This window comes from Mastacembelus armatus, chromosome 18 (genome assembly GCF_900324485.2).
Source record: "Mastacembelus armatus chromosome 18, fMasArm1.2, whole genome shotgun sequence".
Taxonomy (NCBI): domain Eukaryota; kingdom Metazoa; phylum Chordata; class Actinopteri; order Synbranchiformes; family Mastacembelidae; genus Mastacembelus; species Mastacembelus armatus.
The window spans coordinates 16,172,327-16,723,240 of record NC_046650.1 but is presented as its reverse complement, the minus strand read 5'-3'; the positions used below and the strand labels follow the sequence as shown (position 1 = coordinate 16,723,240).

At 42.3% G+C, this 550,914-nt stretch overlaps 57 protein-coding genes, 4 long non-coding RNA genes and 1 pseudogene across 121 annotated transcripts in view; 34 read left to right on the top strand and 28 right to left on the bottom strand.

The window, feature by feature from the left end:
• The window catches only part of LOC113140660 (acidic leucine-rich nuclear phosphoprotein 32 family member B-like), a 4,922-nt gene extending 3,166 nt beyond the window's left edge, over window positions 1–1,756 (top strand). The window contains exons 4-7 of the mRNA XM_026324558.2: window positions 42–228; window positions 602–702; window positions 893–962; window positions 1,074–1,756. Of these exons, the coding sequence (XP_026180343.1) occupies window positions 42–228; window positions 602–702; window positions 893–962; window positions 1,074–1,150 (435 nt within the window). The 3' untranslated portion in view covers window positions 1,151–1,756. The remainder of the gene's footprint in view (window positions 1–41; window positions 229–601; window positions 703–892; window positions 963–1,073) is intronic.
• LOC113139424 (coronin-2B-like) lies at window positions 1,345–9,044 on the bottom strand. 11 transcript variants are annotated; one of them, XM_026322688.2, is made up of 15 exons: window positions 8,326–9,044; window positions 7,888–7,945; window positions 7,325–7,525; window positions 6,902–7,018; window positions 6,632–6,781; window positions 5,806–6,006; window positions 5,591–5,728; window positions 5,235–5,339; window positions 4,870–4,966; window positions 4,640–4,755; window positions 4,442–4,532; window positions 4,183–4,343; window positions 3,631–3,819; window positions 3,473–3,541; window positions 1,345–3,238 (listed from the first exon to the last, which is right to left on the bottom strand). In XM_026322688.2, exons 2-15 carry the CDS (start codon window positions 7,909–7,911, stop codon window positions 3,173–3,175), a joined length of 1,725 nt encoding a protein of 574 aa, XP_026178473.1. In that variant the 5' UTR covers window positions 7,912–7,945; window positions 8,326–9,044; the 3' UTR covers window positions 1,345–3,172. The 11 variants fall into 11 exon arrangements, with proteins under 11 accessions (XP_026178473.1, XP_026178494.1, XP_026178417.1 ...); XM_026322709.2 differs by having other exon boundaries at window positions 7,892–7,945; XM_026322632.2 differs by lacking the exon at window positions 7,888–7,945 and having other exon boundaries at window positions 8,326–8,700; window positions 8,882–9,044.
• On the top strand, window positions 4,513–11,105 carry LOC113141981 (uncharacterized). Of its 2 annotated transcripts, none has more exons than XR_004463298.1 (6): window positions 4,513–4,773; window positions 4,874–4,918; window positions 5,243–5,686; window positions 5,872–6,026; window positions 7,302–7,555; window positions 10,970–11,105. It is a non-coding gene; the product is annotated as an uncharacterized LOC113141981 (long non-coding RNA). The 2 variants fall into 2 exon arrangements; XR_003296887.2 differs by having other exon boundaries at window positions 5,872–6,030.
• On the bottom strand, window positions 9,579–11,152 carry LOC117152614 (endonuclease domain-containing 1 protein-like). Its single transcript, XM_033325697.1, has 2 exons — window positions 10,808–11,152; window positions 9,579–10,575 (listed from the first exon to the last, which is right to left on the bottom strand). The coding sequence occupies exons 1-2, from the start codon at window positions 11,117–11,119 to the stop codon at window positions 9,985–9,987; spliced, it is 903 nt and encodes a 300-aa protein (XP_033181588.1). The 5' UTR covers window positions 11,120–11,152; the 3' UTR covers window positions 9,579–9,984.
• Window positions 11,153–13,555: 2,403 nt separating this feature from the next.
• LOC113140166 (endonuclease domain-containing 1 protein-like) lies at window positions 13,556–17,276 on the bottom strand. 6 transcript variants are annotated; one of them, XM_026323931.2, is made up of 6 exons: window positions 17,060–17,276; window positions 16,736–16,892; window positions 15,996–16,117; window positions 15,428–15,775; window positions 14,957–15,195; window positions 13,556–14,226 (listed from the first exon to the last, which is right to left on the bottom strand). In XM_026323931.2, the coding sequence occupies exons 4-6, from the start codon at window positions 15,737–15,739 to the stop codon at window positions 13,869–13,871; spliced, it is 909 nt and encodes a 302-aa protein (XP_026179716.1). In that variant the 5' UTR covers window positions 15,740–15,775; window positions 15,996–16,117; window positions 16,736–16,892; window positions 17,060–17,276; the 3' UTR covers window positions 13,556–13,868. The 6 variants fall into 6 exon arrangements, with proteins under 6 accessions (XP_026179716.1, XP_026179707.1, XP_026179734.1 ...); XM_026323922.2 differs by having other exon boundaries at window positions 16,736–16,878; XM_026323949.2 differs by having other exon boundaries at window positions 16,736–16,843.
• A 375-nt stretch (window positions 17,277–17,651) lies between these two features.
• LOC113140020 (endonuclease domain-containing 1 protein-like) lies at window positions 17,652–24,339 on the bottom strand. 3 transcript variants are annotated; one of them, XM_026323746.2, is made up of 4 exons: window positions 24,256–24,339; window positions 23,246–23,367; window positions 22,678–23,025; window positions 17,652–18,562 (listed from the first exon to the last, which is right to left on the bottom strand). In XM_026323746.2, the coding sequence occupies exons 3-4, from the start codon at window positions 22,987–22,989 to the stop codon at window positions 17,942–17,944; spliced, it is 933 nt and encodes a 310-aa protein (XP_026179531.1). In that variant the 5' UTR covers window positions 22,990–23,025; window positions 23,246–23,367; window positions 24,256–24,339; the 3' UTR covers window positions 17,652–17,941. The 3 variants fall into 3 exon arrangements, with proteins under 3 accessions (XP_026179531.1, XP_026179539.1, XP_026179525.1); XM_026323754.2 differs by having other exon boundaries at window positions 23,246–23,319; window positions 24,256–24,313; XM_026323740.2 differs by lacking the exons at window positions 22,678–23,025; window positions 23,246–23,367; window positions 24,256–24,339 and adding exons at window positions 18,795–19,148; window positions 19,324–19,461 and having other exon boundaries at window positions 17,698–18,562.
• Window positions 24,340–25,646: 1,307 nt separating this feature from the next.
• On the bottom strand, window positions 25,647–26,704 carry LOC113125382 (tyrosine-protein kinase Tec-like). The gene is made up of 5 exons (XM_026298785.2): window positions 26,684–26,704; window positions 26,514–26,578; window positions 26,283–26,401; window positions 26,027–26,184; window positions 25,647–25,788 (listed from the first exon to the last, which is right to left on the bottom strand). The coding sequence occupies exons 1-5, from the start codon at window positions 26,702–26,704 to the stop codon at window positions 25,705–25,707; spliced, it is 447 nt and encodes a 148-aa protein (XP_026154570.1). The 3' UTR covers window positions 25,647–25,704.
• A 1,663-nt stretch (window positions 26,705–28,367) lies between these two features.
• LOC113140197 (endonuclease domain-containing 1 protein-like) lies at window positions 28,368–30,908 on the bottom strand. Its single transcript, XM_026323987.1, has 4 exons — window positions 30,833–30,908; window positions 29,868–29,981; window positions 29,420–29,767; window positions 28,368–29,187 (listed from the first exon to the last, which is right to left on the bottom strand). The coding sequence occupies exons 3-4, from the start codon at window positions 29,729–29,731 to the stop codon at window positions 28,591–28,593; spliced, it is 909 nt and encodes a 302-aa protein (XP_026179772.1). The 5' UTR covers window positions 29,732–29,767; window positions 29,868–29,981; window positions 30,833–30,908; the 3' UTR covers window positions 28,368–28,590.
• Window positions 30,909–31,331: 423 nt separating this feature from the next.
• LOC113140101 (endonuclease domain-containing 1 protein-like) lies at window positions 31,332–34,580 on the bottom strand. Its single transcript, XM_026323840.2, has 4 exons — window positions 33,985–34,580; window positions 33,148–33,265; window positions 32,619–32,972; window positions 31,332–32,386 (listed from the first exon to the last, which is right to left on the bottom strand). Exons 3-4 carry the CDS (start codon window positions 32,934–32,936, stop codon window positions 31,775–31,777), a joined length of 930 nt encoding a protein of 309 aa, XP_026179625.1. The 5' UTR covers window positions 32,937–32,972; window positions 33,148–33,265; window positions 33,985–34,580; the 3' UTR covers window positions 31,332–31,774.
• Window positions 34,581–35,630: 1,050 nt separating this feature from the next.
• LOC113139021 (mucin-2-like) lies at window positions 35,631–48,467 on the bottom strand. 2 transcript variants are annotated; one of them, XR_003296513.2, is made up of 4 exons: window positions 48,410–48,467; window positions 39,164–39,237; window positions 35,985–36,338; window positions 35,631–35,799 (listed from the first exon to the last, which is right to left on the bottom strand). XR_003296513.2 is itself a non-coding variant. In XM_026321966.1 (3 exons), the coding sequence occupies exons 2-3, from the start codon at window positions 47,609–47,611 to the stop codon at window positions 44,354–44,356; spliced, it is 3,183 nt and encodes a 1,060-aa protein (XP_026177751.1). In that variant the 5' UTR covers window positions 47,612–47,633; window positions 48,410–48,467; the 3' UTR covers window positions 43,822–44,353. The 2 variants fall into 2 exon arrangements, 1 of the variants encoding a protein (XP_026177751.1); XM_026321966.1 differs by lacking the exons at window positions 35,631–35,799; window positions 35,985–36,338; window positions 39,164–39,237 and adding exons at window positions 43,822–47,212; window positions 47,288–47,633.
• LOC113140205 (endonuclease domain-containing 1 protein-like) lies at window positions 41,085–42,721 on the bottom strand. Its single transcript, XM_026323998.1, has 3 exons — window positions 42,544–42,721; window positions 42,021–42,368; window positions 41,085–41,788 (listed from the first exon to the last, which is right to left on the bottom strand). Exons 2-3 carry the CDS (start codon window positions 42,330–42,332, stop codon window positions 41,192–41,194), a joined length of 909 nt encoding a protein of 302 aa, XP_026179783.1. The 5' UTR covers window positions 42,333–42,368; window positions 42,544–42,721; the 3' UTR covers window positions 41,085–41,191.
• Window positions 42,242–51,522, top strand: LOC113141989 (uncharacterized). 2 transcript variants are annotated; one of them, XR_004463296.1, is made up of 4 exons: window positions 42,242–42,338; window positions 47,453–47,645; window positions 49,623–51,042; window positions 51,387–51,522. It is a non-coding gene; the product is annotated as an uncharacterized LOC113141989 (long non-coding RNA). The 2 variants fall into 2 exon arrangements; XR_003296889.2 differs by having other exon boundaries at window positions 49,623–50,936; window positions 51,387–51,493.
• Window positions 49,253–59,388, bottom strand: tec (tec protein tyrosine kinase). 2 transcript variants are annotated; one of them, XM_026322535.1, is made up of 18 exons: window positions 59,229–59,388; window positions 58,072–58,275; window positions 57,484–57,588; window positions 56,652–56,733; window positions 55,479–55,607; window positions 54,735–54,787; window positions 54,447–54,652; window positions 53,850–53,915; window positions 53,548–53,602; window positions 53,026–53,108; window positions 52,807–52,940; window positions 52,407–52,481; window positions 52,041–52,212; window positions 51,442–51,658; window positions 50,733–50,797; window positions 50,502–50,620; window positions 50,246–50,403; window positions 49,253–49,791 (listed from the first exon to the last, which is right to left on the bottom strand). In XM_026322535.1, the coding sequence occupies exons 2-18, from the start codon at window positions 58,207–58,209 to the stop codon at window positions 49,708–49,710; spliced, it is 1,941 nt and encodes a 646-aa protein (XP_026178320.1). In that variant the 5' UTR covers window positions 58,210–58,275; window positions 59,229–59,388; the 3' UTR covers window positions 49,253–49,707. The 2 variants fall into 2 exon arrangements, with proteins under 2 accessions (XP_026178320.1, XP_026178329.1); XM_026322544.1 differs by having other exon boundaries at window positions 54,447–54,649.
• Window positions 59,389–60,664: 1,276 nt separating this feature from the next.
• On the top strand, window positions 60,665–68,357 carry txk (TXK tyrosine kinase). Its single transcript, XM_026322868.2, has 16 exons — window positions 60,665–61,110; window positions 64,125–64,173; window positions 64,696–64,777; window positions 64,858–64,989; window positions 65,064–65,128; window positions 65,399–65,458; window positions 65,582–65,636; window positions 65,734–65,813; window positions 65,912–66,036; window positions 66,119–66,193; window positions 66,592–66,763; window positions 66,862–67,078; window positions 67,326–67,390; window positions 67,568–67,686; window positions 67,834–67,991; window positions 68,196–68,357. The coding sequence occupies exons 1-16, from the start codon at window positions 61,098–61,100 to the stop codon at window positions 68,265–68,267; spliced, it is 1,539 nt and encodes a 512-aa protein (XP_026178653.1). The 5' UTR covers window positions 60,665–61,097; the 3' UTR covers window positions 68,268–68,357.
• A 12,108-nt stretch (window positions 68,358–80,465) lies between these two features.
• On the top strand, window positions 80,466–96,599 carry LOC113125380 (CD226 antigen-like). The gene is made up of 8 exons (XM_033325731.1): window positions 80,466–80,762; window positions 80,918–81,193; window positions 82,328–82,663; window positions 83,259–83,591; window positions 83,824–83,940; window positions 94,450–94,782; window positions 95,002–95,123; window positions 96,444–96,599. Exons 2-8 carry the CDS (start codon window positions 81,022–81,024, stop codon window positions 96,597–96,599), a joined length of 1,569 nt encoding a protein of 522 aa, XP_033181622.1. The 5' UTR covers window positions 80,466–80,762; window positions 80,918–81,021.
• A 2,455-nt stretch (window positions 96,600–99,054) lies between these two features.
• On the bottom strand, window positions 99,055–104,574 carry LOC113125378 (uncharacterized; the record flags this gene model as incomplete). Its single annotated transcript, XM_026298776.1, has 7 exons — window positions 104,425–104,574; window positions 103,178–103,516; window positions 102,985–103,089; window positions 102,116–102,442; window positions 101,580–101,915; window positions 99,671–99,997; window positions 99,055–99,110 (listed from the first exon to the last, which is right to left on the bottom strand). Coding segments are annotated over exons 1-7 (1,527 nt in total), but the record flags the coding sequence as incomplete, so codon positions are not given.
• Window positions 104,575–106,944: 2,370 nt separating this feature from the next.
• On the top strand, window positions 106,945–111,037 carry LOC113140252 (uncharacterized). 2 transcript variants are annotated; one of them, XM_026324057.2, is made up of 5 exons: window positions 106,945–107,990; window positions 108,146–108,429; window positions 109,717–110,045; window positions 110,240–110,356; window positions 110,554–111,037. In XM_026324057.2, the coding sequence occupies exons 1-5, from the start codon at window positions 107,956–107,958 to the stop codon at window positions 110,575–110,577; spliced, it is 789 nt and encodes a 262-aa protein (XP_026179842.1). In that variant the 5' UTR covers window positions 106,945–107,955; the 3' UTR covers window positions 110,578–111,037. The 2 variants fall into 2 exon arrangements, with proteins under 2 accessions (XP_026179842.1, XP_026179834.1); XM_026324049.1 differs by having other exon boundaries at window positions 106,949–107,990; window positions 109,717–110,049.
• A 1,751-nt stretch (window positions 111,038–112,788) lies between these two features.
• Window positions 112,789–116,739, top strand: LOC113141207 (programmed cell death 1 ligand 1-like). The gene is made up of 4 exons (XM_026325483.1): window positions 112,789–113,162; window positions 113,519–113,598; window positions 114,274–114,633; window positions 115,125–116,739. The coding sequence occupies exons 2-4, from the start codon at window positions 113,535–113,537 to the stop codon at window positions 115,256–115,258; spliced, it is 558 nt and encodes a 185-aa protein (XP_026181268.1). The 5' UTR covers window positions 112,789–113,162; window positions 113,519–113,534; the 3' UTR covers window positions 115,259–116,739.
• Window positions 116,740–123,559: 6,820 nt separating this feature from the next.
• Window positions 123,560–130,034, bottom strand: LOC113140950 (uncharacterized). 3 transcript variants are annotated; one of them, XM_026325099.1, is made up of 4 exons: window positions 129,894–130,034; window positions 129,285–129,339; window positions 125,751–126,098; window positions 123,560–124,217 (listed from the first exon to the last, which is right to left on the bottom strand). In XM_026325099.1, the coding sequence occupies exons 2-4, from the start codon at window positions 129,331–129,333 to the stop codon at window positions 123,994–123,996; spliced, it is 621 nt and encodes a 206-aa protein (XP_026180884.1). In that variant the 5' UTR covers window positions 129,334–129,339; window positions 129,894–130,034; the 3' UTR covers window positions 123,560–123,993. The 3 variants fall into 3 exon arrangements, with proteins under 3 accessions (XP_026180884.1, XP_026180899.1, XP_026180891.1); XM_026325114.1 differs by having other exon boundaries at window positions 123,560–124,214; XM_026325106.1 differs by lacking the exons at window positions 129,285–129,339; window positions 129,894–130,034 and adding an exon at window positions 126,198–126,363.
• A 2,633-nt stretch (window positions 130,035–132,667) lies between these two features.
• LOC113139479 (beta-1,4 N-acetylgalactosaminyltransferase 1-like) lies at window positions 132,668–139,926 on the bottom strand. Its single transcript, XM_026322758.1, has 12 exons — window positions 139,737–139,926; window positions 136,344–136,555; window positions 136,081–136,263; window positions 135,492–135,598; window positions 135,317–135,354; window positions 135,033–135,213; window positions 134,814–134,906; window positions 134,525–134,712; window positions 134,296–134,436; window positions 133,511–133,748; window positions 133,138–133,351; window positions 132,668–133,105 (listed from the first exon to the last, which is right to left on the bottom strand). Exons 2-11 carry the CDS (start codon window positions 136,553–136,555, stop codon window positions 133,140–133,142), a joined length of 1,593 nt encoding a protein of 530 aa, XP_026178543.1. The 5' UTR covers window positions 139,737–139,926; the 3' UTR covers window positions 132,668–133,105; window positions 133,138–133,139.
• Window positions 139,927–148,206: 8,280 nt separating this feature from the next.
• Window positions 148,207–177,265, bottom strand: LOC113140978 (uncharacterized). Its single transcript, XM_026325139.1, has 4 exons — window positions 177,183–177,265; window positions 173,126–173,180; window positions 150,395–150,742; window positions 148,207–148,861 (listed from the first exon to the last, which is right to left on the bottom strand). The coding sequence occupies exons 2-4, from the start codon at window positions 173,172–173,174 to the stop codon at window positions 148,641–148,643; spliced, it is 618 nt and encodes a 205-aa protein (XP_026180924.1). The 5' UTR covers window positions 173,175–173,180; window positions 177,183–177,265; the 3' UTR covers window positions 148,207–148,640.
• LOC113139606 (beta-1,4 N-acetylgalactosaminyltransferase 1-like) lies at window positions 153,528–160,847 on the bottom strand. 2 transcript variants are annotated; one of them, XM_026322913.2, is made up of 11 exons: window positions 160,377–160,535; window positions 156,982–157,193; window positions 156,719–156,901; window positions 156,133–156,239; window positions 155,958–155,995; window positions 155,674–155,854; window positions 155,455–155,547; window positions 155,166–155,353; window positions 154,937–155,077; window positions 154,152–154,389; window positions 153,528–153,992 (listed from the first exon to the last, which is right to left on the bottom strand). In XM_026322913.2, exons 2-11 carry the CDS (start codon window positions 157,191–157,193, stop codon window positions 153,928–153,930), a joined length of 1,446 nt encoding a protein of 481 aa, XP_026178698.1. In that variant the 5' UTR covers window positions 160,377–160,535; the 3' UTR covers window positions 153,528–153,927. The 2 variants fall into 2 exon arrangements, with proteins under 2 accessions (XP_026178698.1, XP_026178691.1); XM_026322906.2 differs by lacking the exon at window positions 160,377–160,535 and adding an exon at window positions 160,707–160,847 and having other exon boundaries at window positions 153,529–153,992.
• Window positions 172,362–199,051, bottom strand: LOC113140885 (uncharacterized). 2 transcript variants are annotated; one of them, XR_003296697.2, is made up of 5 exons: window positions 198,904–199,051; window positions 197,626–197,680; window positions 197,167–197,526; window positions 196,350–196,974; window positions 172,362–172,643 (listed from the first exon to the last, which is right to left on the bottom strand). XR_003296697.2 is itself a non-coding variant. In XM_026324979.2 (4 exons), exons 2-4 carry the CDS (start codon window positions 197,672–197,674, stop codon window positions 196,742–196,744), a joined length of 642 nt encoding a protein of 213 aa, XP_026180764.1. In that variant the 5' UTR covers window positions 197,675–197,680; window positions 198,904–199,051; the 3' UTR covers window positions 195,709–196,741. The 2 variants fall into 2 exon arrangements, 1 of the variants encoding a protein (XP_026180764.1); XM_026324979.2 differs by lacking the exon at window positions 172,362–172,643 and having other exon boundaries at window positions 195,709–196,974.
• On the top strand, window positions 182,428–183,285 carry LOC113141650 (butyrophilin subfamily 1 member A1-like). Its single transcript, XM_026326199.1, has 2 exons — window positions 182,428–182,731; window positions 182,977–183,285. Exons 1-2 carry the CDS (start codon window positions 182,464–182,466, stop codon window positions 183,117–183,119), a joined length of 411 nt encoding a protein of 136 aa, XP_026181984.1. The 5' UTR covers window positions 182,428–182,463; the 3' UTR covers window positions 183,120–183,285.
• LOC113140416 (uncharacterized) lies at window positions 189,966–193,023 on the top strand. 6 transcript variants are annotated; one of them, XR_003296642.1, is made up of 7 exons: window positions 189,966–190,103; window positions 190,641–190,780; window positions 190,937–190,986; window positions 191,105–191,449; window positions 191,532–191,662; window positions 191,885–192,013; window positions 192,094–192,232. XR_003296642.1 is itself a non-coding variant. In XM_026324190.1 (7 exons), the coding sequence occupies exons 2-7, from the start codon at window positions 190,710–190,712 to the stop codon at window positions 192,143–192,145; spliced, it is 759 nt and encodes a 252-aa protein (XP_026179975.1). In that variant the 5' UTR covers window positions 189,966–190,103; window positions 190,641–190,709; the 3' UTR covers window positions 192,146–193,023. The 6 variants fall into 6 exon arrangements, 4 of the variants coding, with proteins under 4 accessions (XP_026179975.1, XP_026179956.1, XP_026179985.1 ...); XR_003296643.1 differs by having other exon boundaries at window positions 192,105–192,172; XM_026324190.1 differs by having other exon boundaries at window positions 191,532–191,654; window positions 192,105–193,023.
• Window positions 199,052–201,038: 1,987 nt separating the features above from the next.
• LOC113139120 (cyclin-dependent kinase-like 2) lies at window positions 201,039–206,337 on the top strand. 4 transcript variants are annotated; one of them, XM_026322119.1, is made up of 11 exons: window positions 201,039–201,152; window positions 201,521–201,701; window positions 201,827–202,021; window positions 202,370–202,554; window positions 202,650–202,762; window positions 202,853–202,992; window positions 203,146–203,234; window positions 203,368–204,822; window positions 205,251–205,353; window positions 205,427–205,580; window positions 205,899–206,337. In XM_026322119.1, the coding sequence occupies exons 2-11, from the start codon at window positions 201,534–201,536 to the stop codon at window positions 205,958–205,960; spliced, it is 2,664 nt and encodes an 887-aa protein (XP_026177904.1). In that variant the 5' UTR covers window positions 201,039–201,152; window positions 201,521–201,533; the 3' UTR covers window positions 205,961–206,337. The 4 variants fall into 4 exon arrangements, 3 of the variants coding, with proteins under 3 accessions (XP_026177904.1, XP_026177896.1, XP_026177917.1); XM_026322111.1 differs by having other exon boundaries at window positions 201,045–201,701; XR_003296524.1 differs by lacking the exon at window positions 205,899–206,337 and having other exon boundaries at window positions 201,045–201,701; window positions 205,259–205,353; window positions 205,427–205,558.
• Window positions 206,338–209,120: 2,783 nt separating this feature from the next.
• LOC113139357 (broad substrate specificity ATP-binding cassette transporter ABCG2-like) lies at window positions 209,121–218,289 on the bottom strand. Its single transcript, XM_026322510.2, has 19 exons — window positions 218,199–218,289; window positions 217,714–217,771; window positions 217,484–217,614; window positions 214,582–214,641; window positions 214,382–214,496; window positions 213,970–214,122; window positions 213,472–213,629; window positions 213,133–213,235; window positions 212,991–213,039; window positions 212,809–212,907; window positions 212,528–212,632; window positions 212,190–212,335; window positions 211,875–211,957; window positions 211,573–211,662; window positions 211,269–211,393; window positions 210,883–211,037; window positions 210,292–210,381; window positions 210,052–210,128; window positions 209,121–209,642 (listed from the first exon to the last, which is right to left on the bottom strand). Exons 2-19 carry the CDS (start codon window positions 217,768–217,770, stop codon window positions 209,492–209,494), a joined length of 1,947 nt encoding a protein of 648 aa, XP_026178295.1. The 5' UTR covers window position 217,771; window positions 218,199–218,289; the 3' UTR covers window positions 209,121–209,491.
• A 1,027-nt stretch (window positions 218,290–219,316) lies between these two features.
• Window positions 219,317–229,860, top strand: LOC113139152 (type II inositol 3,4-bisphosphate 4-phosphatase-like). Its single transcript, XM_026322169.1, has 23 exons — window positions 219,317–219,336; window positions 219,485–219,597; window positions 219,954–220,249; window positions 220,877–220,938; window positions 221,478–221,591; window positions 222,326–222,408; window positions 223,658–223,751; window positions 223,990–224,059; window positions 224,202–224,349; window positions 224,491–224,621; window positions 224,753–224,860; window positions 224,959–225,070; window positions 225,340–225,505; window positions 225,588–225,779; window positions 225,859–226,003; window positions 226,105–226,310; window positions 226,695–226,818; window positions 226,913–227,039; window positions 227,120–227,260; window positions 227,608–227,705; window positions 227,878–227,975; window positions 228,089–228,243; window positions 229,033–229,860. The coding sequence occupies exons 3-23, from the start codon at window positions 220,204–220,206 to the stop codon at window positions 229,151–229,153; spliced, it is 2,541 nt and encodes an 846-aa protein (XP_026177954.1). The 5' UTR covers window positions 219,317–219,336; window positions 219,485–219,597; window positions 219,954–220,203; the 3' UTR covers window positions 229,154–229,860.
• Window positions 229,861–230,380: 520 nt separating this feature from the next.
• On the top strand, window positions 230,381–240,002 carry LOC113139638 (RING finger protein 150-like). Its single transcript, XM_026322961.1, has 6 exons — window positions 230,381–231,246; window positions 234,117–234,367; window positions 234,796–234,950; window positions 235,514–235,610; window positions 236,482–236,743; window positions 237,051–240,002. The coding sequence occupies exons 1-6, from the start codon at window positions 230,790–230,792 to the stop codon at window positions 237,167–237,169; spliced, it is 1,341 nt and encodes a 446-aa protein (XP_026178746.1). The 5' UTR covers window positions 230,381–230,789; the 3' UTR covers window positions 237,170–240,002.
• A 158-nt stretch (window positions 240,003–240,160) lies between these two features.
• On the top strand, window positions 240,161–252,807 carry LOC113139382 (dentin sialophosphoprotein-like). 3 transcript variants are annotated; one of them, XM_026322558.2, is made up of 7 exons: window positions 240,161–241,368; window positions 242,701–242,785; window positions 242,928–243,110; window positions 243,639–243,699; window positions 245,059–245,214; window positions 248,152–248,473; window positions 249,173–252,807. In XM_026322558.2, exon 7 carries the CDS (start codon window positions 249,836–249,838, stop codon window positions 251,765–251,767), a length of 1,932 nt encoding a protein of 643 aa, XP_026178343.1. In that variant the 5' UTR covers window positions 240,161–241,368; window positions 242,701–242,785; window positions 242,928–243,110; window positions 243,639–243,699; window positions 245,059–245,214; window positions 248,152–248,473; window positions 249,173–249,835; the 3' UTR covers window positions 251,768–252,807. The 3 variants fall into 3 exon arrangements, with proteins under 3 accessions (XP_026178343.1, XP_026178351.1, XP_026178361.1); XM_026322566.2 differs by lacking the exons at window positions 240,161–241,368; window positions 242,701–242,785; window positions 242,928–243,110; window positions 243,639–243,699; window positions 245,059–245,214 and adding an exon at window positions 246,883–247,295; XM_026322576.1 differs by lacking the exons at window positions 240,161–241,368; window positions 242,701–242,785; window positions 242,928–243,110; ... (1 more) ...; window positions 245,059–245,214; window positions 248,152–248,473 and adding an exon at window positions 248,967–249,071.
• LOC113141807 (protein phosphatase methylesterase 1-like) lies at window positions 242,014–246,725 on the bottom strand. The gene is made up of 13 exons (XM_026326377.1): window positions 246,503–246,725; window positions 246,359–246,416; window positions 246,178–246,229; window positions 245,901–246,055; window positions 245,730–245,820; window positions 245,354–245,419; window positions 245,004–245,148; window positions 244,521–244,638; window positions 244,361–244,405; window positions 243,613–243,677; window positions 242,884–242,951; window positions 242,726–242,756; window positions 242,014–242,399 (listed from the first exon to the last, which is right to left on the bottom strand). The coding sequence occupies exons 1-12, from the start codon at window positions 246,701–246,703 to the stop codon at window positions 242,735–242,737; spliced, it is 1,086 nt and encodes a 361-aa protein (XP_026182162.1). The 5' UTR covers window positions 246,704–246,725; the 3' UTR covers window positions 242,014–242,399; window positions 242,726–242,734.
• A 331-nt stretch (window positions 252,808–253,138) lies between the features above and the next one.
• LOC113139788 (protein phosphatase 1K, mitochondrial-like) lies at window positions 253,139–257,952 on the top strand. Its single transcript, XM_026323317.1, has 9 exons — window positions 253,139–253,292; window positions 254,573–254,749; window positions 254,955–255,131; window positions 255,322–255,494; window positions 255,579–255,679; window positions 255,828–255,993; window positions 256,705–256,849; window positions 256,994–257,128; window positions 257,297–257,952. Exons 2-9 carry the CDS (start codon window positions 254,639–254,641, stop codon window positions 257,426–257,428), a joined length of 1,140 nt encoding a protein of 379 aa, XP_026179102.1. The 5' UTR covers window positions 253,139–253,292; window positions 254,573–254,638; the 3' UTR covers window positions 257,429–257,952.
• Window positions 257,953–259,245: 1,293 nt separating this feature from the next.
• On the top strand, window positions 259,246–261,557 carry LOC113140645 (low affinity immunoglobulin gamma Fc region receptor II-a-like). Of its 2 annotated transcripts, XM_026324546.2 has the most exons (7): window positions 259,246–259,293; window positions 259,647–259,673; window positions 259,776–259,903; window positions 260,003–260,123; window positions 260,372–260,617; window positions 260,698–260,829; window positions 261,277–261,551. In XM_026324546.2, exons 1-7 carry the CDS (start codon window positions 259,263–259,265, stop codon window positions 261,336–261,338), a joined length of 747 nt encoding a protein of 248 aa, XP_026180331.1. In that variant the 5' UTR covers window positions 259,246–259,262; the 3' UTR covers window positions 261,339–261,551. The 2 variants fall into 2 exon arrangements, with proteins under 2 accessions (XP_026180331.1, XP_026180325.1); XM_026324540.2 differs by having other exon boundaries at window positions 260,698–261,557.
• A 2,379-nt stretch (window positions 261,558–263,936) lies between these two features.
• Window positions 263,937–269,875, top strand: LOC113141818 (uncharacterized). Its single transcript, XR_003296822.1, has 5 exons — window positions 263,937–264,075; window positions 266,521–266,829; window positions 267,378–267,446; window positions 267,710–267,814; window positions 268,165–269,875. It is a non-coding gene; the product is annotated as an uncharacterized LOC113141818 (long non-coding RNA).
• A 1,988-nt stretch (window positions 269,876–271,863) lies between these two features.
• LOC113125371 (uncharacterized) lies at window positions 271,864–276,095 on the top strand. Its single transcript, XM_026298758.1, has 5 exons — window positions 271,864–271,906; window positions 273,066–273,368; window positions 274,081–274,110; window positions 274,621–274,809; window positions 275,073–276,095. Exons 1-5 carry the CDS (start codon window positions 271,864–271,866, stop codon window positions 275,249–275,251), a joined length of 744 nt encoding a protein of 247 aa, XP_026154543.1. The 3' UTR covers window positions 275,252–276,095.
• Window positions 276,096–282,225: 6,130 nt separating this feature from the next.
• Window positions 282,226–294,917, top strand: LOC113125367 (programmed cell death 1 ligand 1-like). The gene is made up of 6 exons (XM_026298753.1): window positions 282,226–282,232; window positions 282,563–282,919; window positions 283,127–283,159; window positions 283,746–283,838; window positions 293,574–293,639; window positions 293,903–294,917. Exons 1-6 carry the CDS (start codon window positions 282,226–282,228, stop codon window positions 294,067–294,069), a joined length of 723 nt encoding a protein of 240 aa, XP_026154538.1. The 3' UTR covers window positions 294,070–294,917.
• Window positions 294,918–302,108: 7,191 nt separating this feature from the next.
• LOC113139981 (sialoadhesin-like) lies at window positions 302,109–312,712 on the bottom strand. 5 transcript variants are annotated; one of them, XM_026323694.1, is made up of 4 exons: window positions 312,583–312,712; window positions 303,472–303,744; window positions 303,130–303,390; window positions 302,109–302,902 (listed from the first exon to the last, which is right to left on the bottom strand). In XM_026323694.1, exons 2-4 carry the CDS (start codon window positions 303,635–303,637, stop codon window positions 302,691–302,693), a joined length of 639 nt encoding a protein of 212 aa, XP_026179479.1. In that variant the 5' UTR covers window positions 303,638–303,744; window positions 312,583–312,712; the 3' UTR covers window positions 302,109–302,690. The 5 variants fall into 5 exon arrangements, with proteins under 5 accessions (XP_026179479.1, XP_026179469.1, XP_026179461.1 ...); XM_026323684.1 differs by lacking the exon at window positions 312,583–312,712 and adding an exon at window positions 304,832–305,010 and having other exon boundaries at window positions 303,472–303,710; XM_026323676.1 differs by lacking the exon at window positions 312,583–312,712 and adding an exon at window positions 304,832–304,957.
• Window positions 305,515–310,064, top strand: LOC113140732 (uncharacterized). Its single transcript, XM_026324710.2, has 6 exons — window positions 305,515–305,750; window positions 306,555–306,623; window positions 306,958–307,110; window positions 307,561–307,755; window positions 308,079–308,172; window positions 308,824–310,064. Exons 1-6 carry the CDS (start codon window positions 305,642–305,644, stop codon window positions 308,900–308,902), a joined length of 699 nt encoding a protein of 232 aa, XP_026180495.1. The 5' UTR covers window positions 305,515–305,641; the 3' UTR covers window positions 308,903–310,064.
• LOC113139945 (arfaptin-1-like) lies at window positions 310,497–317,478 on the top strand. Of its 4 annotated transcripts, none has more exons than XM_026323604.1 (8): window positions 310,497–310,657; window positions 312,189–312,252; window positions 313,853–313,949; window positions 314,140–314,249; window positions 314,334–314,555; window positions 314,747–314,904; window positions 315,050–315,224; window positions 315,335–317,478. In XM_026323604.1, the coding sequence occupies exons 2-8, from the start codon at window positions 312,199–312,201 to the stop codon at window positions 315,488–315,490; spliced, it is 972 nt and encodes a 323-aa protein (XP_026179389.1). In that variant the 5' UTR covers window positions 310,497–310,657; window positions 312,189–312,198; the 3' UTR covers window positions 315,491–317,478. The 4 variants fall into 4 exon arrangements, with proteins under 4 accessions (XP_026179389.1, XP_026179382.1, XP_026179405.1 ...); XM_026323597.1 differs by having other exon boundaries at window positions 313,853–313,964; XM_026323620.1 differs by lacking the exon at window positions 310,497–310,657 and adding an exon at window positions 312,857–312,986 and having other exon boundaries at window positions 312,198–312,252.
• A 2,957-nt stretch (window positions 317,479–320,435) lies between these two features.
• LOC113138937 (FH2 domain-containing protein 1-like) lies at window positions 320,436–336,123 on the top strand. The gene is made up of 14 exons (XM_026321823.1): window positions 320,436–320,673; window positions 328,341–328,781; window positions 328,869–329,039; window positions 329,371–329,432; window positions 330,001–330,103; window positions 330,389–330,474; window positions 330,927–331,027; window positions 331,833–331,903; window positions 332,152–332,259; window positions 332,371–332,441; window positions 332,579–332,696; window positions 332,845–333,009; window positions 333,089–333,184; window positions 333,274–336,123. The coding sequence occupies exons 2-14, from the start codon at window positions 328,515–328,517 to the stop codon at window positions 335,650–335,652; spliced, it is 3,798 nt and encodes a 1,265-aa protein (XP_026177608.1). The 5' UTR covers window positions 320,436–320,673; window positions 328,341–328,514; the 3' UTR covers window positions 335,653–336,123.
• Window positions 336,124–337,924: 1,801 nt separating this feature from the next.
• LOC113139298 (F-box/WD repeat-containing protein 7-like) lies at window positions 337,925–359,798 on the top strand. Of its 2 annotated transcripts, XM_026322404.1 has the most exons (14): window positions 337,925–338,164; window positions 338,694–339,168; window positions 349,366–349,448; window positions 349,674–349,809; window positions 350,952–351,086; window positions 351,212–351,335; window positions 352,546–352,682; window positions 352,794–352,907; window positions 355,805–355,986; window positions 356,351–356,576; window positions 356,764–356,830; window positions 356,974–357,117; window positions 357,715–357,864; window positions 358,135–359,798. In XM_026322404.1, exons 2-14 carry the CDS (start codon window positions 338,695–338,697, stop codon window positions 358,266–358,268), a joined length of 2,106 nt encoding a protein of 701 aa, XP_026178189.1. In that variant the 5' UTR covers window positions 337,925–338,164; window position 338,694; the 3' UTR covers window positions 358,269–359,798. The 2 variants fall into 2 exon arrangements, with proteins under 2 accessions (XP_026178189.1, XP_026178197.1); XM_026322412.1 differs by lacking the exons at window positions 337,925–338,164; window positions 338,694–339,168 and adding an exon at window positions 347,314–347,562.
• Window positions 359,799–362,714: 2,916 nt separating this feature from the next.
• anapc10 (anaphase promoting complex subunit 10) lies at window positions 362,715–364,940 on the bottom strand. 2 transcript variants are annotated; one of them, XM_026325451.1, is made up of 6 exons: window positions 364,807–364,940; window positions 364,232–364,349; window positions 364,045–364,135; window positions 363,843–363,963; window positions 363,706–363,759; window positions 362,715–363,617 (listed from the first exon to the last, which is right to left on the bottom strand). In XM_026325451.1, exons 2-6 carry the CDS (start codon window positions 364,344–364,346, stop codon window positions 363,438–363,440), a joined length of 561 nt encoding a protein of 186 aa, XP_026181236.1. In that variant the 5' UTR covers window positions 364,347–364,349; window positions 364,807–364,940; the 3' UTR covers window positions 362,715–363,437. The 2 variants fall into 2 exon arrangements, with proteins under 2 accessions (XP_026181236.1, XP_026181245.1); XM_026325460.1 differs by having other exon boundaries at window positions 363,706–363,756.
• Window positions 364,941–364,960: 20 nt separating this feature from the next.
• On the top strand, window positions 364,961–373,159 carry abce1 (ATP-binding cassette, sub-family E (OABP), member 1). Its single transcript, XM_026322600.1, has 19 exons — window positions 364,961–365,093; window positions 366,158–366,299; window positions 366,426–366,511; window positions 366,783–366,880; window positions 367,282–367,399; window positions 367,835–367,972; window positions 368,251–368,320; window positions 368,595–368,691; window positions 368,808–368,897; window positions 369,012–369,133; window positions 369,521–369,645; window positions 369,921–370,017; window positions 370,108–370,167; window positions 370,259–370,317; window positions 370,735–370,845; window positions 371,219–371,361; window positions 371,488–371,610; window positions 371,697–371,808; window positions 372,780–373,159. Exons 2-19 carry the CDS (start codon window positions 366,197–366,199, stop codon window positions 372,825–372,827), a joined length of 1,800 nt encoding a protein of 599 aa, XP_026178385.1. The 5' UTR covers window positions 364,961–365,093; window positions 366,158–366,196; the 3' UTR covers window positions 372,828–373,159.
• A 10,313-nt stretch (window positions 373,160–383,472) lies between these two features.
• Window positions 383,473–395,715, bottom strand: otud4 (OTU deubiquitinase 4). 2 transcript variants are annotated; one of them, XM_026321779.1, is made up of 20 exons: window positions 395,282–395,715; window positions 394,881–394,964; window positions 393,399–393,449; window positions 393,212–393,258; window positions 392,897–392,969; window positions 392,645–392,726; window positions 391,886–392,048; window positions 391,739–391,793; window positions 391,520–391,622; window positions 391,203–391,267; window positions 391,001–391,101; window positions 390,789–390,880; window positions 390,513–390,672; window positions 389,880–390,015; window positions 389,667–389,741; window positions 388,515–389,172; window positions 387,460–388,304; window positions 386,507–387,155; window positions 386,342–386,418; window positions 383,473–385,554 (listed from the first exon to the last, which is right to left on the bottom strand). In XM_026321779.1, the coding sequence occupies exons 1-20, from the start codon at window positions 395,420–395,422 to the stop codon at window positions 385,096–385,098; spliced, it is 4,116 nt and encodes a 1,371-aa protein (XP_026177564.1). In that variant the 5' UTR covers window positions 395,423–395,715; the 3' UTR covers window positions 383,473–385,095. The 2 variants fall into 2 exon arrangements, with proteins under 2 accessions (XP_026177564.1, XP_026177556.1); XM_026321771.2 differs by having other exon boundaries at window positions 390,507–390,672; window positions 395,282–395,714.
• A 5,376-nt stretch (window positions 395,716–401,091) lies between these two features.
• LOC113125366 (uncharacterized) lies at window positions 401,092–407,583 on the bottom strand. Its single transcript, XM_026298752.1, has 9 exons — window positions 407,292–407,583; window positions 406,188–406,400; window positions 405,062–405,823; window positions 404,657–404,717; window positions 404,482–404,552; window positions 403,218–403,272; window positions 402,586–402,780; window positions 401,287–401,752; window positions 401,092–401,181 (listed from the first exon to the last, which is right to left on the bottom strand). The coding sequence occupies exons 1-9, from the start codon at window positions 407,512–407,514 to the stop codon at window positions 401,092–401,094; spliced, it is 2,136 nt and encodes a 711-aa protein (XP_026154537.1). The 5' UTR covers window positions 407,515–407,583.
• A 134-nt stretch (window positions 407,584–407,717) lies between these two features.
• LOC113139745 (uncharacterized) lies at window positions 407,718–415,995 on the bottom strand. Of its 6 annotated transcripts, none has more exons than XM_026323234.1 (13): window positions 415,644–415,746; window positions 414,646–414,703; window positions 414,357–414,454; window positions 414,158–414,274; window positions 413,983–414,076; window positions 413,530–413,593; window positions 413,219–413,265; window positions 412,908–413,092; window positions 412,581–412,664; window positions 412,186–412,424; window positions 411,801–411,905; window positions 411,598–411,662; window positions 407,718–407,779 (listed from the first exon to the last, which is right to left on the bottom strand). In XM_026323234.1, exons 1-12 carry the CDS (start codon window positions 415,701–415,703, stop codon window positions 411,635–411,637), a joined length of 1,179 nt encoding a protein of 392 aa, XP_026179019.1. In that variant the 5' UTR covers window positions 415,704–415,746; the 3' UTR covers window positions 407,718–407,779; window positions 411,598–411,634. The 6 variants fall into 6 exon arrangements, with proteins under 6 accessions (XP_026179019.1, XP_026179029.1, XP_026179010.1 ...); XM_026323244.1 differs by lacking the exons at window positions 407,718–407,779; window positions 415,644–415,746 and adding exons at window positions 411,268–411,325; window positions 415,925–415,995; XM_026323225.1 differs by lacking the exon at window positions 407,718–407,779 and adding an exon at window positions 411,268–411,325.
• A 1,979-nt stretch (window positions 415,996–417,974) lies between these two features.
• reeld1 (reeler domain containing 1) lies at window positions 417,975–421,552 on the top strand. Its single transcript, XM_026298749.1, has 5 exons — window positions 417,975–418,182; window positions 418,408–418,460; window positions 418,512–418,690; window positions 418,799–418,923; window positions 420,375–421,552. Exons 1-5 carry the CDS (start codon window positions 417,975–417,977, stop codon window positions 421,550–421,552), a joined length of 1,743 nt encoding a protein of 580 aa, XP_026154534.1.
• Window positions 421,553–422,562: 1,010 nt separating this feature from the next.
• slc10a7 (solute carrier family 10 member 7) lies at window positions 422,563–429,885 on the bottom strand. Its single transcript, XM_026323541.1, has 12 exons — window positions 429,659–429,885; window positions 428,519–428,601; window positions 428,249–428,385; window positions 427,213–427,288; window positions 427,033–427,071; window positions 426,899–426,934; window positions 426,633–426,716; window positions 426,339–426,504; window positions 426,057–426,108; window positions 425,581–425,654; window positions 425,325–425,470; window positions 422,563–424,514 (listed from the first exon to the last, which is right to left on the bottom strand). The coding sequence occupies exons 1-12, from the start codon at window positions 429,756–429,758 to the stop codon at window positions 424,482–424,484; spliced, it is 1,026 nt and encodes a 341-aa protein (XP_026179326.1). The 5' UTR covers window positions 429,759–429,885; the 3' UTR covers window positions 422,563–424,481.
• A 464-nt stretch (window positions 429,886–430,349) lies between these two features.
• ttc29 (tetratricopeptide repeat domain 29) lies at window positions 430,350–435,107 on the bottom strand. Its single transcript, XM_026322987.1, has 12 exons — window positions 434,966–435,107; window positions 434,710–434,844; window positions 433,892–433,966; window positions 433,608–433,667; window positions 433,234–433,397; window positions 432,934–433,110; window positions 432,531–432,743; window positions 432,122–432,207; window positions 431,848–431,939; window positions 431,401–431,524; window positions 431,187–431,276; window positions 430,350–431,089 (listed from the first exon to the last, which is right to left on the bottom strand). Exons 2-12 carry the CDS (start codon window positions 434,790–434,792, stop codon window positions 430,922–430,924), a joined length of 1,332 nt encoding a protein of 443 aa, XP_026178772.1. The 5' UTR covers window positions 434,793–434,844; window positions 434,966–435,107; the 3' UTR covers window positions 430,350–430,921.
• Window positions 435,108–436,615: 1,508 nt separating this feature from the next.
• LOC113125361 (endothelin receptor type B-like) lies at window positions 436,616–443,579 on the top strand. The gene is made up of 8 exons (XM_026298748.2): window positions 436,616–436,641; window positions 438,848–439,514; window positions 440,231–440,358; window positions 440,498–440,696; window positions 441,481–441,633; window positions 441,715–441,848; window positions 441,955–442,063; window positions 442,865–443,579. The coding sequence occupies exons 1-8, from the start codon at window positions 436,616–436,618 to the stop codon at window positions 442,961–442,963; spliced, it is 1,515 nt and encodes a 504-aa protein (XP_026154533.1). The 3' UTR covers window positions 442,964–443,579.
• A 704-nt stretch (window positions 443,580–444,283) lies between these two features.
• Window positions 444,284–449,490, top strand: LOC113141803 (transmembrane protein 184C-like). The gene is made up of 12 exons (XM_026326363.2): window positions 444,284–444,510; window positions 445,396–445,594; window positions 445,745–445,875; window positions 446,334–446,370; window positions 446,650–446,855; window positions 446,942–447,016; window positions 447,524–447,617; window positions 447,738–447,850; window positions 447,931–448,030; window positions 448,212–448,289; window positions 448,373–448,466; window positions 448,553–449,490. Exons 2-12 carry the CDS (start codon window positions 445,478–445,480, stop codon window positions 448,825–448,827), a joined length of 1,320 nt encoding a protein of 439 aa, XP_026182148.1. The 5' UTR covers window positions 444,284–444,510; window positions 445,396–445,477; the 3' UTR covers window positions 448,828–449,490.
• A 116-nt stretch (window positions 449,491–449,606) lies between these two features.
• LOC113139032 (NACHT, LRR and PYD domains-containing protein 5-like) lies at window positions 449,607–456,726 on the top strand. The gene is made up of 10 exons (XM_026321981.2): window positions 449,607–449,837; window positions 450,261–450,369; window positions 450,642–450,725; window positions 450,854–450,958; window positions 451,442–451,530; window positions 451,826–453,611; window positions 453,767–453,940; window positions 454,220–454,393; window positions 454,753–454,799; window positions 455,152–456,726. Exons 2-10 carry the CDS (start codon window positions 450,263–450,265, stop codon window positions 455,685–455,687), a joined length of 3,102 nt encoding a protein of 1,033 aa, XP_026177766.1. The 5' UTR covers window positions 449,607–449,837; window positions 450,261–450,262; the 3' UTR covers window positions 455,688–456,726.
• Window positions 456,727–459,412: 2,686 nt separating this feature from the next.
• On the top strand, window positions 459,413–460,517 carry LOC113141249 (butyrophilin-like protein 2). The gene is made up of 3 exons (XM_026325541.1): window positions 459,413–459,429; window positions 459,529–459,888; window positions 460,081–460,517. The coding sequence occupies exons 2-3, from the start codon at window positions 459,621–459,623 to the stop codon at window positions 460,332–460,334; spliced, it is 522 nt and encodes a 173-aa protein (XP_026181326.1). The 5' UTR covers window positions 459,413–459,429; window positions 459,529–459,620; the 3' UTR covers window positions 460,335–460,517.
• On the top strand, window positions 460,506–461,504 carry LOC113125360 (stonustoxin subunit beta-like; the record flags this gene model as incomplete). Its single annotated transcript, XM_026298746.2, has 1 exon — window positions 460,506–461,504. A coding segment is annotated over one exon (546 nt), but the record flags the coding sequence as incomplete, so codon positions are not given.
• Window positions 461,505–462,724: 1,220 nt separating this feature from the next.
• Window positions 462,725–477,289, top strand: LOC113139009 (NACHT, LRR and PYD domains-containing protein 5-like). Of its 2 annotated transcripts, XM_026321952.1 has the most exons (12): window positions 462,725–462,768; window positions 462,895–463,156; window positions 464,755–464,896; window positions 465,181–465,301; window positions 471,626–471,709; window positions 471,838–471,942; window positions 472,179–472,267; window positions 472,563–474,348; window positions 474,503–474,676; window positions 474,959–475,132; window positions 475,374–475,420; window positions 475,780–477,289. In XM_026321952.1, exons 4-12 carry the CDS (start codon window positions 465,183–465,185, stop codon window positions 476,313–476,315), a joined length of 3,114 nt encoding a protein of 1,037 aa, XP_026177737.1. In that variant the 5' UTR covers window positions 462,725–462,768; window positions 462,895–463,156; window positions 464,755–464,896; window positions 465,181–465,182; the 3' UTR covers window positions 476,316–477,289. The 2 variants fall into 2 exon arrangements, with proteins under 2 accessions (XP_026177737.1, XP_026177730.1); XM_026321945.1 differs by lacking the exon at window positions 464,755–464,896.
• A 393-nt stretch (window positions 477,290–477,682) lies between these two features.
• Window positions 477,683–484,689, top strand: LOC113139040 (NLR family CARD domain-containing protein 3-like; annotated as a pseudogene).
• A 1,195-nt stretch (window positions 484,690–485,884) lies between these two features.
• Window positions 485,885–495,175, top strand: LOC113140264 (uncharacterized). 5 transcript variants are annotated; one of them, XM_026324068.2, is made up of 6 exons: window positions 485,893–485,909; window positions 486,038–486,304; window positions 492,819–492,913; window positions 493,082–493,136; window positions 493,233–493,595; window positions 494,609–495,175. In XM_026324068.2, exons 2-6 carry the CDS (start codon window positions 486,214–486,216, stop codon window positions 494,869–494,871), a joined length of 867 nt encoding a protein of 288 aa, XP_026179853.1. In that variant the 5' UTR covers window positions 485,893–485,909; window positions 486,038–486,213; the 3' UTR covers window positions 494,872–495,175. The 5 variants fall into 5 exon arrangements, with proteins under 5 accessions (XP_026179869.1, XP_026179853.1, XP_026179861.1 ...); XM_026324084.2 differs by having other exon boundaries at window positions 485,885–486,304; window positions 494,612–495,175; XM_026324076.2 differs by having other exon boundaries at window positions 485,893–486,304; window positions 493,236–493,595.
• A 3,878-nt stretch (window positions 495,176–499,053) lies between these two features.
• LOC113139283 (serine/threonine-protein kinase DCLK2-like) lies at window positions 499,054–511,177 on the top strand. Its single transcript, XM_026322379.2, has 16 exons — window positions 499,054–499,275; window positions 499,699–500,928; window positions 503,002–503,396; window positions 504,903–505,029; window positions 505,145–505,276; window positions 505,614–505,696; window positions 505,808–505,880; window positions 506,346–506,451; window positions 506,924–506,981; window positions 507,297–507,416; window positions 507,503–507,649; window positions 507,781–507,914; window positions 508,013–508,090; window positions 508,170–508,266; window positions 508,516–508,596; window positions 508,731–511,177. The coding sequence occupies exons 2-16, from the start codon at window positions 500,493–500,495 to the stop codon at window positions 508,854–508,856; spliced, it is 2,193 nt and encodes a 730-aa protein (XP_026178164.1). The 5' UTR covers window positions 499,054–499,275; window positions 499,699–500,492; the 3' UTR covers window positions 508,857–511,177.
• On the bottom strand, window positions 506,326–511,300 carry LOC113141959 (uncharacterized). 2 transcript variants are annotated; one of them, XR_003296882.2, is made up of 6 exons: window positions 511,170–511,300; window positions 508,716–508,876; window positions 508,373–508,586; window positions 508,059–508,254; window positions 507,729–507,910; window positions 506,326–507,646 (listed from the first exon to the last, which is right to left on the bottom strand). It is a non-coding gene; the product is annotated as an uncharacterized LOC113141959 (long non-coding RNA). The 2 variants fall into 2 exon arrangements; XR_003296883.2 differs by having other exon boundaries at window positions 506,326–507,643.
• Window positions 511,301–514,018: 2,718 nt separating this feature from the next.
• On the bottom strand, window positions 514,019–515,953 carry LOC113125358 (tripartite motif-containing protein 16-like). Its single transcript, XM_026298744.1, has one exon. It carries the CDS (start codon window positions 515,642–515,644, stop codon window positions 514,019–514,021), a length of 1,626 nt encoding a protein of 541 aa, XP_026154529.1. The 5' UTR covers window positions 515,645–515,953.
• Window positions 515,954–516,197: 244 nt separating this feature from the next.
• LOC113138998 (SH3 domain-containing protein 19-like) lies at window positions 516,198–535,081 on the bottom strand. 2 transcript variants are annotated; one of them, XM_026321932.1, is made up of 17 exons: window positions 534,971–535,081; window positions 534,159–534,305; window positions 529,510–529,546; window positions 527,214–527,254; window positions 526,653–526,770; window positions 526,377–526,512; window positions 525,885–526,050; window positions 524,559–525,794; window positions 522,259–522,330; window positions 521,402–521,645; window positions 520,940–521,204; window positions 520,594–520,853; window positions 520,265–520,509; window positions 519,834–519,865; window positions 519,412–519,586; window positions 518,457–518,551; window positions 516,198–518,297 (listed from the first exon to the last, which is right to left on the bottom strand). In XM_026321932.1, exons 2-17 carry the CDS (start codon window positions 534,247–534,249, stop codon window positions 518,190–518,192), a joined length of 3,321 nt encoding a protein of 1,106 aa, XP_026177717.1. In that variant the 5' UTR covers window positions 534,250–534,305; window positions 534,971–535,081; the 3' UTR covers window positions 516,198–518,189. The 2 variants fall into 2 exon arrangements, with proteins under 2 accessions (XP_026177717.1, XP_026177708.1); XM_026321923.1 differs by lacking the exon at window positions 534,971–535,081 and having other exon boundaries at window positions 534,159–534,638.
• A 1,089-nt stretch (window positions 535,082–536,170) lies between these two features.
• On the top strand, window positions 536,171–547,826 carry LOC113138975 (protein FAM160A1-like). Of its 2 annotated transcripts, XM_026321897.1 has the most exons (19): window positions 536,171–536,310; window positions 538,148–538,193; window positions 538,524–538,625; window positions 538,814–539,025; window positions 539,572–539,758; window positions 539,842–540,063; window positions 540,441–540,603; window positions 540,703–540,814; window positions 542,743–542,844; window positions 542,933–542,989; window positions 543,075–543,161; window positions 543,379–543,546; window positions 543,640–543,719; window positions 543,819–543,991; window positions 544,066–544,177; window positions 544,720–546,089; window positions 546,218–546,399; window positions 546,504–546,624; window positions 546,973–547,826. In XM_026321897.1, exons 4-19 carry the CDS (start codon window positions 538,921–538,923, stop codon window positions 547,203–547,205), a joined length of 3,474 nt encoding a protein of 1,157 aa, XP_026177682.1. In that variant the 5' UTR covers window positions 536,171–536,310; window positions 538,148–538,193; window positions 538,524–538,625; window positions 538,814–538,920; the 3' UTR covers window positions 547,206–547,826. The 2 variants fall into 2 exon arrangements, with proteins under 2 accessions (XP_026177682.1, XP_026177675.1); XM_026321890.1 differs by lacking the exon at window positions 538,524–538,625.
• Window positions 547,827–550,914: the final 3,088 nt, after the last annotated feature.

Genomic DNA, 550,914 nt, shown 5'->3' with positions numbered 1-550,914 from the left:
TTGTGCAGACGAATTATGTGACTGTGTCGTGTCGCCTCCAGAAAAAGTTGTCGCAGCTCAAGAGTCTCGACCTGTTTAACTGCGAGGTGACCAACCTGGCCGACTACCGGGAGTCCATCTTCAAGCTCCTCCCCCAGCTCACCTACCTGGACGGCTACGACATAGACGACTGTGAGGCGTCTGACTCTGACGGAGAGGGCGACGGTGTTGACGACGAGGATGAAGAAGGTGAGGCGGTGGTGCTGACGTCTGATTGGCTGCGTCTGTTCAGCTGTCAGTTTATTGACTTTTGCTCTGTGACGCTGAGCTGCAGCAGAATCAACAACCACCTGACAATTTATCTGCAATAATTCTAGTAACCATTGAATTGTTTTTTGTTTAATTGCTTTCTGTATTATCAGATGTTGCAGAATTATTCAAAACAGTTATTTAGGGTCTAATGTGATTCATATTTTGTCCCACACCAGAGGAACTGGTTCACAAAGACCCAGCTTTCTTGGGCATCAGTTAGTTTTTTTTTTTATTCTCATATTTTGTTTGGAGCCAAACATGTTTGTGTGTGAAAACTGGAGTATGTGATTTTTAATATCTTCACTTCCAGAGGGCGAGTCAGAGGACTTCGAGGAAGAGGAAGAGGAGGATGAGGAGGACGTAGTGGCTGAAGATGACGATGATGACGAAGAGGACAGCGGCGACGAGGTGGTGAGTTTTTGGTTTGAAAAGTATCATCAGGGTTGTTGCGGTGGTTTGTCCAGCAGGGGGCGAGTTGACACTGCGTCTCCTGAGACTGGATGTGATTTAAATCAAGTTTGTTTTGACAGCGGGAGTTTAAAAACATTTATTTTCAGCTCAGCACGGTTTTAAAATTTTAACAGAGGAGCTTTCTTTACAGGGTGGGGAGGTGAATGGAGACGTGGACAGTGACGAGGAGGAAGAAGAGGAAGATGATGAGGAGGAGGATGGTCAGTAACAGTTTGTGTTGATGTGGTTTTTACTATTGACATCCACAAATATTTCATTATTATTCATCTTCCACCGTGTTTTCCTGTTAAATATCCGTCTCTCCTCTGCAGACGAAGACTCCTCTCCAGCCAAAGGAGAGAAGAGGAAGAGGGACCCTGAGGATGAGGATGAGGATGATGATGAATAAGGACTCCCTGACCCCACCCTCCTCCCTACACTGCTCGGCTGCATCCCATTTCTGTGACTGGTCTACTCCCACTGTGCTCTTTTTCTGGATTCTGTGTGTTTGTAATCTCAGGAATAAGACACGGCAGCTTTAAATTCAGAAAAACATATAACATTTTGATTAATTGTTTGGTCAGTGAAATTTTAAATATGTTGTTTTTTTATTTTGTTTTTTCCAACCAAAATCCCGTAACCCAACGATAAATTGAACTGACCACATACATCGACAAACAGCAGCAAATCTTTGTTTTTGTATCTGGAACGAGACAAAGTTTTGGCATTTTTCTTTAAACAAAATGCTCGATACATTTATCGGGTCATCACCGTTGTTGCGGATAAATACTCCATCAATTAACTTATCAATGAATTTTGTCCTACATCAGGTTAAATCTGAAAATCTCACTCGATTTTGGTGGTAAATCAGATGAGTTTTTGTAGGACGCTGAGAATTTTGTGGCTAAAATGAGGTAAAAACTGGGAATTTCTCCAATATTTTGTTTTGCTGTCGAACACCTCAGCACGCTGTTTCACAAATATAAGAAAAGCGCATGATGCAAACCTCTTCCTATTTTAGCTCAAAATTCCTGTCCTGTTAATGACAAGTAAATGCATCACCATTTGATTCTGCTGAGATTTGATTTGTAGAGATACTTTCTGAGTTGTTTTGAGGTTAAAAGATAAGCTTTTTGTTTCCGTTTAAAATCAGACTCTGAGTTACGAGAAAGGTTTGTCACATCTGCTGTTAAAATCATTTTTTGGTCAATCCAACATGTCGGAAAGTCGCAGTAGTTCCTTTGTGAGTACGTGAAAAGAAAACTTCTTTGCCATCTTTCTCCGTGACATCATCACTCTGGGACTGACCCAGCAGCTCTGATGTCATCACCGTGCTCTACACAGGCCCTGTGATGTCATCAGCACAGTCAAAGCTAGAAAACACCCGAGATCCCCCCCAGGCCGAGCGCGCTCAGGGCAAACTGTCTCTCGTTTCCGCCAACAGAGCTTTTTAAAAGAAATATTTTTTCAGAGAAGTTGTTTAATTTTGTGTGGTTGTTTGGGGACTCTCTTCATTTCTTCTCTTGAGAGAACCAGCTGTTGTTCCTTCACACTTAATACCGACTAGTTTGTGTTTTGTTTTTGTTTTTTTTTTTTGTTTTTTACTTTCTGTAAGTTAAATGAAAAACAAACAACAACAAAAAAATCATACAAAAAAGACACTGTAAATAAAATCTTAACATTTTCCTCCTGGCGTCTCCTCTCAGCTTTGTCAAGCCCCATTTACCCCAAATTCGTCCTGGCCAGATTTTTACAGACCTCTCCTCCAAACAGCAGGATCTGTATGTTCTGTGATCTATTTAGCTTTTGTTGAGTTGTTTCTCTTTATGTGCATGTGGTGCCTGTTTTTCATGTATGTTTATATATCCCATCCTTTATTACCAAGCTCTTTTTTTTGGTCTTCCACAGTCCATTAAAATCCTCCGTTTGTTCAGTACACGGAGCTAAAACTGTCAGTCTAATGCTGCACTAGCGCCTCCTCCATCATGGTGAAGGTGGCGTTTATATTAGGGTACATACATACATTAGGGTTAAGGTACATTCATATGTGGTGGCACCACATGTCTTTAATATGCAGGTTTTCTATTGCTAATGTTGGTGTTTTGCACAGTAACATTAACTTCTCATGCAGCACTTCTGAACAGAAAAAGTGCTGAGATGAACTTTATTAATCCCCCAGGGGAATTTAAGATGCTCAGGCTGTTTACTCGTGAGGTGAACAAGTTTAAAACGGTGTTGAAATGATTTGGCTGCAATTGTTTCACAAACCAGCAGATGTCGCTGTAGCTAGAGATTAGTAAGGTTTCAAACTGTTCCAACTTATGTGTTAAGTAAAAATCAAAGTGTGTTTGTCTTATTGGGAAATATTTTGTTTCTCATGTATGAAGTTTCTTTGTTTTTTTGATAGAAACGAGAGAGCTGATTGGTGAAATCAGAAAGTCGCCCTCATGTTGTTTCTGGTGTTTCTGATCTCCAGATGCAGCTGAGCGATTTTCACCTGCACAACAAAAAACAGATTCACCACAACTTTACTGTTGGATTAGAAAGACTTAGAACTAGAAGTCCTGTGTTGTCGTGTGCAGATATTTAACAGTTTGACAAACAGATCCAGATTGGACCAAAAGGCTCCACATGTTTAGTGGTGACCAAATATTTAAGTTTTGATCTTTCAAAGTGTGTTAGCTTTGATTTAGAAGTGAATGCACCATGTTGTGTGTGTTTGAATACTAACGTCTTTCTGGTTGATCTCTTCTCTCAGGCCTCTGATCTCGTCTTGCTGCCTGTAAAATGCTTGCAGGAGCTGAAATTAAGAAAATTGAGGGATGTTTCGTTGCAGGAGGAGGCTAAAGTGGGCAGAGTGTTAGCAGACCTGCAGTGTTCCCGCCTCACCTCGCCCTCGGTTGGCGGTGGCGGTCTCTCGACGGGCTCGCAGCAGTGTGGCGTGCTGCAGTACGTCCACAGTGGGATCTGGGTCTCGTCGGGCTGCCACCCTGAGAGGTCGCTCAAATCTCGGGGGTACTTGGCGTCCTGGTAGGCCAGCTGCTCCTTGAGGAAGGCCTCGAGAGAGATAACGAGCTGCTTTATGCAAAACACAGAACTGTCAGACATGTTTTTACATCAGATTTACTGCAAATACTCTTAACAAGCTGTTTCTTATTGATTGGTTGTGTTGAATATACTGAAAGGTTTATTAAATATTACAGCCTAAGAGACGCTGTGGATGAACCTAAAACTACTCAATATTTGGCCTTTTGACCAAAACGTAGTTTCGGTTCAAAAATGAAAATCATCCAGATGAAACTTCAGAAACAGTTTTCCAGCAGCCTGATGTGAGTTGTTGATCTGAACTTGACCTCTGTGGTGTGTGTATTGTGTGTAAGAATGGTTCTGCTTTGGATGTGGTTCAAACCAAACCAAAGTGTGACATTTCCTCTGCTCTACCTCTTCCATCAAGACCAGGTTTGCCCGAGTCACTGCACCAACAGGTGGGTCCGTCTGGAACCTCAGAGAGCTCAGCTGCCTCACCAGCCTCTTCCTAGCAGGGATTTCTGGGTATGGGTTGGTTACATGAGTCCCAGGCTCCAGGGACATCAGCACCGGCCCTGATGAAGACGTGTAAGTTATATTGGATCTGTAGAAGATCTGTACAGACATGTATCTGTGTTTCTGTCAGCCATTCAGGTCCTGGTGCGTCACTGACCCCTGTTGATCCCTGACAGCCACTCTTGAGCCGTCATGGCCGCCTGGTTTCCAGCTGTCAGTGGATACAGATCCTCCTGGAAAATACCAGACTGCAAGGACACACGGGGAACACGTCATTTCTTGTGCTTTCCTTTTTGTTTTCATTCATTAAAATCTAGAAATGCATTTCTTATCGAGGTAAACACGTCGTCCTAACCTCTTTTCTTGGTACGATCATTGACAGTGGCTCCACGAGGTCTTTGACAGCGATGAGGCGATAAAATCTGAAAACTTCACAGGTGCTCACGTCCAGGCCGCGCTTCGGCATCACCCCTACGGTCAGGGTCAAAGGTCAAAGGACATTTTCACTTCCCTAAATATGAGTGCATAGTTTTCCATTCATTTGGCCTCCAGTGTAATGAAGAGTTATTTGAGTGTTAATCTCACCCAGGCCTTTCTGTGGCAGCAGCGACCTGTACTCCATCAGGAAGCTCAGGTAAGGTTTCTCAGCACTCAGCTCATAGCACCTGATGTTCCCATCACCCTGGAGTCCGTAAACACAGCAAAACACAAGAGACTCTAGCATCCTCACTGTTGGCTGTGTGTAATGACGCAGGAATTTACGAACACAACAGTATTTTTGAGGTTGTGTATATGAGGTATATGACATTTACAGTTTTACCACACTGAGCTCTGTCAGTAGGAGGAGTCACATACATTTCTCAAGATGAAAGAAAAGCAGCTGTTTATTCTGCTGTTGGTCCTGAGTCAAAGTTGAGGGTGTGTGTCTGTGCTTTGTGTTTTTGTATGACCTTTCCAGCCAGGTACAGCATGTGTGTGTCCGGGTCATAGAACGGGAAGAGAACTCCTGCTGATCCATCCAAATCTTCTTCAAGCAGAGGTTCAGATAAGTCATCCTGCACACACAAACACACGGTGACAAAAAGATAAACTCAATCAATAGCTTCACTTCTGACTTTACAAAACCCCGATGTTGGTTTGAAGAGTGAGACTGGTTTCTTCAGCTTAAACATCTGGAGGCTGACAACACGACCTCTAGGACCAGTGTGCCAAAAGTAAAATGTGTGATAATATAAGCTTTATTGATCCCAGCTAATTTAATTTAATTAAGGTAAATGAGTTCAGGTAATTCAGGAAATATGATTACGATGCTGTGATTGTCTCTTACGAGGTCCCAGAGGACGACCTGTCTGTGGTTCCAGGGTGAGCAGCCGGTGGACAGCAGCATTTTCAACCCTCCCAGGTATAAAACTTTACTGGCTCTGTGGGATTTACTGCAGGACACCTGCAGGAGCATCAGTCACACTGTTACAGATTTGTCTTCTGTGTTCATGAGGAGACACAATCAGACAAGTTCCACACCTGTAAAATTTTTCCAGTCCGTGGATCCAACACTCTAATCCGTCTGTCTTTGCATGTGACCGCCAGCCTGCTGCCGTCGCAGTTGAAGCAGACTGAAAGCAGCAGCGTCTCAGACGGGTACCGGTGGTGGATTGGCCTCAGAACAATCCGGACCGGGGACCTGATTACTGCACCTACCTGAGACACGTCCCAGAGGAGCACCTGGTGCAAAAACAGAGGAAGTCAGTGAGTTTACCTCAATACACAGAAATGTTTAAATATATAATCAGTGTTTTCATTCTACCCATGATAACGTGAACGTGGTCGCTCACAGTAATGAACCTAAAAAAATCTGCAGCTCTTCTCGTTTTTGCAGGTTTACAGAGTTTCACATTATTTTTTTTTTAGGTTTATAGCCCACGACTTTACTGTTTCGGTTCACTTTGACCCTTCTCTTAGCAGCTGTTTCAGAGCTGCAGCTGTAAAAAGCCATTGTCCTCTACCTGCTCAGCAGCAGACAGACACAGTCAGAGACCAGCTGGTGAACATAGTGGAGCATTTAGCAACTAAAGAGCCAGAGATTTCCCTCAGGAGGTGGTGGAGACCAAACCCAGAGCTAAAACTGAGGGAAAACTGGACTGATCACCAGGGTGGACACAAACACAACATTAGGAGTGGCACTTTGAAATTAAAAGCTCTATCTGAATGTAAAGTGGTTGAGACTGGACCCCAAGCTGTAAGTTTCAACTTGTTAGACCCTTAAGTTGCATGTTGCTGCCGGATGATCCTTTGAAAATGTGGAATAAAACCAAAGGTGACGCTGCCATTGTCCAATGAGGTTCCCGACCTTGTAGTCATAGGCGGAGCTAAGCAGCAGGTTTTCAGCTGTTGGGTGCCACTCGATAAGCCCCACCCTCCTGGAGTGACCAATCAGAGTCTTCCTGGCCTTGGTTAAATTCTGTTGGACGCCACAGGCTGGGATGTCCCAGATCTTCACCTGGAAACACAGAAATAGTTTTATTCATCTGAACATAAATGGAAAAATCTTGTACTTTCATCAAATCTTTGTAATTTGTTTATGAATACGTCTTTAACTGACGCACAAATGTAAACATACAGTGCAGTCCTCTGAGCACGAGGCGATGCAGTGATCATCAAACGGGTTCCACTTAACGTCCAGAACCCTGCCGCTGTGGCCACACACCCTCGGGTGCTGAGGGTCCACCCTGCCTGTCTGAGAGAGAACAAAATAATTTACACTACATCACACCAGCTTTTTTTTTTAAATTCATCATTAGCACTAATCTTTTATTTTTTCAATATCTTTGACCTTGAATATTAGAATAAAAATAGAAGTTAAGCACATACTGTTGGCAAAACACATGCGATATCTGGTCTAATCAATAAAGCGATCGGTTATTGGCTTTAATCACTTTCTTCTGTAATCTATTTTTAATATAATGATGTGTGTCTTTGACATGAAAAGGAAAATGTCCTTGTTCCTATTTGTTCCTCAGGAGGAAAATGTTGACAAACACACATGATGGACGGGCAGCACCAAAAAGGACCCGCCCCCGGCGCACTCTGTCACCACGGCGATGAAGCAGGGATTCGCTGAGCAGTAGTGGTTGTCGTGGACGCTGCGTGTGATTGGCACCCCGTCGTAGCTGTGCTCCTTGGTGGCCGGCTTTCCGAACACGTGACGAAACTTGGAGCAGTGGAAAGATGAACGCCACGACATCTGGAGGAACAGGAAGTACCAGCTGGGAAGGTCTTTAAAACTTTATTAGCAGTTTAACACCAGCACAAACATGTTGACATACATTGTTAATGTTTTAATCTGTGCATGCAGATAAAAGAGAGATGAGTGTTTGTGACTGACGTAATCTCGTAATAGGATTGTGGAAGTGTAACAGCTGCATTATCTGCTCTAATCAATAATGCAATCAGCTGTCATTACTGCCTTTCATAACCTTATCAATAATGGATTGATTTCTTCAATAACTGAACGTTTTAATCATTCATACACACACACACACACACTGATAAAGACGTTGTCAAGAACAGCCTGTGCTGTTTATTAAAGATTCAGAAGGTGCATACACACTTCCTGTTGTTACGCCTCATGACCTTTGACCTCTGCTGCGGCTAGATCAGTTTACTGTAGAGAAAAGAGAGAAAAGCTCAAGGAGAGGGAAGGAAAGAAAGGAGGACATGGATAGAAGATAGAAAAACCTTTCCCTTGATCTGAACATTATCAGTAAAAATCAGGTTGTTCCTTTAAAAATGTGTTTCCAATCATCAAGTCTAATATTTCTACAGATTTTTCGTCCAGATTTGAGTTTTGGGTCTTCTAGTAGGTTGATTTTACCACATGTGGACAGATGCAGTTTAGCATTTTAAAGTTTTGTTATGCAAAGCTACACAAACGGCTGCTGACTGGCAGCTGACTTGTATTTATTAGCCGTCTCCCTTTGTGCTAGAGGACAAATAATGTTCCCCAGAATCTCAGCCATGACACCCAGACGACTCTGTTCTTACCTCAGACTCAGTCCTGTAGGAATCACTGGCTTCTCTTCCTGAAAACATCTGCTGGCATTTGATCACTACAAACGACCACCTGTGCAGTACCTGCTGAATAATATGATACTTCACCTTTTCCTATGATGTGCTGTAAATACTGTAGTACTGTAACTGCAGTGTCCTCAGTGCTCCTCACTCCTGACTGCAGCCACGGCCTCGGTACTTTCTGCCTTGTTTCTGTGCCTGTCCGCTCCTGGTCCGTGACGTCTAACTCCTGCTCCCACATTAGCCGAGCTGTTTATGCACGGCTGCTCGTGCACAAACACCCCTCTCCATCTGACACTGCTGCACAGAAGCACTGAGGCAGCAGCATCAATGTGTGTTGTTAGAAACCTGTAGTGATTTGACTAATGTAGCGATAAATACACATTTTACTCCTGTGAAGAGACTGCAGGTGGAGCTGTGAACTGAAGCTGTCACAGTTTTTCTAATGTTAATGTTAGAATTTGTTGTAGCTGTGGTGTCAAAAGCAGAAGTTCTGGTAACAGCAGTGGTGTGAAGAATATTTACTTACGTACTTTCCTCCCCACTTCATTTATATGTCATAGTTGTTAGTGCTGAGTCTCTTAAACAGAAGTAATTCCACATATGTTTTAGATCAATTAAGACTAAAAAACTGACCAGTCAATCATATCACATGCTCTTCACTCAAACAAAACGTTTTACTGTGCAAAGGAGGGAAGAGCATGAAAGTAGCAGAAGAGTGAACAGAGTGGGTTTGTTTTGTGGCAGGTTTCAATGCTTTTGCTAACAGAGATGAGGAAGTTGGTGTCACTGTGGTTTCTAAAGACTCTTTCTCTTCTTGTTTCTCATCAATGTTGTAGAAAAAGCACAGCCTGAGTCATTTTTCCTGTTTGATGCACAGAAACTGAATATTGAGTTAACCTGGACAATGTGTGTTAATGTTACAGGTTTAACATGAGTTTTTATTTTCCTGGTACTGACTTTATTTTCTGTATCAGACTAATCTGAGACCATTGGTTGTTTTATCCTTCACTTGTACTGAATTCTTCCTGAAGACATAATGAGCAGAGAGCTGCAGCTGATGAGCAGCAGGTTTTCTTTGATTTCATTGATTTTCTTTAATTATGGAAAATGTTTTTAATTTCTCAGCCAGTTTTTTTTCTCTGGAAGCAAACTGAAGCTGTCCAACAAGAATTCAGCACAGGACCTGCTGGTTTTCAACAGAATTTACATCAGTTTGACACAAATTAGTGATTGAATTGATTTTATTGTGTGTGAGCTGCAAACCAGTGGTAGAAGACATTTTAAAATCAGTAGCACACATGAAGAAATGATGGCAGAACAGCTTGTTAATCAGGTTTGTAAATCCAAAATGCAAAACAACCACATCTGGACAATAATCAGTTCCATTTTCATGTGGAAAGCTCTAAAAGCATCATTGACTATGTGGATAAACAGGGAGACACAATCAGGAATCTGACTGCTCCTTGTCTCAACAGCAGATTAAAATAGGTTCAAGCAGCAGAGACAGAGTTTCAGTGGCAGAAGATGTTTCTCAAAGGAGAGAAGTTACAATCAGCGTTTTTATGGATCTTAGGGCAGAAATAAAGTAACTCTCCCTCTATAGTTACCTGTGGGAGGAGCAGATGTGGTTTAAGCTGGAGGTGGACATTGACAACTTTTATCAAAGTCTGGGTAAAATTCTTTAACAGTTTCATCGAGAGGACACTGTGTTTTGGGAAACACCTGAAATCCTGAGTCAAGGTTTTGTAGTTCAGCCAAAGTTCTTGTCTGTAGATATTTGTCTTTAGATTTAACATTGTCACCCCAGTGTGCACTTGCTAACCACTTCTTCTTCTCACCACTGTAACAGCAGAACGCAGACCAGAGCATTTTGGGGATGTTCACCTTGTTGTTGAGTTTGTTGTTGCCTGGCTGTTGTCCAGTCACTACGAAACCTTCAGGAACACCGTTGTTGTCTTTACAGTATTTGTCCATAACACATTTGACACAGTTCTCCATGTTACTCCAGCTGCCACTGTTGAATTGTTCTGCTTGTGGAACAATGTTGGTCAGGGTGTTGGTAGACCTTTTATCTGTTTCACTGAATGCATGAGAGCGTGGAAATAAATGGCCTCGGTCAAGTTTATCTTTGTTTTTGTAATCTTTGTCCTGAGCCTGGTGGGTGTAGGTCATCCCTGTTGTTTCACGGCCCATGTTCCTATCACCTTGTCTGTTCTCGAGCTGTTAGAGTTGGAAGGTGAGTTAGTGAGGCTGAGTGTTAGTAAATCAAAGGCTCCCTCATTATTTGACTACAACATCAGGTCAGAGTCAATGCTGATCTGTCCAACTACTGTCATGGCTCTACAGTACCACTGTTTAGTGTTATCATTAATATTGGTAGTATTAGTAGTTAACAGGACTGTAAATACATGTGAGTATTAATTCAATATGCATCAGACAAAGACAAACCTACCTGTGGCTCTATCTTCCAGTGGATGTTGGGTTTGCTTCCTCCATCCCCCCTGTACTTGTAAGCAGAAAACACTGGAATCTTGTTCTCTGTGTCGTAGAGCGTCACAAACCTTCTCTCGTTTTCATAAGTCTGACAGATGGGTTTGTATCTGTTCTGGTCCAGGATGTTGCCGTCCTCCAGGATCCCTGGGATGTTGGGTGGAGAGTTGTGAAGAAGAAAGTCAGAACAGTCAGACATCGACTGCACCACTTCACTTCCTGTGGGAACAGTGGACAGGAGGAGGAGGACAGAGAGGGGGCGCAGACACCACATCTTCAGGTAAGTCCTCGTCACACTGTGTTTTCTGATCTGAGGAGAAAACAAAGGGACTTTATTAAGATATTGTAACACAAAATAACTGGATGCAAACTTTTACACTCAGTTTGACATTAAACAGTAAAAATTCCTCCTCCACTTGAAGAAAGTTGGAAATGTAGCAGGAAAATCTGCTCAATACAAAGTACATCACCTCTTCATCTCTTACCTGGATCTCTCAGCTTCGTCTTCGTTGGCACAGGTCTGTCCACGGTTCTTTCCTGATGTGTCTCTGTCTTCTGTCTGTTCTCTCTAAGACGCTTTGCCTTTTATCTGTTGTCTCTGATCTGTGGTTTTGGGGGACGACACGTATGTGGGTTTGTTTTTTTTTCATATTATAAGGAAGCACAACAAACGCTGCCTATTTATGGTCAACAAACCTGTCACCCTGTCTACAGAGAAATGCACAAACACCAGATGAAATCAGGCTGTTAGTGTTTTTAATATGCAGTTTGTGGTTTGTGTTTGTTTAAAGCAGCTAAAGTGAATTAGGTCTGTATTAAAATCCTGCAGGTTTGAGATATTTATGAAGATATTTGAGATGTTAGAGATTTCTCTACTAAACAGCTTTGACATCAGCTGAATTTAGACCTTTATCTGAACCACAGTCCAAATCTTTCTAACGTCAAACTGTTTCAGCTCCTGGTCCAGGAAGAATTCAGCAGTAACAAGGATCTTTTACTGGTGAATTTAGTGAAGAGACTTATAGCTGAGTTAATAATGTGTGATATTTAGTTTTTATTCTCAGGTTCAGCAGTTTCCTGTGGCCAACAAAAATAAAGGTGTTGTTGTCACTGTGGTTTCTAAAGACTCTTTCTCTTCTTGTTTCTCGTCAACGTTGTAGAAAAACCACAGCCTGAGTCATTTTTCCTGTTTGATGCACAGAAACTGAATATTGAGTTAACCTGGACAATGTGTGTTAATGTTACAGGTTTAACGTGAGTTTTTATTTTCTTGGTACTGACTTTATTTTCTGTATCAGACTAATCTGAGACCATTGGTTGTTTTATCCTTCACTTGTAATTAATTCTTTGGAGTCATAATGAGCAGAGAGCTGCAGCTGATGAGCAGCAGGTTTTCTTTTTTCTGCAGCTGTGTGTAGGTTATTTAATTGATATTGTTAATGTTACTGATACTGTTACTGTTAAAAGTCATCAACGATCTTCTCTTAGCCTCTGATAATGGACTTGTTTCTATACTTGTCCTCCTAGACCTTAGTGCTGCATTCGACACTATTGACCACAACATCTTATTACAGAGACTGGAGCATGTGACTGGTATCAGAGGAACAACGTTAAAATGGTTCCAATCCTATTTATCGGACAGATTCCAGTTTGTTCATGTCCACGATGAACCTTCCACACGCACAAAAGTTAGTTATGGAGTTCCACAAGGCTCTGTGCTAGGACCGATTCTGTTCACCCTGTACATGCTTCCTTTAGGCAATGTCATTAAGAAGCACTCTATTAATTACCACTGCTATGCAGATGACACTCAGCTGTATCTATCTCTGTTCTATCTCTATCTCTGGACTTCAAGCGTGTCTAACTGACATAAAGGCCTGGATGACCAGTAACTTACTACTTTTAAATTCAGAGAAAACAGAAGTTATTGTATTTGGGCCTAAAAACCTCAGAAATAACTTTTCTAAAATTATAGCTACTTTAGATGGCATAGCCCTGGGGCCTCCAGCACTACTGTGGAAAACCTTGGAATTATTTCTGACCAGGACATGTCCTTTAACTCATACATAAAACAAATCTGTAGAACTGCATTCTTTCACCTGTGCAACATTTCCAAAATTAGGAACATCCTGTCTCAAAATGATGCAGAAAAACTAGTCCATGCATTTGTTACCTCAAGGCTAGATTACTGTAACTCATTACTATCCCACCAACCTGCAGTGTCTATTTGTTGTTTATTGTTGTTGTTCTTTTCTCTCTCCTCTATCCACTCACCCCAACCGGTCGAGGCAGGTGGCCGCCCAGACTGAGCCTGGTTCTGCTGGAGGTTTTTTCTTCCATTACAGGTAGTTTTTCCTCTCCACTGTCACCAAGTGTTGCTCATAAGGGATTTGTTGGGTTTTTTTGTTTTTGTAAAGTGCCTTGAGATTATTTGTATTGTGATTTGACGCTATACAAATAAAACTGAATTGAATTGAATTGAATATTCTTTGATTATGGGAAATGTTTTACTTTCTCAGCCTGTTTTTTTTCTCTGGAAGCAAACTGAAGCTGTCCAACAAGAATTCAGCACAGGACCTGCTGGTTTTCAACAGAATTTACATCAGTTTGACACAAATTAGTGATTGAATTGATTTTATTGTGTGTGAGCTGCAAACCAGTGGTAGAAGACATTTTAAAATCAGTAGCACACATGAAGAAATGATGGCAGAACAGCTTGTTAATCAGATTTGTAAATCCAAAATGCAAAACAACCACATCTGGACAATAATCAGTTCCATTTTCATGTGGAAAGCTCTAAAAGCATCATTGACTATGTGGATAAACAGGGAGACACAATCAGGAATCTGACTGCTCCTTGTCTCAACAGCAGATTAAAATAGGTTCAAGCAGCAGAGACAGAGTTTCAGTGGCAGAAGATGTTTCTCAAAGGAGAGAAGTTACAATCAGCGTTTTTATGGATCTTAGGACAGAAATAAAGTAACTCTCCCTCTATAGTTACCTGTGGGAGGAGCAGATGTGGTTTAAGCTGGAGGTGGACATTGACAGCTTTTATCAAGGTCTGGGTAAAATTCTTTAACAGTTTCATGGAGAGGACACTTTGTTTTGGGAAACACCTGAAACCCTGAGTCAAGGTTTTGTAGTTCAGCCAAAGTTCTTGTCTGTAGATATTTGGGTTTGAAGCCATCTGGAACATTGTCACCCCAGTGTGCACTTGCTAACCACTTCTTCTTCTCACCACTGTAACAGCAGAATGCAGACCAGAGCATTTTGGGGATGTTCACCTTGTTGTTGAGTTTGTTGTTGCCTGGCTGTTCTCCAGTCACTACGAAACCTTCAGGAACACCGTTGTTGTCTTTACAGTATTTGTCCATAACACATTTGACATGTTATGGACATGTCATGCACATGGTGCTCAACCGGAAAAAGGTGGTTTGCCATCTCCAGGCCAGGGGAGAGATCCTGCCTCAAGTGGAGGAGTTTAAGTATCTCGGGGTCTTGTTCACGAGTGAGGGAAGGACGGAACGTGAGATTGACAGACGGATCGGGGCATCGGCAGCAGTAATGCGGTCGGTGTACCGGTCCGTTGTGGTGAAGAAGGAGCTGAGCCAGAAGGCGAAGCTCTCGATTTACCGGTCAATCTACGTTCCCACTCTCACCTATGGTCATGAGCTCTGGGTCATGACCGAAAGAACGAGATCGCGGATACAAGCGGCTGAAATGAGCTTCCTCCGCAGGGTGGCCGGGCGCTCCCTTAGAGATAGGGTGAGGAGCTCGGTCACCCGGGAGGAGCTCGGAGTAGAGCCGCTGCTCCTCCACATCGAGAGGAGTCAGTTGAGGTGGCTCGGGCATCTGTTTCGGATGCCTCCTGGGCGCCTTCCTGGGGAGGTGTTCCGGGCATGTCCCACCGGGAGGAGGCCCCGGGGAAGACCCAGGACACGCTGGAGGGACTATGTCTCCCGGCTGGCCTGGGAACGCCTCGGTGTCCCCCCGGAAGAGCTGGAGGAAGTGTCCAGGGAGAAGGAAGTCTGGGTATCCCTGATTCGGCTACTGCCCCCGCGACCCGGCTCCGGATAAGCGGTAGAAAATGGATGGATGGATGGATGGACATTTGACACAGTTCTCCATGTTACTCCAGCTGCCACTGTTGAATTGTTCTGCTTGTGGAACAATGTTGGTCAGGGTGTTGGTAGACCTTTTATCTGTTTCATTTAATGCATGATTGTGTGGAAATAAATGGCCTCGGGCAAGTTTTTCTTTGTTTTTGTAATCTTTGTCCTGAGCCTGGTGGGTGTAGGTCATCCCTGTTGTTTCACGGCCCATGTTCTTATCTTTGCTTTCGTCCTCGAGCTGTTAGAGTTGGAAGGTGAGTTAGTGAGGCTGAGTGTTAGTAAATCAAAGGCTCCCTCATTATTTGACTACAACATCAGGTCAGAGTCAATGCTGATCTGTCCAAATACTGTCATGGCTCTACAGTACCACTGTTTAGTGTTATCATTAATATTGGTAGTATTAGTAGTTAACAGGACTGTAAATACATATGTGTATTAATTCAATATGCATCAGACAAAGACAAACATACCTGTGGCTCTATATTCCAGTTGACGTTGGGTTTGCTTCCTCCATCCCCCCTGTACTTGTAAGCAGAAAACACTGGAATCTTGTTCTTGGTGTCATAGAGCGTCACAAACCTTCTCTCGTCCTCATAATTCTGACAGATGGGTTTGTATCTGTTCTGGTCCAGGATGTTGCCGTCCTCCAGGATCCCTGGGATGTGGGGTGGAGAGTTGTGAAGAAGGAAGTCAGAACAGTCAGACATCGACCGCACCACTTCACTTCCTGTGGGAACAGTGGACAGGAGGAGGAGGACAGAGAGGGGGCGCAGACACCACATCTTCAGGTAAGTCCTCGTCACACTGTGTTTTCTGATCTGAGGAGAAAACAAAGGGACTTTATTAAGATATTGTAACACAAAATAACTGGATGCAAACTTTTACACTCAGCTTGACATTAAACAGTAAAAATTCCTCCTCCACTTGAAGAAAGTTGGAAATGTAGCAGGAAAATCAGCTGAACACCTGATCAGTCACATGTTCACTCACCTGGTAGGACACACCCACAGCAAAGTACATCACCTCTTCATCTCTTACCTGGATCTCTCAGCTTCGTCTTCGTTGGCACAGGTCTGTCCACGGTTCTCTCCTGATGTGTCTCTGTCTTCTGTCTGTAGCACAACAAACGCTGCCTATTTATGGTCAACAAACCTGTCACCCTGTCCACAGAGAAATGCACAAACACCAGATGAAATCAGGCTGTTAGTGTTTTTAATATGCAGTTTGTGGTGTGTGTTTGTTTAAAGCAGCTAAAGTGAATTAGGTTTGTTTTAAAATCCTGCAGGTTTGAGATATTTATGAAGATATTTGAGATGTTAGAGATTTCTCTACTAAACAGCTTTGACATCAGCTGAATTTAGACCTTTATCTGAACCACAGTCCAAATCTTGGGGAACAATGTTTGTCAGGGTGAATGTTGAGATTTTATCACTTTTATCAAAGATGGAAATAAATGGCCTCGGCCATATTTGTTTATAATCATATCATAGTCTTTGTTAGTGGCCTGGTTCTTGTATTTGTTGTCCCACATGTTCCTGTTTCCTTCAAGCTGCAAAAGTTGGAACAGTCAGTGACACTGATTATCATGAAACTACCAGGTATTTGTTCCAAAGTAACCATGTGGTTTATGTTCCTACTTAATTAAAACAACATAAACAAACATATTGCATGAACATAACAACATATTACATTGTCTGACTTTGTCATAGAACAACCCAAACAACCCCAACGTAGTATTAACAGTAATCAGTAGAATAAGCCTCAGGAGGAAAACATACCTGTGGTTCCATCATGGTGGGGGTGTGGGGTCTTCCTTTCCGAGCTGTTTATGCACGGCTGCTCGTGCACAAACACCCCTCTCCATCTGACACTGCTGCACAGAAGCACTGAGGCAGCAGCATCAATGTGTGTTGTTAGAAACCTGTAGTGATTTGACTAATGTAGCGATAAATACACATTTTACTCCTGTGAAGAGACTGCAGGTGGAGCTGTGAACTGAAGCTGTCACAGTTTTTCTAATGTTAATGTTAGAATTTGTTGTAGTTGTGGTGTCAAAAGCAGAAGTTCTGGTAACAGCAGTGGTGTGAAGAATATTTACTTACGTACTTTCCTCCCCACTTCATTTATATGTCATAGTTGTTAGTGCTGAGTCTCTTAAACAGAAGTAATTCCACATATGTTGTAGATCAATTAAGACTAAAAAACTGACCAGTCAATCATATCACATGCTCTTCACTCAAACAAAACGTTTTACTGTGCAAAGGAGGGAAGAGCATGAAAGTAGGAGCAGAGTGAACAGAGTGGGTTTGTTTTGTGGCAGGTTTCAATGCTTTTGCTAACAGAGATGAGGAAGTTGGTGTCACTGTGGTTTCTAAAGACTCTTTCTCTTCTTGTTTCTCTCATACTGAATTCTTCCTGAAGACATAATGAACAGAGAGCTGCAGCTGATGAGCAGCAGACAATGAGACAAACAAAACAAATCCGTCTGATCAGGCTGATTGTCGGCTCTGAAGGGAAAAATGGACCAGGCAGAACAAGCAGGTCTGAAGAATCAGCAGTTTTTTATTTGCTAAAATAATGTGAACATACATATCAATCAAATGTGAAAACAGATTTCCATCCAGATCACATCATCTGTGAGCTGAACAATCCCAATGACAAACCAGTCAATTAAACATTAGCACAGCAGTAATCGATGAATAATTCAATGCAGATCAGAGCTGAGCAATAATCGATACATCAGATATGAGCAATCACTTATCTAGACTGAATGAATCAATAACTGATCAGTCATGAGCAGACTGAGTCCATCTGAAGCCTAAATCAGCAGTAAAATAATTCAAAGGTAGAAAATGTGATGAAATGATCAAAATATCACACGATGTTTTTCACCTCAGTGAAATCTCAAATCAGAGAAATGTGAAATATCACAAAACAAAAAACTTTCATCAAGCAGGAGCAAATAAAAGAAAAGCATTTATCAGCTAAAGCCTGATGCTGTAGCTTGGAGGACACTTGCAGTCTGGATTAGCCTCATTCAGTCGTTGGTAGAGTCCAGCAACAGTTTCCTTCCAAGGACAGTATTTTGAACGAAAAACCCCAATTCCCAGTTCATCATAGAGCTGTTCGAAAGTCTTTGTCTGCATATATTTGTCAGAGGCAGAATCTGCAATGTTTTTGCCCCAGTGTGCACTTGCTAACCACTTCTTCTTCTCACCACTGTAACAGCAGAAAGCAGACCAGAGCATTTTGGGGATGTTCACCTTGTTTTTGAGTTTGTTGTTGTTGTTGTTGGGCTGTGCTCCGATCACTACGAAACCTTCAAGAACACCGTTCTTGTTTTTACAGTATTTGTCCATAACACATTTGATACAGTTCTCCATTCTGTTCCAGCTGCCATTGTTGAATGTTCCTGCTTGTGGAACAATGTTGGTCAGGGTGAATGTTGAGATTTTATCATCTTTACTAAATGCATAAGAGCAGGGGAATAAATGGCCTCGGTCAAAGTTTTCTTCATTTGTGTAATCTTTGTCCTGAGCCTGGTGGCTGTAGTTAATCCTTCTTTTTTCACAGCCCATGTTCCTATCACCTTGTCTGTCCTCGAGCTGTTAGAGTTGGAAGGTGAGTTAGTGAGGCTGAGTGTTAGTAAATCAAAGGCTCCCTCATTATTTGACTACAACATCAGGTCAGAGTCCATGCTGATCTGTCCAACTACTGTCATGGCTCTACAGTACCACTGTTTAGTGTTATCATTAATATTGGTAGTATTAGTAGTTAACAGGACTGTAAATACATATGTGTATTAATTCAATATGCATCAGACAAAGACAAACCTACCTGTGGCTCTATCTTCCAGTTTTTTTTTGGTCTTCTTACATTCTCTTCCACCCCCCTGTACTTGTAAGCAGAAAACACTGGAATCTTGTTCTCGGTGTCGTAGAGAGTCACAAACCTTCTCTCGTCCACATAAGTCTGACAGATGGGTTTGTATCGTTTGTTGTCCAGGATGTTGCCGTTCTCCAGGATCCCTGGGATGTGGGGTGGAGAGTTGTGAAGAAGAAAGTCAGAACAGTGAGACATCGACTGCACCACTTCACTTCCTGTGGGAACAGTGGACAGGAGGAGGAGGACAGAGAGGGGGCGCAGACACCACATCTTCAGGTAAGTCCTCGTCACACTGTGTTTTCTGATCTGAGGAGAAAACAAAGGGACTTTATTAAGATATTGTAACACAAAATAACTGGATGCAAACTTTTACACTCAGCTTGACATTAAACAGTAAAAATTCCTCCTCCACTTGAAGAAAGTTGGAAATGTAGCGGGAAAACCAGCTGAATACAAAGTACATCACCTCTTCATCTCTTACCTGGATCTCTCAGCTTCGTCTTCGTTGGCACAGGTCTGTCCACGGTTCTCTTCTGATGTGTCTCCGTTTTCTGTCTGTTCTTCTGTTGAGAGGCTTTGTCTTTTATCTGTTGTCTCTGATCTGTGGTTTTGGGGGGCGACACGTATGTGGGTTTGTTTTTTTTTCATATTATGAGGAAGCACAACAAACGCTGCTTATATGTGGTCAACAAACCTGTCACCCTGTCTACAGAGAAATGCACAAACACCAGATGAAATCAGGCTGTTAGTGTTTTTAATATGCAGTTTGTGGTGTGTGTTTGTTTAAAGCAGCTAAAGTGAATTAGGTTTGTTTTAAAATCCTGCAGGTTTGAGATATTTATAAAGATATTTGAGATGTTAGAGATTTCTCTACTAAACAGCTTTGACATCAGCTGAATTTAGACCTTTATCTGAACCACAGTCCAAATCTTTCTAACATCAAACTGTTTCAGCTCCTGGTCCAGGAAGAATTCAGCACGAACAAGGATCTTTTACTGGTGAATTTAGTGAAGAGACTTATAGCTGAGTTAATGTGTGATATTTAGTTTTTATTCTCAGGTTCAGCAGTTTCCTGTGGACAACAAACATAAAGGTGTTGTTGTCACTGTGGTTTCTAAAGACTCTTTCTCTTCTTGTTTCTCATCAACGTTGTAGAAAAACCACAGCCTGAGTCATTTTTCCTGTTTGATGCACAGAAACTGAATATTGAGTTAACCTGGACAATGTGTGTTAATGTTACAGGTTTAACATGAGTTTTTATTTTCCTGGTACTGACTTTATTTTCTGTATCAGACTAATCTGAGACCATTGGTTGTTTTATCCTTCACTTGTACTGAATTCTTCCTGAAGTCATAATGAGCAGAGAGCTGCAGCTGATGAGCAGCAGGTTTTCTTTTTTCTGCAGCTGTGTGTAGGTTATTTAATTGATATTGTTAATGTTACTGATACTGTTACTGTTAAAAGTCATCAACGATCTTCTCTTAGCCTCTGATAATGGACTTGTTTCTATACTTGTCCTCCTAGACCTTAGTGCTGCATTCGACACTATTGACCACAACATCTTATTACAGAGACTGGAGCATGTGACTGGTATCAGAGGAACAGCGTTAAAATGGCTCCAATCCTAGTTATCGGACAGATTCCAGTTTGTTCATGTCCACGATGAACCTTCCACATGCACAAAAGTTAGTTATGGAGTTCCACAAGGCTCTGTGCTAGGACCGATTCTGTTCACCCTGTACATGCTTCCTTTAGGCAATGTCATTAAGAAGCACTCTATTAATTACCACTGCTATGCAGATGACACTCAGCTGTATCTATCTCTGTTCTATCTCTATCTCTGGACTTCAAGCGTGTCTAACTGACATAAAGGCCTGGATGACCAGTAACTTACTACTTTTAAATTCAGAGAAAACAGAGGTTATTGTATTTGGGCCTAAAAACCTCAGCAATAACTTTTCTAAAATTATAGCTACTTTACATGGCATAGCCCTGGGGCCTCCAGCACTACTGTGAAAAACCTTGGAGTTATTTCTGACCAGGACATGTCCTTTAACTCACACATAAAACAAATCTGTAGAACTGCCTTCTTTCACCTGTGCAGCATTTCCAAAGTTAGGAACATCCTGTCTCAAAATGATGCAGAAAAACTAGTCCATGCATTTGTTACCTCAAGGCTAGATTACTGTAACTCATTACTATCCCACCAACCTGCAGTGTCTATTTGTTGTTTATTGTTGCTGTTCTTTTCTCTCTCTTCTATCCACTCACCTCAACCGGTCGAGGCAGATGGCCGCCCAGACTGAGCCTGGTTCTGCTGGAGGTTTTTTCTTCCATTACAGGTAGTTTTTCCTCTCCACTGTCACCAAGTGTTGCTCATAAGGGAATTGTTGTTTTTTTTGTTTTTGTAAAGTGCCTTGAGATGATTTGTATTGTGATTTGGCGCTATACAAATAAAACTGAATAGAATTGAATTGAATATTCTTTGATTATGGAAAATGTTTTGTTTCTCTGGAAGCAAACTGAAGCTGTCCAACAAGAATTCAGCACAGGACCTGCTGGTTTTCAACAGAATTTACATCAGTTTGACACAAATTAGTGATTGAATTGATTTTTATTGTGTGTGAGCTGCAAACCAGTGGTAGAAGACATTTTAAAATCAGTAGCACACATGAAGAAATGATGGCAGAACAGCTTGTTAATCAGATTTGTAAATCCAAAATGCAAAACAACCACATCTGGACAATAATCAGTTCCATTTTCATGTGGAAAGCTCTAAAAGCATCATTGACTATGTGGATAAACAGGGAGACACAATCAGGAATCTGACTGCTCCTTGTCTCAACAGCAGATTTAAAATAGGTTCAAGCAGCAGAGACAGAGTTTCAGTGGCAGAAGATGTTTCTCAAAGGAGAGAAGTTACAATCAGTGTTTTTATGGATCTTAGGACAGAAATAAAGTAACTCTCCCTCTATAGTTACCTGTGGGAGGAGCAGATGTGGTTTACGCTTTTGATTGACATGGGCAAGTTGTATCAAGGTTTGGGTAAAATTCTTTAACAGTTTTATTGGGAGGACACTTACTGGGAAACAAATCAAATCTTGAGCCCTCACTGCTCAGTGTATCATAGAGTTCTTCCAAAGTTTTCATCTGTAGATATTTGTCTTTAGATTTAACATTGTCACCCCAGTGTGCACTTGCTAACCACTTCTTCTTCTCACCACTGTAACAGCAGAACGCAGACCAGAGCATTTTGGGGATGTTCACCTTGTTGTTGAGTTTGTTGTTGCCTGGCTGTTGTCCAGTCACTACGAAACCTTCAGGAACACCGTTGTTGTCTTTACAGTATTTGTCCATAACACATTTGACACAGTTCTCCATGTTATTCCAGCTGCCTTTGTTGAATTTTTCTGCTTGTGGAACAATGTTGGTCAGGGTGTTGGTAGACCTTTTATCTATTTCATTTAATGCATGATTGTGTGGAAATAAATGGCCTCGGTCAAGTTTTTCTTTGTTTTTGTAATCTTTGTCCTGAGCCTGGTGGGTGTAGATCATCCCTGTTGTTTCATGGGTCATGTTCCTATCACCTTGTCTGTCCTCGAGCTGTTAGAGTTGGAAGGTGAGTTAGTGAGGCTGAGTGTTAGTAAATCAAAGGCTCCCTCATTATTTGACTACAACATCAGGTCAGAGTCTATGCTGATCTGTCCAACTACTGTCATGGCTCTACAGTACCACTGTTTAGTGTTATCATTAATATTGGTAGTATTAGTAGTTAACAGGACTGTAAATACATATGTGTATTAATTCAATATGCATCAGACAAAGACAAACCTACCTGTGGCTCTATCTTCCAGTTGACGTTGGGTTTGCTTCCTCCATCCCCCCTGTACTTGTAAGCAGAAAACACTGGAATCTTGTTCTCGGTGTCGTAGAGCGTCACAAACCTTCTCTCGTCCACATAAGTCTGACAGATGGGTTTGTATCGTTTGACGTCCAGGATGTTGCCGTCCTCCAGGATCCCTGGGATGTTGGGTGGAGATTTGTGAAGAAGAAATTCAGAACAGTCAGACATCGAGTGCACCACTTCACTTCCTGTGGGAACAGTGGACAGGAGGAGGAGGACAGAGAGGGGGCGCAGACACCACATCTTCAGGTAAGTCCTCGTCACACTGTGTTTTCTGATCTGAGGAGAAAACAAAGGGACTTTATTAAGATATTGTAACACAAAATAACTGGATGCAAACTTTTACACTCAGCTTGACATTAAACAGTAAAAATTCCTCCTCCACTTGAGGAAAGTTGGAAATGTAGCAGGAAAATCAGCTGAACACCTGATCAGTCACATGTTCACTCACCTGGTAGGACACACCCACAGCAAAGTACATCACCTCTTCATCTCTTACCTGGATCTCTCAGCTTCGTCTTCGTTGGCACAGGTCTGTCCACGGTTCTCTCCTGATGTGTCTCTGTCTTCTGTCTGTAGCACAACAAACGCTGCCTATTTATGGTCAACAAACCTGTCACCCTGTCCACAGAGAAATGCACAAACACCAGATGAAATCAGGCTGTTAGTGTTTTTAATATGCAGTTTGTGGTGTGTGTTTGTTTAAAGCAGCTAAAGTGAATTAGGTTTGTTTTAAAATCCTGCAGGTTTGAGATATTTATGAAGATATTTGAGATGTTAGAGATTTCTCTACTAAACAGCTTTGACATTTGCTCGGCTTTCATCTGTTTTCAAATTCGATGTTTATCTCAGACACAACCACACATAGTAGAACGTGCACTGAAATACTTTTTATGCTTTTACTAAAAACATAAATAAAAAGAGAATTAAAAATCACATCCACTCTTACTGGACTGACATTATAGACTATGTCTTAATGCATTTGCAAGAGTAAATACAAGAAGCAGTGCATGAAACTTGGGAAGTGGGGACTGGACTGTTTTTTGTTCCCTCAGAGTAGCAACGTGCAGTAAAGGGTTAAGTCAGTGATCAGCGAACAAATACATTAATTCACTCTGAAGAGTCTTTACATGATAGGTCGGTCTGCACACGAATTCATATCACTTGATTAAAATTGAAGAAAATCCATGACACCAAATGTCAAATGTTAAAATTTGCCAAAATACTGATTTAAACTTTAACAATGTGTTGAGGTTTATGATCTAAATGTGTTTAATGTGAAACTCCACATATTCTTAATGTTGTAATCTACTGAATAACCACAGTGTTTCTAAGAGAAGTAAACGGTACATAAGTGAAGTAAACGTTGCATAAAACGACACAGCCCAAGGACAGAAATGCTCTACTTTCCACCTCTGTTTTTAAAAGTTAAAAATCATTAGATTTGATTTTCAATAGTGATAAAGCAGATTCCCCAATAAATTAGAAAATATACCGAGAATAACTTACCATCCAAGTGTGTCGTTAAATCTGCACGGACAGAAAATCGACTTTTGTGAATCCTCAGTTCCTCAGTAATGAACCAGAGCTGTGGATGAAGTTTTTATATTCGCTGGAGCAGTTCCCACCTCCAATATCTTTTTTAACTTTCAGTTTCTCTGACTGGTCTAATGGTCAAACCCAGACATTTACAGGAAACCACAGTCTGTGGACAGTGTGTGGACCCTCAGTTACAGAGTTTTCCTCTGATTTGATCATGGTTTTAGAATTGAGTTAAAAAAAAGCAGCATGGGATAATGTTTTTTAATCAACAGAGAGACGTCCTGGTCTCATAGAAACAATTATGTACCATTCCTGCTTTACTGCAGCTTTAATGAGGCAGCTGATGGTTCCTGTATAGACGTCACTTGTTCAACACGTTTAAAACGCTGCTGTAAATGTTCATGTTTAGCTCTGCTCCGTCACGTAGGTGGCCTGGACTTCAGCTTCAGTCCATTTGTGAGTTATTTTGTGTTTCTGAAAATTGACCTGTAAGAATTGTGGTTGTTGGTGCTGCACTGAGTTAGTGTGGACAAAATCAAATTAATGTTCATATGTGAGCAGTGGACACATAAACACGACCTGAGGTTAAATTCATAGTCTGAGTTGGTTTAACACCAGAAGATTTTCTGTGTGACCTAAGGAACCTCTGGGTATGAACCTTATACGATTATTCTTCTCAGTTCCTGTGGCTCCTACACAAAACGAGGAACTTGCTCCAACAGTTCTAAGAATTCTGGACAAAGTTTCTCCTTTTTTCTACCATGAAAAATAAGAACTTTTGCACAGTCAGATTTTCTGATTCCTTTATTTCACATTTGAAAGATTTAAAAAACAAATACGTGAACAGGGAAACATGCTCTTGTCTTGACAGTTTAGCACAGTTCTCATTTCACTCTGGTTCCTTTTCCTCTGTTCAGTGATCCTCCATTGTACTGTTGTACTGAATGCTACAGACTCATCTGATCAAACTATAAGTATTATTTAATATTAATGTGCATATGGAAGTAACATGGAAACAGATTTTGGCTGGTTGTTAATGACCAGGTGTGATGATCGAACAGTCACAGGATCCGTTCACACAGGTGAGTCCTTATTAGAACGAAAAGTAAGGTTCATATTGTGGCTTCAAATGTTTCAACACATCTTTGACATCCTGCCCTCGTCCCAGTGGGCGGGCCCAGGACACACCTGAGCTTCATGGACTGGAGATCCAGTTCTCCCCACTGTCAGTGCTGTAGCAGATCTGAAATGACTGGATTAACAAATCTGACTGGTCAGTTACAGACGGTCCAAGCACTGTTGCCTCATGTTCTCCATGTTGTCCTTCACAGAACTGACACCATACCACATTTGGAAAGGGCCAGTTACCAAAGTCATGGAGCAGGAACATGGTGGATGATGGAAGCAGCTGATTGGTCAGTTTGTGGGCGTGGCCTCGCCCTCCAGGGTGTTGGAGATCATCATGCAAAGCTGAGAAAAGGACGGACGCTCCTCTGGTCTCTGCAGGGACGACACAGAGTTCAGATACTGAGCCAGGTGAAACCACAGACCGCAGGTAAAGATGGACGACGTGTCACCACTTCCTGCCAAAATACCACAAATGGACAGGCCGCCATCTTGCTTTTGTGATGCGTTTGAATTTTAGTGGGGAGGGGAACGTCTCAAAACTCACCTGAGGATTATCAGATTCTTAAGAAATAATTCATTAAACGTTCTCACTGCATCTACTGCTACACACCTCGTGCCAGCACAGCTGCATTATGTCGTAGATGGCGAACGTGGCCTTTTTGGGTCGGTAGAGACGGTGACCCTGGGTTACCAAGGAAACCACCTGGTGGTTCTGATGCTGTTCGAATGGCATGCGACCCTCTGTAAGAACCTCCCACATCAACACACCTGGACACACAAATAGTAGAGACCATACGACAGTGATGTTTGATCGTTTCTTTTATGATTCTGCTAAAACTGATGATGGGCCATGGAAGCCTGCTCACCGTAGGACCAGACGTCCGACTTGCTGCTGTATTTGCAGAAGTTAAAGACTTCAGGAGGCGACCACTTCACGGGAAACTGAGCACCGGATGAACTGGTGTACTGGTTGTCTAACACATATTTACATCACACACACACTTTAACATGAGACTCCACAACACATTTAAGTCTTTGCACCAAACTGCTGGCAAGAGGACAGTCGTGGGGTAAATATGAGGGAGTCAAACCTGTACCTGGCCATGCCGAAGTCAGACACCTTCACTACCAGATTCTCGTTCACCAGACAGTTCCTGGCAGCCTTCAGAGGAGACACAGAAGGAACCAACAGAAAAAATAACCATGAGACACACAAAGTTTGCAGAACAAACTTTATCTTACACTGCAGACAGACTATCTAACTAACTTCAGAGCCCTCAGCTCTCATCTTCACAGCCTTGGTAGGTTAATGTCCAGTCTTTTTAGGGGAATAAGTAGTACTGTACGTTTAGAGAAGAGAAGAAGAGCAGATGGTGTTTTAAGGAAATAGCCTCTAAAACTCAACAAGTGAGTGAAACCGATTTCTGCTGTTTAAGCTTTTCCCTTTGCATGTCAGGTCATTACTAACAAATGATATGTGATTATTAGCTCGGGTCTTCTCTGATCTGGATTCTTATCGACCAGGGGACTTTGTTTAGAGAAATCTAAATCTTTAAAGAGTTAAACTAAAACTTTTGACCTTGGTTGGTTCAAACTTTTGTGAAAAGTGAAGTTAAAAGAAAATGTGCTCATTCTTCACTGACTTTATGATCATTGTGTGGAACTCCAGGCCTTGTGTGGAACTCCAGGCCTTTATGTCAGTTAGACACGCTTGAAGTCCAGAGATAGAGATAGAACAGAGATAGATACAGCTGAGTGTCATCTGCATAGCAGTGGTAATTAATAGAGTGCTTCTTAATGACATTGCCTAAAGGAAGCATGTACAGGGTGAACGGTATCGGTCCTAGCACAGAGCCTTGTGGAACTCCATAACTAACTTTTGTGCGTGTGGAAGGTTCATCATGGACATGAACAAACTGGAATCTGTCCGATAAATAGGATTGGATGCAGATGACACTCAGTTGTATCTATCTCTATTCTATCTCTATCTCTGGACTTCAAGTGTGTCTAACTGACATAAAGGCCTGAGTGACCAGTAACTTCCTACTTTTAAATTCAGAGAAAACAGAAGTTATTGTATTTGGGCCTTAAAACCTCAGCAATAACTTTTCTAAAATTATAGCTACTCTAGATGGCATAGTCCTGGGGCCTCCAGCACTACTGTGAAAAACCATGGAGTTATTTCTGACCAGGACATGTCCTTTAACTCACACATAAAACAAATCTCTCGAACTGCCTTCTTTCACCTGCGCAACATTTCCAAAATTAGGAACATCCTGTCTCAAAATGACGCAGAAAAACTAGTCCATGCATTTGTTACCTCAAGGCTAGATTACTGTAACTCATTACTATCCCACCAACCTGCAGTGTCTATTTGTTGTTTATTGTTGCTGTTCTTTTCTCTCTCCTCTATCCACTCACCCCAACCGGTCGAGGCAGATGGCCGCCCAAACTGAGCCTGGTTCTGCTGGAGGTTTTTTCTTCCGTTACAGGTAGTTTTTCCTCTCCACTGTCACCAAGTGCTGCTCATAAGGGATTTGTTGGGTTTTTTTGTTTTTGTAAAGTGCCTTGAGATGATTTGTATTGTGATTTGGCGCTATACAAATAAAACTAATTTGAATTGAATTGAATAGAATATTCTTTGATTATGGAAAATGTTTTACTTTCTCAGCCAGTTTTTTTCTCTGGAAGCAAACTGAAGCTGTCCAACAAGAATTCAACACAGGACCTGCTGGTTTTCAACAGAATTTAAATCAGTTTGACACAAATTAGTGATTGAATTGATTTTATTGTGTGTGAGCTGCAAACCAGTGGTAGAAGACATTTTAAAATCAGTAGCACACATGAAGAAATGATGGCAGAACAGCTTGTTAATCAGATTTGTAAATCCAAAATGCAAAACAACCACATCTGGACAATAATCAGTTCAATTTTCATGTGGAAAGCTCTAAAAGCATCATTGACTATGTGGATAAACAGGGAGACACAATCAGGAATCTGACTGCTCCTTGTCTCAACAGCAGATTTAAAATAGGTTCAAGCAGCAGAGACAGAGTTTCAGTGGCAGAAGATGTTTCTCAAAGGAGAGAAGTTACAATCAGCGTTTTTATGGATCTTAGGGCAGAATAAAGTAACTCTCCCTCTATAGTTACCTGTGGGAGGAGCAGATGTGGTTTAAGCTGGAGGTGGACATTGACAACTTTTATCAAGGTCTGGGTAAAATTCTTTAACAGTTTCATCGAGAGGACACTGTGTTTTGGGAAACACCTGAAACCCTGAGTCAAGGTTTTGTAGTTCAGCCAAAGTTCTTGTCTGTAGATATTTAGGTTTGAAGCCATCTGGAACATTGTCACCCCAGTGTGCACTTGCTAACCACTTCTTCTTCTCACCACTGTAACAGCAGAACGCAGACCAGAGCATTTTGGGGATGTTCACCTTGTTGTTGAGTTTGTTGTTGCCTGGCTGTTGTCCAGTCACTACGAAACCTTCAGGAACACCGTTGTTGTCTTTACAGTATTTGTCCATAACACATTTGACACAGTTCTCCATGTTACTCCAGCTGCCACTGTTGAATTGTTCTGCTTGTGGAACAATGTTGGTCAGGGTGTTGGTAGACCTTTTATCTGTTTCATTTAATGCATGATTGTGTGGAAATAAATGGCCTCGGGCAAGTTTTTCTTTGTTTTTGTAATCTTTGTCCTGAGCCTGGTGGGTGTAGGTCATCCCTGTTGTTTCACGGCCCATGTTCTTATCACCTTGTGTGTTCTCAAGCTGTTAGAGTTGGAAGGTGAGTTAGTGAGGCTGAGTGTTAGTAAATCAAAGGCTCCCTCATTATTTGACTACAACATCAGGTCAGAGTCAATGCTGATCTGTCCAACTACTGTCATGGCTCTACAGTACCACTGTTTAGTGTTATCATTAATATTGGTAGTATTAGTAGTTAACAGGACTGTAAATACATGTGTGTATTAATTCAATATGCATCAGACAAAGACAAACCTACCTGTGGCTCTATCTTCCAGTGGATGTTGGGTTTGCTTCCTCCATCCCCCCTGTACTTGTAAGCAGAAAACACTGGAATCTTGTTCTTGGTGTCGTAGAGCGTCACAAACCTTCTCATGTTCTCATAAGTCTGACAGATGGGTTTGTATCTGTTCTGGTCCAGGATGTTGCCGTCCTCCAGGATCCCTGGGATGTTGGGTGGAGAGTTGTGAAGAAGAAAGTCAGAACAGTCAGACATCGACCGCACCACTTCACTTCCTGTGGGAACAGTGGACAGGAGGAGGAGGACAGAGAGGGGGCGCAGACACCACATCTTCAGGTAAGTCCTCGTCACACTGTGTTTTCTGATCTGAGGAGAAAACAAAGGGACTGAGCACCTGATCAGTCACATGTTCACTCACCTGGTAGGACACACCCACAGCAAAGTACATCACCTCTTCATCTCTTACCTGGATCTCTCAGCTTCGTCTTCGTTGGCACAGGTCTGTCCACGGTTCTCTCCTGATGTGTCTCTGTCTTCTGTCTGTAGCACAACAAACGCTGCCTATTTATGGTCAACAAACCTACAGAGAAATGCACAAACACCAGATGAAATCAGGCTGTTAGTGTTTTTAATATGCAGTTTGTGGTGTGTGTTTGTTTAAAGCAGCTAAAGTGAATTAGGTCTGTTTTAAAATCCTGCAGGTTTGAGATATTTATGAAGATATTTGAGATGTTAGAGATTTCTCTACTAAACAGCTTTGACATCAGCTGAATTTAGACCTTTATCTGAACCACAGTCCAAATCTTTCTATACTCTGTGGTCGTGTTGCTGCAGTTCACATTAGTCCCCAGCAGAGGTCAGTGTCTCTGCTCCTTTATTTTTCCTCTGAATACGTTTCCCTGACTCATGGCCCTGATGGCCACTTTGTGCTGAGCCTCAGCATCACCGAACTGCCTGCTGCCCAGCTCCTTCATCAGTCGATCAAAAGTGACTTATTTAACACATGTGACATGATATTAAATCAGCCAAAGTGCTTCACATATGCTGAAAAAAGAGCAGCTAAAACCAAAAGGGAGAAAACAGTTAAAAAGAATCAAATCAGTGTTGTGATCTACTTGTACACTGGTCGTATAGGGCAGGTAAGTATTGTATAGAGACTGGTATCTGCAACAATAAAGATACAGACGCATAATAATTGTACAGATCTGCCACCTGACTGGCTCTATATAGACATTAGTTCAACTCAAACACAAGTACGTCATAACGTCAGTACGAACACAGGACTACTAATTCATTAATTAACTTAATTAATACACATGAATGCCATATTTCTGGCTAATACTTTAACACACATAACGTTACTGCTACCCAGCAAGAGGATACAAAGGGAACAAACATTTTCTCCATGTATACATGTCACTAGCAACTTACTTCTTCACGAGCACAATCTCTGTAACTGAAGGAGGAATTTACACAGTCACTGCACTGAATGTTCCCAGTCTCTCTCTCGTGGTCTTTAGGACCCCTAGCTGTCTGATAAGATACCTGCTAATTATCCTTCGAGGACCATGGACTGCTCAAACAATGCCTGACTAAAATCAAAGTTATATTAATAATAATAACAGTAGCTGTAAGGAATTTACAACACTTAATATAAATGAAATAAAATCTGCTCAGACTCATCCCTGTAGGAGTCACTGGCTCCTCTCCCTGTAGACGTCTCCTATTCCTGCTAATAATACACTTATTAGGACTTTGGTTATTACACCCACCACCTGTACATGACCTGCTGAATAATACTTTCACTTCTACTGTGGTTATATAGATAATACTTCACCTTTTCCTACTGATATGTTGCAAATACTGTAAATACTGCACCTGCAGTTTTATTGGCTCTGAAGGGAAAAATGGACCAGACAGAACAAGCAGGTCTGAAGAATCAGCAGTTTTTTATTTGCTAAAATAATGTGAACATACATATCAATCAAATGTGAAAACAGATTTCCATCCAGATCACATCATCTGTGAGCTGAACAATCCCAATCACAAACCAGTCAATTAAACATTAGCACAGCAGTAATCGATGAATAATTCAATGCAGATCAGAGCTGAGCAATAATCGATACATCAGATATGATCAATCACTTATCTAGACTGAATGAATCAATAACTGATCAGTCATGAGCAGACTGAGTCCATCTGAAGCCTAAATCAGCAGTAAAATAATTCAAAGGTAGAAAATGTTATGAAATGATCAAAATATCACACGATGTTTTTCACCTCAGTGAAATCTCAAATCAGAGAAATGTGAAATATCACAAAACAAAAAACTTTCATCAAGCAGGAGCAAATAAAAAGAAAAGCATTTATCAGCTACAGCCTGATGCTGTAGCTTGGAGGACACTTGCAGTTTGAATTAGCCTCATTCAGTCGTTGGTAGAGTCCAGCAACAGTTTCCTTCCAAGGACAGTATTTTGAACGAAAAACCCCAATTCCCAGTTCATCATAGAGCTGTTCTAAAGTCTTTGTCTGCATATATTTGTCAGAGGCAGAATCTGCAATGTTTTTGCCCCAGTGTGCACTTGCTAACCACTTCTTCTTCTCACCACTGTAACAGCAGAATGCAGACCAGAGCATTTTGGGGATGTTCACCTTGTTGTTGAGTTTCTTCTCTCCTGGCTGTGCTCCGATCACTACGAAACCTTCAATAACACCGTTCTTGTTTTTACAGTATTTGTCCATAACACATTTTGTGCAGTTCTCCATTCTATTCCAGCTGCCATTGTTGAATGTTTTTGCTTGTGGAACAGCGTTGGTCAGGGTGAATGTTGAGATTTTATCCTTTTCATCAAAGGCATGAGAAGATGGAAATAAATGGCCTCGGTCAAAGTTTGTGCCTTTGTAATCTTTGTCCTGAGCCTGGTGGGTGTAGGTCATCCCTGTTGTTTCACGGCCCATGTTCTTATCACCTTGTCTGTTCTCGAGCTGTTAGAGTTGGAAGGTGAGTTAGTGAGGCTGAGTGTTAGTAAATCAAAGGCTCCCTCATTATTTGACTACAACATCAGGTCAGAGTCAATGCTGATCTGTCCAACTACTGTCATGGCTCTACAGTACCACTGTTTAGTGTTATCATTAATATTGGTAGTATTAGTAGTTAACAGGACTGTAAATACATATGTGTATTAATTCAATATGCATCAGACAAAGACAAACCTACCTGTGGCTCTATATTCCAAGGGACATTTGGTCTTCTTACATTTTTTTTCACCCCCCTGTACTTGTAAGCAGAAAACACTGGAATCTTGTTCTTGGTGTCGTAGAGAGTCACAAACCTTCTCACGTTCTCATAAGTCTGACAGATGGGTTTGTATCGTTTGTTGTCCAGGATTTTACCTCTCGGCAGGATCCCTGGGATGTGGGGTGGAGATTTGTGAAGAAGAAAGTCAGAACAGTCAGACATCGACCGCACCACTTCACTTCCTGTGGGAACAGTGAACAGGAGAAGGAGGACAGAGAGGGGGCGCAGACACCACATCTTCAGGTAAGTCCTCGTCACACTGTGTTTTCTGATCTGAGGAGAAAACAAAGGGACTTTATTAAGATATTGTAACACAAAATTACTGGATGCAAACTTTTACACTCAGCTTGACATTAAACAGTAAAAATTCCTCCTCCACTTGAGGAAAGTTGGAAATGTAGCAGGAAAACCAGCTGAATACAAAGTACATCACCTCTTCATCTCTTACCTGGATCTCTCAGCTTCGTCTTCGTTGGCACAGGTCTGTCCACGGTTCTCTCCTGATGTGTCTCTGTCTTCTGTCTGTTCTCTCTAAGACGCTTTGCCTTTTATCTGTTGTCTCTGATCTGTGGTTTTGGGGGACGACACGTATGTGGGTTTGTTTTTTTTTCATATTATAAGGAAGCACATTAAACGCTGCCTATTTATGGTCAACAAACCTGTCACCCTGTCTACAGAGAAATGCACAAACACCAGATGAAATCAGGCTGTTAGTGTTTTTAATATGCAGTTTGTGGTGTGTGTTTGTTTAAAGCAGCTAAAGTGAATTAGGCCTGTATTAAAATCCTGCAGGTCTGAGATATTTATGAAGATATTTGAGATGTTAGAGATTTCTCTACTAAACAGCTTTGACATCAGCTGAATTTAGACCTTTATCTGGACCACAGTCCAAATCTTGGGGAACAATGTTTGTCAGGGTGAATGTTGAGATTTTATCACTTTTATCAAAGATGGAAATAAATGGCCTCGGCCATATTTGTTTATAATCATATCATAGTCTTTGTTAGTGGCCTGGTTCTTGTATTTGTTATCCCACATGTTCCTGTTTCCTTCAAGCTGCAAAAGTTGGAACAGTCAGTGACACTGATTATCATGAAACTACCAGGTATTTGTTCCAAAGTAACCATGTGGTTTATGTTCCTACTTAATTAAAACAACATAAACAAACATATTGCATGAACATAACAACATATTACATTGTCTGACTTTGTCATAGAACAACCCAAACAACCCCAACGTAGTATTAACAGTAATCAGTAGAATAAGCCTCAGGAGGAAAACATACCTGTGGTTCCATCATGGTGGGGGTGTGGGGTCTTCCTTTCCGAGCTGTTTATGCACGGCTGCTCGTGCACAAACACCCCTCTCCATCTGACACTGCTGCACAGAAGCACTGAGGCAGCAGCATCAATGTGTGTTGTTAGAAACCTGTAGTGATTTGACTAATGTAGCGATAAATACACATTTTACTCCTGTGAAGAGACTGCAGGTGGAGCTGTGAACTGAAGCTGTCACAGTTTTTCTAATGTTAATGTTAGAATTTGTTGTAGCTGTGGTGTCAAAAGCAGAAGCTCTGGTAACAGCAGTGGTGTGAAGAATATTTACTTACGTACTTTCCTCCCCACTTCATTTATATGTCATAGTTGTTAGTGCTGAGTCTCTTAAACAGAAGTAATTCCACATATGTTTTAGATCAATTAAGACTAAAAAACTGACCAGTCAATCATATCACATGCTCTTCACTCAAACAAAACGTTTTACTGTGCAAAGGAGGGAAGAGCATGAAAGTAGGAGCAGAGTGAACAGAGTGGGTTTGTTTTGTGGCAGGTTTCAATGCTTTTGCTAACAGAGATGAGGAAGTTGGTGTCACTGTGGTTTCTAAAGACTCTTTCTCTTCTTGTTTCTCTCATACTGAATTCTTCCTGAAGACATAATGAACAGAGAGCTGCAGCTGATGAGCAGCAGACAATGAGACAAACAAAACAAATCAGTCTGATCAGGCTGATTGTCGGCTCTGAAGGGAAAAATGGACCAGGCAGAACAAGCAGGTCTGAAGAATCAGCAGTTTTTTATTTGCTAAAATAATGTGAACATACATATCAATCAAATGTGAAAACAGATTTCCATCCAGATCACATCATCTGTGAGCTGAACAATCCCAATGACAAACCAGTCAATTAAACATTAGCACAGCAGTAATCGATGAATAATTCAATGCAGATCAGAGCTGAGCAATAATCGATACATCAGATATGAGCAATCACTTATCTAGACTGAATGAATCAATAACCGATCAGTCATGAGCAGACTGAGTCCATCTGAAGCCTAAATCAGCAGTAAAATAATTCAAAGGTAGAAAATGTGATGAAATGATCAAAATATCACACGATGTTTTTCACCTCAGTGAAATCTCAAATCAGAGAAATGTGAAATATCACAAAACAAAAAACTTTCATCAAGCAGGAGCAAATAAAAGAAAAGCATTTATCAGCTAAAGCCTGATGCTGTAGCTTGGAGGACACTTGCAGTTTGAATTAGCCTCATTCAGTCGTTGGTAGAGTCCAGCAACAGTTTCCTGCCAAGGACAGTATTTTGTAAGAAAGACCCTAATTCCCAGTTCATCATAGAGCTGTTCTAAAGTCTTTGTCTGCATATATTTGTCAGAGGCAGAATCTGCAATGTTTTCGCCCCAGTGTGCACTTGCTAACCACTTCTTGCTCTGATAATTGTAACAGCAGAACGCAGACCAGAGTATATCAGGTATGTTAACATTGTTGTTGAGTTTGTTTTTGGGTTTGTTGTCGCTGGGCTTTGCTCCGATCACCACGAAACCTTCAGGAACACCTTTTTTCTTGAGGCAGTGGTTTTCCATAACACATTTTGTGCAGTTCTCCATTCTATTCCAGCTGCCACTGTTGAAAGAGACTGCTTGGGGAACCATGTTTGTCAGGGTGAATGTTGAGATTTTATCTTTTTTATCAAACGCATGGTCAGATGGAAATAAATGGCCCCGATTATATTTGTTTCTATTCGAATCATAGTCTTTGTTAGTGGCCTGGTTCTTGTATATGTTGTCCCACATGTTCCTGTTTTCTTCAAGCTGCAAAAGTTGGAACAGTCAGTGACACTGATTATCATGAAACTTCTAGTTATTTAACCATGTGGTTTATGTTCCTACTTAATTAAATCAATATGTCATATTACATTTTCTGACTTAGAACAACCCAAAACACTGCAACAGTATTAACAGTAATCAGTAGAATAAACATCAGGAGGAAAACATACCTGTGGTTCCATCATGGTGGGGGTGTGGGGTCTTCTTCCATTCTCTTCCACCCCCCTGTACTTGTAAGCAGAAAACACTGGAATCTTGTTCTCGGTGTCGTAGAGCGTCACAAACCTTCTCTCGTTCTCATAAGTCTGACAGATGGGTTTGTATCTGTTCTGGTTCAGGATTTTCCCTCTCTCCAGGATCCCTGGGATGTTGGGTGGAGATTTCTCAAGAAGAAAGTCAGAACAGTCAGACATCGACCACATCACTTCACTTCCTGTGGGAACAGTGGACAGGAGGAGGAGGACAGAGAGGGGGCGCAGACACCACATCTTCAGGTAAGTCCTCGTCACACTGTGTTTTCTGATCTGAGGAGAAAACAAAGGGACTTTATTAAGATATTGTAACACAAAATAACTGGATGCAAACTTTTACACTCAGCTTGACATTAAACAGTAAAAATTCCTCCTGCACTTGTTACGTTTTGCTGATAGTTCACTGAACTAACTCCCATTTAAAAAGTCTGAGCTCAGAAAACTGGGCTGCTCCACTTTGACTCCAAGGCAAAGGCAATTTTATTTGGATAGCACCATTCATACACTACGCAATTCAAGGTGCTTTACAAGGCATATAATTACATTAAAAGCATTGAAAAGAGCATCTAAAAACAAAGACATTTAACATAAAATACATTTAAATCAATAAAGTAAATTAAAATAAGACTTAAAAGCACATTAAGAAAACAAGGATGAACAGTTATTTGAAGGCAGCATTAAACAACAGTGTTTTCAGTCCTGATTTGAATGAGCTGACAGTTGGAGCAGACCTCAGGTGTTCAGGAAGTTTGTTCCACAAGTGAGGAGCATAGTAACTGAATGCTGCTTCACTTTGTTTGGTTCTGGTTCTGGGAACACACAGTAGACCTGTCTCAGATGACCTGAGGGGTCTGGAAACCTCATAGGGAACTAATACATCTTGAATATATTTTGGTCCACAACCATTTAGTGCTTTATAAACTAGCAATGAGATTTTAAAATCTATCCTTTGACTAACGGGAAGCCAGTGTAGTGATCTAAGAACTGGTGTGATATGGTCCAGTTTCCTGGTGTTTGTAAGGACTCTGGCAGCAGCATTCTGGATTAGCTGCAGCTGCCTGATTGACTTTTTGCTAAGACCTGTAAACAAGCCATTACAATAATCTAACCTACTGAAGATAAATGCATGAACAAGTTTTTCTGCATCTTGTTTAGACAGAAAACCTTTTATTCTAGCAATGTTTTTCAGGTGGTAATACGAAGATTTAGTGATGGATTTTATGTGGTTGTTAAAATTCAGGTCTGAGTCAATGATTACACCAATGTTTCTGGCTTGATTTGTAACTTTCAATGACATGGAGTCAAGGTGAGCAATGACCTTTGACCTTTCATTTTTGGGGCCAAAAACAATCACTTCTGTCTTGTCTGTATTGAGCTGGAGAAAATTCTGGCACATCCATTCTTTGACTTGATTAATGCACTCACATAATGAAATTAGAGGACTATAATCATGAGATGATACTGATATATAAAGTTGGGTGTCATCTGCATAGGTATGGTAGTCAATGTTGTAGTATTCCATAATCTGAGCAAGGGGCAGCATGTAGATATTGAATAAGAGAGGACCAAGAATAGACCCTTGAGGAACCCCACATTTCATTTTTGTTCGCTCAGACTCGTAATTACCAAGTGAGACAAAATAGTCTCTATCTTGTAAGTAAGATTTTAGCCAATTTAACACTGTGCCAGTAACTCCCACCCACGTTTCTAGTCTATCAAGCAGCACATCATGATCAACTGTGTCAAATGCAGCACTGAGATCCAGTATTACTAAAACAGAGGTTTTGGATTCATCATTATTTAAATGTAAATCATTTAAAATTTTAATAAGTGCAGTCTCTGTGCTGTGGTGTGCGCGGAATCCAGACTGAAGTGCATTAAAAAGATTGTTTTGCACCATAAAACTGTGAATTTATTGAAAAACTACTTTTTCTATTATTTTTCCCAAAAATGGAAGATTTGATATTGGCCTGTAGTTACTTACTGCTGAAGCATCTAGATTAGGCTTTTTAAGAAGAGGTTTTATAACAGCAGTTTTTAAGGCCTGGGGAAACTGCCCTGACTGAAGAGAACTATTGACAATCTGCAATACATCTGGAGCTAAGCTGTTAAAAACATTTTTTAAAAAATTTGTTGGTAAAATATCAAGGCAGCATGATGTAAATTTTAATTGTAGAAGCGTTTCTGCCAGAGCTCTGTGATCAAGGAGATCAAAATGTTCTAGATTCGCTGGAGAACAAGGAGGCACAGGTGATATTGTCATGTTCCTAGGACTGCAGCTAGATATAGTTTGTCTCATCTTTGATATTTTGTCTGTGAAAAAAGCTGCAAAATCATTGCATGACTTTTTGGACAGCAGTTCAGAAGGAAGAGAGGCTGCTGGGTTTGTGAGTCTGTCTACAACAGAAAACAATGTGCGGGCATTATTGCTGTTTCTATTGATAACCTCTGAGAAAAATGATTGCCTTGCATTTTTTAGTTTTTGGTTATAGTGTTGAACACTCTCTTTGTACAAGTCGAAATGAACCTGGAGTTTGGTTTTTCATCACTTGCGTTCTGCCTGTCTGCATATTCTTTTCTGAATTTTAACCACTGTGGCATTTCTTCAAGGTGACTTTTTTCTTGCTGACTATACCTTGGTCTTAATTGGGGCAATGGAATCAATAACAGTCATAATTTTGGAGCTGAAGCTGGTTACAAGATCATCAACAGGGGCTGATGGCCTGGTTGGTGATGGTGCAAAAGCCTGAATGAATAATGCACAGCTCTTCTCGTTCATATTCCACTTTTTGACTACCTCTGTTTCACCTGTGTTCAAAACAGCAGGGGTGGTTGTTTTAAAAAAAACACAGCAATGATCAGAAAGAGCAACATCAGTCACCACCACCTCAGAAATATTAAAACCTTTAGAGATTATTAGATCCAGTGTGTGTCCCTTGATATGTGTTGGATCTGTTACAACTCCAGTTCACCTGCACAGGCTCAAAGAGAAAGTTGGAAATGTAGCAGGAAAATCAGCTGAACACCTGATCAGTCACATGTTCACTCACCTGGTAGGACACACCCACAGCAAAGTACATCACCTCTTCATCTCTTACCTGGATCTCTCAGCTTCGTCTTCGTTGGCACAGGTCTGTCCACGGTTCTCTCCTGATGTGTCTCTGTCTTCTGTCTGTTCTCTCTAAGACGCTTTGCCTTTTATCTGTTGTCTCTGATCTGTGGTTTTGGGGGACGACATGTATGTGGGTTTGTTTTTTTTTTTCATATTATAAGGAAGCACATTAAATGCTGCCTATTTATGGTCAACAAACCTGTCACCCTGTCCACAGGGAAATGCACAAACACCAGATGAAATCAGGCTGTTAGTGTTTTTAATATGCAGTTTGTGGTGTGTGTTTGTTTAAAGCAGCTAAAGTGAATTAGGTTTGTTTTAAAATCCTGCAGGTTTGAGATATTTATAAAGATATTTGAGATGTTAGAGATTTCTCTACTAAACAGCTTTGACATTTGCTCGGCTTTCATGTTTTCAAATTCGACGTTTATCTCAGACACAACCACACATAGTAGAACGTGCACTGAAATACTTTTTTAACAAGTTTTTATGCTTTTACTAAAATCATAAATAAAAAGAGAATTAAAGTATAAAATAAAAACACGTGTATATATCCTTATACACACATACTCAGGATATATATATTCCACATACATACATGTATAGGCTCTAAAAAGTAGCATAAAGTTAATCTTAAGTTGAGATCACATAGAGATGGGACTTGTAGGATTAGGTTGTGACTTTTCTGATTCTGCCATAAGAATATTTACACATTTGCAAGAGCAGTTATGAAATGAGTATGATAAGGGGTCTCTGTTAACGAAAGAATAAAAGCAGCAAGAAGAGACAGACGGTGGGTGAAGGTGTGTGTAGCTATTAATGGGAGAAGAATGTAGGAGTTGAAGAACAAGCATAATTATAAAAATTAAATAAAGAAAAGGCTCAGTTAAATAAAGAAAATACATAAGTCCAACTTTTCAAGAGTAATTTTTTATGATAGGGATGATAATAAAAAAGTCTATATTATAACGCTCTGCCAAGAAATAATAACTTAAAGATATTTGAGATGTTAGAGATTTCTCTACTAAACAGCTTTGACATCAGCTGAATTTAGACGTTTATCTGGACCACAGTCCAAATCTTTCTAACATCAAACTGTTTCAGGTGATATTTAGTTTTTATTGTCTCAGGTTCAGCAGTTTCCTGTGGACAACAAACATAAAGGTGTTGTTGTCACTGTGGTTTCTAAAGACTCTTTCTCTTCTTGTTTCTCGTCAACGTTGTAGAAAAACCACAGCCTGAGTCATTTTTCGTGTTTGATGCACAGAAACTGAATATTGAGTTAACCTGGACAATGTGTGTTAATGTTACAGGTTTAACATGAGTTTTTATTTTCCTGGTACTGACTTTATTTTCTGTATCAGACTAATCTGAGACCATTGGTTGTTTTATCCTTCACTTATACTGATTCTTCCTGAAGTCATAATGAGCAGAGAGCTGCAGCTGATGAGCAGCAGGTTTTCTTTGATTTCATTGATTTTCTTTGATTATGGAAAATGTTTTACTTTCTCAGCCTGTTTTTTTCTCTGGAAGCAAACTGAAGCTGTCCAAGAAGAATTCAGCACAGGACCTGCTGGTTTTCAACAGAATTTAAATCAGTTTGACACAAATTAGTGATTGAATTGATTTTATTGTGTGTGAGCTGCAAACCAGTGGTAGAATACATTTTAAAATCAGTAGCACACATGAAGAAATGATGGCAGAACAGCTTGTTAATCAGATTTGTAAATCCAAAATGCAAAACAACCACATCTGGACAATAATCAGTTCCATTTTCATGTGGAAAGCTCTAAAGCATCATTGACTATGTGGATAAACTGGGAGACACAATCAGGAATCTGACTGCTCCTTGTCTCAACAGCAGTTTAAAATAGGTTCAAGCAGCAGAGACAGAGTTTCAGTGGCAGAAGATGTTTCTCAAAGGAGAGAAGTTACAATCAGCGTTTTTATGGATCTTAGGGCAGAATAAAGTAACTCTCCCTCTATAGTTACCTGTGGGAGGAGCAGATGTGGTTTAAGCTGGAGGTGAACATTGACAACTTTTATCAAGGTCTGGGTAAAATTCTTTAACAGTTTCATGGAGAGGACACTGTGTTTTGGGAAACACCTGAAATCCTGAGTCAAGGTTTTGTAGTTCAGCCAAAGTTCTTGTCTGTAGATATTTAGGTTTGAAGCCATCTGGAACATTGTCACCCCAGTGTGCACTTGCTAACCACTTCTTCTTCTCACCACTGTAACAGCAGAACGCAGACCAGAGCATTTTGGGGATGTTCACCTTGTTGTTGAGTTTTTTGTTGCCTGGCTGTTGTCCAGTCACTACGAAACCTTCAGGAACACCGTTGTTGTCTTTACAGTATTTGTCCATAACACATTTGACACAGTTCTCCATGTTACTCCAGCTGCCACTGTTGAATTGTTCTGCTTGTGGAACAATGTTGGTCAGGGTGTTGGTAGATCTTTTATCTGTTTCATTTAATGCATGATTGTGTGGAAATAAATGGCCTCGGGCAAGTTTTTCTTTGTTTTTGTAATCTTTGTCCTGAGCCTGGTGGGTGTAGATCATCCCTGTTGTTTCACGGCCCATGTTCTTATCACCTTGTGTGTTCTCGAGCTGTTAGAGTTGGAAGGTGAGTTAGTGAGGCTGAGTGTTAGTAAATCAAAGGCTCCCTCATTATTTGACTACAACATCAGGTCAGAGTCAATGCTGATCTGTCCAACTACTGTCATGGCTCTACAGTACCACTGTTTAGTGTTATCATTAATATTGGTAGTATTAGTAGTTAACAGGACTGTAAATACATGTGTGTATTAATTCAATATGCATCAGACAAAGACAAACCTACCTGTGGCTCTATCTTCCAGTTGACGTTGGGTTTGCTTCCTCCATCCCCCCTGTACTTGTAAGCAGAAAACACTGGAATCTTGTTCTCGGTGTCATAGAGCGTCACAAACCTTCTCTCGTCCTCATAAGTCTGACAGATGGGTTTGTATCTGTTCTGGTCCAGGATGTTGCCGTCCTCCAGGATCCCTGGGATGTTGGGTGGAGAGTTGTGAAGAAGGAAGTCAGAACAGTCAGACATCGACCGCACCACTTCACTTCCTGTGGGAACAGTGGACAGGAGGAGGAGGACAGAGAGGGGGCGCAGACACCACATCTTCAGGTAAGTCCTCGTCACACTGTGTTTTCTGATCTGAGGAGAAAACAAAGGGACTTTATTAAGATATTGTAACACAAAATAACTGGATGCAAACTTTTACACTCAGCTTGACATTAAACAGTAAAAATTCCTCCTCCACTTGAGGAAAGTTGGAAATGTAGCAGGAAAATCAGCTGAATACAAAGTACATCACCTCTTCATCTCTTACCTGGATCTCTCAGCTTCGTCTTCGTTGGCACAGGTCTGTCCACGGTTCTCTCCTGATGTGTCACTGTCTTCTGTCTGTTCTCTCTAAGACGCTTTGCCTTTTATCTGTTGTCTCTGATCTGTGGTTTTGGGGGACGACACGTATGTGGGTTTGTTTTTTTTTCATATTATAAGGAAGCACAACAAACGCTGCTTATTTATGGTCAACAAACCTGTCACCCTGTCCACAGAGAAATGCACAAACACCAGATGAAATCAGGCTGTTAGTGTTTTTAATATGCAGTTTGTGGTGTGTGTTTGTTTAAAGCAGCTAAAGTGAATTAGGTCTGTTTTAAAATCCTGCAGGTTTGAGATATTTATGAAGATATTTGAGATGTTAGAGATTTCTCTACTAAACAGCTTTGACATCAGCTGAATTTAGACCTTTATCTGAACCACAGTCCAAATCTTTCTAACATCAAACTGTTTCAGCTCCTGGTCCAGGAAGAATTCAGCACGAACAAGGATCTTTTACTGGTGAATTTAGTGAAGAGACTTATAGCTGAGTTAATGTGTGATATTTAGTTTTTATTCTCAGGTTCAGCAGTTTCCTGTGGACAACAAACATAAAGGTGTTGTTGTCACTGTGGTTTCTAAAGAATCTTTCTCTTCTTGTTTCTCGTCAACGTTGTAGAAAAACCACAGCCTGAGTCATTTTTCGTGTTTGATGCACAGAAACTGAATATTGAGTTAACCTGGACAATGTGTGTTAATGTTACAGGTTTAACATGAGTTTTTATTTTCCTGGTACTGACTTTATTTTCTGTATCAGACTAATCTGAGACCATTGGTTGTTTTATCCTTCACTTGTACTGAATTCTTCCTGAAGTCATAATGAGCAGAGAGCTGCAGCTGATGAGCAGCAGGTTTTCTTTGATTTCATTGATTTTCTTTGATTATGGAAAATGTTTTACTTTCTCAGCCTGTTTTTTTTCTCTGGAAGCAAACTGAAGCTGTCCAACAAGAATTCAGCACAGGACCTGCTGGTTTTCAACAGAATTTAAATCAGTTTGACACAAATTAGTGATTGAATTGATTTTATTGTGTGTGAGCTGCAAACCAGTGGTAGAAGACATTTTAAAATCAGTAGCACACATGAAGAAATGGTGGCAAAACAGCTTGTTAATCAGATTTGTGAATATATTTTAATGCAACATGTAAACTCCAAAACTAAACTGTGGTCAATGAAACTCAAAGGACTTGATGAAGGTTAAACTTCATTATCAAGGCCATAATTTTATTAAAGCAACTTGTGACAGTAAAAACATCGAGCACTTTTCCTACTGGCTCTGCACATTAGCATCATCAGACATGACTGGGCATGAATAAAATCATTCTCCTCATACCATTCGTGTGGGGATCCCGGACACTCTTATGCAATCTGGATTTATGCAGACCTAAATTTGCTCGTTTACAAAATACAACAGAAACTGTGTCTGTGAACCTTCTGTCAAATCACTAGTGCAGTGACCTGACTCCAGATGAGTGGCAGACAAAGAATTTGTGAATATCTGGATTTAAGATTTTCTTCTTTTTACCTTGAAGTGCAATCGAACATTGACTGATAGAAACAGGTGCAAGAACTCAGATGGTTGAAAGGTTTCTCTTCTATGGGGAGTGAACCTGCCCTTTTTAAATACCACCTCTGTGTTTCTGTAGTTGAAGGAGACGTTGTGCTGAAAGTGGAGCTGTAGTCATTGTAGTGGCTTGAATATGTGTAAAAGTATGTATAGCAGATGTGTGAGATGGTGCTGGAATTACTGGATCACCTCCTAGTGTTCTGACATCTCCCAATGAACTAATATCTCCCAGTGAGCCACCACCTTCCAGTATGCCGCCACCTGCCAATACACACCACCATCTACCAGTGCACCACTATCTGCCAATACAAAACCACCTGCCACTGTGGTTGTGGTTGGTGGAAATGTGGTAGTTTGAAGTGTTGCATTTGTAGGAACAAAGCTTGTAGGTGTCTGGGTGGTGGTGTAAGTTCTGGTCATGGTTGGTGGATTGGTGGTAGTTTGGGGTTCAGTAGTTGTAGGAACAAAGGTTGTAGGTGTCTGGGTGGTTGTGTAAGTTCTGGTCATGGTTGGTGGATTGGTGGTAGTTTGGGATTTAGTAGTTGTAGGAACAAAGGCTGTAGGTGTCTGGGTGGTTGTGTAAGTTGTGGTTGGTGGAATGGTGGTAGTTTGGGGTTCAGTAGTTGTAGGAACAAAGCTTGTAGGTGTCTGGGTGGTGGTGTAAGTTCTGGTCATGGTTGGTGGATTGGTGGTAGTTTGGGGTTCAGTAGTTGTAGGAACAAAGGTTGTAGGTGTCTGGGGGGTTGTGTAAGTTCTGGTCGTGGTTGGTGGAGTGGTGGTAGTTTGGGGTTCAGTAGTTGTAGGAACAAAGGTTGTAGGTGTCTGGGTGGTTGTGTAAGTTCTGGTTGTGGTTGGTGGAGTGGTGGTAGTTTGGGGTTCAGTAGTTGTAGGAACAAAGGTTGTAGGTGTCTGGGTGGTTGTGTAAGTTCTGGTCATGGTTGGTGGATTGGTGGTAGTTTGGGATTTAGTAGTTGTAGGAACAAAGGTTGTAGGTGTCTGGGTGGTTGTGTAAGTTCTGGTTGTGGTTGGTGGAGTGGTGGTAGTTTGGGGTTCAGTAGTTGTAGGAACAAAGGTTGTAGGTGTTTGGGTGGTTGTGTAAGTTCTGGTTGTGGTTGGTGGATTGGTGGTAGTTTGGGGTTCAGTAGTTGTAGGAACAAAGGTTGTAGGTGTCTGGGTGGTTGTGTAAGTTGTGGTTGGTGGATTGGTGGTAGTTTGGGATTTAGTAGTTGTAGGAACAAAGGTTGTAGGTGTCTGGGGGATTGTGAAAGTTCTGGTGGTGGTTGGTGGATTGGTGGTACTTTGAGATTTTGTAGTTTGGATAGATCCAGAAGTATGTATAGCAAATGTGGTTCTGACAGTTTGAGATGAAGCAGGGATTACTGGACCACCTCCCAGGATATTGACCACTCTCAGTCCACCTCCCAGTCCACCACCCAGTCCACCTATTCCTGGAAATAGCAATCCAAGAATACCTGCCAATGCACCTCCTAATGCTGCACCTGCCACTGCCCCAACACCTCCCGCTACAGCACCAGGTATAACTACATCAGGTCTTGGTTGCTGCTGATTTTCTTTTTGCCTATTGTCCTCATTCCTCTTTGTAGTTGTGGTTGTTGTAGTTGTGGTGGTGGTCTTTGTAGTTCTGGGGGTGGTTGTTGTAGCTCCTGCAGGAGTTGTAGTAGTTGCAGTTTTGGTTGTTGTCACAGGGACTGTGGTTTTTGTTGGTGGAATGGTGGTAGTTTTAGGTGTAGTAGTTGTAGGTGTCTGGGTGGTTGTGGTTGGTGGATTGGTGGTAGTTTGGGGTTTAGTAGTTGTAGGAACAAAGGTTGTAGGTGTCTGGGTGGTTGTGTAAGTTCTGGTTGTGGTTGGTGGAGTGGTGGTAGTTTGGGGTTCAGTAGTTGTAGGAACAAAGGTTGTAGGTGTTTGGGTGGTTGTGTAAGTTCTGGTTGTGGTTGGTGGATTGGTGGTAGTTTGGGGTTCAGTAGTTGTAGGAACAAAGGTTGTAGGTGTCTGGGTGGTTGTGTAAGTTCTGGTTGTGGTTGGTCGATTGGTGGTAGTTTGGGGTTCAGTAGTTGTAGGAACAAAGGTTGTAGGTGTCTGAGTGGTTGTGTAAGTTCTGGTTGTGGTTGGTGGAGTGGTGGTAGTTTGGGCTTTAGTAGTTGTAGGATCAAAGGTTGTAGGTGTCTGGGTGGTTGTGTAAGTTCTGGTTGTGGTTGGTGGATTGGTGGTAGTTTGGGGTTCAGTAGTTGTAGGAACAAAGGTTGTAGGTGTCTGGGTGGTTGTGTAAGTTCTGGTTGTGGTTGGTGGAGTGGTGGTAGTTTGGGGTTCAGTAGTTGTAGGAACAAAGGTTGTAGGTGTTTGGGTGGTTGTGTAAGTTCTGGTTGTGGTTGGTGGATTGGTGGTAGTTTGGGGTTCAGCAGTAGTCGAGGGACCGCTGGTCGTGGTAGTGGGAGGACATGTGGTTGAAGCTTGAGGTGGACATTGGCAGGTTTTATCCAGTTCTGTGTAAAATTCTGCAGCAGTTTCATGGAGAGGACACTGTGTTCTGGGAAACACCTCAAATCTCGAGTCAAGATTTTGTAGTTCAGCCAAAGTTCTTGTCTGTAGATATTTGTGTTTCGATTCATCTGGAACATTGTCACCCCAGTGTGCACTTGCTAACCACTTCTTCTTCTCACCACTGTAACAGCAGAATGCAGACCAGAGCATGTCAGGGATGTTCACCTTGTTGTTGAGTTTGTTGTTGTTGCTGGGCTGTGCTCCGATCACTACGAAACCTTCAGGAACACCGTTGTTGTTGATACAGTATTTCTCCAAAACACATCTGACACAGTTCTCCATTTTACTCCAGCTGCCTTTGTTGAATGTTCCTGCTTGTGGAACAATGTTGGTCAGGGTGAATGTTGAGATTTTATCATTTTCATCAAAGGCATGAGAAGATGGAAATAAATGGCCTCGGTCAAAGTCTTTGTCATTTTTGTAATCATTGTTAGTCGCCTGGTACCTGTATCTGTCGTCCCACATGTTGGACATGGCGCTTCTCGGTTCAAGCTGCAAAAGTGGAAACACTCAGTTTAGCAGCAGTCGTGTCTTTGTATGTTCAAGGTCATAGAAACAAAAACCTACCTGTGGCTCTATTTTCCAAGGGACATTTTTTGGTCTTCCAGGTCTTTCCCCCCTGTACTTGTAAGCAGAAAACACTGGAATCTTGTTCTTGGTGTCGTAGAGAGTCACAAACCTTCTCACGTTCTCATAAGTCTGACAGATGGGTTTGTATCTGTTCTGGTCCAGGATGTTGCCGTCCTCCAGGATCCCTGGGATGTTGGGTGGAGAGTTGTGAAGAAGAAAGTCAGAACAGTCAGACATCGACCGCACCACTTCACTTCCTGTGGGAACAGTGGACAGGAGGAAGAGGATCGCAGCGACGGGGCGGAGACACCACATCTTCATCTTCAGTTTGTGAATTTTTTCTCTGAGGAGAAAAGTGAGTCGTCACATATTTCATTGTATTTTGGCACAAACAGTTTTCCGCTTAACAAAAAGAAGAAAGTGGATTTTGTTGTATTTCTTGGGATGTCAACTTTTTACAGCACATATTTTTAATTTTTCTCCAAAAAACTCTTTGACCCTCCTTTGTCGTATTTGAGCAATGACATGTTTGACCTTTGCCCCCGTATCCTACATTGTGCTATTAATGTATAAAAATGGCCCAAATCACTTCTTCATTACATTTCCACACAAAATCAAAGATTTGGATTTTTGAACCAATTGATAACTGACATGAACTAGGTTGTCTCAATATTCATTTGGTGTAGCAGTCAAGGTGCAGTGTATTTAGTCATATTTTCTATTTGTGCAGCACGTTTGTGTATTTGCAGCATCTTTTTCTAAATGCTCTGCCTCTGTTGTCTGCACACGTCTTCATATCACTTGATTAAAATTGAAGAAAATCCATGACACCGAATGTTAAAATTTGCCAAAATACTGATTTAAACTTTAACAATGTGTTGAGGTTTATGATCTAAATGTGTTTAATGTGAAACTCCACATATTCTTAATGTTGTAATCTACTGAATAACCACAGTGTTTCTAAGAGAAGTAAACGTTGCATAAAACGACACAGCCCAAGGACAGAAATGCCCTCCTTTCCACCTCTGTTTTTAAAAGTTAAAAATCATTAGATTTGATTTTCAATAGTGATAAAGCAGATTCCCCAATAAATTAGAAAATATACCGAGAATAACTTACCATCCAAGTGTGTCGTTAAATCTGCACGGACAGAAAATCGACTTTTGTGAATCCTCAGTTCCTCAGTAATGACCCAGAGCTGTGGATTAAGTTTTTATATTCACTGGAGCAGTTCCCACCTCCAACATCTTTTTGAACTTTTAGTTTCTCTGACTGGTCTAATGGTCAAACCCAGACATTTACAGGAAACCACAGTCTGTGGACAGTGTGTGGACCCTCAGTTACAGAGTTTTCCTCTGATTTGATCATGGTTTTAGAATTGAGTTAAAAAAAAAAAAAAAGCAGCATGGGATAATGTTTTTTAATCAACAGAGAGACGTCCTGGTCTCATAGAAACAATTATGTACCATCCCTGCTTTACTGCAGCTTTAATGAGGCAGCTGATGGTTCCTGTATAGACGTCACTTGTTGAACACGTTTAAAACGCTGCTGTAAATGTTCATGTTTAGCTCTGCTCCGTCACGTAGGTGGCCTGGACTTCAGCTTCAGTCCATTTGTGAGTTATTTTGTGTTTCTGAAAATTAACCTGTAAGAATTGTGGTTGTTGGTGCTGCACTGAGTTAGTGTGGACAAAATCAAATTAATGTTCATATGTGAGCAGTGGACACATAAACACGACCTGAGGTTAAATTCATAGTCTGAGTTGGTTTAACACCAGAAGATTTTCTGTGTGACCTAAGGAACCTCTGGGTATGAACCTTATACTACTATACTTCTCAGTTCCTGTGGCTCCCACACAAAACGAGGAACTTGCTCCAACAGTTCTAAGAATTCTGGACAAAGTTTCTCCTTTTTTCTACCATGAAAAATAAGAACTTTTGCACAGTCAGATTTTCTGACTCCTTTAAAAGTAAAAGTATTATTTAATATTAATGTGCATATGGAAGTAACATGGAAACAGATTTTGGCTGGTTGTTAATGACCAGGTGTGATGATCGAACAGTCACAGGATCCGTTCACACAGTTGAGTCCTTATTAGAACGAAAAGTAAGGTTCATATTGTGGCTTCAAATGTTTCAACACATCTTTGACATCCTGCCCTCGTCCCAGTGGGCGGGCCCAGGACACACCTGAGCTTCATGGACTGGAGATCCAGTTCTCCCCACTGTCAGTGCTGTAGCAGATCTGAAGTGACTGGATTAACAAATCTGACTGGTCAGTTACAGACGGTCCAAGCACTGTTGCCTCATGTTCTCCATGTTGTCCTTCACAGAACTGACACCATACCACATTTGGAAAGGGCCAGTTACCAAAGTCATGGAGCAGGAGCATGGCGGATGATGGAAGCAGCTGATTGGTCAGTTTGTGGGCGTGGCCTCACCCTCCAGGGTGTTGGAGATCATCATGCAAAGCTGAGAGAAGGACGGACGCTCCTCTGGTCTCTGCAGGGACGACACAGAGTTCAGATACTGAGCCAGGTGAAACCACAGACCGCAGGTAAAGATGGACGACGTGTCACCACTTCCTGCCAAAATACCACAAATGGACAGGCCGCCATCTTGCTTTTGTGATGCGTTTGATTTTTAGTTTGAATCATGTTTTATCCACTGACATGCAGGGGGTGGGCTTTATGACCTATACTACAACCGACCACCAGGGGGCGATGGACTTATGTTGGCTTCACTGCAGGGAGCTGTCACGTCGGCCATCTTTGTTTAGTCTGGTTGAAACCAGAAAGCCTCATTTCAAATCCCACCAACGTTTGTAACACTGCTATGAGCTAAAAAACGTTGGTTGAAGGAGCAGGGAGAGGAACGTCTCAGAACTCACCTGAGGATTATCAGATTCTTAAGAAATAATTCATTAAACGTTCTCACTGCATCTACTGCTACACACCTCGTGCCAGCACAGCTGCATTATGTCGTAGATGGCGAACGTGGCCTTTTTGGGTCGGTAGAGACGGTGACCCTGGGTTACCAAGGAAACCACCTGGTGGTTCTGATGCTGTTCGAATGGCATGCGACCCTCTGTAAGAACCTCCCACATCAACACACCTGGACACACAAACAGTAGAGACCATACGACAGTGATGTTTGATCGTTTCTTTTATGATTCTGCTAAAACTGATGATGGGCCGTGGAAGCCTGCTCACCGTAGGACCAGACGTCCGACTTGCTGCTGTATTTGCAGAAGTTAAAGACTTCAGGAGGCGACCACTTCACGGGAAACTGAGCACCGGATGAACTGGTGTACTGGTTGTCTAACACGTATCTACATCACACACAAACTTTAACATGAGACTCCACAACACATTTAAGTCTTTGCACCAAACTGCTGGCAAGAGGACAGTCGTGGGGTAAATATGAGGGAGTCAAACCTGTACCTGGCCATGCCGAAGTCAGACACCTTCACTACCAGATTCTCGTTCACCAGACAGTTCCTGGCAGCCTTCAGAGGAGACACAGAAGGAACCAACAGAAAAAATAACCATGAGACACACAAAGTTTGCAGAACAAACTTTATCTTACACTGCAGACAGACTATCTAACTAACTTCAGAGCCCTCAGCTCTCATCTTCACAGCCTTGGTAGGTTAATGTCCAGTCTTTTCAGGGGAATAAGTAGTACTGTACGTTTAGAGAAGAGAAGAAGAGCAGATGGTGTTTTAAGGAAATAGCCTCTAAAACTCAACAAGTGAGTGAAACCGATTTCTGCTGTTTAAGCTTTTCCCTTTGCATGTCAGGTCATAACTAACAAATGATATGTGATTATTAGCTCAGGTCTTCTCTGATCTGGATTCTTGTCAATCAGGGGACTTTGTTTAGAGAAATCTAAATCTTTAAAGAGTTAAACTAAAACTTTTGACCTTGGTTGGTTCAAACTTGTTCACTTGTGAAAAGTGAAGTTAAAAGAAAATGTGCTCACTCTCCACTGACTTTTATGATCATTGTGTTTAGTCTCAGGCTGGGTTGAGCCTGGCTGACTGCACTGCTGCACGACAAATATAAATTTGTTTATTTATTTATTTATTTATTTAGTGTTTTGGACACGTGTCCACAGGGGAAAGGTCCTTGAGTGACGCGTGGATGTTACCAGATCTCTGTGGATGAAGCCGTTGGCCTCCAGGTGCTCCATGCCCTCACAGACGTCCAGGCAGATGCTGAGCAGGGAGTCCAGGCTGAAGCTGCCCCGACGCTGCCGGAGGAAGTTCAGCAGGCAGCCGTGCTCCATGAACTCCGTGACGATGTAAATGGGCCGCTGCTGGCTGCACACGCCGTACAGCTGCACCAGCTTTGGGTGAGACAGCCTCCTGGAGACATAAAAAATCATGAAGCTGTTCAAATGTGACCTGGCCAGAAACAGCTGGAGCATTTCTCATTTCCTTATACTGCTGCAGAAAAGAGGAAAGGAGGCCATGACCATCGCTGACATGTACATGCACTTTCTGTTTTTAACTCTGACACTTTACCACATGGACCATTTAGGCTTCGTCAGACTTTAGCTGCTTTCATCACAGTAAAAAGTGGAGCTTCCTGACTTACAGAGAGAAAATGTGACTTTATGCTTTGTGTGGTCGTGTTGCTGCAGTTCACATTAGTCTCCAGCAGAGGTCAGTGTCTCTGCTCCTTCAGAATTGACTGTCTGACCATCAACCCTTTCATTTCTCCTCGACTCCTTCTCTCCTTCCTTACATCATGACCTTGGCCTCCTCGATGAAGTCCTCCTCGTGCATGGCGCCCTGCCTCATGGCCTTGATGGCCACTTTGTGCTGAGCCCTCCACTTGCCGAGCCTCACCACACCGAACTGCCCGCTGCCCAGCTCCTTCATGAAGGTCAGCTCGCTGGGGTTGATCTCCCACTTCTCTGCAGGGGGGAAAGAAGAGAGAGAGGAGGATGGTGGGAAGTAAAGACAGAGATTTGTTCACGTTGAACACAGAGCCTCGTCCCAGAAACAGATTTGTTCTTAGGAAGCACAGATGATTGATTTAGGAAAATCTGTGGCATTCTAACAGGATTCCCGAGTCCTGGACTGACGGGCTGGTTCGGTTTGGGCTCACCGTAGCTGAAGCCAGCGGTGGACGGAGCAGACTTGTCTTGTTTTCCTACAGGATACCTCAACCTGGCAACAAGACCTGAGACGAACAGACATTAAAATGGTAAATAAAAGAGAAAATATGTGAACCTGCAATAGGTCAAAACTTTAATGAACGTTATTAAAATCCATCCAGAGCTGCTTTAATCCAATCATGAGCTGATAATACGCAATTTACCATTTTCACTTTTGTTGTCTCTGTAAAATGTTTGTTTCTGGGTAAAAATGTTGAGTCATAGAAAATTAAAAATTTAATTTAATTGATTTTTTTATATCTAGATCGCTACCAGGAGGCTAGTGTTGCTAATTGCCTGCTAGATTCAGACAGAAAAAAAACACTGTGTTGTTGTTTACGTGTTGTTTACCTGCTGCGTTGTGTTTGTGGTACTCGATCAACTCGGGGATGGAGCTGAACAGGTGTTTCTCAGCCAGGTAAAACTGTTTGGCTGAGCCTTGTATCTCCTTGATGTGGTAATGCTTTATAGCTGCTGCCCCCTCCCTGCAGACACACACCAGGCAATGAGTGTCGCTGCACCTTCATGACGTGCTGTGTAGTTGATTGTTTGTGTGCAGGCTGTGATTACCCTGTGAGGGACTTGCTGTAGACAGAGACAGTGTAGGTTCCTGGAGTGCTGGAGTCTCTCACTATGAAGGCTCCTTCTTTGTCCTGCAGGGGGCGACACAGACGTTAAGAAAAGATATTTGTTTTGTAGTTACCTCACAGTTTAAAGGCAGGGTTAGTGTTAGATCCCAAGTCTCAGGAGTAGATTCTGGAGGAGGTGAAATTTTCCCCTGACCTTAATCTGAACCTGAACTTCAGCCTGTCTCCACTCAGGTAGTTCTGCCTACTGCTGAGTCTTGGGATGTAATCACAAGGCCAGACAGAAAATAAGAGGTGAGGAATAAATATATGATTTCAAATACACCAGAAACTGTATAATTCTTAGCACATTTGTCTCAACGTTACAAACTCTGGGTCAAGGATAGAAATAAAAATAGGAGAAGTGAGTCCAATAATCAGCAGAGGGAGTCAGACGAGGGAAAAGATAGTAAATAGTCAAAAAGGGTCAGTGAAGCGAAGTTTAAATATTGTTAGACAGAATCACCTCGTTCCTCAGCAGCTCCTCTGCCTTGTTCCTGTTGACCTGTTTACTGTACCAGCTAAAACAAACAAACCACAAGCATCTCAGTTACAGTGACGTCTTCACCGTTACCTTACACATTCATAGAAAACATGTCAAAAAGACTTTTGAAATCAATCTCCTGTATTTGTGCGAGATGAACATGAACTTTAAGGCGACTTGATGTCCCCTAAATCTGCAGAAACCTGTTGTGGACTCGTGAGGAAATAAGTCCTGCAGCTTTAATGGGGGCAGAGAAACGACTGAGAAATGATTAACAAACTCACACAAACTGCACCAGGTTTCCAGATTTTTTCTCTGTTACATAGTTACTTGGGATGTAGCCTTCCTCGCTGTGAAACACAAACACAGACGACGTTAACACACAGTCAGGTGACCAGTTAGCAAACACACATTACACAGAAACACTGATGTGGAGACACCAAATGTCATTTGAAGTTTGCAGAATTAGAAATGAGTAGTTCATGTTTGTGTTGCACCCAAGGGTGCACAGATAGGTATCGCTGGATTAATGTGAAACTGAAGAAAACTTAGAAACTGGATGTTTCTCAGGCAGGTTCTGCTGGAGTTTGGAGTTGGATTATGGACTTCTGTTCATAGTGAGTGTTTAGATGATAATATAGTTAATAGCCAGTTAACCCAGTGACACTGGGTTTAAAAATATCTGTATTGTCTCTAAAATAACTGACTTCCTGTTGTTTTGTACAACATCTGTCACGCTCTCTTTGCCTCTCAGTGTCTGATGAACCAGAAGTTTGAAACATAAAGTGGGTTATTAAAGTCCGTTCTGGACTCCTGCTCCCAGTTTGATGGTGATCCATCCGATCCTTTTAAAGATATATCAGCGTTCAGTCCGCACTCACCCGTACTTGTTGCGTGCCTTGTACCAGTTCACGTCACACTTCTCCAGGATCACATACTCGGTCCCTTTAACCAGAGTCAGGTCATGCGGCTCCATGCCCGGGAAGTGGTACAGCGCCACCACCACTTGCTCTTCATTTTCATCGTCCAAATCGTCATCGCCGTCATTATCGGGAGCTATGGGGACAGGTGGGGGAGGCCGCCGCTGCTGGAGGAAGAGGAGGAGGAGGAGCAGGGATGAAGAAATGCTGGGAGGGCTTGGGTGTGTTTGATCTGTGGGTTGCACTTACCCTCGTGTCTTTACTCTCCTTTCCAGGAATCGGGGGCAAAGGTTTTCTGGAAACTAGAAAAGAGGAACAGAAATGGTCAGCCAAGCGACGAGTTTTCTCTTGTCTTGTAATCTTCAGTGGCTCCTCGGGCCTGTTTATGAGCCGACTAATTAGAACCTGAAGATGTTTGTGCAGCTGCAGCAGCTGGGGCTTTGAATGAACCTGTTTTATTTTCATCTGTGTGATTTCCTGTTTTTCTTTACACTTTGTGATTCATGTGTTTTCAGATTCTATGCTGCAAAAAAAAAAAAAAAACCCCACATCATAAACTTTTTTTTAAACAAATATATCACTTTTTGCACAAGTACCTCAAGTACTGCACCTACTGCAGTATTTAACATTCTGCTTCTCCTTCGGTAATCTTTGGAGAGAAATGCAGTTGTTACTTTACCTATAAATATTTGAGCTAATGTTTATTTAAATCATAAGTTTGTTGTTATACTGTAGCTTCAGTTCCACTTTACCCACATCACTGCATTACTGCTGAGTGGAGCTGCAGAGTTGACATTAAAAACCTGAAGTGAAATTTAGTAGCATTTTAACAGTATTATGCAGTATTACTACATGGTGGTGTCGCTAATATAATCACTGTGAGGACATATGGTCTCTTTGAGCCGTATGACCTGGTTTTAAGGTTAGAATCAGGTGCAGGTGCAGGTTCAGGTTCAGGTCTGGGTTAGGGTCACAGACATGTTTGTGACTTACTGTCTCCAAACGGGTTGTACTCTTCACAGCCCAGGGCCTGTTTTTCCACCTGGCGACAGCAGAGCCACAAACCCTCCTGCCAGAACTGGGGGTGAAACTTCGCTAAGATCATGGGGTTGTCTTTGATCTCTGCACACACACACACACACACACACACACACACACACACACACACACACAGGTGGGTTTCACACTGAAATTCATAGGAATCATCGTTTACTTGGTCAATATGAACAAAACCTGCAAAGTTCCAGGTCTAAAAGTAAAGGACAGGGTTAGTTTGTTGGTTTATGAAAGTTACTTTGCAGCGAAACGCCTGACACTGTTTCTTCAGAGTTCAGAGGTCACACAAATTAGCTGCCGTTGTGTTTTAGTGTCAGTCTGTTATAAAGTGAAATTCCCAATGTTTCCATCTCAGAATTCCAAGTTTGTGACTTGCAGAAACAGTTTTTTATCATTCGGCTGCTCGTAATTACAGTTTTAATTTGAGCTGACGTTAAATTTCTGTTACTTATTTCCTTGAACCAGTAGCAGTGCTGCTGAACTGTTTATTTTTCATTAGAGGGACCAACCAATAGAATAAACCCAGTGATGTTTTCATTCTGTGGGATCTATTTTCTATCCAGGAGCTAAAAGAGGCTGAAAAGCTTCTGCTTTGAAACAGATTCAGTCTTGACATGTCAGGTTTTGAAGTATTTATACGTGCACTATTACTATTCTGTAGTGTTGCTAATATGTTTGGACCTGGGAGTGGTCATGCATTAGTCACAGGTGTTAGCCCATTTGCTAACCATGCTGTCAAACTAGCTGAACGGGCTGAATTAGATGCTGTTATTGTGTCTTTGCAGCTGCTGGGGGAAGTTTTGTCACTGTGATAAAACTCTTAGACCCAGTTGCCTTTGAGTTCAATCAGTTTCAGCTCTGTAGGGAACTTTAGTATTTATGTGTCTCCGGTGAAACACACAGATAGAAACTACCAGAGCAGTGGAAACAGTGGGTGCAGCAGGGAAAGTTGACCCAACCATTTTCAGCTGTGTGGTTAAGGTGTGAAAACATCTTTGCACAGCATCGACCATAAACTGTGTATCTACTAATCTACTATGTCTCCACCTGAACGTGCTGTTGCACGTTTACAGGTCACAATGTAGTGACAGAAATAAAATGCAGCTGCACCTTCTTTAATGCTCTGAACCCAAAGACTTCTGCTGTCGTGAGTCGGAGCGAAAACGTACAGCATGTTGGTCTCGTACACCACCTGGACACACACACACACACACACAGACGTAAAAATGTTAAAATGCATTCACAGTAAGAAACCCAGTACTGACTGAGTTAGACAGGGTGCTAACTAGCAGGTGAGAGTGAAAGCAAGTGCACCTGAAATGATAATAATAATCCATCACTGCAGGAAAACTATGTGCACATAATTACAGTAATTACGGCAGGGAGCAGCCTGTAAGCTGATGTTTACCACTTTCAGATAGACATCTGTCCTGTCTGATTTTACCGACTATACAAATGTAAGCAAACCACTCATTTGCATACAAACACAGAGCTACGGTTAGCGTAGCTTAGCATAAAGAATAGAAACAATAGGAAACAGCTAGCCGCCACTGTCCAAAGCTAACAAACCCGTCTGAATCTGCAGTTTAACACTTTATGACTCATTTGTTTAATCTGTATAAAAACCAGTGTAAAACCAACAATGTGTTTTTCTACAGATCATCAGCAGCGTACAATCCTTTGCCTCCTGCACATATTTTAAAGTGTAAACACAGAAATGAGAAGATTTGTTGTTTTCTTGTGTCATAACTGAAAGTGTGTTATTGAAGCTTGTTCTGATCAGACAAGCGAAGGCATCACCGTGGCCTGTGGGATCTTATAAAACCACTTAAAGATGTTTTATAGAAAACAAACCAGTGTGTTTTTGGAAATACTGGACTGTTGCTTTACTAGATGCAGGTGACGTTGTTGCTGAGTGCATTGGTTTTTATTTGTGCGGTACCTGAAACGGGTATTTGTTCTGGCAGGGGATGATTCCTCCTCCGTTCTTGACGATTTCCACGCACCTGATGTGTCTGAGCTCGATCGAGCCTTTCTGGAACCTCTTCTGTGGAAGAAACCACCACATCTGTGTTTACTGACCGTGGAGACATCTGATTTCTTGTTGTGTTGCGTATTTTGGCTGCCATTTATCAGAAGCCGGGACATGTTCATGTAAGATTTTGGATAAGAAACCTGAAGACACCAGTCATTTCCTCCAGTGATAAGAGCCTTCAGGTGGAAAGGTTCTTATCATGGACTGAAATTGAAACTTAAATTCAATGTAAACAACACAATTAGAGGTCGTTTGTCTGAGGTCGTTTTCTAAAACTCATTTTCTTTATAAATCGGTGTAAACCAGGACTCTCCAACCCTGGTCCTTAAACGTTATTATCCTGTCCTGCCAGTTTCTGATTAGCTGAACACCTGATCCAGGTAAGCGGGGGGTTGGGCAGGGATACCTGGGAAACAGGCAGGACAGTATCGCTCCAGAACCAGGTTTGGAGACCCCATCCCCCCCAGGCGTGAAGTGAAAAGTGGATAAAAAAACCTCGGCTCTTCCGTCGTAGTAGGTCAGCCTGTTCTTAGTCAGGACGAACAGTCGCTCCTTGTAGTTCAGGGGCGACGTCTTCTTCTTCTGCTGTGAACGTTTGATCAGCATCTCCTCCAATAGCTTCATGCCACTCATCCTGACCACGTCCACGCCCTCCTCCCATTGGTGGATGTCGTCAGACCGTGGTGGGCTGGAGCTGAGCTGAGGTGGGAGACACAATTTCAGTTTTAGAAACAGAAAATAAATTTAACTGAATAATGAAGATTATTGAAATGATATTGAAATTGACTGTTTTCAATCTATGCCACTTTATTTGATAACTTTAGTGTCTGATCAAAAAAAACACAAAATATAATTAAGACTCTCAAGCTATAAAATAGAAATTATTATTCTGACATATCACATTTTCATGATGACTACTGTTGTTTTTGGTGCTTAAAGTATATTTTAGACTAATTGTACTAATTTTAAATGCAGGAGCAAAGTATTTCTATTTTTTTTGTAGTTCTGAGTTAATAATTAAATCTAAAGTTATTAATGTTTAATGATTCTCTTAGCGACCTGCTTATTTGTAAACACAGACAAATTATCTATATTTAACCGTATTGACTTTTACTTCGCACATATAATCAATCAGAAACATATGTGCGTTCACCTCTAACACAAAGTGAATGTGTTTTTACTGCAAACTGCCCAAACAAAGACACTGATTAATTATCGTATTTCCGACAGCACATGAATGCAGCACAAGGAAGCAAAGACCAGAAGCAGCTTCCGAAATGCGCAGATCCCTGGACATCTGCGCTCAGGTGCTTTATTATTACAAACAAATAAAAAAATAAATAAACATGTTTATCTATTCCCTGGCACCAAATAACCACGTGACCTCTGTGCCGGTTATTATAGTGATAATGTAGTTTCTTCCTCCTGCGGTCTCACGATAACGCACGTTCCTGTAGTTTTAGTTCCAGCACATGATCCTTGTCTGTATTTTTACTAATTATTCTGCATTTTAAAAACCTCCAGTCCCCGAGCAGCCGCAGGTTATTGTCGCTGTCAAGTCAAACTCCTGGTTTTGGGCGCAGAGTTGGCGCAGCAGTCGTTTGCGCGTCCAGGCTTGGTGCGCCGAGAGACAAGCCGCACGGTTTTCTTACCTTCACGGTTCATTCTCCGGTTCTTCGGTCCTTTCTTGCGTGTCCGTGTCCCATCTCGGTCTGACTCTCAGGAGCCCGGATTCAGGAAATAAGGACGAGGGCGCACGGAGACACGCGCATGTGTAACATGCACAACACGCCCGCAGAGTGTGTGCGCCAGTCAGAAGGAGGTCAGTGGTGTCTGAGCGCATTTGAATAGTCAAATCAGACAGAAGCCGGAATGGAAACCTGTAAAAGTGTATTTGTGTCTATGTGGGGACCAGGGTCAGTCAGACCCTCACAGGGGAAGTCTGCGTCTGGGAAGTGCAGAGAACCTCTCTAAAAATCTTTAAAAACAAATAAAAGGCCGTTTCTGGAAACAAAGGTTTTTGTTCTGAAAAGAAGATTGTTTAAATAAAAAAACAGAAATAATTGACACTGTTGTCAATTGAAGATTTTTTTTTATTTTAATGAGAACAGTTAAAAACAATTGTTGGACATTGGGGATGTTTATTGGATATTTCCAAACCCCGGAGGGCCCAGGAGGGCACCTTGACGTGGACTGGGTAGGTGTTTTCATACCTAGAACAGGTTAGGTGGACGTGTTGCACACAGAGTCAAACTGTGACGTACTTTGTTTTATTTAAAGTGAGGATGTTTGTGACAAATGAAGATGATTATAAACCCGGAGGACACTTTTGGAAATAGCCGAGTTAAAATCTGAAGTCTGAAGCATCAAGGACGTTCTGGCAGACGCTTGGAAACAACAATAATGGACATGAAGGGATTTGTAGAAGACCAGAGGATCCTGTTTGGAGACAAATCAACCAGGCGACAGCTGGAGGATATTCTCAGTATTTCTGGGGACATTTTAACTTTAGAGCAGCTGCTTTCAGGCCACTTCTTCAGTTCAGTGCTGCTGCCACCACTTCTTATTCTTGTTGTTATTAAATGTATGTGCAGTAATGACAGAGCAAGTGAACATGCAGACGTGTCTTTATTATTCTGAGGCAGCAGGTTGTTCAGAAACTGTGAGGACACAGTAACGTGGTAAAGATCTTCTGTGGTAACATGGACCTTAATGCTCGGTGCTGTTCCCTGCACCACATGTACCTGAACTGCAGTGTTAGTGAAGGACCCTGGTGAATCTCTGTTCATTTGACAAAGGCTCTTTGTATTTCAGGCTTTGCACAGAGACAAACCCCCAGATTTAAGTTTGTCAAAATAAAAGCTCTATTTTAGCCAAATTCACAAAACCACTCGTGATTTAGCGACTTTGTTTCGATCGTTTCCCATCTTTCACTTTGGAACCAACAATCACTTTGAGATTTTGCATGTTTTCATAAAGCAACGCCCCGGGTCAGATTTTTTTTAAAACTTTCTGAGTGTTGGTTTTTTTTTTTTTTTTTTTCAGTTTTACTGTTCGCAGTTTCTTCCTGGAGTTCTTCAGAGACGGATGCTTGTGGTTTCACTTACGTCATTCTTTCACTTCCTCCCCACCTCTTTGTCTTTCTCCCACACTCTCTTTCTCTGTAAATTGCACATTTAGGTTCTTCGTTTTCAGGTCAAACATTTGAGACTTTATCGATCTGGCCAACCCAGACAACAACAGTCCTCCTCCTCCATCCGTCTGTCCTCTCTGTCTTTTTTCTTTGTCTTCTCTTCTTCACCTCATCTACTTCCTCCACCCCCTTGTCTCCTATTTCTTCTTAGTGTCGCTCACTCTCTCTGTCGCTGAGCTATTTCAAGGTGTCCCACCGATGAAATCACATCTGCAACGCTGATGCCACATGTGGCAGAGACATCACCCCCCTGATCTTCACAACTGGAGCTGAAGCACAGGACGAAGAAGAGGTGGAGGACGAAGAAGAGGCATAAAAGTAGCTGATCATGATTCACGCAAGTAAGTACCTGAATGGCTTCACGGTGTCTCCAGGGACACACACACTCACACACTCACACACACACACACACACACACACACACACACAGATGGAGGGTAGGAGACTTTTCCTGAAGGTCAGTGACATGAAAGCTGGACTGAACCTGAGTCAAAAGGGAACATGGTGAAACTAAACCTTGTGAAATGTCAGAGGAGAACGTCCAGTAAACAGTAGTAGAAAACCCACAGCTCCTCAGAAAACACATACAAGCTCGAGACATCTTCAGCAAAAGTGTCATCACACAACCCAGAGCTCTGTTTTCCCACAGCGTATTAGTGTTTTTCTCTCAAACATGGCACATTGAAACCAAACACCAGCCTAGATCCTTCTGTTCATGTTGTGTTGTTCACTGCTCTTCGCCCTGCACATCTTGAGACGTACAGACGGTGGAAACACAGGTTGCAAACACCCCTTTGCAAAGTAGCACCTCTGTTCTGCAGCTTGGCAGCTGAACTGAGGTTTCACTTCTATATCTCGCCCCTGCAGGAAGGGCCAGCTGCAGAGATCTAGACCAAAGTGGCATTTTAAATCAGATAAGCTGGGACCTGTTTGTGTTTGCACCATGCTAATGTTTGCTAGTTAGCTCTACCCAGCTCTGGGTGAAGGTATCGGGTGTTCATGTCAGTCAAATTTCTCCTGTGGGAACCATGAGCTGCAGCTTTCACCATAAATCACACTGCTGCTCAGAGCCATAACTCCCATGTGATAAACAGAAATCTGTGAGCAAACAAACATAAATCCATCTGGACTCTTAACAGTCCTCATAAGACCAGAGCCTCCCTGTGAATCCTCACAGTCTGTGCGCTGGTTGCAAACTGCTCATAACAAATATCACCTTTAACGGTGCTAGTTCAACAACACATGAACACATATGATCTTAGAAAACACCATGTTTACCTTCCCTAAAAGCCCACAGAATTATGGGAACTGTAGTTAAGGCAGTTAATTTATCCTGCATCTTGACGTTCGACAGGTGAATTGATCAGCAGTGAATAGTTTATTAGTTAAAGGTGCATGTTCTGGATGGAGACGTCTCAGAGACAGAAAACAGTGTGAGGAAAGGTCTCAGTGCCCTGAGCTTTATAATAATTACTAATGAATAATAGTTATTAAATAAAAACCATTCTTTACAATATAATCTGTCTGTGTGTGTGTGTGTGTGTGTGTGTGTGTGTGTGTGTGTGTGTGTGTGTGTGTGTGTGTGTGTGTGTGTGTGTGTGTGTATGTGTGTTCACTCCTGCATCTTTGGTTTTAGTCTTATTCAGCTGGAACGTACCAAACTCAGCGTCCAATAGGGAGAGCTTACACAGACTAGTGCAGGTACAGTGTGTTGGACGTATTATAAGCTGCGATTGAGACTCAGGCTAATGTCTGGAAACACAGGCCAAACTCTGAATATTAGATTATTCACTTGTTGTATTCTCATGTTTTTTCAACATCCTGGTCATTTTAGTGTCTAATCTATTTGATATTAACAAGAGACAGTTGGTCTATGTGTTTCTGGGCAGTTAGTTTGAGCGGGGCTGTTTGGCACATTTGCACCTGGGCCAAGGACCAGTGTTTGCTATTAGCTCAGTTTGGCCCCTTTTCCTCTGTGGTGATTTGTCATTACTGCATCAGGTGGGAGGTCGACCACAAACCTTATCCCTGCACCATCTAAACCTGTGGTGTTGCATTAACTCATCCAGAGTCTGGAGAATATTTTCTGTTGTGGTTTCTTCCCTCCTCACTTCAGGAGATCTGTTAAGGCCTGAGATGCTTTGAGAATAACTTTATCTTTCTGGGATTTAGTTGAGATTTAGATCACGTTAAAGGTTTAAGAATTTTCTTTTTCCACTTTATATTTAAAAAAAAAAAAACTAACTGTAAAATGAGGTAATTTGTAGATTTTTGTTCACAGCTCAATATATAATATGTTTTGTTTAGAAAATAATCTGTAACTCTGGAGAGCGTCTGTCCATTAGCTGCAATATTTCCCTGGAAATACAGTAAAAAATGTAATAAGTGATATAAAATGGAAACAGCTAATATTAAGTACCTAAAATTTGTACTTAAATGTAGTATTTTAAATAAATGTGCCGGTTTCCTCTGAATAAATCTCATCCAAAGGTCGAAACACTTTAAAATGTCTAAAATACAGTTGATTTGTGGATTCTCTTGTAAAAACAAGATGTTTTCCTTCATTTTTAAAAAAAAATCAAAGCGTCTCTGGAGGAAGGAACTTTACAGTCGACCGACAGACAAAGAAAGTGTGTTAATGGGAATCTGGTTCACCACAAACCACCAGGAGAGTTCAGATCATCCACCCAGACTTTTATTTTGAAATCACATAACAGTCAGCCCGTGTCTTGTGTCCAGAGAGTGTTTCAGTCTGAACACACACGCAACAAGAAGGACTTCTGCAAACATGGCACGCAAAGAATCTGAGAAGATGACCCACACACACACACGTGCACACACACACACACACACACACACACACACACACAGAGTGTGTTATTTCTGCAGAAAAGGAAACTATACTTCCTGACAAAGACCTCCTACTCAAACCACAAACACAGACATGTTGAGAAAACACGAGAAAAGGTTCAGCTCAAACTGCAACGACCAGACGAGCCACTTCTTAAATAAACAACAATACAGACACTGTGAAGTATTTATACCTTAGTTACTTCATATTTCTGCTCCAGTACATTTCAGAGAGAAATATCTTCCTACCCGAAACCTTCAGTGACTAATTCCTGTCCAGTGAAAACCATAGATCTCCACGTCTGACTGAATGTGTTCATTTATATGGCGAATAATAAACTATTACACTATAAAACACACAGTAATTCAGCAGTGATACTAATCCAAAAGCACATTTTGCTGATCCTACTTTGTAAATAAGGGTTTAAATCCATTTGAAGGATCTGAATGTCTGGATTTGGCTCCATTGATCTATTCTGCTCTTCTTCTTTGTTTCCTCTTGCAGATCACTCCATCCACTCCGTCCTGTGCTGCTGCTGTGCCGTTCAGACCAGGTACAGCTCCAACATCCACAGCTTCTTTTTCCAAACACTGAGTTTAGAGCTGGAATAACAGGGAGTTTTGATCCTCATTAGTTTACACTGCACTGAAAACCTCTCATGTCCCTTCACTGTGAGCAGGGAAGAGGTTTTTATTTGTTGTGTTGAGTTTTGTTTAAATGAAAGTACAAGAAAACATCTGACCATGTGTAGTCAAAGTATCTTGAAACCACAGCTCATTAACATTATGTAGTATCCTGTTGGCTCATTGTATTTTTTAATGTTAAATCTAAAACGTGACACTGGTTTGGGATAAATGCAGTAAAAATTGTAGTATTTTTCTTTGTGCTGTAGTAAGATAGAAGTATAAAATAACAGAAATACTCAAAGTACCTCATATTTGTACTTCACAGCTGCAGTAAATGTACTTATTTACGTTGCAACACTGGCTGCATTTGTGTGTTTTCATCTGTATGTGTCAGGGTCTGAACGGCTGCATGTGAGAAATAAAACTGTTGATTGGTGGATTGATTTCAGGGAGATCAGCACACACATGGAGCTGGAGGGAAGCACGTCGCTGTGTTTCCAGAGCAGGCGATACCCGGGACACGCCTGCCGGGTGAGTTGGGGTGTGTGTTTCGGAGGAATAAGGTGAACGAAGGTGAGTCTTACTTGGTTTTACCTGTTTTTCCCTCTCAGGTCGACAGGTCGAGGAAGAAGCTGCCCCTCCCTCCTCCCGAACACGAGGACGGCGAGGGCGACGGGTTGCCGATGGTGGTCGCCATGTACGACTTCACCGCCAAAGAGAGCACCGACCTCACACTCAAACAGGTACGCACGGACACACGAACACAGACACACAGAAAGGAGCAGCAGGTGTGTGATGTGGATCGTTGTGTCCACAGGGGGAGGAGTACACCATCCTGCACAAACAGGACCAGCTGTGGTGGAGAGCGCAGGACAAACACGGGTAGGTCCAAACCTATGTAATAATCATTTTTATTGGCTGTAAGAGTCTCAGCAACACGTTAGAAGAGACTGGACAGGAGATCAGTTTTTAAGGATTTTTCCAATCCAGCAAAGATCTTCTACTAACAATCAGGGATGTAAAAGGTCAATTTCACTGCTATAAACTCCTGGAGGTCCATGTTAGTTCACAGACTGAACCATGATCTGGACCAGACTGAGCTCGGGAATATTCACAGATTGAGTCTGAAAAGTTTTCTTGTGTTTCTGTCAGGAATAAAGGCTTCATCCCCAGCAACTACGTCACAGAGAAGAACAGAATCGAGGCAAACTCGTGAGTCTTACCTCACTTTTCTGAAATCAAAGCCTGACGCTGTACAAATATTATTTCACTGAGTCAAAGAGCAACAACTAAACCGTCCCATGTGTGTTTGCTTGTGCTGTTTGTCTGCTGGAGGTGGTACTGCAAGAACATCACCAGGACAGAAGCCGAGCAGCTGCTGAGGCAGGAGGTATCTACCTGTTGTTCTACCCGTCTGCTTCAGTGTCTGTTTGATTATCAGGACGAACAAATGTCATCACATCCTTACATGTGTGTTGGATTCCCAGGGCAAAGAGGGAGGTTTTGTGGTGCGGGAGTCCAGTCAGAAAAGCGTCTACACCGTCTCTGTCTACACCAGAACATTAAGGTGCTTCATCCTCCTGAAACAGCCCAAATCATGTGTACTTGTTCACCTGTACCTGTGATCCGCTGAACTTTTCCAGTTCTCTGTGTGTGTGAACGCAGCGTCACGGGAGATATCAGGCATTACCAGATCAAACTGAGCGACACGGGCCAGTTCTTCCTGGCGGAGAAACACACGTTCAACACCATACCTGAGGTCATACACTACCATGAGCACAACGCAGCAGGTGTGTACGTTCGCCCCGTCTGTCCACGCTGCAGTCCACACAACCTTTGCTTCATTTGACACTTTGCCGTGTGTGTGTGTAGGTCTAGTGACCAGGTTGCGGTATCCAGTCGGACCCATGGGGAGATGTGCCCCCGCCACGTCAGGATTCAGCTCAGGTCCTTAGAGGCAGAAACACTCATTATGCATCAGTCTACCATCATGTCGAATCTCATATTAAGCTGAAGATCAAGCATTTACAAGCACGATACAAATAGATGCTAATAAATGATAACACATTGTGATGTTCTGTATAAGAAGATAGTCAACAGTTTACATTAGTGTTTGTTATTTTACTGTTTCTGTTTAATTTTGTTGTCATTCTCCGTCTGTCACCTGCACAAAGCAGGAAGATGTTGTTTCATATCTCAGACTCTTTATATTTTCCCTCTAAGATACAGTCTATAAAACTCTTTTCTCCTTGGTGATGGACTGATGGACTAAAGTGAATTCATAAAGGGAGAACATCCTTGGAGGTCTAATGTCCACCCCTTCACTCCCCCCCCCCCCCCTGCAGAGAAGTGGGAGATCAACCCCAGCGAGCTGACCTTCATGAAGGAGCTGGGCAGCGGGCAGTTCGGTGTGGTGAGGCTCGGCAAGTGGAGGGCTCAGCACAAAGTGGCCATCAAGACCATCCGGGAGGGAAGCATGTACGAGGAGGACTTCATCGAGGAGGCCAAGGTCATGATGTAAGGAAGAGGATGAAGAGACAGTGGGTGGTCTGAAAAGACAAGGCAGCAGAAAAACAGTGGAAGATGACACTGTGTGTCTTTGTTGTCCCTCCCAGGAGACTGTGCCACCCGAAGCTGGTGCAGCTTTATGGCGTTTGCTTCCAGCAGCGCCCCCTGCTGATCGTGGCCGAGTTCATGGAGAACGGCTGCCTGCTGAACTTCCTGCGGCAGAGGGCCAGAGGTCTGACGGAGGCCTGGCTTCTCTCCATGTGCCAGGACGTCTGTGAGGGGATGGAGTACCTGGAGGCACACAGTTTCATCCACAGAGACCTGGTGAGGCTGCACATTGTCCAAACAGTGAAGTATTTACAATAATAAATAACCTAAAACAACCTAAATTTAAAGTTTTAATTCTTTTATATCTGCTGCACAACTTGTGTCGGAGCCTTCATTGTTCCTGTCATGGCTGATTGGGAGATAAATGATAAAGCTGCATAAAAGGACCTCAGGTCAATGTTGGACTAACTGTATGAAAATCAGTGACTGACTTTTCTTTTCTTTGCACAACCTGCTGGTCCAGGCAGCCAGGAACTGTCTGGTTAATGAGCAGAGCATGGTGAAGGTCAGCGACTTCGGAATGACCAGGTGTGTTCAGGTTTGACATTTGAGGACGGGTGTTTATTGGCTGGCTCTTTCCACCTGACACCTTGATTCCTCTAGAGAAACTAAACGAAGGTCTGCTGGAAACCAAAACCTTCCAGCGTGAATATGCGTCATTCTGTTGGTCCTGCAGGATTTCTGACCCTGGTCTCGTGTTTCCAGGTACGTTCTAGACAACCAGTACACCAGCTCCAGTGGAGCTAAGTTCCCGGTGAAGTGGTCGCCTCCTGAAGTTCTCCACTACAGTAAATACAGCAGCAAGTCTGACGTCTGGTCCTTCGGTGAGGAAACACACACTTTACTATCCACTGAGTACTGAGAGTACAAATACTGGTACCAGCAGTAGCACCAGTAAAAAAAAAAAAAAAAAGCTGAAGTAAAAGTACATCATCTAGTAGTATCAGTAGTATTTATGTACCTGCATGCAGGTGTGGTGATGTGGGAGATCTACTCAGAGGGTCGGACGCCGTTTGAAAACCGCTCCAACTTGGATGTGGTTAATGACATCACCAGAGGGATCCGGCTGTACCGGCCGCACCGCGCCTCACAACCGCTGTACGCCATCATGTACCGGTGCTGGCACGAGGTGATCCAATCATTCATTCATTCATTAGGGCACCAGGGGTCTGATCTAAGACAAGCTTAGACTTTGCACTAATACAGCACAGTCCAATACTACTGAAGGTTTTTATGGGATGTTACTACCATTATACAGTACTTTAGGTCTGTTACTGTATGGTTTAGATAGTCACCTTCTTCTTCTGTTTCTTCTTTGGTGGTGGTGGCGTAGAGGCCTCAGGGTCGGCCGACTTTCTCCGAGCTGCTGGAGGAAATCAGGAAACTGGCGGAAAACCCGGATTAGCACATTTTACTGACCTTTTTATTCTGAAAGTGTTTTCTCTTTGTAAATAAACTGTTTTTCAATAAAATATCCACGTATGTGTTTTTCAGCGATGCTTTTATTTTGAACTCATCAATATAATCCAATAATGATCTAATAATCAGTGTAATCTGTGATCAGACCCCCTGCTGTGTTTACTGCACTAATGTGCACTTTAAATCTCTGCATCACAAAGATCAATAATCAATTCTCATCAATGATTCTGTTCAAGTTTGGACTTAAAGCTTCAGAAGCAGAAAATCAATGCAGACACTTCTTAAATTGACTCAGTGACTTGTTGTGTTATTGGAGCTTGTTTGATGACAGAGGCTGGACTCAGATAATATTAGAGAAGAAGAAAACACAATAGTCAGCAGTCAGTAAAATAAACAGTCAGTAACTGTCCAGCTGACCCTACAGAGGACACCATACCAAGGCTCAGATAATCACATGTTGCTGGATGGTCAACTATATACAATACACATACTCAAGAAATACTGCTAATACTACATCAATACTATATACAATACACATACTCAAGAAATACTACTAATACTACATCAATACTATATACAATACACATACTCAAGAAATACTACTAATACTACATCAATACTATATACAATACACATACTCAAGAAATACTGCTAATACTACATCAATACTATATACAATACACATACTCAAGAAATACTGCTAATACTACATCAATACTATATACAATACACATACTCAATAAATACTGCTAATACTACATAAGTACTATATACAATACACATACTCAAGAAATACTGCTAATACTACATCAATACTATATACAATACACATACTCAAGAAATACTGCTAATACTACATCAATACTATATACAATACACATAACTCAAGAAATACTACTAATACTACATCAATACTGAGAGATAACCACATGAGAGATACACATGAGAGATACACATGAGATAACCGGAACCTGCACTGACGCCACGAGGTGAATGCCACATGGACAAAAGGTTGAAGAGAAGATTCCGTATCGAGGCCAAAGACTGAATCAGACCTTTAATATTCCCTCCCTATAAACACCGAGCTCTCGGCAGGAAAACACTGCAGGAACAACAAGGATTTCATTCTGGCATTTGTAAGGATACCTCTTAATACGGACCCCTGGACTTCCTGCCAGTTCTCAGTTTGGCGCTTCTTTGGGTGGAGTTGAGTTGAGCGCTATCGCTCTACCCAGGTTTTTGGAAGACAAAGGTGAACCCAGAAGCCCAGCTCTAAATATTATATTTAGGCCTGTTTTCTGTAAAGCTCAGTAAAAACTAGTGTCCTTGGAAATAACTGGAGCTGAGGTCGTTCTTCGTTAAGAGGAGTCGACAACACGAGAAAATGGTGGAACAAAAAGTTGCGTCACTGCTGAGTCTTTGTTTCCTGGTCTGTGTGACTGAAGGTGAGTCCTGTTCATTGGTTTTCAATTGAAGAGTGAATCAGTTCATTTAAAGGTTGTTATTGTGTCGTTCACTTTGAGCTGTTGTTGCTGCGACACTCGCCTTCGATGGCTCTGGACTCCATGATGACGCAGCAAATTGTTTTATCGTTTCTACGACACCAGGATGTTCCACAAACAAACAAACAACCACTGGCCAAATGCTTTGACACCTTATACAGTCCAGCACTGACTGACATCAGGTCTGGTTTTCTTATTTATGGCCAAAGGAGACCAAAGCAGCTGCTCCTGTTCCACAACCAGCCTTAACAAACTGACCCAGACTAAGCCCAGATAAGGTCCATCAGTGACCCAGTAGGTCTGGACTTTCATCTCTACGTCCAACAGAACCAAACATGGGGCTACACTGGCAGCTCAGAACACCAGACTCCTATAGAGGCTTTTTGAAACCGTCATGGTCCGACACAGTCCTCTGTGAGGAACCATAGACAAGCAGCAACAGAAAGCAGGAAACCCAAACCTGTGGACCCCCCTCTGGTCCAGTATGTCCCTGTCATCAGACAGGACATGTGTGATAGAAATACACTTGTTAGATTAAATACAACAAACCTGGAAATCTGTTGTTCCTCAGTGTGAGAACAAAAGAAAAGAAAAGATCCATTTTCTGGTTTGTCCTGCTGAGAGCAGATATTTGATCAAATGTCAAAACTAATAATCCACATGTTGTTTTTAAAATACAAACAGAAAAACAATTTTAAGTCCAGCTCCTGTTTGTTTTGTTGGTGGAAGGAAAAAAGCAGCTTCTGTTTCCACTTCTGCTCTTCTGTAAATCAAACTGAAAATATAGACGTGTCTCAGTCAACAGCTGATTTTATAGACTCCACCTGACTTCCTGGACTGACAGTGAGACACACCTGCTGTATCATAATCAGTTCCTCATTTAACATAATGACAGGATGCAACTTTAAAGGAAACATCAACTAGTTTGTACTTTAACACCATGAATGTGAACTAAAGATCAAATTGGGCCTTAGAGCTGCTGCACTTCAGAAAGTGGCCCAGAGACCCAGACTAGTGGGTGTAAAGCTGCAAGACACGCAGAAACCAGTCCGTCTCAGGTTTGTTGTAGGAGCAAAACTGTTCCCTGCAACAAATGAATGTGTCTAATGAAAATCACTGGTTGACACAATAACGTCCGAGACTATGAGACCTCAGAGCTTCAGCATCTGATTGTGTCCAGCTCAGCCCAGGACGAGGTCGAGTCTCATCAGCTAAACAAAGATTTGATTTTCATACGTCTCCAGTCTGAGTCCAGTGTCACTGCAGAGATCAGGCTCCATTGGAAAACCAGATGGCGTTCAACATTTGAATATGTTTGTCAGTCTGACTTTGAATATATCAGAGCTCAGAACAGTGTTTCTGATTTTAGCCTGATGGAGGATCTGAATCCTTCCTGTCCAACCACAGTCCCACTTTGGAGGAACACATCAGTAATAACTTCATCATCTTTGCTCAGGCTGTAAACAGATTTCTTTGGATTTAGGCTGCTCTCTGTCTGTTCCTCTGTTCTTCAGGTCTGACAAACATCACAGCTGAACCTGGAGACACTGTCACTCTGCCATGTCGAGCTCCCAGCAGCTCAGAGATCACAACTGTAGAGTGGACCAGACCTGATCTGGATCCAGATCATGTCTTTTATTGCCGGGACGGGAGGTCTGATCCAGACAACCAGCATCCATCTTTTAAGGAGCGGGTGGAGCTGAAGGACTCACAGATGAAGGATGGAGACGTGTCTGTGACTCTGAAGAATGTGACGTTTACTGACTCTGGGACATACGAGTGTCGTGTCTTCCAGGGTCAATCAAAAGGACCTGAACTTATCAACATCATCCACCTGAGAGTCTCAGCAGGTGAGTGTGTGTTTGTCTGAGCAGCAGAGCTGAAGCTGCTTCCTGGTTGTTGATGTGAGACCAGATGTTTGTGTTTTCTCCAGATGTTGTTGATGAGACTTTGTAGAAAACAGCTGGATGAGTGATGTGGTCAAAGTGCAGGAGATAATGTCTGACAGGAGTTTGTTCTGTTCTTCAGTCATCACCTACCTGACACCTCACACCTGTTCTCTCCTGCAGGTCACACAGGTGGACACAAGGATGGAGGAGACAAGGATGGAGGAGACCAGGATGGAGGAGACCAGGATGGAGGAGACAAGGATGGAGGAGACCAGGATGAAGGAGACAAGGATGGAGGAGACCAGGATGGAGGAGACAAGGATGGAGGAGACCAGGATGGAGGAGACCAGGATGAAGGAGACAAGGATGGAGGAGACAATCATGGTCGTGTTGGACTGATAGTTGCTGTTGTTCTTTTTCTTGTTGCTGTTGTTGGTTTAGTTTTCTATATAAAACATCGATGTCAAAGAGCCAGAGAGCAGGTTTCAGTCCAGCAGCCTGTTGATGGAGAAAGTCTCCAACATCTGGTGTGAAACCTGAATCCGTAATGGACACACACACTGGTTGTACAATAAAGTGGGTTGTGACTGAGACGTTGTCGTGAGTCAGTCCATCAACATGTAGTGTCCAACAGGCTGTGAGCAGAGGGCCCACAGTAGAGACATGGGTCATGTTGTGTAGCTCAGTAAACACACAGACACACACACAGCAACACAAACAGCAGCTCCACTAAGTCCTTCCTGTGGGAACATGTTGAAGCTGATGGTTATTGATCCTGGACTGTAGTGCAGCTGATTGTGTTACTGTGATGGCTTTGGAAAACACAATGACACAGTCACATCTGGTCACGTCTTATTCAGTGTTTGTGGACAATCTGGTGGATTCACTGTTGGTTGGTTTTCTGCACAATCACACTCAGAGGTTTGGACCAGAAACTCTGGTAGATCCTGTTGAAACTCACCTGATGTTACCTGGATGCTGCTGAGCCAGTCTTAAACAAATCATATCACAGTCAGCTGACTGGTTACCAAGCAACAGCAGGTGAGTCACTTCAACACAGAGTTTAACTACGGCCAATAACACAAGCATTTATTGGCACAGGCGACTGGACTGTCTGGTTATGAATATAATGAATTATTAAAATGAAGTGACACGTGACCAGCAGGTGTTTTGGTTTGAGGCTTGTCTGTGATCAAAGCCAGTTCATCCTCCCTGAATCATCCATCATCTGTACCCCCTTAGTCCTAACCCTGGACAGGTCACCAGTCCACCACAGGGGCCCCAGAATCAGGGAGGGCCTTCTGGGACCTTAAATTGACAAACTCATGTGAAGCGTCTGTGCTTCCACCTGCTGCTTCTTATGCTGCATTTCTTTCAGTTTGAGTTTAGGCTCTAATACAGACTTTGGCCATCAGGGGGCCTCAGCGCTCAGGTGAGACAGGTAGTTGCGGCCTGCAGCCAGCCCTCACCTTCAGTGTGGGCAAAGCCAGGGAAGCTGTGGTCCAGGTCAGGTCCAAGCAGCAGGATGTGAAGCTGGATTATACTGAAGTTTCCTGACAAAGGTTTGTTTCACTTTAACTTGGTTTAGAAAAGAAAATGTGTCAAATGTCTGAGGTTTAATTTCCAACTTTTTTCTGTGTTGTTACATGCTGGAGACTGGGCCCTGATCAGGACAAATCCTAAAGAGCTCAGTGAGGCCTCAGGGGGACCGAAACATGCAGGTGTATTCAGACTTGTGGCCCTCAGTGTGTAACATTACCAGCATGACTGTAGCAATAACAGCAAAGTGACAGTCGACCTCCAGTGTCCGAGCTAAGTACCATTGTGGACCTCATTTATTCAGCTCATTAGACAAAGCAGTTATGACGTGTGTTTGATTGTTGACATAAAATCTATGTAGCAGCTGTTCATGAAAGAATCCTAAAGCTTGAATTGTTTGGGATGTTTCCTGTTTGTGCTCAGATCCCAGGATGTGTCAGCAGACGTCAGTACTCATCACAACCTAATCACCAAGGAAGGATTTAGCTGGAGGCCAGTCCCCCCTGTCTTAAAAAGGTTCCTGCAGGGAAATGAAACCATCTCTGATAAGTTTGTTTGCTTTGAGCTTCACATTAGCAAATGGAATAACTGAGGTGATGCAATAACTGTCAGGTCTTGTGTTCATCTGTGTTGTGTTTCTGTTATATCCTGTGTGTCTATCAAGGGACTGGACAAACATTCAACAGACCATTGAATAGAAGTGTTTGTTACAGAAAAGCTGATAACTGACCAACAAATCTACATCCACATCCTGTTTATGTAACAGGGTAGTTTTGTTAGTTCGTTTTAATGGTTGTGCCATTATTCTGTAAGGGATTTCCCCAGCTTTTATTTTGAAAGTGCATGCTGCGCAGGTTGCCATGGTAGCATCTTTTCACAGACTGGCTTTATAGTGACCGCAGGATCATGGAGGAAGTGTCCAAAGTTTCCCAGACCAGGACTGAAGGAGTCAACCCTCCTAAACTGATGGACGTTTCTCTCCAAGTTGCTGCCAAAGCTCCAACAGATGAGCTGCTGAGGGTGAGTGGACTAAGGCTGATGGACACAGAGCAGCACAGTGACAGTAAATAATGACGTCTTTGACAGATTGATGGTCCAGCATCACGTTTGTCTGTTGAGGCAAAATGTAAAGACCAAGCTGAGCAGCTTTGACACTTGGATGCAAAATGTCTGTAAGATTTCAGTTTTATTTTATACATTTACTGAAAAAACATATTTTCATTATTGAGCATGGGTAAACAAATTTCAGTTTTTAAATGCTTTTTAAATTATTTATTGTCATTTATTTAGGGACCACATCATGAAATCTCTTTTACATTCAGATCCTTAATTCAATAGTTCATAGAAGCTGCTTATATTTGTTTTTACAGCTCTGAATCTTTTTGGGTCAGTCTCTACAGGCTGCTCCCATCTGGATTTAAATCCTGTTGTTTCTGACACAAGCTCCATCAGACTGGATGGGCAGGGTCTGGGAACTGCTGTCTTCAGGTGTCCACAGATGCTTGTAGTGAAATTTATACATGTATTGAACATGGATGTAATTATTAGATCTGGTTTATGAATTATGAATATCATCTTCATAATCTGGCGCAGCAGATCCTTTGATGGGGATCAACCAGTCAATTAATGAGTAATACAGGAAATCAGTCTACAATCTGAAAGGGAGTTCTCCCGATTCAGTCCCGACAAGTTTACTCTGTGAAATAACATTAATGACGCCAGTCAGAGTTTTAAGATTTATTCAACTATTTATATGGTAGATACATGCTATTTATGTTGGGGGAAACAGGGGGTCAAGACCCTCTACGCAGCGTGAGAGGGTCTTGAGTCTGCAGAGAATCAGAAAATCTGTCTAAAAACTAAATCTTTCCTTTAAGTGTTGTATGTTTTCTAAAATGGGAACAATAATTTCTATTTCCCCCCCAGCAAAGTTCAGACACATGACAAACTTAGTAACTAATCAGAGTCAATAGTTCAGCAACAACATAAACGAAAATCAATAGAACACAGTTATATGGATTAGCCATTACTTTTCATGCAAACTCTTTTTTCTGTATATACTATTTATTTTTATTTCATAGTAGTTTGTTCTAAACTTGTGTACATACTTCATATCAGTATATATGTTTGCAGCAGACACCAAGACAAATTCCTAGTACTGTAAAGTGTTCTTTGCTGTACCGGGCAGTAAAACTTATTCTGATTCACAAGCATGAGTGACAGATAGACAATAGGAAGGCTTCTATATCACAATGTAGTCTGACTGAAATATAACCAGAACAGCTTATAAGTCATTGCATAGGTTTCAGATCTTTTCCGGGAAGGATTAGTTTTTATTAGTATTAGTATTAGTAAAAGGGGTTCTCTTAGTAAAAGCTGGTGGAGTCTTGACATGTAGTCTTGACAGTGCAGTATTTGGTGAAGAGGGCTGTGCCACTTCCTGTTGTTTACCTTAGTACGTCACTAAAAGTTTTAGAACCATAAATTCCCTAAGGATAAAATTCCTTCCTCAGTCTTGGAATGTTCCTTGGGGAACAGGGCTCATGAGAAGAAGCTGGTCCATGGTTTGTTTTTTTGGGCCTGGATGCTTTGGTCCCTTTTTCCAGCTGGCAGAAGGGTAAAGAGTGTCTGTGAGATAAAGCCCTAATAAGACAAACTCATTGATTTAGATGTTGACATTAGTTCATCTACTGACTGTAGCAAACAGGACACATATTGTTACTGATTCTCTTTTTCTATATAGAGTTTGAACACACACAACATCTGCTTCTAAATGTCATAAAGAACCTGCATTTGTGATTTAGGCCATTTTGGTTCACTCCCTTTCCTGTGCCCTGAGTCGTCATTTCTGCATGTTCCTGATCACTATCTTTAACAGGAGCAGTCACATCCAGAACATTTAGAAGACTTCAAGTATATGCAGTCAACAAATCTTCAACATGAGGAAAGAAAAGAAGCATTTTGGTGTTGTCATTTATGTGTCTTTCTGAACAAATGTAGGTCCAGCTGCATCTTTGGGAATTATGGACAAATCAACAATGATCAGACAAAGCAACATCAATCACAGGGACATTTGAAATGTCCAGAGTGCGTCCTCTGGTCTGGGTCGGCTCACTAACGTGTTGACTAAAGCCTTAGGTTTCAAGGACATCAGGAAGTTCTTTGGTGTTTCTGTCACAGGTCTTATCGAAGTAAACATTAAAATCATCTGTAATAACTAAAGAGTCCAACTCTGTGAAGACGACTGAAAACATCTCAGTAAAATCATCAGTAGCTTGTAAATGATGATGTAGAGAACAGAGGGAGATGGTTTTAGCTCCATTTTTAAAGATCCATACTCAAATGATGAAAACTCCCCAAACGACAGCCTGTCAGTCACTCCACTCTTATCCACAGGCTGTTCATGTGTGTGGCAGGGTGGCACCTTAATATAATAATAATATAAATATTAATTGTTGTCTGATTGATCCATTGATCAGTTAGACTGGATGAATAGCGCTGAGTTTCCTCTTGTTACTGTTGTTCAGAGGATCTAAAATTGTCCAGTGACATCACACCAATCACTGTGACATCACTGATCAATACTGATCAAGTCAGTCGTCCCAGTCCCTCCACTCCACTCTGACGTCTTCAGGCAGCTCAGCTGTGGTTTTGAAGGGCAGCTGGACAGACTCTGCCCCTGATTCCACCTCCACCTGTGGGACTGAGAGGACAACAGACACATGAGCTAGAGAAACAGCAGCAGGCGGCTGTGATCTCTTTCTGATCCACACATGGAGCTTTGGTCTAACGAGATTTCTCCTCTAGATCCAGAACTCATCTCTCCTCTAGATCCAGAACTCATCTTTGTTGACTGAAGACTGGGATAGTTAGCTTAGCTTAGCACAAAGACTGACCTTTGACTTTGAGCTCCACCTGTTTCTCCATCAGGACTCTTCCCTCCCTGTTGTAGACTCTGCAGGTGAAGGTGTTTGTGTCTCTGCCTGTTGGATGTTTCAGGGTCAGACTGAAGTCTCCAATTTTCAGCAGGTCTTCCTTCATCTCTGTTCTGTTTCTGTAAAACTCGTCCTGTTCTTCAGGTTGGTCAGAGCCGTCCTGATACACATGGACCTTCCTGTTGTCCTCGTCCGTCCACTCCACTGTGGAGACTTGAAGGTTAACTAAACCTCTGCAGGGCAGCTGGACAGACTCCGCCCCTGATTCCACCTCCACCTGTGGAACTGAGAGGACAACAGACACAACATGAGCTGGACAGACAGTAGCAGGACCGACAGGAACAGCAGCTCCCTGTTCCATCCTTCTCTAACAGAAACCAATGGAAACTAGCTGAAGACATGTTTCATTGTTCCCAAAGAACATGTCAGGAATGAATCCGTAACAAGTGTTCCTGAAAAACTGGCTCGGGGACTGTGCAGTCCATGATGACAAAGGACTGAGACCAGACTCTGTTAGTGAGATTATTGGGAAACTACGGATTTAAACAGACAAAATATGACAAGAACATGTTTGTTGTCTGGTCCCACTGGACTGGAACTGGACTAATGACTGCAGTGTTACTAAAGTCCAGGTGTCAGTCCTGATTGAAGATCAGCAGCAGCTAATTATTAGAGACTGATTCATTTTGTGTTTATTCCAGAAATGAGCCAAGACACAGTCAAAAATCAACTACAGAAAACATGGTAACCAACAGCATTATGGGTAATGTAGTAGTGACATACCTGTCCTTGTAGCAGTAAAAATATATGAAAAGACCCACAGCAACAGCAGCAACCACAAGAACCACAGACACAGCAACAAGAACCACAGACACAGCAACAAGACCTTTGGCCCAGGATGGAAATGGATCTGTAAAGAAGAGAAACATGACAGCAACATAACCTCTGACCTGTACGTACAGCAGATGTTGGAGTTGGTGCTGACCTTTGACCTGCAGCTTTACATTCTTCGTTTGTTTCCAAATGATGTGGTGGTGCAGGTGTAGTTGTCACTGTCAGAGGTGGGGTTTTCTCAGATTGAGGCTCAGGTCTCCAGTGATCAGAGTGTCAGTTTTCATCAACGTTCAGCCGCTGTAACGCTGGTTTCGGTCTATGAGGTCGTCACCTCGCTCATTAAACTGGTGGATGGTTGAAGGTGTGAGGTTGTAGGAGCTAAGGAACAGAAGAGATCTGACAGGGCAGCAGGACTGACTCCACCCCCTCATATACCTCTACACCAAAGGCATGCTGGGAAACTGAAGACACAGAGATGGACACGTGCATCAGTGGTTCAAACTGGACTCAGATGTTGTTGCTGACTAACACAGCACAACACAGTACAAACCAAATGACAAAGTTGGACTTTGGATCAGCAGAGTCAAACAATGATCAGGGGCAGGAAGTGCTCAGATTGTTGGGACCTGGACTGGAAAGTCCTTCTTTGCCTTAAATGACTGCGACTGCTCAGACCACAGGCCATTAGTTTGTTTCTGGGGAACAAATCATCAGAAGCAGTGGAGAGTGGAGACATCTATTAGTGGCAGAGTCTCCTCAGGTGTGTTTGGTACCTGCTGACCACAGGTATGTAGACACTGGACTCCAAGTGCTTCAGCTTGACAGGTTGGTCCTTTGATTTACTGTGGGTGCTGTTGATTGTGTTTCCTGTTGGTCATTGATTTACTGTAGATTTTCTCTTTTTGATCCACTGGACAAGTTCAGAACCAACTAATTCCAGTCAGTGTGTTCACATCTCATCAGCCAATAAAGCAGATATAGTTCTTCCATGACCTGCAGTGACCTGGGGACTGGTCACTGTTTGGTCCTTTTTCTTCTCAGTAGTGATGGGACGTACTGTGCCGCTGTTTTGAAGCGTGTGTTTAGTGTTTCCAGGAAGTATTTAGTGAAGAGCATATCAGGTCTTGTATTGTTTAATGTGAGGTCATCGATGACGTTTGAAGCCTCGCTGCGTGTAGCGGTTCAGGAAGTGGTTCAAATTAAGCGGTAAAGCCCATGGAATCTCCAAACAAACTGTGGGCAGTGTTGGCGTGCACAGAGTTCTTGATTGATGTATTGGTAAGTTTGAGTGTTTATTTAAATTCAATTCAGTTTTATTTGTATAGCACCAAATCACAATACAAATCATCTCAAGGCACTTTACAAAACCTAAAACTAAAAACCCAACAAATCCCTTATGAGCAGCACTTGGCGACAGTGGAGAGGAAAAACTCCCTTTAATAGAAGAAAAAACCTCCAGCAGAACCAGGCTCAGTCTGGGCGGCCACCTGCCTCGACCGGTTGGGGTGAGTGGATAGAGGAGAGAGAAAAGAACAGCAACAATAAACAACAAATAGACACTGCAGGTTGGTGGGACCAGTAACTGCACATCAGTGATATACAGGTCCAGGACCAGGGACACCTGCAGAAGGTACAGAGAGAGAGGACAAATTCCAATGTACTTTATTTTTTACAGTCTGTTCTTTTATTCCCAGGTGAAATGTTGTGTGCTAAGGAGCTGGGTACAACAACAACACCTCACTGATGCTGAGGCCTTTTCATGGAATGCATGAAAATAATAATAAGGGAAGTGAAGGTGGACCCAGTCGGGGTGGGTAATTAAAAATTCTTTAACTTTAATGACACATTCCCATTTTTTGTTACAATATTTATTAATCATCCATAACGATGACATTACATAAAGGATAGGTCAGAAGTCAAAGTTCATATGTAGACTTCAGACACTTTGTCATTCAAGTACAAATGGAAAGTGCACATGTGAAATTCTGTTGCAGACTGGTTCACAGGCGTAAAACATATTGCACAATTAAAAAAACAGTAAAAACATATTCAAAGCAGTAAAACAGTAGTAAATAGTTTGGAATATATAGCACATTTAACAGTGAACAAAGTCAACCCTGTTGGACAAATACTGTTGTTTTTTTTTTGGGCAGGTTTTGCCTTTATCTGTAACTACAGGATCAGGTTCCACACCTGCTCAGGTCCTACAACAGGGGAAAGAGCCTGCAGCAGCTGGGACGCTGAGATCCACAGAGTTGGATCAGTCCACAGTCCAACCTTCACAGCACCAGCTGCTGCTGGACTGATTCCCATCACAGTGTGAAAGAGCCCAGACAAACAGATGATGGTAAAAATATAAATAGGGACAAATATGAGACGACACTTGTTGCCTCATGAGACCTGGAGGAAAGACTCAGCTGATGATGGAATTAAGTTCCATCCAGAGACTTTCAACAATTAATCTCCACATTTTTGATGTTCATTCTCTTCAACCAGCCCTGTTCTTCACAGACCAAGGAGGTTGTGAGTCAAAGATTAGAAACAACTGATTTATTATTGATTTATTATTGTTCTGTACAACCTCAGGCAGGCTGGTATTTACACTTTAATGTCAGGGCTGGACTCCTGGACTGGAGTACCAGGGTAACAACAGTCTATATATAAATAAGAGATAAAGTCACACCAGTCAAAACAGCAGCTTGGACAAATGGGAACCAACAGAAACCTTTGTGTTGCAGAAAGTTCCTATGACTCAACGTCAACAGACAAAGAAAGAAATGAGGTGAGAAACCTCAGAAACCTTTCAGTGAAACCAAAAGGAGGAAGTTGCTGCTGTGGATTTCAAAAATACCAAATGTGTCTAATGTCAGTTTGAGCTGCACAAACACAGTTTTGTGTTTGAGCTCAGACACACCTTCCTGTTCTTTGGTCCTGCAGGAAGAAGAGTTCTCCTCACTGTGGAACCATCACACAGCAGATGTCTGCTCATCCTTTCATCCCTCTGGAAGCTCTTCTCAAGAACAGGTTTTCTGAGGAACCACATGACTCGAGGACCCTCCTCCTCCTCCGTCAGTTCGTCAGCATCAGAGGAAGCAGCTGAGCAACAGGTGGAGCAGATGTGGGCGACAGCAGCTGTTCTCATGGCTGCACCAACATCTGTGCTGTTTGTGGCTTCCCTCACATCTTCATGGATCCTGGTTTCAGCCTCTGCAGGTAAAGCTTTGTGTGACTGTTGCTGTTGACTCCCTCTGTTCATGGACTTTGTTCTGCTGATGAGAACCTGTTGTTACTGTCACTGTTGGAGCTGCCTGGACTTTCCTGCAGCTCTTCTGCTGCAGCTGCTGGATGGATCTGTAGCTGCTCTTCATGTTGCAGGACCCAGGAACACGAGGATGTGGACTCACTGTGGGTTCTGCCCGTCGACCCGTCGGTGCAGCGTCTCGTCCTTTAGTGTGTCCATGCAGCTGCAGCAGGTTCACTGTGGTTTGTCTGGGATCAGTCTCTGACATGTGCAGGGTTTTTCAGAGAACATTATAAAAGCAGCACAAACTAAACTCCACTGTTGTTACTGATAATAATGTACTAGTAGTACACTTTGAAGTGCCCTGTTTCAAGACTTCTTGGGACTAAACCAGTCCAGTATTACTTTATAAAAGTACAGTCAAAGTATACTTTAGATGTAAAGTACACAAATAGTTCATATGTAAGTTCATGTTGTACTGCAACCGTACTGTGTATTGAACTTATTGGTACTAGTCCATCTTTTAGTTTAGGAAAGTATACTTTGAAGAATACTACAAATATACTTTATGTATGTAGTAAACCTGGAGTACCCTACTAGTTTTTAGTATTTCACACTCTACCTATAGTGCAGCAGCTCTGGCCTTGACAGGAAACTGTGACACCTTCACACCTTGAACAGCTTCCTGTTAGCAGGACCATGAAAACCCAGTGACTATTTGTGTAGATCTGAACAGAAACTGAAGAACAAAGGACAGGACAAGTATCACAGCAGCAGCAGGTCCACTCAGGCTGCAGCTACAAATCACTGGACATTATTGTTTTCCACCCATGTACTTTTTACTCTGAGCCACACAATACTACAAAACAAATACTTAAATCTTATGGATACAGCAAGAAATCTTCATTATCCTTCATTACACTGAGTATATCTTGAACATCTAAGTACAAGTACTGACCAAATAAACTAAGATACTTCCGTATACTTGTGTATGATTGTGTTGCACAGGAACAACAGGCTGCCATCATGTCACATAATAAACATGAGCTTTGTTTAAGACTGTCTGAGCTGATTTCAACTACACTTCAATCTGTTCTTCACTTCAGAGTCAAATTACATCACAGCTGAACCTGGATACACTGTCACTCTGCCATGTCGAGCTCCCAGCAGCTCAGAGATCAGAGCTGTAGAGTGGACCAGACCTGATCTGGATCCAGAAGAAATCTTTTTGTACTGGAACAAGAGGTTTGATCCAGACAACCAGCATCCATCTTTTAAGGAGCGGGTGGAGCTGAAGGACTCACAGATGAAGGATGGAGACGTGTCTGTGACTCTGAAGGATGTGACGTTGAATGACACTGGGACATACGAGTGTCGTGTCGCCCAGAGTCAATCAAAAGGACCTGATCCCATCAGCATCATCCACCTGAGAGTCTCAGTAGGTGAGTGTGTGTTTGTCTGAGCAGCAGAGCTGAAGCTGCTTCCTGGTTGTTGATGTGAGACCAGATGTTTGTGTTTTCTCCAGATGTTGTTGATGAGACTTTGTAGAAAACAGCTGGATGAGTGATGTGGTCAAAGTGCAGGAGATAATGTCTGACAGGAGTTTGTTCTGTTCTTCAGTCATCACCTACCTGACACTTCACACCTGTCCTGTCCATATCTGTGTTAACACTTCAGTCAGATCGGGGCTGCTGGTGGAGTAGCGGTAGTGTGCCCGTCCACATACACCGGTTCAAGTCCTGAGCCGGCCGTCCTATATATGTCCTCCCCTCCTCTCTACCCTAAAAACTTCCTGTCTCTACACTCTACACTGTCTTGTCAAATAAAGCCCCAAAAAAACACTTCAGTCAGATCACTGTGTTGATGTGAAAAATATGACAAGTGTTAGTTTGGAGACAAACCAGAGATTTAATGTCAGAAAAGGACTTAGATTCTACATTTAGACCAACTGGGAAAACCATCACCTAAACCTCCATTAAATCTTATTTATCACTGGTTTCTAACGTCTCTGCTCCATGTTTTCCCTCTTTACTGCAGACATGATGATCATCACAGCTGAACCTGGAGACACTGTCACTCTGCCATGTCAAGTTCCCAGGAGCTCAGAGATCTTAATTTTACTGTGGACCAGACCTGATCTGGATCCAGACTATGTCTTTGTGTACAGGAACAAGAGGTCTGACCCAGACAACCAGCATCCATCTTTTAAGGAGCGGGTGGAGCTGAAGGACTCACAGATGAAGGATGGAGACGTGTCTGTGACTCTGAAGGATGTGGTGTTTACTGACACTGGGACATACGAGTGTCATGTCATTCAGAGATCAGCAGGAAGCTTGATGAGCACCATCTACCTGAATGTTACACAGGCAGGTGAGTTTCTAAGTTGCCACATCACATTTGTGCACGTTTCCTGTTAGACCAGGGCCGACTTCCAAACTAACTGAGACATCAGGGTTCACAGTCTGCACAGAGAAACTTCCCACTGGCAGCAGGTGGATGTGAACGCAGCCTTTCAGTGTTAGAGCTAACGTTAATAAAATCCAATGATGCTGCACTGATTCAGACATGACCTGACCAGGTGTCTTTGTTGTCCCTGTCACAGCTGCAGCCTCTGATCGACACCTGTCTGTGCTCAGAATCATCCTCTGCATCGTGGTCAGTTCCCCGTACATCATCTCCACCTTCCTCCTGGTGTCTGTGCATCGACAGAGGCCTGCAGGTAACACTCTGAGTCACCTCCTAATGTCAGGCTTAATGCTAACAGCAGCATGCTAACATTAGCTAGTTAGCAGCACACACAGCTGGGGCTGATGGGAAAGTCTTCAGGTGTGCAGGTCATAGACCAAAATGTGAGTTTCTCCAGGTGCCTTTAAATGATTCACACATGATTATCACAATCATCAACCAACTCTGCAGGGAGGAAGACGCCTGTTTCCATGACGACGCCCCCATCCAACGAGGACGACGGGGGATTGGACGAGCAGCTTGATGACGTCACCACCGAGCATCATTTCTGAGAGACTTTCATTCATAGAATGAATGAAAGCAATAAAACTAAATATATGAATCTAAAGTTATTTCACAGAGAGACAATCCAGATCAGTGTTGTTCTATTTACAAACACATATTTCCAAATGTCCAGTTTCTGCACTGACTCCAATATCACACTCACACAGTGAGTCCAGCTTATATCCTTATATCCCTCTGCTGTCAGTGAACGCACCACAACAGACCTGAACACATCATTCCATCCAGCAGGAGACAAGTGCAGGACAGAAATATTAATGTTCTATGTTCTTATGACAAATGAGTCTCAGCTTTAAATGAAACAGCTACAATAGAAATAGCAGAGATTCTGTAAATATGGTGAATGTGTCAGACCTGCTTCTCAGCATTATTCCAATAAAGTGAGCACAGTGCACGTTTGACATCTGTCTAATAGCTTTGATGAGAAGTCCTTTCAAAATAATGGACCAAGTAAAGATGGAGAACGCTGTTTCCTCCATCAGGTCCATTATTTTTCTGTATCAGCTGTGTGTTCTGGCTTTTCTACTATGGCCACTTCCTGAGCAACAGGAAGGAAAAGATGTGTTTTTCTGTGTTTTCTTCTTTGAAACATGGAACATACATGAAGCATCAAGTTGCTGCTCAGGTTACCTGCTGGTTTGTCTGATGTGTCCTGATGTGCAGTTTTCTGACCTGCAGCCAATGACAAACCACTGATTTCTGTCTGAGCTGGAAAATGGACTTTAGGGTTGGTCTGATTCTGTTGAACTAACTGGTTCCTGTGATGTAGAACCTGAGATGTAATTTGTTTCATTTCTACCTCCAAGCTCTAAATTTATATCTTTTTTTTCAGCCTGAAACATTTTGTATAAACAGTAACACACAGTCCGTCCAGCTGCTGCTGCTGCTGCTGTCAGTCCCAGTCCACAGATGAGGACGATCCATCTCCAACGTGCTGCGTCTGGTCTCTCAGGTTCAGACCAGTCCCTCGCTGCTGTAAAGAGACAAATCAAATCTGTGTCTTTCATGTGAAGAAACAACTTTTCTGCAAGAAGGACGTGAATCAGTTCAGTTCAGGCAGAGCAGGAAGGATTGTAGTTTCCACAATACTTTTCTTCTCTGATTCTTATTTAGCAAAAAGCTGCTGAAATGAATCTGTGAGGAAAGTTTCACTGAACCAACTTACCTGTGACGTTGAGGTGACAGCTGTTATAGTTTGTACCACCATCTGTCTTCACTGAACACAGGTACAGACCAGAGTCCTCAGTCCTGAGTCTGGACACATGAAGTCTGACTCGTCCTTCTCTGAGGACGTCTTTGTCAAACTGGACTCGTCCTGAAAACTGTTTGTCCTGAGACTCTGGGACCTCAACACCCTCATGTAGATGAAACAGGACTGGGTCTTTGTCCTCAGTTAACAGTTGACAGAAGATGTAAAGTGCTGAGAGAGACATGTGAGCTGTGGTTGTGAAGGTCCAGTCCAGTGTGATGTCGTGGTTCTCCTCTGCCTGATAGGAGCTCTGTGTCACATTCACTACAAATGTTCCTGTTGAGGAGACACAGAGGGAAAGTGACGACCACACACACTCACAACTTGGATTATTTTGGATTTCCAATTGATTTGAGTTAGTGGATAAAAACTGACCCCAGGTAAAGGGGGTCAGGCTATTGAGCAGCAGGATCCAGCAGACCATCTTCTCCTGTCAGAGGAGACAGAGCTGAAGAGTCACAAACATGAAAAACCCAGAGGACGAACTTCGGTAAGATTATATAGAAGTTTTACTTTCAAGGAGTAACAGTCACACAGCACCTTGGTACAGCATGAGGGTCACTGGCTGCTTCCAGCCCAACACATCAGTTTTCATGGAAACACAAAAGGAGGTGGTTTCTCACAGAAAGACGTCTGGGCCCTTATCAAATAGTCAAGGTTAGAGCAAACTGTTCTCACTGAGAGCAACAATTATATTTCCACAATACACAATAGGCCCCATTCAGAAGAGTTTCAGTTCTACTAAAGTCAGGTGGATCAGGTCACAGGAGGGTAAACATTTTAATTTCTCTACCAGTTAGCTGAGTATAAAGAGTTTGACCTGACCGATGAAAATCCATTTCATTGGAAACGGATCTTCATTTGTTTCTCCATCAGCCTGCTGTAGACTTTGCAGGTGAAGGTTCCTGAGCCTGTTGGATATCTCAGGGTCAGAGTGAGGTCTCCAGTTCTCAGCAGGTCTTCATTCATCTCTGTTCTGGTTCTGTAAAACCTGTGCTGTTCTTCAGGTTGGTCAGAGCCGTTCTGATACACATGGACCATCTCACCTTCTACTTCATCATTCTCTAGCTCCATCCACTTCACTGTGATGTCTTCAGGCAGGTCAGCTGTGGTTATGAAGGGCAGCTGGACAGACACCACCCCTGATTCCACCTCCACCTCCTCCGGTGGGACTGAGAGGCCAACAGGCACAACATGAGCTGGACAGACAGCAGCAGGACTGTCAGGAACAGCAGCTCCCTGTTCCATCCTTCTCTAACAGAACCCAGTGGAAACTAGGTTGTGAATGAAGACATGTTTCATTGTGTTACTAAAGTCCAGGTTTCAGTCCTGATTGAGGACCATCAGCAGCTACTTATTAGAGACTGATTCATTCTGTGTTTGTTCCTGAAATGAGCTGAGACACAGTCAAAGATGAACAGCAATGAACTGATCTTAAATGTTTGGGTCTCTGCTGGAACAGAATCGTCTGGAGTTCTGCTCAGACTGAGCGAACCTGTCGAGAGAGAGAGTTACTCACAGACCGTAGGCGTGGCCTCCATCTTCACACTCACTGATGTGAGGTCTGATCTCTGATCAGTTCCTGGTGACAGGAAGTCAAACCCTCGTGCTTCTTGCAACAAATCAGACACAATCTCAGATCAAACTGGTGCTTCAGGAGGAAAAACAACCAGAGAGTCAAAGAGAAGAAGAAGATGTGCAGGAACCATTGACCAGAGGCATTCTGGGATTGTTGTTGTGACCTGCAGTTATTCAGTGTAATGAAACACGAGTTTCGTCCTGAAACACTGGGTCAGAGTCAGTCTCCAGTATTAATGAGAAGCTGTAGATGACAGTGGTCTCTAGCTGACAGGAAGTGACACTGAGCCAATGTGGTTAGAGGCCTGATGCTCTGTGGAGCTGATCACACTCTGCCTGCTGACTGGACACAAGGAAAACCAGCTGGTCGGTGTCTCAGGTGTGACGTTGGTGAAGTTTGTCCTGAATATGTGCAGGGACAGACTGGGGGCAAATCAAACAGACCAAATGCCAGGGGGACTCTGGCTCATTAGCTCACAGGGGGGGTGAGCAATGGTAAAACGTGGAGACAAAAGCCTGAAAGTTAATGTGCTGGACATAATCAGGGACATACCTGAGGCTGACAGGGCTGAGATGCTCAGCAGGCTGCATTCTGCCGTCTCACCACTAGATGCTGCTAAATCCTTCATTTTTCTAAACACTGTGGATGTTGGATGGAATCTGTGCCACATCCATAATATGGGAAATGCTCTGTCCTGGGTTTTCATACACCTGGTTCTAGGGGAAGAACAGTGCTGCTCTGAGTCCACAGGGTCATGTGGAAATCTGGATTCAGCTCATGTTCACACGGAGACATGAAACACTAAGTGAACTCATCAATATAATCCAATAATGATCTAATAATCAGTGTAATCTGTGATCAGACCCCCTGCTGTGTTTACTGCACTAATGAGCACTTTAAATCTCTGCATCACAAAGATCAATAATCAATTCTCATCAATGATTCTGTTCAAGTTTGGATTTAAAGCTTCAGAAGCAGAAAATCAATGCAGACACTTCTTAAATTGACTCAGTGACTTGTTGTGTTATTGGAGCTTGTTTGATGACAGAGGCTGGACTCAGATAATATTAGAGAAGAAGAAAACACAATAGTCAGCAGTCAGTAAAATAAACAGTCAGTAACTGTCCAGCTGACCCTACAGAGGACACCATACCAAGGCTCAGATAATCACATGTTGCTGGATGGTCAACTATATACAATACACATACTCAAGAAATACTACTAATACTACATCAATACTATATACAATACACATAACTCAATAAATACTGCTAATACTACATCAATACTATATACAATACACATACTCAAGAAATACTAATACTACATCAATACTATATACAATACACATAACTCAATAAATACTACTAATACTACATCAATACTATATACAATACACATAACTCAATAAATACTGCTAATACTACATCAATACTATATACAATACACATACTCAAGAAATACTACTAATACTACATCAATACTATATACAATACACATAACTCAAGAAATACTACTAATACTACATCTATACTATATACAATACACATAACTCAAGAAATACTACTAATACTACATCAATACTATATAAAATACACATAACTCAATAAATACTACTAATACTACATCAATACTATATACAAAACACATAACTCAAGAAATACTACTAATACTACATCAATACTATATACAATACACATAATTCAAGAAATAATACTAATACTACATCAATACTATATACAATACACATACTCAAGAAATACTGCTAATACTACATCAATACTATATAAAATACACATAACTCAATAAATACTACTAATACTACATCAATACTATATACAAAACACATAACTCAAGAAATACTACTAATACTACATCAATTCTATATACAATACTGCTGCTGCCACAAACCTGGATGAACTCACGGACTCTGTTACATCTTACATCAGTTTCTGTGAGGACATGTGCATTCCCACCCGGACCTTCTTAACATACAACAACGACAAACCATGGTTCTCTGGAAAACTCAGACAGCTTCGTAAAGCCAAAGGAGATGCCTACAGAAGTGGTGATCGGGTCTTGTATAATCAGGCCAGGAACACACTGAATAAGGAGATCAGAGCAGCTAAGAGGAGCTACTCCAAAAAGCTGGAAAACCAGTTTACAGCTAACGACTCTGCTTCAGTGTGGAGAGGCCTGAGGACAATAACCAACTATAGGACTCCATCCTCCTCCTCAATAGGCAATCAAACGCTGGTGAACGATCTGAATGAGTTTTATTGCAGATTTGAATCACCCCCCACCCGCTCTGATTGTCCTCCAGAGCAACCATTAACACCTCCATCCATCAACCCCCTCTCCCCCGCTCTGATACTTCAGACCAGTGTGGACGATGTGTGTCGGCTCTTCAGGAAGCAGAAGAGAAGGAAAGCACCAGGACCAGATGGGGTTTCACCATCATGCCTCAGAACCTGTGCTGACCAGCTGGCTCCCATCTTCTCTCTGATCTTCAACAGATCACTGGAGCTGTGTGAAGTCCCTGCATGCTTCAAACGCTCCACCATCATTCCCATCCCCAAGAAGCCAAAAATCACAGGACTCAACGACTACAGACCAGTGGCTCTGACATCCGTGGTCATGAAGTCCTTTGAAAGACTGGTGTTGGCCCATCTGAAGAACGTCACTGGACCCTTCCTGGACCCCCTGCAGTTTGCCTACCGATCCAATCGGTCCGTGGATGATGCAGTCAATATGGGGCTGCACTACATCCTGCAACATCTGGACAAACCAGGGACTTATGTAAGGATTCTGTTTGTGGACTTCAGCTCAGCATTCAACACCATCATCCCATCACTCCTCCAGAATAAACTCTCCCAGCTCTCTGTTCCTGACTCCACCTGTCAGTGGATTACAAGCTTCCTGACGGATAGGCAACAGCTAGTGAGGATGGGGAAATTTACTTCTGGCTCCCGCATCACCAGCACCGGCGCCCCCCAGGGGTGTGTTCTCTCCCCACTGCTCTTCTCCCTCTACACAAACGACTGCACCTCCTGCGACTCCTCTGTGAAACTCCTGAAGTTTGCAGATGACACCACTGTCATTGGTCTCATCCAGGACGGTGAAGAGTCTGCATACAGACAGGAGGTGGAGCAGCTGGCTCGCTGGTGCAGTCACAACAACTTGGAGCTAAACACGCTCAAAACAGTGGAGATGGTTGTGGACTTCAGGAGAAATGCCCCCACCCACCCCCCTCTCACCATTATGAACAGCACTGTGGCACTAGTGGAGTCATTCAGGTTCCTGGGCACCACCATCTCTCAGGACCTGAAGTGGAACTTCCACATCGACTCCATCACGAAGAAGGCCCAGCAGAGGTTGTACTTCCTGCGCCAGCTGAAGAAGTTCAACCTTCCACAGACGCTGCTGACCCAGTTCTACTCAGCGGTCATCGAGTCGGTCCTGTGCTCCTCCATCACTGTCTGGTTTAGTTCTGCCTCTAAATCAGACATCCGAAGACTTCAGAGGACAGTCCGGACCGCTGAGAAGATCATCGGTGTTACCCTACCCACCCTCCAAGTCCTGTTCACCTCCAGAGTGAGAAAAAGAGCTCGGAAAATCACTCTGGATGCCACCCACCCGAGTCACCACCTCTTCCAGCTCTTACCGTCTGGCCGGCGCTTCAGAGCTCCAAACATCAAGACAGCCCGGCACAAAGGAAGCTTCTTCCCTCAGGCCATCCAACTCTTAAACTCGTAGCTCTCCACCATTCCCTTCCACCACCTGCACTATGACACTTGCACCTTCTTGCTCTTTGCACACCAATTAGTTCCCCTTTCATCCTGTTTCTCAGGTTATCTGTGCATTTTTCTCTTAGTCTTTTAGTTTTTTGTAGCATTTCTGTAGCATTTATGTTTACTGTTTGACCCTTTGTAGCATTTGTATTTATGTCTGTTTGCACTGGAGTACCCCCCCCCCCCCCCCCCCCCCCCCCGTACCAAAACAAATTCCTTGTGTGTGTGTGTGTGCACACTCACTTGGCAATAAAGCTCATTCTGATTCTGATTCTGATTCTGATACACATAATTCAAGAAATAATACTAATACTACATCAATACTATATACAATACACATACTCAAGAAATACTACTAATACTACATCAATACTATATAAAATACACATAACTCAATAAATACTACTAATACTACATCAATACTATATACAAAACACATAACTCAAGAAATACTACTAATACTACATCAATACTATATACAATACACATAACTCAAGAAATAATACTAATACTACATCAATACTATATACAATACACATTCTCAAGAAATACTGCTAATACTACATCAATACTATATACAATACACATACTCAAGAAATACTACTAATACTACATCAATACTATATAAAATACACATAACTCAATAAATACTACTAATACTACATCAATACTATATACAAAACACATAACTCAAGTAATACTACTAATACTACATCAATACTATATACAATACACATAACTCAAGAAATACTACTAATACTACATCAATACTATATACAATACGCATAACTCAATAAATACTACTACTACTACATCAATACTATATACAATACACATAACTCAATAAATACTACTACTACTACATCAATACTATATACAATACACATAACTCAAGAAATACTACTAATACTATATACAATACACATAACTCAAGAAATACTACTAATACTATATACAATACACATAACTCAAGAAATACTACTAATACTATATACAATACACATAACTCAAGAAATACTACTACTACTACATCAATACTATATACAATACACATAACTCAAGAAATACTACTACTACTACATCAATACTATATACAATACACATAACTCAATAAATAGTACTAATACTACATCAATACTATATACAATACACATAACTCAAGAAATACTAGTAATACTACATCAATACTATATACAATACACATAACTCAAGAAATACTAATACTACATCTATACTATATACAATACACATAACTCAAGAAATACTACTAATACTATATACAATACACATAACTCAAGAAATACTACTAATACTATATACAATACACATAACTCAAGAAATACTACTAATACTATATACAATACACATAACTCAAGAAATACTACTACTACTACATCAATACTATATACAATACACATAACTCAAGAAATACTACTACTACTACATCAATACTATATACAATACACATAACTCAATAAATAGTACTAATACTACATCAATACTATATACAATACACATAACTCAAGAAATACTAGTAATACTACATCAATACTATATACAATACACATAACTCAAGAAATACTAATACTACATCTATACTATATACAATACACATAACTCAAGAAATACTGCTAATACTACATCAATACTATATACAATACACATAACTCAAGAAATACTACTAATACTACATCAATACTGAGAGATAACCACATGAGAGATACACATGAGAGATACACATGAGATAACCGGAACCTGCACTGACGCCACGAGGTGAATGCCACATGGACAAAAGGTTGAAGAGAAGATTCCGTATCGAGGCCCAAGAGCAGATTTAATTTTGCACAGACCTTTAATATTCCCTCCCTATAAACACCGAGCTCTCAGCAGGAAAACACTGCAGGAACAACAAGGATTTCATTCTGGCATTTGTAAGGACACATCTTAATACAGAGCCCTGGACTTCCTGTCAGTTCTCAGTTTGGCTCTTCTTTGGGTGAGGCTGAGTTGAGTTGAGCGCTAACGCCCTACTCCGGTTTTGGAAGACAAAGGTGAACCCAGAAGCCCAACTCTAAATATTATATTTAGGCCTGTTTTCTGTAAAGCTCAGTAAAAACTAGTGTCCTTGGAAATAACTGGAGCTGAGGTCGTTCTTCGTTAAGAGGAGTCGACGACAAGAGAAAATGGTGGAACAAAAAGTCGCGTCACTGCTGAGTCTTTGTTTCCTGGTCTGTGTGACTGAAGGTGAGTCCTGTTCATTGGTTTTCGATTGAAGAGTGAATCAGTTCATTTAAAGGTTGTTATTGTGTCGTTCACTCTGAGCTGTTGTTGCTGCGACACTCGCCTTCGATGGCTCTGGACTCCATGATGACACAGCAAATTGTTTTATCGTTTCTACGACAGCAGGACGTTCCACAAACAAACAAACAAACAACCACTGGCCAAATGCTTTGACACCTTATACAGTCCAGCACTGACTGACATCAGGTCTTGGTAAATGGTAAAGGCCTTTTCTACACTCAAGTGTACTCAATGCGCTTTTACACTATTTGTCCATTCACCCACTTGCTCACACCACCAGAGGGCACCTTGGGGCTCAGTGTCTTGCCCAAGGACACTTCAGCAAGCACCAGGGAAACCAAGGATCGAAACACCAACCCTCTGTTTCACGGTTCATTCCTTTTCTGGTTTTCTTATTTATGGCCAAAGGAGACCAAAGCAGCTGCTCCTGTTCCACAACCAGCCTTAACAAACTGACCCAGACTAAGCCCAGATAAGGTCCATCAGTGACCCAGTAGGTCTGGACTTTCATCTCTACGTCCAACAGAACCAAACATGGGGCTACACTGGCAGCTCAGAACACCAGACTCCTATAGAGGCTTTTTGAAACCGTCATGGTCCGACACAGTCCTCTGTGAGGAACCATAGACAAGCAGCAACAGGAAGCAGGAAACCCAAACCTGTGGACCCCCCTCTGGTCCAGTATGTCCCTGTCATCAGACAGGACATGTGTGATAGAAATACACTTGTTAGATTAAATACAACAAACCTGGAAATCTGTTGTTCCTCAGTGTGAGAACGAAAGAAAAGAAAAGATGAATTTTCTGGTTTGTCCTGCTGAGAGCAGATATTTGATCAAATGTCAAAACTAATAATCCACATGTTGTTTTTAAAATACAAACAGAAAAACAATTTTAAGTCCAGCTCCTGTTTGTTTTGTTGGTGGAAGGAAAAAAGCAGCTTCTGTTTCCACTTCTGCTCTTCTGTAAATCAAACTGAAAATATAGACGTGTCTCAGTCAACAGCTGATTTTATAGACTCCACCTGACTTCCTGGACTGACAGTGAGACACACCTGCTGTAAAACAAATATCTGATTTTCATACGTCTCCACACCCATTGACATGTCAGAGCTTTGAACAGTGTTTCTGATTTTAGCCTGATGGAGGATCTGAATCCTTCCTGTCCAACCACAGTCCCACTTTGGAGGAACACGTCAGTAATAACTTCATCATCTTTGCTCAGGCTGTAAACAGATTTCTCTGGATTTAGGCTGCTCTCTGTCTGTTCCTCTGTTCTTCAGGTCAGAGAACCATCACAGCTGAACCTGGACAGAACGTCACTCTGCCATGTGAAGTTAACAACTCAGAGATCACACATCTACAGTGGACCAGACCTGATCTGTATCCAGACTATGTCTTTGTGTACCGGCACGGGAGGTTTGATCTAGAAAACCAGCATCCACATTTTAAAAAGCGGGTGGAGCTGAAGAACTCACAGATGAAGGATGGAGACGTGTCTGTGACTCTGAAGAATGTGACGTTTACTGACACTGGGACATACGAGTGTCGTGACTTCCAAGGTCAATCAAAAGGACCTGAACTCATCAACATCATCCACCTGAGAGTCTCAGCAGGTGAGTGTGTGTTTGTCTGAGCAGCAGAGCTGAAGCTGCTTCCTGGTTGTTGATGTGAGACCAGATGTTTGTGTTTTCTCCAGATGTTGTTGATGAGACTTTGTAGAAAACAGCTGGATGAGTGATGTGGTCAAAGTGCAGGAGATAATGTCTGACAGGAGTTTGTTCTGTTCTTCAGTCATCACCTACCTGACACCTCACACCTGTTCTCTCCTGCAGGTCACACAGGTGGACACAAGGATGGAGGAGACAAGGGTGGAGGTGACCAGGATGGAGGAGACCAGGATGGAGGAGACCAGGATGGAGGAGACCAGGATGGAGGAGACAAACGTCGTGGTCGTGTTGGACTAATAGTTGCTGTTGTTCTTTTTCTTGTTGCTGTTGTTGGTTTAGTTTTCTATATAAAACATCGATGTCAAAGAGCCAGAGAGCAGGTTTCAGTCCAGCAGCCTGTTGATGGAGAAAGTCTCCAACATCTGGTGTGAAACCTGAATCCATAATGGACAATGGACTGTATGAACATGTCCCTTAAAGTCAAACCACTGGACAGTCAGTGTGTGACAAACCAGTCTCTCCCCAGGACTGAACATAAATCAGTGTTTCTGCTCCACCAGCTGTTCCTGTCATGTGACCCCTCCTTGAATTGCCACCTTATTGTGGTGGGGGGTTTGTGTGTTTAGAGGATCCTGGGAGCAGGTGGAGCCACATGAACATGTGTTTGTGTTAGAGACCAGTATTCAGATTGTTGTTATTACCTGATTGTGTGTTACACATTTCTCTGTATGTGTGTCCTTTGTTTTCATCAGGAGAGACACACACACTGGTTGTACAATAAAGTGGGTTGTGACTGAGACGTTGTCGTGAGTCAGTTCAACAACATGTGGTGTCCAACAGGCTGTGAGCAGAGGGCCCACAGTAGAGACATGGGTCATGTTGTGTAGCTCAGTAAACACACAGACACACACACAGCAACACAAACAGCAGCTCCACTAAGTCCTTCCTGTGGGAACATGTTGAAGCTGATGATTATTGATCCTGGACTGTAGTGCAGCTGATTGTGTTACTGTGATGGCTTTGGAAAACACAATGACACAGTCACATCTGGTCACGTCTTATTCAGTGTTTGTGGACAAGCTGGTGGATTCACTGTTGGTTGGTTTTCTGCACAATCACACTCAGAGGTTTGGACCAGAAACTCTGGTAGATCCTGTTGAAACTCACCTGATGTTACCTGGATGCTGCTGAGCCAGTCTTAAACAAATCATATCACAGTCAGCTGACTGGTTACCAAGCAACAGCAGGTGAGTCAATACAACACAGAGTTTAACTACGGCCAATAACACAAGCATTTATTGGCACAGGCGACTGGACTGTCTGGTTATGAATATAATGAATTATTAAAATGAAGTGACACGTGACCAGCAGGTGTTTTGGTTTGAGGCTTGTCTGTGATCAAAGCCAGTTCATCCTCCCTGAATCATCCATCATCTGTACCCCCTTAGTCCTAACCCTGGACAGGTCACCAGTCCACCACAGGGGCCCCAGAATCAGGGAGGGCCTTCTGGGACCTTAAAGTGACAAACTCATGTGAAGCGTCTGTGCTTCCACCTGCTGCTTCTTATGCTGCATTTCTTTCAGTTTGAGTTTAGGCTCTAATACAGACTTTGGCCATCAGGGGGCCTCAGCGCTCAGGTGAGACAGGTAGTTGCGGCCTGCAGCCAGCCCTCACCTTCAGTGTGGGCAAAGCCAGGGAAGCTGTGGTCCAGGTCAGGTCCAAGCAGCAGGATGTGAAGCTGGATTATACTGAAGTTTCCTGACAAAGGTTTGTTTCACTTTAACTTGGTTTAGAAAAGAAAATGTGTCAAATGTCTGAGGTTTAATTTCCAACTTTTTTCTGTGTTGTTACATGCTGGAGACTGGGCCCTGATCAGGACAAATCCTAAAGAGCTCAGTGAGGCCTCAGGGGGACCGAAACATGCAGGTGTATTCAGACTTGTGGCCCTCAGTGTGTAACATTACCAGCATGACTGTAGCAATAACAGCAAAGTGACAGTCGACCTCCAGTGTCCGAGCTAAGTACCATTGTGGACCTCATTTATTCAGCTCATTAGACAAAGCAGTTATGACGTGTGTTTGATTGTTGACATAAAATCTATGTAGCAGCTGTTCATGAAAGAATCCTAAAGCTTGAATTGTTTGGGATGTTTCCTGTTTGTGCTCAGATCCCAGGATGTGTCAGCAGACGTCAGTACTCATCACAACCTAATCACCAAGGAAGGATTTAGCTGGAGGCCAGTCCCCCCTGTCTTAAAAAGGTTCCTGCAGGGAAATGAAACCATCTCTGATAAGTTTGTTTGCTTTGAGCTTCACATTAGCAAATGGAATAACTGAGGTGATGCAATAACTGTCAGGTCTTGTGTTCATCTGTGTTGTGTTTCTGTTATATCCTGTGTGTCTATCAAGGGACTGGACAAACATTCAACAGACCATTGAATAGAAGTGTTTGTTACAGAAAAGCTGATAACTGACCAACAAATCTACATCCACATCCTGTTTATGTAACAGGGTAGTTTTGTTAGTTCGTTTTAATGGTTGTGCCATTATTCTGTAAGGGATTTCCCCAGCTTTTATTTTGAAAGTGCATGCTGCGCAGGTTGCCATGGTAGCATCTTTTCACAGACTGGCTTTATAGTGACCGCAGGATCATGGAGGAAGTGTCCAAAGTTTCCCAGACCAGGACTGAAGGAGTCAACCCTCCTAAACTGATGGACGTTTCTCTCCAAGTTGCTGTCAAAGCACCAATAGATGAGCTGCTGAGGGTGAGTGGACTAAGGCTGATGGACACAGAGCAGCACAGTGACAGTAAATAATGACGTCTTTGACAGATTGATGGTCCAGCATCACGTTTGTCTCGACTCGTAGAGTTTTCTGTCGAGGCAAAATGTAAAGACCAAGCTGAGCACAGCTGACAGGAAGTTTAATCACTGAGTAGCAGCAGCACAGACATCATGGACATCACAAACTAGAACTGGAAGATTGTGGCTCAGACCTGATGTGGAGATTTACTTTGGATCTACTTTGGATCCCTCTGTAGAAGGTGGGAGGATGGGGGTTGGGAGGTGGTCTTTCCTCAGCCTTCGCAGGAACTAGAGGCCTCCTGGGCTTTCTTGGCTCTGTTAATCCCCATCAGATCAAGAAAACAGATTTCCTTAAAGACTACAAAGGAGGTGGATTAAAGCCTTAGATTTAGGAATCTTGATTGCTGGGCTTCAAATGAAGTGGGTTCAGTATTTTCTGAAAAATAAGGACCAGTGATGGGTCTCTCTGCCATCAGCGGTTTTTGATGAGCTTGGAGGGATTGATTTCTTGTTGAAATGTGGTTTTGAAATATGTAAACTTTCGACCATCAAGTCTTATTCTGCTGGAAAATAATCTGCAAACACAGTTTGATCCTCATAACGTCCCTTTGTGGAATAATAGTCGTTGGAAGAAGGAAGAAATTTCTATTTGTGTCCAGATGGATGAAAAAGATATTTGGGTCGTCTGCTTGATGAAAATGGAAACTTATCAACACAGAATGAAATGAACAAAAACACAATTTAGAAAGTGCAGAAAAAGACGACTACAAATAACAAGCAGAATACCAGTGACATCACACCGATCACTGTGACATCACTGATCAATACTGATCAATAGTGAGTGTCAGACTGTGAGAGTCAGGAGGAGTCAGAGTGAAGAAGAAGACAAAGCGTCCTCTGTTCTTCATCCATCGTCCATCAGCTCCTTCACCTCCATTTTCTCTCTGATCCAAAGTCAGATCTGATCAATAATCAAAGACTGATCAAACTGATTGATCAGCCATCAGAGGAGTTGGATCAGTGGAGCTGCTTCTGTTCCTGATGTCCACTGATTCTTCTTTGTCCTCAATTCTCTTCAATCATCTGCAGAGGAGACAGAAGACAGTCAGAGACAAACAAACGCAGAGACCTCTCACCTTTGACCTTTGACCCAGAGGTTCACCTGTTTCCCCCTCAGGACTCTTCCCTCCCTGCTCCAGATGACGCAGGTGAAGGTGTTTATGCCTCTGACTGTTGGATGTTTCAGGGTCAGACTGAGGTCTCCAGTTCTCAGCAGGTCTTTCTTCATCTCTGTTCTGTTTCTGTAAAACTCGTCCTGTTCTTCAGGTCGGTCAGAGCCGTCCTGATACACATGGACCTTCCTGTTGTTCTTGTCTGTCCACTCCACTGTGACGTCTTCAGGCAGGTCAGCTGTGGTTTTGAAGGGCAGCTGGACAGTCTTCGCCCCTGATTTCACCTCCACCTGTGGGACTGAGAGGACAACAGACACAACATGAGCTGGGCTTTGGTTCTGGACTTGAACTGAGACATTCTGCTCAGACGTTCCTGCCTTCATTGAAAGTGGGTTGTTCCTTAATCAGTTCTGCTTTTCCTTCTCTTTGAAATATTTGATTCCAGGAAGGAGAATAATCAATATTATATAATCAATGACATGTTTTTCATTCCAAGACTTGACGTCCCCAAGTGTCAATTTAGGAACAGGAGCCTCCTCTGTCTTGGACTCAGAAATGAAATTAGAAAATACTTTGACAGGATTAAATCTTCAAAAACACCAAAGCTGTTAAAATGTTACATTTGTGTGAAACTTCTGGTTCAGATTTTTCTTTCTTTCATTTTTATTTATTCAACTTAAGTATTTTTGTGCCTCCTTTGCTCTTTTATTCTTTACTTCCTTATAGATGTCATTTATTCTAAGGTCTCTGGTTGGTTTGTTCTCTGTTCTTTCTGTTTGTGTTTAATAAAGTTAATACAAAAAAAGCAGAAAGACTGGAAACAGTTAGCTTAGCTTAGCATAAAGACTTTGAACTGACCTTTGTATTCAAGCCACACAGCTTTCTCCATCAGGACTCTTCCCTCCCTACTGTAGACTCTGCAGGTGTAGGTTCCTATCTCTGTGACTGTTGGATGTTTCAGGGTCAAACTGAGGTCTCCACTTCTCAGCAGGTCTTTCTTCATCTCTGTTCTGTTTCTGTAAAAGTCGTCCTGTTCTTCAGGTCGGTCAGAGCCGTTCTGATACACATGGACCTTCATGTTGACCCAGTCCCTCCACTTCACTGTGACGTCTTCAGGCAGGTCAGCTGTGGTTCTGAAGGGCAGCTGGACAGACTCCGCCCCTGATTTCACCTTCACCTGTGGGACTGAGAGGACAACAGACACAACATGAGCTGGACAGACAGCAGCAGACGCCTGTTTATAGTCATCAGCTGTTATCGCTCTCCATCCTGACACCACGACAAGAGGAAACTTTCTGCATATTCCTCCCTTGCTATGGAGGAAGGATGTGATGGAAACGAAACATGGTTAAAGACACCATTGAAAGAAGAAAAGAGAAAGAAGGGGGGGCATGAAACGCTGTGTACAGAAGCATGGACTGGGTGACAAACTCAGGCTCCCACCACTTCCAGGTGTATCTTCTCAAACATTTAGTCCATAAGGAACAAGCTGGAGGCCCAGACGTGAATTTAGAGACACTTGCCTCCTGGCTCTTACAGAAACATGGTTGAAAGAAGCAGACAATCAGCGTTGGATTGATCACGTCTTTTAAACTTATGAGCCATATGTCACATGTGCAACAGCTGTGCAGAATTCAGTGCCAGTGCTACTTTTGCCTCATACAAACCTGTTTGCAAGCTTCAGGGGGAAATTGTCTAAACTGTTAAATGCTGGACAGAGAACAGCGTTGCCTCCTTCAGGGTAGTTTTTTATTGCACTCAGTGGATGTTTTCTATAATTGATGCACAGATTGAAACGACCTAACTGAAACCACCTCTTCATATGTTTCCTTCTGTGTAGACTGTAATGTTCCCAGTAACGCCATCCCAGTGTTCCCCAATAACAACCCATGGGTCACTGAAGAACTGAGAGGTGTGTTCAATAAGGAAAAGGCCATATTCTTTACAGGGAGCAGTCAGGAACAGAAGGAAATGAACTGGGAGGTAAAGGCTGAAATAAGGAAAGAAAAAGAAGCACAAAGAAAGTTGAATTCAACTCCAGCAGTGAAGACCTGAGGGCTGCCTTAAATCTGTGGCTTCACCTTTCCTGTTCAGGGATCAGATGGACCGAAAGCCTGTTAAGATAGATGGTATCGATGACAAGGACTTTTTTTGCTGACCAGTTTTTATTGAGACACGGCATTTCAGCTGCCAATAATATTATCATCAGCCAGAACTGTGACCAGGGGCATCTGAAATGAACCAACATCAGGAAGGCCCCTGGCCCAGATCACATTTGTGGGCGGACACTCCGTTTATGTGCAGAACAGCTCAGTGGTGTCTTCCACTATATTTTTCATATGTCCCTTGGAAACATCCATCCATCATCTATACCCCTTTAGTCCTAACCAGGGTCCCAGGGATCTGCTGGAGCCTGTCCCAGCTCTCTTTGGGTGAAAGGCAGGGGTCCACCCTGGACAGGTCCCCAGTCCATCACAGGGCCACATAGAGACAAACAACCTCACACACTCACACTCACTCCTATGGGCAATTTAGAGTCACCAATCAACCTGACATACATGTTTTTGGACTGTGGGAGGAAACCAGAGTACCTGGAGAAAACCCACACAAGCACAGGGAGAACATGCAGACTCCACACAGAAAGGCTCCTGATGGGTTTCAAACCAGGAACCTTCTTGCTGTGAGGCAACAGTGCTAACCACTAACCCACAGAGTATAGAAACAGTTACCTTAGCATAGCATAAAGGCTGGAAAACTTTAAACTGACCTGTGAAATTGAGCTTCAGTTGTTTCTCTCTTAAGACTCTTCCCTCCCTGTAGACTCTGCAGGTGTAGATTCTATTGCCTGTGTCTCTGACTGTTGGATGTTTCAGGGTCAGACTGAGGTCTCCAGTTCTCAGCAGGTCTTTCTTCATCTCTGTTCTGTTTCTGTAAAACTCGTCCTGTTCTTCAGGTCGGTCAGACCCGTTTTGATACACATGGATCTTCCTGCTGTCCTCGTCCCTCCACTCCACTGTGACGTCTCCAGGCAGTTCAGCTGTGGTTATGAAGGACAGCTGGACAGACTCCGCCCCTGATTCCAGCTTCACCTCCACCTGTGGGACTGAGAGGACAACAGATACAAAATGAGCTGGACAGACAGCAGCCGGCCGCTGTGATCTCTCTCTGATCCACACATGAAGCTTTTTAAACCCTGACAGAGCAGATTGGACTGGGTCTAACAGAATTTCTCCTCTAGATCCGGGACTGATCTTTGTTGACTGAAGACTAGGACAGTTAGCTTAGCTTAGCATAAAGACTGACCTTTGACATGGGGCTCCACCTGTTTCTCCATCAGGACACCTCCCTCCCTGCTGTAGACTCTGCAGGTGAAGATGCCTGTGTCTTTGACTGTTGGAGGTTTCAGGGTCAGACTGAAGTCTCCAGTTCTCAGCAGGATTCTCTTCATCTCTCTTCTGTTTCTGTAAAACTTGTCCTGTTCTTCAGGTTGGTCAGAGCCGTCCTGATACACATGAACCTTGCTGTTGTTCCAGTCCATCCACTTCAATGTGGAAACTTGAAGCAGGTTAACTAAACCACTGCAGGGCAGCTGGACAGACTCCGCCCCTGAGTCCACCTCCACCTGTGGGACTGAGAGGACAACAGACACAACATGAGCTGGACAGACAGCAGCAGGACTGACAGGAACAGCAACTCCCTGTTCCATCCTTCTCTAACAGAAAGCAGTGGAAACTAGTTTGTGAATGAAGACGTTTCATTGTTCCTGACATTTGGAGCAGTTCCCAAAGAATGAGTCAGGAACCAATCAGATGAATGAATCAGTAACAGTGTTCCTGAAGAACTGACTCAGGGACTGTGCAGTCCATGATGACAAAGGACTGAGACCAGACTCTGAGGCTCTGTTAGTGAGATTATTGGGAAACTACAGTCTCAAACAGACAAAATAGAACAAGAACCTGTTTGTTGTCTGGTCCCACTGGACTGGAACTGGACTAATGACTGCAGTGTTACTATAGTCCAGGTGTCAGTCCTGATTGAGGATCATCAGCAGCTACTTATTAGAGACTGATTCATTCTGTGTTTGTTCCTGAAATGAGCTGAGACACAGTCAAAGATCAACTACAGGAAACATGGTGACCAACAGCTTTATGGGTAATTTAGTAGTGACATACCTGTCCTGAAGTAGTAACAATATATGAAAAGACCCACAGCAACAGCAAGAACCACAAGAACCACAGACACAGCAACAAGACCTTTGGCCCAGAGTGGAAATGGATCTGAAAAGAAGATAAACATGACAGCAACATGACCTCTGACCTCTGACCTCTGACCTGTACCTACAGCAGGAATTAAAGTGGTGCTGACCTTTGACCTGTAGCTCCACATCTGCCAGTCTTCGTTCGTTTCCAAACGCTGTGATGGTGCAGGTGTAGGTGCCGCTGTCAGAGAGGCGGGGGTTTCTCAGAGTGAGGCTCAGGTCTCCAGTGATCAGAGCGTCAGGTTTCATAGATGTTCGGTCTCTGTAACGCTGGTTTTGGTCTTTGAGGTCGTCACCTTCTGGGTAGTGCTGGTGGACGGTTGAAGGTGTGAGGTCGTAACGGCTCCACACCACTGTGGGTTGGTCAGGTACAGAAGAGATCTGACAGGGCAGCAGGACTGACTCTGCCCACTCAGACACCTCTACACCAAAGGCATGCTGGGAAACTGTGAGGACACAGAGAGAAACGTGCATCAGTGGTTCAAACTGGACTCAGATGTGGTTGCTGACTAACACTTGTACAAACCAAATGACAAAGTTGGACTTTGGATCAGCAGAGTCAAACTAACAATGATCAGGGGCAGGAAGTGCTCAGATTGTTGGGACCTGGACTGGAAAGTCCCTGTTTGCCTTAAATGCAGCGGCTGCTCAGACCACAGTCCATTAGTTTGTTTCTGGGGAACAAATCATCAGAAGCAGTGGAGAGTGGAGACATCCATCAGTGGCAGAGTCTCCTCAGGTGTGTTTGGTACCTGCTGACCACAGGTATGTAAACACAGAATTGTACTTGCAGGGCAGGTTTGTTATCTACTCTTTCCTTCCTCAGAAACTCAGACCGGTCTGATCTGGTTCCCTGGTTCACGTTAGACCCAAACACTGTGTGAAACTACCAGTTACCAAGTGAAGTTTCATGACATTTGGTCTCATGTTCAGTGTTTATTAAGAAGGAATTTCATTGATATTGTTTGTCTTTTTCCTTTAGAGCTTCAGCTTCACAGGTTGGTCCTGTTGGATTTCTTTGATTTACTGTGGGTCCAGATTTGTGCTGCTGGTTCTGTTTCCTGTTGGTCACTGATTTACTGTAGATTTGTTCTTTTTGATCCACTGGACAAGTTCAGAACCAACTAATTCCAGTCAGTGTGTTCACATCTCATCAGCCAATAAAGCAGATATAGTTCTTCCATGACCTGCAGTGACCTGGGGACTGGTTTGGTCCTTTTTCTTCTTAGTCCTTTGGCTGTGGATCAGAGTCAGGGCATGAAAAACCACCATCATGGTGCAGTTACACCGAGGATGAAACAGCAAAGAGCCGAAGTGCTGGTGAATCAGATCAGAGGGAGGAAGGTGGTCTTACCGTGCACCAGGATCCCAAACACCATCAACATCTTCATCTTCACTAAAGGCTCCAACAAACACAAAGTCCCCGTAAAGCTGCTTCTTCCTAAACTGAGTTCAGCTTCAAAAACAGCTTCAGGACGTGATGACAGCAGCTGCCACTGCCCTTCCTCAGCTCCCCACACTTTCTCTTTCAGCTCCAGGAAGCTGATTGGTAACCACAGGATCAGGTTCCACCCCTGCTCAGGTGCTGCAACACAGGAAAGAGCCTGCAGCAGCTGGGACACTGAGATAGAAGTGTTGTCCTACCAATCAGTCTACAGTCCAACCTGCACAGCACCAGCTGCTGCTGGACTACACCCGACCCGAAGTGTTGGTGAGCAGTAAAGGCTGTAGACTGTGCGGAGCGGGGTCAGAGGCATAGCCGTTTCTTGCGCTATGCAGACTATGCACTGCATAGGGCCCCCAAGCCACTAGGGGGCCCCAAAGCGGCAGCTTCAGCCTAATCTAAAGAGAATTAAAATGATTACCTGTTGTTATCTGCAGCTTTCTCTTGTGTTTATTAAATCACTTATGTTTAAAAATACAGGTAGGATATAAATCAAATAAGCTGGAAAAACAAGTGGTGGCTGTGTTTTTGTTGTCAAAAATAAAAAAAATCGTTGTTGCGCAGAGAGTGACGTCCGCCGACAGGTACGATGGGAATGATTGACAGCTACTCATCACTCAGTTAATGAGGATGAGCGGCGAGTATGTGGCTTCAAAACGAAATGATCCAAGTGGGGCAGAAAAACGTAAGAAGAAGAAAACTGATGAAGGAGAAAGGTGTTTGTGTGTTTGTGAAGCAATGTGGCTGGTGGTGAAGGAGTAACAGTGATTACACGTTTCTCTGTTAGTGCAACATCACTGCAATTATAAAATATAACCATATTTGAATATATGCTTGTGATGTGTTATTTTTGGTAACCTACAGAACTTTGTCTTTGCAGGAGCAATTCTAGAATATTTTGGAGCTCCAGGCACTGAAGCTGAAGCAGCTGAAGCAGCTAAAGGTTCTGACGAGGAACAACCTGGATGTTCTCATGCTTCAGTATTTTCTCCTGACCAGGAAACCCAGGACGAGCTAGACGCTCAGCTGCCTGTTTTTGGTGAACCACTAGATCCTGCTGACTGGCCACACGTTCTCTCCGATTCGTTCAGGTCGGATTGAGGAGGTAGAGGGCCATTTCAGATTAACCAAGATTTTACATTTCCCAAACAAGATGGTAGAAGCTTTCATTATCGCTATTTTCACAGAACACTAGTGAATGGAGAAAAGATAAAGCAGACCTGGCTTATCTACTCCAAAAAATAACAATGCCCTTTATTACTTTTGTTGCAAGTTATTTTCAAACAAGGAACACAAATTAATGACAACGGGACTGACAGACTGGGCAAACGTTGGCTTTTAGAAAGTCATGAAAGCAACAAAGAGCACATAACACACATGGCAGCCTGGAAAGATTTGAAGAGCGTCTACAAATTGGAAAGACAATAGACCAAGCTGAAATGATGTTATTGGAAGTTGAGAAGAGGCGCTGGAGAGATGTCCTGACTCGCTTAATCTCCATCATACAGTCTCTAGCTGAGAGAAATCTTGCATTGAGAGGTTCATCAAACATTATACCAGCAAAATAATGGAAATTTCCTAAAAGAGGTTGAACTTCTTGCAGAATTTGATCCTGTCATGAAGCAGCACATTGAGCGTGTGGAGAGTGGTCAGTTCATGCAGCCCAGTTATCTTGGAAATGTTGTTCAGAATGAACTGATCGATTCAATCAGTGGGAAAATATTAGACACGTTGGTGACTGAAATCAAACAGTCCAAATATTATTCAATCATTTTGGATTGTACTGCTGATATAAGCCGCCAAGAACAGATGTCAGTGGTCGTAAGGATTGTAAAAATGGACAAAGTGCCAGAAATCAAGGAACATTTTCTAGGATTTCTTGAGGCTTCAAACACAACAGGTCTCGGTTTGTCATCTTTGATTTTGAACAAGTTGATGATTGCAGAGGAAGGTCATACGATAATGGGGCCGACATGAAAGGGAAGAACAAAGGAGTTCAAGCCAGACTTCTTTATGTTCCACATGGGGCACATTCACTTAACTTGGTGGTGTCTGATGCAGCAAAAGTGTCAACAGATGCAATCAGCTACTTTGTACATAAATTGTACAGCCTTTTTGCAGCAGCCCCCCAAAGATGGGGAATCCTAAAGGAGCATGTAAGCATTGCACTCAAGACATGGAGTGATACGCAGTGAGAGAGCCGTGTTAAGAGCATAGAGGCTGTGCGGTACCAGGCCTCCAAAATAAGGGAGGTGTTGTTGGAGGTCAGGGACAAAGTGACAGATCCTCTGACCAAGGCTGAAGCACAGAGTTTGGCAGAAGAGATTGGGTCATACCGTTTTCTTGTTTGCACATTCTAAACATTGTGAACCATGTTAGCAAGCTTCTACAGTCTGCCACTGTGCAGCATGATGTGGCAGTTGATCTTCTCACTAAGGCAACAACATCTCTGACTGTTTACAGAGAAACTGGCTTTGCTTCAGCTCAAGCCTTTGCTAAAGACACATATATGTGAGGAAATGAATGTGGAGGCTGTGCTGAGAGAGAAAAGACTAAGAAGCACAAAAAAGCACTTTGCCTATGAAACCCCGGATGAGCCTATTGCAGATGCCATGAAGAAGCTTAAAACAAGGAAGGAAGAGAAATGATCTCATAGTAACTGTGTTATGGTTTTATTGTGCCTGATTTCATGACATATATGTGATTAATTCTAATCATCTCAGTATGAAATCAGTGTATTAATGGATTCAAGTAAGTTCTATGTGCAGGTCAGTCTAGAAGCAGGAGGCCTGAGTGAACTGATGGCTGGGAGAGAAAAGGAAGTCTCTGAATGAAAATAGGATTAAAATTGGGAAATGAAAGTGATGACAGAACTCAGTGACTCAGAGCTCCTTCACTGATCACACTGCCTGACATCAGACAGAGCATATAAACACTATATTTGCTGCTTGGTTCTGACTTTTAGTTGCTGGAGGAAACTCTGTCAGTTTGCATCAAGACTTTTGCCTCAGCCGAGACCAACAGGAGACATCCAGGATCCTTACTGGGACAGGCTGCCGTTGGGCAGTCCGGCCTCAGGCCTGGAGGAAAGACCCCAACACAGAGGAGAAGAGAAGCTGATGATGGAATTAAGTTCCATCCAGAGACTTTCAACAATTAATCTCCACATTTTTGATGTTCATTCTCTTCAACCAGCCCTGTTCTTCACAGACCAAGGAGGTTGTGAGTCAAAGATTAGAAACAACTGATTTATTATTGATTTATTATTGTTCTGTACAACCTCAGGCAGGCTGGTATTTACACTTTAATGTCAGGGCTGGACTCCTGGACTGGAGTACCAGGGTAACAACAGTCTCAAATAAGAGATAAAGTCACACCAGTCAAAACAGCAGCTTGGAAAAATGGGAACCAACAGAAACCTTTGTGTTGCAGAAAGTTCCTATGACTCAACGTCAACAGACAAAGAAAGAAATGAGGTGAGAAACCTCAGAAACCTTTCAGTGAAACCAACAGGAGGAAGTTGCTGCTGTGGATTTCAAAAATACCAAATGTGTCTAATGTCAGTTTGAGCTGCACAAACACAGTTTTGTGTTTGAGCTCAGACACACCTTCCTGTTCTTTGGTCCTGCAGGAAGAAGAGTTCTCCTCACTGTGGAACCATCACACAGCAGATGTCTGCTCATCCTTTCATCCCTCTGGAAGCTCTTCTCAAGAACAGGTTTTCTGAGGAACCAAACGACTTGAGGACCCTCCTCCTCCTCCGTCAGTTTGTCAGTTCGTCAGCATCAGAGGAAGCAGCTGAGCAACAGGTGGAGCAGATGTTGGCGACAGCAGCTGTTCTCATGGCTGCACCAACATCTGTGCTGTTTGTGGCTTCCCTCACATCTTCATGGATCCTGGTTTCAGCCTCTGCAGGTAAAGCTTTGTGTGACTGTTGCTGCTGACTCCCTCTGTTCATGGACTTTGTTCTGCTGATGAGAACCTGTTGTTACTGTCACTGTTGGAGCTGCCTGGACTTTCCTGCAGCTCTTCTGCTGCAGCTGCGGGATGGATCTGTAGCTGCTCTTCATGTTGCAGGACCCAGGAACACGAAGATGTGGACTCACTGTGGGTTCTGCCCGTCGACCTGTCGATGCAGCGTCTCGTCCTTTAGTGTGTCCATGCAGCTGCAGCAGGTTCACTGTGGTTTGTCTGGGATCAGTCTCTGACATGTGCAGGGTTTTTCAGAGAACATTATAAAAGCAGCACAAACTAAACTCCACTGTTGTTACTGATAATAATGTACTAGTAGTACACTTTGAAGTACACTGTTTCAAGACTTCTTGGGACTAAACCAGTCCAGTATTACTTTATAAAAGTACAGTCAAAGTATACTTTAGATGTAAAGTACACAAATAGTTCATATGTAAGTTCATGTTGTACTGCAACCGTACTGTGTATTGAACTTATTGGTACTAGTCCATCTTTTAGTTTAGGAAAGTATACTTTGAAGAATACTTAAAATATACGTTATGTATGTAGTAAACCTGGAGTACCCTACTAGTTTTTAGTATTTCACACTCTACCTATAGTGCAGCAGCTCTGGCCTTGACAGGAAACTGTGACACCTTCACACCTTGAACAGCTTCCTGTTAGCAGGACCATGAAAACCCAGTGACTATTTGTGTAGATCTGAACAGAAACTGAAGAACAAAGGACAGGACAAGTATCACAGCAGCAGCAGGTCCACTCAGGCTGCAGCTACAAATCACTGGACATTATTGTTTTCCACCCATGTACTTTTTACTCTGAGCTACTACAAAACAGCAAGAATACTTCATTATACTGTGGAGCTAGAGTATATCTTGGAAATTTAAGTATAAGTATTGACCAAATACACTTAGATATTTCTGTAAACGTCTGTGCACCAGACCTGATCTGGATCCAAAAGAAATCTTTTTGTACTGGGACAGGAGGTCTGACCCAGACATCCAGCATCCATCTTTTAAGGAGCGGGTAGAGCTGAAGGACTCACAGATGAAATCTGATGTGACGTTTAATGACACCTACTGCTTTGGGACGTCACAGAGATTTAATGTCAGAGAAAAGGACTTAGATTCTACATTTAGACCAACTGGGAAAACCATCACCTAAACCTCCATTAAATCTTCTTTATCACTGGTTTCTAACGTCTCTGCTCCATGTTTTCCCTCTTTACTGCAGACATGATGATCATCACAGCTGAACCTGGAGACACTGTCACTCTGCCATGTCAAGCTCCCAGGAGCTCAGAGATCTTAATTTTACTGTGGACCAGACCTGATCTGGATCCAGACTATGTCTTTGTGTACAGGAACAAGAGGTCTGACCCAGACAACCAGCATCCATCTTTTAAGGAGCGGGTGGAGCTGAAGGACTCACGGATGAAGGATGGAGACGCGTCTGTGACTCTGAAGGATGTGACGTTAAATGACACTGGGACATATGAGTGTCGTGTTATTCACACACCCGGAGGAATCTGGATGATTGCCATCCACCTGAATGTTGCTCAGGCAGGTGAGTTTCTAAGTCGCCACATCACATTTGTGCACGTTGCCTGTTGAGACATCAGGGTTCACAGTCTGCACAGAGAAACTTCCCATGAACGCAGCCTTTCAGTGTTAGAGAGCTAACGTTAATAAAATCCAATGATGCTACACTGATTCAGACATGACCTGACCAGGTGTCTTTGTTGTTCCTGTCACAGCTGCAGCTTCTGATCGACACCTGTCTGTGCTCAGAATCATCCTCTGCATCGTGGTCAGTTCCCCGTACATCATCTCCACCTTCCTCCTGGTGTCTGTGCATCGACAGAGGCCTGCAGGTAACACTCTGAGTCACCTCCTAATGTCAGGCTTAATGCTAACAGCAGCATGCTAACATTAGCTAGTTAGCAGCACACACAGCTGGGGCTGATGGGAAAGTCTTCAGGTGTGCAGGTCATAGACCAAAATGTGAGTTTCTCCAGGTGCCTTTAAATGATTCACACATGATTATCACAATCATCAACCAACTCTGCAGGGAGGAAGACGCCTGTTTCCATGACGACGCCCCCATCCAACGAGGACGACGGGGGATTGGACGAGCAGCTTGATGACGTCACCACCGAGCATCATTTCTGAGAGAAAGTGTATAACTGCAGATGTTTGTGTGTGTAACTGCAGATGTTTGTGTGTATAACTGCAGATGTTTGTGTGTATAACTGCAGATGTTTGTGTGTATAACTGCAGATGTTTCTATGTGTGTGTGTGTGTGTGTTTGGCTGATTTCTGTGCTTTGGATTCAGTATTTTGGGACATGTGCTCAGAGCGTCTGGCTCCAAATCCTCTGCTCCTGTAGAGAATCTACAGTAAAGTTATAGAAAAAATATAAATACATTGGCATAAAAAAGAAAGTGATGAAGAAAAAGAAGAGAACCTGCATATTAATTAGAAAAACAACTGTCAATGAAAATTTCTTCACAGTATAAATGTGCAAGTAGCAATAAAGTGACAACTTCAAAGTGTTTAAAGTGACTAGTGTTTAAAATTGGCCATGAGTGTCAGTGTGAGTTCACTTTACTCAGTTCCCCCTCCTCAGGAGTCACTTCCAGTGTTGTCCATTCAAATCTAGTGACAGCACCGAAAACAAAGTGTGTTATTGCACTTCAGTCCGGCAGGGGGCAGCACAGGACACACTGTCCCAGCTGATGCTGCTCAGTCACTGAGCCCATGGAGTCAGACATGAACCAAAGTTGAGCAGAAAACACCCATATCAGGCCCAGACAAGGACATACAAGGACATGGGGTGTCCAGCTGTGACCAGGCCCGGAAACACATCTGGCTCTACAGCAACTTCTCCCTCTCTGAGTCCTGATTGTGTGTTGCTGTTTTCTTGTGTTGCCACTTGATGGCGCCGTGGCCTTGATGGACTGTTGGTCCTGATTTCATCAGTAAAGTCCAAAAGGAAGGAGCAGCTGGTGAGGAAGGACTGAAGCAGCTGTGAGAGTCGCGGACTGATGGATTTCCTCTGGTTGTCAGGGAGTGATGGGGGGGAAACTTTCTGAAACAATCCCAGTGAAGCTGCTGCGTCCAAGTGTTTGATCCAGGTCAAATGGTGCCACCTGCTGGTCAACTCTTGGTGCTGTATCTGTGTGGATGGATTTAAAGTGAACCTGCTAGAGCTCATAGAAAAGCAGCACAGAGACAGAAGAGGCAGCAGGAAATGACCAAAGGGCCTGTTGAGATGAGACCAGAGCAGCCAGTCTCCAAACCAACGTACCTCAAACCTTAATGGTTACCTTCTGGCCTGGAAAACAGAACCTAAAGAACCTAACTAACCTAAACTAATTTAACCCTAAAGAGCTCAGCCACAACTGTCACTGCTCAGAAAAACATTTCTTATCACATTCACATTCTGGTTGTTGTTGGTTACTCCTGGTTCACCCTGGTTGGACTTTAACAGTCTGGGCTCCTCCAGGGTCCAGCCTGTGTCTTCATCTCTCATTCAGGAATAAAGTCTGTTCTGGTTCTGTCGCTGCACATCAGTATGATTCAAAGCTTCAGTCTCTAATGCAGGAATGTCCTGACACACTCACAACTTGGATTATTTTGGATTTCCAATTGATTTGAGTTAGTGGATAAAAACTGACCCCAGGTAAAGGGGGTCAGGCTGATGAGGAGCAGGATCCAGCAGACCATCTTCTCCTGTCAGAGGAGACATAAACACATGAGGTCAAAGGTCAAAGGTAGAAGGAGGAAAATCTCCAGTCAGACTTCATCCAGTCCTTCCAACAGCTGGTCCTGTTCTTCCTCCTGTTAAAGACGTTGATGTGAGTCAACAATGTTATCACAGCGTTAACACTCATGTGGTTCTGGACACAAACTCTCTGATGCTGATTTAGTGTCCAAATGGATCCACACATGACTCCAGCCTGAGACAGACTGAAGCTTTTCTTTGACAATGATCATGTTCTCCCTGCATACACAGCCTCATTATGGGGATTTAGGAAAAACCACCTTCTCCACAAATAGACCTGACAGCTTATAAAGCACATTACTAAAGCAGTTCATGGTTGTGTCATGGAGCCTTCACTTGGAAGACTTTTCTATTGTCTCCAGCTACAGACCTACAGACCTACCGACCCACAGACCTACCGACCCACAGACCTACAGACCTGGGGCTCAGACAGCGACATCTGCTGGCTGGTTTTGAGAACTGCATCTGAGCGGATGTCCTGACTGAGCCTCGTTGCTTCAGGCTGTAATGGATCTTATATTCTATCTCTGTCTGAGGCTTTACTCAGAGTTATTTAGCCAAAGGTGTTTCATTGTCTTTGTCTTTGTCAGGCACTTGACCTTTTTTGGGGCCAAAAAAGGTCAAGTGCCAAAAAAGGTCAAGTGCCTGATTTGCTCCCACCGCTCGCAGTGGTCACGTGATTTTGGGCACGTTGAAGCAGGGATCGAAACACTGTTCAGCGACATTTCCGGTTCAAAAGATCGATACGGTGTCGAGCAGACGGGCTCGAGCATCACATCAGTAGTTTTTGCAGCCCTGTACCCAATAATAGTCTCAGTGTTGCAGCTGGAAGAGTCTTTGGAGCCGAGAGAGACAAACCTGTTGGATGTTGATGAGCAGGATCAAGCTCCTCGGTTTGTGGCCTCTGCTTCTTCCGGCGGCGAGTTACTTTCTGCATAAATGTTTCAGACAAGCTGCATCTGTTACGATCATGTGGTTTTTCTGTCACTGAGCTGCTCTGTGGGACCTTTAGAGACCTATGTTGGACCCTGAAGAGCAAAGACAGGTGTCTGAGCGCGTTGTGCGCAAAAAGGGTGATCCCCTTGGGAAAAAAAACTGCGTCACAAGTTAAAAGTGAAACTATTTGTCAAGCTCAGCCATATTTTCTCACTGTGGTACCACACAGGAGGCACAGACCATGTTGTGTGGACTAAATGTGAGTCCGGTCCTGTAATGAAACGTTTTTATGTTCTCTGGTTGTACACTTTAGCACGGCCCGGCCCGGAATGGCACGCAGGTCCTTCTACCTCTTCCTGATGGGAACTGTGACAGTCTTCTGTTTTGCACTGGGTGAGCAGCTGATCGCTTTGACATTGGTTTGCAGGATTTTCAAAAATCAGTCTGACTGCACAAGGTTTCATTAGATTTAGACGCTGTTCTAGAAATAGAACAGATAGACTGTGTTGTCATTAGAGGGAAGAGAAAAGAAGAAGGAGAAGTACTTTATTAATCCCCAACGGGGAATTCAGTTGTTACAGCAGTTCTTAAATTTGAGATTATTTAAATTATTTTGATTAATAGTAATTCATAAAGTAATTAACTAATTATTTATTTGGGGGGGGTTGTGTGTGTGTGCGTGCGTTGTTGTTTATATTGAGGAATTATAGAGTCTTATGGCCGTGGACACCAAAGACTTCCTTAAAAAGAAGTATCATATAAGTATCAATCAGTAAGTAAGTAACATATCACCTTAAAAGAGGAGAATAGAAATATGCAACACAGCAGCTTGAAACGCCTTCTATGAAACAATAAGGTGATATAATTAACAAAAAGCTTTTCCTTATTTGGGATCCTGGACAAGGCTTTTATTAGTTTTCTGGATCCTATAGCACTTTTGAGCAACATGCTGATGTGATTTTCTAAATAAAGGCTGCTTCCTATGACTTCAGTGTTGTGTCAGGATGTCTCCGCACTCTCATCCACTGATGTTCATTTATTCAGTGCTTTGCCCTTTGACCCCTGCAGGTCAGACTCCACTCAGTGAAGGTCAGGATGTCTACCAGGCTAAGGAGCATGGGAACATCACCCTGACCTGGTCGTTCCCTGTCGGCTCTGACCTGCCTCCTCACCCACTGATTGTAGACGTCGCCCATTTGAACTCAATGAGTAGGATTTACCGTTATGACAGCAGGTCTGAGACTGAGGAGTATCCACATGAGCCCTACAGGGGCCGGGTGCACTGTGACCCAGAGCTCGCCAGGAGAGGCCGGGTTCAATGTAACTTGACTGATCTGCGGCTCAGTGACACAGGCACCTATCAGTGTGTTCTTGCTGCCAGACAAGAGCTATACAGGAGCTACAGAACACGTGTCCTCAGTGTTACAGGTAAACTGACATCACTGGATCCTCTGGTGCTTTGACACTATCCAGAACACAAACAAAGAGGTAAACAATAAATTGGACCTGGACTAAGTTTGCAGTTTGGAGGCTTTTATCACAGCGTCTTCCCAACATGAAGACATAGAAAAAAGACACTACTTATTTGTACAGTTACTTTATATTTAATGTACTTTTGTCTAATTATTTTATACCAGTTCTCGATGCAGCATCTAAACATTATGTTTTGATGTTTTCCTGCTGAGAGGAAAATTCTTGGAGCCACCAAAAACAGAGGTTTTCCATCCTGCTGCACATTGAGGTTTAAACTGTGCAGGTCTCAGACTTGTTTGCTGATCTTCTTCCCCCTGCAGCTTCCTGCACAGGCTGCCAGCAAACGTAGAAACCTGTGAAAGTCCGACTGTTTGCTGCTGGACTGGTACTTTGTATTTAACGTCTGGTCTCACTGTGTTAACAGAACCTGTTTTCTGTCTCTGCAGCAGCCAGTGTTCAACCCACATATGAGCCATCAAAGCCAGAAACCCGGGAAAGGCCTGGACTCTACCCTGGTTTAGGTTTGTTTACAGTGGTGTCTTTAGCACTTACAGTCCGTTACTGCAAAGTTTCTATATGATCCATCAGAATTTTGTGCCGGTGGCAGCTGTGACCCAGGACGTGGAGCAGGTTGTCTCCTAGCTGTTTGTACGGTTGCTGGTTTGATTCCCCTCGGTCAGGACACTGACCCCCACACTGCTCCTGTGGCCCAGAGTGCTTTATGTATGTGCACACTATGTGCTTTAATATGTTAATGAATCACACTAGTCTGTAAATACATTTTAGATATATAGAGATTTAGATTTAGATAGTAGAAACTCTTTGACGTGAGCAGCGACCAATCAGTCGTCCTGTTTGTTCATTAATATGCAATTTTTATGCAAAACGTATATTAACCAAGTCAGTGAAAAAAATCTTACATAAAAATGATGAATTTTTTTCAGTGTTAACTTTTTGGTGCCAATGTTTTATTTTTCAGTTACAGTTTTGTTTTCACTGCCAAAGTTTCACTGTTGCTGTTCAGGCTCTATATATGAGGCTGAATGTGCATTAAATATTACGTTTGTTGTCTTTTTGCCATTTTAAAGTGAAGATTTTTCACTCAGCTGGATAAATGTTTGATAGAAACAGGAAGTTTACTTTTCTGTAACTGAGTCATGACTAACTTGATGAACAGTTTTCATTCCCTACCTCAAAACCGTTCATAGACCTCTGCAGTTTGTTAATCACTGCTCTGTTTACCTCATTGTTCACTGTTTCTGTTGCCCAGAGTCTCTCCAGCTGTCCCACAGAGCCGTGCACATACACTGTGTGCACCGTGCACGTTTGGGTTTTGTATCTGACTCCATCCTACATAGGTGTGTCTCACCTGTGCCCTCAGGGTTTAGCTCCTGTGTGGTGAGACAGTGAAACACTAAGTCACAGAACTGAACTTAAACCAGCTGATCGCTGATCGTTGGGATGAACTGACTCACCAGGAAGTTTTCTTTTTGAAAAGCTGCTGTGAACAGGCCTCAGTGACACAGTCCCACCCGGTTTTGGTCGTGGTGCTGCCTCTTACCTCATGCAAACCGACCGGCTGAACTTTGACCTTAGAAATAACAAGGTGGACAAACTGGAGTTTCATTTCATAAAGATCATGTTACCTGGGCCTTGCTCACCTTAGCTGTCCTGGCACGTTAGCTTTATTAAACACTGGCCAAAGAACGGTTGCATTATGGGAAATGTAGGATCCACAGTCTTTGAGCTTTGCCTGTCTTAGGACAAAAATATCAGCATAGCTCAAGCTGCTGACTTGTTGGTGAGTTCAGTTTTATCTTTGTTTATAACACAAAGCTGATCATTGCCAACTTTGATGTGGCTGCACTGCAAAGTGGGACAGGCTTGGAGGGCGCTGAGGTCACAGGGTCGTGCTGTGATTGGCTGATTGGCATTTATATTTTTATGTTTATGTCTTGTTCTGTTTCCTTCCTCACTTTACATAAAGCACTTTGAATTGTATTTGCACTAAATGTGTTGTAGAAATAAAGTTGATGTTATACACATCACAGATGGAGACAATCATAGGTGTGGAAGTGTTTTTCCTTTATTCTGTCGACATAAATTATTACAGCACTGATGAGTGATGCCTTTCACTGAACTGGTTTTCTTTTGCCCGGAGAGCCTTGTCAGCCATCAAGTGGCGTAACATGTGTATTACTCTATGATTTACATGAATTCTACAGGTGACTTATTCCCTGTATAAGTGGCACAGTGCATAACACAACAGTAACAGCTCCTCACACTTTCTGATCTGTAACTACAGGATCAGGTTCCACACCTGCTCAGGTGCTACAACAGAGGAAAGAGCCTGCAGCAGCTGTGACGCTGAGATCCACAGAGTTGGATCAGTCCACAGTCCAACCTGCACAGCACCAGCTGCTGCTGGACTGATTCCCATCACAGTGTGAAAGAGCCCAGACAAACAGATGATGGTAAAAATATAAATAGGGACAAATACGAGAAGACACTTGTTGCCTCATGAGACGAAAACCTTTTTGTCTCAAAGAAGAAGAGGGGACGAGAGAAGACCCTTTGGATCTCTGATGAAGTGATGGAAGAGCAGAGAGACATTTGAATCCCAGGTGGAGAGGCCATCAGAGACTCCAAAGAAGAGTCCTCCTAAGAGAGATTCTCCTGAACAACCAGCAACCAACCAGGACCAGCCTAAAGGGAGACCCGAGAATCCCTCGAACATCACTGATTTTGATTTCACCAGCTGCATGTCTCCTACCCCAGGACAGGGAAAGGTAGAGGATGAAGAGGAGCAGCACTGGGGAACAGGTAGGAAGAGGGTTTGATAGAGAGATAATTCTGAAATATTGATTTAAACCATGTCAAAATAAGATGAAGTGTTAAAGAGCTAATCTGAATCAGTAGGAAGAGAAATGATCTCATAGTAACTGTGTTATGGTTTTATTGTGCCTGATTTCATAACATATATGTGATTAATTCTAATCATCTCAGTATGAAATCAGTGTATTAATGGATTCAAGTAAGTTCTATGTGCAGGTCAGTCTAGAAGCAGGAGGCCTGAGTGAACTGATGGCTGGGAGAGAAAAGGAAGTCTCTGAATGAAAATAGGATTAAAATTGGGAAATAAAAGTGATGACAGAGCTCAGTGACTCAGAGCTCCTTCACTGATCACACTGCCTGACATCAGACAGAGCATATAAACACTATATTTGCTGCTTGGTACTGACTTTTAGTTGCTGGAGGAAACTCTGTCAGTTTGCATCAAGACTTTTGCCTCAGCCAAGACCAACAGGAGACATCCAGGATCCTTACTGGGACAGGCTGCCGTTGGGCAGTCCGGCCTCAGGCCTGGAGGAAAGACCCCAACACAAGGCAGAAAGTTCCTATGACTCAACAGACAAAGATAGAAACGAGGAGAGAAACCGCAGAAACATGTCAGTGAAACCAACAGGAGGAAGTTGCTGCTGTGGATTTCAAAAATACCAAATGTGTCTAATGTCAGTTTGAGCTGCACAAACACAGTTTTGTGTTTGAGCTCAGACACACCTTCCTGTTCTTTGGTCCTGCAGGAAGAAGAGTTCTCCTCACTGTGGAACCATCACACAGCAGATGTCTGCTCATCCTTTCATCCCTCTGGAAGCTCTTCTCAAGAACAGGTTTTCTGAGGAACCAAACGACTCGAGGACCCTCCTCCTCCTCCATCAGTTTGTCAGTTCGTCAGCATCAGAGGAAGCAGCTGAACAACAGGTTGAGCAGATGTTGGCGACAGCAGCTGTTCTCATGGCTGCACCAACATCTGTGCTGTTTGTGGCTTCCCTCACATCTTCATGGATCCTGGTTTCAGCCTCTGCAGGTAAAGCTTTGTGTGACTGTTGCTGTTGACTCCCTCTGTTCATGGACTTTGTTCTGCTGATGAGAACCTGTTGTTACTGTCACTGTTGGAGCTGCCTGGACTTTCCTGCAGCTCTTCTGCTGCAGCTGCTGGATGGATCTGTAGCTGCTCTTCATGTTGCAGGACCCGGGAACACGAAGATGTGGACTCACTGTGGGTTCTGCCCGTCGACCCGTCGGTGCAGCGTCTCGTCCTTTAGTGTGTCCATGCAGCTGCAGCAGGTTCACTGTGGTTTGTCTGGGATCAGTCTCTGACATGTGCAGGGTTTTTCAGAGAACATTATAAAAGCAGCACAAACTAAACTCCACTGTTGTTACTGATAATAATGTACTAGTAGTACACTTTGAAGTACACTGTTTCAAGACTTCTTGGGACTAAACCAGTCCAGTATTACTTTATAAAAGTACAGTCAAAGTATACTTTAGATGTAAAGTACACAAATAGTTCATATCTAAGTTCATGTTGTACTGCAACCGTACTGTGTATTGAACTTATTGGTACTAGTCCATCTTTTAGTTTAGGAAAGTATACTTTGAAGAATACTGCAAATAAACTTCAATATATATATATACTCCTATAGTTTGTAGTTTATAAAAGTATACTTTATGGATGTAGTAAACCTGGAGTACCCTACTAGTTTTTTGTATTTCACACTCTACCTATAGTGCAGCAGCTCTGGCCTTGACAGGAAACTGTGACACCTTCACACCTTGAACAGCTTCCTGTTAGCAGGACCATGAAAACCCAGTGACTATTTGTGTAGATCTGAACAGAAACTGAAGAACAAAGGGCAGGACAAGTATCACAGCAGCAGCAGGTCCACTCAGGCTGCAGCTACAAATCACTGGACATTATTGTTTTCCACCCATGTACTTTTTACTCTGAACTACTACAAAACAGCAAGAATACTTCATTATACTGTGGAGCTGGAGTATATCTTGGAAATTTAAGTATAAGTATTGACCAAATACACTTAGATATTTCTGTAAACGTCTGTGCACCAGACCTGATCTGGATCCAAAAGAAATCTTTTTGTACTGGGACAGGAGGTCTGACCCAGACATCCAGCATCCATCTTTTAAGGAGCGGGTAGAGCTGAAGGACTCACAGATGAAATCTGATGTGACGTTTAATGACACCTGCTGCTTTGGGACGTCACAGAGATTTAATGTCAGAGAAAAGGACTTAGATTCTACATTTAGACCAACTGGGAAAACCATCACCTAAACCTCCATTAAATCTTATTTATCACTGGTTTCTAACGTCTCTGCTCCTTGTTTTCCCTCTTTACTGCAGACATGATGATCATCACAGCTGAACCTGGAGACACTGTCACTCTGCCATGTCAAGTTCCCAGGAGCTCAGAGATCTTAATTTTACAGTGGACCAGACCTGATCTGCATCCAGAATATGTGTTTGTGCACCACCTGTGGTCTGACCCAGACACCCAGCATCCATCTTTTAAGGAGCGGGTGGAGCTGAAGGACTCACAGATGAAGGATGGAGACGTGTCTGTGACTCTGAAGGATGTGACGTTGAATGACACTGGGACATATGAGTGTCGTGTTATTCAGACACCCGGAGGAATCTGGATGAGTACCCTCCACCTGAATGTTGCTGAGGCAGGTGAGTTTCTAAGTCGCCACATCACATTTGTGCACGTTGCCTGTTGAGACATCAGGGTTCACAGTCTGCACAGAGAAACTTCCCACTGGCAGCAGGTGGATGTGAACGCAGCCTTTCAGTGTTAGAGCTAACGTTAATAAAATCCAATGATGCTACACTGATTCAGACATGACCTGACCAGGTGTCTTTGTTGTTCCTGTCACAGCTGCAGTCTCTTTGCTCAGAATCATCCTCTTCATCGTGGTCAGTTCCCTGTCCATCATCTCCACCTTCCTCCTGGTGTCTGTGCATCGACGGAGGCCTGCAGGTAACACTCTGAGTCACCTCCTAATGTCAGGCTTAATGCTAACAGCAGCATGCTAACATTAGCTAGTTAGCAGCACACACAGCTGGGGCTGATGGGAAAGTCTTCAGGTGTGCAGGTCATAGACCAAAATGTGAGTTTCTCCAGGTGCCTTTAAATGATTCACACATGATTATCACAATCATCAACCAACTCTGCAGGGAGGAAGACGCCTGTTTCCATGACGACGCCCCCGTCCAACGAGGACGACGGGGGATTGGACGAGCAGCTTGATGACGTCACCACCGAGCATCATTTCTGAGAGAAAGTGTATAACTGCAGATGTTTGTGTGTGTAACTGCAGATGTTTGTCTGTATAACTGCAGATGTTTGTGTGTGTAACTGCAGATGTTTGTGTGTGTAACTGCAGATGTTTGTGTGTGTAACTGCTGATGTTTGTGTGTGTAACTGCAGATGTTTGTGTGTGTAACTGCTGATGTTTGTGTGTGTAACTGCAGATGTTTGTGTGTGTAACTGCAGATGTTTGTGTGTGTAACTGCAGATGTTTGTCTGTATAACTGCAGATGTTTGTGTGTGTAACTGCAGATGTTTGTGTGTGTAACTGCAGATGTTTGTGTGTGTAACTGCAGATGTTTGTGTGTGTAACTGCAGATGTTTGTCTGTATAACTGCAGATGTTTGTGTGTGTAACTGCAGATGTTTGTCTGTATAACTGCAGATGTTTGTGTGTGTAACTGCAGATGTTTGTGTGTGTAACTGCAGATGTTTGTGTGTGTAACTGCTGATGTTTGTGTGTGTAACTGCAGATGTTTGTGTGTGTAACTGCTGATGTTTGTGTGTGTAACTGCAGATGTTTGTGTGTATAACTGCAGATGTTTGTATGTGTGTGTGTGTGTGTGTTTGGCTGATTTCTGTGCTTTGGATTCAGTATTTTGGGACATGTGCTCAGAGCGTCTGGCTCCAAATCCTCTGCTCCTGTAGAATCTACAATAAAGTTATAGAAAAAATATAAATACATTGGCATAAAAAAGAAAGTGATGAAGAAAAAGAAGAGAACCTGCATATTAATTAGAAAAACAACTGTCAATGAAAATTTCTTCACAGTATAAATGTGCAAGTAGCAATAAAGTGACAACTTCAAAGTGTTTAAAGTGACTAGTGTTTAAAATTGGCCATGAGTGTCAGTGTGAGTTCACTTTACTCAGTTCCCCCTCCTCAGGAGTCACTTCCAGTGTTGTCCATTCAAATCTAGTGACAGCACCGAAAACAAAGTGTGTTATTGCACTTCAGTCCAGCAGGGGGCAGCACAGGACACACTGTCCCAGCTGCTGCTGCTCAGTCACTGAGCCCATGGAGTCAGACATGAACCAAAGTTGAGCAGAAAACACCCAAATCAGGCCCAGACAAGGACATACAAGGACATGGGGTGTCCAGCTGTGACCAGGCCCGGAAACACATCTGGCTCTACAGCAACTTCTCCCTCTCTGAGTCCTGATTGTGTGTTGCTGTTTTCTTGTGTTGCCACTTGATGGCGCCGTGGCCTTGATGGACTGTTGGTCCTGATTTCATCAGTAAAGTCCAAAAGGAAGGAGCAGCTGGTGAGGAAGGACTGAAGCAGCTGTGAGAGTCCCGGAGAGTCCAGGGAGTGATGGGGGGAAACTTTCTGAAACAATCCCAGTGAAGCTGCTGCGTCCAAGTGTTTGATCCAGGTCAAATGGTGCCACCTGCTGGTCAACTCTTGGTGCTGTATCTCTGTTGATGGATTTAAAGTGAACCTGCTAGAGCTCATAGAAAAGCAGCACAGAGACAGAAGAGGCAGCAGGAAATGGCCAAAGGGCCTGTTGAGATGAGACCAGAGCAGCCAGTCTCCAAACCAACGTACCTCAAACCTTAATGGTTACCTTCTGGCCTGGAAAACAGAACCTAAAGAACCTAACTAACCTAAACTAATTTAACCCTAAAGTTCTCAGCCACAACTGTCACTGCTCAGAAAAACATTTCTTATCACATTCACATTCTGGTTTTTGTTGGTTACTCCTGGTTCACCCTGGTTGGACTTCAACAGACCGAGCTTCTCCAGGGTCCAGCCTGTGTCTTCATCTCTCATTCAGGAATAAAGTCTGTTCTGGTTCTGTCGCTGCACATCAGTATGATTCAAAGCTTCAGTCTCTAATGCAGGAATGTCCTGACACACTCACAACTTGGATTATTTTGGATTTCCAATTGATTTGAGTTAGTGGATAAAAACTGACCCCAGGTAAAGGGGGTCAGGCTGATGAGGAGCAGGAGCCTACAGATTGTGGGCAGTTGTGGCCTAATGGATATGGAGCCGGACTTGTAACCTGAAAATTGCAGGTTTGAGTCTCAGGTCTAGTGGGAAAATTGTTAGTGGCATGTAGTGAACAGCGCCCTGTCTACCTTCAAAACCATGACTGAGGTGAGGTGCACTGGACCCCCAACTGCTCCCCAGGCACTGCAACATTGGCTGCCCACTGCCGGGTGTGTGTGTGCACTTGGGATTGGGTTAAACCCAGAGTGCAAATTCTGAGTATGGAATTAAGTCACTATCACTTTCACTATCATCTTCTCCATGTTTTCACAGTGTCCAACACTTTAGAGAAAGTCTGTCCAATTCAAGCTGAAGATGTCAGACAGTTTGAAATCACCAGGGAAGTGGTTTCCAGAAGGATCTGAAAGGCTTTAGGACCCTAAGATGCTCCACACAATGTTCTGGGCCTACAGTGGGGACTTTTCTCATGGACTGAATGACATTGTGACATGTGATATTTCATCTAATCTGAAGGGTCCTGGTTTTTATTTCTGCTGTAACTACATGGACTGAGGAGCCCAACTCCATCAGTCCCTGAACCGACCTCCACAGTGTTGGAACATGTTTTATTTGTCTTATGGGTCAGTCAGTTCACTGCCTTGTGTCGTGGTGATGAAACAACTGATCACATGTGGCTTTGGATGAATGGATTATATTATAAAATATCACCAACACATCAGTTCATCGCTTTTGTTTAAAAAAAATCTTAAACTGTGTTTCCAACTGTGACGTTTTTCAGTCCAATTTATTTTGTTTCCTGTACAGAACAAGTGAAGGCAGCATTTACATCTGGGAAATACTAACAACATAACAACATCTGATTTGTGAGGCACATAAATGTACGTTTTTGGATATAAAAAACTACAATAAACTTAAAGGCGCTAACATTTAACACAGTCAGACAGAGCTAAGAGACTAAAGAAGAAGAAACGACAGCGATGCAGTTACAATATGAAGCTAGAGCTGAAACAGGAACTGCTGATGTCCCATGGTGCTTTCAGCTGTTTGTAGGATTTGTCAGCATTAAAATGGTTTCTAACGAATTTGGACCTGGTTCTGGACTAGATCCAAAAACCAGAGCTCAGACTGTGTGTTCAGGGAAAAGCTGCCTCATGGACCAACAGGGTCAAAGTCTGATCCCTGAGAAACTTTACACGACAGAAGAGGCGTTTACTGACACATCAGCAGGTTCAGTAAAACAGAGACTTGAGGTGAAGCGCAGTATCACCAGTAGAACGACAACTACTACTACTACTACTACTACTGCTCCTAGTGCAATGTAGAGGCTGATACTTCCCCGACTCTCTGGTTCTGGTCTCTCTGGTTCTGGACTTTCTGGTTCTGGTCTCAGAGGACTGGGCTGATCAGACGCTGCTGTAAAGGACAGAAAAATGTGGTGATTTTCCTGAAGAGGAAGCTCTTGGTAGTTACTGTGCTAAGAAAACCAGCAGGTGTCAGAGAAACTGCAGTTGGAGCTACTTCCTGTCTGTTTTGATTTTGTCACTGTAACAAATTGCTGTAATTTCTACAGTAACATTTTACAGCAACTTCTTGTTTTGTCATTTTACAGAGTTTAACTGTATATCGCAAAGCATCATGGGTCCAAAATAATCACAGTAGCTAACAGCATTTTTCTACAGTAACATGTTGCAAAATTACCGATAAATTCTGTAAATATTGGGGGGGGTCGATCCTAATATCGATAATATTGATACCAACACTAGTATTAATATCGGTCGATACCCCGACAAAAATATCGATACTTTGGTTGATTTTTTTACTTTTGTATTTTCAAGCCGAAAACGAAACAACAGTCCCAACATTTATTGTAGTATTATTATATATTGTTTATTTTTTACCAACTGTTTGTTTAAATTGCTTTTCCAAAGCCAGAAAATATGTGCAGTGAAGGGAAGACATTTTGTTTTATTTTATTTTTGTATTATACTTGAAAAAAGAGAATTTGTTCTTTGTTTTATAAGATTTGTTTTGTCGACCTCGTTTATTTAGGAGTATTCTACAAAAGAAGTTTTAATATTTTCGAATGATAATTTAGTGAACTTTGTAGAAGACAAAAAGTCTGTTCTTTTGTTATTGAACAAAAACTTGTATTATGCTAATAAAGTTCTTTCTGTTTACTGTTGAACTTTGTCTGTTTTAATAAATTAATAATACAGTTTAAAACAAAACACCTGAAAGTCATGAAAATGTTTTTATATTTGATAATGCATTAATTGTCAAAAAGTATCGGTATCGGCGTTACTGGCCCAGTATTTACTTGGTGTCGGATCGACACCAAAGCTTGCGGTACCGCCCACCACTACTCTGCATAACGTTTTAGGTGTGATAGTGAAACACTTGACTCTAGGTTGTGGCATCAGCTAGTTGATGACGCAGATTAGTCAGAGCTGTGTTTGTTGTGTTGAGCAGCTGTGAACATTTTTCTTAAAACGTTTCCTGTCATGTGATTTTGTGATTTCAGACGTTTCGTTGGAATCAACCCAACCAGCGGCACCAAGATGCGAAGCTGCCAGTAACTCAGTTAGTCCTCACGTCTCCTCTCTGCTCAGGTGATTAATGGACTTTGAGCTTAAGTCATATGCAAACCTCCGGTTCTGACACATATTGTAAAATTGAGTTTTAATTTAAAAAAATTGTTTTGTTACAGCTCTGACTCTGGTTTAATTTGAAACAAATGCAATGCTGATGAATTTTGGTTTAACCGCAAGCTCATTCAAAACACTTCCCAATATGTATCATTTGTCAAGATGTTAATGTAAAAAACCGAAATTAACTGTAAAATACTCTACAACAAAATATTGTATTGTGACGTACACAGGTATTTGTTACAGTGTTGACGATGTAAACACAACACAGGCAGATTCACCTGCTGCTCAACCAACTTACCTGTGACGTTGAGGCGACAGTCAGCATAACCACTACCACCACCTGTCTGCACTTCACACAGGTACAGGCCAGAGTCCTCAGTCCTGAGTCTGGACACATGAAGTCTGACTCGTCCTTCTCTGAGGACGTCTTTGTCAAACTGGACTCGTCCTGAAAACTGTTTGTCCTGAGACTCTGGGACCTCAACACCCTCATGTAGACGAAACAGGACTTTCTCATCAGTCGTCCTTTCACAGAAGATATAAATGGGGACGGAGGAGCTGGGAGCTGTGAAGGTCCAGTCCAGTGTGATGTCGTGGTTCTCCTCTGCCTGATAGGAGCTCTGTGTCACATTCACTACAAATGTTCCTGTTGAGGAGACACAGAGGGAAAGTGACGACCACACACACTCACAACTTGGATTATTTTGGATTTCCAATTGATTTGAGTTAGTGGATAAAAACTGACCCCAGGTAAAGGGGGTCAGGCTGATGAGCAGCAGGATCCAGCAGACCATCTTCTCCTGTCAGAGGAGACAGAAACAGGAAGAAGAAATATTTTCTAGTTAATTTCAGAAAAGCTGATCTCTGTTTAATCTCAATCTCAGTATAATTATTTTGTTGTCTAGAAAAAACAAAATGCAGATAAATCCTAAATATTTTTACTGTCATGGCTGCTCAGGAGAATCTAGAACTGAGCAGTAAGTTAAGACATTTCCTTACAAAAATACACTGAAAAATACACTGGTCCAGGTTTACTCTGGACCAGTGTTGTGAATACACTAATATTCTATTAGCATCATTTTAAGCCAAAACTTCTTGGGAGTTCTGTCCCAGAAGATTAAAGTGAGGTCACTGTGATTTAAGAAATAAAGATAAAGCTGAGCTGGTTATTTGTGTGTAGGAAAATATCAGAGATGTTAATAGTGAAAATCACACACAGGAAAAACATGGTAAGGGTGAAGGTTGCTGACTTAGTCACCTCAAGACTAATATGATCAGAATGAATGAATATGACAAACGTCACTTCCTTCTTTCATTTATTTACTAAAAACCAAATAATGTTCCCTTTTTGTCAGGGGAACCTTTGTGTTCCTTCTGTGGAACCAGTTAACAGTTCTCCTGTTTGTTCTCATTGCTCGTGGTGAGTTGTTTCCTAAACCATGAGGACGTTTATGATAATTAGGTCGTCTCCTAATTGAGTTAAGGAGAATTTCACAGTTACTTGTCAGCTAAGTGATAAACGCTGTTGGAGTATTAAGACTTTCACAGTTATTATTTATTATTATAATAAATGCTGTCGGTGCCGTTTAGAATCGTTTCTGATGCACATTTATGGATCAATAAAACCTGTTCTGAATCTTTTAATCGTTTAAACCATTTTAAATGGAAATTTATTTCGTTATTTTTTAGCGTTTATTTAATTTTTTTGCGGTAACTTAAAATAATGAATTTGTTCAGTTAAACATTTCAGATGATGTTAAATAGCGACTTTATTTTCTTTGTCAATAAAACAATATTTTATCGATCAAAAGCTGAAATAATTGGACTGCTCCACTTTAATAAAACACATTAAGTCTTTCCATTGAATTAATGTCTGATATTAGTCAGTTTCTTAGGATGATTCAAGGTTTTATTGTTTCACTATTGCAGCCACCATGGCCTGTACGGGAAACATGACAACTGTGGACTTTTGCCGGTTTCCTTTTATTTTCTCAGGCCCATAGAAACCTCACTGGTCCGGTCCAAACGGGACCGCGAGCTCGAGACCAGGAAGGTGCATGAAATAAGAACAACTTTAGTTTAACGACATAATTTCTATTTGCCTTCATTTTGCCCTGAAGCTGCAGCCCTCGGTGAGCACGGCTTGAGTCAGACAGCGTTGAGTCTGACAGCGTTCAGTCAGACAGCAGCCTTTAATTTAGTTTCAGTCTGATTTCTGTCATCTGCTTTGTTTTAGGCGACTAAAATATATTGGGTTTAACGGAAGTGTAATTTAGTTAAACTACTGTAATACACAAACTATTCTAAATTAAAATTAAATAACACGTTTCATTAAACATATGGAATATATGAATTATTTATAACTTGTATATGACAGTCTTCATTCTTTAAAGCAAAAGTGCGACAACAAAATATTTCGAAGAAAAACTGTATTTGGCAGAAAGGCCACTGCAAATACTGTTGAATTAAATTGCATGTTATACTGTTATATATATATATATATTAAGTATGTATATTTGTAACTGTTAAATACTTGGAAACATGACCTGAGTCATGACCTGAGTCATGTTTTAATTAATGTACGATCGAACAGAGTCACTTCTCTAGTTAACAGCCTGAAACAGCAAAACATAAAAACATCTCCTCCCTCCTTTACATGAATCTGAGTTATATGCAAATTTCTGCTCCACACGGGTCACACAGGGTCTCAAGCGTCAAACTGACCCATATATATACACAAACATGTTTCTTACCTTCAAGAACAGCGTTTTCCTCGGCAGCAGACTGGATCAGGTCTCAGCTCAGACCACGTTAAAGTCTCTCTGGGTCCGATAAAGTCTCTCTGGATCAGGTCTCAGCTCAGTCCACGTTAAAGTCTCTCTGGGTCTCTTTGCAGCTGCAGCATGTAAAGCTTCGCCCAACACTGACGTGTGTAGGTGGATTTGATTTTAGCCAATAAGAAGCGACTGTGAGTGTTTCAGTGTTTCGACACTGGATTTTTTTTTTTTTTTTTGGTCTGAAGGTATCACCGATGTGTGCCCAATAAGACCCAGTTCTTTTGATTCTGTTGGACGCTCTCACCATCATCTGTCTTCTAAACAGGGAGAAGCAGCGTTTCAGTTCTATGCAGCTAAAACCTGGAATAGTCTCCTGATGATGTTAGACAAGCCTCATCTCTGGCAGTGTTTAAGTCCAAGCTAAAAACCTTTCTTTTTAGTGTGGCCTGTAACATATGACCAGACCAGCCCTGACAGTGTTTTATCCAAAGTGATTTATCTGCACTCAGTTTCTTCTAATATTAATTTTTAACTTTTTATTATTATTTCTTGCTTATGTGTTTTTAACTTGTCTTTTATTTCTGTAAAGCACTTTGAATTACTCTGTGTATGAATTGTGCTATATAAATAAACTTGCCTTGCCTTCATGTTACACCAGTACACACCAGAGTCCTCAGTCCTGAGTCTGGACACATGAAGTCTGACTCGTCCTTCTCTGAGGATGTCTTTGTCAAACTGGACTCGTCCTGAAAACCATTTGTCCTGAGACTCTGGGACCTCAACACCCTCATGTAGATGAAACAGGACTGGGTCTTTGTCCTCAGTTAACAGTTCACAGTAGATGTAAAGTGCTGAGAGAGACATGTGAGCTGTGGTTGTGAAGGTCCAGTCCAGTGTGATGTCGTGGTTCTCCTCTGCCTGATAGGAGCTCTGTGTCACATTCACTACAAATGTTCCTGTTGAGGAGACACAGAGGGAAAGTGACGACCACACACACTCACAACTTGGATTATTTTGGATTTCCAATTGATTTGAGTTAGTGGATAAAAACTGACCCCAGGTAAAGGGGGTCAGGCTGATGAGCAGCAGGATCCAGCAGACCATCTTCTCCTGTCAGAGGAGACACAAACCCATGAGGTCAAAGGTCAGATGTAGTATTGCAAATGCTTAGAATTTCACTCATCATTGCGTTGGATATGACGTAAATCAGATAAATGTGTAGCAGGTTAATATGTAAAAAAGATTTTATTTTCAAAGTTGGAAGTAAATTCACAGGTGACTCAGCCTGGAGCAGTGACTGACTAAACCACAGTGAACAGTCCTTGGTTTAAACAGACACAAGCTTTCTGCTCCTGTCGAGGCTGCAGAATCAGTCAGACCAGTCGTTTCACTTCCTCTTTCACACAGTTTAGGTTCTGATCACAAGATTAATCTTCAGAACTTTATGTCTGGAGAAACTGATCAAAAATCCCAGTAGGTGATCTGATCCTGGATTCATCCCCAGTTGAGAATAAAATCTTTAGGCAGCACAGTCCTTTTTCCACTGGCCTCTTCATCATTACAGCTCAAGATACAACAGTGTCAGAGCCATTAGAGGGAAGACTGATTTTTAGAGGTTATGTCTAAGAGGATAGTCAAGATTTGAATGTCCTGATGTTTCTTACCTTCAAGAACAGCAGACTGGATCAGGTCTGGACCAGTTTAAAGTCTCACTGGGTCTGAAACGACTTTCTGGGTCAGGACCAATCATTAGGTTGTATTTGAAGAGGAGAAAATTTCACTGAGCCAGTTTGTTATATACTCGCTGTCTTATATAGAGTCACTGTCTGGGGGCGGCGTTACACAACTACAAAACTGCTCAACAGGAACAGAAGTGAAACTGACAGGAGGAGGATCTGCTGTGAACAGGTCTCATTGTTTATTCCTCATATACTGTTCATACTCCAGGCCTTCACAGTGAATCCATACTTTACTTTATTTCCCACAAATGTGGTAGAATGTCCAATGTCAGTACAGCACTAACTACAGACAGTACAGCTGATACAACTGAATCTGTGACTGTGAAGGTTCTTACCACCGTCATAAAGGATCACAGAACCTCTAGATCACTGAAGAAGAGAACAGCAGTTTGTCTTGTAGCTACACTCCCTGTTTGAGTCACCAAAGTGCAATAGCGCCACCTGCTGACTGAAACCTGCTATAACACCATGTTAGGCCGTGACCAGGTTGTTTCTGCTCCAACTAAACATGTCGTCATTTCCAACCTAAGGTGGAGCCTTCACGCTGGTGTGGACAGGACTCTGGATAGTCCTCTGGGTGGTTCCAAAATCCACAATAATGTCATTGGTCTTCTTGGTGTTTATGATCAGATTGTTGTCTGTTCACCAGACTATTGAATTAAAAACCATCCAGGCCTTTTTACCAGTTTAAATAACTAAACCAGTATAACCAGTAACATGTGAGGAACATTCTGAGTTTATAAAAACTGACAGACCAATCCAGATTAAAGCACAGACGATCACCAGACCTACTACTCCTGCTGTTATCAGTCCAATATCGAGGCCTGTCAGTCCCCGACTCGCTGATCGTCGTCCCACTGTTGGTCTCTGAGGTTCAGGTTCATCAGCAGCTGCTGTAAAACACACAGAGAGACTTGTTGATACCTGTTCATGTCCAAATGTAACATCTGGACAGTTTGGGCTTGGACCTAATGATGTTTGTTGCCATGTGCAGCATGTGAGTGATATGATGTTAGAAAAATCATCACAGTAAATCACACAGAGCTCAGAGCCTCAGTCCATCAGGTCCAGTTTATCACCACAGTCTGTCCAACAGGGACACACAAGGACACTGTTCAACTGGACTGAACCAACTTACCTGTGACGTTGAGGAGACATTTGTCAGAACCTGCATCATCATCTGTCTCCACATCACACCAGTACAGACCAGAGTCCTCAGTCCTGAGTCTGGACACATGAAGTCTGACTCGTCCTTCTCTGAGGACGTCTTTGTCAAACTGGACTCGTCCTGAAAACTGTTTGTCCTGAGACTCTGGGACCTCAACACCCTCATGTAGATGAAACAGGACTGGGTCTTTGTCCTCAGTTAACAGTTGACAGAAGATGTAAACTGGCTGATGAGCACTGGAATATTAGAATAGTATTTATTTAATTTCTATTTATTTGAAATACATATAAACAGCACTGAATGGTATGTTTAATACTTTGTGTATTTATATAATTTGTAATATACGCTTGATTTAGCAAATACATACAGTAAATGTCCTTCACCTTAAAACTTACTTTAACGTTAACATTAGATGGAGCTTTGGTGATACTTTACCTGAGGATGTAAAAATCATCACATTACGTGATGGTGATGCTGCCCTCTACTGTCCAACACTTGAGGTTTTCCTTTCACTGCTCTTCATCATAAACCTGTTACCTTGACCTGATAAAGCTATAAACAATGATTTCACTGGAATATTAATAAGTACAAAATGATAGATAACAAATAATTCCTTTTATGTAAAATGAATGCAATTTGTATGTTATCAGCAACAAAATAAAAATTAAAGGTAGTATAAAATACTGATGCTTCTGGATGTCCCACTGAAAAATGCTTATTAGAATGAAATCATACAGCTACTACTACAATTACCTCTTCAGGTACTACTCCTAACGGTAATATAAATAACAACTTCATGTACTTCGTGAAAAAACATTTTTGGACATTTTTTTTCCACCTTGTGGTGAAATGCGTGAATGACAGTCTCTCGTCTGTCTTTGGTAGCTCCTACAAATGCCCCCATCATTTACTGTAACAGTTTAAGACATAAAAACATTTGATTTTAGTTGTCAAGTGGACCAGAAACATGGATTTTTGGGCCTAGAAAAAGGTGAGGGCCCGACAAAACCCTTGCTAAAAATCCAGAACCATGCCAGAGGGAAAAGGCCAGTAAGGGAAGAGGAATCACAACAGGCACATCCAACAATCAAGGAACTTATAAGTAAAACCACCTGCATGTCTCCAAGCTGGAAAACCAACTAAAGAAGGTCCAAGGTCTAATCTTGTGTCTGACAATGATCTAATATTAGGCTGCATTTACAGCAGTTCTCGTCAAGGCTGGGAAATAACTGGTAAGTGTAGGCATCAAGGCATGTTGACTGAATCTGGCTGCAACCATAAACAACTGGTTATCAACTGTTATCGAATGGTTATCAAATAGTTATCAACTGGTTATCGACTAGTTATAGACTGGTTATCAACTGGTTATCAACTGGTTATCATTCAAGATTCAAGAGGTTTATTGTCATATGCACAGTGAAAACACAACAATTTAGACCATACAATGAAATTCTTACTACTCTTTACAAAAAGAATTAAAAAAATAAAGATAAAAATAAAAAAAAGAGACAGTATATACAGATTAAAACTTAAATAAGCTGCTCAGTGTCAGTGGGGGGTAATGGGGTGTGAGGTAGTGGTGTTAAGTGTTGTTCAGGAGTCTACACTCCTGTAGCGTATCCCAGATGGGAGCAGGATGTGGGTGTGAATTGTCCCTGATGATGTTATGGGCCCTCCTGGTGACCCTGGTATTGTAAATGTCTTGGAGTGACACAGATGAACTGTGCAGTTCTTATGACACTCTGGTCAGCTTTCCTGTCCTGAACAGTGACTCTTCCGTGCCACACTGTAATTGAGCTGGTGATCACACTTTCAACTGTACATCTGTAGACGTTGCTGAGGATCTAAGTTGACAAATTTCCTCAGCCTTCTTAAGAAGTACAGTCCAACAGGCGATATTTAAGTTCGTGATGAACTTTACCAATGTCCAGAAGTTCTTCCCTGTTGTATCTTACTGTCACATGCATGACTTGCTCGTTTAAGGTGCGTTTTTTCACAAGGTTTCAGTGACTGGTCATGCACTTGAATCTGTTCTTGAAGTAGAAGTTTTCATTGCGAATATATGCGTCATCACTAGTGGACGAGTACCTAAATTCCTCGTAGGCCTTTTGTGAATCAGTTTTAGTCCAGGGTAGTTTGATCTTTGATGCGTGGCTTACAATGACATCGCTGCAGGAGCCAATGTGGAGGGAGCCCAGAGCGTCTATGAAGAACTCTGCAGTGTCAAAACAACATTTACTTTTGCACATTTCTTTCCTGCTTTTCTGCTGCATTTGTTTCTCAGTCTTTAGAACTTTAGAACAGTGTCTGTTTAGAGGAACCAGATATTAGAAACTACGATGTGAATATATTGACAGCAGACGAATAAACTCACCCAGATGAGCTGCTCGTGCTAGGCGGGGGTTAAAGCCCACCTGCTGCACCTTGTCTGTTCGACCCATGAAGAAGTTGATCACTGCATCAGCGACCACGCAGTTGGGAAATCCCTTGATGAAATGATGGTAGCCATTTCTCATATGCAAACAGTCACCGTCCTCCCCCCCTTCTTCCACTGAGATGGTGTGACGATATGTTGCAGTGTAACCTGTGACCTCTCTCACTGCACCACCAACCTGAAGTCATAAAGTCAGTAAAAACACCACTGAATCTGTTGAAGTGCACCAGAATCAAGACACATAAACAAGACACATACGTTGAAACGCCAAGACTGGGCCAAGAAATATCTGGAGACTGATTTTACAAAGGTTTTATGGACTGATGAGATGAGAGCGACTCCCGATGGACCAGATGGCTGGATCAGCAACGGGCATAGAGCTCCACTCCGACTCAGACGCCAGCAAGGTGGAGGTGGGATACTGGTATGGCCTGGACTTGTTAAAGATGAGCTTGTTGGACCTTCTCGGGCGGTAGATGGACTCTAACTGAACTCCCAAACCTACTGTCAGTTTCTAGAAGAAACTGTCTTCAAACAGTGGTACAGGAAAAAGTCTGCATCTTTCAAGAAGACCATGATTTTTATGCAGGACAATGCTCCATCCCATGCATCGAAGTACTCCACTGCGTGGCTGCCTTAAAGATGACTTGGGCTCCTTCCTCTGGCTCCACTGATCTTTAGACAAGAGCTAATCTGTGCAGAGTTCACAAAGTTTAAGATCTCACCATGTCCAGAGTGGTCTTTTCCAGGATGTCTACCATCTTCTCCAGCTTAGTGTTTGCAGTGAAGATGAAGTCGTCATCCACCCAGAGCACATACTTGGTGGTCACCTGAGATACTGCCAGGTTTCTTCCTGCAAACCAGCCCTGCGTATAATAGAAGGTGGTCAAAACACGTCGAGTGTGATGTTTAAGAATCCAAATGCTGTCGCTTTCCAGAGACACGCATGTTTACCTTTCCAAAGGGCATGATGTAGTGTTCAATGTGAGGCCCCTTCACCGGCTCAGGGTGTTCACTGTCATCTGCTACCACGATGGTGACAGTGGGATAATATTGCCTGATGCTGTCGATGAGATCTCTGAGTTTATCGTAGCGTAGAAAGGTCTTGGTGGCAATGGTGACCAGAGCACTGATATTGTACTCTGAGTGGAAACAAAGACACATGACAACCAAAAATATTCCACTGTGACTTTCAAACACTTGTCATCAGGTAAACCCAGTAAGGGTCCGATGGCTGACAGACCTTTTTGGTATCCGGAGTTATACAGTCTTGGGACGGTTCCATGCTCAACTCTGATGGTGAAAAATGACTGGTGACCTTCGGTTGCAAACTCAACTGCAGAGCAAAACAACAACAGGTCTAAATCTGGATTTTCAAGGAAGACAGTCAAAAACTTAATTTAGGTTTGTTGTTGCTGCAGATCGTCACATCCAGAGTTGAGTTCCTACATGAGGATCTTACCTGTGTCTGCTGTCTTGGGATGGAAAACTGTGTTTGTGTAGGTGACAAACTGCAGCTGCCTGTTCAGAGCAGAGAGACGAGGACTTGACAGTATAATGTGCTTCTCTCCTTCTCCTTTGACAGAGACTCTGTCCACAGTAGCAGCTACATCAAAAGTCCCCAGTGTCGCTTTCAAATGCACCTGTTAGAACATTTGCATGGTTCAGGGGACAAAGAGAACCAGAAATTTAGCAGCTAGAGAATGGTACCAGAGCACAATGAGAACTCCACAAAGAACAAATTACCGTGTGGTTTGATCTCGTTTCTTCTTTGAGACCCAAACCTGTGGAAAGACAGACAGTATCACTGGAGAACCTGGGACCTGAACAGCAAATGCAGCTCCACCAGCAGCTGAGCACAGAACGTTTATCTGTTTCTTTGACATCACGTGTTTTGTCCAGTTAAATAAATAAATGTTACCAGGAATGATGATTGTTTTGAGGGGTCGCACCACAACCCCCTGGGTAGGATACTGAAGTGGACTGTTGGCCTCGGCTACAATAAGCAGATCTGCAGAACTGTAGGACCTTTGGAAACAGAACACAGTGAACAGAAACATGCCTGTGCATTAAACGCCTTAATATTGATAAACAACAAGTAGCCCACACTGCAATTTCATGTGGTTCTAGTTCTCAGTCATGCTCAGGTTGTACTGACAAAACCTGTTTGGCCGACTCTGGATCTCTCACACACAGTGTGGAGTACAAATAAACCCCCCAAGCAATTTAATGACCATGTGTGCAGACAAACAGAGCTAAAGGATGTAGAACAGTAATGAGAGCAAAGGATGTGTCAGTGTGCAGCCAGGAAGTGAGTGAGGTCTTTTAAAAGACCACATTGACCTGAAATACTCCGATTGTGGTCAAGTGGAAAGCTTGTCACCTGATATATACACATGTATGTAAATATAGTCATTTCCTCACACAGACTCAGTCACACTGGGAGATGAATGATTAAACAAAGGTGTGTTCACTGACACTGAGGTGAGGACACACCACCTGAACCTTACCGTCTCTGGAAGCTGCTGTACTCCTGAGCTCTGTGGCGCTTTACATCATCAGGGTCAGGATGGGACCCTAAGAAGGCCAGATCAAGGTTGTGGGCCCACACTCGTGGGAAGAGAAGGTTGGAGAACGGCAGGCGAAAGGCCTCTTTATCAGCCACACATACACATGTATTCTGAGCCAGACGCCTGCGTCAGAAACAAGAGTACAGCGACTTAAAGACACAAAAGAGAATTCATGGGATATTTTTGTCCTGAGTTATACACACCATGCCACGTCCTGCTTTATGTGGTAAGGAATGTCATGGGAGTCACTGATGGTTTTTTGAACCTTCCCCTCCAGGACCTTCTCCAGTGGACTCCTGTGTCTTGGCCATAAGTCAACTTCTGAGCGCGACCCAGCTCTCCAAGTGTTAAACACGACCAGCAGAAGTACAGCAACGCCGCCCCAAACCAGACGCTTCTTAAGGGAGTTACACATCTAGAATGGAGGTGAACAGAAATGTCAACATTATGTACTTACTGTGGTTTGGTAAGCCAGACCTATTCATTATGTTGAAATTCATGAAATTATATGTGCTCTGCTACACTGAGTCATTTTATTTTACAGATCCATCAATGAAAATTAGGTCAAAATGTTGAAGTAAAACTATGTTTGACTAAGGAAATAATGCAGTGCATCTGAATCCCACAGGTTAACATCTAAATCAACCAGTATCCTGCAGAAACAAATGAATAGCTGTCAACAGGGTAATCCAGTAATAGAGTGTGGCAGTTCTGGTGTCCTGCTGTAGATTAATGTGTGTTTATGAACAGTTTTATGTTTTTTATTATTAGTCCCAACAAACTGCTTGAAAACATCCAAGTACCCACTAAAATACAAACTATATAAACCGCATTCAGAAAGTCTTCAGACCCCCCTTCACTGTTTTCAGTTTTATGTTGCAACCTGATACTACAATTGTTTAAATGCATTTATTTGTCATTAATCTACACTCGGTGCCACATGATGACTAAATAAAAACTGAAATATCACATTTCAATGAGTATTCAGCCCAAGGTGTAAACTGACTAATTATTTCGATGCAGGTGCCTGCAGGTCTGAAATGTTGGAGGCAGCTCAAACTGCATTGCTAAGATATTTGGCCTGCGGTTCTTAACCTCGGTGGTTTGGTCCTGGAGGAGGACGAAGACAGAGGATCAACAAGTATCTCTGTGTGTTTTACTGCTGATAAACAGAGACAGGCCTCTGTATTGGACTGATAACAGCAGCAGCAGTTGGTCTGTGCTTGTATGGGCCGCATAGGTTAATTAATATTTGTGAATGTTTTCCATCCATCTGTCACGTCAGTGAACAACTTCATCATCTGACAGACTCCAGGTTGTTCAGCAGTGAAGCTGCTCACTTGTAATTCTCAGTAACAGGTCACTTCAATCACCTCTGACAACAAAAACACTAAATGTTAAAAAGTTATCTTGGATCATTTAGTGATTCAAGCTGCTAAATGAAAGTGTTTTCTCAATAAAATATCCACATATTTATTTTGGAATGATGTTCTGGATATTTATTTATTCATATTGTAAGAGAGAAAAGTTATTTGTTTATTCATATAGATGTGAAATAAGTTATTGTTTGGATAAAGTGATTGTTAAATAGTTGTACTTAAATAATTTAGCACTTCATATAAATATTGAAAACAACGCCGATGTCATTTGTTTCATGTAAGAATAGAGCGCTACAGTTTTTTGACCGTGTGACATTTCCAGTTAGTTTTTGTTATTAAACGTGCAAGAAAGCAAAGTACTGGACTTTTGGATGTGATTCGAGTTCAATACACGCTCACACAAGAAGCAGCAACAGAAATCTGAAATAGGATAAGCACAGGTGGTAAAAGTACTCACATTCTATACTGAAGTAGAAGTACGTATCTTGAGTGAAAAAAGACTGAAAGTAGAAGTACTGACTCAAGTAATAAAGTACATGGTCTGAAATGTACTTAAGTGACACAGTCAAATGTTTTTCCCCTCAGTGATAAACAACAGGTGAGAGTGTGGACGGTTGTTTCCTCCAATCAGCATGGAGCTAAAGTGATGATACTCCTACTGCACATGCTCAGTCGGCTCCTTCTATGTGGGACGTATCGGCCACATACCATCCTTCTTTCTGGGAGAACTGAAGTTCATGGTAAAGTCATTTTTTCATGCTCAGAGTTTTTCTCATACTGTTGAAACTGTTGTTGTGAAGCTTTGTTCATTCATATGATTGAAATCAGGGTTTTCTTAGCTTCTAATAGGCAAAGCTAACAAGTGTCAGAGCTATTGTGTGTAGCTAACATAGCAGCTTTCATCATGGCTGTCAGAGTAACTGCAGCATGTTGTTACAACTGTCCCTCGTCACCCTGATGTTAAAGCTTGTCATATTAATAGAATCCAATAGTCATTTTATGGATTAATAAAGATCCTTTTTTAAGTCAGTCCTCTCAGATTAGGCCACAATGTGTCTACATGTTGTCTTTGTTTGTGCAACAAGAGAGGACACACACAACAGACAGGGCTGTCCCTCTGTCTGTTCTGACATTAGCAGCAAGGATGAAGGATGAAGGCAGGACAGTGAAGGTCTGTGGCAAAGGACTTTGGGATTTGCAGGAAGAGGGACACCTGTGACCCCTGTGCAGTCAGTGCACTGGGGAATATGATCCCACCCCACTTTGTGTTCCCTCAGGTCCATTTCAAAGACCACTTTATTCATGATGGCTCATCTGGGTGGATGCTGGAGGAGGACTTTATCGTGTTCCTGAAACACTTCCAACACCACACTAAGTCCTCAGTGGACGCTAAAGTCCTGCTTATACTGGGCTGGGCCACTCATCCCATCTGTCTAAATTTGACACAAAACAGGACATTCTTCTGTTAACTACTTCCTGCAGGTTCAAGAAACAAAACAACATATTCACCATGATTCATTCTTGGAGCCGACATCATCGGTCAGTTCTTTAAATCCACCCATGGGTGGGAATGTCCAGCTTTTCCAAATCTGCTGCACCACTTCCTGGGTGCCTTTCTTCCTCCATGTGTCACTGCAGGTTTTCTCTCCATCATAACCTGAACACTCCCTGGATTTAACTCTCTAGTTAGTTACGTCTTTTACGTCGTGAGGTTGAAACAGGAAGGAGCCTGTTTGATAATGTGAGGAGGAGAAAGTCATTCCTCATTCAAGGGCCAATAAAACAACAATTTTTTATTTATCGAAAGCTGAAATAATTTTAGTTTTCATCGTCATCACTTAATTTTTATTTAGTTAACGTCTCGTTTTCGTCAGTGAAAACTTGTCGTTTAACGAAAATTATAACGAAAATACTTCGTAAATGAGAAATGAGCTCCTCTGTCTTCGTCCTCCTCCAGGACCAAACCACCGAGGTTAAGAACCGCGGGGCTCCGTCTACTTTCAGTCACTACATCATTATCTCCCAGGATATATTCTAGTCCCAGACTGATTAGAGAATTACTCATTAACCATTTAGTAACTCACTCGTTCCTCAGTAACTACACAACAACAACAACCACAACGTCCTGCATCAGACGGAAAACATCACCTTGGATGGGTTTCTCATAGTCTCAGAGACCAAAACAAACAAGATCCAACACCGTCGGACTGGACTCACCTGGTTTATTCTGTCAGTCTTCAGCACCGGGTTTGAGACAGAGACCGGGTGTTGATGAGTAAAACAGCAAGCGCCTGAAATAAACCGCAGCTCCACATCCGCTCCGTATATGAGTGTGTGAGAGTTTTCAGTGTGAACAACTGTTTTTGTTTTCTTCCCACGTGACTGTTTGTTCTTGGCTCTGTACTCTTTATTTTTCACTCAGAGATTTTTCCAAGCGCATCTTGATCCAACTTCACACATGTGATGCAGATTTGAAGCCTTTCTGCTGCAGAGTTGCCTCAATACATGATGTCAATGAAGGAGAATGGACACAAACATGTTTCTTACCTTCAAGAACAGCGTTTTCCTCGGCAGCAGACTGGATCAGGTCTCAGCTCAGACCACGTTAAAGTCTCTCTGAGTCCGATAAAGTCTCTCTGGGTCAGGACCAGGGGAGAGTCAGGCTGCAAAGCTCATCAACGCTCATTGGTGTATTTATATGAAGAAAACGGGAGGGAGGAGATGTGACCAATAAGAAGCGGATCCGACTGTGAGTCAGCCAGTGCGTAGTGACTGGTGCAGCCCACTCACACCATTTATTTATTTTATTTTATTTTTTACATGGAAACAAGGCGGAGTTGACGAGTAAGAAGCGAATCCCACATTCAGTGCGCAATGATGGATGGAAATCAATGCTTCCTGTTTGGAGACAAATCAAGTCAGTGGCTGACAAAGAGCCACTTGTTTTTGCAGCCCTGTACCCAGAAATGGTCTCAGTGCTTTGATGTTTTCCTGCTGAGAGGAAAATTCTTGGAGCCACCAAAAACAGAGGTTTTCCATCCTGCTGCACATTGAGGTTTAAACTGTGCAGGTCTCAGACTTGTTTGCTGATCTTCTTCCCCCTGCAGCTTCCTGCACAGGCTGCCAGCAAACGTAGAAACCTGTGAAAGTCCGACTGTTTGCTGCTGGACTGGTACTTTGTGTTTAACGTCTGGTCTCACTGTGTTAACAGAACCTGTTTTCTGTCTCTGCAGCAGCCAGTGTTCAACCCACATATGAGCCATCAAAGCCAGAAACCCGGGAAAGGCCTGGACTCTACCCTGGTTTAGGTTTGTTTACAGTGGTGTCTTTAGCACTTACAGTCCGTTACTGCAAAGTTTCTATATGATCCATCAGAATTTTGTGCCGGTAGCACTGTTCAACTGGTGAATTTGAAATATTTCCCTACAGCTTTGGTTTTCTACAGTACTTGAGCGTTTTTGTTACTGCAGCTGATGACTAGTACATTTGTACTAGTTGAATGTCCATAGACAGTATGTCAGGGTCAGGACTATGTACTTTGAGTACTATGTACTCATTGGGATGAACTGACTCACCAGGAAGTTTTCTTTTTGAAAAGCTGCTGTGAACAGGCCTCAGTGACACAGTCCCACCCGGTTTTGGTCGTGGTGCTGCCTCTTACCTCATGCAAACTGACCGGCTGAACTTTGACCTTAGAAATAACAAGGTGCACAAACTGGAGTTTCATTTCATAAAGATCATGTTACCTGGGCCTTGCTCACCTTAGCTGTCCTGGCACGTTAGCTTTATTAAACACTGGCCAAAGAACGGTTGCATTATGGGAAATGTAGGATCCACAGTCTTTGAGCTTTGCCTGTCTTAGGACTAAAATATCAGCATAGCTCAAGCTGCTGACTTGTTGGTGAGTTCAGTTTTATCTTTGTTTATAACACAAAGCTGATCATTGCCAACTTTGATGTGGCTGCACTGCAAAGTGGGACAGGCTTGGAGGGCGCTGAGGTCACAGGGTCGTGCTGTGATTGGCTGATTGGCATTTATATTTTTATGTTTATGTCTTGTTCTGTTTCCTTCCTCACTTTACATAAAGCACTTTGAATTGTATTTGCACTAAATGTGTTGTAGAAATAAAGTTGATGTTATACACATCACAGATGGAGACAATCATAGGTGTGGAAGTGTTTTTCCTTTATTCTGTCGACATAAATTATTACAGCACTGATGAGTGATGCCTTTCACTGAACTGGTTTTCTTTTGCCCGGAGAGCCTTGTCAGCCATCAAGTGGCGTAACATGTGTATTACTCTATGATTTACATGAATTCTACAGGTGACTTATTCCCTGTATAAGTGGCACAGTGCATAACACAACAGTAACAGCTCCTCACACTTTCTGATCTGTAACTACAGGATCAGGTTCCACACCTGCTCAGGTGCTACAACAGAGGAAAGAGCCTGCAGCAGCTGTGACGCTGAGATCCACAGAGTTGGATCAGTCCACAGTCCAACCTGCACAGCACCAGCTGCTGCTGGACTGATTCCCATCACAGTGTGAAAGAGCCCAGACAAACAGATGATGGTAAAAATATAAATAGAGACAAATACGAGAAGACACTTGTTGCCTCATGAGACGAAAACCTTTTTGTCTCAAAGAAGAAGAGGGGACGAGAGAAGACCCTTTGGATCTCTGATGAAGTGATGGAAGAGCAGAGAGACATTTGAATCCCAGGTGGAGAGGCCATCAGAGACTCCAAAGAAGAGTCCTCCTAAGAGAGATTCTCCTGAACAACCAGCAACCAACCAGGACCAGCCTAAAGGGAGACCCGAGAATCCCTCGAACATCACTGATTTTGATTTCACCAGCTGCATGTCTCCTACCCCAGGACAGGGAAAGGTAGAGGATGAAGAGGAGCAGCACTGGGGAACAGGTAGGAAGAGGGTTTGATAGAGAGATAATTCTGAAATATTGATTTAAACCATGTCAAAGTAAGATGAAGTGTTAAAGAGCTAATCTGAATCAGTAGGAAGAGAAATGATCTCATAGTAACTGTGTTATGGTTTTATTGTGCCTGATTTCATAACATATATGTGATTAATTCTAATCATCTCAGTATGAAATCAGTGTATTAATGGATTCAAGTAAGTTCTATGTGCAGGTCAGTCTAGAAGCTGGAGGCCTGAGTGAACTGATGGCTGGGAGAGAAAAGGAAGTCTCTGAATGAAAATAGGATTAAAATTGGGAAATAAAAATGATGACAGAGCTCAGTGACTCAGAGCTCCTTCACTGATCACACTGCCTGACATCAGACAGAGCATATAAACACTATATTTGCTGCTTGGTACTGACTTTTAGTTGCTGGAGGAAACTCTGTCAGTTTGCATCAAGACTTTTGCCTCAGCCAAGACCAACAGGAGACATCCAGGATCCTTACTGGGACAGGCTGCCGTTGGGCAGTCCGGCCTCAGGCCTGGAGGAAAGACCCCAACACAAGGCAGAAAGTTCCTATGACTCAACAGACAAAGATAGAAACGAGGAGAGAAACCGCAGAAACATGTCAGTGAAACCAACAGGAGGAAGTTGCTGCTGTGGATTTCAAAAATACCAAATGTGTCTAATGTCAGTTTGAGCTGCACAAACACAGTTTTGTGTTTGAGCTCAGACACACCTTCCTGTTCTTTGGTCCTGCAGGAAGAAGAGTTCTCCTCACTGTGGAACCATCACACAGCAGATGTCTGCTCATCCTTTCATCCCTCTGGAAGCTCTTCTCAAGAACAGGTTTTCTGAGGAACCAAACGACTCGAGGACCCTCCTCCTCCTCCGTCAGTTTGTCAGTTCGTCAGCATCAGAGGAAGCAGCTGAGCAACAGGTGGAGCAGATGTGGGCGACAGCAGCTGTTCTCATGGCTGCACCAACATCTGTGCTGTTTGTGGCTTCCCTCACATCTTCATGGATCCTGGTTTCAGCCTCTGCAGGTAAAGCTTTGTGTGACTGTTGCTGTTGACTCCCTCTGTTCATGGACTTTGTTCTGCTGATGAGAACCTGTTGTTACTGTCACTGTTGGAGCTGCCTGGACTTTCCTGCAGCTCTTCTGCTGCAGCTGCTGGATGGATCTGTAGCTGCTCTTCATGTTGCAGGACCCGGGAACACGGAGATGTGGACTCACTGTGGGTTCTGCCCGTCGACCCGTCGGTGCAGCGTCTCGTCCTTTAGTGTGTCCATGCAGCTGCAGCAGGTTCACTGTGGTTTGTCTGGGATCAGTCTCTGACATGTGCAGGGTTTTTCAGAGAACATTATAAAAGCAGCACAAACTAAACTCCACTGTTGTTACTGATAATAATGTACTAGTAGTACACTTTGAAGTACACTGTTTCAAGACTTCTTGGGACTAAACCAGTCCAGTATTACTTTATAAAAGTACAGTCAAAGTATACTTTAGATGTAAAGTACACAAATAGTTCATATGTAAGTTCATGTTGTACTGCAACCGTACTGTGTATTGAACTTATTGGTACTAGTCCACCTTTTAGTTTAGGAAAGTATACTTTGAAGAATACTACAAATATATTTTATGTATGTAGTAAACTTGCAGTACCCTACTAGTTTTTAGTATTTCACACTCTACCTATAGTGCAGCAGCTCTGGCCTTGACAGGAAACTGTGACACCTTCACACCTTGAACAGCTTCCTGTTAGCAGGACCATGAAAACCCAGTGACTATTTGTGTAGATCTGAACAGAAACTGAAGAACAAAGGGCAGGACAAGTATCACAGCAGCAGCAGGTCCACTCAGGCTGCAGCTACAAATCACTGGACATTATTGTTTTCCACCCATGTACTTTTTACTCTGAACTACTACAAAACAGCAAGAATACTTCATTATACTGTGGAGCTGGAGTATATCTTGGAAATTTAAGTATAAGTATTGACCAAATACACTTAGATATTTCTGTAAACGTCTGTGCACCAGACCTGATCTGGATCCAAAAGAAATCTTTTTGTACTGGGACAGGAGGTCTGACCCAGACATCCAGCATCCATCTTTTAAGGAGCGGGTAGAGCTGAAGGACTCACAGATGAAATCTGATGTGACGTTTAATGACACCTACTGCTTTGGGACGTCACAGAGATTTAATGTCAGAGAAAAGGACTTAGATTCTACATTTAGACCAACTGGGAAAACCATCACCTAAACCTCCATTAAATCTTATTTATCACTGGTTTCTAACGTCTCTGCTCCATGTTTTCCCTCTTTACTGCAGACATGATGATCATCACAGCTGAACCTGGAGACACTGTCACTCTGCCATGTCAAGCTCCCAGGAGCTCAGAGATCTTAATTTTACAGTGGACCAGACCTGATCTGCATCCAGAATATGTGTTTGTGCACCACCTGTGGTCTGACCCAGACACCCAGCATCCATCTTTTAAGGAGCGGGTGGAGCTGAAGGACTCACAGATGAAGGATGGAGACGTGTCTGTGACTCTGAAGGATGTGACGTTAAATGACACTGGGACATATGAGTGTCGTGTTATTCAGACACCCGGAGGAATCTGGATGAGTACCCTCCACCTGAATGTTGCTGAGGCAGGTGAGTTTCTAAGTCGCCACATTACATTTGTGCACGTTGCCTGTTGAGACATCAGGGTTCACAGTCTGCACAGAGAAACTTCCCACTGGCAGCAGGTGGATGTGAACGCAGCCTTTCAGGGTTAGAGCTAACATTAATAAAATCCAATGATGCTACACTGATTCAGACATGACCTGACCAGGTGTCTTTGTTGTTCCTGTCACAGCTGCAGTCTCTTTGCTCAGAATCATCCTCTTCATCGTGGTCAGTTCCCTGTTCATCATCTCCACCTTCCTCCTGGTGTCTGTGCATCGACGGAGGCCTGCAGGTAACACTCTGAGTCACCTCCTAATGTCAGGCTTAATGCTAACAGCAGCATGCTAACATTAGCTAGTTAGCAGCACACACAGCTGGGGCTGATGGGAAAGTCTTCAGGTGTGCAGGTCATAGACCAAAATGTGAGTTTCTCCAGGTGCCTTTAAATGATTCACACATGATTATCACAATCATCAACCAACTCTGCAGGGAGGAAGACGCCTGTTTCCATGACGACGCCCCCGTCCAACGAGGACGACGGGGGATTGGACGAGCAGCTTGATGACGTCACCACCGAGCATCATTTCTGAGAGAAAGTGTATAACTGCAGATGTTTGTCTGTATAACTGCAGATGTTTGTGTGTATAACTGCAGATGTTTGTGTGTATAACTGCAGATGTTTGTGTGTGTAACTGCAGATGTTTGTGTGTGTAACTGCAGATGTTTGTGTGTGTAACTGCAGATGTTTGTGTGTGTAACTGCAGATGTTTGTGTGTGTAACTGCAGATGTTTGTGTGTGTAACTGCAGATGTTTGTGTGTATAACTGCAGATGTTTGTGTGTGTAACTGCAGATGTTTGTGTGTATAACTGCAGATGTTTGTGTGTATAACTGCAGATGTTTCTATGTGTGTGTGTGTGTGTGTTTGGCTGATTTCTGTGCTTTGGATTCAGTATTTTGGGACATGTGCTCAGAGCGTCTGGCTCCAAATCCTCTGCTCCTGTAGAGAATCTACAGTAAAGTTATAGAAAAAATATAAATACATTGGCATAAAAAAGAAAGTGATGAAGAAAAAGAAGAGAACCTGCATATTAATTAGAAAAACAACTGTCAATGAAAATTTCTTCACAGTATAAATGTGCAAGTAGCAATAAAGTGACAACTTCAAAGTGTTTAAAGTGACTAGTGTTTAAAATTGGCCATGAGTGTCAGTGTGAGTTCACTTTACTCAGTTCCCCCTCCTCAGGAGTCACTTCCAGTGTTGTCCATTCAAATCTAGTGACAGCACCGAAAACAAAGTGTGTTATTGCACTTCAGTCCAGCAGGGGGCAGCACAGGACACACTGTCCCAGCTGATGCTGCTCAGTCACTGAGCCCATGGAGTCAGACATGAACCAAAGTTGAGCAGAAAACACCCATATCAGGCCCAGACAAGGACATACAAGGACATGGGGTGTCCAGCTGTGACCAGGCCCGGAAACACATCTGGCTCTACAGCAACTTCTCCCTCTCTGAGTCCTGATTGTGTGTTGCTGTTTTCTTGTGTTGCCACTTGATGGCGCCGTGGCCTTGATGGACTGTTGGTCCTGATTTCATCAGTAAAGTCCAAAAGGAAGGAGCAGCTGGTGAGGAAGGACTGAAGCAGCTGTGAGAGTCCCGGAGAGTCCAGGGAGTGATGGGGGGAAACTTTCTGAAACAATCCCAGTGAAGCTGCTGCGTCCAAGTGTTTGATCCAGGTCAAATGGTGCCACCTGCTGGTCAACTCTTGGTGCTGTATCTCTGTGGATGGATTTAAAGTGAACCTGCTAGAGCTCATAGAAAAGCAGCACAGAGACAGAAGAGGCAGCAGGAAATGGCCAAAGGGCCTGTTGAGATGAGACCAGAGCAGCCAGTCTCCAAACCAACGTACCTCAAACCTTAATGGTTACCTTCTGGCCTGGAAAACAGAACCTAAAGAACCTAACTAACCTAAACTAATTTAACCCTAAAGTTCTCAGCCACAACTGTCACTGCTCAGAAAAACATTTCTTATCACATTCACATTCTGGTTTTTGTTGGTTACTCCTGGTTCACCCTGGTTGGACTTCAACAGACCGAGCTTCTCCAGGGTCCAGCCTGTGTCTTCATCTCTCATTCAGGAATAAAGTCTGTTCTGGTTCTGTCGCTGCACATCAGTATGATTCAAAGCTTCAGTCTCTAATGCAGGAATGTCCTGACACACTCACAACTTGGATTATTTTGGATTTCCAATTGATTTGAGTTAGTGGATAAAAACTGACCCCAGGTAAAGGGGGTCAGGCTGATGAGGAGCAGGAGCCCACAGATTGTGGGCAGTTGTGGCCTAATGGATATGGAGCCGGACTTGTAACCTGAAAATTGCAGGTTTGAGTCTCAGGTCTAGTGGGAAAATTGTTAGTGGCATGTAGTGAACAGCGCCCTGTCTACCTTCAAAACCATGACTGAGGTGAGGTGCACTGGACCCCCAACTGCTCCCCAGGCACTGCAACATTGGCTGCCCACTGCCGGGTGTGTGTGTGCACTTGGGATTGGGTTAAACCCAGAGTGCAAATTCTGAGTATGGGTCACCATACTTGGCCAATTAAGTCACTATCACTTTCACTATCATTTTCTCCATGTTTTCACAGTGTCCAACACTTTAGAGAAAGTCTGTCCAATTCAAGCTGAAGATGTCAGACAGTTTGAAATCACCAGGGAAGTGGTTTCCAGAAGGATCTGAAAGGCTTTAGGACCCTAAGATGCTCCACACAATGTTCTGGGCCTACAGTGGGGACTTTTCTCATGGACTGAATGACATTGTGACATGTGATATTTCATCTAATCTGAAGGGTCCTGGTTTTTATTTCTGCTGTAACTACATGGACTGAGGGGCCCAACTCCATCAGTCCCTGAACCGACCTCCACAGTGTTGGAACATGTTTTATTTGTCTTATGGGTCAGTCAGTTCACTGCCTTGTGTCGTGGTGATGAAACAACTGATCACATGTGGCTTTGGATGAATGGATTATATTATAAAATATCACCAACACATCAGTTCATCGCTTTTGTTTAAAAAAAATCTTAAACTGTGTTTCCAACTGTGACGTTTTTCAGTCCAATTTATTTTGTTTCCTGTACAGAACAAGTGAAGGCAGCATTTACATCTGGGAAATACTAACAACATAACAACATCTGATTTGTGAGGCACATAAATGTACGTTTTTGGATATAAAAAACTACAATAAACTTAAAGGCGCTAACATTTAACACAGTCAGACAGAGCTAAGAGACTAAAGAAGAAGAAACGACAGTGATGCAGTTACAATATGAAGCTAGAGCTGAAACAGGAACTGCTGATGTCCCATGGTGCTTTCAGCTGTTTGTAGGATTTGTCAGCATTAAAATGGTTTCTAACGAATTTGGACCTGGTTCTGGACTAGATCCAAAAACCAGAGCTCAGACTGTGTGTTCAGGGAAAAGCTGCCTCATGGACCAACAGGGTCAAAGTCTGATCCCTGAGAAACTTTACACGACAGAAGAGGCGTTTACTGACACATCAGCAGGTTCAGTAAAACAGAGACTTGAGGTGAAGCGCAGTATCACCAGTAGAACGACAACTACTACTACTACTACTGCTGCTCCTAGTGCAATGTAGAGGCTGATACTTCCCCGACTCTCTGGTTCTGGTCTCTCTGGTTCTGGACTTTCTGGTTCTGGTCTCAGAGGTCTGGGCTGATCAGACGCTGCTGTAAAGGACAGAAAAATGTGGTGATTTTCCTGAAGAGGAAGCTCTTGGTAGTTACTGTGCTAAGAAAACCAGCAGGTGTCAGAGAAACTGCAGTTGGAGCTACTTCCTGTCTGTTTTGATTTTGTCACTGTAACAAATTGCTGTAATTTCTACAGTAACATTTTACAGCAACTTCTTGTTTTGTCATTTTACAGAGTTTAACTGTATATCGCAAAGCATCATGGGTCCAAAATAATCACAGTAGCTAACAGCATTTTTCTACAGTAACATGTTGCAAAATTACCGATAAATTCTGTAAATATTGGGGGGGGTCGATCCTAATATCGATAATATTGATACCAACACTAGTATTAATATCGGTCGATACCCCGACAAAAATATCGATACTTTGGTTGATTTTTTTACTTTTGTATTTTCAAGCCGAAAACGAAACAACAGTCCCAACATTTATTGTAGTATTATTATATATTGTTTATTTTTTACCAACTGTTTGTTTAAATTGCTTTTCCAAAGCCAGAAAATATGTGCAGTGAAGGGAAGACATTTTGTTTTATTTTATTTTTGTATTATACTTGAAAAAAGAGAATTTGTTCTTTGTTTTATAAGATTTGTTTTGTCGACCTCGTTTATTTAGGAGTATTCTACAAAAGAAGTTTTAATATTTTCGAATGATAATTTAGTGAACTTTGTAGAAGACAAAAAGTCTGTTCTTTTGTTATTGAACAAAAACTTGTATTATGCTAATAAAGTTCTTTCTGTTTACTGTTGAACTTTGTCTGTTTTAATAAATTAATAATACAGTTTAAAACAAAACACCTGAAAGTCATGAAAATGTTTTTATATTTGATAATGCATTAATTGTCAAAAAGTATCGGTATCGGCGTTACTGGCCCAGTATTTACTTGGTGTCGGATCGACACCAAAGCTTGCGGTACCGCCCACCACTACTCTGCATAACGTTTTAGGTGTGATAGTGAAACACTTGACTCTAGGTTGTGGCATCAGCTAGTTGATGACGCAGATTAGTCAGAGCTGTGTTTGTTGTGTTGAGCAGCTGTGAACATTTTTCTTAAAACGTTTCCTGTCATGTGATTTTGTGATTTCAGACGTTTCGTTGGAATCAACCCAACCAGCGGCACCAAGATGCGAAGCTGCCAGTAACTCAGTTAGTCCTCACGTCTCCTCTCTGCTCAGGTGATTAATGGACTTTGAGCTTAAGTCATATGCAAACCTCCGGTTCTGACACATATTGTAAAATTGAGTTTTAATTTAAAAAAATTGTTTTGTTACAGCTCTGACTCTGGTTTAATTTGAAACAAATGCAATGCTGATGAATTTTGGTTTAACCGCAAGCTCATTCAAAACACTTCCCAATATGTATCATTTGTCAAGATGTTAATGTAAAAAACCGAAATTAACTGTAAAATACTCTACAACAAAATATTGTATTGTGACGTACACAGGTATTTGTTACAGTGTTGACGATGTAAACACAACACAGGCAGATTCACCTGCTGCTCAACCAACTTACCTGTGACGTTGAGGCGACAGTCAGCATAACCACTACCACCACCTGTCTGCACTTCACACAGGTACAGGCCAGAGTCCTCAGTCCTGAGTCTGGACACATGAAGTCTGACTCGTCCTTCTCTGAGGACGTCTTTGTCAAACTGGACTCGTCCTGAAAACTGTTTGTCCTGAGACTCTGGGACCTCAACACCCTCATGTAGACGAAACAGGACTTTCTCATCAGTCGTCCTTTCACAGAAGATATAAATGGGGACGGAGGAGCTGGGAGCTGTGAAGGTCCAGTCCAGTGTGATGTCGTGGTTCTCCTCTGCCTGATAGGAGCTCTGTGTCACATTCACTACAAATGTTCCTGTTGAGGAGACACAGAGGGAAAGTGACGACCACACACACTCACACTCACACTCACTTGTAGCTACACTCCCTGTTTGAGTCACCAAAGTGCAATAGCGCCACCTGCTGACTGAAACCTGCTATAACACCATGTTAGGCCGTGACCAGGTTGTTTCTGCTCCAACTAAACATGTCGTCATTTCCAACCTAAGGTGGAGCCTTCACGCTGGTGTGGACAGGACTCTGGATAGTCCTCTGGGTGGTTCCAAAATCCACAATAATGTCATTGGTCTTCTTGGTGTTTATGACCAGATTGTTGTCTGCTCACCAGACTATTGAATTAAAAACCATCCAGGCCTTTTTACCAGTTTAAATAACTAAACCAGTATAACCAGTCACATGTGAGGAACATTCTGAGTTTATAAAAACTGACAGACCAATCCAGAATAAAGCACAGACGATCACCAGACCTACTACTCCTGCTGTTATCAGTCCAATATCGAGGCCTGTCAGTCCCTGACTCGCTGATCGTCGTCCCACTGTTGGTCTCTGAGGTTCAGGTTCATCAGCAGCTGCTGTAAAACACACAGAGAGACTTGTTGATACCTGTTCATGTCCAAATGTAACATCTGGACAGTTTGGGCTTGGACCTAATGATGTTTGTTGCCATGTGCAGCATGTGAGTGATATGATGTTAGAAAAATCATCGTAGTAAATCACACAGAGCTCAGAGCCTCAGTCCATCAGGTCCAGTTTATCACCACAGTCTGTCCAACAGGGACACACAAGGACACTGTTCAACTGGACTGAACCAACTTACCTGTGACGTTGAGGAGACATTTGTCAGAACCTGCATCATCATCTGTCTCCACATCACACCAGTACAGACCAGAGTCCTCAGTCCTGAGTCTGGACACATGAAGTCTGACTCGTCCTTCTCTGAGGACGTCTTTGTCAAACTGGACTCGTCCTGAAAACTGTTTGTCCTGAGACTCTGGGACCTCAACACCCTCATGTAGATGAAACAGGACTGGGTCTTTGTCCTCAGTTAACAGTTCACAGAAGATGTAAACTGGCTGATGAGCACTGGAATATTAGAATAGTATTTATTTAATTTCTATTTATTTGAAATACATATAAACAGCACTGAATGGTATGTTTAATACTTTGTGTATTTATATAATTTGTAATATACGCTTGATTTAGCAAATACATACAGTAAATGTCCTTCGCCTTAAAATGTTCTGTCTTCAGTGCAGAAAGTCAACAGGAAATATTCGATGGTTGGAGTTGGTGTTTGTCAGTTACTGTGACATCCAGTGGCCGTTTTGACAACTAATTTAAATGAAACCTCAGTGAATCAAAACAAAAGGTAATAAATATCAGAGAAAACTGGGTTCTAGGCATCTACAGCAATATTTAGATTACCATGCTTGTTAAGTATGAACACTGGCATGGAATGTGAAGCTTGCACTTGTCACCTTTTGGAGAGAGAAGAAGAAGGGCACTCTTTGTATTTGGGGAAGCATTACAAAGCTGTGTCTCTACTGAGATATGAAAAATAGAAAATATGAGCTTCAAAAAACCAGCAAGGGACAAAATGGGGAAAGTAAAGTCCTAAAAAAATCTGGTTTGTTCTCTATATGCATATTTTTATCATGTTAAACAAACTTACTTTAACGTTAACATTAGATGGAGCTTTGGTGATACTTTACCTGAGGATGTAAAAATCATCACATTACGTGATGGTGATGCTGCCCTCTACTGTCCAACACTTGAGGTTTTCCTTTCACTGCTCTTCATCATAAACCTGTTACCTTGACCTGATAAAGCTATAAACAATGATTTCACTGGAATATTAATAAGTACAAAATGATAGATAACAAATAATTCCTTTTATGTAAAATGAATGCAATTTGTATGTTATCAGCAACAAAATAAAAATTAAAGGTAGTATAAAATACTGATGCTTCTGGATATCCCACTGAAAAATGCTTATTAGAATGAAATCATACAGCTACTACTACAATTACCTCTTCAGGTACTACTCCTAACGGTAATATAAATAACAACTTCATGTACTTCGTGAAAAAACATTTTTTTTCCACCTTGTGGTGAAATGTGTGAATGACAGTCTCTCGTCTGTCTTTGGTAGCTCCTACAAATGCCCCCATCATTTACTGTAACAGTTTAAGACATAAAAACATTTGATTTTAGTTGTCAAGTGGACCAGAAACATGGATTTTTGGGCCTAGAAAAAGGTGAGGGCCCGACAAAACCCTTGCTAAAAATCCAGAACCATGCCAGAGGGAAAAGGCCAGTAAGGGAAGAGGAATCACAACAGGCACATCCAACAATCAAGGAACTTATAAGTAAAACCACCTGCATGTCTCCAAGCTGGAAAACCAACTAAAGAAGGTCCAAGGTCTAATCTTGTGTCTGACAATGATCTAATATTAGGCTGCATTTACAGCAGTTCTCGTCAAGGCTGGGAAATAACTGGTAAGTGTCGGCATCAAGGCATGTTGACTGAATCTGGCTGCAACCATAATCAACTGGTTATCAACTGTTATCGAATGGTTATCAAATAGTTATCAACTGGTTATCGACTAGTTATAGACTGGTTATCAACTGGTTATCGACTGGTTATCATTCAAGATTCAAGAGGTTTATTGTCATATGCACAGTGAAAACACAACAATTTAGACCATACAATGAAATTCTTACTACTCTTTACAAAAAGAATTTAAAAAATAAAGATAAAAAAAAAAAAAGAGACAGTATATACAGATTAAAACTTAAATAAGCTGCTCAGTGTCAGTGGGGGGTAATGGGGTGTGAGGTAGTGGTGTTAAGTGTTGTTCAGGAGTCTACACTCCTGTAGCGTATCCCAGATGGGAGCAGGATGTGGGTGAGAATTGTCCCTGATGATGTTATGGGCCCTCCTGGTGACCCTGGTATTGTAAATGTCTTGGAGTGACACAGATGAACTGTGCAGTTCTTATGACACTCTGGACAGCTTTCCTGTCCTGAACAGTGACTCTTCCGTGCCACACTGTAATTGAGCTGGTGATCACACTTTCAACTGTACATCTGTAGACGTTGCTGAGGATCTAAGTTGACAAATTTCCTCAGCCTTCTTAAGAAGTACAGTCCAACAGGCGATATTTAAGTTCGTGATGAACTTTACCAATGTCCAGAAGTTCATCGCTGAATGACATCGCTGCAGGAGCCAATGTGGAGGGAGCCCAGAGCGTCTATGAAGAACTCTGCAGTGTCAAAACAACATTTACTTTTGCACATTTCTTTCCTGCTTTTCTGCTGCATTTGTTTCTCAGTCTTTAGAACTTTAGAACAGTGTCTGTTTAGAGGAACCAGATATTAGAAACTACGATGTGAATATATTGACAGCAGACGAATAAACTCACCCAGATGAGCTGCTCGTGCTAGGCGGGGGTTAAAGCCCACCTGCTGCACCTTGTCTGTTCGACCCATGAAGAAGTTGATCACTGCATCAGCGACCACGCAGTTGGGAAATCCCTTGATGAAATGATGGTAGCCATTTCTCATATGCAAACAGTCACCGTCCTCCCCCCCTTCTTCCACTGAGATGGTGTGACGATATGTTGCAGTGTAACCTGTGACCTCTCTCACTGCACCACCAACCTGAAGTCATAAAGTCAGTAAAAACACCACTGAATCTGTTGAAGTGCACCAGAATCAAGACACATAAACAAGACACATACGTTGAAACGCCAAGACTGGGCCAAGAAATATCTGGAGACTGATTTTACAAAGGTTTTATGGACTGATGAGATGAGAGTGACTCCTGATGGACCAGATGGCTGGATCAGCAACGGGCATAGAGCTCCACTCCGACTCAGACGCCAGCAAGGTGGAGGTGGGATACTGGTATGGCCTGGACTTGTTAAAGATGAGCTTGTTGGACCTTCTCGGGCGGTAGATGGACTCTAACTGAACTCCCAAACCTACTGTCAGTTTCTAGAAGAAACTGTCTTCAAACAGTGGTACAGGAAAAAGTCTGCATCTTTCAAGAAGACCATGATTTTTATGCAGGACAATGCTCCATCCCATGCATCGAAGTACTCCACTGCGTGGCTGCCTTAAAGATGACTTGGGCTCCTTCCTCTGGCTCCACTGATCTTTAGACAAGAGCTAATCTGTGCAGAGTTCACAAAGTTTAAGATCTCACCATGTCCAGAGTGGTCTTTTCCAGGATGTCTACCATCTTCTCCAGCTTAGTGTTTGCAGTGAAGATGAAGTCGTCATCCACCCAGAGCACATACTTGGTGGTCACCTGAGATACTGCCAGGTTTCTTCCTGCAAACCAGCCCTGCGTATAATAGAAGGTGGTCAAAACACGTCGAGTGTGATGTTTAAGAATCCAAATGCTGTCGCTTTCCAGAGACACGCATGTTTACCTTTCCAAAGGGCATGATGTAGTGTTCAATGTGAGGCCCCTTCACCGGCTCAGGGTGTTCACTGTCATCTGCTACCACGATGGTGACAGTGGGATAATATTGCCTGATGCTGTCGATGAGATCTCTGAGTTTATCGTAGCGTAGAAAGGTCTTGGTGGCAATGGTGACCAGAGCACTGATATTGTACTCTGAGTGGAAACAAAGACACATGACAACCAAAAATATTCCACTGTGACTTTCAAACACTTGTCATCAGGTAAACCCAGTAAGGGTCCGATGGCTGACAGACCTTTTTGGTATCCGGAGTTATACAGTCTTGGGACGGTTCCATGCTCAACTCTGATGGTGAAAAATGACTGGTGACCTTCGGTTGCAAACTCAACTGCAGAGCAAAACAACAACAGGTCTAAATCTGGATTTTCAAGGAAGACAGTCAAAAACTTAATTTAGGTTTGTTGTTGCTGCAGATCGTCACATCCAGAGTTGAGTTCCTACATGAGGATCTTACCTGTGTCTGCTGTCTTGGGATGGAAAACTGTGTTTGTGTAGGTGACAAACTGCAGCTGCCTGTTCAGAGCAGAGAGACGAGGACTTGACAGTATAATGTGCTTCTCTCCTTCTCCTTTGACAGAGACTCTGTCCACAGTAGCAGCTACATCAAAAGTCCCCAGTGTCGCTTTCAAATGCACCTGTTAGAACATTTGCATGGTTCAGGGGACAAAGAGAACCAGAAATTTAGCAGCTAGAGAATGGTACCAGAGCACAATGAGAACTCCACAAAGAACAAATTACCGTGTGGTTTGATTTCGTTTCTTCTTTGAGACCCAAACCTGTGGAAAGACAGACAGTATCACTGGAGAACCTGGGACCTGAACAGCAAATGCAGCTCCACCAGCAGCTGAGCACAGAACGTTTATCTGTTTCTTTGACATCACGTGTTTTGTCCAGTTAAATAAATAAATGTTACCAGGAATGATGATTGTTTTGAGGGGTCGCACCACAACCCCCTGGGTAGGATACTGAAGTGGACTGTTGGCCTCGGCTACAATAAGCAGATCTGCAGAACTGTAGGACCTTTGGAAACAGAACACAGTGAACAGAAACATGCCTGTGCATTAAACGCCTTAATATTGATAAACAAGTAGCACACACTGCAATTTCATGTGGTTCTAGTCCTGAGTCATGCTCAGGTTGTACTGACAAAACCTGTTTGGCCGACTCTGGATCTCTCACACACAGTGTGGAGTACAAATAAACCCCCCAAGCAATTTAATGACCATGTGTGCAGACAAACAGAGCTAAAGGATGTAGAACAGTAATGAGAGCAAAGGATGTGTCAGTGTGCAGCCAGGAAGTGAGTGAGGTCTTTTAAAAGACCACATTGACCTGAAATACTCCGATTGTGGTCAAGTGGAAAGCTTGTCACCTGATATATACACATGTATGTAAATATAGTCATTTCCTCACACAGACTCAGTCACACTGGGAGATGAATGATTAAACAAAGGTGTGTTCACTGACACTGAGGTGAGGACACACCACCTGAACCTTACCGTCTCTGGAAGCTGCTGTACTCCTGAGCTCTGTGGCGCTTTACATCATCAGGGTCAGGATGGGACCCTAAGAAGGCCAGATCAAGGTTGTGGGCCCACACTCGTGGGAAGAGAAGGTTGGAGAACGGCAGGCGAAAGGCCTCTTTATCAGCCACACATACACATGTATTCTGAGCCAGACGCCTGCGTCAGAAACAAGAGTACAGCGACTTAAAGACACAAAAGAGAATTCATGGGATATTTTTGTCCTGAGTTATACACACCATGCCACGTCCTGCTTTATGTGGTAAGGAATGTCATGGGAGTCACTGATGGTTTTTTGAACCTTCCCCTCCAGGACCTTCTCCAGTGGACTCCTGTGTCTTGGCCATAAGTCAACTTCTGAGCGCGACCCAGCTCTCCAAGTGTTAAACACGACCAGCAGAAGTACAGCAACGCCGCCCCAAACCAGACGCTTCTTAAGGGAGTTACACATCTAGAATGGAGGTGAACAGAAATGTCAACATTATGTACTTACTGTGGTTTGGTAAGCCAGACCTATTCATTATGTTGAAATTCATGAAATTATATGTGCTCTGCTACACTGAGTCATTTTATTTTACAGATCCATCAATGAAAATTAGGTCAAAATGTTGAAGTAAAACTATGTTTGACTAAGGAAATAATGCAGTGCATCTGAATCCCACAGGTTAACATCTAAATCAACCAGTATCCTGCAGAAACAAATGAATAGCTGTCAACAGGGTAATCCAGTAATAGAGTGTGGCAGTTCTGGTGTCCTGCTGTAGATTAATGTGTGTTTATGAACAGTTTTATGTTTTTTATTATTAGTCCCAACAAACTGCTTGAAAACATCCAAGTACCCACTAAAATACAAACTATATAAACCGCATTCAGAAAGTCTTCAGACCCCCCTTCACTGTTTTCAGTTTTATGTTGCAACCTGATACTACAATTGTTTAAATGCATTTATTTGTCATTAATCTACACTCGGTGCCACATGATGACTAAATAAAAACTGAAATATCACATTTCAATGAGTATTCAGCCCAAGGTGTAAACTGACTAATTATTTCGATGCAGGTGCCTGCAGGTCTGAAATGTTGGAGGCAGCTCAAACTGCATTGCTAAGATATTTGGCCTGCGGTTCTTAACCTCGGTGGTTTGGTCCTGGAGGAGGACGAAGACAGAGGATCAACAAGTATCTCTGTGTGTTTTACTGCTGATAAACAGAGACAGGCCTCTGTATTGGACTGATAACAGCAGCAGCAGTTGGTCTGTGCTTGTATGGGCCGCATAGGTTAATTAATATTTGTGAATGTTTTCCATCCATCTGTCACGTCAGTGAACAACTTCATCATCTGACAGACTCCAGGTTGTTCAGCAGTGAAGCTGCTCACTTGTAATTCTCAGTAACAGGTCACTTCAATCACCTCTGACAACAAAAACACTAAATGTTAAAAAGTTATATTGGATCATTTAGTGATTCAAGCTGCTAAATGAAAGTGTTTTCTCAATAAAATATCCACATATTTATTTTGGAATGATGTTCTGGATATTTATTTATTCATATTGTAAGAGAGAAAAGTTATTTGTTTATTCATATAGATGTGAAATAAGTTATTGTTTGGATAAAGTGATTGTTAAATAGTTGTACTTAAATAATTTAGCACTTCATATAAATATTGAAAACAACGCCGATGTCATTTGTTTCATGTAAGAATAGAGCGCTACAGTTTTTTGACCGTGTGACATTTCCAGTTAGTTTTTGTTATTAAACGTGCAAGAAAGCAAAGTACTGGACTTTTGGATGTGATTCGAGTTCAATACACGCTCACACAAGAAGCAGCAACAGAAATCTGAAATAGGATAAGCACAGGTGGTAAAAGTACTCACATTCTATACTGAAGTAGAAGTATGTATACTTGAGTGAAAAACGACTGAAAGTAGAAGTACTGACTCAAGTAATAAAGTACATGGTCTGAAATGTACTTAAGTGACACAGTCAAATGTTTTTCCCCTCAGTGATAAACAACAGGTGAGAGTGTGGACGGTTGTTTCCTCCAATCAGCATGGAGCTAAAGTGATGATACTCCTACTGCACATGCTCAGTCGGCTCCTTCTATGTGGGACGTATCGGCCACATACCATCCTTCTTTCTGGGAGAACTGAAGTTCATGGTAAAGTCATTTTTTCATGCTCAGAGTTTTTCTCATACTGTTGAAACTGTTGTTGTGAAGCTTTGTTCATTCATATGATTGAAATCAGGGTTTTCTTAGCTTCTAATAGGCAAAGCTAACAAGTGTCAGAGCTATTGTGTGTAGCTAACATAGCAGCTTTCATCATGGCTGTCAGAGTAACTGCAGCATGTTGTTACAACTGTCCCTCGTCACCCTGATGTTAAAGCTTGTCATATTAATAGAATCCAATAGTCATTTTATGGATTAATAAAGATCCTTTTTTAAGTCAGTCCTCTCAGATTAGGCCACAATGTGTCTACATGTTGTCTTTGTTTGTGCAACAAGAGAGGACACACACAACAGACAGGGCTGTCCCTCTGTCTGTTCTGACATTAGCAGCAAGGATGAAGGATGAAGGCAGGACAGTGAAGGTCTGTGGCAAAGGACTTTGTGATTTGCAGGAAGAGGGACACCTGTGACCCCTGTGCAGTCAGTGCACTGGGGAATATGATCCCACCCCACTTTGTGTTCCCTCAGGTCCATTTCAAAGACCACTTTATTCAAGATGACCCATCTGGGCGGATCCTGGAGGAGGACTTTATCGTGTTCCTGAAACACTTCCAACACCACACTAAGTCCTCAGTGGACGCTAAAGTCCTGCTTATACTGGACTGGACCACTCATCCCATCTGTCTAAATTTGACACAAAACAGGACATTCTTCTGTTAACTACTTCCTGCTGGTTCAAGAAACAAAACAACATATTCACCATGATTCATTCTTGGAGCCGACAACATCGAACAGTTCTTCTAAATCTGCCCATGGGTGGGAATGTCCTGTTTTTCCAAATCTGCTGCACCACTTCCTGGGTCCCTTTCTTCCTCCATGTGTCACTGCAGGTTTTCTCTCCATCCTAACCTGAACCCTCCCTGGATTTAACTCTCTAGTTAGTTACGTCTTTTACGTCGTGAGGTTGAAACAGGAAGGAGCCTGTTTGATAATGTGAGGAGGAGAAAGTCATTCCTCATTCAAGGGCCAATAAAACAACAATTTTTTATTTATCGAAAGCTGAAATAATTTTAGTTTTCATCGTCATCACTTAATTTTTATTTAGTTAACGTCTCGTTTTCGTCAGTGAAAACTTGTCGTTTAACGAAAATTATAACGAAAATACTTCGTAAATGAGAAATGAGCTCCTCTGTCTTCGTCCTCCTCCAGGACCAAACCACCGAGGTTAAGAACCGCGGGGCTCCGTCTACTTTCAGTCACTACATCATTATCTCCCAGGATATATTCTAGTCCCAGACTGATTAGAGAATTACTCATTAACCATTTAGTAACTCACTCGTTCCTCAGTAACTACACAACAACAACAACCACAACGTCCTGCATCAGACGGAAAACATCACCTTGGATGGGTTTCTCATAGTCTCAGAGACCAAAACAAACAAGATCCAACACCGTCGGACTGGACTCACCTGGTTTATTCTGTCAGTCTTCAGCACCGGGTTTGAGACAGAGACCAGGTGTTGATGAGTAAAACAGCAAGTGCCTGAAATAAACCGCAGCTCCACATCCGCTCCGTATATGAGTGTGTGAGAGTTTTCAGCGTGAACAACTGTTTTTGTTTTCTTCCCACGTGACTGTTTGTTCTTGGCTCTGTACTCTTTATTTTTCACTCAGAGATTTTTCCAAGCGCATCTTGATCCAACTTCACACATGTGATGCAGATTTGAAGCCTTTCTGCTGCAGAGTTGCCTCAATACATGATGTCAATGAAGGAGAATGGACACAAACATGTTTCTTACCTTCAAGAACAGCGTTTTCCTCGGCAGCAGACTGGATCAGGTCTCAGCTCAGACCACGTTAAAGTCTCTCTGGGTCCGATAAAGTCTCTCTGGATCAGGTCTCAGCTCAGACCACGTTAAAGTCTCTCTGAGTCCGATAAAGTCTCTCTGGGTCAGGTCTCAGCTCAGACCACGTTAAAGTCTCTCTGAGTCCGATAAAGTCTCTCTGGGTCAGGACCAGGGGAGAGTCAGGCTGCAAAGCTCATCAACGCTCATTGGTGTATTTATATGAAGAAAACGGGAGGGAGGAGATGTGACCAATAAGAAGCGGATCCGACTGTGAGTCAGCCAGTGCGTAGTGACTGGTGCAGCCCACTCACACCATTTATTTATTTTATTTTATTTTTTACATGGAAACAAGGCGGAGTTGACGAGTAAGAAGCGAATCCCACATTCAGTGCGCAATGATGGATGGAAATCAATGCTTCCTGTTTGGAGACAAATCAAGTCAGTGGCTGACAAAGAGCCACTTGTTTTTGCAGCCCTGTACCCAGAAATGGTCTCAGTGCTTTGATGTTTTCCTGCTGAGAGGAAAATTCTTGGAGCCACCAAAAACAGAGGTTTTCCATCCTGCTGCACATTGAGGTTTAAACTGTGCAGGTCTCAGACTTGTTTGCTGATCTTCTTCCCCCTGCAGCTTCCTGCACAGGCTGCCAGCAAACGTAGAAACCTGTGAAAGTCCGACTGTTTGCTGCTGGACTGGTACTTTGTGTTTAACGTCTGGTCTCACTGTGTTAACAGAACCTGTTTTCTGTCTCTGCAGCAGCCAGTGTTCAACCCACATATGAGCCATCAAAGCCAGAAACCCGGGAAAGGCCTGGACTCTACCCTGGTTTAGGTTTGTTTACAGTGGTGTCTTTAGCACTTACAGTCTGTTACTGCAAAGTTTCTATATGATCCATCAGAATTTTGTGCCGGTAGCACTGTTCAACTGGTGAATTTGAAATATTTCCCTACAGCTTTGGTTTTCTACAGTACTTGAGCGTTTTTGTTACTGCAGCTGATGACTAGTACATTTGTACTAGTTGAATGTCCATAGACAGTATGTCAGGGTCAGGACTATGTACTTTGAGTACTATGTACTCATTGGGATGAACTGACTCACCAGGAAGTTTTCTTTTTGAAAAGCTGCTGTGAACAGGCCTCAGTGACACAGTCCCACCCGGTTTTGGTCGTGGTGCTGCCTCTTACCTCATGCAAACCGACCGGCTGAACTTTGACCTTAGAAATAACAAGGTGGACAAACTGGAGTTTCATTTCATAAAGATCATGTTACCTGGGCCTTGCTCACCTTAGCTGTCCTGGCACGTTAGCTTTATTAAACACTGGCCAAAGAACGGTTGCATTATGGGAAATGTAGGATCCACAGTCTTTGAGCTTTGCCTGTCTTAGGACAAAAATATCAGCATAGCTCAAGCTGCTGACTTGTTGGTGAGTTCAGTTTTATCTTTGTTTATAACACAAAGCTGATCATTGCCAACTTTGATGTGGCTGCACTGCAAAGTGGGACAGGCTTGGAGGGCGCTGAGGTCACAGGGTCGTGCTGTGATTGGCTGATTGGCATTTATATTTTTATGTTTATGTCTTGTTCTGTTTCCTTCCTCACTTTACATAAAGCACTTTGAATTGTATTTGCACTAAATGTGTTGTAGAAATAAAGTTGATGTTATACACATCACAGATGGAGACAATCATAGGTGTGGAAGTGTTTTTCCTTTATTCTGTCGACATAAATTATTACAGCACTGATGAGTGATGCCTTTCACTGAACTGGTTTTCTTTTGCCCGGAGAGCCTTGTCAGCCATCAAGTGGCGTAACATGTGTATTACTCTATGATTTACATGAATTCTACAGGTGACTTATTCCCTGTATAAGTGGCACAGTGCATAACACAACAGTAACAGCTCCTCACACTTTCTGATCTGTAACTACAGGATCAGGTTCCACACCTGCTCAGGTGCTACAACAGAGGAAAGAGCCTGCAGCAGCTGTGACGCTGAGATCCACAGAGTTGGATCAGTCCACAGTCCAACCTGCACAGCACCAGCTGCTGCTGGACTGATTCCCATCACAGTGTGAAAGAGCCCAGACAAACAGATGATGGTAAAAATATAAATAGAGACAAATACGAGAAGACACTTGTTGCCTCATGAGACGAAAACCTTTTTGTCTCAAAGAAGAAGAGGGGACGAGAGAAGACCCTTTGGATCTCTGATGAAGTGATGGAAGAGCAGAGAGACATTTGAATCCCAGGTGGAGAGGCCATCAGAGACTCCAAAGAAGAGTCCTCCTAAGAGAGATTCTCCTGAACAACCAGCAACCAACCAGGACCAGCCTAAAGGGAGACCCGAGAATCCCTCGAACATCACTGATTTTGATTTCACCAGCTGCATGTCTCCTACCCCAGGACAGGGAAAGGTAGAGGATGAAGAGGAGCAGCACTGGGGAACAGGTAGGAAGAGGGTTTGATAGAGAGATAATTCTGAAATATTGATTTAAACCATGTCAAAATAAGATGAAGTGTTAAAGAGCTAATCTGAATCAGTAGGAAGAGAAATGATCTCATAGTAACTGTGTTATGGTTTTATTGTGCCTGATTTCATAACATATATGTGATTAATTCTAATCATCTCAGTATGAAATCAGTGTATTAATGGATTCAAGTAAGTTCTATGTGCAGGTCAGTCTAGAAGCTGGAGGCCTGAGTGAACTGATGGCTGGGAGAGAAAAGGAAGTCTCTGAATGAAAATAGGATTAAAATTGGGAAATAAAAGTGATGACAGAGCTCAGTGACTCAGAGCTCCTTCACTGATCACACTGCCTGACATCAGACAGAGCATATAAACACTATATTTGCTGCTTGGTACTGACTTTTAGTTGCTGGAGGAAACTCTGTCAGTTTGCATCAAGACTTTTGCCTCAGCCAAGACCAACAGGAGACATCCAGGATCCTTACTGGGACAGGCTGCCGTTGGGCAGTCCGGCCTCAGGCCTGGAGGAAAGACCCCAACACAAGGCAGAAAGTTCCTATGACTCAACAGACAAAGATAGAAACGAGGAGAGAAACCGCAGAAACATGTCAGTGAAACCAACAGGAGGAAGTTGCTGCTGTGGATTTCAAAAATACCAAATGTGTCTAATGTCAGTTTGAGCTGCACAAACACAGTTTTGTGTTTGAGCTCAGACACACCTTCCTGTTCTTTGGTCCTGCAGGAAGAAGAGTTCTCCTCACTGTGGAACCATCACACAGCAGATGTCTGCTCATCCTTTCATCCCTCTGGAAGCTCTTCTCAAGAACAGGTTTTCTGAGGAACCACATGACTCGAGGACCCTCCTCCTCCTCCGTCAGTTTGTCAGTTCGTCAGCATCAGAGGAAGCAGCTGAGCAACAGGTGGAGCAGATGTGGGCGACAGCAGCTGTTCTCATGGCTGCACCAACATCTGTGCTGTTTGTGGCTTCCCTCACATCTTCATGGATCCTGGTTTCAGCCTCTGCAGGTAAAGCTTTGTGTGACTGTTGCTGTTGACTCCCTCTGTTCATGGACTTTGTTCTGCTGATGAGAACCTGTTGTTACTGTCACTGTTGGAGCTGCCTGGACTTTCCTGCAGCTCTTCTGCTGCAGCTGCTGGATGGATCTGTAGCTGCTCTTCATGTTGCAGGACCCGGGAACACGGAGATGTGGACTCACTGTGGGTTCTGCCCGTCGACCCGTCGGTGCAGCGTCTCGTCCTTTAGTGTGTCCATGCAGCTGCAGCAGGTTCACTGTGGTTTGTCTGGGATCAGTCTCTGACATGTGCAGGGTTTTTCAGAGAACATTATAAAAGCAGCACAAACTAAACTCCACTGTTGTTACTGATAATAATGTACTAGTAGTACACTTTGAAGTACACTGTTTCAAGACTTCTTGGGACTAAACCAGTCCAGTATTACTTTATAAAAGTACAGTCAAAGTATACTTTAGATGTAAAGTACACAAATAGTTCATATGTAAGTTCATGTTGTACTGCAACCGTACTGTGTATTGAACTTATTGGTACTAGTCCACCTTTTAGTTTAGGAAAGTATACTTTGAAGAATACTACAAATATATTTTATGTATGTAGTAAACTTGCAGTACCCTACTAGTTTTTAGTATTTCACACTCTACCTATAGTGCAGCAGCTCTGGCCTTGACAGGAAACTGTGACACCTTCACACCTTGAACAGCTTCCTGTTAGCAGGACCATGAAAACCCAGTGACTATTTGTGTAGATCTGAACAGAAACTGAAGAACAAAGGGCAGGACAAGTATCACAGCAGCAGCAGGTCCACTCAGGCTGCAGCTACAAATCACTGGACATTATTGTTTTCCACCCATGTACTTTTTACTCTGAACTACTACAAAACAGCAAGAATACTTCATTATACTGTGGAGCTGGAGTATATCTTGGAAATTTAAGTATAAGTATTGACCAAATACACTTAGATATTTCTGTAAACGTCTGTGCACCAGACCTGATCTGGATCCAAAAGAAATCTTTTTGTACTGGGACAGGAGGTCTGACCCAGACATCCAGCATCCATCTTTTAAGGAGCGGGTGGAGCTGAAGGACTCACAGATGAAATCTGATGTGACGTTTAATGACACCTACTGCTTTGGGACGTCACAGAGATTTAATGTCAGAGAAAAGGACTTAGATTCTACATTTAGACCAACTGGGAAAACCATCACCTAAACCTCCATTAAATCTTATTTATCACTGGTTTCTAACGTCTCTGCTCCATGTTTTCCCTCTTTACTGCAGACATGATGATCATCACAGCTGAACCTGGAGACACTGTCACTCTGCCATGTCAAGCTCCCAGGAGCTCAGAGATCTTAATTTTACAGTGGACCAGACCTGATCTGCATCCAGAATATGTGTTTGTGCACCACCTGTGGTCTGACCCAGACACCCAGCATCCATCTTTTAAGGAGCGGGTGGAGCTGAAGGACTCACAGATGAAGGATGGAGACGTGTCTGTGACTCTGAAGGATGTGACGTTAAATGACACTGGGACATATGAGTGTCGTGTTATTCAGACACCCGGAGGAATCTGGATGAGTACCCTCCACCTGAATGTTGCTGAGGCAGGTGAGTTTCTAAGTCGCCACATTACATTTGTGCACGTTGCCTGTTGAGACATCAGGGTTCACAGTCTGCACAGAGAAACTTCCCACTGGCAGCAGGTGGATGTGAACGCAGCCTTTCAGGGTTAGAGCTAACATTAATAAAATCCAATGATGCTACACTGATTCAGACATGACCTGACCAGGTGTCTTTGTTGTTCCTGTCACAGCTGCAGTCTCTTTGCTCAGAATCATCCTCTGCATCGTGGTCAGTTCCCTGTTCATCATCTCCACCTTCCTCCTGGTGTCTGTGCATCGACAGAGGCCTGCAGGTAACACTCTGAGTCACCTCCTAATGTCAGGCTTAATGCTAACAGCAGCATGCTAACATTAGCTAGTTAGCAGCACACACAGCTGGGGCTGATGGGAAAGTCTTCAGGTGTGCAGGTCATAGAAAATGTGAGTTTCTCCAGGTGCCTTTAAATGATTCACACATGATTATCACAATCATCAACCAACTCTGCAGGGAGGAAGACGCCTGTTTCCATGACGACGCCCCCATCCAACGAGGACGACGGGGGATTGGACGACCCGCTTGATGACGTCACCACCGAGCATCATTTCTGAGAGAAAGTGTATAACTGCAGATGTTTGTCTGTATAACTGCAGATGTTTGTGTGTATAACTGCAGATGTTTGTGTGTATAACTGCAGATGTTTGTGTGTGTAACTGCAGATGTTTGTGTGTGTAACTGCTGATGTTTGTGTGTGTAACTGCAGATGTTTGTGTGTGTAACTGCAGATGTTTGTGTGTGTAACTGCAGATGTTTGTGTGTATAACTGCAGATGTTTCTATGTGTGTGTGTGTGTGTGTTTGGCTGATTTCTGTGCTTTGGATTCAGTATTTTGGGACATGTGCTCAGAGCGTCTGGCTCCAAATCCTCTGCTCCTGTAGAGAATCTACAGTAAAGTTATAGAAAAAATATAAATACATTGGCATAAAAAAGAAAGTGATGAAGAAAAAGAAGAGAACCTGCATATTAATTAGAAAAACAACTGTCAATGAAAATTTCTTCACAGTATAAATGTGCAAGTAGCAATAAAGTGACAACTTCAAAGTGTTTAAAGTGACTAGTGTTTAAAATTGGCCATGAGTGTCAGTGTGAGTTCACTTTACTCAGTTCCCCCTCCTCAGGAGTCACTTCCAGTGTTGTCCATTCAAATCTAGTGACAGCACAGGAAACAAAGTGTGTTATTGCACTTCAGTCCAGCAGGGGGCAGCACAGGACACACTGTCCCAGCTGATGCTGCTCAGTCACTGAGCCCATGGAGTCAGACATGAACCAAAGTTGAGCAGAAAACACCCATATCAGGCCCAGACAAGGACATACAAGGACATGGGGTGTCCAGCTGTGACCAGGCCCGGAAACACATCTGGCTCTACAGCAACTTCTCCCTCTCTGAGTCCTGATTGTGTGTTGCTGTTTTCTTGTGTTGCCACTTGATGGCGCCGTGGCCTTGATGGACTGTTGGTCCTGATTTCATCAGTAAAGTCCAAAAGGAAGGAGCAGCTGGTGAGGAAGGACTGAAGCAGCTGTGAGAGTCGCGGACTGATGGATTTCCTCTGGTTGTCAGGGAGTGATGGGGGGGAAACTTTCTGAAACAATCCCAGTGAAGCTGCTGCGTCCAAGTGTTTGATCCAGGTCAAATGGTGCCACCTGCTGGTCAACTCTTGGTGCTGTATCTCTGTGGATGGATTTAAAGTGAACCTGCTAGAGCTCATAGAAAAGCAGCACAGAGACAGAAGAGGCAGCAGGAAATGACCAAAGGGCCTGTTGAGATGAGACCAGAGCAGCCAGTCTCCAAACCAACGTACCTCAAACCTTAATGGTTACCTTCTGGCCTGGAAAACAGAACCTAAAGAACCTAACTAACCTAAACTAATTTAACCCTAAAGTTCTCAGCCACAACTGTCACTGCTCAGAAAAACATTTCTTATCACATTCACATTCTGGTTTTTGTTGGTTACTCCTGGTTCACCCTGGTTGGACTTCAACAGACCGAGCTTCTCCAGGGTCCAGCCTGTGTCTTCATCTCTCATTCAGGAATAAAGTCTGTTGTGGTTCTGTCGCTGCACATCAGTATGATTCAAAGCTTCAGTCTCTAATGCAGGAATGTCCTGACACACTCACAACTTGGATTATTTTGGATTTCCAATTGATTTGAGTTAGTGGATAAAAACTGACCCCAGGTAAAGGGGGTCAGGCTGATGAGCAGCAGGAGCCCACAGAATGTGGGCAGTTGTGGCCTAATGGATATGGAGCCAGACTTGTAACCTGAAAATTGCAGGTTTGAGTCTCCGGTCCGGTGGGAAAATTGTTAGTGGCATGTAGTGAACAGCGCCCTGTCTACCTTCAAAACCATGACTGAGGTGAGGTGCACTGGACCCCCAACTGCTCCCCAGGCACTGCAACATTGGCTGCCCACTGCCGGGTGTGTGTGTGCACTTGGGATTGGGTTAAACCCAGAGTGCAAATTCTGAGTATGGGTCACCATACTTGGCCAATTAAGTCACTATCACTTTCACTATCATCTTCTCCATGTTTTCACAGTGTCCAACACTTTAGAGAAAGTCTGTCCAATTCAAGCTGAAGATGTCAGACAGTTTGAAATCACCAGGGAAGTGGTTTCCAGAAGGATCTGAAAGGCTTTAGGACCCTAAGATGCTCCACACAATGTTCTGGGCCTACAGTGGGGACTTTTCTCATGGACTGAATGACATTGTGACATGTGATATTTCATCTAATCTGAAGGGTCCTGGTTTTTATTTCTGCTGTAACTACATGGACTGAGGGGCCCGACTCCATCAGTCCCTGAACCGACCTCCACAGTGTTGGAACATGTTTTATTTGTCTTATGGGTCAGTCAGTTCACAGCCTTGTGTCGTGGTGATGAAACAACTGATCACATGTGGCTTTGGATGAATGGATTATATTATAAAATATCACCAACACATCAGTTCATCGCTTTTGTTTAAAAAAAATCTTAAACTGTGTTTCCAACTGTGACGTTTTTCAGTCCAATTTATTTTGTTTCCTGTACAGAACAAGTGAAGGCAGCATTTACATCTGGGAAATACTAACAACATAACAACATCTGATTTGTGAGGCACATAAATGTACGTTTTTGGATATAAAAAACTACAATAAACTTAAAGGCGCTAACATTTAACACAGTCAGACAGAGCTAAGAGACTAAAGAAGAAGAAACGATCACACAAACAACAGAGTCCAATAAATATCAAGAATAAATAAATAAAACTAGAGTCCAACGTAGAGGCCGATCCTTCCCTGACTCTCTGGTTCTGGACTCTTTGGTTCTGGTCTCAGAGGTCTGGGCTGATCAGACGCTGCTGTGAAGGACAGAAAAATGTGCTGATTTTCCTGAAGAGGAAGCTCTTGGTAGTTACTGTGCTAAGAAAACCAGCAGGTGTCAGAGAAACTGCAGTTGGAGCTACTTCCTGTCTGTTTTGATTTTGTCACTTGGCTTTGGTGACGATCACACAAACATGTTTCTTACCTTCAAGAACAGTGTTTTCCTCGGCAGCAGACTGGATCAGGTCTCATCTCAGACCAGGTTAAAGACTCTCTGGGTCAGGACCAGGGGAGAGTCTGTCTAAAAAAGCCCCGCTCATCTCTCTGCTTTATGAACAAGATGGAGGGGGTGTTGCTTCCTGACCAGGATCCCTCTGGTTTTGTGAATCAGCCGACTGTGGTGCTGAGGCAGAAACTGATGCTGACATGTTTCAGGGAAGGAAGCTTCAGCTGTCCCACATCAGCCTGATGCAGAGCAGACTACCTGAAGGCAGCCTGGGTCAGTAGGTTGTTGTGCTGTTGGACCGTGAAGAGGACAGCACTCGTCTCTCACCTCCACTCATGTGTTAGAGCTGCTTTTCAAACCATAGAAACTAACTAGTCTTTATTTCCTGTTCTGAACAGACTCAGTTGGACTCGGTTGTTTCTGTTGAAGCTTTTCTGAACAGACCAGACGGTTTGTGGCGTCTGCTGCTTTCAAACGCTTCACTAGTGTCAGAGAAAATGAGGAGTTTGAGGTAGTGAACAGGTCTACAGCTCAGATGGACTCTGTCTTTCTGGCTCTCACTGGGTTTGAGGTCTTTCTTGGCTTTGTCTCTGGCCAGTGTTGGACAGACATAAGGGTGGGTGTGGGGGTCTTGTGTGGCCTCAGTGTGTTTGCTTACAGCTCACTGCTGCCGTGAGCCGGTAACTGAAAACTGACAGTCAGATCTTGTAGTTGCTGTCAGATGTTGTTAACAGGCCTGACTGTGGTCACACATTTAGTGTCCAAGGCTTCAGGTGATTTGATGGTTCAAAGAAAACATCTAATAGTGCTTCCTGTTTTGAAAAGTTGCAGTTCACCCACAAACCATATGGAGATGGAGGCTGAAGCAGACTCTGTGACCAGATGTGTCCTGGATGAGGCTGAAGACGACCACGGTGGACCAAAGCGTCCTTGATGACGACGTCTCTGCGTTTGTTGGTCCACTGATGTGTTCAGGTCCATCATCTACTTCTGTTAAACCTTCACTTGCTTTGTATTGATCAGGATTATCGACAGATTGTTCTGGCTGCATGTAGGATGGAGCTCCAACTCATCTGTTGAACTCCGTATGTGTGCTGACATATTTGGATGAAGTCTGTCTCAGGTCCACAGGACTGAGTTAATGTTCCTGTTGGTCCATGGTGGAGGTCTCAGGGCAGTGTTGATATGATCAGGCTTTGATTCTCCAAAGCAGGAGTTACTTTATCTTGTAATATTCAGAGTAGTCGTCTTGTCGTTGATCACCACCCAAATTTGAACAGAAATATAATCTGGGTTGTACCTGAGGTTTCAGTCTCTGGGTCGTCTCTCTGCCAAGTTTCCCTCCCAAGCAGAACCTCCAGTCCTGGTGAGGTCCAACTTTGCATTTCATGCCCGGACCCGTGGGGAGGCCTCCCAGCAGGGGATCTTATCCCACCCCTGTAAACCGTCGCTGACGTAGGGACATGTGGGACAGTTTCGTACGTTTCGGTCGATCGACAAGGGACCAGCCGGGACTGGGTTTCTGTTTTGGGGGCAGGGAGCCTGGCAGAGATGGACGGTTCAGACAACTGGACAGTAGCTGTGGGACACTGGGTTTGGGTGAGTTAGTTTAATTTTCAATCCAGTGGTGATGATGACAGCAACGGCTCTGAAGAGCTGATTAGTGTCAAATGTCCAGGCTGAAGCCTTGTTTGATATATTTGAGATGGTGCCGTTATATTGTGGCTGGATTCCTGTGAAGGGACTTAATGTTCGAGGTCAGTGTGTAATTGTCTAGTTCAGTCTTGGTAATGAACATCTAACTTCAGTTCAGAAGTCCAGTTTTTCTTTGGCTCACGTTTCTGTCCCACACTCGTAGGTTCTTATTGACCGTTGATCTCCACAAGACCATTTCTAGTTCAGCTCTTGGCTCCAAGAAGGAAGTGGATGAAGTGAGTTTAGTTCCACTGTTTGAAGTTGGGTCTTGGATTCTGAAAATCAGTCAGTAGAAGTTTGAGGATTCATCAGTTGAGCAAAAAGTGCAGCACAAACATCAGCTGCATTTTAACCTTTGATTTCTTGAATCCTCTGGTCATCCAGGCTGCATTTGTCACCTTCCTTATCTTGATGTTGCACAGTATAATTCACTGGATCATTTCTCATTAGAGACTGAAACAAACCAGTGTGAGCTGTTCCCTGTGGAGCTGTTCCCAAAATCCACCAGCAGGTGGCACCAGAACAGTCCTGTCAGAGGAGCTGATGGTCTAACTGGACCCCTCTTCTCTGATAAACAGCTGAGTTCATGTGTTTCCTCTGAAATCTTGATCTTTGACTTGAGTCTTTCATCAGGGAAGTTGAGCTTCAGTCCCACACAGTGACTTGAGACTTGGACTCTGAGATTTAGGACTTGGGAACAATCTTTGTTTGACTTTTTAGTGCATCAACATGAAGGAGAAGAAATATCTTTTCCTATAGTCAAAAACCAAAGCTCTTTATGAAGCAGCAGGACTTGGAGAGTTGCAGAAACAGCTTCCTGACTATGAACCTTCCTTCATATTTAATGTTGGAGTTTCTAGAAGTTCCAGCTCTGTACATGGAGCGTGTGGCTGTCATGCTGTCGTCCTGCAGCCTTGTTGAGCAACGTGGAAGCAGCTAAATCCTTCAAAGTAAAAGCCACTGAAGCCAATGATCTGTTTGGCTGTGAACCAAAAGGCTGGTGGATCCAGGCCACCAGGAACAGAGAGGTTAGTCCAGAAACCACCAGGTGGAATCATCTCACAGCAACAACCTGCTTTATTGGACAAGCTGGTTTTATTTGACTCCAGTTCACAGACTTTTGTCTTCATTTACAAAATTAATTAAAATAAACAGACAAAGCAATACAATATGTGATAAATATGGGTATAAGCTTATATTATATTATATATGTATTATAGAGACAATCCAGATCAGTGTTGTTCTATTTACAAACACATATTTCCAAATGTCCAGTTTCTGCACTGACTCCAATATCACACTCACACAGTGAGTCCAGCTTATATCCTTATATCCCTCTGCTGTCAGTGAACGCACCACAACAGACCTGAACACATCATTCCATCCAGCAGGAGACAAGTGCAGGACAGAAATATTAATGTTCTATGTTCTTATGACAAATGAGTCTCAGCTTTAAATGAAACAGCTACAATAGAAATAGCAGAGATTCTGTAAATATGGTGAATGTGTCAGACCTGCTTCTCAGCATTATTATGGAAAAACAGACTTTAGAGTTGGTTTGATTTTGTTGATCAAACTAACATGTAAATTTCTCCATTTCTACCTCTGGGCTCTGAATTTGATTTTTGAACTTTTTTTCCAGCCTGATCCTTTTTGAACAAACAGTAACACACAGTCATTCCAGCTGCTAATGCCGCTGACAGTCCCAGTCCAGAGTAAAAGCCGATCCTTCTCAAATCTGCTGCATTTGGTCTCTCAGGTTCTCTCTTAGGTTCAGGCCAGTCCCTCGCTGCTGGGAGAGACATGTGAGCTGTGGTTGTGAAGGTCCAGTCCAGTGTGATGTCGTGGTTCTCCTCTGCCTGATAGGAGCTCTGTGTCACATTCACTACAAATGTTCCTGTTGAGGAGACACAGAGGGAAAGTGATGACCACACACACTCACAACTTGGATTATTTTGGATTTCCAATTGATTTGAGTTAGTGGATAAAAACTGACCCCAGGTAAAGGGGGTCAGGCTGATGAGCAGCAGGATCCAGCAGACCATCTTCTCCTGTCAGAGGAGACACAAACCCCTGAGGTCAAAGGTCAAAGGAAGCAGAAATATTCTGTAGTTAACTTCAGAAAAGCTGATCTCTGTTTCAAAGTCAGTCAAAGCTGCTCACTCTGCTCTAAAGGAGACAATGAACCTGCAGCTGCTCCTCATGTTTTAATGACAGAGCCTGTTTCTCCCTCTGAGCTGCAGCTCTGAGAAACTTTACTTTGATATTTTCACAACTGTGGACACTGAACTTCTGGATTAAAGAATACAGGACCTGTGGAATCCAAAGACTGTGGTGCCTGTTATTGTCTGACAGTCATGAGGGAGGAGTCAGGTGTGATGACAGAAACCAACTAACAGGTCTGACACATCCACTGTAAATGTTTCTCAAAGTATTTTTCTATACGTTCTCTTGTCTCTTTTACACAACAACTATGAGCTGTCATCAGATAACACGGAAGATGTAAAGCAGCAAGACCAGTCTGTCCATATATCTAAAATAATTCAGGCAAGGCCAAGGTGTGATGTGAGGAACAACTGGGACAGGTCTGACAGAACTACAGTAAATATTTAAACAGCATTTGTGTCTCTTGTACACGACTATGAGCTCAGATGACACGGAAAATGGAAAGCAGCAAGACCAGAAAGACAGTTTTAAAACTTACACACACATTACAGCTGTCAATCATAAATGCACTGAACCAAGAGAACAGTAGAATGTGAAGTACAGAAGCATTATCTAGACCAGGGGTATTCAACTAAAATTTAAAGAGGTCCAGTTAGAGAAAGTTTCTTGAAGCAAAGGTCCAGAAGATCATAACTAAGTTCTCTCTCTTTCTCCGTCTCACTTTACAGTTTCTCTCCCTTTGTTTTCTACATTACATTCTACATTTCTACAGTCACTATGCTCCTCACTTGTGGAACAAACTTCCTGGACACCTGAGGTCTGCTCCAACTGTCAGCTCATTCAGATCAGGACTGAAAACACTGTTGTTTCCTGCTGCCTTCAAATAATTGTTCATCCTTGTTTTCTTAATGTGTTTTGACATCTTATTTTAATTTACTTTATTTGATTTCAATTTATTTTATGTTAAATGTCTGTTTTTAGATGCTCTTTTCCATGATTTTAATGTAATTACATGCCTTGTAAAGCCCTTTGAATAGTTTGAATAGCGTAGTGTATGAAAGGTGCTATACAAAGACATTTGCCTTTGCCTTTACATGTATCGCTCTCTTTCTTTTTCTTTGTACTGTCTTTTCATGCAGTGTTGCCAACTCGTCAGTAAGGAAAGTAGCTATTGGCTGTCCTAAAAGTCGCTGAATGACGTCATCGCGTGATTTGCATAATGTCCATGGCACATGCTGTAATTGTGATGGACGCTTTTGCCAACTTCAGAAATGGAAAGTAAGAGACAATTGTGATTCTTTATAAGAAATAAGGGACAGAATAAGGGACACTCAAAATATTTGTACTGTGCCATATAATGTAGCATGACGGCCTGCAGTTAATAAGTTCTCAGAACTAAATACATTTGCCTTGCTGTAAATGACTGAGGCTGTTTGAGCACTGCATGAAAAGACGGTACAAAGAAAAAGAAAGAGAGCGATACATGTAGAAAACAAAGGGAGAGAAACTGTAAAGTGAGACGGAGAAAGAGCGAGAACTTAGTTAATGAGAGAACATTATACATATCTACAGCCATACATATATGTTCAGTTGTGTGTTACATGACAATAAATATGGTCAGAAAGTTTTTGAATTGTACTGAATTCATTTGATTTGACAGTCAGGTATTGATTACATGCAGATGTTGATAAAACTACTAGGCTACTTAAATACATATCACACTAACTAGTTAGACATTATGATCTTCCGGACCTTTGCTTCAAGAAACTTTCTCTAACTGGACCTCTTTAAATTTTAGTTGAATACCCCTGGTCTAGGTGACGCTGGCCAAAAATGAGCTCAGTCGGTGAAAAGACCAAGGAGTTCGTTCAAGTTCGAGGTGAGCAAAACCAGCGAACTCAATGACCTCAAGATAAACTCCCAGCTGGTGGACTTCCTGTTGGTCACACGGCCTCGACATAATAAGCTTTTTTGCTTGGCCTGACATGAAGAAGAGATGTGCCAGGTTTGGTGACTGTGCGATGAAAAAATGTCAGCGGGGCTCCCATGGGCGCTGAAGAGCCATTCGTTTGAGTTCGTTTATGAAACCTATAAAATATAAAACATTTCACGATCCTGAATCGTATGCAAATTTAGGTGCGTTTTCACGCATGTTCAGGGGGTCAAATTTGCGTTCTTTTCTCACGTGAAGAATAACAAAAAATAATCCTAACAATTTCCGAGCCCACGCCCGCCCGGCACCCGCATGTTATGCATTTTCGGGAAGGTCTCGCGCATTGCCACGTCATGGCGGGTGCGGGTAACGCTAGACGATGCCTGATGCCCCCCCCCCCCCACCCCCGCTTATTCGTCCCTTGTCCATTGAGCAATAATAATAGTCCTTGTTGCGCTGGGACCTTTGGTCCTTGCTCGGGCCTAATTAGACCAAAAGAACCCAATCAAACATGAACACATTTAACCAGGTTGGATCAGACCAGTTCATTTGTGTGAACAAACAGACGAGCATCAACTGTGCAGCTTTTCCTGTGCTCACTAACATCAGCTCTGTGAGTAGGTTTGTGCAAAAACACATATTATTTCTATTTGTCTTTATTTTGCCCTGAAGCTCCAACTCTCCGTATCTTTCCATGAGAAATGAGCTCCTCTGTCTTCGTCCTCCTCCAGGACCAAACCACCGAGGTTAAGAACCGCGGGGCTCCGTATACTTTCAGTGACTACATCATTATCTCCCAGGATATATTCTAGTCCCAGACTGATTAGAGAATTACTCATTAACCATTTAGTAACTCACTTGTTCCTCAGTAACTACACAACAACAACAACCACAACTGCTCCCTTCAGGGGTCGCCACAGCGAATCATCTGCCTCCATTTAACCCTATCCTCTGTATCCTCCTCACCCACACCAACTATCCTCATGTCCTCCTTCACTACATCCAAGAACCTCCTCTTTGGTCTTCCTCTAGGCCTCCTTCCTGGCAGCTCTAACCTCAGCATCCTTTTACCAATGTATTCACTGTCCCTCCTCTGAACATGTCCAAACCATCTCAATCTGGCTTCCCTGGCTTTTTCTCCAAAACATCTAACATGAGCTGTCCCTCTGATGTCCTCATTCCTGATCCTATCCATCCTCGTCACTCCCAGAGAGAACCTCAACATCTTCAGCTCTGCTACCTCCAGCTCTGCCTCCTGTCTTTTTCTCAGTGCCACTGTCTCTAAACCAGACAACATTGCTGGTCTCACCACTGTCTTGTCCACCTTTCCTTTCATTCTTGCTGACACTCTTTTGTCACACATCACACCTGACACTTTCCTCCACCTGTTCCAACCTGCTCGCACACGTCTCTTCACTTCTTTTCCACACTCTCCGTTGCTCTGGACTGTTGACCCTAGGTCCTTAAAGTCCTCCACCTTCTTCACCTCTACTCCCTGTAACCTCACCGTTCTACTTGAGTCCCTCTCATTTACACACATGTACTCTGTTTTACTGCGGCTAACCTTCATTCCTCTCCTTTCCAGAGCAAACCTCCACCTCTCTAGATTTTCCTCCACCTGCTCTCACTACAGATGACAATGTCATCTACAAACATCATGGTCCACGGAGATTCCTGTCTAACCTCATCTGTCAGCCTGTCCATCACCACAGCAAACAAGAAGGGGCTCAAACATCCTTTGTAAATATAACAAGACACAATTATTCAGCTGATCACATTCAGCTAATAGATCTTGATGTGGTCCTCTATCACTAATGTCATCAAACTGATCAATACATTGATCTTGACTTTTAAATAGTGAGGTCTTATTAAAACTTGTTGACTGAGTCCACATTATAAGGTCACACAGTAAAACCCCCAGTGAGTCCAGGTCTGTCTGTGTAGGAGACGTTACCTTGTGTCTTCTGTCCAACAGCAAAGGTCCAAACCTCAGGATTCACAGCAAACACAGCTGACTGAGAAATGGGAAGAGTCCTGTCTTTTCTTCTTCCTGTGGGAAACACCTGGTCCACACAGAGACCGTCCTCTGTCTGTTCACTGTCTGTTCAGGTACTGGAGTTCTTATTAGAGGATTAAGTCACCACTCCCACTGACGAGAGTTGGTGTAAATCTGTTAAGTTTGTTTTCCTGTTCTGTGAAATGTTTTCATGTTACCTGTCGTGGCAAAAACACTTGGAGGCAAATCTCAGGTTAAAGGATGGAAAAACAACAGAGTGACAACAGAACATATTTTATATCAGCTGAACAGCGTTAATGTACACACCAGTCAGTCATATGTAAATCATGCTGTCAGGATGGTGTACGTAATATAATTAACGTCTCTGTGACTGTTCGTCAGTCTTTGTTGAATTAACACGGGTCACACAGGGAGGTAGCAGACATTTGTCTATTACCTCCACACAGACATGAAGTCTGTCAAGGTATAAATTTCCCTAACATCATCACTGGTATATATAAAAAAATTTAAAAAAATGCAACAAAATGACAAAGCCAAAAAATGTCACTACATGACTTCTGATTGCCAAACCTGATTACTGCATTCCTCACCTGACTCCCGAGGACCTAATCTGACTCCTGAAAGCCCGACCTGTCAGTAAATTGGAGGTGGAGACAAGAGGAACAAAGGTGAGTGACTGCAAACTCTTAAGTATGAACTAAAGGAATGTCACTGTGCTCTGGTTGATTGTCACACCCGTATGTGTGTGTTACTACACCTATAGAAATCCCCTGGTATGTGGTTTGTTTGCTTATAGTTTGTGTTCACTGTGTCTGCTGATGGTGATATTACTGTTTCTCCTCAGTGAGGTGTGTGTTGTTCTAGTCAGACTTTGGTCTCAGGGTCTGTTCTTTTCTCAGGCAGGATGTGATTTATCAAGTGTTCCTCTGGACGTCTCTGGCGTTTCTCCTTCTCTGTGGACATCCTCCCATCATGCCATGCTTCCCTGGTGTTCCTCAGGGCCTTCGTCCTTTAGGGCTCCACCAAAAGGAGCCTGAAAACAAGAGGTGGCAGAGCTTTCACTGTGGTAAATGTGGATCCAAAGACCTGAGCAGCTTAAAACAGCAGAGTCAGTGACGTCCTCTAAGGAGGCCTTTCCTGATTTCATTTTAATGGCTGTTATTTGATTTGGATCTTTTTATTTGGGTTTCATTGTAGTTTTATTTCTGCTTGTTGTGTTTGTAGCAGTTTGTAGTAAACACACTTATTAAGCTGAAGCTCAGCTGGAAATGATTTAATTTGTTGTCATATTTTACAAAGACAAACACCAGTTTCAGGTAATTTGCCACTTTATCATCTGACAGATTTCTAGACTAAGGTCAAAGGTGAAACCACAGTTGAATGTTTGTACCAAGACATTACAAAGTGACTGACAGGGGGAGAAACATTATGAACTGGTCCATGAACTGGATGTTGTTATGTCCTGGTTAGGTCTAGAAGGAGCTGAGTGTGATCAGCTGGGTGTGGTTTCCTGTTGGTTATAGTTTAAACATGTGACCTGAACACAGCAGCACTAAGTCATTGTTACTGTTACAGTGTCACAAGTTTTCTGTCACAGACTGAAGGAAACAGGAAACAGTCAGATTTGCTTCTTATTGGTCAGAGTCAGTGGAAAAGGATAAAGATGCAGCAGTTCCTCACCAGTTCCTCACCAGTTCCTCACCAGTTCCTCACCAGTTCCTCACCAGTTCCTCACCAGTTCCTCACCAGTTCCTCACCAGTTCCTCACCAGTTCCTCACCAGTTCCTCACCAGTTCCTCACCAGTTCTTCACCAGTGTTGCCAGTTTCTGCTACTTCTTATGATCCTGGGCTGTAAAAATGTGCCCCGTTGTCTCGTGGGGGATCTATACATGACTGCTTTTATATGTTACTGATCGCTACCAAGTGACTTTGTTCTCCAGAGTCTTGTGATGAGTGAAACCAAACATGTACATACTGTGTATCATTGAGCTGATGTGTGATATCTAGTACTGATATTATTTGGACTGGTTTTTATCAGAGTGGGCGGGTTTTCAGTACTGGGGGGGTTTGTCAGTGGGATCTGGAAACTTTGGGACTTGAGTTTCTCTCATAACACAAAATGTTCTGGAGAGAACTTTGTTCTTGTTCTCGTGGAGAACGTCTCAGCCTTAACTCAACAGTTCAGTCGTTTATTGAGGCTGTTCAGGTTCAGAAATACTCATGTTCATGTTACTGGAGACACTGTACAATACAATCATTTATCTTTTATTTATTCAAAAATAGATATAATTGGTCATTGAACACGTCTTTCTCATTATAAATAATAATAATAAGGATTTATTTACAAAGGTTTATACTTTAACAGACTTTTAACGCCACCTAGTGGAGATAAATCCAAACAGGAGCATTAACTCTGAAACTGGGTCCGGACCAGTCAGGGGGAGACCAACACTATGTTCTGTTGACTCAGGACCAGGCTTCGTGTTCATTTAGGTCTGACCTGTGATTCAAACACCTGATAAATCTGATCAAGAAGCAGTGACTCAGTCCGCACAGTCTCTTTTCTTCTTGGTTCTTCATCAACACTGAGCTGCAGCGTCAGTAAAACGGAAATGATCCAAGAACAAGGCCGGATGTAGATGACAGAGGTTATTCAGTCCCATCACAGTAAGACCAACATCTAATAGTCTGATCTAGTTTTCATGGTTTTATCTCGTTGTCTCGATATGACGAGATAAAACCATCAGGGAGGCTGTTCTGTGTTTCGGATCCTCATCGTCTATTCTTCTATTCACTAAGCCCCTCCCACAACTTACCTGTGACGTTGAGGTGACAGCTGTTACAGTCCGCACCAACATCTCGCGATGCTCCTTTATCTCGCGATGCAGGCTCCAGGTCTCTGTGTCCTCTATGCGACAGACCAGCACCCACTGCGTCATTGGAAGGTAAATATTAAGATAAACCAAATCATTTTTACTCTTTAACTGTGATTCTACATTGATATATTGTATCTGCAGCGACGGTTCAGTTCTATTAGGATGTTTTAGAGGGAAGTCTGGGTCATGTGGCAAATGCAGGACAAATATATGTCAGCATCCCTTAGCCCCATGACTCTGCATGTTCTTCTCCAGCAGTTTTATTTGGAAATGGTGCTAGTCCGTTACTTTTGGCCTGACTGGACTTTAGTTCTCATTGGTTTCTAAGATCTGCCTAAATTTGAAGATCTGTCAGCCTTTGGTTTGTGTGTCAGCATCTGTCCTGTCCAGATGTTTCAGTGATGCAGAGGTAGCCATCCCAGGCCCACCACACATCTCTGTATTATTGTAATGCTGATTCATCACCATTCAGAGCTGAGTTCAAGATCCTCCTCCATACATTCAAGGCCATCCGTAACCTCGCCCCTCCCCATCTGTCTGACCTCCTCCATATCACCACCTCCTCCCACTCCCTTAGATCCTCCTCCTCCATCCACCTCACCGTTCCCTCTGCTCGCCTCAGCACCATGGGAACTCTGGAACTCACTACCTTTGGACGTTGCAACATCGACTCTCTTCCATTGTTCAAATCCAGACTCAAAGCTCACCTGTTCAAAGTGTCATATTCCCTGTAAGTGCACTGCTCCATGTTTACTCTTCTTTTATTGTGTTTTATCATTGTTTCTCATTGACTTTGTTTTGTAAAGTTTTTTGAAAGGCAAGAAGTGTCTTTAAAAAAACGTGTGAAAAAGCAGAACAGAGACAAAGATGAGGACAATATGGGAAGAAAGCATAAGTAGCTTCCCATATTCTGGGACCACCTTTAAAATAGTTGGGTTAATGAAACTTTATTGCTATTATTTATTATTATATTATTTATCTTTATTATTATTCTAAACACCTTAGTTGTTTCCATGGATGTGCTCGTCCTGTCCTTCCCAGCAGCTTCAGAACTTTGAAGACACTGTTGTTCCTCCTGCTGCCTCATTCCAGCATCTCCACCTCTGCATGAACCTGTTTTTCATAATTATTAAATACAGTCTTAATGAGACAAACTCACCTGACCTTTGTTGCTATTGTTTTCCACTTTTAATTACTAGCTGAACATTTTGTTTTCCTCTCCACTGTCACCAAGTGCTGCTCATAAGGGATTTGTTGGGTTTTTGGTTTTTGTCAAGTGCCTGGAGATGATTGACTTGTGATTTGGTGCTATACAAATAAAACTGCATTGAATTGAATTGAATTAATGTGTGAGCTGACCTGAAGTAGCCTGAAGTATTGTGTAGTTACTGAGGAACGACTGTTACTAAAATTGTTTCAGACCCAGAGAGACTTTAACCTGGTCTGAGCTGAGACCTGATCCAGTCTGCTGCTGAGGAAAACGCTGTTCTTGAAGGTAAGAAACATGTTTGTGTCTGTTCTCGTTTGTCATCACCACGATCGTAACAGACTTGATGAATGTAACGTCATCACGTCCTCAGGCTGTGACCCAAATACTGTTTGTCCAGCCCCAGGGGGCTCTGTGGGTCTGTAGGTCTGTAGGTCTGTGGGTCTGTGGGTCTGTAGGTCTGTAGGTCTGTAGCTGGAGACAATAGAAAAGTCTTCCAAGTGAAGGCTCCATGACACAACCATGAACTGCTTTAGTAATGTGCTTTATAAGCTGTCAGGTCTATTTGTGGAGAAGGTGGTTTTTCCTAAATCCCCATAATGAGGCTGTGTATGCAGGGAGAACATGATCATTGTCAAAGAAAAGCTTCAGTCTGTCTCACCCTGGAGTCATGTGTGGATCCATTTGGACACTAAATCAGCATCAGAGAGTTTGTGTCCAGAACCACATGAGTGTTAACGCTGTGATAACATTGTTGACTCACATCAACGTCTTTAACAGGAGGAAGAACAGGATCAGCTGTTGGAAGGACTGGATGAAGTCTGACTGGAGATTTTCCTCCTTCTACCTTTGACCTTTGACCTCAGGGGTTTGTGTCTCCTCTGACAGGAGAAGATGGTCTGCTGGATCCTGCTGCTCATCAGCCTGACCCCCTTTACCTGGGGTCAGTTTTTATCCACTAACTCAAATCAATTGGAAATCCAAAATAATCCAAGTTGTGAGTGTGTGTGGTCGTCACTTTCCCTCTGTGTCTCCTCAACAGGAACATTTGTAGTGAATGTGACACAGAGCTCCTATCAGGCAGAGGAGAACCACGACATCACACTGGACTGGACCTTCACAACCACAGCTCACATGTCTCTCTCAGCAGTTTACATCTACTGTGAATTGATAACTGTCAACAAAAACCCAGTCCTGTTTGATCTACATGAGGGTGTTGAGGTCCCAGAGTATCAGGACAAACAGTTTTCAGGACGAGTCCAGTTTGACAAAGACATCCTCAGAGAAGGACGAGTCAGACTTCATGTGTCCAGACTCAGGACTGAGGACTCTGGTCTGTACCGGTGTTCAGTGAAGACAGATATTGGTGCAAGTTCAGGCAAATGTCGCCTCAAAGTCACAGGTAAGTTGGTTCAGTCCAGTTGAACAGTGTCCTTGTGTGTCCATGTTGGACAGACTGTGGTGATAAACTGGACCTGATGGACTGAGGCTCTGAGCTCTGTGTGATTTACTACGATGATTTTTCTAACATCATATCACTCACATGCTGCACATGGCAACAAACATCATTAGGTCCAAGCCCAAACTGTCCAGATGTTCCATTTGGACATGAACAGGTATCAACAAGTCTCTCTGTGTGTTTTACAGCAGCTGCTGATGAACCTGAGTCGGTGAAGGATCAGCCTCTACATTGGACTCGGACTAACAGCAGCAGCAGCAGCAGCTTCACTGGTCAAACTCTGCTTCACCTCAAAGTCTTAGTTTTATTGAACCTGCTGATGTGTCAGTAAACGCCTCTTCAGTGGTGTAAAGTGTCTTAGGGATCAGACTTTGACCCTGTTGGTCCATGAGGCAGCTTTTCCCCAAACAGATAGTCTGAGCTCTGAGCTTCTCAGCTCTGTCTTCATCACCTGAGGGAAACACACAGGTCTGGTTGGAGCCATCAGGACTAACAGTACCCCCTTTCTATCAGAAACAAACAAAATTTAAAGTACCTATATCCTGCAGCAATATCCTGGACTGTCAGACCACATGGCTCAAGACTGACTGAATAAGCCAGGTGAGTCCAGTCTGACGGTGTTGGATCTTGTCTGGTTTGGTCTCTGAGACTATGAGACAAGAAAACTGTGCCATATAAAGACCAGAGGAAATGTTGCAGTTTGTTAACGGGGGGGTAGCACAGCATTAATGTACATGTTGAACTGCAGTAGTTGTCTGAGACTGGACCAGTTTGAAGTAACGTTACTTTATAAACTGTGGGTAAATTCATCTGCAGCAGTTTATCATATTTTACAAGATCTCACATGTTGGAAGTTTCAGCTCATCAGTCCAGCTGTAACTTTCCCTCCTCACTGACCCAGAATGAGGGAAGTTAGTGAGCTGATGTTTGAAGGACTCTGATAGTTCTGGAGTTTATCAGGTGGAACTGGCGCCACCTTGTGTCAATAAGATTATATTAATATATTTATTGTATATATTTTATTGTTTTGTCTGTTTTTTTATTTTAATTCATTTTGTGAATGAAGACAATAAAAGTCTGTGAACTGGAGTCAAATAAAACCAGTTTGTCCAATAAAGCAGGTTGTTGCTGTGAGATGATTCCACCTGGTGGTTTCATTCCCAGTCACCTGATCTTCCCTCCTCACCTGCTTCCAGTCCCTGATCCCTTCCCAGGCCCGTTTCCACAGGCTTCTTCCCACACTGTGAGCCATGCCTGCCTCGCTGTAGTTTCCAAAGTCTAGCTTGGATTCCCTGCCTGTTAGTGGCCTCTGCCTGCTCATGGACTTCACCTCATGGTCGTTCCTGTCTGCCTTCACCTGCTTTGGCTTTCAGGATTGCTTTGCTGGGACCATGTGAGTGTGTTCGGTGCAGAGTTGTTTGTCACAATGTGTTCAGTTTTCTTGGTCATGAGATTTAAAGGAACACCTTAAAGTCTCACTGTTTGAGCTGAGTCTGGGCACTGCTTGAAAAGAAAAGGGTGACGCAAACAACACATTTTTACTGTTTCTCTGTTTCCTCCAGATTGTGGAAATGACGTAAAAGTGCAGCATGTGGGATGAATTAGTGCCAGATGTGTACATGATTTTGGAGTTTAACTGTGTATTAGTGATAGCAGGTTCATGTCAGTGTTATTATATATACTGATTATAACTCTGTGTTCATCTGTGTATTTAGATATTTACAAACAATACCATGTTTGTATTATTTTTAACACATGTTTACTGTTGTTTTTGTATGTTTTCCTAAAATTTTGTTTTTGATTAGTTGGTTATTGATTTGCAATAGTTCTATAAAATTTCATTTTTCAAAGCCACATCTGTGGTTTATTAACATAAAAAACAACACATGCATCCAGACATGCTGGTTTCAGATCATTTTTACTAAATGATCTGACTCATGACTGTGCAAAAATACTTTTTTATATCTTTGAAGCGTCCAGACAGACGTCCAGGCAGCTTGTAGAAAGGACTTTAACAGTCAAATGCAGACTGACAGCATTTGTTTTTCCTCTAAAATCACCCAGTGTGGAAATGTCTGTTTGTTGTATGTTTCAACAGTCGATGTGTTTGAGTGCTCAAAAGGTTCAACATTAGCAAAGAAGGTTTTGTATATTATTACATAATATGCAATATATTTGAAACCTTTGTTGTCCCTGTGGATACGACCTACAGGTTAATTAAAGGTGGACTTAACTGCAGTCATTTGAAAGCCAGGTTGGTAAAATAAGCACTCAGGTTTTTAGCATACCATTGTGTTTTTCCAGAACAGGAGCTGTGAAACCAGCTTTGTATCACTTAAATATCCTAACAAAAATGCCTAACACAAATTTCTTGGCCTTAAAAATAACCTTTGCAAATGAAAACCTTCAAACTCTACTGAAACAGATAAGACAATGTGTTGAATGTGTCAGTAGAGATTTCCGGGTGAGTGAATGGGGTTGTTGTAGGAATCATCCTGAATGAAATAAATTAAGAGTTGGTGATGCCGGAAATGAAGGCCGGAAAACAATAGGGTCTGGTTTTCTAAGTGGCCTGTCTGTACTTGGTGGTAACGGGTTTTGAATAAAAGGACCCATTGTCATTCTACATTTGAGCCTGAGCAGGGACACGATGACTTTGAATGCCTGTCAAGGATGCTCTACGATAAAGAAAAAAAAGTTACTGCTTCATTCACATGACAAGGTAGGTAGAGCCTTTCAGCATTGTTTTTTTTTTATTGTGGAGCTGTGGATTAACCTGAAAGCTCTCATTCCAAGCAAATTGTTGGCTTTCCATGCACCATCTATACTAATATTCTAACACCATGGGAGTTTCACATGGAAGATCACATGCAATTAATGTTTTAAAACAGTTAAATTCCACCTTCAGCTATGCAAAGGACTTGGCTCTAATGTTTCTGTAGTCATGAAGATGTTACACAAGTCTGTGGTTATGCTTTCTGGGTAATGACACTCAGCTAGGTCATTGCTCCCAATGTCAGTTCTGTTACTGTTTGCCTGGTCGCAAAAGACAGATCATTCACCTCAGGGAGTGTCTGTTAGAGCCAAACATCCATCCATCATCTAGACCCCCTTATTCCTTAACCGGGGTCACGGGGATCTGCTGGAGCCTATCCCAGCTCTCTTTCAGGTGGAAGGCAGGGGTCCACCCTGGACAGGTAGAGCCAAACATGTCTCCCAAATATTTATGAAAGTTTATTATTGAATGTGTTTGCCATCTAGTGGCTATGTAGAAACACTGTAAACTAATTCAGTTGTTCAAAGTGAACTTCATTAATATGTAGCAAGTGTTTATTTTCCATTAAGTCAATACAAAAATATTCACTACATACCATTATTACTTAATCACTTGACCTTGAAGGTTAATATTTTGCCTAGATGGTTATTAGTATTATTTGGAAATGGTGATAGTCCATTACTGTTGGCCTGACTGGACTTTAGTTCTCATTGGTTTCTAAGATCTGCCTAAATTTGAAGATCTGTCAGCCTTTGGTTTGTGTGTCAGCATCTGTCCTGTCCAGATGTTTCAGTGATGCAGAGGTAGCCATCCCAGGCCCACCACACATCTCTGTATTATTGTAATGCTGATTCATCACCATGTATGAAGTCAAGTAACAGTAACAGCTTCAGGACAATACTCATGTTAAAGCTGCCTAGACAGACTGGAACTGAACAAGGAGACCTGATGCTGTTAGGTTTTCAATCAGTCATATTTTATTACATTTTCAATCTGTGGAGCAGGAACAAGACGTTACTGAGGGCTACGACAGCAGAAAACTGTGTGTTTAACAATGTGTGTGAAAAACAACTGCATACTCTGGTCCTCTGCATCCTGGATCCTATAACAGGAGGCATAGTGAGCCTGCAGCATCAAACAATCAAAGGAAAATCAAAAGAAAGGGCCATCTTATATAGGATATACATTTAATCATGCATTTAAACATCAACTCACTGTTGTAATTGCACCATAAGCAGCAATAGAAATGAACCTGGTCCAGAAGTCTGGAACTATTGAGAGTCTGTCTGTTAATGAGAAACGTTCCTGTCTGAATGTTTCCTGTCTGATGCAGGACGTTGCTGTTGTTGTTGTTGTTGTGTAGTTACTGAGGAACGACTGTTACTTAAATTGTTTCAGACCCAGAGAGACTTTAACGTGGTCTGAGCTGAGACCTGATCCAGTCTGCTGCCGAGGAAAACGCTGTTCTTGAAGGTAAGAAACATGTTTGTGTCCATTCTCCTTCATTGACATCATGTATTGAGGCAACTCTGCAGCAGAAAGGCTTCAAATCTGCATCACATGTGTGAAGTTGGATCAAGATGCGCTTGGAAAAATCAAGTCAAGCTGAAATGTCCCGGGTCCATCAGTCTGCATCTTGGTGTAGAAAATCCTTTGGCAAAGACTTTGGCTGATGCTGAGTTTTATTAAACTTTGTGTTCCTCACTTTGACCTGTAAACATGTAAATATTTGCATGTTCCCTCTGGCTTTTCAGCATCATGAAGGAATTAGCTGATATTAGTGAAGTACTTTATGTACCGCTGGGTAGCTGACGTTAACTACCTTGTGTACTCCTAATTTGAAGTACTTTATATACCGCTGGGTATCTTGGGAATTTCCCCCCAGGGATCAATAAAGTTTGATGATCAGTCTGTATTTTGTTGGATCCAGCTGATCCTGAACTAAAGTTATCAGATAAATGTAGAGCAGGAAAAAGTCCAAGGTTTGACTCTGACATGTAGTGAAGTCCAAGGAGGAAGTAGCAGAAAGTTGAAATACTAAAGGACAAGTACCTCAGACCTGTACTTCAGTACTTGATTAAATGTACTTGTACTTTCCACCACTGGCACTAGAGGCCTGTTTGAGGAGGGGAGGGGGTAAATGCTGATTGAGCAGCAGTGAGTTATTAATGATGTGTATATATGAGTTTTAGTTACATAAGTAATTTTCTATGCAGTGTATATGTGGTGGATAAATGCAGCGTTAGATACAAGTCACTGTGCTGTAAAGAGGAGTTGACAGTTTTCAACATGAGGAAGAATTCAGTTTGGATTAATGACATCACTTCTGGAAACTGGCCAGTAGGGGGAGACATTAACACACTTGACTTGAGAGACGATGGTCACTGTTTGATTCCCTCAGGTTTTGTCTTCCCTACTCACATATACATATGAAAAGATGAGGTCAGTGTTTAGGCCCTGACTTTAGGTCCAAGGCCTCGTTAGCAGGAGCTTTGTTTTAGTTGTGATGACACTAGAAGTGATGCTGGACATCACACTGAGCCCCGACTCATCACCAGGTCACAGGAGTCAGATATTGTTGAGTCTCAGCTGTGATGCTGCCAATCAGATCGTATACAGAAATGGATGTTGGAGTGTCTCACCTTTGACCTTTGACCTCATGTGTTTGTGTCTCCTCTGACAGGAGAAGATGGTCTGCTGGATCCTGCTGCTCATCAGCCTGACCCCCTTTACCTGGGGTCAGTTTTTATCCACTAACTCAAATCAATTGGAAATCCAAAATAATCCAAGTTGTGAGTGTGTGTGGTCGTCACTTTCCCTCTGTGTCTCCTCAACAGGAACATTTGTAGTGAATGTGACACAGAGCTCCTATCAGGCAGAGGAGAACCACGACATCACACTGGACTGGACCTTCACAACCACAGCTCACATGTCTCTCTCAGCAGTTTACATCTTCTGTCAACTGTTAACTGAGGACAAAGACCCAGTCCTGTTTCATCTACATGAGGGTGTTGAGGTCCCAGAGTCTCAGGACAAACAGTTTTCAGGACGAGTCCAGTTTGACAAAGACGTCCTCAGAGAAGGACGAGTCAGACTTCATGTGTCCAGACTCAGGACTGAGGACTCTGGTCTGTACTTGTGTTCAGTGAAGACAGATGGTGGTAGAGACTATAACAGCTGTCGCCTCAACGTCACAGGTAAGTTGGTTCAGTGAAACTTTCCTCACAGATTCATTTCAGCAGCTTTTTGCTAAATAAGAATCAGAGAAGAAAAGTATTGTGGAAACTACAATCCTTCCTGCTCTGCCTGAACTGAATTTGATTTGTCTCTTTACAGCAGCGAGGGACTGGTCTGACCCTGAGAGACCAGACGCAGCAGGTTGGAGAAGGATCGTCCTCATCTGTGGACTGGGACTGACAGCAGCAGCAGCAGCAGCTGGACTGACTGTGTGTTACTGTTGGTTCAAAAAGACTCAGACTGGAAAAAAAAATTCCAGAAGAAAAAGAAATAACAACTCAAGTTCTGCATCACAGAAACCATACGGTTAAATGGAATCAGACCAACCCTAAAGTCCATTTTCCAGCTCAGACAGAAATCAGTGGTTTGTCATTGGCTGCAGGTCAGAAAACTGCACATCAGGACACATCAGACAAACCAGCAGGTAACCTGAGCAGCAACTTGATGCTTCATGTATGTTCCATGTTTCAAAGAAGAAAACACAGAAAAACACATCTTTTCCTTCCTGTTGCTCAGGAAGTGGCCATAGTATAAAAGCCAGAACACACAGCTGATACAGAAAAATAATGGACCTGATGGAGGAAACAGCGTTCTCCATCTTGACTTGGTCCATTATTTTGAAAGGACTTCTCATCAAAGCTATTAGACAGATGTCAAACGTGCACTGTGCTCACTTTATTGGAATAATGCTGAGAAGCAGGTCTGACACATTCACCATATTTACAGAATCTCTGCTATTTCTATTGTAGCTGTTTCATTTAAAGCTGAGACTCATTTGTCATAAGAACATAGAACATTAATATTTCTGTCCTGCACTTGTCTCCTGCTGGATGGAATGATGTGTTCAGGTCTGTTGTGGTGCGTTCACTGACAGCAGAGGGATATAAGGATATAAGCTGGACTCACTGTGTGAGTGTGATATTGGAGTCAGTGCAGAAACTGGACATTTGGAAATATGTGACTAATAATAAATAGAAATAAAACAGACACAACTGGATGTTGGACTCACTCAAACTTCTTCCTTTAAATGTTTTAACTCTGGAGCTGAATCTGTTTCACTTTCACTTTGACTCATGTGTTTTCCCTGGTCACATGACCCATGTGTGTTACCACAGGTTCTTTAAACTTGTAGTCCCTCCTCTGTCACATGACCGTCACCAGTTGTTTGTAAAGCTCTTTCTCTTCCTGGTCAGACACATTCGGGCTGTTTTGTAGTGAAGCTGTTCAGTTCATCCAGCTGGTCATTAAATAATTAATGCGACATAAAGCGAGTTAATCAGCTGCTCCATCTCCTCCAACCAGGTCAGTAAGTCAAACCCGGTGCAGGATTTACTCTTTGTCTTTTACCTGTTGCATAAACACATTTCCTGTCTTTGTTTACTGAGCATGACGCACTTTTAAATCACTGTCAGAAAAATGAGAAACTCGCTCTGAACCAACCAGACTGGTCATGTTTCATCTTTTATTGAACTTCTTTACTGTAAATGTGGAAAATCTTCTCCAGGGTCTGATCTTTACGGTTCTTTGGGTTTGTCAGCAGTAATAAAGTCCCAGGACGGTCTGAGCACATTCACCTGGAGTGTTTTTAACACGTTTGTTCATCCACACTGGTTTGTCTAGATCATAAAACAGTTGTTGGGTGTTTTCTGCACAGAGGAAATCTGCAGCTGTCATGTTCTTGGTCCCTTTAAGTTCAACTGGTTTCAACAGAAGCAGCCAAACTATAAATATGACCATGGGGTCACTGGGGGATTATGGAAACCTGAGCTGAGTCTCTAGAACCTCAGCTTCATATCAGTCACTTAAAGGGTTTTTCCAGTGTGTTTGGTTTTTTCCCAGGACGTCAGACTATAATGCAGCCAGGAACTGGTCCAACAGGAAAACTGTGTCTTCACCTTGTTCGTACTTATGAACCTGGGGAGGAGCTCATGGTTCCTGGGAACAGCTGACAGACCATCAGCCTCCAAACACGTGAACAGGTGGGACAATAAATGCACAGTGTGATGACAAGACAAGATCTTATCTATGCTGACGATGCAGTTAAATATGTTCAGGACTCCAGTGATCAGCTGATCTGTTCTGTGTGAATTAAATTCTATTCTTCATCTAATAAAATGTTTTTTGTTTCCTCACAGTGAGAAGATGATCTGGATCCTTCTGGTGTTTGGCCTGACCTCTGTCTGTGGTTAGGACTATGTCCAACCTTTCCTTTCCTTTTCCAAATGAATCTGACAACTATCAGAGACATGACACAGAGTCTGATGAAGACTCATTACAGTCTGTTCCCTGTCTCTCCTCTACAGGGATATTTGCTGTGAAGAAGAGCCAGAACGTCTATCAGGCAGAGGAGAACCACAACATCACCATCGGATGGGACGTTCAGACCACCATGGACTTGTCTGCCGCCTTCCTGGAGTGTGTGTCAGGGGCTCTGAAGACTGTGTATTACATGGTAAAAGGAAGTGAGGTGCCAGGGGCTCAGCATCAGCAGTTTGCAGGACGGGTCCAGTGCGACAGAGACGCCCTGAGAAAAGGACGGATCAGACTTCATCTGTCCACAGTCACAGCCGGAGACTCTGGAAGTTATTGGTGTAGTCTGGCTGTTGATTATGACAACGTCAAGAAGCAGTGGGCGTTTGAGAGCTCTGGTAAGTCGACTGTAGCGTCACTGCAGATCAGGACTGTCAACACGGCAGCAGCTGCCAAACTGATTCAGATTTCCACCCTCAGTAAAGTTTCTTCTGAACGTGACCCCCGTTGGAGACGGCAGTGACGTGTCCACACCTGGAGCAGCAGCTTCTGGACGTGGGTCCAACACTTCAGATAAACGTCTTTACACCAGCGACATATTAGGTGATGCAGTGAGTTTCTAAACTGAATGAACTCAGCTCATTCATACACAGAAACACGACGTTACAAACTGTCGGGTCCTGTCATTTTAAACAACCAGGCCACAAAAGGGACTAAAACAAAGTCGACCAAGAGAAACAGCAAATCTGTGACCAGCGTCTCGTAAAAACCAGCTGAGGGCACTAAAACTTGTTTTTCCATTTCCAATGTGTTTGTCTTATGTGTCCATGCAGGTGAAAACCCCCCACAGGAAAATCCATATCAGGATTACGTTTTTCTGGCCTTATTTATCGGAGCTTTAGCTGCAATGAATCTGGCAGCTCTGGCAGTGATAATATTCTGTCAACGCCAAGAAGAAAAAGGTATTTATGCAAACTTTGTCTGGGTTGAACTGTGTCTGTCCTGTGTCTGCACTTACTGTTGTCTCTTTTCTACTGTGCAGGTCCAAACCAAGATTCAAGCACAGAGTCCCTGGTCGACCAGCAAAGACATGAAGTTACCGTCAACATCCCTGATGGTTCAGATTCTCCTGCTGCATTTCTTCTAATCAGCTCAAACCAGTGACCATCACTAACATAAAGACGGACTCAGGTGTGACTTCATCCCCACAGACTCAGCTCTGACCTGAGAACTTGGACTTTGGAGTTTGAGGACATGTAAAAATATAAATACACCAGAGTGAAGTCCTACTGTCCTCTCTCTCTGTGAGCCTAATGGAAACCACAGGGCCTGGAAAGGTCCTACAGATATGTAACCAGTCACTGAGAACATCTTCATGGTTCCTACTCATTTCCCTCTTGGTGCTCTGTCCTTCACCAGCACAACAGTGTTTTCAGTCCTGATCTGAATGAGCTGACAGTTGGAGCAGACCTCAGGTGTCCAGGAAGTTTGTTCCACAAGTGAGGAGCATAGTGACTGAATGCTGCTTCACTTTGTTTGGTTCTGGTTCTGGGAACACACAGTAGACCTGTCCCAGATGACCTGAGGGGTCTGGAAACCTCATAGGGAACTAATACATCTTGAATATATTTTGGTCCACAACCATTTAACCTGAGATTTGCCCCTAGTACTTTTTGCCACAACGGATTTGGTGTCAGGAGTGGGGTGGACGCGCGGTCTGGACTCTGAAGGACGGAAAGTAACAGTGCGCACTAAATAGCGATTCCTCTCTGCGGGTCGAGAAGCTTTCATCCTAAGGAGCCCGGCCGCTGATCCAGCCCAAGAAACAACAGTATGGACCAACAGCGAAGCAGCAGAGACACAGACAGACCTGTAATTTTGTCCTGTTGGGGGAGACAATCGGACTCACGGTCAGTACTCTAAGTTGATTAGGTTGGGAACCTAGGATCTAAAGCCAATTGGGTCAGGGGCCCCGGGGTTAGGAACCCAGGCGCTTTAGTGTTATCCTTAGAATACAGGTCTAAACAGCTGTAGACTTAAATAAGGGGTTTGGAACCTCCGACTGTAGTCTACTCGATCCTAGACGTAAGAGTCCGGGACTCAGGATCGTCTCCGCAGATAGTCTGTGTTGAGGTACTTTTAGTCCATCAAGGATGGGACAAAATGAAAGTAGGGGACCCACAAATATGGGTCAGCGTGGTCCGATAGTCGATATCATAAGGGGTAAATGTGGTGACAAAGTGGTGTCATGCCTTTTATTTTTTTTCTTGCTTATGTATTTTTAACCTGTCGTTTATTTCTGTAAAGCACTTTGAATGACTCTGTATGAATTGTGCTGTATAAATAAACTTGCCTTGCCTCTTCATCTTATACACGTCTGAACAAAGTTTCAACCACACACAAATGTTTTCCTTCCTCCAGGCAGCTGCTTGTCCACCACATGACACGTCACGTCCCATCATGCAGCGTGAAGCAGGAAGTCGTTTGAGTGTTTACAACCTGAACTTACAAGTTTTGAAAAATAAAACGTGACTTCACCAAAGTTTCCTCTGAAACAACATGTGGTTTATAATCTGCAAGATGTCAAACCTGCAGCGAGCGACAGCTTTGAATTGTGCAGTTTGAACCTGGGATTGGTTGGTGTTGGAATCATTTTGTGTATATTCAAATGATTTCAGTCTAAAATACTGTAAGTTCTTTGTCTTAGTCAGTAAAGTGTCTCAAAATGATTTTTACTGTGACTTATTGTGTCGTGATGAGAATTAAGGGTCTTCAAAGGTAAAACAGCTCATGGGTTATAGAAGTTAAACTGCTTTTAAAGCAACAGTTCCACAAAACTGGAAGACGTTTTATTGGAACGATGAAGAACAAGTATGAACTAACAACACTTATTTAACAACAGCCCTGAAATAGAAGTGCTTCCTGTTTTTGCTCAGAAACATGTTTAACTTGTGAACTATATATAAGTCACCTTCATGATTTGACTAGGTCAGCATTTTAAAGCAGTCCATGTATTGGTCCTTCAACATTTAGTACAAATACTTTCTGTTTCCCAGCACACAAAGGTCCTTTTGTGTTTGGGTAAAGACACTTGATTCTTGCTTCGTCTTATCACTCAGCAGAGGAAGATGATGAAGTGTCGGTTCAGCTGATCCACACAAAATCCTTCCAGCTGTGCAGAGGTGGGTCATGTGTTTTTTGGTTTAGACCATAACAGCCTGGAAATATCCAGACAGAGAGAGAGACAGTCCAACCTGTGGATTTATGACAGGAAGTGAAATCATTAGTTTTCATTGAACAACCTGATCATAGTTTATAGAAAAGCGACACCTGCTGGCTGAGTTGGAGAACTGCACGTGAGGGGTCGTCCTGACAAAGCCTCGTGGCTTCAGGCTGTAGTGGATCTGATCATTATTCACCTGAACAGAGCTGTGTCTGCAGGACCAGGGACCCAGAGTCCGGCAAAGGTGAGACACCGAGCGTTTCTTTAGCAAAGACACTTTGTTGGTGCGACCCTCCCTCATTGTTTGTCTGCACCTGCTACAGGTGCGTGACGCCCCAACACGCAGAGCAGCGTGGCCACATGGCGGACTGAGCTTCAAGGCCTTCAGGCTCAAAGTGCCTCCTTAAAACCACGTCGGACCGAGACCAGACATCGGGTCTGCAACGTGTGGATCCATAAGGGCCCTGAAGACTCGTGGACAAAGGTGAGCTTGTCCTTTAGATCAGTCAGGTGGAAAAATGTGTGGCGGCTCAGGGAGACCAGTCTTATCCATGAACCCTGTTAGCAGGGCCACCGACGGTCGGTTGTCCTGGGCCCACAATGACCCACTAACAGTTTTACTTTCCCTTCATAGAATAGAAATAAATAAATAAACAGAACAAAAACCAAAAACCAGTTTATTATTTCCAGTCCATTGTCAGTTGTCATAGGTCATGAGGATCTACTGGAGCCTGTCCCAGGTCTCTTCAGGCACAAGGCACAGACCAGATCACCTGGACAGCTCAGCAGACCAATAATCAGTTGTCTGTAATGTTGAATGTCTTGTCATATCTCATATGTGTCTGTACCAATAATCAGGTGTTTGTTGTGACGGCCTTGTCCTTTCTCATGTCTCTCCATTTCTGTCTAATGTCTAATTCTTTCATTTCCACCTAATTAGAGGTGGCTGGGCTGGTGGTGCCAAGAGAACTGGTCTTTGGCTTTGGCTCCAATAGGCCTGTTGGTGGTTGTTGATGGAGTCAGTGCTAATAAAAGTCCTGATATTGTACCAGGAGGTCTGACTTGTCTGGTTCTGGCTCCATTAGGCCTTTAGGTTGTTGTTGTTTAGATGTGGCTGTGTCACCTGTACAAGGAGGTCTGACCTGTTCTGGTTCCAAAAGGCCTATTGGTGGTTGTGTATTGGACTTGGATCGGTCAGTAGTCTGACTTGAGTCTTTCATCGGGGAAGTTGAGCTTCAGTCCCACACAGTGACTTGAGACTTGGACTCTGAGATTTAGGACTTGGGAACAATCTTTGTTTGACTTTTTAGTGCATCAACATGAAGGAGAAGAAATATCTTTTCCTATAGTCAAAAACCAAAGCTCTTTATGAGGCAGCAGGACTTGGAGAGTTGCAGAAACAGCTTCCTGACTATGAACCTTCCTTCATATTTAATGTTGGAGTTTCTAGAAGTTCCAGCTCTGTACATGGAGCGTGTGGCTGTCATGCTGTCGTCCTGCAGCCTTGTTGAGCAACGTGGAAGCAGCTAAATCCTTCAAAGTAAAAGCCACTGAAGCCAATGATCCGTTTGGCTGTGAACCAAAAGGCTGGTGGATCCAGGCCACCAGGAACAGAGAGGTTAGTCCAGAAACCACCAGGTGGAATCATCTCACAGCAACAACCTGCTTTATTGGACAAACTGATTTTATTTGACTCCAGTTCAGACTTTTATTGTCTTCATTCACAGAATGAATTAAAACAGACAAAACTAAATATATGAATCTAAAGTTATTTCACAGAGAGACAATCCAGATCAGTGTTGTTCTATTTACAAACACATATTTCCAAATGTCGAGTTTCTGCACTGACTCCAATATCACACTCACACAGTGAGTCCAGCTTATATCCTTATATCCCTCTGCTGTCAGTGAACGCACCACAACAGACCTGAACACATCATTCCATCCAGCAGGAGACAAGTGCAGGACAGAAATATTAATGTTCTATGTTCTTATGACAAATGAGTCTCAGCTTTAAATGAAACAGCTACAATAGAAATAGCAGAGATTCTGTAAATATGGTGAATGTGTCAGACCTGCTTCTCAGCATTATTCCAATAAAGTGAGCACAGTGCACGTTTGACATCTGTCTAATAGCTTTGATGAGAAGTCCTTTCAAAATAATGGACCAAGTCAAGATGGAGAACGCTGTTTCCTCCATCAGGTCCATTATTTTTCTGTATCAGCTGTGTGTTCTGGCTTTTATACTATGGCCACTTCCTGAGCAACAGGAAGGAAAAGATGTGTTTTTCTGTGTTTTCTTCTTTGAAACATGGAACATACATGAAGCATCAAGTTGCTGCTCAGGTTACCTGCTGGTTTGTCTGATGTGTCCTGATGTGCAGTTTTCTGACCTGCAGCCAATGACAAACCACTGATTTCTGTCTGAGCTGGAAAATGGACTTTAGGGTTGGTCTGATTCTGTTGATCAAACTAATGTAGAAGCTGTCATGTACATTTCTCCATTTGTATGTCTGGACTTGAAATTTATATCTTTTTTTCCAGCCTGATCCTTTTTGAACCAACAGTAACACACAGTCAGTCCAGCTGCTGCTGCTGCTGCTGCTGTCAGTCCCAGTCCACAGATGAGGACGATCCATCTCCAACCTGCTGCGTCTGGTCTCTCAGGTTCTCTCTCAGGTTCAGACCAGTCCCTCGCTGCTGTAAAGAGACAAATCAAATCTGTGTCTTTCATGTGAAGAAACAACTTTTCTGCAAGAAGGACGTGAATCAGTTCAGTTCAGGCAGAGCAGGAAGGATTGTAGTTTCCACAATACTTTTCTTCTCTGACTCTTATTTAGCAAAAAGCTGCTGAAATGAATCTGTGAGGAAAGTTTCACTGAACCAACTTACCTGTGATGTTGAGGTGACAGGTGTTATAGTTTGTACCACCACCTGTCTCCACTGAACACAGGTACAGACCAGAGTCCTCAGTCCTGAGTCTGGACACATGAAGTCTGACTCGTCCTTCTCTGAGGACGTCTTTGTCAAACTGGACTCGTCCTGAAAACTGTTTGTCCTGAGACTCTGGGACCTCAACACCCTCATGTAGATGAAACAGGACTGGGTCTTTGTCCTCAGTTAACAGTTGACAGAAGATGTAAACTGCTGAGAGAGACATGTGAGCTGTGGTTGTGAAGGTCCAGTCCAGTGTGATGTCGTGGTTCTCCTCTGCCTGATAGGAGCTCTGTGTCACATTCACTACAAATGTTCCTGTTGAGGAGACACAGAGGGAAAGTGACGACCACACACACTCACAACTTGGATTATTTTGGATTTCCAATTGATTTGAGTTAGTGGATAAAAACTGACCCCAGGTAAAGGGGGTCAGGCTGATGAGCAGCAGGATCCAGCAGACCATCTTCTCCTGTCAGAGGAGACAGAACAGAGTTTTTTTTTCTCTGAAAACATTTCACATGTTAAAGCCACAAGGTGGCGCCAGTTTCATTCTGGGTCAGTGAGGATGGAGAATGAGGGTTAGACTGATACATGGAGAGGAACCTGCTGCAGACACTAACAGACTGTGATCTAGATGTGCAGACTGTTAACTTCGGCTGTAAGTTGAAACCTCTTTCATTGTGTCGACCTCAGTCCTGATTCTGACTTTAATCCAGGTGGTTAAGCTGCTGGGCAGCACGGTAGCTGAGTGGTTAGCACAGAAAGAAGGTTCCTGGTTTGATTTGGTGTTTTCTGGGCTGCTCGTTCTCATTGGATATTAGGGGGGTTCAGTTAGAGCTTCCCCTGACCAGGAATCATATCAAACATGTTTGATATTTATGATCGAGGCTCCAGAGGCCTATTTCAGAAAGCAGATTGAACAAACAAAGTCAACCCTGAAGACTGGGTTGACAGACCCTGATGTGGGAATTAGTTCCATCAACCCAGAGTTAACTTACCCTGAGTAAAGCCTGACAACATATAAAATGCCCAAATCAGTGGAACACAGATACAATGATTCACCATGGCAACAGAGAGAAAGATGTGTTCTGCATATTTTTCCTCAGTGGAACTGGGAGTTTTAATGACTCTGTACGCAGAACATGAGAAGATATTTATAAAAGAACAGCTGTACCAGCACTGCAGCAAAACAACATGAGCTGCTGTGGCAGAAAACTGCTGACTGCATTAATTAATGCATTTTTTTCTTTCTGTGTTAAAACTCTTTAATTAAAAGTTTTTTATAAAACTGGAAAACATTTTTTTAAACCTCTTGTTTTTCTACATTGATGTGCTCCTCCGAGCGTGTTCAGTGTCCATGAAGGTGCAGCCCTACAGCTGCCAAACCAACGTGTCAGCAAATTAAAATGAAACATAAAAACCTCCTTCAAGCAGGTAGTAGGCCTAGTAGCCTATGATATATCCTATGTAGGTTAAAATAAATATCTCATTCATGTTTTTATAGCTAATAGGCTGACGCCCAGAAAACAGGTGGGAGATGGTCCTCAGCCAGCACAACAGCCAACCCATGATAGAAGTCACTGCTGGAGGAACCTCATGTATAAGGATGGTTTTCTATCCTTTTCCAGCATTTACCCAGTGATTCAACACATCTGTGCTGTCACAGTGATCTGTCTGTGTAGGAGACGTTACCTTGTGTCTTCTGTCCAACAGCAAAGGTCCAAACCTCAGGGTTCACAGCAAACACAGCTGACTGAGAAATGGGAAGAGCCCTGTCTTTTCTTCTTCATGCCAGAAGCATCTGGTTCACACAGCGACTGTCCTCTGTCTGTCTGCAATGTCAATGGTACGTGACTTGTTATACTATAACTAAGTCATACTGCTTTCTTTCTCACTAAACCAACCGGTTCGTCAGCACAGGCCCAAACAAAGAAGCAGCCCATAAAAAAATGTGTCATCTGGGGATTTATCCAGTGGAAACACATCTCAAACTGGATTAAGGGAAGAATTAAGTGTAGTTTATACATAAATCATTGATTCTAGCAAGACATTAAAAAACAATCAAGTCACCAGATCATGAATCATGAACCAGATGATGGACTTACAGTCTAAGGGTTATATTGATGAGCTTGGTATCATTGGAAACACTTTCTAGTTTATTGTGACAATTCAAATTTGGATGACGACCCATCTGGAAACACAGTTTCTTGGGCCCAGGGTAGGTATTTAAGGAATATTGATCCACATTAAATTCATACATTTATTGATAAGACACCAAATTAGCTTCATTCCTGTTCCACCAAGGTTGATTTCAGATCAGTGGATCAGCCTCTATAACAGAACATGTTCTCATGGAAATATGAAGCTTGTTGTCAACCAACGTATTTTCTCTTTAGAGTTTATGTCGTGTTATTTATTTCTGAATAAGAAGTCATAGCTCCACACCAAGATGTTCAAGATGTTCTCCTACATAACATTTTATTCAGCTGATGTGGGCAGAAGACACTAGAAACCTTTTAAACGTAAACTGTTCAGTCTTTATTTTTAAAGGAGACTTTTAGTGTCTTGATGAAAATATCAAATTATTAGATAGAAGTTAAAGGTTGAAAAAGCTGCAGCTCAGAGGAACAAAGAGGTTCTGTCAGCTGCAGGTTCTTTGTTCTGTCTGTTCCTGTTAATGTGAACTACAGTATCTCTGTGTTTTACAGCAGTAGCTTCACCTCAAAGTCTTTGTTTTACTGAACCTGCTGGTGTGTTAGTAAACGCCTCGTCAGTGATGTAAAGTGTCTCAGAGATCAGACTTTGACCCTGGTGGTCCATGACAGCCACACCTCTTCTGCAGTAAGAGTAAGAATGAGCTTAAGTTACCAATCAGGTAAACCAGTTCAACATCTATCTAAAGGAATGTTAGGGTGACAGTGTCATTTTGACCTCACCTGCACCTGCTAGTTTGCCATGGGAAAATAAACAAATCACATATCCACCAATGAAAGAACAGGTTTCCATTTGTTTAGAATTGGCCCAATTCCTGGATTCATTGTGTCTACAGGTAAAATAGCTAAAGACATTTTCTGTGTCTGTCCTCAGGGCAGCTACAGGCCCAAACTGCTCCCTGCACCAACCGTTCTGGTCTGACTGCTCCGTTACAGCATAAACCGGGACATTCCAGCTTTACTTTATTAGTTGGCAGTAAATGTCTTTAAAGTAGCTTGTCACTACTCCACATTACCTTTATTTCCTCAATATAAGCAATAACGCACACACACAAGCCCCCCCCCCCCAAATAAATACTGCATCCAAATAATTACTTTATTACTCTATTAATTACTTTATGAATTACTATTAATCAATATAATTTAAATCATCTCATAATAATTTAATAACTGCTGTAACAACTGAATTTCCCCTTGGGGATTAATAAAGTACTACTTCTTCTTCTTCTTCTTCTTCTTCTTCTTATTCTTATTATTATTAGTCATTTCTTACCACCTGTGTATCAGCTTCTTTCTCTTTAACACGTCCTGATCAGTCTGGTATTAACTCTCAACCATCTAGTTCAATGTGGTTTTTTTTTGTTTTTGTTTTTGTTTTTTTCTGTGAACCAGCTGTAAAATGAGACCTGGCCCCACAGCTGTTTCTCACCTTCATTGTTTCCACAAAAGAAAAGCAGCAAATCGAGGATTAAGGACACAGGGACGCACTTAGTCTGGTTCCTACAGGGACACGTAGCGCTCCTTTCTCGCTGACGTGACGACGCTCTGTCCGTCTTACGCCCCTGCGTGTGGCGGGAGGCGTCTCCATAGCAACGCGTTAACGTAACGGCTGGAAGACACATGACCACACACACACACACACACACACGGTGAACGTTACTCCAGTGTTTACGTTGATAATGGACCGTCACGGCACCGATTAAACCGTTAAAGGAAATCCCCGGTAAGGTGAGGTGGTCTGTGCGTGTGCGCGCGTGTGTGTGCGCGTGTGGCAGTTGGTCTAAACTTTACTGCGAACAACATTTTGTTGTTTATTGTTGTTGTTTTCTTGTTTAATGGAAGAACATTACAGCCTGAGCAGCTCCTGCAGTATTACTACACAGTTTATACTTCAGTGTATTAGTACCAGTTAGTACTTGGGCATACTGTAGTAGCTACATCATGTTTGAGTTCTTTCTTTAATAAGCTGTGACTTTTCTCTGTTCAAACCAGAATTTGGAGACAAAAAAGTCCAAATTCTCTAAACCAGCAGCAAAAAATAGTCAAATGTGTGTCCACGGTGTTAATGATGTGTTACTGTGATGAGGACATCTCAGTGTACAGAGTCTTATGGAGCGCTACGAGACCCTGGGCCTGGTTGGGGAGGGCAGTTATGGCGTGGTGCTGAAGTGCCGTCATCGAGACTCCGGACGCCTCGTTGCCATCAAGAAGTTCATGGACTCTGACGGTGACAAGACTGTGAAGAAGATCGCCCTGAGGGAGATCAAGCTGCTCAGGGTACGCGTCAGTCAGTCCTGAGTGGTCTGTATGAGCGTTGAAAGTGGCATCAACTAAAAACTGTCTTAATAAGAAAACATCTTTTCTATTTATACATTTTGCTTATTTTTCCTCTGACCATAAAGAAACTGCATCACGACAACCTGGTGAACCTTCTGGAAGTGTGGAAGCGTCGCCGTCGCTGGTATCTGGTGTTCGAGTTTGTGGAGCGGACGCTCCTGGATGATTTGGAGCAGAACCCAAGCGGACTGGACCTGAACACCACCCGGCAATATGTGTATCAGATCCTGAGGGCTGCAGCCTTCTGCCACCAGCAAAATGTGAGGACTCAAAATGAAGCATTTCCCCAAACACCTGACGTCCAACCAGGTCTTTGGGTATAAATATAGTATATTGTCCAGAGACAACAGCGTGATCTGTCATCGTATGTCTACGTCATACACATATTGTAGATTGAGAGATTGTTCTTATGCAGCCGTTACTAAAGATTCCTGAGAATGAGAAGGCAGACACAGAAACATAGACTTAATTTGACAGATCATCAATTATCAGACAGAAACAGAATGAAATCCATCAGGTCTTCAGTTCACAGCTCTTCCAGTGTGGCGAGCAGATGAAGAATTACAGACTTATGATATATTTTCTTCTTCTGTTCTCCTCCCTCACAGATCATCCATCGTGACATCAAACCAGAGAACGTCCTCATCTCTCAGGGGGGCGTGGTCAAACTATGTGATTTTGGCTTTGCACGTACCATGGCGTCACCCGCTGAGGGCGGCGTCTACACGGACTACGTCGCCACTCGCTGGTACAGAGCACCTGAGCTGCTGGTGGGAGACCTTAAATATGGAAAGTAAGCACGTTTGTGTAGACCTGTGGATGTTAACTGTAGTTAGTGTATTGGTGACGTAATAACAGGTGTGTGTGTGTGTGTGTGTGTGTGTGTAGACCGGTGGACGTGTGGGCTATAGGTTGTCTGTTATTAGAGATGCTAACAGGTCAGCCTCTTTTCCCTGGAGACTCAGAACTTGACCAAATTTACCACATCACCCGGTGCTTTGGTAAGCACATACACCAAAAACTCTATTAGATAAAATGACACTTACAGACTTATACTCCACCGAGTCTCCCCTCCTTTTTTTCTATGATAGGGGACCTGACGGTGCATCACCAGGAGCTGTTCCACAGGAATCCAGTTTTTTCTGAAGCCAGATTACCAGAACGTTCTGGCCATGTCATACTGCAGGAGCGCTACCCTACAATCCCACCCACTGCCCTGGACCTGGCACATGTACAGTGCTCAGTGGCTGCTCCTTCCATCTTCATCACTTTTTCCTTTTGACCTGAATTGTGGCGTCTGCTATGAATTTGTTTGTTACCTTTGGGCACTTTCAGATCCTACCCTCTATCAGACCCACTAATACCTTTATGTTGTCTCATTCAGAGCTGTCTCCTGATGGATCCAGAACGAAGGGCTCAGTGTTCAGAGCTGCTAGAACATCCCCTGTTCACACAAGACTCCTTCCACACCAGGTATCTCTGTGTGTGTGTGTCCTCTTTGGACTAGGTCTTTGGATCTGACCTTGACACCTTTTGACTGTTGGGAAGCCTCTGAAATCACTTTACCAAGCTGCTATAACGGTTGTGTATTTATGTATCTGTACAGGTTTTTGGATGAGCTGAACAGTAAGATCCAAAAAGACCACAGACAAAACTCCACACTTCCCAAAATAACCAAAACCCCAAGACAAAGAACGGATGAAGTGAATGAGAAACACCAGAGAGGCAAAGACAAGAAACAACTGCAAAGCATGGATGAGAAAGTTACCAAGGAAAAGGAGAAGAAATGTGGGAAGACAGAAGAGAAGATGGAGAAAACCAAAGGAAAGCAGGCCTTGAAGTTTTCTAAAACTATGGGGAACACCTTTGAAACCCTGACATCCTTAAAACAGTCCCAGACTTTGGGCACTACTGTTACTGATGATGCATCCAGAGCTTCAGTGGTTGTGAAAAGTACACCAGAAAAAAACTCTCGAGCGTTAAGGAAGGAACCTGAGATTTCTAAAACAGATAAAACCCCAATTTGTGATTCATCAGAAGGTACAAAGACTTTAACTGGTCTGAAGGAAAGTAAAGATGAACCTAAACATGGGGGAGCTGTTTCTCCAGAGCCAAGCGAGAACCCAGAAACTACAAATAATACAAAAGGAAGAGGTTCTAGTGATTTGAATTCTAGTTGCTCCGACACTGGACTGTCCAGTGAGATTAAGAAAAACATGATGAATATCTGGGAATGTTCTAAATCGGAGCCTGGTCAGGAGTTTGGGAAGAAGTGGACCATGAAAGTGTCCACATTGTCTAAAATCTCAGCGACTGAGCATCCAAATGTGAGTTTATCTCCAAAAGCTTCTTTGGAGTCAAATATCAGTGAAACAGAGAATAATTTGACTTGTCACCTGTGTCAGTGGTCAGACACTGAGGCAGCTGCACCAGCTGTCCCGTCTGTCAGCAAACAGTCCAAGATAAGTACGACGTCAGAGCGTCAGAGCAGCATCTCTAGTCCAAAAACCTTTAAAGTCTTAGATAAAGAGATCAGAGATGATTTATCACTCTCTGTATCTATCAGTCCAAAGCCTTTAATGAGTCAGATCTCAAAGGTTCCTGGAAGTAATGAGCCAAAGAGCAACACTAGAGAAACTGAATCTGATGGGAAATCCTTAAAACCTCTTCATTCCAGATGTCTGATCAGAGAACCTTTTAGCAACCACACCAAGTCGACCACAACGGTGACCCCAAAGACTCAGAAAGAGGCCAGAAGGAAACATGACAGTCTGGAAAGAAGCGCCACATTAACCTCTGTCACAGATTCTACAGGGACTCCACACCCCAGAGCTTCAACAAGAAGCTTCATCTATCACAACGTCGATGTTGCAGATGAGTTTGACTTCACTGTACTTTATTCCTCTCCACCACCACCTCCTCCACCCTCCTCCACTTCACTCCTCCCACCATCCTCCACAGCCCTTACCACCTCCTCCTCTGTCGTCAGCACCAACACCCCAGGAGTCAACCTTCACCTTTCCCTGGGCACTGGTTTCCATCCAGGGAACCACAGCCTGAGGTATTTATAGTTCTCTCAACCCACCCAAGACTAACTTTAGCCAAAGTGCTGCTCAAACCAAAAAGCAACGAAAATGTTTTGTAACAAAAACAGATCTTACATAGACGGATCCTCTTTGTCTCGCCCCAACGAAACAGCACATTAAAGCTTAAACAACACCAGACCAAATTGATTCTCTATACGAGTCTTGGACTGTGGCCTTGGACTGTTTACATAGTTCTCCTGTATGTATATTTCCAATGCTCAGCTGAAACAGTTAGCTGGTGCTGCCTAGTGTAACCTCTGAACTGTTGTATATGATGAACATGCACATTAATTTAAAACGTCCTAATTCCAGCTCTTCAGCAGAGACTAGTGTGATGCTTGTTTTATCTTTGTTGGTCAGCTGACCTACTGTTTGGTATGATGCTTTCCTCTGCGTGTTGCAGGGGTGTAGACAAACCAAGGAATCATGGTAGTGTTTATAGTCGACTGGCCCAACAGGCTCTGACCAGCCACATTACACCAGTCGCAGCACAGGTGACACAGCAGGTGAGCTTCTTTTGTTTAAGACTAAATCAGAGTGACAGTGGACTCTAACGAAGTCAACACACTCTCCCCTCAGCCGTCAGATAAAAGTCTGGTCAGCGAACGCTCTTTCCCGTCTGATCGCTGCTCCTGTGGCGTCGGCGGTGGTGCTGCAGTGGCCAAAAAGAAGTCAGAGGTCCATTTCCCAGATTTAAGAAGCTCGGTGCTGCCAGAGCTCAGAGGAAGAGACGGTACGTATAGAAGCTGAAGCACCAGAGCAGAGTCTTAATATTTCAGTAAGAAGCATTTCAGCCACATTTCTGAGTCATCTTGTTTCATGTCTGTTACCAAAAGATTATTTTTACATTTAGTTTTATTTTGTGCACTGCAGTGATCAGAAAACAGTCAGACCACAAACATCAAAAAAAACAACCACAAACTGAAGAAATGTTGCTCTTTTGCTCCTTAGTAATCAACAATAATCAATAATTCCTCCCAGATTATCTCTATAATACTAACAATCAACTGCTGAAATACTAAAATATTGATTCTTCTGATTGTTCTTCCAGGCAAACACAACAAAGGCGTTTCCAAGGATCAGCGGAAAGACAAACAGCCACAACAGGACTGACACACCTGTTCTCCTACCTGTCATGAAGCTGCTGACAGCACAGGAATAAAACAATCTGACTTTGCTTCAGTTCACCAACATAGTGCCCAGTCGTTTAGCATTAGCAGTAGCTACATTTCACTAAGAAGAAGGACCTGTTGTTCCATTTCCACTTATTGGTGTCAAATCCTAAATAAGAATGAAATGATTATCACTGAACATCTCTAGTCAAAGAGAAGATGAAGAATGTAGGGACCTGTTGTTAACAACCTAATGTTTGTAGGTTTATCATGTTTATAAATCAGCAAACGCATCGTGCACCTGTAAATATTTTTTAATCAGCAGATTACAAACCTTTAACATGACCATTAGAGGAATAAAGAAGCTTTTTAAGAGGATGGATTGTGGCTGTAGCTAACAGCGCCAAGATAACACACAGTGTATCTGTCCTTTAATATTTATTTCATAGTAACTATACAAAAACGATTTTCCTAAAACCTGAAATGTAAAAATGCCAAAAAAAGCCGATGTGTATTTTAGGACTCGTCACTTGAGTCCTCTGAAGAAAACGAACCTTTTTCCCATCTGTTCGTTGCCGTCAACTCGCCGCTGTGTGACCCTGGGAGCAAACCAGCTGCACGGAGGTAGGCACGTGCTCCGCTGTTGTCCAGCAAGTAGCGGAAGTGGGCCGCAAGGTCGGAGTGGCTGTTTGTGATTGGTCCTGCTGGAACAGGTTCTGGTCTGATTGGAGCTCCAGTGTCCTTGGTTTCTGGTTTCTGGACAGCAGGCCTTTCAGGTGTGACTAATAACTGCTGTAGAAATATACACGACATAGGAACACACAATTCAAAAATCACCTTCATGCATTTACAAACCAGCAGAACAACATTTAAAACAGAAATGTGGTTAAATAAATGAATTGGTGTCATTTCACCTTCGTGGTGATGGGGGGTGGGGTGGGCTCTGCTCTTGCTGTGATGGGGTCGGGTGTTGGGTCCAAGAAAATCCTGCAGTTGTCCACAGGAGATCCATCGATTTCTGGAAGCTTGAAATCTTCCAGAGGGGACTGAGCTAAAGGAGGGAAATTAGAGGTGTTAAATCTCACAATGCTCTGGTCATTTGTTAGTATTGATTATTAATCTAAGTAATGTCAGCAGGGACCCTTAGAGGACTGTACAGTTCACACACAACCACAAATATTAGGCTTTAACTGAAACGATGAGGAGAACATGACAATTAATTCATAGTTTATTGCTAATGAAACTAATCAGTCTGGGATGTTCATTGATTTATCTGTCACACTAATTAAGTTTCTTTACACTGTATTTACCTGCACTGAGGTCAGCAGGTGTTGCAGCCTTTGTGTGTGTGTGTGTGTGTGTGTTGTGCATATTTCATGATGACAGGTCTAAGATGTGTTTGTCTCTTGTTTCCTTGTTTTCTGCAGAGCCTCCATGAAAGCAACTCGTTAAATCAAAACACTGATGTTAAAGAGCAGGAGAAGTTGTACTCACCGTGAGTCAAGTCGACGCTCTGAGCCCTGAGGACGAGGAGGAAAGAGAGAGAGAGAGCTGCTAAGCTGCAGGACATGACGAGAGATGGGCAGAGAAACGTTAAAGCTGAGATGATGGAGAGAAAAGGGAGCAGGGATGATAAAGTGTTGAAGGAGAGCAGACTGCAGAGTGAGGAGGGTGATGAAGGATAAAAGCGGAGCAGGGAGGAGATACGAAGGGAAAATGGATCCTGTCTAGACGGTAGAGTCGGAGCTGACGGGGTTTGTTGCAACAGAGATAAACTCTGTTGATCCTCGCTGGTTTCTCAGACTTTAATCTTTCATGCAGTTACACCCTGTTCATGCTGCGTTCACACACATCCAGAGGTTTCCAGCTTTGTTAGTGGTTTTATTCATTCATCTCTGACCCAAGTCTTTAAAGTCTAAAGAAATCAGGGTCACTGCTTAGAATAAATCATGACTCTTGGTTACAGCCTTGTCCCTCTGCACCTGTGGGACACTATCCAAACATCTGTACCAGGTCTGTGCCTCTGGAACCTCAGTTCAGTTTCTCCTCTGCTCATTTGGACTTTTTGGTTGTGAAACGTAGAGACCAGGGCTACGAAGAACAGCAATGCACAAACATGGGCGATGTCTGCCGAGCGGTGAAATGAATCAGAGTCAGTTTCCTTTGCTGTTTGGACTTGAACAGTTTGGGTTCAGTGCTTTCTCACCTTGACATCAGCTGTTTGTGGACAGAGACCCGGAGTTTCCCTGTTTCCAAATCCACCTTAGCTCATGACGGCAGCTTGTGTAATTTTATTCCAGCACAGGTTAGTGCAGCTTTAAACCCCTGAGCTTTGTTGGATTATTGTCAGAAACACATCATGCTCCTGAAGTCTGTTGTACTTCAGCTCAGTGGGAAATATTATATATAATAATATATAATATTATTTATCTCCCACCTGCAGCCACTTTAGTCAACCTTCAGATTATTGGTGATTAATTACTGATTATTACAGATCAAGTGTTGAAATCATTTAAAATGATGTTTATAGTTTTTATAGTCTCCATCATTTGCTTTTATTTGGAGACATAAACATTTTCTCTGTTGTCTCAGGACCTTGCCCAAGGGCCCATTAAACACTTTATGGAAACAGTTCTTCCTGCAGTTCCTACACACACACATACACACACACACACACATCAGCACAAAGGTGTGTGTGTGTGTGTGTGTGTGTGTGTTTAGCTGTATCCTTGCAGTCATTATCGGCTTCACTCAGGTGGAACAAGAGGTTTCCTAACATCACACACGTTCATGCTGTGGCCCCTTCAGAATCTGTTTACACACACACACACTGTGCAGTCAAGCGTGTCACTAATCTTGCCACGTGTGTGTTGAAGATCCCGTCCCATTATCTAGTCTTATCTAAACAAAAGGCAGACTGTTTTTTCTTTAGCGTTGGCCTGAAGCGTCACATCAGGATGCAGGGTGATTTCTTACAGCGCCAACATTAGCTCTGAATCATTTATGCTGATTTATGATGAGACGCCTGTGTATCTGTTTACTCTGTGTTTAGTGCAGATAAGAACATGTTAGCTATTTCTAGACATTATATAAACACTTCATAACATCTTCATTCTCCTTCAGTGGTGGTGTGATGCAGTAAAAACATTAAAAGCTTAAATCAAACATTTAAAGCAAATCCAGAATTTTATTTTGTAGAAATTCATAAATACAAAATTCTTATATTTGTCTAAAAACAATTTACTTCTTTGGCTCCGAACGTTAAAGTGCAAAAATAACAATACGGGTCATTGATAGTTAATACAGTGACGTGCCACAGTGTTAGCAAGGAGTGAATAAATAATTAACGTCTCTATTACATTTCCTGAAACAATGCACATACAAATCTGGACGATTCACGTTTTATCATATCACACATGAAAATGAACAAATCAGAAAAACTGCTGCACTTTAGTTGTTTCCAGTCACAAGTCTGTGTCTTAGATGGTGATACTACGATGATGATTATAATGTTAATGATGGAGATGATGGTTTAAGTGAATTTCCTGATGAAACGCAGTTTGAGGTACGTGATGGACAGGAAGATGACGATCATGATGCCCAGGGCTAGGTGGTTCTGCCAGAACCCCCAGGTGGAGTTGTCCACACCCTGCTCCTCCAGGAACTCCTCCCCCGTGGTGCAGCTGGAAACACAGATGTTCCTGATTGACCACAAACTAACCAGATCTCTGGCCGACTGACCGGTGTGTCCTCTTGATATTCACACTCACATAAACAAACTGAGTCAAGCTCAGGTTCAACTAGATGATTCACTCATGTTCATGTTTTAACAGCTTACTAACCTTTTTATTTTAGCAAATTACGCAACAAGCATGTTCATCTATGATTTAACCAAATAACTTATGTGACCAACTCACTAATTAACCAACAGCCTGATTAGTTTTTAATCAGCTCCTGGGATGTCATGTGTCCGACTGTCCAACAGGTGGAGCCACAGCTGAGGCACAAACTAAAGCACCTGTGTCTCTGATGCTGTTCAGGCTTGTGTTAATATTTTTGTTATTTGTTGTGTGTCTTCTGTGAGTTTCTTACTTGAGTCCAGGTGGTGTGATGCTGCTGTTGAGCCCAGGACAGAAGGTCAGCCCAGAAAACTCATTAATGAGCAGAGCCTGAGGTGAGACACAAACATCCACAGTAAAGTGTAAGAACCTGCCTGTTTTAAAACATTTTGAGAGGAAGAACTAAACATGTGACAACATAAATTCACTGAGACACAACAGCAATAGGTGACGATGTGAAGGAGGAAATGTAAGCAGGTGTTCTAATACGTACGGTGAGCCCATATCTTGGTATACTCAAGAACTTTAACCAAGCGAGCCAGCCCACAATGGAGGGAAGGTTCACCAGCAGACCTGCAAATATCTGCAGTAAAGACAGAGACAGATGTTTGCATTCAACTCAACAGCACTAAAGTCTGCTGCAAAGTCATGGTTAGAAAGCTGCAGGTACTCAGACTAAACTGCAATAATCAACATAATAATCAGAAAATTGAATCCAGTAAATGTTGAGTCGAGATTTATATTCTGACATGGTTTGAAAAGTTGTATAACAGTAAAGTTTAGTGTTTTTATTTTACACTGGCACTTGTTTTCCTTTGTTTTGTAACGTTCACATGGGAAAAAAGGAGCTTTAGGAATTTCAGAACATGCGAAACTGTAAATAATGAATAAGAAACTGTCTGTGTCTGCTCTGATGGGAGCTCCAAGCATTAGCATGTCAGGCTAAGGAATCTATCAGTGTTACTAGTTTAGGATTAGTTAGTTAGCTGCGTGCTAAAATATACCAGCAACAGATGGTGAAATGTTTTTGTCTTCCTCTGTGTCTGTGTTTGTGCTGCTGTGTGTCGGCGTGTGTGTGCGTCACCATCATGAAGACGCAGGAGATGGTCATGTAGATGTTGGCGATGGCGACCACCGTCTGGTCGGCTGAGATGGCCAGAGCCATGGAGGTGGCCGTGTAGGAGGTGATGATGACGGTGAACATGAAGAGGAAGAAGGCCGCTCCTGTGGCTTTGAAACCTACACACAGACACCATGAGGGAGGTTAAGGTGGGTCAAACCATCAAATCAACGGATAAAACTTGTCTTTTTATTTATTTAGATCTTTTTATAAATGCACACCGGAATATAAAAGAAGGTTAATATCTGATAACATGAAAAACAAAACACCCAAATTAAACTGAACACCGGTGAAAATGTGTAAAATAACAATCATCACTGACAAAACTAAAGAGTGTTTTCTCCACACACCGATCATGAAGTACGCCACGCAGCTGAACACAAGGGCGGGAATGGTCCTCAGCGTTAGGATGTCAGACAGGATCTTAGATAGGAAGTAAACCGACAGCCTGTAGTAGCCACTGATGTACTCATGACTGGAGGGAGACAGAGATACAGCAACAGGTTTTCAAATTAAAGACGTCATCAACCAGAAATATTATCATGGAGCTGAGAGACAGAAAATCAACATGTGTCCACGTGTGTGTGTGTGTGTCCCCATAAAATCCAAATCCTGCAGGTTTTGTGTGTGTGTGTGTTTGTGCGTCAGACCCACATGAAGAGTTTCCTCTCTGAGATGAAGAGTTCAGCAGATGACAGGGAGCTGAAACACTGATTCACAATGATGAAGAAGAGAGCACCGAACCTGCAAACACAAAGGTCTGACCCCACTATCCAACACAGATCACTAATACTACTACTAAGTACCACAGTACTACCATTGTATTGTTGATATGATATTCAGCACATACTGGATTATAGAAGCTTTTGTGTTTTACTGCAACACTAAGACTCATGGACTGTGTTAATGTTCATGGTACAACTGGAATACTTTAGTGATAGATCCGAGTGGAGCACCTGTTCTGCATCCCACTCTGATCGTCCTGTACGTCAAAGAAAATGGCTCCTACGACCAGAGCGAGGAACAAGGTCACTGCCACCTACAGAGGAGAGGAGCAGAAAGTTAAATTGACCCTTTGCTAAAATAAGACAACTGGTTATCTTCTCAGCACGTTCCCAAAGTACTGAACTTGCTGCAGTTCCTACAACGACCACTAGGTGCTGCTCCAAGTTAGAAAATTAGTTGGTTTCTTTTCACACATTTAATCAAAATGTTGATTGATTGGTTTGTATCGTTGCACTTTGACCTTAAGCTTCTCCCGATGCTCCTACCTGAGCGACGGAGGTCTGGGGGTTGAGCATGATGTTGCGGAACGTCCTCTTGAGAACCCATCTGAACTGTGTCAGGAAGCTGGTGTTGTAGGTGATGGTTCTGGAAGGAACAAAGGTGGTGGTCTGCTTACCCTGGAGGATCCTTTCTGAGAGAGACACAAGTGACAGAGGTTATTGATTATTGATTCACTTCTGTCTTTGGTTCTTCATCCTGCACATTGTGCTGCCACAAACAACAATCCTTTATTCACAGACCACGTTTCATGCATGAACATGCTAATTATGTTCTGTTTGTTAAAGTGGTCCATGTTTTGATCAGAGGTCGTTCTTGTACCTACCCAGCTCTGCTTTGGTCTGTTTGTAGTATTGACAGTTTCTATATTCCTCCACCAGCTTGTCCTCGATCCCCCGTCTGGACATTGACACTGAGTCTGAATCTGGATCTGGACCAAGAATGAGGCATTATAAACATCCAACCAGGTCAGATCAATCAACCTGTTGAATTATTGTAATTTTTCTACCAAACCAGGTTGTTTTTGTGTCTTTTGATAACTCTCAGGTTTGAAAATCCAACCCAAACCTTAAACAACTGAGAATCAGCCAAAAACCACCTTCATACCTTCAGTGTCCACGTCCCTGAGGGCGAGGGCGGTCGAGTCTCCATTGATGACATCCAGGAAGAAGTCGGCTGGGTTATTGTGAGGCTCACAGGTGTATCCTGGGAAATGAAGTTCCAAACTAAATGACACCATCACCTTCCCATGAGATAATGTTCTACTGCATTAAAGTTAATGTTCCTACCGATGTCGGCGAAATACTCCAGTGCGTTCTGTGCCGGGCCATGGTACACCTGAGAGCATTACACATACAAGTTAACACTGGCCAATGAAAATGACATGAAGCAGCTTTACAGTGGATTTTCTTGAAAAAGGTCCGTAGTGACCTGTTTGCCGGTGACCAGCAGGGTGAGGCTGTCGAACAGGCGGTAGATGGCGTATCGAGGCTGGTGGATGGACAGGATGATGGTGCGACCGTGGTTTGACATCCTGCAGGGTCAGGAACACCAAGAGTTCATGCATTGACACTGTGGGTTGGACGTTTTTCAATCCAGCCTTCATTAACCACAGTTTCTAATGTCCAATCAATAGCACGAACACGTCAAGACATATTTACAATAGTAGTCGCTCTGCTGCTTTCAATCACACAACCAGTGTGTGCGTGTGTGTGCGCGTGTGTGTGTGTGTGTGCGCGTGTGTGTGTGTGTGCGTGTGTGTGTGTGTACCTCTTGAGCAGCAGCAGCACTGAGTTGGCGGTGCTGGCGTCCAGGCCCGTGGTGGGTTCGTCCAGGAAGAGCACAGGCGGGTCGATGATCAGCTCCATGCCGATGTTCGTCCTCTTCCTCTCCCCGCCGGAGATCCCTCGGATCAGCTGGGTCCCCACCTGAACACACACACACACACACACACCTGTGAGGACCTATGTTGACATGATGCGTTCACTGACCCCATAGACAGACTGTGAGACAGCGAGCACATATGTGTCAAAGGCCTCTCCGACTATTCTTCTTAGTTGTTTTTAGTGAGTTTGAATTAAAAAGCTCATGCTTATTCCCTCTCTCTTCATTTTTCCTTTTTGTCTTTGTCTTTTTTAGTAATTTTTCCTGTCACTCTTTCTGTTTATTTCTGCTTCTGTCTCTTTTGTCATTATCTCCTTGTCTTTATTTCGTTCTTGTCACTGTCCCTCTGTCTTTTATTTTTGTCCCTTTATTGTCTCTCCTCACTCTGGAGTCGGCCACTCGGGTCAGTCCCAGTTCCTGGATCAGCCTGTTGATCTTCTCCTCCTTCTCCTGCTGAGAGACGGTGGACGGGAGACGCAGCGCTGCAGAGAAGCTGAAGTTTTCTCGGACCGTCAGAGTTCCCATCACCACGTCGTCCTGCAGGTAAAAATGTCAAAAGCAGCTGTTGCTTATTTCAGGAATATCTTTCCAAATGTGGTTTTATTGTGCTCGATGTGGCTTTTGACCTCAGGTCTGTAAAGTAATTCAACATATGCTGTATGTGGCCAGGACAGAGTTGTCCTCAGGGGCCTGTCTTATTGTTGTGAGCAGTCTCTTCCTGCCCCGACCAGGAAACTCCTGAATCAAAGCTGCAGCTCTGACATCCTGCCAGTCTTCCTGGACTGGACTCACCCACCTGCACCACATATCCAGACAGACACTTGAAGTTTGGAGGCTGAGGAGCTCCGTCGATCAGGACTTCTCCCGATAGACCTGCAGGATCCTTCCTGGCTGCTAAAACGTCCAGGAACCTGAACGACAGCATGTTGATAACTTAAGACTAAAGTCATAAAGTTGTGTGAGTAACCACACAGTAAATAAAACTGTCAGACTCACGATGATTTCCCGCTCCCTGTGGCTCCCATGATGGCGTTCAGACCTGGTTTCATGACCCCACTGAGGGAGAGAAAGGGGATATTATCAGTGATCTGAGATATATTCATTTGAAAATAGGTTTTCATGGAAATAAGGTAATAAATTTATCCCTCTTTGCTTAAAAAAATGACGAGGCAGTTTCAGTTCTGTGATTGTGTAGTGACACTTGTCACGTTTTTGAGGAACTGAAACAAGTTTCTGTGGCTTTGGCTTCATAGTGACAGTGTGTGAATTTAGTTGAAGCTGTTTCACAACAGTCCGATTCACGTTTTACGGGGGAGTTTGCCAACTAGGACAAACAGGATTTCTTTCTGTCCGAAGTGACAGATCATGATTCAGCTGATTTTATGACTGATTTCGACCTGAACACTAAAAGTATGATGCTGCAGTTTATTCGACAGTGGATTCCGTCCAGTCATCCTTCCTTTATTTGGCACGTTACAGTTTTCGTATGTATTTTAAGCTCTGACTGAGGAACTAAACATTTTATATTGGGTTTGTCAGCAAACTGAGAAAATAACGAGATACACTCATGACATTTTTCTTGTTTCTGACATGACAGGAAATCATTATTACACTGTCCGTTATTAGTCGGTTATAAACAGTGAAGAGTTTCTCACTGGTTCATGTTTAATCCACACAATCGAACCAAATGTTTAACTTTCTGCCTCCTCGTGATAACAGGAAACAGGTAGGCTGGTGCTGCTGTCAAAGTGCTGTCAGGTATGAGCCACAGTTACTGCTCCACAAAGAAACAGTTCTAGCTGTAATATACAGAAACCTTAAAACCAGTGAGAGACTTTTTGTGGCTACATGTGGTTTCATCCTGCTGTTTCAGGTCCAGAGACACAGCAGTGGTTGGTTTCTAAAACTACTAATAAATCATGATGGTAAATAATAAGCTACAGGCTTAAAAACAGTGGATGTGTCTGTTTTACAGCCTGTGTGCACAGTCTGAAGACAGTCTGAAGACAGTGTGAGGACAGTCTGAAGACGACAGTCTGAAGACAGTGTGAGGACAATCTGAAGACAGTGTCAGGACAGTCTGAAGACAGTGTCAGGACAGTCTGAGGACAGTGTCAGGACAGTCTGAAGACAGTGTCAGGACAGTCTGAGGACAGTGTCAGGACAGTCTGAAGACAGTGTCAGGACAGTCTGAGGACAGTGTCAGGACAGTCTGAAGACAGTTTGAGGACAGTCTGAAGACAGTGTCAGGACAGTTTGAGGACAGTCTGAGGACAGTGTCAGGGCAGTGTGAGGACAGTGTCAGGGCAGTGTGAGGACAGTGTCAGGGCAGTGTGAGGACAGTGTCAGGACAGTCTGAAGACAGTCTGAGGACAGTCTGAAGACAGTCTGAGGACAGTGTCAGGGCAGTGTGAGGACAGTCTGCGTCCTCTCTAACACAAGCTGCTCAGACTGACCCTGCGTTCAACTTTGACCCTGACTGGTCAATGATTACACTCAATAAACAATAAAGTCCTGGAGACCGCGCCTGTTGTAAACTCCACACATGCAGACACACTCACTGCACTTTGCACGTTACAGTTTTCATAACATGCAGTTTTCATAACATGCAGTTTTCATAATCAAAGACTTTGATCGTTTTCATAAGAGAGCGTAGTCAAAGACTTTGAACCTTTTCATAATAAACTGTAGTCAGGTGCTGGAGTCAGGTGTTGTCGGTCCAGCCACAGGCCAAACACTAGGAATTCCCGAAGAGGGCTAAAACTTTGGGTTTCAGTTTTCTCTTGAATCATCTACTGATATTAAGAATTAAAACCAAAGTCTGTGATGTCCTACACATTCAGAAGCTACAGACCCACAGCAAAGCTCACAGCAGTTTAGTGTGTTTGCGTCAGGACTTTTGATGGAAATATCTGATGATGGCACAAGTCTAGTCTGTCCTGAGAAAACTGTTCTGGTAACTACACCAGTCGCATTTTTAATATTTGGTCAGAGGTTCATCCCCAGGTGATCCTGAACATGTCAGTCCCTCCGGTGGTTGTTGAGATATTTCTTTATCATGGCTAATAGTTTGTTATTATACCACTAATGTGCCAAAACTCTAAGTCTGACTGGGTTTATTTCACTAAACTGTCAACGTGTTTCTGTGAATTTAACACCCTGAACTTTCTCACTGAGTCTAGTTTCAAAAGTGTGGAGGCAGGTCAGCATCCTGCCAGTGTTTGTTGGTTTAGGCTGGGACTCCGTGTTTTCATTCAAGCTTCCGTATGTTTTACTGTAACAGAGGAAAACTGGGAACCCGAATCCCTTCACCAAGCAAACTTCCTTCCTTTGCCTCTGAATGTGTGTGTGTTTGATTGAAGTCGGCTTCATATTGGTCTTGTTTGCGTCCCAGGTGGGCTCCTGTCGGCACGTAGACAAACTTTCTTAGAGTTCAAACTTTCAGCCATGTGAGGACTGAAACCTGCTTTTGTGTTTGGAGCCAGTAGACGGGACTGTCCGAATGACGGCAGGCTGCAAATGGTTTCAGACAAGACGGTGGCCGATAGTTTAAATCAGCCAGAAGCTGTTAAACCTCCCCAGGTTCAGGGTCAGTGGTTAACTCTAACCACAATTTAAATATTTTAAATATGAGCTTGATTCTTTGGTGATGCACAAATTTGCATCTTGGAAACTCTGGTGTTTGTTCCACCATGTTGCCAGATTTAAAAACTGCACCACAAAATGGGAATAGTCAAGAGTCTATTGGTCCTTGAATGGCCTCAAACATCCCTCCCTCAATTCAACTGAATCAGAGTGTGTGTTTACACATTAGAGACTGTGTTTACACATAAAACACAGTCTCCCTATGACATGTAATATATTGTTAAGACTATTATATAATCCATAGGTCACTCACTTGAGGTCGATGAGGATGTCTTTGGTGGTTGTTTTCTTCCAGCAGAGACAGCTTCCTCCCTGTTTCACCTTGTAGTGAATATTGTGGAAACTGACGGTGGCACCAAATCGCTTTTGGCCTTGACCTGCAGACTGTGAAACAGGTGAGTGAGCCCAAAACTAGAATCACAGCTGAACTTGTCTAAAATCCCTCATGTTAGCGCCAGAGGAGGATGGAAAAATGAAAAGTACCTGGTGTTTTGAGTCTCCGTTCAGCCCGAGCTCCATCACAACTTTGCTCTTTGACATCCTGAACAAACAACAACAAACATTTGACATCAATGACACTTCATATAAAAAAGCTGAAGTCCTTTTAAAGCTACAGCCACTTTTTAGTAAAAAGCTTAAACGCTTTAGGGTAAAAAAAAAAAAACTGACTGTATCAGAGATGAGACGAAGTGAAAAACTAGAAGATTAGTGTTTTGTTAGTTAGTCCAGGTATGTTGACAAACCAATAAATCAACAGTCCAAATGTCTAAAATCTGTACAAATGGTCTCAGGTGCCTTCAGCTTCTAATTTGTTAACTTTGTTAATGTCAGATCTGATGATGAACTCAACCGAGGTTTCCTTTAACGACAGAACCTGCTAAACTTCACTTTTACTTCATGTTATTTGTTATTGTCTGTCCTTTCGTGTCAAAAAGGAAACAGCACAGATGCGAAAGTTTCTTTCTCACCTGCTGAAGCCTGAAAATCCCTTTGGAAACAGCTGCAGACCAACATCCAAACACGAGGACACAGATCCACAGACACACGGTTTGTCCAGTGCTCAGTGTGTGTGTGTGTGTGTTTTATAGCTGAGGGCGTGATAAGAGAAGTAGGGACAAGGACAGACAATGATTCACGTTTCCTCACAAGTGAGAAAACTGTTCAAAATGAAGACACATCAATGTGACGCTGTACGACTCATTTAATGAGGTTACACAACTTTTACTCTCTTGTGTGTTTTGAGGTTTTTGGCACGTGAACTCTAGTTAATCATCTTATCACTACATGTCATGTTTATTGTTGCTGCTGAGGAACAGGTGCCAGACACATCTGACCTCTGCAAACACTGTAAACAGGGTGTCCGCGGATCCTTAAAAAGTCTTAAATTCCATATTATAAAACTAAGGCCTTAATTAGCATTAAAATGTCTTAAATTCGCGTTTCAAAGGTCTTAAAATGAAATCTAACCGACCCCATAAAGAAGATTTTATTTTCATCTTGAAATCAATTTGAAAGCCTTTCGCGTATTTGTTACGCAGAACGAAATAGGCTGAACCAACTAAAATACGCGTTTGAGGGGAGTTTATTTAACACATGCTTTCCGGCAGCTGCGTGAACTGTGGGAAAGTTTCAGCATTAGTCTTTTGCCATGGGTAAATGTAAATTTAATGACAATTGGTTACAAAACCCTAATTTTGCGCCGTGGTTAAGTCCAGTTAGTAAATTTTATTCTGCGTGGTATTAAAAAGGTCTTAAAAAGTCTTAAATCTAGCTCTTAGAAACCTGCAGAGACCCTGGTAAAGCTGCTTCAACTCTCTGTTTTAACAAAATTACATTTTATCAATAATATTACTGAGGGCTTTTATTTTGGAAACAGACTTTAAATCTGAAAAGTTATGGACCTCCAAAATAAAAACACTTCACTACACTACACAAATGAATCTCATATTTACTTATTGTTGGTAATAATCCAGTTTGAATTCAGATTAATGCTCAACGAGTACAGTTCATCGTCACTTGTTTGTTTTTAGTGGCCGTTCTCGCGACACGTTTGGTCCAACTCTCGCGATAGTTCAGTTGTCCAAAGGTTTTCCACGGGTCCACAAGGTAGTTTGTTGACTGTCATTCTTCAGCTGCTCTGACTGAGGAAAACATTTTAAATTTCACTTTGTGTCGTATTTAAAATGCCCTAAAGTTTAATCCTGCCTGAGTTGGCCTGAAGTATTTGTCCTACATGAGCTGTGTGTCTCCTTAGGGTGGGGAGCTGGAACAGGTCTTTCTGTTGGACAGATGTGAAGTAATGAAGCTTCCTGACGACAGGAGGCAACCGGCTGTCGGCACGTAACTCAAACACACACTTAAAAACCGGTAACAGCAGCAGAGCGTCTGCACCTCTGCACCCTCATCAACACATGCAACACCTCACACACATGCAGCATTTTACAGCAGGGCAACCAAAGCTTAACATGTTCAGTGCACAGGGCTGTGATGGGAATTATTTATAGTTTAATATGAAAATATCTGCCATATTTCTTTGTAAAGCAAAGATAAAAGTACTGACATTGTACTTCATCAGATACTTCTGAGACCTGCAGTTTTTGTGGTGCGTGTTGATGTAATGTTGTTTTATGGCCACAAGGTGGAGGCAGATCTGCTGCTACAGTGGCTCCAGCTGACTCAGAGTTGCTGCTTGTATTTATTGTCATGCTTTTCTTCTATTGCAGTGTGTTTTCCTCTGAGGGTCATGGTGTCATTGAATCTAGAGGCAAGTTCCTGTGACCGACACACACACACAGAGTCAGGAAGCAGTGCGATAGTGAAAGTAACCACACACACACACTTTTAACAACCACACAGCTTCACTTTCAGTTTAAAGGGGCCACGTCTACTTTAAAACATCAGGTTCAGGTTGTGAGGACATGTTTCTGGGTTCAGACCTGGTTTTAGGGTTCACTTTGGAACCAGGTTTAGGGTATGGGGGTAGACATCAGGGCAAAGGGCTGGTGGATGCATTTTATCAGTGAGTCTTCACAACTATAGAAACTAGAAGTAGCAACGCGTGGGTGTGTAGATGTGTGTATAAGAGGATTAGTGCATACATGTGTAACACCAGAGGCCGTAGCTTTTCAACACACACTTTCTCTCTCAGTTCAGTTAATCTCACACACACACACACAGATGGAAGGGTAAAACCAGGACAGCTGCAGAGAGATGGAGAGATTTTGGATAAATAAATATTTCTGTCATCTTTTTTTCCTCTTTCTGCCAAACTCAACCTCGACCAACTCGCCAGGAACTTCACTAATCTGCGTTTTTCCCATGATGCCGGGGGGCATTTTAGTTTTTAATCCTGTCAGCCATGACGACAGAGGAGGAGGAAAAGGTGGTGAGAGACGCTCGGACGGTGTTTCTCTGTCTTTTTATTTGGGGGCGAACAGAAAGAAGAGGAGACTTTTGATGGATTATCTTCCTGGATGTGTCCTGTCGCTCTCAGGCTTCATCCCTCTCACTTTTTCTGCATGATTTGGTTTTTGTTTCACAGTTTATAAATCAGTCATGAGCAAGAGAAATTCCTTTCTGCTGCTGCTGCTGACAGATTTGTTCCTTACGTAAAATTAATTCATTAAATAAGCTTTTAATTTGACAGATGGAGGCAGGAAGCTCGAGCCGGATTCAGTGCTGGAGGATCTGTGTCTACTGAGTCCTCAGGTGGTTCTCATCATATCTTAAACGTTTCCTCAGCCCTCTCTTAGAACTGTGAAATGTTCCTTTAGTACCAAATATATAACACATGCTGAAAGGAACCACTAAAAGTCTCTGAGAACGTCTGTTAAATGAACAAAAATATTGTTTTAAATATAGTTTTTAAAGTGTATTGGATTTTTAGTATTTTCTAACAATCCCCAGGTTTAAACTGCAGATTATTATCATTTGCACTGACAGTTATTTTCTTGATAAACTTATGTTTTTTTCCTGATACACATTGAAACTATAAGACAAACATGTGAAACAGCAATCAGTAAATGGGGTCAGAGGTTAATTACTACGGATATGCACTGAAATAGTGATTTTAAAGATAAATTATAGAAAACTGGCTGTCATCTTATTAAAAGTCTTTGGCAGCTTAATAAGAGAAGCCCTTAGTCTCGCTGTAGCTCTATGAGTGTCATTTATATTGTTATGTTATTCTGGAATTTAGAAAAATATTCCAAAAAGCAGAACAAACTTTTATTTTTGGGACTTGTCAGTTTCAGCTGATTGATGAAGAAACGACAGACAGGAGGAGTTTTTTGTTTTTCTGGGTGATGGAGTGCACCAAGTATTTTTGTCCGTCAGGAGACAACAGCTCCTCTGCTGGACAGGTAGGGGAGTGCACATGAACACACACACACACACACACACACAAACCACATGCAAACACTGTAAACATTGTTTGAGTTGTGTGTTTTTTCTGTATGTTTGTGCACGTCTAGATTTGATGGGGATTAGCATGTAATCTTAAAATCCTCTTGTTTCGCCCAAGAACTCAGTGAGACAGATTAGCTCTGTGTGTGTGTGTGTGTGTGTGTGTGTGTGTGTGTGTGTGTGTGTGGTGGCTGCAAACAAATATGGCAGAAATGGATTTTTGCTGCTTCTCTTTGTTTTTTGTTGTTGAGTGTTCACCCTCCTTTAGATTTCTGTTGCCATCACATTATATCACTGTAATGAATCAAAAACCTTTAATTTGTGTTACATTTTATTTATTCCCCTTCAGTTTGTTGTACACTGTAAATCTGTGTGTGTGTTTGGTGATTTAAGTGCTTTTCGCTCGTCAAAGGTTAATCCTCTGAGCTTCTGATTATCGTCATAGCAACAGTGATTTTAATGCCATCGCTGTGCGAACCTTTGGTCGTGACCTAATGATGATGACTGAGTGTGTGTGTGTGTGTGTGTGTGTGTGTGTGTGTGCCATTTATTAATTAATGCTGCTGTACATTAGAACCAAGCTTGAAACTGCGAAGCAGAAGCTGCAGAAACACATCACAGACAGACACAGACACACAACACAGACAGACTTTGTACAGATTAAACAACTTTCACTGTGTCTGTCCCTCAGAGGAGTTTTCTGGGTTTCACTTCCTTCTCCATCAGAGACCTGCTCAAGTCCAAGGAGCCTCCTCACATCTGCATGAGCCTCAGGTAATCACACCTGTCTTCACTGCTCCTCCATCATTTTGGAAACTAACTTTATGATTATGTGATTATTGTGAGCAAAAGGCCACATTACACTTACCTGCTATATAATATTTTATGATATTTTATATTTCTGCACTGGAAACAAGAGTTTATAGTTGTTTTTAATGTAGAAATGCCAGAATAATACTATAATAACAGCAATAAGCTGTCATGGTGCATGATAATAAGAGATTATATGTATTTTATAATTGTCTACAAAAGCTGTTTTGTCTGCACTGCATACTTTCAATACACTTTCCTCTGTGTAGACAGACACTGTTGTTGATTCTCATTTCTCATTAAAACATTTTGTAGTGAATGAAATGCATTTCCTCGACACCTCAGTGACTCGTCGTCTGATTGGCCGTTGCCAGGATACCTTGTGGGAAGAGGAAGTGAGACACACGGGGGGAGAGTGTGGCTCCGCCTGTTTTAGAGAGCGGAAAAACACAAACTCTTCCTGTTTTTTCATCACAACACCTTCAGAGAGGCAGACGGTAGAGACAGAAAGAGGACAGGGCTCAAAGGACGAGCAGGGGCAGGGGGCGAGAGAGTGGAGAGGGCGAGCCAGGTGTGACACTGTACACCAGGTGTGTCTGTGCTGCCAGGTTGTGCTCAGGTGTGTCTGATTTCTAACACATACCTGGCAGAGCTCCAGAGCTTGGTGCTGCTTCATGTTTTCCACAGAGACGCCGGTTAGCTTTGAGTTTAACTTGTTTTTATTGTTGTTTTGACCATGTCACACATCCCAGTTAGTTTGTATTGTTCAGTTAACACTAGTTAGTTTGTCTAGTAATGAACTTACAGCCTTTGGTTTGCTTATTTAGTTATTTTTCAACGTACAGTCTGGTCTCCTGTTGGCTTTTCTCAGTGTTTTGTTACTGGTTCTCTTGGTCTCTTTACAGTGAGCTGTTCTTCTTGGGCATTTTGTTTCTCATTCATTCTTCATTTAGCTCAGTCATGCTGATGATCTTTATTTTTAGTTGGTATGTTTCCGTCCTTTCATCAGTTTCATTAGCTCTGAGCTCTGAGGCCTAGCCGCCTGATGCTGGAGGATGTGGTGGAGGTGTTGTTGTAAACGTCAGTAGATTATGAGAGTAGACAGAAACGTACTCACAGAGGTATAAAGAGGTTTAAACACCTTCCTAAAGACTCACTTAAACGTGTGTTTCCAAACACGAAAACTTATGTTTCCTTTCTGTTTCCTTGTCAGGACGATGGATGGAGTGAACGAGGCCGGGGAGGTGACGGTGTCTCGTCTGCAGGTGGAGGGAGAGAGCGACAGTAAAACGCCTCCTGACCCCAAGGTAGAGCAGCACAGCCCTGTTTCCCTCTTTCTCTTTGTGCAACGTGAGGTGTCACAGGTGGTCATGTCTGGGTTTGGTCTGGGCTGAGTCTCAAACCTGTGTCTGTGACTTTGCTTCATGATGGCAGTGCAAAGCTTTAGTTTTAGAGAGCAGCCCCAGCACTTTGGAGGGTAAAGGAGAAGTATGAGGACATTTCACCAACTTCATAACGTCCTTCTGTCTCTTCCTCTTGCCTCAGTGTCATGCGCTGTGCGACAGTCTTCACAGCTCTTTGCACGACAGAGAGAACAGTCCAATGATGAGAGCTGGTAATGGCACAACCTGTTATTTAAATGAAACGTACTTTATCTGTAGTTTAGTTTATCTTTACCTATAAAACATGAGGAGACCAGACTGTGCATTGTCATAATTAACGGTGTTTCTCTGCCTTATATGGTCGTGTGTGTGCAGTGCTGTGTGCACAGGTGTGTAAGGTGTACAGGTTTCAGACGGAGGATCAGCGATGGCTGCTGGTCAGGGAGCAGCTGTCGGAGACGCCGCTGTCGTTCTCTGTGCCTAAACAGCTACTGAGCGCGCTCATACGCGAGCACGTCAGCAGGTCGGTGTGTGTGTGTGTGTGTGTGTGTGTGTGTGTGTGTGTGTGTTACCCTTGTGTTTGTCAAACATAATTCAGCCCCTGCATTAAAAATCTAATCAAAAATCAATAATTAAAAAAATATATATATTATTTTTTTCTTAGGGTGCAGGAAGTGAAGGACCTCGGTGACCTTTCACCGCACTGGGATGGTCTTCGCCATGATGTCATCGACCACTGTAACCACCTGATTGGCTGTTATCAGGAAACGCTTGTGGAGCTTGACAAACTCTCAGGTCAGATCAATAACAGTACGATGCAGACTGGGGACGTAAAAAAAACTGTTGCTGAAAAGTGGAACTGGAGTCTTGTCTCATTTTTTGAAAACCATTTCTACACTGACTCGTGTGTTTTCTGTTTCCAACAGCGTCGTCCTGTTTCAAGCCGAGCAACAGTAAATCAGACAGACACCTTCAGTTTGTTCCCACCAACCTGCACTCACAGAGGATGGAGGTCACAGACCCAGACAGCACAGGTACATCCCTCCCTGTTCATTTCTTCTCTCTCTCTCTTCCCCTTCACTCCATTTGCCTCATTCATTGTAATTGTCTCTCTCTCTCTCTCTCTCTCCAGGTGTGTGGTATGAGGTGATAACCTTTGGTGCCCCAGCCGATCACCACCAGGCCTTCAAACATGGTGGACTGAAGAGACTGCTCATCAAACACCACACAAACCACACACACAGGTTTAACTTGATCCTCCATCCAGCTTTTCTCTTCCTTCTCTCCATCCGTGACTTTCCATTGTTGTCTGTTGGTTAATCCTCCTAATCTCTGCTCTCTCAGGATTAGTGACACAGCTTTGTTAGATCAGGACACTAACACGCTGAATTATTTGGACTTTCCAGTAGTGAAAGTGGAAACATCCACTCTCAGATGCGTAACCCTTGACTGGCTGCACCGCTGGTTAAAGTTCTGTTTTCTTCGTGGTATTCACTCCTCCGTCTGTCCTCAGCTCCGTCTCTTACTCCCAGGACGAGAGCTCCAGAGCCCAGGAGCTTCTGAGCAGCGTGGCCCAGCTGCAGCCTCTGGTCTTCGGGCTGGCTGAGGAGCTGCTCTCTGTCTCTCTGGAGATGAACGCAACTCGGCTGCAGCAGGTGCTGGACGGTCTGACCGAGCAGGTGAGGGGGACACGGGTCACATGTTCGGCTTGGACACAGACTGGACGAGCTTATTTTAACACCATCTATCACTTTCAACCAGACTGAGCTGTTTGTTCACGCCGTCAAAGACGAGCTGGTGAAAAACTCCCTGTCAGCCATCCACAACCAGTACGCTGCCAACTGCACCGGAAGCCACGCCCACAGCAACGGGTTGGTGTGTGAGGAGGGATGGCGTTCGCTCGGCCAGCAGGAAGTGGCCCGGCAGGATGGGGAGTACGACGAGGAGGAGTGGGCAAGTTGGAGTATGTGTGTGTGACATAATTTGCATCACATTGCTGTGTGTTGGTGTTTATATGTGTGTGTTTGTGTAGGACAGGGTGTGGGTGAACGTTACCAAGAGCCTCAGCTGCATCGTGGTCATGGTGGACCGGCTGCTGGGGCGAGAGGAGCGACCTCAGGAACTGACACCTTCAGAGCAGCAGGAAGCCACAAGTGACCTGAACTCTCAGAACACAGGTGGGACGTTATTTCATGATGCTGCCAAAACTGAGTCAGTGTTTGGTTTATTGAAGCTGAGGTTTTACTTTGAGCCTTCACCCTCTCTTTGCTTCTTGCAGCTTCTCCCTCCTTGTCCTCCTCCTCTGCAGCCTGGCAGGAACACCTGCTCCCCCTTGTGGTCACTCTCAGGGATTGTGTACGCGAGGCGGTGGGGAAAGCTCGAGACGCCATGACCTTTGTGATCCTGCAGGCGGCGGTGGCCCCGACTCTTGGCCAGGGGCCTGCACTGATCGTCCAGAGACGCCACTCTGTCTTCAGCCAGGCGGTGAGAAGCTCTAATAGTAATATGCATGTGTGCATGACTCTAGCACCGTATTTTAATATCCAGACCTGTAAAGGTTTAACAGCAATAATCAACTGCAGCTGCAGAGAGAAGTTTAGCTTCTGCCTTCAGCTCCTTCTGTCCATCTTCATGATCATTTCAATAACATTCAAAGGCTTTAGAGATATATTTGGCTTCATGTGTTTGTCTCAGCTGAGGTTTCTTCAGCTTTTACCAAAGAGGATTTTCTGGCTGCAGTAGCTGACAAACATGGCAGAAAGCTGTAAACAGAAACTCCATGAATCCGTGTCTGAAGACTCACACTCCTCCTCAAAGTGCTGGAAACACTGATGTTACTGTGATGATGAGGTTGTGTGTGTCTGTCAGCTCTCGGCAGTCGTGTGTGGCTTCATGCTGAAGCTGTATGGGGGTCTGGAGGATGCCGAGTTCCTGCGGCAACTTCACTCTGTGGGAATTCTGGCTCAGTTCGAAAGCCTGCTCAGCACCTTCGGTACGCACACACACACACACACACACACACACACACACACTAACCTGGTGCACACACTGTATGTGGATGTACATGGTGTGTATGTGTGTGTCAGGTGACGAGGCCGGCATGCTGGAGGACATGGAGGTGGGCGTGACCGACCTGAGTGAAGTTGCGTTCACGGTCACCGAGGCTAGAACTGAAGAACCAGAAGACCTGCTGCCGACGCTCAGTGGAACATGGTGAGGAAAAACCTCGCATCAACCTACACACACACACACACCGTGCAGCCTCAGCACAGCATTTGCTTGTCTCCATGCAGGGGCGGTCTGGTCGTCGAGGTCCCGTTGCCCCTGGAGAACTTCAGGTCTTTGCCGCAGGAACTACAAAACAAAAGTTTGATACGAGTCCACCCTGTTCTCTTCAACATTGGAATCAACCAGCAGCAAAGTCTGGCTGAGAGGCACGCACACACACAAATCCACAACCACAAACCAGTATCAGCTACAGGCTCATGCCAGTGCTGCACAAGATTTGACTGATGATACTCAGAATGTCACATGTGTAAATCCTTCAAAAAAGACGCTTTACTGTAAAGAGAAATATTTCTGCTGAGCTTGTCAGTGAATTAATGTGAGTCGACCCACTGTGTTTCTTCTTTTATTTTATTCCTCTCCAAAGTTCTGACATCTAAACGTTTTCTCTTGGCGTCCTTTAACCTCCACAGATGTTTTGCATGTTTCAGAAACCAGTTTTCCTTGAACCGAGACACGCTCTGGGTTATGTGATGTGTGTGTTTGTGTGTTCCAGGTTTGGAGACAGCTCTCTGCAGGGCAGAGTGAACCGACAGAGCTGCGAGCGTCTCAAAGCTTACTGCACCACCCTGAGAGACGTGCAGCCTGGAATGGGTAAAGCTCGAGAGCCGCTGGCTCCTCACAGCTTTTATTGTTCTCAGCATGTAGAGACATTACGTTTCATTTAGCTGAGACAGCAGATTTATGACCTTATTATTGAGAACAAAGCCTGATGAGGTTTTACTGCAGTCTGCACGTGGATCTGAACCGGTCTGTCTGTGTCCAGCTCATCTCCAGTCACTCTCAGACCTGTTGTTGTCTCTGGATCGAAGTATAGAAGCCAGGAAGAGGAAGAACGTAAAGGTTCTGTGGATTGCCGCTATGGTAAGACGTCAGTTTAGTAAAATCCTAAAAAACGAGCTCCAAAATGTGTTTGCTCCTCTACCCAGGAACAACAAAGACATCAGTCACTTTCACTCGACTGTCTCACTGTCCAGGTGTGTCGTCAGGTGAACGGCGTTCGACTGACCAGCTGTAAAAGTGCCAAAGACCGCACGGCGATGTCGGTGACGCTGGAGCAGTGTGTGTTACTGCGAGAGCGACACACACTCAGCCAGCAGCACTTCAGCACCGCACTGGACTGCATGCGGAGGTGTGTGTGTGTGTGTGTGTGGCTTCCTGCCTCCTTTCCTTTCCTCCACCCTCCCTTACATCCTTCCCTTTGTTCTCTTTCCCTTCTACTTTTTGTGTCATGGGACATTTTTGCTTTAACTTTGTTTGTCTTCTCTTTTCTCTTCATGCCATTTTCACCTCTCACTCTCCATCACGATCTTTTCTTACTGCCTGCCTTTCTTTCTTTTGGGATCACCACCTTCATCTCTCCACATGCACACAAACGACCCTGCTCCTCCAGGTCCCATCTGTCCTGGGGGCAGGTGCTGGGTTGTTATGCCCAGTCAGGGTCCACTGTCCCTGGGTTAGATCCAGAGAATCGTCCCTCTGGCCTCCAGAGCTCCTGGCCCCCGCGGTGTTTGGAGCCTAAAGCTCCCAGACGTCACCTGTACCCAGTGGCCTTCCTGCTGGTGACCTCTCACCTCCTGGTGCTTTGGCTCATCCTCAGCCTGGTTGTACTGCTGGCCAAGTACCAGTAGACGGCACAGACTGGGAACACTGGGCAGACTGGACTGAACAATGTCTCAAAATGCAAGAACATTTTTGTACTTTAGTCTTTTCTTACAAACATTTAGCTTCATTTCTTTGAGCTGGTTACAACAGTTGAGATGTATGAAAGAACTTTGTGCATGTCCTGTGAGTCTCTTTATGTTTGTGTGTTTTCTGATCTGAATTGAAGGATTTTCTGATATTTCTGAAGGAGCTGTGTTATTACACATCCATCACTGCTCTTTCACACACTGGTATTCCTGCGTTTGTGTGTGTGCAGGGATGGTTGCAGGCTCGAGAACGTGCAGAAGAACGTGGGCAGCAGGAAGTTCGCCTTCAGCAGCATCCAGCTCCTCACCTTCCCCAAACTGTACAGACCTCCAGACGGCAGCTATGGATAGGCCGACACAGATTTTAGTTTGTGTACAGATTTTTTTTATATCGTAGGATTATTAGTTTTATAGAGTAAATATCTGTTTCATGTAAATTTATTTAAATTGGATTTTTGTGACCCTCTGTGCTGTTCACTGGGGCTGCAGGTGTTTGATTTACAAACATGTTTCTGCAAGATTTTAATTATGCAATGTAGGACTCAAACCTCTAGGGGGCCCCAAGGCCAAACAGAGCAGTGGCCCCTCGCACAAGTTCTCCCGATTTGACCCCCATTTAATCTGGAGTCCCATAAACCAGACAACTGTGATCATTCCTGATTGAACCCGTTATGGTTCATGCACCAAGTCAGCATAAAGGGGCCAAAGGGCTTTGCAAAGTACTGGAAAGTAACTAAGTACTTTTACTCATGTTCTGTTCTTAGTTTCCTACCATTTCATTAATGATTGTAGCCTTTAGTGCACTACCTGTACTGATAGCTGGAGTTTCTTTATGCACTGTAATAACTTCTGCACAATTTACTGCACTACATTTGAGTTAAAGTTCTGATGGATTTGTGTTGGTGAGAGTCAAACAGGAAACACCATGATTTTCCCTTCAAAATAAAAGGTCTCACTCGCAACATAACTTATTAAAATGTATTGTGGAAGTATTAGAGGGTGATTGACTGAAACTTTCATTTTTTGGTTTCTTAGTTGATTAAACTTTATTTTCTCAATTGTTTGATGAAATGTTTTGTCTAACATATAGGGAAATAGTGAAATGAACTTTGCCACAGGTCAGACAGCCCAGAAACGAAAGAAATTAGCTTTGCCTTTGACATTTTCATTTACATGTTTTTGCCAATTTAATTCATATATTCAGCCATTTTTAACGACTAACTGTTGTGGGTCTACTATTTAACCTTTTCATCAGGAATTATGTGAATTTTACCTTTAACAGGAATCACTAAAACTTATTTCCCATAGGTGCAAATTGTAGGTCGATATAAAAATGTAATTTTTAGTTTTAGTTTTTTTAATGATTAATCCTTTTTAAATGTTCGAGCTTTTCACGAACAGCATAATAAAGTTTGGTTTTTGTTCACCTTTTATTTCTCAGTTTACAGGTGAGGGTTAATATTACCTGTAACCGTATTTCCCGCAAGGTTTACCCGCCATCTAATCTTGACCCGGGCTTTTATTGTTGAGGTTCACCGGAAGTCCCCCCCTCCCCGCATTAGCGCTAGTCTACCCGGGTCTGGCCCGGTCAAAACAATGCGGGTTAGCGGGCCTGCTGCTGCTGTGTGCGGCTAGTTGTCAGCACCGACACGTCGATCCGCCCTCCGGGCTTTTACTCCGGGAAGGTTCGGTCTCGTCCTCCCCGGTTGTTGTTTCTGCCCGGACCCGTTTAGCGTCGCGACGTTTCCTGCGGGTGTTTGTTTTGTTGTCGCTGGGCATGTCGGCGGCTAACGGGGTCTGCTGGGAGCGGCTGAAAACACCAAAAAAGGAAAAACACGTTAAGTAAGAAGGGAAGCGGGGTTGGACTCGGATTAAAGCGGAGAAGTTCGGATTAAATCGACTCCCTGGGTTAGCATGGTGGAGTAGGCGGCTCCTCCGACCGACCGACCGACGGACGGACGGTTCGCTCTGACCGGGGAGGATCACCATGGCCCCGGGCTCGCTGGTGGCGGCCTGCCGCAGCCTGGCCCTCTCGACGTGGCTTCTGTCCTTCTGCTTCGTCCACCTGCTGTGCCTGGACTTCACCGTGGCCGAGCGGGAGGAGTGGTACACCGCCTTCGTCAACATCACCTACGTGGACCCCGCAACCTCGGAGCCCCGCACCGAGAAGACGGAGTGCGGGCGCTACGGGGAGCACTCGCCGAAGCGGGACGCCAAGGGGGTGGTGGTCCTGCCCGCAGCCCCGCACGACCGCCAGGCCTGCGATCCCAACACCCGGTTCGCGGTGCCCGCGCCCGCCGGGGCCTGGATCGCGCTGATAGCCGGGGGCAACTGCACCTACAAGGACAAGATCCGCCACGCCGCCGCCCAGAACGCGTCCGCGGTGGTGATCTTCAACGTGGGCTCCGCCAACGCCAACGACACCATCACGATGCCTCATCCAGGTACCATGGTTGTTTCTCACGTCTGAAATGCGCATTTAAGCAGAAGTCCTGCAGGAGCTGGTGGTTATTATGGGATGTCACGGATAAATAATAACAAACAGGGGCCCAGGTCAACACACAGTCTGTGTTTACACTGTAGTTTATTGCCAAACACGTTATTTCTGCAGCAGCAGGTTGTTGAACGATGATTTTTCGATGCAAACTGAATGTTTCTGCGTATTTTCCACCAGATTTCAGTTGAACTTCGGTTCATCCAATGAAAACAAGAAGTCAGCACTTTCTGTGCCGACATGTCATCACTTTTGGTTTCAGTCATTTTCAGCTCAGGTCAGAAAACAGTGAGAAGGTTTAGTCATAAACCACCATCTGTTTATTTAAAACGAACAAACAGAAACATACAGGAGAATATTTCACACACGTAAACAGGAAACACTTTTCCTCCCTCAGTGCTGCTGAGGTTGATGAGGTTGATGTTGTTGTGGTGTGAAGTCGTCTCTTTGTCCTGTGGGAAACATTTTTCACTCTTTTCTGGACCAAGTCACTAATTGATTAATTGAGAAAATGAGTCCGAGCTGGGTCCCAGTTTGTCCGACCGTCTTGTGTTTGCTGTGCTGTAACCGTGGCAGATTTTTGATGAATTACTTCATTAGCTGCATCACTGACAGACAATAATAAAGTCTGTCATGTGGATTCCCAGACCTCCTGAATCCACATCTGCTGATGAGAGAGTAGTGGCTCCTCTAATTCGATTATGTCCAGCAAAGTCCATGTGATGTTTGTTAGCAGAACCCGATGAAGTGCGGACTTATGCAACACAACCGTCAGACTCACAGCTGTTTCTCCTGCAGCTGGAAAACCACCCCAGGGATCCTCTGAGGTCCGCAGCTCCTGGTCTGGGAGCCAGTCACACAGGAAATACCAGCAGCAGACAGTGTGTTTACTTTAAGGCAAATTTCTCATGATGTTTTCAGAGTCAGGCCAGTTTCTGGCTGCGGCCGGGGGTTTTTAAACTCCAGCGAAGTTCACCTGGCAGTGTTCCCTGCTCCCTCTGTCCCTGATTAACTGCAGGAAAGTCTTTCCTTGGACTAGTGAAACACGTTACGTAATTTCACCCAGAAAGCCGACTTTCGCCTCGACACTGTCCTGTATCTCATGCATTCTTTCAGGTCAGACAACATGACAAACGAGGAGTCATTACAGCGTGAACAGTAACGACTAAAATGATTTTTGCAGGGTTTAAAGAAGGTTCAGTAGCCCCCCCGTGGGCTGTGGTACCCCCCAGGCTCAGGATGAACCAGGAACTGATTTAAAAACCACTTCACTGTAGATGTTTGGCAACGTCCGGTTTGGTTTTCTTCAGTCCTGAGAGATAAATTTCTCCTGCTTTTGCTTGTCATCATGCTGGTGGGTGTTTATGCAGCAGTGGGTAGAGGCGTGATGACGAGCAAACACAGATTTCAATCTTTGGAGCCCAACAAACACAGAGACCAGAGACCAGACTATTAGTCCTGCAGTTGTTAATCCTGGAGAAGAGACAGTTACGTTGTCGGTTTGTTGGTCTGGATAATAAACGTGTTTCTTTGCCGTCATTAGATGTAATGACTGTGTGTGAATGAATGAATCATTAACATGATGCACAGTGACTCTGCCTGTGTCCTCGTCATGGTGGACATGAGCAGGTTATGGATGATTCATCAGTTGGTCTGCTGCGGTTCTGAAAGCAGCATCACTCTTGTCTCTAAAAAGTCACAGCAGGGATTCGTTGTCAGGCTGAGGGAGACGAGCCGGAGGCCTTTGGAATTCAGGCTAAAGTTCTGAGAGTCGTCACGGCTGTAAAATGTGTGTGTCCACAGAGACGCATTGATCCTGGGATTATTTTTAACCAGCAGCTAATCGATAATGTGAGTTCAGGGGTGAAGTGGGTTCAGCACCTCAGGGGGATTTATCCAACACAGACTAAAATGTTTCAGTGCAGAGGTTAGTTTAACTACCTTAAATACTTCTAATTTGAAGTACAGTTTATATACTGCTGTTTCTAGATGTCGTCCAGACCTGGCAACACGTAAACACTGAATATTTTAACACATCTAAAGTAGCAGTTGAGCAGCAAACGTCTCTGCAGCCTCTGACCCCTGAGCAAACGAAAGCACTACTTCTGCTTTTGTCTTCCTGCTCTCAGCTCATTGCTGCCAGGATCTCCTCTTCATTTCAGTAACACACCCACGCTTTCTGAAGTGGTTTGACACCAGGCTGCTTTCACTCGCTAATATCTGGTTATCATGTTAGATTCAAACCTGCAGACTCGCTGCTAAGCCAGAGAATAAGGCTGCCTTAGTTATTCAGCTGGGCCTGCGGTTGTTTTAAAGGCAAAGTGGCGTCTGTAAACTGACCAATAATATTAGTCCACACTTTTCATTTTGTTTTAGTCTCATCGCCCTGAGAAACAGGGCGTGACCATAAGATTCCTTTCATTTTCTGTTGACACAATAAAGTGTCCAGGAGTAAAAGTCCTTTTCATTTTTCCCAGCGATGTGTTCAATGACTCATAGAAATGTCAGTGCAACAGATAAACATCTGTCTTAATATCTGGCTCTTTGACAAACGGGCACAAAAACATACGACTCCCAGGATGCAGTTTGGCAGGAAATGTCCATAAAGCTTTAGATTCTGTGTCACAGTTGTGAGATTTTTACAACCTGCAGGTAAAATCAGTTTATTGTTGGAAACTTTTCACTGTTTTCTAACTGGGTGTTGTGTTTGGACGTTGTTTTGGTTGTGGTCGCGAACAGAGTCACGTGACCCGGTGTTTGTGTGGATTTGTCGTACATTTAGCTCACCGTGTCTACTACCCCCCCACCCCCCACCCCAAGGTACAGGTGAGGTGGTCGCCATCATGATCCCGGAGCCGAAAGGTCGTGAGGTGATGTTGCTGCTGGAACGCAACGTGACGGTCACCATGACGATCACCATCGGGACGAGGAACCTGCAGAAGTACGTCAGCAGGACGTCGGTGGTGTTTGTCTCCATCTCCTTCATCGTGCTGATGATCATCTCCCTCGCCTGGCTCGTCTTCTACTACATCCAGAGGTTCAGATACGCCAACGCACGAGACAGGAACCAGGTAAGACCTACATGAACACGTTAAGTTGGAAACACCTGCGAGCATCACGTGACGGCGGAAGGAAAATTGTCTCATTTTGTTTGAGCGGTTTTACTCTGAGCCGAGGAAAAGTCTCACGTCAGAGAAGCTGGAGCCAAAGAAAATGTGGTTTTTTTCCTCGATAAACGACTTGAATGAATAATTTGTCATTAATTAATATTTGCAGAAGAATTTTCTGTTCTGGTTATTGCATCTGTTCCACACAAACTGTAAAGTTCAGCCAGACTGAAATCATCAGTTTGTTTAATTAATAAAAGTAGATGCTGCTCCCACTGACATGAGTGGGTGTAATTACCGACAGCGTGTTCATGTCTCTTTGCTGTAACAAACAATGTTTAAGTCTCGTGAGGAGACAGACTGAATCTAAAACCCTCCTCCCCCCCCTCCAGCGGCGACTTGGCGACGCGGCGAAGAAGGCCATCAGTAAGCTGCAGGTCCGCACCATCAGGAAGGGCGACCAGGAGACGGAGGCCGACTTCGACAACTGCGCCGTCTGCATCGAGGGCTACAAGGCCAACGACGTGGTGCGCATCCTGCCCTGCAGGTAAACGCACGTATCACAGGACAGGTTGCTTTAAAGGTCGTTCACTTCGCTCAGACGAAACCTGCACCTGAATGTGTGACCTGACCTGTTGGCTGTGTTGCACTCTGGGTAATGTAGGCACCATGTTTGAAAGCTGTTTGGAGTGCAACAGCGATGCTGGTGACTTTATTTCACACAGATTAAACCTCCACATGCAGTCACACTGTAAACGCAGTGTAGAAACAGGAAGTAATATAAACAGAAGTCTGGTTTATTTCTAGAGTTTAAAATAACGACACTGTGAAACTGTTTTGTCCTGTTTCTCTGTGGGCTGCACTGTTTGTCCTGAACTGTTTCCGTGAGAGAAACATGTTTGAGGATTTGTTGGGGAGCTGAGGTTGTGACTGCAGGGGCTGTTTGTGTCCTGTGAGCAGCCTGGTTATTTTTTAATGGGATTGTGAAATCAGTTTCAGCAGATAAGAGACAGAGAATCAACAGAGCGTTCGCCCGGATTGTTTCTTGGTTCTGCTGCAGCTGCAGATTCACAGCAGAGTAACTGATTTCACTGTTTGGCTCCTTCGCAGACATTTGTTCCATAAGAGCTGCGTGGATCCGTGGCTGCTGGACCATCGCACGTGTCCAATGTGCAAGATGAACATCCTGAAGGCCCTGGGCATCGCTGTGAGTCTGAAAGGAATCATGGGAAAATGAAGGGGAGGGGGCTTAACACGATCGATGCGGTTTGTTTTTAAGTTGCTCCAGCAGAAATGGGGCTTCATGTTATCCAAACTGGAAAACTGAGTTTGTATGAACATGCCTGACCTTGTTTTGGCTGATAGAAAAAGCAGCTTCCTGACTGATCTGAACCCTGGTATGAAGTTTACTGGCCTTTTTATTCGATTTGCAATTGGCAGTTTGTGCGGGTCAGATTACTGGGCCTGCTGACTTGAGGCCATATAAACAAACTGCAGCCTCACAAACAGGATTTTTACAGAGGCAGCAGAAGAAAAGACCAAAACAAAAGAAGCAGAGTTGAAATCAAACACAGGTTTTTTTGTGGTCGCGCTGCTGCCGCCCAGCTTGGAAACAAATGAGTCAAGTTTGCATTCAAGGTCATGGTGGAACTCACAGCACATCCTGTTTTTCCTAAAGCAGAGAAAAAGTTGCTTCACTCTCTTTGCTGTAACAATTCTTCATTCTTTGGTGCTGAGGTGTCAGGGCTCAGGGCTCAGACTCTGCCTTCGCTCCTACAGAAGCTCAGGTTTCAATTTCAGGCTTTGTGCATCAGTGTAATCAGATAAACCCTGAACCGCAGATCATCTTTTAACCACAGTACTTAGACCGTGGAGGATACGACTAAAAAATAGTCTGAACAGGAAACTGAAATGATGGGTTTGTTTATCACTTTCCTCTGTGGGCTTCACCTCATTTAAATAATTCAGTGGAAAACAGCTCAGCCTGGAGACTTTGGCAATAAATGTCTGGATTCTTTCTGATCTTAATCACTGCTTTTTGTTACCCTGTGTTTCCGTTTGATTCCTCTGTGCTACAGCTGAACGCTGACTGCCTGGACGACCTGCCCCTGGACTATGACCTGGCCCTGGGTGGCGTTGGGGGGGTTGGAGTGGGTGGAGTGGGGGCCCTGGCCCTGGAGGTGGTGGTGTCCGGGGCGTCCAGCGACGGTACGCTGAGCGAGGGCGGCTCCTCAGTGCTGCTGGACCCCGGCGTTCGACGGGTGGGGCTCCCTCAGGACTACCAGGACCCCGACACCCTGAGAGACAGCCCTATGACGACCACCACCGACACTCATACAGGTGAGGGGGTGCTCAGAGCGCTGGCTCCATGTTACACTGACACCCGGTGGTGTTTCTGCTCCACTGCAGCTGTGTGGGGTCTTCCAGATGTGCTGAACCAGCTGATCAAGAATTTCATTCAAAAACACAGGGGAATGTAAATTGAAGCTTTTTTGGTAGGAACCTAAAGCAGGAACCTGGTTTGATTTCAGATCAGATGATAATAATAATAGTTTATCCTGAAACAACATAAACCAAACAGAAACTGCACCAGGTCTTTCTTCAGGTTCTGTCCTCAGTCTCATCCCAACTTCCCTCCGTCTTACAGGTGAGCTTCAGCCAATGGCGAGCAGCGCCTCAGTGGCCTCGTTGGTAATCGCCGTGGAAACAGGTCTATCAGATGAGGAGGGGTCCATTGAGCAGTCTCACCTGGGTGAAAAGTCCTGAGAAGAGCTTAACAGAACTGAACCAGAACCAGGGACCTGAACTGACCAGGTTTAGACTGAAGTGGGCCTGAAGGTCCAGAGAAAGACCTGAATGAAACCAGAACCAAACCTGATTGCACTGGACATAGTGTGACCAAGACTGGCCAAGGACCTGGTTCTGGTTTTGACTGGTTCTAGGTGGAAGCTAAAACCCAGAACCAGAACCTGTGTTTTACCTGGTCTCAGAAACTGACTGAGCTGCTTTGGCCTTTCTCAGGGGTTGGTCCTGATCTCAGTCTCACCAGGTGTTTTTCTGCAGTTAAACCCTGACGGGACTCAGCCTGCCTCCCTGTTGTCCCCTGTGCCGAAGTTTTTATCAACCCACTTTCATTCTATTGGTCTGAGCCACCCGTCAATGGTCCTGAGTAGCTTCTACACTCACGTCTTTGGTCCAAACATTGTGAAACTCGACACGTCTCCTGACATGAAGGACTTTTGATGGGATTCAAACTTACAGATCCCGGGACACATTTATACTGATAAACCATGACGATGCTCAAACTGTCCTCAGCGCTCGCCTCAACAGGGTAGGACTGAGGAAGTCGGCTTGATAAAGAAGACGAACTGTTCAGAAAGGTCATGTTCCTCTTCTGCAGGATGTTGGTGAATGCATGAGAACACCAAACACCAAGTGACCCAGGTCAGGAACCCAGGTTTTACCTGTGAGAACTCATGGTTTTGAAGATCTTTGTGGAATAATGTGGCCTGTTTTTTCCAGCTAAGCCTGGACGGGCAGCAACACGGTGTCGGGCTGTTCGGCCCTCAGCCTGGTTGAGTTAATCTTGTTAATGCAGCTCGTTTTCATTTTCCTGCCAACATGCTGTGAGCTGACGGGTGTGACGTCTGCTGGGACTGACTCTGTTTCGAAGGAAGACTTTTATTTTGTAAGGACACACCAGCTTAACCCGAGATGTTGGGTTTTTTTTCTTTTCCTGCCAGTATTACAGCTACAGTTTGACTTCAGTATTTAGAGCACAGTATTTAGGTTTTTCTCTTTGCCTGCCTAAAGGTTTTACTCTTTTCTTTACACTTTACGCAGCTTTCGTGTCCCAAACAGGGTTCGCCTGAAAAACTGCTGACACTCGACTGTTTCAAGGGTCGTACGGAAAATTATACAGTGAAGAAGAAGGTTGATAACTGGTTTCATTTAGAACAAATAATAATGTAGGTTCTCTGACTGTAAAGCTCAGACAAAGGTTTGGTAACTAGTGACAAATCATGCAGCTACAGAATGATCAGTTATGTGTCATTGGGAAATGACACCATTGGTTCTGTAGAGTTAGAAAATCTCCATAACCCTCGGCACATGGTCAGCTTTCCCCAGTAGGTTTTGATCAGTCTTGTACGCTCAACGTTTGTGAGAACCTGTAACGTGCCGCTCAGACTGAACACAACCAAACCCCAGCAACAGTTCAAGTTCCTTTTTTTTTTTTTTTTTAACACATCCTCAAGAAAGGTGATGAAAAATGGAACTAGAAATGGAAACACGGTCGATACAGTCTCAGACTGAAGTGCGGTTTATCTCAGATGCTTGGACAGCAGGTCCAGGTTGGAGACCAGGCTAAAGACCGGTCACGGTAATGTCTAGTAACTGCTCCTCCAATAAAAAGCCACGTAGGAACTGTCTGCAGCTCCGTCTTGTCCTGTCCGTCCGTGTCACGGTCGCATCGTGCTGCCTTTTTTAAAACACATTGACCTTTAATCCTGACAATCAAGGCTCATCTGTTACTGTCTACAGTTTAGGGGTCATTGCTCCGAGCGCTGTGAGCTGCCACATCTTCGCTTCCAGAGGTTAAACAAAGGTCACCAAAACATGCTGTGACAGTCGGTCATGGAGCCGTAGACCCAAAGTTTCCCTCCCTGTCTGAGCGAGAGCAGGTGACTCTGGACGTGTGAATCGGCTCAAAGATGAACATGTTAATTAAATGTAATTTCCACGAGTCCGTTGTCCGTTTGCCGACCGGTGCTCAGACTGCGTACGGCTGCGGTTGTGTCACGGTGTCGCCGGCGCCACGAGCTTCCTGAAACCGAGAGAGATAAAGATTGTCGTCTATTTTGATACCAGAGGAGACGTTTATTTTTGTAACGAAGACCCCCAGCAGCAAAGACTGATGCCCCCCTCGCCCTTTATCACCTATGGCCTAGTGGTTCTCCGTGTGATTGATTACTGATCAGGCAGTTTGATTATTGTGCAGTCCATTTGGGATCTGATTGTTGATGTAGCCCGATGAGACCTGAGCCCGATCGTAGGCTGGAGAACCAATATTGTACGGATCTGCCCCGCCCGCTCCTTTGGTTCCGATGTCTGGTGTAAAAACTTTTTCCCACCATTCTAAAAGAAAGATCCAAAATAAGAACCGTAGATCGATGAAACGATAAATTAACTATAATGTTTACAGCTGTTTCTGAATTTACAGAGAGTTGGTGTTGCCTTTAATTTCCAATTTACTGCTTCTATAAATGTTTGCCATGAAATATCTGGTTTCAATAATCAGAAAACTAAAATTGTATGAGCATTAATCAGTACTGGTGATGGTGGTTCCAGTGACTTCTCTGTTCCAGACCCTCAGACACCACAAAGACTCTTACTGTTTTTTCAGGTTCTTCCTGTTTTGCTTCATATTTCCTCTCAGTTCTGTGTCAGCGCTGGTTCACTTTAAGTGTGTAACAAACACTAGTTAATTGAAACACTGGCAGAGACTTTATTTGCTGTAATATATGAAGGTGATGGATTCGTCTGCATTGTCTTTGCCAATTTTCAGTGAATGACGTTCCAATTAAAGTGACTTCCTTTGTGTTGTGAGCTTTATTTTCAGTGCATTTAATTGAGTGAAGTTCTTTTCATGTTTGCACTGTTTTATTCTGTTTGTGCGACTGCAGTTCTGCTGCCACGTTAGTGAGACTGAGCTGAACTCAACCCACTTTGAGTCCTTTTGTTCTCGTAAAGACTGAAGCCGCTGTGACACGTTGGTCCCCATAAGGTTTTTGACGCAGTATTGAAAAGTCTCGTCATGAGCTTTGATTAAACAGCCCCAAACTTTTCATATGCTGAGTTTTTCCAATGATAAACATTTGAGTATTTCTACATTATAATAGAGTTCAGACCAAGAAAAACACTACGCCAAAGATAAATTGTTACAATTTAAAATCCAACAGTAAACAAAGTTGTTTGCTGGACCTTATTTTACATTATTTTATAAAAAACTTAAATCGCCTGTTTTTATTTTGTGTTTGGCAGAAAAGTTATGGTGTTATTGAAAATGATGTCAGGAGTCTGATACAAAACCAAACAGAAAAATCCTAAACGTTATTTTATGGATTCATGAAACTGCTCATGCAGGAATCATTTTACAGATTTTGTATTTAAAACCAATGTTACTGTTACATATCATGTAGTTATGAACTAAAGATCTCAATTCTGTATCCTAATGACAAAATCCTGTCATACTGTGACATAAATGTCCAAAATTGTTTTGAAGTATGGAATATGGAGACCTGGACGTCATAAATGTGTCTCCTAATCCTGAGACTTTAATTATAAAAACGATCTCTTTATAACTACCAGACTGGGGAAACATAAATACGAGATAAAATCTAATGAAATGAACAAATCAAACACAAGTGTTTTCATTTCAGCTTCATTTGTCTAACACTGAAGTTTAAAATGTAGTTTTTAGAAAGTTAAAGTTGCTACATGTAAAAATGGGGAGCCTCTTGTTACTGTGAGTAATGACGTCTGATTGGTTCTTTGTTCCCGCCTTCCTCTGGATGCTCTGTTTTGATTGGCTGCTCAGCCTCTTTTTGTTGACGCACTTTAACCGGAAGTTTCTGGAAAAAAATCTTCGGTTTTTTTGCTTAAAACTTTGTACTTTTCCCTTCAGTGTCTTTTCTGTTGCTTTTTCTCCTCGAATTCTTACTTTATTCTGAAATTCCCCGCCGTGTTTCCCCTTTTGTCTTGTTTTTGTTTTTGTCATTTCTCTTAAAAACCATGTTAAAAAAAATCTTGAGACACTTTTGTGAGAATGTGATGAATTTAGTGAACTGCCTGTTCATATTTAACCACACATTGTATGTTTCTCTACATATATATTTTCTATGTTGTAGTCGCAGATCTTGTTCTTTACGCAGTCGCACCACATGGATCCATGAGGATTTTAATCTGTGAGTACTCCAGATGTGGATGTGGGCCAGAGATTGGTCGGTGTCACGGTGCGATGTGCTTTCGTGTGTGTTTTAGCAAAACTAATTGTTTTTCATAACGTCTGTTTGTGTGATTGTCCCTGTGCACGTGAACACAAAGGTGTAAATACGCGACGACGTCACGTCGTTTGTTTTTGTGTGTCCGTTGTTGCACGTGTTCTGACTGAGGACAGAATTGAAATAAAATTTTATTGCAAGTTTTGGTTTTTATTTCAGTTTTTTTTTTTTTTTTTTTTTTTTTTTTTAATTTCAGTCTGGTGTTTGTGTCTGTTCCTGTGAAAAATTAAATCCCACATTTAAATAAAAAGATAAATTGGAGACACAAATAGTGAACAAACACATAGTGACTCTGCTCTGATCACTAACAGGTTGGTCACATGGCCTCGTGTAGATCATTTGTCTAATGCCATAAAAAAAATCACTTTTCAAAAATCATTTTATTTAAATCATTTAAACTTCAAATTCATTTTCATTTTTCCATCTAACAGGTGATTAAGTGTAAACTATAGTGACTAGTTTGTAAAATACTATAAACAAGGGCAGAGTCTGTGCTGTACTAGAGTAATAAACCAACATGATGGATAATAAAAATCTCAGAATAATTGGTGTTAGTCACGAAAGTGTGAAAGTTTTATTAACATTAACTGTTTTGCATGAAGGGACTGAATTCTGACCAAACCATGAACCAGATGTTTGTTAGTTTCAAGCATTTTTAGGTCTTTGCAACAAAAAACAAGTTTGTCTGAACATATTTTTACCAGCCAGAGGCTGCAGAGATGGAAGTTACTGAGTTACAAACTGGTGTAAAGTGTAATTAAACATTTTATTCATTGTACTTGTTGCTAATATTTAATCTACACGTTCGTTGTTGCTGTTTATCTAAACATGTTTTTGGTTGATTCAGTACTTTGATGGAAAATAAGAGCAGACAGAAATGAAAGGTAAACCAAAACTACACAGCAGCAGTCAGTCGGTCTCAGCTACTTCAGCATCTACGAGACAAGAACGGAGCAGTTAGGAATCTGCAGATCCTTCATGCTGGTCTGTAAAATACATGAGGAGGAGATTTAATGTTTACAATGTGAGACTGCAGTGTTTGACAACAAAAGCAACAAGGCCTGTAGTAGCTGCTGCTGTGTTTTTGAATAGCTGAAGAAAAATCAAATGAATGAAGTTCACGTTGTCTGTAAATCATGGCCTTTTTAATAATTCTGTAGACATGTAAGTAAATATAAGATGTTGCATGAACAAATAAAACTTCATTCATTTGATTTCTGTATTTTACTACATCAGGCGTAGGAGTTTCAAACCGACGTACCTGCAGATCTCATCGGGTGAAAGAGTTGGAGCTGGAGACGGAAAGAAGAACATTTGTCAGGTAAGAGGAAGTGTTTGTTTGAAAAAGACAAACTGTTGTGTAGACCAACAGGCAGGACTGTGTACATATTGATTTCTGGAGCTTTCAGAGCGTTTTACCTCCTGGTTTCTCTTCTGGCTTCAGCAAACTTGTGTCTCAACAGAAAAGCAGCAACAGCTTCAGCCACCTGCACATAAACAGACAAACCAGGTGAACAGAAATCGCTTCATCTTGTTTTTACTGAGGAAATGTCTGGGAGCAGAACTCAGAAGACTAAAACTACAGCTCAGCACCAGTAGGAGTCAGTCTTTGTGATGAAATGTTCACCTCCTACATAAAAAACATGGTGAGTTTATAATAAGTCAACACACTGAAAGGCTGAGTCAGATTCACCGATATTTACTGATATTAATATTGATTATAGGTTAAGAGAAGAATTTGGGTAAACTTGAATAGTTTTGTAGTTTCCATGGCAACATTTTACTTGATGGCACCACTTTGGTCCAGAAACATCTCACCATCTATTGGATGGAAATAAAATGTAGTCCCAATATTCATGGACAGCACAGGACTAAGCACAGTCAGCAGGTCAAAGGTTACTCTGTCAGATAGTCATCTCTAAGGATGAACTATTTTGGTAATTCTCTGACTTTTCATCCAACCAGGTCGACATTTCACTTTGATTAATGAACAAAACACCTGCAAATGTTAACACACTAAACTATGACCATGATGTGTACTGTTTTTATTATTCTCACAGAGCTACGAGCTGACCCCTGAAACGTTTACTGTGTAGGAGTCACCATCAGACTCACAGTGAAGTGGATGGACAACAGCAGTTTTCTTACTTTGTCTGGTTTGTCTTCTTGCACAGCGTGACCACAGGGGGGCAGCACCTGCATCATGAATTTACCTGGAGACACACAGCAAGACAGGTAAGCGCAGAGAGTACCTGTCTGTGGCCTTCACACACACACACACACACACACACCCCTGCGCTGTCACTTCCAGTTGACTGACACAACCAGCTGACTCTGGAGAGGAACTGCCTCAAGCTGTGTGTGTGTGTGGTTGTGTGTGTGTTTGTTGCAGCAGTGTAGACGTTCATCACATTTTCCCCTCACAGTTTGTACCATACCCAGTACCACAGCATGTCTCTACATATTCTGCATGTCGCACTTTGATTTTCCAAGTTAAAACTACATTTCCCATCAACCCCCAGTAACTTCTGCTTGATAATATTTTTTCTCTCCTGTACTGTGTTTGTGTTGAAAAGTAAATTTTCCTTCCGACACCAACTTGTTTCTGCTAAATAATATAATGACTGTAGAAAAGAAAAGGTTTTGTGTCTGCAGAGGGAGCTGTGTCAAGTTGCATTGTGGGTAATGCAGTGCATTGATATTCATACTCTTTTTTTCCAACTAGGTGTTAAATACCAAATCAGGGGTGTAATCTTTTTAGGTGTATTTGTGACCAAAGTCCCAGGAAACTTTACTCCAAGATCTAAAAGTGAAAAGCTCAAAGGTTTTTATTGATTATTGCCGTCGACATCTGATGAATCAAAGACATTATCCTTAGATAACGTGCTGTTCTCACCTTGCATCTGGCCGATGGTCAGATCTCTGTCCAGACGGTCGATTCCTGGAAACAGACGCAGCTTCTAGTGAGAGCGAAACACTGACATGCTTTTCTTCACTGTGAGTGTTACCATGTAAATCATTTTCTAAGTGATACTGAAACATATTGAAACATGTACCTGCCAAGAGCAGCAGTTTGGGCAGGTTGCAAGCAAGGAAGAGGTTGGAGGTTCCTCTAAACCAGCCGTCCCAGTACTTTTCTGACTTAGACAGATCTATACGCCACTTGTACACACTCTGCCATGTAAAAACAAGACATGGCTGAGTAGTGATCTTCAGTATTCAAACAGTCAGAGCTGACATAATGAATGGAAGTCAATGGTGGGTCTTGCAAACAATCATGTCCTCGCAGTTATAGCTAATGTTTGACCTGGGACGTGTGTTTAATGTGAAAGTCTGATGTTCTGTCGTGAATGTAGGTCAATGGATTTTCAAGTATCACAACACACACGAGATCATGTAAAAAGTTACAGTTTAATGTCTGTGAATATGAGAATATAAGCAAAGCATTAAACACATCATAACATCCAGGTAAATGTAGGACACTTGGTAATGTGAGTCAGTGGAATATTAGTTTGTCATGTGTGCGGTGGTTTTCGTACCTGGCCTTCACTGAGGCTCACCTCTGACGCAGCATGTTCTTTGTCGCTGACGTAGCTCTGGTCATAGAACTCCTCGTTACGCTCGACGACCACATCCGTCACCGGACTGGCCTGCTCCCGAGTGTCGGCCTCCTCCACCTCACATCTGAGACAGAAGACACACAAGAGAGGATGCTGTCGCTACGAGGTGAAGCACTGAAGCAGCACATCTGTAAGTCTGTATTCAAACATATTTAAAAAAACAGTAGTCATCTGTAATTTAAGTTTCAAAACTAGGGAATGAGAGGATAAGGTGTTAGCCAATCATTACTGTGGTTTTATCTCTACCTGACCAATCAAAGACAGCCTACCTTTTGATCTGACCAACCATTGAAACTCTGGCAGATTCCAGGTTCCTGATTTGTCCACTTTTGACGCTGGAAGCAGAACGAAGAGTAAAAGTAACTGTCACTGATGGTGTAGTCACATTAATGTGGACTTGGGCTTGAATCAGGTGAACTTTGACCTGAGCTGAGGTTTGCAGATGCAGCCAGTTGCTGTTGGCCTGAGGTGACACATTTAAATATTAAAACTAACGTAAAGTATTTTCAAAACACTGTTCGCCATGATTTCCTGTTTCCTGGCACAATGTGAAGACGGTTTGAGTCTGAGATCGATTTGCTGTGAAATATCTTGAAACCACCTGGCCAGCTCTGGTTCAGGATCACAGAGCTGTTCAGTTCTCACCTCCACTCTATAGCGTGGTCCATGGACTTGAAAGACTTGGGCCTTCCCTTCAGGAAGTTCTGAATGCTGTGCAGTGCCTCCATCGCGCTGCCTGCAGGAGGAACAAACTGGACTAAACCAGAAAAAGTTAGGAAGCGTTGGAGAACAGTTGTTCAAAGTGCTCACACTTACCCTCCACAACGTCGATGGCCACCAGGCCGACGGTGGCCGGCAGCAGCACGTTGCTGGCTGTGTGCACCGCGATGGCTCCACCGACGCCGTGGCCAATCAGGACGATGGGTGGAGGCGTCTCGCCGTAGCAGGCTCGAATCACATTGGCTACATCGCTGAGCAGGGCGGGACGAGTCGGGATGAGAAGCAGATAGTAGTAGTATTAGTAGGGTTGGCAGTGGTAGTATCAGTGCAGTATTACTGGAGGTACTTGGATCGTCGGCCTTGTCGCAGTTACCTGGACATGGTTTGTGTTGAGAAGTCGTCTGAATGGCGGACCCGGGAGGCACCTTCACAAAGAGAACACGTCACTACGGCGTCATCAAGTCTCATCAATCATGTATCTGCGTTACTGCTTCTGTCTTTATTCTCACGGTGAAGAGAAAACAAAAACCTCTCTCCTTCTTCATTTGCCTCACCGTGCCCCCTGAGGTCCATGGCGAGAACCCTGCAGGTCACTCTGCTGGCGATGGCTGCCTGCAACAAAAAGCCACCAAGACTTGTTGCTGTTGGTGATTTAACTGTCATTAATTTGTCAACCCACTAATTGAACAGATGCTCACGGTGAAGACGGCCCAGGACAGGGCCGAGTGTCCCCCACCGTGCAGCAGGACCAGCAGGGGCCCTTCACTTCCTGCTTTGTAAATCCTGAAGACGTCCCTGCTGTCGGACAGCCCGACGCTCACGTCCTCCATCTGGTCGAAATACTCCCGCCACGACACCGGCGAGTAGTCCAGCTTACGGCCAACCTCACTGGTCGACATGTAGACACAGAAACACACGAACTGTATAATAGATAATCAGATTACAAACAGATGATACTACCATCATGTTGGGAGGGATAAACTGCCACATGCTCCGAGGCTAAATTTAGCTTCTTCCTCTCAGTGCATACCTATAAATTATCTAAGTGTCTGTTTAACTAATCATCCTGTTCAAAGTTTATTACAGGCTGTTTCAAAGAAATCAAATGTCCTGCTGATTGGTAGCTCCGAGAACTCCTGCAGTCCAGGTTCAGGCTGTGCTGGTTCAGAAATGATTTAAAGGATGAAAGTTTCTGTCTAGTTTTTGGAGAGGTGACTTACTGCTCCGTGTCAAAGTTCTCCTCCCACATGCTGCGTCTCGGCAGAAACACGTCCAAACAGCAGCTGGTTTCTTCAGTCTTGGGTTTTTCTGTATGTCTGTGTGTGTGTCTGTGTGTGTGTGTGTGTGTGTGTGTCAGTATCAGTAGTGTGTCTGTTGGTAAGTGTCTGTAATTTCCTTAACAAGCACTAAACAGCACCACGAGCTGCTCCTCTGGCTGTCCACTGTCCTGTGTCCATAGACCAAATAGGAAAGATGCTGCCGACTGCTGCTGTAAATACAGTCTCACACACACACACACACTACAGGACAATGCCCAGTCAGCTGGTGTTGTCAGGTAACATCACTGCTGCAGTGTTTTATTGGCTGATACACTGAGAGTGGGTGGGACACACAGACCGGGGGTGACAGTCAAACCTTCTTCTTTACTCGAAGCTTCACTTATGTCACTGATGTGGTTACGTCTCGGCCGAACTGTGGAGAAGTTTCTGGTAGTCAAAGGAAAATGTTGGTGATTTTGTGCATTTGTGTTAACTGAGTCCAAATCCCATCCAGAGACTGACAGAACCCAGAACCTGGTTCAGCTTATCGGTCTGAGCCGTAGACCTCCATTGTTGTCCAGTAACTATTAAAAACCCTGCAGGGAGCCACACGCTGACCTGGCTCACTAAATTTGTGTTGTGGATGTTAACTGGTTTGTTTCCACGTTTACTAAACCTCAGTTTCACTTTTTGTAATGTTTGCATTTAAAATACACACACATAAATCCACACACACACACACACACACACAGCCTCAGGTGGCAGTGACAGACAGGTATCGTATCCAGGTAACCAGCAGTGTGTGAGTTAGTAACGTGTTGATAAAGGTGTGAACAGTATACAACGATTCTCACCACTGGTTTAAATATCCTGCTGCAGGTGTTCGAACAAACAAACTTCACAGAAGAAGAAGTTTTCATAGTAAACACTTTAGAAGAAACTGAAGTAGTACTCAGATGGTTTTAGTACTGCATGTCCCATGAAGCCTGTGGACTTGTACTACACAGATTAAAAATAGATTATGGATTAAATTACATCAGGTTTTCGAAACATAATTCAACCCGACTGTGTCTTTTCTTACACACTAGGGGAGGGAGCAGGACCACAAGTATGTTGAAGAGGCTAAAACCAGGTGAAAGTAGAAGATGAAGAGAAGAATCTGAGGAAGACAAGAAGAAGGAAGAGAAGGAATTTAAGGAGGAAGAAGAAGGGATGAAAGTGGTAAAGCAGGAGGAGAGAAAGCAGCTGATCTCCCTCCTCCTCTGATTAATTCATAAATGCCTCCTCAGAACAGAGGAGGAACGAGTGAGGGAGCAGCTGGAGCTTTTCTCTCCGTCAGACATCAGGATGGGATTTCCACCAGCGAGCACGTCTCCGTTGACCCACGCTCACGTCTGTGCTTCCTAACAGGTACGAATGATTGATTGATAATTGCTTATTGATCTTCTGTGTTGTCAGTGATTCATTCTGATTTGTGGTGTTAAACATAGATTCAGCAGCTGTGCTTGTTTCTCATATGGGATTTTTATTATTTTTATTAATCTCCTGTGATGTTGATTTATAGACTCAGTGTGTGGATGGTCTCGATCACTTCCTGATTTATCAATGCATTTCAATAGTTAGATGGATATTTTATTAGCCACACTAAGAAAATTCACAGTTTATGAAGCATGAGACAACCTTAGCAAAATATATACACAAAGCAATTTAACATGGTTATGTTTATTTACAGTGTGTACAAATCTCACAATTTCATATGTACAATATGAGCATGACTCTAAATCTTTTGGCTATTTTGTGATGTTGGGGTTTTACAAACCGAGTCATTAATGTATCTGTATCTGTCAATCAAAGCAGGGAAGAGCAAATGGGAGCGTAATGGGATCTCCAGAGGATTCATCATGTGAGGATGGGCAGAAATTTAGCATCATAGATTTAAAAAATGTCTTTCATGATATCATCCATCACAGAACAGAAAGGCTTCACTACTGGTGACATAGAAAGCAAAGTACTCATCATTTTCTACTGTTTTTTTCTACTGATTGTACACGGCCTTTTTACTGATTTAACATCCAATATTTCCCATGTGTCTTACTGTTTTTCCATCAGGTGCTGACCTTCGATTGCCAGAATCTACAAGCAAAAAATCTTTGTTCCCTGATTTCTTCTGGACCGACTGTGGACATCACAATGGAAAACTCCCCAAATGTTTCTAAACGTGAAAAGGGTATCAACCAATCAGAATCCCTGACTCCAGGGGAGGCGGAATTTGCAGGTGACCATAATGCCAACTGGAGGGCAGAGCCTAACTTCAACCTAAACCTCAATCGCATGTCACCAAGCAACCCTCGCCCAGCCAGCGAGACCTCAAAGCAGCATGGAGGGAATAAAATAGATGATGGGAATAAAGGAGGAGGGAAACCCTGGGTCAAAGGAGCTGTTACTATGGAAATGGGCAAATCAGCAAGCACCCTCAAAGCCACTGGGGCATCACCAGGAGAAAGAGATGATCCACCATGGCAAAAAAGCAAAATCCCAGCTTTGTCTCGCTCAGCAGCACCTGAGGTGTCGGTGAACACCAGAGGTGAGCAAAGGCTGAAATCCCCAAACCCAAAATCATCCCCAACACCCAAGACCAGCGAGATGGCAACAAGTCCAAAACCACACCGGATCGAGCAAATGATGATTACTAGCAGCCCTAGGACGACTGAAAAAGTGAAGCTGCAAACACGATAAGTAGAATCCACATATATCTTAAACCCCAAATCACATATGGCACTGACAACCAAACCGACAACAAAGAGCAAAATAACAATGAGTCTAAAGCTGCAAACCAGTCAAAAAGAAGATGGCAGGAAAGAAAAACCACAAACACTACACCTTCCCCTAAGCCCAGAAGGCTGCAATCAGAAAGGAGATACAAATGTTATTAGTCCAAAACTGCCCAATCGAATCCCAACAATGGTGCCCAAAGTCCAAAAACCAGATCCACCAAATACAACAGTGATGTCAAATGAGCAAGGAGCATATTACTCAAGAACTCAAAGTTCTGAAATGTCCCACAAAGGTCAGAAATTGCAAACTCAGAAGTCTGAAATGGCACTGCTCAGCATCAAGATCCCTCAACCCCGTTCTCTAAGTCCCAAACCATCAACACACAGACAAGTTACTGGGACCAGACACTGTAACACATCTGACTCCAGTGAGAATCTTGACAGTAAAGATTCAAGTGCTGGTTCTGAATCCAGAACCAGTTCCAAAGCCAGTTCAGATTTTAAAACAGTGGCCAACAACAGTCTGGATTCTAAAAATGACCCAGATTCAAAAGCCAGTCTCAATTCTAAAACTGGAACGGGGTCCAGAGATAGTCTGGATTCTAAAAGCGGTTCTACTTCCAAAACCAGTTTGGGATCAAAGGACAGTTTGGACTCTAAAACTGGTTCTAACTCCAAAACCAGACCAGCTCTGGCCACCTCTACTCCTAAAACCCGACCAGTGAGGGGAGAATGCACACCAGAGCCTGCTGCAGTGGAACTAAATCCCAGCAACACATCCCATAATACCAGTCTGACTCGTGGTCTCACCTTTGATTCCATCACCAAGACACAGGTGAAAACAGGCAATACAGTTGAGGAACAACATTTGAAACTACCAGAGACCAAAGTGACAGCTGATAGAGGACCAGGCTTATCCCATGGAGCCAGGCATAAGGTAGACCCATATGACAACACAGGATCATCACGGGGAGAGAAAAAGACACCAGGAACCCTATCAACTAATCCTGATCACCTGGGAGATGCAAAAGCCATCACTGCTACTAGCAACATCCTGTCATCAAGGGCAACAGGAGTAGAGACTAAGAAAAACGAGAAGAAGCAGGAGAAGAATAAAAAGAAAGAGAGTCTGGGGAGTTCCTCCTCACCCCTTCACCCTCTTCCTCCCTCGTCCAGTCATCCAGCAAGCTCCAAGAGAGTCAAGGAGGCAGCGACCATGACTGACCCTGGTGAGAGGCTCCATCATTGGGCAGGGGCGCGGAGAGAGGTGGGTGTCCAGGTAGAGGTGGATGTGGATGAATGCTCTGCTTCCACCAGCCTGAGCCTCCACAAAGAAGCTCCCACCTCCTCTCTGATTGGCTCTCCCAGCTGTCAGTCAGGTAGTTTGACCTCGCCGACAGACCCATCGAAGAGCTGTATCCGTCCTGGCCAGCCACCTTTACAACACGTCTGCAAGATTGACATCGAGCTCTGCAGCCAATCAGTGCTTTGCTCTGATGTAACTGACAAGGCCAGTTCCCTCCCGGCCTGCCTGCCCGTCCTCACGTCAGAGCTACAACTCAGACAAAACCAAGACGGAGACATTAGTACTGAGAGTATCTGTGAGGGCGAGAAGGAAGGGCAAGAGGAAGACGATGACAAAATATTAACAAACCAAAACAAGGAGGCGACGACTGTGAAACCACAGGAGGTGGAGTGGGACGAGCAGGGGATGACGTGGGAGGTGTATGGTGCCTCAATCGACCTGGAGTCCCTGGGCACAGCCATTCAGTCCCACCTGAATTCGAAGGTTCGGGAGCAGGAGAAACGCATCAGCACCCTGAAGATGTCCACTTGCACCAACAGCAGAGGGAAAAAGATGAAGAAGAGGAGGAAGAGGAGAGGAGGGATTCTGGGATGCTGTAGGAAGACGCCTGCTGTGGCAGACTGAGATTAGTCCAGGAAGTTCAAATTCTGCAGCACCTCACCTGAACACTCATCTTCATAAAGGAGATGTCTATAATATACGCACACCATCAGGTTCCTGCTAAGTGTAGTTGTGTTATTGTGACGGTCAGGCCCCACTACTATTTGTACAACACCTACTCCAGAAAACAAAAAAACCAAACAAAACAAAACATTGTGGTGGTTGAGCAGTACACAAGGGTTTCAGTGTAGTTGTTCCTGTCCTGGGAACAGCAGTGTTTGTTGAAGTGGAGATAACAACAGCTCTCAAGCCTTCGCTGCTGCTAAATATTTGATTTACCCACTAAAACTGTGTGTGAGGGAGAGAGATGAATGATTTTTAAATTTTTTAGATAGAAAGAATTTCACATTCCCATTATCTCCAAACCATTTTTATTCAGACTTTTATTTATTTTTCTTCCCCTTTCTGTCTTTTTTTAAATTTGGTTTTCTTTCTTTTCCTAACCCATCCACATTTCCTTATTACTCTCTTTCCTTTTACTTTTTGGTCAATTTTTTATTTGTTTACTTTGCTTCACTATATGACAGGCTCCTACTGCAGCAGTAACAAACCTTTACTGACAGATGGCGACACAAACAGCATTTTGGTCACATTTTGCTTTTCTTGGTGAAGTTAGAACCAACTAACCAAATGATGTCTGGGAATCAGCACAGAGTCGATTTCACGTCCCCATTAAACACATATTTAACACCATCTTGACTTTACCCCACACACACCTGTTCCTCACCTTCATCGCTCTTTCTTCTTCATGCACCATGTTTCATAAACCCTCCTCCTCCTGTGGTGGAGCCATGTTGTTGCTGGAGCACCGGACTGTTTCTCTGAATTATTCAGAAACATTAAAGTCACGCTCTTGTTAACAACTGAGTCTCTCTGCCATGTTTTATTTACTGTGTGCTCCACATACACTGAAGAAACACACTGACAATCATATAAAGCCCAGTGCTGATGCTGTTTATCACAGTCACTCAGGTAGAACCATCATGGTTCTGTCAAATAGTGATAACCACCTTCACACCTTGAAGATTTGAATTGATTATATGAGATCTGATGTTATAATTGAGGAAGACTTTACCTCTTAATTGTACTAAAGTCCTAATACTGAGGTACAGTATGGTCCTGTAGACTGTCAGTGTCAAAGATACTTGGTAGAACCAGTAGAGCAGGATAATCTCTTTACCATATTCACTAATACCAGTGTAGTTCCAACTATTAGTTTCATTAAAAATGTTTTTGTTTTTAAAAATAATCAATGACAGGGGAGGACATACCTCCATTCTGGCTTCGCGCCAAAAACAACCCCACCCACAACGTCAGACCCCCTCCCTGGATTCTGATTGGACGCTGAGGCCCAATTTAAATCCCTCGCTCGAGCCCTCTGGCTGCACAGCGCGAGGGCGACTGACGGCTCGAGGCAGCTGCTGGACACCTGTTGCCACGGAGACAGAACAAAGGCGGGAAAATCGCCAATTAAAACAAACAATAAAATGTGAGTTTTTACATTTTCACTTTGTTTTCCTGCTGCAATAATAAAAAACCTCATTAAATATTGTAGAATCTTTGCTACTGTGTTCTAATATCTCGGTCTAAATAGTTTTCATTTTAGCAACACCTGTAAATTGTCAGTAAATTATTACTTTATGCGAAAGGTGAAATATTACAAAAATGCCCCAATGTGTATCTGTAATTCTGTGATTCAGGTTTCTTTAGGTTTAGGCTCCTCCCTGCAGTGTCTGGAGCTAATTTTTTTTTTTTTTTTTCTTGATGGTTTTTCGTTTGTGGTTTGACTCCAGATTAATGTAATTCACATACAAATAAGGTTTTCAATTAAAGAAAGAGGATGTTTTCATGAACGTGCTCAGCCAAAGACACTTTCTGATTTATTTTAAATGTTAATGTTCACACACTGACACACCTGCAGTTCCAGCCTGATTATAAAGTTCAGCCTCGCTCCAGATGTTTCTATATTTGACTTAAACAAATCAAATATATTAGCAACTGTTGAAACAAAGAGTTTGAGGGATGATTAACATACTTGTGTTTATTTAACCTGGACAGACTGTTATTTACACTGATGTTTATTCTATGGCAAGAAATAGGGCAAATAGGGGAAAGGTGAACATTTCAGTGTTACCGACACCACAACATTTTTGATTTCTTAAAGCATTTTATCTTTTAATTATTCTCTTTGGACGTGCCATTTTTCACATTAAGACAATCTAATAAATCAAAAACTCTGCACATTTTAAATTTCTGTCAGCAGGTTCAGAGCTAAACTCCTTTTCAAACGGAGCCCGACTCAGTATTTTTGGATCCTGGACTGGTGTATCTGTCCAACCTGTAACTGAGAGGACACGACACGCTGCCTATTTGTGGAGTCCAAACACACATATACAAACATAAGTCAGGGGAGTGAATGGTGTGATTGAATGAGCAAGATGATCCTTGTTAATGTCGTCCAGCCTGATGGATTAAACTCTTGCTCAATATCTATTTTAAATGCTTCACTCTTTATTTTAGCCCCACATCATCAGTCACATCTGCAAAACCAGACACCAATATATTAGAAAAAGTACTTTCATGGCTCATGGTCTGAATGTAGAAACAGGTTTCACGTTGCAGTTCTTTTTTTTTTGTTTCATTTATCTTAAAGTTTATTGTCAATGATACTTTTATGAATTGGATTTTCAGTAGCTGCTTATAATGAAGAACTGTCCTGTTTCAGTATTTAATTAAATAATGGATCTGTTGTTTTCCTTGTAATTGCAGAACTCCACCACCTGGCCAGGTGTCTCCTCCCATTTGAATCTCCACAGCTGTTAAAGACAGTCAGCCATGTCGTCTGCAGTGTTGGTGAATCTGCTGCGTTGTGGTCGCTCAACCATCGCCAGACAAACCTTCCTCGCTGTACGGTCATCACCAGAAACCTCCACAGCGTCCGGACAGGTAAATCTATTATTACTCTACAAACACGTTTTATCATAATATCTGAACACCAAAGGTCTGAATCCCCACATATTCAGAAAAAGGCTCACGTCATCATTTGAGGGACAACTTGAAGAAGAGAAGAGTTTGTCCGTCCATCGTGTTGACGATTATAAAATACAGCGTTTGCCAACAATGATTATTTGTCTGAATTGTCACCCTGCAGGTGGGCGGGGCATCGTTCGGTGTTGTGGGCGTGCGACAGGCCAGCGGGTCGGTCCAGTTCGACAGGAGCCACATCGGCCGACCGGTGACCTGGGACTCTCTCGGGATCTGGGACAACAGGATAGAAGAACCAGTACTGCTGCCCTCCAGTATCAGATATGGAAAACCCATTCCACAGGTAACTGGAAGGAGGAGTGGATGAACAGATGGATGGAGTGATGAATGAATGAATAAATAATGAAAAGATAAATAGAGAGTAGAATGAATGGATGCAAAGAGTAATGACAAATATGAATGAATAAATGAGGAGTTGGACAAATGAACAGGTGAATATTTCATATTAATTGATGTCTAATTCCGTCTCTCAGGTGAGTCTGTCTCGGGTCGGCAGTGCGTCCGCTTTGGGCCTCAGGAAGCAGAACGAGGACCGCCTCCGTGTCGCCCGTATCCATGACAACCTGCTGTACTTCGCAGTGTTCGACGGCCACGGCGGCCCGCACGCCGCCGACTACTGCTACACCTTCATGGAGAAGTTCATCAGGTTTGCATGAATGAACATTGTTGTTGAAGACATTCAAACGGTGCTGATGCAGCTTTGACAGCGAGGCTGAATGTTTTTGTTCAGAGATGCTTTGGAGGAGGACGACGACCTGGAGAAAGTGTTAAAGAAAGCCTTTCTAGACGCTGACAAAGCTCTTTACACACACCTGAGCTACTTCAACAACGGTGAGACACACAAATGTACTGAAGTAGTATACGAAGGGTAGTGTGGGAACTGGCCATGTACTGAAATAGTGGGAAAATATTCCAATACATTGTGGAAAGAGAAGTTGAGAAGTACTCACCGAGTGTTCATCCTCCTCTTCCCCTTCAGCCTCCTTCCTGACAGCGGGCACCACGGCAACGGTTGCTATGCTACGGGATGGCGTGGAGCTTGTGGTCGGTAGCGTCGGCGACAGTCGGGCGATGCTGTGCAGGAAAGGACAAGCCAATAAACTCACAAAAGACCACACACCTGACCGCAAGGATGAGAGACAACGGTACACACTATACTACTACTACTACTACTCTTTTTTTACTGCTGTGTATTTACTGCTTTTGTGGTATTTTTATAACAGTTTATCAATTACAACCATTATAATAGTTATTTGATGCATTACTGTTTTTAGTACTACATTTTTATGCAGGGGGCAGTGGATAAACTAACTGTTAATGTAGCGCCACGCCCAGTACTGTTTACCTGCCAGCCCAGTTATTATCTAATAACATTATCTAACTAATGGTGAATAACTACACATATACTTACCACATTGGCCTTGTCATTGTGAGCTTTTAATTCAAACTACAACAAACTACAGCTGCAGCTGAGCAGCTCGGAGCAGCAGGGCTCAGGTTTCCCAGCAGACACCAGTCAGGTCAAGTGTATAAATAGAGTCTGCAGGTGTTGGACTGTGGCTGGCAGCAACCCAGTGCCTTGCTCAAGGACTGTGCATGCATGAGCTGCAGAGCACAGGTTTGGGTTTCCCTCCAGTCCACATCAGCTGGTGTTACATAACAGCAGAACAAGGCTATGTTTAACTCTGGGCATCACCCAAACATGCAAACGCTTCAGTGACCTACAATACATAAAGTCTTAAAGGTACAGTCAGAAATTTAAAGGGAATTAAAAAGTAAAAACATGATCATTCTGCATTTGACACAGCTTTTTTAGTATGTTGACAAAGAATGAAACTATTTCTGTGTTGGTTCAGGATCCAGAGGTTCGGCGGCTTCTTGACGTGGAACAGCGTGGGTCAGGCTAACGTTAACGGGCGGCTCGCCATGACACGCAGCATCGGAGACTTCCACCTGAGAGCCAGCGGTGTCATCGCTGAGCCGGACACACGAAGAGTCACTGTGAGTCCCAGACTAGCTTCATCTTTAAACCTTATATATTTATGGAGATATTTATAAATGGATCAAACAACCAGTCCAGGTTTTCCCCGTCAGGAGAACTGACATAGAAACCACAGATCCCAGCGTCTCTGTTTGTCTCTGCAGGTCCAGCACGCCAACGACTCCTTCCTGGCTTTGACCACCGATGGCATCAACTTTCTCCTGAGTGACCAGGAGATTTGTGATGTCATCAACCAGTGCCAAGACCCCACAGAGGCTGCAGACGTCATCGCTCAGCAGGTGAAGACAAATGAATATAAATATGGACATTTGGTCACAGTGTAGTTACATACACTTCGCCCTGTCTCTCCATTGACACATTCTGCAACAACAGGTTCATAAGCCTCTTCTGGCTGTCACTCAAAGGCATTTTGGGAAATGTAGGAAATGACTAACTCTGTCTTTCAGGCGCTGCAGTACGGCTCAGAGGACAACTCCACCATCGTGATCGTCCCATTCGGAGCCTGGGGGAAACATCAGAGCTCCACTGTGGTCTACAGCATGAGCAGAAACTTTGCTTCCACTGGGAGATGGGCGTAGACAACGCACACACAACATCACAACAGGCTAAACCGGACTTTGATCTGAAGGACAGAAACATTTTTCATCTTTCTCAAACTCAAAAGTTCCCATAAACACTTCTGAATTAACCTGATGACGGCCCGACCTTCAGCTGGGTGTAGTGTTACTGTTCAGCTGTACATAATTTGTATATTAATATATTGTACATACAGAGGTTTATTGCAGTAATTATATGTCTGTGTCAGATTTGTTTGTTTTCTGTTGCAGTCACTTTGCGTAACATGTACACAGAGACAGATTTATTTTTGTGGAGGATTGACCAGTAAAATAAACCTGTCTCTGTACAAACAGAGTTGAAATAAAATACTGTTTAAAATGCATCTAAAAGTTTATGATGGGAACAACCTCTGTGTGTTTTCATGTGAGCTGCTGACATATTTTTAAACAACACACCTAATCTGCTTCCACTTCAGTCTTGTGACCTTTGACCCCTCAGAGACAGGCCACACATGAGAGGATCAAAAGAATAAAGTTCAACATGTTAAACTGAAACTCAATTTTGTTTTTGTTTTCTACAGACCTGATGATTGTGTCTCTCAGTGTTTACACCTAGAAATCACTGCAGCATGTCTCCTGCTGTGTGATGAGGCGTTCAGGTGTCGCTGGGTAAATATAGAAACCACTGACATTCCTGAAATTCCTTCATGTGACCACAAGGTGATGCTGAAACATTTTCACTTTGTGCTGCTTCATCCTTGGACTTGACTACATGTCAGAGCCAAACCTTTTACCTGTAGTTCCTTTTCAGAATCAGACTGAATCAAAGAAAATACAGACTGATCATCAAACTTTATTGAAGTATATAAGGTAGTTAACATCAGCTCCAACATTAAAGTGATCAACACAATAATCATCAATAATTAGAATCCAATATTATCAGATCCATTCATGTGAAATGGGCCATTCTGCACAATGAGTACTTTTACTTTGGATACTTCAAGTACATCTGGATGATGGTACTTTGGTACTTTTACTGCAGTAACATTTGGAATGCAGGGCTTTTACTTTGAAAAGAGGTTTTTTTACACTGTGATATTTCTGCAGGCAGCAACACCATAAAATATCCACTGACGACGTGACACACGACCCAGAAACCCTGTGACCGACAGTGTGTGTGTGCTGACCTTCAGAAATGTGTGTCACATGTGTGAAGTGACAGAGGCAGGTGTGTGGGCACATATAGGAGAAAACATTCAGACCCTTTCACTTCCTGCAGGTTTGATTGTTTGGACGTTTAATTATTAACAGATAAAGAAAAATCTTTGTTTTTTGACATTTGTGTAAATGACACATTATCTTGTTTCCTTTTATTCTCATTGACATGTTCCCTACAGTTCATAAATTCATATGTATTAACAAAGAAAACAGCATATATGATAACAGCCTATACAGTTATTTTAAGGGAAGTGGAAAATAGCTAAAGTGTTAGATTTAAAGAAACATAGATGTAAACAAAAACAGGTCAGTTTGTGGACGTCTGTGCTGAAATATAATCAGGTAGATAGAAAACTCTTGCGACATATTTTCTTTTTGTCTCCCACGAGTTAATAATTTATTGAATCTGTGCTTAGCGATGTAAAATACTATTATCTGACTTAGTGTCGTAGTAGCTGTTTTATTTTATGCTGTTTTCTCCACAGCCTTTTTGCTCCATCTGGGCGAAGAGATTTTCAGTCTAATTCTTTGTGTTTTTACGTTAATGCTTTGAGCAGCATCCATCCGTCCGTCTGTCTGCCTACAGTACATACGTCTTCACCTCCTTCCTCTTCCTGTCACTCAGCAGCAGCTCAGGATGGAGGTGGCAGCTCTCTGTCTACTTCTCTGTGAGTAACGAATGTGCCTTGTGTTTGTGAATCGAGAATTTGAGTTGAATCGCTTCTTGTTGCACCGTCTGCACATTTGTTCTTGTTTTTCAACCCAAGATTAACGTGAATAGTTGTTTAAAATGTGCAAGTTCATTGATAAACAATAGATTTTAGTCTCACATGGGTTTTAAAGTGTATAAATGATTAGCTATTTATTTGACTTCTCACTTTAGATGCCGGTTTGACTCAGGTCCTCGTTAGTTTGTGGAGATTTAAACTAGATCACCTTCATCGTCATATCAATATTTAACATCAGGATGGAAATGAGATCTAGTGCAGTGACCCAGTGTGTTTCCTTCTCCCTGATTTAGTGCTGGATACGCTGGAATCTGCTGGAGGTAAGGTTAAAGCCCAGTGGTAATGTTCAGCCATGGTTATAATACAGTGCATGTCCTCCCTCTGGCTGATTTTTCATTAAAATGATCTTCTCCTTCCTCCAGTCTCTCCAAACGTCTCCCCCAGTAGGTCACAGTTTTTTAAATACGAGCCTCTGTCTGTGAGGTGTGAGGGGGGGGAGCAGCAGGAGGAGGAGAACTGGAGAGTGGTGAAGAGGACAGAGGACGGAGAGGTTTGTTTGGGAAAGGCTTCAGAAACCTGCCTCAGACATGATGATGCCTCTTAGCTGATACTGGATAAAAGGAGGTTGTTGTTGGTCCATATCCGACAGGTGCGTCCATGTCCGCCCCCCTGCTCCGTCACTGCAGCCTTCCCTGCCACAGACAGTGGAGTGTACTGGTGTGAGACTGGACTGGGAGAAACCAGCAACACCGTCAACATCACCGTCACTGGTAGGTAACAGGCCCTGGTGTCTCTCAGCTGTACTACCCCTGGAAAGGACTCACACTGGATCCACGTGTGGTCTTCTTCCTTCTGGATGTGTTAGCATCTGAAGCTAACCTGTTGGTTCTGGTAGCATTAGCCAGGCTGAGGAGACATGAGGTTGAGCAGCTTTAACTGCCTGTGAGTTTGAAGGCTCTTGCTGGATGAACTGAAGTGGCTTTTGAACCAGCTGAATTTATAATCTCTCATTGTCCAGCTGGTCCTGTGATCCTGGAGAGTCCAGTTCTTCCTGTGATGGAGGGGCACGATGTAACTCTGCTCTGCAGAGTCCTATCGTCGTCCAGTAACCTCACAGCTAGTTTCTATAAAGACGGCCTCTTCATCTGGACCAGCTCCACCAGGAACATGACCATCCACAGTGTTTCTGCATCTGATGGAGGACTCTACAAGTGTAACGTCTGTGGAGTTGGAGACTCACCAGAGAGCTGGCTGACCGTCAGAGGTGACAAGGGGTTTTCTCCAACTCAGTCTTCATTTGGACTTTAATAGTCTGAGATTAACTCTTGTTTGTTTTTCCTGCAGCGCCACCTGCAGGCCAGGATCCTCCACCTCCATCACTGTCCCTCACCATGGTTCTGCGTCACCTCATGGTGGGAACTCCGTACCTGCTGTCCACCGTTTTACTGGGCCTCATATACAGAGACAGAAAGAGAGGTGAGAACAGCTGCTACTACAACTCACTGAGGATGACTCCACTCAGACATTATTCTGATTATTTGTTAAAGATCAGTCTTTGACTTTTGGCTGGACTGCAGGTGAAATAATAAGAGGGATCTCCACCACACGATGTGAAACACATGCATTGTTACGAATCAGTTTGAGATACAGTCACAGAAAGACTTGTTTTCATAAAGGTGCGTGTAGAGCTCAGTGGTCATTTAGTACCTTTAGTACATCTGCCATTAGTTTTACCCTGTTAGAACAACAGTAGTCCGACAAAGAGACCAAAGTTTTAGTCTGATCAAATCCCCGTTGTTCACGTTGTGAGTCTCAGAGGAACCACCTTGTGTGAGGTTCCCCTTTTTATGTGCGTTGCTCACAAAAAACAGGTGGGTTCTATGACCATCTTTGTTATGTATTTGACATTTATGTGTTTTGCAGCTCAGCACATCAGCAAGCCAAGACAGACATCGGACGACGTCATCATGCAAATAGTCATTTAATAAATGTACACATCAACAAATCTTCACCCTAAAAAAAAAACATTATCAAGGTTTTTATTTCGGTTAGTTGGACTAGTTTGGTTATATTTGTTGTTTTATTTTACATTACTTAATAAACTGAACTTAATGTTATAAATGAAGCTGTGGCAGCAGCTTTGTCACTTCACCTTCAGTTGAAAGTTGCTGACATGGATAATAAAGCGTTTATGTTGAGCCAAAGCTGAACCACCGCCTGTTTTTCTGCTTCGCTGCTGTTGTAGAGTCAGAAACCCCTTCGGTCTTTTGTGCGACCTGAGGTGAAGTGTTTCTGTGGCTTTGAAAGGAAGTGTGGGGGTTTGAGATGTGCTTGCTTGTGTGTTAGGGGTCACCACACAAGTTATTTATTACATTGATCATAAGTGTAAAACTAGCTGATGCCCAGTGTTACTGAGACCACTAGTCTGGACACTGTTATTTATCACTATTAATTATAAACTAATTATAAATTGTAAGTTAAAAGTAATAACCAGTTTGCTTTTGGATTATTAAATCTCTAATTATTGGATAATATATTTATCTGTTAATTTTAGCAGTTTCTTCACTTGTTTGCTAATCACTGATTTAGAACAGTAAGATGCAATGTGACTGATAAGGACTTCATGTATGTTAAGCAGCACAGAAGCCTCCTCATTGTGATCAGGTCAAACATGCACTGGGCAAGAGTCAGGGTACATGCTGTACTGGAGTCAGTTCACACCTACAGGCAACTTTCCAGTTGATCTAATGTGGGAGGAAACCAGCTGCTGCAATGAAGCTGCGCTAAGCTCTGAGGTGTCGAACTGTCCACCAACGCAGCGTGAAGTGACACGTTGGCCCACAACACTTCATGTTGTCGTTAAGTAAATACAACCACAGTGTGTCCTGCCTGCTGAAATTAAATATGTCAGTCGTACCTCAGTCTGGAAAGATGCTTCTGATTGGAAGGCCAACAAAAAGGAGGGAGAATGAGCCACATATTAAAAACACAAGGTCTATACTGTGCTGAATATTGTTCCTGCAGCTGGAACTTCACTGTCTGCAATTTATTCTTATAATTTTTCAGGTTGTGTCTAGTTTTCTTTAAAAGGTCAAGCACAACAATTCTGCAAATTTACTGTCTGACATTTTTAATTAATCATGTTTTTGTCACCTTTTCAGCAGAAACAGCTCCAAAGCTTTGATAGAAATAGGATGTAGCATGGAAATGAGACACTTATTGTTTTTTTTCTGAGCATTTAAATGCAGTATTGTAGTTGTGGCTTGGTCAGCAGAGGTTGTCTGACTCACTGTTCTCCACCATGTGTTCTCACTGTTCTTTAATTGTGAAGACTTAGAATGGAAAGGAATTTGCAGTTGTTTTTGATGCTATTCCTTCTGGTATTTGTTTCACTGTGAGAGGTTTTATAATTATATTATTTTATTATTATCTTTTAACCTAATGTACAGTGACTGAGATTACAGCGGGAAGTTTTCAAATCGAACAAACACGTTTTTAAATAGAATAAAGTGACGTAAGAGCGTCTACGTCTTTTCATGACGCAGTCACGCAAATTCGCCCCGTCACTACACGATCTGTACCGGAAAAGATCGGTACTGCGCATGTGCGTAAAGGCAAACGCAGTTTAATATTTTGTATACATTTATTTGGTTTATTATTTCCATATTTGTTTTTTATGCTGCTTTGAGATATTTCCTGGTTTGTTGAATTGTTGCAGAATTAATGCCCATTTGTTTTTAAAGTTTAAAGTATCCCTGACTCGGATACTGCCCCCGCGACCCGGCCCCGGATAAGCGGAAGAAGATGGATGGATGGATGTATTTAAAGTGTTAATAAGAAATAACTGCCCAATCCATCCATCATCTATACCCACTTATCCCTAACCAGGGTCCCAGGGATCAGCTGGAGCCTATCCCAGCTCTCTTTGGGTGAAAGGCAGGGGTCCACCCTGGACAGGTCCCCAGTCCATCACAGGGCCACATAGAGACAAACAACCTCACACACTCACACTCACTCCTATGGGCAATTTAGAGTCACCAATCAACCTGACATACATGTTTTTGGACTGTGGGAGGAAACCAGAGTACCTGGAGAAAACCCACACAAGCACAGGGAGAACATGCAAATTAAGGCCCCTGATGGGTTTCAAACCACTACCCAGTCCATTTTTGGTAACATGTGAAGGTTAATATGTGGCACAAATTGACTTCATTAAAATAAATAAATGGGGGAATTAAAATGAAACTGAATTTAGGAAATACAGATGTGTATATATAAATATGTTTATTTCATTTCATTGTCTAAAGATTTGAATTAATGTCTGAATTTAAGAAACACAGAAGGAAGTTACTCATCTATCCATTCAATGTATTTATTTATACATTTGTTCCTCTTCGCTCGCTCACTCAGGTTTTTACAGTCTGTCAGGAATTTCTCCTTTTAAGAGACATTTTTCAAATGTACATGAAATGCAAATAAATCCACACCCTTATGATTTTATTTGCACCGTTTCAAACGCACATGCGCAGAACAAACCATATGTAGCCACGCCTTTTCCTGTTTTTACCGCCCTGGGTGGGACCAGTAAACAGTCTTTTCTTTCCTGTCCTCAACCATTAGAGACCAGATGTAGGTCTGGTGTTACGAGAAGATAATGGGTTGTACCACCCTCTCGTGGCTGCATTTTCTCTCGTCAACGGTCGGATTTGTTCTCTTTTAAAGGTAATGGTGTTTATCTGTATTACACTGTTCACAATAGTTTACCAATCTGTTTAAACTGTCGAGAGAATCTTGTCGTTGTGTTTAATATAAGCCAGAGATCAGTTTAGTCGAGCAAATGTCCGTGAGAGCAGTCAGACTCGTTTAGCTGCTGTTCGCCATGTTTCCCTATGTGGTTTCGGCCTGTATTTTACTTTATGAAGTTTCTGTGGACATTTTAGCTGATGTTACTTGACTGAAACGCTCGTTGAGGAAAATATATCGAGCCGTTTGAACGTTGAATAAATTTCACTTCAATGCCCGTAATAACATTTCAACTGTATAAAATTACATTTTGACTGAAGCTAGTCTCAGTTCTAATTTAACTATTGTAAGGTGCGTGTCAATTACTCAGCACCAGTCTCCTAGAAATGTTTATGAAATGTTACGTTAAGCAACGAGAACAATTTTAATCCAGGTTACTGTTTCGCTTCCTAAACCTACTAGTTAGTGATGTGTCGGCAGTGAAATGGGAGCCTCTCTCTCTGTCTCTCTCTCTCTCTCTGAGCCGCATTTGATTGGTCAATATGTGTGGTGTCTCGGAGGGAGGGGCGGAGTTACACACAGCACACGAACAGAAAGGAGAGAGAGAGAGAGAAAGAAAGAAATCTCTTAAATGTGTCAAGTCCACATTAAACTCAATCTCCCATGAACACCCGGTGGGTACGCAACTACTACCTTGAAACCTGCCGCAAAGTCAGCCATTTTAGTATCCATCGGGTCCTTCAAACCTACGAAAGCACCAGCTCCGATCGGATAACAAAGTTTGTAAAAACAACTTAGTGAAACTAACGGGATGACCCACCAAGATCAGGAAAGCCCAGACTCGTTAAGAGTCATGATGAAGGATTTCATCCTCTTAGCTGTCGGACTCATAATGTTACCTGCAGCAGGAGGCGTCGATGGTGAGTCGATCTGTCAAATGAACTGAACCTTTACATCAGTTTCTTTAACGAACTTGACTCGGGTGGTTTTTAATCCAAGAAAACTTTGTTTTGATGTGAGACACTTTGATTACTAAGGAAAAAAAACTACCTGCCAAGCTAGCAGCTAGCTTCTGGTGAGCTAATAGCGTTAGCATAAGTTAGTTTACCTTTATAACGTGTGTTATTCCGTGATAAATGAACAACAAAGTCCTTTATAGATTTAAAGTTTTGGTCTTCTCGACGTCTGTGTGATCGGTTTTCTGAATATCATCAGTTACTTGTTTCTTTACCGAACTTGACTCGGGTCGTTTTTAATCTAAGAAAAGTTTGTTTTGCTGTGAGACGGTTTGATTGGTAATGACAGCTAATTGCTAAGCTAGCGACATTAGCAGCTAGCTAGATAATAGTGTTAGCACTAGTTTAGTTTTATTATTCCGTGATAAATGAACAACAAAGTCGTTCCTCCCCATCCATCCATCCATTTTCTATACCCGCTTTTTCCTGAAAGCCAGGGTCACGGGGATCTGCTGGAGCCTATCCCAGCTCTCTCTCTGGGTGAAAGGCAGGGGTCCACCCTGGACAGGTCACCAGTCCATCACAGGGCCACATAGAGACAAACAACCTCACACACTCACACTCACTCCTATGGGCAATTTAGAGTCACCAATCAACCTGACATACATGTTTTTGGACTGTGGGAGGAAACCAGAGTACCTGGAGAAAACCCACACAAGCACAGGGAGAACATGCAAACTCCACACAGAAAGGCCAGCTTGCGAACCCACGACCTTCTTGCTGTGAGGCAACAGTGCTAACCACTCATCCACCATGGTCGTTCCTCCCCAGCATATCGATTTTCGATTATTTTTTTTCCCCCGCTTTTCTCAACTTCTGTGTCATCGGTTTTCTCAATGGGAAGCAAAGCCGTGGTCAGTAAACCCCTGATCTATATCATAGGGCGAGATTTTAAAGCTCCTGTGTTATTTGCAATGTGGACACTTAGATCTGTGATCTGTGGACATGTGAATAAAATCTTTAAAAACCTTTACTCCTGAGTCCCTGAAGAAACGCCATGTGCTGTGTAGAGCAGCAAATAGTTTGTTTTTCTCACTAATCTACAGATTTAATCATAAAAACTTTGGATTTATAAACAACAAATGGAAACAACCACTTCTCACATTTCAGAGCCCTGAAACCAAAACAGTGGTTTGTGTAAAACTACAGAAATGATTAGTAGGTGATCAATCTCTGGTGCTGAGTAATATGTTGATCAGCTGATCACTACGGTTCTTGTGCAGACGACAGATAAATCAGTTGGTTATTCAGCCAGAAGTGGCTCACAGGAACATACAAACACTCATTTCATCTCATTTTCTGTTACATGTGTCATTGCACTGTTTTCTTAAACTACATCAATTCATTTTCACAGTATTTCTAAATTATTTATGTTTTTCTGCCTTTTCTTTTGTGTATTTTGTTACAGATGCCAAGAATCAATGTCCATGTCGTGACCCACTTCAGAAAATATGTAAAGCAGCTGGCACCGACGTAACCTTTCATCACCTTGAGTTTTGTAGTGGGAACCGCTCTACACTAAAAATAAATGATACAGAGGCTTTAATCTGGTATGGTGAACAAGCAGACTTTACTCCTGAATATAAGAAAAACAAACCAAGAGTAAATATCTCCTGTGACAACAAAACAGTCACAATCAAAGGACTAAATGAAGGAGATGGAGGATGCTACACTTTTTGTACTAACGCTGGTAATTGCGTTTGCCTTGGACTTCTTGGTAAGCACTGTAAACCCCTATTGGTTTTCTGTCATACTTTACTATTTTGTCTTTCAGAAATACACTAGAAACTTTCTCTCTACTTTGATTATTCACTTATTTGAAGAAGAAAAGTCTCTTCAGCTGTACAATTTTTTATAACTGTAATGATGATGATGAGAATAAAGAACTTTATCTGTAAATCACCTTTAGAAACAGAAGTTTACAAAGTGCTCTGACATACACACTTTGGTCTCATTTCTGAGCTAAGACATTCAACTCTAGCAGGATGTTTGACACTGTCTCTATTGTGGGCAGGGACTGACCTTCAGGTGACGACAGAACTGATCAGTCCTAAACATTAGAGATGAACCAGACTCCCTGAAATTCATACGGAGCCAAGCAGCTGTTTCATAACGTTTCATTGATATGTTTCATTAACATCTCAGGTGGACTGAGCTGTGTCAGAGTGCAGCTTCAGTGGGATGATACACTGCACATACACTTTGCTGTCTGTCAGTACATTCACAGTAACTTAATGCTGCTTTGTGTTGTTGCACATTTAACAGACCAGACAGGGACTGACCCCACATCCAGTCCGACTACAGTTAATAACACGACCAACGTGACAGAACCCAGTAAGTAACTTTTGTGTTTCCAGAAATAAGTTTTATCTGTTTTGCTTTTGTAAAACCTCAATTCAGAGTCACAGCATTTGTTTGAGAACATAAGGACAGATGGGACTGAGTGAAACAGGAGCAGCTGGAAAGTGAAATAATATTTCACAGAAAATGTTTAAGTAGCACAATAAATATACAAATGTTAAAGAAGTGGAAACTAAAGTCAGCAGAGCATCATCTTTATCGCCCTGTGCTCATCTCAGTCTCTCTTATTCTTCCAGGCTGGAAAACAAAGATAATTATTGGCGGCATCGTTGCTGGCATTGCCCTCGTCACCCTCACCCTCATCCTCCTCGTCATCTACTACAGAAAGAATTGTGCAAAACGTGAGTCGGTTATTTCTTCTCCCAAATGTCTCGACATTAACCTTGTTCCAGGGGTGTTTCTTGAATATGTAAACATGAGTGTGATATTTAGTGATTCATGCCAACGTGCTGTTTGAAGGCAGGAGGTAGTTTGTTATTGTTGTGTTGAGGTGGAGAGAAGAGTCTGTGTCCTGTCACACATCAACAAGTAATGTTAACTTTTTATTTAACACTCAGGCTGATCTGTACCTGAACTGTGTGTTTAGTCTCCTAACATTTTTATTGGAACTGAAGTTAAAACACTGACTCAAACTTCCTGCTGATTATCTGTTGAAGTGACATTGTGTTAATTGTTTGTGGTCTCTCCACAGAAAACTAACCAAAGACTGTGATGGAGTCTCAGTAGAAGGACCCCGAGTAAACCACGACTGGGGATCCAGGCCTTCAGCCAGGGCTGGATGTTGTAGTGGGAAATGGTTCCATTACATTCAGTGATATTCATCAGTAGAGGTCGACTGATCAATTGGACAATTTTTGACCTTTTTAAATAGGGATGGGAATTTAACGATTAGCTTCCTTATCGATTCTCATTGGGTTCAGGAATAAATTATAGTACAAATGTGGTTTTTTGCAGTAACTGCGAAAGCGACTGTTCCCTCTGGGGACAATAAACTAATTCTTTAATGATTCGCGCAAAACCTGTGAGCTCCACCTCAAGTGTCATCACCACCTTCACCAAGCATTCACCAAATATTTCCTCTTTTATAGTAAAATACAACCAACCTGTGGAGCCTTAACGCCATATTGGACAAAGTATGGAGCGTGTGTTTGACGGCATCTCGCAAATGTGTTGATGTCAGCGGAACCGATAAGTGGGATTGTTAAGCAAGCAGAATAACGATTCCTAGGAATCGAACTACTGGGAACCAGTTCTCAACAAAAACTGGTTCTCGATTCCCATCCCTAGTTTTTAATATAACAGGCATTGGCTGATGACTGAGCCTGTAAGGTGATGAACAAGCATCCCAGTGTTGTAATCTGATCCTGATCCTTTTAGACAGAAAATACAAAAACCCAGTGAGAGAAAATCATCCCAACATACAGTCCAAAAAAAATCATTACCCCATAGAAAACCCATATCAGTCGACCTCTAGTGATGAGGAATGGAATGAAGAACTGAAATGTGCAGTTTGAAACAGGTCTTGCACCCAGGCTGAAGTTTCAGGCCTAAACACTTTTTCTGCCTTTGGGTTTTTACTATTAAAACCCAAGACCCAGTCTGTGCATTGCACTTTGAGTCCTAATGTAGTGTCACTCTAATTGTGCACATACTGCAGTAACAGCATTAATTATATTGCACTTTCTGTTCACACAAACTGTAAAGAATCTAAAAGAAAAGCTTTAAGTGTTGAACTTCTGCTCCACCCTGGAGAACGAGGCTCGGCCAGTTGGTCCAGGTCTGAAGCAGCTGGAGGTTCAGGTCCTATTGGACCTACATCAGGCACTACATTAGGTTACTGTCACCAAGTGACGTTATTAAGGTCAATATGTCCAGCTTGAGTTGGGTATTAGTTAGTATATTAAACAGTAATAATGGACAGACATTTGCTTAGAGAAGTATTTGTCCTCCCCTTGTTGAGACTATAAACACTTGAAAAGTTCCCTCTAAGGTAAATTTAGAACATTTACTTTAACAAACAAGGGGTTTCATGTTTTTGAATGAAGACTGTGAAAGCAGAGAATCCAGATGTGGCCCAATTAGCCAAAATGTTCCTTAACTTCAGTGGTTTGTTAGTTTTTATTCTAAATTTTAGAAGCACAGCTCCAACTTCCCTTTTCTGACTTTTACTGCAGGACCTGTTTACTCTGATGTTCAGCATCTCTGTTTTGTTGGCCAGTTTTACAGTGATTGTCAACCAAAGATCTTCTGTGCTGCACATGAGAGCAGAGTGTCTGTCCTCACTATTTAACACAACGATGCATCACACAATGTTTTCACCATTGATGTAGAAACTTGTATTAACATAACAGAGATGTATTTTTGTATTTTTATATTTTAATAAAGAAATTATGTCGATTGTCTATCAGCCCTTTGTTTATTTGGACAGTGAGGTCTGTAAGCAGAAACAGCTCCAAAGCTTTGATAGAAATAGGATGTAGCATGGAAATGAGACACAGCATGTGTTTACTGTTTTATTTTTCTGAGCATTTAAATGCAGTATTGTAGTTGTGACTTGGTCAGTAGAGGTAGTGTAGATCTATACAGGCGTGTGTCCCGGTATATGACAGATCTATACAGGCGTGTGTCCCGGTATATGACAGATCTATACAGGCGTGCGTCCCGGTATATGACAGATCTATACAGGCGTGCGTCCCGGTATATGACAGATCTATACAGGCGTGCGTCCCGGTATATGACAGATCTATACAGGCGTGCGTCCCGGTATATGACAGATCTATACAGGTATATGACAGATCTATACAGGTGTGTGTCCCGGTATATGACAGATCTATACAGGCGTGCGTCCCGGTATATGACAGATCTATACAGGTATATGACAGATCTATACAGGCGTGCGTCCCGGTATATGACAGATCTATACAGGTATATGACAGATCTATACAGGTGTGTGTCCCGGTATATGACAGATCTATACAGGCGTGCGTCCCGGTATATGACAGATCTATACAGGTATATGACAGATCTATACAGGTGTGTGTCCCGGTATATGACAGATCTATACAGGCGTGCGTCCCGGTATATGACAGATCTATACAGGTATATGACAGATCTATACAGGTGTGTGTCCCGGTATATGACAGATCTATACAGGTGTGCGTCCCGGTATATGACAGATCTATACAGGTATATGACAGATCTATACAGGCGTGTGTCCCAGTATATGATCAGTGCAGGAACAAAGCAACGTCTGAAGCTTCACTGCTTATTTTCTGGTTTGACAGGAAACTTCTTCATATTTCACAGAAAACCTGCTGTTTTTCTTTGACTCACTGTTCTCCACCATGTGTTCTCACTGTTCTTTAGCTGTAAAGACTTGGAATGGAAAGGAATTTGCAGTTTTTGATGCTATTCCTTCTGGTATTTGTGCGATTGTGTGACAGAGAGAGAGAGCGAGCGGCTACGCCTGCGTACAAACACGTTTTTAAATACAGTTTAGTGCCGTCGGAGCGTCTACGTCTTTTCATAACGTAATGACGCTGCCCAACGTTCTTGTGTGTATTTCCACGATCTCCTCCAGCGGTCGGATTTGTTCTCTTTTAAAGGTAATGGTGTTTATCTGTATTACACTGTTCTCAATAGTTTACTAATGTGTTTAAAATGTAAAGAGAACCGTGTCGTTGTGTTTAATATAAGCCAGAGATCAGTTTAGTCGAGTGCGGCAAACGTGGTTGCCGCTTCTTTATGCTGCTGTTCGCCATGTTTGTCTGGGTGGTTTCAGCGTATATTTTACCTTCTCATGGAGTTTACGATACTTTGAGCTGAGATATATACGTTATATTTATATATATTGTGCTGAGTATGAAGTCTGGTGACATTACGTGTCTCCTGAGTGTGTGTGTGGACATTTGTTCGGACTCAAGCCCTCGTCGAGGAAACTGTGGAGTCGTTTTACGTTAAATTTCACTTCAATGTCCGTAATTACATTTCAGCTGTATAAAATTACATTTTGACTGAAGCTAAAATAAATATTGTAACGTGCGTGTGTGAGGATTAAAAGCTATTCTATGCTTTCTATTAACTGCTTGTAAGAGAATGCAGCTTTGAGACTGGTATAGTAACTGTGATAGAGTCGTAGAAGTGACCCCCCAGAAACCGTTGCCCTGGTAAACAGCTGGTTAAACAACTGCACAATGAGGGGTGCCTAGAAACAGTCAGTAACGGAATTATATTATTATTATTATTTCTAAATGTTTATTAAATGTGAGCAACGAGAACAGAACTTTTAAGCGCATTTCACACGGTCCTGTGTGGCAGAAAGCTGCTCTCTGCTCTGGTTCTCATACAATAACGATCACCGTCCTCTGGTTCTCACACTAAGACCGTTACAATGGTACGACCCAATTATGGCCCCGCCTCCTTCACGTCACGTGGTGGAGCGTCGTGACGTTTCATGATCCGCGTCGTTTTGCGGGACATTTTGATTTGGTCTGCTACACCCCGTGGCCTGTTAAAGCCTACGACAGAAGTCGCTCCGTTCGGAACCAAAGTTTTCAAAAACAGCTTAGTGAGACTAACGGGATCGACGACCGAGCTCAGAAACAGCTATTTCAATGATTTTCTTAATAGCTCTCGGAGCACTAACACTAACTGCAACACTGGCGGTACATGGTGAGTCGGGCTCTCAAATGAACTGAACCTTTGCATGTTTGACAAAAGTTACTTGTTTCTTTAAAGAACTTGACTCGGGTCGTTTTTAATCTAAGAAAAGTTTGTTTTGCTGTGCGACACTTTGGTTAGTAATGGCAGCTAACTGCTAAGCTAACGACAATGGCACCTAAGCTAGCTAGATAATAGTGTTAGCACTAGCTAGTTTTATTATTCCGTGATAAATGAACAACAAAGTCGTTCCTCCCCAGCATATCGATTATCGATTTTTCTTTATTTTTAATAGACTTAAAATTTCGCTTTTCTCAACTTCTGTGTCATCGGTTTTCTCAATGGGACGCAAAGCCGTGGTCAGTAAACCCCTGATCTATATCATAGGGCGAGATTTTAAACCTCCTGTGTTATTTACAATGTGGACACTTAGATCTGTGATCTGTGGACATGTGAATAAAATCTTTAAAAACCTTTTACTCCTGAGTCCCTGAAGAAACGCCATGTGCTGTGTAGAGCAGCAAATAAAGTTTGTTTTTCTCACTAATCTACAGATTTCATCATAAAAACTTTGGATTTATAAACAACAAATGGAAACAACCACTTCTCACCTTTCAGAGCCCTGAAACCAAAACAGTGGTTTGTGTAAAACTACAGAAATGATTAGTCAGTGATCAATCTCAGGTGCTGAGTAATATTATGTTGATCAGCTGATCACTACGGTTCTTGTGCAGACGACAGATAAAACAGTTGGTTTTAAAACACTCATTTCATCTCATTTTCTGTTACATTTTGAGTAAATGTGTCACTGAAAATTCAAGCAAAACCAATATTTACCCATGACCCTTTGTTCTCAAATTATAATGTCAAATCATTTTCACAGTCTTATTAAATTATTTCTATTTTTTTTCTTTTTTGTGTACTTTGTTCCAGATGCCAAGAATGAAGATCAGGGTCATCGTCCACCTAAGAAAATATGTAAAGCAGTTGGCACCCCCCTGACTATCACCTTGCCTGAGGATTTCAGTGACTCCGATTGCTCATTGACAATAAATAAGACTGATGTTTTTTCCTGTCGCTACGGACGACCAGTCTTTGGCCTTCAGTCAGCAGAGGAAAGAATAAAAGTCTTCTGTCACAACAACACTGCTGTGATTCCTGCTGTGCACCAGGTGGATGAAGGATCCTACGCCTCATGTAATCACACTGGCTTTTGCACTGATCTCCTGGATCTTGGTAAGAACCGTAAACCCAGTTTGATTCAGATGATTTCTCCAGAAATAACATGACTGTTCACTCTGCTTTTGTAATGACAATTAACTTTGCAGAAATTAGTGACACAGCTAAAGCCTCAATGACCTTTAAAACTTTTAATCTGTGCATTTATTATTTTCTTGGACATTTGTTATATACCTCAGCAATGTCATAAAGAACCAAATTGTTCTTGCCCATCACCCCTACTTTAATACTTTGTCCATGATCGTGTAAATCCCAGTGGTTTGACCCTCAGTAAATACAGTAAAACACTGTATAATAAAATAAATGCAGTGTGTCTGTAGCTTCAGTATAAAAAGTGAGTGTGGCCCTGGTCAGTATCATTAAAAACAGCTGTAAGAAAAGACTTTCATTAGTGAGAGTCCACTTTTATATTTTTATATTTTACACACTGCCTTAATTTCATTGGCTGATTTCCTCGTCCTGGACATGGATGAGCCTATAAATCTGTAGAGAGGTGTTCTTTCATTCTTCAGTCTTTTGTTTTACTGGGCCTCATTCACAGAAATACACTGAAATAATCCCATTATTGTGCAAACATTTTAGCCATGTTGATCAGGACTGGACACACTTTGATTGTATTTGTACATTTAGACACAGCCAGAGACGTCGACAACGTGGATTTAATCATCTGTCTCTGGATTATTTTAACCCTTTCTCTCTTTTTTTCCAGAGGTGAAACCAGATGAGCAAAGTTGTCGAGGTAAATATAATTTCATCTGTTGGAATAATAACAGTGTTTTATAGTTGCACAACTAGAAGTCAACACACATGTGATTATAAATATCTGAAGCTGATGTACTGTAGTTTAATTCAACAGTGTTTGAGAGCTGTTCTTTCAGAAATACACTAGAAACTTTCTCTCTACTTTGATTATTCACTTATTTGAAGAAGAAAAGTCTCTTCAGCTGTCCAACTTTTTATAACTGTAATGATGATGATGAGAATAAAGAACTTTATCTGTAAATCACCTTTAGAAACAGAAGTTTACAAAGTGCTCTGACATACACACTTTGGTCTCATTTCTGAGCTAAGACATTCAACTCTAGCAGGATGTTTGACACTGTCTCTATTGTGGGCAGTGACTGACCTTCAGGTGACGACAGAACTGATCAGTCCTAAACATTAGAGATGAACCAGACTCCCTGAAATTCATGCGGAGCCAAGCAGCTGCTTCATAACGTTTCATTGATATGTTTCATTAACATCTCAGGTGGACTGAGCTGTGTCAGAGTGCAGCTTCAGTGGGATGATACACTGCACATACACTTTGCTGTCTGTCAGTACATTCACAGTAACTTAATGCTGCTTTGTGTTGTTGCACATTTAACAGACCAGACAGGGACTGACCCCACATCCAGTCCGACTACAGTTAATAACACGACCAACGTGACAGAATCCAGTAAGTAACTTCTCTGTTTCCAGAAATAAGTTTTATCTGTTTTGCTTTTGTAAAACCTCAATTCAGAGTCACAGCATTTGTTTGAGAACATAAGGACAGATGGGACTGAGTGAAACAGGAGCAGCTGGAAAGTGAAATGATATTTCACAGAAAATGTTTAAGTAGCACAATAAATATACAAATGTTAAAGAAGTGGAAACTAAAGTCAGCAGAGCTTCATCCTTATCGCCCTGTGCTCATCTCAGTCTCTCTTATTCTTCCAGGCATCATCAAAGATGGGAAAACAAAGATAATTTTTGGTGGAGGTGCAGGTTTTGTCGTCTTCATCGTCGCCACCTTCGCTGTCACCGTTGTTGTCGTCCTCGTCATCTACTACAGAAAGAAATCCAGAGCCCAGAGACCAGACCAGGAAAACGCCAAGGAAATGGTCCCTCTGAATTAACCAAAACACCAGACGATTGTCCTGCAGGCTGAGGAAAAGACAAGACAAAAACCTCTGCTTCATTCATCAGTACAGGTCGACTGATTAACCCCTTACTGCCTAAATTTATTCTATAATAATTCTTTTTTAAATTCATAATAACCTTTTAAATTATTTAAGTTATGTAAGTTATTTTAGGCTCCATGATAATGGATCGATGTATGTCAATTATTTTATTTATTCAGACTGGGAATGGTTTGAGGTGAATTTGCAACAACAGTCTACAAGGGGTTAATTGGAGCATATTGAGCTGATTAATAGGCAGAAGTGCATGTTAATATCCAGCCTGTCAGCTTTCTATCATTCTGAGGATTCATAATGCCATGATGCCATTGGGTGGTTTAGGGAGACCTCTGGTGCTCTCTTTATGGAAAAATGCATACACTTTATACAATTAGGAGAACCCCAAAAGGAGAACCCATTTTGATCTAACAGCTGGAACTAAACCTCCATCTGTTGAACTCCAGCTAAACCTGAAACAAGACACTTTAACCACAGAACCAGCGTCCATGAACACCTACACCTGCCTACTCTGAATCAGCTGGTGTCTCACTTACTGCTGCACCCAATCATTTTCCAAATTGTCCACATTTATTAAGTAATTAGTGTCGCAAGTTCATTGCTAAACAGTAATTGGACATGGAATAATGTTTTATATTTTATATGTTCACTGTTTTTTATGTTTTTCTAATCATGTATATATTTGATTGAATACTACACAGTGTTGGTTTCTACCTTAACTACATTGTGTGAATCCTGCTGTGCCTTATTTGTTGATGTAATTAAAGATACTCAAACTGCTGAACCCACTGTCTTTCTAACTGAAGACTTAGGTCGGACTAATGTTCCCCAGGATCATATTTTCATCATATAATCTACGATGAAAATATGACAAGGACCAATTATGATAATGAGTAGCTCAAATCTCTTATATGTTATTTCAGGGGCCGAATGTTTCGTGTTTATTTTCAGGTTGTTTCTGAGATTAAACATCTTGAGGAGGTTACTGGAGTCAGTCCACACCTACAGACAGTTTACTGTCAAATCAACTCACTTCATGTTGTCAATAAGTAAATACAACCAGTTTGTCCTGCCTGCTGGAATTAATATCCATATATGTTATGTAAAATATATGTCAACAAAAAGATGAGAAACTTAGTCAAATATTAACATGTTGTATATACTGTACTGAATATTGTTCCTGGACCTTATGAGCTCAACAACAACCAAAAAAAGGGCAGGTTAGAAAACACAGCAGCTTTTTACACCGTAAAACATGAGACATTAAAGAAAACACCTGAATAAACGAGTGGAGAAGAATAACAGGTGCAGATGCTTCAGGAGCACTGCAGGCAAGAACTGAACAATTAACAGCTTTTACTTTCACTTTATTAATCTCTAAAGGGAAGTTCAGTAGGTAGATGCATTTGAGAACCAGTTTATTAGGAACCCCTGTGTCAGAGCCAGTCGGTTTCAAAAAGGTTAGTTAGAGGCAACTGTGACCAAAACAAGTTTCCATTTAACACCAAGGACATTTTGCAATGGAGACTTGTTAAATTTCTCGTGGCCACAGGTTAGTGAGAATTGAATAAAGACAGTTGGTTGGCCTGTGTAGTCCGTGTAGCCCCTAATGTATCTATTGCTAGTTTACATGTTAAACCAACACAATAATAAAATGCATTTCTCTAATACCTTCTGACGTGTTCGTAAATAAAACAGATGCCTAAATAAGACTCGATCTTCCTACTTCTTGGATTTGGGGTAAGAGCCACACAGTCCTAGATGAGACATTACAGATCTCTTATTACAGAGACTGGAGCATGTGATTGGTATCAGAGGAACAGCGTTAAAGTGGTTCCAATCCTATTTATCGGACAGATTCCAGTTTGTTCATGTCCATGATGAACCTTCCACACGAACAAAAGTTAGTTATGGAGTTCTACAAGGCTCCGTGCTAGGACCGATTCTGTTCACCCTGTACATGCTTCCTTTAGGATATGTCATTAGGAAGCACTCTATTAATTACCACTGCTATGCAGATGACACTCAGTTATATCTATCTATTAAACCTGTTAACACATACCAGTTAACCAGACTTCAAGCCTGTCTAACTGACATAAAGGCCTGGATGACCAGTAACTTTTTACTTTTAAACTCGGAGAAAACAGAAGTCATTATATTTGGGCCAGAAAATCTCAGAAATAACTTTTCTCAAATAATAGCTACTCTAGATGGCATAACCCTGGCCTCTAGCACTACTGTAAAAAACCTTGGAGTTATTTTTGACCAGGACATGTCCTTTAACTCACACATAAAACAAATTTCTAGAACTGCATTCTTTCACCTGCACAACATTTCCAAAATTAGGAACATCCTGTCTCAAAATGCTGCAGAAAAACTAGTCCATGCATTTGTTACCTCAAGGCTAGATTACTGTAACTCATTACTATCTGGATGTCCCAATATCTCCATAAAAAGCCTCCAATTAATCCAGAATGCCGCAGCCAGAGTCCTGACAGGAACTAGCAGGAGAGATCATATTTCTCCTCTATTAGCTTCTCTTCATTGGCTCCCTGTAAAATATAGAATAGAATTTAAAATCCTTCTTCTCACATACAAATCCCTTCATAATCAAGCTCCTTCATACCTTAAAGACCTCATAGTACCATATTATCCCAATAGACCACTTCGCTCTCAGAGTGCAGGTCTACTTGTGGTTCCCAGAGTTTCCAAAAGCAGAATGGGAGGCAGAGCCTTTAGTTATCAAGCTCCTCTCCTGTGGAACCAGCTCTCAGCCTGGGTTCAGGAGGCAGACACTCTCTATACTTTTAAGGCTAGACTTAAAACCTTCCTCTTTGACAAAGCGTATAGTTAGGGCTGGCTTCAGGCAACCCTGAACCATCCCTTAGTTATGCTGCTATAGGCCTAGACTGCCCAAGGACCATCAGTGCACTGAGCTCAAATCCTTGAGACAGACCAGACACCTGGGAGGCCTGGACCAGACAGGCCACACTGCTGCCACTCAGACCACAGAACAGCGCCCCTAGAGCTGGTCTCTGTAATGGTCCGTGACACCGACAGGACAGACCAGACTTTTGGCGACAGGGTGTTGTTAGGTCCCTGTTTGGAAGCTACATTCAAACACGCTGTGACCTGATCTTTATTCCAATAGAATATACTGAATCAAACAGCCTGCAGGTTAAACAGCTACAGTAAAATCGAGGTCAACAGGAAATGTAAACAAGCCTACAATAAACTTATCACATTGTCAACAACAATTGTTTGTATAACCGACTTTTAATTGCAAAATAAATTGAGGTCTAGTTTTGGATACTGTCATGAATCACTCTGAATGTTCACAACGATCATATTATTGTATAGTGTGACGTTACAGGGGGATGCAGATTATTTCAGATGCAAATAATCCACCTTAAAGAAACTATATCCCTTGTCATAATGCAGATTTATTCACCATCCTCATGTGTTTAAAATCAGGCCACGGGGTGTAGCATAACATATGGTGAATTTGAACAGTAAGTTTGATTTGTCCGATAGTCTAATGTTACTGGGAATAGACATTATGACTAGAGACTACATTTTTTAATTATAGAAAGTAAGTTTCCTCTGGCCATAATAGCAAACAGTGAAGTGTCAGCACTGAATGTTTATGTTTCACCTTTGTTATTGTGTTTCTCAAGGATACGTGATTCTTTTATGCAAATGAGTTAAGGTCAGAGGTTGAGAATATAGGCCAGTACGTGATGTTGCAGTTTCACTGGTTGCCTTAGTGCATTGACTTGGTTTTACTTAAAATATGGTCATGGATCCAGAGGAATACAACAATATATACGTATAAACATACATATAAAAAAAAAAAAAAACAATATCCCATGGACTTTACCAAGAGTGAGAAGGTAAGTAACGTTTTGTAAATGTCACTGATTAACCATCATAATCATTTTGTAAATGCAACTGAAAAAACACATTAATGGCTTAAATGTATCATATCAACAATTTCTTTTTGCCTTGGGGTTTCTTTTGACCCCATTAACTACTCTCAAGCAGGCTATTTACAGTTTGTGAGCAGACACTTGTGCCTATTACTCTATAGGCCTACTGCACAGCCCCACTAATTGATGTTGTTGAGATTTTTGATGGCATAGTTGTGCAGTGAAACACCTTTCCCTAGTGTTTGGGGTCCGTGCATGAAGTGCAATTCATTATTCGTATGTAAATTTGTATAATAAATAACTACCCAATCCATCCATTATCTGTACCTGCTTAGTCCTAACCAGGGTCCCAGGGATCAGCTGGAGCCTATCCCAGCTCTCTTTGGGTGAAAGGCAGGGGTCCACCCTGGACAGGTCCCCAGTCCATCACAGGGCCACATAGAGACAAACAACCTCACACACTCACACTCACTCCTATGGGCAATTTAGAGTCACCAATCAACCTGACATACATGTTTTTGGACTGTGGGAGGAAACCAGAGTACCTGGAGAAAACCCACACAAGCACAGGGAGAACATGCAAATTAAGGCCCCTGATGGGTTTCAAACCACTACCCAGTCCATTTTTGGTAACATGTGAAGGTTAATATGTGGCACAAATTGACTTCATTAAAATAAATAAATGGGGAAATTAAAATGAAACTGAATTTAGGAAATACAGATGTGTATATATAAATATGTTTATTTCATTTCATTGTCTAAAGATTTGAAGTAAAGTCTGTATTTAAGAAACACACACAAGGAAGTTACTCATCTATCCATTCAATGTATTTATTTATACATTTGTTCCTCTTAGCTCGCTCACTCAGGTTTTTACAGTCTGTCAGGAATTTCTCCCTTTAAGAGACATTTTTCATGCAAATGAATCCACACTCTTCTGATTTTATCTGCGCCATGTTTCAAACGCACATGCGCAGAACAAATCATGTCTGTTCCTGTTTTTACCGCCCTGGGTCCAACAGTCGCCCAGTGATGTAATCTGATCCTGACTTTAAGACAGGAAATACAAGTACCCAGCAATTACAGAGTCCCTGGGGAGTTGTTCTGTATCCTGTCTGGTCCGATGTTACAAGAAGATAACTGATTGTTCCTTCCGCTCCACTTGTGGTTGAATTTTCTCTCTTCGACGGTCGGATTTGTTCCCTTTGAAGGTAATGGTGTTTATCTGTATTACACTGTTCACAATAGTTGACTAATGTGTGTCGAGAGACACAACTAACTAGTGTTATAAATAAATAACAAATAACTAACATAACTAATGTCGAGAGAACCGTGTCGTTGTGTTTAATATGAGCCAGAGATCAGTTTAGTCGAGTGCGGCAAACGTCCTTCAGAGCAGAGTCTCAGTCTGTATCTGAGCCAGACAAACGCCATGTTTGTCTGGGTGGTTTCAGCGGATATTTTGAGCTCATATATATAACTATATATATGTATGTATATATATATATGTATATATATAGTTATATATATAGTTATATTGAGATATAAATACGTTTTATATATACATATATATGATTATATTGTGCTGAAGTCTGGTGACGTAACGTTTTTCCTTTATTGTACATTTTGTTCAGCTGCGGACATTTTAGCTGATGTTATTTGACTGAAACGCTCGTTGAGGAAAATATATCGAGTCGTTTTACGTTAAATAAATTTCACTTCAATGTCCGTAATAACATTTCAGCTGTATAAAATTACATTTTGACTGAAGCTAGTCTAAATTCTAATTTAACTATTGTAAGGTGCGTGTCAATTATTTCTAAATGTTTATTAAATGTGAGCAACGAGAACAGAACTTTTAAGCGCATTTCACACGGTCCTGTGTGGCAGAAAGCTGCTCTCTGCTCTGGTTCTCATACAACAACGATCACCGTCCTCTGGTTCTCACTAAGACCGCCTGCCTCTACCCTTCCTGCCTTCCTGGGGGATTCTGGACAGGTTTAGTAGGGAAAGGAGGACAGGACTCGACATAACACCGTGTTCTGCAGACTGTTAAAGCCCACGAGGGAACTATCTAACTCTGGTACTAAGGTTTTCAAAAAGCTTAGTTTAGTGACACCAACGGGATGATCTGCCAAGATCAGGAAAGCTCAAACTCAGAAAGAGTCTGGATAATTAATTTTTCCATCCTCTTAGCTGTCATACTCAAAATATTAGCTGCAGCAGGGACAGTCGATGGTGAGTCGGGCTCTCAAATGAACTAAACCTTTGCATGTTTGACATCAGTTTCTTTAACGAACTTGACTCGGGTCGTTTTTAATCCAAGAAAACTTTGTTTTGATGTGCGACACCTTGATTACTAAGGAAAAAACTACCCGCTAAGCTAGCAGCTATTAGCTCATCAGAAGCTGAGCTAATAGCGTCAGCAGAAGTTAGTGTAAAAGTTAGTTTACCTTTATGACGTGTGTGTTATTCCGTGATAAATGAACAACAAAGACTTTTATAGATTTAAAGTTTTGGGCTTCTCGACGTCTGTGTGATCGGTTTTCTGAATAGGAAGCAAAACCGTCGTTAACACGGAGTAGGAGACCCCTGATCTATATCATAGGGCGAGAGTTCAAACCTGTGTTATTTCAATGTGGACACTTAGATCTGTGATATGTGGACATATGCACTGGAATGAAGGGAATAACTAAGAAAACTGTAAAATGCTTCAAAATGAATTCTGACTAAACAAATCACTAATCAGGGCAGTCACTAAGTCTGCTTTTATCCATCTTTCCTTTATTACCATATTAAAAACAGATTTAATTATGAAGGATTTATTAAATAACGCGTTTCTATCATCAGGGGCTCTGGGCAGTCCAGAGAACTGCTGCCTGGTTCCTGTACTAGGACCCAGACCTAGTGTGTTGTTGATGCCTCAGTCTCTGCATGTCACAACCAACAGGGAAAGTTAACATGTTAAAGTTTAGCAAAGAAAAAATGACCAGTAAACTAACGTCCAGCCCTCCTTTCACATTTTAATGGCAATAATTATTGTGAATTATAAACCATTGATTTAAAAACCATTAGAGAAACTGCACCGTGCTGAATATTTATATTAGGACATGAAACACACTGAAACAACCGTATCAATATGTCCACATGCAGATAAATTACATTTCAGAGATGGTAGAAAACTACAATGAACAATGACCTGTAGTAAACATTGGCCCTGCAGTGAAAAAGGTGTCGTCACTATGTGATCTTCAAGTTTACATGTGCTGAGACAGTGACAGCGTTTGTCTGTTGTTGATGTCATTTCTGCTCTTTGTTACAGGCCAGAAGGATTATGGGAAATGTCTTGTCTCTCAGGAAGAGTTTGAGAAGAATGAAGGAATAAAGGCAAAAGTTGGCAGTGATGTTATTCTCCCATGTGTCCCAAAGTTTAGTATCAATTCAAATGATGATAACCTGTACTGGAGCAAAGATGGAGGAGAAATATTTGTCATCAGGAATGAACATCCTCACATTGCAAATTCCAGCTACAACAACAGGCTGAGGGTTCACATTGAAGAGTTTAAAAAAGGAAACGCTTCTCTGAAACTCTCTGGAGTGACTGAGGAAGATGGAGGAGTCTACTGTTGCTGTATTCGTCTGAACAATGAGGAAATAAAATGCGCTGATGTGACTCTTGGTGAGTATTATAAGCATCTCACTGTTTCTGCAGAACAAACTGCTCTGCTGACTGTGCCTTTGTCAAAGCATCATAATAATGTGCTGCATGTTGGAGAAATCAGCCACAGAACAGACTCTGACAGGAATTGATGCTGAGTATAAAAGGCTTCCTTTATTTTCCTGATGTCGAACATTAAAACTCTTGAAATGTTTATTTCTCTTTCAGAGCTGAAGAGTAAAGACCCAGAAACACACACAGGTCAGAAAATAAAAAGAAGATTTCTATCTTTTGTCATGAATGAACTGAGTTTTGTGAAAGTGTGTAGTTTAACTTTAGTGATGAAATGAAGCCCAGGTGACCAGAGTAAGAACAAAGACCTGCCTCCTACAAATGATTCAGTAGGAACCAGTGAGTATTTAGTTGGTCCATGTTTTTATCTCTTGTGTTTGGTGCAGAACAGTTTGGCTTTAAAGACTCAGGGACGTGTTTTCAGAATAGAAGTGTTGTCTTAGTAGATCAGCACCGACTGGACATGTTTACAGAGAGGTCAGTAAAAAGAGCAACAGGTGGAATATTTTATAATGGATTCACAGAAGGTTCCTCAAAATAGCAGAAAAAGGTTTTTATATAAATGTGTCTTCATAATAGAACATGTGGAGGAATTTATCCCACATATGAAGTAGTGTAATAGACTAAAATGAAGTGTGATGATAGTTACACAAAATATTATTCAGAGAGTCACGATAACACCAGTTTATCAAATTCTACCTGATAATCAATAAAATGCTGCCATGAACCATTTTTACCTGCTCAGACTCAAACCTTGTCTTTTCTGTTCTTCCAGGTGAAGGTGTACCAGTGGAACATGTTGCTGTTCTTGTAGCTGGTTATCTTGTAGTTGCTGTTCTTGTTGTTGCATATTTCAGATGTCGCCCATGTAAGTGACTTATTTCTGCTTCCAAACATCTTAACATTCAGCATGTTGGTTCTGATTGACTGTGATGTGTGATGGCAGCAGTCGTCCTGAATTACTTCACAACTTTACATCTAGACCTCATGTCATGTCGGATCATGAGTCATTTTGGATGGTACTGACAAATAATTGGTTTTGTCTTGTAAAACCTCATGTGCAGGGCAACGAAGGAAAGGACACAATGGCCAAAACACAAGTACGAACCATGAACATGTATCTCTGAACAACCGCGGAAACACCAACACTGGCGAGGGAAACTTTGAGTAAAAGAAAGAATCTGGCACAACAGTACATTTATTTATCTCTCTCTCTCTCTCTCTCTCTCTCTCTATATATATATAGAGAGAGAGAGAGAGAGAAGAGAGAGAGAGAGAGAGAGGAGAGAGAGAGAGAGAGAGAGAGAGAGAGAGAGAGAGAGAGAGAGAGAGAGAGAGAGAGATAAATGTACTGTATATATATATATATATATATATATACAGTACATATATATATATATATATACAGTACATTTATTTATCTCTCTCTCTCTCTCTCTCTCTCTCTCTCTCTCTCTCTCTCTATATATATATATATATATATATATATATATATATATATATATGAGAGAGAGAGAGAGATAAATAAATGTACTGTTGTGCCAGATTCTTTCTTAATGTATGTATATATATACACATACATACATTAACACTTTGAATTACTCTATATTACTCTGCTATATAAATAAAGTTGCTTTACATTTTTTACAAAAACATGGTTCATTCGTGTCTTTGTCACATTGGCCCATTCAAAATGTGTCCACCAAAAGGCTTTAGGTACAAAAGCCTCCACAATGAGCTAAATTCTATGACGACACTCAGACCCATTGGTGAGCACATGGGTCATGTTGATGTTGGACTAAATAGCTGACATGACGCTCACTGAGCAGCTGTTTTAACACAAGTCACTGAATAGGAACAAACAGCTGCATTGGCTAAAATAATGAAGAGCACACACAGTTTGAATGATGTTATTAACTTTAAAGCTGAAAATGGTCTTAAAGGTACAGCAACATACGCACTGACGCTATAACGAGACGCTTTTTAGAGAGAAAACTCGCTGCTCACTAATATCAGCTAATTCCTTCATGATGCTGAAAAGCCAGAGGGAACATGCAAATATTTACATGTTTACAGGGGCAGATAATTACAGAGAGAAGAAACAGGATCAGCCCCTCAAAGCTGAGGCACTTGGTTTTTCTCAATGCCAGTCTCCACTGAAGGAGAAAACTTTTTCTTATGGTTTTACACATTTTAATTTATATTTTGTAGTGTGATTCTGTAAGCTTCTGTGTGTTGTTTCACTTTAAATTTGTTTAGTAGTAAAAAGCCAAAAGTTTAAAATAGTTTAATTAGTTTAGGTCATTTGTAAATAGTTAAACATTTTTTACACTTTCTACTTTATTTTTTATCACTCTGTAGAGTGTATAAATAAAGGTGTATTTATCTAATAAACATTTCATATAGTGCATGTTTTTTTACATTAGTAATTCATATTTAGCATAACTTTACATTATTGTTGGTAATAATTTAATTTAAGCACCAAAAAATCTGAAGAGCCACTTGGGAGCCGAAAGAGCTGGTTCTTTAAAAAGAGCCGGAATTCCCATCACTAGTAGTTTTTCTTCATTATTGGTTCAGATTTGTCTTTTTATATAAATATTGTGAATTTAAGAAGAAAAAATATTTTGTGTTCCCCACTTTCAAGCATGCAACATAAATTCTGATCCTTCACTAATGACGCCTGAGAAATAGAAAACTCTTCTGTATGAGATCAGTCTGTCCATGTTTGAATTTTTTAAAAAGGTGTCATTTTAAACAAACACAGTGCATGTCAAACACCAGAAGATGTAACTGTAAAGTGCCTGCTGTGTGTTCAGGCACAGAAACACGAGGTTTGGTTGGTGTGTAACTGGAGCCCCACATTGTCCCCACATTGTCCCCACATTGTCACAGTGTGAACAACATGGGGCAAAAGCTGCTGTAAGCTGCCTGTGTAATGAAGGATATATGGGTGAACACATTTTATTCATTTTACTATTTACTTCTCATCGTGAGTGTTTATGGTTTACAAAACAAACAAAAACTGTGTGTTTTCTGTTTTGGGAGACATCATTTATATTTATATCAATTAATTATACTGCTATGATTTAATGTCAGAACCAAAAGCTTCAGTAAAAACAAACTGCTGCATCGTCAGTGATAAACAAACACTTTGTAAAGGTACAAATATAAAAATAAAGCTCAGCAGATGCAGCAGTGACCTGAGCATTTATAAACATTATATACACACATACAGTGGGTACGGAAAGTATTCAGACCCCTTTAAATTTTTCACTCTTTGTGTCATTGCAGCCATTTGCCAAAATCAAAAAAGTTCATTTTATTTCTCATTAATGTACACTCAGCACCCCATCTTGACAGAAAAAACCAGAAATGTAGAAATTTTTGCAAGTTTATTAAAAAAGAAAAACTGAAATATCACATGGTCATAAGTATTCAGACCCTGTGCTCAGTATTGAGTAGAAGCACCCTTTTGAGCTAGTACAGCCATGAGTCTTCTTGAGAATGATGCAACAAGTTTTTCACACCTGGATTTGGGGATCCTCTGCCATTCTTCCTTGCAGATCCTCTCCAGTTCTGTCAGGTTGGATGGTGAACGTTGGTGGACAGCCATTTTCAGGTCTCTCCAGAGATGCTCAATTGGGTTTAGGTCAGGGCTCTGGCTGGGCCAGTCAAGAACGGTCACAGAGTTGTTCCGATGCCACTCCTTTGTTATTTTAGTTGTGTGCTTAGGGTCATTGTCCTGTTGAAAGGTGAACCTTCGGCCCAGCCTGAGGTCCTGAGCACTCTGGAAGAGGTTTTCTTCCAGGATATCTCTGTACTTGGCCGCATTCATCTTTCCTTCAATTGCAACCAGTCGTCCTGTCCCTGCAGCTGAAAAACACCCCCACAACATGATGCTCCCACCACCATGTTTCACTGTAGGGATTGTATTGGGCAGGTGATGAGCAGTGCCTGGTTTTCTCCACACATACCGCTTAGAATTAACGCCAAAAAGTTCAATCTTGGTCTCATCAGACCAGAGAATCTTATTTCTCATAGTCTGGGAGTCCTTCATGTGTTTTTTGGCAAACTCTATGTAGGCTTTCATGTGTCTTGCACTGAGGAGTGGCTTCCGTCGGGCCACTCTGCCATAAAGCCCCGACTGGTGGAGGGCTGCAGTGATAGTTGACTTTGTGGAACTTTCTCCCATCTCCCTACTGCATCTCTGGAGCTCAGCCACAGTGACCTTTGGGTTCTTCTTTACCTCTCTCACCAAGGCTCTTCTCCCACGATTGCTCAGTTTGGCTGGACGGCCAGGTCTAGGAAGAGTTCTGGTCTTCCCAAACTTTTTCCATTTGAGGATTATGGAGGCCACTGTGCTCTTAGGAACCTTGAGTGCTGCAGAAATTCTTTTGTAACCTTGGCCAGATCTGTGCCTTGCCACAATTCTGTCTCTGAGCTCCTAGGGCAGTTCCTTCGACCTCATGATTCTCATTTGCTCTGACATGCACTGTGAGCTGTAAGGTCTTATATAGACAGGCGTGTGCCTTTCCTAATCAAGTCCAATCAGTTTAATTAAACACAGCTGGACTCCAATGAAGGACCAGAACCATCTCAAGGAGGATCAGAAGAAATGGACAGCATGTGAGTTAAATATGAGTGTCACTGCACAGGGTCTGAATACTTATGACCATGTGATATTTCAGTTTTTCTTTTTTAATAAATTTGCAAAAATTTCTACATTTCTGTTTTTTTCTGTCAAGATGGGGTGCTGAGTGTACATTAATGAGAAATAAAATGAACTTTTTTGATTTTGGCAAATGGCTGCAATGACACAAAGAGTGAAAAATTTAAAGGGGTCTGAATACTTTCCGTACCCACTGTATCTTCCTCTTCATCATCATCAGCCCAGTGAGAGACTCCCAGAGCGTCTCTTAGCATCAGCTCGAGCTGCAGGAAAACCAGAAGGTTTTTCAGTGAATTGAACATTTGTCCACATCAGCAGCAGGAAATACAAAGACAAGTGTTCAGTGTTTCCTGTTTCAGCCCCGTCTCCTCCCTGCTGCTAATGACAACACCTGTCACCTGCCCACAGGCAGGGGGCGCCACAGTGTTTGATTTTCACTTCTTCCTGTTGTAGTTTCTGCCTCACACTGACGTCACCTGCACTTTGTTTACTGTCTAGATTGTCTTCTACAGATTCTACGATCACTGGGATGTTTGGAGGTGCTCTTACCTCGAGCCCACTTCCTGTAGATATAAATACACACCACCATGATGACGGTGTAGAGGCTGAACAGCAGGACGGTGCACACCAGCTTGGGAAGGGACATGAACACAGGAGGAGGAGGAGGAGGAGGACTGACAGTGTTGGGCTGATCCTGGACTGTGAAGAAGAAAATATCACAATAATGTGATGAGATGTGATTTTCATGGGGTCATGTTTCCCACTGCAGGGGCTTCTGGGTAGAGACAGTATGTGGAAGGTCTAATCGTTCATACAGAGACTCCGACCCCTGAACCTCTGAGACGAGTCCTGTCTCCATTACAGCTTTGCCTCAGACACGTGTCGACCTTCCACACATGCATGCAGACAACAAACCGACTCCTCACCTCTGACAGCCAGGAAGCTCTGTGGTGACTGTCCTTCTGTGGGGTGTTCACACTTGTAGAAACCTTCGTCAGACTCTGACACGGGTTTAAGGACCATCTTTCCTTCAGGCTGCGTGCCGATGAAAACGCCGTCCCTGAAGAACGAAGCACTGAAGTCAGACGCCGACTTCGGTGCGTATCTTTGCTTGAAGGAGCAGCGAAGAACCACTTCACCTCCCTCTGTCACGGGGAGTGCAGGGACCTCCAGGATCACCTCACCAACTGAAATACAGGAAAGCACACCATGGTCCCTGATTATGGACTTCCTGTGTCCACAGTCTGACTAAAACACTGCAAACTCACTGTTCACTGTGATGTTGAGGACGTTGCTGTGCTCCCCCTGCTCAGACTCACACCAGTACAGTCCAGTGTCTGATGTGTAGACGCCCTTAACAATGCAGGAGGAGCCTTCTGGGTGACCCCAGCCGACCTCACATGGAACCAGTGATGAAGAGGAGGTGTTCCTCATCACTTTCCACTCACTGAAGGTTCCCGGCACCTCACAGCTCAGAGTGAAGGTCTCATACCGGAAGAACTGAGATCTGTCAGGATGGATGCTCAGTGTGGAAACTGTGGCTTTGACAACAGATGATACAACAGACTGAAACATGAATCTGACCCTTTGTGGTATTTTATGAACAGAAACACTAAACCTCATGTGTTTTTCCTTTGAGAACGTACTGCATCTGACTGTGACAGTACACAGGCTGCGTACTTTCAATGTACTCAAAGAAGTACTCAGCTCCTTTACTGCAGTAACAGTAGAAATACCACAGATTAAAAATCCTCTGTTCCAAGTAAAAGTACTGCATTCTAAATGTTACTGCAGTAAAACTCCAAAAGTACCAGCAGTATCCAAATGTACTTGAAGTATCCTTATGGCTCAAAAATAATCCAGTAAACATTTGTCTTAAATGATGTTTGTGTCATGATCCGTAGTCTGGACTTCCTGTTTGGTTTTACTTTGAAGGATCATGACAGGAACTGGTTTTTGTTTATTCTGTTCCCTTTACGTTGACCCAATTAATTCATTATTTTCACCTGCACCTCGTTTTGGACTGTGGGAGGAAACCAGAGTACCTGGAGAAAACCCACACAAGCACAGGGGGAACATGCAAACTCCACACAGAAAGACCCCTGATGGGTTTCAAACCAGGAACCTTCTTGATGTGAGGCAACAGTGCTAACCACTCCTCCACCATGCTGCCCTCATCCCAACATACAGTCCAAAAAAAATCATTACCCCATAGAAAACCCATATCAGTCGACCTCTAGTGATGAGGAATGGAATGAAGCACTGAAATGTGCAGAGTTTGAAACAGGTCTTGCACCCAGGCTGAAGTTTCAGGCCTAAACACTTTTTCTGCCTTTGGGTTTTTTCTATTAAAACCCAAGACCCAGTCTGTGCATTGCACTTTGAGTCCTAATGTAGTGTCTCTCTAATTGTGCACATACTGCAGTAACAGCATTAATTATATTGCACTTTCTGTTCACACAAACTGTAAAGAATCTAAAAGAAAAGCTTTAAGTGTTGAACTTCTGCTCCACCCTGGAGAACAAGGCTCGGCCAGTTGGTCCAGGTCTGAAGCAGCTGGAGGTTCAGGTCCTACTGGACCTACATCAGGCACTACATTAGGTTACTGTCACCAAGTGACGTTATTAAGGTCAATATGTCCAGCTTGAGTTGGATATTAGTTAGAATATTAAACAGTATTAATGGACAGACATTTGCTTAGAGAAATATTTGTCCACCCCTTGTTGAGACTATAAACACTTGAAAAGTTCCCTCTAAGGTAAATTTAGAACATTTACTTTAACAAACAAGGGGTTTCATGTTTTTGAATGAAGACTGAAAGCAGAGAATCCAGATGTGACCCAATTAGCCAAAATGTTCCTTAACTTCAGTGGTTTGTTAGTTTTTATTCTAAATTTTAGAAGCACAGCTCCAACTTCCCTTTTCTGACTTTTACTGCAGGACCTGTTTACTCTGATGTTCAGCATCTCTGTTTTGTTGGCCAGTTTTACAGTGATTGTCAACCAAAGATCTTCTGTGCTGCACATGAGAGCAGAGTGTCTGTCCTCACTATTTAACACAACGATGCATCACAGGATGTTTTCACCATTGATGTAGAAACTTGTCTTAACGTAACAAGAGATGTATTTTTGTATTTTTATATTTTAATAAAGAAATTATGTCGATAGTCTATCAGCCCTTTGTTTATTTGGACAGTGAGGTCTGTAAGCAGAAACAGCTCCAAAGCTTTGATAGAAATAGGATGTAGCATGGAAATGAGACACAGCATGTGTTTACTGTTTTATTTTTCTGAGCATTTAAATGCAGTATTGTAGTTGTGGCTTGGTCAGCAGAGGTAGTGTAGATCTATACAGGCGTGTGTCCCAGTATATGACAGATCTATACAGGTGTGTGTCCCAGTATATGATCAGTGCAGGAACAAAGCAACGTCTGAAGCTTCACTGCTTATTTTCTGGTTTGACAGGAAACTTCTTCATATTTCACAGAAAACCTGCTGTTTTTCTTTGACTCACTGTTCTCCACCATGTGTTCTCACTGTTCTTTAGCTGTAAAGACTTGGAATGGAAAGGAATTTGCAGTTTTTGATGCTATTCCTTCTGGTATTTGTGTGATTGTGTGACAGAGAGAGAGAGAGAGCGGCTACGCCTGCGTACAAACACGTTTTTAAATACAGTTTAGTGCCGTCGGATCGTCTACGTCTTTTCATAACGTAATGACGCTGCCCAACGTTCTTGTGTGTATTTCCACGATCTCCTCCAACGGTCGGATTTGTTCTCTTTTAAAGGTAATGGTGTTTATCTGTATTACACTGTTCTCAATAGTTTACTAATGTGTTTAAAATGTAAAGAGAACCGTGTCGTTGTGTTTAATATAAGCCAGAGATCAGTTTAGTCGAGTGCAGCAAACGTGGTTGCCGCTTCTTTATGCTGCTGTTCGCCATGTTTGTCTGGGTGGTTTCAGCGGATATTTTACCTTCTCATGGAGTTTACGATACTTTGAGCTGAGACATATACGTTATATTTATATATATATTCTGCTGAGTATGAAGTCTAGTGACATTACGTGTCTCCTGAGTGTGTGTGTGGACATTTGTTCGGACTCAAGCCCTCGTCGAGGAAACTGTGGAGTCGTTTTACGTTAAATTTCACTTTGTCCGTAATTACATTTCAGCTGTATAAAATTACATTTTGACTGAAGCTAAATTAAATATTGTAACGTGCGTGTGTGAGGATTAAAAGCTATTCTATGCTTTCTATTAACTGCTTGTAAAAGAATGCAGCTTTGAGACTGGTATAGTAACTGTGATAGAGTCGTAGAAGTGACCCCCCAGAAACCGTTGCCCTGGTAAACAGCTGGTTAAACAACTGCACAATGAGGGGTGCCTAGAAACAGTCAGTAACGGAATTATATTATTATTATTATTTCTAAATGTTTATTAAATGTGAGCAACGAGAACAGAACTTTTAAGCGCATTTCACACGGTCCTGTGTGGCAGAAAGCTGCTCTCTGCTCTGGTTCTCATACAACAACGATCACCGTCCTCTGGTTCTCACACTAAGACCGTTACAATGGTACGACCCAATTATGGCCCCGCCTCCTTCACGTCACGTGATGGAGCGTCGTGACGTTTCATGATCGGTGTCGTTTTGCGGGACATTTTGATTTGGTCTGCTACACCCCGTGGCCTGTTAAAGCCTACGACAGAAGTCGCTCCGTTCGGAACCAAAGTTTTCAAAAACAGCTTAGTGAGACTAACGGGATCGACGACCGAGCTCAGAAACAGCTATTTCAATGATTTTCTTAATAGCTCTCGGAGCACTAACACTAACTGCAACACTGGCGGTACATGGTGAGTCGGGCTCTCAAATGAACTGAACCTTTGCATGTTTGACAAAAGTTACTTGTTCTTTAACGAACTTGACTCGGGTCGTTTTTAATCTAAGAAAAGTTTGTTTTGCTGTGCGACACTTTGGTTAGTAATGGCAGCTAACTGCTAAGCTAACGACAATGGCACCTAAGCTAGCTAGATAATAGTGTTAGCACTAGCTAGTTTTATTATTCCGTGATAAATGAACAACAAAGTCGTTCCTCCCCAGCATATCGATTATCGATTTTTCTTTATTTTTAATAGACTTAAAATTTCGCTTTTCTCAACTTCTGTGTCATCGGTTTTCTCAATGGGAAGCAAAGCCGTGGTCAGTAAACCCCTGATCTATATCATAGGGCGAGATTTTAAACCACCTGTGTTATTTGCAATGTGGACACTTAGATCTGTGGACATGTGAATAAAATCTTTAAAAACCTTTTACTCCTGAGTCCCTGAAGAAACGCCATGTGCTGTGTAGAGCAGCAAATAGTTTATTTTTCTCACTAATCTACAGATTTCATCATAAAAACTTTGGATTTATAAACAACAAATGGAAACAACCACTTCTCACCTTTCAGAGCCCTGAAACCAAAACAGTGGTTTGTGTAAAACTACAGAAATGATTAGTCAGTGATCAATCTCAGGTGCTGAGTAATATGTTGATCAGCTGATCACTACGGTTCTTGTGCAGACGACAGATAAATCAGTTGATTATTCAGCCAGAAGTGGCTTGTTTTAAACACAGGAACATACAAACACTCATTTCATCTCATTTTCTGTTACATGTGTCATTGTGCTGAGAGGAATCAGGACCTTTTGTTCTTAAACTACATCAATTCATTTTCACAGTATTTCTAAATTAGGTTTTTATCATCCCTGAAATTCATACGGAGCCAAGCAGCTGTTTCATAACGTTTCATTGATATGTTTCATTAACATCTCAGGTGGACTGAGCTGTGTCAGAGTGCAGCTTCAGTGGGATGATACACTGCACATACACTTTGCTGTCTGTCAGTACATTCACAGTAATTTAATGCTGCTTTGTGTTGTTGTACATTTAACAGACCAGCCAGGGACTGATCCCACATCCAGCCCGACTACAGTTAACACGATCGACGTGACAGAATCCAGTAAGTAACTTCTGTGTTTCCAGAAATAAGTTTTATCTGTTTTGCTTTTGTAAAACCACAATTCAGAGTCACAGCATTTGTTTGAGAACATAAGGACAGATGGGACTGAGTGAAACAGGAGCAGCTGGAAAGTGAAATAATATTTCACAGAAAATGTTTAAGTAGCACAATAAATATACAAATGTTAAAGAAGTGGAAACTAAAGTCAGCAGAGCTTCATCCTTATCGCCCTGTGCTCATCTCAGTCTCTCTTATTCTTCCAGGCATCATCAAAGATGGGAAAACAAAGATAATTTTTGGTGGAGGTGCAGGTTTTGTCGTCTTCATCGTCGCCACCTTCGCTGTCACCGTTGTTGTCGTCCTCGTCATCTACTACAGAAAGAAATTCAGAGACCAGACCAGGAAAACGCCAAGGAAATGGTCCCTCTGAATTAACCAAAACACCAGACGATTGTCCTGCAGGCTGAGGAAAAGACAAGACAAAAACCTCTGCTTCATTCATCAGTACAGGTCGACTGATTAACCCCTTACTGCCTAAATTTATTCTATAATAATTCTTTTTTAAATTCATAATAACCTTTTAAATTATTAAGTTATGTAAGTTATTTTAGGCTCCATGATAATGGATCGATGTATGTCAATTATTTTATTTATTCAGACTGGGAATGGTTTGAGGTGAATTTGCAACAACAGTCTACAAGGGGTTAATTGGAGCATATTGAGCTGATTAATAGGCAGAAGTGCATGTTAATATCCAGCCTGTCAGCTTTCTATCATTCTGAGGATTCATAATGCCATGATGCCATTGGGTGGTTTAGGGAGACCTCTGGTGCTCTCTTTATGGAAAAATGCATACACTTTATACAATTAGGAGAACCCCAAAAGGAGAACCCATTTTGATCTAACAGCTGGAACTAAACCTCCATCTGTTGAACTCCAGCTAAACCTGAAACAAGACACTTTAACCACAGAACCAGCGTCCATGAACACCTACACCTGCCTACTCTGAATCAGCTGGTGTCTCACTTACTGCTGCACCCAATTATTTTCCAAATTGTCCACATTTATTAAGTAATTAGTGTCGCAAGTTCATTGCTAAACAGTAATTGAACATGGAATAATGTTTTATATTTTATATGTTCACTGTTTTTTATGTTTTTCTAATCATGTATATATTTGATTGAATACTACACAGTGTTGGTTTCTACCTTAACTACATTGTGTGAATCCTGCTGTGCCTTATTTGTTGATGTAATTAAAGATACTCAAACTGCTGAACCCACTGTCTTTCTAACTGAAGACTTAGGTCGGACTAATGTTCCCCAGCATCATGTTTTCATCATATAATCTACGATGAAAATATGACAAGGACCAATTATGATAACGAGTAGCTCAAATCTCTTATATGTTATTTCAGGGGCCGAATGTTTCGTGTTTATTTTCAGGTTGTTTCTGAGATTAAACATCTTGAGGAGGTTACTGGAGTCAGTCCACACCTACAGACAGTTTACTGTCAAATCAACTCACTTCATGTTGTCAATAAGTAAATACAACCAGTTTGTCCTGCCTGCTGGAATTAATATCCATATATGTTATGTAAAATATATGTCAACAAAAAGATGAGAAACTTAGTCAAATATTAACATGTTGTATATACTGTACTGAATATTGTTCCTGGACCTTATGAGCTCAACAACAACCAAAAAAAGGGCAGGTTAGAAAACACAGCAGCTTTTTACACCGTAAAACATGAGACATTAAAGAAAACACCTGAACAAACGAGTGGAGAAGAATAACAGGTGCAGATGCTTCAGGAGCACTGCAGGCAAGAACTGAACAATTAACAGCCTTTACTTTCACTTTATTAATCTCCAAAGGGAAGTTCAGTAGGTAGATGCATTTGAGAACCAGTTTATTAGGAACCCCTGTGTCAGAGCCAGTCGGTTTCAAAAAGGTTAGTTAGAGGCAACTGTGACCAAAACAAGTTTCCATTTAACACCAAGGACATTTTGCAATGGAGACTTGTTAAATTTCTCGTGGCCACAGGTTAGTGAGAATTGAATAAAGACAGTTGGTTGGCCTGTGTAGTCCGTGTAGCCTCTAATGTATCTATTGCTAGTTTACATGTTAAACCAACACAATAATAAAATGCATTTCTCTAATACCTTCTGACGTGTTCGTAAATAAAACAGATGCCTAAATAAGACTCGATCTTCCTACTTCTTGGATTTGGGGTAAGAGCCACACAGTCCTAGATGAGACATTACAGATCTCTTATTACAGAGACTGGAGCATGTGATTGGTATCAGAGGAACAGCGTTAAAGTGGTTCCAATCCTATTTATCGGACAGATTCCAGTTTGTTCATGTCCATGATGAACCTTCCACACGAACAAAAGTTAGTTATGGAGTTCCACAAGGCTCCGTGCTAGGACCGATTCTGTTCACCCTGTACATGCTTCCTTTAGGATATGTCATTAGGAAGCACTCTATTAATTACCACTGCTATGCAGATGACACTCAGTTATATCTATCTATTAAACCTGTTAACACAAACCAGTTAACCAGACTTCAAGCCTGTCTAACTGACATAAAGGCCTGGATGACCAGTAACTTTTTACTTTTAAACTCGGAGAAAACAGAAGTCATTATATTTGGGCCAAAAAATCTCAGAAATAACTTTTCTCAAATAATAGCTACTCTAGATGGCATAGCCCTGGCCTCTAGCACTACTGTAAAAAACCTTGGAGTTATTTTTGACCAGGACATGTCCTTTAACTCACATATAAAACAAATCTCTAGAACTGTATTCTTTCACCTGTGCAACATTTCCAAAATTAGGAACATCCTGTCTCAAAGTGATGCAGAAAAACTAGTCCATGCATTTGTTACCTCAAGGCTAGATTACTGTAACTCATTACTATCTGGATGTCCCAGTATCTCCATAAAAAGCGTCCAATTAATCCAGAATGCCGCAGCCAGAGTCCTGACAGGAACTAGCAAGAGAGATCATATTTCTCCTATATTGGCTTCTCTTCATTGGCTCCCTGTAAAATACAGAATATAATTTAAAATCCTTCTTCTCACATACAAATCCCTTCATAATCAAGCTCCTTCATACCTTAAAGACCTCATAGTACCATATTATCCCAATAGACCACTTCGCTCTCAGAGTGCAGGTCTACTTGTGGTTCCCAGAGTTCTCAAAAGCAGAATGGGAGGCAGAGCCTTTAGCTATCAAGCTCCTCTCCTGTGGAACCAGCTCTCAGCCTGGGTTCAGGAGGCAGACACTCTCTGTACTTTTAAGGCTAGACTTAAAACCTTCCTCTTTGACAAAGCATATAGTTAGGGCTGGCTTCAGGCAACCCTGAACCATCCCTTAGTTAGTTATGCTGCTATAGGCCTAGACTGCCCGAGGACCATCGGTGCACTGAGCTCCCCTACCCTAACCCCCCCCCAAATCTATATTCCACTAACCTTGCGCTCTCTCTCTCTCCCCTAGTTTGTGCTCTCTCCCTCCCTCTCTCTCTCTCTGTCCTCTCTCTCTCTGTACCTTCTGCAGGTGTCCCTGGTCCTGGAGCTGTTTATCGCTGATGTGCAGTTACTGGCCCCACCAACTTGCAGTGTCTATTTGTTGTTTATTGTTGCTGTTCTTTTCTCTCTGCTCTATCCACTCACCCCAACCGGTCGAGGCAGATGGCCGCACAAACTGAGCCCGGTTCTGCTGGAGGTTTTTTCTTCTATTAAAGGGAGTTTTTCCTCTCCACTGTCGCCAAGTGCTGCTCATAAGGGATTTGTTGGGTTTTTAGTTTTAGTTTTTGTAAAGTGCCTTGAGATGATTTGTATTGTGATTTGGCGCTATACAAATAAAATTGAATTGAATTGAAATTGAATTGAATTCTCTCTCCTTGTGGTTCACATACAACACGACAGGGTTTGAATAAATAGATTAAGATAAAAAACATAATAATTCTGCTTAGTGTGACATCGTATTGTCATTTTAATACAATTACATCATTTATATAGATGCCACAAACCACCAGGACCACAGACAGCACGGCACGGACCTCAAATCCTTGAGACAGACCAGACACCTGGGAGGCCTGGACCAGACAGGCCACACTGCTGCCACTCAGACCACAGAACAGCGCCCCTAGAGCTGGTCTCTGTAATGGTCCGTGACACCGACAGGACAGACCAGACTTTTGGCGACAGGGTGTTGTTAGGTCCCTGTTTGGAAGCTACATTCAAACACGCTGTGACCTGATCTTTATTCCAATAGAATATACTGACTCAAACAGCCTGCAGGTTAAACAGCTACAGTAAAATCGAGGTCAACAGGAAATGTAAACAAGCCTACAATAAACACATCACATTGTCAACAACAATTGTTTGTATAACCGACTTTTAATTGCAAAATAAATTGAGGTCTAGTTTTGGATACTGTCATGAATCACTCTGAATGATCACAACGATCATATTATTGTATAGTGTGACGTTACAGGGGGATGCAGATTATTTCAGATGCAAATAATCCACCTTAAAGAAACTATATCCCTTGTCATAATGCAGATTTATTCACCATCCTCATGTGTTTAAAATCGTGTTCATGCTTAGTAACATATGGTGAATTTGAACAGTAAGTTTGATTTGTCCGATAGTCTAATGTTACTGGGAATAGACATTATGACTAGAGACTACATTTTTTAATTATAGAAAGTAAGTTTCCTCTGGCCATAATAGCAAACAGTGAAGTGTCAGCACTGAATGTTTATGTTTCACCTTTGTTATTGTGTTTCTCAAGGATACGTGATTCTTTTATGCAAATGAGTTAAGGTCAGAGGTTGAGAATATAGGCCAGTACGTGATGTTGCAGTTTCACTGGTTGCCTTAGTGCATTGACTTGGTTTTACTTAAAATATGGTCATGGATCCAGAGGAATACAACAATATATACGTATAAACATACATATAAAAAAAAAAAAAACAATATCCCATGGACTTTACCAAGAGTGAGAAGGTAAGTAACGTTTTGTAAATGTCACTGATTAACCATCATAATCATTTTGTAAATGCAACTGAAAAAACACATTAATGGCTTAAATGTATCATATCAACAATTTCTTTTTGCCTTGGGGTTTCTTTTGACCCCATTAACTACTCTCAAGCAGGCTATTTACAGTTTGTGAGCAGACACTTGTGCCTATTACTCTGTGTGTGTATGTGAGGGAGACAAAGGGAGAGAGTGTGTTTGTTGAGAGTGCATGAATATTGTGTGTGTATGAGTGAATGTGTGTTAATTATATATTTATATATGTTAAGTATATATTTCAGTTTTTCTTTTTTAATAAATTTGCAAAAATGTCCACATTTCTGTTTTTTTCTGTCAAGATGGGGTGCTGAGTGTACATTAATGAGAAATAAAATGAACTTTTTTGATTTTGGCAAATGGCTGCAATGACACAAAGAGTGAAAAATTTAAAGGGGTCTGAATACTTTCCGTACCCACTGTACATGTGCTGAGACAGTGACAGCGTTTGTCTGTTGTTGATGTCATTTCTGCTCTTTGTTACAGGTCAGAAGGATTATGGGAAATGTCTTGTCTCTCAGGAAGAGTTTGAGAAGAATGAAGGAATAAAGGCAAAAGTTGGCAGTGATGTTATTCTCCCATGTCTCCCAAAGTTTGATATCAATTCAAATGATTATACCCTGGAGTGGAGCAAAGATGGAGGAGAAATATTTGTCATCAGGAATGAACATCCTCACATTACAGATTCCAGCTACAACAACAGGCTGACTGTTCCCATTGAAGAGTTTAAAAAAGGAAACGCTTCACTGAAAATCTCTGGAGTGAAGGAGGAAGATGGAGGAGACTACTGTTGCTGTATTCGTCTGAACAATGAGGAAATAAAATGCGCTGATGTGACTCTTGGTGAGTATTATAAGCATCTCACTGTTTCTGCAGAACAAACTGCTCTGCTGACTGTGCCTTTGTCAAAGCATCATAATAATGTGCTGCATGTTGGAGAAATCAGCCACAGAACAGACTCTGACAGGAATTGATGCTGAGTATAAAAGGCTTCCTTTATTTTCCTGATGTCGAACATTAAAACTCTTGAAATGTTTATTTTCTCTTTCTGAGCTGAAGAGTAAAGACCCAGAAACACACACAGGTCAGAAAATAAAAAGAAGATTTCTATCTTTTGTCATGAATGAACTGAGTTTTGTGAAAGTGTGTAGTTTAACTTTAGTGATGAAATGAAGCCCAGGTGACCAGAGTAAGAACAAAGACCTGCCTCCTACAAATGATTCAGTAGGAACCAGTGAGTATTTAGTTGGTCCATGTTTTTATCTCTTGTGTTTGGTGCAGAACAGTTTGGCTTTAAAGACTCAGGGACGTGTTTTCAGAATAGAAGTGTTGTCTTAGTAGATCAGCACCGACTGGACATGTTTACAGAGAGGTCAGTAAAAAGAGCAACAGGTGGAATATTTTATAATGGATTCACAGAAGGTTCCTCAAAATAGCAGAAAAAGGTTTTTATATAAATGTGTCTTCATAATAGAACATGTGGAGGAATTTATCCCACATATGAAGTAGTGTAATAGACTAAAATGAAGTGTGATGATAGTTACACAAAATATTATTCAGAGAGTCACGATAACACCAGTTTATCAAATTCTACCTGATAATCAATAAAATGCTGCCATGAACCATTTTTACCTGCTCAGACTCAAACCTTGTCTTTTCTGTTCTTCCAGGTGAAGGTGTACCAGTGGAACATGTTGCTGCTCTTGTAGCTGCTTTTCTTGTAGTTGCTGTTCTTGTTCTTGCATTTTCCAGATGTCGCCCATGTAAGTGACTTATTTCTGCTTCCAAACATCTTAACATTCAGCATGTTGGTTCTGATTGACTGTGATGTGTGATGGCAGCAGACGTCCTGAATTACTTCACAACTTTACATCTAGACCTCATGTCATGTCGGATCATGAGTCATTTTGGATGGTACTGACAAATAATTGGTTTTGTCTTGTAAAACCTCATGTGCAGGGCAACGAAGGAAAGGACACAATGGCCATATATGGCCAAAACAATGGCCATATATATATATATATATACTCTATATTACTCTGCTATATAAATAAACTTGCTTTACATTTTTTACAAAAACATGGTTCATTCGTGTCTTTGTCACATTGGCCCATTCAAAATGTGTCCACCAAAAGGCTTTAGGTACAAAAGCCTCCACAATGAGCTAAATTCTATGACGACACTCAGACCCATTGGTGAGCACATGGGTCATGTTGATGTTGGACTAAATAGCTGACATGACGCTCACTGAGCAGCTGTTTTAACACAAGTCACTGAATAGGAACAAACAGCTGCATTGGCTAAAATAATGAAGAGCACACACAGTTTGAATGATGTTATTAACTTTAAAGCTGAAAATGGTCTTAAAGGTACAGCAACATACGCACTGACGCTATAACGAGACGCTTTTTAGAGAGAAAACTCGCTGCTCACTAATATCAGCTAATTCCTTCATGATGCTGAAAAGCCAGAGGGAACATGCAAATATTTACATGTTTACAGGGGCAGATAATTACAGAGAGAAGAAACAGGATCAGCCCCTCAAAGCTGAGGCACTTGGTTTTTCTCAATGCCAGTCTCCACTGAAGGAGAAAACTTTTTCTTATGGTTTTACACATTTTAATTTATATTTTGTAGTGTGATTCTGTAAGCTTCTGTGTGTTGTTTCACTTTAAATTTGTTTAGTAGTAAAAAGCCAAAAGTTTAAAATAGTTTAATTAGTTTAGGTCATTTGTAAATAGTTAAAACATTTGTTTTTACACTTTCTACTTTATTTTTTATCACTCTGTAGAGTGTATAAATAAAGGTGTATTTATCTAATAAACATTTCATATAGTGCATGTTTTTTTACATTAGTAATTCATATTTAGCATAACTTTACATTATTGTTGGTAATAATTTAATTTAATTTAAGCACCAAAAAATCTGAAGAGCCACTTGGGAGCCGAAAGAGCCGGTTCTTTAAAAAGCGCCGGAATTCCCATCACTAGTAGTTTTTCTTCATTATTGGTTCAGATTTGTCTTTTTATATAAATATTGTGAATTTAAGAAGAAAAAATATTTTGTGTTCCCCACTTTCAAGCATGCAACATAAATTCTGATCCTTCACTAATGACGCCTGAGAAACAGAAAACTCTTCTATATGAGATCAGTCTGTCCATGTTTGAATTTTTTAAAAAGGTGTCATTTTAAACAAACACAGTGCATGTCAAACACCAGAAGACGTAACTGTAAAGTGCCTGCTGTGTGTTCAGGCACAGAAACATGAGGTTTGGTTGGTGTGTAACTGGAGCCCCACATTGTCCCCACATTGTCACAGTGTGAACAACATGGGGCAAAAGCTGCTGTAAGCTGCCTGTGTAATGAAGGATATATGGGTGAACACATTTTATTCATTTTATTATTTACGTCTCATCGTGAGTGTTTATGGTTTACAAAACAAACAAAAACTGTGTGTTTTCTGTTTTGGGAGACATCATTTATATTCATATCAATTAATTATACTGCTGTGATTTAATGTCAGAACCAAAAGCTTCAGTAAAAACAGACAAACTGCTGCATCGTCAGTGATAAACAAACACTTTGTAAAGGTACAAATATAAAAATAAAGCTCAGCAGATGCAGCAGTGACCTGAACATTTATAAACATTATATACACACATATCTTCATCTCCATCATCTTCATCATCATCAGCCCAGTTAGAGACTCCCAGAGCGTCTCTTAGCATCAGCTCGAGCTGCAGGAAAACCAGAAGGTTTTTCAGTGAATTGAACATTTGTCCACATCAGCAGCAGGAAATACAAAGACAAGTGTTCAGTGTTTCCTGTTTCAACCCCGTCTCCTCCCTGCTGCTAATGACAACACCTGTCACCTGACCACAGGCAGGGGGCGCCACAGTGTTTGATTTTCACTTCTTCCTGTTGTGTTAGTTTCTGTCACACACTGACGTCACCTGCACTTTGTTTACTGTCTAGATTGTCTTCTACAGATTCTACGATCACTGGGATGTTTGGAGGTGCTCTTACCTCGAGCCCACTTCCTGTAGATACATATACACACCACCATGATGACGGTGTAGAGGCTGAACAGCAGGACGGTGCACACCAGCTTGGGAAGGGACATGACCACAGGAGGAGGAGGAGGAGGAGGACTGACAGTGTTGGGCTGATCCTGGACTGTGAAGAAGAAAATATCACAATAATGTGATGAGATGTGATTTTCATGGGGTCATGTTTCCCACTGCAGGGGCTTCTGGGTAGAGACAGTATGTGGAAGGTCTAATCGTTCATACAGAGACTCCGACCCCTGAACCTCTGAGACGAGTCCTGTCTCCATTACAGCTTTGCCTCAGACACGTGTCGACCTTCCACACATGCATGCAGACAACAAACCGACTCCTCACCTCTGACAGCCAGGAAGCTCTGTGGTGACTGTCCTTCTGTGGGGTGTTCACACTTGTAGAAACCTTCGTCAGACTCTGACACGGGTTTAAGGACCATCTTTCCTTCAGGCTGCGTGCCGATGAAAACGCCGTCCCTGAAGAACGAAGCGTTGAAGTCAGACGCCGACTTCGGTGCGTATCTTTGCTTGAAGGAGCAGCGAAGAACCACTTCACCACCCTCTGTCACGGGGAGTGCAGGGACCTCCAGGATCACCTCATCAACTGAAATACAGGAAAGCAAACCATGGTCCCTGATTATGGACTTCCTGTGTCCACAGTCTGACTAAAACACTGCAAACTCACTGTTCACTGTGATGTTGAGGACGTTGCTGTGCTCCCCCTGCTCAGACTCACACCAGTACAGTCCAGTGTCTGATGTGTAGACGCCCTTAACAATGCAGGAGGAGCCTTCTGGGCGACCCCAGCCGACCTCACATGGAACCAGTGAAAAAGAGGAGGTGTTCCTCATCACTTTCCACTCACTGAAGGTTCCCGGCACCGCACAGCTCAGAGTGAAGGTCTCATACCGGAAGAACTGAGATCTGTCAGGATGGATGCTCAGTGTGGAAACTGTGGCTTTGACAACAGATGATACAACAGACTGAAACATGAATCTGACCCTTTGTGGTATTTTATGAACAGAAACACTAAACCTCATGTGTTTTTCCTTTGAGAACGTACTGCATCTGACTGTCACAGTACACAGGCTGCGTACTTTCAATGTACTCAAAGAAGTACTCAGCTCCTTTACTGCAGTAACAGTAGAAATACCACAGATTAAAAATCTAAATAATCCAGTAAACATTTGTCTTAAATTAAATGATGTTTGGGGGTTTCCACTCTAATCTGCATGAAGCTGTAAATAACAGACGTACATGAACCTGTCACTCATCAGCCTGTTTCTACACACAGATCCTGTACAAGTCAGCTGAATGTTCAGTAAAAGCCATTAAAGTATCACTGACGTGGCTGAGAGGAAACAGTTCCTTCTTCTCACTGTCTCTGAACATAGAAAGAAATATCCCAACTTCAACAAGTCAACTCTGACTGGCAGTCGATAAGAACACAGGACCACTGCATCAGTACTGACTGTGATTCTTCCCACACTGGTAGCAAACATCTAAACATCCTTGTGACTTTTTGCAGACCTGCTTTTCTTTTGTGTGTAGTACAAAACGGAAAGATGATGCAACAAACAGGCAACAGTTGGTTTTTGTGTATCTGATATGAAACACCACCGTCCCCACACACACGACCGCTCATATATAACACCCCAGATAAACAACAATAATATTAAAATAATCAAACCCCAGATTACATTCAATGCAAACGTTTTCAAATCTTGTATTTACATGTGATGGTTAAGGTCACGCAGCCAAAACGCTTGTTCAGAGTTAATAGATCTAAAAGCAGTAGCTCAGAAAAATGAGCTGAAAGTATTTAATGATAATCTGACAACACACAATATTTCAATCAAGTCAAGTTTTACAAAACAATAATCACATCAGCACATTGGAATAAATCTGAGAGAACCAACTAGAGAACAATAGACTGTGTTAAGGCTGAAATATTGTAAATTAATCATCATCAAATTCAAATTAACTACATTAAAGGAGAAAACTCCTTATTATATATTATGTTTTTAAAAAGTTACATTTCTTACACATTACTTGGAACAGGCTCGTAATTTCCATCCTGCATTGGTGATGTTTGCCTTTCTCTAATTCAGTTTCACTCAAACTACCCACATCCTGATTCTAAAGCCACATTCATGAACGACACCAAAAAAAAGGGCAGGTTAGAAAACACAGCAGCTTTTTACACCGTACAACATGAGACATTAAAGAAAACACCTGAATAAATGAGTGGAGAAGAATAACAGGTGCAGATGCTTCAGGAGCACTGCAGGCAAGAACTGAACAATTAACATCCTTTTAACTTCTGTTCTTTTATAAACTTACTGAGCTGGAACGTTTTAGTCCTGATGTTGGAGCAGCTTTGAGAACCATGAGTGCAGGTTTGTTTATAGTGCGTTTGTTGGCATAGATGGGATGAGATGAAACCACTTTATTAATCTCCAAAGGGAAGTTCAGTAGGTAGATGCGTTTGAGAACCAGTTTATTAGGAACCCCCTGTGTCGGACTCAGTTTAAAAAACTATTCAACACATTTAATTTGATGCATAATTTTAGTTATGTGTGTTTTTCTTTTTAAATACATCATGTGAGGCGTATCTTGTCCAGTTCCCACTGCACCTGCAGCAGCAGCTACTTTCAGCTACTTTTCTATGTCTGTCTGCTGTGTGAGCAGCTCGACGCGTCATGTGACATAAAGGGGCCTCGCTGGCAGCGGTCACGTGATTTTGGTTCGTGCCGAGGCAGAGATCCTCAGCGACACTTCCGCTTCAAAACATCGACGCTGTTTCGGCACCTTATAGCCACAGGGACTTGACTGTAGTGTGTTTCTCCTCCGCCATGGTGATACCTGAGGGTTTCAAACACACCTGGTCACCGGGACAGTTGTGCATGTTCGGGCTCGTGTCTGTTGTCCTCATGGGGCTAACGTCACCACAGACAGTCGGTGGTGAGTCGATCTGTCAGACTGACTAAACCTTCACATGGTTCACGTCAGTTTCTGCTTTGTTTCTTTAACGAACTTGACTCGGGTCGTTTTTAGTCCAAGAAAAGTTTGTTTTGATGTGTAATGACAGCTAACTGCTAAGCTAGCAGCTAGCTTCTGATGAGCTAATAGCGTTAGCATAAGTTAGTGTAAAAGTTAGTTTACCTTTATGACATGAGTGTTATTCTGTGATAAATGAACAACAAAGTCGTTCCTCCACAGCATATCGATTATCGATTTATAAGCAACAAATGGAAACAACAACTTCTCACATTTCAGAGCCCTGAAACCAAAACAGTGGTTTGTGTAAAACTACAGAAATGATTAGTCAGTGATCAATCTCAGGTGCTGAGTAATATTATGTTGATCAGCTGATCACTACGGTTCTTGTGCAGACGACAGATAAATCAGTTGATTATTCAGCCAGAAGTGGCTTGTTTTAAACACAGGAACATACAAACACTCATTTCATCTCATTTTCTGTTACATGTGTCATTGTGCTGAGAGGAATCAGGACCTTTTGTTCTTAAACTACATCAATTCATTTTCACAGTATTTCTAAATTAGGTTTTTATCATCCCTGAAATTCATACGGAGCCAAGCAGCTGTTTCATAACGTTTCATTGATATGTTTCATTAACATCTCAGGTGGACTGAGCTGTGTCAGAGTGCAGCTTCAGTGGGATGATACACTGCACATACACTTTGCTGTCTGTCAGTACATTCACAGTAACTTAATGCTGCTTTGTGTTGATGCACATTTAACAGACCAGACAGGGACTGATCCCACATCCAGTCCGACTACAGTTAATAACACGACCAACGTGACAGAATCCAGTAAGTAACTTCTGCGTTTCCAGAAATAAGTTTTATCTGTTCTGCTTTTGTAAAACCACAATTCAGAGTCACAGCATTTGTTTGAGAACATAATGTCCTTATGTTCTCAGTCCCATCTGTCCTTATGTTCTCAGTCCCATCTGTCCGATGGGACTGAGAACATAAGGACAGATGGGACTGAGTGAAACAGGAGCAGCTGGAAAGTGAAATAATATTTCACAGAAAATGTTTAAGTAGCACAATAAATATACAAATGTTAAAGAAGTGGAAACTAAAGTCAGCAGAGCTTCATCTTTATCTCCCTGTGCTCATCTCACTCTCTCTTATTCTTCAGGCACCATCACAGACTGGGAAGAAAGGATAATTGGGTGTTATATTATACGTTTTAATCCACTTCCTGTCATGATCATAGCTGGCATCGTCCTCCTCGTCTTTGTCCTCGTCCTCGTCCTCATCATCAACTGCTACAGAAAGAATTGTGCAAAACGTAAGTCGGTTATTTCTTCTCCCAAATGTCTTGACATTAACCTTGTTCCAGTGGTGTTTCTTGAATATGCAGTGACTGACCTTCAGGTGACGACAGAACTGATCAGTCCTAAACATTAGAGATGAACCAGACTCCCTGAAATTCATACGGAGCCAAGCAGCTGCTTCATAACGTTTCATTGATGTGTTTCATTAACATCTCAGGTGGACTGAGCTGTGTCAGAGTGCAGCTGAGATATATATATATATATATATATATATATATATATATACACACACACACACACACACACACACACACACACACATACAGTGGACTGGCCCCACCAACCTTCACAGAAAATGTTTAAGTAGCACAATAAATATACAAATGTTAAAGAAGTGGAAACTAAAGTCAGCAGAGCTTCATCTTTATCTCCCTGTGCTCATCTCACTCTCTCTCATTCTTCAGGCACCATCAAAGATGGGAAAACAGACCCGATTATTGGTGGAAGTGCAGGTGTTTTCGTATTCTTTGTCTTCGCCACCTTCACTGTCACCGTTGTTGCTACCATCTCCGGCGTCGTTGCTCTCTTCGTCGCCGGCGTCCTCGTCTTTGTCCTCGTCCTCCTCATCATCATCTGCTGCAGAAAGAAATGTGCAAAACGTGAGTCGGTTATTTCTTCTCCCAAATGTCTCGACATTAACCTTGTTCCAGGGGTGATTCTTGAATATGTAAACATGAGTGTGATATTTAGTGATTCATGCCAACGTGCTGTTTGAAGGCAGGAGGTAGTTTGTTATTGTTGTGTTGAGGTGGAGAGAAGAGTCTGTGTCCTGTCACACATCAACAAGTAATGTTAACTTTTTATTTAACACTCAGGCTGATCTGTACCTGAACTGTGTGTTTAGTCTCCTAACATGGATTATACTGTAGCTGAGAGAAAAGTCATAAATGTTGACATTTGACAGGACAAAACTGTTTTGCAGAAGCCCAGAGACCAGACCAGGAAAACGCCATCGAAGGGGTCCCTCTGGATTCACCAACACCCAGAGACAACACACCAGAGGACTGTCCTACAGGGTGAGGAAAAGTTTTGCATCAATGATATTAAGAAAAACTATTTTCAGTTGATTTTCTCCCAGATTGTTTCCTGACAAAAGCTTCCAACCCTCCAACAACAGGCAGGTAGAAGACAAACCCTCTGGTTCAGTCATACAAATACAGGTGCAGGGGAGGGTCAGGGTCAGATAAACACATCCAGACAATAAACTGGATTCTAGCTGGTTTCAGTGCAGTGAAGCTCAATGTGAGTGTGAAATGTTAAATATCAACCAGGAAGCTGCTTTTTGCACAATAACCTTTACTTTTACTTTTAAAGCAGCAGATCTGAGGTTTGACACCAGTGCTCAGGTTTCCTGGACATTTATTGACATGTGACTCTTAAATGTTCTGGTTTGTGAGCACTAACTAAAAAGTCATGTAGAGCTGGGATCCTTTGTCATGTTTCAGTTGTTGCTGGCTCCTCATGTGGTTTCCATTAAAAACCTTTTGGGCCTTAATGACGTCACATGTTTTAATATTTCACAGCAACAACTGGACAAGAATAATGAAATGTGTTTTTTCTGTTCTACAACTTAAAAGTATTTTAATGGAACTAAAGTTAAAACAATGACTCAAACTTCCTGCCGATTATCTGTTGAAGTGACATTGTGTTAATTGGCCTCTCCACAGAAAACTAACCAAAGACTGTGATGGAGTCTCAGTAGAAGTTTGTGGAGTCGCTGCACGACCCCGAGTAAACCACGGCTGAAGGACTGGATGTTGCTGTGGGAAATGGTTTGACCTCAGACCAGTGAATCTTGGAAAAATCCTCCTACTTTTAAATGACAGATGGAGTCTGCCTTACTAGAAACATCATGTTTTTATTTAAATTATATGAATTATTTTAGGCTCCTGCAGATCCCTGTGACACTAAATCAGGACTAAGTAGGTATAAATAATGGATGGATATAAATGATTTGATCTATTTAGACCAGGAGTGGTTTGAGGCAGATTCATAGCTGTTACAGTGTTAGCACAGCAGGGCTATGTTCTGTGTTACCACTCCTGGCTGTCCCCCCTCCTCTCTCTCTTAATTGCTCCTGTTGGTAGGACCAAATATGTAAACCTGATTGGTTAATATCTCCCCCTGCAGACCAATCACAGGCTGGAGGAAGGTTTTTGAAGGGAGACTGATTGGTATAGTCTCACTTCTCTCTTTGCTCCTTATTCATGCCTGGTATGTTCACCATGATGTGCTGGTCTGAGGCTTCATAATCCCTGGGTGGTCTAGGGAGACCTCTGGTGTTCTCATTATGGAAATGCACAGACACAGTATGCAGACTCAGTATATAAGTATTCTGTTCATTACTTTGTACTTCATTCCCTATGTTCAGGTCCATAGTGAAGAACACAAACCTCTTCATACATTTCATTCAGTTGCTGGTTATTTCAGGGGCCAAATGTTTTGTCAACCTGTTTGTCCTGCCTGTTGGAATTAATATCCATAAAGGTGTTATGTAAAATATATATATAAACAAAAAGGAGAGAAAATGAGTCAAATATTAACATGTTGTATATATTGTACTGAATATTGTTCCTGGACATATGCATATGTTTTACCACACTATGGCAGCCAGTGTGCAGTTTTATGCTGCAGTCTGCTGGGGAAGCAGCATAAAGCAGAAGGATGAAAAGCAGCTGGTCAAACTGGTGCGAACAGCTGGTTCAGTGACTGGACTCACTGGAGGCTGTGGTGGAGAGATGCTCACTGACAAAGGTAGAGACCATCCTGGAATATGCGGACCATCCCCGTCACTACATCGTGATGGAGCAGAGAAGGAACTGAATACTTTTACTGCTTAGTACTTATTACATTTACTACCTGAATTTCCCTTCAGGAATTAATAAAGTTTATTAATCTTGTCCTATAACCCAGACTATTCAAGAAAGTCAATATACATGCACATATATACATATATATATACAATGTTTACATTTATAAATATTTAATGAATTTAAGAATAAGAACTTCATGTATTAGATTTAAACTAGGTTTCCACATATAGGGAAGTTCTTTGTGATGGTGCAGATTTTGTTAAAACAGTAAATTGTTTTAAAAATAGTATTTCTTAATAACAACGTTACAAAAACTGTGGATTTGGTTTTCCAGAAAGGAAAGAATATAAGGAAAAACTAGAAAATAAAAATATTTGTTTTTCGTATTTTGAGTTTTATTTTGAAATCATTTTTGGTGTGCTTGTTCAGAAAACCGGCGCCGTCCGTTTGTTCGGCGTCGGTGATGTTGACGCCGTTTAACTGTCACCGCCCCTCCGGCGAGCCCAAGGCAGTAAACCGAACAGCGGCAGAAAACACTTCCGGGTGCTGCTTTAGCTTGTGAAGTTTTTAGTTTTCGGTTTCTGACGTTTGTAAATGAGGAATTAACGCAAAAACGGACGAAAGGAAGAGAAACCGAGGAATCGACGAAGAAGGAAAAGGAGGAGTTTGTGTTTTTAAGGCTGCGAAGGTAAAAACAAGTTGAACTCTCGTTTGGGTGTTTGTTGTTGGTCTCACCTCGTTAAAAACAAACAAACACGTATTTGTTTGTTTTTAACACAGGAACTGATCAGAATCATCGATTGTCGATGTTTAAACACAGTTTACTCCGTTTGTGTCGTGTCGGGGCAGGTTTTAGAGGCAGAGATGAAAGAAACAACACAAACACAAAAACAACATTTGTCTCCATGTTAGTACAGGCTGTAGCTTCTTCTACTGTTGATCTGTGGGAACTAAAACACAAGAAACAAAAGCAGCATGAGGTGTACCTAATAAACTGGCACCTCTGTGTCTTTTATTGTTGCTACCTGAATATAAATAATAATAATAAACAAACATGAAGCAGGTAAAAAGCTTTTGATGTTTTCTCCAGTTGTTGTATTGATGTTATTGGATTAGCATCAGTTTTATTTCTTCCTCTCATCGTTATTGATGATTATTTTTATTCACTAGAATTTACCTCCTCAGTGTGGCTTGTTTTTTAACACTATTCTTAGGCTGCAACGCGAGAGGTCAAAGTTCACCCCTTATTACCCATCATGCACTTTGCACTTGCTCGAATTAAAGTGTTAGGGGAAGTTACAGCAGACGCCTCAGTGACTCTGAGGTTTGTTTTGTTTGTTTGTTGTTTGTTTTTGAGGTGGTTTGGATCATCTGAACAACAGAGGCTGATAATACTGATAGTCTGAGCATTAAAACAGGGCTGGGGCTTGTTTCCTTGGGTTGACTCACATTAGTCATGAAGTGAAAACATGTCCTGACTGGTCAATTATTCCTGGTATTTTTCTGTGAAATCAGATGCCAGGACACTATAAAGACATTACAGGTATAATTATTTACAATGGCAGAACATGTTTCTTCCCAGTCTGATGCTGATTGAGCAGCTGTATGAGCTGATGTCCAGAGGAGTTTTTCGGCCTGTTCTTCCTAAACTGAGGGACTCTGTAGCGCCTCTTAGAGGACTAGAGTTTATATTCTCCTTTCATCACATGGGAAGGGTCTGATGAAACGCTGCTGACTAGTCTGAGCATGTTTTTCTTGTGAGCTGCTTGAAAATGACTGCCTTTGGCATGTTGTCTCTGGACAGATACAGACTTGATCATATCATTTGGCTTTTAGTTTTACAAACTCTAAACCAGGGGTCTCCAATCCTGGCCCTACCTACTGCTGATTACCTGGATCTGGTGTGTTCAGACAATTAGAAACTGGAAGGGCAGGGATAGTTGGAAAACCTGCAGGACAGTAGTGCTCAAGGACCAGGGTTGGAGACCTCCGCTCTAAAACCACTCAGACTTTTATTTTGAAGATCAGGCAGAAACTTTAAATGGCCACTAGGTGGAGACAGATGACAGCAATGAGACAGATTATAAAACCAGGACTTGAAATCTGTGAGGCACAAAAACATTTTGTGGGTTGGGTTGTTTTGTGTCTATTTATTCTCAGTACGTAAACTACTTCTTACAGAGTGTATTAAAAGATGTTTTGTTTTTTACTGTCTGAAGGAAGAAGAGGATGGAGGTGATGGAGCAGAGAGGAGGCGTCACAGAGGAAGAAAATCCTCCCAGGGTGAGACAATGAAAACCTCTGTTGCTCAGTTTGCTCTGCTACTTCTCTCACTGCACACAGCATCTCGATACCACAGTGGTATATTAAGTACTTCAAATTAGAGGTATATAAGGTAGTTAACGTCAGCTACCCAGCGGTATATAAAGTACTTCAAATTAGAAGTAAATAAGGTAGTTAACGTCAGCTACCCAGCGGTATATAAAGTACTTCAAATTAGAAGTACTGTAGTAATATTTGGAATGCAGGACTTTTACCTGGAACAGAGGAGTTTTACTCTGTGGTATTTCTACTGTTACTGCAGTAAAACCTGAGGAGTGACTTTTACCTTACCTTCACCTGGTGGAACAAGGTTTGTTGGGTGTCCTGTCTCTGTTTAGAAGCTTTAAAATCCAAACCATTTCCACAAACCAGTTCATCGTCCTGTGCGGACGTTTGACAGGATGATGCTGCATAACCCAGTCACTGACGTCTGTTTGTGCAGAACAGATGCACTTATTCAGAATTACTCATCACTTTCTTATCGTGGGACTTATTAATAATTTCCCTGCCCGGCCCTGAATCAAATATAAAACAGACATGCGCTTGATTTATTTGTTCTTTACAGATATTCCACACGCAGATTATGCAACCAGTTACATAAAGGAACAGGAGCAGCCACAGCAGCTAACAGCTCCTACAATGTTATCAGCAGCTGTCACGACACCAGAGACAAACGGGAGCGATAAACAGTGACAGTGAGTGGATGAAATGGAGAGTGAAGTGTTTGTGTTGGATAAGATGGTCACAGTGACGGCAGGTAACAGGACTGGTCCTGCTGCTCTGATCGCAGCACCTGTGTGCAGAGCTGCAGTGAAGAACACAGTTGATTATGCTAAACAAAGCTAAGCTAAAGCCTGGAAGCAGGAGAAATACAGTAGAAGTACAACAAACATGCAGTATATGAGAATAAAACTAAAGTGAAAGATATAAGACAGCAGCCTAAACTATATAAGCGTCCCTGTACACCCACAGTCCGATCTAGTTGCCTTTCTCAAAGGCACCTTGTACTTTCCCCACCCAGATTAAACCTGTGGATCAGGGTGGTGGTATGCTGAAGCGTTTGGGGTCAGTATATCCACAGAAAGAAGAAATGGAAACTAGTAAATGGAGCCACAAATGCAAAACGAGTGGCCATGATTAACATTTGATTTTACAGGTGAGAACCAGGGGAGGACTAGACCTGGCAGATGTTGTGGTCAGGGAATGTGTTATGTCTCTGAGGGTCCTCACAAAGGTAGAAGTATAAATGTGTGTGTCATTACCTGACATCTGGGTCAGGTGACTGGTTCCTGTCTGTGACCTCTGACCTCTTTTTCCTGCTGCCAATCACAACAGGTGTCTGTCACCTCCATGCCAACCTCACAACCTTTTGATCTTGGCTCTGATTGGCCACTGTAAGCTTCAGTTCCCACGGTGATCCTCCCATGTGTTGTCAGGTTGCTTTGACGTGTGACCTTTGACCTTTCCACTGTCCCCCGCCTCATGCTGCGTTCAGGTAACGCACCTGTGCGAGGAGCTGACTGAGCCACTCCGACTCACCTGTGGGACTTTGTCTTTACAGGAAGCAAACAGTCATGACAACCACACAGACAACGATGTCACTTCCTGTCCAGCTGAGGAAATGCCAGAGGTTTCCATGGAAACAGGGCAGGGCAAAGGTGAAATAGTGAGAGGTGCAAATCTTTCTGTGATTTTTCTTTCATGTGAACTAATCTTCACTACAACATTGAACCACAATGATTGTTTGAATTCCCAGTTAAAGATAATCTGCAAACCCAGTAAATGAATTAGACTTTCTGATGGGATTCAGCTGAAGTTAATGTCAGTTTTGACCTTTGACCCCTACAGACTCCACAGTGACACCAGACAGTGGACCTGTGGTTGTCCAAGCAAACAACAAGAACCTGGCCAGTGAGAAGCTGGAGAAAGTCCGTAAGTGGAGCATCACCACATTTAAGGTGAGAGGAGCCCGACCAGACCTGTGATTGATGTTTATTGGTGATAATCAATCGGTTTGATCGGCACTGGCTGTGTGTCTGCAGTGTACCAAACAGGCTCTGGCCGAGAAGCTCGGCCGTGGGTCTCGTACGGTGGATCTGGAACTGGAGTCTCGCCTCGAGATGCTCAGAGACGACCGACAACGCTACAATGACGTGACCAAGCTGGCCCAGACGGTGGCCAATCAGCTCGCTCAAATGACAGTTACCCAGAAGACACTGGGGGATACTTTCACCGAGCTCAGCATCAAAACGCCGGCACTGCATGTGAGTGACGGGTTACATGTTAATATTACCAGGGATCTGAAGATCCAACGAAAAGGTCCGAAAAGGCTTCGATTTGTTTTTGCAGTTTTTAGCAGCATTAGCTTCAACATGTCTTAGTCTGTGATTTTACCTGATGAGAACCTCAAAATATTCTTCTAGTTCATGTTACTTTCATCACTGACCTAAACCAGGTGGCGTTTGGTGCAAACGCAGAGGCTCAGAAGTTTCTGTCGAAAAGCGGCGAGACATTGACGGCGGCCATCAACACCTTCACCTCCGATATGAACACGCTGGTCAACAAAACCATCGAGGACACCATGATCAACGTCAAGCAGTACGAGGCTGCCAGGTGGGTGGAACACAAGACTCACAGGACTGAGTAAGGTATGACACAAAGAAAACGAGTACCCTACAGGTCTAACAAAAGGATCCACAGTACTAATGTGTGTTGGAGGCCTCTGCTGTGGATTACCATGTGAACCTCCATCTTTCAGAGTCGAATATGATGCGTACCGAATCGACTTGGAGGAGTTGAACCTCGGGCCCCGTGATGCCACCACCGTCCCCAAACTGGAGCAGGCCCAGAAGGACTTCCAGTCCCAGAGGGAGAAGTACCAGAAGATCAGAGATGACCTGTCCGTTAAAATCAAGCTGCTGGAGGAGCACAAGGTACGAGGGAGTGATGGGACCAGAGAGAAAAGGCTTCACGTTATGTCTAAGTGTCACATTCCTGCTGGTTTGGAGTTGGTAAATCCATCCTTGTTGTTCACTGCCCACAGGTCAAAGTCCTCCATAACCAGTTATGGCTGCTCCACAGCGCCGTGGCAGCTCACAGTTTATCGTGTCACCGCTTCCTGGAGCATAACAGCCAAAAGGTCGACGAACACATGAGAAGCCCCAGCGTGGACGCCCCCTCATGGCTGGAGGAAAGTTGACCCCACAGCTAAAACTCACCATAGAGCCGATGGAGAGGTGGTGTAGGAATCATGGGATAAAGTTTGGGAATGTTTTGGGAATTTTGAACAAGAAATGTTCTGGTGGATGTGAAATTTGACACAGGTATGTAGTTTTAATTTTATTTATGCCAGAGTAGACTTGATTATGAGGAATTGCAATAGATTTCCAGCAGGAAGTTAGATTGTTAGTTTAGATGGAAATTATTTGGGAAGCTGAATGGGTTCCTAGATCCTGAAGAGGCTTAGAAAAAGGGGAATTTCATCACCAATTGATATTCATTGTTTTTTAAATTCTTGATGATATTTAGGACAAACCGGCCTCAGAACTCTTTTCTTCCGTGCCATATCATTTTACATATATGCAGCACTTGTGACTCCTGGCGTGTTTACCAAGCACACACGTATGTACCCTTCCACGTTTCTTTGCGTCTGTCTCAGTGTGTTGGGGAATAAATCCATCTAATCCTCTGTGAGGCACTAAGCCTTTCTTTGAACTGTAAAAATCCTCCACCACTGCAGACAGAAACTAAAAGTGGCCTCTACACCACCAGCAGAAAACAGCTTCACTGTCCACAAGAGCTGGTGCTGAGTCTCTTTTTATTAGCAAACATTTACATGGCATCTTTTTATTTTCATCACTTTCACTGGTTAAAATAACAAACAAAATGGGAGAAGGTTATTTCAACTGTCACTCACTATCATTACTGTTGGCTGTTGGTGAATGTGTGTTAAATATTATAGTAGCTCATGGATATTGAAAGCTGAATCCAAAGGGATTTGATAACTGAATCCAAACTGGACTCAGATTTGTCGTCCCCATCTTTACATGACAAGTTCAGCAAAATCTACAGACCAATAATACACGGAGAACCAAAAATATTCCTGTATGCTGACAATGTTTTCAGTGGTAAGCCAGTTCCTCAGGTACTATTTCCTCAGTAACCAATAATTTAGTGTTTACTTCCATCAAAGTCTGTATTGTCTTCGTTGCTCACACTCTTCTGGATGACTGCTGGTCATTCTGGTTTACATGGCAGAAGCTCGTCAACCCGTTGACAGCAATAATTCGCTACATGCCAAAAAATGCTGCAGTATGTCGACGATGGTGTTTAGTTTGTTGGTTGCAACATTTCATCAGTACCTAAAGTTTTATTGTTTGTGTCTAATCCGATACTGTATCGTCATCAGCCTGTAAGCATTTTTAAAATTTCAGCTTTAGCCACTAAGTTTCTACAGACACAACTTTAAAAAAGGTAAAATTGTCACACACTCCAGTTTATCTTATAATCAGTTAGATACAAAAAAAGAAGAAATCAGCTGAGTTGCACATGTACACCGTTTATTTTCTACAACTGCAGAAATGATGCACATTGTTATCCATTATTTTCTTTATCGTTGCTGAGGAAACTTAACGTTATTGTTTACTGTCTGCCCCTAAAGTCTGTTTAGTTTCATTTGTGTTGCCATTCGTAGTTGATATAACAGCCACGTGTTTCTGAAGCTTAAATGTGCAGTTTTTGCTCCGATTGTGTCAACGAGCTGTTGATCAACTTTGTTGAGGCAGTGTTGGATTAGATTTCATCATGAATTCAAATACTCCTGTTACTTCATGCATCTATCTTTATGCTTCTGCCATCTTTGCACTTTATTCAAAGCATAATCTGCCTTAAAGATCTCTTGTGTTTACCTCAGCAACAGCAAACACAACTATGCAATGACCGTGGATGCGTTTGTGCAATAAAGTCCATGAAATGTTGATGTTCACACCTTAAAAAGGATTTTAATCCATATCGACCAACTGGACCAAAACAAGGGGCTAAAAAGGGCTAACGGACCTGTAATGTTCCGTTTCATTTCGATCGTAAATGCAAAATAAGGACCAAAATATGCATAAATATGTTTTAACGTTCTTGAAAATGTTTGTATGACAGAACTGCCAAATTAATAAAGCAGAAGAGTTGACTGATCTTTGTATTTAAATGTTTTTTATTTGATTTAAAAAAAAAATCCCAGAACTTCAACCATCCAAACCTAAATAATAAACTCGGGTGATGGTTTTCTATAATATGGGGAAATGTATTATTTATGTTTACAATTGTAAGAGTCTGGTTTCAGGTTTGTTCACAAGGTACTGCTGGGGTTGTGTCTGGTGCTGTTGGTTTGGATGTTGCCTGAAGATGGACTGTGGGATTCTTTGGTTGTTTTTTGGTCTTTTCCAGGTGTGAACGCACCGCAGGATTAGGATGCAGTGTGTGTTTCTTTCTTTTAAACAGAGGGGCTCAGTGGTTGGACTTTAGAACAAGACTTGAGTCTGTTTGTGGTTTTGTTGCTCTGATTGCTTTAAAGGGAGGCAATTATTCACCTGGCAACACCAACACACAGACCTTCAGCTTTCTGCTGAAGCCAGGCTCCTTTTCCCAAACAAGTCAACAGCAGAACAAAGACTTTTCTAAGTGGTTCCTCCTTGGACTGAAACACAGCGAGGGACTGATTAACGTGTAGTCTGGTTAGTTTGCAGGACACACCAGGCTGTGGTCACTTTTTGTTTTTTAAAAACTAAAACTGTGAGAAGGTGAATATTTTTAGTTTGTAGTGATTAAATGTCTGTATTAAGGAATATGGTTCATGTCAGGACAACACAAGCTAAAATAATCAACTTAACGGGTATAAGAAGTTCTCAGATCATTTACTGCAGTAAAAGTCCAAAAGTACCATCATCCAGATGTACTTGAAGTATCCAAAGTAAAAGTACTCATTGTGCAGAATGGCCCATTTCACATGAATGGATCTGATATTATTGGATTCTAATTATTGATGATTATTGTGTTGATCACTTTAATGTTGGAGCTGATGTTAACTACCTTATATACTTCTAATTTGAAGTACTTTATATACCGCTGGGTAGCTGATGTTAACTGCCTTATATACTTCTAATTTGAAGTACTTTATATACCGCTGGGTAGCTGACGTTAACTACCTTATATACTTCTAATTTGAAGTACTTTACATATCGCTGGGTATCTGACGTTAACTACCTTATATACTTCTAATTTGAAGTACTTATATACCGCTGGGTAGGTGACGTTAACTACCTTATATACTTCTAATTTGAAGTACTTTATATACCGCTGGGTAGCTGACGTTAACTACCTTATATACTTCTAATTTGAAGTACTTTATATACCGCTGGGTAGCTGACGTTAACTACCTTATATACTTCTAATTTGAAGTACTTTATATACCGCTGGGTAGCTGACGTTAACTACCTTATATACTTCTAATTTGAAGTACTTTATATACCGCTGGGTAGCTGACGTTAACTACCTTATATACTTCTAATTTGAAGTACTTTATATACCGCTGGGTAGCTGACGTTAACTACCTTATATACTTCTAATTTGAAGTACTTTATATACCGCTGGGTAGCTGACGTTAACTACCTTATATACTTCTAATTTGAAGTACTTTATATACCGCTGGGTAGCTGACGTTAACTACCTTATATACTTCTAATTTGAAGTACTTTATATACCGCTGGGTAGCTGACGTTAACTACCTTATATACTTCTAATTTGAAGTACTTTATATACCGCTGGGTAGCTGACGTTAACTACCTTATATACTTCTAATTTGAAGTACTTTATATACCGCTGGGTAGCTGACGTTAACTACCTTATATACTTCTAATTTGAAGTACTTTATATACCGCTGGGTAGCTGACGTTAACTGCCTTATATACTTCTAATTTGAAGTACTTTATATACCGCTGGGTAGCTGACGTTAACTACCTTATATACTTCTAATTTGAAGTACTTTACATATCGCTGGGTATCTGACGTTAACTACCTTATATACTTCTAATTTGAAGTACTTATATACCGCTGGGTAGGTGACGTTAACTACCTTATATACTTCTAATTTGAAGTACTTTATATACCGCTGGGTAGCTGACGTTAACTACCTTATATACTTCTAATTTGAAGTACTTTATATACCGCTGGGTAGCTGACGTTAACTACCTTATATACTTCTAATTTGAAGTACTTTATATACCGCTGGGTAGCTGACGTTAACTACCTTATATACTTCTAATTTGAAGTACTTTATATACCGCTGGGTAGCTGACGTTAACTACCTTATATACTTCTAATTTGAAGTACTTTATATACCGCTGGGTAGCTGACGTTAACTACCTTATATACTTCTAATTTGAAGTACTTTATATACCGCTGGGTAGCTGACGTTAACTACCTTATATACTTCTAATTTGAAGTACTTTATATACCGCTGGGTAGCTGACGTTAACTACCTTATATACTTCTAATTTGAAGTACTTTATATACTGCTGGGTATCTTGGGAATTATCCCCCAGGGATCAATAAAGTTTGATGATCAGTCTGTATTTTGTTGGATCCATCTGATCCTGAACTAAAGTTCTCAGATAAATATAGAGCAGGAAAAAGTACAAGGTTTGACTCCGACATGTAGTGAAGTGCAAGGAGGAAGTAGCACAATATGGAAAGTAAAGTACTAATACCTCAACATTGTAAGTACTTGAGCGAATGTACTTGTTACTTTCCACCACAGGTACTTCAGTTGTGCGAATAACACACAGTGACACTTACTAATTAATTAACAGTCTGTGTTTATGTGACCTGTTTTTGTTTACTGCTGATGTCCTACCTTATGTCTCATGGAAAGTGGAAAGCTGCTGACAGATAACCCTGTGTGGGAGGAGGGAAGCCTGTTTTCTGCCAAGGGTGGGGCGGGTTACTCTTATCTGGGCTGTGCACTCACACACTGAGCTGGGTGTTTGTTAATTTTACACTCAGCAATTTAATATCAAATTAACTGCGGTCATGCTTCCCGGCAGGTGGGCGTGTACCGGAGAAAGCACCGTCCATTCCACCTGAGCGATCACGCATGCGCAACCTGCCTGGGTTCTCCACCTTCATCTCTCTCTCTCTCCTGCGTGCACGCGCGGAAATGCACGCAGACGCAGCCGGTGTCAGTGTGTCGGTCGGTTGCACATCGCGCGCTGTCTGTGGATGCGACTGGGAGTGATACGGGATCCGTGAAGGTTGTTTTGTTGTGAATTTGATATTTTTTAAACGGAAGTTTCGTGCAGGAGCGTCCGCGCAGCTGGAGACTTTGCGCCCCCGGTAAGTTTTTGACGAAAACACCCTCACACGCTGTTTTCTTCTCTGTCTCAGTGGATTTTAGTGCGACGAGCAGGTCATGTCAGTGCTGGGAATATATCCTGCTGACTAACAAGCTGTTTAACGCGGCGGCACTTCACACCTACCAGACTCCATTTAAATTTCCACAAATTTGTGAAATAAACCTAAAACGCACCTGTGTAAGATTAATCTAATTTATATGTTGGTGCCCAAACTCAAATGTTACGCCTGTGCTCGTATCTGATACTTAAACTCCTGTAGGTGCCGTTTCTTTATAATTAATGCATTTATTTAGAGGTTTATTTCTGGTTATTAATGTCTCTGGCTCATCATCATCATTTTTCCATAGTTTTAATGACACTTTAAGATGGTTTTATCTTTTAATGCATTAATATTTCTAGAATATTCCTCCAGTTTGATTTAGATGTAGTCTGCTGCCCAGTGAGCTCATGTGCTGTGGCTCTGTGATTTCTAATGTGGAGCTTGATAATGTTAAAGCAGTATTTATCCATCTAGAAGCAGCAGGAACGAGTCTTTGGGGGGATCTCTATTATTTTCTGCAGAGTTTTGAAGGTTTTTATGTCCAGTTTTATTCCCAAATAGGTGCTAGGAGTTTATGATGCCCAGTCACCACATACAGGGACCATTTTTTTCTGCTCAGTTGCGGTGTTTCTTCTGTATTATAGTGATGTATAGTTTGTACTTTGTGTTATGGTGCTTTGTTTGGTCCATAGTCGTGCTGTTATTGCTTTACTATTCACTAAATGATTATGATTAGTGTGTTTCTGTCATATTCCTGTGGTTCTCTGCAGTACTTGTGCTGCATCTTAAGGACTTTCTGCAGTTTTCTGTCATGTGATGTTGCTGTGATGCCTAAATAACTCCTGTAATGTGCTAATGACACTTATTGTTGCCTTTTATAGACAGTCTTTCACTTTTCTAATGCATCCTTTATTTTCCCACTGTAACACAGTGTATATGGAGCTGCGGCTAATTATGTTTCCACATTTGATTAGACATGCGGTGTGTAAGCTGTTATTCCTTTGTGACAGAACACACGTCAGTGCGTCTGCAGACGGAAGAAGATGTTTTTCCACATCGGTGTGTCGCAGGTTTTCAGGCCTCAGGGTGTTTAAGCTCACATGACACGTGTCAACACTGAGCTGAAGCTGCCACCCTGAGACACTCTCAGAGGAAACTGTGTCCTGATTTTATTTTTAATTTTGGCTTCAAAACTCCTTAGGTTTGACCTTTTCGTAGACGTTGAAATGTTAATTCTATGAAGGATGTTTATTGCCTCAGGGCACTTCAGAAGGGCAGATCAGTGGCTTGAGGATTTAACCTCCAACCTTTTGCGTCACACAGCAGCATCTCTAACAAAAGAGCTGGTTCTTTCTTTGCCTGTTAATTTCATTTGGTGCTGCTTCCCTGCACACATTTAACTTCTTGGATCACTTTTTTTTTTTAAATTTTTTATTAAATTCAGTAAAAACTAAAATGCAAAGATATTTTTATTTTTTTGTGAAAAATTAAGAGATGAATTAAAAGATATGAATAATGACCATAAAAAGAGATAAGATGACTACAGACCACATGGCTGGGTCCCTCTGGGGCTCCTCTGTAGGAAGGGTCGGGGTGTTTCCAGCAGGAGAACAGCTGTATGTGGTTTTGTCTAATGCTGGTTCTACCCCCAGGCCTCCCAGCAGACTGTGTCCAGGCTACGGTACACCCTCAGTGGGTTGAGAGTTCTGCCCGACCCCCTGACCTGCCTGGAGCTCCAGAGGAGACGCAGCAGGGTGACATTTTAGAAACAGGGCCATCTATCTGTCATTCGCTTTCTGTCTCCTCAGAGACAAACGATGTCTAGCGAGAGTTTTTGCCTCGCCTGACCCTCCCTCCCTGTAAAACGTTACAAGAGAAGGCAGTAAACAGAGCAAAGAGTCGCTCCGTGGGGCCATGGAAGAGATTTAAAGCAGATTTTCTGCTCTTTAAAACTTGTTTCTGGCACAATGGAGCCCAAAACCTCAAGCAGAGCTGATGTGTTTTTCATGTTAATGTTGTTTTAAAAGGACTTCAGATGCTCCGTCAATGTGGGGGGTCCTCGCTAACCCCCACAGCCCACACATACACAAGTGTTTTCTGTTTGGTAAACAGACCAGATGCCTTCTGCTGCTCCCAGGGTTTAACTGGGGGGGTCCAGCACCTGCTTCTGGACACAGGTCCTGAGGTAGAAACTAAGAACTTTTGTTTATTGACTATTTCGTATAGATTATTTGATGGTTTCTTGGATATTAATCTGTCTATATTTGGATTTTTTAAATGTTTTTTGGACATGTATTGATCAGTTTTCGGTCCATCTGTGGAAGGGTTTGGTAAGAACTTCTTAGAATCTTTAATGGTTTCTTGGATGTTGATTAGTGACTTGTTCATTTTTATTTTTAGGTAGATTCTTAGGTATTCATTGGTAATTTCTGGAGAATTTATAGGTTGTGTTTAGGTGTTTTCCCACATGGAGGGGGTCTGGAGGATTTCTGGACTTGTTTGCAGTTTTCAGTCAGTTTGTGGATAGTGGTATGTTTAGTCTGCTGACCTGCGGCTGTAATCCTCAGTTCAAGGCATTCGAGGCGTTCGAGGCTCTGTCACTGCTGGAGAAAGTGTGTGAGCTAATCTGTCAGACTGCTGAGCACCAGCCAACCAGCCTGTAAACCTGAAGGAAAAAAAAGTGTAAAGCCTGATGTGACTCACACGTCGCTCTGTGGAGCTGTTTCCTTCAGAGGTTCAGCACAATCGTCACTGTGATGTTGTTAATCAGACTGATGAGCAGTGTGTGATATTGTAGTAATAATGTGTCTCTTCTCCAGCTCATTTAAATCAGACTTTTCCAATACCACGTTTGCTGGAATTTGGTGGCAGGATTTTCATTATTAAAGAAGGGAAGCGTTTAATAATGGGTACAGTAGGACTTTATTCATCATCAGCCCTGTTTCTAATAATTTGCAGGTTATTAATTATCATTTTGTTTATAAAGTATCAAAACCCATTGGAATACATTATAAAATGTCCTGTTTGGTCTATTACCATAAGCATCACCTGCAGAGAGTCTTGCTATTGGACAACAGTCGGACGTCACAGCGATGGAGGACATGCAGCTCAGGCTGGAATATGGAGTATGGAGTATATCTGAACCCAACCTCAGCATCAAAACCACCGAGGATTAGAAACGAGGGTCTGAGTGTCGCCTTCGTCCTCTTTCCTTCAGCAAAATGTGCAGCAAACCAGTACTTATTGTATCCCGTCTCAGTCGTTAGGACTGAAAAGACTCCAGAGCTTCATATTAAAAAGCCAGAGACTGTTTTGTTTTTCCACTGAGTCGCAGAAACTTCAGCCCTGAACTGCAGCATTTAGGAACAAGCAGTACTTCGACTGACGACAGGAGTTTGTGTTTGCATTAGTGCATTTATTGCTACAGGTAACGAATAAAAGGAGCCACTGCAGAGTCAGACAGTGGTGACTAGTTTTTATTGAGGGTGTGGATGTAGGACTAGATCATGTCCTGAGAGTCACCTAGTTTTAATTTGGAGGTTTCACTGACGCCACTTCAAACAAAGTCCTTAATTGACCTCCTGTATTCACCTGTCACTGCCTGAATCACCTGAAAACTGCTGCATGTGGCAGATTTGTGGTCAAAGCCTGATGTGTGGAAGTTGAGTAGCAGCAATGGGAGATTTGTGATTTACCCAACGATTCTTTTTAATATGCTGATTAATAGTTTAATCATGTAGTTGGTAAAATGTTACCAGGTTGTGAAAACCTTCATTTGCTTTCTGTCACATTTGTCCTCAATGTGGTTGTTCTGGAATTTTGGAGTAGAGGGTTCAAACCTTCCAGATCACAGAAGTACAGGTGACTGATACACCTGATTTTTACCAGCACAAACCGACTCGATTGTCTGTTGCAACATCGAGACAATAGAAATATTTAAATCGAAGTATAAAACAGGGTGTAAAACAGGCCCGATTATCAGTGAACCTTGAAAACATCTAACAGCTAACAAGCTAACAGTGAGGCTGACATGCTAAGAGTCAGGCTGACAAGCTAACAATCAGTTAACAAGCTAACTTGGCTAACAATCAGGCTAATAAGCTAACAGTCAGTTAACAAGCTAACAGGCTAATAAGCTAACAGTCAGATAACAAGCCTACAATCAGTTAACAAGCTAACAGCCTAACAAGTTAACAGTCAGATTAATAATCAGGCTAACAAGCGCAAAGTCTATGGTCTGGCAGGTTTGCAGGTCTGAACAGTCTCAACAGGTTGGGGGTGTTCAGCTACAATAATTTATAATTTATTCACCTTTAAGGTTGTCTGGAGGCATTTGTCAGTGTGAGGTACCAATGTAAACCGGAATTAAGCTGAAGTCAAAGGTTTTTTCCTGCAGAAAAGTGTTTCCACTACGGTGAAAGTTAGAAAACCTCTGGCTGACGTCACCTGCAGATGATCAAAGCTTCACTACTCGTCGGTCATTTAATAAAAAGTTGTCCCACAGTGTGAGTCAGAGTATTCTTCATCATCGGCCCTGTGACGTCTTGTTTGTTTAGTAAAAGCTCTGAATTGTGTGTGAGAGAGGAGAGGTCAGATGAATTCGTAGTGTCAATATTTGTCAGTGCATTATTATCTCAAACAGGTTTGCTGTAACGTTTTGTTGTAACTTTATCTGGCAGCCATGTTGGCTGGTGCTATAGCAACCAGTGACTCTCTAAAACCAGTGCTCACATCCCATTATTCAGATTTTTTTCATGTTAATTGAAATTACTGGTTTGTGTCTTGTAAATATTTTAAGTGGTAGTTGCAGCTCACAAAGCACACAAAGACTTTTAGGACTTAGTTAGTTCAGTTAAAAAGTTAGTTCTCAGCCTCTAGAGACTATAATGACTCAAACTAGCACCATAAGCCCCTCCTTAGTGCTCTTTGCCCCTCCCACCCTGAGAGGCGGGGCTAATTTATGGAGCATATATGCTAATTTATGGAGCATACTATAGTTTATAGAGCAGGGGTCTACAATTCTGGTCTTCGAGGTCCACTGTCCTGCTTGTTCTCCAAATATACCTGCTCTACCCACTGTTGATTACCTGGATCAGGTGTGTTCAGCCGATCAGAAGGGCAGGGATAGTTGGAAAACAAGTAGGATAATGGACCTCGAGGACTGGAATTGCAGACCCCTGTTATAGAGACACCATGGCCTGGCTCTGGTTACCTGTGCAGGTATCACACTGTGTGAATCATCTTAGTTCAGTTTAAAATGACCACATACAGAAAACCCAGGAAATGGCAGCCCTGCCATGAGGGGCAAAAGCCACTTTCCAAGTCTGCAGAGGGAGGGAGGATTTTGGATACTAAATAAGAAGAAGTGGAAAGAAGGAGTGGAAGTGGAGTGTCACTTACAGTGTAACATGCAAAGTTAATTTTTACCCCTATGGCATGGCTAATGACTACAATCCTGTTCAACCAGCTCTCTGCTTATTATTCACGAACACCCTGTACTCTAATTTTACTCCATAACAAACACACAGCTGCCGGATTTCCAAACCATTATATTCACTGTGACGTGTGTGACGCAGCCACTTAACGGACAGTTCATCAGTGAAATCAATAGACGAGGACAAAGCGGGAAGCAGGGGGTGGATTTTTCATGGTGGATCAGAGGTTTTTTTCATGCACTGTCACTGCCAGTTACTCATTCACTCTCTCTTTTTTTTTTTTTTTCTTTCCATCGCCCGTCTTTCATGAGTTGGCACCTCGTTTCCAGAGCTGTGGTCTCTCTCGGTCTCAGTATTGAGGTCAGGGCCGACGTTGTGGGAATGTGGAGCAAAGGCAAGAGATGGATGTATGGAGTATAACTGGGGCGGGCGGAAAGAGCTAAACAAGTGTGCAGTGGTTGGTTCTTTTAGTTAGTTTTGCAGTGTGGATCATACTGACTTTGGTGATCCTCTGACTTTTTCTTTTGCTCCATCGTGAGGTTGATGGTCGGTGCTTTTTGAGTGAAACATTTGATCAACTATGACCCAAGTCAGGATGAGTTGTTGAGCTGCAGCGATTAGCCCATTAACTGATAAGTAGATTGAAATAAAATTTGTCACCAGCTTTTTTTTTTTTTTTTTTTTTTTTAATCATAGATGATTTAATTTTTCATGTAAAAATGGCAAAAATGTGATTGTTTCTTGTTTTGATAAATATCTGCAAAATCAATGACAGTCACTCAGCTGGACTTAGTTTGGTGTTTATTAGCAAATGTTAACATGCAAAACTATGATTGCAAACACACTACACTTTTAATTGTAGACATATGTATGAAAGCCTTATTCCTGCTGGCTGTTGTTTGTATTTTCTCTATTTGACTTTTTTCCATCTTTTTGCAGTGTTTGTGTGTCTGTAGCTGTGCTGCACCTACTTATAGTTGTTTTGTGTCTCTTTGTAGTCATCTTCCATCTATTTATGGCCTGATCTGTATTTGTTGCGGTTGTGTTTTTTCTCTTTGTTCTGCCCATGTTGTGTCTTAGCACCATGTTGTATCTCTGTGCTTGTTTTATGTACGTTTGTATTCTGGTGGTGGTAGTAGTATAGCAGTAATACTAGTAGTTGTAGCTGCACCGATGCTAACGGTGTCAGTGGTTGTAGTAGCACTAGTGGTAATAGAAGTACTAGTGTGAAAGCGTTTCCGTGAAGTCATCAGTTCACACCCTGACTCCTCGTCAACCCTATGACCTCATAATCCAATCGGGGTGTCCCGTGTGAACCGGGTCAGAAATTTGAGCCCGGCCTGTTTTTCCATTTCGGGTCGTGTGACTGGATGATGTCATGATCACTCGACATTTAAACAAGCGCGAGTGAGTGAGTCATGTAAACCTTTTGTTTGTGAGCCTTTTGATGGAGGGATGAAAAGAGGAGGAACAACTTGAAGGGAGAGAAACAAGAGGAGAAAATATTCACAGTCCGACCTGCTGGTTTTAACCCTCACACACGGTGACCCTGATCTGTCGCCTGCCAAGTAAACAAACCGTCATTGTTTGTAACCCCCTCTGTTACCATGGCGATTAGTAGCTCCCTGACCGGTTGCCACGGTAGCGCATGGCAGCAAAAACACACACACACACACACACACACACACACACACACACACACACACACACACACACACGCCTGCTCTCAGCCTCTTCATTGAAGGAACAATTCACCAGACTCCATGACATTTTCAGCTAATTTTTCTACTTTGCTTACATTTTCAGAAATGTGTGACACATCTCATTAAGAAAACATCCTGTTCTGGTAAAGTCAGAACAGAGCAGCAGAACCAGTCATAAAGTGATAGTTTATGTTTGTAATGTTTTAAATGTTTGTTTTTGTTTATGTGCAGCTTGAAAAGCAGGAATTTCTGTCAGGATTTTGTTGTTTTTAGGAAAATTAATTACGTAGAACATAATGTATGCATGTGTTTTTGAATAATTTATAAATGTAGGAATCTAGTCCAAGCGTGATGTGAGACGTTATTGTATTTCAGGAGTTTTTATAGGGTCTTTCCTGGAGAAACAGTTCCTAGTTGTAAATTTCCAGTCGTTAATTTTTTTTGTTTGCTTCTCTCTCTCTTTTCTCAGCATCCTCTAGATTTGATCTTTGACCCTTCATCATCTTCCAATGCTCCCTACACGATGACCCATCTTCGTCATCATCGCCACATGCCTCGCCATGGTTACCCATCCCCTCGGTGACCAACCTGTGAACCACCAAGCCCCCTGCCTCCCCTCTCTGCTCCCCAATCAGCTGTGGGGATGCACGTGACGGGCAGCATCTCCCCGGCCAATGAGAGGGAGCCTTTCTCCTTTCAGGAGGAGGGCGTTGCCATGCCGACATCTCCTCCTTCGCCAATAAAATTTTCTGATATTGAAGACACCCGGACGAAACCACCTCCTCCGCCCCCTCCTCTTCCTCCCCCCCTACCGCCCCTGCTTCCAGGGTTGGGGGACCCCACAGGAGGAGGCCTGAGGAGGAAGAGGAAGGTGAGGAGTTTCTACTGGAAGACAATACCAGAGGAGCAGGTAAAAGTCACTTTAAAGCACTAGCACCTTGATTACATTAAACTAGTGTTTATTTACGTGTATATATTTACACTGACCTTGTCGCAGGTGAAGGGGCGGGCCAACCTGTGGACTCAGGGCCAGGTGCAGCAGCAATACCAGATCGACGCCCAGACCGTCGAGGAGCTGTTTGGGCAGAACGACCGTCAATCAGATGCCAACGCCACGCCCACCAGGGGAGGGAAACTCAGGAGCTCGTTCAGAGAAACCAAAGAGGAGGTGTGTGTGTGTGCAGAGATGGATCATGGGAAAAAATCCCCCAGGGCACAGACATATAAAAGTTCCTTGATCCCCGTTATGGTTCTTTATGGCCAATGCAGTTGGTCATGTTTCATCTTCCGGTGGCTTATTAGGTATTTACCTCATACAGGGGGTCCCTACAGGTCAGGGGCCCCTGTGCCTGTGAGGCCTGTTAATGCATCCCTGTGTGTGTGTGCTGCTGTTGGTTAAACCTGAAGAAAGTGTGTGAAATGTGTGTGGACAGTTTTCACCTGAGCTGTGACCGCTTTACCTCTCTCTCTCTCTTTGTTTGTCTATGTCGCTCTACCAGATCTCCATCCTGGACTCTAAGCGAGGGATGAACATTGGAATTTTCCTCAAACAGTTTAAGAGGTGATTTTGACCACAAACACCAACAACACTGTGATGAAACAGGAACCACGAGGACACGTCATGGTCTGTGTCTCCTGTGTTAGTCATGTGACGTGTTTTCTCCCCCTCATCCCAGGGTATTAAGGGTAAACAGGTGTGGGGATGGTGGCATGTTGAGAAAAAATGGAGACGCTAAGTCCACATGTATCTCAGGTTAAAGGGGTGGGATGATGTCCAACAACAGGCCTACAGGGTACAGGCCCGGGGCCTCGAGAGGTCGAGAGGCTGCACCTGCAAAATGTCACTGAAAGAGACAAAGCAACAGCAACGACATGTAACTAGAACTAGAACATGATCATAAAAACGCTCAGAATGACCACAAAGAGGCAAAATAAACATCCTAAACTGTTTCTGTGCCTAGTTAGCTTTGACCTGACAACATTTTTCCTGATAAATGACAGAAATATTTCAGTTGTTAATAATTTAGTTGTTAAAGATTTTTCTATCAGTCGATAGATTTATTAATATTCTTTTCAGTGTGATGGATTTTTATTACTGTCAAAATAAAATCTTCCTCTTCCTCCTCAAGGTCCAATCAGATGATCGTAGATGACATTCGCCAAGGAAACAGTGGGCGCTACGGCGCAGAGACTCTGAGAGAGCTGCTGAAACTGCTGCCGGAGACAGAGGAGGTTAGTTAGTTAGTTAGTTAGTCAGCTGGTTAGTCACTGTGGGTAGTTAGTAACCAGCCCACGTTAACTACTGTTGCAGTTGTATGTACAGCACATCCTACATTACACTGGAAATAAAGAGTATTGTTTCCTGTCCCATGCCAACCCTGTGTGGTTCATATGGTGGATGGAAGAGAGTAAAATAATCCAGACAGTTATTTTGCTATTAAAACAAATTCGTTGTGTGTAAATGTAATTTCCAGGCTGTAGAAATAAACCTGCCTTCACCTGTTTCGTCTCCTACAGGTGAAGAAGCTGAAGGCGTACCGAGACGATGTCTCTAAGCTCTCATTGGCCGATTCCTTCGTGTACCTGCTGATTCAGCTCCCCAGGTGAGCTCCCCTTTGACCTTTAGCACCACGTCCAACATACACTGCACAGGTATGCAGTGAAGGCTGCTGGTGGAAGCTGCTGCCATCCTTTTTCACTAGATGCTGCTCTTTAACGTGATCTTTCAAAGGGACGTTGAGCAGCCAGTTGGTGGAAGCTAATGTGGATCCAAATAAAGACTCGGAAACAGACTGAGGAGGTTTTTCTTCCAGATCAAATGGAGCTAAACCTTTCAGAGCTTCCGGTAAAAGCAGACGGTGTAAAGAATGAGGAGACTGCAGGGACATGGTTGTCGGGCTGATGGGAAATGTGTTTAATTTAGGAAATCGCTCGTGACTAACAGCAGCACACGTTTGTTCCTTCACTGTCACTTTCACATGAGCTCATTTGTGTTTTGCAGGTCTGGACTCCTATAAAATGTGGATTTCTTAATCCGTGTCCTGTCTCTCTGTAGTTACTCCGTCCGGATTGAGTCCATGCTGTTGAAGGAGGAGTTTCCAGCGGCGTGTGAGATCATGAAACGAGACATCAGGATCCTTCACTCTGCAACCAAAGGTACCAGATTAATCCGCCACTGAAAATAGTCCCCAACAAATGTCCTGCTGTTTCAATAACACAGGCTGAGAGTCACAGCCAGAGAAGTTTCCAGAGACTGAATTCATTTAGCAGCTAAACAGCCAGAAATTTCCCTCAGGAGGTCGTGGAGACTAAAAATGATTCTATGTTTTTTTTTTTTTCTATATTAACTTTGTGTTTTATAGATAAAACATCTGATAATGCTGCTTTGGAGCCTAAAATCAATCATTATATTTTGTCAAATCAATGAATAAACTAATTTCAGTGTGAGATCTTGCTCTTTACATGCTGATGTGACTGGACGTTACCCACAGCTGGGTTTTTTTTGCAGTTTGCTGACAATAAGACAAACAGAATAAAAACAGATTATAACAGATTTGTCCTGTATATTTCCAGAGGATCCAGTGTTGTGACTCCATCTTTGGAACAATTTATATATTCACTGTGAGACATCAACATCCAGGCAGCAGCAAAACACTCCTCCCTTCACACACACTCTTTGCACAACGCAAACTAACACCTCGAATATTTTTATCCGTGTGTGTGAACTTGATAACTGGCTGAATTGTTAACTAACCCTCCACATGCTAATGCTGATGGTGCACACAGGGATTTGGGGATTATAGGCTCCTGGTTATCTTTTTTTAATTCTGTGTGTATGAAGACATTTGCCACTTCATATGTTTATGTCTCTCTGCCTCTTTCTTTTAGTGAATCTTCTTCTACATGATGTTTTTTGCATCCTATGATGCAGTTAAAGACATCTTTTCTCTTTCCCCTCCAGAGTTGATGTGTTGTGAGGAGCTTCATGCTGTTCTGCACCTGGTGCTGCAGGCGGGAAACATCCTCAACGCTGTGAGTGGGGAAAAAAAACAGCATTAAGGAACAATTAGACAAGAAACAGGGAAATGGAAGCAGGTTAAGACTGTAAAATGGTTAATTTGCCTTAAAGTAGCTTCAGGGTTGTTGGAGTCACCTTATTCCAGTATTCAGAACACTGACATCTATTATTTTAACATTAATAAATTATATTTAGATCTGAGTATTTCAGTTCAGCCTCAGGATTGTGTTTGTGAGTGTGTTTGTGTGTTCCTGTGCCTCAGGGCGGTTATGCAGGAAACGCCGTGGGCTTCAAGCTGTCATCCCTCCTGTCTCTGGCCGACACCAAGGCCAACAAACCGGGCATGAACCTGCTGCACTTCGTCGCCCTGGTCAGGATCCTGTTGTACTTCTGTCTTTGAGTATAAACCTTCGCTCTTAAAGGGCTGAAACTTCTGGGATTTGTTCAGATGTCACAAGAAAAGTCTTTTCTCATCCTTTAGGAAGCTCAGAAAAAAGATGAGAAGCTGTTGGAGTTTCCACTGAAGTTACCTCACGTTCAGCCTGCAGCCAGGTCAGCCATCAGGGAATAATCACATCATATGTATGAAATGACGGCGCCCTCTACCTGTTTTGTGATTGAACTGCAGAGTAGAAGCCGCGTATTGTCTGTGTATTTTGTTTTTAATGGTCTTTTAATTTTTGGAGTAGAATTTCTTTGGAAACGCTGGACGCTGAACTGAGGTGGATCATGACCCGCACGCGCTCAGTGGAGGAGAGCGTCCAGAGAGACACGGAGCTGCTGCAGCAACTGGACGACTTCCTGCAGGTAACGGCAGAGGATTTGTGCAAAGAGACGAGACAACCTCAGAGGGTCAGAAAGTCACCTCGGAGACATAGACGGAGCTTTTGTATTTACGTGATATCTGTGTTTTTGTGGCTATAATGTGTTGGTCTCTTATTGTTTTTCGTCTCAGGATGCCACCTCAGCTCTGTGCTCGCTGCGCAACAGTCGGCAGCAGCTGCAGAAGGAAGGAAACGAGCTGATCGACTTCTTCTGTGAGGACAGAGACGCGTTCAGACTGGACGACTGTTTCAGCATCTTTCACACTTTCTGCTCCAGGTTCACTAATGCTGTCAAGGTACAACAACTAAACAACACAACATTATCACACATGTTTGACAGAGACAGTTCACGTCAATATGTCTGTCTCTCTAAAGGAGAACATGGAGAGGGAGGCTAAGGAGGCAGCTCGTCGTCAGCGTTTACAGCAGCTGGAGGAGCAGAAGAGACACTCCTGGGCTGCGGGCGAGGAGGTACAACAACACACACTCAAACACCGAAACACAAACACAGACTTGCTGCTTCCATATGAATTAATTTCCACCATGTGATCCTGTTGTAGGTGAGTGGAGTCTTCAAGTCACGCTGCAGCAGCGAGACAGATATGTCGGCTGTCATGACAAGCTGCCCCCGGTCACCTTTAATTAACTCCCACAGTCCTCTGGGACGATCGGGGAGTTTACGACGCTCCCGGAAATCACCATCCACCTCACCATCCCTCGCTGCTGAGCGTGAACTGAGCATGCTCCTGGAAATGGCAAGACCTGAGTGGAAGGTTGCTCAGCAGAGAGGATGGGGAGAAACAAGGATAGCTTCTCCATCAGCCTCATCTGAATCTGGGCTTACAAGTCCAGGATTCTCTCATCAGACTTGGCCTCAAAGTCCAAAGGTCACAACGTGCAGTTTCCCCAAAAACCAGCAGCCTCAGGTGGGACAGAGGGCACCACAAACTCCCTCTTCACCTCCCAAGACCTCTTTGAGTCCAAAAAACATAAACTCACACCGTACAATCACCAGTTACCTCAGCTCCAATTCTACCCAGACTCCAGTAGATGCCATTAACACGGCAAACAAAGTTACAGTGAAACCTACCTCTGATTTAGACCAGCAATTTGACCACAACAACAATGGCAAAGGTCGAAGGGGGGAACCAACTGCAATGAACAAAGCTGACCCAGACTTAACTGGACTAATCCACTGCAGTGAAGATCAGTCCGGACACAGCTCTGTTGCTACAAACAACCTGTCTGTGGTTTTAGAGACATGCACGATGGTTCCAGATCTGAAAGTGTTCGACAAAGTCAGCACCTTGACCAGCTACAATAAAATCCATCACACACAGGAATATCACCTAAATGATTTAGTAATCACAGATTTGGAAGAAGAGGCAGTGGACAAGTCCCAAGTCCAGAAGGTGCAGAAAAACTCCCAGACTGGGAAAGTTGAAGAATCCAAGACATGCTCTTCCTTGGCACAACAAGAGGAAGAGGAGGGACAGGAGGAAAAGGTGGTTGTGTGGTGTGTGACAGGTGTTTGCGAGGCAGCCAGTGAACTCACAGATGCTGAGAACATTCATACACAATCTGAGAAGGATCAGTGTCGGAGAGACAGTGAGGGAGGAAACCAGCAAACTTCCTCCTCCTCAGCCAATCGCACACCTTCAGAACCTCAGCTGGCCAATGAGAAACCTGTGCCTGTACCCATCAGCAGTCAACCGGTGCCTGTGTCCCGCTCTGATGACCTGTCTCTCCAAGCGTCTTCCCCCAGATGGTGCCCAGTAGAGCCCTCATCAACCAGTGAAGCACCTGCTGATGCCTGTGAGGAGGATAAAGAGTCAACCAACCAAGGGGAAGAAACAGGGGGCTCCACCAATGAGAATGTGGAGATCCTCCCAGAAAAATCCATAGATGACAGGAGCAGAAACAAATCTGCTTCTTGTAAAACCAGTGAAAATACAGAAGCAGCTTCTTCCCCCAGTGGAAAGCTAGAACTGCCCAATGCATCCAGTCCATCCACCAAGAACCTCCTCGCTTCCAAAACCCGACCCACTGGAATTAAAGTCACAACCCCAAACACCACTTCCGCCAACAAATCCAAGCCCATTCGCACCCTCACCAACACTGAAAACCAGGACATGAGGCGAGTTGTGCCAATCTCCCGATCCAACCGAGGTCCTCAGTCTCTGGGTAAATGTCCTGAGAAACTTTCTGATCAACGCCGTGGATCTTGCAGCACTGTATCCACCCCCAGCAGCTCCAACCATCAACAAGGAAAGAGGCCTTCGACCGCTCCTTCATCCCGACGCTCCAGCATTAACAAGACCCCAATGGAGTCCAAGACCTCAAAAGACCAAAAGGTTTCAGGTACTCAGGCAACTGCCCGAGAGCAGAACAAGGACTTGCAAAGGAAGTCGTCCATTCGGAAGTCCTTACAAAAACCCAAACCCCAACCAGAGGAGAAGATGTGTCGCTCTACACTACGAGCCCTCGCTCAGGCTGGAGTAGGAGGTGGAGGGAGTGTAAGTGCCCCAGCCACCCCTTTGCACAAAACTACTACTCTGTCATCATCACCTATTCCAGGTTTTGCAAGAAGCACTGCCTCTTCTTCTTTCAGAAAAACACACACCGCCCTTGTTCCCCCTCATTCATCCTACGTTGGCTCAAACTCCTCCCCTAAATCGTCCCCTAAGATCACCCCCTCCTCCGTCCCTCAGTCCAGCACCACTACACCTTTCACTCGAACAGGGTCGCTGAAAGTCTCTGCTACATCCAGACCTTCAGATGAGCTTAACCCAAACCCAGTGGCGAGGTCTCAGAGCATCAGGACACTGGCTCGCTCACCGATCCACGACCCACTGGCTCCCCTTAAAGGCCACGGTCCCTCTGACAAATCAAGTCACTCTAGAGACTCAGGCAAGGCCACAAGACCGACCTGGAGATAACAGAAGAAACCAGAGGATACAACATGAAGTACAGACTTGTGTCTGTACACAAAGAGAGGATGGATTCCTAAACAAAAATCTCAAACTGGTGAGCTGCAGTAGCTGATGAGCTAACTGTTAACCAAGGCTGGATTTCCAGCAGATGTTCCAGGATCCCAGACCATTGGGGCACCACAAGCACTGGGTTTTCTGTGTGTCGGTTGGTTTTCATTGATTCTGTTTTTTTTTCTTTCTTTTTTTTTCTTTTTTTTTCAGATTTTGAGAATTTGTATCACGAAATTACAATAAAAACACAGTCCTGCATTATAATATAGTCATATGGTCCTGTTTGGCATTGGGACCCTATGTCAAAATCTATTCCAGACCCTTAATCCTCTTTAGATTTTGCTCCAATGCTCCTAAGTAAATTTGTGTTGTAGACAAAGTAAGGCCAAGTAGTTGAGAGTCTATTTCTGCATCTCTGAGCAAAAATAAAGACGAAGAAACTGCAAACTCAAGGTTTGTCGAGGACTTTTAGCTCTGTGAGCTTCTTTATATCTGAGCTTTTTATTCTGAGAAATGTAAACGTCATCCCATAGAGACCATAGAGAGAGGGGGGAGCTGGGCTTGCTCACTTTACCTTACTTCCTCAAGATGGCAGCAAATTCATGTTAAGTTCCCCATAGTTAAGAGTTTTGTGTGGCTGTAGCGCAACATCCAAATGTTCCTATAATGTCAGTTCAGTTGGGATTTGACATTTTAACGCTGCTGTGACTCGGTCTGTAAATGTTGATCTAAAGTCTTGCATTGAGACCAGGGAGATTTATTCCAACATGAAATGAAACTAAGTGTCCTTGGCACAGTAGGTGCTGCTGCATGAGTGTGAACTGGGCATTGAACCTTTGAACTTGAGTTTCCTGTTGTTGAAATGTAGGCAAGCTAACATAGCACATACAAGCATCCATTTATTTTCCATCTGCTTACTGCAAAGCTCAGTCAGGTTGGTTTCTAGAGAGAATATAATATGAAAAACAACTATAATGGCAGGATGGTACAGAGTACCCAGGTCCGTTGGAGATAGCTGGAGAAGAATAAAAACAGGACCAATAAAATTACTGCAGTGTTTATGACTGAATCACAGCTTGGTATTTTCTGTCCTTTCCAGGCTTTGATTTCTTAAATTCATTTAATTCTGCACTTTTAATTTTATGAACCAAGCTGAGAATTCTTTGTATATTTGGCCTGAATGAAAAATAAATCAGACTATTATAATTGTAAAAAAATGAATAACTGGGAATCATGTAGTTAGATTATACGAGGAGGCGCTAAAAGTGTCTCTGATTCAAACCAGCAGTGTCTGACTCACTGGGAAAAGTCTGCAGTGCCAAGTTTGTTCATATGCAAACATTTGTATGTTTATGTATATATGTAGTTAATATTTGATATATAATCTGTCTAGTACTTAATAAACTGTTATCCCTCCAACAAACTGTCCTGTGCTTCACTGGCCTGATTTGAACCAATTGAGTGAAGTGATATGTAATTTCTGGATTAGTCCATCCAGCTGGAGAATCCCCGTGAAAACAGTTTAATATTCCTGATCCTGTGCTAATATCAACTCACATCCAATTATATGTTTGCTTATCCTATCCACAGTATCAGCATAGCTGTGGGAATACCAATAATAATTCATCTGCATACAGTTTGTGTCAGGAGAAAATGTATAAATATGATAGTGGTCATTTTGCATCATTTCATTCTATGGCCAGAAAGAAAAAAATCAAAGTATGATTCATGTCACACACATTTTCCTCCTAATTTGACGTAACAGTCTGGTTTTATTTTAACTATGTTCTGTAACACACAGGAGCTGTCAGATCATCTGATTAATTAAACAGGTAAAAACAAGAAAAGTGCTGGTGCAGGATTTTCCACAATCTGGCAACTCAAAAGTTCCCATGACTGATCTACAGTAGATTTTAGTGATGGTACAGTTTAAGTTATTTTAATCAGTAAATATTATTTACGTGAGATATCTGTGATTTATTGACATTTGTACATTTTATTTATTTATCTCTTGTTGTTTTTGAGCCGTTCCTCTGATACAATACGACCTCCAAAATGTTATCACATTATGTTCACACACTAATATAAAAAATATTTATCAATCAATAGCTCATCGATTCACTCATTAACGATACGCGCCAAAATCTCGGAGAAAAAAAAAAAAACGTTTGGCGGAAAAATGACGGGGCGGCGCGTAAACACGGTGACGTCACTAACTCGCGCCAAACAAAGCTCCATGTGCAGGAAGATAAAAAACGAAGCGAAGAAAGTTGAATTTCTGTTAGTTTGTGGTGAAAACGCAGTAAAAAGACAAACCTGGAGGGAAAAGGTGAAGTGTGAAGCCGCTCGGAGCAGAAACGTGGAGGCTGCGGTGAGAAAAATAAAGCGGAAGACGCGAAAAGAAAGAAGAGAGAAATCCCGGCGTTTAAAATTTAAAGTGCCGAGGGGAGAAATTGTGTTTTTAAAGGTCAGTCTGGTTTATTTTACCACTTCTGTCTTTGGTTTACCCACATTAAAGGATGTTTGCTGCGTATTTTAGAAACATGTTGGTTTAAGTTACAGAAATACCACTAACTTACTGCTACTAGTATATCATATACTATCATATACTATAGCATAGTACAGTACAGTACGATCACATACAATATCAGTGTATACTAGTAATATTTTACCAATGAAACTGAGATTTGTACAAATACTGCACTGATCAAAACAGACCAACAGTTTAGTCCCAGACACATGAAAACTACGAGCCACTATGGTCAATAGTCAATAGTCAAAAATAAAAAAACACTCATTCATTTTTAGTTCAATACAGTTTAAGTTATGTTTAGTTGATGTTTTCTTTCTTTAAGCTTCTTCATTTAGAGCATTTGCTGCTTTCTGGGTTTTTCTTTCATTGTAGTCCTTGTCATTTGAGGAGATTACAATAAGCTTTTCTCACCTGGACCCTTACCAGAACAGTAATTATGGTCAGTTCTTTTTTGTCTGCTCAGGATGCTGCTGTGTGAAGAGGAGGAGATGCATGAAGGTCGTCATGAGAGGAGAGAGGAGGAAGAGGAGGGAGAGGAGGACACAACAGTAACGTCTAAAGCCATGAGGAGAGAAGAAGAAGCAAAAGCACGAAGAAGGCTGATTGGTGGAGACACGGTGATCTCCACCTCCCCTCCTTTACTCTCCCGCTCTCTCCGCCGAGGAGGAAGCGAAGATGACGGGGAGGAAGATGAGGTCAGGGTCGCCATAGTGACCTCTGAAGACGAGTCCTGTCCATCTGAGCCTTTTGGCACCGCCCACCTCGAAATGACCAATCACATCACAGGGACAGAGGACGGAGGAGGTGGACAGGAGGAGGAGAGAAGGATGGAGGAAGCTCAGGAGGAGGAGGAGGAAGAGGAGGAAGAAACCTGTGGTGAGCGTGAGGAGGAAGAGGATGCAGAGGTGATGTCAGCATCGCTCCACCTGCAGAGCCAGGTAAGACTCTTCCCTGCTTCCTGTGTGTTTATACAGAGGGAAACGTCATCACTCAGCAGTATATTAGTGTTTCTTTGGCTCCTTACTGTCTTTGGTTTTGGTGTGTTTGTTTTGTATATTTTTAAACATATTGTTTACTTCAGAGTCTGTGAATGAGCCAGAATATTTCATTCTACAGAATAAAAACTTCTACTTTTCCTTCTTTTACAAATATTTTGGTATTGATCCTTAACGTGATCTCGACTATTATTTAATGTAGTAACAATATAGAATAGTACTCTGATGGTATTGTTGTTAAATTAGTCTTCATTTTTTGTTGTTGTTATTTTTGGAGTGCGTGAATGTGCCTGCAGGTGGCGACACTCGCACACAAACACACACCTGTGTTGGTAACGCGTTTGATGTGGCGTTCAGGTACCAGCTCATGATATCACTCTGTGGCGTTCAGGTCCCAGCTGACAGCATCACTGTCTGTCTATGTGGCGTTCAGGGACGATGCTAACAGCATCAGAGTCTGTGTGTGGTGTTCAGGTGCCGGTGTGTCTCCTGTTTTGTTGTCTTTATAAACAAGCTGAACAGCAGCTGCTGTTTGTGGGCGGTTCAGCGTGTGTGGGAAAATACTACAGCACCGTAGATACAATGAGGCATTTACTGTCTTCCCCCAGTTATTAAGTTAGTTAAAACATCTATTCCAATATAAATGTATGGTCTTAATTAAACAGACATTTATGCTGTAATATAATCTATATTTGAATAATCAGACTCGGAATCATCTTTACTGTCCAAGTTTGTTAAACACACAAGGAATTTGACTCTGGCACCTTGGCCCTCAATGTGTTTTGTAATCAACAATATATACATATAGAAATGAATAAGTATAGAACAGAAATCACAGCTGAATAATCACAGTGTCACATTAGCTGACACGTCTATTAAAGGCAGCCTGTGGTGGAAAGAGACATTTTAGGAAATGTCAGGATGTGTCATTAACAAATTCACCTCTGAAAGGTAAATTTTACTGGTTATTTCACTTCTAAACTGTGAAAATTATATATATATATATAAATACTGTGACTGCTTTCACTCACACACTGTGTGCAAGAATGTGCAGCAGTGAGCATTCCTCAGATTCCTCTCACAGCTCGAGGCCCAGGAGGATCATGGTATATGAAGTCTACTCAACCCACTCACACACCTGCACATGTTCCAGTAGTGGAAGAAGTACTCAGGTCCTTTACTGCAGTAACAGTAGAAATACCACAGTGTAAAAATCCTCTGTTCCAAGGAAAAGTCCTGCATTCCACTTCCAATTTGAAGTACTTTATATATCGCTGGGTAACTGACGTGAACTACCTTATATACTTCTAATTTGAAGTACTTATATACCGCTGGGTAGGTGACGTTAACTACCTTATATACTTCTAATTTGAAGTACTTTATATACCGCTGGGTAGCTGACGTTAACTACCTTATATACTTCTAATTTGAAGTACTTTATATACCGCTGGGTAGCTGACGTTAACTAACTTATATACTTCTAATTTGAAGTACTTTATATACCGCTGGGTAACTGACGTTAACTACCTTATATACTTCTAATTTGAAGTACTTTATATACCGCTGGGTAGCTGACGTTAACTACCTTATATACTTCAAATTTGAAGTACTTTATATACCGCTGGGTAGCTGACGTTAACTACCTTATATACTTCAAATTTGAAGTACTTTATATACCGCTGGGTAGCTGACGTTAACTACCTTATATACTTCTAATTTGAAGTACTTTATATACCGCTGGGTAGCTGACGTTAACTACCTTATATACTTCTAATTTGAAGTACTTTATATACCGCTGGGTAGCTGACGTTAACTACCTTATATACTTCTAATTTGAAGTACTTTATATACCGCTGGGTAGCTGACGTTAACTACCTTATATACTTCTAATTTGAAGTACTTTATATACCGCTGGGTAGCTGACGTTAACTACCTTATATACTTCTAATTTGAAGTACTTCATATACCGCTGGGTAGCTGACGTTAACTACCTTATATACTTCTAATTTGAAGTACTTTATATACCGCTGGGTATCTTGGGAATTTCCCACCAGGGATCAATAAAGTTTGATGATCAGACTGTATTTTGTACAAGGTTTGACTCTGACATGTAGTGAAGCCCAAGGATCACAGTACTACTTCTGAGTATGTGTATGAGGACCAGTTTATACCATGATAGGGTTCAGGGTAGATCATCACAAATGTATAAGTTCAAAACTGCGTGTGGGGGAAAAAACTAGGGCACCAATCTGTAATCTCATCGCATGTTTTTTTCAAGATTACTACACAAATCAGAGATTATACACACACACACACACACTTAGAGGAATTATATTAATACAGTTTAATGCTCATCTGTTGGCTCTCAGGGTCAGATGACTGGTGCGAACAGAAGCACATCAGAGCTGCTCTGGCATGTCTGGTATGTGAACCCACACATTTCATATCAGTGTCTCCTGCAGTGTCCTAAACCATGACTTTTGTTTGTACTTCTCTGAGTTTCCGTGGGGGAAGGATGGACCTGAACGTGTCGTGGTTCATTTGCTCGTGTCCGGAGTTCATGTGCTTTGGTCTCAGACTCACTTTATTTATTACACTCTGAAAAACATCACGCATGAGTTTAGTGGACTCAACTAATCTGTTCTCAGTATCCTCTTTAGTCGGCCTCACGCTGGCTGAGAAGCACTTAGTCAAAAAAATAAGAGATGCTAACAGACGCAAACAACCTGGTTCGTGGTGGCCAGAAAGATTTTTGACCTGGCCTGGACGGGCCTCCCATTGTTGGTGAGGAAAAACCATGTGAGCCAGGTCAGCGGTGTGGTTCCCTGCTGTGTTTTTAGTAGTTTTTGGACAACAATGGAGGTCTACGGCACAGACCGATAAACTAAACTAGGTCATGGATGGGATTTGGACTCAGTAACACACACACTGAATTACCGGCAGCATCTTTTAACAGTCTCTTGTTTTTGACTGTCTCTTGCTCATACACACCTTAACACACCCTGTGTGAGCGCAGGAGGTCACATTCCAGCTCCGGGCAGCGCTCCAGCCGGGTTAGCTCCACCAGGCGATCCCGCAGAGTCAGCGGTCAACACACACCCACACTTATACACACACGCATTCCTCGAGCTGCGGCAGCATTCCTGGAGGCTTCTGCTCGTCAGCAGGACGGGGGTTTGAACCTACGACCTTCCGGTTACGCTGCAGTGTCTTCGTAGCAAGTTCAATCTGGTTCTCAGATGTAATTAATTTCTTTTACAGTGTAACTCTTGCACTGACGGAGGCTTTAAACTGAGCCAGTATCTGTTCTGTGAACCTCTGAGGTCATGGAGCTGATGTCCAGGCTTTACTGAGCTTCTATGAGATGAAGGAAATTCAGAGATTTTGACGAGTCTCAGCTCACCTCAGCGTTCCTACTGTTCAGTACAAATACAAACATTAAAAAAGGTCTCAGAATACAGGACGTGAGGACGTATTGAGGCTCAGACCAGGTTTTGGGGTTCAGTATGAACCAGGTTTAGGTTCAGGTTGGGGTAAGAGGATGTCTGAGCGTCAGACGTGAAGAACAGGTGCCCCGTCCTCCTGTGTCTCCTCTCACACTCTGTGTTTTACAGTTTGTAAGGCGACACTTCAATGCTGCCAGTTTTCCCGCACTCCCCCTCTGTTTGTCTTTCTCTGAGCTTTGTCCTCATCCTGTTGACATATTAACAGGAACTGGATCATCTGAAAGTTCAGTGGCAAATACTCAAGCAAAATTCTTCAAGCATCCAAGTTTCAGCCCAGAAAAATTCTGCACGTCCGCCCACTGTCATTTCTTGAATTGATCGTTTTGCTGCAAAGGAAATGAGGAGACTTATTACACTGATCCTGAAGTGCATCGCTTTGCTTTTTATTTTTATTTGCAACGGTGGTGATAAAACAGGATGTAGCCGCTCAGTCCTAACCCACCAGATGCCCCTAACTCTTTGTGTGCTTTACCTCTTTGTCGAAGACTAATATTTTAGGAGACTGTTAGGTGTTTTTCAGGCCTGAGTAGTGTCTGCAGGTAGGTCACACAAACAGGATTGTTGTTGACCTGCTGGTGTGTCTGTTGACCTTTATGTAAAAGTGACTCAGGTGCCTATTCAGATGTGACTCAACACAAGTAGGTATTTAGGTCTTATTTCCTTCCCTTTGTTTCGTCCTCTCCTCTGCCCTGATTTCTACCACAGTTCGATCTTTTCCTCCCCTGAGGCCGATTGCAGCTTAGACACACATACACAGCTCCTCGTTAAAATATACATGAGCACTAAGTCCCTCACATCCCTGCAAACCTCCCTGCATTCATTATTGACGAACACACTCCACCCTGCAGCCGGACTGATTATTTGCTTTATAAAGCACCTGTTGTTTGCTGCATTGCACCTGTGTGATGTTTCCCACTGGAAACAAGCGGTCAGGTCCTGGTGGCCTGTGTCGGCTCCGATGCTGCTCTCAGAGTCGACTCTGGCCTGTTCTCCACCGTGTTCTGTGACATGTCTTTGTGAAACAGCTGCATTTAGGCGACGTGAGTCTCAGTTGAGATTCTGAGCTTTCCAGTTTCCTGCTGGGCGTGATAATCAGTCCGTCTGAAGAGGCATTAGAGCCGTGACTTTCTGAGCTTCTCTGGTGTATCATCATGTGTGATGACATCCACATACAGTAGAATCCCAGTTCTGGTTTATTTTTATTTCAATATACTTTGTGGAGCTCTGGGTTTTGCTAAACTTTGCTTTTATTCCTCTGTGTCATAAAATATATGAAAATGTGGAGGAAAAAAGATTTTTACTGGCTGAAAATCATCTTATCATGAGTCCTTTAGGAGACTCCAGGTGCCATATTGGCTTTCCCGTCTTTCACGTTGTAGTTTGTGATATAAAGCAGTTTACACCCCCACGGTGTCATTCAGCTGGGACTCTACAACCACAGGCCGTTATGTAAACAGTGATTTTCTTCTAGCTGGGCCAAAATTTTATACTTTTGCAAAATTCAGAGACGTGGTGCCGTGTTTCTGTTTCACCTTGAGTGTTTCTGACATGTTTATAAGAAACTATCATGGGTTTCCTTTCTGGCAAAGCCTTGTTTATTCACATAGGCAGCGTAGTTCAGGAGCTGCAGCTGTTTTAACTTGGGTTTGTCATTCTGGCCACTTTTCCTTGAAGATGAGGGTGGACAGGAAAAAGGTTCCAAGAAACTTAAGAGGCTAAGTGAATGTTTTTGTGCTGGCTTTGAAGCGGGTGACCTCTGACCCCAGAGGTTCTTGCGATTGTTTGTATGTAATGTACTATTGATGCTGAAAATGAACTCTAGCTGTAACTGACCGAGAGAGTCAGAGAGTCCGTGCAGAGGAGAGATGAAACATCAGCTGCTGAAAATCAATCTTTCACACATTCCTCCGATCTGGTCTCATTCTTTTTATTGATTGCTCACACACTCGTAGGCTGATCCGGCTCACTAACTCACACACACACACACACACACACACACACACACACAGGCCACATCTGCCTCTGTCTTTGAAGTGGTTTCTTCTGTTTCCAGTGTCTGAGGATAACACGTTCCCGTGCATACACACTGAGAAACTGACCCTCTGACACACACACACACACACACACACACACACACACAAAGTCCACAAAGACTGTGGGAAAGAGTCAGCTGTTTTAATGCATAACACACACACACGAGTTTCGGGTTTTACAAGGCCATCAGAGGGAGAGACTCGGTGGGTCCGCATACCAGCGAGAGACAGAGGGCGAGTTTGAAAAGACTAACAGGACAGAAAGAAAACCACATGAAAAAAGAAATGGAGATTATCAGTGCAGGAAAAAGTACTTTAAATATTTTTACTGCAGTAACAGTAGAAACACCACAGTGTAAAAATCCTCTGTTCCAAGTAAAAGTCCAAAAGTATCATCATCCAAATGTACTTGAAGTATCTAAAGTAAACGTAGTTATTGTGCACACTTCACATTCATGTATATATCAGATAAATGTAGTGCAGTAAAAAGTACAAGATTTGGCTTTTAAATGTAGTAAAGTCCAAGTATTAAGTACCACAACATGGAAATACTCAAAGTAGGTAAAGACCAAATACATTAGAATTGTACTTGAACAAATGTATTTTTAATTTTTAAGCATTTGTACACTGTTGTATTTGTACTTTTACCTCAGTAAAAAGATCTGAGTACTTCTTCCACCTCTGGTGATAAATGCTGATACTTTGGCAAGAAGCATTTAAGGCTTGAGAAATAAAGACTACCATAAGCACAGAGAGGATAAATGTCAGATGTGTGTGCCGGTGAATCGGATTTGTCTTTGGACTGGGATGCCTTAAACCTTCAGGTGGTTCTAATATTCAGTCGTTTCAGCCCCCACTTTCTATACATCACAGAATAAAACATTAGAACCACCTGTCAGCATGAAGCAGTCCAACAGCAACACAGTCTGAGTCTTTCCTGTGAGACTCACAACAGGAACACTACGAGATCCGCACAGTTACAGTGTGAGCAGGACCTAATATAATCTAATGAAAGGGTCCTGCAGCAGGTCCTGAGTTCATGTTGCAGCTTCCCTCATGCACACTTCTGAGCATACGAATTAAAACGCGATGTAAAGAAAGAAAACTAGCTGGAGATAAGAGAGAACAGGAGGAGGATCTGAACAGGTGAGAGAGGTGGAGGTGTTTCATCTCCTCAGGCTGTGGATGAAGGCTTGACCTTCCAGATGACCTCTTAACACTGTAATGGTCCTCTGGGGGTTTCAGTGTGGAGACCTTTCAGGTCAATTGGCTGTGAGAAAGCTCTGCCCTCCAACATCCCCCCACTGGGTGTTGGCGTGAGCTTGTATTTGTGAAAATTCCTGTTTGTGTGCGTTCCAGTAAAGCTTCTTGTTTGTCCACCTTTGGGTTTTATATTTGCATTTTTAGTCTTTTAACCATGGGATCCTTTGGTCCTAACAGTGCTGCTTAACGTGGGTTGTGGTCTGCGCTGGGGTTTCACTTATTGTTTTGAATCCTCAGGTCTCCTGATTCTGTTTATCTGATTTGGTTCAGACTTTTGGCAGATTCTGTGCAGCAGTGACCAGAGGTGGAGCCTCCGTATCAGGTCGTCAGTCATCTGAGATACATCTGTTTTCATTACCTCAAAAACCAAATTCAAGATGCATTTGATATGTAGCTGGAAATAAACTTTGGATCATGTCTCATTTATTAAGATGGAGGGGGCAAGGTTTTATGACCTTTACTGCAACCAGCCCCCAGGGGGCAATTGACTTATGATGGTTTCACTTCTGGGACCCGTCACGTCGGCCATCTTTGTTTACAGTCGATAGCTCGAGACACACCTATCAAACATCGAGAACTTGCAACAACGAAGGTCTGACTGTTGTGTCTCTGGACCTCGCCTTCATTTGGACCAAAAAGTGTACCTGAACACACCACACACCTGACAGCCAACCAACACGTACCTTCTGTGCCCGTGAGAGGAAATACCTGTCCATACCAGCAGGGGGCGGTAGTCTTTGTTGATCATTTAAAAAAGTGGAAGGTCTATACTGCAGATGTTCAACTTTTTGCTGCAGAGGACTCCTCCATGGCTCCATGTTAACCCTGCTTGTTGCTGTTTCTTTGTCCCACTCTCTCTGTGCTAAACAACGCCACCTCTTGGCTCTGGCAGCCACTGGTTCCCTCTTTGAGCTGCAGAGACTCCTCCATGGCTGCTGTGGGAAACCACTACTGGGTTCTTCTGACCTTGGCCAGGTGGCAGGTGGGGCTCATTGACGGAGCGGACTTTGCCAACAAAGAGTAGAGAAGCTGGAATAACAACAGGACGGCTGTAGGTAGCAGAGAGTCCTGGGGGGGTAGTATAGCTGAGGGACACCAGGGCCTGGATCTGGGTACCTGCAGGGACCAGACCTTAGGGAGCACCTGAGCTTTTAAAAATACCTTCGCGTTATCGGGCCGATCCAGAACGTCCTACGTCAGGAGGGTCGACGACACAGACACGCCCCCTCCGCGCGGCTCCACCCCCTCCCTCTGGTGTTCCTGAGGTCGCGCGAGCTTCAGTCAGAGTCCTGAAGCAGCAGCAGCAGCAGCGCGAGCGCAACACGGGCTGAGTCCGCTCTGATCAAACTGATCGATTTCTGTTCACCGACCGACCGGATGGACTGTTGACGTCGCCGTGTCGCATTCTGGGATATTCCATATGTTTTATATGGATCTTGGGATTTGATCGTGGTAGATTCTGTCTGTAGTTGAGGTCCCCCCTAACGGGCGCAGCCATGGGTTTCTACGGCACCCTGAAGCTGATCTTCTACAAGGTGAGTATTGATTACAGGACCGGGAGGGGGGGTGGATCGATCGGCTGACATTGGCGGTGTTGTGTTGTTGCGGGGTGTCGTGCGGGAATCGGACATCACCGGGATGACGAGGCGTTTCTCTGACAGCGGATCGCCTCGTGCGTGTGTCGCCGTGCGTGTAAATGTGTGTGCGGTGTGTCGGGACACTGCGGAACCGGCAGAGGGAGACTACCGGGGTCCTCCATAAACCTCAGCCTCCGTTAACCTGCTCAGTCGGTGAAAAAGACGTAAATCCAGGCAGAACATCAGTTTTTCGTCTTTTCAGCTTCACAACACAAGTTAAACCAAAGAAACGGACGTTTTTAGCTTCTCTACGCTGAAAAACACGCACAGCTGCTGTAAATGAGACTTTTCTTATTCCTCAGGACTTCAGAGCACAGGGATAATAAAGAAAGGTCACTGTAAAGTTATTGTTTAGTACATTAGTGGAAGGTTAAAGGGCTGGAACCTGGTTCAAGTTGATAGTTTGTGTTTCTTATTCTGGTTTTTAACAATAAGCACGTTTTGCTCCTCTTTACCAAGAGTTTGGTGTTTGGCTTAATAAAACCCGCACGGGCACAACATCTGTTATTAAAGGCCTGTCTGATATGGGCAGGAGAGTCCGAAAATGAAAAGCAGATTATGAGTTCAGGTCAGAGTTGGGAGCTTTGTGTTGTGATGTTGTGGACAGCACTGTCAGATGGTTCAGGGTTCAGTTCCTCAACACACTTACTGGGGATTTTCTAGGTTTTTGGCTATTTCCCCCAAGCAACAATGGATGTGGCGTACTCGGCATAAAGATACCGGGAGGACGAAGGACACACATGGTGTCCTCTACATCTCCTGCCTCCAGTGTGTGTCTGTTTGTGTGTATTTTTGTGCGTTTGTGTGCTGCGGCCTGTTAGTGCGTGCTGCTCTATTTTAGCCCAGTGCTGCACCGGCGACATTCTTCTGATTTTCTGCATTCCTGCATTCATTCACTGAGAGGGAAGAGAGAGATACAAGGCCGGTGCAGACCCCTGGGTCGCTGCGTTCACGGTCCTTTTAACAGTGTAGGAGTTTTCTGTGTCTTTGTTGTCACACAGTTTATCTGCATCTATTGATTAACGTGGGCCCTGCAACAGCTGCTGGTTCTTTTTGACCACAGCAGAAACCAGCGAACGTTTGTAGGAACTTTTCTCGCTCTCCTTCCACAGGCCAAACTAAGACATCATGTGTTTCACAGCCGGATACGTTTGGGAAAGAAAAGAGTCGGTTCATTAACCCACAGAATAACTGGTGATTCATCTCAGCAGCAATAGTGAAAATGTCAATTTGTCTCTGATGCCAAACTTTCGTAGCTTTTCTTTGTTGTCACATAACATCTAAGGACCATCAGTAAAAATCCTGTGTAGAAACAGGAAACGCTCATCAGCAGCTGAAGCAATAAACCACCTGATGTGTATGAGTGTTGTTATTTTAACTGAACCAATCAACAACGACAGACTGATTCTACTCATCAGCTGAGACTGATACAGACGCCCGAGAGATGTGGCCAATGATTGGGAGGTCTGGAACCATCCTCGGTTTCAGCCGCCAGAAAACATTTCTGGTTGTGTTGTGCTATAAACAATTAAACTCGCTAACAGCTATGCATCGGTTTTAGCAAACACATGGACCGTGATGGAAAGATTCCCAGAAAACAAGGGAGAGTTAGTTAATAGAAGCCAGTTTAAATGCTCCATGTGTTTAGTCATAAAGCTTCATGAAAGACTGATTCTTTATCTTTTGTCTTTCGACCACCAGATGAAGAGGAAGTTGGATCACGGCCCCGACAGCCGACCGTTCCCTTCAGGGAAGAAGCACTGCAAAGGCAACGGATACCTCAGGTACCACATACTTTCTACAAAGGTCTTTCTGAAGCGTTTCACAGAAAATCCAACAGAACCTGCAAACTGTAACCAGAGTGACATTTTACCATGATTGTTTGGGAAAGTTGATTTTAACGGGCGTTAATTTCCAGCTACAGCGAACAAAGGGAAACATTCAGCTGGCCAGATGAAATCGCTCATTATTGCCATTAGTGTCTTCTCACTGTGTCTCTCTCACTGCAGTCCTTCCAGTTTGGTGCAGGCCACACCCACCACGTTCGGCGACCTGCGACTGGCCAATGGGCACTCGGCTCAGCGGCGGCGGGTCACCTCGGGTCCACCCCCTTCTGGACTGCAGGACTGGCTTCACATCTTCCAGGTCAGCTCACACACATCTAATGATTAAAAGAACGTTTGGTCCATAATTACCAGTTTGGTTCTTAATTGGAGTGAAGTGTACCATCAATAAAGCGTCAGTCTAACTCTGTAGTTTACCTACTTGAAGCTCCACACAGGCCTACCTTAGAACAAATAACATTTAAATTACGAAGCTAATTGGTTCTAACAGTGCTGCTCTTGTTATTTGCATGTGTTCTGTGTGAATCATCGGCCTGTGAGGATTTTGGCGTTACCTGCAGCTTTAACCTCAGCCTTCAATTTTAAATCTTTATTGTCCCACAAGGACAATTTTTAACTTTTGCAGCTTAAAACATGAAACAAAACACAATAAAAATACACATTGAAAGTGGTGGTGCTGTGTGAGAAACGCACAGAATAGAAGGACAGAAAATAATAACGATGAAAAACCTAGAAATGCTGTCAGGTCTGCATTAGCGTTATAAGCCGTTATTGCACATGTGAATGCGAAAGCCAGCTGATAAAATTTCTGGATGTGCTGTATCTTTGGTGAAGTGTGTTTGTGAGAGTAAACACAGAGCAGTAGAGGCGGCTGCCTCCGAGCTCTTCTTATGTAAGTAATAAAAAAAAACCTACACAGAAACACATTCACATACATTCCAATGAGAAACATGAATCGCTCTGATGTAGCTTTGGGGAAGAGGCTGAAATGATTGCACAGACATGGAAACACTAGAAAACACTTAAAAACCAAGACTGAAAACTTCCACATGTACACACACAACACTGAGACATAAGCACAAACTGAAACACTCGTCCTACTCCTGTCATTTTTACTGCATGTATGTCTCTAGTAAGTAAACAGAAGAGAAACCCCTCAGTTCAAACAGAAACCAAACTAAACAGAAAAGGTCATTTATAAAGGAAACATAAAAAAGCAATTGAAAGTAAACGGAAAAAGCACAAACAGAAACGCTCAAAGGTTTTAAAGGTCCAGAGGAAGTACTTAAAACCAAATACTGATCAGAAAAAGCAATAATTAAAAATAAAGAGACCCACAAATTATATAAACTACTAAGTGTGCTTAGACTGAACTAGAAAACTTAAGTTTCTCCGTCAAGTCCTCTGGACTCAGTCTCTTCATCCCCACCTTCTCCGCTGCAGACGTGGAGCGGTCCTGAGAGGCTGTTGGCTCTGGACGAGCTGATTGACAGGTGTGAGACCAGTCAGGTGAAGCACATGATGCAGGTGATCGAGCCCCAGTTCCAGAGAGACTTCATATCCTTGCTGCCCAAAGAGGTACGGACACACGAAACAGGCACTGTCCTGCTTTTAAAAGTATGTCACAGACTGTGGATTTAGAGTGAGGGCGTGAGTCGCACAGCAGTGTTTTAAAAAGTCTGTGATTGTTTGTGGGTTTTCAGCTGGCTCTCTACGTGCTGACCTTCCTGACTCCCAGAGACCTGCTGCAGGCTGCTCAGACCTGCAGGTACTGGAGGATCCTGGCTGAAGACAACCTGCTGTGGAGGGAGAAATGCCGTGAAGAAGGTAAACACAAACACACTAAGGTTTACAGTGTCGTTACTCAAACGGGGAAACTTGCTGGGGACTATTTCGAGCAGCGGATGAATCCATGTTTGATCTCTACTGAATGTCTGTGGCAGCAGGACAGTGTATGTCAGGGGTAGCCAAGACTGGGCCTTTAGAGAGCCCCTACCCTACTTATTGCTGATTACCTGGATCAGGTGTGTTAGCCAATCAGAAGCTGGACGGGCAGGGATAGTTGGAAACCTAGCAGTGCAGGGGCTTTTGAGGACCAGGGTTGGCTACCCCTGGTGTATGTGGATGCAGAATAAAGTTCAGTGTTTGTGTGTAAAGGCCCATGAATGCAGTAGTATGTGTTTTTTGTGTGTTTTTAATAGTTTAATTTGACAATAATGGGACATTTAGTGAGCTAGTTAATAGATGACTTCATTGCTAGTGTTGATCTTTTTGTGGGATTTGTCAGATATCTGCTATAAACTCCAGCTCCATCTTGTTAATCGCAAAAAGCTGGATTGTTTTCGCTTCTCTTCTCTTCTCTGTCGTTTGGCTTTGCTCTGGCATGTTCTGATGAATCTTCTCCACTGGAATTAAAGCAGCTCTGTATTTTCTGCACTGACTGTGGGAGTTTATTATGTGCTACCTGAGCAGAGAGACTGTAGTTGTGTTTTCACAGGGGAAACATGAAAACCTGAACACAAATAGAGACAGGAGCTTACTGGATGTGTGGTGCTTTCTAACCGGAGTGTAACATGCAAATACAGCTACATCCAGCCACTCACTCCACCTTCATTCAGCGCAATGCAGTGCCTGTGTGTGTGTGTGTGTGTATGTGTGTGTGTTTCTCTCTGGGCTTTCTTCCAGTCAGCCGAGATTCACTGCCAGCACTCAGCAGCCATACCAATGAGGCTACCTCACGTTAGCGCCATGCCACAGCCATACTAATGAAGCCTGCCTTAACCACAGCTCACCAGCTTCATAAATAATGCTCCTCTGTGTCTGTGCTACACAAATCCACAGCAGAGGGAGTAATGCTGGCATTTGCTAGAACATAGTGAGAACATAAATGCAGCTAATTTGCACAAGCAGAATGATGAAACTAGTCACAGCAGTAGATCCAAACTTCTGCTAGCTCACAGTGCAGTCGTAACAAGTGTAGCTGACAGTAGCTTAGAGCCTGCAGTCCTGTGTTTCTTAATTTGTCTCTTCTCTCCAGGGATATCAGAGTGCATATCATCTCGTCGCAGGAAGTGTGTGCAGCCAGGTGTGGCGGTCAGTCCGTGGAAATCGGCCTACATTAGACAACACTGCATCGAAAGCAACTGGAGGAAGGGGGACACGCGGGAACCCATGGTACAGCATAACACTCACACTCTCAGCCACGTAGGCGCCGGCCCAGCCGACCGGTATTTGACATGTAAACATGGACTGGGTGTCAGTAAATCGTTATGTCTCCGTCTGTAGGTGCTGAAAGGTCACGATGATCACGTGATCACATGTCTCCAGTTTAGCGGCGACCTGATTGTCAGCGGCTCAGACGACAACACGCTGAAAGTCTGGTCAGCTGTCACCGGCAAGGTGGGACATTGTGTGTGTTTGTGTATCAGCAGAGACAGACATATTGATTATGTAAATTATGAGGTCCTGTGTGTGTGTGTGTGTGTGTGTGTGTGTGTGTTAGACTAGAATAGTGAAAAAGAAAATTGCTATTACTCATGTTGTGAGGATTCAATTTCCCTTTGAGGGCAGAAAAAATCAAGTCTGTGACTGTAACTTGATCTAAAGGCATCACTCAATTATTCTGATAGACAGTTCGTTGTTCTAGCCATTTTTTAAAGCAAAGAAAAAACGTTTGCTGGGTCTCAGATGTCAGGAGGTGATGCTTTTCTTTGTCACATGTCTTCTAGGTTTAATCTGTGTAACGAGCTCTCACTGTTCACTGACATTTAATAGACAAATTAGTAGTTTGGTGCCGTCCTAGTTTCAGGTGAGGCTGGTGTGTGGTGAACTTCAGAGTTGTTCTGCTTCATATTAAACCTTAATTACAATAGAACAAAAGACAATTGAGGCTTTAATGTAGGGCAGCTTGCCCTAGTAGGAACTTGTGAATCATGTGTGTCTGAATAGAAACGAATCCAGCGGAAAGGAGTCGAGCAGAGGCAGGCGGACCAGTTGTGTTAGTCAGGGTGTGTCGTTGAGATGCTGTTTAAACACAGTGTGCAGCAGTTTTCTTTGAATCCACGGCCTGTGTTCCTTTGTCTAAACACTGTGACTTTATCGTTTGCTTCTCACACAAATACGTTCTGGGAGTCACAATCCACTTCACCCTGGAACATTTATGTGCAGAAGATTGTACTTTTACCTTCTTATCACAGAACAAGGTATTTACTAAACCAGTTTTTCCAAACAGTCTCCTGGACTGATCTTTGAACCAGGAGCGTTTCTGTCCAAGCTGCAGGTTGTGATTTTAGTTGAAGTACTAATAATCGTAGGTCCTTCTCTTCATTAGCACCTTGTGTGGTGTTTAAAACCAGTGATGGGTTTCTTTTTACTAAAAAGGACCCTGTAGGCAGTTTATGATTTGAGCTCATCACAGAAACCAGGAGATTCATGTCTCTTCAAGCTGTGGAAGTGCTTCAGCCGTGAGTCACCAAGTATTGTCTGTTAGAAAAATGAATGGGACTTTTCTTCTCAAAGCAGGGCTGTCGGAAACCACTCCCCCCCAATTTGCACCTCTATTGTTAACAAAATAAACTGTATGAAGAATTGACCTTTACCTTAAGCCATGGCATGTAGTGTAATAATCAACTGCTTTTTTGCCTAAAGAAACACTTGCATGGATTTCTTTACCTGGTTTCGGTAAAGCATTCTTAAACCGGACACACCTGCTCTGTCCTCCGTCTAGACCTGCCTGTAAGTGTGTACATTGAGTCGTCATGTTCCCTGCAGAAAGAAAAACACACACACCCACATCTGTAGCCTGCAGGGAGCATGTCTTCTCTGGCTGTGTGGGCAAATATTTGCTCAGTATCACTGTTGTGAGGATATGCTGTCCAGTCCTCACACCTTCACAGGCCTGTTTGAGGGCTAGTGGAAAATGATGGTGATTTTGCGTTTGTGTTGTTGAGCACGAATCCCATCCAGAGACTAAGAGAGACGGTGAATGTGGTGTGCCATAGACCTCTGTTGTGGCCTTATTTTGAAGACCTTGTTCTTAGGGTTCAGGTTAGCGTTGTGGGAAGGTGTTTAGTTCTGATGGTTGAGCGTTAGACGAATGTGTGTGTCCTCACAAATACAGAAGGACAAGCAGTGTCTCGTCTCTGCGTGAAATTCAGAGGAGGTGAATTGAGATGGTGTTTATTAGCAGGGCAGGATCACTTCACCGCTCTCCCGCTATGCACGAGCTGCAGATGATCCTGCAGCACCAGGATACCTGCAGTATCTGCCTCTGCAACAATTGCCAGGGTAAAGTTTTCCTCCGTTGCCACGACAACCACTATCACAACACCTTCAAGGTGAAACCGCAATCCCGGTCCCCCCCCCCAATGTGTGTCCTTCAAGGGCAAGTGTGAAAGTGGGACAGATATTGACACACACACGCACATATTTTTTCTGCACAAACACAGAAACACAGATGAAGAAAATTCAAAGCAGCGTTTTAGTTTAAATCCCCGTGTTCAGCCTTCTCAAGCTGCATTTACAGTGTAATGAATGTTCATGACGCACAGCAGGTATCAGGACATTATGTTTATTAATGTACAGTGTTTGTAATCTGTCTCTTATGAAGACACTTTATGTCATCACAGGTGTGTTTATGATGCAGTTAGATTAATAACCACTAAAACTCCATCATATTGTGTTAGAAATATGAAGCGATTGATTTAACTGGCAGTAAATTTGGGTTTTTGTGAAATTGACTCTTGGGGCATTAGACAGAAATTGGAAACCATAAGTGAATTAGATCATTTTTATTAAACAGTTTTTAATATTAGCAAGAGTTATTTTGATTATATTAGTTTTTCATTTATTTTATTTATTTCTAAAGCTTACATTTAAATACTTGGTGGTGTTACTTCTATCTAGATGAGTTTACTCTCTGTCTGTTTGCATAGAGTAAGGGATGTTTGGGGTGAGGGGGAAATATCAGGTTATGCTGCTTGTGTTCTACTTTAAGTTCTTCATGTTAGCATGTTAGCATTAGCTTTGTCACTTGGCTTGGTTAGCCAGACCTGGGAGTTACTGTGTATTAAAGTTTAGCTGCCGCCTTGTGTGTGAGAACTGGTGTGTTTGGTGCAAGCTGTTTTAATGAACTGTGAAACTCCATTTACATTAGCGCTAAGCTAAGTCTGAACATCTGGTGCAGCTGGATCCTGGTCCCACTGTGGTCCAGGGTTCGGTCTCACAGAGTAAAGCTGTACTTGAACATTAAACAAATACCAGTCCATTTAAAACCTTGTTGTAAATTTCTCTTTCAGTGTCTGCGCACGCTGACGGGTCACACCGGCGGGGTGTGGTGCAGTCAGATGGCGGTCGCCACGGTGATCAGCGGCTCCACCGACCGAACGCTGCGGGTGTGGGACGCCGAGAGCGGAGAGTGTGTCCACACGCTGTACGGACACACATCCACGGTCCGCTGCATGCATCTCCATGGCAACCGGTAACATTCTTTCACACACACACACACACACACACACACACACAGCTAGGGAACACTAAACATTCCGCACATCTCCACGGCGACTAGAACAGCTTACACACACAGATTTATGTACTCAAGTCCACACAGGCCCACTGCCTGTCTCCATGGTAACCTGCAAACGTTAATATACAGTAATTTATTTATTGTACATTCATTAATAAATACACAAAGCCACCAGCAATAGATAGAAACACACACACACACAAAATAAAACTACGTTAAATCTACACGTGGACTCACACATGCACTTTATGAGCACATACAGACGCACAGTTGTGAGGACCTGATTGGCTGACGCTGTGTCTGTGTCTCTTTGTGTCAGGGTGGTGTCAGGCTCTCGGGACACCACGCTGCGTGTGTGGGACGTGTCGACGGGCCGCTGCGAGCATGTGCTGACGGGCCACGTAGCGGCGGTGCGCTGCGTTCAGTACGACGGGCGCCGCGTGGTGTCGGGTGGCTACGACTACATGGTGAAGGTGTGGGACCCCGAGACGGAAGTGTGTCTGCACACACTGCAGGGACACACCAACAGAGTGTACTCACTACAGGTAAACACACACACACCAATAGGGTTTATACATTAGGTACACAAGACTAGAGCTAATCTACCAGTCCTGCAGTAAATCCTGCTTTATATCCTCCTCAACACTGCTCTGCCTTGACATTTACTCACCTCCAAACATGAAATATCTGAATAATATTAATGCAGATTTTAACCTTTATTCTCCTCTGCAGTTTGATGGTGCGTTTGTGGTGAGCGGTTCCTTAGACACTTCAATCAGAGTCTGGGATGCAGAGACAGGTATAGACACTGATCATTTTTTACTTAGTTTAAACATGTAAATGAAGTTCTGGAGGCTGTGGTTTGTTGTGTGGGTGAATTGTTTCTAGTCTGTAAGTCAGGATTAAAGGATTTCTAATAAACTCTGCACGTGCCCCGTTCAGGTGGATGTGTCCACACGTTGACGGGCCACCAATCACTGACCAGCGGCATGGAGCTGCGTGACAACATCCTGGTGTCCGGGAACGCCGACTCCACGGTCCGAGTCTGGGACATCCGGACAGGACAGTGTCTCCACACCCTGCAAGGTGAGCTGGAGAAAACAGAAACAGCCCCTAAGAGTACATGCCAGAGAAAACAACTTCAGTCCTGGATGTCTGGAAGAGCTCAGCGTGATTGGTCATGTGACGTTCTCCACCTGCAGCTGAGATTTAGGTTTATCTGTGAACACAATTTGAGATTAAGGACAGTAGAGAAGGACTGTTAATTAGAAACAATGAGAGCAGCATGAAGGTGAGAGGCTGTGTGTGTGTGTGTGTGTGTGTGTGTGTGTGTGTGTGTGTGTGTGTGTGTGTGTGTGTGTGTGTGTGTGTGTGTGTGTGTGTGTGTGTGTGTGTTTTGACTCAGCACTAAAACCCGTATGGCTGCAGCCCTCTGGGACAGAGAGGCAAAGGAAACAAGGAACAAAGAGCAGAGTGTTAGATTGACCTCCATATTGTGCTCATGGGGTCACTGTCACACTTTCTGACACCATCTATATAAGTATGTGCACGTGTGTGTTGGTTTTATTTGTCCTGTTTGAGGGAGTTTTTAGAGAAACAGAGAGGAGACAAGGAAACACAGGAGTGATGGAGTAAATTAGATGATGATGATGATGATGATGATGGTGGTGATGGTGGTTTCAGGCCCTAACAAGCACCAGTCGGCAGTGACGTGCCTGCAGTTCTGCAGAGGCCTGGTCCTGTCCAGCTCTGATGATGGGACGGTCAAACTGTGGGACCTGAAGACTGGGGCCTGGCTGAGGGACGTGGTGGCGCTGCAGAGCCGGGGATCAGGTCAGTGCAGCACACTTGTGTTACACCTGTGGATCCTTAGACCAGGCTGCCACATCTGGCTCGTCAGATGTGTCTCTGCTGCAGAGTCAGAAAGAAAAGCCATCAACCAAATTCATTTCACAGGATTTACAGTTCACTTTGAATTTCATGCGTATTAATCCAAGGTTTGTAAGAGTGAAGTGGTTTTGTTTATTATGAAAATCTTGAAAATTTCTGCTTCTCACCTGTTATCACCTGATGCCTGAGCCAATCACGTCTCTTTTTCGACAGGTGGTGTGGTGTGGCGAATCAGAGCCTCCGACACTCGACTGGTCTGCGCCGCTGGCAGCAGGAACGGGACTGAGGAAACCAAACTGCTGGTGTTGGATTTTGACCTGGACGACAAGAAGAAAGAGACGGACTGAGGGAAGAAGATCTAGTTTTAACCAAAGTTCCAACCTCTCACAGGTATGAATGTTAAAACGTTGTAGACAACGTATCTGCTACAAGCTGGAAACCCGATGTGGCTGATGTTGACAAAAATGTATAAAACAGGACGAAATAAATCAGCTGGAAAACTGACAACGTCAGCTTGGCAGGAGCTCTGGTGACAAGTGAATGTTTGATGTGGACGTAAAACTGTGAGTGTCCAACAGACGGATTATATCTTGACCAAACGGACTCGGAGAGGAAGTTCAGACAGATTTTAAGAGATGAATTTACGGACAGAGATAACGTGAGGACCACGATGGTTGAATGTAACCAGTGGAGACTTTTATTGCTGCTGAACCAATGAGGACGTCACTGTTTAAACCAACCAATCCAAATGCACCAAATGTTACTGGCTTGAGACACATGGGACGGAGACAGGAGGTGTTGCTTTGATTTTAAATGGATGTTCAGTCAGTATTTCTTTGTACCAGTGGACATTTTCACCTGTTTCAGTTATTGCTAAGTGTTTCAGGCCTGCAGTACTGTGACACGTGTAGACTTTGGAAAACAAACAGCAGGAGCTGCAGCCTCCATTGGGCCGTGTGAGGACTAACCTAGAGACCTGTGTGAATTAACTAGAGCCCGCTCCTCACATCTGCAAGAGTCAACACATCAGAGTCAAACTCTGAATTCAAACTCAAAGTCTTGTTTTTTTTTTTTTAAGGCAGAGGAGGATTCATGTAATTCTCCAAGCTGTGCATCACTGCTATAAAACCTTCCAGGTTTACTGCACCATGAATCACTGCGGACGTGCACGTTTCAGTGATTCATGGTGCAAATGTGAACAGAGAGGTAAACAATTTTTATGGTGGTGGCCAGGCTGCAACTGAAGATTGCTCTTAGTATTGATCAACCTGCTCGATATTTTCTCAATTATTTTATCAATACGTGTCAGACTCAACTGAACAGTCACAAACACACAAATATTCAGTTTACAACCAGATACAACAAAGAAAAGCAGCAAATTATCACTTAAGAAAGTTTAACCAGCAAATGTTTGGAATTTAACATATTTTTTTTGTAAATTGTCCAATTGCTTTTTTTCAGCTCTGCTTAGCACAAAGGATGACTATTTCAGTCATTTCAAATTTTATTTTCTTTGGTTGTAAAAATCCAAATAATCCTCCACATTTTTTTTAGCTTCTGAAATGTAAAAGGGATAAATAATTTAAAACTACTCCTGTTACCAGATATTAAAATGATAAGCTGTTGTTGCCAGGCAACACCTCCAGCCAATAAGCAGACACCTGGATGATATTTCCCCCGGCAACAGGTGGTATTTTAGGCGGGAAACTTGACCTTTGCAGGCGCGAGGCTCTGGCAGACGATGTAATCATGTAAAATAGTGTAAATACAGAGAGAATGTACATATTCAGCTTTTTATAAGAATGAACCAGAAAATATTGTCACTATGGAATGAAAACAGGATGAATATGGATTAATAAAGATGAGTTTTATAAAGCGCTGAGTGTTGAGTCGCCCATTTCTCCCACACACAGATTATTAAATTACAAATTATGTAATCTGAAAACTGAACTTGAAGCGTTTTATTAAAGTTTTTCCCGTCTTTCTAACGTAGCTTCAGCCGTGCTAGGAGCTCTGAGAGGTTAGATCTCAATGCTAATGTGACCGTGTTAGAATAAAATAAGCTGTTTACTCTTGAGTTATGACGCCAATTATTGAAGATTAATTGAAGAAAAGTGGGAAGTGCTTTGTTTGATGGTAAGGAATTAAGGAAGTAATTTGCTGCTGATTATACAGTATGAAGAAGAGATACTGTGTCCAATTAGTGCAGTTCCTGTTGAATAATTATTGATACATATGTGTGTGTGACCTTGGGGATGTTTTCTGTGTCCTGCAGCTCAGATGAACATGACAAGCATCAAAGTCGACGTGTAAAATAATTTTTCCTTCTGTAAATTCACTGGTTTTAAATGTTTGTCAGTAAAACCCTGTTTTTCCTCCAGTATAGTCCCACAGTTCCTTGCAGCAAACCTCGTAGGAAATCAACAGCCGAAAAATTAAATCTTCACATGCAAACGGCAGAACTGGTGCATCGGTGCAAATGTAAATCAGAGTGAAGCTTCCTCAGAAAATACAAGTTAAAAAGGAAAAATAAACTGCGGTCTCACACACAACCTGTGCGCATCCGCCCTGATGGGCCCAGATACCGGTTGTCATGGTAACGATGTTGGAGGCAGCACGACCGAATGTCAGTGGCGATGACGGCTTTTAACGAAAACCTCCAAAATGTGTCGGTAACAGGAAGAGCAGGACTTTGTGCATGACGTGTTTCATTGCACTTAAACATTTTGATTGATTTGATCTTTCAGCATCGTCTCATTTTCTTCTTTGCTGATGCTGCAGGGTTTGTGGACTGACTCACTAGTGGAGTGAACACTTCATTCAATGGCAGCCAAAACTTAGAGCATTAAAATGAAGCTTTTTAAAACCAGATTGAGACAAAACTCCAACTTCCCACACACGTTCTGCCTCGCAGCGGAGGACGTGGGAGCTGGAGGGAGAACGGGGCAGATGACACCGAAAACAAATCTGGCTTTAGCATCGTGAGCGAGAAGAAAACGGAAACGTGCGGGAGGCGCTTTAATGTCTCTCTGAGTTTCATTGATAAAATGAATAACGTAAAGAAGAGTTCAGATACAGCTGCTTCTTCTTAGCATGGAGCACATCTGGATCGTTTTCTTCCTGATTGCTGCAGCCACATGAAAGTGATTTTACGGCTTTTCTTGCGTTTATGGGGTCAAGGCAGTAAAAGGTGAAAAATGTGAAAGTGTGGGTAGTTTGTTTGTGTGGCAGCCTGCACCAAGGACAGCTGCAAGATCTGAACAAACAGTGAACAAAACAAGAAGCTGCTGAGATTCTGGCTGAATTAACACAAACCAAAGAAGGACACAGAGGAAACAGCACAGGAGAGGAAAGGAACAAATGGTGGGGACAGGAAAAGGGGAAAAGAGGAGAGGAGACAAAAACAAAGACAAAGGAAAGAAAAGAAAGAAAGGAACAAATCAACAAAAGGAAAGAAACCCCTCACTCTGCACAGAAACCTGTGTTGTGTATTGTAGGTGACAGCTTCACCCAACACACCTTTATTCTCCTGACGATACCTGTGTGTGTGTGTGCCAGCAGCTGATAAACACCTCATCTATTATTACCCATGAGGCTTTGCAGTTTGTTGACAGCACAATAGTAAGTCTCCACAGAGTCGGCTGGATCATTTCAGTAAAAACACACAGGTGGGACATCTCGTAGTAAAATCTTTTTATACTGTCCCTGAAAAAATATCCTCAATGTTTTCAAACCTCATGTTACAGACTCGACCTGCGGCCACAGACAACAGTGTCGTATGTGTTGATGTTTTTGTGGCGTAGTGGTGATATTTTTTTAAAGTGATTGAAGAGTGAGAACATTTGGACCTCAGGACACTGGAAAGTGGATATTTCTGGAAGGTTTTGGTAAATTCTTCATTAAAAATAGTTTTAAAGAGTGATGGTGTCCAGTCAGAGGTTAGACTGCAGCAGAGTCTGAACTGTGTGTGTGTGTGTGTGTGCGTGTGTGTGTGTGTGTGAGCTATTAATGTAATTGCTCTGAGCAGCAAAACAGCATCAGGCTGGTTTCATCTCACTAAGAGCACACAGGCCTCTCGCTTTAGACGTACAGGGAGTGAACAGAATAACAGGAACGCCTTGCGACATATTGTGCTGATGTTCATGTTATTTTGTCCACTGTGTCTGTGTGTGTGTGCGTTTTCATGGCTTAAACCGGGGAAGGAGATGAAACAGCTTCTCTGTTTGCTGACAACACAAACACACAGTGCTGCAGGCCGAACATACGTAATCAATCACCCTCTGTGAGGACTAGAAAACTATAGTTACACATATGGCAAATAAGCAGCAAAACGTGTGTGTGTGTGTGCGTGCGTGTGTGTGTGCGGATGATTAAAATGCCAAATAAAGTCATGAAAAAGCACTCGGCCTGAGTGGCAGACAGTAAAACACCACATCAAAAGAGCAGGCTGGGATTCATTACTGCTGCAGAGGAAGAACAAACAGACAGTTTGTATTTCTGTATTTCTACATGTCTGCCTGTGTGTGTGTGTGTGTGTGTGTGTGAGCATGTAATGGACATTTTAGCTGAAGGTTCAGGTTAAAATGTGAACCTGGACCTTCTATTGAGCCCAAATCTGATCTGAAATGAAAAATCAGCTAACGAGAAACAGAAGCTAAACTGATTAATTAGAATTTTAGATTAATTTGTGGGCGAACTAAACGTTCAGCTAATCCAGATTTAATCTGTTCACAATGTGAGACACTCAAAGATCAATGTAATTCTAAAGAAAGCAACACTTCTCACTTCCTCCATTTATTCAAAGGGACTTTATTGGAATTGAGAAACATTATAAAGCAGCATTATGGTATAAAGAATGAAAATATTCTCTATCAGTACATTTGTCTTTTCATCCATCCAGTTACCTGTCTGTCTGTCTGCGCCCCCTGGTGGCTCAGCAGATAACTGTCTGTGCTTTCCTGCAACACCGTCAATCTTTTTTGTTTCATACACAATCACATTCTGGCAGCTATGTGGTTTTAAAACATATTTAATTCAACGCTAAGAAACCAATCCACAGCAGGAGGCGTCTGTAGGCACAAGAGTTTCTGAACTTGATGAAAAATCGATGTTTTGGCTTCTGAATGACTCAGTTTGGCAAAGTCCAAGTTTTACACCAGACTGACTGGAGGTGAAGGAGTTTTCATCAAACTCACCTACAGCAGTTAAACATAATGTGCTTTACTGTCATCAATCGTCTAAAGAGGCTTGTTACAGTTCAATATATTAAACACTGGCACCATCAGCATCATACTTTAAAACAGCCAAATGAGAAAACCAAAATGATAATTAAAACAAGACCGATCAGTTTTGTTATCGGTATAGAACCAATCGATCTGTGTCACATCAGAACCAACCAAAGCTGATTTTTGCAGAAGCTTATTAGCGGCTCCAGGTGTGTTATTTTCCACTTTCTGGATTATTTGTGCGAGTTTCCAGGAGGCACGGAGGCTCAGGTGCTCACAGGTCAGTCCACATCACCTGATGGTGCGGTACATCATGAAGTCCACCGTGGTGCATCGTGGGAACTTGCCGATAGAGCTCTCGTCCACAGGTGTGTAGACTTTGATCTGCCTCATGTGAGTGTCCCTGCCGTTCTGGTGATTGGCCAGCACCGCGATCTGGATCATGAAGGTGCTGATCGGCTCATTTGTCCTCTGGAACACACACACGTTTACGATATGATGATGCTCTTATCCACAACTGCTCCAACACACACAGAGAAATGTCAACGTCCTCACAAACCTGATTCATCAGAGAGATGTGAATCCAACCGCTGGGCTCCACCATCTCTAACTGCTGCAGAGAGGAGGAGAAACTGAGTCACTTCAATCAGCAGAATCACACAGACAGACACTCATCCACCAGCAAAGAGCTGTTACCCTGATTTCCTGCAAGTTGTGGAAGTTGTTGCCCACCCTGACTGAGATCTTGCTGGGGGTGTAGCTCTCATCAGATTTGTAATCAGCATAGATACACAGCATCTTCACCGTCGTCCTCCTCCTGAACAAACAAACATCAGACCACAGTCTTCTGGATGTTTAAAATCTGAGCACTGATTAAAAAAAAATACCTTCCCATCACCTGAACTGTATGTTGACCAAGTGAGGCTGGGATCCGTCTGACTGCCAGTAGGTCTCCAGGTTGTCGTCCCTCAGCTGATCCACTCCGAAACCTGGACATGGTTGGACAGAGAGTTAAATGAACACTGGACCACACTCTCACGACTCTGCGTACACCCAGCACAATGCATTTTTAGTCTGGAGCTGACCGGGTTTACAGGACGAGAGGGACCACACCGCCTGGGAGCCAATCTCCCGGACCGTCCCAGTCCGCTCCAACTGCTTCGGGTCAGCACCGGGGGGTGTCTTGCTCGGGGTGGCCATCCTCTGAAGCCAGAGAAGGAAGAAACGGTTTCAGGCGATGCTGGATGGGTCTAATGTGGATCTAAGGTGGACCTAACATAGGTCTAATGTGGATCTAGTGTGGGTCTAAGTCACTGTTCCTGGAATTGACACCAACCTCCTTCACATGTGTCCATTTTAAAGCATGAAAATTTAAATGTATATTAGCAGATCAGATTAAAGACACGATGTGAGTAAGATGATCAGAACCGGATGACAGATACAATAAACCAGCACCGTGTTATTGAATATGAAGGAATATTAAACGCCACAGTTCTGATTAACAGCATCAACTCGAGCGGTTTGAAGGCAATGATTATAAAACACACGGATTATTTAAGTGGGTCAAATAAATAATAATGTGTTTGTTTGTTTTTAATCCAAGTTAACAGATTTTAACGATGTGGAGCCTGATCGAGCTGCAGATGTGTGTTAAACTTACAAGACCTGGTTCTGCGGCTGTTCCAGATGTTGAGCCGATGCATCAGCGGATTTGACGCAAATGTTGAGTTTTATTCACTTTTTGCTCCGATCGACGCTGGCGAGTCCGGGTCGCTTCCCGATGACGTCACGGGCGTCACTGCGCATGTCGTTTTCGTCTCTCCCGCCATCTTGGCAGCCGGTGTCCAGGGGGCGAACACGTTGCTCGGAAAGACTCTAGATTTTCTGTTTGTAAACGTGGTTTATCGTCCATTTGCGCCGAGACCGAGGAGCAGGAGCCGGAGAGGGGTGAGTTTTCGAGCTATCGCTCCAGACCGTGACCCCCTTTAGCTTCGTGTCGCCATAGAAACGCCCAGCAGCTGCTAGAGGGCCTCCGTCTAACGCGACGCTAACAGTTAGCTAGCTGCTAGCAGCCCAGATGTTTCGCTAAGTGACTGGTTTTAGCTTCTGTCTCGTTTAAAGAGGCAGATTAACCACCTGAGGACACGCTGTTGGGCTGCTCGGTAGTTTGACGGTGCGGTTTGTGACACAGCTGCTGTTTCTGCTACACGGCGTCCAAAAACAAACTGTTTCCTCTGAAGCTCAAGGATTTAATCCAAATCTTTTTCGACATTTTTCTAATATAAAGTTTTCATTGTCCGTGACAAGGGTTTCTATGTATTTAATCCAGACTCGGGCTGTGGTGTCAGCATGTAGAGTTAGCTGATGAATTCCGCCTGTAAACGAGTCACATGTTGTTTGGGGACAAATCCAGATTTGATGATTTTCGCCACCGCCCGTCACGTTTCTGGCAGCTCTGTGGGAGAGTATTACTGGGTGTAGCAGCTTAGTTCAGTGCATCATTTTGCTTTTTATCACATATGCTGTGCCTTTATGTGGTGAATGTGTGTCGCATTGATCAGGACGGAAACATTATCAGCTAAGAGTTAAAGGCCTTGATGTAGTACTGGGCAGAAAAAGGCCAGATTGTTAAATGGAGTCTGGTGTGAAATACTGTAAAGGCCTGATTAGTTTGGTTGCATCTGTTTCAACGAGGCTTGACATGTAACCACTAAACCAGGGTCTACGTTAAAGCCAGAAAGCTTGAACTTTGGTTGCAGTGAGGACCAGGCTGGTTTGGGGCTCAGCCCATTGTTACATGTTCGGGCTGTGCCTTTTTGTTCACAATTGAATGGGCAGCTTCAGCACAGCCCGACCACTGTCTCCAGTCTGTTGGCTTTGGTGCTTAAATATCACATCTACCTATGCAAACATGTTTGCAAACAAACAAACCTGATGACTTTGTTGTGTGACCCAGATTTTCTGTCGTTCACCAACCACATAACTATTTTCTCCTTGTTTGTGACTCTCAGCTCCAGAGGTGCTAGTGTCCGTCATTCCAGCCCTTCACCATGGCGGATAAAAACACCAGGATCGCCATCGTCAACCACGACAAGTGCAAACCTAAGAAATGCCGTCAGGAGTGCAAGAAGAGCTGCCCGGTGGTCCGCATGGGTGAGTGGTCGTTTAAGAGTTCGTGTCCACACATATGACAAACATAAGTTCAAAAGTAACATGAGCTTCATGAGCTTCAACACTAAAAACACAAAAATGCTGATGTGTGTGTGTGTGTGTGTGCAGGGAAGCTGTGTATCGAGGTGACTCCGCAGAGTAAGATCGTGTGGATCTCGGAGTCTCTGTGTATAGGCTGTGGCATCTGCATCAAGGTAAGGGCTCCTGCTTTTTCAGTTTAATATCAACTGAATTAGTCTGAAAACACTAAGCTGGTGATGTTGGTGTGTATTGTTATTATTTATTAGGCAAATCTAAATCTTTGCTGCTGTTGCACCTCCTCATTTTGCATTTTTTGTTTAATACTCCCAGTTTACTCTCCGGTGCAGGAACATTAGTCTCCCACAGTAACTGTAGGATCAGTCACCTCTTTAAGAGATCGTTGTTGTTGTTGTCCGGTTGTTCTGATGGTGTTTGTTGTTGCAGAAATGTCCGTTCGGAGCGTTGTCCATTGTTAACCTGCCCAGCAACTTGGAGAAGGAAACCACACACAGATACTGTGCCAACTCCTTTAAACTGCACCGGTACGCTTCCTAAACTCCTCCGCACTGTTTTATCTGGAGGTCAGGAGTTAACATACTCTGATCTTTGACAGCACGTCCTGTTTAGTGATTGATAAACGTCATTGATCCCCGAAGGAAAATATCAGGTGTGTGAAAATGTTGAAGGCAGCTGCAGTAACACTGCCTGTAGTCCGTCAGTCTGCCTGTAGTGATGCGTCTCAGCGTTACTGTTAGAAACTCTGCCAACTTTCTGCCAACCACAATGAGAAAAGAAGAGTGTTTGTATGAAACCTGAGTCCTGTAGAAACTGGTACTTCATAAGCTTATTGATTATCTATAACACTGTGTGTGTGTGTGTGTGTGTGTGTGTGTGTGTGTGTGCGCGCGCGTGTGCGTGCGTGTGTGTGTGTGTGTGTGCACAGGCTGCCTATCCCCAGGCCTGGTGAGGTGCTGGGGCTGGTGGGGACCAACGGTATTGGCAAGTCCACAGCTCTGAAGATCCTGGCTGGAAAACTGAAACCCAACCTGGGCAAGTACGACGTGAGTGTCCAGACCTGCTGTTGTCTCCCCACAAGACAGAAAAGCTGCTGCAGTTTGAAAATGTGGAGAAATGTTGCTGAAAAGCTGATTTGTTGAGTGTGAGTGCTTCTCAAAGCCGGGCTGTGCTGAAGAGATAAGATGTGGGTGTAGCTGCTCAGCGCTGACAGTGGAGTTTTTAATTATCATGTGCTTTGTTTGACAAAAACTCAGCGTCTGTATTAAAATGGAATTTAGCTCGAAGCCCTGACGACATTTTGACCATCAACGTTGCTCATTTCACTTTTCTGCAGGAGATGAATCAGGATTAGTGTGGCAGGGTCTTATCTTTATAATGTCTTTACTGTTAGACAGCAGTGACACATTTTCACAACATTAGGATGTTAAAATAGCTTTGTGTATATACGTTCCTATTATATGTGTGTGTTTCTGTCCCAGAATCCTCCAGACTGGCAGGAGATCCTGACCTACTTCAGAGGGTCAGAGCTGCAGAATTATTTCACCAAAATCCTGGAGGACGACCTGCGGGCCATCGTCAAACCGCAGTACGTCGACCAGATCCCAAAGACCGTCAAGGTAAAGGACCTTAACGTGGCTGAGGTGGTTTTGGGGTAAATGTTAGATGCCAAGACTCAGGAATAAGCAGATGCAAGTAGGTTTACTTCACTTGCCCTAGAATCTACTCCCGAGCCTTGGGGTGTAACACAAACCCATCAGTTGAGTTTGCCCCACGTTAAAACAACTAGGGAGAAATTTGACTCTATAATGACATCGGTCATTCTTGTTCTGTGTTTGGCTTCAGTGTTGGTGCTGGTTTAATGAGCTCTGTTCTAACAGTTCCCTTCTGCCTCCAGGGGTCAGTAGGGGCCATCCTGGGCAGGAAAGATGACACAGACACACAGGACCTCGTCTGTGAACAGCTAGGTAAACACACACACGGGTCTTACTCTGTTCACAGTTTATTAGCAACACTTATATTATTAAATTAACAGTAATAAACATCGAAAAAAGAAATTTGGTGTTTAACCTTTACATGAAGAAATCACAGGTTTATGGTCCCTAAACCTAAAATTCTCTGGTTTGGAACTAACATGTCAGTTTGATCACTGGGATATTAAAATGTTTCACCATAAACAGATACTTTTCTGCAGTTGGCTCTAAATTGTGATTGGTTGGGGGGGTTTGTGTTGCCGGGCAGATCTGAGTCACCTGCGGGAGAGAAACGTGGAGGATTTGTCTGGAGGAGAGCTGCAGAGATTCGCCTGCGCCGTCGTCTGCATCCAGAGGGCCGACATGTGAGGAAACACTGATGACGTTATTTCAGCATTTCCCTCAAACGTCAACACACACACACACACACACACACACTGCCCACCACGTTCTTACTGTGTTTACTGTGTCTCTGCTGCAGTTTCATGTTTGACGAACCGTCCAGTTATCTGGATGTTAAACAGAGGCTGAAGGCTGCCATCACCATCCGCTCGCTCATCACCCCCGACAGGTAACCTGCTCATTTTTCCAGATGTTTCGTTCACAGTATATCTTTAATGTACAGTAGCTGCTGGTGTTTGTCGCTCCTTTGTTGTTTTGTAAACACGTGTGTGTTTTGTTGCAGATACATCATTGTGGTGGAGCATGACCTGAGTGTGTTGGACTACCTGTCCGACTTCATCTGCTGTCTGTACGGAGTCCCCAGTGCCTACGGAGTCGTCACCATGCCCTTCAGCGTCAGAGAAGGTAAAGCACTAATGTGACATTATATGACATTAGAGCCCAGTGGATTTGTAACAGTGAACAGAATTCATGGTTCAGGGTCTGGTCCTAAGTCGTTACTGTGTATGTTTGTGAGACTGAGTCCAAACCCCATCCAGAGACTGACAGCACCAATGAATGTAGTGTCCTCAGTGTAATGTGTGTGAATCCAGAACCTGGTTCAGCTTATTGGTCTGTGCCATAGACCTCTATTGTTGTCCAAAAACTATTAAAAACACAGCAGGGAGCCACAGTTGGAGGCCTGTTGTTCCGGAAACAAATCAGAGACCAGCAAAGTGTTTCTTATTACTAACAAAGGGATTATTGTGGGTCCAGAACTAACGTCCTGTCTTCCTCTATCTTGTCCATCAGGCATTAACATCTTCCTGGATGGTTACGTCCCCACGGAGAACCTCAGGTTTCGTGAGACCTCGCTGGTCTTCAAAGTGGCTGAGACGGCCAATGAGGAGGAGGTGAAGAGACTCAGACACTACCAGGTGGGTCCAGCTCATGACTTGGGTCTTTTTACTTTCACTTCAGTTTCCTCATTTACTTTTTTCTCCTTTTCTGTTCTTCCCTTTCTTCTTTACCTCCCTCCATCACATCTTCTCCATCTCACCTGTTTTCATTGCAGTCAGATGTTTGGACAGAAGAGTCTTTTTTTCTTCCTGTTGTTTTCACCTGAGTTAAAAAAAATCTCATCATGAAACCCAGCGGTGAGGATTTCTGAAGATGTGATGTTTGACCTGATGTCTCTTCTGTTGTCCTTCAGTATCCAGACATGAAGAAGACGATGGGCGAGTTCACGCTGGAGATCAAAGGAGGAGAATTTACAGACTCTGAGATCATGGTGATGCTGGGAGAGAACGGTAAACACCTTCATACACCAGCTGGGGGCTGAGACCACATCCCTGCTGCTATTAAATTGTTTTGTTGTGTGTTGGTCTGTGTGTCTGCAGGCACAGGGAAGACGACCTTCATCAGGATGTTGGCAGGAGGACTGAAACCTGACGGAGGAGGTGGGTGTCCTGCATCCTAATCCCTAATCTGAGCCCTGACAGAGCAGACATGTCCTCACTCATTCAGACACTGACCCCGTTTCTCTCTCAGGTGAGGTTCCCATCCTGAACGTCAGCTACAAGCCTCAAACCATCAGCCCCAAGTTTAAGGTTTGTTCACTTCATTTCATCAACAGTCACTGATCTGAGAGTTTTTCAGTGTGAAACAGGAGGCCGACACGAGACTGTAGTTCTGAGTTCAGTCGACACTTCTAGTCTTGGTCCCCGAGACCCTTGTTTATTTTTCTGAGTTTACATTGTTTGGATCATTCATGTTTACACAGTTTAAATATGTGACTGAAAGCTGGGAACATGTTGCTCATAGTTCAGCTTTAGTCTTTGGTGTTAAAGTAGTAAAGGACACTTCTGCTGTTTTATTAGAATCTATCCACTTTGAGTTTTCCTCAACACATTAGCAACCAGCAGTGATTTGTCACTGCCGCTCTGCCTGTGATCAGAGCAGCACCAGTCGTCCCAGTCCCTGAGTCCGTCAAGAAGTAACAGCTGCTGTGGTTGTTTTTGTTGCAGGGCAGTGTCAGAGCTCTGCTGCATGAGAAAGTCAGAGACGCCTACACTCACCCCCAGTTCATCACCGACGTCATGAAGCCGCTGCAGATCGAGAGCATCATAGACCAGGATGTAAGACAAACACTTGTCTCTGTTATTGTTCCTAAATATGACTGTTCTTTAGTAGTGACTTTATTTACACCAGTAGTTTTGTTGTTGTGTAGCCTTAGTCTTTTTTCCCTCACAAAAATGACAGAGCAGATGTTTGAAGTGTTTCCCATCCAGCAGCATTCATGTCTTATTAGCCGCTTTCTGATCAGGTGTCATGTTCAAGTTAGTGATGTGACAGCACCTGTGAGGGTCTTATTGGTGTCACTCAACCATCTGTCTGGAAAAACCTGCTGTGGGTTCTTGGATCAGTCTTAAGGAACAGCAGAGAACAGAACCACTCCATCAGATTGATTCACCTGCCCCCCCCCCCCCCCCCCCCTCCCCTCCCCTCCAGGTGCAGAACCTGTCTGGTGGTGAGCTGCAGAGAGTCGCTCTCACGTTGTGTTTGGGGAAACCAGCTGATGTTTACCTGATCGATGAGCCTTCGGCCTACCTGGACTCTGAGCAGAGATTGATGGCTGCCAGGGTCATCAAGAGGTCAGACACAGCTTTTCTTTACAGTTATTCTTCATGTTGGACTGAAAACACTTAACACTTCTATGGATTTTAAAGTGGAAAACAAAGAACATTGGTACAGTGTCTGAATCATGTTTGTGTTTGCAGGTACATCCTCCATGCGAAGAAGACGGCCTTCGTGGTGGAGCACGACTTCATCATGGCGACCTACTTGGCTGACAGTGTGATCGTGTTCGACGGCGTCCCGTCTAAGAGGACCTTGGCTAATACGTAAGACAGATATGAAAAAAAAAATCTCTCAGCTTTAACTTAACATCTGGCTGTGATGTTGACTGAAGTCACTTTCTGTCGCTCAGTCCTCAGGGTCTATTAGCGGGGATGAACCGGTTTCTGTCACTGCTGGAAATCACGTTCAGAAGAGACCCGAACAACTTCAGACCACGCATCAACAAACTCAACTCCATCAAGGTATTTACCCCCTGCAGCACTTAAGGCAGCTTTGTTTCTATTCAGTGCTCATTGTGCTGGTAGCAGGACTAGTTGCTGGTGTAGTATTAGATAAGTGCCATATAGTATAAGTGCTGGTAGGTGTACTATGAGTACTCAGTGTAGTATTATGTGTAATAGTAGTCTGTCCAGTAATTGTTTTATCAATAGTGTGGAAAATGGAGGTGTATAGCACAGATGAACAAGCTAATCTAGGTTGGAGACTGACATTAACAGAGTAGAGACAATTCACTGCTGGTTTTACTCTTGAAAATACTGTAGTTCAATACTTAGCATCAAATCTACATTACCCATGATGCTGCAGGAAATGTAAGTTGTGAATATTACACATGCAGAACTTTCACTTTCTGAACATAGATGTGAAAAATTAACTTTTTCTTTAACGTGTTAAAATCAGACACAAAATCAGTCCTACTGTTTAGTCTTGATGTGATTCTGTCCTGTGCAAAAATATATTTCACACTATCAATACTACAACTATTACTACTAATACTGCACACCAATACACCTCAATGTTACGTTGAGTACTCTTATCTGCACTAAAATTACAGATTAACACTATATGCATCACCTGCTGCTAAACTTACTGCTACGACTACTAGACTTACCTGCAGTGACATTCAGCAGTTAAGAGTTTAGAGTTGCATTTCTTGTGTTTCTATAGAAAGTGGTCGTACTAAACTGCTGAAGCTTTAAATCTGTAAACAGAAACAGCTTCAATTATATAAAAAATGAACAGGAACACCTGCAAACTAGTCTCCCAAACGATTGACGAATGATACATTACTAAACTCTACCCTCACCTGTTAAAGTAGTAAGTGCAGTAAGAATACTAGTAGTGCTACACTGACTTAGTGTTTGCATCTTTTTAACCTGTAGTTTAGGAGGTATTTTAAGCTCCGCCTGACATTTTACCACTGTCTCTTTCACAGGACACAGAACAAAAGAAAAGTGGGAACTATTTCTTTCTGGACGACTAAGACACCATCCTATGTGACCAAACATGACTTCCTACAATGCTATGAGGGAATGCACCCCTGAAGACAGTAGCCTTACTACAAGTACCACCAGGCTGTTTTCTAAAAAACAGTAGATATGTTTTAATTCATTAATACTGCAAAGTACACATCAGTCTCTATGTACCAGGCTGCATTCAGTGGCCACCTATGTTGTGAAATGTTTAAAAACAAAGCATTCTCTGTCCAGGAGATTACTGTGCTGGACTCAAAAGAGTGAAACTGTGGAGTGTTCAGCAGCATATTTTAAAAATCAAGTATTTACAACCGATAATAAACAAATGGAGCTGATCCTGCTAAAGTTTCTTTTTTTTTTTTCCTTTTTTTGGGGGGATTCATCACAAAAATTGATTTATCAAGGTACATTTTACTAGCTGATCTTTTTTATCTCAAAATTGTTTATTTTTTTTGTTTTCCATGATTAATCACATGAATAATCATTGATTAATCACGGGATTGATTATTCAGGGTGTGAAAAGTTTTTTTTCAGAAGTGATTAATGATGGCAAAGAAAAATAATTAATCACATGATTAATCATTGACTAAAACTTTACTTACTACGACCACTTTAGACAAAAACTCAAAAAGGCAAAAAAAAAAAAAGGTCATACTGTACTAAGGATTTTTTTGTCAAAAATGGTCATGGTATACTAAGGCATTTTTTATCAAAAATGGTCATGCTAAGCAATTTTTTGTCATCAAAAATGGTCATGTGCTACTAAGGCAGTTTTTGTTAACCAAAATGGTCATACAATACTAAGGCATTTTTTATATAAAAAAAAAAGATACTGTACTAAGGCATTTTTTATAAAAAAAAAAAAAAGGTCATACTGTACTAAGCAATTTTTTGTCATCAAAAATGGTCATGTGCTACTAAGGCATTTTTTGTCAAAAATGGTCATGTGCTACTAAGGCATTTTTTATATAAAAAAAAAAAAGGTCATACTGTACTAAGGAATTTTTTGTCAAAAATGGTCATGGTATACTAAGGCATTTTTTGTCAAGTAAAATGGTCATACTATACTAAGCAATTTTTTGTCATCAAAAATGGTCATGCTAAGCAATTTTTTGTCATCAAAAATGGTCATGTGCTACTAAGGCATTTTTTGTCAAAAATGGTCATGTGCTACTAAGGCATTTTTTATCAAAAAAAAAAAAGATACTGTACTAAAGCATTTTTGGTCAAAAAAAAGGGTCATACAATAAGGCATTTTTTATTAAAAAAAAAAAAGGTCATACTGTACTAAGGCATTTTTTGTCCAAAAAATGGTCATGTGCTACTAAGGCATTTTTTATCAAAAAAAGGTCATGGTACACTAAGGCATTTTTTGTCAACCAAAATGGTCATACTTTACTAAGGCATTTTTTGTCCAAAAAAAGGGTCATACTGTACTAAGGAATTTTTTGTCAAAAATGGTCATGGTATACTAAGGCATTTTTTGTCAATCAAAATGGTCATACTATACTAAGGCATTTTTTGTCCAAAAAAAGGTCATGCTATACGAAGGCATTTTTTGTCAAAAAAATGGTCATACAATAATAAGGCATTTTTTATCCAAAAAAAGGTCATGCTATACTAAGGCATTTTTTGTCAATCAAAATGGTCATACTATACTAAGGCATTTTTTGTCAAAAAAATGGTCATACAATAATAAGGCATTTTTTGTCCAAAAAATGGTCATACTATACTAAGCAATTTTCTGTCATCAAAAATGGTCATGTGCTACTAAGGCATTTTTTGTCAAAAAAATGGTCATACAATAATAAGGCATTTTTTATATAAAAAAAAAAGATACTGTACTAAGGAATTTTTTGTCAAAAATGGTCATACTATACTAAAGGCATTTTTTATCAAAAAAAGGTCATGCTATACTAAGGCATTTTTGGTCAAAAAAAAGGGTCATACTATACTAAGGCATTTTTTATGAAAAAAAAAATGGTCATACTGTACTAAGGCATTTTTTGTCAAAAATGGTCATGGTATACTAAGGCATTTTTGGTCAACCAAAATGGTCATACTATACTAAGGCATTTTTTGTCAAAAAAAAGGTCATGCTATACTAAGACAGTTTTTGTCAAGTAAAATGGTCATGCGCTACTAAGGCATTTTTTGTCAATCAAAATGGTCATACAATAAGGCATTTTTTGTCCAAAAAAAGGTCATGCTATACTAAGGCATTTTTTGTCCAAAAAAAGGTCATGCTATACTAAGCAATTTTTTGTCATCAAAAATGGTCATGCTAAGCAATTTTTTGTCATCAAAAATGGTCATGTGCTACTAAGGCATTTTTTGTCAATCAAAATGGTCATACTATACTAAGCAATTTTTTGTCATCAAAAATGGTCATGCTAAGCAATTTTTTGTCATCAAAAATGGTCATGTGCTACTAAGGCATTTTTTATTAAAAAAAAAAGGTCATACTATACTAAGGCATTTTTTGTTAACCAAAATAGTCATACAATACTAAGGCATTTTTGGTCAAAAAAAAAAGGTCATACTGTACTAAGGCATTTTTTGTCAAAAATGGTCATGGTATACTAAGGCATTTTTTGTCAACCAAAATGGTCATGCTATACTAAGGCATTTTTTGTCAATCAAAATGGTCATACAATAATAAGGCATTTTTTGTCCAAGAAAAGGTCATGCTATACTAAGGCATTTTTTGTCATCAAAAATGGTCATGCTAAGCAATTTTTTGTCATCAAAAAAGGTCATGGTACACTAAGGCATTTTTTGTCAAAAAAATGGTCATACAATAATAAGGCATTTTTTATAAAAAAAAAAAAAAAAAGGTCATACTGTACTAAGGCATTTTTTGTCAAAAATGGTCATGGTATACTAAGGCATTTTTTATCAAAAAAGGGTCATGCTATAAGTAAGGCATTTTTTATAAAAAAAAAAAAAAGGTCATACTATACTAAGGCATTTTTTGTCAAGTAAAATGGTCATGCTATACTAAGCAATTTTTTGTCATCAAAAATGGTCATGTGCTACTAAGGCAGTTTTTGTTAACCAAAATGGTCATACAATACTAAGGCATTTTTTATATAAAAAAAAAGATACTGTACTAAGGCATTTTTTATCAAAAAAAGGTCATGCTATACTAAGGCATTTTTGGTCAAAAAAAAAAGGGTCATACTTTACTAAGGCATTTTTTATAAAAAAAAAAAAAAGGTCATACTGTACTAAGCAATTTTTTGTCATCAAAAATGGTCATGTGCTACTAAGGCATTTTTTGTCAAAAATGGTCATGGTATACTAAGGCATTTTTGGTCAAAAAAAGGTCATGCTATACTAAGGCAGTTTTTGTCAAGTAAAATGGTCATGCTATACTAAGCAATTTTTTGTCATCAAAAATGGTCATGTGCTACTAAGGCATTTTTTATCAAAAAAAGGTCATGCTATACTAAGGCATTTTTTGTCAATCAAAATGGTCATGCTATACTAAGGCATTTTTTGTCAAAAAAAAAAAGGTCATACAATAATAAGGCATTTTTTGTCATCAAAAATGGTCATGTGCTACTAAGGCAGTTTTTGTCAAGTAAAATGGTCATGCTAAGCAATTTTTTGTCATCAAAAATGGTCATGTGCTACTAAGGCATTTTTTATCAACCAAAATGGTCATACAATACTAAGGCATTTTTTGTCCAAAAAAGGGTCATACTATACTAAGGCATTTTTTGTCAAGTAAAATGGTCATACAATAATAAGGCATTTTTTGTCATCAAAAATGGTCATGTGCTACTAAGGCATTTTTTGTCAAAAAAATGGTCATACAATAATAAGGCATTTTTTGTCCAAAAAATGGTCATACTATACTAAGCAATTTTTTGTCATCAAAAATGGTCATGCTAAGCAATTTTTTGTCATCAAAAATGGTCATGTGCTACTAAGGCATTTTTTATCAAAAAAAGGTCATGCTATACTAAGGCATTTTTGGTCAAAAAAAAAAGGGTCATACTTTACTAAGGCATTTTTTATAAAAAAAAAAAAAAGGTCATACTGTACTAAGCAATTTTTTGTCATCAAAAATGGTCATGTGCTACTAAGGCATTTTTTATATAAAAAAAAAAGATACTGTACTAAGGAATTTTTTGTCAAAAATGGTCATACTATACTAAAGGCATTTTTTATCAAAAAAGGGTCATGCTATAAGTAAGGCTTTTTTGGTAAAAAAAAAATGGTCATACAATAATAAGGCATTTTTTGTCCAAAAAAAGGTCATGCTAAGCAATTTTTTGTCATCAAAAATGGTCATGCTAAGCAATTTTTTGTCATCAAAAATGGTCATGCTAAGCAATTTTTTGTCATCAAAAATGGTCATGTGCTACTAAGGCATTTTTTGTCAATCAAAATGGTCATACAATAAGGCATTTTTTGTCCAAAAAAAGGTCATACTATACTAAGGCATTTTTTGTCCAAAAAAAGGTCATGCTATACTAAGCAATTTTTTGTCATCAAAAATGGTCATGTGCTACTAAGGCATTTTTTGTCAATCAAAATGGTCATACAATAAGGCATTTTTTGTCCAAAAAAAGGTCATGCTATACTAAGGCATTTTTTTGTCCAAAAAAAGGTCATGCTATACTAAGCAATTTTTTGTCATCAAAAATGGTCATGCTAAGCAATTTTTTGTCATCAAAAATGGTCATGCTATACTAAGGCATTTTTTGTCCAAAAAAAGGTCATGCTATACTAAGCAATTTTTTGTCATCAAAAATGGTCATGCTAAGCAATTTTTTGTCATCAAAAATGGTCATGTGCTACTAAGGCATTTTTTGTCAATCAAAATGGTCATACTATACTAAGCAATTTTTTGTCATCAAAAATGGTCATGCTATACTAAGCAATTTTTTGTCATCAAAAATGGTCATGCTAAGCAATTTTTTGTCATCAAAAATGGTCATGTGCTACTAAGGCATTTTTGGTCAAAAAAAAAAGGTCATACTATACTAAGGCATTTTTTGTCATCAAAAATGGTCATGCTAAGCAATTTTTTGTCATCAAAAAAGGTCATGGTACACTAAGGCATTTTTTGTCAAAAAAATGGTCATACAATAATAAGGCATTTTTTATCCAAAAAAAGGTCATGCTATACTAAGGCATTTTTTGTCAATCAAAATGGTCATGCTATACTAAGGCATTTTTTGTCAAGTAAAATGGTCATGCTATACTAAGGCATTTTTTGTCAAAAAAAATGGTCATACAATAATAAGGCATTTTTTGTCCAAAAAAAGGTCATGCTATACTAAGCAATTTTTTGTCATCAAAAATGGTCATGCTAAGCAATTTTTTGTCATCAAAAATGGTCATGCTAAGCAATTTTTTGTCATCAAAAATGGTCATGTGCTACTAAGGCATTTTTTGTCAATCAAAATGGTCATACAATAAGGCATTTTTTGTCCAAAAAAAGGTCATACTATACTAAGGCATTTTTTGTCCAAAAAAAGGTCATGCTATACTAAGCAATTTTTTGTCATCAAAAATGGTCATGCTAAGCAATTTTTTGTCATCAAAAATGGTCATGCTATACTAAGGCATTTTTTGTCAAGTAAAATGGTCATACTATACTAAGCAATTTTTTGTCATCAAAAATGGTCATGTGCTACTAAGGCATTTTTTATTAAAAAAAAAAGGTCATACTATACTAAGGCATTTTTTGTTAACCAAAATAGTCATACAATACTAAGGCATTTTTGGTCAAAAAAAAAAGGTCATACTATACTAAGGCATTTTTTATAAAAAAAAAAAAAAAGGTCATACTGTACTAAGGCATTTTTTGTCAAAAATGGTCATGGTATACTAAGGCATTTTTTATCAAAAAAGGGTCATGCTATAAGTAAGGCATTTTTTATAAAAAAAAAAAAAGGTCATACTATACTAAGGCATTTTTTGTCAAGTAAAATGGTCATGCTATACTAAGCAATTTTTTGTCATCAAAAATGGTCATGTGCTACTAAGGCAGTTTTTGTTAACCAAAATGGTCATACAATACTAAGGCATTTTTTATATAAAAAAAAAGATACTGTACTAAGGCATTTTTTATCAAAAAAAGGTCATGCTATACTAAGGCATTTTTGGTCAAAAAAAAAAGGGTCATACTTTACTAAGGCATTTTTTATAAAAAAAAAAAAAAGGTCATACTGTACTAAGCAATTTTTTGTCATCAAAAATGGTCATGTGCTACTAAGGCATTTTTTGTCAAAAATGGTCATGGTATACTAAGGCATTTTTTGTCAAAAAAAGGTCATGCTATACTAAGGCAGTTTTTGTCAAGTAAAATGGTCATGCTATACTAAGCAATTTTTTGTCATCAAAAATGGTCATGTGCTACTAAGGCATTTTTTATCAAAAAAAGGTCATGCTATACTAAGGCATTTTTTGTCAATCAAAATGGTCATGCTATACTAAGGCATTTTTTGTCAAAAAAAAAAAGGTCATACAATAATAAGGCATTTTTTGTCATCAAAAATGGTCATGTGCTACTAAGGCAGTTTTTGTCAAGTAAAATGGTCATACAATACTAAGGCATTTTTTGTCCAAAAAAAAGGGTCATACTATACTAAGGCATTTTTTGTCAAGTAAAATGGTCATACAATAATAAGGCATTTTTTGTCATCAAAAATGGTCATGTGCTACTAAGGCATTTTTTGTCAAAAAAATGGTCATACTATACTAAGCAATTTTCTGTCATCAAAAATGGTCATGTGCTACTAAGGCATTTTTTGTCCAAAAAATGGTCATACTATACTAAGCAATTTTTTGTCATCAAAAATGGTCATGCTAAGCAATTTTTTGTCATCAAAAATGGTCATGTGCTACTAAGGCATTTTTTATCAAAAAAAGGTCATGCTATACTAAGGCATTTTTTGTCAACCAAAATGGTCATGCTATACTAAGGCATTTTTTGTCAATCAAAATGGTCATACAATAATAAGGCATTTTTTGTCCAAGAAAAGGTCATGCTATACTAAGGCATTTTTTGTCAATCAAAATGGTCATGCTATACTAAGGCATTTTTTGTCAAGTAAAATGGTCATACTATACTAAGGCATTTTTTGTCCAAAAAATGGTCATACTATACTAGGCAATTTTTTGTCATCAAAAATGGTCATGTGCTACTAAGGCAGTTTTTGTCAAGTAAAATGGTCATACAATACTAAGGCATTTTTTATCAAAAAAAAAAAAGATACTGTACTAAAGCATTTTTTGTCAATCAAAAATGGTCATACTATACTAAGGCATTTTTTGTCCAAAAAAAAGGTCATACTTTACTAAGGCATTTTTTATAAAAAAAAAAAAAAGGTCATACTGTACTAAGGAATTTTTTGTCAAAAATGGTCATGGTATACTAAGGCATTTTTTGTCAATCAAAATGGTCATGCTATACTAAGGAATTTTTTATCAAAAAAAATGGTCATACTATACTAAGGCATTTTTTGTCAAAAAAAATGGTCATACAATAATAAGGCATTTTTTGTCCAAAAAAAGGTCATGCTATACTAAGGCATTTTTTGTCAATCAAAATGGTCATGCTATACTAAGGCATTTTTTGTCAAGTAAAATGGTCATACTATACTAAGGCATTTTTTGTCAAAAAAATGGTCATACAATAATAAGGCATTTTTTGTCCAAAAAATGGTCATACTATACTAAGCAATTTTCTGTCATCAAAAATGGTCATGTGCTACTAAGGCATTTTTTGTCCAAAAAATGGTCATACTATACTAAGCAATTTTTTGTCATCAAAAATGGTCATGTGCTACTAAGGCATTTTTTGTTAACCAAAATGGTCATACAATACTAAGGCATTTTTTATCAAAAAAAAAAAAGATACTGTACTAAGGCATTTTTGGTCAAGTAAAATGGTCATACTATACTAAGGCATTTTTTGTCCAAAAAATGGTCATACTATACTTAGCAATTTTTTGTCATCAAAAATGGTCATGCTATACTAAGCAATTTTTTGTCATCAAAAATGGTCATACTATACTAAGCAATTTTTTGTCATCAAAAATGGTCATGCTAAGCAATTTTTTGTCATCAAAAATGGTCATACAATAAGGCATTTTTTGTCAATCAAAATGGTCATACAATAAGGCATTTTTTGTCCAAAAAAAGGTCATGCTATACTAAGGCATTTTTTGTCCAAAAAAAGGTCATGCTATACTAAGCAATTTTTTGTCATCAAAAATGGTCATGCTAAGCAATTTTTTGTCATCAAAAATGGTCATGCTATACTAAGGCATTTTTTGTCAAGTAAAATGGTCATACTATACTAAGCAATTTTTTGTCCAAAAAAAGGTCATGCTATACTAAGCAATTTTTTGTCATCAAAAATGGTCATGCTAAGCAATTTTTTGTCATCAAAAATGGTCATGTGCTACTAAGGCATTTTTTGTCAATCAAAATGGTCATACAATAAGGCATTTTTTGTCCAAAAAAAGGTCATGCTATACTAAGGCATTTTTTGTCCAAAAAAAGGTCATGCTATACTAAGCAATTTTTTGTCATCAAAAATGGTCATGCTAAGCAATTTTTTGTCATCAAAAATGGTCATGCTATACTAAGGCATTTTTTGTCAAGTAAAATGGTCATACTATACTAAGCAATTTTTTGTCATCAAAAATGGTCATGCTATACTAAGCAATTTTTTGTCATCAAAAATGGTCATGCTAAGCAATTTTTTGTCATCAAAAATGGTCATGTGCTACTAAGGCATTTTTTATTAAAAAAAAAAGGTCATACTATACTAAGGCATTTTTTGTTAACCAAAATAGTCATACAATACTAAGGCATTTTTGGTCAAAAAAAAAAGGTCATACTATATTAAGGCATTTTTTATAAAAAAAAAAAAAAAGGTCATACTGTACTAAGGCATTTTTTGTCAAAAATGGTCATGGTATACTAAGGCATTTTTTGTCAACCAAAATGGTCATGCTATACTAAGGCATTTTTTGTCAACCAAAATGGTCATGGTATACTAAGGCATTTTTTGTCATTCAAAATGGTCATGCTATACTAAGGCATTTTTTGTCAATCAAAATGGTCATGCTATACTAAGGCATTTTTTATAAAAAAAAATGGTCATACTATACTAAGACATTTTTTAATCAAAAAAAAGGTCATGCTATACTAAGGCATTTTTTGTTAACCAAAATGGTCATACAATAATAAGGCATTTTTGGTCAAAAAAAAAAAAAAGGTCATACTATACTAAGGCATTTTTTGTCAAAAAAAATGGTCATACAATAATAAGGCATTTTTTGTCAATCAAAATGGTCATAGTATACTAAGGCATTTTTTATCAAAAAAAGGTCATACTATACTAAGGCATTTTTTGTCAAAAAAAATGGTCATACAATAAGGCATTTTTTGTCCAAAAAAAGGTCATGCTATACTAAGGCATTTTTTGTCCAAAAAAAGGTCATGCTATACTAAGCAATTTTTTGTCATCAAAAATGGTCATGCTAAGCAATTTTTTGTCATCAAAAATGGTCATGCTATACTAAGGCATTTTTTGTCATCAAAAATGGTCATGCTATACTAAGCAATTTTTTGTCATCAAAAATGGTCATGCTAAGCAATTTTTTGTCATCAAAAATGGTCATGTGCTACTAAGGCATTTTTTATTAAAAAAAAAAGGTCATACTATACTAAGGCATTTTTTGTTAACCAAAATAGTCATACAATACTAAGGCATTTTTGGTCAAAAAAAAAAGGTCATACTATATTAAGGCATTTTTTATAAAAAAAAAAAAAAAGGTCATACTGTACTAAGGCATTTTTTGTCAAAAATGGTCATGGTATACTAAGGCATTTTTTGTCAACCAAAATGGTCATGCTATACTAAGGCATTTTTTGTCAACCAAAATGGTCATGGTATACTAAGGCATTTTTTGTCATTCAAAATGGTCATGCTATACTAAGGCATTTTTTGTCAATCAAAATGGTCATGCTATACTAAGGCATTTTTTATAAAAAAAAATGGTCATACTATACTAAGACATTTTTTAATCAAAAAAAAGGTCATGCTATACTAAGGCATTTTTTGTTAACCAAAATGGTCATACAATAATAAGGCATTTTTGGTCAAAAAAAAAAAAAAGGTCATACTATACTAAGGCATTTTTTGTCAAAAAAAATGGTCATACAATAATAAGGCATTTTTTGTCAATCAAAATGGTCATAGTATACTAAGGCATTTTTTATCAAAAAAAGGTCATACTATACTAAGGCATTTTTTGTCAAAAAAAATGGTCATACAATAATAAGGCATTTTTTGTCAGTCAAAATGGTCATGCTATACTAAGGCTTTTTTTGTCCAAAAAATGGTCATACTGTACTAAGGAATTTTTTGTCAAAAAAAAAAAGGTCATACAATAATAAGGCATTTTTTGTCATCAAAAATGGTCATACTATACAAAGGCATTTTTGTCAAAAAAACACGGTCATGCTATACTAAGCAATTTTTTGTCATCAAAAATGGTAATGCTATATTAAGGCATTTTTTTGAGGACAAAGCTGCTTCTTTGCATCCAAAGTTCAGGCATCTGACCAGAAACCTCAGTCCTAGATCAGTGAATAGAGTTAGTTCCAGAGACAGTATCTGCACAATAGTTTCATTTATTTAATCACACAATAAAGACAACATGCAGTATTTATATACAGCAGCGTTTCGTAAACTCTCAACAAAACAAGGTAACAAAGAGAAGGCACTGATTTTCTCTAGTCTGGAGTTCATTGAAAGGGACAGAAAAAGAAAGCTTAGAAGAAGAAAAGACATGAGAACTATACAGGGACAATGGTCATGAAACCAGCAGCAGTAAGTCAATTTAAAAGAAACAAAATCAACATCAGTCACCTGAACCAGAGCTTTTTATACGCAGTTTAGCAGATGAGGCTTCAGAGTAGCAATACAAGATTTTACAATTCAGATTTTGTGACATGAAAAACACTTTAAATTTCTTGAAACTGTTCTTAGCTTGTAGTGCTACCAGATGAGTATTTCTTTAATATAGAAAATTGTGCTTCATGGATATGTTAAGCTCTCCGTTATGATGCTGTACTCAAGATTTTCAGTGGATATTTGAAATCTGAAATTAATCACAATATTGATGGAATTTTGTCCATAAGCATGAGGTTACTGCCAACGCATGGTTAACATAAAGACTATAAATGCGATAATAGCCTGTCACGTTCCAAAGGTAAGAAAGTCCAATTTAAAAAACTGAGGTATAAAAAAAAAAAAAAAAAAAAAAGTTTTACTCAGGGTTATGAGCTGGATTATTTCTTTCCTCTGCTGTTTTCAGCCTATTGTAAGCAGCGCTAACTAATTTAACCTGCATAAAAATTGAATTGTAAAAACAGCAACTTGTTTATTTATAGACTTTTCAGCCTGGATGATTTTTCCTCATTTATAGTCTTACTGCTAAGATGAGCTAAGCTAAACAACAGCTAGCTCTAACTAGAAGTTTATCAACATTCTCATATAACTCGAAATTTGCAAACAATTTCTACCTAAAACAAATTTTGACCCCTAAGGAAAATTGTGGCATTCCATCAAAACACAATTCTGGGTACAAAAGTTGTAAGTGGCTTAAAGAGGTTTAATTTCATGTCACAACATCCTGGTACCAAATTCTATAGAGCACTACCCTGAAGTAACAGATTAGTTGACAAACAGTGTCAACATTGATCATTTAACAATTTTGAATCATTTTTTAAGAACATCTTTGGTTGCAACTTAAATGTATTTCTGGTTATTTTAGTCTTCAAAACAAGAAGTTTGAAGACCTTGAACTTTTTCTAAAATGATGACAAAGCAACTTATCGATCAATTGGGGGAAATAAACGATTAGATGCTCATTAGCTTCAGCCCTACTCACAATGCATTTTCATGTTCTGGGGAGAAATTTAAATATATTAAATCTGCACTTGCTTGCATGCTAAATCAATAAGCTAGCTAATAATGAGCTTGTTATATTTATGTTTTTGCAATGAGCTGAGGATTCTGACAGTCCAAAGTACAAGAATCGAGTTTGCAACATGGAGACAAAGACACGATGACTGACTGCTTCTGGCATCCATTTTCTATTACTCTATGTGGAATCAGTCCAGTTTGTATGGTGATGAGGGAAAAAAGTTTCAAAACAAATCAGAAGTATGATGAACGAGCAGAAACCAAACAAGGGAAAAAAACAAAAAACATCTACTCTCACTGGCTAGGAGCTAATAGCCCCGTCCCCGGTGCGAAGAGCCATGTAAGCCATGGTTAAATCCAGACCCTGCCTCTCCTACATGCCTCCTCCTGTTACCACCCCTACCTCCATCATGGCCTCCCCTCCCTCGCCCTGGACCTCTGTAGATCTTCCTGGGACCACGGAAGTTCTGGGGTGGGTGTTTGAATGCCTCCGTCTCCTCCCAGTCATCCTCTGTGCTGCAGCCCACAGACATAGGCTCTGCCAAGGCCATACCTTGCAGGTAACCCACTCGGCTGGAGTCTGCTCCCATTTTTATGAAGGCTTTGGTGGTGGGAATAAAGGGTTTTCTGGAAGACCTGAAGCCTTGGGAGAGGTTGTTGTCACCAGGGACAGTTGCCGTGGAGATGATGTCATGTGAACCAGGGGTACAGCTGGGCATCACCGTTGTCATGGTGACATCACTGATGGAGTTTGGGACAAAAGTAACCTGAGAGAGAGAGATGGGTTTTTACTTGATTGTACTACTACAACTACTACAGTACTGTAGGTACTACCATTAATACATCACTGTAACACTACTTCCATGTTTCATATAACGTTAAATTCAGCGGTTGCAGTTTCAGCAGCAACTACACCAGTGTAACTAAAGCTGCTACTGCAGTACTCTTAATAGTACTACTACTGGATTCTAACTAGTGCTACATCACCGTAACCACTACCATTGTAACTACTAGTATTACTATTACTCCTCCTAGTGACTGCTAATCCTAATATTACAGTCATTTACATGAATAAACTACTGTTTTTAACTAGTAAAATTATGCTTAATATGCCAAGATTACTACTATTGTTAACATGCAATAAGTACTGCTGGTGGTTGGTTATAAATATACCAACAACTACAAAACATAATATGTGCGACAAAACTTTCTGTGACCACTTCAGAGCTACATACTGTAATATTACTACTATGTTGTCTAACTACAGCTTCTATTGATGCTACTATAACCGGTATTGTTACATTTACTACTTGTTAATACTATTATGTAATTGCTGCTGCAACTATTGGCATTACGTCTACCAACACCAATGCTACTACTACTCCCAAAACAAACATACTATTACTGTAAGCACTGCAGCAACTTAACTACTACAACAACATGATCAATTAAGAGTTAAAGATCTAGTACTACAATGTACTGGTGCTGATATGCTGACATTTACTTTGTTCAGCTGTGGAGATGAACATATTGTGTGTGTGTCTGTCTCCTTACTATGGGTGTGTTGTTGAGTGGAGGATCCACCAGCAGCACAGCTTTGGTCAAACTCTCTCCCTGCTCTGTCTTGAGGGCTGATGGGAAATAAAAAGCCACACTGAGAAACATGATAATTTCATATCGTCTTATTCCTGGACTGCAATGATAAAAATGTCCACATACCAAAACTGTTCAAATCAGGAACGACCATTGTTCTGCTGTTAGCATTAGCCACATTAGCAGCAGCGGGACGCTCCAGAGAACCAGGGACTCGGCTGGGCCCATGGCTAGGCATTGAGACCCCATTTGGAGGCTGAAGCTGCTCCATTGACCCCTGGCTCACCTGAAGCTCTTCAGGGGTGGGTGAAGGATGATATGCCAGTGAAGATGACATGGGTGGGGGGTACAGCGGGTGTCCTGGCCCTTGCCCTGTGGGGTACGCCTGAGATGAAGCCAGGGGAACTGGGTATGGTGCAGTTGTGGAGGAGTACCCTACTGGATAGCTGGAATTTCTGGGTGGGGCCATCTGGTGCTGTTGCCAGGGCATCCTTTGGGGTGGAGGCTGGGTGACAGGGTACCCAGAATGGTTGAAGGAGGGTTCACTAGAATGGGGGGGCTCAGCAAGTGTGGCTTGGTGGTCATACTGAGCTGGCACCGATGCTGACATTGGAGGGTACTGGGGGTACGCTTCCTGGTGCCTAGTTGGGGGGTTTGAGGGAGGGAACTGGGGGTTAGGGGAGGGGGAGCGGGAGGGGAGCTTGGGGTGGATGGTGTAGGCCTGCTGCAGGGGGAGGAGGTACACACATGGGGGGTACATGGGCATGGTGTAGGCCTGAGGGAAAGAGCAGCAGCAGATGATGAAAATGTTAGTTTCTACAGCTGATGCAGTCTTGAGACTTGATCAGGTGCAACAACAACAACAGAAGTGTCCATCACTAAAGCACACAACCACAGTTTAATTTTCTAGGTTTTTTAGGTTCATGAAGTAAAAACAAAAACATTTGAGGAAATACTTTTGTCATCCAAACATGAAAAAGGTGACTTTCAACTGAATTTATTTTTAATTGCGTTAACAAAAAACATAAGAAGATTGTCTGATGAAAAATGTTTAAATATCTCTCAGGTTTCTGTCTTACCTTGACCCCCAAGTTGAAGAAAAACCGCAGGATGTTAACATCACGGGGGAGGTCCTCTCCAGACTTGCTGGAGGAAAAGGCCGGAGTCGGGGCCACGTCTCCCTTCTCTCCATGTGGGAATCCAGGGTACAGGGGGTCCTGGTAGAGCTGGGACAGCTGCTGCAGAGGGACAGCCCCAGGGATGGGCTGGTGGTGAGGAGCGGGTGCTGAGATTACATGGGAGTGATGAGGGGGGTGGGACTGCTGGGAGGGAGGATGGGCGGGGGACCCAGGCTGAGGTTGGGAGGGCTGAGCTGGAGCAGGTGGGGCTTCAGTTTTATTCTGGGTGGTGGGGGTGGGATGGATGGGTGGGGTGGAGAGAGAGAGAGATGGATGTGGGACTTGAGAGGGGTGAGGAGGGAGGACCAGCTGATCATGGATCTGAGGCTGCCCAGACGCTTGGACAGGGAGGGAGGCCTGGGAGGGATGGGAGTAGGAAGCTCCCGGCTGAGATGACTGGACCTGGACTACCTCAGACTGGGAGTTGTACTGGGCTTGAGACTGGAGCTGATAGTGGGGGAGAGAGGCCTGGGCCTGTGGGAGAGAAGCCTGGGTTTGGAGACTAGATGCCTGGGTATGGATTTGTGGAAGATGGGCCACTTCAGGGTGGGACTGAGGTTGCTGCTCTAGCTGGGGAAGAGAGGACTGAACCTCTGTCTGGGGCATTAAGATTGTGTTTTGGGTTTGAGAGACCTGACTTTGGGGCTGGATTTGGTGCAAAGAAGCCTGGGCTGGTTTCTCAGGGTAGGTTTGGCTTTTGAAGGTCTGCGATGCTTCCACAGGGCCCCCAAAACTTGGCAAGGAACCTGAAAAACCAAGCAGAAGTGACATTACCAGCACAGATCCAGGAATCATTTGATATGATCAGACTTTACAATCATGGTGCTTTCATTTCTGCTGGGCCCTGATCAAACTTATCATCTACAGGCCTACATGACATGCAAAGTGCATAAAGTTCACTGAGGAATAAGAACATTACTGCTTTAAAAATCAGAGTGACTGAACAGATTTCTTACTCTGAGCTGTCGCTGGTGGAGCCTCCTGGACATGAGCAGCATGATGGATGACAGAAGAGAAGGAGGGAGGACTGGGGGAGTGGGGGAGAGTGGAGACAGGTGGGGAGGAACGGGGGAGAGAGGATGGAGGGAGGAAGCCCAACCCAGTGATAGGAGAGGGAGCAATGGGAGCAATGAAGGTGGGAGGTGGAACTGAAGAGGATGGGGAGGGGGGCTCAGACGATTTAGAGGAGGGAGGATGTTTAGCGGACGAGGAGGGGGGAGGAGAAGAGGAGGAGTGGGGGGGTGATGAAGCAGCAGGGAGAACAGGGGTGCGGAAGGGGAAGATGGTGGCAGAGGATGGGACAGAGCTTAATGGAGTAGCAGTGCCGGCAGCTGAAGCGTAGGACTGTGTGTTGGTTTTAGCAGCCGGGGCAGCACCGGCCATGTTCACGTTGGGCTCCGAAGCCTTGACTGAGCTCCGCTGTGCTGGACTTGAATCAGAATTTGCAGACGGAGCAGCAGGGGGTTTTGCAGCAGGCAGGGTGGGGTTAATGGGCATAGTAGTACTTGTAGTAAGTGTAGTAGCAGCAGTAGTGTTTGCAAGTGGCGGAGTAGATGATTTGGGTTGTTCGCCAGCAGAGGGAGACGACGCTCTGACGTCTTCAACTGGACTTTTCTGTAACAGCAGAACACAAAAATGATTAGTGAACAGAAAACCCAGAAAAACCTGCCCAGGCCTCACAGTTAAACGATGAGCTCTTCAGACAGAGACCAGACTGTGTTCATGGGTTTGGTTTAATATACGACTCAAAAAGTCCAAGCTGTTGAATTTAATTTTCACATAAGCAGCAAATGAAATTCACGCGGACACAGTCCGTTCATCTTTGGGTCCCCAGGAGGAGCCACATCAATAAAACATAATATGATCACTCACACGACACAACAGAGGACACACAAACAGAAGGTCTATATTCAGGTCTCTGTACACAGAACGTCTCACCCGTTGTGGATTACTCTGTTTCTGCAGTTTACCCAGTGATCCCCGACACTAAAGTCCTAACGCTGATAACTTTCCTGAGGAGTAAAATCCTTCCTGTGTGTGGAGTCTGATAAACATCCAGACAGTTTTTCCAACACCTGAAATAACACAGCAACTGAACACCCACTCACCATCTTATTCCTCTGGGATTTTTTCTTGTCTCCACCTTTTCTTCTCCCTCCATCACCCTGAAACCCAAGCTGAGCCTAGGAGGAACAAAAAAAAACATGTTTACTTGAAGGATCTAAGAAGAAATCATTCAGGGAAGTGTTTGATGTACGTGCTGCAGCATCCACAGGTGCATGCGTGACCAATGAGTGACACATCGGTGCCTTTAAACTGACCCCGAGGGCAGGAAAGCTCTGTTCATCTCTGAGCTGGATCTCCACCAGCGCCACGTTCCTCTTCTCCTCCTCTTTGGCCAGTCGTTCCTTCTCTGTCAGACCGAACTGGGCCGACTCCACTGAGCCCAGAGACTTCCTATAGAAACACACAAATGTGTTAAAGCTAAAAAAATAAATCACTTACATGAGGAAGGTTTCCGCTAAGTGAAATGAAGGTAAGTGATGAACTGAGTAACACTTCAGCTGATTGATCAGATCCCTGTTTCACTTATCATCCATCAGCTGACTGTCACAGAACTTTGCTGACCTATGAACCAAGGCTGATTCATCTAAACCTATTACAACAGAGTTTCTGCCCCTTTAAGGCCATGGGACAATAACTTTAACACAGTAGCACCTCTAACGTTACACATTTTAAAACAAGTGGCCAAATACAACATTGATAAAGGGAAAGTACAATTCTGTGAAAAATGTAAAAGACATTAGCTGAAAATGCTAAAATTCTCCTTAGAGATCATTCAACTGATCATCTGGACGATAACTTTCTGTGGATTTGTCATCGTGAGCAACCCCTTTCACACACATATGAAAATCTTGCTTAGCCACAATAAAGTAGTGTCTACACACATTGACCTGCTGGTTTTTGGCCCTCCTTGCTCCTCTCCGGTGGCCTGTGAGGGCCACGAGTGCTGCTTCTGCACACGCCCACTGGAACCCTGTGCTGGAACCTGGGAACCCGGGGCTGCTGGAGTGGACTTTGTCCTGCCTCTGCCTTTACCCCTCTCCTCCCACTCTGACAGACAAAGGGTGACTTTAGTTGCGTTATAGTTGTGTGAACAAACAGCAGAGACTTCATAAACGTGTGTAATGTGCACGTGTGTAATGTGCACGTGTGTGTGCGTTCACCACCTCCGTGGCCGTTGCTGAGCCTCTTGTCTCTGACCACGGTGCTCCAGCTGTTCTCGTCACTGGGAGGACGCACACTCCACAGAGGGACCTGTCTGCATGTGCACACACAAACACATAGCTGTCAACATGCAGCCAAACTGGCCTGATGAATCGCATCAGGTATCAGCCAAATGATGCACGTTTAAAAACCGAGCAGCGTTAGTGTCAAATACCTGTTGCCCAGGTCTTCGATGTAAACAGTCACTGGACCGTTGTCGGGAGACAACTCTTTGATCGTTGCATTGTAGCTGCGTCCACTGCCCTCAAGACGAACCTGCAGGTGAAATACACACAAATAATATGAATATGCAGAGATTTCACCAGAAGTTACACCCAAATTCAAACCACACTGATGACACACACAGACACACACACCTGGCAGCGGTCTCCTACAGTGTACTGCATCCCAGCAGCGATACAGTAGTCCATCTTCTGTTGGGCTAAAAAGAAAAACAGAAAGTGATAAACCTGTTCTTTTAAGACACTGAGACTTTCTGAGACCTGGAATTCATGTTGGAGAACAAACTACAGCCAGAACATGTGTGATGCTGTCATCCAATCGACAAGTTAACATACCACCATTTCAGACATATATTTGTTTGTGTTTTCCTTCTCTTGTTTATGTCAGGATCCATTTTGTCCATTTGTGTACATAGTGTGTATTTTTTTGGTTTACTGTGTGTGTGTGTTACCTCTCTTGCTCTTTTGCCAGACATCGTACTCTATGTTTCTGAGCAGAGTCGGGTTCAGTGAACGCTTCACCCTCTCAGGAAGCTGTCGACCACGCCCTCGGCCCTGACACACACACAGTCATTCAATACATGTTAGATAACAGAGGCGAGTAAACAGGTTAAGTATAAGCAATGAATCACATTTGTTTGACGAGGTGTGTGTGTGCGCGTGTGTGTTACCCTGTAACTCTGGTTGTTGTGCCGTGTAGAAGTTGTGCTCGTTTCATTTTCCACCCTGTCAAAAATATCCACACACAGAAAATCACATTTCCAGTGTTTCCAGTCTGACATCCAGGTAAATAAACGGTTAATTAAACTAAAGCCTACCACAGCGGCTCGTCAGCACCCAGCTCGGACTCGTCGCTGCTGGCGCAGGCGTTCATAGTGTCGTCACTCAGTAAGTTGCTGGTTCGGCTGCTCCGCTGATAAGGGCCCACAATGCCTCGGTCCACCTTGAACACACCAGTGTACAGCAGCTCGTACAGGATGGCTGCAGGAGACATACAGGGTCCAACCAGAAAGCTAGTTTATGTGCAGTCAACAACCATAGAGACAGATTTTGTAAAACCAGCTCCAGACGTTGCTGTGAGCAGAGAGAAGCTGGTGGAGCAGAAACAACAGAGACCAGTGGACTCTTTGTTCCTTCAGAGACTAAACAGTGACGGCCGTTCTCAACGTCTGGAGCTGGTTTTTGGAAAAAGACGGGCCTCCCACTGTTGGTGAGGAAGAACCATGTGAGCCAGTCTAGCAGTGTAGCTCCCTGCTGTGTTTTTAATAGTTTTTGGACAACAATGGAGGTCTACAGCACAGACCCATAAGCTGAACCAGGTTCTGGATTCACACAGTCTCAGAAACTAAGAAAACATTTTAAAATTTCTCTTTTAGATACACTTCACAGACTAAACCTTTAACACATTCATTTCTAGCAGTCCTACAGTAAACTATTTATCAAAGTCCAGTCAAAATATATTGTGATATATTTAAAAAGGCACTAAATGAATTAGCAAAACTGTTTTTTCTGTTTTATGGTATAAACTAATATAAAGATACTGCTGTTATCTCCTGCATGTAGCTATAAGCACTCACACTGGCAGAAAGCTGCGTTCTTGATGTGGCTGATGGGATAAACACTGTCATAGTGATTCCCATTCAGAAAACACAACCGCACCTGGGACAGAAAACAAAGCTGGTGTTAAAACAGAAATAAAATGTTTTAGCAACGTTTCTGTAGAGATTTGTTTGGATATGCATGTATACATGTGCACGTTTTGTATACATGCATTAGTGACACACGTGGTAAAACATGCAAGAATGTGGGTTATGAATCTCGGACCACACCTTGTCCTTGAAGTTGTTGTCGGTGATGTTGACGGCTGGTTTTCCAGGCTCCTGGTAGATCTCAAAGTCCCTCCTGTAAAAACACAAACACTGAAATGTCTCATTTGTACAATGCAGAGAATTGGTCTGAGAAAATGTCATTAAAACTCTCCAATGTATTCTTTTTTTTTTTTTTTTTTTTTTTTTAAAAGGTTTTTAAAACTACACTAGATCCAATTTCTATCTGAATGTGTGAGCGAGCGAGTCCTGTCAGAACAGTCAGAACAGAATCCATGTGGTTGTTTTAATGTCTAATCTTAACACGACTTCACTTACTTGTACATGACAGCCAACGCATTGATCTCCACTTCTCCCACCCATTGCTGAAAAACACCATTTGAAGCATTAAACACTCATTCACGCATCAGTGCGAGCAAATGTGGCTGTGAAAGGGTTGACAAAGAGTTGAATCCACAGTCAATTACAAACTGAAGGTTGCTGACGACGACAGTGTGAAGTTTACCTGTGGGTCCTGAAGCTTGCACAGGTAATCCTCAAAGTCACCTTCAATAAACTGCAACACAACAAACACACACTGATGAGCTCAAACAGCAACGACGACGACACCTGAGGCCATTTTCTACCTCCAGTCATCAGTTAAAGGACAAGACTGTGAGATTCTACTTTTTTCTCCTGCTGGATTTTAGATCTGTGAGACTGACCAACACACTGCCGTTGGTTTAGGCCTGGTACCTTCTCCTGTAAATTACAGCTGATATAATTTGTGGATTAATCAAATTAATTAATTTACTTTCTGGGAGATTTTTATTATAAACAAAAATGGAAACATTATCTGGTTTAAGCCTCATAGTCAGAGAATTTTCTGCTTTTTGCTTCTTGTGTCAACACAACAAATGATTTGAAAATATAAACTTGGGCTTTAAACATTTTTCAGTATTTTCAGCAGATACATTTTCTTAAATTGCAGCTTCAGTGGAGTTTGATTGTAAAAATGTGTAACAATCAAAACTTTAATGTGAACTACAGCTTTTGGTGTAAAAGTTAACAGAGAGTTAAGGATTACAACAACCAATGTAGAAGAAATTAACTACATTGGACAATAGCAAGTTGTACACCTCCAATAACAGCCAAGAGACCATAATGCATTGCAGCTATGTGACACATAGCACTGTAGACAATGAGATGACAAACCCAATACATATTTAACAAATATTTTCCTGTGAGTCACATTTATCCACCTATAAACTGGATTTGACTGAAAGCAGCCATGTCAATCACAGCCCTGCTCTGCAGGATGCTGAACTGCATTCTGGGAAATGCAGTAATATAATGCCATTGAGCAGGATGTAGTGATGTGATATGATGAAACTGCATCACGATCATTCAAATCCCAAGAGCTTTTGCTTTCAGTTCCTTCTACTATTCACCCTAACTATGACTTTGTTTTGTTTTCTTTTTACTACGTTTCTTTTATTGTAATATTTATCCTGACAGGTCAGACTGTCTGTTTTTCAATCGACAAACAGACTGATCCATGAATTCCTTTGACTCCAAACACCACACATACACAAATCTAATAACTTGCTCCCTCTTCTTTGCTCTTTAGACTCATGCAACTGTGAAATTTCCATCAGAACACCTGAACATGAAACTCCAGTCGTGAGTGAATCACCTGTCTTTCTAATGTGAATCCACAGAGGCCTGAGAGAATAACTCCTGAGCCCAAACACAAACATATCAGTGTTTCTGCTCAGGGTTAGTCCAGGGGAGCAGCAAAACTGGCAGGAGAAACGATGTGGAGACAAACTTTGACTACACAGAAATTGTTCAGTGTGTGTCTGTTTCAGTGGATAAATCATTTAAATAAAATGCAAAAAACAAACAAACATAAAAAAACAGAAATGCAAATACAGCTGCTCTAACACAATAGGATCATAGGCCACACAACCACAGGTTATTGAAGTGATATGTAATCTGCACCCACCGCTTCGTAGCTCTGCCTGTTTTGCTTCAGGAACTCCACACATTTGGCACGAACTGTTGTGTGAAGGCTTTGGCTGTGCAGCACCTGGACAGGGTCAAAGGTCAACATTAACATAAATCACAGATTTCAAATCAAACCTGTGTTGTTTACAAATTTATGACGCATGACAACATATAATTCGCTTGACTGGTCCAACAGGCCTTTGAAACCCTGCACCCATGTCACGTTAGCCGTAACATACTGGGAGATAGAGCTAGAAAAGTTAGAATGAACGTGTTTACAGGTGTAAAGTGCTACATGTTGACCATTAGCCTTCGTTAGCGTCTCACCTGTGCTCACTCGAGGTGAGTTAGCTCGTTAGAAACTTGACTCGCTCTTTACCTTTACTTTTAGCACTTTACCTGTTCGGCGACAGCCCGGAACAAACACGACCCGTCTTTGGCGATCTTCTTCCGATGAAAACCTATTGCCTTCAGGTAGTCGTCCATTAGTTTCTCTGCCTCCCTCTCCTCGGGGCTCTGCAGGGATCCGCCGCCGTCCATGCTAACGGGGCTAGCCGCCGAAGCTAGCTGCGCGTTGACGGTTTTTAGCCGTTAAAACTTTTAGACGCCACCGGCTCCGAGGTGTCACCGGGGAGTGTTAACTAACTACATCTACAGGCCGACGAGCGGCGGAGACCGAAACAGCAGCTTCTAGTTTCGTTTTCCAGGAACCTCGGCTCATCCCACAGAAAGAAACGCTGCTCGCCAGAAAGTGAAAGTACAACTTTAGCAGTTAGCATGCGAGCTAACGCCTAGCAACACGCCCCCTCCTTCTTGTTCTTGTTCTTCTTCTTCTTCTTCTACGCTTTCAAGATAGAAACGACGCAACGTAGCATTTCCTGTTTTCTACCAAAGTAAAAGTCTCAATACGTGACGCTGACTCACTTATTGTCCAAAAATGACCCCGTTCGCCCACATATGCAAATATACAGCAACTAGCTAAACTTTTGAAAATCAAAATAATTTCCAGAGTGGAGGAAAATTGCTCATCGGCAAACTCAAATAAAAACTTCCTGTCCCATTTTTCTTCAAAATAAAACTTGCCAGAAACACAGAAGACCCCGGAGTTTGCTATAAAAAAAAACATTAAAAAAACATTAAATACTGGTTAAACCTCTCATGCAAACATTAAAAATGATAAAGAATGTATATAAAGAGGAACACATATCGTGTGTTTTACCCGATGTGTTTGTCCATGAATCAGGACTGTCACATGCAGAGAAAAATCCCACGAAATCCCCAGATCCACGTGGGTGATGAAAGGACAAAACAGTGTGGACACACCGCCCACTGAGCTGCATCAGGCTGCACGACAATAGACACACCGGGAGGCGGCGCTGCAGGAGAACAAATTGAATAAGTAAATTATTTATCTCTTAATTTCCAAATGTTCCCCAAAGGTCCTCTAAAAAAAACTACACAATTCTGGTTATTATTATTATTATTATTATTATGACAATTTTTCCACTAAAGAGTTCATCTTGTTTATAAGTTCAGGTCTACTGCAGTAAAAAGTGCAATATTTCTTTCTAGAATGTAGTAGATCTTACTAAATACTAAAGTATAATTTTATACAAGTAAATATGTTTTCACTGATTCTTTAACTTTCATCAGAACATCTTACAGTCATTCATAAATAGTTTGATTTCTCTCTACAGTGTTTCCTCCATCGCTCGGCTCATCTCTCCAAGTCTTTAACCCTCCATCTCTCCCATCAGGGCCTTTCTGTCCTTTTCCCGGCCCTGTGTGGTTCTTCTCCCTTCCTGTATTGATTTTCAGTTCTGCAGAGTGCTAAGCAGCGCAGAGAGAGCCTGGGTGTCTGATCTGGATTCAGCTCTTCCTCTGGACCTCTGTTATTCACTCATCCATTTAGGTGTGTTAGCACTGTATTCAGATTATTCAGCCTGTGATTGTTTCAAGTGTGACCTGAAGTTTGGAACATCATTTGTAAGGGGGGATCTTTCCATATTCTACTTTTCCACTTCTCACACCTGTTCATCTCCAGAAATGTTTCATAGAACCTCAAACCTTTGCTATAAATGCAGAACTGATAAAGGTACATTTATAAATCTGACCTGAAGTCAGGTCATGGTCAGAATTACTGAATAGATTAGAAATGAATTCAATCACAGCATTGTGGCAAAAGACGAATCCACATTAACTGAGAACTGACTGATGATAAAGATCCACAATGCAGCGCTAACAGCTTCTCCCTCAGGACTTGACCTTTGACCTTTTGCCCAGAGAAGAAAGAAACTGATGAGTCTCCTCCTCCGTTATCTACATTTTTTACCTCATTGACCTCTTTCTCCAGATCGTCTTCCTCTTCGCTGCACTTGATTGTATCTCACCTCTTTACAAAACCCTTTCTCACCCTCGCTGTCTCCTCCTCCTCTGTCCACACACCAGCTCTCCTTCCTCCCTCCTTTCCTTTCCTCTGATACCATTTACTCAAATCTAATAATGACCTTTGTGTGTGTGAGTGAGTGTTTTTTCACCCTCTCACGGCCTCCGTTCTGCCTCACGATTTGCCGAGCACGCAGCTGCTCCCAGCCAATAGATGGGCCTCCTGCTTGCCGCCATGGAGATCTACAACATGCCAGGTAACCACGGCAACCGGCAAGGAGGGGACAGGACCCATGGCGATTGACACTTATCCTCCCACTCGTTTAGTGAGTGCAGTGTGTGACCTTCATCCCTGGTTTCTCTAAAATGCCTTTTAAATTCTCGGTTTTCTCTCATTTCTGAGCTAAACCTGAGGGACTGGGTCTAGATAACGGTTCAGAGAGTCATTGTTGGGCTCTAGCAGTTGTATTATTACTATTATCCAGGTGTCACGTTAAAAAAACTAATAACTATCCTGTAAAATCTCTGCATCAGTGAACAGATTCGACTCATTTCTCCTGCACTGTAACATGAGCTCCCTGCACTCGGGCACGTGCAGCAGACTCAGAAGGGCAGGACCACGGAGGCAGGACCACAGGGGCAGGACCGCAGGGGCAGGACCACAGGGGCAGGACCACAGGGGACAGGGGGAGTCAGGGGTGGCATGGCTCTTATGCTCCCTCTACCAGAGTAACAAGGTGATAGAAATCATCTGATTAACTTTCCATCAAGAAATATTAACAAACGACAACAAAGAGACAGAAAACAACCATGAAATGACACAAAATGACCACAAAAATAAGCAATAACAAAAAAAAGCAAAGCCAGGAAAAGCAGCGTTGCACATTTCACATACATAGACAATTCGGGGTAAATGCAAAATGACCAGAAAGACAAAAATGACTCTAGAGATGCAAAATAACCAAAAAGAGACACATCACTACGAAGAAACACAGACACTGAACGACCACAAAGATACAAAAAACCGACATAAAATGGCGTGACACAAAATGAGTAGAACGTAAAGTGAAACTACTACAAACCACAAATGAACTACAACACAAAGAGACCACAACGAGCAGAGGTGAATCAGATAAAATGAAACTTTATTGATCATTGCAGCAGCAAACAGTACCAGGATACAGCAGAGAAAAACGGAAAATAAAAAAAATTAAAAACGAAGTAAAGAAAGAGTCTAAAAGATGAGTCTGAACAGCTGGGGAGGTTTTTGTATTTCATGCTTCTGTGTTTTCTGTGCACAAATAAACAGTTCAGACGAAGCGTGCAGCTGTCTGCAGAGCATAGCACCACTGACTGCAGAGTTCAATTCAAACCTCTGACTTTTAGCTGCTCAGGTTTTGTGGGAGTTTCAGGTTTGGACGTCGCTGAAATTTCTTCCTGTCACCATCTCTCGTTTGTGTGTGTTTGCTGACCTTCAGTGTTTTAACGTCTCACGTTGCTGCACTGATGCACAGGTGAACTCCTGCTGGGCGTGGCTCCAGGTGCAGAGCTGAAACCAGACAGGGCAGAAAAAAACCACCAGGTTTTTCCACCTGGTATGAATTCAGTCTGATTTTAGCCTCAGATCAGTGAATCTTGGACAGACTGTGCAGTTTGACCAGGGTCCTGTTGACTGATTAATCATCTGGATGAATGGTTTTTCCCTTGAGCCACGTGAAGCTTCATATTAATCACATTTTCCTCTTTTCTTGTTGTCTTTGTACACTCGTATTGAAGTAATGCGTGAGCAGAGAAGTTGCAGGCCCGATTAAATCCTGCACGAACAAGAAGAATGATCCAGACTTTACTCTTATAGTGCAACACACTCACGGATCTGTTAGACATGGTACTTATGAGCTTCACTGTTAAAATATTATCCCACGGGTTCATATAATACAGGAGGCGTCATGGAGAGACGTACAGTTGCACACTGGGCTGAGATACTGGGGATAAACATCAGTTTGCAGCTGTTAAACACGACGTGTTGATCCTGAAAATGAGTTTTACAGGGTAAGAGACTGTTCTGCTGTAAAACTGTTTGGTGTCATTTAGAGCATGAAGAAGAAAACTTTTATAAAATTTGTGGCTTCTTCAACAAACCTCCAGCAGAAATTTGGTGTTTGTTGCCCCCTTTTAGAAGGAAGGCGACAAAATCTGTGATATATTAAATTCATAGCACAAATTATTATTTCTGTCCTCAGTCATGTGTATATTTGGTTTTCCATGACACCTCCCAGACTCTGTTATTAAAATATACAGTTTGGATTCTTAATTTTACTGTTTTAACATCTGGGACCCCACACATGATTAGGAATGACAGCTTGATCATCTGGAAGCGTTGGATACATAACGTTGATCCCTGGACTAAAGGTTTTTCATGTGAACTCTTTTAGAAAACAAAGCAGCGGTTCTGGTTTTGTGAAGAATAGAAAAAAGCTTAATTTTTCTAAAATTATTCTTGTTTTGTCTCAAAACTACGTGTTGTGCAACTTTCAAGTTTGACATTTAGGCTCTTAGGAGCCCCATGTAGTTATGTAAACACAAATACATTATCAATATACAACACAAATATTAGAAATATCATCACTGTCCTCCAGAAACCTTGTGCCTCAAAAATCCTCAAGTGACAGAGACATCAGTGGACGCATTTAGAAACTAATATACAGAAGATAAAATAACGTAAACCACACACGTAAGTGAAATATATTATCAGCACATTAATAAATAATAAAAAGAAGAATTAGTTGTGAGGTAAATTGAAAATGGTCTTTTCCAGGATAAAGTGTTTAAAAACTGTAAAACACACTAAGTGTTAACATGATGAGCTCAAAGTACAGACACAGAGCTGCCTGAGTGTTGAAGCTCAGCCTCCTTTCCAGAGATAATTTTCTTATTTTAGGAATTTTCTTCTTTAAACATAATCTGAAAAGTCAATTTTTTGTTTTACTTGATCCTAAATATTCACTGAACAAAAAAAAACAAAAAAAAAAAAAAAAACATGTCTTGGAAATTTAGGTCTCAATAAAACAGTAAATGACTTGTAAAGTTTATCGTTTTTCTCCAAGATACATCATTATAAATAAATGATGTTTGCATTAAAGCTGCTCATGTTTTTATGTGCAAAATAAGTGCAGAAAGAGGATTGTTAAACTCAGGGTTTCCAGAGGACAGAAGAGACAGGCAATAAATATGTCACACGGATAAATAGCTAAGAGTTCAGTGATTATATGAGGGGCTAAAGCAGGCAGGGAAGCAGCAAAAATCACGAGCATGATGCAAAAGTTGAATAAATTCAAAACGTTCCTAATCTGTGTGTTTTCAGTGCATTGAGCATAACAGTTTGACATTCTCATATATAATGTTGTCAGTGTGACAGTACCTTAGATACATTACAGAGCTTTACATCCACCACTTTAAAAGTCCAGAGGATGGAGAGGAGAAGAGAGGAGAGGAGACAAGGGGGAGATGGAGGAGCAGGAGAGGAGAGAAAATAAAAGGTGAAGATAGGAAACAGAGAAGGAGACGAAAATGATAAGATAGAAAAAAGAGGAAACAAGGAGAGGGGAGAAGGAGAGGAGAAAAGGGAAGATAGGAGGAAAGTAAAGTAGAAAAGGAGAAAAGAGAAAAAAACAAGGTAAAGAGAAATCAAAAAGAATAGGAGTGCATAAGTGAGGAAAGGTAGAGAGGAGAGGAGAGGAGGGTATGAGTGAAAAAGGAACTAGGAAATAAGGACAGAAGAGGAAACAAGCAAACGAGGGAAGAGAAGGAGACAAAGCAAAAAGCATTTATAAAGAAGATGTTAGACCAAGGTAACCGAGAAAGGAGTGTTTGGAGGAGGAAGACGAGGAGGAGGGGGAGGATGAAGGGGAGCGTGGCTTCAGAGAGATGAGTGTCGTGATGGGGAGGAGTGGAGACAAATCCCTCCACCCTGCCCGGTCAGAGAGCGAGGGATGAAGAGGAGGAAGAGAGGAGGAGGGTACAGCAGTGTGTGTGCTGGGCGGTGTGTGCAGCCGCTGAACGTGTTTGTTGGAACGCTGATTGTCTCCGTGCACGTACGACCGGTGCGTGTGCACGTCTCCGGGCGAGTCTGCCGCGTTCCCGTTAACATGTGCGCCGTGTTTGACCTTGCAGTGCAGGCGCAGACTGTCCCGCCGCTTGGCGCTGTAGGGGCAAAGGTCACAGGTGAACGGCCGCTCGCCCGTGTGCACGCGAACGTGCTCCACCAGCTTGTTGGCTGTCCTCGTCAGGTGGCCGCACCGGTCGCACCGGTACTGGTTGCCTTGGCGATGACCCTGGAAGTGAACCAGCAGCTCCTGTTGCCCTGGAAACGACCTCTGGCATATGCGGCAGCGATGCTCAGAGGTGCTATTCTCCTGCTGGGTTGCTATGGCAACTGCCGGAGCGCTGCTGGAGACTGCAGTGGCGTCAGGAAGGGTGACGGGGCATCTGGGAGTCAGGAAGGGTTAAAAACACACACAGAATAAGATTTAGCACACACACCGAAAGTGGAGAACACGTTTCTCACACACACGAAGAAAAAAAAAGAAACAGTATTCCAGAGACAACACCTGCCCACAGCCACTGGATCCCTGACCGCCACTGTGCGACCCTGCAAACATCACTCCCAAGGACACAAAGTCATTTTTACGAATAGCTGAAAGTCCTTTTTCCATCTACTGGTCAAACAAGACGTGTCTCAGCCACCCGGGTGATAAATAAGCAAGAACAATATGCACGCAGGCACAGACTGAACTGAAATGTGAGCCACGTGCTACGAGAACAACAGCAACGTCATTTGTGCAGTTTCCTCCAAAGCTGCTGGGTTCCCATATGTTCCTTCCAGTCTGGCTCCATCAGAAGCTTCTAAATGTCCAACCGATATGAAGCGTCCTGGTCTCTCCACTGCCCCCCCTCCTCCATGTTGATGTTTCCCACACTGGATGATGACGACAGGCGACATGTGCAGAGGAGGGAGACGTTAAAACAACCACATGGATTCTGATCTGACCTTTCTGACAGAATCGGACTTAGGACCACATATGTAGGTGGCCCAGATCTAATCTGAGAACATCTGGTTTGGTTTCTGTTCACACTGTGGGAACATCAGCTGTGATGTGAACGAAGCCTGACGTGAAAGAGTAAACATTTCTAATGGAAAACAGTTTGACATGTAGGGAAATTGTGATTGTTCAGTAATCTGAAACAAACACTCATCAGTTTTTACTAGAAATTACATTTAGATTAAAAAAAAAGCGGCGACTCTTAAAAAATGAACCCACCTCATGTCTGCGCTGACCCCTGTGTCCCCCTGTACGTGCGTGTCGGCATGAACCCTCATCTCTGCCTCCTTATTGGTCGAGTGGTCGCACACGCAGCAGTGCAGCGAGAAGGAGCCGTGCTCCCATTGGCGGTGCTCTGTCATGTGACTCTGGAAAAGGGCGCGCCCCTCGGTCTCAAACCCACATACGTGACACCTGGGGGGGTGGTAGGTAAAGTGCATGTTGCCATGGTAACAGATATTTTCTTTTGCCAAACATTTCTTTGAACTTGCTGCACAAGTACGTGTAGTGTGTTTTTATTGATTAGTAAACAAAAAAGTCAAGAGTCAAGTCTGTCGACTGTCTGTCGACAGTTTGTCACATGTCTGTGATTCTTTTCAAAGGTGGACAATGCTGTCGCTGTCAGAAATATCCCATAATCTTCAAATTAGACCATAACCTGAACATTTCCTACTTGGTATTTATGGTTCAAATTATTTTACATGAACACATTGAGATTTGTGGAGACATTATCTCATGTCTCTATGATAAATAAATATTACTACAATAGATAAAATACAATATATAAATACTACAATATGAGGCTGGGGACCTCATTATGTGTCCTCACGAGTATAGAAGCTCAGACGTACCTGTAGAAATAAGGACAAGCTGTGGTTTGATCTCTGCTGGGGCTGGTTTGAGTTTCTGTGAGAAAAAAAAAAAAAGAAAGCAAATATATTTTATTCTGCTAAACGATTCATGAAAGTTTTATTTTTCTGTACACTCCAATATCTAGTAATGACAAGTCCCTCTGGAGGCCATTATTGGTAAACTTCTCTGTGACTGTGAGTTCAGTCACTTAACTTCAGTAGCATCTTTAATATAAACCCAAAGGGCGGTTTGGGGGCAGCATAAATCCTTAACACAGACAAAAACTGTACAAACATTAAAAAGTAATAATAAGAACTGTATGGTCACATTAAAACTCAACAGGCAAAATAAATGCACACGTTCCCTGACAGTCTTTGTTTAATGGCGTCAGTGCATTGGGGATAAAAGTGCTAGTGCTGGTTAAAACTCATCGGGGGAAGCCTGTGGCAGCTACAGAGGCAGAAACCAAATAAACACAGATGATCATATGGAAACAACCGTAAACACTTTTATTCAGTTCAGCTATGTCTCACATGAAAGGCAGAGAAAAATGATCAATTATTAATGCAGTAAAATAAAGTCGAGCGTGTGACTCTGTGATTAGATGTGTCACAATAAACTAGAGCAGATTTTACCATCTGTTGTCATTGAGGATTACAGTACAGTAGCTAGTTAGCTTTTAGCCTCCTGCACATTAGTCACAGTGAACTAAATAGAGTTTAAAACATTTAATCTATGGTTAACCTACAAATGCAATTACGGTGATCACAAGTCTTCTTCTATATTCTTGATGTTATCTAACACAAATTGCTTTTTGTTTATTTTGAGCTTTTTATTTATTTTTCACTGCAGCTGAGACCAGAGACAGAGTCAGACAGTATCACAGACATGCTAACACGCTGCTGGTCCCTCTGCAGCTCAAGTTATCTTGAGCTGAAAAGGCTGGGAGTTCTCACCGTTACCCTGCTGTTCGCTGTAATTTCACTGGGATCACTGAGGCTGTCAGCTCCTTTAATCCTTCCGCTCTGACTGACAGTGTCATTTTCCATTACTGCGCATTACACCGAGATTGGCAAGGCAGCAAATCAATGATACGCATAACACTGACTCAGTGTATGAATAAAAGACACTCCCATGAGACGGTGATCAGCATTCAAAGATCTACGCCTCCTCGAGCAAACAGCAGCTCTCACACGACGTCTCTGAGTATTTATCATGTGTGTCCAAACGCCGGCGGAGGTGTGGCTGCGTACAGTTTATTACCATGTGGAGGTTCCTGGGAGCTTGACAGTGGGGAGGAGCGGAGTGAGTCCACATTCACCTTCACAACAGGGCTAAAGAAAGAGTCACACACGAGGTTACGGTCAAAACACTGCAGGCAGGGGTCAGAGGTCAAAGCGTCAACATGAGATTACTGATTGGTGACGAGTGTTGTTACCTGCTTCTGATGGGCGGAGTCATCCTCTCCATCAGCTGATTGTTGGAGTTACTGACCCTCTCTGCAAACACAGACGAGTTTTATGACAAGAACTAAAACGAACAGGATTCACCTTAACGGCTGCAGCCAAGAGAAATTTAAGCCTTTTTAAACCTAAAGCCCATTTCGAGGAATCAAATTTGAATTTAATTGTGTTTACTTGCACTTTATCAGACTACGATATAAACCCAGTGACAAATCTGTGTTGTCCTCATAAATCCCTTGGAGAACCATTTTCCCTCCGTCTCAGCTGCAGGATATTTTGTGCTGAATCCAAATGACAGTGTCAGTGTGTAGTGGTTGAACTGTGTCAGTGACTGAACCAGGACTGTGTAGAAAGTGTGTGTGTGTGTGTGTGTGTGTTACCTGAGAGCTGATGCAGCAGCGTGGATGCCAGGTTCACTGACATGTCCTGCCACAGCACGGCTCTGAGGCATTGGTCGGCCATCTTGGCTCCAGAGGTGAATTGGTCTTCCATCTTGGCGCCGCAGAAAAGCTGTTCCTCTGTGTTTGCTCTGGAAAAAACCTGGTCCACCAACGGGGCACCAGGCAGGAGCTGGTTCTCGGTCTTGGTCCCAGAGAGAAGCTGTTTCTCCTTTTTGACTCCAGAGGAGAACCTGTCCTCCATCTTGACTGCAGGAAGGAACCTGTTGTTCATCTTCGCTCCGGAGAAAGGTCGCTCTGCAATTTTAGCTTTAAGTAGAAGCTGGTCCTCCATCTTGGCTCCAGAGAGAAGATGGTCCTCCATCTTGGTCCCAGAGATGCCATGATCCTCCATTTTCACTCTGAACTGAAACTTGCTGGCTCCAGAGACGACAGTGTCACCTGACTTAGGGTCAGGCCGGCTGCCTCCTGTTAAAGCATTTTCTTCTATTTTAAGGCCAAGGAGATGCTTCTCTGCCATTTTGGCTCCAGGGTGCACCTGCTCGACCATCTTGTTGCGACTGAGACCCTGGTCTTCTGTTTTAAGGGTGAAGCGATGGCGGTTCGCCATCTGTGGAGTAGATTTGGTCGTCTCTTTTGTGATTGGCCGATCACGTATAAGGTCAACAGCCACCAGTGAGTCGACTTCCATTGGCTCGTCTTCTTCTTTGACCCTCACCCCATGGCAGCTCACCTGCTGACGCTCTGTGATTGGTGGGAAATCTGTCAGCTCCCTCAGATGACACGCTGATAACATCATTTAACATCATTTAACATCATTTATTACGTACAAAGTCCAAAAAAATGTTGGACTGAGAAACTGTGAAGAAGATCAATCATTTTCTAATAATTATGTTTTTCGATTCATCAATTGGAATCGAAATAATAAAAATGAAGATAATAATTTTCCCAAACATTTCCTAAAACATTTCCACAAACTTCTGATGACCAGATTATTTCAGCTCCTCTTGTGTGCAGCTAAACATACTAACTGTTTCCAATGACATTAGTTAAATAAGCTTGTTAATTAGCAAGACGAAGTTATTTTTAGAGCAGCAAACAGCTGTACCTGCCAGTTTCCTCAGCAGGTCTGAAGCCAGTGTGTCCATGGCGGCGTTGCCCTCAGGTGTGTGCGTGAGGGACGGCGGCTCGGGACTCGCCCCAGGGCCGTCCGGCGACAGAGCGAGGCCAGGCTCGTCCTGCTGCCCCCCGTGCACCTCACGCCGCTGAGGCTCCGCCTCCGCTCGGCTCCCAGGATGCACCTGGACCTTCTGTGTGGCCTCTGAAGACACAGGAAAGAAGGAATGAAGCTGTGTGAGTGTGGTTTGATTTGCGTAAAATGATCCTTAAAGCTGGACAACTGCACTCAACTCGCCATGAGATGACAGGTTTGTACGATACATGTGGGGATGGATTACTGAACAAACTTAACTAGTGCACCCAAGAGTTTGGGCCACAGCCTCTGGTTGAAGTGAATGTTAGTGCTTCTCATTGAAAAATCAAACCACAAAGACACACAAAACTGCCAAAGATGTGCAGAACGATAACAAATAAAAGCAGAAGGGCCATAAACAGACACCTAACAACCACACTGAGCCACAAAAATACTGCAGGTGTACAAGAAGGTGCAGAAAAACCAAACAAAAAGCAAATGACCATAAATTGATGCAAAAGAACCACAAATATACACAAAGATACAAAGGTACAGGTACAAAGAGACACAAAATGACTGCGAGCAGAGTAAAATGGCCACTGCTGTGTTGGGTATGTTTCGGCAAGGGGCACCATTAAAGGTGAGTTGTGGCAACTTACATCTGTGCACAGGGGCCAATTGTCTCTGATCTGACTATGCCTTCATTGTCAAAAGTATATGAATACTTATATGTCATTGAAGAGCATTTTAAAGCAGAAACAGAGAAACAATGGAAAAATATTCTGAGAGCAGAATGAGAGCCCTTCCTGCTCTTCTTCATCATTTATCACTTTAAACTAATCACCTTTGGATATTTGACTGTGGCCCAATAAAACAAGACATTTAACGATGTCGAGTTTGGCTTGGAGAAATTTCATCAACTGAGCGATTCATCGATTTATCAAAAAAAAAAACAAAACAAAACAATCTGATTAATCGATATGACAGGAAGTCGTGTGTGTGTGTGTGTGTGTGTGTTACCTGACAGCCTGATGAGGAGGTCAGACGCCATCTTGATGCTGACATCAGGGCTGAACAGAGAAGTGGCTGCTGGGAAGGGACTTGAACCTGTGGCGTGCGCGTCGGACACACTCAGTGAGCGAGCATCATCGGCGGTGTGTGTCGCTGAGTGTGTGTTTGCAGGGAGTGTGTGTCGTTTGGCTGCATCAGAGGGAGGCTGCAACACACTCGACCCACGCTTCATCTTCCAGAGTGTGTTTGTAAAAAGAGAGGGAGTCAAAACTCAGAAGAGAGGAGGGCAAGAGAAAAGGAAGAGGAGGAAGAAGAGGAGGAAGGCAGCGTTGCTAAAATAAGACAAGTGTATTTTTCAACATATGGAAGTGAGGGGAGCATGATAGAGAAAAGGGGAGATCGAGGTAAGGGAGAAACTGGAGAGAGAGAGAGAGCGAGAGAGAGAGAGAGAGGGAGGATTTGCTGTTCAGGCTGAGCTGTTGCTGGTTCTCATTGACCTGAAAGAGAGAGAAAAAGATGGATGTTGGGAGAGGAGGTGAAAGAAGATGGAGAGAGAGAGGAGGAGAGAGGAGAGTGAGGATGAGCGAGGACGAAGGGCAGGACAGACGAGGACGGAGATGGAGGCAGGGAGGAATAAAGGGAGCGAGGGATGGAGAGGAGGAGAAGAAAAGGGAACATGAACAAACTGAATCTGTGAATGAATAAATTATTGAATAGATAAGACCCAATAATAACGGGATTAATCACTCCCGTTATTGCCATGGTAACGGACCCTGCTGTGTCATCTCCTGCCCTGACCTTCCCGCTGAGAAACAATCATCAATTATGTTCAATAATCATCAATAACCACTTTCACCTGCCACCGGCTGTTAGTCCTAATTACTTCTTGCCCTTGCAGTGAAAATTATAATACTCAGCACAGCAAATGATAAAAAATCCTCTTGAGGTATTACATAACAAATCACAGCCCCCTGCTAGGTAAAAAAAAAAAGACACAAATAAAGATTTATTGGCATTTAACGTCCAACAGAGGTTCACCTGCTACTGCATTATCAAATAGACCTAAAAACCCATTTAAAACCATTTCAGCATGTTGGGCTTACACAAAGATTGTGGCCTCACTTTAGCCTTTAAAATGTTGTAACTGGACATAGAGCATTAGAGCTAAGTCGATTAATCGATAAGATGGACGTCAGAGCATTAATTGGCTTTGATATTTGAATAACTTCTTAAATCTTCCAGCAAAATCATCAAACACATGTGAAGCTGCTGCTTCTCTTTGTCCCATGTGGCAGTAAAGTGAATATCTTTGGAGTCTGCACTTTTGATCAGGCAAGACAAACGAAGAAATGACTGCTCTGTGGATAATTATTACAGATACATGTTTTGCTATTTTCTGGCATTTTATCGACCAAACAATTAGGCTAATCAATACGCTAATCTGCGGATTAATTAGTAATGATTAGTTTGAGCCTTAATGGATTTAACTAATAAAATAAACACTAAAAATTAAAATTAAAATTTAAAATCATATGCAAAACAAAGTCAAATTCAGAAAGCACATGAAAAAAAGTTAAAACCTTCACAGACCTCGTTTAAAAATATTTTAACTTTAGAAATAAATTTAATTAAAACTAAAAATTAAAAATGAATTAAACAAATTTGGAAAAACGGAACAAGAAAATGAAATTAAACTGAATAAAATAAAAAGCTATTCTTCATCGCCTCGGTTCACTCGTCGACCCCGTTTTCCTTCAGCCTCCTGTCTCCGTCTCTAGGCGACGCGGTCCGGGCTCCCGCCGCCGCATCCGGCAGGGGAGCGAAAATTACCGGGCACCAGATTTCTCCATAACCCCCTCCCTCCCCGGTGTCGGTCGGTCGGTGTCAAAACCCCCGGAGCCCCGCCGTTAGCTAGTGCCCCCCCCACCGCCGCCGCCGCCGCCGCAACATGGCTGAACAGACTCCCCGACACACCGAGTCACAAAGTCACTGCCCGGTGCGGGATGGCGGCGGGCAGTCAGTCCACACCAACCGCCGATTCGGACATTTTTAAGGGATTTTTAATTTATTTTTTGTTACCGGGAACGGGGGCAGGTGTCAACAGCTCAGCCGTTACCCCCCCGCCCCCCCAAACCTCCTCCTCCCCCCCGCAGTCCCCATCCCTCGCTCTCCCGCAACATGGCTGATCGGTAACCCGACCTCTCAGGACCTCAGAAGTCATTTTTCCGGGTCAGTTAGCGTCGAGAACCGGCCTCCGTTACCGCCGAGCCGCTACAGGCGGGACGGACAGTTCTCTCCCGGCTCATCTTTGCTCCGTGACTTACCGGTACCGGGAGGGCAGGTGGCGGCGGTGGCAGTGGCGGTGCTGGTGGTGCAGTCCGGGGCACAGCCTATATATAGACTATGGATTTCATCCATAATAAATTTCCTCCTTTTTCTCCTTCTTTTCTGACATTTGCCCCACAGTTCCTCCTCGTTCACGGTGGAAAAGTGAAATGATAAACGGGGAGGAGATGATCCGTTCCTTCCCCGATAACGGGTCGGTCACCGAGCAGGGCAGATGGAGGTTTCCGCCTCCTCTCTCTCTCTCTCTCTCTCTCTGTGTGTGTGTGTGTGTGAGGGGAGAGATGCAGTGTGTCTCTGTCCACGCGCCGGATCATAGCACAAGGGCAGGACCCGGGTGAACCCGTGGGCACGCGCCCATACCCGCGCCCCAACCCTCACGCGAGGCGTTAACATGGCAACCAACGGTCCGTTTAAATTTGAACAGGGATGGATTCACTTTGGTACTTTACACATGTAGTCAGCAACCAGCAGGAACCAATAGAAAGAAACCTCCGGACCGTGTTCTGGTATATATACCTACATATATATTTATAGAAATATATGTATATTTACATAGATATGTAGTAGTACCTGCAACATGGCCTGTTTTATTCTCCTAGACGGGCCCGTGGGGTATCTGGGTATCTGTTGTTGGGCAGCTGTACAGAGTCAATTGGCCTTTTTATAGCCTACTCCCTGTTTAAGGTGGGATTTTGAAGACATTTGGGTGCTTCAGTGCTCTATGAAAGGGGGTCAGTGCGGACCCTCCTGTCTGTCATGATGAAGGGCATCCCAAAAGCTCTTATTTCGGTCTTAAGGGCCAGGGAGGCTTCCTGGAGGAGCATCCTTTGCCAAAGTCTATTACAGATTGACACCCCGTCTTTTTGAGAAATCAGTTTCTGATCACTTCACATTATGTATCGGGAGGAAAGGATGTCTCATGTCAGTTAAAACGAGTCCTCTGTCCTTCTAGTTTCTTCTTGCATCTGATGCAAGTGTGGGAAATGGGGATGCAATTAGTGGAACTGTGATTCAACAGTGGTGCTGCAAATCGGTCATCCAGCCTATTTTTTCCGGTGGCCACTCTCAGTACTGCAACAAAAAAAAAAAAATCCCCAATAGCCAAAAATCTTTTTTCCACAATGATAAGAGAGACACGGATGGTGGGACACCTCAAACCTGCGAATCTACTGATACTAATAAAATATTGATTGTACTAGCATTAAAAAAATAGAGGTACCAGTACAAATCACTGTAAACTGTAGTAATAGTAAATAAAAGTATGGTAGCATAGTAATTGTAGTAGTACAATAGCAAACAGTAAAAAGTATTTGTAGATGCAGTAGTAGAAAATACTAAAAGTAATCTGAGACTAATTGTAGTAATTATGATAGATGCAGCAGTAGGAGTGGTAGTGATAGTTCTATTAGGGATCACAGTAATATCTGTAGTAAAAGGTGGAATACTGCAGTAGTATTTTACTGCTGTGACCATGTTGAGTCTGATCAATTGTGTTGGATTAACTGTGTATTTGACAGGGTGCTGTGTCCCACTTCAGCCTGCAGGGGGGGACAGAGACAGCCGACTGACTGCTGTCCTGACCTGAGATGTTTGTTTATGTCCCTCCAAGATGTCAACAAAAACACATAAACAAAAGGTCTGGGTTGTATTTGCTTTTATTGTTTGTCTCTTTTCGCTGACAGAAAGAAAGCGCCCACCTACGGACGAGAGGATTCACTATTAACATTTTGTTTATTGTGAAATCTAGCAAACAGAACAGTACAGTACTCTAGTGGAAGAAGAAACTGGAAGGACTGCTCTTAAATGTAAACAGATCAAAGTCGTATAGGCCGTGAGTCAGTGAGAGCTTCGCTGCAACTGACAAATGAATTTCCACTGTATTTACGTACAAAAAATAAGATCTAAAGAAGTCAACTGTGCATCAGCTCAGCAGCTGAGCTGTAAAAATAAACCCAACTAAATGACTCACCTCCTCCAGCAGTCCCACCTGGGCTTCCCCCACTTCATCATCCATCACCCTCAGTATTACAGGTTCTGCAGCAGGAGCATAAACGTCAGAAAGAATAAGGCCGGTGATCTTCTGTGTAAGTTTTATTTTCTGAATCAACTACCGGTTTGGATTTGTGTAAAATAACAAAAGCCATTTAAACACAGTGACTGATGTGTTCTTACACGGCCTTGAAGAAACTCTTCTGGTTCATCATGTGCTCTCTGAAGATGCTGATGGCTTTAAACACGTTCACCTGGTCCTGCTGTTCCTTTATCACCTTTTGGTACCTGCCTCACACACACACACACACACACACACACACACACACACACACACACACACACACACACACACACACACACACAGGTAAAAACAAATCAGATAAACATCTTGCCCGTCTTTTCCTGATGACATATTTCTTTTTGTTTGTATATTTGTCATCCATTTGGAAAACATGTGACTGCTGAAATGAAACACTGCACCACCATAAAGTGGAGTCGCTGAGGCAGCAGACGCCTTCACGTATCAATGCAACTGCCCTGCTGTGTCATTATAGTGAACCTGTACCTGAGGGTCCAGGTGACCTCATATTTCCATTCCTGGTAGAGGGTGTTAGCCACAGACTTAGACACCAGCTGGGGATTGGGTCCTGGCTTTGGGAGGGGCAGTTTCTCAAGCAGGTAGCTATAGAGAGAGGCCCGAGCCGACAGAGCCACCAGCCAGTAGATCGGTTCCTCTAAAACCACCAAGTGGAAAGACTGCAGGCTGTAGAGGAGCCACTGTGGGAGCGGGGACACCACAAGGCTCTGGACAAGGACACAGTAAAGATTTGTACAACAATTACACTGAATTATTTATGGTAAAAGGAAAATCAGCATCATCAGCATCACAACCAGTGTTTGAAGGTGGAACAGTTCCTGCTTTGCACACTTGTTACTGGGAGTCCAGAAGGTGTGTCTCACCTTGTTTCTGTGCCTGTAGTGTTTGAGCGTGTGCAGCAGCAGTGATCTCGTATTGTCTGCTTCCTGCAGGCCACTGATCAGAGCCTGTGGGAACAACGCACAGAGCAAACATCACGCTGCTCCGACCAAATCTTTGTGTCATTATACAAAAGCAAAAACTGATGGTTCAGTTTGTTCATCTAATGAAAAACTAATAAAATATTTTACTAAAATCTCTTTAAACAACATCCTCTTACTAGAGGCCACTCGTGGAACCTCCTGAAAATGTGCTCGTTAGTGTCAAAAAGAGAATCAAACTCAGACAAAATCCACATGATGACCTCTGACCTCCAGTGTGCTGCTGATTCTGTGCAGGTAGAGCGCCTCCTGCTGGACGAAGCTGGTGTAGCAACTCTTTGTCAGATGACCAGACCTAAGCTGTCTGAGGAAGGGGGACCAGTGGAGAATCCCCTCTGTCAACATGTCAGTGTGACCCCACATGACACTGAACAAATTCACACCACGGAGAACACCTGCAGAGGCCGAGAGCGAAGCAGGAAATGCATCATCTCAGCTGACGACACAGATCTAGACATGACGATGTCAAATTTGGTGCAGATGTTCCTGTTCTGGGTGAATTATGATCAGTAAACTCTCACCTGGTGCAGCTGGTTTTCTGCTTCTGGTGAAGACGGTGGAACCGGAGCTGGAGATAAGCAGACAGGATTAAAAATAAACACTTTAACGTTTGGGTAAATACCTAATCTGGCAGTTGCTCAAGCACATGATAACAAGCAGGTGATACTAGTTACGGTTGGGCACTATCTCAAAGTTCATACATGGGCGATCGTCACATCAGGATTTTACATTTTATCTTCACTTATTTGCATTGACGACCAGGAAACTGGGAAGAGTCAGCACCAGCAGGTTTAAGTCATGCCCACTGATGCGACGCTGGTTTTGGACTCACTGGGCTCTGGAGCAGCAGATGTAGAATCTTAACTCTTCACAGGAGGCTCTGTGCAGCTCTCCACCTGAACACACACAGCCATATCTTTTATTTCCTGGCTCTGTTTTCTCACCTTTTTAAACAAAAGTATATGTTTCTCATTTTGATATAAAGTTTTAATCTGGGATTGAATCATAATTTCACCTCCAGAGTCATTTCTCCTTATTACAGGTTTTCAGTTTTCAGATTTCAGCCTTATTCTAGAACTCAGATTAACATGTGATCTGTATCTGGGTTAGGACATTTGTTTTATGCTAATTTATTAGTTTTACTTCTTTATGTTTATTCTATATTTGTCATTATCACTGAACAAATGTATCTGTGCTTTGCACTTCAGTGCTGACCTGTAGGAAAGTATAAATAAAGTGGTAATAAAATATTTATTTGACTAATTAGCCATTAAATTGCTTTTACTTTTGGGGTCCATTTCTATGCAAGCCCTGCCCACCATGCTCTTCTCCTGCATCTGATTGGTACGGTCTCTGATCCTGAGAGCAAAACTGTCATTCTTGAGAGGGAAAGACAGAAAGAGGAGACCGTTAGAATCATGTCCTTGTAAATACAGAAGCACAGGTGAGCTTCACCTCACCTGTTGTGGCAGGTATCCACCCAGCCAGACCGGACTGTTTGTGAGCTGACGGATGAACTGCAACTCCTCAGGTGAGTGAAGTGACACAAAATCACCACCTGTCTGAGAGCACAAAGACTAACACACACACACACACACATATTATTGAACCATAATATAACACCTGGATTTTATGCATTATAAATAATTTTCAGTGTACATGAGCGGTGCTCCAGGAGCTCCACACAGGGTAGAAAGCGAAGCATCTGTGCCCGAACAGGAGCCACTGAGGTGGGCATGGTGAGTCTTGTTCCACCCCTACGGACACATCATTCAGGTAGAGGTATTAAAACACATACCTGATTTTAATGACAAACCTTACTAGAGCCTCTGCATTTCAATGAAAGACATTTGATTAAAGAAAGAATAAACATGATCCATCCCTGCTGCTCCATGACTTTCCACTGAGGAATATGATCAGGTGAAACTGAACCATCTGTTCTTCTCACCTGAGGCGGCGAGCGTCCAAGTCACGAGGAGAGAAAACAACACACACTTCATCGTTACCTGTAACACACACACAAAGTAATTGATTATACCGCACACTCCATTTATGCAAATACTGATAATACTATAAATATAAACGTGGGTACTGCTTCAGTAATTTGGCAGCTACAGTTTCTTCTATTTATTTAACAAATACAAAATTACAAAAATAAACAAACTTTTAGATGCAAACAGACAGACTTAAAACAAGATGCATTTCAACACCTTAAATTACCCAAGAGCATTAGAAATTCTAGCATATCACCAAGGCCAAGAGCAGCAAGAACCCGAGCACCAGCAGTAAGCTGCTCACTGAAGAGTCAAACCACTTTCAAAGCTTTAAAGTGACAAAGGCAGAGACGGAGCTCACCACACTACCAGCCACCTGGCACTCACGGTGAGCACACAGGCTGTCAGAAGAGGGTTGGTATACTCAGAGACTGCAGACGAGTCGGCCAAAAAAAACAACTTTAACCTCCTGTTCCTAAATGCTTTAAAGATACCAACATTGTGTCTGTCCTGAAGAAAACATCCAGTAGCCTAAATGACTACAGACCTGTGTCACCTAAGAGCTTGACAAGCTCGTCCCAAAGCACATACAGTCATCCCTTCCACCCTACCAACACAAATTTGCTAAGCAAACAGATAATTAGACGAACATCCTGGTTCATATGCTACAATGATTGTTGATTTCAGTTCTCCATTCAGAACCGTCATCCCCAGCACAATGGCATCCACACTGAGCGACCTTACTAGTGTGCCAGCCCATGTATATGCAAATGGTTTAAAGACTTTTAACAGTCAAGCATTCGGTTCCTGCCGCTCAGCACTGGAGTCCTCTGCTCTACACTCTGTGCACCAGTGACACAACACAAACACAAATCAGGCCATCAGGTTTGCAGCAAAACAAGTGTAGTTTGACAAACAGGAAACAGTCACAAGTCTGCCTACACAAACTGACCTCAAGCTGATACTCAACCCCTCCAAGAGACTGTGTTTTTAAACTTCGGGGCAAACACATCCCTCAGGATCTTACATGGACTGACACCCACATTGTGACAAACAAAGCAGCGGCTTTCTACTACTACTTTCTAAGGACGACGAGGAACAGGAACTTGCCGCAGCTGCTGTGGAAATTATTCTCTATCATGCCACCCAGGTGTAATTTACAAGCTTTACTGTGGCAAAACAAAGAAGCACTAGAGTGAGTTATTAAATCTACACAAACTATCCTGCACATACAGTTACTCTCTCACAGACACACAGACCAGACGCCTGCAGGGTATCGATGCTCATCCCATCGATAGCGTCTTCTAAGACTCACACCTCCACCACCTTGATTAGTTTTCCCCAAGTGCAACAAGAGACCTACAGTAAACCTGTTGACTGGACGTCTGCAATGTAATGACTGTGCAATATCCTCAGTTTTTATTTTATTTTTTTATGTGTGAAGTTGCTGTCTGTCTGTTTATTGCATTTTTATTTTTATCATTTATTTGTTTCTTTGCTGTGTCACTGGCAGCAGTATCACTGTGATTTGTTGGACGCTTGTACAATGACAATATAATATTCTGTTCTATTCTGGACCGATAAGTTTCTGCATGAACCTTAAAAAAAACAACTTTATTTCTAAATGTAATACCCGTACATATGAAAGTGTCTGTAGATAATGTTTAACTCCATGTCCACCTGTAACTGCACACCTGTCGGAAACCTGAAATCCAATAAAATCACAAAAAACTATAAATTCGACATAGAAATGATCAATTTTATTTTAGTTTTGATGTTTTAATTCACTTTATATACAGTTTACATCCTAAAATGTCAAATGAATAATAACTAAACTAAAGCGGATCTAATTAAATGTACACTTGAAGGAAAAGCCTACCTGTCTGCTGTGTTTGCACTGGTTGCCAACCTGAACTTTGTACTGCAGGAATACTGCAGTAGTTTATCCTTGTTAAAAAAAAACAATAAAAATGTTATAGTTGGCAACACAGAGAGGAGGAGGAGGAGGAGGAGAAGACAAACTGTGTGAATAACAGACGTGAATCAGAACGTTTGGACCAACTCTGGCAAAGAAACTGTGATGGAACAAAAACCACAATACTGGACCGTTCCACTGAGGTATTTTTCAATGTTACTGCAGTAAAGGACCCAAGTACTTCTTCCAGCACTGCAAATTTCACAGGACATTAGGAAAACCTCAGATTGTCACTTTAAAATATAAAGACATACATTTTGTATTTATATTATTTACATCACTATTAAATTGGGGGGTAAAATGATGTAGTGGCTGCAGACGGGAATAAAAGGGATAAAGAGGGACTGAGGTGGGGGGAGGAAGAACAAATAGAAAAATTTGGGAGATCCTGGAGGGAGGCAGCTACAGCTGGTGTACATCCTGGTAGTGTACATGTAGTGGGGTCCTAATCCCATAGAAATAACCCCACTAGAAAAGAGTGACTCTCCTTCTGCAGTGTGACGTGCAAACAGGTATGAGAGACTTCACTGAAAATAGTTTGTGCTTGTTGTTCTACCTGTCAGAAGAAATCAGAAATAATCAGATTGTATAAATAAGGCCAAGAACTACCACATCAATATGACTCATATTGTACTCATAAAAAAATAGAAGTAGAAATATGTGTCAATAAAAGAAAAAAGGGAACTATGATGCATTTTGGCTTCATTACTCACACAAATACAGACATCATGCACATATAACAGCATATTAATATTTGTCTTCTTTTAATAATAAATCATTATTATAAAAGTAAATATAAAATAATGTCCTCAAGAATGTGATCTGCAGCTCTACATGTTCTGGTTCTATGCACCCCTCCCTCCACATCCTGGACCTTCAGCTCCCTCCAAACTTCAAGCTCATCCTCCTGCACTTTAAAAAAACACTTCAGAGTCTCTGTTGGGATTTAAACAGTGTGGAGGCTTTTTCACACACGGCAACAGAGCAACTGTGAGGAAGTGACTCTTTACAAACTCAAGAAGAAGAAGAAGAAGAAGAAGAAGAAGAAGGAGAAGAAGAGCATTAAGTGGCTGAGATTTTCCTGAAGTCACTGCTGCATAAGGTAAAGATGTTGCACTGCTGCACCTTTTGTTTATTCATTTGTAAATTATGTAATTAGAGGACAATGAGTGTTTGTTATTATTATTGATGTGAATGTCAATAATAAACTAACAGAAAACAAGAAGCAAAACAATCTATTCTTTAATTAAATCTAAATGATTGATTACAACAGAAAATGTGTGTGTGTGTGTGTGTGTGTGTGTAAAGATGCAGCCCACCCTTGACTGTTTCGGGGTGGGTGTGGTCTTATTCTTGTTGGCACCGCTCACCGGGTCGTTTTCCCGCGGTGCCAACCAGGCCTCCTGTCAGGAGATGACTCCCGGCCACATCAGCGCTCAGCCTCTGTACCTGCAGCACAGTCACGTCACCCTGCACACGTCCGCCTCCTCTTACCTGCCTGGACAATTACTCACAGGTGACTTATTTAACTTATGTGTTAGTTAGCCAACTAACCAACCAACCAACCAACTAACCGACCAACTTACCTGCTGTTCAGTTTCTTTGTATGAAATAAAATTAGTGATACAAAAAGTTTCTTGAGGAATTGAGACAAATAAACTGATTAATAAGGTGAAGAGTTGAAAAGAAATTTGTTGAATGTCTCTTCTTTTGTTTCTCTGTAAAATACCTGTGTCCTTAGTAACTGTCCGAAGCTCTCGGGACTTCATGGGTTTCCTGCTGCAGGCTCGCAGTGTGGAGAGTGCCAAGGTCAGGGCCAGAACGGGAGCTGGACCCAGGGTAAAGTCTACGAGAGTTGGTCCAGTGCTGGTCGGCGGCTCCTGGACCTTTACTCCCCCCGGTACCCACACCCTGCACTGCTTCTCAGAGGGTGACACCCTCACACACTCTGACAAGCAGCTGAAGAGAAACCTCTCATTTGTATGGAGGGCTCCTGATGCACCCATGGGAGACATACGGTTCTAGTAAGTATGAGTCTAACAATATTTACTGAAGACAAATACATTAATTACTTCCATAGATTATTTCACCGTTTTATTCAATAATGCATTAACCTCTGTCTGTTATTCCAGTATCACGGTGGTGCAGTCCTACTTTGTGTATTGGGCGGGTATTGAATCTGCAGTGGTGCATGATGGGAGTCAGAGTAACACCCCAAGTTTTGCACTACAGGGAGAGGAAGTTACTGACCTGCCAGGTACGCAAACATCTGCAATGTGTGAGCAGGCATAAGAGGCCCAACAATACAAAACTCTTTGTGTACACTTTATCAGAACTAACACCTTCCCTCACCCTGTTTTCCTACAGCACTCAGAAGCCAGAAGGCATCAAACAAAAAGACATCCACCCCTGTTACTACTCTAGGACCCGCTACAAAAACAAGGATGGGAACACAAGTCTATAAATTCCTGGAAACAGGAATCATTCACCCAGTTTTGACAAAAAACAGTTCTGCAACTTTGGCTTCCATTGGAGTTGAACACCTGAGAAATGAAGGGGTCAAGATAATCAGCTCTAAGACTTCTGGATCTCATCAACATGCTACCAAAGGTAGGGAAACTGACACCAACGTAACATCAGGATACCTCTCAGGTGTGACTGAGGAGACAGGCTCAGACATGGGAAACCGTTTTACTCTTGCCAAGGAATCAGAGAGCTCTCTTTTCTTACCCAAACACCTTCCTTTCTCCACCTCTTTCTCCTTGGCTGAGGATACAGGGACAGAAACTGATACCACTTTACCAAATATTACAGAGCAAAACTCAACCAGTCCTTTTTCCATGCTGCAATCTCTCCCTTCCTTCTTCCCTTTGACAGATGGCAAGGTCAACAAAAAAGAGCCAAAGACAAACATCCAAGATTCAGAACTAACCTCCAGTCCTGAAACAACTGACACTGCGTTAAACCCCTTAACCACCACCACTACTGCACCATCAGTCAGTCACAGCTTCCACAATACTAACCCCACAATATCTATGTCCTACAGCATAGAAGGAACAATCCAGGACAGATCTAGTTCAGTGATGCAGAGTGGTTCATCGCAGCTCTGGAGAAACAACCTAACCAAGTCCCAAACCCCGTCACCAAACATAACTTTTCCATCCAAATCTCCCACCCTGAAGTCCTTTCTCCAGCGCCACGTAACTCCAGGTTTTACTGAACCTCACCCTCTATGGCTCCTACCCACCAAACACCTCCCAACACACCACCAGGCTGTGATCGATTCACTCAAACCTCAGCCTGAAAATAGTCACTTAGGAACAAAAACTGGGCCAAAGCAGACAAGTTCACTTTTTGACCTTGACCTTCAAACAGCTACACCCCAGCCCAAAACTAGCCCCAATCAAAGTCAGGGTCAAACTAGCTCTCCACAAACAGACCTGTCCCAAACTAAGGTTGTCAGTATCTCTTCCCAGCCGTGGTCTCAGGTTCATTCCCAAACTACAGCCCAAGTACATACAATTGGGTGGAAGCATCAACCATCAGTGACACCTGGACCTTCCAGACCTCTACTTGTCACGTCAAGGTTTGACCCAGCTGTCACACTAGATAAACACAAAGAGGTCAAAGACTTTCAGTCTCCAACAAGAACCGAAGCAATAACAACCGTTGTTCCTTCGACCACTCCTTATTTTTCTGCGTCAACAGATGAGTCCACTCTTCACTTGTCATCTTCTACTTTCACTCATTCTTTGCTAACTTCCTCCCTGGTTCAGCATAACTCTACCACTGCTCTACACCCCTACAACGGTTCCACCCAGGTATCCATACGTCCATCCATCATGTCATTGTTGTTCACCCATTTGTCTTCGTCCTCCATGAAAACAGCTCCAGCCATTTCTGTTCTCTCTGCTCCTTCCCCTATCTCCACTCCTCCGTCCTCCTCTGCCTCTTCTACCACACCTTCCTCTAACTACTCTACCCATCCATCACCAGATCCCCTGTTTTCTCCAGTCACTTTATCTCCCTCATCTCCCTTTATGTCCTCCACATCCATCACAGGCTCAACCTTCTCCTCACCCTCTTCTTCCACCATCTCCCCAGTCCTCTCTTCATTCTCAACTGTCTCACCAGTTTCTTCCATATCATCTTCAAATTCTCCCATTTCATCCCCTCTGTCTTCATCCATCTCAACTTCCACCCCATCTTCTTTCTTTTCACCAGACTTGTCACGTTCCACCAACTCATCGATCCCCTCTTCCTCTTTTATGTCCTTCGACTCTACCACCCCTTACCCAGGGCCTTCGCCAGCACCCCGTCGCTCTCTCTACAACCCACTCATGTCCTCATCATCCCCTGTGTCCTCTCAGAGACTCACTGCAGGTCAGAGGTCACTAATCCAGAACCACATGACATCATCCAATCCTGTACCCAACCTCAACCCACCAACACCTAAAACAGCAGTACACACAAACCCTGAACCTCATCCAAATTTTAAACTAAATATTGGTCATGAGTTGAAACCAAACCTTCCCAACACTAAAAATAAACCCAAACGTCCCTCCAATCTCCCTGGAACTCCTGACAAGGAAGAAAAGTATCCAGACATTATCCCCAGACACAGTGCCTGGGAGCTGGGCATGCTGCTGGGCTCCTCAGCTGGTTTGGGCATGGTGCTGGTGGTTGGGGTAAGGTATATGTACCGTCAAGTTTGTCGCAAACAGACGGAGATGACCCTGAACGACAGGGAAAGAGACTATGGAAGAGGAGAGCGAGGGCTGATCCACGTTCAGGAGTGTGGAGATTTGGTCCGAGTCCGGAGAATCAGAGAGAACAGTTTTGTGCTTCTGGCAGAGTATGACATACTGGCAACACCGGGAGACTGAAATACAGGCAACATGCATGAACAGTGGTAGAAACAGTCCTAGACACCAAAATATTTCCAGAAACCAGAGCTTGTGACTGAATTTATAAAGCATATTGTTCTGTTGCAAACTGAAAACACAGAGATACTGTTACTGAGTTAAGCCTGGTTGTTCCAGCCTCCCATCTACTGTGGAGTTTTAATCTTGTTTTCACGTGTAATAAGTTTCCCAAATAGCCAACTTGTGCTCAAGAAAGTGTTCTTGGCTAAATATTTCTGCCTTGCTGCCTTCAACATGTTTGCCTTCTGGTGCAAAGTAGGAAATGCACAGGCAAGGCAAAGATGACACACACCATTTGGTAGCTACTTGTTTTTTTGGCATGCGTTTGAAAATGTACCAACACACACATCACTGTATGAGAGTAGTGACAAAAGGCCTGTCAGTCCGGCTCTAGAACCGTTTAATAGGATCATGTATTTGTATAAATGCAGATTTGGATGGATTTAGCAAATTCAACTAATAATATGAGTCTAATTAACGTTAATTAGGTTGATGTGTGTGATTATCTCACCAAAGGGCTCAGTTACTAATATTAAATTACTAATTTCTGGTAAAGTCGAATGGCTGCACCTAAAATAAAGTATATTTTCAGTACAGCTCATTGTGCGTTTCTTTATTTCAGCTCCTGTGGTCTGAGGCTTTATGCATGTCTGTGCTAGTTGCTTAGTAATTTCAAATCATTTGGGTCTGGTTATGTGTTAGAAGCAGCACAAGGCCCTTAGGGTACGTTGGCAGGCCATTCATAGCCTAATTTTAATATTACTTCATCCAAATGATGTGACAGAAGAGCCATCTGTCCAAAAAAAAAAAGTTGGGTCAGTGAAATGAATGAGCTGCCAAAACGTCCCTGAGTGTTTCTTCCCATTTGGTCAGATAACAAATACAAGAACTCTTCCCAAACTGTATTTAAAAGGGCTCTGACAATTGAAGCAGTCTCCTGCTACAGCCCCATAACACTCAGAACAATTTCCATAAACGCAGTGAGGGGTTTACTATACATTTAAGTAAATGGCAGTACAGAAAAAAATATAATTTAGTTTGTTAATTTCCTTATAGTTCTTTTTATTAAAAAGTAGGAACAGACCCACACGTGTGTCATTCACCAGCTCACATCCCAAAACAGGCAAAACAATCACACTGTAAACAGAAAGACACTGATTGTTACTGGATGACCAGTAAAATGGCATTTGTGCTGTGCAAGGCTTCAATATTCCCATAGAAACTGCATCTGAGAGCAGAAGCTGCTCGTCTTTTAGGGACATTCTTGGTCAAAGTCAACAGTCTGATAACATTTGTTTGTCCTGTCGAGTGAATAAACATTTGTATTTGAGATACAACACTAAACTCAATGTGTCTTTTGTGATCTTACTGAGATTTATACACCTGCATCCATTTCTCTAGAGAGAAGACGTCCAGTTAGTTGGCAGAGCAGTAGATACACTGGTCTTAGTCTAATCCAGACTCATACAACAATAAACCCTCACTTCATTTAAGCTGACGACGTCTAATGTTTACTCACTTTTAAAGCCAAACTGATTCCATGCACCTTTTTGGAAGTAAACAGACTTATGGTAATGTTAGCATGCTAATGCTACCTGCTAATACAATCAGCTGTTTGCAGATCTGAGGACCCTCATTATGTCTGCTGGGCATGAGCAGAGGTGTTCTCCTGATGTAACATGAAGCCCTATCAGGCAATAATAAAGATACAATAATATTAATATGTAAGGCAACACAACATGACCAATAAACAACTTATGCAAACACTGCCTAAGTGCTTGTGGGCAAGGTTTTCAGAATCAGAACAGCTTTTTGGAAGGTGTACTTTGTGCTTTTACCCCCTTTTTTTTCTTCTACATGTTGGTTTGGTCCATAGACTTAAGGTCACATAGTAGGAAACGTCTAAAAATACATTCATTTCCTTTAACTGGATTTAAAGACGGTAGAGGATTGAAAATGAAGGGATAAAATCATAAGATTTTAGGGAATAAGGGACCATCTACATCCATAAGGATACGTAGACCACGTAACAAAATGATACGACCGTCAGCTAAGCTACATATATAGAATAGGGGATCATCTACATACAGATGTAAATGTATTCTTTCATTTTTCAAAATATTTTGTGCCGGACTCCTGATTCCTTATTGGTCCAAGTTTAAAATGTTGGTCAGAATCCAAGATGTTTAGAAAAGGACAAACGTGACGTAAATGTGCGAATAGTGCAAGAAAATACATATAAGAATCTGGAAAGCTTCAGGGAAGATGACGACAGTTTGCCTGTTAAAAAAACAAGACTCCCTACTTCATTGTACGTGTCGTAGCTTCATCATCGGGACTGATGATCCCCTCTAAAGTGTCACCACTGGACTGCTACCACAAATCATCATCATTTAGAAAGTGTCAAAAAAACAAAACAGTTGTGATTACATTATAGTAAATGTACGATTATCCAGCATTAGTTTGCTTCTATCAAGAGCATAAATGTCCACATTTTTGGTGGTCACTGCTGGAAGAAAGAGTAGAAAAAAAAAAAAATGTAGAAAATATGAAATTTTGGGGAAAAAAAAAAAAAAAGGCAGCACTTTCCTTGTTCCTGCTGCCACGTGTTGATTCCAAACCAAACGTCCCTCTTTTCAGAAGAAAATGCCCGTCTCTCTTTTTTGGGTATTCCATAAAAAAATAAAACGTACTCTTGTTTCTCTTAAATATAAAATAATATATATGTTTGACATATGAAACAGGAGTTTTTAGTTGTAGAAACTGAGGAAATTGAGACTAGTGAGCCTGGTCCCCCGACCACGTTGAGGTCTCTGGTTGCAATAAGGCACATAGGACTATCTTCCTCCACCTTGGTCCGCTTTGCAAATACGGTCATTTTTGATCCTGGTCAGATGGGCTGAAGGGATGACAGTTTCACTGTCTGAGCAGAGAGAGAAGAGAAGAAGCAGAAAGTGTCAGAAAGTACAAAAAGTGAGAAAAAAAAAAAAAAGCCAGTTCAGTGGTAAAAAAAGGACGTCTGGTCAGTAAATCCTCCACCACCAGGTGGAGGTGTACTCTGTCACTCCATTACTGTAGATAACACACTGACCACACTGTTTACATTGGGGGTATTTCTGCTGTAGTTCCACCTCAGACACAGATTTGGAAACAGATCTCAGATTACCTTGTCGTTTTAACTCTTCACAGTGTCACAGGTAGGATCGTTGTAGAGTTACCAGATTTGTGAGTGAAAGAGAGAGACCTGGGAGACACGTGATGACCAAGGTCCGACAATCCTCCACACCCACCAACACCCACCATCCACCATCCACCCAGTACAACCAAAGTTGATCAAAATGAAGCATCAGTGAGTCCAGAAGCAGATTTGTGTAGATTGTTTCCCTGACAGCACAGAAACTCGGGGCTCCACTCAGAGGACTGAGGGAGAGGACTTTAAAATATACCAATTCAATAGTGCTGGAAACCCCAGAGGAACCTGCACTGTCAGGGGGTCACGTGATTGCAACAGATCTGGAGTTTAGTAGAATTACTGGTGAATCAGTTCAATAAATAGCTGGAGTTTACTCACTCGGAGGAGTAGTGCTGAACGTGGCCCTATTTCAACAACAGACTATACTGTAGGGGAGGAGACAAGGTGACCAGGTTAGCGGTGGAATAAAGTCCATCACCTGCTATTGCAGGCCAATTCCACTTGTGACCCCAAAGAGTATGTGAACCAGTGTTTGGGTACCTTTTGCCGGCTGGACATCCAGCTGCGGATGGTCGGCACCAGCAGGGAGCCGAGCAGGATCTGAGCCGGGTGGTAGATCAACAGAGGGACGGAGATCAGAGAGAGGTGCTCGTAACCCTCAAACACGATCTTCAACATAGGGATACCTGCAGAAATACAGACGGGTGGGGAGTTTATTCCCAGAAGACCTGGAGAAAAAGATAAGAAACTGCCAGCAAAATGAATTTTCATATTTTACTTAAAACATATTACCAACCCAGAGTCAGAGATTTGTGCGTGGAGCAGAACATGATGGCGACAGTGTCGGCAGGACTGAATCTTGACCCCAACCTGCAGAAACAAACAGGAAGTCAAATCAAATCAAGGACTTTTTATTTATAGACTCTAAAACTATAAATCCTAAGTTATGTTTCAGTGGTCTAGGCATATATATGATATATCATATATATAATATGAGACACATCAACACATCCCATCGGCTGCTGGTGTCTGTTCCCTCCTACTGTTACTGCAGTTTAAACAAATAATGGGACAAATCAGGCCTGAAACAAAGTGACACTGACAAAATGCAGCTGCTCAGGTCTGCACAGGAAACATGTCACAGCTCAACATCACTGACTTCTTCACATTTCACTTTATCCCACAGCTACAGGTTCGCTCTGACAGCTGGACGCTGAGGGAGAACCTGAGGAGTAAAGGAGGAGAGGACAGACGGAGGAGGAGGAGTCTCACCTGGTAGACAAGGCGAACGTGAGCAGCATGAAACTGAGCTGGATGGAGAAAACTGCAGAGAGAGATTTTACTTTAGTATTTCACCCAGAGTGTAAAGCTCATTTAACCTGCAGTTAATTCATATCTGACTTAGTGTAGTTTGGTCATTCAGCTGCACATGTAGAGAACAGACATGAACATGGCGTCTGTCTCGTCACCTCATTTATTTATTTCTGTCTCTAAAGTTTCGTTTAAATGCCTCAACCTTCTTCACAAACACATAGATGTAAGACGACTACTGACTGATGAGCACGACCATCAGCAGACTGGTCGGGTCCAGCTCGATGTGGGGGTTACTGAAGGTGTCGCAGAAGGTGGTGTAGATGATCATGAGGAGGACGACGCTGCTGATGGTGCCGAACGGAGGCTTCCTCCGCTCCAGACACTCCCTGAGGAAACCACGGCACACCTGCACCCGCACACAGACCACACAGGACACAGGAGGAACTGAACAACCGTGAAAGCCGACACACGCTCCACTACACACCATCCAGACATGTTTCACTGTTTTCCTTTGCAGCACACACACTTTCATACCTGGCCCACGATCAGAGGCACCACGACGGTCATGAAAAGCTGAGAGAAGATGGACGAGAAGGGAACAGACGACGAAGAGCCGAGCTGCAAATAAAATGAGTCCAACACAGTTAGGTCACATAATGAAATAATGAAATGTAGTGTTTACAGTCTACTGGACTGCCCCCAAGTGGCAATAAAACATCAGTGAATGCAGGTTTGAAGTGAAGAACCCTGTCAGTGTGTGTGTGTGTGTGTGGGTCTAAAGTGGATTAAATCTGACTCACAAACAGCAGCAGCAGCACTGGAGTCACTATGATTCCCTGCAGGACAGAAAGATGTGATCACAGAACTCGCAGTGACGTGAGAACAATTTTAATAACGAACATTAAAAACAAAACGACTCAAACCAACATCGTACCAGGAAGCTTCCAAACGCTGAGTTGAAGATTGCAGCAGCCTAGAAGAACACACACACACACACAGTCACCATGACAACAGCATTATTAGGTATTACTGTTCAATATTACTTCATTTGTCAAACACTGGAGGATAATGACGTGCTAATGTGTGTGTGTGTGTGTGTGTGTGTGTGTGTCACCTCGTTGCCTCCGACAGCCTTGGTGAGAATAACGGCGGAGGAGACTGGGGGGGGCATGCAGCTCACCGTCTGCAACCTGGGCACGGAGGCAGAGGGTGAAAAAGGACCATCAGCATCTTGTGTTTCTACCTGTGAGCACATTCTCCTCCTAAGAAGAAGCCTGAAGCCTGCAGCACCATTTCCCATCATGCCTCGCTGCTCTGGAATAACCTCCCAGCTGAATCCTGTGTGTGTGAATGATGAGTTTGTGTAGACTCTTTACAGTCACTCTCATGACTCAGGTCTCCCTGGTGGCACATGGAAGCTGTTCACTGTCCTTCTGGACCACATCCTTCATTTCTGGGCAGTTTTTCTCATCAGATCCAAAGGTCTAAGGACAGACAGTGTCACACAGGTTCTAACGCCCACTGAGACTAATCTATGATAAAATCTGATGTGGCCTTCACTCAGTGCCAGCATTGCCGCAGGCAGTCGACCATCTAAATCTTCCTCTTGACATTCATCTCACTGTATTAATGTTCTGACACCGTTTAGCTTCTGCTCTGAGGCTGAACCCAGTGAACAGGGTTCTAGTCACACGGTGGTTGAACACAGCAGACACTGAACAAAGAAACAGTGACGACTAAGATGGGGAGCTGCAGCCTGACATGCTTAGAAAACATAAGAATGCAGAATAAAAATGACCTGAACCAAAAAGTTCATTTAATTTGACTAAAAGTGAAATACTTTTGGAAAAGGACCAGAGCTACATCAAATTCAAACCATGATTGGCTGAATGAAGAGTTCAAAAGTGTCCCCGTGTGGCGTGTCATTAAACACAACATTAATTTGTCCAAGTCAATTCATGGACAAATCTGATATTAGAAGGGAACTCATCATTATGCATTACACAGGAAGTCACACAACCCACACACACTATAGCAGCCAGCCATGAATGTGGCTCTTTGTATCTGCACAAACCTCTGCCTTCAGGTACAGTGAATAAATGAGGGCATTCACACACACACACACACACACACACAAACAGTCCTCCCACCCTTGGAGCAGCCAGTGGTCGATGGCGGTCAGTGCGAGCACTCTGAGCAGCAGCCAGACGGCCAGCGGGAAGAAGATCAGCGTGAACGACTGAACAAACAGGTGGAGACGAACATGAAGCAATGCACTGGTCAACTCCTACAGACAGAGACAGACAGGGAATCAAACCTCTGCCAGGCTTTTATTACTCATATTAATCCTTTCCAACGCCACCTGAATGCATCACTGGAGCATTTTACATTTAATGACGACCACAGAGTCGTTTTCTCACCTCTGTCCGTAGTGACAGGCCGCTGTTGAAGAAGATGAGCGAGACAGCAGCGTAGGCTATGGTGATCTCTGGCTTTAATGGACCTGAGAGAGGATGGAGGTTTATTTCCAATGGAACTACACAAACAATCCTAGTTCACATGATACAGCTACAACAATAACAATCTTCCTGACATGTTTAAAATATTTTTTTATATGTGCCAATGAATTTTGTACGTGTGCGATAGTTAGTGAAGTTGATTGTTTTGGGCAGAATTGAACATTTATGTAAAAACCCAGAAATAAAAGCATAAATTGAGCAGAAACTGGGGAAAGCAGTGACAGTGGCTGCACAGGAGCTTATCTAAATTTATCTAATCTACAGGATAAGATGTGAAGGTGTGACTGAGTTAAACAACATCACACATTATACTCAGTTAACACCAGGTTATCTTTATTACTACTCTTCTTGTATTGAACAGGTAAACACTGTTTGTCTAAAAAAGATTAACCCTAAACCGGGTAAACGTGGCATTGAGCCAAATTGTGCATTGACATTTAATGCAACGTGTCACTTCAGGTAGTGGGAAACGCGCACGCTCGCACACATACACAGATAGGACTGTAAGGGACCGTCTACTAATGTGCTTCCGTCTAATAACGAACCTCCATTTAGAAAATCTTTTATTTTACATTTAACTTGCTTTCAAGCAAAATACCAGATAATTATTTACTATCTTCATACATCTCCATGATTAGTAAGGGTCAGCCTTTAGTTCGGCGTACATCATGTACACCAAATAACACGTACACAGATAGGAAGTGCACAATTTAATAACTTTAACCAAAGCCTGAAAGTTGTGAGTTTAGTAAAAGTTAAACGCTGGTTGGTGAAACCTCCCCCGCCGATTTATTCAGAGAGTCCTGGCAGCTAATGAAAACTTTAAAGTATTTCCCTGTCACATTATCTGTCACCATAAACAACCAGTAGAGACAAAAACCAAAAACTCCTCCAAAGTCTGGCACGGAACAACCCAAAGCTCGCCACCTGATTTATCACAGAACCGCTGCATGTTAAGAGACTTATTTATTCATGTTTAGGAAGTGAACTGTAGTGGACTTCAGGGCTGAGACCGAGCGGTTCTAACTCCGACCCACTCACCTCCTTTGACACCGACGCTGGGCTGCAGTTTGGCCGACACGATGACCAGCACTATCCCGATGATGAACCACTCCTTCCGCACCCTGGCCAGGAGGCCCATGTTTCAGCCTCTCGGCTCACAGGATCACCCGCCCGGCCCCTTCAGACCAACCGGACTGGACTTTACAAGTCCCCAGTTCCTTCTCTTCCAGAAACACAAGCAGAACTCCCGGAGCTTTTTCCGGACACGTGGGTCTCACCATGACCGTAAAGACTAAAGTAGAAGCGCAGAGTTTCCCCCACCCCGATTACCGTAACTCACAGTTAAGAGTAACAAGTACAACGCAAACAGCAAAATAAGTTTAACAATTAATTTAGGACACACAATATGTTTCAAAATTAGCTGTAAAAGATATTACATAAATTAAATATGTATAATATTGTTTTCTACTAATAACAAACGAATAGTACATTTTTATTAAATAAATACACTTTCAAAATAAAACAACTTTGACACAAACCAATAAAAACATTTCTATGAACTATTCTGACAAACAGAAAACAACTACAAATAAACCGAATTACTGACGTAAATAATAAATGATCGTTCGTAAATGAGCAGTGGCTTTATTTTAATTCTGAAAAAAAAAAAACAGACTGACAGTATTGTTTTCTGTTTGTCCAAATGCTTTTAATGATGCTGAGCTGTAACTAGATGATTATGTTTGTTCATTAGGAAACGATCATACAAACAGGAACAGAGATCTGGTGGACAGAGCATGCTCAGAAAGATGATTAGGAAATATGTCATTTCCCCCCAGTACTTTATGTTTGTTTCTTCAGCTGTAAGTGTTGTGCTGCACTCATGTGAGGGAGAATCGGGCTGCTGTGTTGTATTCACAAGATGTTCTGGTGGCTTAGAGATGCAAACCTCCGAACACATAATCACAGTGTCCCCGGTGTGTTGCATACATACACTCCTCGTCTCTCTCTCCCCCCACATTTCTTGACTTCTCCCAACCAGTGCGTGCAGTTTTCACTCTCTTAGTTTAGCCTGTTAGCATTGATGTCTGCAGCTCAGACCAGATTAGCTCAGGTCACGGTTGTGTATGAGACTAGTTGGAGTAAATTAGCTAAAGCTTGTCTTAAAGGTGGGAAATACAGGTTGATGTGAACCATGGGTGTGCTAGAGGTGTGTGTTTTTTACACCAGAACATCCACATTAAGGCACAAATGAGAATGTATTGGTCTTAGTATTCACCAGTATCATTATGTGACCGTGAGTTAGTACCAGGCAGTAACAGTACGATCTGTAGAGTCTGTATTGAGCTCTTGACATCGTCTGGTCTCCTTCCAGGCCAGCAGTCGCTGCAGGGCGGTGGGGGTCGCTGCTGCCACATCAGCGCTGTATCCACCGATCAGGGCGTGAGCACGAGCACTGGCCACTAATGCCTGACACACAACATACAAGCTTAGCTTCAGCCAGGTGCTGGGATGGCCACGAAATGGACCTCGACCGGTAGAGATATGATATTTAAAAATACTGTACCTGTGCTTTCTGTAGCAGAGCAACGTCGCCCACGTGACAGGCAACTTCATACCCCTGCAGGAAACTCTCACTGGCTCTTTTATACTGACCCTACACACAGAATGAGAATCATCATACATGTTCAATAAACAACTGTGAGTGTTATAAAGACGTAGTTATTTTCTCTTATCAGCCATGGCATATGTGTGTGTGTGTGTGTGTGTGTGTGTGATACCATGGTGAAGAAGATATTGCCCAGACACAAACAGGCGTCCACCAGGTTGTACTGGAGTCCATTGCTACGAGAGATGTCTGTTAACTCCTCCAGTAAACGGACTGTCCCATCGATGTTTCCTTCACTGAAACACACACACACACGTTTGCTTGTGCTTTGCTATGCTTGTGAGGACCTAGTGATAAGCATTCCTTAGCCCCTAAGTGTATTCATCACAGCTAAATCCCAAAACCTAATCACAAACCCAACCTAGACCTAATTCCAAGTACTCTGAAGTACAGGTAGAAGGATTTAGCTCTTCCAGAGAAAAGAATAAAAGCCCCCAGCTGACTGAAACTGGCACTGACGGATTCATACATGTTGAAATGTTTGTGGAGCCAGATGTGAATAATGACAAACACAAAGATCACAGAAATATCAGACAAAAGCTTCAGTGTGTGTGTTTACCTCTCCAGAGACTTTGCCATAGCCTTGTAGGCTTTTCCCAGTCCGTCTGCATCCTGACGTGTGCCACAGATCTGCATGGAAGTGCTGAAGAACTGGACACACAGACACACAGGTACTTTGTTATAAATCAAAATCCATATTTATGAGTTTTTACATCTGGCTCAGAGCCCCAGGCTGAGAGAGAGGGGGGACACACTGTTTGTTTTGATCTGTTCAAAAACTCATAAAGGAATAACATCACCACACACACATACACACACACACACTGAGCAACCTTTTTAGCTGCATCATGGTCTCCTGAGGCCTGATAGGCCAGTCCCAGCTGATAGTTGGCCTCCCCTTCGATCTGCTTGTCTTCAGCTGAAACACACACAAGTAGCTTCACAGGCTGGAGTAAACACAACACAATACAATTCAACAGCATCACAAACTGCTTCACCCAAAACGATCGCACAGTTGATTCAGCACATTATCACCTTCATGAAGGAGGACGGGGAAAAGCAACACAAAGCAGAGGCTGTTTCACAGAGTTCATGAAAGGTTGACACTTCAGAGTCACATGGTGTCAGCATGTTGCTATGCATTTAAGAGTCTCTTCTAACACACACCACCTACTATCTTTCAGCATCTTGTGTGGATTTAGTATACGCTCATACACAAACACACAGATTATTTCCACCTACACTCAGCAGCCATGCTGTAGCCCTTATGCAGCAGCTCCAGGGCCTCGTTGTAGTCCCCAGCAGCCAGTGGAGCATCAGATAGCCGGCTGTAGATCCTCCACAGTGTGTGACGGACCCGAACCCTCAGGGACCAACCGTCCGAGTCCTGCCAGGCGCCATCATCTACCTGATTGAAGCATAGCTCCGCCTTCTGCCTCGCCTGCTCCAGATCTCCTGCAGGTTCGAGGAGACAGAGATCTGTCTGATGTAGCTTCACTCGACATTGTTTCACCTTTAATAATCTTGTTTTATTGTCATTTTGCTGTAGCTATTGAGATGAGAGGGTTGTGAAATAGGTCGTGATGAAAAACATTTAGCATTTTTTACTTTATTTGTCATGCAACATGTATGCCCGTATGTGTACCTTGCTGCAGGTACAGGTCAGCCAAGCAGGCCCGGGCCTCCACAGCAGGTCTACAGCAGCCTCCTTCCTCTCTGTCTGCACAGCTGTGGTAGAAGTGAAAACTGAGCCACAGATCTTCTGGAGCTGAGAAGTACTGACCCAAAATCAGACGCTGCTCACACACCACTGACCAAGAACCTGCATACAAAGAGGAAACCGTGTGAGGGAAACCCTGTGAATCCTGTTCTATCTTGTATGGTGTATAACAGAACTCCCCCTTCAGAAATCCCTAGATTTACAGGTAGACATCTTAGGTCATACCAATCCTTTCAGCCTGCTCGGCCTGGCTCAGGTGCAGCCTCATGGTCTCCAGTTTGCCCTGTTGCTCCTCCAGTGGAGTCTGGAGCCTGAGAGCTGAACCTGGTTCAGCTGCTGCTCTGCGATCCTGGTCAGAGTGCAGCAGAAAGAAAAGCTCTGAGAATGACCTAAAAGACGGAGATACAGACACATAGAAACACAGAGACAGAGGCAGCTGTGTGTTTCAGTGTTTTAAAGGAACAAAACTAAGAATCTTTTCTCTGTGTTCATGTAAATGTACACAGAGAAAAACTCCATGTTCACATGACAGCAGCAAAAACAGCCAGTGTTTAGATGTAATGCAGTTAAAGTGCAGGGAGCAGAGTCAACAGACAGACCTGTGGTAGCCTTCTTGAAGCATCTCCACACAGATGTTCTGCTTCAGGCTGTTCCTCAACCTGGAGACAGAGTCAAACTGAAAAACATACTAAATACAGAACAGTGACCATTTAACAACTGTCATCATTTTGAGCATAGTCCACCTTTATTACAATACATTGACTGGATTTGATTGTTAGATTTTCAGGTTAAAAAAGTTAACTGAACTATGAGAAATCTAAAAAAAAAAAAAGATCATTTAAAACTTCCAAATCCACCTGGTTACCATGGAGACTGAACTCACAGTGCAATTTCCTTTCTGGAGAAGGTCTGAGCTGATTTATCTGGTATAGATCCAGTTTGGAGAGAGTCCTTCAGCCTGCAGACCACACACACACACACACACACACAAACACACACACACACACACACGCCCACACACACAGACACGGTACTAGTAGTAATAGTATAAGTACTGTCCTTGACAGCTTTTAAGTAATGTTTTTACTGTGTGAGACTCCTGACTGCAGATACTGCTTAGTTAAACAAACAATGAGCCTATAAAGCCCAGTCCCCAGTCTACAGCCTGGACGCAAAAACCACAGTCTGTGCCCAATGTTACTAAGGGCTCTGAGTACTGCAGTAGTACTGTACCTGCTACTGAAGGCTCTGAGTACTGCAGCAGTACTGTACCTGTTACTGAAGGCTCTGAGTACTGGAGTAGTACTGTATCTGTTACTGAAGGCTCTGAGTACTGGAGTAGTACTGTACCTGTTACTGAAGGCTCTGAGTACTTGAGTAGTACTGTATCTGTTATGAAAGGCTCTGAGTACTGCAGCAGTACTGTACCTGTTACTGAAGAATCTAAGTGCTGCAGCAGTACTATATTTGTTACTAAAGGCTCTGAGTACTTGAGTAGTATTGTATCTGTTACTAAAAGCTCTGAGTACTGCATTAGTACCGTATCTGTTAGTAAAGGCTCTGAGTACTGCAGTAGTATTGTATCTGTTACTAAAAGCTCTGAGTACTGCAGTAGTACCGTATCTGTTACTAAAGGCTCTGAGTACTGCAGCAGTACTGTATCTGTTACTAAAGGCTCTGAGTACTGCAGTAGTACTGTACCTGTGCAGAGTACTCTTCCTCCTTCCTTTATTGTTGTTGTTTATCTCTGGTAGAAAAAATGCTGTGCGCCTCTGTGCTGCCATCCTCACCTGTCTGCTGTCACAGATTTCTACTTCCTGTTTACAAACAAACCACCTGCAGACAAATATTTTTCATAAGAAAAGGCCACAGTACGTGAAGATTTCTTTTGTCGTTTGTTTAACGACGGAATCAAACAAAAACAACAGTATATGACAAATATTATCAAAAGATTTACCGCAGCTCAGACTTGTTTTTCCGCCGTTGCCTCCAGCCGAGTTACGCTGTCACCATGGTGACGCAGGACGGGCCGCATTCCGACAGGCTCTGCTGCGCACACAGCCCCGCGACCTGGTTCCGTTTAGAAACTGGTCCTCAATGGGAGAAACTTAAAAACCAGTATCAGTAAAAGCTCTACCTTAAAAAAATCCAGATTATTATAAGGAAAGTGCATTTAAAGTATAATGATAATATTATTATTAATAATAATAATAATATCGCATGAGATATATAATTTGTTTCAGCTGGGATGGAAACTTCATGACTGTTCATTTCTTCTCTTCAAAGAGTCGCAGAGCTTCTAATAAAGTTTCATGTTGAGGGTGGAAATCAGCGGCAGCTGAGACACAGACGCTCTTCCTCTCTGTCTGGGTTTGATTTGCTGTGAAATGAGACTCTTTGGATTTGGCCTGTTTGTTCTTCTTGTTCTAATTAACTGTAACTCTAATTTCTTCATTAACCAACATTACTTCTAAAGAAAAATGAGAATTAAAAGATGTTTTTATCGCAACACTTCCCACAGTGGAAACTAATAACAAAACCTGATGTACACATGGCTGGTGGTCTGTATAAATGTGCTTCTACTTCAAAATAAAAGCCTTTAACAAATGAAATCAGAGAATAGTCAAATAAAACAAGACTTAATACAGTTTGGCCACATAAAAGTGAAGAAGCAATGCAGAGTCTTAAACATGAAAACATTTGCAAATGTTACTGCAGTAAAGGTCCAAAAGTACCATCATCCAGTAGTACTTGAAGTATCCAAAGTAAAAGTACTCATTGTGCAGAATGGCCCATTTCACATGAATGGATCTGATATTATTGGATTCTAATTATTGATGATTATTGTGTTGATCACTTTAATGTTGCAGCTGGTAAAGGTGGAGCTGATGTTAACTACCTTATATACTTCTAATTTGAAGTACTTTAGATACTGCTGCCCAGCTGACATTAACTACCTTATGTACTTCAAATTTGAAGTACTTTACCCAGTAATCTAGACAATAGACAATAATAATGTTTGAGCTACTCTAAGAGGCTTGGTGATGAACCGTATCAGCAAATGTCCTCACAGTTATAGAGAGATCCCATTATGTGGCTGCATGGTTGAAGTCACGTAGAGCCTTCGTCTCTATCTCTCTGCAATAAACACACACATCAAGGACACACACACACACACACACACACAGATGGCCACATGTCGCCACAGCACTCAGTGACTCAGATAACACAGACTTCTTTGTAAAACAAATTTAGCTCGGACACTGGGTGAATCTCAGTTTCTGTGGTCAAAGATTAGAAGGACTTGAGCTGCACTGCAGTCAGAGGTTAGCTTTTCATCTGGAGAGATAGGAACATCTGAATGTTTTGTTTAGACTAACACATGTGTTACAGATGTCTAAACACAACATGCACTACAACTGTCCCGCTCAGCAATAACACAGACTGCGTGTCACTGCCAGATGTTCAAATCCCGGCAGAGAAGCCGACCATGGACAGTGGTGAGAAAGCTCCAGGATCAGTGAAGAAAACAAAACAAGTAAATAAACAAGTATCTTGGAGATGAACTCTCCATAGTTCAACAAGCAGTAGTTTCCAAAGTTCAAAAATGGTCCAGGAGGGAAAAACAAGCTTGTAGGTTTTCAATGTGAGGCAAAGAAAGACACTTCAGATGTTGTGTATATTCCTACAATAACAAGGGAAATGACCACGGGAAGCATTAAAACCTCACAGTTATGAAGTAAACCTTCAGCTTACTGGTTCACTCAGCGCCGTCAGAGCATCGACTGACACTACAGGATCAGCACTGACAGCACAGACAACACCAGACATCGGCAGGTGAACAACTTCCAGCAGATATTTCCCTCAGCAGTTGGTTCCAACCACAACACAGATAAAAGGAAAGTGGATTCTTAACATTAAGGCCAGTGATAACTGATGGATGTGTCAATAAGAAGCTATTGCCAACAAAGTCACACTAAAACCTTTGTTGAAGAGGCCACAAGAGAAGAGTCTGCAAACATTTAGCCACCTAGCCCTGATCAGCTGTGAGTGTAGTAAACTAAACTGTGTCTTACTGCTTTTTAATGAACCTGATATTTGTGAGCATTTTTATTCAGCTCCAACTGTTTCTGCAGCACCAAATCGACCTTTAGTCATCAGAGGTTAAAAGATGTTTCTGTCACTCGAATGAAAACATGTTGAAACCTGAATGTTTTCTGTGACACAGCCAGAAACCAAAGAAGACGAATCCTTGAAAAATAATCAAATCATTATGGAAAAACCTCTTTAGATATAAAAATGTCATGTTGAAGGCTGAAGGGCGAATAGACGTGTTTGACTGAAACAAATTCCTAGTTGAAATATCTTTGAATGAGATGAACTGAGAGCTGTGAACAAGCTGAGCGAGGAGTCTGGTATCACTGCGCTCAAACACTCCAATAAAGTCAAATTTGTTGTTCAAACAAAGTAATAAAGTTTACTGCCTCAATTTCCACAACGCTGTTTATTAACAGACTCTTAAGTGGAAAAACTGGGTTAACAGTGCAGTGTCTGTGTGTGGTCAACGTTCATGTTCTGCTGTTTACGAGTAACAGGGGAAAGGGCAGAAGAAGAAACGAGGGTAAGAAAGACGAGGAAGTGTGAGACTGATAATGGAAGATAAACTGGATATTGGAGGGAGGAGCGGGAACAGAGGAGAAGGAGGAGGAGTGAAAAGTGACAGAGAGAGAGAGAGAGAGAGACAGAGTAAAAAACTGAGCTCCATCAGTTCAGCTTTGTTAGTTTTGTCTCGACTACCCAGAGAAAACTCTTCTTCTCTTCTTTTAAAGGAGTAAACAGGTGAGATATAAACCTTTTGTCTTTTATCCAGACTCAACCTGAAGGTTTTATAGTATCATTTATCGTTTTTTAAAAAGACATCATCGGAATCAGCACATCCGAAAAGCTTTAATCTCATATTTTCAAACTACAGGACAATAAAGTTTCATAGGGACAAAAGTTAATGACTTCATTTTAATCCAGTTTTAAAGTTAATAATTTTTTAATATTTTGTGTTTCTTTTTTCTTCAATCCCCTACAGCTTATATTAGACATTATATTTTTATTACTGTAGATGCTGCAGGCTGTAGCTGTTAATGCTCCATAATCAAACAGGTCGTTTTTCTAAGATGAACAGTTTAAGGTTAAATCCACCAGCTACAGTCACTTTAGACTTTATTATAAGGACATTTCATGTTATTGTTTAAAGGTGCTATGATCAGTATATTAAATATGTGTGGAAACACTGCACAGCGTTTTAGGGTCTTTCAGCTCATTGTTTCAGCCAGTTGTCGTTGGCATCTGGCTAATCAACATGGGGCATTTAGCAGGTAAAGAGCCAGGCAGGGTCCAGAGTGCAGAAAAGACTTTGGGAAGTACTGACCCGACAGACTGAGCTCCACAAACTATTTCAGGTTAGGAAGAAAAATTTCACTAAATATGCAAAATCATCACTTGTAATAAACCACTTGTTTTGTTTTCTTTTTGTTCTCCAGAGTCTCTCTTCCAGACTCCAGAATCACCAAATTAATCTGGGAACCCAAAACAGCTTTTTCTTCATTCTGCTGGTCTGCACTCACATTTGACGACTCCTACAGTGTGTAGAACTCACTCCAACGCTGCAGTGGTGTTTCTGAAATCTTTCTACAATTATAGCAGCTTCTTGAACCGGTTCTGGAAAACATTCTGTAGTAAGAAGGTTCCAAACCAGGTTCCAGAACCAGTTCTGAAGCTGCAGGAAGTGTAAAAGTTCCAAAGGTTCAGGTTCCAACATCAGATCCAGACTTAGAATCAATTGAAGAATTGGGTTGGCTCCAGGCTCTGGGGTGGTTTTTGGTCTTGGATCAGTGGATTCAGCAAATAGCTCAAGATTGGGACCCAGACTGGTTTCCCAGGTTCTCTCCATCCCCAGGATGTCGACCATGCAGCTGCTGCTGGTTTTTGGGTGTTTGGTGTTTGCTGCTGTGGCTGGCTGCCATAGTAACTTCTCATCAGATCTGATGATGTCGGACCTGCCAGACTTTGATGCCACCAACCCACCTGTAGGACCTGGAGTGGACCATCACAGCCAAACCTCAGACGAGGAGACACATCTGGGACAAGAGACTGTGAATAAACCCATTTCCTCTGTGGAATCTGGACTAGAAAAGACTCTGAAGCTGAAACACAAGCACCAAAAAAAGCCTTCTTCTCACTCACCTTCCTCCAACTCCTCTCAGGTGGTCCAAATGTACCCGGTACTACCCCCTGCCTGCCTGCAGGCCACATCCATAAAAACAGCTTTTAAATACATCAACACTGTGCTGTCCTGTGTGATCTTTGCTGTGGGCATCATTGGAAATGCTACCCTGCTGAGGATTATCCACCAAAATAAAAGCATGAGAAATGGGCCCAACGCTCTCATAGCCAGCCTGGCCCTGGGAGACCTGATCTACATCGCCATTGACATTCCCATCAACGTCTACAAGGTGCAGTACTTTACTATGGTGTTTATCTTTATTAACTATGTATTTGTTTGTTCTTAGTTAGATTCTCAACCTGCCAGATGTTGTCACACCCTTCAGTGGCCCCTTATCGCCTCAGTAGGGACTACTAGTATGTTCCTAAGAGTACCTACTAGTAGGTGGAGCAGGCCCATACTGACCTGTAACTATGGTCTGTACAACAACTGATAATGTGGGACCACAACATCTAATTTCTTTTGTTATTTATATTTAATGAATTAAATTTTTTCAGCATTGAAAAGTGTTGATCATTGTCACTGGGTTGTAGAGTTTACAGAAGCAGAAATACACAACATGTATGTTTGGTATCTGCGTGTGTGTGTGTGTGTGGGGGGGGGGGGGGGGTGTTGCAGTCAAAAGGCTGAGTGTTAAACTGATAACAGCTTTAAAATATCCCATTGACTGAGATAACAAGAGGTCGAAGAAGTACTCAGGGCCAAAAACACACTGTGAAAATACTTCAGTACAAGTCCTGGATTTAATACTTTACAAAAGTATTATCAGCAAAATGTACTTAAAGTATCTCAAATAAAAGTGGCAAAATGATTCCTGTCAGTGTTTTACTAAAGGTAAAGGTAAAGGTAAAGGTAAAGGTAATGGACTAGACTGGTAAAGCTGCATAAAGTGCGAACACTTCAAATAAATGTACTTTCACTCACTGACGCTGATGTTTTCTGCAGCTCCTGGCAGGTCGGTGGCCATTTGCCGACAGCGACTTCGGCCTGTTCCTCTGTAAGCTGTTTCCCTTCCTGCAGAAAGCCTCGGTCGGCATCACCGTCCTCAACCTGTGTGTCCTGAGCGTGGACAGGTATCACACACACACATTTATAATTGGCACCCTCACAGACATAAAGTTGTTAGTTGATCTACAGCTGCAATAGAAGAGGCCTTACATCATGACAATACATGATACAGACAATCTTTGATTCCTAACACCTGGTACTCAGGTATCGTGCGGTGGTGTCCTGGTCACGCGTGCAGGGTACAGGTGTTCCCATGGTAACGGTGGTGGAGATCGTGGTGATCTGGGTGCTGTCTGTGGTGCTGGCTGTGCCGGAGGCCGTCGGCTTCGACGTGGTCACCTTCGACTACAAGAACGTCACCATGTCGACCTGCATGCTGCACCCCAAGACGCCTTTCATGACTGTGAGTGTGTGTGTTTACAGCCCAAGCTGTGCATGTTTGCATGTGAGCAGTGCACAAAATGTGTGTTTATGCTGGAAGATGTTTAGATGCAGCTACTGTAAACCTTCCCTACACTTGTAAAGTCCAGGTAGATCCAGACCTACAGCACACGGAAACTCTGCAGAGTATTAAATCCACTTTTTAATACTGGAATGACACATTTCAAACACATCTTTATAAACTTAATCTAACACGTGACTATGGAAGATGATTAAACTATCACTGTGTATACAGTCACATCCTCATCAGTTTATAATAGTCCTTTGCTGTCAGATGCACATTATGATCCAGCACCACAGTTCATGGTCTAAAACTGAATTCCACTGTCAACAAACTCTACAAGTTGGATGTAATCAGTTTATGATCTGACTAGAACCAGTTTGCAGGTGAAGGCTGGAGTGCAGTGGGAGGGTGATGAGTGGTCTCTGTGGGGAAGATTACCGACCGCTTTGGTCATTTCCATGATGTGTTTCAGGGCGAGGTCTCTTTAGCGCAGACATTATTTCCTGTTTATGGCTTCAAGTCGTGACTGGAATAAACAAACTCAGCTCAGGCTGAACTCAGTATTTCAACATGCAGCCAGTAAATACGCAACATAATATCCCAGTCTGAAAGTATTTCATTGGAATTTAAACATTACTAGTAGTACTAAAGCCAAAATAGACCATACTGTGGCCTAAAAACCTAGAGGACCGCTGCAAACAGGTTTTAGTTTTCTAAAGGTCTGTGTCTCTGTGTGTTCCAGTTCTACCGGGATGCGAAGGACTGGTGGTTATTTGGCTTCTACTTCTGCGTTCCTCTGGCCTGTTCGGCTGTTTTCTACGGCCTGATGACCTGCGAGATGCTCAGGCATGAAAAAGGAAGTCTGAGGATCTCACTGAGCGAACACCTTAAACAGGTACACACACAGACGTACGAGGACTGTAATTTCAAAGGTAACACACACACACAAGCTTCTCAGGCTAATTTCCCTCCACAGCGTCGAGAAGTAGCTAAAGCTGTCTTCTGCCTGGTGCTGATCTTCGCTCTGTGCTGGTTTCCTCTTCATCTGAGTCGCCTCCTGAAACGGACCATCTACAAATCACACGATGCAGAGCGCTGCGAGTTCTTAAAGTAGGTGTAGTACTTCTTGCAGTTTTGATGTTGTATTTTCTGCCTCTCTTCTAGTTTTTTTTGTGATTGTACTTATTATTCTCGTCGTCTTCTTCTGTGGTTGCAGTTTCTTGCTGGTGCTTGACTACGTTAGCTTAAACATGGCAACCATCAACTCCTGCATCAATCCCATAATCCTCTACTTCATCTCCAAGAAGTTCAAAAACTGCTTCAAGGTAAAAGCAAACACCTCCTCTGTGGTTTGAGTGTGTGTTCTGACGACGCTGAAACACCTGAGTGACCTCACAACGAGGTCACGGGGTCAGAGGGCGCGTGACACAGATCAGCTTCACGAGTGAGACACAGAGAGAGAGAGAGAGATCAGCTGAGCTGAGACGTCTAAACATAGAAAGGTCATGACCTCTGATAACAGACTTATGGGAAGTGAGCGGGGACGTGTTGGTTTAAAGGGGCACTCCACTGAATTTACACATGCAGGTCAGTTTTAACGCTGCTGCTCCGAAAACAGTCGTATGATGTCTCCTGTGAGTCCAGAGAGGACGGCACAGAGGTGTGGCAGCTGCTATCACACTGAATTATGGGAAGTGTAGGATCCTGTGGGTGTAGAGCTCGATATACTGGGGAATAATGTTCTGCTCCAAAATCCAAAATCTTGCAGAGCAGCTCTGACGTCTCAGAGTATGGCAGCATCCTCAGAACTAGTCTCAAATGGTGTTAATGAATAAAACTCCCAAAGTGGAAATACCGTGTGTGAGCCTCTTATTCGATGACGAGTTTCTCGTGGTCTAATTTTAATTGTCTATATTTGGCATTATGAGTCGTGGAACTACGGAGCTTCTCTTTTTCCAGACCCAGATGTTAAATTCAGGATGTCTCAGCCTGATTTTCACCCAGTCTTTCATTAATATGACACTTTTGAGTGTCCAAGCTTTACAGAAACATAGTGTTAAATCACTGGAGTACCCCTTTAATCAAACTCACCCTCTCTCTCTCTCTGTCTCTTTCTCCCCCTTCAGTCCTGCCTGTGTTGTTGGTGTTATTCTGGCTCTCTCTCTAACAGTATGATGCCGCTCCATCATGGGACGAGTCTGCAATACAAAAACACTGAACACTGAGAGACACAGTCTGGGTCATCACCTGCAACAAACCAGCAGCAGCTCAACGTCCAGACTGAACCACAGACACTCAGACAGTCGGTTTATTGTGTTTGAGCAAGTGGCAGAAACAGAAGACTGAGAGTCTGTGCAAACACAATATGGCAGAAAAACATGTATTTGTGATCAGTGTCAGCACAAAGGCATCTGGCTCTGTGATTGTTTCTGGCTTCAGTCTCAGTTCAAGGTGTTTCTCCAAACCAAACCAGAAAACTATTTTGTTTTTTCCAGCTGACGTTGTACACGTGGGCACTGAAACACTTCCAGTATTAAGATTTTCCTTCATTGGAAATAAAATGGATTCCCACAAATATTAAAAACCAATCAACAGAGACAGATATGTCCACATAATTTTGGCTATAAAGTCTAACTGAGTATTTATTTGTGTAAATGTGACACTGTGTCATTGTTCAGTTTGAAATAATGTATTAATTGTTTGTGTTATATTGCATTAATCAATATATTTTATCCTGCATGTCAAGACTTTGTTGCTGCTCCCTAAGTCTAAAAACACACTAGCATCCCCTAGTGGCTGAAACTTTAATTACAATATAAAACAGCACCAAATAAATAAATAGAGCCATACACTCACAGCTCTGAGATCTGTTTTGCATGTGTGTGTGTGTTAAATGTCTGCTTTGATTAATTTCCCAATACTTAAAATCAGGTCAAACACACACATGAAGACAAGAGTCTGATGTTATGACAGAGCAGCTGATATTCCAGTAAATATTCACTTTGTCACTTTGATGGTTTTGTGTAATGGTTGTGACAATAAGAGACTCTTTCCTCATATATATATATATATATATATATATATATATATATATATGTATTTATGTTGTTTATTTATATTATGATATTATCTGATGTGTTTGGAGTACTCTATCATGTAGGCCTATATACATTTTATTTGTTGTTTGTTGAACGTTATGCTGAAGTTTTGTTTGAGAACCCAATGACAAATCATCTGCATGTGTAATAATGTTCTTATATTCTGGATCTTAATGTTTCTGTGCTGTTTTATTTGTACTTTTACTTGATTTGCATGTTTTGAGTGAAACAGTCCTTTAAGTTGGGAACAGAATATTTAGCCCAATACAAACTCATTCATAAAACAAGAAACATCTAATCAATCAAAAGATATTGATGTGGATCACATTAAGATAATTAAATTTAGAAATAAAAGCGAACACGTGACTAATTGGGCTAGGGGGAGGGCAAGGGGGGGTCCAGACTCCTCCCGGTGACGCGGGCGCGTAACCGCGGGGGAACCGGAGCACAAACACGGGCGGCTGCTTCGGCCAGAAGCCTCCGGCCTCCGCGGACGGATTACCGGATCGATGTGATCGATGAGGCAGATGATCAGCCGGTGATCGGATCCGACAGTAACGGCTGTGCGTCATCTTCCGGTGGGGCGGAAGAGAGATGCGTTGCCTGGTAACAGAAACAGGAGCGAGGAGGAAAACAGGCCAGCATCACTGTGCATGAACATCTCAGCCTCAAAGGTCCACGTCTCCTCTAGCCTTTACTCGTCCAGCTGTAAATATTTGATCCTAACTGCGTGTTTTCCTCCTGCTCGTCCAGGTTTGGTGTTTCAGTCGGTTGGTAACGTCTCGACCTTTTAACGCACTTTCCGCTAATTATCATGTAAATATTTGATGTGATTTTAATGTCTGGCAGACAATATGGCTTCACAGCTTCAATGTGTGTTTCCCACCAGCTTCTGGTGACTGAAATAGTTTGTGTTGGTTGATGTTCAGGATCACAACAAATCAACAAATCAGAATTTCTCTGATGGACACGATCACAGTGATTAATATTTATCCAAATATTCACTTAGTTTCAATGGAAAAGCAGATTAACCAGCCCGAGTCTCAGCTAGTCCACATCTTTCCTAACATCTGGTTTTAATTTAATCACATATGTTTTTATCTTCTCCACAAACAGTTTTCACTGTGTAGCAGATAGTTGAGTCCATATTTGGTCTTTTAAATCCAGTTGCTAACAATCAATATGTGCCCAGTATAAAAACATATGTACAGTTCAAACTGGACTGATGTGACCTGGCCACAAAAGGTTTGTACTAATTTAATTCACATAATCCAATTTTGAAAGTCTATTTTCCAAGTCTGACCAAAAAACATCAGACGAAATTCAATTGACTGGACTCGACCTTTGTTTGACCCTGAAGTACAAATCTGCTTTAACCCTTAAACAGAGTTAAAACTGTATTTGTTTTATTTTTGTTTTGTAGGTTTGGATTTATGAGTTTACTCTGACAGAATAAATGTGTGCAGGATATTAAATGATAATATTTGGACTTTTTCAGATTAACTCGCTAAAGTGAAAAGACTTAAATTTAAACCAAAACCATTTTAATTCAAACTCAGCTGCAGGTTTCTGGCTGTTCCTCCAGGGGGGCCTGTGGTTTAGGATGTGCCTGTAGTCGACGCTGAGTGTGAAGCCGCCATCATGCCGTGTTCCTGTGCAGAGTGGAGGAGGTGGATCCGACCGCTGGTTCTGGTCCTGTATGCTCTGCTGCTGGTGGCCGTGCTGCCGCTCTGCATCTGGGAGCTGCAGAAAGACAAGGTCCACCTCTGTCTTTATCGCCTCCACCCAGACCAGCTGCTTCTCTGGACATGCAGGAGTCAAATCCAAATAAATATAGCATCAAATACTGACAAAGACGATGAAGTTGGGAAATGATAAGAAAATAATTGTAGCTCACTCTCTGTTCAGGTTGGGACTCACAGCAAAGCCTGGTTCATAGCTGGCATCTTCGTCTTTCTCACCATCCCAATTTCACTGTGGGGGATTCTGCAGCATATGGTGCACTACACGCAGCCTGAGCTGCAGAAGCCCATCATCAGGTAAACACAACGCTGCTTAGGCTTTCCATTAGGAGAGCTAAATGGTCAGTCACATTGTCAGTATGATTACAACAAGAAATAGCTAACACCTAAAGTCTGAGGTTTCAGATTTGAAAAATTCTAAACCTACATTACTTTCTAAAGTAAATGGTTAAAAAAAAAACTACTTCAGCCCTGTCTCAAAGATAAATAACTGAAAAAATAAATAATCAGCCAACAAGGAAGCAGAAGCAAAAACTTTGAGGGGTCACAGCTGTTCCTGTGCAATGCAAGAGGTGAAGTAGCACAGGTGATGTTGGCAGCTACAGCAGTGAGGTGTAATTTGCACCTTCATTTTCAGCCAAACTGCTCCTTTAGTGATAATTACTTTTCAGAGCTGACAGCACATGACACAACACGCAAATACACAAATACACAACCCTGCTTGCTTTATGACACTGTCTGTCTCCCTCCACCAGAATACTATGGATGGTGCCGATCTACAGTTTGGACAGTGTGAGTCACAATAATACAAACATGATGTTGCTGGGCTTAATTGGAGACAGTGGGACGGTGTCACAAGACCAGATGCCAAATTAAACACACTCTCTTCTGTTTCTGACTTATCATGTACAGTCTGATACCACTTAACCCCATCACAGCTAATGAGATCATTCTCCTCAGCAGCATAGTTTCCTTTATTTCCTTCTTTCTTTCATGTGACTCCTGCATAGTCTTGGCATCATTACATCTTCACTGAAACCTCTTTCATACTGGTCTACTGTGCCCCTGTAGTGGCTGGCTCTGCGGTATCCCAGCCTGGCCATCTACGTGGACACGTGCCGGGAGTGTTACGAGGCCTACGTCATCTACAACTTCCTGGTGTTCCTGCTGAACTTCCTTAGTAACCAATACCCGAGCCTGGTGCTAATGTTGGAGGTCCAGCAGCAGCAGTCACACCTGCCCCCACTCTGCTGCTGCCCACCATGGCCCATGGGGGAGTAAGATGAGCTCATATGTAATTACATTGTATGGACAGATGGATTCATGTACGAATTTAAGGGTTAAATTATTCTCTTTCTGTCAGGGTGCTGCTGTACAGATGTAAGTTGGGAGTCCTCCAGTACACTGTGGTCAGACCTGTAACCACAGTGATAGCACTGTAAGTTTCTTATTGTACGGTGATTAAGCTAAGATTAAAGTTTCTAACTGTAACTATTGTAGCACCCCTGCAAATTTTTCAGTGTAACCATGCTGACACCACTGTACATTTCTCAGTGTAACCATGGTGACACCACTGTGCATTTCTCAGTGTAACCATGGTGACACCACTGTACATTTCTCACTGTAACCATGGTGACACCACTACATTTCTCACTGTAATCATGGTGACACCACTGTACATTTCTCACTGTAACCATGGTGACACCACTACATTTCTCACTGTAACCATGGTGACACCACTACATTTCTCACTGTAACCATGGTGACACCACTGTACATTTCTCACTGTAACCATGGTGACACCACTGTACATGTCTCATTGTAACCATGGTTCTATTATATTCCACATTTGTTGCTAACAAAACTATTCAACCCAACAATTTGAAACCAAAACAAAAAAGTGTGGTGTGTTACGCTGAATGTGTGAACCGACCTCTGTCTGCAGGATCTGTCAGCTCTGTGGAGTTTATGACGAAGCCAACTTCAGCTTCAGAAACGCCTGGTCCTACCTGGTCATAATCAACAATATATCACAGCTGGTAACACAAAGGACACCCAAATCTCAACTCCATTGATCAGACCAAGTGACGGATTTGTCCAAATCCTGAAGCTTCTGTAACTGAGACAACAACTGCCGTGTTTGGTGTCTGTCTTTTCAGTTTGCCATGTACTGTCTGCTGTTGCTGTACCGAGCTCTCAGAGACGAGTTGACTCCCATCAGGCCTGTGGGAAAGTTCCTGTGTGTCAAACTGGTGGTGTTTGTCTCCTTCTGGTGAGGACATAAGGACAGAGAGAGGCAGGATGAAGGAAGGTAAAATGTGCTGATGCACTCATCTTTTTATCTCTCTCCAGGCAAGCTGTATTTATCGCATTCCTGGTGAAGGTCGGAGTGATCTCCGACAAACACACCTGGGACTGGGACAGTGTGGAGGCTGTGGCTACTGGACTCCAGGTATCCACATTTTTAAACAGTGATTCTTTCAAAATTTGATACAGAAAAGGAAAAGCTGAAAGACCTTAATTCAAACTCACATTGAAAGAAAATTATCTCCAGTTTGAAAAGACATATAAGATACACTATTTGGAAAATTATTTATCTTAAATCATTTTGTTTCTCTGTCTCTCTTTTTCAGGACTTCATTATCTGCATAGAGATGTTTCTGGCTGCCATCGCTCACCACTACACCTTCACCTACAAGCCCTACGTCCAGGTAAACATCCATCCATCAATGTGCAGCACAGGTTGTCATCTTCTTCCTTTTCTTATTTCTCGTTGTGCTTTTCCTCCCTCCAGGAAGCAGAGGAGGGCTCGTGTTTCGACAGCTTTCTGGCCATGTGGGATTTCTCTGATATTAGAGCTGATGTCACGGAGCAGGTCCGCCATGTCGGTGAGTGTCTGTCAGATTATTTGTTACAGAAATTCGAAATGGCTTTGACTCATCAAACAATTTGTTGGCTTCTCCCTTCTGACCAGGTCGAACATTCCTGGGTCGACCCAACAAGATGTATTTCGGTGCGTCTGTTCGACCCGAACATACTGAACACACTGGCCTCCTCACCGCAACCTCCCAGGACCCCATCGCCGTGGCAACTACATCAATGCCCTCCTCCCCATCATCAACTGGGAGGTACCAAGGCCTCGGCCACACTCCCGCCCCCCACTCTATCTCAGCTCCTGCAGGGTTCACCTCTGCCTCCTGGGAGGACGACAGCGACCACTCACCTCCTCAGGAGGGTGGCACCCAATAACAGGGTGACGCCACCGTGAGCACACAGCCTGGGGTGGGACTTACCCCATCTCAGTGTGCTTTGAGTTCTGGACAAAGAAACTCAGAAAATCATAATAAAAATCTCAATGTGGACATGTCTAAACCCTAGTCTTCAGATCTGTTAGGACAAAACTGATTTCTAAAGACTACACAAAGGAAAACTGTTGTGTCAAAGCCATGTTTGTTGAGAAACTTTGGTATAACTTTAAAATAATTACCCAGTTTTAAACGCTTGAAATCTGTATTTTGATGTGAAATGATGTCATTTTGATAAATGGACCTGTAGCTGTGGACAGAAAGGAGAAGCAGGTTGTTCTCTTGGTTTTACACTCCCTCGGTGCTGAAGTGAGTTCGAGCTCAGTTTGACTATTTCTTCCACTTCATAATAAATTAAATAATAAATCAACATGACATGTCTGATCTCCAGAAACTGTTTCCGCTGCAGTCCTAAGTTTAGTTTGGGTCTGACAAAAATGGTTCTCCTGTTGAAAACCAGAGTCTGAGGCCAAGGACAATAGGAACATACTGATGCTTAGCAGATGTTTATCTTAGTTTAGCATGTCAGCATGCTAAGATTTGCTAATATAATAAAATGCAACCAAATAAACTTGTCTCACAACTGCTGTGGAAAAAAACAACACACTACACTTTCTATTAACACTTTTCTCCACTGGGTGACTAAAATGCGCAGGATCTGTGAATGTATTTAAAATCCTGTTTACTAATAAAATATTGTGAAGTTTTAATCATCTAGATGTTATTTCTCTTCTCCAGTTATTCACATCAGTAACTGGTGACCATCAGCTGACGTGTTGTTTTTGTATTTGTAGAAACAAAACCGAAAGTAAAAACAGTCGGGGGTTTCTATGCTGCGACACAGAAACAGAAATAAAGGACGCAGCAGAAACATCGGAGGAAAGTGAAGATTTATCGTCGCTGGAGGAAACATTTCGGGTTTAAAAGCATCAAGGAGCCGATTCTGTACTAAAGGTGAGTCCGTGATCCTGTTGGACCTGGAGCGGTGGTCGAGGACATGAGGGTCTGTTGTTGTTGTTGTATGTAAACACAGAGCTGACATCTTGTTCCCTGTACTCTTTGCAGTACAAATACAGTTTTTGAGGTAGACTATTAGTACAGCTGAGTATTTCCATGTTGTGCTGCTTCACTACGTCAGAGACAAACCTTGTAGTTACATTTATCTGATAACTTCAGCTCCTTTTCAGAATCAATCAGCTCTTTAATCATCAAACTCTATTGATCCCCGGTGGGAAACTCAAAACATACCCAGCAGTATATAAAGTACTTCAAACTAAAAATACATAACCCGAGGACTCAAAAAGACGAGGAACAGAGGGAAATTATTTATGACGCATTCACTGACCTCTGGAATTTTTTTTTCTTGTTTTTGAGCAGAAATGTCTGAGAGGAGGAAGAGGAGCAGGAGGTCCGTGTCAACAGATGCGTCCATATCAGAGGACAGACCCCCTGATCAGACCCTCGGATCCTGCAGAGAAGAAGCCAGGTGAGTCTGAGCTGCAGGTTTTGTCTTGTTGCTGTTTGTTTCCTTAGATCATCACATTAGTTTGTTTTACTCAACAACTGTAGATGTTGAATCTCATTAAAGGTTGATTTTATGTCTGTTTATTTTGTATAACCCTATACAACGCATTATTGAGCTGTTAATCCTCATTAGTCTAAATAAAGATTCATTTGTTCAAATCAATATTAAGTCAATAAAACATCTGGACTGATCATTTTAAAAAAATTTAATATCTCAACTGTCTCTTGTCTCAGTTCACAGATCAGTGCAGATGAGTCCGTCGTGGGTGAGGGATCCATGTTCATGAGACCGGACTTTGGCAAAGAGAGCCCCAGAGGGTAATTCCACATTTTGTGCTCTCTAATTAAAATATTAAAACATCTGTAACTGTGTTTGACAGAGGTGAACATGGGCTGGCCTGCCAGGCACACAGTCCGGATTCTACATCAAAAGTTTTCTTTTACAGTTCACAGCAAAGTGACACTGAATCTGAAACTCACAGCTGTCTCCCCATGAAGAGTGATAGTTCCATGTACCATCCCCCCGACATGGCACAAGAAGAAACAGAACGGTAATTCAAAGTCACATGAATGAATTTGACAGTGTAGCCGTCTACACAGACAGAAGTCTAATTGTGATAAAACTAACCAAACCCTGTGACTCAGCCAGACACCAGCCTGCAACACAAGAGCCAACAGTATCTGTGACTGTGTGACAGCTCAGTGTTTTCCTCGGCTTTTAAAAAATAAACCTGAGCCTTAGGATGAAGATACAAATTTGGTCAAACTGAAACAGAAGAGCAAAACTGAAGAATCACAAACTCTTGTACTTTCACTTCAGTTTGTGTTTTGAATCTGCACCTGCTGCAGAACCAGTTTCTGTCCTTTAATTTTAGATGCACTTGTGTTGCATTCAGTTGGAACAGACCCACACAGCTCAAATAAAATATATCAAGTAAAAGCACAACTGAGAACATGGTATCAATAAAAACAGTCATCAGGTGAAGGGCCTATAATGTCCAATAATAATGTGTCCTCTGCTTCCCTGTGTGCAGTCAGTCGACTGAGGGGCCATCCAGCCCAAGGCGTCGAAAGAAACTCAAAAAAGAGCCTGAACATCAGAGAGAGGCTGAGGAGCAAACTGGTAAGTTTAAAGTCTTACTACAGGAGGATACAGCAGTAGAGTAATTCATCATCCAAACTAATCAGTGTCCGACACTTATTAGCAGGGGCGGTTCTAGGATTTCATCCTTAGGGGGGCTTAGCCCTCACTATTGTTGCTGATAACACTACCTAACTTCTATAACCACCTATCCTTCACAAGACGTTTCACCCTTAACGTTACATTGACGTAGTATCTGTTTCTTCTTCAAAGCAGGTAAAGTTCTTTGCATGACCCAACCACACAGCTCTTTAATTCATGCATTTCATCGTTACAGGATATGTCCATCACTCGAAGGCAAAGCAGGCTCTGAAGGAAGCAATGCAAAACAAATTTGCTTTGACGTCTGAAGGCAGTGGTGACCAATGGGGTCCCCTGAACAGCATCTACACAGCTCTCTACACCATCACTGGGGAAATCGGAGGGCCACCCGAGGAGCACGAGTTCAGACGCTTTGAACGTAAATTGAAAAAGAAGTTGTCTACAGAAATCGACCTCCTTGAAATCTTCAGACCTTCCCCTGGTCCAGAGAAACCACCTAGAACAGTCCTGACACAGGGCGTCGCAGGTATTGGAAAGTCATTTGCTGTGCAGAAGTTTATCCTTGACTGGGCCAATGAGGAAGCAAACCTGGATATTGATTTTGTTTTCAGTCTTGCTTTCCGAGAACTGAACTTGATAAAAGGAAAGAAAAGCTTGCACCAGCTTCTGACAGAATTTCACCCTGTGCTCCGCGAACTGAAAGATTCGGAGGATTACGTCAGATCTAAGGTTATACTGATCCTGGACGGACTGGATGAAAGCAGACTCCAACTGGACTTTAAGAGCAATAGGAAGGTAACGTCTGTCAGTGAAGAGACATCTCTGCGTAACCTCCTGGCAAACCTGATCCAGGGTAATCTTCTTCCAGATGCAAACCTCTGGATAACTTCCCGACCAGTAGCAGCCAATCAGATCCCTGTAGAGTATGTCGACATGGTGACAGAGATAAGAGGGTTCAATGACCCACAAAAAAAGGATTATTTTAAGAAGAGATTTAGTCAGGACTTGAGTCTTGCTGACAGGATCATTTCACATATCCAGTCATCACAGAGTCTGGACATCATGTGCCAGATCCCGATCTTCTGTTGGATTTCTGCTTTGTTATTTCAGGAAGTCTTTAGGGGAGATGAAAAAACAGAAACTCCTCAAACCCTGACAGAGATGATGGCACATTTCCTCTTTGTTCAGACAAAACACACAAGCAGAAAGAAAGACAAGAAGACAGAGAAGAGCAGAGAGCAGCTGCTGAAGACACACAGAGAATTTCTTCTGAAACTGGGCAAACTTGCGTTTGTTGAGCTGCAGAAGAACAACCTCATCTTCTATGAGGAAGACCTAAAGGACTGTGGCGTTGACATAAAAGAAGCACCTATTTACTCTGGATTTTTCAATGCAGTTCTTAGGGAAGAGGAAGTGTTTTCTCAGAAGAAGGTCTTCTTCTTTGTGCACCTGACCGTACAGGAGTTCTTTGCAGCTCTTTTTGTGTATGAATGTTTGACAAACAAGAGAACATCAGAGCTCAGCGAATTCCTTGATCTGAAGGAGCAAAAAGAACTAAGTTTGCTTGATCTCCTAAAGATGACAGTTGACAAAGTGCTAGAGGTGAAGAACGTCAACCTGGACTTCTTCCTGCGATTCCTTCTTGGTCTTATGGTTGAACCCAACCGGAGGGTCCTTCAGGGTCTGCTGACATCACCAGACCCAAGCCAAGAAACCGACAAGAAAATCTTGACTTACCTCAAATCCATCCGAAGGAAGACCCTCTCTCCAGACAGCTGCGTCCGCCTCTTCCAGGCCATGGTCGAGATGAGAGACCATAAAGTTAAAGATGAGATTCAGGAATACCTGAAGCTGACAGATCGTTCAAAAACAGACCTGACTCCCCTGCACTGCTCTGCCCTGGCCTACATGCTGCAGGTATCAAAGAACGATCTGGACGTGTTGGACCTGAAGAGTTTCCACACGTCAGAGGAAGGTCGAAGAAGACTGATACCAGCTGTGAGGAGCAGCAGGAAGGCAATGTAAGTTTACTCTTACTGTGATATGAGAGATCACTCCTGAGTAATGTATGTAACAGTAGGACTGGGGACATGGACATCCTGTTCCTTCATACGTGGTTCTGCTTATCTTCAAACAGTTACACCACTTTGTTAATCATATTCTAACCCACCCCTAGACTTGCAGACTGTAAGGTTATTCTGGAGTGGGTCAAACATCTGGTCTTTGCTCTCAAGTTCCCCTACTCATGCCTAAGAGATCTGGACCTAAGCAACAATGACCTGAAAGATGAAGGAGTAAAACAGCTCTGTGATGGACTGTCGAGACAATGCTGCAGACTCCAGGCACTCAGGTAAACCTTTATTAACTCAGATAATAGATCATAATTCAAATATACATGTCTTGTTCCGGCCCTGCGACGGACTGGTGACCTGTCCAGGGTGTACCCCTGCCTTTCACCCGAGAGAGAGCTGGGATAGGCTCCAGCAGATCCCTGTGACCCTGGCTTTCAGGAAAAAGCGTGGTACAGAAAATGGATGGATGGATGGATGGATGTCTTGTTCCTTTTGTAAATATAACTAAACCCTTAAGAAGTCTGCATACTGAACTACCAAATGCTGTGGTTTCTCAGGTTGTCTGGCTGCCTGATCACAGAGAAAGGCTGTGAGTTTCTAGCCTCTGCTATGAAGTCCAACCCCTCCAATCTGATAGAGCTGGACCTGAGCTACAACCATCCAGGTGACTCAGGAAAGAAACTACTCACCGAGCTACAGAACGATCCCGGATACAAACTGAGTCAACTCAGGTAAGAACAATCCCAGCCCTGTTTCATGAGACGATCCCAGAAACTCATGGGATTGGCTGTGCAGCTGCTCTTATCTGAGGCAGGGTGGCTAACCCAACATACATTTGTCGTTGCTAAAGACCTTTTTCCTGTAAAAAAAAAAAAAAAAAAAAAAAAAAAAAGATCAGTGCCCAACTACATCCATGAGCTTTTCCATTAGTGCATGTACAATTACTAAGGGTGGGACTTATAATAAAAGTATATATGATAGAATTACTATCAATAGATCTGTACCTCTGATAGTCTGATAGCAAAAGGTTTTGGGAGCAACGTGGTGCCAGATAAACAGTCTGAAGACTTCAATCCTCATTTCTCCACAGTGTTGAACATGGTGGAATTCACCGGCTGAAACCTGGATTCAAGAAATGTAAGTATTTGCAGAAACATCTGCTGAAAGTTGTGACCACAATGACAAATTCCAAACAGTCATTTCGAGGAATAAACTGTTAACTGTTAAATAAGTTAATGATTATACATAACTGTGGTTAACTGCAGTTCTGTTAGTAGTCCTCTAATGGACTCTGTTGTTGGCTTACACTGATCAGGTTCTGCAGTGAGTCCATAACAGATCATTGTATTCACTAATCACCCAGATCAATGTACCTCATATAAAGAAACGTTGGCCCAGGTGCTCGGGTTCTTTTACACTCAGAACATACAGTTGGACTGATGGTCACAAACTGTGTTATTAGTGAAATAAAGAATTTTCTTACCTCCAGATGCCTGTGAGCTCACTCTGGACCCCAGTACAGCCCACCAGAACCTCCAGCTATCTGAGGGGAACAGAAAGGTGAGCTGGGCGGTAGAGGAGCAGAAATATCCCCATCATGAAGAAAGGTTTGATCACTGGCCCCAGGTCCTGTGTGAGCGCGGTCTAGATGGGCGCAGCTACTGGGAGCTTGACGTGGAGGAGCCCTTCCACATTGGGGTAACTTACAGAACCATTGGCAGGAAAGGGGACGAGAGTCATTGCAGGCTGGGACACAATGACAAGTCCTGGAGTCTGATTTGCTCTAATGATGGTTGTTTTGTTCTTCACCACAACGACAAGTTCCCTGTTTGTTCCTTCTCGCCACGTTCCAGTCGGGTCGGAGTGTATCTGGACTGGCCGGCTGGCACTCTGTCCTTCTACAGGATTTCCTCTGACAGTCTGACCCGCCTCTACACCTTCAAAACACAGTTCACAGAGCCTCTTTATCCTGCTGTAGAACTCATTTCAACTGGTTCCTCTGCATCATTTTGCCGTTTAACATAAACATCCATCATGTTAACCGAGTTGGTTAAAGCGAATTTAAACACAGGGTCATTGCAAAACATGATGGTGTCAGCAGGAAGAGGAACTTAGTTTCATTTTACTGTTTCCTTTTTCATGACGTTCATCCAAATATAATCTGTGCAACCACAAAGCAAGAACGACACCAAGCATGTCAAAATAAGCAGTGCACGAACGGTGCACAGATCAAACATCCCTGTTATCTTTCTGTCATATGTGCGTTGGTCCAGGGACGAATCCTGATACTCTGCCTTTTCCTCCAGCACCACAATGAGTTTACAGTTGTGGTGTGATTGACAGTTTTAACCAGTTATTGGATAAATTGTCATGTAATTTAGTCCAATCAACCAAGTCTCTGTCAGGGTGAACTGTAGAAACTTTCTTGGTCTTTTAATTTTCCTGTCTCAACATCATCAGATCAGAATTTCTAATGTGTCCAATACTTTGTTATTCAGAGCAAATACCTCCAAACACCTTGTTCCATTCAGTACTTTGCACTTTGTATTTACTGCTAATTAGCAAATGTTAGCATCCTGTCATGCTAAAATAAGATAATGAACATGGTAAACATTATACCTGCTGTGTTAGCATTTAGCTGAAAGCAAATTGTAGAGCTACCAGCATTACCATAAACTCTGTAGTGTAAAAATCTGTATGTTAAAAATGATAAATACACGTCAGTTACTGTCCTACAGTATATTCATGTTTAGCTCATAGAATATTTTCCATCTTTCCATCAAGTGTTTTGTGTATTTTTCTTTATGTAAATTTTATATATGATCATATTAGACTGTTTCAGTGTTGATTTTAACAGAGGGTGATCTGATCTGACAACTGAAGTTGACTCAGAATAAACATCATGTGGAATAAAACTTGTGACTTGTTCTGTGGGAAAGATCAGAACATTTGCAAACCAAATAGTCACAATGACTTTGAATATCTGGGTCTGTTCAAAGTACTTTATATGATGTGACACAAAACAGCTCACACTGTAAAAGGAACAATGCTTGTATTGTTTTTAAGCCCATGTGTTGTACCGACAACTACTATCTGGTGGTGTTAAAAGCTGTTAAACTATAAACCTTTGTAAATAAATAAAAGATAAAATTATAACGTTCATAAAAGGTGTCCAATTTGGATGAAGATTTCAAGCTCATTTCCTTATTTTAAAAAAAGAAACAAAAACTGACCTTTTGAAAAAAGGAAGAACACATTCAGCCACATGGGAAGTCGCTTCCAGGAAAGCAGGTGCAGCAACAATGACCCTCTACCATTTGCACCTGTTGTCCAGAAACTGATCCCAGATCAGACCAGCTAGTAGACGCAGCTGTAACATGAGGAAGACTGAGCCAACACTGATGTGAGTGAATGATCAGAGGAGACAAAGTCCCAGAGCAGAGAGGACGTACTATGGATGGTAAAAAAGAAGAAGGGACTGGAACAAGCTTTGAAAACCAAAGTAAGTAGTTTCTGATCCTGTTACCTGGAGCAGACTGAGACAGTGAGTTGAACAAAGGGCAAAGAGGGAAGAACAACAGTAGTTGTAGTTTCCAGGCTTTAAATTATTCATGAAATATGATCTGATAGAGACAAATAACAACAAACAATATTTCTAAGCTGATCTGACCAACACTCTCATTAAACAGTGGTGATGGTGGAAAAAGTGAGGTCAGCACGAGGCTTCTGATGCTACTGAAGCTCAGCTGGAGTCAGGAGTTAGACAGTGTTAATTTCGTTGACGAAGTATTTTCATTATCATTTTCGTCAACGACAAGTTTTCACTGACGAAAACGAGACGAAAACTAAATAAAAATATACTGACATTTTCATTGACTAATAAAAACGAGATGAAAATGTGAGTGAGGGACATTTTTAGAAAAGATCCAATCAGAATTAATCTTCTTAGACGCACATTTGAAAAGTAACTGATCCACCTGGTGACGCGGGATGTGCGAGTACACGACATCATCATCATCATCATCATCATCATCATCATAGCCTACAGTGGGTTTCTGTCTTTCACTGTCCCTGTTTGACTGACCAGTACAGACTACTGGCCCTTGCTGACTTAAACTATAAAGAAATGGAAACAGCTGGAGAACAAAGAGAAGACATATGGGTCAGTTTCATGTTTGATGCAATGTCATTACAGCTAAATACAGTTTTTCTCTTAAATATTTTGGAGTTGACCTTTGGCTTTAAAGAATGAAGAATGTCATATGCAGGTTATAAACGATGCATATCTAATTTTTGTTCTTTTATGGAAAGGCCATATTCCATATATATTTAATGAAACTTGTTTTTCATTTAATTTTAATTTAGAATATTTTGTATATTACAATAGTTTTACTAAATTACACTTAAATTAAACCCAATAGATTTAGTCGACTAAAACTAGACTAAAACTAAAACAAAGCAGATAATATGACTAAAACTAAATTAAAATCTGCTGTCAAAATTAACACTGGAGTTCGAGACCTTGGAGGCCAGTCAATGATATGACAATGGAGGTGTGGATCAGAATATGCTGAGTTGAAGCAGAATCAGGTTTTACCCACAGCTACAAAAAGTGCTGTCTAAGGATGTTGCTGCCAAAACCTGTTATAAAAATACGGCTGCCCTCAGCTTTCCCACCATGATTCTTGTTTGTTTAATGGGTTTGATGAACAGACATGAAAGATAATGACTGTTTGTGTTTTCTACATTTACTCAAGTACTGAAGTACATTACTCAAGTACTGAAGTACATTACTCAAGCACTGAAGTACATTACTCAAGCACTGAAGTACATTACTTGAGTGTCGAAATATGAAGTGAAAGTAAAGTTTCTAAAGCTCAAAGATCAGATGATAAAAGTCTCAGTCATGTTGAAGCAGCTGCAGGTTTAACTGTCGTAACGACTGTTCTTTGAAAGCTCCGCCCACCACTTCTCCATCCCCCAGGGGGCGGGGCCAGATGTGTGTGAAACAGGGTTTTCCATTGTCCTCCAGGTGTGTCCACAGGTACAATAGCTAAAGACATTTGTTGGAGGTGCTATGGCTGTCCTCAGGGCAGCTACTGCCCCAAACTGCTCCCTGCACCGCCACAGTCCTTCTACAGTCTGTCTCCTCAGTGTGAGCAGCACTGACGAATACAGGTCCTTTACTTCAGTAAGAGTAGCAGTACTACACTGTGAAAATACTGCACTACAAGTCCTGTATTCAAATCTTCCTAAAGTAAACGTGTTTAAGTATGAAAACTAAAAGTCCTCATTGTGCAGAGAACTGGTCCCTGTCAGTGTTTTACTGTTGTACCTGATGTTTTTGGATGAACATTAATGTACATGTTGAACTGCAGTAGTTGTCTGAGACTGGACCAGTTTGAAGTAACGTTACTTTATAAACTGTGGGTAAATTCATCTGCAGCAGTTTATCATATTTTACAAGATCTCACATGTTGGAAGTTTCAGCTCATCAGTCCAGCTGTAACTTTCCCTCCTCACTGACCCAGAACGAGGGAAGTTAGTGAGCTGATGTTTGAAGGACTCTGATATTTCTGGAGTTTATCAGGTGGAACTGGCACCTCCTTGTGGCAGAAACACTGAAGACTTTAACATGTGAAATGTTTTCAGAGAAAAACAAACTGCAGGTTTTTCATGTTTGTGACTCTTCAGCTCTGTCTCCTCTGACAGGAGAAGATGGTCTGCTGGATCCTGCTGCTCATCAGCCTGACCCCCTTTACCTGGGGTCAGTTTTTATCCACTAACTCAAATCAATTGGAAATCCAAAATAATCCAAGTTGTGAGTGTGTGTGGTCGTCACTTTCCCTCTGTGTCTCCTCAACAGGAACATTTGTAGTGAATGTGACACAGAGCTCCTATCAGGCAGAGGAGAACCACAACATCACACTGGACTGGACCTTCACAACCACAGCTCACATGTCTCTCTCAGCAGTTTACATCTTCTGTGAACTGTTAACTGAGGACAAAGGCCCAGTCCTGTTTCATCTACATGAGGGTGTTGAGGTCCCAGAGTCTCAGGACAAACAGTTTTCAGGACGAGTCCAGTTTGACAAAGACGTCCTCAGAGAAGGACGAGTCAGACTTCATGTGTCCAGACTCAGGACTGAGGACTCTGGTCTGTACTGGTGTGATGTGAAGACAGATGATGGTGCAGGTTCTGACAGCTGTCTCCTCAACGTCACAGGTAAGTTGGTTCAGTGAAACTTTCCTCACAGATTCATTTCAGCAGCTTTTTGCTAAATAAGAATCAGAGAAGAAAAGTATTGTGGAAACTACAATCCTTCCTGCTCTGCCTGAACTGAACTGATTCACGTCCTTCTTGCAGAAAAGTTGTTTCTTCACATGAAAGACACAGATTTGATTTGTCTCTTTACAGCAGCGAGGGACTGGTCTGAACCTGAGAGACCAGACGCAGCAGGTTGGAGATGGATCGTCCTCATCTGTGGACTGGGACTGACAGCAGCAGCAGCAGCAGCAGCTGGACTGACTGTGTGTTACTGTTGGTTCAAAAAGACTCAGACTGGAGGACAAGATGTAAATCCAGAGTCCAGAGGTAGAAATGAAACAAACTACATCTCAGTTTCTAAATCAGAGGAACCAGTTCGTTCAACAGACTCAGACCAACCCTAAAGTCCATTTTCCAGCTCAGACAGAAATCAGTGGTTTGTCATTGGCTGCAGGTCAGAAAACTGCACATCAGGACACATCAGACAAACCAGCAGCTGCTTGTTCTTAGTAACCTGTGTTTTTGTGAGCTCAGCTACAGCAGAAATGCCTCAGCCTCTGGTGGAATAAAGTGTTTTCCTACCTTCAGATGCTTGTGAGCTCACTCTGGACCCTGGTACAGCCCACCAGAACCTCCTTCTGTCTGAGGGGAACAGAAAGGTGACCTGGGTGGAAGAGGAGCAGAAAAATCCCCATCACTTAAAAAGGTCTGATCAGAGCCAACAAGTCCTGTGTCAACAGGGTCTAGACCGGCGCAGCTACTGGGAGGTTGAGGTGTTTGGGCCCTTAAGTGTTGGTGTCACATACAGAGGAACAGGCAGGAAAAAGAAAATGGATCATGTCCAGATGGGACAGGACGACAGGTCCTGGTGCCTGGTTTGCTCTGATGATGGTTATTATGTTCAGCACAACAGCGATAAGGTCGACGTGCCTTCACTTGGGTTGCGCCACAGTCGGGTGGGAGTGTATCTGGACCGGCAGACTGGGACTCTGTCCTTCTACAGAGTTTCCTCTGACAGTCTGACCCACCTCCACACCTTCAAAACACAGTTCAGAGAACGTCTCTATCCTGCTGTTGAGCTTCACGCTCGGGCTTTTGCCTCATTTTGTCCGTTAGCATAACCAACTTTTCCCTGCACACGAGTTAAGACCCGTAAAGTCAGACTGTTGCTTCGTATCTTGAAGGCTGTGAGTTAGTTTACTCATCTGTATATTTATGTGCAGGGCAGCTGAACTTTTCTGTTTTTGTCTGTGTAAAATCGTTGTAAAGTCAAGTCAATATTAGTATTAGATGCAGCCATATGTTTAGAGCATGTTATGTTGGAAACAAACCAAATAACGTCATAAAGTCTTGGAAACATCACATTTACCTAACACAGACTATGTGGGCAGCTACAAATCTCCTCAGTTAATACTTTTAACTTTTAGCTTTTGACGTGTTTTAAAGGTGCAGACTGTTTCACCTTCATCATGTGACCTACTGTCTGGGATCTGAAACAGGCTCAGTTCCTAAAAACCCAAAATAATAAGGTGTAACCACAGGTCTACCGAGACCACTTAAGTTTCGAACCTTGTGGCATAATCCAACAAGCATTTTCTAAAGACACATACAAGCAGCTTCAAGCACAACGTTGGTTGATCTTAGTGTTAGTGAAGACTTACTCCGTTTATCTTTATGTGCTTGTTAGTTTGTGCAATTTACTGTCCTACATAAGTGAAGACAACAAGCACTGGCAGCTGTATATTTACTGCTTGTTTTCATGTTTTAACAGCAGCAGTGTCATTTTGTTTGTTTGGCAGCTTCGTCCTAACACTGAAACCCAGAAAACATTAATAACGAGGTTACACAATGAGCTCAAAATTAGTATCAGTTGCAGCCATGATTTTAGCAACACAGACTATGTGGGCAGCTACAAATCTCCTCAGTTAATAATAATAACACTAATTCTGAATGTGGTAACACCCAGGATAGTATGTGAAGTCTGCTGTGTACAGTTTGTACAGGATTGAAGCCAAATCAGTCTTTGTAGCTGATCAAAACTCTACCAGAAGAAGAAGAATTAGGGGTCTGTCTGGACAGGCTGGGGCAGAGAGTCAATGTGCTGCAGTGTCAAACGTGTTGAGTTCACTGGGTCTGTCCAAACATGTAAAAACAAGTTGTAGAGACACTGAAAACTCTGTGGTGTGAAAATGTTCATGTTAGAAATGATAAACACACAAGTCAGTTGTTGTCGTACAGAATATTCATGTTTGAGCAGTTTATGATTCTAAGACAAACCTCATTATTTTGTATTTCATCATCTTGTTTCAGTGTTTGATGTTTGTTTCAGTGAATCTGCAGGAAATAAATGTCTCAGTTGATTTTAACAGAAATAAAATGATCTGATCTGACAACTGAAGTTGACTCAGAATAAACTTCAGGTGGAATAAAACTTGTGACTTGTTCTGTGGGAAAGATCAGAACATTTGCAAACCAAATAGTCACAATGACTTTGAATATCTGGGTCTATTCAAAGTACTTTATATGATGAAACACAAAAACAGATCACACTGTAAAAGGAACAATGCTTGTATTGTTTTTAAGCCCATGTGTTGTACTGACAACTACTAATTAAACAATATCTGATGTTTCTGACATTTTCTAGTTTTTCATTAAAAATCATGAAGGTAACAGATGATAAAGTGAAACTGCCTCCTATAAATTTCTCTAATTGTTGTGCATGTTGTACATTTTCATTTGCTTCCCTGTTACAAACAGGTGTGGCTTGACTAAACAACCAAATTTCTCATTTACTAGTGATACAATTAAACCATCGTCCTGGAGCTTTTAAAGTCTGAGGTAAACTAAGTTTAGATATTTGCTCTTACATTTCAGTAGAAAACTGTAACAATGGGCCTAATATGGATAAAGAATTTTAAACTTGTTTCCTTTTTTCTAAAATAGATGTTTTTTTCCAAAACAAAGCAGGGACCAATCCTGTTCAGTCACATGGGCTGGACATATTGGTGCTTCCTGGAAACAACACCATTAACAACGAGCCCCTATAATCCTCACTAGTTTACAGGAAACAGATCAGACCAGCTAATAGACGCAGCTGTAACATGAGGAAGACTGAGCCAACACTGATGTGAGTGAATGATCAGAGGAGACAAAGTCCCAGAGCAGAGAGGACGTACTATGGATGGTAAAAAAGAAGAAGGGACTGGAACAAGCTTTGAAAACCAAAGTAAGTAGTTTCTGATCCTGTTACCTGGAGCAGACTGAGACAGTGAGTTGAACAAAGGGCAAAGAGGGAAGAACAACAGGGAAACACACTGAAACAATCTACAGGCTTGTTTTACTACAGTTTAGAACATTTGTTATGTCTTTGTGCATTTCTGCAGCTTTCCTCATTTTCCTGCAGGTTTATTGACAGTTCATGGGTTTTCTTTGTCTCTTGCATTGAGCTGCAGATGTTGGCAGCAGTTCAACTGTCAGTTATGAGATTGAGGCTGGGCCAGTTTGGCTCAGTGCTAAAACAAAACAGAGACCGTTGATAGTTAAATATTGACTAAAGATGAATCTATGTGGCCGAGCATCTTTTAGGTTTTATCTGATTTTCAGGTTTGTTGTTAGTGTTTTGGAGGATGGAGGTTGTTTGGATGTTTGAATGTTTTTCACACTACAACGATCAGGAAGGTCTGTCTCTTCACTGCCTTCTCTAAACTCAATGGACCTTTGACTGTTTCACTGTTTATGTACCTACTTTAATGCTCTATATAACAAAGGTTCCCCATATTTATAAGTCAATAATAATTATCTCCAAGCCACACAGCATCTCACTGACCTTACAATAAGATCTAGAGAACATGTGTTAGAGTAGAAAAGCATCCATGGATAAAATTATAGACACAAAAAAAATGATTGTTTTTAATGCAAAATCATAGTGAATCATTTTTATTTGATATATTCCTATGTAGTATTAGATTTACAGATTTGAATTGTATTTTGTGTCAAATATTCATTTAGATTCAGGACAGACAAAGAAACAAAGGCTGAATCATTCGCCATTTTGTAGTAATGTCCAATGCTGAGTGTGTATCTGTCCATTACACAGTAAAGTCCAACCAGTCGTGTTATTTTTATGGGATTTCAGGATTTTATCACCTGCACAAATTCACATTTTATAAAACAGATTTTTTTCTGCATTAAACTAACAAAATAAATTAATTATTAACAGATTGTGTATTTGTTTGTCTTTTGAACTGCAAATGATCAAACCCATCACACAGGTTCAAAGTCTTCTTGATAAATTTCTATATTCCTTATTGAGTCTGCACTTTAAATTAGAAAAAAACACACAAGTTACAGTTGTAAGAAAAATTAATGCTCCTGTTTGTAGTTTCCAGGCTTTAAATTATTCATGAAATATGATCTGATAGAGACAAATAACAACAAACAATATTTCTAAGCTGATCTGACCAACACTCTCATTAAACAATGGTGATGGTGGAAAAAGTGAGGTCAGCACCAGGCTTCTGATGCTACTGAAGCTCAGCTGGAGTCAGGAGTTAGAGACCTTGGAGCCCAGTCAATGATATGACAATGGAGGTGTGGATCAGAATATGCTGAGTTGAAGCAGAATCAGGTTTTACCCACAGCTACAAAAAGTGCTTGTCTAAGGCCGTTGCTGCCAAAAACCTGTTATAAAAATACGGCTGCCCTCAGCTTTCCCACCATGATTCTTGTTTGTTTAATGGGTTTGATGAACAGACATGAAAGATAATGACTGTTTGTGTTTTAACAGCTAAGAAATATTGTGTTTGTTTCTATGCTGTGACACAGAAACAGAAATAAAGGACGCAGCAGAAACACCGGAGGAAAGTGAAGATTTATCGTAGCTGGAGGAAACATTTTGGATTTAAAAGCATCAAAGAGCTGACATCTTGTTCCCTGTACTCTTTGCAGTACAAATGCAGTTTTTGAGGTAGACTATTAGTACAGCTGAGTATTTCCATGTTGTGCTGCTTCAGAGACAAACCTTGTAGTTACATTTATCTGATAACTTCAGCTCCTTTTCAGAATCAATCAGCTCTTTAATCATCAAACTCTATTGATCCCCGGTGGGAAACTCAAAACATACCCAGCAGTATATAAAGTACTTCAAACTAAAAATACATAACCCGAGGACTCAAAAAGACGAGGAACACACGGAAATTATTTATGACGCATTCACTGACCTCTGGAATTTTTTTTCTTGTTTTTGAGCAGAAATGTCTGAGAGGAGGAAGAGGAGCAGGAGGTCCGTGTCAACAGATGCCGCTGATGCGTCCATATCAGAGGACAGACCCCCTGATCAGACCCTCGGATCCTGCAGAGAAGAAGAAGCCAGGTGAGTCTGAGCTGCAGGTTTTGTCTTGTTGCTGTTTGTTTCCTTAGATCATCACATTAAGAAGAAGAAGAAGAAGAAGTTGTTCATTAATCCCCAAGGGGAAATTCAGTTGTTACAGCAGTTATTAAATTTGAGATTATTTAAATTATATTGATTAATAGTAATTAATAAAGTAATAAAGTAATTAACTATTTATTTGGGGGGTTTGTGTGTGTGTGTATGTGTGTGTGCATACATGCATGTGTGTGTATGTGTGTGTGCGTACATGTGTGTGTGTGTGTGTGTGTATGTGTGTGTGCGTATGTGTGTGTGCGTACATGCATGTGTGTGTGTGTGTGTGTGTGTGCGCGCGCGCGCGCGTGTGTGTGTCTGTCTGTGTGCGCGTTATTGTTTATATTGACGAATTATAGAGTCTTATGGCCATGGACACAAAAGACTTCCTGAAACTTTCAGTCTTGGCTTTAGGTGGAATTAGTCTGTGGCTGAATGAACTTCCCATTCGCCACAGTTCCTCATGAAGTGGGTGGGCAGGATTGTCCAATATGGAGTTGATTTTGTCCACCATCCTCCTCTCTGCCACAGCCTCCAGACTGTCCAGTTCCAGTCCAACAACAGATTTTTCCTTCCTGATTAACTTATTTAGTCTGTTGGACTCACCAGCCTTGATGCCACCTCCCCAGCATACAACTGCAAAGAACAGTGCACTCACTACTACAGACTGGTAGAACATCTTCAGTAGCTTGTTGCACACACCAAAAGAACAGTCTCCTGAGGAAGAATAGTCTGCTCTGTCCTTTCTTGAAGAGTGCATCTGTATTGTTTGACCAGTCCAGTTTGTTGTTAATGTGGACTCCAAGGTATTTGTAGGAGTCCACAATCTCTCCTTCATCTCCAAGGATGGAGACAGGGACTGGGGTCTTCCTGTTCCTCCTAAAGTCCACCACCAGTTCTCTGGTTTTCTTGATGTTGAGCTTTAGACAGTTGTTGTTACACCAATCAACAAAGCTTTTTATCAAGTGTCTGTATTCCTCATCGTTATTATTGTTGATGCATCCAATGATTGAAGAGTCAAACTTTTGGAGGTGACAGGTTCCTGAGTTGTAGCGGAAGTCTGAGGTGTTAGTTAGTTAGTTATTAGTTTGTTTTATTCAACAACTGTAGATGTTGAATCTCATTAAAGGTTGATTTTATGTCTGTTTATTTTGTATAACCATATACAACACATTATTGAGCTGTTAATCCTCAATAATCTAAATAAAGATTCATTTGTTCAAATCAATATTAAGTCAATAATAGTTCAGGCAGGACAAACGGTTAACGACCTTGGAACGGATTTGACGATGAGCAGGACGGGCACTCAAATGGAAGCAAAGCAGATTAGGGTAGAAGAAAAACAGATGCAAGTGTGTCCCTGTGGGTGGAGTAAGATGACTTCCCACAGGGGGCTTAGAATACACCAAGGAAGGAAAGGGTGCTTGGAGGTTGGTGAAGGAAGCGATGCGCAGGGACCCCACATTGACCAGTACTTCCTAAGACGTCAGTCAAGTCAGTTGTGTGAAGTCCAGCAGCAGGCCAGTAGCCACAGTTTGCAGGACATCAGCATCCCTGACAGTGAGGAAAGAGTGGAAGAAAGCACCAGAGAGCAGATGAGAGGGGAGCATAGGAAGAAAGAGAGGGGATTAGGTTAAGTGGCCTAGAGCTAGAGAGAAGGGCACTTGGGCATCAGTTAGCTCAGATCTGGTAGGTGTACTGGAAGGGATGAAAGGGACAGTTGAAAAGAGGCTGGAAAAGATGGGAGACGTGATCTACGAGTATGGAGTTGCTAGGTTTGGAGTTTGTGATAGTAGGAACAAAAACCTTAGGTGGACAAATCAAGTCAAGGAGACAGCAGGAAATCGATAGGCTGGTGCGTGAACAAAGACAGCTTAGGAAGCAGTGGAGAAGAGCTACAGCTGGAGAGAAGGAAGGCATTAATGCACTCCAAAATGAATTGAAATCAAGGTTGGCAGGCCTAAGAAGAGCAGAATGTCTGAGGAAGGCCAGTAAGAAAAAGGAGCGAGCTAGAACAGGTTTTTTCAAAGACCCATATAAATTTACTAAGGCGCTGTTCAACAAGGAGAAAAGCGGCAGCTTAAAAGTGACTAAGGGAGAGTTAGAGGCCTACTTAGAAAAGGTGCATGCAGATAAGGATAGGGACAGAAAGTTAGGGTTACCTATGGATATGCCCGACATTGGTGCAATAGAGCATCCTATGGATGTAAAAGCACCAACACTGAGCGAGTTGGAAGCTGTAGTTAGGAAAGCCAGGTCAGGGTCAGCCCCAGGGCCTAATGGTGTGCCATATAGGCTGTATAAGCATGCCCCAGAAGTCTTGCACTTTCTGTGGAGGCTCATTAGAGTAGCATGGAGGAAACAACTAGTTCCTAAGGCATGGTGCAGAGCAGCAGGGATATTTATCCCTAAGGAAAAAGACTAAATGTGGAAGACAAGATCTTCTTTAGTGTAGTGGCACAGAGACTGTTAAGGTACCTGGAAAAGAACAACCTTATTGACACCTCAGTGCAGAAAGCGGGAATCTCCAGCTTTTCTGGATGCTCGGAGCATACAAGCATGATATGGCACCAGATCCAATCAGCAAAGAAGGAGAAAAGAGACTTGCATGTGGTTTTCTTAGGTCTAGCTAACGCTTTTGGTTCTCTACCACATAGCTTACTATGGGAAGCACTGGATTATTTTAAGATTCCAGGGACAGTGAAAGCGCTAGTGACAGAGTACTTTCAAGACATCCAGGTTTGTTTTGTAACCGAAGAGTATACAACTGCATGCCAACGGCAGGAGATAGGCATCATGGCAGGGTGCACAATCTCACCGTTACTTTTTACCATGGTAATGGAGGTCATCATCAGAGCATCTAGTTGGGTGGTAGCAGGCGAGAAACTTCACTCAGGACAGCAGCTACCTCCAATACATGCATACATGGACGACATGACTACGGTCACTACCACAGTCCCGTGCACAAAGAGGTTGCTAGGTAAGTTGGTTGAGAACCTAAAATGGGCTAGGATGAAAATCAAGCCAGTGAAGTCAAGGAGTATCTCAATTGTAAAAGTCGCACTGTCAGATAAAAGGTTCTACTTAGATGGGGAGACAATCCCGACACTGTTAGAAAAGCCAGTCAAAAGCTTAGGTAGGTGGTACAATGCAGCTCTCAATGACATTGAGCATGTACAGAATCTGAGGCAGTGGGCACTCAATGGTATCGAGTGCATTGAGGCATCAGGCCTTCCAGGCAAACTCAAGCTGTGGTGCCTGCAGTTTGGTCTTTTACCATGATTGCTTTGGCCCCCGACTGTGTACGATGTACCCATCTCGAAGGTAGAGAAGTTAGAAAGGACAGGTAGTGCATATGTTAGAAAGTGGTTGGGTGCTCCACGGAGTCAAAGCAGCGTGTGCCTATATGGTAAAGGTATATTAGAGCTCCCCATGACAAGCATTACAGAGGAGTTTAAATGCGCTAAGGCCAGGCTAGAAATGACACTGGCAGACTCCAGAGACGCTGCAGTGCGGAATGCAAGACCAGCAGTCTCAGCAGGGGAGGAAGTAGAACCCAAAGGAGGCAGTTATAGAGGCTCAGGCTGCTCTTAGACATAGGGACATTTTAGGGCAAGTGCAGCACGGACAAAGTGGTTTTGGTCTTAGTGCATCACATATCAGATGGATAAAAGCAACAGCAGCTAACAGAAGAAAACTAGTTGTGGAAGAGATTAGGAGGCAGGAAGAGGCCGGTAGGTGCGCAAAGGCAGTGTCTCAGGCACAGCAGGGACAGTGGATAAACTAGGAAAGTGTAGAAAGGAAGAAACTATGTTGGAGAGAATTATGTGAGATGGAGTCAAAGAGGATTAGATTCATGCTAGGCGCAACCTATGATGTTCTCCCATCTCCTCAGAATCTGAAGAGATGGGTGGGCGAGGATCCAGCATGTCCTCTGTGTTCAGGGGTAGCTTCTCTACGACACATTCTCTCAGGGTGTAAGACAAGCTTGACTCAAGGGTGTTACACCTGGAGACATAACCAAGTGCTGAAGTGTCTAGCAGCAGCTGTTGAAAGCAAGAGAGTAGAGATAAATTCCACAACTGAGAAGAACAATCAACAGGAGATTTCGTTTGTCCGAGAAGGTGAAAAAGACAGGAAGGACGTAAATATGAATAAATCAGGGAAACTAAAAGGAGGGAGAGTGGCAACTAAGGGTAGACCTAGGAAGCCAGCTTGTTGTGCCCCAGGAGATACTTAGCACCAATCTCAGACCAGATATGATGTTGTGGTCAGAAACACAAAGGACTGCGTATTTCATCGAACTTACAGCCCCTTGGGAAGGTGCCATAGAAGCTGCATTTGAGAGGAAAAAACTCAGATACGCAGAACAGTCTATGGAGGCAGAGCAGCGGGGCTGGAAGGTTAAGGTCTGCCCTGTGGAAGTAGGGTGTAGAGGATTCGTGGGAAGATCCGTCTATTCCCTGCTGAGTGAGTTTGGCATAAAAGGGCAGAGTCTGCAGCAGGCTGTAAAGAAAATGGCCGCTGCTGCAGCACATGCCAGTGAATAGCTCTGGAAAAGAAGAAGTGTGGGTGACTGGGGCAAGAACAGGTAGGAGAATACTAGAAGAATAAGTTGCACTATCTGGTTAGAAGCACTACGCAAGTGGAAGCAACTGCTTGAGGCAGGTTTGTGGAGTACTACAAATGGTTGTAACATAGGGCTAACCGGATAGTTAGAAGCTAGTTGTAGTTCTAGTGTGGTTTGCTGTTGATTAGTTGTACTCTACTGTACTGCTAGACTATCTCCCATTTCCGTTTTCTTGCTGTCGGGTGGGCTCTCCGGGACGGCGGCATCGTGTGTTTCGTTGGGGGGCGTGTGCGGGTTGCTGGTTGCGGGTTTGCTGCGTTGGGCGGGCTTGGGGCCTGGTCGTTGGCTCTGATGCGGATGGCGGGTGCTCGCTGCGCGGGGCGGTCCGGGGTGGTGTGGTGGGGGTTTCTGTTGTTGTGTTGTCTTGTTGTTGTTGCTTTGTTGTTGTGTTGTGGTGTGTTGTGTCCGCTGTTATATTGTGCCGGGCCTGCCCGAAAAACAGACCAACCTGTCAGTGTCATCCTCAAAGGAGAAACTGTGCTTTATATGACAGAGCAATGGTCAGCCTCTCGGCAGAAGTCAGTGAGGATGTGGTTCGTGGTTTCCTGCAGCAAGAGACAGGTCATCTTACTCCACCACATCTCAGCTATTTTACCCACTGGCTGCTGCCTGTACGCTGCCAATATGGAGGCCAAGAATGACCGAAAGCTTGTGTGGCTTCAGACGGTTGAGGAGAGTGAAAAGAATGGGAGCTGTGTGGGAAATGTGCAACTCCTTGTCGCAGTGATTGTCCAGTCAGGAGTTTTCCTCCATCGATTCCACTGCAGTGGTGTTGCATTGCAGCAGCGTTTGACAAGCTGTGTACTGGCAAACGAGGATCGCATAGTTATTAGTGGCTGCATGGAGGTGGTGTGGCATGGCGTGGCGGGGCAGGGCGGTGGGGGCTTCTGCCGCATGGCTCTGGGCTGCCTGGTGCTGGGGGTGGTTTGTTGGTCACGTCGGGGCTGGTGGCTGGGCTATGCTGCCTGCCTGGTGCGGCAGGCAGGCGCTGCTGGTGGCCCGCGCGTGTTTCCTGGTGGGGCTCGTGGTGCTGTCGGCTTGGGGGGCCCGCTCGGCAGCGGGGGAGCGAATGTCATGTCCATTGTGATTGCTATGTTATGTTGTTATGTTATGCTATGTTTTATGGTTGGTATGTTATTGTTACGTCATGTTCAGTGTTATGGTAGTTTTTCAGGTTGAATGTTGCTAAGGGGCTCATTAGGAGCAATAGTCTAACTGGTAGCGTAGCTGTTGTGGTGGGGGCAGGGGTGTGGGCAAAGAGGGGGGTGGTTCTGGGACGCTGGAACACACCGTTGAGCCTTCTTGGTGTCGTGGGCCCAACTCAACGAAACACCATTTGACGAGAGGGTGCCCATCTGATGACCCTGAGGACTTGCCTCCACTCTCGCACCTGCACAGGAGTTACAGAGGGGAGTAACACTCGGGTTAGTTGCGGATGTAGTGTATGAGAGGGTGGTTACAGTAGGTTAGTGTAGGGGAGGGCATTGCTGTGGGGCCCTGGAGATTCATGATGGCATGGCCTGATAACCTCCTCTCTCCATTTCTTGGCACATTCCATCGTATATTACTAACAGTGGTAAAACATCTGATGATGGACTGATCATTTAAAAAAAATTTAATATCTCAACCGTCTCTTGTCTCAGTTCACAGATCAGTGCAGATGAGTCCGTCCTGGGTGAGGGATCCATGTTCACGAGACCGGACTTTTGCAAAGAGAGCCCCAGAGGGTAATTCCACATTTTGTGCTCTCTAATTAAAATATTAAAACATCTGTAAATGTGTTTGACAGAGGTGAACATGGGCTGCCCTGCCAGGCACACAGTCCGGATTTCACATCAAAAGTTTTCTTTTACAGTTCACAGCAAAGTGAAACTGAATCTGAAACTCACAGCTGTCTCCCCATGAAGAGTGATAGTTCCATGTACCATCCCCCCGACATGGCACAAGAAGAAACAGAACGGTAATTCAAAGTCACATGAATGAATTTGACAGTGTAGCCGTCTACACAGACAGAAGTCTAACTGTGATAAAACTAACCAAACCCTGTGACTCAGCCAGACACAAACCTGCAACACAAGAGCCACAGTAGCTCTCCTGCTAAAGCACAACTGAGAAGATGGTATCATTAAAAACAGTCATCAGGTGAAGGGCCTATAATGTCCAATAATAATGTGTCATTTGTTTCCCTGTGTGCAGTCAGTCGACTGGGGGGCCATCCAGCCCAAGGCGTCGAAAGAAACTCAAAAAAGAGCCTGAACATCAGAGAAAGGCTGAGGAGCAAACTGGTAAGTTTAAAGTCTTACTGCAGGAGGATACAGCAGTTGAGTAATTCATCATCCAACCTAATCAGTGTCAGACATCACTTATTAGCAGGGGCAGTTCTAGGATTTCATCCTTAGGGGGGCTTAGCGCTCACTATTGTTGTTGATACCACTACCTAACTTCTATAACCACCTATCCACCTATCGTTTCATCCTTAACGTTACATTGACGTAGTATCTGTTTCTTCTTAAAAGCAGGTAAAGTTCTTTGCATGACCCAACCACACAGCTCTTTAATTCATGCATTTCATCGTTACAGGATATGTCCATCCCTCGAAGGCAAAGCAGGCTCTGAAGGAAGCAATGCAAAAGAAATTTGCTTTGACGTCTGAAGGCAGTGGTGACCAATGGGGTCCCCTGAACAGCATCTACACAGCTCTCCACACCATCACTGGGGAAATCGGAGGGCCACACGAGGAGCACGAGTTCAGACGCTTTGAACGTAAATTGAAAAAGAAGTTGTCTACAGAAATCGACCTCCTTGAAATCTTCAAACTTTCCCCTGGTCCAGAGAAACCCCCTAGAACAGTCCTGACACAGGGCGTCGCAGGCATTGGAAAGTCATTTGCTGTGCAGAAGTTTATCCTTGACTGGGCCAATGAGGAAGCAAACCTGGATATTGATTTTGTTTTCAGTCTTGCTTTCCGAGAACTGAACTTGATAAAAGGAAAGAAAAGCTTGCACCAGCTTCTGACAGAATTTCACCCTGTGCTCCGCGAACTGAAAGATTCGGAGGATTACATCAGATCTAAGGTTACACTGATCCTGGACGGACTGGATGAAAGCAGACTCCAACTGGACTTTAAGAGCAATAGGAAGGTAACGTCTGTCAGTGAAGTGACATCTCTGCGTAACCTCCTGGCAAACCTGATCCAGGGTAACCTTCTTCCAGATGCAAACCTCTGGATAACTTCCCGACCAGTAGCAGCCAATCAGGTCCCTGTAGAGTATGTCGACATGGTGACAGAGATAAGAGGGTTCAATGACCTACAAAAAGAGGATTATTTTAAGAAGAGATTTAGTCAGGACTTGAGTCTTGCTGACAGGATCATTTCACATATCCAGTCATCACAGAGTCTGGACATCATGTGCCAGATCCCGATCTTCTGTTGGATTTCTGCTTTGTTATTTCAGGAAGTCTTTAGGGGAGATGAAAAAACAGAAACTCCTCAAACCCTGACAGAGATGATGGCACATTTCCTCTTTGTTCAGACAAAACACACAAGCAGAAAGAAAGACAAGAAGACAGAGAAGAGCAGAGAGCAGCTGCTGAAGACACACAGAGAATTTCTTCTGAAACTGGGCAAACTTGCATTTGTTGAGCTGCAGAAGAACAACCTCATCTTCTATGAGGAAGACCTAAAGGACTGTGGCGTTGACATAAAAGAAGCACCTATTTACTCTGGATTTTTCAATGCAGTTCTTAGGGAAGAGGAAGTGTTTTCTCAGAAGAAGGTCTTCTTCTTTGTGCACCTCACTGTACAGGAGTTCTTTGCAGCTCTTTTTGTGTATGAATGTTTGACAAACAAGAGAACATCAGAGCTCAGCGAATTCCTTGATCTGAAGGAGCAAAGAGAACTAAATTTGCTTGATCTCCTAAAGACGACAGTTGACAAAGTGCTAGAGGTGAAGAACGTCAACCTGGACTTCTTCCTGCGATTCCTTCTTGGTCTTATGGTTGAACCCAACCGGAGGGTCCTTCAGGGTCTGCTGCCATCACCAGACCCAAACCAAGAAACCGACAAGAAAATCTTGACTTACCTCAAATCCATCCGAAGGAAGACCCTCTCTCCAGACAGCTGCGTCAGCATCTTCCAGGCCATGGTCGAGATGAGAGACCATAAAGTTAAAGATGAGATTCAGGAATACCTGAAGCTGACAGATCGTTCAAAAACAGACCTGACTCCCCTGCACTGCTCTGCCCTGGCCTACATGCTGCAGGTATCAAAGAACGATGTGGACGTGTTGGACCTGAAGAGTTTCCACACGTCAGAGGAAGGTCGAAGAAGACTGATACCAGCTGTGAGGAGCAGCAGGAAGGCAATGTAAGTTTACTCTTACTGTGATATGAGAGATCACTCCTGAGTAATGTATGTACAGTAGGACTGGGGACATGGACATCCTGTTCCTTCATACGTGGTTCTGCTTATCTTCAAACAGTTACACCACTTTGTTAATCATATTCTAACCCACCCCTAGACTTGCAGACTGTAAGGTTATTCTGGAGTGGGTCAAACATCTGGTCTTTGCTCTCGAGTTCCCCTACTCATGCCTAAGAGATCTGGACCTAAGCAACAATGACCTGAAAGATGAAGGAGTAAAACAGCTCTGTGATGGACTGTCGAGACAATGCTGCAGACTCCAGGCACTCAGGTAAACCTTTATAAACTCAGATAATAGATCATAATTCAAATATACATGTCTTGTTCCGGCCCTGCGACGGACTGGTGACCTGTCCAGGGTGTACCCCTGCCTTTCACCCGAGAGAGAGCTGGGATAGGCTCCAGCAGATCCCCGTGACCCTGGCTTTCAGGAAAAAGCGGGTATAGAAAATGGATGGATGGATGGATGGATGGATGTCTTGTTCCTTTTGTAAATATAACTAAACCCTTAAGAGGTCTGCATACTGAACTACCAAATGCTGTGGTTTCTCAGGTTGTCTGGCTGCCTGATCACAGAGAAAGGCTGTGAGTTTCTAGCCTCTGCTATGAAGTCCAACCCCTCCAATCTGATAGAGCTGGACCTGAGCTACAACCATCCAGGTGACTCAGGAAAGAAACTGCTCACCGAGCTACAGAACGATCCCGGATACAAACTGAGTCAACTCAGGTAAGAACAATCCCAGCCCTGTTTCATGAGACGATCCCAGAAACTCATGGGATTGGCTGTGCAGCTGCTCTTTTCCATTAGTGCATGTACAATTACTAAGGGTGGGATTTATAATAAAAGTATATATGATAGAATTACTATCAATAGATCTGTACCTCTGATAGTCTGATAGCAAAAGGTTCTGAGAGCAACATGGTGCCAGATAAACAGTCTGAAGACTTCAACCCTCATTTCTCCACAGTGTTGAACATGGTGGAATTCACCGGCTGAAACCTGGATTCAAGAAATGTAAGTATCTGCAGAAACATCTGCTGAAAGTTGTGACCACAATGACAAATTCCAAATAGTCATTTCAAGGAATAAACTGTTAACTGTTAAATAAGTTAATGATTATACATAACTGTGGTTAACTGCAGTTCTGTTAGTACTCTGTAGTCCTCTAATGGACTCTGTTGTTGGCTTACACTGAACAGGTTCTGCAGTGAGTCCATAACAGATCATTGTATTCACTAATCACCCAGATCAATGTACCTCATATAAAGAATTGTTGGCCCAGGTGCTCGGGTTCTTTTACACTCAGAACATACAGTTGGACTAATGGTCACAAACTGTGTTATTAGTGAAATAAAGAATTTTCCTACCTCCAGATGCCTGTGAGCTCACTCTGGACCCCAGTACAGCCCACCAGAACCTCCAGCTATCTGAGGGGAACAGAAAGGTGAGCTGGGCGGCAGAGGAGCAGAAATATCCCCATCATGAAGAAAGGTTTGATCACTGGCCACAGGTCCTGTGTGAGCGCGGTCTAGATGGGCGCAGCTACTGGGAGCTTGACGTGGAGGAGCCCTTCCACATTGGGGTAACTTACAGAACCATTGGCAGGAAAGGGGACGTGAGTCATTGCAGGCTGGGACACAATGACAAGTCCTGGAGTCTGATTTGCTCTAATGATGGTTGTTTTGTTCTTCACCACAACGATAAGTTCCCTGTTTGTTCCTTCTCGCCACGTTCCAGTCGGGTCGGAGTGTATCTGGACTGGCCGGCTGGTACTCTGTCCTTCTACAGGATTTCCTCTGACAGTCTGACCCGCCTCTACACCTTCAAAACACAGTTCACAGAGCCTCTTTATCCTGCTGTAGAACTCATTCCAACTGATTCCTCTGCATCATTTTGCCGTTTAACATAAACATCCATCATGTTAACCGAGTTGGTTAAAGCGTATTTAAACACAGGGTCATTGCAAAACATGATGGCGTCAGCAGGAAGAGGAACTTAGTTTCATTTTACTGTTTCCTTTTTCATGACGTTCATCCAAGCATAATCTGTGCAACCACAAAGAAAGAACGACACCAAGCATGTCAAAATAAGCAGTGCACGAACGGTGCACAGATCAAACATCCCTGTTATTTTTCTGTCATATGTGCGTTGGTCCAGGGACGACAGTGTTTGCTGGTCAACCACTGAAGTCCAGACTGAAACATCTCAACAGCAAGAAATTGCAAATATTCAAGGGCCCCAGAGGATGAATCCTGATACTCTGCCTTTTCCTCCAGCACCACAATGAGTTTACAGTTGTGGTGTGATTGACAGTTTTAAACAGTTATTGGCTAAATTGTCATGTAATTTAGTCCAATCAACCAAGTCTCTGTCAGGGTGAACTGTAGAAACTTTCTTGGTCTTTTAATTTTCCTGTCTCAACATCATCAGATCAGAATTTCTAATGTGTCCAATACTTTGTTATTCAGAGCAAATACCTCCAAACACCTTGTTCCATTCAGTACTTTGCACTTTGTATTTACTGCTAATTAGCAAATGTTAGCATCCTGTCATGCTAAAATAAGATAATGAACATGGTAAACATTATACCTGCTGTGTTAGCATTTAGCTGAAAGCAAATTGTAGAGCTACCAGCATTACCATAATCTCTGTAGTGTAAAAATCTGTATGTTAAAAATGATAAATACACGTCAGTTACTGTCCTACAGTATATTCATGTTTGAGCTCATAGTATATTTTCCATCTTTCCATCGAGTGTTTTGTGTATTTTTCTCTATTCAAATTTTATATACGATCATTTTAGACTGTTTCAGTGTTTGATGTTTGTTTCAGTGAATCTGCAGGAAATAAATGTCTCAGTTGATTTTAACAGAAATAAAATGATCTGATCTGACAACTGAAGTTGGAATAAATGTGGAATAAAACTTGTGACTTGTTCTGTGGGAAAGATCAGAACATTTGCAAACCAAATACTCACAATGACTTTGAATATCTGGGTCTAGTCAAAGTACTTTATATGATGCGACACAAAAACAGCTCACACTGTTCATTATACCATCGTCCTGGAGCTTTTAAAGTGTGAGGTAAACTAAGTTTAGATATTTGCTCTTACATTTCAGTAGAAAACTGTAACAATGGGCCTAATATGGATAAAGTTTTTAAACTTGTTTCCTTTTTGCTAAAATAGATGTTTTTTTCCAAAACAAAGCAGGGACCAATCCTGTTCAGTCACATGGACTGGACATATTGGTGCTTCCTGGAAACCAACACCAGAAACAACGAGCCCCTATAATCCTCACTAGTTGTTCAGAAACTGATCCCAGATCAGACCAGCTAATAGACGCAGCTGTAACATGAGGAAGACTGAGCCAACACTGATGTGAGTGAATGATCAGAGGAGACAAAGTCCCAGAGCAGAGAGGACGTACTATGGATGGTAAAAAAGAAGAAGGGACTGGAACAAGCTTTGAAAACCAAAGTAAGTAGTTTCTGATCCTGTTACCTGGAGCAGACTGAGACAGTGAGTTGAACAAAGGGCAAAGAGGGAAGAACAACAGGGAAACACACTGAAACAATCTACAGGCTTGTTTTACTACAGTTTAGAACATTTGTTATGTCTTTGTGCATTTCTGCAGCTTTCCTCATTTTTCTGCAGGTTTATTGACAGTTCATGGGTTTTCTTTGTCTCTTGCATTGAGCTGCAGATGTTGGCAGCAGTTCGACTGTCAGTTATGAGATTGAGGCTGGGCCAGTTTGGCTCAGTGCTAAAACAAAACAGAGACCGTTGATAGTTAAATATTGACTAAAGATGAATCTATGTGGCCGAGCATCTTTTAGGTTTTATCTGATTTTCAGGTTTGTTGTTAGTGTTTTGGAGGATGGAGGTTGTTTGGATGTTTGAATGTTTTTCACTCTACAACCATCAGGAAGGTCTGTCTCTTCACTGCCTTCTCTAAACTCAATGGACCTTTGACTGTTTTACTGTTTATGTACCTACTTTAATGCTCTATATAACAAAGGTTCCCCATATTTATAAGTCAATAATAATTAACTCCAAGCCACACAGCATCTCGCTGACCTTACAATAAGATCTAGAGAACATGTGTTAGAGTAGAAAAGCATCCATGGATAAAATTATAGACACTAAAAAATGATTGTTTTTAATGCAAAATCATAGTGAATCATTTTTATTTGATATATTCCTATGTAGTATTAGATTTACAGATTTTAATTGTATTTTGTGTCAAATATTCATTTAGATTCAGGACAGACAAAGAAACAAAGGCTGAATCATGTTCGTCATTTTGTAGTAATGTCCAATGCTGAGTGTGTATCTGTCCATTACACAGTAAAGTCCAACCAGTCGTGTTATTTTTATGGGATTTCAGGATTTTATCACCTGCACAAATTCACATTTTATAAAACAGATTTTTTTCTGCATTAAACTAACAAAATAAATTAATTATTAATAGATTGTGTATTTGTTTGTCTTTTGAACTGCAAATGATCAAACCCATCACACAGGTTCAAAGTCTTTTTGATAAATTTCTATATTCCTTATTGAGTCTGCACTTTAAATTAGAAAAAAACACACAAGTTACAGTTGTAAGAAAAATTAATGCTCCTGTTTGTAGTTTCCAGGCTTTAAATTATTCATGAAATATGATCTGATAGAGACAAATAACAACAAACAATATTTCTAAGCTGATCTGACCAACACTCTCATTAAACAATGGTGATGGTGGAAAAAGTGAGGTCAGCACGAGGCTTCTGATGCTACTGAAGCTCAGCTGGAGTCAGGAGTTCGAGACCTTGGAGCCCAGTCAATGATATGACAATGGAGGTGTGGATCAGAATATGCTGAGTTGAAGCAGAATCAGGTTTTACCCACAGCTACAAAAAGTGCTTGTCTAAGGCCGTTGCTGCCAAAAACCTGTTATAAAAATACGGCTGCCCTCAGCTTTCCCACCATGACTCTTGTTTGTTTAATGGGTTTGATGAACAGACATGAAAGATAATGACTGTTTGTGTTTTAACAGCTAAGAAATATTGTGTTTGTTTCTTGTAACTGTGTGATGTTTGAACCATTTTCTTTTTCCAATTATTTCTTATGCAGCAGAAATGGCTAAGAAGACAAACAGAAAGAGACCTGCGGCGATCGACCAGTCCTTTGAATCCTGTGAGCTGCCAATCAGGTATGGAATTGATCATAAATTATCATTGATGACTGGAATGTAATAGATTTGATCAGATTCAGTGAATGGTCTATGTTAAATTAAACATTTTTAGTGGTTCCTATCCATTATTCTCTAACCTGCTTTTCTGGTTCAGGCTCCATTGAGTTTGTAACGGCTTATATTTCCCATTGATGTTCTTGCACCTGCTCAGTGTTTTCAGTGAACACTGACCATACAATAAACCACATCATAAAACCGTCTCTCATTAGTTCACATATGAGTGCAGCTGAGCCGACAGCCTCCAGTTGTGTTTCTATGAAGAGTGACGCATCCAAGTACGAGCCAATAAGCTTTGCAAACTGTGACACAACACGGTACGTCTGTAGTTCATAAGGGAAAACTTGGATGATCTTTGTGCTGATTGACCAGGTCACATGATCAATTTTTAATGGTTTCCACAACATCCTAAAAGTTAAAGAGAAGATCTGATTGGAAAAGTGTGTCCAAACCGTTAGAGACAGAACTACCAGAGAATGAAGCCTCTGAGAAAATAACGTGACATGTGTTGATCTGTGCAGGGACGTGACCAGCTCTTCAGGGGGAAAAGAGGTTTTGAGAGATCCAGGCCAGTGCATGTGTGGACACCAGTCATGTAAAAAGTGCACTAAGTTAGACCAGGACCAGTGTGTCTCACGGGCAGACCATTGCTGCCTTGAGCGTGGACAAAATGTACAGCTTAATACGGTCACAGGTAGGTTTAACTGCTTCTTAAATAAATACTTATGAATACTACAACAACTAGTCCTACTATTAACTACAAAAAAGACCTGGTCACATTTACATTTAAAATGGTGAAAATTGGTAGGAAACTCATATTTACAGCCAAGTCCACACAACATATTTGATAGAGCTCAACTTTAACATGCAAATTCATGTCATGCAATAATTCTGTCTTGACAGTGCTAACCTTTGACGCAAAATCAAATATAGAGGAAGCCATAATTTCCTGTTAACAGTGTTGTTCCACATAGTTTTGTTTAACGTCCTCTATCAGAGAACAAACTGTTCCCCTAAACGGCACAAACATTTCTTAATAAGAAAAGTTTCAAAGATCATATAAAAGCTTAAATAAATGTCAGTTTCCAGGTCACCTTCAAACTGAGGGCGCCAAGCCAACTAAGCCAACAACTGTGAAACGAAAAAAATTTCAGTCCTACTTTGCAAAAAAACCAGAAAAACAAATCTTGTGTTTGATTACAGGAGACATCCTTCTTAAAACTAAGGAGAACCTTAAACAAGCAATGCACAAGAAATTTACTTTGACATCTGAAGGTAATGAGGGCCAAGAACGCTATCTCAAGAGCATCTTCACAGAACTCTTCATCACTTCTGGTCAGAGTGAAGGACCACATGAAGAATATCCGTTCAGGCGCATGAATTGTAAATAGAAAAGGCTATCATCGCATGACTATTGTGTCAGCCTTAGTGAAATCTTCAGACCTTCCCCTGGTCCAGAGAAACCCCCTAGAACAGTCCTGACACAGGGCGTCGCAGGCATTGGAAAGTCATTTGCTGTGCAGACGTTCATCCTTGACTGGGCCAATGAGGAAGCAAACCTGGATATTGATTTTGTTTTCAGTCTTGCTTTCCGAGAACTGAACTTGATAAAAGGAAAGAAAAGCTTGCACCAGCTCCTGACTGAATTTCTTCCTGGACGGACTGGATGAAAGCAGACTCCAACTGGACTTTAAGAGCAATAGGAAGGTAACGTCTGTCAGTAAAGTGACATCTCTGCGTAACCTCCTGGCAAACCTGATCCAGGGTAACCTTCTTCCAGATGCAAACCTCTGGATAACTTCCCGACCAGTAGCAGCCAATCAGGTCCCTGTAGAGTATGTCGACATGGTCACAGAGATAAGAGGGTTCAATGACCCACAAAAAGAGGATTATTTCAAGAAGAGATTTAGTCAGGACTTGAGTCTTGCTGACAGGATCATTTCACATATCCAGTCATCACAGAGCCTGGACATCATGTGCCAGATCCCGATCTTCTGCTGGATTTCTGCTTTGTTATTTCAGGAAGTCTTTAGGGGAGATGAAAAAACAGAAACTCCTCAAACCCTGACAGAGATGATGGCACATTTCCTCTTTGTTCAGACAAAACACACAAGCAGAAAGAAAGACAAGAAGACAGAGAAGAGCAGAGAGCAGCTGCTGAAGACACACAGAGAATTTCTTTTGAAATTGGGCAAACTTGCATTTGTTGAGCTGCAGAAGAACAACCTCATCTTCTATGAGGAAGACCTAAAGGACTGTGGCGTTGACATAAAAGAAGCACCTATTTACTCTGGATTTTTCAATGCAGTTCTTAGGGAAGAGGAAGTGTTTTCTCAGAAGAAGGTCTTCTTCTTTGTGCACCTGACCGTACAGGAGTTCTTTGCAGCTCTTTTTGTGTATGAATGTTTGACAAACAAGAGAACATCAGAGCTCAGCGAATTTCTTGATCTGAAGGGGCAAAGAGAACTAAATTTGCTTGATCTCCTAAAGACGACAGTTGACAAAGTGCTAGAGGTGAAGAACGTCAACCTGGACTTCTTCCTGCGATTCCTTCTTGGTCTTATGGTTGAACCCAACCGGAGGGTCCTTCAGGGTCTGCTGCCATCACCAGACCCAAGCCAAGAAACCGACAAGAAAATCTTGACTTACCTCAAATCCATCCGAAGGAAGACCCTCTCTCCAGACAGCTGCGTCCGCCTCTTCCAGGCCATGGTCGAGATGAGAGACCATAAAGTTAAAGATGAGATTCAGGAATACCTGAAGCTGACAGATCGTTCAAAAACAGACCTGACTCCCCTGCACTGCTCTGCCCTGGCCTACATGCTGCAGGTATCAAAGAACGATGTGGACATGTTGGACCTGAAGAGTTTCCACACGTCAGAGGAAGGTCGAAGAAGACTGATACCAGCTGTGAGGAGCAGCAGGAAGGCAATGTAAGTTTACTCTCAGTGTAAAGCAAAGGCACGCTTTGTTCGAACTGTCATCCAACTTCATGTAAAGACTAAAGGTCCAAATGGTACCACCTGAAGGCAAACAGCCTGCAGGCAGGAGGTTGAGATGCAGTAATTGTTGACTTGAGGATAATGGTGCTTCATTTTCAGGTGCTCCATTTCAGGTTTTACAAACCCAACACAGAAGAAGTAGTCAAAGTATAATAAAAGACAGCTTGTGAAAGAAGTTCAAATCTTGCCTTCTTTCTTAGCTCTTGACAGAATATTTTTAAAAATTCACATAAAGGACTAAGCATGGATTAGTGTTGTACTGTCAGTTTTCTAAAGGACCAAAACCTGCTTGGTGCAGCTTCACCAATTCCAGCTCTTAATTTGAAGCCTTTAACTGTAACACCTGAATGAATACGAGGATTTACGGGTTTACCAATAACAGCATGTTTGTGTCAACGTCCACCCCTAGCCTTGCAGACTGCAGAGTGACTGCAGAGTGGTCTGAACACTTGGCCTTTGCTCTCAAGTTCTCCTACTCAGCTTTGAAAGATCTGGACCTGAGCAACAACGACCTGAAAGATTCAGGAGTGAATCTATTCTGTCATGGACTGTCGAGTCACAGCTGCAAACTGGAGACGCTCAGGTATTCACAGAGTTTCACATATGTGTGGGTTTTGCCAAGCTAGTCACATGACTTTGTGGATGGCAACGGTGGTCTGAAAATAGTGGTCTCTGTAATTTGACTTTAACCCTATTTGCTGATGTACCACACGCTGTTTTCAGTCTGTCAGGCTGTCTGGTCACAGAGACAGGTTGTGTCTTTCTGGCCTCTGCTCTGAAGTCCAACCCCTCCCACCTGAAGGAGCTGGATCTGAGCTACAATCATCCAGGAGACTCAGGAAAGACACTGCTCTCACATCTGCAGGACGATCCCCGATACAAGCTCAGCAAACTCAAGTAATTACAGATCTACTATATTATTCTTCCCTACTGATCTTGAAGAGAAGAGTTAGTGGACTACTGCCATACAACAGTGAGGCTAAAGTGCAATGCTAGCCCTAAATCTTAATGTTGCAGAGAACAGTTTTCCACTACAGGAACTCTCTACATCAATCCCAGGAAAGAAAAGAAACTGTAAAAATCCCATTTGGTCCAAAGTTAACTGCAGATAGTGCTCACCTTTTGTTTCAGACTGTATTCTAACACTCATCCGAGGTCCTGGGAATCTTATGATCTGATTAAAGTATTTTCCTCTTACAGTGTTGAACATTGTGGAAGTCACAGAATGAAACCAGGCATTAAGAAGTGTAAGTACCTTTATATCTGTATATTGGCTGGTATCAATGTAATAACCAGATGTTTTAGTAACCTGTGTTTTTGTGAGCTCAGCTACAGCAGAAATGCCTCAGCCTCTGGTGGAATAAAGTGTTTTCCTACCTTCAGATGCTTGGGAGCTCACTCTGGACCCTGGTACAGCCCACCAGAACCTCCTTCTGTCTGAGGGGAACAGAAAGGTGACCTGGGTGGAAGAGGAGCAGAAAAATCCCCATCACTTAAAAAGGTCTGATCAGAGCCAACAAGTCCTGTGTCAACAGGGTCTAGACGGGCGCAGCTACTGGGAGGTTGAGGTGTTTGGGCCCTTAAGTGTTGGTGTCACATACAGAGGAACAGGCAGGAAAAAGAAAATGGATCATGTCCAGATGGGACAGGACGACAGGTCCTGGTGCCTGGTTTGCTCTGATGATGGTTATTATGTTCAGCACAACAGCAATAAGGTCGACGTGCCTTCACTTGGGTTGCGCCACAGTCGGGTGGGAGTGTATCTGGACTGGCTGACTGGGACTCTGTCCTTCTACAGAGTTTCCTCTGACAGTCTGACCCACCTCCACACCTTCAAAACACAGTTCAGAGGACGTCTCTATCCTGCTGTTGAGCTTCACGCTCGGCTTATGCCTCATTTTGTCCGTTAGCATAACCAACTTTTCCCTGCACACGAGTTAAGACCCGTAAAGTCAGACTGTTGCTTCGTATCTTGAAGGCTGTGAGTTAGTTTACTCATCTGTATATTTATGTGCAGGGCAGCTGAACTTTTCTGCTTTTGTCTGTTTAAAATTATTAAAAATTGAATACTTTGATGTGTTATTCTGTTTTCCAGACAAAGTTCATTCAAGTCAAAATTAGTATCAGTTGCAGCCATGTTTTTAGTAACACAGACTATGCGGGCAGCTACAAACCTCCTCAGTTAATAATAATAACACTAATTCTGAATGTGGTAACACTCAGGATAGTATGTGAAGTCTGCTGTGTACAGTTTGTACAGGATTGAAGCCAAATCAGTCTTTGTAGCTGATCAAAACTCTACCAGAGAACCAGTTTCCCAGCCTGATGAACAGTGGCCTTTCTGTGATCCAGGAAACAAAGGAGGGGTCCACCCCCAGATCTTTGAGCTCGTCTTTCAGGATGACTGGTTGGATGGTATTGAATGTACTTGAACAATGAAAGAACATAATCCTCACATAACCTGCAGCTTCTTCCAGATGAGACAAGACAAAGTGAAGGAACAAGACAAGATGTTTTCCACAGACCCTCCCCAGCTGTAGCCTCAGGTTGAAGATCCTCTGTAGAGGCTCACACAGTTGGGCAGCACAGTCCTTAAGCAGCCTTGGACAAACATCATCAGGCTCAGCTTCCTTCCACAGTCTTTGTAGCTGCAGCCTCAGCCCTGTTACTGTGACAGATGGTGGAGCCTGCCCAGGTGGAGGAGACATTGAAGAAGAATTAGGGGTCTGTCTGGACAGGCTGGGGCAGAGAGTCAATGTGCTGCAGTGTCAAACGTGTTGAGTTCACTGGGTCTGTCCAAACGTGTAAAAACAAGTTGTAGAGACACTGAAAACTCTGTGGTGTGAAAATGTTCATGTTAGAAATGATAAACACATGAGTCAGTTGTTGTCGTACAGAATATTCATGTTTGAGCAGTTTGTGATTCTAAGATAAACCTCATTATTTTGTATTTCATCATATTGTTTCAGTGTTTGATGTTTGTTTCAGTGAATCTGCAGGAAATAAATGTCTCAGTTGATTTTAACAGAAATAAAATGATCTGATCTGAAGTTGACTCAGAATAAACTTCACGTGGAATAAAACTTGTGACTTGTTCTGTGGGAAAGATCAGAACATTTGCAAACCAAATGTCCTCAGGGGAAGTTTATTTGTTTAGTCACAATGACTTTGAATATCTGGGACTATTCAAAGTACTTTATATAATGCAACACAAAAACAGCTCACACTGTTCATTAAACCATCGTCCTGGAGCTTTTAAAGTGTGAGGTAAACTAAGTTTAGATATTTGCTCTTACATTTCAGTAGAAAACTGTAACAATGGGCCTAATATGGATAAAGATTTTAAACTTGTTTCCTTTTTGCTAAAATAGATGTTTTTTTCCAAAACAAAACAGGGACCAATCCTGTTCAGTCACATGGGCTGGACATATTGGTGCTTCCTGGAAACCAACACCAGAAACAATGAGCCCCTATAATCCTCACTAGTTGTTCAGAAACTGATCCCAGATCAGACCAGCTAATAGACGCAGCTGTAACATGAGGAAGACTGAGCCAACACTGATGTGAGTGAATGATCAGAGGAGACAAAGTCCCAGAGCAGAGAGGACGTACTATGGATGGTAAAAAAGAAGAAGGGACTGGAACAAGCTTTGAAAACCAAAGTAAGTAGTTTCTGATCCTGTTACCTGGAGCAGACTGAGACAGTGAGTTGAACAAAGGGCAAAGAGGGAAGAACAACAGGGAAACACACTGAAACAATCTACAGGCTTGTTTTACTACAGTTTAGAACATTTGTTATGTCTTTGTGCATTTCTGCAGCTTTCCTCATTTTTCTGCAGGTTTATTGACAGTTCATGGGTTTTCTTTGTCTCTTGCATTGAGCTGCAGATGTTGGCAGCAGTTCAACTGTCAGTTATGAGATTGAGGCTTGGCCAGTTTTGGCTCAGTGCTAAAACAAAACAGAGACCGTTGATAGTTAAATATTGACTAAAGATGAATCTATGTGGCCGAGCATCTTTTAGGTTTTATCTGATTTTCAGGTTTGTTGTTAGTGTTTTGGAGGATGGAGGTTGTTTGGATGTTTGAATGTTTTTCACTCTACAACCATCAGGAAGGTCTGTCTCTTCACTGCCTTCTCTAAACTCAATGGACCTTTGACTGTTTTACTGTTTATGTACCTACTTTAATGCTCTATATAACAAAGGTTCCCCATATTTATAAGTCAATAATAATTATCTCCAAGCCACACAGCATCTCACTGACCTTACAATAAGATCTAGAGAACATGTGTTAGAGTAGAAAAGCATCCATGGATAAAATTATAGACACTAAAAAATGATTGTTTTTAATGCAAAATCATAGCGAATCATTTTTATTTGATATATTCCTATGTAGTATTAGATTTACAGATTTGAATTGTATTTTGTTTCAAATATTCATTTAGATTCAGGACAGACAAAGAAACAAAGGCTGAATCATTCGCCATTTTGTAGTGATGTCCAATGCTGAGTGTGTATCTGTCCATTACACAGTAAAGTCCAAACAGACAATGAGGTCGTGTTAGTTTTCTGGGATTTCAGGATTTTATCACCTGCACAAATTTACAGTTTATAAAACATTATTAATAGATTGTGTATTTGTTTAGACGTCTTTTGACGTCAAACCCATCACACAGGTTCAAAGTCTTTTTGATAAATTTCTATATTCCTTATTGAGTCTGCACTTTAAATTAGAAAAAAACACACAAGTTACAGTTGTAAGAAAAATTAATGCTCCTGTCTGTAGTTTCCAGGCTTTAAATTATTCATGAAATATGATCTGATAGAGACAAATAACAACCAACAATATTTCTAAGCTGATCTGACCAACACTCTCATTAAACAATGGAAGGTCTCTCTCTTCACTGCCTTCTCTAAACTCAATGGACCTTTGACTGTTTTACTGTTTATGTACCTACTTTAATGCTCTATATAACAAAGGTTCCCGATATTTATAAGTCAATAATATGATTTTCTGCATCTTGTTCCATTTTCTAACAAATGTCCAATGTTCCTCATTTATGAGCACAACTGTCTTAGAGTAGAAAATCATCTATAGACAAAATTAAAGACTGAACAAAATGACATGTTCTTTTTCCTTAGATTGTTTTTAAAGTAAAGTCTCAGTGAATCATTTTTATTATTTTTATATAATAATAATATGATTTTGTTTATTTACATATTTGTTTGTTGTGTTTTGTTTGAAACATTCAAACTGATTCAGTACAGACAGAAACAAAGACTGTGTCTGAAGTTCCTCCCTGTTCATTTTACAGTGTGTTCACCATTTTGTAGTGATTGTAGTTTAAAGAGTGTGGAACTAAGTATACTAACTGTCCTTTACACAGGGAACTGAAATATCCAACCAGACACTGAGGTCGTGTTATTAACATCATCATTTTACCAGCTGAAGGAAATTCACTGTTTTACCAAACTCCCAGTTTAAAGGCAATTTCCAGCATTTGAGATTTATTTATTTCTTGCTGCTTTAAATGAACAAAATACATCACTAAGGGATTCTCTGCTTCTACTAGTTTTACTTTGCTTTTATTCCTTTTACTTCATGTATTCTTACTCGATTTTATAATACACTTTTTGACGTTATTTTACCCCTTTTTTAACCACATTTGGAATTTTAGTGAGGATTTTATTTTTACTTTTATTTTTGATCAACCTCCGATGACCATGCCTCCCTTCCCTGAGGACAATCACAGCAAACTCCTACAGAAAATCCCTATGCTGGAAACTAAAGTGCAAAGGTTAGAGATGAACGTGGAGATAAATGGACTATCTGGGAAAGAGGACACTACTCTACCACTCTACCATAGTAGCAGACAAGAGCATACTAGTATACAGATAACTAGCATTAACAAGACAGAGCAACAGGAAACAGGAAAACTACTGGTATCAGTCCTCCCTGGAACGCTCTCCGAGCAAAGCCAAAGACTATATCAGGACAAGCAACAGGCAGAACTCAGCGCCCAGAAATCTGTGATGCGACAGGCTGGCCAGCGTTACCATCCTCCTCAACTCCTGTGCAGAGGAAAGCACAGCCATGGATAACAGCTAAAGGGAAAAGGAGCAACAAAACTCCTAAGGAACCAACTGTACAGCTACAAAATAGATTCGCTCCACTACTGCAGGACCCTGGATCTTCATCTGATCACTTGGACAATCCCCCACATCCACAGAGAGGGGTAAGGTCTGAAAGCACATCAGAAGACAGAAAGCTAAGAGGAAAGCTAACAGGGCCTCAGACTATGATTGTGGGAGACTCTGCCATAAAAGATGTGAGACAGATGTGCAGTAACAACACAAAAGTAGGGCTCGGTATCGAATTCGTTACTTTTTAAGCACCGACCGAATTGCCTCGATACTATCGAGTATCAAAAAATGTCTTTTTGTTTGGTACCAAATTTCTATACCTAAAGGTTTAATCTCGTCAATTTAATCCTGTCAGTGCGCCAAGCCAATAAGCATGCAGCATGCTTGACATGCCTAAATCAAACGCTGGTGATTGGCTGTAGCGAGGCACCAAGGAAAAACACTAGTTTACACCGGTTACGCCCAGAGACGCGGTTCACACGTGAGGCTGTTGTGTGTAATAATTCTAACCCCGAAGTGTTTAACACAATGTATTGAGTATCGATAATATCGAGGCAATTCGGTCGGTGCTAAAAAGTATCGAATTTGATACCCAGCCCTATTAAGCACAAGCTTAATTTGATGTTTTTAACCGAAACATGGTTAGGACAAGATAATAATGCTGCAGTTCTTATTGAATCATCCCCTCCAAATTTCAGTTTCATGAGTGAAACAAGAATACACAAGAAAGGAGGTGGAGTTGGTATTTTATTTAATGATAGCCTCAAATGCAAAAACATATCATATGGAAAGTTTGACTCCTTTGAATATGTTGCTCTTCATACCAAATCCTCCTGTCGAGCAATATTTATAACTATTTATAGACCCCCAAAGTACAATGCACATTTTTTTTGATGAGTTTGCTAAATTACTATCTATTGTATGCATTGATTTTGATTGTATTGTTTTAGTGGGTGACTAACTTTCATGTTGATAATCTCAATGATGCAAGTGCAAATGAACTCCTGAACATCCTGGACAACTTTGGGCTTTCTCAGCATGTAACAGATCCAACACACATCAAGGGACACACACTGGATGTAATAATCTATAAAGGTCTTAATATTTCTGAGGTGGTGGTGACTGATGTTGCTCTTTCTGATCATTACTGTGTTTTTTTTAAAACAACCACCCCTGCTGTTTTGAACACAGGTGAAACAGAGGTAGTCAAAAAGTGAAATATTAATGAGAAGAGCTGTGCATTATTCATTCAGGTTTTTGCACCATCACCAACCAGGCCATCAGCCCCTGTTGATGATCTTGTAAGAAGTTTCAGTTCAGTTATGACTGTTATTGATTCCATTGCCCCAATTAGGATCAAGGTATTGTCAGCAAGAAAAAAGTCAAAGTCACCTTGGAGAAAAGCCACAGTGGTTAAAATTCAGAAAAGAATATGCAGACAGGCAGAACGCAGGTGGCGAAAAACCAAACTCCAGGTTCATTTCGACTTGTACAAAGAGAGTCTTCAACACTATAACCAAAAACTAAAAAATGCAAGGCAAGAATTTTTCTCAGAGGTTATCAATAGAAACAACAATAATGCCCGCACATTGTTTTCTGTTGTCGACAGACTCACAAACCCAGCACCCTCTCTTCCTTCTGAACTACTGTCAAAAAAGTCATGCAATGATTTTGCAGCCTTTTTCACAGACAAAATATCAAAGATAAGACAAACTATCTCTAGCTGCAGTCCTAGGAACATGACAATATCACCTGTGCCTCCTTGTTCTCCAGTGAATCTAGAACATTTTGATCTCCTTGATCACAGAGCTCTGGCAGAAACGCTTCTACAATTAAAATCTACATCATGCTGCCTTGATATTTTACCAACAAATTTTTTTAATAAATGTTTTTAACAGCTTAGCTCCAGATGTATTGCAGATTGTCAATAGTTCTCTTCAGTCAGGGCAGTTTCCCCAGGCCTTAAAAACTGCTGTTATAAAACCTCTTCTTAAAAAGCCTAATCTAGATGCTTCAGCAGTAAGTAACTACAGGCCAATATCAAATCTTCCATTTCTGGGAAAAATAATTGAAAAAGTAGTTTCTCAACAAATTCACAGATTTATGGTGCAAAACAATCTTTTTAATGCACTTCAGTCTGGATTTCACGCACACCACAGCACAGAGACTGCACTTATTAAAATTTTAAATGATTTACATTTAAATAATGATGAATCCAAAACCTCCGTTTTAGTACTACTGGATCTCAGTCCTGCATTTGACACAGTTGATCATGATGTGCTGCTTCATAGACTAGAAGCTTGGGTGGGAGTTACTGGCACAGTGTTAAATTGGCTAAAATCTTACTTACAAGATAGAGACTATTTTGTCTCACTTGGTAACTATGAGTCTGAGCGAACAAAAATGAAATGACCCCTGAGGAACCCCCTCAGGGGTCTATTCTTGGTCCCCTCTTATTCAATATCTACATGCTGCCCCTTGCTCAGATTATGGAATACTACAACATTGACTACCATACCTATGCAGATGACACCCAACTTTATATATCAGTATCATCTCATGATTATAGTCCTCTAATTTCATTATGTGAGTGTATTAATCAAGTCAAAGAATGGATGTGCCAGAATTTTCTCCAGCTCGATACAGACAAGACAGAAGTGATTGTTTTTGGCCCAAAAAATGAAAGGTCAAAGGTCATTGCTCACCTTGACTCCATGTCATTGAAAGCTACAAATCAAGCCAGAAACCTTGGTGTAATCATTGACTCAGACCTGAATTTTAACAGCCACATAAAATTCATCACTAAATCTTCCTATTACCACCTGAAAAACATTGCTAGAATAAAAGGTTTTCTGTCTAAACAAGATGCAGAAAAACTTGTTCATGCATTTATTTTCAGTAGGTTAGATTATTGTAATGGCTTGTTCACAGGTCTTAGCAAAAAGTCAATCAGGCAGCTGCAGCTAATCCAGAATGCTGCTGCCAGAGTCCTTACAAACACCAAGAAACTGGACCATATCACACCAGTTCTTAGATCACTACACTGGCTTCCCGTTAGTCAAAGGATAGATTTTAAAATCTTATTGCTAGTTTATAAAGCACTAAATGGTTGTGGACCAAAATATATCCAAGATATATTGGTTCCCTATGAGGTTTCCAGACCCCTCAGGTCATCTGGGACAGGTCTACTGTGTGTTCCCAGAACCAGAACCAAACAAAGTGAAGCAGCATTCAGTCACTATGCTCCTCACTTGTGGAACAAACTTCCTGAACACCTGAGGTCTGCTCAAACTGTCAGCTCATTCAAATCAGGACTGAAAACTCTGTTGTTTACTGCTGCCTTCAAATAATTGTTCATCCTTGTTTTCTTAATGTGCTTTTACATCTTATTTTAATTTACTTTATTTGATTTAAATTTATTTTATGTTAAATGTCTTTGTTTTTAGATGCTATTTTCAATGCTTTTAATGTAATTATATGCCTTGTAAAGCACTTTGAATTGCGTAGTGTATGAAAGGTGCTATACTAATAAATTTGCCTTTGCCTTTAGACGTGATTTGACCTGCACATGATCAAACCTGTGACAAACTTTAGGCTTTTCATAGTTTTTTTTTTTTTATAAATCTCTTTATTCCTCATTGAGCCTGAATTAAATTAGTCAGAGTTGGAGCTTCAGGGCAAAATAAAGGGAAAGAGAAATAAAATGTGTTTTTGCACAAACCAACTTACAGAGCTGATGTTAGTGAGCACAGGAAAAGGAACTGGCCTGTTCAAACTAATAAACTGGTCTGTTCTGTATTAATTAATATTTATAACAGAGAAATTTAGTTTCTACATTTACTCAAGTACTGAAGTACATTACTCAAGTACTGAAGTACATTACTTGAGTGTCGAAATATGAAGTGAAAGCAAAGTTTCTAAAAGCTCAAAGATCAGACTGATAAAAGTCTCAGTCATGTTGAAGCAGCTGCAGGTTTAACTGTCGTAACGACTGTTCTTTGAAAGCTCCGCCCACCACTTCTCCATCCCACAGGTGGTAACTATGCCAACCAGCAGAGCCCCGCCCCCTGGGAGGGGCCAGATGTGTGTGAAACAGGGTTTTCCATTGTCCTCCAGGTGTGTCCACAGGTACAATAGCTAAAGACATTTGTTGGAGGTGCTATGGCTGTCCTCAGGGCAGCTACTGCCCCAAACTGCTCCCTGGACCGCCACAGTCCTTCTACTGGTCCCTGTCAGTGTTTTACTGTTGTATCTGATGTTTTTGGATGAACATTAATGTACATGTTGAACTGACAGGAGAAGATGATCTGCTGGATCCAGCTGCTCATCAGCCTGACCCCCTTTACCTGGGGTCAGTTTTTATCCACTAACTCAAATCAATTGGAAATCCAAAATAATCCAAGTTGTGAGTGTGTGTGGTCGTCACTTTCCCTCTGTGTCTCCTCAGCAGGAACATTTGTAGTGAATGTGACACAGTGCTCCTATCAGGCAGAGGAGAACCACAACATCACATTGGACTGGACCTTCACAACCACAGCTCACATGTCTCTCTCAGCAGTTTACATCTTCTGTGAACTGCTAACTGAGGACAAAACCCCAGTCCTGTTTCATCTACATGAGGGTGTTGAGGTCCCAGAGTCTCAGGACAAACAGTTTTCAGGACGAGTCCAGTTTGACAAAGACGTCCTCAGAGAAGGACGAGTCAGACTTCATGTGTCCAGACTCAGGACTGAGGACTCTGGTCTGTACTGGTGTGATGTGAAGACAGATGATGGTCCAAGTTCTGACAAATGTCTCCTCAACGTCACAGGTCAGTTGATACAGATTAATTTCATTGATGGTGGGTAAACAACATTTTTCGCATATTTAACCGAGGGACAACTAATTTCTTTGTTAACATCTAAAGTTTTGGATCTGAATGAATTTTGTTATCAAACATGCAGTGAAAAATGTGGACGTAGTCTTTGACTTCAAACTTCAACAATGTGATCTGTGGGGCCTATTTGAGAAAATGATTGAAGTAAATATCTGCCAGTATAAACCTATAACTTTTGTTTCTCTAGTGCATCAGGCCCTTTGGAGCATCTCATGACAACAACATGGCAAAAATACTACATGACAATAACCATGTTGAGCTGCTGGACTTCATTAGTAGTTTCCTCTTCCCTGTAGGGGCAGACGTCACGATATCGAATAGTAATCGAATGATAATCACCTATTTCATTACAATCACCAGGGAGACATGGTGTTAACTTGTTAGCAAATGAGAAAAATATCTAGGCCACTTCACGATGTTAGCAGCTCACAGTGAGTGTTGTTTTCTAAGAGCTAACCCTGACACATTAATACTCACCTGTACACGCCCAACACACCTGCTGGTACCAGGTTGATTTCCTCAGTTAAACAGCTGAGATCAACCTGATTGGCTAGATGTCAGAATCTGAGCACGCGATTGGTTCACGTAATATAGTAGGCTGCAACGTTTGCCTACAACTGTAACAAGTTTTTAAAAGTTAGATCTGTGATTTTTGATAAATGTTTCAACAACAATCAGAATCTGAGCTGAGGAATGAAATAAAATGAAATTATTAAAAATCTGTGTTGTCCCACGATGGGGATATTTGATTATCAGATACTGAAGTGGATACGTGGCCTCGACCCACCACCTAACAGCAGCTTTTTGCTAAATAAGAATCAGAGAAGAAAAGTATTGTGGAAACTACAATCCTTCCTGCTCTGCCTGAACTGAACTGATTCACGTCCTTCTTGCAGAAAAGTTGTTTCTTCACATGAAAGACACAGATTTGATTTGTCTCTTTACAGCAGCGAGGGACTGGTCTGACCCTGAGAGAGAACCTGAGAGACCAGACGCAGCAGGTTGGAGATGGATCGTCCTCATCTGTGGACTGGGACTGACAGCAGCAGCAGCAGCAGCTGGACTGACTGTGTGTTACTGTTGGTTCAAAAAGACTCAGACTGGAGGACAAGATGTAAATTTAGAGTCCAGAGGTAGAAATGAAACAAATTACAGCTCAGTTTCTAAATTAGAGGAACCAGTTAGTTCAACAGAATCAAACCAACCCTAAAGTCCATTTTCCAGCTCAGACAGAAATCAGTGGTTTGTCATTGGCTGCAGGTCAGAAAACTGCACATCAGGACACATCAGACAAACCAGCAGCTGCTTGTTCTTAGTAACCTGTGTTTTTGTGAGATCAGCTACAGCAGAAATGCCTCATGCTCTGATGATGGTTATTATGTTCAGCACAACAGCGATAAGGTCGACGTGCCTTCACTTGGGTTGCGCCACAGTCGGGTGGGAGTGTATCTGGACTGGCTGACTGGGACTCTGTCCTTCTACAGAGTTTCCTCTGACAGTCTGACCCACCTCCACACCTTCAAAACACAGTTCAGAGAACGTCTCTATCCTGCTGTTGAGCTTCACGCTCGGGCTTTTGCCTCATTTTGTCCGTTAGCATAACCAACTTTTCCCTGCACACGAGTTAAGACCTGTAAAGTCAGACTGTTGCTTCGTATCTTGAAGGCTGTGAGTTAGTTTACTCATCTGTATATTTATGTGCAGGGCAGCTGAACTTTTCTGCTTTTGTCTGTTTAAAATCGTTGTAAAGTCAAGTCAATATTAGTATTAGATGCAGCCATATGTTTAGAGCATGTTATGTTGGAAACAAACCAAATAACGTCATAAAGTCTTGGAAACATCACATTTACCTAACACAGACTATGTGGGCAGCTACAAATCTCCTCAGTTAATACTTTTAACTTTTAACTTTTGACGTGTTTTAAAGGTGCAGACTGTTTCACCTTCATCATGTGACCTACTGTCTGGGATCTGAAACAGGCTCAGTTCCTAAAAACCCAAAATAATAAGGTGTAGCCACAGGTCTACCGAGACCACTTAACTTTCGAACCTTGTGGCACGATCCAACAAGCATTTTCTAAAGACACATACAAGCAGCTTCAAGCACAACGTTGGTTGATCTTAGTGTTAGTGAAGACTTATTCCGTTTATCTTTATGTGCTTGTTAGTTTGTGCAATTTACTGTCCTACATAAGTGAAGATAACAAGCACTGGCAGCTGTATATTTACTGCTTGTTTTCATGTTTTAACAGCAGCAGTGTCATTTTGTTTGTTTGGCAGCTTCGTCCTAACACTGAAACCCAGAAAACATTAATAACGAGGTTACACAATGAGCTCTTGGGGAAACTCATGGGTCTTGTGGTACTTTACTTTACTACTTGTGAAATTTTGTTGTGAAATCTTGTCTTAAAGGAACATGTCAACACTTTTAGTCAAATGACTGCACAACAAGAAGCAACTGCATCAAAACAACAGACTGCATCTGACCAAGAATCAGTTTTGTGCAAAAACTCAGTCCAAAGTTCGTCTGAAGCTCCATTGCAGCTTCTGTTGTTCCATTAAGCCAATTTGTCTTTAACAGTTTGTCTTGGTTTGTCTGTTAGTTGTGTTTTTGTATTTTAAGCACATGCTTTTAAGAATAAACTTTGAGGAAATGAAGCAGTAGAGCCACAGTGTGTTTCAGTTTTGTTTGACTTTTTCACTTCAGGTTTTTGTCTATTCCAGTAGCAGACTATCTCTCAGTCTCCATCTCAGCATCATCTAAACACTGTAAAAACATCTCCAAACCTTTTTGTCTTAATCTATGAAATTCCTGGAGCATGTGATTTATTGCTTGAACATATTTCTGTTAGGTCCTTGTGTTTGATGAGCATCAGACATTATTGTGTTGGTTTGTGAGTGTAATGAACATAAGGCTTTGTTCACCTTGTCATAGTCTGTGCTGATGAATGGTTTGGCTGACAGTAAAGGGTGGGGCAGTCCGGATCACAGCTGTCACCCCTTCTCCCTGACACACTGAGCGAGGGTGGGGTCTCTTTATCTCAGGACAAAGGAGAGAGAGATTTCTACAGAAAGAACGAAAACACAGCTGCAGCACATGAAAACAACACACTGGACAGGTGACACTGCTCTTTGGTTTTTTATATTTTAAACAAAGACAAAAATGAGAGAATGTGATGGATAAGTAGAAGAAAATCGTCCTTATATAATGCTAACCAACTTATTTATCAGCCTGTGCCAGTGAAACTCCTGATCCTACTAACAGGCCCCATATTTTCACTGGCACAAACTGTGATGATCTTTCACAAACAGGGTAAAGAAAAAGGTTAAAATACAAAACTCTGGTTGAAAATGTGTCAAGGGAATTTCACAACCCAGACATGTTGCAGTTTCCTTCCTATTTTAAAGCCTCATATCGTAACGCCATGTGGTTTCCTGACTTTAAAGGTGCATCCTGTTTATGGTCCCATTATCTACAGTAAAACCAGCTAATGTGAAAATAGTGAACATTAATTTTACAAATAAAAATTCTCAATCAAAATGAGTAAAAAAAAAAAAAAAAAGACTTGTGTTATTATTGTGTTGCCGAGCAGCTTCATCAAACATTTAGCTAGGGCAGAATTATTTATTACGTCAGCCATTCTAGTAATTTATCATTATTTATTTAGCAGTTCTGTCTAGAGTGGAAATGATTAGTTCATTGTCACTTTTCTTTGTTGCATTTTGAAGGTGTCACCTCTGGTTCTGGACAGTGACTAATGCACCTGTTTAGTTTCTGACATTTATCGTCGACATGATCAGTTTCTAGAAAAATGGCACCACTTGTTAGCTGTAGTTTTAGTCACTGTTCAAGTAAACGTGTAGATCTCACAGTCATCTGTGGTCAACCTATCACAGGAAGTACTATTATTGGCACTAGCACAGATAAAGAAGACGAGCACAGAAGCAGTAAGTTAGAAAAAAAAAAAAAGACATACAGTCAAAACATCTCAACAGTTTGCAGAAGATTAATAACAAGATCTACAGTATAAAATAGTTTGGGAGAATTTCTTCTGTGACTTTGTCCTTCCTCCTCTTCCTCTGCTGAGTTTCTTCACAGCTCCTGTGAAAAACATGAATATTTGTTTCTGCAATATGTTATTTATGATTAAGATGCATCAATATTGCAGTTGTTACTGTACACATGCAACACAACACATTAGCAAAGCAAGTCATGCAAATAATGCTCTGAAATTACAGAAGCAGTTTTCTCAGTCTAAACTCTGTTATTATCAAAATATGCAGTTTATGTGCACAGTATTTAAAGTATTCTTCAGAAAACTAGGAAACTCATTACCTGGGCCTCTACCAGGGTAACAAAGTCAAACTACATGAAGTTAATTAACATCTTCTTTATTTTATTTGTAACTAAAAAAAACTATAGTTCTTTAATCATCAAACCTTCACATTTACCAGCTGCAACATTAAAGTGATCAACACAATAATCCATCAATAATTAGAATCCAATAATATCAGATCCATTCATGTGAAATGGGCCATTCTGTACAAGTACATTTGGATGATGGTACTTCTGGACTTTTACTGCAGTAACACTTTGAATGCAGGACAGGAGGGGGTGCAGTACTACAGCTTCATGTGTTGGATCGTGACGTCACTACTTCTTCTTCGGGTTTTCTTTTTCTTTTCATTATAAGGCTCTAATTTTCTAAATGTCACACACACAGAGGAAGAAATTCTGTTTTCATAGATCTATAGTCTACACAAATATATATGTGTGTGTGTGTGTGTGTGTCATATTGATTCATATTCAGTTTTAAGCCAATAAACCAGAAACACCAGGGGGCTCCTGTGCCAATTTATGTTTTGTCTCAAAGCTCTTGTGTGTTTTCCTCATTCAAATGTTTTTCCAGGCCCCAGCCAACTATGTAAATATAAGACAGGTGTCACACCTGCACTGCTGAGTGTTTTATACACCAACATTAAATGTCTATGGCCACATTATTCTGCCTCCTGTCATCCTGTGTCCCTGTGGATTCAAGTTTTAGCTTTAACCTGGTTTTTAACATTTTAATATATTATATTTACTCTGCAGTCAGATGGAGAACTGAGGCTGTTTTATCCATCTCTCCTCCAGTCTACCAGACTCACGGTATCACCGACTATGAAAAAGTAACATCAGGTCTAAACTGCCTGAACTGACCATCACTAGACCGGGGGTGGTCTGTGGTGGTCTGTGCGCCGCAGCCGGACCCTCCTCGTAGAGAGCGCTAGACAAAGACCTGCAGAGGGAGAGGGAGGGGGGACGTTGTCAGCACGTAAAGCGGCGGAGGAGAGGGGAGGAGCGGGGCGGGGAGGGGGTGTTCAGCCGGTCTCTCCTCTCCCTGCAGCAGCGGCCATGCTGCTGTCCGCCGTCCCGTCTGTCTCGGTGCATCCTCCGCCGGTGTAACCCGCTGCTGCTGCTGCTGCATCCCTGAATCCAGGGTTAGCGGAGCGGCCTGGACTGACCCGGCTCGGTCGTAGCAGATCAGCCAAGCCTGGATCCTCCGGAACACACCGGGACCGGGAGAAGGGGAGAAAGCCTCCCTAGCAACAAACCGGTTTCACGGCATTATTGGTAGGTGGCTCCCTCCCTGTCTGCACAGCTTAGGGTCTGAGAGTCGGATAAAGACAAATTATTTCCCATTTAAAACAGACACAGATTTTAATAATCATTTCACCTGCAGCCTCATAATTTGCTTTTGCTTCAGAACATATTTCGGTCAGACTGGAAACCAAAGAGCCTTTTTGCTCCTGACACTGCAGGTCATAATTCTGTTTCACCTACAACCTGGTCTGCGTGTCACATTCAAAGGCAAAGAGAAGCAGAGTCTGATTTCCAAATGAAAGCACTGTGCTCACAGTTCGACCCTAAAGACTGAATGGACTCCTGCTGTCTCTCTGCACCTGCAGATAATCACTGGTTGTTGCATTTCTGTATCCCAGGATAATGATCTGTCTCAGTAAACCATGTGACTGTCATCTCTTTTTTTTATATCAGGGATGGAGGGATGTTAAGGACACAGGAAGATAAAGTCTGACCAGGACAGAAAACCCCAAAGGGAACCAGATTACAAGGACAGCAACCCATTGTGCCAGGTCTAAAGCCGGACAGCTGGGACTCAACGTGCTTGGTCTACATGATTATGTACTGGTTTTAAAGCCAGATCACTGAGAGGCTGCAGGAAGGTTACTGCGAGGATACGACCAAACCGTTAACCAGAGAGGTGATGTTTGCTGGGAAACTGGATTTTGGCACTTCAGCTTGAAATAGACTGGAAGAGGGGGAAAAAAACCTAGAGGCCTTTAGCAATACACTGAATCCTAATTTGATGATTGTACATTTCTGGATTAATGAAACAATGAAGTTTGACTAGTGCATTACTGGACTTATACTGGAACTACACTTGAAACCCTTTGCTGAGATAATAACCATCCTACAGGGACTTCTTTTGTCGTCTCACTGGTTCTTCAGACAGATCAAATGGACTAGAAAGCTTCTTGGACCTGAATGGTGACTGTCTGGGTCAGAATCTGAAATCACAGGACTTAGTACTACTTTAACCTTGAAGATTGTGGTTACAAAAACATCCTGGTACTAGAAAACCAAATTGCTACTGGACCTCCAAGTAAATTCTCCAAGCTACACTACACCTTACTGGATAACACTGCACTTTATCCAAACTAGAGCCAGCCTTTAATTACATAACCAGGGTAAGAGTCACTTTTAGTTGTTGCTGGAAGATGCATCTTATGTAGCAGGGGCTGCTGAACACTACTCGACCATCACTGACCATGTCTCTGAGTAAGACCCTCGAGCTGGAGCATTTCGACGAACGCGACAAGGTTCGCCGGGGGCGCTCCACCCGGACCAAAAGAGATGACTCCACCAGCAGTACTGGTGGTGGGGGGTCCGGCCCAAGCTCCAGGGGCAGCAGTCTGGTTCCCAGCCCGGCCCACAGTGCCAACTGCAGCTACTACCGGACCAGAACACTGCAGGCGCTCACTTCGGAGAAACGGGCGAAAAAGGTCAGGTTCTACCGCAATGGAGACCGATACTTCAAGGGTCTGGTGTACGCTGTTTCCAGTGATCGGTTCCGCTCCTACGATGCTCTGCTCATGGAGCTGACGCGGTCTTTGGCGGATAACCTTCATCTGCCACAAGGGGTACGCACAATCTACACTATAGATGGCAGCAAGAAGATCACCAGTATGGATGAGCTGGTGGAAGGTAAGACCACCAGTTTGGAGTAAGAGCACACAGTTGCTGCTTTGACATTTTGGGTTTAGTTTGGATTAAACAAGACTGAACACTAATTAGACTTTTAGAAATGGTTTTAGTTTTCTATTCTCCAGTTGGAATAAATGGATCTTCTTTGACATTTGAAAACAGTCTTTTATGACGCTCTCCATTGATTAGTCGATTAACTGATCTGTCCTCCTCCAACTTCCTCAGTGTCATCTCCCCTCTGTTTTGTCTTGTTATGCAAACACACTTGAATAATTTATTTGAGTGCACCAACACCAGAATAATTAGCACACTAATCAATACGACAACGTTAAACATTATACAGAGACCAAGCCATCCAACAGGGACATATTAAAGCCTATCCACCATTCATGCAGACCTCTTTTCTCTCCGTATCTGATATCACACTGGGCTGCACTCAAAAGAAAGAAAATACTGTGGGTGGTGTCTCACTGGGCAAACAGGAAGCTTTAATAAGATATTTTTTTGTTTATTTGTTAGAGTGCCACTTAAACCTTAGAATCTATAGTGACAACTCTGAGCGTCTCCTCCTCCTCCTCTCTTGTCCAATGCCATTTAACATGAAACTCACCAGTGGCTGAGTAACATCACTTATCATCAATATTGATGTGTGACTGGCTGTAAACTCCACTAATGAGTGTTGGTGCCAGGAAGCTGTTCGGCCGGAGATGCACTAAAAGACCGTCACTCCTAAGCACTTCATGGAATTAACAAATGACAGAGAAGACCATGACGACCAAAAGCTGCGAGTCGGAACCAGATAACTGATTACCATCATTAACGAGGAGAGCCGAGCTGCAGAAGTGGGATAAACATGGAGGCCTGAACTATGTGTTTGCTTGGCTGCTCTCAGGCACCAGGAACATTTAACTAATGAAGTGTTTAAAAAGTAATATTTATTATTCAATTCAATTAGTTGATCAAAAGTTTCTTTGATAACAAATTGGTCATATTACATTTTTCAAGCAGCTATTGTGAAACCATGTCAAACAGCTTCCTGAATGGGAGGGTGTCCTAATATTATTTCTCATATACATCACAACTTAATGAAAATAATAAGTTGAATCTCTTATTTCCACCAATACCAATGATGTAAACGCAGCAGCCAGACAAAAGCTGTTCTGTGTGCAGTCGGCCAGGTATTTGAATAAAACCCAGAACAGTCCTGTCTGGCTGGTTTGAATATCAAAGTGAGCACGTGGAGGGACAAGGTCAAATGCAGAACAGCTGGAGAGAATGAAAAAGGATAAGAGAGAGAGAAAGGATTCATTATTGAGGGATACACAGGCTGACAAGTGTGTGTTGGAAAAAAAAAAAAGATGGAGGAAGGTGTGTGTGTTGGAAAAAGTGAGCTCTGCCGCGAGATACAGAGATATAGGGAGGGAGTGGACAAAGACAGTTGAAGGTGAACCATTTTTAACCAGATAAGGTGAAACAAAACAGTGGCTGTGGGCTGCCTTGATATAACACCTTTAGCTTTCATGGCTGTGCCTCCTGGACTGACTAGAGAAATATTTTTATTTTTAGTTAAAAGTCTAATTTTATATAGATAGAAGAGAGCAGCTCGTCAGGCACCAATGCCTTATGATGAAGTGCTTGAGTTAGTTATGAGTTTTACCAGCAGGGTGCAGCTCAGGCAAAGAGACTCAAGTGACATCTGCTGTCACCTTCACCAAATCTTCTCTACAAACAGCTTCTACTGCCGCCCTTCATTCTCCAGCAACCCTTAGCCCTGAACTCACCTCTGACAACAGAGGATTTCAGCAGCGTCTCACATTTTATGTTAAGACCCTTTAGCTATTCATTACAATAACCAACAGCATCGCAGTGAACGCTTAGCTTCTGATAGGTGAGTGGTGTGTTCAAGGACACCAAGAGTTTTTAATTAGATGCCCAATAAGCACTGATTATTTCAGCTCTAAATTCACTACCTATCCTCCTGCTTTGGGAAGCCAAATCTTAAATTTATTTTTAGAACCCATAATGTGAATTTTAATTGTTTCCTTCTACTGTTCGCCCTCTCGCTCTGCTCAGGTGAGTGCTACGTCTGTGCCTCCAATGAGCCTTTCCGAAAGGTCGACTACACCAAGATCTCTATCCCGAGCTGGAAACCTGGCGCCGGTGCTGGGACAGGCACGGGCACTGGGAGCTCTACCCGGTCCACTCCTGCGTCCACTGGGGTGCCTCCGAGTACCGTCGCCAGCACCAAAGAGCGTCCTGAAGGTCGGGAGGGCCGGGAGAGCAAAGACTTCATCAAACCCAAGCTGGTGACAGTGATCCGTAGCGGCGTGAAGCCTCGTAAGGCCGTGAGGATCCTGCTGAACAAGAAGACGGCTCACTCCTTCGATCAAGTGCTGGCTGACATCACTGAGGCCATCAAGCTGGACTCTGGAGCAGTGAAGAGGCTCTACACGCTGGATGGGAAACAGGTAAAGCTGATAGGAAAATTATATTATTTTAACTTTTAGAGTAAAATTACAAATTAGATTCATTTTGTAGACATTTGTGTGTAGTATTCACTGAACAACCCAACGCTAGACAGACATAAGCTGCTCTTCCTGATAGGCTAGGCCCAGCTGTCCCTGAAAAGAGAGATGATGTTTGTTTTTACTGTTTTACACTTGAATAGAAATATTTTAAAAATCCATCCAGAGCAAGAACAGGCATAAAACAGGGCTTTTGTAACTTTAAATCAGTCCCCCTTTATGAAATCATCTTTAAGGTGGAATTTTCAGTCTGAATTATTTCAGACCCTTTAAGCTCCACATTTGTTCTTTTTCTAAATATGCTCTGGAATATGCTCTGATCCTCTCAGAAACTCTTTTGTGGGTTCGTACTGAGTTAAGGATTGTGGATTTACACTTACCACATTGGCGGGTTTATTTTTAACACACACAGACTCTGAAGTTAGAGATAAGAGAGTCGGCAGTGACACAATGACAGTGGAGAGCTGAAGAAAAGCTTGTAGCAACGTCAGTGTGCTGTTGTGAACACAGCTCAGATTTATACTCACACTTTTTTTTATACATATGTACTGAGTCCACCCACAAAACCCCAGATTATCCAGTAAGCACAAAACATCTATAGCTGTCCTGTTGTTCTATTTTTAAAATGATTCTCACGGGAAAAGAGCTGACTCCCTGATTTCCTCAGTTCTCTGTGATGGTTTGCTAAATTATTTGTAATTGAGGCATTTCTCAATTTTCTGGTATTTAAACAGAGGCCAAATGATTCACTGACAACAATAATCATTAGTTAAATAGTCCTTAATGTCAGTGATGGTACATTATAAAAAGCTTTTTAATAATAACTTGTCTTCTCAGTGACGGTTTGCAGGATAAAACCATGTAAACAGGAATACAGATTAGGTTTGTTTTAATGAAGCTTTTATTTTGAAGGCACCATGTCATAACGAAGGCTTTTATTCTCTGTAGTCCTCAGACGGTTTCACTCTTTTCAGACTCGCTCAGTCTAAATGAAACAAGGCCAGAGAGAGAGAGAGAGAGAGAGAGAGAGAGAGAGTGTGTGTGTGTGTTCACACTACATCCTTTCAGTTTGTGCAGTCACTCAATGCTTCAGGACAGAAACGCCATCACAAACACATCCACACTGCAGTGCTGTTACCGTGGCAACTGAGTGTCCAGTAACAACCCTTCGCCCCACACACACACACACACATGCACACACGCGCACACACACACAAACACACAGCACAGTTATTGATGTGTTGTGTTAAAAGTACAAACGGGGGGAAGCGGTGGGACGAGGCGGAGTAAGAGGGAAAGTCAAGGACTTGGATGTTGATGTACGAATTTTTTAAGGTACAAGTTGTTAACACAACACAAAACTCAAAAAATGAAGGAAACTTTTTAGCTGAAATTTTTTGCAGTGTTCACAGAAACCTATTGTGTTTGTGTGTGTGTTTCTGTGTGCAGCTCACGTGTCTTCAGGATTTCTTCGGGGATGACGACGTGTTCATGGCGTGTGGGCCGGAGAAGTTTCGCTACGCACAGGACGACTTTGTGCTCACACACAGCAGCAAAACACAGGCTTTTGTTAATGGTCAGACACATTTGAATACTCTCAGAGCTGAAAGACAAAAGCACTAGTCTCTACATTAAACTGCACTTTCTAATGTATTTTATAAATGTATTTATTCTGTTGTCTCTCTGTTCAGAGTGCCGGGCCAAAGTGTCACGTTCTACTGCTCCTCCAAAATCTACAACTCCCAAGACTCCCAGCAGCTCCGGCTTCTCAGCCTCTAAGACGCCACCCAAAGGCCCAACCAGAACAAAGTCTCCAGGCTTAGGTGACCTAAGTGCAGAGACTACTAACAGATAATCAATAAGATCAATATGCTATTCTCTGTCAACACCAAATAGTCACATTACAGCCCATTATGGCTGAATGATTTCTACAACTTGAGCCTCATTGGTTTGTTTTTTCCCATTAAAAACTTGCTGAATTAGCTATTAGCATCTTCCTGTCTACAGTGCACCAGGGAATGTGCAGGCACTTATTGCCTGAATCATTTGAAACACAGAGAAAGTTCAAAATTAAAGATTATCAGGCAGGTTCTGCAGTTACACAGTGCTCCTATGGTTACAAAAATATCCAATCAGATGGCTCCTTTCTCTCCCATTTAGCCCATGAGGCCTCAGGATCAGGTGGGAAATCTTCCAGATCCAGCCCCTCCCCCACCAGCCCTGGGACACGACGCAGTCTGAAGGTCAGATTGATTAATTGACTGACTGATTAAGTTTTGATCAGGTGGTGTCTTTCTAATCATAAGGGACACATTTCCTTCTGAAAAAGAATAATTCTTTATTTTCCTCGTCAGATGTCTCCTCGTCGCACTTCCTCCACAGATGTAAATGGAGAAGCTGAGCAGCTGGATGACGCCCCTGTTGAAGGTGTGTTGTGTTTTAAGAGTTTAAACTCTAAACCAGGCTCTGAAATCAGTGGCATCCTGGGCTGAAGACGTCTAAAAAAAACCCTCAGAGAAGCAGAGACGTGAACCACAGCTTGAAAGCTCTGAGCCTCTGGCATCAAGTGTTAGTCCGGGGTTACAGTCTGAGGTCCCACAAGTGTTTGAAAGTCAACGCACCGAGTAAAGACTGAGAACCTCTGAAGCAGAAAAGCCTCAGTAGCTCAAAGTGAGAAACGGTGACAGGAAACCTTTGAGTTTCTTTGTCTGAGTCGGAGTCAGAGTGAACTTTCCAAGCGGACGTGTTAAAGAAAGCTGTGAAACTCTGAAACTTACAGAGTTGATTGGCTATGTGAAGGTTAAGGATTCAAACTCAGGTAAAATCTGTGAAAAACAAGCCAAAGTTAAAGCAAAAAAAAAAAAAAAAAAATCTCTGTGTTTCTCTTCACAGTGAACGGAAACCGATCAGTTTCTTCCTCCATCATCAACGAGAAATACAAAGTGGGCAAAGTGATCGGAGACGGAAACTTTGCGGTGGTGAAGGAGTGTGTGGAGAGGTAACCATCATCAAATCATACAGTTTATATGGTAAATGAATGTCACTGGAGCAATGGCAGCAAATAATCAACAACAGGAGGAATGTCTGCTCATAAATGCATAATAAAAATAATCCTATAATGAAACTAGACTGATTCAAGTAAAACAGACGAACTGTTGATGTAAGACTGAAGCAAATGTTATTCAAACGTTATTTAAATGTTATTTGACTGACAGATTCTTTCCTTTCATGTGCCTGTTTCTTAATCAGATCCTTTCAAAATAAGAGCACTAACTTTCTCGGCTGACTGTTTCTCTGAGCATTTTAAACTCAATATTTTTGGGTCTCTGAGAACTTTCACTGATTCACTGATTTCTTATTCACTTTTTATTGATTTATTTGCAGCCTGAGTTATTTTAATGTCAGATTCTGGGTCTTAATTTTCCAACATTTGACAGTGAGAGACATTTTTCTGCTGTTTTCATCGGCAGGTCCACGGGGCAGGAGTTCGCCCTGAAGATCATCGACAAAGCTCGCTGCAGTGGGAAGGTAACACCGATTTATAGCTGTCATCCTGTATCACTCTAACTTTGTTAACTCCGGGTTAAATTTAGAACAAACTGTGTCGCTGCTGCAGAAAGTTTAACACAAACATCAGAGGAGTCTGGTAAGTCTGAAATCTCAGGAGCCCCTGAGGTAACAGACGAGTGACCGACAGCAGCTTGTTTTAAAAGCCTGTTTAAGATGTTTTAGCTTCTGTAGGTTTTTGTTACTGTGTTCACACTTGGGGACGAGGATGCTCTGTGCGATGGTGCATTTGAGGTTCAGGAAAAGAGAAAACTTTAACTGTGTGTGTGTGGGCAGGAGCACCTGATAGAGAACGAGGTGGCGGTGCTGCGGAGGGTTCGCCATCCGAGCATCATCCAGTTAATCGAGGTGGATGAGACACCGACTCAGCTGTTCCTGGTCATGGAGCTCGTTAAGGTGCTTCCTCCTCCTCCTCCTCTTCTGTCAGAAGTTTTTCAAAGCATGTGAGGAGTTTTCTATTTTCATGCCTTCTCCTTCTGCAGGGCGGTGACCTGTTTGACGCCATCACCTCCTCCACAAAGTACAGCGAGCGTGACGCCAGCGCCATGGTGTTCAACCTGGCCGGAGCCATCAAATACCTGCACCGCATGAACATCGTCCACCGAGACATCAAACCAGAGAACCTGCTGGTAAACACACAAATACACTGCAGTTAGTGGGAAAACGCTCCCTCCCTTTGACCTTTACCTCAGACAGTAATTGGAGTACCTGTGAGTACTGTGTGTATTTCAGAAGTATCTGTTGTCTCTGTGCCCTGCAGGTGTGTGAGTATCCAGACGGCACTAAGTCTTTGAAGCTCGGTGACTTCGGCTTGGCGACGGTGGTGGAGGGACCGCTGTACACCGTCTGTGGCACGCCGACGTACGTCGCCCCAGAGATCATCGCTGAGACTGGGTGAGAGAAAACAAAACTGAAAAATGAAACTGGTTTCTGAGTTTCAGCTGGTGAAAGAAAAAGACACTGACACATGTTGAACTGTTGTGTGTGTGTAGCTACGGCCTAAAAGTGGATATCTGGGCGGCGGGAGTGATCACCTACATCCTTCTGTGTGGATTTCCTCCGTTCAGAAGGTCGGAGAAGTTTCTAATTATCTGGAGTCATAAATATCTGGTTATTTCTGTCTATTAGTCACATTCTCCTCCTCCTCAGTGAGAACAACGTCCAGGAGGAGCTGTTTGATCAGATCCTCAGAGGGAAGCTGGAGTTTCCGTCTCCGGATTGGGACACCGTCAGCCTGCCAGCCAAGGTGAGAAAAATCCTAATTTTGTTAATGAAATATTTTGTGTTTGTTCATCAAAACACGTCTAATGTGACATTAAAGTTGCAGCAGCGGTGGTGAATGAAATACTCACCATGTTCCTCGTTATTCTGGACACGAAGTCTCCAGAATCAACATCAACATCTGAATATATTTTGCGTGAAAGTTTGAACGTAATTTTGCAATAGATTCCAAGGTTACTGCAGGCTGCTAACAGTCACATGACCTGTTCCTCAGATGCTGATTAGTCAGATGCTTCAGGTGAACGTTGACGCTCGATTCACTGCCGAGGAGGTCCTGTCCCACCCCTGGGTGACGGTGAGAGCACAAGCATAAACACAAATAAAGGGGTTTATCAGTCCACTTTCTTTTCTCAGTAAATCCTTCAAATATCTTTGATTGGAAAGTAAAACTGTACAAATGACACAAGAACATACTTTGTTTTTGTTTAGGACGAGGCTCCTCCAGACTCCAACACTGTGAGCAGCACCGAAGACCAGACCAGTGGCGACGCACTGGATCCAGAGCAGGAATCACCAATACTGGAAACCAAGCAGGTTCCCTCACCTCTGGTCTAAATACGCCCCCCTTCAGTCAACTGGAACCCAAACATGACACTACTTGTTGATCAACTGGGCACTGAAAAGGCGTCACCTCCAGCCCAGAACACATCTGTCAACATCTTTTAGAAACTTAATGAGTTCAGTCTTCTCAAAGCCAGACAGGTTCACCACATCTAATCTTTTTACCCCCTGAAAACCAAACAAGCTTGTTCAAGTCGGATCTAGAAGTTGCCCCATTTTATCAACTGGAAACCAAACAACTCTCTTGATCACGGCTCTTCTCAAAACTGAACTCAACATTATTGATCATTTGAGCCACTGAAAATTTGCTCCTGTTTTTTTCTGCTGGAAACCAGACCATACCCTCACCGCAGGTCTAGAGCAAATCTCCAATTACCTACAAGCTCCCTCAACTCAAGTTTAGTCTCATATATCAAGAACCAAACAGGTTTAACAAAACAAGTTCCGACACCTAAGTCCTAGACCTGATCCAGTTTAACCAAACAAGCTCCAGACATGATTTCACTCATTGGAAGTGAGATCAGTTTCTCCCTCACTTCTGGTTTAGTCATATACTGAAAACAACACAACATCACTCTGGTCTGCAATATGTGGCCATTCATCACCTGGAAGCTTAACCAGCTCCCTGAAATCTGGTCTAGAGTACGTCCCCTTTTATTAACTGGAAACCAAACACGTTCCCTCACAGATGGTCAAGAACTTGTCTTGTCTTTACCACTTTCTTGATTAACTGGACATCAAACACGTCTCACTTGCTCATCAGAGTGTATACCAAGTTCTCCAGTGTTATTTCCAGTCTATCTCCTGAAAACTGGTCCTTACCTCTGGCCTAGACCACATGGCATTTAATCTACTCAAGACTTTAACAGTCTCTGCTGCTGTTCTGGAAAGTGTTTACATCCTATTTTTGGCTAATTTATTGTGGACAAACACTAATGAAGTCACCTCACTGCTGCTTGACATATCCCATATCTGCACTGGGACATCATGAAGGACATATCCTGTTTCATCACCCGGTGCTTCATGGGACTAGTCTGAATGACACGTAACTCTGAGGCTCTGGAAAAGGTCTTTAACCGCTTTCATAGCGATATGAACAAGTGAGTCATTACTGACATTTCCTCTGGTTTAGGGATTATTTTCACAGTGGTTGCTGCTGCTCAGTGACCTGGATGTCTTCCATTAACTCTGGGAAACGTCCCAATTCTCCTGCCTTTACCCTCCAGCTCTTCTTCTGCTGGCCTGAAGGACATTTCCCATTTCTCATATTTGGCGCCCACCAATCCAAGGAGATGTTTGAGTACTGTGCCTGTTTACGCTGCTGATAAGTTCTTCTTAAATTCCTTAATGTTCTACATCTCTGCTCTTTCCTACATCGACCCATAAGGCTCAGTGTCTTTGGTTTTTACAGATTTTCATCAAAAGATACCTGGCCCTGCTAAAGTCTGTACTGCCTATGTGTGGGCGTTTAGCCTGGCCTAGCATTAAGACAGAAACAGCCGGTCTCAGTCAAAAGTACAACAACACAACAGACAATTACAATAAACACAACATACATGTGTAAATAAATCAGCTTTGGAAGTGTTGGTTAATGTATTTGGGGCCGGCCTTATGCTAAGCTAGGCTAACTGCCTTTGGCTCCTTATGCCACCCTGAGTAAAAAAATTAGTAAGTATTTTCCAAACTGCAAATCTTTTTGAATCAGAATCTTAAGTAAACATTTTATAAAATGTTAGTGATGTGATTCATTTCTGAAAAACAAAAACTGAAAACAATGAGCCTGATCACATCAACTCTCTGTCCCAAAACTCCCGTCGCTCCCCAGGCTCTGTACTGTATCTCGGATTAACCGAGAGACTCCAAACCTCACAATTTCGCAAAACAGCTTCAAGGTTTCTACCTGCAGCTAAAGGGCACGTTAGAGTCCCAACCCCAGAGTGCCCTGCCTCTCCTTCCGCCTGTAGTACCGGAGGATAAGACATGTTGTAAATACTGTAAATATTACTCTGTCGGTTGGTGTCTGTCTGTGTGAAACAGTTGTGAAGTAGAGAAACAGTAGCAGTTTGGAAAATAAGAAACAACCTCATCATAGACACAACGTGTCAGCACTCTGAAAAAAAAAAAACAACCTTGTTTTTCCCAAAGACTCACCAAATTTTGAATAAGGTAAAATATTTCATACATTGATACAGACACATTTTCACATTTTAAAATGCGTTTTCAGTAGCTGGTTACTTATTTGGACAAAACAAAGAAGACTCAAGGTTTCAGAAGAGTGTTGACAAACTGTAAAGAAAGAGTCCTTACCTTAAAATCGAGCGATTCGGTGGAGCAAAGGACCAGATCTCTTTTCTCATGTGTCTGTGACTTAGTGGGTTGTCCATCAATCATATCGCTACATCCACACATCCATCCCGTTGTCTGTCAATGGTTCTAGTTGTAAGAATCCCTGAAGATGATAAAGGCGTGAGAGAGTGTAAATACGTGTGACTGCCACAGTGCAATGTTTTAACTTAAAATCATGCGGAAATGGGGGGAAGTGCGTTGTGTGATGTGTCTGCATTAGGGGAAGGGGGGAGGGGAGGGTTGTTTTTTTTTGTTTTTTGTTTTTAAAAACTTGAAATATCTGTCGTCGTCTGGATAAATGTTGACGTGATGCAGTGTTCTGACCTTAGCATGACCTTTCCATGGCCTTGACCTTTGGCCAGAGACACTGATTAAGAGTCATAAAGGACGAGGGACATTGTGCCACTTAAAGCAAACACTTGCTGCAGAATTTAACGCACATCTCTTGAACACAACACAGGGCCCTAAATTCTGTTTATGCATAAACACAATACATCTGGCTCATCTTTTAGCACTGACCATCATTTCAACAAAACCTCTCTGCAATGAACGACCCAATGTGAAAGACAGATTTGTTACTTACTCAAAGTTTCTTATAGATGAGGAAAATAATTATAAAAAGTCTCCAAAAGCTTCTAAAATAAACTTTGAAATGTATTATTGTGGCCACAGACACTATTGGTACAGACTTACAGTAAATCAGTGCTGAACTTTGTATGAGTCCAAACCAAAGTCTGTGCACCATAATGCAAACAGTCTCATTTATGTGTTTAAATATTTATACGATGATACGTGAAAACCAGTCTTTATGCTCAGAATCAGTATTTTTAACTTCCTGTTCAGTGCAGATAAGCAACTTTCACCTTTTTACTCACACTACACATCATGATAGACCGACGGTATTACCAGTGCTAATGCTGCTAGCCTGATTAAATGTGTTACTGCTGAATTACTGTTGGCTTTATAAGTCAGACTCTTTTAATCAGCGTCTCAGCCTCTGACCTTGTATGCCTGCTCTGAACCCACTCGTCTTAATTCTTTTCTCTTTGCTTTACACCAAAGCAAAAGGAGCCTTTTGTTGACGCCGTTAGCCGTGAGGCCACACCTGGGTCAACCAGCAGCTGAAACCTTTTCAGTTTTTTTTTTTACTTCTGTGTTGAAGTGATGATGTTGCTCACAGGAATGTCAAGGAAGCGTGTTAGTGGTTTCAATGTGAATCATAAAAACATTTAGTGACTACTGATTGGTTAAGCAGGTGTAGTTTCTGTTTTCTTTGTTCCACATGAAGATACTAAGAGACAAAATGCATTTTACAAACAGTTTAGTGTCAGAAAATCCACTGACTCCAGAAAAGGAGCTGGGTAAAATATTGAAGTCATGTTTCCCTGAAGGCAGCTTGGAAGCTAACAGCTGATTTGTGTAATGCAAAATTGTGCCTGTGTAAACATTGTGCTGTTTGTGTCTGGTTTCTACTCGTACTCTCACGCTACACTTGGCAATTTTTTCCTGGGCTGTGCTGCATTCACGGCACAGCACAAATGTTCCTCTTAATGTTCAGGTCATCAGTGTTTCCCCTCTGACCATTTTTTCTGCATAAACTTGATTATTCAGTTTAATGTGTGTTCATGAGCAAACAGAAATCTGAAAACTACAGTTGTGTGTTGTGGAAACTATTCTCTGGGACTGTGAGCAAGGACTCAAAGTGGATCTGAGAAGGACTTGACCCAGGGTGGCTGAAACTATCAGGCCCTTATGTTTTGATCAAATGCAGTGTGTGTGTGTGTGTGTGTGTGGTCATTTCACGTCATGCCTCATTCTAGACAGGAACTGATCCTTTTTTATTAAACTACGATTCTGAATCAAACTGGGCTGGTTTTCCTAAAAGAAATCAGAGTGTGAAGTTGGTTTGATGAAGCAGCTGAACAACATGAACATTTGATCGTTTAAGACATAAGGTTGTTTATTTATTTAATTTGAAAGACAATTCACTCTCTGGAATAACTGAAACTGCAGATAAAATCTGAGTAGACATGTTATTTATCTACAGATCATTTGCTAAACTGAGACATTGTGAAGTTAAAAATCTTCTGTTTCCGTCTGAGATACCTTTAGGAAAACTGGTCCTGGGCTGAAGAGGAAGGAGACCGTGAGAACAACAGTGTTTTGAGGACATGTTGTCGACATGTTTTAATGCTAGCAATGATCTGTAATGTGATGTGTGTTGATATGAAACATGTATGTTTGTTGGAATCAGGGTGAAAACAAAAACCCTGATTCATATCAAGAAAAAAACGCATTAAGCTGTGAAAATAAAATGGATGCAGTGGCATCGTTTTAACCTGCTGTTTTCATAATGCGTTGATAAATTATACTGATATAATTTAGACGTAATAGTTTTATATTCTACTATTTTATTCTACATTTCTATAGATAATCTATTGCCCTTTTTGGTCCATTTATTTAATAAGTGAAGAGGCAGATGTTCAATTTAACATAAGATACAGTGAGAAAGTAAGTACTGATATATCGTCTTCCTAATTGAGTTGATCTGAAAGCATGAAAGTTGAAGTGAAAATACAAAGTTTCTACCTGACTACCACCAGCACCACAAATACAGTATATGACCAAATGTGTCTGGACATGCAGTTCGTACAAGAAGTTTCTTATACATAGATCTACAGTGGTCTCATTAAAGACCAGTCTTCAAAAAACATCTTGTGGTTGCTGCAGTTATGTTCGTTTTTTACACAGGAAATAAGACTGCACCAAATGATTAACAGGTTTGACAAGCACTCAATAAACTGATTTGTCTATTTGAGCTCACACAACTCAGCAGTGTTTCCATTGGGACTAGAAAGAAAAACTCCACCATAGAGCGGCTGAGTGAATGTGGTTTTGACACTGTGGAGCAGAGTCATGGTTTCAGAGACACTGTAAAAGGACAGAACACCTGCACTGTAATCCAGGTACACTCCTATTCTCGTCGACTGAGGGCCTGAGATGAAAGCTGTGGTGTTGTTATGCATGAATGCATAACTATTGCTACAATATAACACCCAGGATTTGTCATTGTATCCAAACATAAGCGCAGGAGAAGCCCCTGATTGGCTGATATTTCTGTAAGCAACAGCTACTCCAACAGTCCCACTTATTTCCACCTCCCAGTAACAACGTCCAGTTAGTCTGTCTTTACTGAGGACCTGAGGAGCCTGAATGAACCTGTCTGGATGGTCAGGAGATGGCTTATTTTTGTTATTATGTGTTACTTTTCTGTTTCCCTCTGACAAAACCAGAAACTGGTTTGCTGTGTTTGGATCCAGTGTGATCTGACGTGAATACTGTAGGAAGTCAGCTCTGGCATGAACCTCTGCAGGTGTCCGTTTCTCATTCAGAATCTTGTGTATTTTCTTTCTGACATCCACTACACTTGTTATCACATCCTCAAAGCACCTCCGGCGTTTGATGCCAGTTCTGGCAAAGTCTGTGGGCAGACTAACAGCTGACACTGAGGGGTAGTTGCGTAGAAACCAGGTGTGATCCTGTGTGTGTGAGAGCTGCTTCAGATCAGCATCTTTCCTCTTCAGCTCAGTGATCTCCTGCTCCAGCTTCTTCTGAAGTTGTTTGACCCGACTCATTTCAGCTTTCTGTTGAGATCTGATCTGCTGCTTCACATCAGAGCGTCTTTTCTCCAGGAGACGGATCAGCTCAGTGAAGATCTTCTCACTGTCCTCCACTGCTTTATCAGCAGAGCCATTAATGGTCTCCAGCTCCTGCTGAAGCTCCTTCACATGTGTCTCTCTGTTCCCAATTATATGACGGATCTTTTTCTGACTTTCACTGAGCTTCTTCTGCATTTCAGTCCTTTCTGCTGCAGCTGAGACTGTGTCATAGCCTTTATGTTCGTCCATAGAGCAGAGATAACAGATACACTGCTGATCAGTGCGGCAGAACATCTTCATCACTGCATGACGAGAGCAGATGTTCTCCTGGAGCTTAACAGAGGCTTCAACAAGTGTATGTTTTTGAAAAGTAGGAGATTGGTAGTGAGGTCGGAGGTGTTTCTCACAGTAAGACACCAGACACACCACACAGGACTTGATGGCTTTCAGTTTTCTCCCAGTGCAGACATCACAGGCCACATCTTCAGGTCCAGCATAGCAGTGATCAGCAGGAGCAGCTTGGAGTCCAGTCTTCTTCAGCTCCTCCAATAAGTCTGCCAACATGGTGTTTTTCACCAGGTCAGGTCTCCGTGTGAAAATCTTCCTGCACTGTGGGCAGCTGGATATGTGTTTCTGACCTTCCACATCCCAGTGGTTGTTGATACAGCTCATACAGTAGTTGTGTCCACAGGGAATAGTCACTGGATCCCTCAGTAGATAACCACAGATTGAACAGCAGAATTTCCCCTTGTTCCTCTGATTTCCCTGCTGCGCCATTTCACCTCTGACAACAGTGACTATCCCACAGCAAATGAAAACTCTCACAGGAATGTGGACCTTTCTGGACACATTTGCTCGCTGATCTGTAGGAACCAACCTGTGCCTTTGCTACTTGTTGGATACACCCATCTCTCAACTTACAAGATCTGTCAAAGGGGAGGAACTACAACATTTACATTACCTGAGATTAAAAGGGCGAGGTCCTCACGCTGTTTCATTCTAGGAAATGGAACAGGCTGATTCTCAGCTGCATTTATACTTTCACTTTACCTGCTCTCTATCTTACCTGCTCACAATATCACGTCAGTGCTTGTTAAACCTGTTTCTGTTATATTTTTAATGTGTTAACTAAAATAAGTTTGGATTGCCATCTAGTCCACTTAATGTAATCTGCACTGCTTAGACCCAGCTGTACCGATGCTGCTGTGAATTAGCACAGAACTGAATCAGATAAAGCATTAATTTGATCTGGTTGACTAGTGTCAGCTCTACCTCTGATGAAAACTGATTATTCACACAAAAAGTAAGAAAAAATAAAACAAATATTAGCTAAATCTAAACATTTCAAAGTTTTATTTGTAATAAAAAGTTGGAATGTTTGGTTACACATAAAATGCCTCTTACAAAGCATTTTATAATCCTCTTTCATTGTGTGTCTTTCTCACTCACACACAAATTAGTGTTATAGTCAGTACATTTGTGTATAAACAGTCTAACAGGTTAAAGACGCCACATGTAAAATTTTCTCTGCCACCAAATCTATGTCAAAATTCCCTCCTGGTTCGCTGCTTTGTCAACCTTTAAAGTGCAAAAACTCAGAAAAAGAATCCTGCTGAAACATTTTCTTCTTTGAAAACCAGACTTCATCAAAACTTGTCTGCTGGGAATCTTTTAACAGACAGTTAAAACCAGAAAATATTGAAATCCTGTTTTCCAACCGTACGGTGTAAATATTTTGCCCTAGTCATTTATTAAAAGGAATTGAATTCATGAGTCTGACTTAATGTTCAGCCTGGGAATATGAGGCGCTGTTTTTGAAATGTAGTGTTTTAATATGTGGAGGAAAAGTGGCAAAAAGAGGAAAACGGCACATTTAAACATCAGGCCAGAGCGCAGCAACAGAAACAGCCACAGCTGAAGAGGAGATGAGGCTGTAAAGAGTTTTTAGTTCCTCGATGTCACATTCTAGGCTAAATAATATTTTTATGTATTTCTCTGACAGACATTTACATGTTTTATGAAGATATTTTTCAGTACCAAATGTGATTTTAAGAACTCATTTGCGTGTATAAGGTGTAAGACTGAAGTGTCTACTTATTTGTGTTTACCTTTATTTAGCTGCTTGTTCTTAGTGTTGAGATTTTGTTGCAAGTTCTAATCTGCTAAATTACATTTTCAGTAATGCAATTCAGCTGAAAATGAAGTGAATAAAACAAGTTTCACTCGACAAGAATTGTGCGATGTGCTGCAGCGGCTGCAGCATGTGCAAAACAGAAATGATAACAGCTACAGGTACCTACAGTGTCAGAAAACTAAGCTTTGACAGTTCATTTTAACCAAGCGGACTCAGTCCTGTTTCGAAAGTGACGTTTCGAGGGTCTCATTTATAGTTTAGGAAAACAACACAGACCTTGGCTTCAGCGGGACAACCGGCCTCCTGTCTACACTCACCTGCCTGTCGGCCGCTCTCTGCCTGACCCTGCAGTTATTCACCATAAAGCTCCACAATACTCAAGCTTCCTAATCTCCTCTGGCTCAGGACGGGAAACACCTTCATGGTTCCCTGGGTTAAACATAAATGTCATTTTTAACAGAATTAGTTCAAAGTCATTAGTCCTCCTCAATTTCCAGTATACATGCTGCCTCATTAAGAAACATATTCACTGACTCATGTTAAACCCAACAGATTAAACTGCATTCATCCAAACACAGCTCTCTGAAGCAGATGTCCAGTCATGTCTGACCCAACTCATATTTTTCCAGAATTTCCAGTCAGGTGGATCAATTTTTAACCTTTTACATTAATGAGTCCACAGGCCAGTCAAATCCAGAAAGAAAGAAAAGTAAAAAATAAAAAATTGAATTCAGTCCCAGAGTCGATCAGAGCAGAGGGAAAAAACACAGGACCTCAGGTGCAGAGACAAAAAACAAAAAAACAAAACAAAAAAAAAAATCAACAATGTAATGTCAGTTTTACTCAGTCATTAAAGCATCATAGTCCTTTCTGTTATCAGTCGTCATGACATCAGTGAGTATAGTGAAGCCCCAGGTCGTGGTTGTCAATTAAGGAGTGGATCTAACCTTTATCTTCGTTAAAAATGTGTTGAATGTCCAGGACAAACACAGACACCGGTCCGAAAACGTGTGTCCATGTGCGTATACAGACGCACACACACACACAAAAGTTTTCTGTAGTGTTCATAGATGAGAGATGTTCCCAGTTCAAAACCCCAAAATGTTTATGCTCAAACCCAACGCGGCTGCAGAAACCGACAAAGTTATTTCGTAGCTCCTCCCATTGACTCGTTTCGGGATTTCCTCATCAGAGAAGTGAAATGTAGTTTCTAGGCACGATCCCACGCTTCCCGCCCACAACTCCCAAAATCCATTGCTCATCCACAGACTCCACCTGTGTTATAATGTCACCAACCTGCAGGAGGAAAACAAACAGAAACAGTTTGGCATTTAGCTGCAGTTCAGTGTGACACACTAAAATGTAAACACACAGAATTTGTTAAATTTTACATGATCAAACATCTCATACTGCCTCATACAAGAGGAACATGATCTACTGGCAAGTCTCACACACCTTTAGTGTGAGCTCATCCTCACTCTCTGCTGTGAAGCCGAACAGAGCCTTGGCCACACCACTCGTCGCTGTCTGTTGGCCAGGCACTGGCTGAGCTGGAAACAGAAAGAGGAAGTCGTGGTTATAGGCCTCTGCAGCCACACACACTGATGCATCACCACAGACACAGGTCAAACAGGCTTCTTTATTCATTATTGTATTGGATCTGAATTAGCGTCTGCCACAGCTGCTGCTCATCTTACCCAGGTCCACACAATGAACAACTCAAAAACCAGTGAAACCAGCTTCTTATTTGTGAGTCTGTGTTTTGTTGCTTCTTTGTTTGAAGACAATGAGTCAGCGTGTCTAAATATCTACAGACGTCTGTATTAACAAAGGGCGTTGTCTCTGCATTAGCTGTCCTCTTAAAGAGATGTTAAACGCTTACAGCTACAGGAAGAGTTTCCTCTTGGGAGACATTTGCTAAGCTGCTGAGAGAAACTCTGACTGGGAATTCACATTAAAATGAGATGTGAGCATCAATGAAGCGTTCGATCTGGCTCTAAACTGCGTGCTCAGAACAGCAGATGGACGTAGGCTGACCGACAGCAGAAACATAGTGGATAAAAATAGCTTTCATGTAGGCTCATCAGGAAGAAATCAGACATATTTTTATGAACAGATTGACTGATTTGATTGGTTCTGCTGGGGAAGGTGGAAGGAGAAAGACAGGCTGCTCACACACACAAAAAAATAACGAGGTTTGTGTGGTTTAAATAGATGAATGTGGAGACTACGCTTCAGTAAATGCACAGCAGGAAACAAACAGTCTCAGAGCCAGTGAACTGACACACAGCACCTGCTTCTTATTTCTATACTTCTTTTATCTTCATCTGGAAAGTGTGTGAGCTCAACTTTTGTGTGTTACTACGCTGAATGTGTGTTAAATACTGTGTCTGAGGTGGATCTGTTGTACCCTGGCAGGGTTGTGTGAAGGCGGCAGGGAAAAGCCCCTCTCTCCCCTTTAGTCTTCCTCTCCTCCACTCTGCATCAACATGCTCAGTCACTCGGATCAGCGCCCCCTTGTGGAAGGACAGATCCTCTGCCGTCTGACCAGGGAAGTCAAACAGAGCCACAGCCCACTCCTCAGCCTGCACACACAGATTTAACACATCACTTAAACTGGTCATCACAATTAACAGATGAATTAGCACAGTTTGAAAATCTGGGAAAATGTATAAAACATAATATATGAAAAATAAGCAGGAAACATCAAACCTGCTCAGTGATTGTCAGTATCTGTGCAAACCTGTTTAAAACACGGTTTCCTTCATATAAAAACATCTTCAGAGGATGACAGAATTATTAGACCTGTGTCAACGGTAAAACCTCACTCACCTCTGAGTCTGGGTGCTGGGACTTCTTTGGTGCTGTTGAGAATAAATGTAAAGAAAAAATATATTATTGCACTCAAATCAAGAAGAGTAGTGGATCTAATTTAACTAGTTCACATTTGAGTGTCACTGATCTGATCATTTCAGCATCATCAGAAAAGTGCAGGTAAAAAGGAGGTAACGACTGAAAGGTGTGTGCACAGAGGTGTGGCTGCAGGCAGGAAGGAAATATTACATTTATTACGAGGCTTGTTCCATAGACAACACTTCATTGACTGTGTTACTGTAAGATGAAGCTCAACAATTACACTTGATTAAAAATGCGTTCATGTCGATGAAATAGTATTTCTACACCTTGAGGTGTCACAAACTTCAAACAGGATGTTAACAGAGTGGATGCTCAGTAATCTGAAGCTTCAGTCAGTTCATCAGTACCTTCTGTCTCCACCATATCAGTTGGCGTAGTTTTCACTGTTTCCTCTGGCGATGACACTGGTTGTGGGAGCGGCTCCACCACCTTAATGAAGTTCAGTGGGAATATTCCAATTCGCCCGTGGATCTGGCCCCGCCCCCACTCCTGGCCAATGAGCTGAAGGAGGGCAATGACATCACCCTGGGAGAAGGTGAGCTCGTCTTCCTCCTCACCCTCGTAGTCATACAAGGCGATGCAGCGAGGACCGCTAAAACCACACATACGGGCACAAAATTAAATGCATGAAAACTTAATTTGTTAGTGCTTAGTTTAGTTGTGTTTTGTGTCTGACCTGACAAGAACAGGGTCTGGCTCCTCTTTCTGCTCCGTAGGTTGCACAGGTAGAATGGAGTCTGACAGGCCAAGGTCCTCCAGGGCAGGTTTTGAGTGGCTGTCCTGATCGGGGACAGGCTCTGACTGCGTGTCCAGGTCCAGGAGACACTGTGAGGGGCTGATGAGTGGAGTAATGGTGCTTTGACTCCTCCCTTCACCTGACAGAAGATCCGATGGTGCTGGGCTTGGGTCATCGAGGACGATCAAGACTTCCTGTTTCTGAGACAGGAAGTTTGAAAAATCAAAACTAAAATCTGTGGGAATGTGTGTGCATGAAATGTGTGCGTATATATATGCGTCTGTACCACATAGCTGTTATAAAGCGGATGCCCAGGTTTGGGGCGTGGTGGCAGTGGCGGCCCTTTCTTTGATACCCTTTGACTCTGAGTGGTTGAGACAGGAGGAGGAGGAGATGAACTAGTCTGTGAAGAGCTGGAGGAAGCGGGACTGATTTTGGAAGGAGGGATCTGGTTGGCTGATGACGCTGAGCTGATGGCCGGAGGCGGTGGTCGACCAGGAATGGATTTGATTGGTGGAGGACGAAGGGGGAGTAACTTCACACTTGAAGGTCTGGACAGAGACAAAGAAATACACTGATTGATGTTGGACAAACCTACAGAGGACGTTTCTGTTGAGGACCAAACAACCTTTAGCAGCTTCATTCAGACTTTATTCAAGCTGCAGGAGTGTTTTATTCAGCCCCTGGACAATCACAACACATCTTTTTTTCTTAACAGTGAACTTAGAATAACAAATTCAGTTCTCACCGTGGAGGCAGTGGGGGGTCTGAGGAGTTCGCAGTGCTGGTGGTTTCTGCTTTGGTCTGAATCACAGGACCTTTCCTCAGAGCCGGAGCTGGGATTGCAGGCCTGAGGCTCTGGACTGAAGCAGGGGCTGGTGCTGAAGGTTTGGGGGGTGTGACAGGGGCAGCAGCTGTAGGTCTGGTGGGGACAGGGTTTGTTTCTAGAGGTGTTGGTGATGCTCCGGTGGGTTTGGGGAACAGATTTGGAGCTGGAGGTGGAACACAGCAGTCAGAATACATTATTCATAGCACACACTAACAAGCCCTAGTCCGATGAACTGTACCGATGTATAGAGTCAGACCAACACTGTTTTGGATGTAGTGGACCAATGTGAAGAGATAACATAAACACACCACACCAAAGTCAAAGAAAACTACCTGGATTACACAAAAGTCCCACAACATTTGGCAGAATCATATTGTTTCCTTCAGCAGCTGATGTTCTTGAATACACAACTCAGCAATAAAATATACAAACAGAAAGAAAACAAAAGTTAACCAGTCATTTGGTTTTAATGAAAATGTACACACACACACACACACACACACCTCTGACACACCAAACTCACAGCATACAACTACAGTGGGGGCTTTTTCTTCTCACACAATCACAGTATTTTTCTTGCACAATGTTTGGGTTGCATAATGCCCCCCCATCTCTTTTTATGTGTGTGTCTCACACACACACACACACACACACAAAACACATAAATTCTCTCCATGTTTCTCCAGCTGCATAACAAACGAGAAAGATTTGTGTCTCTAAGCCCTGAAACGCTCCTTTGTACTGCAGCTCTCGTTCACAGTCAGTCTCTCTCTTACCGCTGGCTCTGCGTGGTGAGGTCAGCGCTGCCGGTTTGGCCGGGATGCCTGGACGAACACTTCCTGCTTTCACTGAAACAACAAACAAACAAGAAAATATGAGAAGTCGCCTCAGAAATTAGAATCTATGCTAAGTAGATTATTACTGATGATACATTTAATGAAGGAGAGGTGGAGAATATCTGAGGATTAAAACATCTCATGTAGTGCTGTAAACACACCAAACTCTAAACAGCTCATAGAGTCATCAATCTGCAGAAAATTATCATTTCATCTGTTTCATTTAAACATTCCTGGGATGTTTGTTTCTCAGATTCAAAAATCTGCAGACTTGGCATCAGTATGGGGCAGAAATGACTCTGATGTTGGTCAGGAGCAGAGAGGAAGAGCTGCATCCTCCGACGACGTTTTCAGCGTTGCTCATTCCCTCCAGTGTGAGCTGAGACGTCTGCTTGTTTGGCCTCAGTTCACAATGAATCTGTGTTCAGCAGTCAGTATGGAGGCATCAGAAACACTGACGTCACAGCAAATCCCAGAGAGGCGCTCGGGGTAAACATGGAGAACATTTTAAATGTAAGCATGAACACTGGCACTTGGGTGGTTGACTCTAACGATGTTTAGCACACTGCTACCAGCTCCACATCACACAGAAATCAGTTACCAAGACTAAACAAAACTGAGCTAATCAGCAGCACACATGCTGAGGTTATCAGGTAGATAAGCAGAGTAAGCAGGAAGCAGCACGTCTCCTTCAACACATGTAAATATTTGTCAAACACCATGAATTTGACACCGAGCAGCAGCTGGATGAGGTGAATGTTTTTATGCTGTAAAGACTAAAAGGTTTTGCTGTTTAACTTGTTAAACTGTCACAGTCTATAAGAAATACAGCTGGATTTAATCACATCCTGACTCCAGCTTCATATTGAACACAGACACGAGGCTGATATGCTTCAGCTCTCAGAAGGAACGCTGGTTAGCAGGTTGGACTGTTCCTGCATGGTGAGGTGAACACATGATCAGTTTTACATACAAAAACCCCTGATTTGATTTGATTCCTGAAGATTTGACTCAGATCAATACAAATACATTTCATAAAAAACAAAGTGTTTCTCTGAAGCAGCCATAGTTTGTTACCTTGATTGAAAACAACCTTTTGTGTACTTTGTAATAACAGGCAGGCTGTATAGTACAAAAGTACACGCGTCTTAAATGTACATGAAATAAACTTAATTTAACCAGTGATCTGGGTTGCAACCACTGATAATTTTCATTAATCGAACATCAATTTTAATCTGCTGATTACATATTCAAGGAGAACATCACAAAAAATGATCATGATTTCCCAAAGGGAAATGAGGCATATTAAAATAATTTGTTTTGTCCAAACACTTGTCAAAAAAGATATTTAATTTACTATCACAGAAACTAAGAAAACAATCAGAGATAAATATTTGTGAGCTGTGATTTTGGGGCCACAGAACAAACACATAAAAACACATCTGGTAACGGAGATAAAAACTTGTGCAATCTTTTTGGCTACAAATGTGCAGGAGTGAATAAAATGTTGAAAACTGCTCTAACCAACTTTTGCGACAGTAAAGGATCATTACATTGGAGAATCATTTTGTATTAAGTTGAAAATGAAGAACACACCAAATATCTCCGCTCTATTATACTTCACTCATCTATGACCCACTTTAGGCTGAGCACTTCAGAAAAACATGTTTACATAACATTACTGCTCAGGTTACTGTCAGAATCAGCGTCTGAGACTCTGGGTGCCATCTGCAGTGTTCCAGCTGCTCACAGCTGGAAATGACTCAAACTAATGATGGAGGGGAAAAAAACACATTACAGGAACATCTCATAAAACAAAGAGTAACTCAACAAACTCAAAACATTCTGTCTGTTTCCATTGGCAGCGACAGTCTTAGGTTTCAGCTTGATGTCTAACAGCACCAGTAATGTGCCACTCCTCTGTTAAACACAGTTCACTGTAACCATCATTATATAGTATCCATTGTGCAGATGTTGCTACAGTGTGGGATGTACTCTGAGGATGACAATCACTCGACTGTGTGGATTTGTGTCAAATATTTATTTGATCGGTTATACATCTCCTGGGAAGTGCTCACAGAAGAAACTGGCTTAACATAAATTTTACTATAGGGGCTGAATGCAATAATAATTTTCTTTACCATTTAATTGCAAATTAAATGCTGCGCTCAGATCTGCTGTAGTTACTTCTGCTGCCTGCAGAGGGCAGCAAACCTCACAGACAACTGATTCACACTCACCTGGTGGGGTAGAAGTCTCATCTCTTCCAGCCTCAGTCTCTGCTCCACTGAAACACTCAGCAGACGGTCTCAGGGGGAGGGAATGGGGAGTAAGCCCAGTTGTGGTGCTTTTTTCCTGGTTTGGCGATCCCATGCTGGGTCTGGGGGCAACTGGGGGTCTGGGTGGAAGTTTGGGATGGACTAGGAGTGAAGCGTCACTCAGAGAGTGGGTGAGTTTAGGTGGAGGTGGCCTGGGGGCTGGGACAGGGGATTCTGCAGCAGCCTGGGGTTTTGGTGTTAATGGGGGTTTTTCAGTGGTTTTGCAGGGTTGGGGCAGTACAGATGGGGGTGATTTCGGGGTACAGGAAGGTTCAGTAGCAGCTTCAGCTTCAGGGTTTAAGTCTATAGAGGGGGTTTCAGTTGATTTCAAAGCGTCAGTGCCACCTGACTCTGCTGATTTCAAAGCACCATCTTCCCAGAATGCCTTGCTGGATGGCTTGGGCACCTGTGAAAGGTTTTTGGGTTTTGGGGCAACACTGGGAGGGACAGATTTGGATGGCTGCACCTGAAGACGAGGGCGTGGACGGGGTTCAGGTCTTTTTGTGACAACAAAGTCTCTCTTACTGTCCCCAGAATTCCCATCAGCCACCTGCTGCTCAAAGGCTTGTATCCTTGCTTTCAGAGCCGCCATATCCTCCTCTCCGTCTTCCTGCTCTCCTTCCTCGCTCTCTGATTGGCTGTTCCCACTGCTGTCACTGCGTTGTTCAGGGAAGCCCCAGTCGTCAGAGCTGAAGGCGTCGAGCAGCTCCTGCAGGTACTTCCCCTGACTCAGGCCCTGCTTAGTGGATTCACTCTCTGCACGAGCTGCTAGCGTGGCAAAGCTGTCCTCACGTAGCTTAACCAAAGTCTGAACTTTGACCTCGCTGCTGATTGGCCGAGAACCGAGCTTAGAACGAGGGCGTGGCGTGGGACGCTCCAATAGGACGTTAGAAGAAGTGTCGGGAGGAGCTGCTACGTCAACAGCTGCCAAACACTGATCCCACTGGTCAGTTTGAGCAGCAGTGGCTGAGGTCACAGATGAACGAAGCTCACTGAGGAGGTCACAGCACTGAGTGTGTGCAGAAGCGTGTGTCACTGTGTCAGGTGCTGTGTTCGATACCACACCGTCACTGAGTCCTGATTGGCTAGTGGTGCTGCTGCTGTGAGACAATCTGGGAGGGGAGGGGAGCGGTGGCCGTGTTGGTCTCAGTGGTCTCGCTGCACGAAAACACACAAATTATTTAACTAATATGTAACAGAATACTTTGAAAAGTACTTCCAAAACTACAGAAATGAGCTTCATCTCACCCTGGGAGTCCTGGGGCTCAGTGGCAGATCCTGCCTCAGTCTGGGTGGCAATGGTTATGGTAGAAACTGGCCGTGATGAAGATGAGGAGGAGCAGGAGGAAGAACAGGGCATGAGAACCTGCTCCTGTGTCTTCTCCTTGATCACCTCCTCATAGGAAGGAGGAGGCTGAGGAGAAACACAGGAAAGAAAATGAATCACAACAGGAAAAAAGCGAAGTAGAGCTCACATGATCACTTTCAGCTTCCAGGGGAAAGAAAAAGGAGGGGACGCTGAATAAAATACCTAACGCTAAACACAAGCTCACAGAAATAAGCTGAAGCAAAGGACTGAGGCAAAAATTCAAAATATTTCCTGACTCCAGCTCAGTAAATGTGGAGATTTACTGCTTTTTTTCCCCTTCGTTTCCACTGTCAGTGGTCAGTTTATTAGGTACACCCTGATGAAACTAACCCAGTCCTGCAGTCAATAAATACAACCAGATCAGCACTCACCTGTATGGACGGAGGGATTGTGGGACCCCAGATCTGCGCAGCAGGAGGAGGGGGAGGTGGGAATCCTGCAGAAGCTCCAGGAAACCAGGACGTGGAGGTCAATGGCTCTGCAGACAGTATGGTGATCTCTGGTCGCCTGGCAACAGGCCACAAGAACAGGAAGTCATGAAAACAGAAATCAGCATAGCCATGTTGAGGACAGCATAGCTGCTCAACACATACGGACAATAAAATTCAATCTGAATAAGCAAAAAACTGCACCAACAGCAGTCTTACCTCCTGTCTCTGTCCCTCTCTCTTTCTCTGTCTCTGTCTCTCTCTCTTTCTCTGTCTCTGTCCCTCTCTCTGTCTCTGTCTCTGGACGCATCAGAAAGAGAAGTCGACCTATTGGACGCTGTAAAACAGAGAACAGCAGAGTCTCGAATACAAACAGGAAAAAAAAGCCATGACATAGGAAGATAGAAAGACTGACATCTCGCTTTAGCGAGGCATGAGGGGCTGGATTTTATTACCCTACAAAAGAACCAAAGTTGTTCTTGCCATTTCTGTCATATCCATGACCTTCATGGCAGCTTAATTAAAGGTTTTACATTATAAACCCTCTTAAATACTGGAGTGTTCTCCATGTTGAAATCCAGCCTGACAGGACCTCAGTGCCTCAGTTTTTAAAATTCCTACTAAGTTTCCACCTTTTCTTCATCCAATCAGAAATAGGATGTGTAGAGAGACCTCTGGCTACATTTTGCTGTATGATGAGAGTTAATGATCATTTCAGATCATTGGATTGAAATCATCTACACTAAACACACAAGAGGTTGAGGATGAATGGGTACTCACTTCTCTTGATGGCCGCTCTGATGGAGGAGAGAGGACCCTGGCTGTGGAAAGTGAAGAAAAAGAAGGTAAGGAAAAAGGAAACCATGAGTCACATTATTTCACCTCTGATGCCACATCCCTCCCTCATTCTCTCCCTCTTTTTTCCAGTGACAAACATAGATCGGTCGTCCCACCCAGTCCTCAGTACTGGATCTCTCACATGCTTTTATTTCCAGCTCAGCTCTCAAATTAAAAACTTTAAATCTTGAGTCCAAAGTGTTTCTCAGTGAAGCGACATGACCACAGGCTTGTTTTTCACTTGTAAACAGTAACAAAATACAGCAGGCAAGTGAGCACATTAACAAAAACACATGCACACACAAGTGATGGTTTTTCCTCCTCAGGGGAAACTGAAATTATCTACAAACAGATTTACACAGAAAGAGCTCCAGTTCACATCCTGGTAAAAGAGTGAAACATGCTTTTACATCTCAGAGGACGGAGTCTGTGATTTGTGGAGACATGTAGAGCAGATACACATACAGGTTGTAAATGATTAAAATGGTCAAACACCTCAGCTTTGAGGCCTTTTACAGTCTGACAATCAACAGAAACAAAGTACTGCTGTTGCAGTTAATATGATATGAGAATACAGCACAGCAAATACAGAGCGCTTTAACAGTTTCTCTGTATGAGATTGATTAAACGTTGTTTTTCACTCATATCAACGTTCTGGAGCAAAGAACCTGCTTAAAGCACATTTTTCTATTTCTAAAGAGAGAGAATCTGGAAAATCCCCCAGTATTCTCTGACTTCAGCCAAATCTGTCAAAATGATTCAAAGATATTTCAGAATCTCTGGGATCAGGGGAAAGCCTTAAATGGAGCCAGATTTCTTACTTAAATAATAGGTTTTTGCAAGTCAGATTAGGAACCAAGAGAACCAGACTCACCCAGACGACAGGAGGAGGTCAGTTGCCTTCCTGTGTCTCTTTCTCTCAATCTGTTAATCGTCTTTCAGTCTGTTTTCTTCTCTTTCCCTGTGTCTTTGTCTCTGATCGTCTCTCTTGCTTTGTCTTTGTGCCACAGAGCTGCTAACCATGAACAGACACCCATGACTCACCCCTGACACTGCCCAAACACAAACACACTCCAAACGCAGTTCTTCAGTTTAAACTACTCTTTCCATTTCTCCCAGTTCACTGAAAAACAAAATCACTGAAACTATTTTCTTTAAAATTTCTTTTTCGCTGCGACTGTCAGAGCTGGTCATTCCGTGGTCATTCTGAGGCTGGACATGTTGCGTTTTGGTGTTGTTGAGTTGGCTCAGCATCTGCTTTGCAAAGGCAGTTTTTAGTGTTTGGAAAATATGGTGGTGCTTTTCCTCTTGTCCCATTACGCCACTTTGGGGTTTGTGCAACAGCTCGTCCAACAGTTCAAAGGGACCAGGACAAGTCATTCTCCAGGAGTCAAAACCAACCGGAGTTACGTAGTTAAAAAAAACCATCACAGAGGAGGGCGAACATCATAGATCGTACAAATGAAAATAACTGTGCATGTGTTTGGGCAGTCCTTCATCAAAGCATTTATCTATTTTAGTTTTACACATGAAATCAGACAGACGTAAATGTAGGAAGAATGAAAAAAGAGCATTTGCACTATGTTATTACGACCGGGTCTCTGTTTTGTTTCTATAGTGCTTTCAGTAATGATCCAGTAAACAACTGTTTAATGCGTGAATTAAAATATTTTTTCAAAATGTTGCGTACCTTTAATGCTGACTAACATGCACTGTCTGCTGACTGTTGGTGTGCTAAGGATTTTCAAATCTTTCACAACCTTCTTACGATCCATTCTGTTTCTCTAGTTACTGTTTTTATGTGAAATACACCCAAACTGAGGCTCTGCTCCTCCCTATAAACACACACAGTCTGTAAACCTGTGACTTCTCCTGCTAGTTGCCATACCAACCGGCTAACAGCCAAAATACTTTCAGGAGTGTGTCAGATCCAGAGACCATAGAGGGGAAAGTAGTTCCTGCAAGGACACTGAGGAAAATAGTCCCAGGCTGGAGCAGAAAGCAGCATGAAATCAGACCCATAGACTAAACAAAAACTCATGATCTAAACTGCTTTCATCCTGGACTGAGATCACACAAGTCAGAGCTTTTCCTTGGATTCAACATCAAACACAGGAAGGTCCTGGCCAAAACTCGCTAACATGCAGGTCGGATTGAACACACCACCTGGTAACAGATCCTGATTGTGAGCCAACTGCCAGCTGTGACCAAGAGGAGGGAGAAGAGCAGATTGTCTTACCTGTGACGATGCTCTGGCTTACGTCTGCCAGGACGACCTGCACAAAGAGAGAGAAAGAGACTGTGATTCAGATGCCTTCTTTGGACCCCTGATAGAAATATGTCCTTAGTATGAAGAACTGAAAACTTCACAAAGTAAAAACAAGGCTAAAAATGCTCATATTGCCCAAATTTAAGTACTGAAAAAGTATTGTTTTACTAGCAAAACTCAGGCGACCTTGTGAATAAAACCCTTTTCTTATTTTTTTACCTGTCAAAATGCATATTTGACGTAAAAAATCCCACATCAAAACGAAAAAATAAACGTATTTAACCCCTCAAAAATAAAACATCCATAAACTAGATGGTAGCCCTTTCTATTTTATGGTTTTGTGATGAAGACTATCCTCTATTGCAGAGGAAGTGATGGACTGTGTCCTGTTTGTTTGGAACAGACAGAAGTTGTATCAGTTGTACACAAAAAGAAAATAGCGCCATCTACAGAGACTACAGCTAAATAAAACCCATATAAGACAATGTCCATATTGATTGATTGACAGGTAATCTCCTGGAAATGCAATGCAGAAACATGACAGCACTAAGCACCAAAAAATAAACAGACATCAAGAAACAAAGAGGATTAACAAATCCTCACCTGAACTTTTCAAACTGAACAAAGGAAAGGAAAAAGTAGACTCTCTCTCTCTCTGAGGTAGAGCTGGACTTTGTTTCCTATCTCCTTTCTTCTCCTCTTCACACCATAAATTAGAATCCTGTTCAGCTTTGCTTCCTGTAGCATCCAGAGGCTAAGAGTTGATGTGCTTTCACTTCTTTTCTTTCTCTTTTGCTATTCCAAAACACTAAATTCCTCTTTTCTCTGTTTTGTCCTCTCCTTCTCTGCACTCTCCTTCTCTAAAACTCTGACCGAGCCACCCATCTGTTCTGGCCAGCCTCCTGATTGGCGGACATCCACCAGGAAGTGAGGCTATTATTGGCTGGTGTGGGTTTCTGCTGGAGTCATCAGGACTTTTAAGACTTCCAGATGTTTGTCCTGCAGCAGGCAGGCTGAGCTTTGTGCTGGAGCTGTGTTCAAACATGCATATGCACACCACAGCAGATTTTCCTCAGCTCTCCTCATCTGTTTGGTTTCTTGTTCAGTTCAGGGAGTTCACAGGTCATCATCAGAGACTGGATATAAAAGGGATTCAACAACCACTGTGACAGCAGCAGACTGTTTGTCCCTAAAGCTCTTATACTCAGATCCCCTCAGGTCCACAGAGCACTTAAGCATCTTTACACACTCTGCTTTTGGTTCCTGGTCTGCAAATTTGATTCACTCTCACTTCCAAACACAGGCACTTTTTCAGGTTGATGAACTCTTATCCATCCAAACAGACAATCTCACAATCTAGCTGAGTGAGACTTTAGCAGCTAAAAAGCTACGACAGAGAGAGCACTGGACCTTTCTGACGTCAGATGGGGGCGTCTGTTTATACCATAAACGACCTCTGACATAACACAAACACAACTGCTGATGAATGTGAATGATGCTCTGCATCTTTTTGGTGTGTAAATAAGCAAATGTTCACTATATCCGCCTGGCTCAGCTGCCCCCAAGTGGCCCAGAAAAAGCAGTTATCGCAGCTTTAAGGCTGCACTTGATTTTCCTTTAAGAGAAAAGTGTTTTATTAATTCTCTGTTTTTTTTTTTCTGCCAAAGTTTGGAATAACTAATAATAAATAACTTCTGGTTGTTTTTTTACCTGTAAGACTATTTAGCAGTTCAGAGATTTTTTAGAGACTTTACTGTGTGTGTTTGCCCACTGGTCAGTGATGATTTTCCACATGGGATGAAAAATGTGACACTCATGTGACATTTCTCACCCATCGCATTTACAGAAAAGTCTGTGCAGGAAAATAGGATCACTGTACAGCAGGCACATCTCCGAGGTTAATGAAGCAGTCAGGAATTAAATCTAATCGCCAACGGATTTGTCCAAAAAAGTTACAACATCTATCTTTTTTTAGTTTGTTTTAATTGAAAATGTCACATCTTGTTCACCTTCTAATATGAAAGCACAAAGAGCTGCTGTTTGAGTCGGGATGGCAATTACGTGTTTTTGACAAGCTGTAATTCCCAAGGCTAATGAAAGGCTAAATGCAAACTCATTTCAGATGCCAGAAAAATTAATCACAGATTTCCTTGAACTCCACAGAGAGACCAGAACCACAGTGCTGGAAGGCCTCACACACGCAAACTCTAGTTGCTTTCCAATACATGACTTCATGTGATGCCAAAAACATTTCCTCTGAGTTTCAAAATATTTTGCTGTCCTTTGAAATCAAACTTTATAAAAATAAAAACATTTGAAACACATCTAATGACCTCAGCTCATCACGATCACGAGCTTGAGTTTCATTACACAACACTCGTGCTCACAGACCTGTCTACTACCATGTTGAAGTCTGAACAGGAGTAAAGTAGCTGTAACCATGAGTTTAACTGTGTTTTGACAATAAGCACGTAAATTTATTTTTTGTTTTTTTAGCAATGTTATTAAAGTGTGATACAATCTGAAGGGTTTCCATTTTCTCATCCACCTAGCAGTTTTTGCAGTGGTGTTTACGTGATGCACTTCTTTGGCAGATCAAATTTCACCTGCTATGACCAGAACTTTAGCTTCCTCTTTCTTTTTCATCTGTTTAGTTCAAACAAGCTGGAAAGAAAAAAGGGAAACACTTTCTTTGTGACAGAGAACAACAGTTCTGCCCAGTGCCTGGAAAACTCTCAACAAACAGGACAAAGTAGTTCCTGATGTGCTCTGTGTCTGAGACACGTCAGGTCTTCTTATCTAGCAACTGATGCACAGATAAAGGAGTGCTGAAAAATGTACAATCACAGACAGGCGGAGAAATAAAGAAACTGCTTCTGGTTACCTATTCTTCTAAAGCTTCACTGGTGAGAACTAAAGTGTGATATGGTTAAAATCCTCTGTTGTAGTATATATAAATTTAGCAGTCATGTGCACCTTAACCCTCAGACCACCGGCACAGCAACATTTTTTTTTTTTTTTTTTTTTAAGTAAAAAAGTCACTGGTTCCAGCTTCTTCCCTATAAAGATGAGCTGCTTTTCTTTGTAATATATGATTAACTCATTTTTTTTATTTTGACCACTGGTCAATTAAACAAGCTATTTAAAGAAGTCTGTTTAAACAGTGGGAAACTGTAGCATGCCCTGTTCTTTATAGATAAAACAACTAGAAATAAATCCCTATTTTAATTACTGACCTGAAAGAAAAAAGTTAAGTCAAGCAGTGCTAAAATACTTTGATCATTCCACAACTGACACTAAACTAATAGCAATTCAATAATGGATTTCTTAATCAAAGCAATTACCAAATATTCGCTTTCAGTTGTAAGAATTTGCCTTTTTTGTTGTGTATAACTTAAATAACTTTGTGACTGAACTGTTCAACAAAAGCAAGTGCATCATCTGAAAGGCTTCTTACTTACACAGTCATAAAGATGAATAATAAAAAGTCAAGGCACGTTAAATTATAACTTGTGTTTCCCTGAATGAGTCAGAGACAAAGAGACAGACTTGTACATTAAGCTAATTGCTGTGAGTCTTGGCACAGGCCTGCACCATTTTACTCAACTGGGAATGTTTCTGTGAGGGTGTGTTTGTGTGTATTTTTCCCGGTACGTCTAACCTTTGACCCGAATGGTGCCAAACTGTCATGCCGATACAAGAATTTATGCCTGTGGGTTCACGCAGGTTACACCCATACACAAACAGCATGTTTTTTTTCACACACTTTTAATCTCTTACCAGAAAACATCTGTATGCGTTTGTTTGCAGAAAAAAATTCTATTTTAATCAGTAAAAGGTTTTTGGTTTATTTCATTATGAATTAATTTATCAATCATCCTCAGAATTTACAGTGAGGACTGGTTGATTCTGTCATTTTTGACAATAAAGTGGTTTTGTACTTTTGGTGGAGCTTTTTGGAAGTTGCGATCGCCTTTTCTTAGATTTCGATAAAGAAATAATTAACCAATGAATATTAAAAGCAGTTAGCAGAGTCATCCATAATTACCATAGTTGTCTCAGTCAGTTTAAAATGACAACTTAAGAAAACTTACCTCTGATATTTCAACTCTTTCAAAACTGAAATATGATTAAAACCTGTCTCTCAGAATCTGCATGCTGTTCACTGCCTTGCAGCTTTATCATATTTTACATGTTAAACCTGTAAATTCCTGGTATTTTTCAGTCCTACCTGTATAGTCTGTTTGTTTAAAACTACATGTGTTAACACTGCTGTGAGAGATACACCAGGAATACTACAAATATCACAGGCCTGGGAAGATACAGGTGGAGCACTGAAAACCGCACAGTAGCTACAAGTAGCAAAACTCGATACAAAAACGATAAAAATACTTAAATTTCACATTAATAATACAACAGAAACACTATAGGAGCTTTTTGTTTAAACTGTTTTGACTACCTGGATCTTAAGTGTCCATCTATACCGTTTCATTTCCACTGTAAGCTTGCCAATTGACCCGTGACAGCTTATTTTTCCCACAGGGATCGATATATTGAATCGATACCAGGTGGACTCAGTTTAAACCAGACGAGACACATGAATATTTTAGCTGTTTTACCTCCGGAGCTGTTCGACTGTCGCCGGACCACTTGTTCCCGGGTGTCCCTCATCACGCTTTCCTCCTCTTCCTCGGACCGTGCTTCGGCCATGTCTCCTGTTTTCTTTCTTTCCTGCTCTGTTTTGTAATTTTCCTCCTGTTGTGTGTCTGGAGAAAACGGAGCCGGGTCAAAACAGGGACGACAACAGCAGCCGCATTATTATTATCCCCCCTCCTGTTCGGTCGTCGCTAATATGCACCACAACAACTCGGGGACAACTTCACCTAAACACCCAACTTTACACGCCGAAACCACTTCCAGAGCTAGTTAAACGCTTCGGCCCGGTGTTCAGCCACCCCAGACGCGTAACACTGTCTGAATGTGTGCGGTTATTTAAAAATTAAAAGCCATTGTCTGGGGTTTGGGTTGAAGACTTTCTCCAAGCGTCTCTGTTTCCCCTGGTCGCGAGCTCACGACGCGGAGCCGCGCCACAGCTCCGGCCGCGTGACGTCACCAACTGAAAAAAAAAAACGGGAAGAAGATCCAAAGAAATATGGCGGCCAAAAAAAAAACAACAAACAAACAATTAGCTTAGCTAATTAGCTCATGTCTGCGCTTTTTCTTCTACAATAATGACAATAATACATAAAAATATAATACATATGATATAATAAAGATACACAAAATTATTGCAAAGGGGCAAAAACGAATATAGTGTTTACTCAATCGCTTTAAACGACTACAAAGTCACACAAAACAACCGCAAAACTACTTAGTTTCCAAAAGGTGTAGTAAAAAGTACCCTCTTTCATCTACATGCTCAGGGAAGTACCTGGAGAAAGCAGGATTGTAAACAGGCACTAACAGGTCTAGACATGCTGCTGCCTTGGCACTGTGCACTGTCTCGTATAATCCATTTTTACCAAAGTTGGCTTCATACTGGTTGTGATATCTAAAAATCAGTGAGTCATTTCAAAGTGAAGGACACAATTTTATGCAAAGAGAGACGCCAATAAAACAGTTGTAGTTTCCAGCTGTAGTTTCAGCGTTTTTTCACAAGAGTGCAGCACTGACACCTTAAGTGAAACTAGCAGGTGACCAACCTTGATTGGAACAGGTCTGAAAATGGGACTAAATCTGATTTAAATCATCACCACATCTATAAATCTAAACGGAACATTGAGATATCTGTGACCATGATGTTCAAAAATGCCTCAAAATATATGCATAGATGTAAGTAAACAGATTATAACAAGAACCTTTAATTATGTTAATAATTTGACTCTTCCTTTCATTTGTGTGCGTGTTTTAATGATCATTTCTAATAATTGGATTCTGGAATGAGGTCACTTTGTAAAGCAGCTGGTAAGGACGGTGGTTGTCTGGGATCCACGTTACTTTTGTTTATTGTTCAAACAGCAGATTAACAGCTTCATTTGTCCCATAACATGATGCCATGATTATCACTAGACAGCACTCCACCTCATTTTAATATGTGACATTGACCACTGTTTTCATAATATGAGTTTATAGTTTTTAATATTTTATTTATTTGTTGGTAATATGTGATTATTTTTGTCAATTTAGAACTCTTCTCAATTTGTGTATCGTATCTGTTTTGCACAATCACACTGTATTACCAAGTTCAGGAAGTATACATACTGAATACATGTATACATACTGAATAGCAAACATCCTGAAGTATACTACATATATTCTATATGCCATTTACCTGATGTAGTTACCAGCGGCATCATTAGAGATGTTTCCAAATTACATCAGTAAATTTAATAAACAGAATATACATTTATATAATTAATACTTTTTTGGTGCAAGTACTTTTACTAAACTGAAGGATTGTATGCAGGACTTATTTATACACTGTGCTAATGATACTTTGGGTACTTTCTACATGAGGGGGCGTGGTTTAACGAGACAATGGGCGTGGTTAGGATGTTGCGTAAATCGTGATTGACAGCTGAGCGGCTTAAAGACTGAGGATCTCAGCAGCGGACCGGACTGAAACAGCACGGCCACTCACTGTGCACCAACAAACCTCGGAACACCCACACATTTCTGGACTGTAACACTTTAAATCCGCTTTACGTTTGTTTTCGGGAGATGAAACAAGACTTAGAAAGACTGACATTACTTCACCTGTGAGCAGCCGAGGTAAGTTCCATCTGTCAACTCCTGCAGGTGCAGCTTAAACTGAAAAGAAACATTATCTCATAGATTATATATTGTGTGCAATAGTTTCAAGACAGAATACTACTAATAATATAATGTAGGCTGTGCTTTTAGTGGACAATTAACTCCTAATTTCCTAATTAACAGTTAAGGATGACCTGATCATTTCTATATTGTGTGTGTGATATAAGCATTATTAAGAAGGTGTAACAGGTCGATGACCCTCACTGACCTGCACGTGTCTTTCACGTGTGAAGTCCAGCAAAAATAAACACTCCTCTCCAGTCCATCACACTTTGACACACTTAGTGTTTTCTTCTCCAGGGTGACGTCCAGGTTGTTTACTGTAATACAGTCAGGTAGTCACCATAAAAACCATATATAAAAACTATTATAATTATTTTTTTAATTTAAAAATGTTCACATATTATCTCAAGTTAATACAAGCATTAGATGACAATATATGACCAACAAGACACCATATATACAACACATACACTAAAACATCAAATAATATTTTTAAAATTATCAATCTAATCAGTGGGTAAAAACTTTAAATATTCATTTCATGTATCCTTCCAAATTAGGCTGACTCCAAAATTCAAGCATTTGATCAAAGTGGAGCAGGAAACATCTGGTGAATAAAACATGTAGAAGACCACGGCACATTCGTGAAAAACAACTGTTGTGAAAAAATACAAACCTGGCAGAAAAACAATATAACACACAATTCACACACACAAATAAATAAGATTTATTTATTTCAAACTGTCAAATATCAGGACAAGGGATCTCTCTCACACACGCACACACCTGTGTGGCTGCATCATTGCAACAGACAGTCGTACAATGAGGAGCATCAGCTTTTCTATAAAAACACACTTAAAGGAAGCAGTCAGTGTTTTCATGAGTGATACTGAGTCCAAACCCCATCCAGAGACTGACAGCACCAATGAATGTGGTGTCCTCAGCATAATGTGTGTGAATCCAGAACCTGGCTCAGCTTATCGGTCTGTGCCGTAGACCTCCATTGTTGTCCAAAAACTATTAAAAACACAGCAGGGAGCCACACCGCTGACCTGGCTCACATGGTTCTTCCTCTCCAACAATGGGAGGCCCGTCTTTTTTCCAAAAACCAGCTCCAGAAATGCTGTCCTGTAGCTGAAAGGTGCTGCATTAAACTGTAATTTAATCCAATCGGCTAAAATGTGTCAGAAAAAGTAAATTATAAACAAGGTCAGAAAAATGTGAACACCTCTGGATAATCTGTGTGTGTTTAATCCCTGGTTTGTGTGATGGCATGTGACTGTCCTTATTGAGGACACGCAGAAGCACACATTTAATAGTCTCTCTACAGTTACGAGAACACTCGTCATAATGCATCTCTGATTCCTTTCCCCTGACCTTAACTTGGTTCTAACCTGAACCCTAAAAGCAGATCGGAACCCTCAAGGAGCCCTCTGAAGGCCTGATGACCACACATGTCCTCACAATGGTGGCTTTGAGCTAAAATTTGTCCATAGCAAGATATGCAAACACACACACACACACACACACACAACCATGGCTGAAGGATTAAACATCATGATTTCATCTCAGACTAGTGCGCCCTCTCTTTTATACACACACACACAGACACACAACCTAAACTGATAACGTGATGATCCAAACAGGAAATTGGACCAAAATCCAAGTGTTTGCCCTGTGCGCACACACACAGATTAGAGGCCCAGATGGTAAAGGATGGATTTATAAACTGTGTGTATGTGTGTTGGTGTGTGAGCCAGACAGTTTACAACCTTTCATCTCGCTCTCTCAGGACAACAGGCACCAGGCCCAGACCCGCCCATGTCGTCTCCGCAGAGGTAGGTCCACAGGAGGGGGACTTCTTGGAGAGTGTCCTGGGAATTTATGGAATGTCCCGGAACGCCCATGGTGGGAAACGGACATATTCTCACTTTTCCTGTTTGCTTGATGCCGCTGATCACCATTGCTTCCTGTGCCGGCCCCACTACTTTTAGAACGGAGACAGATATGCAGAGACTTGAGACTTGGGAATTATTTTTTAACAGATCATTATATATTTCATAGAAGTTGTGTTGAAAACTATGTGTACTTTACATTACTACTTTTTTTTTTTTTTTTTAAGTACAAGTTTGACAGGTTTTTAGATTTATCTCTTGCCTTCCACATAGACTACTCTCCTCCAGTCTTCGATCTCTGCAAGTTAATCTCATAAAGTAGTGAAATAAACAAAAGGCTGCCAAAATCAGACTAAAGCAACAGGCAGACAGGAGGTAAACTTGTTTTTATGTCTCTTAAATACAATTATACACATGGTGCCATATGCACATATCTTCAGTAATAATTTGTAGAAGTACTAGTAAGCTCTTGGACGTGTGGTGGCCATTTCTGGCCATTACCTCTGAGCTTTAACACAGTTATTAGAGAAATAATAAAAAGTCTTTACTCTGTCCACATCCAGCTTCTTCAGGCCAGCACCTGCCGGCAGAGCCCAGGAAAACAGCCTGATCAGGGCCTGAGAGCACACACTGAGCTGGAACATGCTATAACTACCCGCAGACAATCAAAATGATGGCCTCTGTGCTTGTCGGGGGCAACTGCAAGAAGTCACTCACCTTAAGAGGGGTGGACTCTGAGACCTGTATGATTGTGTTCAAGAACCACTGGGCCCAGGTAATGAAGTCATCTGCCAACCATTCTCCAGACTTAAGTCCCTCCCAGTTTTTATTTGTCGCTCTTTCATCACTCTGTCCTATTTTCCTCATAATGTTTCGCAGACACAGTGTGTGATTGTGTGTGTGCATTACTGACCCAGACTTTGGCCCTTAAACACAGGATCCATTGAGAACAAACCTCTCTCTACAGTGGCCAAGAAAACCCACACACCCTCCAAGTCTGTGTGTGTGTGGTCTTTGTCTGAAGCAGTTGAGGTCAAAGGTTAACACAAGTCCAGACAGTGAATTACGTTCTTCTCTTTCTCCCTCTCCCTTTTCATTCATTCAGCCCTCCCACTGATGTCTACCAGACTTTACATTTGTGACAACAATGAAACTGTTCCTGTTTATAAGTGTAAATTATTTATGAAACATAAAATGCTTGTGCAATAATAAATTTTTTTACATTTCCAATATTTGCTCAGTTTTTGAGATGGAAATTATAAATGCTGATAAAAAAGTGGATGGAAACACATATACTGCTGAAAAGGTTTCCCTTCTTCAGGTGGTGAAGATCCTGGAGAAACACGAGCCGGGTCGTAGCGGCAGCAGTGCGTTGAGTTTCCTCTCAGGTCACAGCAGCAGCTCCGGAGCCTTACGTCTTGGTCCAATCCCAGCAGACGAGGCCAGCGCTGTCCAGAACTACGTGGAACACATGCTGTTCCTGCTGATGGAGGAAGAGGCAGGACAAGGTAAGAGATGAATAAAAGCGTGTTTTTTCATGCTACACTGTTGTCTTGTATTTGCTCTGATGCCTCTTATGCACTGCTACTAGGAGGAGCGATGGGCCCGATCCTGGAGTTTGTGGTTCTGGAGGGTGTGATGGAGAGGCTGTTTCTGTGGAGTCTGAGGAGACAGTTTACTGAGGACATGAAGCTGGAGCAGCTCAGGATGTACCAGATGCTTCTGTCTCAGGCCAAACAGCCTCTACTACACCATAAACCTGTTCTCAGGCCACTCATGATGCTACTGGCCTCCTGCGCTGGAGCTGGAACTGGTGAGTCAGTGGTGCGACTGGTTAAGGAACAATTCAGATTCTTATATATACTGTTAAATATGACACTGAAAACAGGTTGAAATGTCCTGAAATTTGAATTCTTTGTTTGCAAGCTGAGTTTAACAGCTGAAGCTAAACCAAGAAAAAAGTTGAAGTGTCAAGTGAAGTCGTCACTGTCATGGATTTCTTTGTCCTTTCCTTAAACTATCTAAGCAGTTTAAAAATCACTGACGGCGTCCTGGAGCTGGTTAAGCTGTCTAATAACATCTAATGGGTTTTAGGTGTTTAATTAGGAAGTGGTTTCACATGCTGCAATGCAGGCGGTAAGGTGCTGAATCAGTCACCAGGTTAGTTAATCACCTGTGTCCTCTCCTCAGACTGTGGCGGCGTGGTGGAGGCGGAGCTGGTCCTCCTGTTGAACCAGCTGTGTGTGGCCCTGGTCAAAGACCCCTCAGTGCTCGAGCTGTTCTTCCACACCAGTGAGGACCAGGGAGCCGCCAACTTCCTTCTTTTTTCCCTGCTCATCCCATATACTCACAGGTATACACTGCATTGTGACACACAACATAAGAATTCAGTTCAATGTAAATCCACATGCAGTGTCGTACAAACACACTGACGACCCTCCTTATCTCTCAGACAGGGTTCGGTCGGTCAGCAGGCCAGAGATGCTCTCCTGCTCATCATGTCCCTGTCAGCCTCGGAGCCTCGAGTGGCTCAGCACATCGCAGAGAACACCTACTTCTGTCCAGTGAGCGCGCACACACACACACACACGCACACACACACACACACACACACAAAGAACCTCTGCTAGTTTACAGACAGACATGAGCAAAGACTTCTCTCTGCAGCGAGGGACGTTTTGATCTATAGGCAGTGCTGAGTCACATTCAGGACAGTCTGCGTCCTTCATCACTGAACCTTGATGCCTCATTCTAAGATAACTGAGGAGACAGAGCCTCTGCTTGTTTCATGGCCAACTTATGTCTCTCAGTGTGTCTACCAGTGTTGGAAACGTCAAGGATGTGTTCGAGAACAACTTGTCTCAGTAGATGTGGATCACAGAGATAAGCCCACTGGCTAATTGCTGCACTCTCCAGTCCCTGTGTTGCCTGATGTACAATAAACATGCCTTTTATGAAAAAACGTTGAGGGAAACAAGAACAGTATCTCAATAAACGTCCTGGTTTTATTTGATCTGTTTCAGAATCTCATAAAAAAAATCTTTAAATCGTAAAAAAAGATTGTTTTGTGATTGTTTTTGTCCATGTTGCAGCAGGTGCACAAAACAACTCAACGCTCTGGTCCAATAAGAGACTTTAAATATTTGTGAATTATATCACACAGGTTAGTTGGACCAGTCATACATGTGTGAAGACTTTAAAGGTATTTCCTAATCAGAGCTGGAGGTTTATCACACTTAGACCCCCATTAGCTGAGCTAAACTAGGTTAATCTCTACATACCTCCCAAATGTATGCCTGTATTAAAAAGGGCATCTGTGTGTTTGCAGTGAAGTAGGAAAACTGTTCAATTCTCCAAAAAAAACATTTAAAAAATAATCTTAACAGCTTGGGAGGGTAACAAGATAAAAACACTGACTCCTTCATTCCCTTCTGTTTACTGGTATTTTTTATGAATGAGATTGCTAGAGCTTTTTTCTCCTTTGGTCACAATGCATACAAGTCCTTCTCTCCATTCATCTCCATTGCATTGTAATCTCATTAACACATGTTATGTAATAAACTAATGAGCTCATACTGTATCCTCTGGGAGTGTTAATGTGTAACAGACAGAGACACTAATGAAAGGGTGGCAGTAATAAGTTGCATGTAATGAAAGACATAGGGTAGGGTGTCAAGTTAAAAATGAGATGAGGAATAAAGGAACAAGTCCTGTTTTATTCATATATTTGTATAAAACGAGGGAGAAGGGAAAGAAAGTGGCTAATGTATAGGGGGAAGTGGACATGTCAGTGGTTGTAATAAACACTAACATGCTCACAATAACAACAACAACACATTAATCTTAAGTTAGGATGTTAGCTGCTCGATTTTAATCAAATTAAAAAGATATAAAAACCATAATCAATAAAATCTTAATGATGGTAAAATAATAACCTACACTCATTGTGGCAGGTTTCACTGTGTTTATGTGGAGAGGCAGGCCGACTATATTCAGCGAAGACACTGAAGCACGTGCCACCTGTGTACGTGTGTGAGTGTGTGTGTGTGTCAGATTTAAGCCCATGTGACCACACTCTGACCTCAATCTTTATGTAGAGAGCAGATTAGTAAATCAGCGCGACACTGGCTCATACACAGAGACAGATTAGTAAGTCTGCATGTGATTGGTCAGCTGTCTGATTGTTACCAAGACTCAAGACTGCAGCTGTTTTTGACCACTGCTATTCAAATATTTATTTATATTCATGTTATTGCTGATGATACTTTGTTTTCCAGAATTTAAGCTAATATATTCAGCTACATCCAGAGCTTTATATTTTACCCCACAGACATTTGCACAAAATATGGACCTATCCCTTTAATAAATCATTTAGATTCATCAGTGAAACACAATAATCTGCACTGGGATTTAATTTCCATAAAAGCCTGTGTGTTTGTGCGTACACAACCTTACCTGTATCCAAGTGCTGAAGGTGTGTGTGTGTTCACAGGTGCTGGCTACAGGTCTGTCTGGTCTGTACTCATCCCTTCCAGCCAGGCTGCAGGTTTATAGTGAAGACTGGCACTGCCTGGACCAGGCCGACTGGCAGCAGGTAACCACGATGACCACACTAATATCACCATCAATGTCCGAATTAACTAAACGATTTTTGAGATCTTACTCGATGTTTGGGCCGACAGGTTCCAGCCCTCGTCCACTTCCTACACTCACTGGACTTCTGTAGTGCTGTGATCAAGGTAATACACAAAAAGCTACAGATAGCATTGCAGCTGATTAAAGAAAGCATTTAACAGTCACTCTCTCTGTATCTGTTTCACTCAGGTTGCTCATCCCACCATCCGGACTCAGTTGTTAGGTTACATTAACAATGGCTTCCTGGTGCCTGTTCTGGCTCCAGCTCTGCACAAGGTATGAAAACACACCACTACTGGTACTCCCTGATAACCTGATGCTGATAGGACTTTGGCTGTGTGGTGCTCACCAGTGCTGGAAGAAGTATTACTCAAGTATGTCACTTGAGTTAAAAAAAAAGGGAAATGCCTAAAATTCTCCAGCAGTAAAGTCCTGCATGTGAAATTTGACTTAAAGGAAGTTAAAAAAGTATCAATGAAATGTGTCTATGTAGCTGACTGTGGAGGAGGTGATGACCACCACAGCGTACCTCGATTTGTTCCTGCGCTCCATCTCTGAGACCGCCCTCCTCCAGACCTTCCTGTCCTTCATCCTGTTGCACACACATGACAACGTGCACATCCTGGACACACTGGTCAGCAGGGTCAACACACCTTTCCAGGTAAGGCGTACATATCTTCTTGCCATCTGAAGTTGCTTCATGCTCTGTAATTACTGATGCATGACTTGGCTTTTCACCTTTCGTGTCCATCAGTTGGGTACGGTGTCACTGTCTCTGTTCAGGACTCTGATTGGTCTCTTCTGTGAAGACGTTATGCTGCAGCTCATATTCAGGTGGGTCTAACAAGAAGGTCGGGGTGTCACAGAAGCTCACAGATGTGCCTATAAATATACCATGTTATCTCACCTGAAGGATGCATTTTGTGTCCTCAGATATTTGATTCCTTGCAGCCACCTGAGCAGGAAGCAGCGCTCCTCCTTAAAGCAGAGAGACTGTTACTCCTCCAGTGCTGCATCCTTCCTGCTGCTCATGCCCTCCTGGTGCCCCATGTATCTTCACAACACAAACTCACACTCTGAACACATCCATTGGCCTAAAGGCGCAGGTGAGTACTAACTAAAATACACAAGTAAATATTCTTAAAAATGTATATGCAAACTTGCATTTTCTGTGTGTCAGATCTGTCAGTGTCAGACAGTGTGGGTTACTGTCGAGGTTCAGACTTTCTGATGGATGTAAATTACCTTCACTACCTCTGGGATGCCCGCCAGGCCATCTCCACATCTCACAGGTTAGTGTCTTTACTTCTGGTATTGGAATAATACATCAAATAATAGTCTCATTCAAGAGATATGGAGACTAACCAGGAAACAGCTTTCCACATTAGCACTCCCCACATCAGAGCGCAGCCCTGGACCGCTGTGAAGTGTTTGGTGACATCTGCTGGGACACCTTTAGTATTACATTTGAAGGCCAGGATTAAATGCAAAACCCATGACACTTTGAATGAAAATGTCACTTCTGCTTTCAAATACTTGCAGACCAATTTTGCATTCAAAAACCAGTGGCATATCAAAAGAAGCTTATATAATATCTTGTGTCAGTACTTCTGCTCTAACAAACCTAGAAGTAGTCTACTTTCAGGATGTTATCATGTGAGAGGTTTAAAATATGCCTGACTTGGCCCAACAACAAACACTGAAACTACAGCCTTACATGTCCAAAAGGCGCTACACATGCAGTAAAAGCTGATAAAGGCACTCAGGTGATCCTCAGAGTAAAACGTTGTTTAAAATATCTTCATCGTTTATGGGGAGTTTTGTTTTCCTGTAGGGCATGTCGGCTCTGGTCGGCTCCATATGACGGGATCGATCCTCCGTCTAAACAATACCGATCTGAAACACCAGGTGATGACACAGAAGATGAGGAAGAGATCATACAGCGGGGGAAGAGTAACTCCACCTGCTCTTTGGTCATCACTCCTCCCCCCTTTGCCCTCTCCCCAACCTCGTCCTCCTCAGATACCATCTCTACGGGCAACCAGGCAGGACGAGCCAACTCTGCTTTGGAGCTAGAGTGGGATGACATTTTTGCAGATGATGAACCCTCTTTCCCAGTGGTTACAAATACAACAGTAGCCAATGGGGGTGTAACTGTGGGTAGGTCTACACCGCCACCCACCCAGCTACCTCCACAACACATCCAAGAAATGCGACGCACTGCGACCAAACTGGTGCAAGGCTCATATGTAGAAGAATCTGAGTTTCAGGATGATGTTCTGGTCTATGATCTTGTTGCCCAGAAAGATACGACGACGGCCATTTTGGACCAGATCATGGCTGCGAATCGAATGAACTGTGGAAGCACTGCAAATGATCGAGTGCCGACAACACCAACAATAACAACAGTTTTAACAACAACGGGGTGGACAGTAATGGAAACCATTAATAACATTATGTCAACAAGGAGGAGGAGTGAAGATGGAGGGAAAGAGGAAAGAAGAATGAGAGAGGATTATGGGAAGGAGACAAGCAATAGTGAGGACTGTGGAAGGGATACAGGGACAAGAAAGGAGGAAGGACAAGCTAAGAAAAACAGTGTAGTTGCCCAATTAAAGCTGAGGGGACGTCAGTTTTTCACCAATGGTTTTAATGCAAAAAATCACGTCATCGCCGAATGTTATGATGCCGAGGATGATGGGAAGCTTTTCAAGCAAAGCGGCAACCTCAGCGACTTGGTAACCATTATCAACAACATGCATCCAACAAATCAGCAGCCTACACATCACAACACACAACATCCCAGGCCATGTTTAGTGGCAAACGCAAACAGCTATTCTGAATTTCATCCTTCAGAACTTCTTGAAAATGATATCAAATCATCAAGTCTACCTGATATCCAAGTCACCAATAATGACTTCTTGTCCCAGTACCACGAACTTATGCTCTCTCTGGGGGTGGAGCCAGATGGGGACAACATCACAGATGACATCAACTCATTCAGGAACCGGGTCCAAGCGCTGAGGCAAAAACTGCAAGAGGATGAGGAGGAGCTCTTGGAAGAATTAGTTTTTACCTCTACATGGGATGATGGAGACGTGGAAGGAGAGGAAGTAGTGATGGAACAGGAAGAAGAAGAAGAGCTGGCACAGGAGAATAGCAGCAATAAGAAAAGCAACAGGAGGCATGAAGTTCCATTTACAGGTGGGTGTTTTCAAGCACTGAGTACATTAGATGATGGCCTGAGTACAGAAGCTTCCCAATACAAAAATTTAAGTGGCCTTAAAATTAAACATTTTTAGACTAATCTATAGTTTCCCATGGTCCCCCAGGTCCATTCATCAGTGTCCTGTTGTCCCGTCTCGAGAACCTTCTGGAAAACTCCATAGCTGTGAATCTGCTGGTGACAGGCATCCTGGCCCAGCTGGCATCATATCCACAACCCCTGCTGAGATCCTTCCTGCTCAGCACAGATTCAGCACACACCCAGCCCAACGTACGCACAGTGTACCAGGTAATATCCACACGTTATAAATGTCTGACTGGCTTTCTTACAGCATTCTTATCAGTATTTAATTTATACTTTATGCATACTATCGTTCCTGTGTGCCTCTGTAGGTGCTGGTATCGGTGCGTGCTCAGATCGAGCGCTACGTGGCAGCCAGGCCAGAGTATCCTGCCTTGGTCACTCAGGCCTGGAGGTTCTTGTTGGCTAAAGACCAAGACAGCAAGTTTAGAGGTTAAAAACACACACAAATAAGATACTGAAGGGTTCCTCCCCTGCAGGATGGAAAACTGCCTCAGTTTTCCTCTTAGCTAAGCAGTACAGTATTACCAGTTCTTGTAGAAAAGCAGAACAGTAGCGGTGTTATTTTTAGTATGGGAAATATGTATGCATCATTTACATATAAAGTTATAGCCAGGAGATGGTTAGCAGTGACTCCAGGAGCCAAGAAAACAAGGTATAAAATATTGATTTGGCAGTTTTAGAAGTGCTGGTAAACAGATTTTGGACATCACACTTTGATAATCTGTCTGAAGCACGGTGAGGCAATGACAGTCTAATATTTCCTCATGTCTGTCATAGAGTGCCTGCAGTCTCACAGCAGCAACATCATCCTGGATCCATCTCTTCCAAACGGCTCTATAAGAAACGCTCTGGCTCTCCCTCCTCTTGGCGTCTTGCCACCCTGTCCTCCTATTCCCCCACAAGCCAAGAGCCGAGTGTTCGCCATCGCCCTGTACGCCGAGTTCCTCAAAGAGCTAGCCGCCATTGCCCAGGAGCACAGCATCACACTGGACTGCACTGCAGAGGAGTAGGCTGCGAGATGAGGGTTGGAATCGCCGGTCCAGATCAGAAATTACCATTGATGTGCCCAAGAACAAGACCCCACTGAAAACACAGAGCCAATCAGTGGATACCAGCAGAAGAGTGAAGGTTTCTAAAAGACTGCGCACAAAACATGCAAAACAATGATATTAGTCACTGAGGAGAAATACAACATGTGTGCATCGTTTAAGTGGCTATGTATGAACACTATGTATATATTCCTGGCAGCACTTGAAAATTTTGATATTTCCTGCATGTGAGTGTGGACGATATTTCTAAAACAATTTGAAGGAGATTATTTAAAAGCTAAATCACTGCAAAATAAATTGTTTTTTATATTTTTGTTTTCTGAAAACTTTGGACTTGTTGAAATGAGTTTTATTTCAAAAATGCAAAGGACCTCTTGAAGTCGCCGTTTTAAATCGACATCATAGTCAGGATGGGAAACCTGACATGTGAAACCCAAACATCTTGGATATAGAAAAAACAGATTCTTCAAAAACATTACCATTTCAACAAGAAAGACTGATTGATTTTTATCAATGAGTATTGTCAGTGTTCAGACTGCCACCTACTGGTGAACAACCTTGCCTCTCCCTTTGGGAGAAATTATTGCCCATATGCTAAATATTAAACTAATTTTGCCTGATCAAATCATAAGATATGTGGTAGATTGTTTCGTCATTGTTTTTTCTTATTTCTTTATTATTTAAGCAATGCAACAATTTCAAGGGTCCTAAATGTAAAAGTCCAGTTCAGGGTTTCTGACTATCACCCTAAGTTTGTTCACTTTTAATCTCAAGAAGTCAGTTTGGGATGAAAATAAAGAGAACCTGAGACAGCCTAAATCCACAAAACAGAGAAGGAAGTGGTGCTGTTTTAAGACAAAATATGGTAAAAACAAAAAGTGCTTTAGTTTTTCTCTTAACTGCACCTTGTATGAAAGTAACTTAAAATATCCATGACATTATTTCTAAAAGCATCATCAGTTTTAGTTCCTAAAACTTTTTCACAGTTCTTTTTAAGATTAACATGTGCTAATTCTGCAGATTTGATTTGACAGATCTCCTGCTTTGTCCGCTCAACAATTTCCTGTTCTCATCCTCAGTACATATAGACAGTAACTGATGTGGCATGACACAGTCCGTGGGTAAACCTTTGGTGATCTGAGTTATTCACCTGCAGCTTGCAGAAAAAGAAGACGACAAAATAAGAGGAGGTGATGATGATTAAGGTCTATCTGCTCCTTTGGGCTCTCGGTGAGTCTGAACTCTGTTTCATTGAGTTTGTTTTTAAATGGCATGCGGACATATGAAAAATATCTGAAAATTCATTATGTTACCGTCTGGATCTGATCAGTATGATTTCAAACTAAATAACAAAATCCAGTCAAGAAATGAATAAACTTTCAAGCTTGAGATTTCAAGCACAGGGACAACATGCAGGCTACAAACAGAAATGTCCCTGATGGGTTTCAAACCAGGAACCTTCTTGCTGTGAGGCAACAGTGCTAACCACTCAGCCACACAGAAAGGTCCCTGCTGCAGAATTAAATGTTCCTGTAAAATATGTTTAACACTGGTGGGTCAGAACAAACTACGGGCTGTAAAAATCTGAACTCTGTTGTTATTTCTCAGACTCGTCACTTATCATAGATACTCCAAAAAAATAACTAAACATTTATCTAAATATTCAAATGAAACAATCTTTCATTGAACTGCTCATAGCTTACAGACATTTATCCCATGACAAGAGGTAAAAGTAAACTTCACTTCAAATCAAGGTTTCACATAAAAAAAAATAAATAAATGTACAGTATGTTGTTTCAAACTTAAATTCCTCTTTCTGTCTTTTTTCCTGTAGCTGTCCCACTAATTTCATCAGAGGAAGAAGGTTCTGCCGATGCCCCTACTGATGATGATGGCTCATATTCAGATGAAGATGAGCCAGTCTGCTCTTCTGGTAACCTCAACCTCTGCCATTTTTTAAGCAATGGCCTAACCTTCTGTGTGTGTGAGGGTTTTAAGTTTATTTCTTTGACATAATAAATGCTGCATATCAGGATCTTTGGCGGGCTCTTTACTGGATTTAATGGAAGTTTATATTAAGCCCAGTCAAACAGCTAAACAAGATCATATAATCATCTATAAAAACTTTATCCTGGCACCATTAAAAGTGAAGCATCATCATATGGGATAGAAATATAGCAAAGATCAACGGATGATAATTTATCTGTTCTGCTTTCTGTCAATAAGCACCTTGAAGATACATAGACATCTACAGTACTTACTACTGCTAGTATTACTACTGCATGAGTACTATAAAAGTTTAAACAATGTGATTTGATGAATAAACCCACAATTGCAATTAAATTACAATCCTCATATTTTGGGGTGAAGTGTTCCTGTAAAATATGTTTTACACAGATGGTGGGGTCAGAACAAGCACAAAAGGCTATGAGGTGATTGATGAAACATAAAAAAATCTGAATTCTGTTGACTCCTCACTTATTATGAAATATCATAACAAAAAACAACAAATTGTGCAACATGTTGTTCTAATTTTACCAAATTTGAATGTATCTATCTGTCACTTCAATGTGACTGGGCCTTTTATAGTAAAATGTTCCGTAAATTAAGTTTTCCATCCATGCTCTTACATTTTAATGGTTTACCTGTTGTCTTTCTTCACCTACAGGTGCCTCAGCCCTGATTACCACTGACTTTTCCTTCTCTTACCTCAATCCCACTCACCTGGTCTATGCGTTCTTAGTTTTGTGCCTGTTGGCACGTTAAACTCATCTTGTATCAGGTTTGTTGTGTCAACATTTTGCTGAATTGTGTAAAACATACTTTGAGAATCTGTTTAGTGAAATTGTTTGTTGTCTGAGAAAAAAAGTGATGTGTTGGTTTGCAGACAATGTTATCTCTAAATTAACTTCTGATAAACTGTGCATAGTCGCTCTGTAACCACAAGCTAAAGCAATAAAGTTTGATACGGTCTGATAAGATTTACTTATGGGTTTCAAAATGGCAAGACTTTTTTTCATCATCATCCTCTTTTCAGAGGTTGTTACATTCAACAAGCACGTTTTGTACTTTTAAAACACAATTCAAAGGGCAATCATGCTGCTGTAGAGGTGTGATTTCATATATGACAAAGTAGGAACATGGTACTAAAAAGGGTCCCACTAGTGTTTAACCAAATAAGAGGCCACAAACTAAACTAGCATCCTGTGTGAATCAGCAGCTACACTTTGGTCAATGACTCAGTTCCTGAAAACTGACTAATAGCAAGAGAGACTGTAGGTTGACAGACACAGACAGTGTTAAAGACAGAGAGATTATGAGGAGTGGGGGGTCAAGATGTTGAGAAATCAAAGGGGGCATGAGAGAAAAAGACTAAGGTAGAGAAAATAAAATAGAAACAAGAAAGCCTGGGAGGAAAGAGGTTAAAAAGACAGAGGGAAGGAGAGCCAAAAGTATGTGGACACCCACATTTAAAGCATTGCAAATGTCTCACTAATACCTTCTTGTTGCAGGCCAGTCAGGTTCCTGTAAACCAAACTGTGATGGACATGGTTTTGTGCATGGGGGCGCTGTTACTGCGAAACACAAAGTGGGGTTCAGACCAAACATATAAAAATAACACAATATAACTTCAGAGATTAAGCAACAGCTTAGAAACTAGTTGAAGTGA

What these genes read in the sequence shown, in the direction of transcription:
- LOC113139424 (XM_026322625.2), bottom strand. Translation starts at nt 8,373, where the DNA reads ATGTTTTCAGGAAGAGAAGCCAGTGATTCCTACAGGACTGAGTCTGAG. An exon ending in CCTACAGGACTGAGTCTGAG is followed by an intron (nt 7,526 to 8,325) that starts GTAAGAACAGAG and finishes CTGTTCCTCCAG; the next exon opens with ATGTCGTGGCGTTCATCTTT. An exon ending in GGACTGGAAAAATTTTACAG is followed by an intron (nt 5,729 to 5,805) that starts GTGTGGAACTTG and finishes ATGCTCCTGCAG; the next exon opens with GTGTCCTGCAGTAAATCCCA.
- LOC117152614 (XM_033325697.1), bottom strand. Translation starts at nt 11,119, where the DNA reads ATGTGGTGTCTGCGCCCCCTCTCTGTCCTCCTCCTCCTGTCCACTGTT. An exon ending in ACTGGAAGATAGAGCCACAG is followed by an intron (nt 10,576 to 10,807) that starts GTAGGTTTGTCT and finishes CAACTCTAACAG; the next exon opens with CTCGAGAACAGACAAGGTGA.
- LOC113140166 (XM_026323931.2), bottom strand. Translation starts at nt 15,739, where the DNA reads ATGTGGTGTCTGCGCCCCCTCTCTGTCCTCCTCCTCCTGTCCACTGTT. An exon ending in ACTGGAATATAGAGCCACAG is followed by an intron (nt 15,196 to 15,427) that starts GTATGTTTGTCT and finishes CAACTCTAACAG; the next exon opens with CTCGAGGACGAAAGCAAAGA. An exon ending in AACATGGAGAACTGTGTCAA is followed by an intron (nt 14,227 to 14,956) that starts ATGTCCATCCAT and finishes ATAACATGTCAA; the next exon opens with ATGTGTTATGGACAAATACT.
- LOC113140020 (XM_026323740.2), bottom strand. Translation starts at nt 19,112, where the DNA reads ATGTGGTGTCTGCGCCCCCTCTCTGTCCTCCTCCTCCTGTCCACTGTT. An exon ending in ACTGGAAGATAGAGCCACAG is followed by an intron (nt 18,563 to 18,794) that starts GTAGGTTTGTCT and finishes CAACTCTAACAG; the next exon opens with CTCGAGGACAGACAAGGTGA.
- LOC113125382 (XM_026298785.2), bottom strand. Translation starts at nt 26,704, where the DNA reads ATGAGAGCTGAGGGCTCTGAA. An exon ending in GTCGGACGTCTGGTCCTACG is followed by an intron (nt 26,185 to 26,282) that starts GTGAGCAGGCTT and finishes TTGTGTGTCCAG; the next exon opens with GTGTGTTGATGTGGGAGGTT. An exon ending in TGCAGCTGTGCTGGCACGAG is followed by an intron (nt 25,789 to 26,026) that starts GTGTGTAGCAGT and finishes TCGTCCCTGCAG; the next exon opens with AGACCAGAGGAGCGTCCGTC.
- LOC113140197 (XM_026323987.1), bottom strand. Translation starts at nt 29,731, where the DNA reads ATGTGGTGTCTGCGCCCCCTCTCTGTCCTCCTCCTCCTGTCCACTGTT. An exon ending in ACTGGAAGATAGAGCCACAG is followed by an intron (nt 29,188 to 29,419) that starts GTAGGTTTGTCT and finishes CAACTCTAACAG; the next exon opens with CTTGAGAACACACAAGGTGA.
- LOC113140101 (XM_026323840.2), bottom strand. Translation starts at nt 32,936, where the DNA reads ATGTGGTGTCTGCGCCCCCTCTCTGTCCTCCTTCTCCTGTTCACTGTT. An exon ending in CTTGGAATATAGAGCCACAG is followed by an intron (nt 32,387 to 32,618) that starts GTAGGTTTGTCT and finishes CAACTCTAACAG; the next exon opens with CTCGAGAACAGACAAGGTGA.
- LOC113140205 (XM_026323998.1), bottom strand. Translation starts at nt 42,332, where the DNA reads ATGTGGTGTCTGCGCCCCCTCTCTGTCCTCCTCCTCCTGTCCACTGTT. An exon ending in ACTGGAAGATAGAGCCACAG is followed by an intron (nt 41,789 to 42,020) that starts GTAGGTTTGTCT and finishes CAACTCTAACAG; the next exon opens with CTCGAGAACACACAAGGTGA.
- LOC113139021 (XM_026321966.1), bottom strand. Translation starts at nt 47,611, where the DNA reads ATGAAGATGTGGTGTCTCCGCCCCGTCGCTGCGATCCTCTTCCTCCTG. An exon ending in CTTGGAAAATAGAGCCACAG is followed by an intron (nt 47,213 to 47,287) that starts GTAGGTTTTTGT and finishes CCACTTTTGCAG; the next exon opens with CTTGAACCGAGAAGCGCCAT.
- tec (XM_026322535.1), bottom strand. Translation starts at nt 58,209, where the DNA reads ATGAGTGGCATGAAGCTATTGGAGGAGATGCTGATCAAACGTTCACAG. An exon ending in AAGGCACGCAACAAGTACGG is followed by an intron (nt 53,916 to 54,446) that starts GTGAGTGCGGAC and finishes TGTGTTTCACAG; the next exon opens with CGAGGAAGGCTACATCCCAA. An exon ending in GAGGAGGCCAAGGTCATGAT is followed by an intron (nt 51,659 to 52,040) that starts GTAAGGAAGGAG and finishes TTATGTCTCCAG; the next exon opens with GAGGCTGTCTCACCCAAAGC.
- txk (XM_026322868.2), top strand. An exon ending in ACCCGGGACACGCCTGCCGG is followed by an intron (nt 64,778 to 64,857) that starts GTGAGTTGGGGT and finishes TTTCCCTCTCAG; the next exon opens with GTCGACAGGTCGAGGAAGAA. An exon ending in GAGGAGGCCAAGGTCATGAT is followed by an intron (nt 66,764 to 66,861) that starts GTAAGGAAGAGG and finishes TGTCCCTCCCAG; the next exon opens with GAGACTGTGCCACCCGAAGC.
- LOC113125380 (XM_033325731.1), top strand. Translation starts at nt 81,022, where the DNA reads ATGACTCGAGGACCCTCCTCCTCCTCCGTCAGTTCGTCAGCATCAGAG. An exon ending in CCTGAATGTTACACAGGCAG is followed by an intron (nt 83,592 to 83,823) that starts GTGAGTTTCTAA and finishes TCCCTGTCACAG; the next exon opens with CTGCAGCCTCTGATCGACAC. An exon ending in GCATCGACAGAGGCCTGCAG is followed by an intron (nt 83,941 to 94,449) that starts GTAACACTCTGA and finishes TCTGTTCTTCAG; the next exon opens with GTCAGAGAACCATCACAGCT.
- LOC113140252 (XM_026324049.1), top strand. Translation starts at nt 107,956, where the DNA reads ATGACTCAACGTCAACAGACAAAGAAAGAAATGAG. An exon ending in CAGACAAAGAAAGAAATGAG is followed by an intron (nt 107,991 to 108,145) that starts GTGAGAAACCTC and finishes TTGGTCCTGCAG; the next exon opens with GAAGAAGAGTTCTCCTCACT. An exon ending in GCATCGACAGAGGCCTGCAG is followed by an intron (nt 110,357 to 110,553) that starts GTAACACTCTGA and finishes CCAACTCTGCAG; the next exon opens with GGAGGAAGACGCCTGTTTCC.
- LOC113141207 (XM_026325483.1), top strand. Translation starts at nt 113,535, where the DNA reads ATGGCACGCAGGTCCTTCTACCTCTTCCTGATGGGAACTGTGACAGTC. An exon ending in AGTCTTCTGTTTTGCACTGG is followed by an intron (nt 113,599 to 114,273) that starts GTGAGCAGCTGA and finishes TGACCCCTGCAG; the next exon opens with GTCAGACTCCACTCAGTGAA. An exon ending in ACGTGTCCTCAGTGTTACAG is followed by an intron (nt 114,634 to 115,124) that starts GTAAACTGACAT and finishes CTGTCTCTGCAG; the next exon opens with CAGCCAGTGTTCAACCCACA.
- LOC113140950 (XM_026325099.1), bottom strand. Translation starts at nt 129,333, where the DNA reads ATGGTCTGCTGGATCCTGCTGCTCATCAGCCTGACCCCCTTTACCTGG. An exon ending in CCTGACCCCCTTTACCTGGG is followed by an intron (nt 126,099 to 129,284) that starts GTCAGTTTTTAT and finishes TCTCCTCAACAG; the next exon opens with GAACATTTGTAGTGAATGTG. An exon ending in CTGTCGCCTCAACGTCACAG is followed by an intron (nt 124,218 to 125,750) that starts GTAAGTTGGTTG and finishes TGTCCTTTACAG; the next exon opens with CAGCGTCTGATCAGCCCAGT.
- LOC113139479 (XM_026322758.1), bottom strand. Translation starts at nt 136,555, where the DNA reads ATGTGTAACTCCCTTAAGAAGCGTCTGGTTTGGGGCGGCGTTGCTGTA. An exon ending in AAACGAGATCAAACCACACG is followed by an intron (nt 135,214 to 135,316) that starts GTAATTTGTTCT and finishes ATGTTCTAACAG; the next exon opens with GTGCATTTGAAAGCGACACT. An exon ending in AGCACGAGCAGCTCATCTGG is followed by an intron (nt 133,352 to 133,510) that starts GTGAGTTTATTC and finishes TTGACACTGCAG; the next exon opens with AGTTCTTCATAGACGCTCTG.
- LOC113139606 (XM_026322906.2), bottom strand. Translation starts at nt 157,193, where the DNA reads ATGTGTAACTCCCTTAAGAAGCGTCTGGTTTGGGGCGGCGTTGCTGTA. An exon ending in ATAAAGCAGGACGTGGCATG is followed by an intron (nt 156,902 to 156,981) that starts GTGTGTATAACT and finishes TTTCTGACGCAG; the next exon opens with GCGTCTGGCTCAGAATACAT. An exon ending in CAAAACAATCATCATTCCTG is followed by an intron (nt 155,996 to 156,132) that starts GTAACATTTATT and finishes GTCTTTCCACAG; the next exon opens with GTTTGGGTCTCAAAGAAGAA.
- LOC113140978 (XM_026325139.1), bottom strand. Translation starts at nt 173,174, where the DNA reads ATGGTCTGCTGGATCCTGCTGCTCATCAGCCTGACCCCCTTTACCTGG. An exon ending in CCTGACCCCCTTTACCTGGG is followed by an intron (nt 150,743 to 173,125) that starts GTCAGTTTTTAT and finishes TCTCCTCAACAG; the next exon opens with GAACATTTGTAGTGAATGTG. An exon ending in CTGTCGCCTCAACGTCACAG is followed by an intron (nt 148,862 to 150,394) that starts GTAAGTTGGTTG and finishes TGTCCTTTACAG; the next exon opens with CAGCGTCTGATCAGCCCAGA.
- LOC113141650 (XM_026326199.1), top strand. Translation starts at nt 182,464, where the DNA reads ATGTCTCTCTCAGCAGTTTACATCTACTGTGAATTGATAACTGTCAAC. An exon ending in ATGTCGCCTCAAAGTCACAG is followed by an intron (nt 182,732 to 182,976) that starts GTAAGTTGGTTC and finishes TGTGTTTTACAG; the next exon opens with CAGCTGCTGATGAACCTGAG.
- LOC113140416 (XM_026324171.2), top strand. Translation starts at nt 190,710, where the DNA reads ATGAACCTGGGGAGGAGCTCATGGTTCCTGGGAACAGCTGACAGACCA. An exon ending in TGGCCTGACCTCTGTCTGTG is followed by an intron (nt 190,987 to 191,104) that starts GTTAGGACTATG and finishes TCTCCTCTACAG; the next exon opens with GGATATTTGCTGTGAAGAAG. An exon ending in TCAACGCCAAGAAGAAAAAG is followed by an intron (nt 192,014 to 192,093) that starts GTATTTATGCAA and finishes TCTACTGTGCAG; the next exon opens with GTCCAAACCAAGATTCAAGC.
- LOC113140885 (XM_026324979.2), bottom strand. Translation starts at nt 197,674, where the DNA reads ATGGTCTGCTGGATCCTGCTGCTCATCAGCCTGACCCCCTTTACCTGG. An exon ending in CCTGACCCCCTTTACCTGGG is followed by an intron (nt 197,527 to 197,625) that starts GTCAGTTTTTAT and finishes TCTCCTCAACAG; the next exon opens with GAACATTTGTAGTGAATGTG. An exon ending in CTGTCACCTCAACATCACAG is followed by an intron (nt 196,975 to 197,166) that starts GTAAGTTGGTTC and finishes GTCTCTTTACAG; the next exon opens with CAGCGAGGGACTGGTCTGAA.
- LOC113139120 (XM_026322119.1), top strand. Translation starts at nt 201,534, where the DNA reads ATGGAGCGCTACGAGACCCTGGGCCTGGTTGGGGAGGGCAGTTATGGC. An exon ending in CCACATCACCCGGTGCTTTG is followed by an intron (nt 202,763 to 202,852) that starts GTAAGCACATAC and finishes TTTCTATGATAG; the next exon opens with GGGACCTGACGGTGCATCAC. An exon ending in CCAGGGAACCACAGCCTGAG is followed by an intron (nt 204,823 to 205,250) that starts GTATTTATAGTT and finishes TGCGTGTTGCAG; the next exon opens with GGGTGTAGACAAACCAAGGA.
- LOC113139357 (XM_026322510.2), bottom strand. Translation starts at nt 217,770, where the DNA reads ATGTCAAAGAGCAAAGTTGTGATGGAGCTCGGGCTGAACGGAGACTCA. An exon ending in ACGGAGACTCAAAACACCAG is followed by an intron (nt 217,615 to 217,713) that starts GTACTTTTCATT and finishes CCTGTTTCACAG; the next exon opens with TCTGCAGGTCAAGGCCAAAA. An exon ending in TGCTGGTCACCGGCAAACAG is followed by an intron (nt 213,040 to 213,132) that starts GTCACTACGGAC and finishes TAATGCTCTCAG; the next exon opens with GTGTACCATGGCCCGGCACA.
- LOC113139152 (XM_026322169.1), top strand. Translation starts at nt 220,204, where the DNA reads ATGGGGGTAGACATCAGGGCAAAGGGCTGGTGGATGCATTTTATCA. An exon ending in ATACGCGAGCACGTCAGCAG is followed by an intron (nt 224,350 to 224,490) that starts GTCGGTGTGTGT and finishes TTTTTTTCTTAG; the next exon opens with GGTGCAGGAAGTGAAGGACC. An exon ending in CACACAAACCACACACACAG is followed by an intron (nt 225,071 to 225,339) that starts GTTTAACTTGAT and finishes GTCTGTCCTCAG; the next exon opens with CTCCGTCTCTTACTCCCAGG.
- LOC113139638 (XM_026322961.1), top strand. Translation starts at nt 230,790, where the DNA reads ATGGCCCCGGGCTCGCTGGTGGCGGCCTGCCGCAGCCTGGCCCTCTCG. An exon ending in GTGCGCATCCTGCCCTGCAG is followed by an intron (nt 234,951 to 235,513) that starts GTAAACGCACGT and finishes GCTCCTTCGCAG; the next exon opens with ACATTTGTTCCATAAGAGCT. An exon ending in CACCACCGACACTCATACAG is followed by an intron (nt 236,744 to 237,050) that starts GTGAGGGGGTGC and finishes TCCGTCTTACAG; the next exon opens with GTGAGCTTCAGCCAATGGCG.
- LOC113141807 (XM_026326377.1), bottom strand. Translation starts at nt 246,703, where the DNA reads ATGTCGACCAGTGAGGTTGGCCGTAAGCTGGACTACTCGCCGGTGTCG. An exon ending in GGCCATCGACGTTGTGGAGG is followed by an intron (nt 245,821 to 245,900) that starts GTAAGTGTGAGC and finishes TTCCTCCTGCAG; the next exon opens with GCAGCGCGATGGAGGCACTG. An exon ending in GACCACGCTATAGAGTGGAG is followed by an intron (nt 245,420 to 245,729) that starts GTGAGAACTGAA and finishes TTCTGCTTCCAG; the next exon opens with CGTCAAAAGTGGACAAATCA.
- LOC113139382 (XM_026322558.2), top strand. Translation starts at nt 249,836, where the DNA reads ATGGCACTGACAACCAAACCGACAACAAAGAGCAAAATAACAATGAGT.
- LOC113139788 (XM_026323317.1), top strand. Translation starts at nt 254,639, where the DNA reads ATGTCGTCTGCAGTGTTGGTGAATCTGCTGCGTTGTGGTCGCTCAACC. An exon ending in CCTCCACAGCGTCCGGACAG is followed by an intron (nt 254,750 to 254,954) that starts GTAAATCTATTA and finishes GTCACCCTGCAG; the next exon opens with GTGGGCGGGGCATCGTTCGG. An exon ending in CAGACGTCATCGCTCAGCAG is followed by an intron (nt 257,129 to 257,296) that starts GTGAAGACAAAT and finishes TCTGTCTTTCAG; the next exon opens with GCGCTGCAGTACGGCTCAGA.
- LOC113140645 (XM_026324540.2), top strand. Translation starts at nt 259,263, where the DNA reads ATGGAGGTGGCAGCTCTCTGTCTACTTCTCT. An exon ending in AGCTCTCTGTCTACTTCTCT is followed by an intron (nt 259,294 to 259,646) that starts GTGAGTAACGAA and finishes TCCCTGATTTAG; the next exon opens with TGCTGGATACGCTGGAATCT. An exon ending in AGAGGACAGAGGACGGAGAG is followed by an intron (nt 259,904 to 260,002) that starts GTTTGTTTGGGA and finishes CATATCCGACAG; the next exon opens with GTGCGTCCATGTCCGCCCCC.
- LOC113125371 (XM_026298758.1), top strand. Translation starts at nt 271,864, where the DNA reads ATGGTACGACCCAATTATGGCCCCGCCTCCTTCACGTCACGTG. An exon ending in CACTGATCTCCTGGATCTTG is followed by an intron (nt 273,369 to 274,080) that starts GTAAGAACCGTA and finishes CTTTTTTTCCAG; the next exon opens with AGGTGAAACCAGATGAGCAA. An exon ending in GACCAACGTGACAGAATCCA is followed by an intron (nt 274,810 to 275,072) that starts GTAAGTAACTTC and finishes TTATTCTTCCAG; the next exon opens with GCATCATCAAAGATGGGAAA.
- LOC113125367 (XM_026298753.1), top strand. An exon ending in AGACCCAGAAACACACACAG is followed by an intron (nt 283,160 to 283,745) that starts GTCAGAAAATAA and finishes CTGTTCTTCCAG; the next exon opens with GTGAAGGTGTACCAGTGGAA. An exon ending in GATCGACGTGACAGAATCCA is followed by an intron (nt 293,640 to 293,902) that starts GTAAGTAACTTC and finishes TTATTCTTCCAG; the next exon opens with GCATCATCAAAGATGGGAAA.
- LOC113139981 (XM_026323658.1), bottom strand. Translation starts at nt 303,973, where the DNA reads ATGTTTACTGGATTATTTAGATTTTTAATCTGTGGTATTTCTACTGTT. An exon ending in CCTCAACATCACAGTGAACA is followed by an intron (nt 303,391 to 303,471) that starts GTGAGTTTGCAG and finishes CCTGTATTTCAG; the next exon opens with TTGATGAGGTGATCCTGGAG. An exon ending in GAGCTTCCTGGCTGTCAGAG is followed by an intron (nt 302,903 to 303,129) that starts GTGAGGAGTCGG and finishes TCTTCTTCACAG; the next exon opens with TCCAGGATCAGCCCAACACT.
- LOC113140732 (XM_026324710.2), top strand. Translation starts at nt 305,642, where the DNA reads ATGGTGATACCTGAGGGTTTCAAACACACCTGGTCACCGGGACAGTTG. An exon ending in GACCAACGTGACAGAATCCA is followed by an intron (nt 306,624 to 306,957) that starts GTAAGTAACTTC and finishes CTTATTCTTCAG; the next exon opens with GCACCATCACAGACTGGGAA. An exon ending in CAGAAAGAATTGTGCAAAAC is followed by an intron (nt 307,111 to 307,560) that starts GTAAGTCGGTTA and finishes CTCATTCTTCAG; the next exon opens with GCACCATCAAAGATGGGAAA.
- LOC113139945 (XM_026323597.1), top strand. Translation starts at nt 312,199, where the DNA reads ATGGAGGTGATGGAGCAGAGAGGAGGCGTCACAGAGGAAGAAAATCCT. An exon ending in GGAGCATCACCACATTTAAG is followed by an intron (nt 314,250 to 314,333) that starts GTGAGAGGAGCC and finishes GTGTGTCTGCAG; the next exon opens with TGTACCAAACAGGCTCTGGC. An exon ending in AAGCAGTACGAGGCTGCCAG is followed by an intron (nt 314,905 to 315,049) that starts GTGGGTGGAACA and finishes TCCATCTTTCAG; the next exon opens with AGTCGAATATGATGCGTACC.
- LOC113138937 (XM_026321823.1), top strand. Translation starts at nt 328,515, where the DNA reads ATGCACGTGACGGGCAGCATCTCCCCGGCCAATGAGAGGGAGCCTTTC. An exon ending in AGACAATACCAGAGGAGCAG is followed by an intron (nt 328,782 to 328,868) that starts GTAAAAGTCACT and finishes ACCTTGTCGCAG; the next exon opens with GTGAAGGGGCGGGCCAACCT. An exon ending in CACGTTCAGCCTGCAGCCAG is followed by an intron (nt 332,442 to 332,578) that starts GTCAGCCATCAG and finishes TTTTTGGAGTAG; the next exon opens with AATTTCTTTGGAAACGCTGG.
- LOC113139298 (XM_026322404.1), top strand. Translation starts at nt 338,695, where the DNA reads ATGCTGCTGTGTGAAGAGGAGGAGATGCATGAAGGTCGTCATGAGAGG. An exon ending in GGGACACGCGGGAACCCATG is followed by an intron (nt 352,683 to 352,793) that starts GTACAGCATAAC and finishes CTCCGTCTGTAG; the next exon opens with GTGCTGAAAGGTCACGATGA. An exon ending in GGTCAGCTGTCACCGGCAAG is followed by an intron (nt 352,908 to 355,804) that starts GTGGGACATTGT and finishes TTTCTCTTTCAG; the next exon opens with TGTCTGCGCACGCTGACGGG.
- anapc10 (XM_026325451.1), bottom strand. Translation starts at nt 364,346, where the DNA reads ATGGCCACCCCGAGCAAGACACCCCCCGGTGCTGACCCGAAGCAGTTG. An exon ending in TTGGTCAACATACAGTTCAG is followed by an intron (nt 363,964 to 364,044) that starts GTGATGGGAAGG and finishes TTGTTTGTTCAG; the next exon opens with GAGGAGGACGACGGTGAAGA. An exon ending in ACATCTCTCTGATGAATCAG is followed by an intron (nt 363,618 to 363,705) that starts GTTTGTGAGGAC and finishes TGTGTGTTCCAG; the next exon opens with AGGACAAATGAGCCGATCAG.
- abce1 (XM_026322600.1), top strand. Translation starts at nt 366,197, where the DNA reads ATGGCGGATAAAAACACCAGGATCGCCATCGTCAACCACGACAAGTGC. An exon ending in GCTGTGGCATCTGCATCAAG is followed by an intron (nt 366,512 to 366,782) that starts GTAAGGGCTCCT and finishes TTGTTGTTGCAG; the next exon opens with AAATGTCCGTTCGGAGCGTT. An exon ending in CCAACCTGGGCAAGTACGAC is followed by an intron (nt 367,400 to 367,834) that starts GTGAGTGTCCAG and finishes TTTCTGTCCCAG; the next exon opens with AATCCTCCAGACTGGCAGGA.
- otud4 (XM_026321771.2), bottom strand. Translation starts at nt 395,422, where the DNA reads ATGGACGGCGGCGGATCCCTGCAGAGCCCCGAGGAGAGGGAGGCAGAG. An exon ending in CTGTAGGAGACCGCTGCCAG is followed by an intron (nt 391,102 to 391,202) that starts GTGTGTGTGTCT and finishes TTTCACCTGCAG; the next exon opens with GTTCGTCTTGAGGGCAGTGG. An exon ending in CCAAAAACCAGCAGGTCAAT is followed by an intron (nt 390,016 to 390,506) that starts GTGTGTAGACAC and finishes GTGTTTCTATAG; the next exon opens with GAAGTCTCTGGGCTCAGTGG.
- LOC113125366 (XM_026298752.1), bottom strand. Translation starts at nt 407,514, where the DNA reads ATGAAGCGTGGGTCGAGTGTGTTGCAGCCTCCCTCTGATGCAGCCAAA. An exon ending in GCTGCTGCATCAGCTCTCAG is followed by an intron (nt 404,718 to 405,061) that starts GTAACACACACA and finishes CTGTGTTTGCAG; the next exon opens with AGAGGGTCAGTAACTCCAAC. An exon ending in GCTTGTCCTTATTTCTACAG is followed by an intron (nt 402,781 to 403,217) that starts GTACGTCTGAGC and finishes CCACCCCCCCAG; the next exon opens with GTGTCACGTATGTGGGTTTG.
- LOC113139745 (XM_026323234.1), bottom strand. Translation starts at nt 415,703, where the DNA reads ATGTGTTTGCCCCGAAGTTTAAAAACACAGTCTCTTGGAGGGGTTGAG. An exon ending in CAGAAAACCAGCTGCACCAG is followed by an intron (nt 413,093 to 413,218) that starts GTGAGAGTTTAC and finishes CGGCCTCTGCAG; the next exon opens with GTGTTCTCCGTGGTGTGAAT. An exon ending in GAGGTCACCTGGACCCTCAG is followed by an intron (nt 411,906 to 412,185) that starts GTACAGGTTCAC and finishes TGTGTGAGGCAG; the next exon opens with GTACCAAAAGGTGATAAAGG.
- reeld1 (XM_026298749.1), top strand. Translation starts at nt 417,975, where the DNA reads ATGCAGCCCACCCTTGACTGTTTCGGGGTGGGTGTGGTCTTATTCTTG. An exon ending in GCCTGGACAATTACTCACAG is followed by an intron (nt 418,183 to 418,407) that starts GTGACTTATTTA and finishes CTGTGTCCTTAG; the next exon opens with TAACTGTCCGAAGCTCTCGG. An exon ending in ATGGGAGACATACGGTTCTA is followed by an intron (nt 418,691 to 418,798) that starts GTAAGTATGAGT and finishes CTGTTATTCCAG; the next exon opens with TATCACGGTGGTGCAGTCCT.
- slc10a7 (XM_026323541.1), bottom strand. Translation starts at nt 429,758, where the DNA reads ATGGGCCTCCTGGCCAGGGTGCGGAAGGAGTGGTTCATCATCGGGATA. An exon ending in CAGCGTCGGTGTCAAAGGAG is followed by an intron (nt 428,602 to 429,658) that starts GTGAGTGGGTCG and finishes ATCCTCTCTCAG; the next exon opens with GTCCATTAAAGCCAGAGATC. An exon ending in CAGCGTTTGGAAGCTTCCTG is followed by an intron (nt 426,935 to 427,032) that starts GTACGATGTTGG and finishes TCTGTCCTGCAG; the next exon opens with GGAATCATAGTGACTCCAGT.
- ttc29 (XM_026322987.1), bottom strand. Translation starts at nt 434,792, where the DNA reads ATGGCAGCACAGAGGCGCACAGCATTTTTTCTACCAGAGATAAACAAC. An exon ending in CTACAGCATGGCTGCTGAGT is followed by an intron (nt 432,208 to 432,530) that starts GTAGGTGGAAAT and finishes TGTGTGTTTCAG; the next exon opens with CTGAAGACAAGCAGATCGAA. An exon ending in CTCTGCTACAGAAAGCACAG is followed by an intron (nt 431,090 to 431,186) that starts GTACAGTATTTT and finishes GTTGTGTGTCAG; the next exon opens with GCATTAGTGGCCAGTGCTCG.
- LOC113125361 (XM_026298748.2), top strand. Translation starts at nt 436,616, where the DNA reads ATGGTCCAGGAGGGAAAAACAAGCTT. An exon ending in CAGGAGGGAAAAACAAGCTT is followed by an intron (nt 436,642 to 438,847) that starts GTAGGTTTTCAA and finishes AATCAATTGAAG; the next exon opens with AATTGGGTTGGCTCCAGGCT. An exon ending in TTCCCATCAACGTCTACAAG is followed by an intron (nt 439,515 to 440,230) that starts GTGCAGTACTTT and finishes TGTTTTCTGCAG; the next exon opens with CTCCTGGCAGGTCGGTGGCC.
- LOC113141803 (XM_026326363.2), top strand. Translation starts at nt 445,478, where the DNA reads ATGCCGTGTTCCTGTGCAGAGTGGAGGAGGTGGATCCGACCGCTGGTT. An exon ending in CTGCAGAAGCCCATCATCAG is followed by an intron (nt 445,876 to 446,333) that starts GTAAACACAACG and finishes TCCCTCCACCAG; the next exon opens with AATACTATGGATGGTGCCGA. An exon ending in CCTACAAGCCCTACGTCCAG is followed by an intron (nt 448,290 to 448,372) that starts GTAAACATCCAT and finishes TCCTCCCTCCAG; the next exon opens with GAAGCAGAGGAGGGCTCGTG.
- LOC113139032 (XM_026321981.2), top strand. Translation starts at nt 450,263, where the DNA reads ATGTCTGAGAGGAGGAAGAGGAGCAGGAGGTCCGTGTCAACAGATGCG. An exon ending in TGCAGACTCCAGGCACTCAG is followed by an intron (nt 453,941 to 454,219) that starts GTAAACCTTTAT and finishes GTGGTTTCTCAG; the next exon opens with GTTGTCTGGCTGCCTGATCA. An exon ending in GAAACCTGGATTCAAGAAAT is followed by an intron (nt 454,800 to 455,151) that starts GTAAGTATTTGC and finishes TCTTACCTCCAG; the next exon opens with ATGCCTGTGAGCTCACTCTG.
- LOC113141249 (XM_026325541.1), top strand. Translation starts at nt 459,621, where the DNA reads ATGTCTCTCTCAGCAGTTTACATCTTCTGTGAACTGTTAACTGAGGAC. An exon ending in CTGTCTCCTCAACGTCACAG is followed by an intron (nt 459,889 to 460,080) that starts GTAAGTTGGTTC and finishes GTCTCTTTACAG; the next exon opens with CAGCGAGGGACTGGTCTGAA.
- LOC113139009 (XM_026321945.1), top strand. Translation starts at nt 463,066, where the DNA reads ATGATCAGAGGAGACAAAGTCCCAGAGCAGAGAGGACGTACTATGGAT. An exon ending in AGGAGCAGCAGGAAGGCAAT is followed by an intron (nt 474,349 to 474,502) that starts GTAAGTTTACTC and finishes ACCCACCCCTAG; the next exon opens with ACTTGCAGACTGTAAGGTTA. An exon ending in TACAAACTGAGTCAACTCAG is followed by an intron (nt 475,133 to 475,373) that starts GTAAGAACAATC and finishes ATTTCTCCACAG; the next exon opens with TGTTGAACATGGTGGAATTC.
- LOC113140264 (XM_026324068.2), top strand. Translation starts at nt 486,214, where the DNA reads ATGATCAGAGGAGACAAAGTCCCAGAGCAGAGAGGACGTACTATGGAT. An exon ending in AACAAGCTTTGAAAACCAAA is followed by an intron (nt 486,305 to 492,818) that starts GTAAGTAGTTTC and finishes TCCATCCCACAG; the next exon opens with GTGGTAACTATGCCAACCAG. An exon ending in CCTGACCCCCTTTACCTGGG is followed by an intron (nt 493,137 to 493,232) that starts GTCAGTTTTTAT and finishes GTGTCTCCTCAG; the next exon opens with CAGGAACATTTGTAGTGAAT.
- LOC113139283 (XM_026322379.2), top strand. Translation starts at nt 500,493, where the DNA reads ATGTCTCTGAGTAAGACCCTCGAGCTGGAGCATTTCGACGAACGCGAC. An exon ending in ACACGCTGGATGGGAAACAG is followed by an intron (nt 503,397 to 504,902) that starts GTAAAGCTGATA and finishes TTCTGTGTGCAG; the next exon opens with CTCACGTGTCTTCAGGATTT. An exon ending in AACACAGGCTTTTGTTAATG is followed by an intron (nt 505,030 to 505,144) that starts GTCAGACACATT and finishes CTCTCTGTTCAG; the next exon opens with AGTGCCGGGCCAAAGTGTCA.
- LOC113125358 (XM_026298744.1), bottom strand. Translation starts at nt 515,644, where the DNA reads ATGGCGCAGCAGGGAAATCAGAGGAACAAGGGGAAATTCTGCTGTTCA.
- LOC113138998 (XM_026321932.1), bottom strand. Translation starts at nt 534,249, where the DNA reads ATGGCCGAAGCACGGTCCGAGGAAGAGGAGGAAAGCGTGATGAGGGAC. An exon ending in CAATCCCTCCGTCCATACAG is followed by an intron (nt 526,051 to 526,376) that starts GTGAGTGCTGAT and finishes GTTTCTCCTCAG; the next exon opens with CCTCCTCCTTCCTATGAGGA. An exon ending in CTCACCACGCAGAGCCAGCG is followed by an intron (nt 521,646 to 522,258) that starts GTAAGAGAGAGA and finishes TTCCACCTCCAG; the next exon opens with CTCCAAATCTGTTCCCCAAA.
- LOC113138975 (XM_026321890.1), top strand. Translation starts at nt 538,921, where the DNA reads ATGATGGCCTCTGTGCTTGTCGGGGGCAACTGCAAGAAGTCACTCACC. An exon ending in GGAGGAAGAGGCAGGACAAG is followed by an intron (nt 539,759 to 539,841) that starts GTAAGAGATGAA and finishes CACTGCTACTAG; the next exon opens with GAGGAGCGATGGGCCCGATC. An exon ending in GGGTCAACACACCTTTCCAG is followed by an intron (nt 543,547 to 543,639) that starts GTAAGGCGTACA and finishes CGTGTCCATCAG; the next exon opens with TTGGGTACGGTGTCACTGTC.